The 576716-nt window shown below is 44.9% G+C and overlaps 8 protein-coding genes across 20 annotated transcripts in view; 4 read left to right on the top strand and 4 right to left on the bottom strand.

The window, feature by feature from the left end:
- The first annotated feature begins 14211 nt into the window (after positions 1-14211).
- Positions 14212-63550, top strand: EZR (ezrin). The gene is made up of 14 exons (XM_079938698.1): positions 14212-14364; positions 15308-15394; positions 39195-39278; positions 43735-43830; positions 44672-44946; positions 45513-45596; positions 46579-46725; positions 53791-53887; positions 59164-59327; positions 59700-59830; positions 60469-60629; positions 60915-61007; positions 62282-62533; positions 62634-63550. Exons 2-14 carry the CDS (start codon positions 15383-15385, stop codon positions 62796-62798), a joined length of 1761 nt encoding a protein of 586 aa, XP_079794824.1. The 5' UTR covers positions 14212-14364; positions 15308-15382; the 3' UTR covers positions 62799-63550.
- A 712-nt stretch (positions 63551-64262) lies between these two features.
- Positions 64263-139945, bottom strand: SYTL3 (synaptotagmin like 3). 5 transcript variants are annotated; one of them, XM_079939582.1, is made up of 15 exons: positions 139576-139945; positions 136833-137051; positions 124907-124971; positions 101369-101420; positions 100281-100353; positions 98685-98763; positions 97176-97300; positions 92897-93031; positions 80162-80340; positions 72845-72947; positions 69720-69890; positions 67586-67691; positions 66561-66666; positions 65398-65603; positions 64263-64639 (listed from the first exon to the last, which is right to left on the bottom strand). In XM_079939582.1, the coding sequence occupies exons 1-15, from the start codon at positions 139683-139685 to the stop codon at positions 64530-64532; spliced, it is 1839 nt and encodes a 612-aa protein (XP_079795708.1). In that variant the 5' UTR covers positions 139686-139945; the 3' UTR covers positions 64263-64529. The 5 variants fall into 5 exon arrangements, with proteins under 5 accessions (XP_079795708.1, XP_079795709.1, XP_079795710.1 ...); XM_079939583.1 differs by having other exon boundaries at positions 100281-100350; XM_079939584.1 differs by lacking the exons at positions 136833-137051; positions 139576-139945 and adding an exon at positions 130758-131053.
- A 15846-nt stretch (positions 139946-155791) lies between these two features.
- DYNLT1 (dynein light chain Tctex-type 1) lies at positions 155792-163399 on the top strand (the record flags this gene model as incomplete). 2 transcript variants are annotated; one of them, XM_079939580.1, is made up of 5 exons in its annotated part: positions 155792-155849; positions 158569-158610; positions 162082-162205; positions 162582-162659; positions 162961-163399. In XM_079939580.1, the coding sequence occupies exons 1-5, from the start codon at positions 155823-155825 to the stop codon at positions 163029-163031; spliced, it is 342 nt and encodes a 113-aa protein (XP_079795706.1). In that variant the 5' UTR covers positions 155792-155822. The 2 variants fall into 2 exon arrangements, with proteins under 2 accessions (XP_079795706.1, XP_079795707.1); XM_079939581.1 differs by lacking the exon at positions 162961-163399 and having other exon boundaries at positions 162602-162657.
- Positions 163400-163555: 156 nt separating this feature from the next.
- Positions 163556-211671, bottom strand: TMEM181 (transmembrane protein 181). 2 transcript variants are annotated; one of them, XM_079939893.1, is made up of 18 exons: positions 211525-211671; positions 201743-201817; positions 201164-201267; positions 189203-189258; positions 187372-187462; positions 185951-186072; positions 185575-185685; positions 177010-177090; positions 175264-175363; positions 174605-174735; positions 174277-174368; positions 173240-173297; positions 172503-172605; positions 171883-171934; positions 169867-169949; positions 168829-168918; positions 168004-168070; positions 163556-167578 (listed from the first exon to the last, which is right to left on the bottom strand). In XM_079939893.1, exons 1-18 carry the CDS (start codon positions 211530-211532, stop codon positions 167500-167502), a joined length of 1503 nt encoding a protein of 500 aa, XP_079796019.1. In that variant the 5' UTR covers positions 211533-211671; the 3' UTR covers positions 163556-167499. The 2 variants fall into 2 exon arrangements, with proteins under 2 accessions (XP_079796019.1, XP_079796020.1); XM_079939894.1 differs by lacking the exon at positions 201743-201817.
- A 42298-nt stretch (positions 211672-253969) lies between these two features.
- On the bottom strand, positions 253970-483125 carry TULP4 (TUB like protein 4). Of its 4 annotated transcripts, none has more exons than XM_079939365.1 (15): positions 483088-483125; positions 423210-425438; positions 331572-331700; positions 323275-323436; positions 297409-297589; positions 294918-295052; positions 291309-291475; positions 282153-282377; positions 280791-281025; positions 273470-273614; positions 270710-270854; positions 268546-268639; positions 265389-265532; positions 260445-262954; positions 253970-258756 (listed from the first exon to the last, which is right to left on the bottom strand). In XM_079939365.1, exons 2-15 carry the CDS (start codon positions 423459-423461, stop codon positions 258640-258642), a joined length of 4641 nt encoding a protein of 1546 aa, XP_079795491.1. In that variant the 5' UTR covers positions 423462-425438; positions 483088-483125; the 3' UTR covers positions 253970-258639. The 4 variants fall into 4 exon arrangements, with proteins under 4 accessions (XP_079795491.1, XP_079795489.1, XP_079795492.1 ...); XM_079939363.1 differs by lacking the exon at positions 483088-483125 and adding an exon at positions 482485-482820; XM_079939366.1 differs by lacking the exon at positions 483088-483125 and adding an exon at positions 468829-469549.
- Positions 396632-399546, top strand: LOC307195455 (heterogeneous nuclear ribonucleoprotein A3-like). Of its 3 annotated transcripts, none has more exons than XM_079939579.1 (2): positions 396632-397455; positions 397597-399546. In XM_079939579.1, exons 1-2 carry the CDS (start codon positions 396702-396704, stop codon positions 397770-397772), a joined length of 930 nt encoding a protein of 309 aa, XP_079795705.1. In that variant the 5' UTR covers positions 396632-396701; the 3' UTR covers positions 397773-399546. The 3 variants fall into 3 exon arrangements, with proteins under 3 accessions (XP_079795705.1, XP_079795704.1, XP_079795703.1); XM_079939578.1 differs by having other exon boundaries at positions 396632-397458; XM_079939577.1 differs by having other exon boundaries at positions 396632-399546.
- Positions 483126-513331: 30206 nt separating the features above from the next.
- Positions 513332-535070, bottom strand: GTF2H5 (general transcription factor IIH subunit 5). The gene is made up of 3 exons (XM_079939806.1): positions 535009-535070; positions 534078-534150; positions 513332-516088 (listed from the first exon to the last, which is right to left on the bottom strand). The coding sequence occupies exons 2-3, from the start codon at positions 534110-534112 to the stop codon at positions 515908-515910; spliced, it is 216 nt and encodes a 71-aa protein (XP_079795932.1). The 5' UTR covers positions 534113-534150; positions 535009-535070; the 3' UTR covers positions 513332-515907.
- Positions 535071-535169: 99 nt separating this feature from the next.
- SERAC1 (serine active site containing 1) overlaps positions 535170-576716 on the top strand; it is an 89090-nt gene continuing 47543 nt past the window's right edge. For both annotated transcript variants that reach the window (XM_079939359.1, XM_079939358.1), the window contains exon 1: positions 535170-535291. The gene's annotated coding sequence lies outside the window, so the exon portion shown is untranslated. The remainder of the gene's footprint in view (positions 535292-576716) is intronic.

Below are 576716 nucleotides of genomic sequence, written 5' to 3'. Positions count from 1 at the left end.
GAAAACTGACTGGGAAGGCCTGGGAAAGGAAAAAGAAAAGCTTGCTGTCTTTGCACCTGCTCTTAAAGGAGAAGTAGTCTTCAGAAAGAGAAAGTGGAGGTTGGAGGGGCTGAAGAGCACACCTGGCCAGTGGAAAGGTACAAACTCAGACCCAGAGGAAGGCACATCTGGGATGGGCCTGTGAGAGGGAGTGAAGCGGGGGAGTGGGGAGGGACGAGTGGGGTGATGCAAAGGGTTTGCAGCCAGGGGGGCACTGATGGTTAGGCTGTGTCTGCCCCCCCGCATCTGCCCAGCAGCCCTCCTCAATGAGGGGCCCAGGTTGTCCCCTCTGGGCCCGGGACACATCTTTCCATGAAGCACACGTTCCTCTGCTGGACGTGACACCAAGCTAGCCTTGGTCTGCCCCCCTTTCTGCCTGTTTCTATAACGGCACTGCCCTGGCCCCCAGTCTCCATCTTGCCGCACCGTCTAGCAGCTGGGTGTTCTGGGGCAGGGCCCTCCGTTCATTTGCTCGTCCCCTCACAGGGACTCAAGTCCTCCCTCTGACCTGGCGAATGGGCCCTGCACCTTCCCTCAGTCTGGTTGGCTCCAGCCTGGACCTGCATCCTGTCACTCGCAATCACCCCCCTCTGAGCCTCCGGGACACCAGCCCGCCTGGCTGCGCCCTCTGCCCTGCCGGGCCCTGCCCCTCTGGCCCCGTGCATGGCCTGGTTCCAGGTGCCAGCGCTTCCTGGCCACTCCAGCGGGCTCTGCCCTGAGTGAGCCCCAAAGGTCTGTGAGCGTGACAGGGTCCAAGCTGGAGCTCTGTCTGCTCTGTCAGTGCCGAGCTGAAAAATCCATCATGTGGAAGCTGTCAGACAGGAGCGGGCTGCCTGATGAATGCTTGTTTTGTAAATGGACAGATAGAGGGGAAAGAATGTGAGGATTATAGTGACTGTCGGGGAGAGAGGGGCTGAGCACCTCTGTGCGGCCTCGTCCCGCTTCAGGTACGGATGGCAGCAGGACAGGGGGTCGAGGTGGAGGCCAGGGGTCTGTGATGTAGAGGGAGAGCGAGGGCTTTGCTGCTCAACAGTCTGGCTCCAGTCCTGGCTCTGCTGGCTTCTGGCCTCTGGGCCTCAAATTCTTCCCCAGGGCATCCACCTCGCAGAGTAACAGGAACAGGTGATTTGTAACGTTTGTGCTGATCTGCATCCAGGAAACGGGTCGACAGGTGGTAGGACCCTCACCCCAAATTCCAGTTCCTTGGAAGTGGGATCAAACGAATAAAGCATCGTCCAGGTTCTCAAAGGGTCTGGAACACCTGGAGAAGGGGGTTACCTGGCAGGCACACAGGCTCAGGAAATAAAACAAGGCTCCAGTAATCGGACCGGTCTAGTGCCTTGCATAGGACTGGAACTTACTAAGTAAAGATGGAAACGATAGAATATCAGGACTTTCATATGATTGTATCCAACAGTTCTCAAAGTGGGGCGCCAGGACCCATAGAGGTCTCCATGACCCTTTCAGTGGGTCTGTGAAGTCAAAACTATTTTCATAGTAACAGTAATGTCCAATTTGCCTTCTACACTCTCATTCTTTTTTTTTTTTTTTTTTTTTTTTTGCGGTACGCGGGCCTCTCACTGTTGTGGCCTCTCCCGTTGCGGAGCACAGGCTCCGGACGCGCAGGCTCAGCGGCCATGGCTCATTGGCCCAGCCGCTCCACGGCATGTGGGATCTTCCCGGACCGGGGCACGAACCCGTGTCCCCTGCATTGGCAGGCGGACTCCCAACCACTGCGCCACCAGGGAGGCCCTACACTCTCATTCTTGCATGAGCATACAGAGGACTTTTCCATGAGGCAGCCTGACATATAATGTTGAAACGGATTGGCTGGGGCTCCTGAAATGATTGTCAGATGATGAAAAAGCACGTGCAAACTTTATTCTATTGAATCTATTCGACTGAATGCAAAGGCAGAGATGAGAACCCAGCTGTCCTCTGCCCAGCTAGCCATTAAAGAAAGTTGAAAAAAAAAAGAATTTTTTTGGTAATTCTATCATTCCCTTGCATATTAATAAAACGGATTATTATCAAGGAATTTAAAAAAAGATGCTTGAGAAAATAAGATCGGTTACATGAGTGACCAGATCTGGGGTGCAACATGAGAACAAGATGTAGAAGCCCAGGGCCAGCTGGACTACTCGGACACGTGTCGTGGTGCCCAGTCCCAAGGTGTTGGGTCCACACTGACCCTTGGGGTCACAGGGCTAGTGTGGACCAAGTGGCTCTAGCTGGGGGAGCAAAGGGCTGTAAAGGCTGGAAACTGGGCTGTGAAAATATCAGTGGGTGTCGGGCTGGAACAGAAGAGATGGGTAAGGGTGGAATTGTCAGGGATTAGACCAGAGGATGTGGGTGGGAAGGAGGAAAGAATGATTCAGACATTAATAACCAGTATGAGTGCCAAGCAGGCACTGAGTGCCCTCGCTTGTGGCCTGCCAGGCAGAGGTCTTGGAGGGGGAGCAAGGATTCTCGTACCATTCCCAGAGTGACTGGGGGCGCAGAGGCTAGGCTGCTCTGCCACTTATCCACACGATGGGCAAGCCAGGCCCAGTCCTGGTCCCTTAGCAGCAAAGGTGCCCTCCTCGGGTGACACAGCTACATTCACCTTCTTAGACCTTTGTGCTAAAAACGTTCACAACAATTGTAACTGAGTAGAAATGAAATAGCACTCTGAATTCTATAACAAAACCTTAAAATTTGTAAAGAATCCTTCACATTTAATGCTCAAACGAAGACCATGATAGTAAGAGAACAAGGTTAAGACAAAATACCTAAATGGAGCAGCTCCACCTTTTCTGGACGTATTCCAGCAGAGATCTTTATGAGATTCATTTGTTTATAAGGGGATCTCATGAAGAGCTTTGTTGATAATGAGGGGAAATTTGCCCTATGGGCTATTAAGATACACTTACTACAAAGCCATCCTGCAGTAGGATGCAAGCACGCACAGACTGATGGAGCAGAACAGAGAACCTGTAGACCCAGGAACAGAGGGGAACGTCACACGCGATAAAGCTGACACCACAAATCAAGAGAAAAGGAAGGATGGTGAACTGAATGAGCTGGTAAACTGCTTCTCTGTATGGAGAAAAATAAAACTGCATCCCTATTAATTCCACGAAAGGGTGGACCACACTTCCAGGGAGGTTAAATACCTACATATGGAAGGTAAAACTAAAAAGCTAATAGAAGAAAATGAAGGAGAATGTTTTTCTGAAATTGGGGAAAGAAAGTCCTTCTAAAACTGAATGTTAAGAACACAAAACTATAAAGACAAGAAAACTGGTGCGTTTGGCCTTCCCTGGTGGCGCAGTGGTTGAGAGTCCGCCTGCCGATGCAGGGGACGCGGGTTCGTGCCCCGGTCCGGGAAGATCCCACATGCCGCGGAGCGGCTGGGCCCATGAGCCACGGCCGCTGAGCCTGCGCTCCGCAGCGGGAGAGGCCACAACGGTGAGAGGCCCGCGTACCGCAAAAAAAAAAAAAAGAAAAAAGAAAACTGATGAGTTTGGTTAGAAAGAACACCATGGACAAAATTAATTAATTCCAAATATGGAGAGCATATTTGCAATGTCTAAAACTGATAGGGGATTAATAACCAGAAAACATAGGAAACTCTCGCAAACAACAAGAAAACCCCAACAAAAGTAGGCAAAGGAAAGGAACAGTTTCCAAATAAGGAAATCCGAAAGGCCAGCAAACACATAGAGACGTCAGACATGTTGGTGATCAGAGGAATGCAGATTTCAACAGTCCTGAGGCATTTTATAGTTATCGTCATGGCACCAAATAAGTGTAGTGGGACGTGGAGATGTGAACCCCCCTGCCCTGCTGGGGGAGTGCAGGTGTGGCAATCATTCTGGGAGGTCCTTGTTCCATTTACACGTACTCAGACCTTTTGACTACAGTGAGCACGCGTCTCGGTTTGCCTGAGAGTCACGGTTTAGGCTTCTCGTCCCCATGTGATTATTAATAGTGCTGCCTTTCATTCTTCTAGACTGTCCTTGTCTGGATGATAAGTTATAAGACCATCTTCCTGGGATCCAAGTCCTCTTAGACATATGAGCCAGTGAAATTCTCAGGTCCATAGGGATCTGTATGCAATATTTGTGGCCTCTGTGGAGGTAACTTGAATGTCCAATCTGGGAGGGGGGACAGGTGACATGCGGTGGATACACACACAAAGGATCATGCAGGTGCAAGGAGCAAGGGTTTAGATGAACCCTCAGCAAGCTGGGTGGGTAACAAAAGCAGTGCTGAGTGGGGAAAAGTGAAGCAGAAGGAGATACACAACTTTATATCATTTATATAAATTAAAAGTATGTGTACACAGAACAACATACATTGTGCAGAAAACACATATAAACAAAGAGATATGCATTAAACACACAAGGATGGTGAGGAAATGGAAAATGGGAATAAAAAAGAGTAATTACAGCCTGAAGACCTGGATTCCATTTTAATACGTAGAATGTTCTGTGACAGGTCTCTGGGAGAAATGTTCAGTGAGTCACCCATTGCAACATCCTGGTTGCCGCTACTTGCTAAGAACTCTTAGTGCTATGGGGAGTTGCAAAAGAAAACATCCTGGTCCATTCAATCACACTGATGGGAGAAAAATGTAGATACCAGGGAATGAGGACAAATGTCTTCAAGTTGCCATAACCAAGTTCCTGCCTCAAATTAAAACACTTTTACTCCTGAAAAGTTCTCTTTGATGTAACTATAGCCATAGCATAAATATTTGGAACAAGTAAGTCTCAGCTCAAATATTTTGAGAGTTGGTACAGTATTTAGAGAGAATGGAGTCCAATTTATTACTCAGGGGCAGCTGGAGTCCTGAGTAGTGTTTTAAAAGCAGGGAAAGATACAGTTGCTGAAGATGGGTGTCCCTGATGGAGAAAGTGACAGAAGCAAAGAGAGAATGGAGGGGAAATGGGAGGGAAGGGTGCGAGGCATGCGTGGCTAGAACAGAGCCCAGGCTCTCACTCAGATATTGCGGAGATGAAAAGCATTCAGATAAAAAGCCTTGCTGTCTGAGAGCACCTTGAAGTCTTTAATAAAAGGACATTTTCATTTGTTTCAGGAGGCATAAAGAGAACAGGAGCAGGAAATTTATGGCACTGAAATGACACTTGAGGGATGATCGTTCTTTTCAACTTGCATGGAACAGACTGGGGGAGAGAGATTAGAGGTCTGTGTTGCAGCCTGAAGGCGCCCAGTAAACTGGCTCCTCTCCCCATCACAGTTCTGAAAACCCGAGAGCTTTATTGCTGATAAAGCCGCTACCAGGGAATGTGGCCCAGATCTGTGAGTGAGCGGCCATTCTAAAACCGAACCACAGGAGTAAACAAATGTGCCCCCTCACAGGGAGCCCTGAACCTCACAGCCCTCCCAGACAGGCCGGGCCCTGTAACATGCATGGCTTAAAGGGGCAGAGCAGTCCTCTTTGCAGGCAGGCAGACTGGACACAGACACGCACGCACGCACGCACGCATGCACGCACGCACGCAAACACAGAGCCAGGCTGCACGTGACCAGGTTCTTCCCTCCAAACACACCAGTCAGATCACATGAGGCCTTCTCCATCAGAGTTACAGGGGAGCCCTACATGTTCCCCTCGTCCCTCAGAAGCAAGGAGATAGTCTGTCTTCCATGTGAAAGCAGGAAGGGGTTCCTTAGTTAAGGGGTCTTCTCGGTTGCAAGTTCTAGAAGACTATGGCCAGGCATTGGGACAAGAGGAAGAGAACAGAGGACCCCAGAGTTCTGAGCTTCAGGAGCTCAGCCGTCCTATCAGCTTCACCCCTACCCACCAGTTAGTGTGTGCCCCAATCCTAGGAAATCCAGGATGTCAACCCTGGCAAATTCTGCCCTGAGACTTAAAATAGCTTTCTGATTGTGGGTGGACTGCCTTGCTTTTTCTTTCTTAAAAATCGTTTCAAAATGAAAGCAAGTCTTGGGAAACACGTGCCTAACGTCCCAGGCTTGCTGTTGGTGGGCCCGGGGAGAGAAACGTGTTCTAAGATGGTCAGGTGTCTTTAGAAGAGGAAAGGGGCATGTGGTGGTGGTGACTCTGCCCTCAGCACCCGCTAGGTGTTGTTCTAGGTCGTCTTTCAGAACAGGTTTCGCAGCGACAGCGATGAGCGGCCAGAGGAGTCGGCCAGTCCCGAGGGTGTGGGGCATTGCTAGTCTAGATGCAAAACACAGCCGTCTGACAAGGAAACGTGCAGAAACCGGAAGCCCTTCTCTCTTGCCCAGCGAGTGTGTGGGAGGGAGGATGGGAGGGCAGGGCCGGGCACGCTGCTCAGGACCGGCCCCGGGAGGCAGAAGGGAGGATGAATCTCAGCCAGGCATTCAGGGGGTTGTGTCCACCACAAACAAGGGGAACTTTTTCTCCAACATCCCTTAAGTGTACAGCCTTGAGCTGCCAGCTGTAACAATTCTCAGCACGGAAAGCGTGACCCCAAGAACTGACTCTGTGCGTGTGTGGGATGGAAAGGTTGTGCGCCAGGGCCTGTGCGGCCCGTGCGTTTTCTAGAGCACCCAGACACACGGAGAGCATTCCCACAAGCAGCGTCGCCGCCATGCAGGAGCTGCGTGCCTGCAGCGCCAGCGCTTTGGAGCTGAGTGGGGTATCACGGCCCCGCGTGGAACCCCTGTGAACACAGACGACAAAGCCGGCCTAGAGAGCGCAGGGGATGCACACACCCAGCCTGCAGATGTGTTTCGTCTGGCTTGCATAGTGTTTTGAAAAAAAATTTTAACTCATTGCCAACATTTAAAAGTTGGGAAATTTCATATGAAGATCAGGATTTCAAGCTTTTCTTGAAAGCTAGACGTGTGACAGGGCAGGGCCCACACTCCAGCGTGGCAACAGCCGGGAGCAAAAGCTGAGGGGCAGCCGGCGTACCCCGCCTGCAGCGACCACCTTCCTCCAGTCCAGCAGCTTCCCTCCTGCAGCTGAGCTGCCTGCTCTGCTGGCCTTGTGTCTGCGGCGTGGTCCGAAGCCATGCACCACCAGTCACGGTTAATGGTAGAGTTGGCACCAGCTCCAGACTGAACAGTTGTCTTTGGACTCCACCGCCCTGCCGTCCATGCATTCCTGAATCAAATTGTTGGGGGTCACTTGAGGACCCAGTCTGAAGAAGTAGCTTGGAATTGCAGATTGGCCAAGTGGCACTGCCAAGTTCATAGAAATTCATGGAGAATCTGGTAAATTCCAAACAGCCAAAGGTCAAGTTTAATTAAGTGTAAGCTTCAGGGGTTTGTTTCATCTGTTTTGCTCCCCCTATAGCTAATTGCCTGACAAGGGGTAGGAGCTCAATAAATATTTGTCAAATGAAGCATGCGGTCCATGTTTCAGCCTAAAGCATTCCTCAAGATGTTATAAAGATGAGTTCATTCCGGAGTGAGTCTCTTGCTATTCGGTAGGATCCAGCCGGGTCAGGTAACATCTATCATCTGCTACAGAAATTTGCCCTGTTAGCAAAACAGCTTTATGTTTTTTAAGTGCCAGTTTTCCAGGTTACATGTCAAATCTCTAGGATTCAGACCTCTAATACTCAGTGAGATATTGTAATCACTACAGAGAACACCCAGGGCGCCTCTGTGTTCGAGTCAGTGCAATAAATATTTACTGAGCTCCTGCTACGTGCAAGGTTCTCTTCTAGGTGCTCGAGATACCGAGAAAGCAGAGAATGGCCCAACCTCCGAGGAGCACCTGACGTGAGTGGACGGCGGTGCAGACGCCCGTGGAAAAGTCTGTATCGCGCCGGGCGTTCCCAGCACATTAACTGCTTTATTAAGTTAGCTTTTGACAATCAAAAAAAAAGAAGAAGAAGGAAGAAGGGAGGAAGGAAAGAGGGAAGGAAGAAGGAAGAAAAATTCATGGTGATTTTTAAATGTTTACTGTTTATATTCTGCAACCAAACACCAAAATTAAAAAATCTAATTTATTTGGGAGCTAATTTGTTTCACATAAGTGGATTTTTTCGTATAAAACATTGAACCACGCATAAAGGAGATACAGCAACTTCAGAAGGAGGCCTCCTCCTCCGGAGGGCTTAGTGGGTTTTAGTGTTTTTTCTTTTTAAAAAAATCTGAAAATAATGAGATAAAATATTATCAATTGTTAAATCTGGATAGTTGGTACATAGTTGTCTATTGAATTATTTTGATGATTTACACCAATTTTAAAAATTACAAAATAATATGCTTCCCGATAGCAAAGACCAGACATAAATAGACCCCTTTTCTGAGAAAACTACCCATCTGAATATCAGTCAGTGGCCTGGGCTCTACTTTGTGCCCTCGGGACTCCCGAGGAATGGAACGCTGTCTCTGGGCTACATGACCCCAGCTGGCTGTATTCTGAGTTACTGTCTGTTTTGTGTAGTCTTTCTGCCTCTTTGCTGTCAGGGTGTCTGCTTGTCCCTTGCACCCTCCCTTCTAATCTGCCATGCCCAGAAAAGAGCTAATCAAACCTGTTAGAATCCCAACTAAAATTGGAATGAATAAACTTTAAGAGAAACCTAGAAAGTTTCTAAATAGATGGACCCTTTTTTCTAATATTTTTCCCCCCTTCATCTGGCTTTCAAGGGTGTTTTGGACAGTTGGAATCTAGGTAAGTAAACCGTTTCCATGGTTAGCAATCCGGGAGACAGCAGTATGGTATGTTGGAAAGGAAACTAATCTGAGTAACCTGGCTTTGGTACTAACTAGCAGTGTTCATTCCTTCATTTATTTATTCAGCAAACACTTATTGAACAATTATTAGGTGCTTGTTTTAGCTGCTGAGGGCATAGCAGTGAACAAGAGAGCCAGGAGTTCAATTCTTGTGCCAGAGACAGGAAAAAAGACACAAACCAGCAAGTCTATAGCAGAGAGTGCTAAGTGCTCTCAACACAGTAGATCAGGTGAAGTGGCAGGGAATGATTCCTAAGGCAGCACTTCACATGGGGAGCTGGAAGTACTCTCAGAGGAAGTGGTGTTTGGGCAAAAAACTGGAACACTGGAAAAGGCCAGGCTGGCAGAGATGGGGGAAGAGCATTCCAGGCAGAGGGAACCTCAAGCATGAGACCCCTGAGGCAGGCACCTAGAGCATCTGGAACACGGGGAGGATGGGACACGGAACTGGGGAAGCGGGAAGGGGCCGGGGCACACGGGGTGGTGGGTGGGGAACAAGGAAGGGGTTGGCGTTTTATTCTAAAACCCACTGGCAGGGGAGAGACGCCATCTGACGTGCTCTTAAACAGGGCTGTTAGGTCTGCTGGACTGGATGCACAACGGGTGGAGGATGGAGTGCGGTCAAGGGAAAGAGAGGAATTCAGGTTGACCTTTAGGGTTAGGGCCAAGGGGAAGGTTGGAAGGGGGGCAGTTTTCAAGAACTCCAGAGTACTGGAGATACCGAGTACACAGTCGTTGCTCTAGGGAAAGGTCGGGGCTGGAGATGTTATTTAAGCCTTGGAGCAGATGAGATGACCTAGGAAGGGAGTGTGCATAGATACGGGCCCAGGAATGAGCTGGGAGCCGAGTCCACAGGGAGACGGCGGCGGAGGAGGAACCGGAGAGGAGAGCCAGCTTCAGAGGGGGAACCAGGAGAAGGGGGGGAGGAGAAAACAGAAACGCTAAGAACAGAATGTTCCCAGGGAGTGCTACATGTGTCCAAGGCTGCTTAGGAGAAGGGTAAGGTGAGGCAGAGAAGTCCGGCCCCTTGATTTAGCAAGATGTAGGTTGCTGGCTATCTTGACAAGAGAAGTTTGGGGGCAGGAGTACAGACAATTTAATCTCTGTGGGGCGCTTTCCTCTGTTAAATGTGGGTATCTGAATAGAGGATGTTCAAGGTCCTGTCCACTATGTTATCATACAACATGGCTGTAAACTGGAAACTTTTTTTTTTAATCTCATAAGTTGGTCAGAGATAAGAAAAATAATACTAAAAGAAGCTACAATAGTTGGGAGTTTATTAGTCAAACAAGTGTTGTCATTAGTACTCTTTTACATAAAATCTATTAAGGTTATTTATGCCAAATTTTAAAAAAGCCAAAGAAACAATTAAAATAGAACACCTAGTGGCCAGAATTATTCTTAGTGGACTCAAACTATATAAGCCATACCATCAATATAGTGCCAAGAGTCTCCTAGATTCCTGTCCTGTAAAGCCTTAAAAATCTCTAGGCACAATGCAGAGTGGCCCCGTCTCAGGCCGTCTGAGTCCTTATTCATTCTCGTGCTCTTGCACCCACTGTCCTGAATTTTCACCCAGGTTACTGAGTCCTGCAAGATAACACAAGTCATCATTTTGCCAAGGGTACTCTCTTTCCCTGTTGCCTATTGCCTATTCTTTACAAGTGATGGAGGCTAGAGACTGTCGTGCTATTTGTGAGCTTTTTCTTGAGATTAGGCCGCCACCAGCATGGAGATAGGCTCCAAAGTGACCTGACAGAGGCAACCTGCAATCAGGGGGCGTGGGTGCTCCGTGCAGACAGTTCTCGTCCTTGTCTGCGTCTAAAGCTTCTGAGAGGGCTGCCTTAACTCGATTTCGTGTAACCTTGCCTGAAGAACTCCAAGCAACATACCAACAAACAGCCTTTCACCTGGGCTCGTGGGTAGACGTTGGATTTCCCTCCTCTGGCTGAAAAACCAAAACACTGAAATGAGGCACAAGTGGTTCAAGGTCAATAGCTAGTCGAAACGAGAGCAGGGAATGGTATCTAAGACTCCCGGCTCCAGGTTTCTTCTCTTCCTGCCAGGGCACTGATGATCATACGTGAACAAAACCATGACTTACAAAATGGGGGAATAACTTCACCAAAGAAGGGTGAAGGGTGAGGCCAGGTAAGTAACATTTGTCAAGATCCTGCCACACCTATGTCAGTGGTTCTCCAATCTTTGGGTACATCAGGTTCACCTGGAGACTTGTTAAAAACAAGATCCCAGGGTTTCCTAGAGGGGAATCCATGAGCGATTCTAATGCACACCTGATCTGGTATCACCACCCTAAGCAACTTGCATAGATTCCTTGGAGTTCAGTCTTGTGTGTGTGTTGGGCGGAACGGGGTTGGGGGTTGGGAAGGGGCTTATGTTCTTCTACCATCGGGTGAAAATAAATGACCCTTGAAAAATCCTTTTAAAACATTCATAAGTTTGACAGTATAAATTTTTTTTGTGTGGGGAGATAAAAACCTGTACAGTAGCATGTAATTTAAGATTTAATGCTTTCAGTAACGTAAGACATGAGAAATGCATATGCAAAATATGGCTGTGCTATTTTACTTTTATTAGTTAATTAAGTTTATTAATATAATTTTCCGATTTCTGTAGTGACCATTCTCTTTTGTAATCATTCCTTGCCTCTCTGTATATTCTTTTTTTTGTTGAAGTATAGTTGATTTACAGTATTGTGTTAGTTTCAGGTGGACAGCACAGTGATTCAGTTGCATATATATATATACCTCCTAATTTATCCCTCTCCCCACCTCCCTTTCCCCTTTGGTAACCATAAGTTTGTTTTCTATGTCTGTGAGTCTCTTTCTGTTTTAGAAATAAGTTCATTTGCATCTTTTTTTTTTTTAAGATTCCACATATAAGCGATATCATATGATATTTGTCTAGCTTACTTCACTTAGTATGATCATCTCTAGGTCCATCCATGTTGCTGCAAATGGCATTATTTCATTCTTTTCTTTATGGCTTAGTAATATGCCATTATATATATATTCCATATATACGGAATATATAGTAATATGTAGTAATATTATATATATATATGTGCCACATCTTCTTTATCCATTCATCTGTCGATGGACATTTAGGTTGCTTCCACGTCTTGGCTATTGTAAATAGTGCTACAATGAACACGGGGGTGCATGTATCTTTTAGAATTACAATTTTCTCTGGATATATGCCCAGGAGTGGGATTGCTGGGTCATATGGTAGTTCTATTTTTAGTTTTTTAAGGAACCTCCATACTGTTCTCCATAGTGGTTGTACCAATGTACATTCCCACCAACAGTGTAGGAGGGTTCCTTTTTCTCCACACCCTCTCCAGCATTTATTATTTGTAGACTTTTAAAAAAATTGAAATATAGTTGATTTACAATGTACTATTTTAACTTATGCAAGAAAGTTATACCTAGAAGTTGCATTTGAGTTAGTTGAATGCTCACATTATACAATTCAGTGGCAGAAGAACACCATGAAATATACATTATTATCTCCAGTCTATAGATGGAGAGGTGGGAGTTCAGTCAGGTTAAGAGACTTTCCCAAAGTGACCAGCTTGTAAGTGCTGGAACCAGGACGCAAACTTAGGTCTGTATGCTTCTGAAACCTGTGATCTTTTCATTTTTATGACACTGCCACAGGCCAGTTCATCTTTTAGCATTCCCCTGAAGGGTAAAAGTGCAAAAATGCTCCAGAAGGTCTTGGGCTACTGTTATTTCAAACATCCAGTTAAAACAATATACTATAAACTGGATGAGATAAAAAATTAGATTACAGTCATATCCTATCAGTAGAGTTGGGGACCAAAAACAGCTAACAAGGCTCCAGGCAATGATAAGAGGTGGAGATAGAGTGTGCTAGGAATGACAAATCCGACCTGAACCTTTATCACTGTAGGTTAAATATCTTTCATAGTTTCCTTCCTCATGCAGTTCCCTTTACATTTTCACTTTAAAATAGAAAGTCAGTTTTCCAGAGGGAACAGACTTGCCCAAATAGAGAACCAAATCTCAAAAAAGGCCTCCCTACTCACCTGGACTTCTGAAATACTCCCTACTCACCTGCAGCTAGGAGGGGGTCACAGGAGACAAGGAGTACCCCAGAAGTAGTCCGTCCCAATGACAGGTTAGGCATTACTAGGAGGCCAGAATGGTGCTAACCACTCCGCGTACATTGTCTTATTTAATCCCTCCAAGCCCATGTAGTGGGTGCTACTAGTATCTCTATTCTACAAAGAGGGAAACTGAGTCTTAGAGTTTGGTGCTTTGCCCAAAGTCACTAGTTGCTCTCAGTACCAGGTTAGAGTTGAGTGCTTACTACGTGCCAGGCGCTGTTCTAGGCATCTTAAATGTAGTGACTCCTTAAATCCTCAGAACAACCCTATGAAGTAGGTACCATAATTATGCCACTTCACAGATGTGAAAGTGGTAAACAACTCTTAACTCACCAAGGAGTTAAATAACTCACTCAACTCAAACAGGGAGTTAGTGGTGAGTCCAGGAAAGGAATTCAGGAAACTCTCCGGTCTCAACCCTTAGCCTTTCACCTTTCCGACTGCTGGGCCCCAGCCCTAGAGTTTCTGATTCCGTAGGTCTCCGGGCAGTACCTGTGAATTTCCATTTCTGCAAGTTACCAGGTGATGTTGTTACTGCTAGTCTGGGAAGCATGCTTTGAGAACCACTGCTCTAGAGCTAGCTCTCTTAATCACTGCACAACAAATCCCACTGGCCACCAAAGTCCGTGTGTGTGTGTGTGTGTGTGTGTGTGTAATTCCTCTTGAGAAGCATTTACAAAATATATATATATATATATAAAATAATTCCTAGAATTTCTCCCTATGGAGATTTCATTTCCAATAAGCTTTGTGCTAGTGAAACTCAGAAGAGTACACAAGTGTGTCCTTTAACCAAGAGCGTTCGGCGATGGAGCGCCTTCTAATGCTTGTGTTCTCCGCCGAATACGAGCGCGGAGGCGGCCACGTGCGCGGAGACACAGCGGCCAGGTCCCAGGTTCTCAGAAGCCCGTCTCGGTCCCGGGGCAAGGACAACAAAATGACCCGACCACGGGACAGGCCGACCCCAAACGGCCCAGCACCTCCTCGGTGGCCGCCGGCCGGCTCCTCCAGGCTAATTTACATTTTCTTGGTCTTCCTCTGTCCACTACGGAACAATCTCACACTTTACATCTACCGTCGGGAGCTGAGTCGAACTCGGCGAAGTTCTTCTCCAAGGGCAAGGGGAAGGGCAGCGAAGCGGGAGAGGTCTTTACGAAAGTGGGGTGTGGGGGGTGAGGAGCGGGGGGAGGCGGAGGGTGCCCCCTCCCCAGGTCTCCGCGGCCCTCGGGGGCGCCGGCAGGGCGGGGCCCGGGAAAGAGGGGAGTTCCCCCAGGCGCGGAGGCCGGCCGCAGCCATCTTGCCCGCGAGCCGCACCTCGCAGGTCAGGCGGGCGGGCAAGCGAGCGAGCGGGCGGGGCGGTTAGGGGCACCGCCCCGGGGCCCCGCCCCGCCGGCGACTCTCGGGAGCGCGGGCTGCGGGCGCACTGCGCGGGCGCACTGCACCGACGCACAGACAGCGGGGAGCGAAGCCGTCCTGTGCGGGAGCCGCGGGTGAGCCAGCCGCGCGGTCCGGGGTCGACAGGCTGGGGGGCCGGGCGGGGGGGTTCGCGCCGCGCGCTCCGCGGAGGGGACAGTGGCCGGAACTCGACGACAGGTGCGGCGGGGCGGCCGGCGCGCGAGCCCGGGACCGGTGGTCCCGACGGGAGCCGGGCTCGCTCCGCCGCCGGCTTCTGGGGTCTTGGGCCGGTGGAGTCCCGACCACGCGGTTCTCCCTGCGGCCCAAACACACGGCAGGTGAAGCTGAACCTGCGCGCGTGGCCGCCCCGGTTGCTCCGCCACCTTCCTCTTTCTGCTCTGTCCCCTCGGGTTCCTCTCCCAAATGCTAGCGAAGCCCGGTCTGCGTGGGTGCGCCCCCTCCCTCCTCGCCCGGCCGGGCGGCCCTCGCCGCTCCCGGGCGGGGACAGTTTTTTAAAAGTGTTTCTCAAAGGTTTGACGGTTGCGGTTTCAGCCCTGGGGCAAACAGTTGCTTCACAAAGTGAAACTTGCAGTCTTACGGGCTCCAGTCTGGTTTCCCGAAAGCCCCGAAGAATACCTCGGGGGACCCCCGCCCCGGCGCCCCCCGCCCCGGCGCCCCCCGCCCCGGTCCCCTCCCGGCCCAGCGGCCCCGTGCCCCTTCGCCGCCGGCTTCCCCGCCTGCTTGCGCGCCCTGCGCCGAGGTCCCCTCCCCCGCCGCCCGGGCTCCGCGCTCCCCGCCCCGCCCACCCGGCCCCCTCCCCGCCGGGTGCCCGCCCCTCGCCCCGCGGTCCCCCGCAGCCCCTCCGCGCAGGTCCCGCCCGCCCGGCCCGCCGTAATTGCAGGTTGGGCGGTGACTCATCCCGGCGCCCGCCCGGCCGGTTCTTAAGCAGCAGCGCGGGGTGGGCGCCGAGTCTCGGGGCGGCGGCGGGAGCCGGAGGAGGGCTGCTGGGCGCTCTAAAGGGGTTTCCTCTGCCTCTAGGTCGGGAAAACCGTTTCAGCTGCTGCTGGAGAGTGTGTTTCCAGGAGACTGAGAAAGACCCATCAGGAACCGAAAATGCCGAAACCAGTAAGTAACCCAATTTCTGGGCGGGGTCGGATGCTTCGGGCTTTATTTTCAAGTGGAGTTACCTGGGCGAGGTGTTGGGGCAGTTTTTTTTGTAGAATAGAGCTCTTTTCTAAACGGACGAGAGGACAGGAGTAGTCAATTGTCTCCTCTCTTTGTTATTAGTTGGTCCTTTGTGGAACTCCTGGAGAAAACAAGGTTATGATGCTTTTCTCTCTACAGTATTGTTTGCGAGCCCCCGCCCCGCCCCCAGTGGTTTGGGTCTTTTATAAAAATTAGAATCCCCTTTTACGCGGTTTCGATCTGTTTAAAATCTGTATTCTAATGCAACTTGGAAGTTTCTTAAAAAGAAAAGTCGGCTAAATCGCAGGGAGAGTCAGGTGGCTTCCGACGGAGCACGCCAACTCCTTTCGAGGGTCTGGAGCCAGCTGCACCCCAGCTCTTCCTTTGGCGCTTTAAAGGGCATCCGGCAGAGAAGACGCTGTCCTTCTGGGGGCAGCTTCGTTCCAGTCCATTTTACGACAGGCCCGTGAAGCTGTGCTCTGTTAACCCGGGAATGTGCTGGTGGCAGCAGGATTCCTATCTGAAAGAGGTTTAGTAATGAATTTGAATTGCAGATGAAGGAAGGTAGCCCTGGAGTTTGATTAGGAGGCTCCTGGGCCCTCTAGTCCTGCACTGCCGGTGCATATCGTAAACGTCAGCTGACTGGAGAGCTGCTGTGCGCCCATCTCTGTCCCCCTGCATCTGATTATGTTGCCATCTCGGGTAGATTGTGGCCAGGCTGGGCTTTTATATAAGGCTTTCATTTAAGTTGTGGGAACGAGGCAGGTTCTTTGTGACCAGCGTTTCTTTTAGAGTTGTATCTGTTCTACCAGCTTTAACACAGGTGAACTGGTGGCTAGATATTGGGGAGAAGATTTTGGAGTTTTGAATCACGGTGGAGAGAATATCTGGATTCATGAAAAATTGCAATAAAACACATGTGGGATTTATTTCTTGTTTTTTCAAAAGAGTTCGTTCTGTAGTCAGTGCTTATGTGTTTTTTCTACTGTTAAATTTTAGATTCTCTAAAAGGAGTTCTTTATTAATAAAGTTTTGCTTTACTGTTAGGTTAAATAAATTACTATGTTAATATGCTAAAAGATTCAGAAGCCAGTAGAGCTTTTGCCTAGGTTACATCATCAAGATGATTTATTCGTGATGCAGAAATTTTTTTCCTACACAGAATTCTTCTTTTCATTTACAATTTGCGATTGGCATGTGACACTCAGGGTTTACAATTCCTGTGATATAAAACAGACCCAGGCACAACATCTTACTCAGGGCACAGTCCTGTGCTGTGTTACACAGAGCAGTGATCAGGAGATTACGTTTCCTGGTGAAGTTTTCTTTATTTCATTAAAAGAAAAGATGCAGAGTTCAGCTTTTAAAATATCACTCAGAAAAAAAGTCAGTAAATCTGTTTCCTGTCACTGTTTTTCTTTCTCATAAGGATCTGTAATTTCTTTTATTCTTTTTCTGTCTTTTTTAATTTTGGTAGTAAAATTTACATTAACGTACAGTTTACCATCTTAATTATTTTTAAGTTATGGTTCAGTGGCATTAAGTGCATTCACATTGTTGTGCACCCGTCACCACCGTCCATCTCCAGAACCTTTTCATCTTTCCAAAGAGCAACACTGTACACATTAAGCACTAACTTCCCATCTCCCCCTCCCTCCAGCCCCTGGCAGCCACGCCTCTACTTTCTGTCTCTGTGAGTTGACTCGCCTAGGTGCCTCGTATAAGTGAGACTCCACAGCAGTTGTCCTCTTGTGGCTGGCTCATTTCACTTAGCACGATGTCCTCAAGACTCATCCATGTTGTGATGTGTGTCAGAGTGCTCTTCCTTTTTAAGGCTCTCTTTTTATTTCTTAGGGCAGGTGTGTTTTTATTTGGCTTTGAAGTTCCTTTATGATGGATCAGAAACTTGGAAAATGTTCTTCCGACAAAGTGAAGATAGTTGTTGAACTGTTAAGGAAGGATGGTAGCCATCCTTAACTTGTAACATCTTTGTATGTTAGGGTCCCAATAACCAGAGTAAGATTTTGAAAGACTATATTTTGTATAATATTTTCAATTATTTCCAGGTGGTATTGTGAGTGCCCCTTTTACGTGAGGCACAGCTGTTTTCCATAGGAAATTTCTACCTGACTCTTTTTTGGTGGGGGAGGGTCTTGCAGATTTTGCCTTGTAAGATGGATACACTTAAGTCTTTCTCCAGGTGAATCGTGTGAGGGCCACTCCAGAGATCACTAAGAGCTTACTGGCTGATAGGCACTTCTAAGGCTGTTATAGAGGATCTAGTTTTTGTTACTGTTGTTTTTTGCTCCCTCCTAGATGTTAAAGCTGAACCATCCAATAACAAGCTCTACAGATGTGTCCTTTGAACAAATGGTTTATTGATTCCTATTAAGCCCAGATTAAGAATTTTGTTAGGTGGCTTCCCATGATGATTTCTAACAGCAGGATTGAAGGCAGACCATAAAGATGGCTACGTCTGCATAGTCACGGTTTGAGTCTCCTCCAGACCTCTTGAATTCGTCAGGCAAAGTGTTGTTGATTGGTATGTCTGAACAGAGTCAGTGGATGACTCTGTTTGTAAAACAATTATATAAATGAAATAATATTTACTTGCTGCGTTTTCTCTTAATACTGCTTCTGCGATCACCACTCGTTAAAGACATTGCACGTCCACACGTTCAGTGAGCATCTGTCGCCCCGGCGCCAGGCACAGGGTATCGCACAGACGGTTGCAACAGATCTTGTCTTTGGGGAGCTTGCAGGCTGGGACCCAAGCCCAGACACAGGCAAACACTGGAATGGGAGCTGGAAAACCCGCTGGGAGCCATCCAGGAAGGAAAGAGGCTTAGGTAAAGTGTGACACAGCTGAGAGGAAAGCCACTGGTGCAGAGATGGGCAGGCAGACTGAGAGGTCTTGCTCCAACCCCCCCGCCCCGGGGCGGCCCCCCGCCGGCACTGCAGGGCTGTGGTGCATTGTTTTTCCCAGGTGCTCTGGGCTCTACTCTTGTGTGATGGGTAGACTTTGAAGGAGGATGGTTTGAGGTCCAGAGGCACCACGCCCTCTGCCCAGCTGGCCGGTTTGGCCTGGTGTGTCCCTGTCATCTGGGGAGGGGCACGGGCTTGGTGCCCAGGGCTCTGGCTCAGGGAGCAGCCCTCCTGCCCACGGTCCGGCTGAGGGTGACCAGCGGGCTCCTTTCCCCTTCCTTCTTCCTTTCCCCCATACTCGCTTTCTTCATTGTGACAGAGAGGAGGCGTGGGGCGTCAGGAAGGAAAACCACTGCCGTCAAGCTTGGGGATGAAAAGGGTGTTGTGCTCAAGGCCAAGCTCTCTTAAAGCTGTTTTCTGAGAAGTTTAGCCTGAACTGCCTTTAAGTGGCACCTGTGGATGCCTTAGCTGTTCATTCCTAAAGTGTCGATATGGAAACTTCTAATGTAAAAGTAAGTTTTCTCCCTTCAGTAGGAAAACTCTGAAAGTGTGTTCAAAATTCTGCCCTATGCCAAAATCTTAAGGTAGTTTCTGAGATGACCTTGTCTCTTGAGAATACTAGCCTCTTCCACTAAATATTTTAACATGGTCAGAATTCACTGAATATCCTAATACATCCCCCCGCCCCGTTGAGGAGCACACATGGGATCTGTTTTCCCCGTGCCCCTCCTTCACCGCACGCAGATGGTGAGTTAGGCAGCTAAGGTTTTCCCGTGTGGCGGTAAGGAGCGCTGGCTGGGCTTAGTCATTTGTCGTCACACTGGAAGGCACAGCGAGTGTGTCTGTACGTTCACGCGTTCATTCGGCAGACGTTTACTGCGTTACTGTGCTGGATGTCGAGGCTGCCGAGGTGAGCAGACACGAAACAGTCCCTGTCGTCATGGATTTACAGTCTGGTGAGAGGAACAGACTGTAGTCGTAGAATAACTTGAATGTGTGTGATGGCGTGTGCGTAGGGGGAGTGCTCATCGGGGATCAGGAACGCACCCCGACGCACGTCGTGACTGTGCTGAGCGATGTGAAGAGTGAAGGGGCGTCCTCCAGGTGAAGGAGGGAGACGGGACATACCCTGCAGCGAGACGGGAAACAGCTACATGGGGGCTTAACTCGGGGAAGCGCTGAAGGGTTTTGACTGGAAGGAGGTGACCTGATCAGATCAGCCTTTTGGAAGGTCACTGCAGCTGCCGTACCCGAGTCAGCAGGAGGTGCTGGGCTGTGGGAGGTGGTGGCAGCCTGGACCAGGGCCGGGCTGCGGGTGGAGAGAAGCACATGTGTCTGGGAGGTGAACTTGATAGGACTCGGTGATAGATCACCGTGCAGGGGCAGAGCGGTGTCGAGGCTGCCTTCTGGTGTCTGGCTTGTGTAAGTGTTTGGATGGTGGTGCCGTTCCCTGAGATAAGGAACCTGGAAAAGGATCGGGTGTGGGAGGGGAGGTTGAGGGTTTGGTTTGTACATGTTGTTAATACATTTGTGACTGTGATTGATGAAAGAACTCCTCACCTTCTTTCATTATTGTAACCGCTGCCCCCTGCCAGAATGTATACAAATACCAGACTTATTAAACGATAGTGTTTTTAAATCCACGTAGACTAAAAATGACCCAGCAGCTTTCTTATGTTCCTCCTGAGTGTACGTACACACTGTAGACGCACGTAGTTCAAAGTTAGCATTAATTTACTACAGGGTTCCCACATTCGGTTACGCGATTATCTGAAGACGTTAAGCTGCCCGGTCCCTCACAGGACTGCTGAATCCCCATCTCCAGGGCTGGGAGGACTGGATGTCTGTGCTTTAGGTCCCCAGACGGTTCTGATGCACCCCAGAGTTAGGGCACTGATGATTTCATAGGAAAAGGACAGTTTTTATATATTCCTCTCTCTCGGTGGGGTTGATGCTGGTGGTCGTGCGTGGGCAGCGAAGCCCAGTGTGGTTCCGGAGCCTCCGTCCAGGCGAAGGCTCTCACGGTCTCATGAAGGCGGGTACGCGGTCCCAGCTCCTAGCGCCACGGGTGCCCTCTTTGGTGTCTGGAACGCGGCCGAGGTGGGAAAAAGGAGATGGGGCTCAGGCTCCAGAAAGACAGGACCAGCTGCGGTGCAGGAGAGAATCTCTCTGATTTGAGCTTCTGTCCGCAGGTGTCCAGCTGCAGAGTTTAATTTGGCAGTGACCGGCGAGCTGTCAGATTTTGGCTCTCTTTGTTTCTAAAGGGGAAAAAGAGGCCAACATTTCCTATTAAATGGCAGGGAACAAAGAGACCCCATTCCTTTGTCTTCTTTTCTTGCTTCTCTTAGCCTTCCGTGCCGGCCTCTCTGTTTAGTTACCATCCTAAATAATATTGTGATTTCTAACAACATTTTGAATAATTTTATTCGTACTTGCAGTTTGGGAAAGGAAAGCACCATCACTATTCTTAGTGAATTATCGTAGTTCTTTAATTTTTTTTTAACTTCTGTGAATCTGACAATTTGGAGATTCTTTGGATGATTCAATATGCCTCTTTCTTACAGTATTTAGACATTTCAACTCTAATCTGAAGTAGTAGAATTCAGTCTTTTTTCAAAATCAGTGAATGCATTTTGAATTATCCTCTATATTTTATTTAATTTCAGTAGTAACTACACTTGGGATTCTTCAACCACTCCAGTCAGTTTTTAATTTAAACACTATACAACACTGTAAAACAATTATACTCCAATAAAGATGTTAAAATATATATATATATTTATATAATTTAAACACTGTGTGTCTGCCACTATTAATTAAATATGGAATACTTACTGAAGAGACCAGAAGGTTGCATTATTTTCCTTCTAACATGCTTAGTATCTATGGCTTTTGATGTAAAGAATAAAGATTTTATTCCAGACTTCTGTAGTTTTTTTTTAAGAAAGAAAGAAAAATAAACATTGTGCTGTGATGTGAGTTAGAGACTTCTGACTATAAAGTGAAATACTTAATATATAATTAATATACATAATTTTTCTAAGTAAAAATGCAAAGAGCTGTAAAAAGAATAGTTTCATAATTAATTTATTATATTTACCTGTACTTTGGCAAGCCATTTAGTTTCTGTGAACCTCAGTTTCGTCATTTGTAAAATGGAAGTAAAAAAACAAAGTTTTTAAGTGAAGAGAACGTGAGATAAACTGAGATAGAGCTTATACCTATGAAATCCAAACAATTTATCTTCAGATGCTGTAAGCTTTATTTCCTGTGTGCTCTTTTCCCCTGAAACATATTTTACAAACGTTTCAGTGCAACCTGTAGCTAAAGCTAAGGGCTTTAGTTCCTGAGTTGCTATAAACCAGGTAAAGTTTGTCAATAGATCTTCCAAGGGAAACAGCAACGTGAAACATTTGAGTTATTTAGTAAAAAGGAACACTTTATCTCCTTCTCATCCTCTATGTCTTCTGTGTCTTCTAGTTGTCAGTATTCCCTTGTAGGTCACATGGGTTCCTTCCTCATTTATTGAAGCCCTATTATATGTGCTAGGTGCCAGGTCTATAAAAATAAATAGGATAGGTTTTTGCCTTGAAGGGATTCTCAGTCTAGTAGGGGAGTCAGATATGTAAACAAAGAATTGCAGTGCAGTATAGTAAGTGTGGTAATAGAGATACAGAATATTGTGTACCCTAGAGAGCCAGGGAATGCCTCCCAGCTGGGTGAGATTCTTTAGGTGGGTGTTGAGGGGTGCATAGGAGTTACCCTTCTGCCTTTGGGCACTGGCGAATTCAGGCAGCAGCAGTGGTCAGTTCTGTTTTCCTTGGATTATGATTCACATTGCATTCTCCAAGACCTTTTAAACACCTATAGATAAACAGTAATGCTGTTTCAAAGGAAATGTGCATTAACATAATAATTATCTTTTTAACCTAATATACTTGAGAAAACAAACCTTAAAAGCAAAATGAAAATTTTCTGACCTTGATCCGACTTTTATTGATAACGGATGAAACTGTAATAAACAGTGTGAGACTTTGCTTTCCATTCTGTTAAACTTGAAGTCACTTTCCACAACCTAATTTTCTTTTCTGTTTTTGCCTGAGAGATGATCAGTTTGAAACTGTCAAGACCAAAAAAATTGTCATATCAGATAGTGTAAATAATTGTTTTTACTTCAGGATGGGGTAGGTAAAGGCCACATCTGGCTGTGGCCTGTTTTTGCGTGGGCTACCTAGCTAGGATTGGTTTTTTACAATTTAAAGGGATTTTTCAAAGCAACAACAACAAGAACATGCAGCCGGTGACAAATACGGCCCCCAAAGCCTAAAATACTTACTGTCCGGCCCATTACCGGAAAGATTTGCCAACCCCTGCTTTAGGATAAAAGTAATTGTTGTTAAGCCTTTGTTACAACCTTGTATATATTTAATGACTAAGCTAATAATATTTGGAAGCAGATCCACCCCATTGGTTCCAATTTTTAAAAATTTTTTGCTAAAGTACGAAGAACCTGTTCTGTTCGTCTGTGTCCAGTGCGTCACAGGCCTGAGCCTGGACGTGTACTGTGAGTGCTGTCACCAAGGAGCAGGCATGGCTGGGGCTGAGGTCATGTTTTAAACAAGGCTGCTGTTCCGCGGGTCTTGTTTCTATGGAGAAGGTGGTAGCGTCTTGTGTCCCGTTTGCTAAGCTATTGTGTGATGACAGGTTTCTGGCATATGCTAAAAGAAAGCAATTTGTACCTGATGTTTGAGTTGGAAAGAGAATGTTAGATGAATGCGTTGTGTTTTTATCACTGATCGTTTAAAATTAACTATTGTCTGTGTCTGAAAGTTTGAGTGTAGATAGTTTTATAATTTGATCCCCGGTTGGTAGAGCCCCTCCCTGTCTACCCCTTGCTGCTTTATTTACTTCAACTTATTTCTACCCTGAACAGTGACAGATACTTGTTTCTTTGCTTTCTATCTTTCCTGGCCACAAAGTGAGAAGCCAAGTGCTTTGGGGGAAGAGAAAGCATCATTATCTGCTTCTAGAACAAACTTTAAATGCTTGCTTTATTGGCAGATAAATACAGGGAAGGAGGATGAGCGAGCAGGTGAACAGGCCTGCCTCTGAGTGGGCGACCTCGGGCGAGCATCCCAACCTCCCTGAGCCCTGCTTCCTCATCTGGGAAGCAGGATCCGAGGACCTGCCTGGCACAGAGGACAGAGTAAAGGTGGCCAACTCCACTTGTAACTACTGAATTCTAATCCGATTAAAAGCTTTCATACCTCATGATGGGCATTTTTTTTTTCTGACTTAGACTAATAATGCAATAGATTGGGCCTCCCCTTTCTCCTGCTCCCACATCCCTCCATAAAATTCCTTTGTTCATTCAACAAGTAGAGTACCTACTGTGCGCCAGCCAGGTTTTTTAGGTCCTGGGGATACATTGGTGCACAAAAGGGGAGCAGTACCTGCTTTCAAGACGCCCGCACTGTAGTGGAGAAGACAAATACCTGCTGTCAGGGAGTGGTGGGAGCTGAGGTCAGTTCTCATCCCGGCTTTGCCAAGAGGTACAGGTAGTTTTGTTCTTTCCACTGACTCTTGTTGCGTGAAGAGTTGAAACCGTTGGGCAGAGTGACTTAGGAATGGGCAGAGCGTGACATATTTTTGTTTGTTTTTTGGTAAATCACTTGACATTGCACCACGAACCAAGTTGATATTTCTCCAAGGACCTGTTTTCACCTAGGTTTGGTGATAAGTATGTCGTCATTTGCCATACCTGCTTGGATTCTTCCATCATTTCTCAAGCATGTGGTTTGGTGAAATTTATACTTTTTGAATAATATTTTGCCTATTGTACAATTATTGCATCTATAGGTTTTTTTAATAAAATAAGTCTTAGAAGGATATCCAGTCTTATTCCTTACTTTTTTTTTTTTTTGCGGTACGCGGGCCTCTCACTGTGTGGCCTCTCCTGTTACCCTTGTTCCTTACATTTTTAAAGAGCAAATTGAATCACAGATCACTTGGTAAAAGCTTAGGACAAATTTTAAACTGGAACCACCTCTTTATTTGTGAAAATGTAATATGTATGTTAGCCTAGTATCCTTGTTGAGATGTTTCATTGCCTTGGTTACATAATTACGGATGTTGTTTCTTGGGCGTTCAAGTATCTGCTTACATAATACATTGCTATTTGGGTGAGACACTTAAGTGGGACTTAGATGGGGAGATAAGGTGGGGGAAACTTGATGTTTATTAAGAAAGTGGCCAAACAGGGCAGTTTGGAAATATAATGGGATGACAAAGCTCCAAAGGGCATTATATGATTTACAAATCAACTGTAAAAAGAGAGTTTTGAGGCAATGGGGAGCAGTTGACTATTGACTAAAGTTTAAATATTAAGGAATAGTTTTTAATTATGTTGGCTATGACAGTGGTGTGGTGGTTTTATATATGTGTATGCTTATATATATGTGTGTGTGTAAGCTTAAAATATATTCATATTTAAAGTCCATTAGGGCTACATACCAAAGTTTTTACAAGTGAAATGATACACAATGGTCTTAAAATGTGCCAGGAAAAAAAAAATGTTTTAAGTGGTAGAAGGAGTAAATGAGTCAAGAACGCTGGAAGAGAAGTAGCCGTGTCGCAGGTGGATGCAGAGCACACGCCAGCTCGTCGCACTGTTCTCTCTGCTTTTGTGAATGTTTCGAATTTTTCAAAATAAAAAGGTGGGGGTTTTTTGGGGGTTTTTTTTTTTTTTGTTTTGCAGTACACGGGCCTCTCACTGTTGTGGCCTCTCCCGTTGCGGAGCACAGGCTCAACGGCCATGGCTCACGGGCCCAGCCGCTCCGCAGCATGTGGGATCTTCCCGGACCGGGACACGAACCCGTGTCCCCTGCATCGGCAGGCGGACTCTCAACCACTGCGCCACCAGGGAAGCCCCAAAAGGTGGTTTTTTAAAAGCATATTATAGTGGTGGAAGGGAAAGATGCTGTCACTTTTCAAATCACCAAATCCGTGAGTCACTAGAGAGAGAAAGCGGGAAGGGACGCTCCTTCCCCTGGGGTCTGGGTTCCCGGGGAGCCTGCCCTGCCTGCTGCTGGGTCCCAGGGAGCAGTTCTCCATGGATCCCCGGAGCAGAACCGCAGTTCTTAGACCTTTGGTGTTCTGATCAGATGAGGGACTGATTTAATCCCACCTGGGCCCTCTCGCCCTCCACACACCTTTTATTAAAGGAGAGCTCTAGTCAGAATTGCAGTCGACTTGGAAACGCACAGAACTGTTTGTTCCCGGCTAGTTCCAATACGGCTCTGTATTCCCACGATTTTTTTTTTTGATGGGGGAGGGGGTGACCCAACTAGAAATAGGTCATTGTCTCAATAGCAGCATTCTCAAAGCTGAAAATTGGAAGTGAGCACACTCAAGTGTGGGGCATTACTTAGTGGAATTGTATGCAGCCGTTTTAAGAGATGAGTATGCAGTCAGTGCTGGGACTGGGGATGGGGGCAGGCTGTGAGGGGCTGAGACCCTGAGTAAATGCAGCAGCCCGTGAGCTGCAGGGGCGAGGTGGGCGAGAGCATTACTCCCAATCAGGGAATTAGGTGCGTAATTCTGAGCCCACTCGGGATGTAGCATGCTTGATTGGGACAGAGTACGAATTGAAGAGGTCTTTTTTTTTTAAACTTCGCATAATTTCAGAGAGTGGTTTAAAAAAGCATAAATTCAGTTGAAGTGGCTTATTCGAGCAGATTTTGTTAGCTGGCTGATTTAGCTTGGACTTTTAAAAAATAAAGCTATTGGGGTCTTACTCTCTATTTTTGATAGATAGCAAAAGTAAAGACTTTTTGGTCAAGTTCAGATATATCTTATCTAAGCTCCTTATAGGAGAAATGTTCTTTAATACTGCAAAATATTACGGCACATGTGATCTTAACTAGGGGCAAAGATTTATTTCAGAAATGGCGCAGGTTTAAGTATGGCTTATTTTATATGCCCTTCCCTAAAACAGCAGGTTAGCAAAGGAATTATGTTGTTTTGACACTTTCATTCTTCCATAGGCTTTCCTCCCATCAGATTAGAAAACTCTTCACAGACTTCTAAATTTACAAAGAAAACAGTCCACTCCAGGTGGAATGAGTCTGTAGGCCTTTAATTTCCTATGCTTTACGAGCCTGGAATTAAAATGCATCTACCACGTGCTAGCCCTCTTGGCCCTGTCCCTTCCTTTGCGTCTTTTATGGGATCCTAAGTTTGTGGATATAATTAACCTCACTTTTCAGTGAACTAAATCGGTGCTGAAATATGTATGACACACCTAGTAAAACTGAAATGACATACTACAGAATCGAGGCTTCAGCAGCTTGTCAGATAAAGTGACCTTGAACGATCATTTATTTTGCCTCCCTTGGGGCGGGAAGAGGAGAGAGGGATAATGATTATTTGTGTTTCTAGAAAGGAACAGTTTCTTTTGCAGAATGTAACATTCTCTGATTATGTATTTACCCCTTCCTGTGGAAAGTGGTGTCCAAGTGTCCTAGTTTAAATTTACACACAGGGTGTATGTCATTCCCCGTGTAGAAGAAATCAGTTCCTACTTACAGACACTCCCCAAAAAAGATCTTAAAAATCGACAGCCAATAGGTATCAGGAATATTATTTTTACATGCCATTAGCAGGTAAGGAAATCCCCACCAGTGTTACCCTGCAGCACGGATTTGGAACTTGGGTGAGAATGACAGTCCTTTCATTTTGTCAGGTGCTTGGAAAGCGGTTTCTTACTGCCTTCCATTTCCTCCTTCCAAAATTAGTGCCTTAGCCTGGTGAACAGTGGGGAGGGCTTAGCACAAGCTGTTTCCCAAACCCCGGTTTTACAGTAGAGGAGGGAACTGTGACCCTCTTTTTAGTGGGACTGTTCAGAAAGTTCCCTTCCAGCCCTAAGGTCATGATTTTTCTCTAGTTATATTGCGTACAGACAGGACTGGTTTGTTCACTTTTTGTATCGCTAAGCAGGCTTGGCTGACAGGAAGTGGGTCTGGGGGCAGGAAGTGGCTTACTTTCAGAGGCAAAAGGAGCTGTTTAGAAAGACTTGGGAGTTCATTTCATGTTCTCGAAATTATGCGATGGATATTAGTGGATCTGAGCTCTTCCTATCTATATCTGTCTGTATATATACTTCACATAATTTTCACCCTGGAGTTTGAAAATACAAACTTTTCAATTCAAAAGTTTAAAGTCATTGACTTACATTGAAAGATACAACTTTAGGACTAACATGTAAGAGCTATACAAATATAAACAGTTTTAGTAGGTAAGGAAATTGCATAAGCCTTTCCAGGCCGCAGTTTCTCAGCCTTTAAAAGAAGGTAGTCAGACTAGGATAACTTTTTACCTCTCACCAAGCAATACCCATTTAGAGTCACCCTACGAAACAGTTACCCCTCCTCCCTTTTTTAATTCTTCTACCTAGAACATATACACGTATATAACATAAAAACAGGGTATACAGTATAACGTAACGTAGATACCCGAAACAGAAGTTGTTGGGAAATTCCGAGGCCCGGCTTTCATGTTTCACTCTGCCCTGTCATTGTCCACAGCGTATTAAGGACTTCGCTTTTACACTGTAAGCTTAGCCTAATGGTGGCGGAGGAGAGCAGCTTGGAAAAGGAGATGAGGGGTGTGTAGTGTTGGTTTTCATGGTTACCTTTAAGTTATCCTCAGTACTCCTTAAAGTGGTACTGAATTCTCTGTAAAATGAAGTGCCTACCCTAGGGCGTTGTGATTCTCGGAAGACGTGAGCTAAGAAACTGCTTACAGCTCTGTGGTTTATAAGAGTCAGTTTGGCTCGTTTGACACTGAACTCTGTAGTTACGACCTTACTTTTCATTAGTGATTAGCAGCTGGGCGGACACGAATCCACGGCCGCTTTTTCACACCTGGTGGAGAAGGAGTGGGCGGGGAGGGCAGGGTTGTTGGACTCCCGAAGGTCCACGACCTCGCCTGAGGCACTCGGTTGTGGTAGGTTAATTCACTTTCTTGATAGATAGCACCTACAGGGAATTGGGAGTTATTCTCATCAACTGTGAGCATCAGTACGCACGTCGCAGAGCTTGAGTTTTCCTGCTGGGGGAGCGACCACAGCCACAGGGGTTGGAGTATCTGGAGCTCTGAGATGGACAGCGGGAGGGAGGCTGGGAGCGGCCGACACAGGCACTGCCCCCCCCCCCCCCACTTCTCGGTGACTTTCCAGACTGTGTAGCCCTGGGCATAGCACCGGTCTGTGACTCCTGGGAAGTGCGGATAACAGGAACTGCGGGCCAGCACTTCGACCTCCTTAGGAGTTGTCTCGAGTGGACTCTTGTCAGCCCTAACATTCGATGGTTTTATTATTCCTATTACTAGGCAATAAAAGGCTGGTGTATTTATTATCCTGGGATCGTACAGTTACATGAATACTTGATTAGAATATGAGTTTGTGTCTGTTGGCTGTGCTACAGACAAAATGGTGGTGCGCAGAATTCTTACTGCATCGCCTGGCACTTTGTGTTCTGATTAATTCCGTAGACTTTTTGCAAGATTTGTGGAGCTAGATGGCCAGTTTTCTTTGGCATTTGATAATTTTTCCTAAGCCTAACAAGCCATTTTCTTCACCTTCACTCAGTTTCTTCTTTAACCTCAGAAAAGAAGACTAGGGCTTCCCTGGTGGCGCAGTGGTTGAGAGTTCGCCTGCCGATGCAGGGGACGCGGGTTCATGCCCCGGTCCGGGAAGATCCCACGTGCCGCGGAGCGGCTGGGCCCGTGAGCCATGGCCGCTGAGCCTGCGCGTCCGGAGCCTGTGCCCCGCAACGGGAGAGGCCACGACAGTGGGAGGCCTGCGTACCGCAAAAAAAAGGACTAATTTTAAAAAGTTATTATCCGTTGGTGGTTAGGTTTGCCATAGCGTTATTAGTAAGATATACTGTTATTCACATCTTCTCTGAAGGTCAGTAAACCTCAAGAAGTCTGGTGTTAAGAGGTCGAGCTTACGCATGTACCCCTGAAGTTTCTAACTTTGAGGCCAGCTTGCCTTCAGGCACCCGGTGACGTGGATACTGCTGTTGTTGGCAGCATTTTACAAAGACCGATGCCTCCCTCCTGACAGACAGCAGAGTTGATGTCTGCCAGTACAGTCAGTATCAGGTTACTACGGACTTGACTCCAGTTAATGAAAGGTTGTGTTTTAAGAACCACATTTCTGTTTTACTTGTCTTCTCTCTGTATAGTGTTTTAATATTTTGACATTGGTTTTTATTTTGATCTCTCCATGCTTAAAAGAATGGTGTACAACAGGGTGTTTTCTCAGCTGCCTTTCTTGAATAGAAAGGACACTTTAAAGTGGACACACTAAAGTGTCCACTTTAGAAGTTGGACACTTCTAAAGAACAGCGTGCTTATTAGAAACTATAACGATGTAAACTATGGTCATTGGATTTTTAATGGCAACTACTTTTATAGAATTTTGTTGTTTATATAAACAGTGTTACTGGGAGCAGTGTTGCACATTTAACTAAGACAAACATTTTATTTAATAGATAGAAACAAACTTATCTCTATTAGCCATGACTGTGACAGCCTGTAAAGGGTTAGTGATAAGAAGAGCTAAAAAACAAAAAATCCATTGCCTTTGGGGCTTTCCAACTTTGCCTTCTAAATTGGCTAAATTCACAGGTCTGCATTTCTACATTAAGCTGATTAAGGTTTGCTGAGTTACTGGTAATGTTTTACAGAGGGTGATTATTATTTGTAAATGACCACTGTGTGTCATCGCTAATGCTGTGATTTATTGAGCTGCAGTATGTTCATGAGACTGATTTTTATCTTAAAGATAAGGAGATCAGGATCCAAAGAGAGTACAAAAATTGGCATCCCTCTGTAGAGATACAGTTTCATTAAGAAAAACCTGTCTGCGAGTTTAGGTCTAGTACTGAACGAAAGTCTAGTAAAGGTATTTTCACATAATGGAGTATAAATAGTAGCAGTGCATACGTTAATCTTGCCAGGAGGAGTTGTGGCCGTTTGCTTGTTCAGGATCCTAGCCTAGCCTCTTTCCCTGAGGGCAGGGTCTGTGTGGGTGTGGCCTTGCTTATGAGATGGGAGGAGCTGAAGACGGATGGGCCCATCCCAACCTCCTGAGTCAGAATCTCTGGGCCTGGGGCCCAGGAAACTGTTTCAACAAGCTCTCCAGGTAATTCCTTTGTGTGTTCAAGTTTGAGGAGCACTGAGGGCCTGGGGAGAGTAGCATATGAGATGTGGCTGACCATGCTTCCTGTGCACTTGCTAACAGACACCAGCCTTCATGAAGCCTGTCTGGTATTGCCGCAGTGAGCAGGGCTCTGGAGGGGTTAATGTTCGTCCAAGAAAGCCAAATTCAAAGATAGCGTTCCGGTAAAAAAAATTGTTTTTGGTACTTTAATTGGGTGCTGGGCGATGACGAGTTCGGCACCAATTGGAGTTAAATGTGAAACAAGACTCAGTTTGCTGCTCAAAATTTACAAAAGCCTGGGCTCTCCCCTCTGCCCCGAGCTGGCTCCTGGTTTGTTAACGGAAGGGGCTGACTACAGTTCCTGCGGCTGGAATGACTGCTGGCCTCAGGGGAGCGCAAGTGTGCACCTGGAGGAGACGTGTTTCCTGCTGTGGTCACAGCGGTTTGTTTAGCAGCTGTGGCACCTTCTTCCTGAGAACGTAGCATATTTTTACTCACAACTTAAATGAAACAGTGAACTGAAGTTGAATTTTAGTTTTAAAAAATTCATTTTCTTTCATCTTCGTTTGCCCCTAACATTGTTTTCTTATCAATTTGAACAGCAAATTGACCATAGTCTAGTTCAAATGACTTGTTTTCCAGCTGTTTCATATTTATAATCACTAAAGCAGCACAGAAAGCAGTAAGATCCTCAACCCAAATGTCCATCAGCAATGAATGTATATAGAGACAAAAGTGAGACATCCAGACGGGGGAATGTTACTTGGCAGTAAAAAAAAAAAAAAAAAGGAATGAAGGGCTGATACATGCTGCAACCTGGATAAATCTTGAAAACATGTTAAGTGACAGAAGCAAGTCACCAAAGCCCACATAGTGTATGATTCTGTTTCTATGAAATGTCCAAAATAGGGAAATCTGTGGAGACACAAAGTAGATTCTTGGTTGCCAGGGTTGGGGGGAAGGAGTTATGGGAGTGACTGCCAGTGGGCATGGGGTTTCTTTTTGCGGTGATGAAATGTTCTAAAATTAGATAGTGGGATTGGTTGCATAACTCTGTGAAGTTGCTAAAGGCCACTCAGTTGCATATTTTAAAATGGGTGAATTTTATGGGATGTAAGTTGTATTTCAACAAAGCTGCTGTAAAGAGTAATGACTCGATGAAAATCAAAATACAATGTCTCTAATTATTCAATTAAGTGAACCAAGTAGCATCTGAAGAAGGTTTTATAATTCATTTCAGTTGTGAGAATTTTTCCTCATCATACTCCCCTGCGTTTCTTCCCCCATTTGTGGGAGAAAGTTTACCATACTACTTCCTGTCAGAGCCTCTCGAAGTATTTGAAAGGTCTTACCCAGATATTTGAAAGCTGCAGAAGTTGCTGAAGTGGCACCTGCAGAAGAGGCTGGAATGTTGGGAAACAGCACGGCCACTTTAAATGACCGCGAAAGGTCCAGCTCTCAGTGTAATCCTGGCGGTGCTTAGATAGTTCTACTCAGACTAATTTTTGAGTAAATGCAGGTGTGATAATACAGGGATTAATCTGTCGTCACTGAATCCACTGCCTGCAATTCAAGCATTCAGACGTTACTCTTTGAATTTCCCTTTCATGGTTTTCCTGATTCCGCGTACATAGGAAAATCACTGCAAACTTTTATTTCCCCTGCAGTGTCCTGGCTACTAAAATTACCTAAACCTGGTTAGTCTAAGAAGATGTAAAACGGCTGCTTGTCTGTAAAGTTTGTGGAAGAACTGGTCTTGAACTTTTCCCTCCTGCCTTGGTGTTTAGTGTGGTGTGAATTTATTCTGTAAACAGTGTGATGGGGGCGGGAGGTTTTCTTACATGAAGTTTAAAGTAGTTCAGGAGGAAGTAGACATTTCTCAAAGGAAAAACTGCAGGACTAGATTTATTTACCAAAATGCGGAAAATGAGTGAGATAATTTGACAGCCAAAAATTCAGCAATCATACATGGGTTAGAAGTAAAATACAGTATTTTATTGTCAACTCAGTATCTTTTCTACATCTCTTAGACATTTAGAAGGCATTTTAGATACCAATTTGATAAAATGAAACCGAGAAGACTCAAAAATCATGTTCTTCCAAAGTGTATTCTGAAAAATACTGGTCCTTTGGGATATTCCATGGGAAAAAACCTGTAGGCAGAAGAATCTGGGAGACCTAGACTGAGGCACCATCTTGGAATTTCACAATTTGCATTAATACAGCAAAGACTCTCAGAGCCTTTCAGTTAAAGAAAGAAAGAAAGAAAAAGAAATAGAGAACCTTAACCTGTGTGACCCGAAAATACTGCTTTCCCACCCACCATGCTTTGTCCCTCTCTCTTTAAATTCAGATAATTTTGCAGAAACTACACAGCCAGTGATTTGGATGGTGTCAGAAGCCACTCCTATAATTAAGCTACAGAATGTTAGAAGATCCCTTACAGATAGAGTCATTTCCATTTTATAAAGGAGCTGGGAGTGCCTCCTTCAGACTGGGGCTAGGCCCGGAGGCGATCCTGCCCACCGCCTGCTGTCAGGCCTGTGTCCCGTGATTGCCCAGCAAAGCGGGGACGGTGGATTCATTTGATTTTAATAGGGTGAATTGTTATTGAACTTATATTTTTAAAAAACAGCTTGGGGTTTAACACCTTTAATTCCCTTTTTTATTGGAAAAAGAGCTGTCAGTTGCATTGGAGCAATAAAACCTGTTCTATCCTCTGTGTCTGGTTAGAGAGTTACATCCCTGTCCTTGGAAATGTGAAAACAGGTGTGAGCTTTTCCTTTGTCCATGAAAACAGCCTCCCAGCCGGCTCGTAATAGTGGCATGTAGTTACTTATTTTCTCATGAACCTTCCCATTCCCTCTGCATGTGCACAGCTCTAGCTCCAATTGCATCTCACCTTGGGCCTTTGGACTTTAGACCGAGCATTTCAGAGCTGGAAAGGACTCAGGTCATCTAACCCAGACCCTCTCTTTGCAGATCAGAGAGCTGAGGCCCCAGGGAGGAAGACCTTCACAGGTCACCGTGCCATGGGGCCTCAGGGCTCCCAGGCTCTCGCCCACTGTTCCAGGGGTCAGTGAATCTGGCTGGTCCTCAAAATCATTTGAGTGGCTTTTAAAAAATACAGGTTCTTGGGTTGAGGCCCAGAAACTCAGGTGTTTGAGAAGCTGCTCTGGGGATTCTAATGGTTAGTCCTGAAGGACTGGGGTGTGTGGCATCTATTTGAGGGCCACCTATTTAAGTCGTAAGTGGCAGGCCGCCGCACCCCCCCCCACCCCCCAGGAGGCACTGATTGGTGCCTCGAAGGCACGCACGGTGCCGACCTGCTGCAGTGGGCTGGGAGCAGAAGGTGAAAGCTATTATGGTTCCTCAGCCTGTTGATGGTAGTTTTGAGCTGAGCTAACCCATAATGAGAATAGCAAATAGCATTTTTAAAAGGGTAGATTATTAAGCAGAAGGAAATTAGGGAGTATTACAATTAGGTGTTCATCATCTTCATTAACTAAGGCAAAGGTAGGTGGGTTTATGTGTTGAATCCTGATGTTAAACGAGATACGCATTATATAGTTAAGTGGCCTGGTGCACATACCTGTGAAACACCAGTCATTATATTCATGAAAAAAAAAGTGCCTGGTGTTTTGCTTAAATTTAAGAAGCTTTACTGGCTAGTTTCATTAGTTCTTGTTTTAGAAATAAGACGAAATTCATTGCTATTTTTGTTTTTAGGCATTTGTCTCTTGCATATACTGATACTTTAGTAATAGATCAGAAACCTACCTCTCTTATTGAAATGAAAACTCCTACTAAGCTGGCTACTATCAGAGGCAAAAAAGAAGAAAGATTTTTCTGCTGAATATGGTCAGTGTGAAAAACACACAAATACTCACTAAAAACCTCATTTTCCTCAAGGGGTTCAGACACCTTCAATACCAAGTTTTGTGTCTAGGATACATTATCTTACTCTAAAATTCTGACCCAGTGTATAGCTGTTTTTAAAAAAAAACCTGTAATTTTATATCCGTAGAGTGCTAATGTAACTCTCATACTGAAACTTATGAATTTCCATTATAAATAGTGGACTATGATTATGTCTGGTTCCTTTTAGATTCTAACATTTTGGAACTGTAACTACAGCTTTGTGCCATAGCTTCAAAAGGAGTAGCATTTGGAGGAGAGACGTGAATTACTAAATTATCATCTACACCAACCACATGGCTCTCTGTGTGTACGTAATGGGTTGGGGTACATGGGCAGAATTAAACTTCTATCACCACTGCCCCCACCAAACAGAGCAGAATGTTAGAAAGGGTTTCAGTATTTTGACCAGCCTGGCATAAACATTGCCCTTTTGGTGGGTAGATTTTAAATGACTAACTGCATACTGTACACACCTGTACCGCACATTGCTATGTGATTTTGCTGCCTTCAGAGAATATTGCCTTTGAGAAAAGTGTGTGATCTAGGGGGAGATACGAAGACAATAAAAATTGCAAACCGTGTGCTTTTCTCCAGCCTTTGCATGTGGTTTGGGTTTGTGTGGTGATACGTTTTACCCTGGACCTCCAGCTTTTCGTGGGACCATTCTCACATTTATCGTGCACAACCATGTCATCCCACTTTATTTCTGTGGCGCCACTGCAAACACGAGTGCCAGCTTTTTCCAGGTACACATTGAGTTCCCTAAAAACAATTGAGGGGCTTCCCTGGTGGCGCAGTGGTTGAGAATCTGCCTGCCAATGCAGGGGACACAGGTTCGAGCCCTGGTCTGGGAGGATCCCACATGCTGCGGAGCAACTAGGCCCGTGAACCACAACTGCTGAGCCTGTGCGTCTGGAGCCTGTGCTTCGCAACAAGAGAGGCCGCGATAGTGAGAGGCCCTAGTGAGAGGCCCGTGCACCGCGATGAAGAGTGGCCCCCGCTTGCCGCAACTAGAGAAAGCCCTCGCACAGAAACGAAGACCCAACACAGCCATAAATAAATAAATAATTAAAACCACATATTGTAAAAAAACAAAACAAAAAAACCCAATTGATTACCAAGGAAACCTAACAGGATAATAAAAAGGAGAGTTGGGATTTAGGTGTGTTTCCTTAATATGCCAAAGCCTGATTTCTTCTAAAGCCCCTGGCTAAGTGGACCAAAACATGAATATAAATGGTCCTGTCGTCTGAGTAAATGTTCCATCTTAAACTTTGATGAAAGTTTATGCTGTATCTCAGTACATTATTACAGATCCGTAAAGTTTAAAAGAATCTTAATAGTCTTTCTAAACATGGACCAGCTTAACATGCTGCTGATTAAGGCAGTGCTGTGCTGCGATCCTCAGTCAGGGTAGGAGCATCCCCTGTATCCAGAGGGCATTTTGGGGTGCGTGTGTGTGTTGGGGGTACTTTTAGAGGACTGGGGATGCCTGGTGTTTAGTGGGTGGGCTCGGGGATGCTAAACATCCTGCAGTCCTTGAGGTAGTCTCGCAGAAGGAACACTCGTGCTGGCCCAGAATAGCATTTCACCCCCGACCCCATGAGAGACGCGAGTAGGGTGACGACTAGTCAAGGGACACGCGCCCAATCCTGCAGGGCAGCTTGGCTGGAGATCGTTAACGTGCTGTTCATTCGAGTGTTTAGCTTTCACGAGTTCTCCCGTCTCAACCTTGGTCTCAAGATTGTAGACCATGCACTGTAAATGAGATACACATATATTGATTAAAATTACCTTGCTTTTGTAATTTTAGGGGGTGTCTGAAAATGGACATTTTGGTGCCTCCCCAGATCAGAGCTGGGGGTTGCTCTTTCCGACGGGGCTGGTGGGCACAGCGGAGGGGAAGGCTGTCTGCCTCCCGACACTGGTCCCAGCCGTGCCTGTGACTGCAGCCCGAAGAGCTTAGCCTGATCGCTGGCTTGACCCCTTTGTTTGCGGCCATACACCAGACTGCAGGATTGCCTGGGTGTTGCAGCTCAGGGAAGGAAGTTCCTGGAAAGACCAGAGCAAGTGAAGCTTGGCGGAATGTCTCACTGGAGCTGCTGATGGTCATTTTTTTTTTTTTTCCGCTTATTTTTGGCTGTGTTGGGTCTTTGTTGCTGCACGCGGGCTTTTCTGTAGTTGCGGTGAGCGAGGGCTACTCTTCATTGCGGTGCGTGGCCTTTTTTCATTGCGGTGGCTTCTCTTATTGCGGAGCACGGGCTTCAGTAGTTGGCGGCACGTGGGCTCAGTAGTTGTGGCTCTCAGACTCTAGAGCGCAGGTTCAGTAGTTGTGGCCCATGGGCTTAGTTGCTCCATGGCATATGGGATCTTCCCGGACCAGGGCTCGAACCCGTGTCCCCTGCATTGGCAGGCGGATTCTTAACCAGTGCGCCACCAGGGAAGCCCTGATGGTCATTTTAAGTGCCTCTGATGGGAGGTGCAGTTTTTATGGGTTGCGCAGACCTTCCCAATCCACTTGAGTTCACTTTCTACATACTACTGGCTTGTTACATCTAATCTCAGCAAAGTATTCATTTTGCGGGTTCTTTGCTTTTTCAAAGAGTTGTGTGAACTTTGAGTCAAATATGAACCAGCTCAGTTTTTTTCTAAATTCCTGTTAATGAGTTTGCAAAATGGTTAAAAGTAGTGTGACGATCACTTTTTTATGTTAATTATTAGCATTGGTTTCCAGAGGTGACATTTTTTTCTTGGTCCTCAAATTTAGAGGTGATCGAGATGTAGGTGTTAGAGTCTGAAATCTCCTACTCGTGAACCTCTGGTCTCTTATATGCACCTTAACCAGGGTAGTGGCATTCGGTACACACTGTTTGGTGGTTCAGTTTCTGAATCAGTAGGTAACAGAGAAAGAAGAGCGTATCTGAGGCCCAGCACTTGTCAGCCCCGCGTCCCTCCACTTCAGTTTCGAGTGTGACAGTCATTGTGGGCTTATGAGTGTAATTTAATTTGGAGCTGCGTTTGTTACAGAACATTTGACTTTGGGGCTGCTTCTCACATCTCTCTCATGTGCCCTTGGAACCGTAATTGAGAGAGCAGCCATTTTGTGATTTCTTTAAATTATTGCTGGCAGGAAAAGGAAGAAACTTAGGTTTTTATATTTTAATAAACTTGAAGAATCCAAAATGTGCCTAGTCTTCTCAGTAAACTTCAGTTCTTTAATTTGTAGACTTGTGATTGGAGAGGAAACGTTTATTAAAATCTGGAAAATTATGCCTGACTTCTCTATATGTTATATCAGTCAGAGAACCTTTAAGACAGGCTGTATGTGTGTCAAAGTATCTCTCAATCATCACAGTCTTGAGTGTTAGGGGATTTTCGATTTGTAAAGACTAATTTTTGTTCAACTTAGACAGAGTCTAAGTATCCAGCCAAGGCATGACACACGTTCGGAACTCGCCACTTTTTAGTTCTTATATCAGGAAGCTAAATAATACATTTAGGGGACTTCCCTGGTGGTCCAGCGGTTAAGAATCTGCCTTCCGATGTAGGGGACACGGGTTCAATCCCTGGTTGGGGAACTAAGATCCCACATGCTGCACGGCAACTAAGCCCATGCGCCGCAACTACTGAGCACACGAGCCACAACTAGAGAGAGAAGCCCGCACGCTGCAACAAAAGATCCTGCATGCTGCAAGGAAGATCCTGCGTGGCCGCAGCTAAGACCCAACGCAGCCAAAAATTAAATAAATAAATAAATAAATTTTTTAAAATAATAAATACAGTCAGTCAGTCTGTGTCCTCGTTACATTTCTGTGTTAGGACGAATTTGGAATATATGTCTATCCAGCTATTTATATATTTCACGTGAAAAATAGTGAGAAGCAAGCATTTCTTAATGTTAAGCATTATAGCTGCTGTGTTATTTTCCTTTGGGACCGTGATATAAGGTAGCTAGATTTGCATGTTTTCCATATGCTAGCAAATTCTGGGTTTTTTCAAGCGATAAATTGGAAAATGACCTTGAAATAAATTTCCTTAAACCACCAATATGGCACTATTAGAGACATTGTTTCAGGCCTTCCCATCACTACCACCTTGTGACCTTACTATGCTAGCAATGCTTCCATGTTCCCACTGTCTTCATAATTACCTTTTCAGATTACTACATAGTATTCTGTCCTCTCCGATGTGTCTGTGACCATTTCGCCGTTTCTCTCTTCACTGTCGAGGTGGTTTCTGAAGTTGCTGGCAGCATGGTGCACAGACCCTCCTCTGTCCTCTCCCGTCACTTACAGACTTGGTGTGAACGCCCAGAGGCGGCTTCACTTAGCTGTCGTGGGGCCAGAATATGAGACGGTGTATGGAAAATATGTTGACGGTTATCAAAGTATTTTGTAGAAAAACAGGCCTGAGCGCGCCTGTGCTTTATTAAAGCCACGAGGGCACACATTTGGATCCAGACTGCACGCGTAGGCACAGAGCTGGGGGGTGGTGTGTGTTTTGGGGTTGGGGGTGTGTGTCTGTGTGTGGTGACAGGTATGAGAATGGGTGCGGAGGAGGGACATACTCTCACCACGTTGCCCAGGACCGTTGAGTTCAGGTGGGGCACTCGGAGATTATTAAAAACACCCGGTTAAGTGTAATGTGTTCCATTCTGTTTTCTAGATCAACGTCCGAGTTACCACCATGGACGCGGAGCTGGAGTTCGCCATCCAGCCAAATACAACAGGAAAACAGCTTTTCGATCAGGTTGGTTTCTGTGAACTTGAGAGAGCGGGTTCCCAGGTAGAAAAGAGTGTTTGCAGCATCGGAATCACTTTGCCGAGCGTATTTACTACCTTGGTTGGCTGCTAGCTTCTCGCTGTGGAGTAGACCCTGCCAGCGGGGTTCAGCTGCCGTAAACACTCTCCCCGGGGGGCCCCTGTTCTCAGTCCCGAGGAGAAGGGGCGCCGTGCAGTCTTCACGAGCCGGAGCCTCACCCGAGAGCTCTGGCTGCCGCCTCTCCCGCTGGGGTCTCCACGGTCCCCCTGGCCGTTTCCTGCCATCTGGTTCGCGGCCGGGGTGCAGTGGAGGACAGCATGGGGCCAGGCGGCCTCTCTCCAGCACTCCCTGCAGCCGCAGAGTCCTGAGCCCCTCGGAGGTCAGCACACACCCTTCCCTCCAGCCAGGTAACAGCCCAGCCGCGCTCCTGCCCCTCTCTTCATGGAAGCTGAAGGTGACGCAGAGTTCTAATAAGCGCGGTGCACCACCGTGAGGGCCGTGATAACTCTTCCATGAAACGGTTCCAAGCTTTAGACAGAGCGAGAGCTACCTTTCTGGGCTTTGTAAATTCTGCTCTGGGACTGAGGACCCAGTAGGGCGCCGGGGCAGGGTGTGCGTTCACAGGCACCTGCACCGTCGGCGGCCTTCCTGAGAGGCCCCGCCGGTCGGCCAAGCCATGCTCTGCATCCGAGCACCAAACTGGAAAGTGGAGCGGAGTCCTGGCAAATGTAGAAACTATAGGTGACTCACCCTGGGCCTGATGGGCTCTCCCTTTCATCCCCAAAGCCAGCACCCAGCAGGTTAATTTCCCCAAGCCAGTGAGCAGGGCCTGGGGGCTCACACCTCAGCGGAGGGGTCCCGCTCTCCCTGTGCTGTGATTTTGAGGCCATTCCCTGGCCGTGCCTCACCTGATAACGATAAAGACATTTACTGCCTGGGGCGGGACTGGACTTGGGGTGGAAATCTAAGGGTTTCTCCTGAAAGAAAATCCTGGCACCATATGGGGGCAGTGGTGAGAGCACGGACGGGGAGGAAGCGGGGGCTCGGGTCAGCGCTGCCTGCAGCTAGCGCGCCCCTCAGTCACCAGAGTTAGTGTTGGAATTTTTTTCAGTATTGTGTGTTCCTGTTGTGAAATACCCTGTAATCTGAGGACTTGAGGCTGGAGCGGACCTGTGGAACCGCTCCTGGAACCGCTCGTGGGTCAGCGGAACATGACTCGGTCTGTGTTAGAACTGTGGACGCAGAGGCCTGGCAGGAAAGGCCGTCTCCACAGCCTTGACCCCAGTTGCACCTCGCTCTTTGAAGATCCGCTTGTTCATACCTCCGCCGTGGTGTGGTGAGGCGGGGATGCTCAGGCCCCGTCGGCGCACGTGGGCCGGCGCCCCTCCGCCACGCCGGGCATGTTTCCTCCTGAACGGACATCCGGGAGGGGCTGCGGGCTGCGCGGGGCTCTGCGTCCTTTCTCTGCTGCTCCACCTGATGCGCTTCTAGGTCTCGGAAGCTCATCCACGGGCCCAGCTGCCAGTCACTGAAATGTGGTCCTTAACTGGCATCGGTTGAAGGAGACTTGGAAGGTAGTTAGTCTGTCCGATTCTCTCCTACCCCCTCTGTCACTTGAGTCTCCTCAGCAGTAGCTGTCCCCCAGCCCCTGTCCCAGTGCTGTTGCTTCGTCTGTGACTAGATTCTAGTCCAGGGCTCCGAGGTGACGGAGGCCCTCACAGAGACCATCGCAGAGGCCGGGCGGGGCCGTGGTGCTTTCCCACTACTGCAGCTGCCCGACGTGCTGAGAAAGGAGTTCCTGCCACGTGACTCTCTGCTCACTGTTTTCATCACCAGAAAGTATCAATAGTATTTTCCAGCTGTCGCTTGAGACTGACTTAAGTAGACACATCCCTGCCTTTGCCTTTCCCAAAACGTGCCATTTAAAACAACACAGAGGGGCTTCCCTGGTGGCACAGTGGTTAAGAATCCACCTGCCAATGCAGGGGACACAAGTTCAAGCCCTGGTCAGGGAAGATCCCACATGCCGCAGAGCAGCTAAGCCCGTGCACCACAACTACTGAGCCTGTGCTCTAGAGCCCGCGAGCTGCAACTACTGAGCCCACGTGCCACAACCACTGAAGCATGTGTGCCACAACTACTGAGCCTGCGCTCTAGAGCCCGCGACCCGCAACTGCGGAGCCCGAGTGCCACAGGTACTGAAGTCCGCGCGCCTAGAGCCCGTGCTCCACAACAAGAGAAGCCACCGCAGTGAGAAGCCCGCACAGCGCCACGAAGAGTAGCCCCCGCTCGTCGCAACTAGAGAAAGCCCGTGCGCAGCAACGAAGACCCAACGCAGCCAAAAATTTAAATACATAAATAAATAAATAAAATAATAAAAATAAAACACCACAGAGGCATAGATGAAGGAATGGCCCCCACACCCGTCCAGGTGTGGCTTGCGTGCTGTGTGTCGGCTTTAGGCTGAGGTAGGGACATTAGAGAGAACAGTGATTGTATTTTTCTAGGAATGCTGGGTTTCCCTCGCAGAGAGGACTGACAGGTCAGTTTTTAGAATGGACTGCAGAAAGGAAGGTTGTTTACTTCTGTTTTGTTGTTTTGGGGGAGCCGTAGGGAGAGAAGTAGGGCTTTGAAACACGTTGAGGACAGTTGTCCTGGAAGTAGACGGAAGAGTCATACGTAAAGATGGGTGGCAGATCAGGGAACCCAGGGACAGGCTTCCACCGAGAGAGTGAGGGACCCGGGTCAGGTCCACGGCTCCAGAGTCTGATCGGCTCCGTGAAGGGGGACCGGCCACATCGGAGCAGATGGCGAAGAGGAGTCTGAAGATCAGCGAGGGTCTGACAGGCACGGGGCAGGGAAGTCAAGTGGACAGGAAATGGTTTCACGCCGGTCAGACCCAGGCTAAGGCTGCAGCTGGGTGGATGGAGTGGAAGGAGAGGTAGAGTGGCTTCTGTACATGGGGCTTTCTTGTGCGGCTTTGGACAGCCCGCAGAGGAAGGCGAGGCAGGTTTCGTATCCAGATGTTGAGATGGAGGTTTAGGAAACTAGCAGGATTGGGTATAGAAAACCTGGTCTTTCAGTCAGCTTCCTCTATACTTGGCTACCACGAAAAGCAGAACTGGGGCTTTACCAGACTTGCGGGGAGAGCTCTGGTAAGAGTCAAAACTGCCTTCCTGTCGCTTCGTGATGAGGACTCGGGTCTAGTCCCTCCTCCCCTTTTTTGGGTGAGTGAAGGGAGTGAATGAGCAGGTCATTCCCTGGCCTGTAGTAAACGGAGACTCGGGAGCTCCGCAAGCATCTGGCCCCACAGCCCAGGCCAGTGCAGAGACAGGCTCAAGGCAGACTTTGTTTGGTGTTTCAGTTTTTATTGTAAGTGCTCCAGATACCTGATTTTCATTTCTAGTGTGTACATCCCTCTTTCCCTTTAAATATGATAGAAGCCATATATTTGAAGAGTAGTAACCTTTTTTTTAAAGGCTTAACATTATATGTCATGGAATTTAAAACTATGCGGCAGAGTTTTGACAGTATTCAACAAGTGTCCACGGCAAGTTGCTTTTTGACTTCAAGACACGAGAGTAACCATCGTGGGGCTGTCAGTGTAATGGACCACAGGAGACTTTTGTCCTAGTACTGGAGAGAATTTTAAAAACGTGAAACGCACTGTGACCTAGGGCTGAATTCCACCTTCCTGTATCAGAATTTCACGTTTCTGGAGGTTGAAAGTGCTCGTCGCCCCTTGGCATGCGTGAAGCTGAGCACTCCCCCCCTTCCCTGGAAGCTTGTTGCCCGCCGCCTTCTATACCTTCCCGGGACCGCTGCTGCCCTGACCCCACTGAGCGGAGGCCCGGCCAGCTGCCGAGGAGCAGAGACGGGCATCCAGGGGAGGCTCTGCTTCACGTTGGTGTCTTTCAGCCCCTTTTTCATGTGGGCTCCCCGACAGGTGCAGTCACACCTGTGACACACACACACTTTTACCGGTGGGTGTACCTGGGTTACGGCCCATTCCCTGTGGCCCACCTAGCTGTCTTTACTCAGAAACGCATAATGGAGGACAGAGGAGTAGGGGTGACATTTTATAAGATTTAAAGTTAACCCTAAATCTGCTCAAATTTATATTAAAAGTAAATGGTTCAGGGACTTCCCTGGCGGTCCAGTGGTTAGGACTTGATGCTTTCACTGCAGGGGCCTGGGTTCAATCCCTGGTCAGGGAGCTAAGATTCCACAAGCTGCACAGTGTGGCCAAAAAAAAAAAAAGAAAAGTAAATGGTTCATGTCTTAGTAACAGACGGTGTAGCGGAGGCCTGCCGCGGCGTCTAAGCTGGCGCCTCGCTCTCCTGGCAGCTCTGCTGCACCATGTGATGGTGGCAGCCCAGGGCCACTGCCATCCAGAGAGTTCCTCATGACTGTTTCGCCCCCCTCCCCCGTCTCTTTCACACAGGTGGTTAAGACCATCGGCCTTCGGGAAGTGTGGTACTTTGGCCTCCAGTATGTAGATAATAAAGGATTTCCTACTTGGTTGAAACTTGATAAAAAAGTAAGTCATGTTAACTATTTACAGGCTATTAATTGGGTTTGGTCTACTCTGTTGACATTGAAACTCTGTCTTTTGTTTTGTGTTCCTTTCTATTTGTGTAAAAGTTTCTAAAGACAGAGAGGTTGCAGGTTTCCAGTAAATGGAGGTAGTTGCTGGAAATGAGATCCTGGCATTTCTCCTTACTGCTCCCTTATTGGAGTGTGTGATGCTTAATTGCTCAGCTTTTAGTTGACCTTAGCTTTTGTTGTTTTTTTTTTTTCCAATGAGATTGTTAATCTTATAAACCATGAATCATCCACTGTTTTGTAAGAATCTGTTATTGCTCTGTTTGAACCTGTGATAAGAGTTTCAACTCCAAAGACTGGATAATTCCATTAACAATTACAAAGAAAAGCTGTAAGCTAAATGTGTTTTCTCCAGACAGTTTCTCTCTTTTCTCCAACTCCTGCTTTCCCTCCCATATTACTGGACCCATCAGGAGGGTGATTGGAGGCATGGAAGGGGGTGGGGGGGCGTGAGGAATTACTGAGAGTGAACTCATGGTCCAGGGCTGGCCTGGCCATGTGGACAGAGGCCAGATTCACGGGTCACTCAGGCAGTCCCCTGGAGTTGATAGCATCGCCCCCAGAAAACCAAGGCTGGGGCTGGGGCTAGTGTGAGGGTGTAACAGGACTCTCACTGGCCTTCTGTCTTCCATGCTAAAAACGTGACTTTCAGAACAAACATTATCTTCTGAAAACTGGCCTGAAGGACGCTTTTGAGTCAGTGGTTAAAACCTGTGTTGGGAAGGCAGGTCTTTGTCTTTCGAACTTGCAGTGAGGGTTTGGCCTCTGCCGCCCAGGTGTCCGCCCAGGAGGTCAGAAAGGAGAACCCTCTGCAGTTCAAGTTCCGGGCCAAGTTCTACCCCGAAGACGTGTCCGAGGAGCTCATCCAGGACATCACCCAGAAGCTTTTCTTCCTGCAAGTGAAGGAGGGGATTCTCAGCGATGAGATTTACTGCCCGCCCGAGACGGCGGTGCTCCTGGGCTCCTACGCTGTGCAGGCCAAGTTTGGGGACTACGGCAAGGAGCTGCACAAGTCCGGGTACCTTGGCTCCGAGCGGCTGATCCCCCAAAGGTGAGCCGGCAGGGGCCGGGCCCGCGTGCGAGCGTCGTGTCAGGAGGGTCGGGAGGCAGAAGGGCTTTGTGGAGGGCGAGTGTTCTGCAGGCTGGGGACTCTGTCTGCAGTCACAGGCCGGCCTTCCGCAGGCCCTGCCACCCCTCGGTGGACCCTGGAGTGGCCTCTGCGACAGAGGGACTCAGCAGGGGAGGGGGCCCTCCTCACAGGAGCCGCAGGTGCCGGAGCGGAACCGTCTCAGCTCTCCCTGGTGTATATGGTAAACCGGCCCCTGTTCAATCTTTTTATTTACTGGCGGTCGCATAAATTACCTCTTTTGGAAGGAGAGGCCACTTAAAATAAAACACCTTTTAAAAGTGTTTCCAGCAAGACTGGGTTTGTCTCATTCCAGGTTCTAAATCGTCCAGGCTGTTAATTGTCATCAATAGAAATGCCGCATCTTAGGAAGTAGATGGTTTTATTTGAAAGAACAGTCAGGGTCTGTGTGAGGGTGCTCAGTGGCCGGTCGCACGCTGCTCCCGGCCCTCTGGGGTGACGGCTCTGTGCCCTCTTCCTTTGCGATCCAGAGTCATGGACCAGCACAAGCTCACCAGGGACCAGTGGGAGGACCGGATCCAGGTGTGGCACGCCGAGCACCGTGGGATGCTCAAGTGAGTGCTGGGCTGGGAGCCGGTCTTCTTTTCAGGGGACTCGGGTCCTTCAGGTGACTCGCTTGGAGCTGTGCCTAGAGGGGCAGGGAAGGTAAGGAGCTGCTGGTGAGGTTTCTTCCCAAACGAAGCCAGCTGTTCCTCCCCACTGCCACCAGGGCAGAAGTGGTTTGGTTTACACCTTCAGTCCCTCCAGCCTTCTCCCCTCCTTGTTTCAGAGGAAAGAAAAGCTTGTGTCTGAAACTCTTCATTTTAGTCAAGGGGGCCGGAGCATTGCTCGCAGCCCACCAGGCATTTTCTTTTCCCTGTCACAGAGGTGCTGATTCGTTCATCGTCCATAAGGTGGTTGCCTTCAAAAGGTTGTAAATGTAAAAAAAAAAAAGATCCCAAGTGAGAAACACTTGCTAATAAAGGAGCACCAGCGAGGTGTGGAGAGGGTCGGGGTGGGACCTGCGGCTGGTGAGAACGGAGCGACCAGATGCCTGTCCTAGAATACTCCTCTCGGGCACTGGCAGCAGCTCTTGGCATGATGTCCCATCCTCAGAAGTTCATTTGCAGTTTGGGCCTCAGAGACTTTGTGTCCTTAGAGTTTCCTGCCTGACCCGAGCATCTTCTGTGGAGGGAAACAACTCAAAACCCAAGCAGTGGCCCCAAGTGAGGCAGACGGTGGGCTCCCTGAAGCACGGTGTGGGCCACAGAGAGAGAGAGGGCGTGCCCGGTGATAGAATTTCCAAGGGAAGCCCTCTGTGTCCAGAGTGGGCAGCACGAGCCAGTTTGGTTCTTTCCTGACACGTGACATACGCCCGTGGTCAGTGTCCAGGATGGCTGGGCGCCCACTTGGGGCACAGGCCGGCAGAGGGACGGAGGCACCTGGCTGTCAGGCCGTCCTCCGTGATGTACTACGTTTCAGTTCCTGGTGGCGGTGTAACTGTTGAGCGCGGGGCGCACGCTGACGACGATGCCAATGTTTGTTCTCCCCACCCAGAGACAGTGCTATGTTGGAGTATCTGAAGATTGCCCAGGACCTGGAAATGTATGGGATCAACTATTTTGAGATAAAAAATAAGAAAGGAACAGACCTTTGGCTTGGAGTTGATGCCCTTGGACTAAATATTTATGAGAAAGATGATAAGTGAGTTGAACTTTATATTTTCTTCAGCTGGTGGGGTATCAGGCCTGGAAACCATGGAGAAAATGGCAAATGTGCATAGGGGTTCTCTTCAGAGTATTTATCTAGCAACTTACTGGCCCAGTGTCTGACGCTTAAGAGCTTTGCGACTGTGACGTGGCCATGTCGGAGGTCGGTTCAGAGGTGTGCATTATTTCTCTCTCAGCCTGTTCATTATTAGCACGTGTGGCACGTGCCGAGGGGCCCAGCAGGGGGACCACACCGGTCCGTGACCTCATGGACTTTGGAGCTTGTGAAAGAACAAGAGCTGCAGGAAAGCCATCTCCCGCCCCTTCCTGTGAGGCCGCCCCAGCTGCCTGTAGGTACCGGCACGCCCATAGCCACCAGCCAGCAGTGCTGGGCGGCTTGAGGTGTGTGCTGATCCGACCCAGAATATTTATGGTGCAATCAGGGACCTTGAGATTCTGCACACAGTAGCCTTTCTGTGCGGACAGTCTAGCTAAATCCTCTGAACCTGCAGGAGGTACCCGATTGCCTCAGTGTGTTAGTTTGTGGAGTGGGCCCTGCTGCAGTTCAGTGCAAGCAGGCTGGCCTCCCCCAGCTTCCTTTGCCCATTCCTGTGGTTACCAGTTCTGCGCAGATGCCTTTTTCCTGCCAAGGGGCTAGACACACACACACACACACACACACACACAAATCATTCTGATTCGGCGAGGACAAGTTTTCCGCGGCGGTTCCCTGTTCCTTGGGCTTGGAGTGGCAGCTCACCTGTCTCACCTGCTCTCGGCTCCCCCAGGCCCCAGGTTCCCACCCCTACCCTGACGTTCTTGAGGGCAGCAGCGCCGCTTCTGACACACGATAACCTGTACAGAGTCCACCATAATCCCGGCCACAGGCGCTCTGGCCAGGACCCACAGTCCAGACCCATTTCCCCTGGGGTGGGGACCGGTGATTGGCGTTCCAGCCCCTCCACCGCGCGCCCAGAGTGGGTGGAGGAGAGCGTCTCCGCCGGGAGGCGCGGTGCCAGTCGGACGAATCCAGTTACACTTAGGACGTGGCGTGCTTAGCAGAGGGTCGCAGGGACTCACCTGAGGACCCCGAAGTGAGTTACTGGGGACTCTTGGTTTGCTCCTTCCCCGGCGTGCTGGATCCAGTGCTGTGGACAGGCAGAAACAGTCTGCGTCAGTCAGGGACTCGGGAAACCAGCCCAGGCCCCTGAGCTGGAGGGCGGGAGCTGGTCAGCAGGGAGCACCGCCGCCTCGTGGGAATATACATGGGAAACCGCCTTCCTGAATGAGCAGATCTTGTGAGGTAGCCAAGGCCGGGGCTTCCGAACAGGTTTTTCAAGCTGCCAGGTAGAGCCAGAGGCAGGGACATGCTGTCAGCTTGTGACTTCCCTCACCCACGCAAATCCCGTTTCCTCCGAGTGAAACTCTGAGCAGCTTGGCTCTTCCAGTCCTGCCTCCGCTCTCCTCCCCTCCCCCAGCTTAGCTGTGAAACGGGCAACCTCTCAAAAGGGTCTTCTCCCCAAAGAAAAAAGTCTCTTGGGGTCCCTTTTTCATCGTACGTATAACAGTCAAGTTGGGAGCATGTAGGACAGGAAGCATTTGTCTTCCTTTCTGTAAACCCTTAGATCTGAAGAGGAGAGAACGTCGAGAGGGAGGAATTAGGCAGCGTGCCCGCACGCTGCTGTCAGCATGGGACAGAAAAAGTTGAGATGAGCTGTGTTATAACCCTACCCGGCATCCTCAGGCCACAACAAAAACTAGAGGAGCTGATCCTGCCCCAAATTCTTCAGTGCTTTGCAAGCACGCTTCTCCCCCGGCTTCGTCCCTCCCGGGGCTCACTCCCCTAGTCCTTCTGTCCGTAGGAGTTTCTGAATGTGCCACGGGCCCAGGGCTCCAGCAGGGAGGATGCTGGGAAAGGGCTGTAGACCAGGAGGGGGCGAATTGAAGGCCAAGTGTCTTTTCCCTTCCATTCCTTCCCCGGGGTTGCAAATCATGTATTCTGATTTACATTTCTATTTTATTGGCATTAGAAATGATGTTTCAACCATTTAAGTACATTATTTTTTTCCAGTTTCTAAAATTATGCTCACAGGCAGATTTCTTTGGCGGGCGCGGGGGCGGTTACGTCTTCATGCCTTACCGTCAGTGGCTTAACCTGTATCGCAGAGGAGAGCAGAAGGCGATTCTCGGATCTGTGTGTGCTTTGTTTTAACAAATACGTCGGGTCACAGCTGTCAGACCATCCTCTCCTTTCTGTCTTTGGTACCCTAACTTGAACGCGGAACAGACAGAATTTTTGAATAACTTAGTTTCTTACAGAAGTTTGCCGCTGCGAGGACTCCGGTTAGACCACCTCTGGGGGACGTTTAGAAGCCCAGCTCAGACTGGCCGAGAAGAGAGGCCGGACACGTGCGGGGAGGGCCTGAGGAGAAGCCATGGTGGCTTCTTAGTGTGGCTGGGCGGGTGGCAGGAAGGGCGGCTGTGGGGAGAGTTTTCTGACGGGCCTGCCCTGCAGAGGGTGGGAGCGGGAGTGAGGCCCAGGCCCCCCCCCCAAGCGCCTTTTCTTCCACATGGAAGTGTGGGAAGAGCTTCAGCCACTGTTGCTTATCTCCGTTATCGCTGCCGCGGCCTCTGGTGGGGGGGGGGGGGGCGCCTGGCAGCTCTTCTCTGTTCTTCCCCCTCCGTGAGGCATGGCATGATCTGCAGCCCATCCCCCCACCCCAGACCTTTCTAAACTCTTCAGTGAAAACTTTCAAAACACTGCAAAATGAAAAGCATTTCACAGTGAAGCCCACGTGCCCGCGGCCACGAGCAGCCTCCCATCAGCATGTCGCCACGGGCCTTGTCACGCCCCTCCCCGTCCTCATTTCACGGCCCTCCGCCCCGCCGGCTGCCCCCACCGTTGCAGAGTAAATTGCAGGCATCGGTATACTTCCCCCAAAATGCATGCTGTTCGCTAGAGCTCAGTATGTTTTGATTTTCTTTTGATGTAAAATTTAATTATAATGAAATGCACAATTCTGAGTGTTCCTTTGCTGACGTTAGACAGACACATGCCTGTGAAATCCAGGCTCCTGTCGAGAGGCGGAGCATCGTCCTCACTCTGCCGCGCATTTTGAATGTAAATGTTTTAACCCTTCGTTTTGAAATCATTTCAGACTTTAAAAAGTTTCCAAAAATAGTAGGTACAAAGAATTCCCATGTGCCCTTCCGCAGCTTCCCCAGATGTCAACACCTTAACATAAACACAGTCAGGATGGTCACCTTGATACGTGATGCCCTTAACGGTCTTATCAGTTGTCCACCAGTGTCCCTTTCCTGCCCCAGGATCTGCCTGGAATCCCACCTACATTTAGTTGTCACACTCCCCAGTCTCCTCCCATCTGGGACAGTCCCAACGTCTGTCTGTCTGTCTAGCACAGCTTTGACACTTGTGAAGAGCACTGACCATTGACTCTTTAGAAAATCCCTCACCTTGGATCAGTCTCATACCTTCCCGTGATAAGATCTGAGGTTTGCGCTTTGGGCATGAATCTGACAGAAGTGCTGTCGCACCCTTGCAGGCAGCGTGTGGTGTCGGAACATCCTGCTTCTGGTGTTGACTTTGATCTCGGGTCAAGGTGGCTTTGGCCAGGCTTCTCTGCAAAGTTACTCACCTCCCCTTCGTAATGGACAAGTGTATTTAGGGGAGAGTCTTTGAAACTATGTGAATATCCTGTTTCTTAAACTTCATCTATTAATTCTACATCCACTGATGAGACTTGCATGAAGCAGTTACTGTAATATTTGAGAAATGGTGATTTTTTTAAAAAAAACCATTCTATTTACACATATTAATGGAATTCTATAAGGAACCAATTTCTCCACTTATTGTTTAGTTACGTATGTTAATATGTGTTTTCTTCTATGGGCCATAATCTATACTGTTATTTTGTAGCTAACATCGTTTGAGATTTGCTTTTCGGAGCCCCTCTGAGTGGCTCCTGGGCCCTCCTGACCCCATTATTTTCAAGGCACTTCCTACATACTGGTACCTCCAGGTGCTCCAGCCCTGGAATCGGCTGTTTCTCCAAAGAGCTCTGGTCCCCAATCTTTCGAGAATTACACTTTTAAAATTTGTGACTTATAAATCCTTTAGAAATCTTCTCTGTGGGTCCTTCTCTGTTTGTGTCCTCTAAGTGAACTCAAAAAAAAAAAAAAGAGAAAGAAATCCTTGTAAGACTTTAATCTTCCAACTGTGGTCAAGAATAAAAGGAGGTTCTTTAACTTAGAGGTGAGTCATAATTTTCATGTTTAGTCCTCATCTTTCGATACTGCAGTCCTGCTTATGGGGCTATAAATTGTTATACGATGTTTCAGAGTCTTAAAAAAAGACAAACTTTGCAGGTACAGCAGAAAGAAGAAGCTGGAAGCCGTGGTGAAAGGATGCCCAACCCTTGAGAGAAAGATGTCTGTCTAGCCTGAAGGTCCAAGTTTTCTGGGTTAGAAACTATTTTGAGAGACTCGTATAGAACTAGGAGGCAGAGAACAGATTGTTGCGTTGGAAGCCCGGCCCACCGTGCTGCCTGCGTGGCCGAGAGCCGAGCAGCTGCTGGTTCCTGGCTCTTCTGCTCTTCCCAGCTTGTTGGCCTTGTGTTTTGGAGGAAAGTGTTCTGAAGCAACAAGTGCCTACCCGATGTCTCTCTTTTACGGCCTTTCCACGTAAGGATAGAGGTTACGTCCATGGCAGGACCAGGTGACATCCTGAGGTCCTTTCCAGTGCTCAGACACCTATATACAAAATTACTTCTTCAAACAATATATGTGTGTGTGTGTGTGTGTGTGTGTGTGTGTGTATATCTCCCATATACAGTGGGAGATAAAATAACTGAACAAACTCCCTGCATGCTTTTTTGAGTGCTGTGAAGCATGTTAACCAGATGTATTTCAATGGGCATTGGTGATCCTATAGGACAAAACTAAAAAAAGGATGTATATCAAAAAGATTGGACATTTAGAACCACAGCCTGGCCAGTGCCCTGACTGTTGGGTCCCAGAAGCCTGTCGGGCTTAGGTGCCCACTCCCGGCCTTCAGAGGCCACGCCCACTGCCTTGACCTGGCTTGTGTTGTCATAACAGGACCTACATTGCCCATCAGTTTTTTTTTTTTTTAATTTATTTCTTTAATTTATTTATTTTTGGCTGTGTTGGGTCTTTGTTGCTGTGCGAGGGCTTTCTCTAATTGCAGCAAGCAGGGGCTACTCTTCGTTGCAGTGCACGGGCTTCTCATTGCAGCAGCTTCTCTTGTTGTGGAGCACAGGCTCTAGGTGCGTGGGCTTCAGTAGTTGTGGCATGCAGGCTCAGTAGTTGTGGCTCGCGGGTTCTAGAGCGCAGGCTCAGTAGTTGTGGATCACAGGCTTAGTTGCTCTGCAGCATGTGGGATCTTCCCAGACCAGGGCTCAAACCTGTGTCCCCTGCATTGGCAGGCAGACTCCCAATCACTGTGCCACCAGGGAAGTCCCCGCCCATCAGTTTTTATTTAAACATGTCAGTAGGCAGTAGAGTCCTCCCCACTCCTGCTCTTTTCTAAACGGGAAGTTTCTATGGCTCATGGCAAGGACCGTTTTTCATGGCAGCATCTCTGAAAGGTTGCTTGAGGATCTGTCATTCCTTCTGGAATGGCATCCATGGTAAATGTGTTGAAAGAATAGGGTGGAGGAGATGAAGAAGAGGGTGGAAATTATGAGGTAAGTAGAGCAATGTGGTCTTGAAGCCATACCGTAAGCTGTCCCAGAAATGCTAATTAAAAATCCAGAGTTTCGGCCAGTAGTGGACTAGTAGTGATTAAGTAGGACAGTAGTGGGGCTACTGTTAGGGTGTGTGATCTGAGAGCTCTCTTGGAACTTGGAGGATGACATGGGAAGGTGTCTGTCTGACCAGCCAGGAGAGCATGCATCACCAAGATGAGAACTAGAGGGGCAGAATCCGTATACCAAGCCCTCAGCTCATCAAGAAGATACAACAATTGTGAATATACATGCACCCAACATTAGAGCACCTAATATATTAAGCAAATGCTAACAGTTTTCTGAAGGGAGAAACAGACAGCAATACGGTAAGGAAACCTTGGACTTGAACCATACCAGCCCTTTCCTTTTCCACTGGTGAATAGCTGCCCTGGGTATAGCATGAATAGGAAACATAAGGTGTGGTCTTTGCCATCAGACTGCTCACCTGCCTGGTTTTCAAAGAACTAAATAATAATGCAGTAATTTAAATAACAAGAATAGTTTGTGTAGCATAAGGGACTGCACGCTGGTTGAGAGGGGAAAGGCGGCTGAAAGGGAGAGTGAGCTGGCCTGATGGTGCATGTCTGGGAGTGGTGGGGGAGGGAGGAGGGAGGCCCTTCCATGCGAGGGGCGGCAGTGAACCCTGTGTTGAAAGGATGGGCTGAACCAGGCAGCTGGGTCTAGGTTAGAAGGCTGTTGGATGCGAAGTTAAGGACTGTGGATTTCATCCTGTAGAAACCGGGGGTGGGGTATTGGGGCGGCAGTGTTGACATTTTTCAGGAGGGGAATGGATTGACCAAAAGGGACATTAATCAGACAAGCAGACTGGAAGTAGGGTTCTGTAGGCAACAGAAGGAACTTGGTTGGTTAGGCTGCTGGCATGTGAGAGGTGGGATTAGGGTGGTGATGTGGAAATGAATTGCAAAAGATGGTCATGATAGATACTTCAAAGGATGAAAGGATGTGCCTGGTTAGGAATCAGAGTTGACCTCAAGATTACAAGCCGGGGTGACTGGACGTAGTAACTGAGAAAGACAAATGCCAATGGGAGCATATCAAGGCTTCCTAGAGCTTGACCTCAGTGACACCCACCTGTCAGCTAACCTAGCACAAGTGGCAACTGTTCAGTTATGATGTACACTCAGTTATGATGTACACTACATAATATCGTTCTCAGGCTAGCTTTGTACTTTTTAAAATTAGACTAAAAGAAATTAAGAATAGATTTACAAACCTTTCTTAGCCAATCCAAGTACCCATCTAACTCTCCCACCTTTTTTTTTTAACCTTAGGTTGACCCCAAAGATTGGCTTCCCATGGAGCGAAATCAGGAACATCTCTTTCAATGACAAAAAGTTTGTCATTAAGCCCATCGACAAGAAGGCTCCCGTAAGTTCATAACAGTTACAGGTTACTGTTTTTCATCTTGCAGCCAAATACGTTTCCAAGATAAAGGTCAGATTTCTCTGTGTGACAAGGAGCCGGTGATACTCAGAATTACCTGTGTGTGTGTGGGCGGGGGGAAGAAGTCCCAGTAGGGTACATGGAGGGTTAAGGTCCCCTTGGGCCCTGCCACTGGGCATTGCAGTAGGAGGTTATGGTGGAACCCCGCGGTCCACCCGTCAGAAGCCAGCTGACTCTTGTCATCTAAGTTTCCAAATGGCCTTCATTCCTTATGAAGAAAAGGGCGGTTCTGAGTCATCGACCTTTGCTAAATGATAAGCATTTCACAAAGTGTTGCATTTCTGGGCTTGTGAAATGTTCATATTCGTGTGGAAAACCAGCCTGCCTCCAGGCAGTGGGCCTGGGGTGGGGTGCTCACGGCAGCATTGCCCTGGTACCCCCTGGAGCACGCACTGTGATGGTCAAGCCTCGGGGCCGGGCTTCGACTTGGTGAGCTGTCCTTGCAACTTACCCACGTTAGGATACGTCAGACTTGCTGGCCCCCGCATCCCCCCCTCCTCCTGGTACGGACTGCGCCTTGTTTTCCTCTCACTGCCCTGTGCCCCGCAGGTGGTCTTCACACTGGCACCTTCACATCGGTGCTGATGTAGGAAACAGCCCCTCACAAAGAAGAGCCTGTTGGGCAGTCATCCTGGGAGGACTTAGCTAGAAAAGGAACGTCATATCCTAGAATTTGAATACCGACTGTTAGCTAATAGCTGTAAAGACCGGTACATTGTGGAAATTATGTAAACTTTCAGCTGCGTTTGCTCAAAAGATTAAGACAATACGTAATGTAGAGTGGTGGAATGGGTGAGGAGTTTGTTTTTTGTTTTGAAAAGACATGGAGGAAATTTTTTTTAAATTTATTTAATTTTGGCTGCGTTGGGTCTTCATTGCTGCACACAGGCTTCCTCTAGTTGTGGTGAGCGGGGGCTACTCTTCTTTGCGGTGCACAGGCTTCTCACTGCGGTGGCTTCTCTTGTGGAGCATGGGCTCTAGGCGCGCAGGCTTCAGTAGTTGTGGCTCGTGGGCTCTGTAGAGCGCAGGCTCAGTAGTTGTGGTGCACGGGCTTAGTTGCTCCACAGCATGCGGGATCTTCCCGGACCAGGGATTGAACCCGTGTCCCCTGCATTGGCAGGCGGATTCTTAACCCCTGCGCCACCAGGGAAGCCCAGGAATTCGTTTTCTAATTGGAAATCTGTTCTTTAAAAAACTGCCACTAGAAGAAATTCTTATCCTTCTTGGAGCCTGTCGTGAATTTTACCAGAATTACAGTTCAGAAGGAACTTGGTGTCTCATGTAATTTGGTTCCTTAGTTACAATGTTCGGCTCAGAGAGGCACGTCTGGGAGCCCTCCAGGGCTTGGGCACCGCATGGTGACGGTTAACGCTCACGGGACAGCGTGTGGCATTGCTGTCCAGCTGCTCCTCCCACGAGGGGTTAGTCCCGAGGAAGGGAAAACCAGAGGTCTGGACGCTGTGTGTAGAAGTATTGTCTTCACTGAAAGACACTTTCCGTGTTCCTGCTGTTCGCAGACTCATGACTCCTGCTCCATGGGCAGTTGCACAGCTATTTTAAATTAACAAGCGTTTAATACAGGCTCTCCAGCTCCATGGTAACAGGTCACATTAGTATGCAGCACCGTGAACCGAGGGTCGTAGTGTTTGTTACCAGTGTTACGTGGGCAGTGAGATGGGGCAGTCAGAGCGAGAAGATCCTGCGATCCTGTGTAGGCTACTGTCTGTTCATGAGACGTTACTGATTGTTCAGAACATTTTTTGAGAAGTGACAGAAGCAGGAATTCTGGGTAGACTGTTTAAGAATTAAGTTGTATGGTTTTTTTCACATTTGGTTTAAGTTTAGCTTCCGAAAAGCTGAAGAATATTGTACAATCACAAGCTCCCAGGCAAAGGCAGTTGCGCTACATCTGGTTGCATTAGCCGAGTATACTTTTGCTATAATCTGGTTTTATGTGAAGCCATCACTTGAAAGGGGAAAAAGGGAGAGAGAAACATTTGCTGGTCACACGCCGCGTGTCAGGCGCGATACTAGGATGGTGTGCACGGCGGAACAGGACAGGTCCCGCCCCACGAGGTGTACACGCCAGTGAAGAGATGGGTGAAGACAAACGAAACAAGTAACGTGCTTTCTGGCAGAGAATTTAACGGTGCAGCTGTACTGAGTGACAGATCGGGGGACGCAGATGAGAGGTGGGGTGGGCGATGGCTTCAGGTGGGTGGGTCTGGGGGGCCTCACGGAGGAGGCGTCCTCTGCTTGGGTGCCTTATGGTGGGGGCTGGCTGGGGGGACGGGTCCCTTGGGGCCCGCACACCTCCCAGGGCTGTTCTGCGCAGCGGCAGGCAGGCTTAGCGCCTGGGGCGGTAGAACACCACATGTCCAAGTTCACGCCTTTGCGTAGAAGACAGAAAAGGAGACCCGGTCGCGGTCGCGTCACCACTTCGGGGGAGGGATTCCTGAGCTTGCGTGGAGGGCGGTCCCCTGGGCAAAGCCCCGGCTGAGCGCCGGCCCCGCGCCTCAGCCAGGCAGCTTCCGCCCCCGGCCACGCGGGTGCCGCGGTCCGGGGCCGTGATCTTGACTCTGGTGCTGCGCAGTGCCTGCCTGGGTGGCTCACGGGGCCGAGACAGCTGGCTCCCCTCGAGAATGGGCCTTTTGTTCCTGCCCCACGGGAGAGGCGGAAGGATGGAGACCTGCACGTGACAGCAGCGGGCCCTGCCCAGCCTGCGCAGAGGGCGGCCCCGGGGCTCGCCAGGGCTTCCCTCCTTCCTCCTCCGTGTCCCTGGGGACTTGGGTTCGCCGTCCTCATGCTCGGTTTCGGTTTTTAGGACGTCGCTCTCTGCCAGCTAAGATGGCCTGCCCCAGGTCTCATCAGGAGGCCTGGGCTGGAGACGTGGGTTTAGAAATCTCTAAGTAAAAGCTTCTAGTTTTTGTTTTTAACTTGAAGTCAGGAAGTGGCCTCCTTCAAAGGCGGCACGCGAGGGCTCCTCCACCTCCCGCGAAGCCATCGATGCTCTCGCTGTCTCTGGTGTTCACAGGCCCTGTCTTCGGGCAACCGGACGCTGTGGGGAGTGTCACCTGCAGTTCTGACCCTTGATATTTTTTAAGTGACATTTTTCTGAAGAGGAGTTCGTGCTAATTAGAGTTTCTTTACAAATACTTAGGAACCACAGTCAAGACCCATTTGGGTAGCATGGCTGTGCAGCCGTAACGAGAGATTATTTTCTCTTTGTGTAATAGGAGACAGGTGGGTAATAAAAATACCCGCTTCTCCCAGCTCCGCAGACACCTCCTTGGGAAACCCGATGACTTAATAACAAGTGCGTGAAACCCCAAGGAGAGCCCCCCTCCGCCCAGGAGGTCCGTGGGCTCTCAGGCTCGACATTACTCTCTCCCTAGCATTTTTGGACAGGTGTACCAGACTGAGGCACTAAGCAGGCCCTTCCTGGGCCTGTTGCTCAGCTCACGCGGCGTGCTCCTGTAGGTTTTGGAAGTCGCTCTGGGACACGCGGCACCGCCTCTTGGCCGCAGCCACCCCCTCCCTGTCGCAGTGGTCGGCATCCGGGTGCTGAGGGCCCTGTGCCTCAGAAGAGAAAGGAAAGCGGGAAGAGGAAGCAGATGCGCCTTTTCCAATATATATATATTTTTTGGCCGTACGCGGGCCTCTCACTGTTGTGGCCTCTCCCGTTGCGGAGCACAGGCTCCGGACGCGCAGGCTCAGCGGCCATGGCTCACGGGCCCAGGGGCTCCGCGGCATGTGGGATCTTCCCAGACCGGGGCACGAACCCGCGTCCCCTGCATCGGCAGGCGGACTCTCAACCACTGCGCCACCGGGGAAGCCCTCCAGTAGCTTTTAGCAAGAGTTTCTAAACTATACTGCTCCTCTGTCACCTCTGTTAATTACAGGGGTAATCAGGAGCTAGGAAACAAGACCCTGTGTCATCCTTGTCCCGGACTCGTGTGGTCACAAGTCATGAAGCTCTTGGATGCTGTGATTTTGTTCTTGTTTTTAAGAAGGCTTTCCAGGGCTTCCCTGGCCCGTGAGCCATGGCCGCTGAGCCTGTGCGTCTGAAGCCTGTGCCCCGCAGCGGGAGAGGCCACAGCAGTGAGAGGCCCGCGTACCGCAAAAAAAAAAAAAGGCGGCTTTCCAGTAGCGGTTTTGTAAGACAGCCCGAAGTCTGAGGCAGCTTTCATTGTGCCAGACGCCTTTCTAAGTCCTTGTGAACATTTTCTGAGTTAATCCTCACAAGACCGTTAGTTGTAGCTGAAGATGCTGAGGCTCAGAGTGACGGAGCGACTCGCCCAGTATCACGGGGTCAGATGCGACAGTGCCGCGGGAACTGTCAGTCACCGGCAGAGAGTTGTTCCCTGGGCACATTGGTCTGGTCCTGGGGACGCAGAGATGAATGAACGTGGCCCAGCTCTCCAGGGAGCTGACCATCTGTTGGGGGAGAGAGAGCGGAACAAGCCAGCGGGGCAAGGCACCAGCAACGCCGCAGCTGACCTCTCCATCAGGTGCGGGGGGCACAGAAGTGACAGCCGTGGAGGAGGAGAGATCTCGTGGAAGTGCTGTGGCCTCGGGTGTGTGGGATTGGACATGACATGCCAAGTAGGAGGGACTGTGTGCGGATGTGCTCACGGTGTGAAAGAGTGCAGTTTAGGTGAACAAGGGGTGGGTCAGGGCCGGAAGGCCTTCACGTGCGCCAGCCCAGGGCGTTTGCACCTGGTCCTGGAGCTGACGGGCTGGCATCAAAGTTCCGCCGGTGACCCTAGCGGTGCGCTGGTAGCAGCATGGGAGGCGAAAGGCTGAGATGGAGGAGACGGAAGCTCAGTGAAGTAGGAGAGGCTGTGCTGTGCGGGCAGGAACCGGGGACGGACAGGGCTGTGGGGCTGGAGAGGCCGGACGAGGATGTTAGCCTGAAGGCCGGGGGGGCTGGGCCCGGAGCAGCTTTGTGGTCCAGCCGTGAGGTTCAGCACGCACACCCCCTCTGCTTGTCCTGCAGAACGTGTGCCCCGCGGCACCAGGAACATCTGTCTGTCATTCGGGGTCAGTGGCTTTACCTTGAACCCCCTTTCTGGCCCGTACTCTCTGCTACGTTTGTCCTTTTCGAAGAGGTATCCAGAAGTGGGTGAAGTCGGGTTTGGAACAAGAAAGCCAAAGGAAGGCGTTCCCCTTGTCGCAGTCTGCCCTGTTCTCTTCTGCAGGACTTCGTGTTCTATGCCCCCCGCCTGCGAATTAACAAGCGGATCCTGCAGCTGTGCATGGGGAACCACGAGCTGTACATGCGCCGCAGGAAGCCCGACACCATTGAGGTGCAGCAGATGAAGGCCCAGGCCCGGGAGGAGAAGCAGCAGAAGCAGCTGGAGCGGTGAGCAGGGGCGGGCGGTGGCAGGAGGGCCGGTCGGGGCGTGTTCTCCCGGGCACGGGGACGGGCAGCCGTGTCTGCGCTGCTCCCCGCAGAAGGGCCGGCGGATCACAGTCTGCAGGGCCGCGGCTCAGCCCTCGGAGCTGTCTCGCTGTGGGCAGAGCCCGAGCCCGAGGTGGAGAGCAGTCAGGGCACCTGGGGTCAGTGCTGTCACCAGTGTCCTCTGCTGGATGGACGGGCCCGGGGCCTGGACTGGACGCTGGGGACGGCTGGTAACCAAGACGCAGCTGCCCCTCATGTGCCTGGGCTGGGATGACCAGGCCGCTGTGCGGAGTCTGAGCCCCGTGCCACCACCGATTCCCCTCCCGGAAACAGGCAGCAGTTGGAAACCGAGAAGAAAAGGAGAGAAATCGTGGAGAGAGAGAAAGAGCAGATGATGCGTGAGAAGGAAGAGCTGATGCTCAGGCTCCAGGACTACGCGGAGAAGACCAGGAAGGCGGAGAAAGGTGGGCGGGGCCTCTGCCCCGGGGGGCTGGGACGGCAGGGCCGACGGTCGGCACACGCCAACCAGGAGGGAACCCCGTCCCAAGGACACACATCCCAGTTAAGCACACACCCGAAGTAGAGACTTGCAGAAGAGACGTGATAAAACGGTTGCAGAAACTAATTCTGTATTTTATTAACACCTGTGTGGGCTCTGTGCCGAGTGCTTTATGCGCAGTAATCCCGTGAATTGCCCCCGGGCCTGTGAGGGCAAGGCTGAAGTATCCCCCGTTCCTGATGAGGATGTTAAGGTTCCGTGAGATAGAATGCTTGGCCTGCGGGCTCCGGAGCTGCGCTGCATCTCCCCCGCTATAAGCTGAACCCCAGGCGAGCGGTGCAGATGCTGAGTTTCTGGGGAGAGCAGCGCAACGAGGGTGCGGCCAGGGCCTGGCCGGGGGAGGGCAGTTTCACCACCGTGAGCGTCCCCTTCAGTGTCCCGGGGAGAAGAGGTCCCGGCACCGTGGAACTCGGCCCACCGCTTTGCGGCGTTGGTGTGTTCACGCTCGTGTCCCATCCGGTCCCCTCTGGGTGGGAATTCGGGGCAAGACTGCAGGGTCCCTGGCAGGAGCCTTGAGCAGCTCTGGTTCTGCGCTGTGTCTAGAGCTCTCGGACCAGATCCAGCGAGCCCTGAAGCTGGAGGAGGAGAGGAAGCGGGCGCAGGAGGAGGCCGAGCGCCTGGAGGCGGAGCGCCTGGCCGCGCTGCACGCCAAGGACGAGCTGGAGAGGCAGGCGGCGGATCAGATCAAGAGCCAGGAGCAGCTGGTAGGGGGCGCGGCCACACGGTGCTCAGTTACAGAGAGGCCGCCTCTGGGGATTGAAAAAGTGACACCCGCCTTATAATAATTGGTATTGGGGCTGTAAGGTGACCTGCCTGAGGGTGTAGGGTGGCCCGTGGGGAGGGGGCCCTGCGGTGGTTGGCCCTCGGGCGGCGGGTGGAAACCGCTGGACGGGGACGCGGCCATGTACCAGAACACGTGGCCCTCCGTTCGCGAGTGGCGCCTGCCGAGCGCGTCCCGGAAATCACCTTGGCTCCGGCCCCTTTCCCAGGCCACGGAACTCGCCGAGCACACCGCCAAGATCGCCCTCCTGGAGGAGGCGCGGCGGCGCAAGGAGGACGAGGTGGAGGAGTGGCAGCTCCGGGTGAGCGCTGGCGAGGACGCGGTGAGGGGGGGGTTGGGCAGCAGGGGAACGAGAGCCACTTGCTCACCGTGCTCTGGCTGCCCCCATCAGGGGCTAGCTTTGTGTGGGATTACGCGGGTGTCCCCAGCCGCGGCCGTGGTCCCTGCGCGGAGCCCTCCTGCCGCTCCCAGCGCCGGTCCACGCGTGGGAAGACCTGGATCCTGGGGGTCTCCAGGCTCTGCTGGGCTGGCGGCCTCGCCTCTGAGGCTCGGTTTCCTTGCAGATCGGGACGAGCAATACCCGACTCGTAAGGACCCCCAGGGGTTTAGTCAGTTTTCGCTGTCATAGTGAGAACCGCGTTGGTTCCGGTGTCAGGGGCGCCTGTCTCCATCTGGGAGCCCCCTTGCGTACCGGGACCGTGCTGTGCGTCGGGTTCAGAGTGTAGACCACGGCCAGGCCGTGGGGCTCCTCTCCCCTCCCCAGCTCTTTCCAACGCTTCCCCCTCTGCGGTGGTCCTTTCTGGGGATGGCCGGCACCTCCCCCTCATGGGTCTTCACCCCCGCCCCATCCCCCTACTCTAGCTGTGTGCAGAACACTTCAGTCCTTAGGTTTTCAGAGAAAGTGCTCCTTATAAGGTATTAAATGAGGAACTGGTTACAAAACGGGTACAAGCTAAGCGCGTCTCGGGGTCAGGATGGTGACGAGGTGGGCGGGGTTGAGTGTGCGGACCCCCAGGAGTTGCTGGAAGGGCTACTGGGTGGCAGGTAAGAAGGGCTTGAGCTGGGGGCTGGCAGGCCGGGAGGGGCTTGATAGCAGCGCCGCGCAGGGGAAGAACAAACCGAACACCAGCATGCTGGAGTGCTCCTCAGTGGCTGGAGGGTTTGCTTCTTTTGACAGTTTTTTCAAAAGTATATGCAGTGAACATATACAAGGACTACAGACATAAAGAAGTTACAGTACTTAGAAAAAGGTCAAGACCTGGTGTGACAGTTTCTCTTGGTGCCGTGGGCACAGTTGATACCTGCTCAGGGGATCCGGGTCCGCAGACCTGGAAGAGGCTGCACAGACCAGGGCCACCTGCTCAGCCACATTCCTGGCGCCTCGGCTCTGTGCTGCTTCAGGCCAGGCGCATCTCCAGCCCCCAGGAGAAGGGAGTGGGGGGAGGGAGCGGAATCCTTCTTCTCTTAGCACGGACGGTGGCCTTCTTGTAGAGCAAAGGCGGCTCTTAAGAAAATGGTCCAAACACGAGGTTCCCCGTGAAAGGTTCTCAGCTGTCCATTAATCTGCTTTCAAAGGCCAAAGAAGCCCAGGATGACCTGGTAAAGACCAAGGAGGAGCTGCACCTGGTGATGACCGCGCCCCCGCCGCCTCCGCCCCCAGTGTACGAGCCCGTTAACTACCATGTCCAGGAGAACCCGCAGGAGGAGGGCACGGAGTACACAGGCTACAGCGCCGAGCTGTCCAGTGAGGGCATCCTGGACGACCGCAACGAGGAGAAGCGCATTACCGAGGCCGAGAAGAACGAGCGCGTGCAGCGGCAGCTGAGGGTGAGCGGGATGCGGGCCGGGCCCGCTTTCCCCACGGGGCGGGGGGTGGGGGGCGCTCTGTGTGGGGCCGCGAGCTGACCGAGGCTGCTTCGCGTTACAGACTCTGACCAGCGAGCTGTCCCAGGCCAGAGACGAGAACAAGCGGACCCACAATGACATCATCCACAACGAGAACATGAGGCAAGGCCGGGACAAGTACAAGACGCTGCGTCAGATCCGCCAGGGCAACACCAAGCAGCGCATCGACGAGTTTGAGGCCATGTGAAGGGCGCCGCCGCCCGGGCTCGGCGGAGCGAGGGCCGCTGGCCGACTCCTAACGTGTACTTGTATTGATCGTTCTCGAGACCTACAGCCCTCGTCATCCTACAGGCCCTTTAAAAAGAGAGTAGTTATTTCAGTGGGAATGTTCTAGGGCTGGGAGTTTATTTTTCCCAACTGTATCATAGTGCCAAACAGGCCTGATTTTTATTTTTATTATTATAATTGAATCACTTCCTGTTTTATGCTTGGAGCAGGGCTGAATCAGTTAAGATGCCTGTAATGTCTGAATAACTAACTCCGTGCTGGCATGTGTGATAAAAGCCACATCGTGGCTCACATTCTGTGCCATACTTTTTTCTATTTGAAATTAGCTGACATTGATTTCTTGTTGATTGATTTCTATGAAGGATGCATCTTTGTATATTTGGTTTTTGAAGGATGAAATTTTTGAAAAGTCTGACGTACTCTCTCACACACACTTGCACACACGATTTCCTTCCTCCAGGCCTTCAGTTCAGTTGATGAAATCCTGTGATCATTCGATCACTCAGGATAATTTTTTTTCTTTCTTTTTTATGCTTAACAGCTAGAGGGCTACATTGTTGGACTTATACACCTAAATAATCAGCTGTAGAGTACAGTATTTATATGTAAGTGATGAGATGGGTTTGTAACATTAGTTTAAAAAAGGGAAAGTTTCATTCTGTATATTTTGTTACCTTTTACAGAATAATAAAAATTACATATTAAAAACCACGTAACCATAGCACTTAATCTGATGTGACCTGAGGGCAGCAGTGAAGCTGATTAACTGTTGTAATCTCATCTGGGAAAATGGCTTTTTACTTCTAAGCGTTCCTTGTGCATGTAATCGACTACGCGCAATTTGAATTTTCTATCAGAGCTGCTTGTTTGGAAAATGACTCGCAGGCTGTTCTGATAATTCAGACTCCAGCCCTGAGGGCCCTTCTGACCCGGTCAGCATCTCGGTCCCTCCACAAGCACAACCTGTTCCGACCTCCTTCCCTTCTGGACCACGTCCTTGAAAAGGCGGCAGGTGTCCGTCGGTGCCACTTCTGCTCACTCGCGTCCTGCCTTTCCACGCTCTGCTCGGTCCTTTTCCTTTCAGGTGTCCTGTGAGGATGAACCCAAAGGCCTGCGGGATGCGGCGGCAGGCGTCTCTGGGCAGGTGCTGCTGGAGCAGCCCTTCTTGGACTCAGCTCCCGCGCAGCCTGGCAGCCGCACTGTGTGGGGCTGGGCAGCCCTCGGGTGACCTTAGCGCTGACCCACTGGAAACGGGCATCCCTCAGCACCCCGTGGGGACGGCTGACCTCCTCCAGAAACGGTTTTCCACGGCAGAATGGTAGGAATTGACTACCCACCACGTCCTTCTTTTCCCTTTGAAACGCACATAACAAGGTCATAATTTTTGCTATTTGATAAGCACAGGGAGACCAGGGTAACTGTTGAACATTTATTGAAATCGGGTCATTTTCCACATCTCTCAAAGCACAGATAACCGACCTGAGACCTAACTAATGTAGCATCGATAATGGTTCCGACTAAATACACAGGAATGTGGAAGAACGTCTCAGCGGCAGGACGGCTGTAGACGGGGAGAGCTCACACTCCCCAGGGCCCTTCGCCACCCTCCACCCCCGTACCCGCACGCCCAGCCCCGCAGCCGACCATCAGGCCCCGGCACCTGAAACCCCGCTGCGCCCGGAGCCTCCGGTCAGTGCAGGGTGAGGGTCATGTCTGTCCACAGGTTGGGGCTGGAGAGCACTTTCTGCCACTGGAGCTTTGATTGTGAGCACGAGTCTGTACCGCCCGCTGGCTCTTCCCCTGTGTGTGAGCGAAGGGACAGATTAGTGATGGCGGCCAGGGGACACTCGCCGTCCTTTCGCAGTTTTAAAAAGGACCAGCAGCAAAGTATACAGTAACTTTTCACCAGAACTTAAGACCATATTAAAATGTGCCCCGCCACAGTAAGGAGAGGAGTTCCTTAGAGGAAAGGGTGTTCTTTGGACAGTCTTCCTTTTTAAACAAATTGTAATTTAACAGCGAGTCTCGTTTCTTTTCAGTGGTCTCGGAGGCTCTGGGAATGTGTGCAGGTGTTTTGGTTGTGACAGTGTTTGGGGGGCCCTGCTGCCCCCCCACCCCCACAAAAAGCCAGCAGCACTTCTGCTGAGCGACACTGAAAAGCGTCACCCTCTAGTCCCTCTATTAATGAAATACTTTCTGAATTGCCAGTTGTTTGGGTTAAGAAGATATTCTCCTTTAAGAAAATAATCCTTTTATGATGGCCGGCCAAAAACAAAAGCAAATACTGTACCCAGCCCATTTTGAGACCTTGAATTTTTGTTTCTTTAGCAGAGCTAAATCTCATCTAAATCGTTGAAATGCTTTGCTGTATTACCGCTCAGTTGTAAAGTAAAAGCTGGAACTAAGTAATTTCCATTTATGATGGCCAGGCAGTTTCACAGCCAGTCAAGTCACCGGCCATCATGGGAACACTTTTTCTTTTCATGGTAGCCATGGAGGTAGGACAGTGACTAAGGATCACCGATGCAGCTTGGGCCTTAGAAATATCTCAGACTCACTGGAACCAAGCCTGGCGCCTCCCAGCAAGCGGTCGCTCACACCGAAGGTGGCCTGGTCCCAGACGGTTAATTCCAGGGTGGACTGCCTCAGCTGAGAAGGGGTGACCCCTTTGAAAACGAAGGCGTACTTCCACTGGGGACAGGCTTGCTTCTTCAGGACGGGGGACTTCAGTCTCAACCTCTGCTGGTCTGGCAGAGTGAGACAGCTGCACGAGGAAATAGATTCAAACCCTGTAAGCTCCGCCCACCACACGGCCCCCCCTCTCTGTTGGCACCTGCTCATCAGTGAGCCTAAGTGCTCAGAGAAGCGCTAAACCCACTGCAGAACAAAAATTGTGAGCAAGGAACAAGAAGGAAATTTGAGATGGGCTACGTGACCTCTCACACTAGGATGTTCCAAATTCCCCTTAGAGCTGAATTCTGTCCCGAGTACTCTGTTAAGGGGACGTCGGGCTTCGAGGCCACGTGGCCCTTGCCTTAATCCGCCTCCTTGGTGTGACGACCACCAGGCCACAGCGAGGCTCGTCAGACCTGCTACCCAGGGACCAGGACTCTGCACACACGTTATCTCCTTTAACCCTGCTCTCAGGAAAATAAATGCAGAAGGGCTAAGTCCCTTGCTCAAGGCCGTACAGGTAAGTGGAAGGAAGGCTTAGGAGATGCACTCAGTTCTGTGTGGGTGAGGTGAGCCACCATTTTTCCATTATGTCACCGCCTGGGGATTTAGCAATTCTACATACTTATTAATGGCGTGTGCTTTACTTTTGGAGACACCATTACACCCGAAGTGAGTAAGAATGAAGCGCGCAGAGGCATCCGTCTTACTGTTGGTCCAAGAGGAGATGTTAAGCTAAAGAAATATTTAGCAACCACATTGCTTTCCGCTTGCTCCCCACTCAGTCCCTAGGGCTGAGTTACTGATGTCACAAGGACTGACAAGATTTGGGTTTAGTTTACAATGTGGTATTCCAAAGCCAGCCTCAGCACTCCCAAGTCCCATGAATTCTTGGAAACGCGTCTTTAGCACGCATTATGTCAGATTTTCACAGGCAAGCTAAAGTGAGTTTAAAACGGCTGACGCGTTTCGGTGCTCCCTTACAGAGACTATGCCATATGTGTGATACATCATCAATAAATCATATTTGATTAAAGGTAATACTTACCCCTTAACAAATGAGTTTAAGGTACCATCTGAGCGCACAGGTAGATTCTGGGCTCGCAGCACTACCAAACAGAGCTGACCGTTACGTGATGGCTCGTCTCCCGTCCCTGGAAGGAAAGCTGGCATTCACCGTCAGCGCTACTTCTGCGGCCCGCAGTGGCACCAACCCAGACTGGCAGCTTAACCAGAGGGTGGGCTGCAGCCCTCAGATCCCGAGAGCTCGCGGGCAGAGGAGCACATGCACCACTGCACGGGCAGCATGGCGGCAGCGGGGAAGGACTTAAAATCCAGGGAACCAGAAGCTGCCGAGAGTAACAAGGGGCCAAGGAGAGGCGGCAGCAAGGGCGCGAGCCAGCTGTGGCCAGCAGGTTGGGGAAGAGACCTCTGCTGACGGGGGCTCCCGTGGACCACGGTGGGGTGTGCTGCTGGCCTGCTGGGGCCCTGTGAGCCCGGCAGCAGAACCCCCTCTTTGGGCAGACAGGAAGTCACGAGTCACTTCGTGGAACTGCCCCTCCTCCCGTCTTCACTCTCCACCCTCGTCTTTTCCACGTGCCCCACGTTATGAGTCGGTGACGTCTCCTGAAGCTCCTTGAGGACCCTGATCCTGCCATGCAGCTGCTGCTCACGTGGCCCAGGAGCAGGGAGCCGGTCACTCGGAGCCTTGCAGGCGCCTGAACCTGGAGTTGGGGACCAACTCCCGGCCGTCACGCAGGTGGTCAGTCTGCGAGGGGGGCCCCAGCGGGACTGTTGGCCCAGGCAGGCCAGGCAAGCCGGCCCCCTGGGAGGAAAGCCTCGGGGCAGGTGTCCTAGGAGCCCGTAAAGCAGGCACCGCGGCCTGGCTTTGGTCGTTCCTTTCCCTTCCGAGCCGAGGCTTCCAGAGAACCCGCCTCCCGGGCTGGGCTTCGCGGGTTGGGTGGGAGTTATTGGAGCTCGTGGGATCGGGGGCGATGGGAGGAAACGCTGGGAAACTGCCCAGGCTCTGAGGACAGTGACAGACAAACGTTTGTGGGGCTGGAGGCCACCCACCTTCTTGAGCCTCCTGGAGCTTTCCGGGCCCTGCAGGGAAGACCAGTTTGGCCCGGACCACAAGTTCTCCGTTATTCTTGGGGACGCTGTCTTCATCTTTCTCTGCCTGTGGGAAGAGAGGATTCCCCAGAGCCAGAATCTCCTGGGCTTCTCTCACTGCCTCAGCTCTGTCCATGAGCATCCCCTTCCAACCTCCCCCTGCCAAGCCTCTGGGAGCCCCGGTGGTGTGGGCACACCTGTGGCAGGGCTGGGCTTCCTTCCATTTGGGGACGTTTCACTCCTACCCTCACCAGCCCCAGCTCTGCCACCCCGGCAGACGCAGCCCACCAGAGGCAGATGAGCCGAGGAAGCAGAGGGGCCCCGAGGCCCTGGCACGTCCCCATGGGATTGGCCTTAAGGAAGCCTGGGCACAACCCGGAGCTGAACAAGTAAAACAAGCCCACATCGATTCCACCCAGGTTAGTAAAGGTTCGAGCTACCCGTCCGTGCCAGGGACTGCGGCAGGCACGGGAAACCGCGGGGTCCGGGGCTCGGTGCCCCTGGCGAGGGGCTCCCCCGGCTGCTGAGTCGGCCCCGCCCACCCCAGAACCCACACTGAGGACCCAGGTGGCTTCTCTGGTCGCGAGGGATTTCTGCCAGAAAGTGAGCAAAGGAAGGGCTTGGAGAGGGTGACCGTGACCCCATCAACATTTCACCCAGCGGGGTGACGCTGGGACATGTCTAGATTTGTCCGGTCCCACCGGCAGGGAGGAGCAGGCTTCCCCCTCAGCATCCCCATGGTTCCCTCCTGTCAGGACCGAAGGGGCAGGCCCGTGAGTGGGCCCTCTGCCCCGATCCAGCGTGGGCTGTCACTCCCTATTAGCTGGGATTAGGAGGGACACCTTTCAGTCTGGTGATTTCTGTTCCTCGCCTGCTTATCCAAAGGTGACCAGCCTTGGTGGCAGCCTGCCTCGACCCGAGTAAGGGGTCCTGTGGGGAGAAGGTGGGAAGGGCCCCTTGGATGCAGGGGAGACCACATCTGGCAGGGAAAATCAGGAAAGCCTTCATGGAGGAGGTGGGATTTAAGGACCGTCTTGGGCAGAACTTAGACTGCAGAAAGAATATCCAAGTGGATGTTCCCAAGTGGAGTTCTGAAGACGGGCTCGGGTTCTGAGACGAGGAAGCGCAGGGCACCGGAGGGTGTGTGCGCGGAGGGTGTGTGTGCGGGCTCACAGACCCCACCAAGAAAAGAGACAGGAGGCCCCGGGCTTAACCCTGTAGAAACCGGAGACGCTTCTCAGGAGGGGCATTGTGAATCAGAGCCTGCCTGGCTTGGGAGAGGAAAACAGAGGTAAGATGGCACGGGGGACCCTCGTAAAGACTCAGCCTCGCTGCCAGGCTTTCGCTGGTGGGACTGCACACCCTGCTGCCATTTCTTAGGAGGTGGCAGAGCCCACATCTTCTCCCCCTTCACAATCTCACATCTTGGATCTTGGCACAGAAATGCACAAAGCAGCCGCCCCAAGAAGCGCTACCCTTTCCCCCCTGCCTCTCCCTCTCACCTGCGTGGCCACCAGCCAGCTCTGCTCTCCCAGCCTATCCGACACGGAACCCCTGGCCCTGCCTTCCTGAGGTCACTGGGTCCAGTCATTCTCACCCGTTACTGTTTGGGGAACGCTGCTTGGTTGGGAGTGAAGATACAACACACGAGAGCGCGCAGTCTGAGGCGGGTCCCACCAGCAGGGCAGCCTGCCGGCCCCAGGTGTAGACTTTGGCCCAAGAAGGTCAAGGCCTCCCCCGCTGGCAGTAAGTGACCCTGAATGCTGGGAAGCGCGTGGACCCACCAGGCCGGGTCCCTGCTTATGTCTGGGCCACACTGGGGGTGGGACTATTTGGAACCTTGAACAAACCTGAGCAGGTAAGAGTCCCTCAGCCCAACCCCCCCCAGCCCCGCCCCCCCGGGGCCCGGCAGTGAGCCTCTGCTCCCCGGAAGCTCCTACTGCAGAGTCACAGGCTGGCAGGTGTGCACTGGGTCCTGGGTCCCAGGCTCCCCAGATGGGTTTTCTCTCCTTGGATCCCCTTTGAAAAGTGGGTTTGGTTCTCGTGCTGGGATGGGGGTAGGGGCTGCCCAGACATCACCCAAAGCAGACATCACCTTGGCCTGGAGTGGATACCAGCAGGCAGACTGGGTCGTGCGGTCCTCAAAGTCCCACGTGGCCAGAGGGATGATCACTTCTCCAAGAAACACCCTCCGGGTGAGCGTGCCCAGGTGCCACACAGACACCTGCAGCTGCCGGGTCGCCAGCTGGGTAGGCTCCACCTGGTACTGCGGAGGGGGAACAGAGACGGTCAACCTGGGCACCTGAGCCACAGCTCCCAGGCCCACAGCACCCAGGCCACAGCTCCCAGGCCCACAGCTCTCAGACGATTTTTAGTCTCTTCCCCTCAATTGCATGCCCATTTCCAACTCTGCCCCTTGTTCCATACTCTATCTTTAAACTCTAAATTAATCTAGTTATTTCCTTCATGGCTACACGCCCCATTAGTCAAGTCCAGGCCGACAGTGCACCGTGCTGTGTCTGCTCCCTCTCAGAACGAGCTACTTTGAGGAGGAAAGTTGACCATCCTTGGGGCAGCTGCATGGTCTCTGCACGCTGGGCAGCCCTCCTCAACTCCCTTGGAAACACAGGCCTACTTCTCTTTGGGTCCTGACTACTTCCTTTGGTTGACTGAATCTGCGTTTTAAAATTAGACCTAGAGGCTTCCCTGGTGGTGCAGTGGTTAAGAACCCTCCTGCCAATGCAGGCGACATGGGTTTGAGCCCTGGGCCAGGAAGATCCCACATGCTGCGGCGCAACTAAGCCCGTGCGCCACAACTACTGAGCTTGCGCTCTAGAGCCCGCAAGCCACAACTACTGAGCCCACGTGCCACAACTACTGAGGCCACGTGCCACAACTACTGAAGCCCATGCGCCTAGAGCCCGTGCTCCGCAACGAGAAGCCCATGCACTGCAATGAAGAGCAGCCCCTGCTCGCTGCAACTAGAGAAAGCCCACGTGCAGCAACAAAGACCCAATGCAGCCAAAAATAAACAAAATTAATTTTTAAAAATGTAAAAATACCATAAAATAAGACCTATTTTCCATTGCCTGTTAGGTCCACAAGGCCGTGCCAGCAGGCCCTGGATTGCTAGCTTCCACGGGGTACCAAGTGTAACCAATGCCAGAGAACAAGGATAAGGCAACAGCCAACATCACCCAGACCTGGTGTCTTGTTTCATCCTTCCCAGGCCCCCCCACTGAGTGGTCTTCAAGGGGAGTGCCAGCACCCCTTGGAGTGCAGAAAGTCTCCCCCAGGAGTGTTCTACTTAGAAAACTTGGAGGATCAGTTTCTAGATCCTCAACGTTCACATGCACTTTTCTCAAAACTGGTGAAGACAGTTCTCACACCTGGTATCTTACTCCTGTGCCCTGCCCCAGGGGTGCAACCTCAGGGGGAATTTGAAATACTGGTTTCTGCCAAACTGTTAATGATTGCTCAGCTTCTTCATCTTCCCGTCTTTTCCATCTTACACATACTTCTATGAAGGCTAAGCCTGGGTCTGTGTTGAGATGTTCTACATTTAGAATGAAGACACTGATTCTTTTCAATGCATCTGGAAAGTTCTTCACGATATTCACAGAATATTCACAATATACTAGATAAAACCGATGGATAACAGATTGTAGGTGATTCCTTTGAGATTCTGGGTGCATTTTAAATAAGGTAGTTAAAACTTTAAAAACCGAAGTATAGGGCTTCCCTGGTGGCGCAGTAGTTGAGAGTCTGCCTGCCGATGCGGGGGACGCAGGTTCATGCCCCGGTCCGGGAGGATCCCACATGCCGCGGAGCGGCTGGGCCCGTGAGCCATGGCCGCTGGGACTGCGCGTCCGGAGCCTGTGCTCCGCAACGGGAGGGGCCACAACAGTGAGGCCCGCGTACCGCAAAAAAAAAAAACAAAAAAAAAAAAAACCAAAGTATATAATGAAGTATTTAAAATAGTCAATCCTCATCTTTGTCTCGTTTCATAAAACAGGAAATATTTGTCTGCCTCTGTTTAGTACGAAACACCTTAAACCTGTGATGAGTAATTTTATATATCAGCTTATACCTTTGAGGGGGTACAGAGCTTTTCAAAATTCTGTCAGCAGGTACATGAGCAAAACCACATGAAGACTAGTGTCCAGTAATTCACTACCAGAGTGTCCCAGACAAGTAGCACCTTAGGCCCTGCCCACACTTGCCGAATCACAATCTGCTTTAAATAAAAAATCCCTTGGGGAGTCCTTATGAACATCAATTTTGTGAAGGAGGGCTAGCCCATCATGGGTCACAGCTGTACTTTTAAGTACTCTCTAAGCCTCAGTTTCCCTATTGCTAAGTGAGGATTCTAACACCTGGCTCAGAGGGTATATAAAGTACTTGGCCACAGCAGGCGCATGGAAAACAATGGCTATTTTCATGTCTCGAACGGGACTCTTGTGCCAGCCACCTGGATGGCCCCTGGCTGGGAGTCAAATGCTATCTGCCCAGGAAGGCAAACAAAAGTCCTCTCCTTTCTCAGGCTTGACACATGGGATCCCCGGGCTACCCAGCCTTGAGTGGGTACGTCTCTGGACTATTCTTCCACCTCCCACACCCACCTGCCATCTGCACTCGCCAGACGTCACCTCCAATTTTCCATCCTGAATCCCAGCAGGAGGCACTGCCTCCCTGATCTCTGCCCTAAACCACAAGTCACATTTCTTAGCACCGAAGAAAATGAAAACCCAAACAATTCCTCTAGGCTTTTTTTTCATAAAATGACTAGTTTTTCATAAAATAAGAAATCTAGGTATACCAGACATTATCTTCATAAAAGTACTTCATCATGATAACTCAGCAGTTTCACTTACAGGGTCCCTTACTTGAGAATACCTCCCTGACAGTCATAAAAATTCAACAGGACAAACCAATTTTAGAAATTGAGAGGCACGCAGTTTCTATTCTACCATTTTCTTGCAAATCATTAATCAAAGGCCATTCTCAAGTTCAGCAGACTCTGCAGTTTTTCTGTACAAAGGCTGATGTTTATTTTCTACCACTTGCCACTGACTGACAGAGCCCTGCAGAAACGTTTAAGTGTCTGCACTTACATTTAACTGACTCGAGAGTTTAGAAGAACCATCCGCTGGACTCTGGCCCCAGGGGCCCATCCCGGGATGGGGAGACTCAGCACATGAGTATTTGTCCAGCAAGTACCTTCAAGGTCTCCTGAAAGGTCGGCTCCACCGTGTTCTTTTGGACTCCAGTCTTGCGTTTTCCCTGGGAGGATCTGTCAGGCAGCAGATAGGTCTTTACATACCTAGTGGCCAAACACAGACAGGACAGGGTGAAAAGCTCAGCGTCAGGGGCGGACAAAGGGTTCAGGAGGAGAATCACACGTCAGCGTTTTCTTTACCCTGCTTCCCGCTGCATTTGGGGTTGACAGACAGGGCTCAGTGGCCGCCACTCAGTGAACAATGACAGTGCTGCGTGCACAGCCCCTGGCTTACGCAGTCTCTGGCTGTGATCCTCGGGAATGTTCCTGGGGGTGTGAAGCTCCCTGCTTCCCTCATGCCCTACTCCTGGAATCTACTCATCACACTCCGTCACCTGTCACTGGGTGACCACCAGGGAACCAGAGGCTCCCAGGGCTCTGTGGGTGGCAGATGTCTAACCCACCCGGATGCCAAGGCTGTGTGCCAGCTTGTCCTCCCTCCACATACCTCTTCTCCCCAACCCGCAAGAAAAGAAAGTTGAAATGGAAAGTGTATGTCTCACACTGGTTTCCCTTGTGTGGACTCAGACACTGCGTCCTGCCTGCTGAGGACCCGTGTTCCCGAGCCCTGTCCCTGGGTCTGGAGGCCACGCCAGCAGAGGGAGCCTGACCAAGGCCAGCCCCGCACTGCCCCCTGCCCACTCCATGAAGCTCCGTCCCAGGCCGGTCCCTCCACTCAGGTCCCAGGACTGCCCTTCCTGGCTCTTCCAGCAGCTTTACTGATGCAGTGACACCACTTGCCCAGGTCCTGTACCCACAGGCTAGAAACAGGCTCAACTTTCTCAAAGCAATAAAGGGCAAGAACCCTCCCGCACCTGGGTTCCCCCTGGAGCCCCAGTCTCAGGCCTCTTCCCGCTTTCAGCAAACTTCCTGGAAAAGTACTCAAGGCTCATGGTCACCAATACCTCACTGTTCGTCGACTCTTAAATTGTTGATCATTACGAGACCCCTCACACATGTTCAACAGGAGGTATAAAATATACCTGTATAGCTTAAAGCATTACAATAAAATACACGCCCATGTATCTAGTCCTTAAGTCCTCTATTTCCTTTCTTATCCTCTGTCTGGATGTCCTATCCGTTACTGAGAGCAGAGTATTGACATTTCCAACTATTACTGTAGAACTATTTCTCCCTTCAATTCCGTCAGCTGTTGCTTCTTGTCTCTTGATGGTCTGTCATTAGGTACACAGACATTTGTAATTGTTGTATCATCTTGCTGTACTGAACCTATTAATACAGAATGCCTTTATCTTTTCTAAGCTTTTCTGACTTAAAGCTGATTTTGCCTGATACTGGTACAGCCACCTTGCTCACTCTTGGTTACCATCTACATGGAGTATCTTCCACTTGTGTCTTTGGATCTCAAGTGAGTCTCTTGTAGATGGCATATAGTTGGATCTCATGTTTTTATCCATTCTGCCAATTTCTGTCTTTTGACTGGAGAGTCAAATTCATTTGTATTTAAATTACTGATAAGAAGTACTTACTTCTGGGCTTCCCTGGTGGCACAGTGGTTGGGAGCCCGCCTGCCGATGCGGGGGACGCGGGTTCGTGCCCCGGTCCGGGAGGATTCCGCATGCCGCGGAGCGGCTGGGCCCGTGAGCCATGGCCGCTGAGCCTGCACGTCCGGAGCCTGTGCTCCGCAACGGGAGAGGCCACAGTGGTGAGAGGCCCGCGTACCGCAAAAAAAAAAAAAAAAAAAAAAAAGAAGTACTTACTTCTGTCATTTGCTGTTTCTTTTGCCTTATAGCTTTTCTATCCCTCACTTTCTGCCTTACTTTTTTTTTTTTTTTTTTGCGGTACGCGGGCCTCTCACTGTTGTGGCCTCTCCCGTTGCGGAGCACAGGCTCCGGACGCTCAGGCTCAGCGGCCATGGCTCACGGGCCCTGCCGCTCCACGGCATGTGGGATCATCCCAGACTGGGGCACAAATCCATATCCTCTGCATCGGCAGGCGGACTCTAACCACTGCGCCACCAGGGAAGCCCTTTACTGTATTCTTTTGTGTTTAGTTGATTTTCTGTGGTGAAATGTTTAAATTCCTTTCTCAATTGTTTTGTTTTGGTTTCTGTTCTATAGCCGTTTTCTCTGTGGTTACCAAGGGGATTACATTTAATATCCTAAAGTTATAACACTCTAATTTGAATTTATACCAACTTAACCTCCGTAACATACAAGAGCTCTACTCCTTCTCAGCTCCATCCTCATCTGTCCACTGCTGATGTCACAAAAATACATCTGTATATATGTGTGACCAAAAACACAAAGTAAGAATTCTTTTAAATGCATTAGTCTCTTAAATTATCTCGAAAACAAAGTGTGGAGTCACAAACCAAAATGACAATAAGAGACCAATAATCTTTTAAAATGTCCGAAGTCATATAAAAAACAAAAAGTGGAATTACTTACCACTGTTACAATAATACTTGCTTTTATAATTGCTAGTGTATTTGCCTTTATTGAGATCTTTATCTTTTCATGTCTTAAGTTACCATCTGGTGTCATTTCATGCACTCTCTCACCTTTTGTTTAGCTGAGGATGTTGTAATTTCTCCCTCACTTTTGAAGAACAGTTGTGCTGTGTTTGTTTTTCCTTTTAGCACCTTGAATATATTGACTCACTGCCTTCCGGCCTGTAAAGTTTCTGATGGGAATCTGCTGATAATCTTATTGAGGATCCCCAGTACATGACAATGCACTTTCTTGCTGCTTTCAAGATTCTTTGTCTTTCAAATGTTGGTTTATAATGTGTCTCAGTGTGGGTGTCTTTGAGTTCACCATACTTGGAGTTCAAAGAGCTTCTTTGATGTTTATATTCATGTCTTTCATCAAATTGGGGTAGTTTTCAGCCATTATTTCTTCAAGTATTCTCTCTGTCCCTTGCTGTCTCTTCTCCTTCTGGGACACATGTTGCTTATGTTGGTCAACTTAATGGTGTCCAGAAGGTCCTTTAGGTTCTGTTTGCTTTTCTTTAATCTTTTTTCTTTCTGTTCCTTAGACTCAGTAATTTCCATCATCCTATCTTCAAGTTCACCTATTCTTTTTTTTTAAATTTATTTTTGGCTGCATTGGTCTTCGTTGCTGCGCATGGGCTTTTCTCTAATTGCGGTGAGCGGGGGCTACTCTTCATTGCAGTGTGAGGGCTTCACATTGCGGTGGCTTCTCTTGTTGCAGAGCACAGGCTCTAGGTGCATGGGCTTCAGTAGTTGTGGCACATGGGCTTAGTTGCTCCATGGTATGTGGGATCTTCCCGGACCAGAGCTCGAACCCGTGTCCCCTGTGTTGGCAGGTGGATTCTTAACCACTGCGCCACCAGGGAAGCCCACCTGTTCTTTTACCTGCTCATACCTACCTTTGAATCCCTCTAGTAAATATTTTGTTGTTAAGGTTTTCTCTCTCTTTATTGATATTTCTGTTTTGTTCATACATCATTTTCTTGAGTTTCTCCACAGCTTTCATTAGTTCTTTGAGCATCCTTAAAACAGTTGTTTTCAAGTCTTTGTCTAGTAAACCTACCATCAGATCTCTTTCAGGGACACTTTCTGTTGATTTATTTTTTCCCTGTGAATGAGCCATACTTTCCTGTTTCTTTATATGCCTTGTGATTTTTTTTGTTGAACACTGGACATGTGTCTAATAATATGTTAACTCTGGAAATCAGATTCTCCCCCTTCCCCAGGGTTTGCTGTTTTTTGTTACTGGGTTTTTAATTGGGTTTTTCATAAATTTATTGATGCAGACTGTCTCTGTGCCAAGGATCAGCCTGAAGTGTAAAATTAAGATCATCTCAGATCTTTTCTGAACCTGAACCTTTCCCTGGGCATGTGTGGTCACTTTTTAATTTTCCTTGTATATACAGTTACTCTTGAATGTCGCGGTCTGTAGTATCCAGTTCCCAAGAAGGGAAAAAAGAGAAAAATGAAGAAGGGAGTCAAACAAGGGCACTGGCCCTTTAAGTACTTTGTAAATCACTTCAGCCCAAGGAGGAGGGGATTGCAACAATGAGGGGAAGTGAAACAACAATGGCTGCCTGCCGTTTTTTTCGGTACCTCTGCAATAAGAACCAGCAGTCAGAGAACAGGTCCCTGATATTTGGAGGACAGGATCCTTTGCCCATCTGGCTCCTACAAGCTGTGTTCAAGGTGCTCTAGGAACACATGCACAGCTGTCCGCCAAGGGGTTGGGCATAGGGGGGATGGGTAGTTAACACTGTGCTAAGAGCTGGAATTGACTGACATTAATCTCAATTTACCATCCAAGACTTCCCCTAGGAAGTTGAAAGCCTTCAAAAGACTCCAGAATTCCAAAATAGTTCCATCAGACAGATTCTGCCAGTGCAGCTATCTACAGGGGGAGATGGATTCCTGAGGCCTCCTACTCCGCCATCTTTCAGAATCCTCTCTTGACCATGTGTTTCCTTTACAAAGTATTGAGTTTTGTTCTAGCAGGCATTTCACTTACTGGAAACTCAGTTTGATCCTAACAAGGATTGATTTTGCTTAGTTAGGGTGGGTTAGAGAAGCCCTAATACTAAGCTTTTCTTTTCTGGGGTCCACTCAATGCCCCACTCCACTTTGACTGGTCAGAACGCCAATCCTGGGACTTCCCTGGTGGCACAGTGGTTAAGAATCCACCTGCCAATGCAGGGGACATGGGTTCGACCCCTGGTCTGGGAAGATCCCACATGCCACGGAGCAACTAAGCCCGTGCACCACAACTACTGAGCCTGCGCTCTAGAGCCCGTGAGCCACAACTGCTGAGCCCACGCACCACAACTACTGAGCCCACATGCTACAACTACTGAAGCCCATGTGCCTAGAGCCCATAGTCCACAACAAGAGAAGCCACTGCAGTGAGAAGCCCATACACAACGAAGAGTAGCCCCACTTGCCCCAACTAGAGAAAGCCTGTATGCAGCAATGAAGACCCAACACAGCCAAAAATAAAATTAAAAAAAAAAAAAACACACCTATCTTTCCCAGCACTGTGCAACTCCCAGATTTTTCATTCAACTTACGACCCTCCAGCAGCTCTCCTCTGACAGACCTCATGAAATCTTGTATCTGAACAGCTTAGTATTTGGCCAAAGCCTCAAGGGATCCCTATGTGGATTTTAGGTCTACTTCTCTATGCACTTCCCACCTCACCTGCTTAAGAATAATATTTGTTGAATGTTTATTATGTTCTCAACACTGTTCTGAAGACTTAGAATGGGCTAATTCAGGTAAACACCACAACAATCCTTTGAAGTAGGTGATAATATAACCTCCATGTTACAGTGAGGACACCAAGGTATGGAGAGGTTGAATAACTTATCAGAGGTCAAACCCTGTAGAGAATTATGGGAGAGACCCAACATGCTTGGAAGGTCAAGGATTGAATAAATGGAGCTGATGGATTGGAAATGAGTCTGAAGAATGGACAGGATTGCAATTTCCACTTATGGGAGTAGCATAGGGGAAACAGTCTCAGAACAAACACGAGAAAAGCCTCGTATTTGGTAAAAGTCAGGGGATCGTTTTGGAACAGTGACTATTCCAATTTCTCCAGAGCAGAAGGTACAGATAGGGGAATAAAGGACGACTGGAAATACAGGAGGAATCTGTTATGGAGAACCACAGGTGCTATAGTGAGGCACCTAATTTGTCTGGCACTGAGGAGCTACTGAAGATCTCAGAGCAGAGGAGAGTTTGATTGGACCAACAATCCGTTCCTTTCGCCTAGCTGGTCCTGAAAACAGTATGCTAAAAATGTTCCATGGTGGGGGGAAAAAAGAAAAGAAAGGCCAAAATGTGGTCCGTACCTTAAACCATGCACAGAAAATCAATTCCAGCTCTAATATGAAAGGATCTAAGTGGGAAAAAACTCTAATAGAAGAAAACAGAGAAGAACGTATTTATAACCTTCAGGTGGAATTCTCCTACAGACTCAAACAGCAGACATTTTAAAGGAAAAGAAGGATAGATTGGACATTAAATTCTTTATAAGAAAAGTCATCATAAACAATGTCAGAAAACAAGTAAAGCTAAGAGAAGACATGTGCAATATGTAGAACCAATGGAGAATTGTCTTGAAAATGGATTTTTAAAAAGCCAAACCCCTGGGCTTCCCTGGTGGCGCAGTGGTTGAGAGTCCGCCTGCCGATGCAGGGGACGCGGGTTCGTGCCCCGGTCCGGGAAGATCCCACGTGCCGCGGAGCGGCTGGGTCCGTGGACCATGGCCGCTGAGCCTGCGCGTCCGGAGCCTGTGCTCCACAACGGGAGAGGCCACAGCAGTGAGAGGCCCGCGTACAGAAAAAAAAAAAAAAAAAAGCCAAACTCCTGTAAATAAATTTTTAAATGACAGACAATTCGATAGAAAATTGGACAAAAGATATGAAATGGGGAGTTCATAGAAGGGGAGTGTATCTTAAGTGATTAATTCATATATATAAGGTTGCTCATCTTTGTTATTAATCAGTGAGATGTGTGTTAAAATAATGAGACATTTCATATCTACCAACTGGAAAAAAATTAATCTCTTTATGGATTGTGTGAGACAGGATTTTAATTTTATTTTTCCTACACGGAAAATCAAATTTCCCAGCACCATTTACTGAAGTCATCTTTTCTGCATTGATTATTAATAGCCTCTCGATCATTTAAGTTCCCATGTATGCTAAGATCTGTATTTGGACTTTTGATTCTGCTCTACTGACCTCCTTGTCTATCCTTGCATCCATAACACATTGTTGGAATTACTAAGCTTTTTTTTTTTTAAATTTCATTTATTTTTGGCTGTGTTGGGTCTTCACTGCTGCACGCGGGCTTTCTCTACTTGCGGTGAGTGGGGGCTACTCTTCGTTGCGGTGCGCCGGCTTCTCATTGCAGTGGCTTCTCTTGTTGTGAAGCACAGGCTCTAGGCGCACGGGCTTCAGTAGTTGCGGCACGCGGGCTCAGTAGTTGTGGCTCATGGGCTCTAGAGCACAGGCTCAGTAGTTGTGGCACACGAGCTTAGTTGCTCCACGGCATGTGGGATCTTCCCGGGCCAGGGATCGAACCCGTGTCCCCTGCATTGGCAGGCGGATTCTCAACCACTGCGCTACTGGGGAAACCCTGAACTACTAAGCTTTATGATAATTCTTAACATGTCCTTTTGTTTTTATTTATATATATTTTTACAATTACCTTGGTTATTCTTGGACTTTCACTTTTCCATATGAACTTTAGAATCAATATGTCTATTATCATATGCCAAAACTTAGACAAAGAAACTTACGGATTGCACTTTTTCTTCTTTTCCTCCCCATAGGCAAGGTTCTTACAGGCCTTGATGCATATTTCTAAAGAACGAGTTCTGAAGCAGTAGCGAATGGCAAGTTCTATCTCTCCAGTGACATTTGCGTTGTCAAAATTGCCCATCTCTGTACAAGTGCTGTTAATGCTAATTAAACTTCCCTGAAATCAAGAATGACAGATATAATGTTACTTCACAGTTAATCAATGTTTTTGCAGTTCTGCTTTCAAGATAGCAAATAAATCAAAATTTATACAGAGCATGCGTCCTGACTCATGGTAAGTTAGTAACACACCAGCCAGCTTGTACTTTGCAAAATAAGTTGCCACACACTCTGTCTTAAGGAGACGAGGAGTCCTCAGAAGGGCCTGTCTTGCCCAGATACGGTGTTTGCCTAGCAGTATGGGTTGCGCAGTCTCGTTCTTGAACACAGACCACTTGGGAGGCAGCAGACTATCTCCCGGGCAGTTCTGCAAGGCTAAATCTCCAAGGGCGGATAATAACCCCATGGCAGGAAGAGCCCTGGGGAGAGCAGCGCGGTGCCGGGGGCCGAAGAACCGGGATCAGAGGGTGCTGGACTCAGAGTCCAAGTGGGAAAATCAGTCCTGTTCTCACCGGGTTATGGTGAGGCGTACATGGACGACAGTACGTACGATATGCAAAGACAACAATAAACTGTGTTTAAATTTTTAATGGGTCCCCAGAATGACCAACAGAACTACCACCGTAAGGTAGGGCACCCTAAGCTGAGGTGATGTGGAGAAGTAGCGCAAGTGACAGAACCAACCGCCTCATCACTGTTAAATTTGCTTAGGAATTTGCCACCCTGTGCGTGCAACCAATCTCAGTGACGACTCTATAGACAGAGGGAATCCCACGTGATTCCCACTTTCCCAACTGGCTCCTCGACACCGTAAAACAACCCGGAAACAAGCTAAGGAGAAAGCACGAGTCTCTCTCACTAGAGAGAGATCAAAACAAAACCAACTTAGAGGGCCCCGAACCTGAACTAGCTCATGCCAGGAACCCAACCACGTTCACCACACCCAGTCACTGGCCCTGAAAAATGTTATCCACCAACAACACCCATGCAACTGTTGGGAGGGGAAACAGTTTTTAAATTTCACACACCCGGAAAGGCGTGGAGTGGTGAGACCGCAGGAAAAGAGTGCAGACAGAAGGTGACGGGGGCGGGGGGGGGGGGGGCGCTTGGCAAGAGGTGTGAGCTGCTTAAGAAAAGCTGAAGGTAGGTGTTAAAAGTTCCGATAATTAACCTGCACTCATCACGGGACTCCACCCCGGGCTACATCGGACTAAACTGTACTACACCGACTCTTCTGCCGAGAACAAGCAGAAAACTGAATTGAACGACAAGCAGCTTGAAGGCACTGTAGAGCTACCGGGACCGCCAGGGTACCAGGGTCCACGATACCAAAGAGGCGCGCAGTCAGGGGAGCCTGACGTCCTGGCTGTGTTTCCCTCTGAGGCATCTGTCGGTAGGTGAGCAGTACAGGAGGAAAGGCTGTGAGGCTCCGGAGCTGGGCACAGTGACCAACCCAAGTGCTGGGGGCTGTGAAGGAGTACAGAACTTGAGGAGAAAAGGGAGACGCACTAGGTGAGAGTGATGCTCAAGGCTGCTTTTCCCCTCAAGGTCTTTGCTGAGTTGGAAGCCGATGCTAAGAGGCTGAGTAGTTTAAAAACACCTTCGGAAGTTTCACCTTACTAGAGAGAAGAAACTGGAGTTCAGGCCCACCACAGAGGAGAGGCCTGGTAAAAGTCCAGACCCTCAGCTGGGACCCCTCAAAGGCTTTCCTCCTGGGAGTCCGAGTGCCCTGGAAGCGGACCAGTCCTCCCAGAGGCTGAAACCCAGCTCTGAATGAGCTCAGTACCGGATGGGCAAAGACTCCTGGCCTCCACCCTGGCGGTGCACTGGAGCAAAAGCAAGTCTCCCTGAAGGACGGTCACATCCCTCTCTCCCATTCGGCTGGAGCTCGAGGACAGCAGGGACCCTGCATGTTTCTGCCCTCTATCAACTCTCCAGCGCCAGCTCAGAGCCTGGCTCATGGTAAATCCTCAAGAAACATTTATGAAATGAATAAAGAAAGCGCATGAAGTATTTTCATTTAAAAAGTTGTCTCTGTAAATATTATGGCATGATGTGTTGTGTCCCTGTCCTGAAGGAGCAGTAGACTTGAGGTAAGAAGACTCGGGTGATAGTCCTGACCCTGGATGACTTTAGTTACATCCCTTAACTGCAGATTCCAGAGGGAAAATATTTTAAAATAAAACTACATGGGGACTTCCCTGGTGGTCCAGTGGTAAGACTCCGCACTGCCAATGCAGGGGATCCGGGTTAGATCCCTGGTCTGGGAACTAAGTCCCACATGCTGTGTGGCACGGCCTAAAGATTTAAAAAAAACAAAAACAAAAACAAAAAAAGCAAAAAAACCTATATGTAGGCACATCATAAAAAAAATTGCTGAGAATCCAGGACAAAGAGAGAAAACTTAAAAGCAAAGACAAAAAAGCTATGTTAACTTCCATGGAAGAAACAATAAGGGCAGGAGAGGGTGGGGTGCAAGCACTGCTGGGGAGACCCGCATCTTCTGTTCAGGTGGGGAAGGAGAGTCGTGTGGGTGCAGACTCGAAGAGGTTAATTTTGGTATCAGGAGGATTAGGGAATTCCAGGCTTGCTCTTTTTTTTTAAGAAGTGGGAAGGGAGGTTTATTTGTTAAGAATGAGGAAGAAACGTGGGGAGAAGTTTTGAAAAGAGGTTTAAAACGACCGAAGAAGGTGTAAAAATGATTGTTGTGAGAGCAGAAACCTGAGTCGCCCAGAGAAACACATCAGGATGGCTGGCACTGTGCGTGCGTTTGGAGCTGGTGACACAACAGGGCAGACCTAATCCCATGCACTCACACTGGGCATTAGGTCTGCCCTACTGTGTGCACAGCTGTTCAGGTGCAGGTACAGAGAAGGTGCACAGCTGGCTCATCTAGCTTGGCGTCCAGAATTAGAAAGCATCCTGGAAGCACTAAAAGTACTCATCCTTCATTTTATAAGATAAGCAGAGGTCAAGACAGGTTGAGAACACATTCATAGTAGGGGACATTAACACCCCACTTTCTCCAATCGACAGATCATCCAAAATGAAAATAAATAAGGAAACACAAGCTTTAAATGACACATTAAACAAGATGGACTTAATTGATATTTACAGGACGTTCCATCCAAAAACAACAGAATACACTTTCTTCTCAAGTGCTCATGGAATATTCTCCAGGATAGAGCATATCTTGGGTCACAAATCAAGCCTTAGTAAATTTAAGAAAACTGAAATCGTATCAAGTATCTTTTCCAACCACAACGCTATGAGACTAGATATCAATTAAAGGAAAAAAAATTGTAAAAAATACAAATACATGGAGGCTAAACAATACACTACTTAATAACCAAGAGATCACTGAAGAAATCAAAGAGGAAATGAAAAAATACCTAGAAACAAATGACAATGAAAACATGACGACCCAAAACCTATGGGATGCAGTAAAAGCAGTTCTAAGAGGGAAGTTTACAGCAATACAATCCTACCTCAAGAAACAAGAAACATCTCAAATAAACAACCTAACCTTACACACCTAAAGCAATTAGAGAAAGAGGAACAAAAAACCCAAAGTTAGCAGAAGGAAAGAAATCATAAAGATCAGATCAGAAATAAATGAAAAAGAAATGAAGGAAACAATAGCAAAGATCAATAAAACCAAAAGCTGGTTCTTTGAGAAGATAAACAAAATTGATAAACTATTAGCCAGACTCATCAGGAAAAAAAGGGAGAAGACTCAAATCAATAGAACTAGAAATGAAAAACGAGGAAGTAACAACTGACACTGCAGACATACAAAGGACCACTGGAGATTACTAGAAGCAACTATATGCCAATAAAATGGGACAACCTGGAAGAAATGGACACATTCTTTGAAAAGCACAACCTTCTGAGACTGAACCAGGAAGAAATAGAAAACATAAACAGACCAATCACAAGCACTTAAATTGAGACTGTGATTAAAAATCTTCCAACAAACAAAAGCCCAGGACCAGATGGCTTCACAGGTGAATTCTATCCAACATTTTGAGAAGAGCTAACACCTATCCTTCTCAAACTCTTCCAAAATATAGCAGAGGAAGGAACACTACCAAACTCATTCTACGAGGCCACCATCACCCTGATACCAAAACCACACAAAGATGTCACAAAGAAATATCAGGCCAATATCACTGATGAACATAGAAGCAAAAACCCTCAACAAAATACTAGCAAACTGAATGAACCAGCACATTAAAAGGATCATACACCCTGATCAAGTGGGGTTTATCCCAGGAATGCAAGGATTCTTCAATATACGCAAATCAATCAATGTGATACACCATATTAACAAACTGAAAGAGAAAAACCAGATGATCACTTCAATAGATGCAGAAAAGGCTTTCGACAAAATTCAACACCGATTTATGATAAAAACCCTCCAGAAAGTAGGCATAGAGGGAACTTACCTCAACATAATAAAGGCCATGTATGACAAACCCACAGCCAACATTGTTCTCAATGGTGAAAAACTGAAACCATTTCCACTAAGATCAGGAACAAGACAAGGTTGTCCACTCTCACCATTATTATTCAACATAGTTTTGGAAGTTTTAGCCACAGCAATCAGAGAAAAAGAAGAATAAAAGGAATCCAAATTGGAAAAGAAGTAAAGCTGTCACTGTTTGCAGATGACATGATACTATACATAGAGAATCCTAAAGATGCCACCAGAAAACTACTAGAGCTAATCAATGAATTTGGTAAAGTAGCAGGATACAAAATTCGTGCACAGAAATCTCTTGCATTCCTATACACTAATGATGAAAAATCTGAAAGAGAAATTAAGGAAACACTCCCATTTACCATTGTAACAAAAAGAATAAAATACCTAGGAATAAACCTACCTAAGGAGACAAAAGAGCTGTATGCAGAAAATTGTAAGACACTGATGAAAGAAATTAAAGATGATATAATAAACAGATGGAGAGATATACCATGTTCTTGGATTGGAAGAATCAACATTGTGAAAATGACTGCACTACCCAAAGCAATCTACACATTCAATGCAATCCCTATCAAACTACCAATGGCATTTTTCACAGAACTAAAACAAAAAATTTTACAATTTGTATGGAAACACAAAAGACTCCGAATAGCCAAAGCAATTTTGAGAAAGAAAAACGGAGCTGGAGGAATCAGGCTCCCAGGCTTCAGACTGTACTGCAAAGCTACAGTAATCAAGACAGTATGGTATTGGCATAAAAACAGAAATATAGATCAATGGAACAGGACAGAAAGCCCAGAGATAAACCCACACACATATGGTCACCTTATTTTTGATAAAGGAGGCAAGAATATACAATGGAGAAAAGACAGCCTCTTCAATAAGTGGTGCTGGGAAAACTGGACAGCTACATGTAAAAGAATGAAATTAGAACAGTCCCCAATACCACACACAAAAAAATAAACTCAAAATGGATTAAAGACCTAAATGTAAGGCCAGACACTATAAAACTCTTAGACGAAAACATAGGCAGAACACTCTATGACATAAATCACAGCAAGATTCTTTTGGACCCACCTCCTAGAGAAATGGAAATAAAAACAAAAATAAACAAATGGGACCTAATGAAACTTAAAAGCTTTTGCACAGCATGGAAACCATAAACAAGACAAAAAGACAACCCTCAGAATGGGAGAAAATATTTGCAAATGAAGCAACTGACAAAGGACTAATCTCCAAAATTTACAAGCAGCTCATGCAGCTCAATATCAAAAAAAAAAACAAACAACCCAATCCAAAAATAGGCAGAAGACCTAAATAGACATTTCTCCAAAGAAGATATACAGATTGCCAACAAACACATGAAAGGATGCTCAACACTAATCATTAGAGAAATGCAAATCAAAACTACAATGAGGTATCACCTCACACTGGTCAGAATGGCCATCATTTAAAAATCTACAAACAATAAATGCTGGAGAGGGTGTGGAGAAAAGGGAATCCTCTTGCACTGTTGGTGGGAATGTAAATTGATACAGCCACTATGGAGAACAGTATGGAGGTTCCTTAAAAAACTAAAAATAGAACTACCATATGACACAGCAATCCCACTACTGGGCATATACCCTGAGAAAACCATAATTCAAAGAGTCATGTACCAATATGTTCACTGCAGCACTATTTACTATAGCCAGCACATGGAAGCAACCTAAGTGTCCATCGACAGATGAATGGATAAGGAAGATGTAGCACATATATACAATGGAATATTACTCAGCCATAAAAAGAAATGAAATTGAGTTATTTGTAGTGAGGTGGATGGACCTAGAGTCTGCCATACAGAGTGAAGTAAGTCCGAAAGAGAAAAGCAAATACCGTATGTTAACACATATATATGGAATCTAAAAAAAAAAAAAAAAAAAAAGGCTATGAAGAACCTAAGGGCAGGACAGGATAATGACGCAGACGTAGAGAATGGACTTGAGGACACGGGGAGGGGGAAGGGTAAGCTGGGATGAAGTGAGAGAGTGGCATGGACTAATATACACTACCAAATGTAAAATAGCTAGCTAGTGGGAAGCAGCCTCATAGCACAGGGAGATCAGCTCGGTGCTTTGAGACCACCTAGAGGCGTGGGATAGGGAGGGTGGGAGGGAGACGCAAGAGCGAGGAGATATGGGGATATATGTATATGTATAGCTGATTCACTCTGTTATAAAGCAGAAACTAACACACCATTGTAAAGCAATTAGACTCCAATAAAGATGTTTAAAAAAAAAAAAAGGTTGAGACCCACCCAAAAACTGCAGGGCAAATCAGAAGTAGAGCTGGAAGCGGGCCTTTGTTCTTATCCCTTGGGCCATCGACTAATGGTAGTGTCTCCCGAGTAATTCAACTGCTATCTGCTTGGCCAGGGAAAGTACAGCCTCAGATAATGAGAGGACTGCAGAGCACGTCCTTTGGTCTACCGCATTCCCTCAGAGATAACTTAGGACTTCACCACCACTGCCCTGGGACGGTTTTTTCTGCTTCTATTTTCCCTGTAGACAGAGCAGAATCTTCAAGCAAGTTGAACCTTTGAGCAGCAAATGGGGTTAATCAAGAGGTCCCAGCCCAGAAGAACAACTAAGAACTCAGCCTGACTTTTATTAGAGCCATGGGCTCTGTCTGGTTGTGAAAGAAAAGTGAATCTGAGCAAAAGCGACGGAGAACTACTTTAGTCAGGCAGGGAGCATTCAGTGACTTTCTCTGAAGGTCACGAGTTATCTATTATAACCGTAAGCAAGGCCTGATGCCCTTTGATTTTACAAAAGCAGACATCAAGGAAAGTCAACTGAAACCACAGCTATACTAAAAATACATAAATAAATCTTGATCCACAAGAGCACGCGGAGAGCATTACTGCAGGGAGGTCAGATGGCCGCTGTTTATCAACGTTTACGCATAATACATAAATGTTTTTGAAACCTCAAAGTTCTTTGATAATTGCAATATTGTTTTCAAACAAACATGGTCGAACCTTAAATATTATAGCATTCAGATGATGTTTTCGAGTGATAGACCTCTAAGAGGTCACTTCAATATAACTGTCTATTATTTACTCTGGTTTTCGCTCTTAATAAAAAATAGATTAACATGAGTATATAGCTAAATACAATACTCTTTTTTAAAAAGTCACCGCAACCAGAGATGTTCAGAAATACTAAAGGAAAGTGGAAGTTTCCAAAACCCCAATGAGTGCTGTGAGCAGGGGCAGTGAACGCTTTGAGCCGCTCCCCACTTAGTAGTGGCCCAAATGCCACATCTCAAATCGATGTTTAAGAGAAACAACTAGGGAGTTGGATTGTTACTTCAAAGATTAAAAACCCTTCCATCATCCAAGCTCCTGCCCATCCATGTGCAAGGAACTCCGATGTGTATGCCTGGCACGTGGTCACTTCACCAGTCACAGTGTCTTCACTGTCAGGGAAAATGCCAGCTGCATGAAAACATGGACATAAATGCATTCCTTTTGAGATTTTTTAAAACACAGAAGTGAAGGCAAAATGGAAACTCAGACAGGAACTCTAATGATTTTTCCCCCCAGGGAATTGGTAAAAAATTACCACTCTACCAAGTTCTAGCTCCTAATGACTGGAGGGGTTTTTTGGTTTTTTTGTATGTCTTTTTTTTTAAAAACACGAATTGGGGTTTTTCTTCTCACAAACATTACATGTTTATGGAGAAGATACAGAAAATACAGATAAGACCAAAAAATACTTAATAAAAAAGCACAAGCCCACCATTCTCAACCTCTTGGTATAATCCTTTCAGTTGTTTTAGTGTCTACAGTATAATCATTTTGGTTTTATAAATATGGGCTACTATACACTATTTTGTAACTTGATATCTTTGTTTATCAATTTCCACATTAATATTCTTTAACCACATTATTTTTAATAGTTGCAAGGTATTCCTCTGAATAAATGCACCATAATCTATTTAACCATTGCCCTATTTTAGACATTTCTGGCTATTTTCAATGTTTCAAAATTTAAGAAGATTATAAACAATGCTGTCTTTGACATCCACATGTACACAGTTCTGGCAACGTTCATGATGATTCTTAAAGAATATTTCCTGTAACTAAAATATCTGGATTAAAGAGAACATGCATTTTAAAGCCTTTGATGTGCATCGCTGGTTGCCCTCCAGCTCACCGCAGCAGTTCACATGAACACCTGCCTCTCCCACGTGCTGGCCAGCAGTAAACCGTGCCACTTGTTTTGTCTTAAGATTTTTTTTTTTTGATGTGGACCATTTTTTTTTTAAGTCTTTATTGAATTTGTTACGGTATTTCTTCTGTTTTGGTTTTTTGGCTATGGGGCATGTGGGATCTTAGTTTCCCGACCAGGGATCGAACCCACACCCCCTGCACTGGAAGGCGAAGTCTTAACCACTGGACTGCCAAGGAAGTTCCTGTGTCACTTTTTAAATTTGCTAAAATGGTCCCCAAATAGCACTTGCTTTAATTTCGTACTCATTTAACTACTCAGGAAGTTGAGTGTTTCCCCTATTTATTGCCCATCTGTATTCCTACTTTTGTAATAAGCAGAGACTTAATAAGCTTTTTCTAGCCTCAACTTCCTGTTTCTCAGAGAATATAAGTGTCTCTCAGAAGAGAAGGCAACATCTTTGGGCAAGAAACAAAACATATTTGCTTTGTGGGAGTTTAGTTTCCTTAAACAAACACTGCTTCAGACTAAGGGGAACAGGTTCGGATTGAATATGTAATAATTCAGTCTCATGGTGATAAATGTTCAGGGCACAAATCAGAGAAGAGTTTAGAAGAAAGGGAGTTGAGAGAGCCGGGTTGAATTTGCACTATAGTTTGGAGGTACTTCCCTAAGAAACAGTCTGAGTAAGATGCATACACTCGCCACATCCTCTTACCCGAGCAACCTTCCCGACGACTCTGAAAGATCTTCTAGGTGTGGATCAGCCCCAAGTGAGCAGAGCTGAACCAGGGTGTGGGGGGCAGTTTAAGAGTTCAGCAACTCCCCTGGGATAAGACAGAAGACCTGGGTTCTGACTCACAGTCAGAGTTCTGCAGTGACTGCGTGACCTTAGCAAGTTATGTAACCTCCATGAGCCTCAGTTTTCCCATTTGTGAAATGGGATAATAGCATTTATTATTATCCCATTTCCACGGACAAGATCGTTGTGAGAATGATTGGGAGGCGAAGCTCCTAGCTCTGCAGTTAGCACGCAGTAGGCTTTCAATAATAGCTCTGATAGGAATGAATCCAACCATGTCACAAATATTTATTGAGTGCCACTGAAGGGTCAGGCACCGCGCTGGGCACCTGGGTATTACAGCAAATGATAAACCACAGGTAAGCTAATTATATAGCTGTAGAAGGTGATAAGAATGAACAGACAGCAGGTGAAGGCAAGGCGGGCAGGGCAGGGGGTAGACCTCCTGAGAAGGTGACTTTGGAGCAAAGACTTGGAGGGAGGGAGGGAGGGAGGAAGCCTGGTGCCTGGGAGAGGAACCACCCCAGGAATGCCCGGGGCAGGCATGAGTCTGGCTGTTCTAGGACCAGTGCCACTGAGCGGAATGAGCAAGGGGGCAGGTGTGGACGGTGCGCAGCTCGTGCAGGGCCCCGTGGAGCACTGTGGGGCGGATCCTAGCCCATGTCCCTGCCGCTGCATTGGTTTCTGGGCCTTGAAGGAGCTTAGAGGCCAGTCTAGCGGACTGTGGACAGTTTGGGCTCCCTGGGAGGAGGGTTGAGCCTCATCCTCCCGGATCAGCCTTACAAAGGCTCGAGCTAGCTGGAGTCTCTGGAGCCCGTATGTTACCTGGGGGGGAAGCAAACCTTCCCATGGATCTCAGAGAGGCTCCCAGAGGCCACTCCTATGCTTCGCCTGTCTGTACCCACCACGGGGTTCAACCCTAGGACAGAACGTTCGGGAGCCGCCCTTGCTTACTTCCCCCTCGGGGAAGCATTTCCTCAGTGCTTTCACCTTTCTCAACTATTCTCCACTATAAACACCGAGGAAGCTGCTGAGTCATCCTCCAACACCAGCGCTCCGAGATACCACCCCAGACTCTCATGACCTTAGGGCATCCAAGAAGCGGAGGGTAACTCCGTCTGGCTCTGCTAGGACCGCTGTGCGACCCAGGACAGGAGGCTGCCCTCAGCACGAGTTGGGAAGGGCCCACGAGAGGAGCTGTGTGAACAACTGCCGCCTTGGACAGCACAGTCCTAGACTGTTCAAGAATCCTTAACGAACACCATACTTTACTCGGGTTTGAAATTGCCAGGGCTCAACTTGTGTGTTTCTGAAACCTCACCGTGCATATGAATCTCCTAGGGCTCTTGTTAAATTGTAGGTTCGGACTCCAGCAGGCCTGGGGTAAGGCTGGAGATTCTGGTTTCTGACAAGCGCCCAGGTGGCGCCAGTGCTGCTGGGTCCCACATTCTGAGTAGTGAGTGTGCAGAGCAGGGGTCTTCATGGAGGCAGGACCACCCACAGGAGACAGTGGCTGGAGCCAACAGATGGGCTGGAGCTGCTGGCATTTAGTGCATTGAATCAAGGATGTCAGCTATTCTTCAAGGTCTAGCCTGCTTCTGCCGTGACTTCTGAATACTCGACTGGACATTCGTGGAGATTGGGGAGGTTTGTCTGACGTGCACACCATGTTCCACTAAAACACAGCCCCAAGGAACAGAAAGGTTAAAGTACTAGCTCTGGACCACACTCCTTGCCACTAAAGGAGCTGGAAGGTGAACCAAGACGTTGGTTTCTAGAAGCTGAGCTCTTAACCACTGTATTACGCCACGGAATACGAGCATTCATTTGATTCCCAAGGCAATCCAGTGAAATGAACAACTCTTCAGACTTCCCTGGCGGTCCAGGGGTTAAGGCTCCGCGCTTCTAATGCAGGGGGCGCCGGTTCGATCCCTGGTTGGGGAACTAAGATCCCACATGCTGTGCGGTATTGCCAAAAAAAAAAAAGAACAACTTTGAATCCATCTCCTTGATGAGGACTCTGAAGTTTAGGGAGTCCTTACGATTGTTTAAGATCATTGAATAAGTCAAAGACCCATGACTGTAACTGAAGTCTCCACGGCCCCTCACCCAAGGCTCCATCTAACATATCAAGCACATATCACATGTTTAGGCACAGAGTAAACATTCATTCAATGTTTTTGAATAATGAATAAAGTAATAAAAAGGCCTGCCTATGAACAGACACTACATTTAAAACACCACAAAGCAATCTCAAAAAAAAAGAAGAGCAAAGTTGGAAGACTTTACTCAACTTCAAGACTTCCTACAAAGCTACGGTAATCATGTCAGTGTGGCCTTGGCATAAGGGCAAAGAGATCACTGGAGCACGATAGAGAACTAGGAAAACATCCACATTTATGTGGTCATTTGATTTTTAACAAAGACACCAAAGTCAATGGAAAAATGAGTCTTTTTTTTTTTTTAAATGGTGCTGGAGGGGACTTGCCCGGTGGTCCAGTGGTTAAGACTCTGCACTTCCACTGCAGGGGGGTGCAGGTTCGATCCCTGGTTGGGGAACTAAGATCCCACATGCCACGAGACGTGGCCAAAATAAATAAAATAAATAATAAATGGTGCTGGAATAACTGTGTATTCATATGGGGAAAAATGAACCTCAGTCTGTACCTTACACCATTCACAAAAAGGAATGAGCTGGAGCATGGACCACACATAAAAGCTAAACTTTTACAAAGCTTCTAGAAGAAAACATAGGAGAATATCTTCATGACTTATGGGTAGATAAGACAGAGAAGTAACCATGAAAGAAAAATCTGATGAATCAGACTTCATCAAAACTAAACACTTCTCATCCAAAGACACCACTACTTATTATCAATTACTCTCTGTATGAATGAAAATGTTCACAATAAGATGTAAAAAAGAAAACCACCATCAGAGTACAGCAAGGCTTTTCCCAGCTCTCAAGCTAAGTAAGATATCACCTCTGCGCTCCATGTTACACTCCAGTTTATCCCACACGACAACACGGCACTCGTGTGGCCTAACAATCCAATTTGACGTCATGGCAACAATCACACGTCACATGTCAAGGATATCAGACAAGACTCACGTGTCTCAAGCCTCCTGAGAATAAAGTGTTGGGCGCTGGACTGGATGAGATACCCTCTTGCTTCAAAACAGGGCTAGTAGGGCATCTGGGACTCTCTTGATTAAGAGGATTCAAAATATCCGGTGCGCTGACCTTCTGAAAAAGAAAACAGAGAATTAGCATAGTACAGTCTGCATCCCAGTTTGAGTTTGTTCAAATGTGATGACTTCAGCAAGCATGGCCTGCATGTCACTAATATGCAAACTTCCGGGTGCCGAGTAAGAGGCCACACTTCCGTTTGGATAAACGCCTACACACACGGGGCCCCAAGACAGACATCACCAAGCTCTGGGACATTCATGAACAGGGATGGGTGGGTTACTTATGGATTAGTACAAGTCTTAAAGAAACTGATGTCCACATTTGACCTTATTAATGATGCAGGCATTTAATCACATGAAATATAGTATTCAGCCTGACAGCCTCTAATGTGTTCATAAAAAAAGGAAAAAAAAAATCAAAATATGTCCCTAAATTTTATAAAAATATTTTTTTTAATAGTTGGTACTTATATAACATGTACGTCTTGTGCTTTCTAATATGGTAGCCACTAGCCACATGGGGCTATTTAAATTCCAATCAGTTAAAATCAAATAAAATAAATTCAACTCCTTGGTTACACTAGACACATTTCAAGTGCTCAGTAAGCACATGTGGCAGTGGCAGGAAAGTTCTGTCGGACAGCGCTAGTACAGAGCAGGGAGGTAAACTTCACCCTGGTCGAAAAGACAAAGTTTCCAAATCGAGACTTTAGGTTTTGACATTGGGTTGGAAGCAGACCTTGGAAATATAAACAGCTGCACTATGCTCATAATTTTCAGGAATAAAAAGCTAAGACTATTACAGAACAAATGAAAGACGTGATTACCTCTAGATTATTTTCACGCTCTCAATTCCCAGAACTCAACTCAAGTCTATCAGACGTTTGTTAAGCAACACTCTATTCAATGTGCCGCTGCTCTACGTCCTGGGAGTGGGAAGAAGCTGGGGGGGGGGGGGCGGGAAGGAGGAGAAGATGCTTGTCTGCCCTCCACAGGCTCACTAGCTCAACAGAAATACGCACCATTAAAATGGAAGTATGAGCCACGTCAACGGGAAAGAGTGGGAGGCCTTATGCAGAAGAGGCACCTGGGATGGTCTTCAGTGGGAGTGTGACCTGAGTGGGTGTCAAGGGCTGGCTGGGGAAAGACCCAAAGGTAAGGCATCCCGAGTGGAGGGGCTGTCGTGATGGTCAGGTATGGAGCATGTTTCTAGACCTGCTAGAGGCCAAAGCAACGGCAGAGACTCGGACGCGAGATGACACACGCACAGTGATGCGTGATGTCGTCCAGAGGACAGGTAGCTCGGGGACACTAAAGTGTGGGCACAGGGAGGAGACATAGGGCTGGAGGAGCCGGAGATCCAAAGGGAGGATTTCAGAAATGAAGGTGTTAGAAAAGGTTTTTCGTATAGTTCAAAAGCCCGTGTGCTACACCTACTGATGTTATGTCACCAGGTCCATGTGACAATCTCCCTAAGCCTCAGTAAGTGTAAACAGGGTCGCATGCACTACCCACCTGAGGGGTGGTGTGAGGGTAAAAAGAGAGCCCAGGTAAAGCTTTTAGCAAGAGCCTGGCACATAGTTACAAGTGCTGGTAATTTAGGTTTATATTTAGATAACTTAGGTAGCAGTTTAGCGGCTATGTTATCTCAGGGCATCTGCGCACCTAGAGCCCGTGCTCCGCAACAAGAGAAGCCACCGCAATGAGAAGCCCGTGCACCACCACAAACAGTGTCCCCCGCTCGCTGCAACTAGAGAAAGCCCGTGCGCAGCAACGAAGACCCAACACAGCCAAACATAAATAAATTTAAAAAGTATTAAAAAAAAAAAAAAAAGATGTACTCTTCATACTCCAACCCTATAATTATTTAGCATTTCTAGATCATGCCACGATTACTGAGTATGTTATAAACATTTGGCTAACTTTCTCTTTGAAACAGCCATATCCTCAAGTGGGGAGAAAGAATGGCTACAAAGTCATGAGCACGTCCTGCCAAGGGTGTGGTGGTGAAGTGGACACACACTGGACAGAGGGTCTACACAGTGGAGGCTCTCTAGCCACGGCCCCCCCAGTTCGTCCTCACTTCTACCCTTGAGCACCACCAGCCCTTCAGAGAACCCTGCACTCGTCCGGCAGGCCCATTCCACTGCACAGCAGCCCGGGAGGGTGATACCACAGATGCCACGTTACGTCAGCTCCAGAACGGCAGGAGCTATGCCTACAGACACTTGGGATGCCCCAGCATGTGGCACATGACGCCAGAAGTGGGAACCGTGCCAGTCTGCAAACGTTGCTGGCATCTCCTGGCAGGCATTACAGGAATGGTCCCTGGAGCAGGCTCCACCTGGCCCTGCCACCCTGACCACGTTCCCTCTGGGTCATCTCTCAGCCCCAGAATCCCCATCTTTAACGGGACAGTAACAGCACAGACCTCACAGGGTTCTTTAAGGATTAAAAAAGTTAATTTGTTCTCCTATGTGGGGCGTATGATGAAGAGGTTAAGAGTTTAGAATCATACAAACCTGGGTTCTGTTCCTAGCTCCACCTTTTACAAGCTATTGCTATGAGACAAGGTGGGTAACCTCTCACTAAAACTCAGGTTCTAGATCTTTACCATGGGAGTAACTTTCTAAGTATGAAATGTAATAAAGTAGGTGACAAACGCTCCATCGTGCCCAGAACACGGTGCCGCCTAAACGCACGCTGACCCTCTCCTCCATCCACTGATTCAGGGACAGCAGGTCGGGCGGTGGAGACGACAGGAACTCACACTTGTCTGCACCTGAGGGTCTCAAAGACCTTCCGTGTACACATCACGCACTCTCCAAGCCCTGCTCTTACAGTGAGGTCCGAGGACCGCGGCAGCATTGCCTGCTCACCGGCGAGTGCCTTAGACACACACCTGAGATCCTGCATCTCACGCCCATCCCAGATCTACCGACTCGGAATCTGTATTTCGACAAGATCCCCAAGTGACTCACATACGCGTTAAAGCGGAGAATCGCTGCTCCAGAGTTCGCCCTCCAAACTAAGACTGCCCACCATGTCTGGTTATGTCACCAGGTCCATGTGACAATCTCCCTAAGCCTGAGTAAGTGTAAACAGGGTCACATGCACTACCCACCTGAGGGGTGGTGTGAGGGTAAAAAGAGAGCCTAGGTAAAGCTTTTAGCAAGAGCCTGGCACATAGTAACAAGTGCTGGTAATTGAGGTTTATATTTAGAACTTAGGTAGCAGTTTAGCGGCTATGTTATCTCAGGGCATCTTTACAAGATCACTGTGCTGCTCTGGGCAGAACAGGTATTATCACCTTCATTCCCTGGGTGGGGGGGCAGGGGGTATTCGGAGGCTCAGGGAGTTCAAGTGATGTGATGGGGATGGAGGCTGGATTTAGCATCTTGAGAGCATGTGGAAGTCCCAGCAGGAGAGTAAGGCTGCGCTCACCCGCTTGCCTACACAACAGTCTGTCTGGGGACATCCTGAATAGAGCCCACTGCTGCAGAAAAGGGCACTTGTCCTGTCCAGCTAACCAAAGCTGTCACACCAACCCTGAAAACAGCCAGGTGGTGGCACCTGCCACAGCCAGGTCACCTCAGCCGGACTAGAACCCAGGTTTTCTGACCCTAAAGTCCGCTTCCCCTCACACTCCAGTGCATCTGCTTCTGGCTCGGTCAATCCTGCTGGAAAGAGTAATCCCTTCCCTGAAGACCTTTATTAGGTGAGATCTCTTACAGTTTAGGTACCTGGAGAGTCTCCCTGACGATCACACCTGAACGTGCAGCCTTTATGGTTTCAATAGTTTCAATCAGAGATCGGGACAGATTTTAACCAGAGGTTACTGGAAGCAGGACATAGGACAGAACGAGTGTATCCACGGACCAGGAATAACCGGGCACATTGCAGGCCTGCCTTTGCCTTTCGTGTGGCCTTGAAGCCAGCAGGGAGCTTTGGGGGTCACGTGGAAGCCCCGGGGGCTTGGAAGGAGGTGGAAGCCTTTCCCTGTTCTGAACCACTTTCCAAATTCAATAAAATTGAATCTTAAGCCTCATTTGGCCTGTACCCACACCCCAGCCAATGGACGGGTTTATAAGTACGTTTTTCAGACTGCTTGCTGGTTAACTATGAAGTAAGAGCACGAAGAAACCTATGGAGAAAACGGGCAGAAGGGTGATCTTGGGGCGGCCGGAGGCCTGGGATACCCTGGTGGTGACGTTGACCGCGGTGTCGGACTGGCTTCTCCTCTCCGACCGGCCCTCACACTGCCTGGGACCCACAGCTGGGCGTTGCTTGTCAGAGGTCATGTCGTTCTGCGACTTGGAGAGTTCTAGAAAATCAATACAAGGATGACAGGTGGGAGCGCGCAGCTCTGCCAGGACCTGTGGGAACCCTCCTCCGGGATTCCTGCACCCCGAGCTCTGGGGCCAGGAGGAGAGTCCCCAACACTGCGCTGGACCCGGGGCACCTGCACAGGACCGAGGGGCTGGATCCTGAACGTGGGTGACTGTGTGTCCCCACATCTCTGCAGGTGGAGCCACCGTCAGGGTGGGGTTCACGGGCGACCTCCCGACCCAGGTTACTCTGCATTCAGGGCACATGTCCCGAGTGTCCGGTTGTCCAAATGCAAAGAAGGCAGCCGAACAAACCAGCTGGTTTTTTACAAAGATTGTATAACTAGACACCACATCTTGAGATGAAAGCAAGACTTGGGGTATCCTCATAACCATTTCAGGAAGCAAACCCTGAAAAGGTGACTTAAAATTTTTTTTTTTTGCAGTATAATAGTCTAGAATAAAGATGAGTGAAGGGAAGAGGAAGGACCCACACACAGTGAGAGCCTCTCAAAGGTGAATGCATCCTTTAAAAAGAGCTTCCTTTTCCCATGAGATCCTTGTCTCTATCTTGATACTACCTTTAGAGTAGCGCCGTCCAACAGGGAGATAATACAGCTCACATATGTCATTTTAAATATTCTAGTAACCTCACTTTAAAAACTAAAAAGAGACAGGTAAAATTAATTTTAATACTATATTTCATTTAATACTATATTTCATTTAATGCAAAATATCCAATGTATTGTGAAAATATATAATCGATAGTAAAATTATTAATGAAAAATTTCACTCTTTTTTCGATACTAAGATTCCGGAATTCAACGTGTATTTCACTCCGGCCCCATTTCGAGAGCCACGTGCGGTTAGAGGTTACCATATAGGACGGTGCAACTCCAGAGCACGCCTCTGTCTTCTGATCCACCATGAGTCCTCAGGCTTTGCTATTTATTAGGCATCTCCTGCATGCACTGAGCAGGGGTAAGGCTGTGGATCATCTCTTTTCTCTAGAGGAGATCCTGCACATGGCTCGCCAAAGCGCCCGGGTATTCATCTTTCCCCCCAGGATGTGTCAGAGCCCCTCCTCTCCGAGAGCAGTGCCAACCACACTGTTCTCAAGTCTACTGTCTGGACTCTTTGGGGCATCCTTCTACACCAGGCAGCTAGAAAGGTCCCAACACACACCAGCCCTCAGAGCTGTCGCTGATGCAAATACAGGTGGAGAGGTGGAGGGGTGAAGGGCCCAGGGCTGTGGCTTTCCCCAGGAGCCAGAGACAGAGAGTGGCCCTTCCCCAGCCAAGGTCACCGGCTAGGCCTTGGCCAGTGGGAATGGCTGGCCTGGACGGTGGTAGAAGAACCCCTGGAGAAGCATCCACTTACTTTTCATGTGGGTGGTGACAGACAGGAACAAATTTTCCACAGACTTATTAAATCCTTTAAACTGACCAAGTTCCTGGAACTAAGAGAGAGACAGAAGGAGAGAGAATGAGAGTTATGTCTGATGACCTGTTTCCCCTGGCAGCCTCCAGGCCGCCAACCCCCAAACCCAGGCATGTGTGGGCGAGGGTGGGTGTGCGTTCTCGGGTTGTGTGCAGATGTGCGTGTGTGTCTGGGGCAGAGGGCACTGTCCTCTCTTTACTCAGCTTCTCCCCTCTGAGTTTTGACACCTGCATTAAAGGCAGGGGCATCACCACGGGGTTGTTGACAAGATAGCAACTACCTCATAGAAATAACAGCTGACACTTCATGGGCTCGAAGACTGTGCCACGTAAACTCCTGCTTCTTTAGCCTCCTTCTCTTAGGACCCCACCCCAGCTCTGCACAGAAGGGACGCCAATACAGGCAGAATGCACGTGACACAGGGCTGAGGGTGGTACCAGGGACAAGGTAAGCAGACTGGAGCCAATGGTTAGCTCCACCTCCCACAACAGAAGAGAGAAGCAAAAGGAAGAGAAACAACAGAAATGGGATCCCTCCCCTGTGCGAGTCTCATCCACCCACCCGCCCACCCACCCATCCACCCACGCATCCACCCGCCCATCCACCCACCCACCTATCCATCTATCCATCCACCCACCCACCCATCCATCCACCCACCCACCCACCCCAGGAATATGTCTTGAGCACATCTGTGCTTGAGTAACTTCAGAGCACTTTTTTGAAGGTCACTCCGGGGTCTCAGTTTGAAATTGAAAAAAGAATACATATTCTGTCTCTCTCACCAGCAGACAGGTATATCCTCCTTTGTTCAGATATAGTTACTCCCCTTAATACACAGAGTAATAACAATGAAAATAATCAAGACCATGTGTTTCTATAGCACTTTACAGTTTCCAAGTACCAGCAGAGACGTTATTTTGTTAATTTCTCACACCACCCACGGGAGGTGAACCAGACGAGAAGAATTATTTCCACCTCCCAGGTGGAAGCCCAGGTAAGTCCCCCATGATCACACAGCTAACTTCCTTGGACGGAAACAGTCCTGGTCTTATGTTAGCGCCTACGAACCCTCAAAGACACACACGCACATTTCCAGATACTCCCAGGCCTGCGAATCACACACCTGCGCATCAACCTGTATTTCCCTTTCCGCCCCCAGAGACCCCTGACACGTGGCAGCCCATCCAGAACCCCACGCTCAAGGGCACAGTTAGGGGAGAGAACCAACAAAATGACAAGAGTAAAAAGATGGGGATGCAGGGTGCAGGCGAGGACATGGGGTACAGGCAGCACATGCGTCCACTGACAGTGCGGGGGACGGGGGATGGTCCCATGGCCCCCAGAGCGTGATGGAAGTGCAGACACCAGGCAGGGCCCAGCACTCCCCAGCCTCCGATCGGGGCCCCCATTCTCTCGCCTTATGACCCACTCCAGCCACAGCTGGATCCCTTTGCCGTGAGGCTGAAGCTCGCAGGTTCCCCCTCTCCTCCTCTCGCATTTCCCCTTCCCAGGAGGCACACAGAACAGGCACGTTACCCTGCCAGGGCCGCCGCCGCACTGGCTTCCACTCAGAGGGGGTGGAGAAGAAGGAACCACGGAAATTTTGCTGCTGAGGAAAAATACAAGGGTAAGAAAGGAGATATGAGTCTTCAAATATTAGTCTTAGAAATACACAACATTTGTATTTATCCTATAATTCAAGTTCTCTGCCTTTTTTTTTTTAAACACTGCCTCACTTTTCAGAAGAGGGGTCAGCAGCCTGCCTGGATCTGCTCTGCACAGGGCCTGATTCCCTGGGGGCTGGAATGTGGGAAATGGGCGTCATGTGGTCTAAGGTCTGGGCGTTGCACTCCATCTGTGTGCTGCAGAATAGCTGGGGTGCTCGGGACCGGCTCTGTGGAATCCGGGCTCCACACGTGTGTGCCGTGTGGCCTTGAGCGCCCTCTCAGGGGACACCATGCAGCAGAATTCCCCACATGTCATGGATGTAAAAACTGACCATAAGAGCAATTAGAAGCTTGTGCTAAGAGAAGTGGGGGTGGGGGTGGGGGGATGGAGTAAAAAAATGAAAAAGTCCTGAGATTGGAAAATCTCACCATGAGCAAGAAAAAAGCTGCTGGTGGAGAGCTTCCAGGAATACTGTAATAAATTCAGCACAGTCAGGTGTGTGAATTACTGCTATAGCTTCAGGACGGCTGGGCGTTCAGTAAAGTTACTGTGTCTCAGGCCAATATTCAAATCCACCAAGGTTTATTCCACAAATGTCTCCAAGGTGTCAAGCGCTGGGCAAGATGTTGGCGACATGAATGATTCATAAAGGCAAAGGCTTGGTTCAGAGTCTCACTGGACGCGCCATCAGAAACAATATTTAGTTTGCTCACAAGATTTCAGAATTCAAGGAACAAAATGTTTTGTGAGAAAATCCTACGCTAGCTCCTTCTAGCTTTTCATAAGTATCTGGAAACATCTCTGAATCTTTCTCAGGCACTTTATCATCTTTTTAAAAAAAAGTTACATTCCAAAGCAGTGACATCTGAAAGTCAAGAGATCTGTCAGTTCTTTCAGCACGTCCTTAGTGCTCTAGCCCGAGGGCCCAGGACGGCCTGTCCTTTGACAACACTCACCTCAGCTTCTGATAAGATTTCAAGAGCTTTGCTCCAGCTGTCTCGTGCTTGCCTGGAAGAGATAACAATAAAGGTCATTTATTACTAAGAATATAGCTTAGATGATGCAGATACAGGATGTAATAAATTAGAATTATTTTTCTAATATCACATCTTGTGATGAAAAAGTAAGACACCATTTTGGGGTGACAGAGGTGCTCTAAAATCAGACTGTAGTGATGCGTAACTCCATACATTTACCAAAAATCATGAAATTGTACATTCAAATGTTCCACTAAAGCTGCTGTCACACACACACACACACACACACACACACACACACACACAGAGTAAGAGACCACACTTGCTGGAAATGACCGCTTTTATTGAAAGTTGATGCTGGATTAGATTTTTAAATTCTGGATAATTTGAAAACCAGTTCATGCTTCTAAGCTTCCATTTGTCCTTTGGAAACATTTCATAACGGAATGACTACATTCTTTTAAACATTCTTTGTTATGGAGATTAACTCAATCTTTTAAAAAATGTAATCTACTTATTTCTAGTTATAGAGGCTAATAAGTTCCTAAATAAGACTCCAGCTGATAATAGTACTCTTTTTGTTTCAAGGAAAGGGGATTTTATGATGTATTAAGACCCCCAAAATAGAATTCTCCAAGTCCGCAGTTCTGTGAACACAATGTTTCCTGACCCAATGCAAAGGGAGAGGTCAGCCCACTGCCACCCCGACCCCAGCTGGAGGCCAGAAGTGGATTCTGCTGCTCTGGGAAGTTCCCTAGAGGCTCCACGAAGCCCAACACAGCTGAGAACCGCCAGACCTGCCATCCTAGGAGGTCAGTGGAACTCCCGTCTTGTGTGTTCGGAAGGCTTTAATCCATCCCAAAGACAGACAGGTATTCATGTCTTCTCCATAAGACAGGAGGAAGGGCGGGGATAGTAAGACAATCAGGAATTACAGGGAGGCCTTTGGGAGGAGGGCATATGGCTCTGATATCAAGTCCAAAACCTTAAAGCTGGGGACAGCTAACCCCTCAGCTGACCTTGAGCTGACTGCCACCCCGTCAGGGGTCCTAAATTAGGCGGCTCAGGGAGCACATCGGCCCTGAAATCCTATCTCAGATTTTGAGTCCACCTGCCCATGTGCATTTTTCTGGGGTTCACAATGGTGGTCACCAAATTCTAACAGGAGTCTCTGAGCCATGTCCCTGCCCCACCACAAAATAATTCTTTAAGAACAAAAAAGGCCTCACCCCAAGGCTGAGTGCTCAGCTAGCAGAACCAGCTACTAATGGGTGAAATCCCGTATCTGCGGGACCCACAGGAGAGAAGAGAGCCAGGCCAGAAGCAAAAAGACAGCCACCCTAAGTGCACTGGAGTTGCGAAAGCAGAGAAAAACAAGGCAAAGAGAAAGGAGAGAGAGACGCCGTTCGTCCAGCCTGTCCTGGGTGAAAATGCAGAATCCAGGGGACAGGGTGCTGGCGAGCTGTGGGCTGTGTCACAGCTCAGGTGCTGCCGGCCCCTCCCCACTGCCCTGCCACCTCAGCCCCTCGTCCTCTCGACCCTGGACTGTTGTGGTAGCTTCCCAGAGGCACAGCCACCAGCTACAGCCCCTCCCTCCAAGCTGATGCTCTCTCCTCCGCTTACAGTCCCCCAGTGGCTCCCTACTGCCTTCGCGGAGGTCCCAGCCCCACTGGCATCCCTGGGCCTCCAGCCCGTTCTCCACTTACCCCGCCCCACCTCCCCAGGCTAATTGCCCTTCTACCTCAGGCCCGTACCTCCCTCCTAAACCCCAGTTTAGGCCCTGTCCCATTTCTAAATACCCGTCCTGAGCCCCAGGAGGCCCAGCCCACGCACAGGTCTCTGCTGCCCCCTGCTGGCTGCACCGGGCTGCACCGCCAGATGGCAAACATTCTAGGCTCTATGCCTTCTCTGTCTCATGCCCTCAACGTTGCACTTGGGACAGCAGCCACAGACAATGTTAGAGTGGGGGCGTGCCTGTGTTCTGATAGTGGACATCGAAATTTGAATTTCCTGTGTTTTGTGTGTCACAAGTATTATTCTTTTGACCATTAAAAAATGTAAAACCCGTTCTTAGCTCATGGGAAGAAAACAGGCAGAAGGATAGGTTTGGGCCGTGGGACCTAGTTTGCCCCACGTCCTTGCTGCTCCAGGTGTGGATGGCGGCCCTCGGCAGGGCACCGGCGGGGAGCTTGTGAGCAATGCAGAGTCCCAGGCCAACCTAGCCCTGCAGGGTGGGCCTCTGCTCGCTGAAGGTTGAGGAGCGCCGCCCTGTGGCTCTGTCCCTGTTTATTGCCATTTTGCTTTTTTTTCCCCTTCTGTTCCTCAGCCATTTCTTACCAGAGGCTTCCTTAAAAAGCACTAAATATTTACTTGTTAACATTTTTTTTTTAATGCATGTTACTACTATGAGGAAATGCTCGTGGAAAGACGCCCCCCCTTCCCCCAAGGTCTCCTGACAGGCAGGCTGGGGCCCTGCTCTGGCTGCCTCGTTAGGCCTCCCAGGGAGCAGCTGTGGGTCAGGGCCCCCAGGATCCTAGGCTTTGGGGCACATTCAGGGAGGCGCAGTGGCATTTATTAGAAGCTAACTGTCTGCCAGGGGCTGTGCGGGGCACTCTGCATGCATTTGCTCCGTGGTTCGTCACCAAGTGTCATCCCAATTCTATAAGTGAAAACCGAGGCTCGCGGGTATTGTGCAACGGGTCCTGGGCTCAAGCTCTCCCTGCTGCCACCCACCCTCCGGAGCACACACGACGTCCTGTCCTCTGCTAGCAACCCAAGTGGCTACAAAAGAAACTTCGACCGGCATAAGGAAGCTGCTTAGGGTTGAGCTGTGTCCTCTATGAAAAGATATGTTGAAGTCCTACCACAGGCAACTGTGAATGTGACCTTATTTCGAGATAGAGCCTTTGCAGATCAAGTTCAGGTGAGGACATTAGGGCGGGTCCTGAGCCAATAGGACTGGTGTCCTTGTAAAAAGGGAAAATTTGGACACAGAGGCAGACAGGCACAGAGGAAAGGTCAGGAGGCGACGGCGGTGTCACGACAGAAGCAGAGACTGGAGTGGTGTGTCCACAAGCCAAGGAACACCAAGGGTCGCTGGGAACCGACAGGAGCTGGAAGAGGCAGCGAGAGATTCTCCCCGAGAGCCCGCAGAGGAAGCATGGTCCCTCTGACAACTTGACTTTGGACTTCCAGCCTCCAGAACTGTGAGACAATACGTCTCTGCTGTTCAAAGCCACCCAGTTTGCACTTGGTTACGGCAGCCGGGGAAAACTACTACAGAGGTCCCGTGTGATTCGGTCCCTACCGACCTGCCCAGTGCCACCTGCTGCCACCCCCGTCCCATTTGCAGGTCCAGCTGAAGCTGCACTTTCCTGATGCCCCACACCCACGAGACTGCACCTCTTCCACACCACTTGCTCTGTCCTTCTAGTGGTTTATTCTCCAGATTCTGGGCCTGTCCTCACCAGGCTGGTCTCCTCATGGGTGCCACACACACTTGCTTTGAAATTCCTCTGACCGCACTGCGATCACTGGCATATGTCTGTCTCCCCCACTAGATGGTGACAACTTTGAGGACACGGGCCTTGTCGTATGTATCTCAGTGTCCCCAGCACCCAGCAGAGGGCTTGCCATGCAGAGGTGGTTACAATAAATAACAATAGAAACCAACGCTATTTTAACAAGAAGCGTGACATCATTTAATAAGCCGTACCAAATATGTACGAAACAAGGTCGCCATTTTTTCACCACTTGGCCTAATTTCATCCATTTGTTCACATTAATTGCATGTAATACACACGGGCTCTTTACAGAGATGAGGATAACGGGACACGACCTCTGCTCAGAAGCAGGAGCTTATGATGCTATAAGCAGCCCCATGAACCGCAGGACGGAGCAGAGGCTTCTCGATCAAAAAGCAACCTGCAACTGGCGCAAGCACATACGTGGCATCGTTATACATCTAAGGACTACCGTATATACTGTATCTACTTCCCCATCTAAAAACAATAGGGATAAGGCAACATACTTCAGGTGTTCATAAAAAGTCCTCTAGAACGGATGCCCATCTTGAGCCAGGTTCGAGTGTGACACTGGCCGAGAACACCAGTTGCCTACCAGCCAGCACCCTGGGCCTCAGGTCCTGCCACAGATGCCACGCCCTGTCACCCCGACACCTCTCTCTGGGGTGACATGTTTCCCAGGAAAGAGGGCATATGGCAGACTCCCTGGAATGCTCCAGTGCAACTCTGTCAACCAGCCACATCACGTGGTCGTAGGTGACTGCAGGGCCTCACACCCTGAAGCACGGGATCTGTGTAGCTTAGTCTTTTTCCAAGACATGGTCGTTAACTTCCCCTCCTACACTGTAAGGCCCCACAGAAGCCCTTCACCCACGTAGTCACGGACACCCAGAGAGCCATGTCGGACAGCTGTGGAGCGAACAGACAAGGCCAACAAACGGAAGGGTGGCCTGGCCCAGAGCCATCTCTCTGCTGGGGCCCATGGAGTGGGAGAGAGGCATCCTTCGTAGGAAACCATACTGTGCAGTTCCAGGTGTGACCCAAAGCAGAGCGCAGGTAGGTCTACCCACACAGAGCCTCCCTGGGAACTATACAAATACACTCCTTCATCAAAGATGCTCTGTCCACCCCTAAGAGTTGGTTGTAATATATGGATTTTGTTAGAACACATTCTGCTGCATCTTCCAGAAAAATCATCACAATATACACACAAACCTAGGATGTCTACGATGTGAACAGTAGCCCCTCAGATGTGGCTCCCTTGTACAGTGCCCAACCTGTACAACTGTATGCGACAGTCCTGAGGGTTGGCCCACACTGGAGCTTAAGTACCCTCCAAATGCTAGAAAAAGGTGACTAAAACCAGAGGTTCGGTGTGTGTGTTGGCGGGGGGTGGGTATTGGACAATTATAATCTGTTTCAGGACTTGTTTCTTTCATAGGAAAGAAAAGGTCTCTAGGACAATAAAGTTTTAAACCAACCTTTGGCTCACTTATGCAAAGTGGAAAAATCTCTCCAAAAAATTGAAGAATTTTTTGAAGAATCAGAAGAATCAGAATGTGAAGAATCTTGATATCCTGTCATAAATGGTTTCAGAGCTGGATTCCAGAGCCTTTTTAGGTATATTTTAGCCCTTATAGAAGTTTCAGCTTAGATAGCACTGGGGCCAAGACATCATTCCAGGATGAAAGGAGACACAGTGCACAACTGTGAGTCAGCCACCAATGCCTGCCAGAAGAACTGAAATGAATAGATTTATAATCCTGCTGGCAGAAAGTGTATCTCAACCAGTGTCCTTCTGCCACTAGACATTACTCTTCTGCTTAGCTGCAAGAAAGAAAAATAATTTTTCCCTTTAATTAAGCTCCCTGTATTCTATCAGCAGAAATTCTGGATGGCTTCTGTGTTAGTCATAATCCTCAAGATCTGGGCAGTAACTCTTCCACAAAGAGACACTTGAGGTTGAAGGTAATTGGCCCAGGCGTGGTGCGAACCTGGGGATAAATGGGTATAAACTGCTTTTCCACAGCCTTTAATTTTCTCTAAAAATTGAATGTGGGTTTTAAGAGTTCTCTATCCTAAAGATTCTAGATATTAATCCCTTATCAGAAATGCGATTTCCAAATATTTTCTCCCATTTCTTGGGTTGACTTTTTCTCTGTTGATAATATCCTTTGATGCACAAAAGTTTTTCATTTTGATGAAGTCTAGTTTATCTATTTCTTTTTTCTGTTGCCTCTGCCTTTCATATCATATCTGAGAAATCACTGTCCTCTCAGACTTCAGACAATACTACAAAGCTACAGTAATCAAAACAGCATGATATTAGCACAAAAACAGACATGGATCAATGGAACAGAATAGAGAGCCTGGAAATAAACCCATGCACCTACGGTCAATTAATCTTTGATAAAGGTGGCAAGAATATACAATGGAGAAAAGACAGTCTCTTCAGCAAGTGGTGTTGGGAAAGTTGGACAGTCACATGTGTATCAATGAAGTTAGAACACTCCCTCACACCATACACAAAAATAAACTCAAAATGGCTTATAAAGACTTACATATAAGACATGACACAACAGATTTCCTGGAAGAGAACATAGACAAATATTCTGACATAAGTCGTAGCGATGTTTTCTTAGGTCAGTCTCCTAAGGCAATAGAAATAAAAGCAAAAATAAGCAAATGGGACCTTGTCAAACTTGGTTTTTGCACAGCAAGGGAAGCCATAAACAAAAGACAACCTACAGACTGGGAGAAAATATTCGCAAATGATGAGACTGACAAGGGCTTAGTTTCCAAAATATATCAACAGTTCATACAACAATATCAAAAAAACAATCCAATGAAAAAATGGGCAGAAGACCTAAACAGACGTTTTTCCAAAGAAGATACACAAATGGCCAATAGGCACATGAAAAAATGCTCAACATCACTAATTATTAGAGAAATATAAATCAAAACTACAATGAGGTATCACATCACACTGGTCAGAATGGCCATCATCAAAATGTCTACAGATAATAAATGCTGGAGAGGGTGTGGAGAAAAGGGAACTCTCTTGCACTGTTGGTGGGAATGTAAATTGATACAGCCACTATGGAGAACAGTATGGAGGTTCCTTCAAAAACTAAAAATAGAATTACCATATGACCCAGCAATCCCACTACTGGGCATATATCCAGAGAAAACGCTAATTCAAAAAGATACATGCATCCCAATGTTCATAGCAGCACTATTCACAACAGCCAAGACATGGAAACAACCTAAGTGTCCATCGACAGATGAACAGATAAAGAAGATGTGATACATGTATACAATGGAGTATTACTCAGCCATTAAGAATGAAATAATGCCATTTGCAGCAATATGGATGGACCTAGAGATTATCATACTAAGCGAAGTAAGTCAGAGAAAATGAATAACATATGTTATCACCTATACGTGGAATCTTTTTTCTCAATTACAAATGACATTATTTTCAAAACAGAAACAGATTCACAGACATAGAAAACTTATGATTACCAAAGGGGAAAGGGGGGTAGGGAGGGATAAACTAGGAGTTTGGGATTAACAGATACACACTACTATATATAAAATAAACAACAAGGACCTACTGTACAGCACAGGTAAGTATATTCAATGTCTTATGATAACCTATAATGGAAAAGAATTTGAAAAGAATTATATATATGAATATATAAGAAACTGAATATATACATGAAACTGAATCACTCTGCTGTACACCTGAAACTAACACAACATTGTAAATCAACTATACTTCAATTAAGAAAAAAAAACATTGTCAAAGCCAATGTCTTCTTTCCCCGTTTTAATAGTTTTATAGTTTTAGGTCTTACTTTTAGGTCTTTGATCCTTTAACTTTTGTTTACAGTGTTAGGTAAGAGTCTAACTTCATTCTTTTACACATACACATCCAGTTTTCCCAGCACCCTTTATTGAAAAAGCTGTCCTTTCCCCATTGAATGATATTGGCACCCTTGTCAAAAATCACTTGACTATACAACACAGGGAATATAGCCAACATTTTATAATAACTATAAATGGAGTATAACCTTTGAAAATTGTCAATCACTGTTGTACACCTGTAACTTATATAATATTGTACATCAACTATACTTCGATTAAAAAAAAGTCACTTAATCGTATGCGGAAGAGTTTTGTTCTGGGATCTCTATTCTATTCCACTGGTCTACATGTCTGCCCTTATGCCAGGGCCTCACTCTTTGGATTACTGTGGCTTTATATAGTAAGTTCTGAAATCAGGAAGTATGAGTCTTCCAGCTTTCTTCTTCCTTTTCAAGAAACAAACAAAACAACCCAATTCAAATATGGGCAAAGACTTGAATATACATTTCTCCAAAGACGACACAGAAATGGCCCAATAAGCAGATGAAAAGATATTAAACATCACTAATCATTAGGGAAATGTAAATCAAAACCACAATGATATAGCCACTATGGAAAAACAGTATGAAGCTTCCTCCGTTTATTTCTTTAAAAATAGAACTACTACATGATCCAGCAATCCCACTTCTGGGTACATACCCAAAGGAGATGAAATTACTATTTTAAGGAGACATCTGCAGTCCCATGTTCATTGCAGCATTATTCACAATCGCCAAGACATGGAAACAGTCTAAGTAACCATCAACAGATAAATGAATAAAGAAAATGTGGCATACACACACACACACACACACGATGAAATATTATTCAGCCATAAAAAAGGAAATCCTGATATTTGCAACAACATGGAAAGACCCTGATAGCACTAAGCTAAATGAAATAAGTCAGAGAAAGAAAAGTATCACATGATGTCAATTATATGTGGAATCTAAAACCACTGAACTTGTAGAAACAGAGGAGAATGGTGGTTGCCAAGAGCTGAAGGCTGGGGGAAATGGGGAGATGTTGGTCAAAGGCTACCAACTTTCACTTATAAGATGAGTAAGTTCTGGGGATCTAATGTATAGTGACCATGGTGACTATAGTTAACAATACTACATGTACACTTGAAAGGTGCTTTGAGTAGAGCATTAATGTTCTCACCATAACAACAACAAAATGGTACTTATGTGAAGTGAAGGATGTGTTAACTTTATGGTGGTAAACATTTGAGATATATACATATATATATACACATATATACACACATACACACTCTCACACACACACACACACACACATATATATATATATATAAATCATCAAGAAATAAAAAGAATCCATACACAGAACTGAATAAATGTCAGGCTTGCAGATACCCAATAAAGGCAGACTGAATGCCTAAAACCACCACAATTAGATATCACCTCATACCCATTACAATGGCTCTTAAACAACAACAACAATAAAAAAGAGAAAACAAGTGTTAGCACAGATATGGAGAAATTGGAACCCTTGTGAATTTCTAAGTAGGAACATAAAATGGGGCAGCCACTAGGGAAAAACAAAATGGCAGTTCCTCAGAAAATTAAACATAGAATTACCATTTGATCCAGCAATTCCAATTCTGGGTAAAAACACAAAAGAAGTGAAAGCAGGGACTTGAACAGATACTTCAGTGTTCACAGACACATTATTCATAATAGCCAAAAGGTAGAAGCAACCCAAGTGTCCACTACATGAATGGATAAACAAAATGTGGGATATACATCCAATGAAATATCATTCAGTCTTGCAAAGGAATAAAATTCTGATATATGCTACAACATGGATAAAACTTGAAGACATGCTAAGTAAAATAGGGACAAATATATTATGATTCCACTTATATGAGCTACTTAGAGTAATCAAAATCATAGAGACAGAAAGTAGGAGGGTGGTTGTCAAGAGGCTGCAAGAGGGGGGCAGAAGGGATGGAGGAGTTGTTTAATGGGTACAGAGTTGCAGTTTTGCAAGACGAAAACATCCTAGAGATAGATGGTGGTAGTAAAGAACAATGAAAAGTTACTAATACTACTGAACTGTACACTTAGAAATAGTTAAAATCATAAATTTTATATTATGTATATTTTACAACAATAAAAAATGAACCTGGAGTTCTTCAATTTAAAATGATGTCTTGGATAGCCTCATCCACCAGAGGGCAGACAGCAGAAGCAAGAAGAACTACAATCGTGCAGCCTGTGGAACAAAAACCACATTCACAGAAAGATAGACAAGATGAAAAGGCAGAGGGCTATGTACCAGATGAAGGAACAAGATAAAACCCCAGAAAAACAACTTAATGAAGTGGAGATAGGCAACCTTCCAGAAAAAGAATTCAGAATAATGATAGTGAAGATGATCCAGGACCTCGGAAAAAGAATGGAGGCAAAGATAGAGACGATGCAAGAAATGTTTAACAAAGACCTAGAAGAATTAAAGAACAAACACAGATGAAAAATACAATAACTGAAATGAAAACTACACTAGAAGGAATCAATAGCAGAATAACTGAGGCAGAAGAATGGATAAGTGACCTGGAAGACAGAATGGTGGTATTCACTGCTGCAGAACAGAATAAAGAAAAAAGAATGAAAAAAATGAAGACAGCCTAAGAGACCTCTGGGACAACATTAAACGCAACAACATTCGCATTATAGGGGTCCCAGAAGGACAAGAGAGAGAGAAAGGACCAAAGAAAATATCTGAAGAGATTATAGCCGAAAACTTCCCTAACACGGGAAAGGAAATAGCCACCCAAGTCCAGGAAGCACAGAGAGTCCCATACAGGATAAACCCAAGGAGAAACACGGTGAGACACATGGTAATCAAACAAGCAGAAATTAAAGACAAAGAAAAATTATTGAAAGCAGCAAGGGAAAAACAACAAATAACATACAAGGGAACTCCCATAAGGTTAACAGCTGATTTCTCAGCAGAAACTCTACAAGCCAGAAGGGAGCGGCATGATATACTTAAAGTGATGAAAGGGAAAAACCTACAACCAAGATTACTCTACGTGGCAAGGATCCCATTCAGATTCAATGGAGAAATCAAAAGCTTTACAGACAAGCAAAAGCTAAGAGAAGTCAGCACCACCAAACCAGCTCTACAACAAATGCTAAAGGAACTTCTCTAAGTGGGAAACACAAGAGAAGAAAAGGACCTACAAAAACAAACCCAAAACAGGGGACTTCCCTGGTGGCGCAGTTGGTAAGATTCCACGCTCCCAATGCAGGGGGCCCAGGTTCAATCCCTGGTCAGGGAACTAGATCCCACATGCATGCCACAACTAAGAGTTCGCATGCTGCAACTAAGGAGACCTGGAGCCGCAACTAAGGAGGCTGCCTGCTGCAGCTAAGACCTGGCGCAACCAAATATATAATTAAATATTTAAAAAAACCAAGACAATTAAGAAAATGGTCACAGGAACATACATATCAATAATTACCTTAAACATGAATGGATTAAATGTTCCAACCAAAAGACATAGGCTTGCTGAATGGATACAAAAACAAGACCCACATATATGCTGTCTACAAGAGACCCAATTCGGACCTAGGGACACATACAGACCAAGTAAGGGGATGGAAAAAGATATTCTATGCAAATGGAAATCAAAAGAAAGCTGGAGTAGCAATACTCATATCAGATAGACTAGACTCTAAAGAATGTTATTAAGAGACAAGGAAGGACACTACATAATGATCAAGGGATCAATCCAAGAAGAAGATATAACAATTTTAAATATATATGCAACCGACATAGGAGCACCTCAATACATAAGGCAACTGCTAACAGGTATAAAAGAGGAAATCGACAGTAACACAATAGGGGGGGACTTTAACACCTCACTTACACCAATGGACAGATCATCCAAAATGAAAATAAGTAAGGAAACAAGCTTTAAATGACACAAAGACCAGATAGATTTAATTGATATTTATAGGACATTCCATCCAAAAACAGCAGATTACACTTTCTTCTCAAGTGCGCACGGAACATTCTCCAGGATAGATCACATCTTGGGTCACAAATCAAGCTTCAGTAAATTTAAGAAAACTGAAATCATATCAAGCATCTTTTCTGACCACAACTCTATGAGATTAGAAATCAATTACAGGGAAAAAATGTAAAAAACACAAACACATGGAGGCTAAACAATACACTACTAAATAACCAAGAGATCACTGAAGAAATCAAAGAGGAAATAAAAAAATACCTAGAGACAAGTGACAATGAAAACACGATGATCCAAAACCTATGGGATGCAGCAAAAGCAGTTCTAAGAGGGAAGTTCATAGCTACACAAGCCTACCTCAAGAAACAAGAAAGATCTCAGATAAACAATCTAATGCTACACCTAAAGGAACTAGAGAAAGAAGAACAAAACCCAAAGTTAGCAGGAGGAAAGAAATCATACAGATCAGACCAGAAATAACTGAAATAGAAAGAATAGCAAAGATCAATAAAACTAAAAGCTGGTTCTTTGAGAAGATAAAACAAAATTGATAAACCATTAGCCAGACTCATCAAGAAAAAGAGGGAGAGGACTCAAATCAATAAAATTAGAAATGAAAAGGGAGAAGTTACAAGAGACACCGCAGAAATACAAAACATCCTAAGACACTACTACAAGCAACTGTATGCCAATAAAATGGACAACCTGGAAGAAATGGACAAATTCTTAGAAAGGTATAACCTTCCAAGACTGAAGCAGGAAGAAACAGAAAATATGAACAGACCAATCACAAGTAATGAAACTGAAACTGTGATTAAAAATCTTCCAACAAACAAAAGTCCAGGACCAGATGGTTTCACAGGTGAATTCTATCAAACATTTAGAGAAGAGCTAACAGCAATCCTTCTCAAACTCTTCCAAAAAATTGCAGAGGAAGGAACACTCCCAAACTCATTCTATGAGGCCACCATCACCCTGATACCAAAACCAGACAAAGATACTACAGACTAATATCACTGATGAATATAGATGCAAAATTACAGACTAATATCACTGATGAATATAGATGCAAAAACCCTCAACAAAATACTAGCAAACAGAATCCAACAACACATTAAAGGGATCATACACCATGATCAAGTGGGATTTATCCCAGGGATGCAAGGATTCTTCAATATGCACAAATCAATCAATGTGATACACCATATTAACAACTTGAAGAAGAAAAACCATATGATCATCTCAATAGATGCAGAAAAAGCTTTTGACAAAATTCAACACCGATTTATGATCAAAACTCTCCAGAAAGTGGGCATAGAGGGAACCTACCTCAACATAATAAAGGCCATATATGACAAACCCACAGCAAACATCATCCTCAATGGTGAAAAACTGAAAGCATTTCCTCTAAGATCAAGAACAAGACAAGGATGTCCATTCTCACCACTATTATTCAACATAGTTTTGGAAGTTCTAGCCACAGCAATCAGAGAAGAAAATGAAATAAAAGGAATACAAATTGGAAAAGAAGAAGTAAAACTGTCATTCTTTGCAGATGACATGATACTATACATAGAGAATCCTAAAGATGCCACCAGAAAACTACTAGAGCTAATCAATGAATTTGGTAAAGTTGCAGGATACAAAATTAATGCACAGAAATCTCTTGCATTCCTATACACTAATGATGAAAAATATGAAAGAGAAATTAAGGAAACACTCCCATTTACCACTGCAACAAAAAGAATAAAATACCTAGGAATAAACCTACCTAGGGAGACAAAAGACCTGTATGCAGAAAACTATAAGACACTAATGAAAGAAATTAAAGATGATACCAAAAGATGGAGAGATAAACCATGTTCTTGGATTGGAAGAATCAATATTGTGAAAATGACTATACTACCCAAAGCAATCTACAGATTCAATGCAATCCCTATCAAATTACCAATGGCATTTTTTACAGAACTAGAACAAAAAATCTTAAAATTTGTATGGAAACACAAAAGACCCCGCATAGCCAAAGCAGTCTTGAAGGAAAAAAACAGAGCTGGAGGAATCAGACTCCCTGACTTCAGACTATACTACAAAGTTACAGCAATCAAGACAATATGGTACTGGCACAAAAACAGAAACACAGATCAATGGAGTAAGATAGAAACCCCAGAGATAAACCCACACACCTATGGTCAACTAATCTATGACAAAGGAGGCAAGGATATACAATGGTAAAAGACAGTCTCTTCAATAAGTGGTGCTGGGAAAACTGGACAGCTACATGTAAAGGAATGAAATTAGAACACTCCCTAACATCATACACAAAAATAAACTCAAAATGGATTCGAGACCTAAACATAAGACCAGACACTATAAAACCCTTAGAGGAAAATATAGGAAGAACACTCTTTGACATAAATCACAGCAAGATCTTTTTTGATCCACCTACTAGAGTAATGGAAATAAAAACAAAAATAAACAAATGGGACCTAATGAAACTTAAAAGCTTTTGCACAGCAAAGGAAACCATAAACAAGACGAAAAGACAACCCTCAAAATGGGAGAAAATATTTGCAAATCAATCAATGGACAAAGGATTAACCTCCAAAATATATAAACAGCTCATGCAGCTCAATATTAAGAAAACAAATAACCCAATCCAAAACCGGGCAGAATATCTAAACAGACATTTCTCCAAAGAAGACATCCAGATGGCCAAGAAGCACATGAAAAGCTGCTCAACATCACTAATTATTAGAGAAATGCAAATCAAAACTACAATGAGGTATCACCTCACACCAGTTAGAATGGGCATCATCAGAAAATCTACAGACAACAAATGCTGGAGAGGGTGTGGAGAAAACGGAACCCTCTTGCACTGTTGGTGGGAATGTAAATTGATACAGCCACTGTGGAGAACAGTATGGAGGTTCCTTCAAAAACTAAAAATAGAATTACCATATGATCCAGCAATCCCACTACTGGGCACGTACCCAGAGAAAACCATAGTTCAAAATGACACATGCACCCCAATGTTCACTGCAGCACTATTTACAATAGCCAGGTCATGGAAGCAACCTAAATGCCCATCGACAGACGAAATGGATAAAGAAGATGTGGTACATATATACAATGGAATATTACTCAGCCATAAAAAGGAACAAAATTGGGTGATTTGTTGAGACGTGGATATATCTAGAGACTATCATACAGAATGAAGTAAGTCAGAAAGAGAAAAACAAGTATCATATATTAACGCATATATGTGGAACCTAGAAAAATGGTACAGATGAACCGGTTTGCAGGGCAGAAATTGAGATACAGATGTAGAGAAGAAACGTATGGACAACAAGGAGGTAAAGCCACGGCGGGGGGGTGGTGGTGGTGTGATGAATTAGGCGATTGGGATTGACATGTATACACTGATGTGTATAAAACTGATGACTAATAAGAACCTGCTGTATAAAAAAATTTAAAAAAACTGTTGTCTATCAGCTTCAGAATAAACACTAAATACCTAAAAAAAATAAAATAAAATGATTTCTTGTTTAAGTGTATGTGTGTCTGGTCTTTTAAAAAATGTATTCATATAAATAGTTTACTGTCCAATTGTTAAGATACTCCCTGGAAACTACCCTAGTCAGTATTTTAGTCTAAACATGTAAACATATGAATTCTGAATTCAGAAATCGTATTCAACTATTTCACCTTGGTTTCCCATTCTGTTCATTTAACTAGGAAAAGGGATGACGGAGAGCAAGTTAGTCTTGACAATTCAAGACCAAAGACGTGGGCTGCCTAGACGGTCTCATTATCAAGGGGTAGTGGACAGAGCATGGGGGATGGCGGGAGGGGCAGAGACAGAGAAATGGTCCTGGTAGGAGCACTGCGGCTCAGAAGGCAGCAGGGAAGCCCTAGTCTCCTGGCGAATATTTGAGATACAAAAAATATGTATCTGGGGTGAATCGATAGTTTCCAAGAAACTTGGACAGTCTAAACAATTCAATTTTTGAGTTGCTGCTATGGACAAAGTCAAAGGCATCACGAAACCAAAGATGATCAAACTCAAGAACCTGCCTCCAGAAGATTATCACCTAGAAACACTGGTTGAAAACAAAGTTCGAAGGTCAAGGTCTTACTTCACTGCATTAACCATAATCTGACTTGATAGTTTCTGTTCTAACCAGTTTAAATGGTCCAGTCTAAACATCTGTCAGGGACGTGACAAGCAATCCAATCAGCTGGGAAAATCACTTCTTCTGAAAATCATTTCACCACGCTCTTTTCTGGGTACCTATTTTGTCTTTTCCTCCTAAAGAGAGTAGTGAGAAGAAAATATTCAACCGAGTAAGATGCCACATTTTCTTTAAAATAAGACAAAAGCATATGCAAAATTTTATACTTGGAAATAAACATGATTTCATAAAGACACCCTCTCATGCACGTAAGCACTAAACACTGCATTTGTAACTTACAGAACGCTTGTGCCTGGATCATTTTTGTGGAATCCTCTAAATTGCGGGGGAAGGGCTTTTCTGAGCCAGTAAGTAGAGAGGCGATAAAGGCAGGGTGTTGTGATAGAGTCACTACATACATACTGGTACCCACTTCTTTTAATTCACAAACCTGAGTGTTTCAGGCACACACAGCCAGTCAGATGCCGTCATGATGGCCCTGCGATCAGATGGACTACATCCAAGAATAAAACTCTGAAAAGTCACACGAAGAACTGAATCACATTCACCACTGAGAAGGGGAGAGAAAAGTTATTTCCCTTCATAATTATTAGGCATAGTATCATCCTGGTTAGTTATATAGTAGGTCCCCAAGACCATTAACAGAGGCTCTGTCTAAAGTGAAGCCTTCCTACACGATTTCCCCAGTTATCGACAAGAGCCAAAACCACAATATATTGTTTATATATCACATTTGATCATTTTAAACTTGAAAAGTACTAGCATTAAAAGTATTAGTGCCATGACCTTTCTGCTTTTAAACTCAAATATCAAGTCATAAGATGTCACGGTTGTAAAAATACCTCTTTTTAAAGAATAAAGTAAAAACATGTACCTGTACAGCAAGGAGCCAGAAGAGGGCACTATCTTTATATGGTAGCAGATGCCAAAAGAGGAAGTAAAGATAGATGGGTTTCAGTTTGCTTTCTAGTTATTAGTGATATCGAAAAGTTCCATCACAATTGTTCATTAAATTTGCTACTTTACCAGCGCCTCTCAAACTTAAAGTGCGTAAGAAGAATTACCTGGGGACTTGTTAAATATAGTCGGACCCTGTGTCCACAGGATCTACATCTGTATTCAACCAACCTCGGTGGAAAACTTTCAAAAAACAAAAATTCCACAAAGCTCCAAAAAGCAAAACTTGAATTTGTGGCACACTGGAGACTATTTACATAGTATTTACATTGTATTTACAACTATTTACATCCTATTTACATTGTATTAGGTATTATAAGGAATCTAAAGATGCTTTAAAGTATACGGGAGGATGTGGACAGGTTATATGAAAATACTACACCATTGCATATAAGGGACTCGAGCATCCTCAGATTTTGGTACCCAAGGGGTACTGGACCCAAACCACGTGGATATCAAGGGATGTCTGTACATACTCTTGGGTCCCACCTGGTCCCACTGAATCACAACTTTGAATTTAATATGAAAGAGTCCTCAGCTGATCCTCGAGCAGGGGCCTCAGAAGCAGCAGTAAAACCCTCTGCAGGGAGGTTCCCAAATGCCTGAGAGTGGAGGAGGAGGTAACAGTACCAGAAGGGCAGGGAGCTGCCCTCTGATATACCACAGATGCAATGCAACTATGGCATATGAGGAAGCAAGACAGCAAAACTAAACATTAAATTACAAGATCTTAGAGGGGAAAAAAAAGCCAGTCTATAATCAGGAAAAAAAAATTTTAAGGAGAGCAAAATATTTAAATACTTTTCATATCATCTCCCTGCAAAAATGGAGAACTGGGGCTCATTGTTTGGTTTTAAATCTTTTTAATGGTTGGAAAATTAGCAAAACTAACTACCACAATTAATACCTATTCTTCATTAGATTATTACTTACACCTTATCTATTTTCGAGGGAAATTTGGGGAGTATTTATCTTAAATGGCACATATCCAATAGAACCATTAAAAGAGATAAGTAGAAGCATAAAAGAAGGAAACTGGGTGACAGAGGGCATACTGATTCCTGGAATTACTTCAACTGGACAGTAAATTTAGCTGTAGGTTTCTGGATGCCCCAAAGGAAAAGAACCCTAAGTTTTCGTCCTTAGGTGCCTGGTCGATGCCACCAGTGGCAGTGGGCACTGCTACACACGGCAGCACCTTTCATCTCCGAACAGCTCTATCCTTGCTTCATTCATTCACTTGCTCATTTGCTCACAGCGCACACCCTCAAAGGATTCAAAACCTGGGTGTGTCATCCATGTGGTCAACCCCGCCACCCCGCCAGGGCTCAGGGCTGGGGTACAAGGTGAGCGGTGCCCTGAAGCTGTGCAAATCAATGGCCCTGGGTTACAAGCCAATGGGGAAGGGACTGATTATAGAACAAATTGCACTGAGAAAACCGATGCTTGGGAGAATAAAATAAAATTAGATCCGGCCTCCTGATGCATTGTGAAGAGCTGAACGTAAATAAAACATAAAAATTAGAAGTAAATATGGATATCCAATAGTTCCTGGAGGCAATAGTTCCAAACCTTTCATCTTGTCCTTCTGCTTCTGGAAATATTCAGAGACATGACAAGAATTTATCTACCAGCATGTTCACTGCACTTTTATTTATTATTTTAATAATATTATTAGCTCCCCAAAATGTAACAACAAAACTTGAAATTCCCTAACTTTACAACAATAGCAATTTGGTTACATAAATGCTGTCACATTCCAATGATGGAATGAGATGCAGTCACCAGAAATCATATAGTAAATGACATTGAAGGATATGAAAAAAATGTTCTTTGTAAATTATTAGGTGAAGAAATATCAGTATAAAAGTCTATATACCATTTGATCCCAATTTTGTAAACACATTAGCTCAACTCATAAAATTGCCTCTATTCAATTTTTTTTTACTTAAGAATATCAATTCCTTATGGCTTAGTCTAAATGCTTTTTTAAATGTGTGTGTAGAGAGTTATCCACATACATATATGGATACATATATTCACCAAATAACAGAAATGACACGCCCCAACTATAAACAGTTCTCAGGGTGACGTCACCATATTTTCAATACGCTTATGCTTTTTTCTTTTTTTTAAAATGAATGTATATTAGGTTTACATTCAGAACAAAATCACAAATATAACTTGAAATCATGTTCAAGAAGACAGGACGTAATGGGGGCCAGAGTGTGATGAGGGGGCCGCTCTCGGACCCGAACCTGCCAGGGTCGGGTGAATGAGCACACGTTTCCCCGAGGGGAGTCTGGCAAAACACGTCAAGCCTCTCAAGTGTTCACACGTCTGACCAGTCATTCTCCTAAGAATCTGTCCAAAGGAAATGAACAGAGATGCCAAGATACCTGTATAGGCTGTTCATCGCAGAATTACCTACAATATGATAATTTGAATACAGTGATACACTCACAGACAAGAGGGAACAAGTTAATAAATGATAGTACATCCATCTGATACATGTCACGTAGTCATGAATGTATGTTGGAAGGTCTTAATAGCATGAGTACATGTTCATGCTAAGCTGAATTTTAAAAGCAAGACAAAAACCTATATATACTCTGACCACAAACACACTTTAAAAATTGCTAAGTCTGGGGACTTCCCTGGTGGCGCAGTGGTTAAGAATCTGCCTGCCAATGCAGGGAACACGGGTTCAATCCCTGGTCCGGGAAGATCCCACGCGCCGCGGAGCAACTAAGCCCGTGCACCACAACTACTGAGCCTGCGCTCTAGAGCCCACGAGCCACAACTACTGAAGCCTGTGCACCTACAGCCCGTGCTCTGCAACGAGAAGCCACTGCAATGAGAAGCCTGCACACCGCAACAGAGTAGCCCCCACTAGCCGCCACTAGAGACAGCCCGTGTGCAGCAACGAAGAACCAACACAGCCAAAAATAATTTTTTTAAATTGCTAAGTCTGTATGTGCACCCACATGCACAGGATCACCTAGAAAGAGGGCCAGGAGAGTGTGTGCATGTGTGTGTGTGTGGGGGGGGGTGCACGTGTGTGCAATTAACAGTGGGTTTTTTTGTTTTGGGGGTTTTTGTCTGTGCACGTGACGTGTGGGATCTTAGCTCCCCCACCAGGGATCAAACCCACGTCCCCTGCAGTGGAATTATGGAGTTGTAACTACTGGACCTCCAGGGAGGTCCCTAATTAACAGTAGTTTTAACCAGCGGTGGGATTTTTATTGCCTTCTGTCTATTGTTCTACATTTCCCAAATATTCTGCAATGAATAGGCATTACTTCTATAATCAGAAAATAACTTATTTTAAAAGAGAAAAGAAATCTCCCCCCTCACAGAGGATGGAGTATGGGGAAGCAGGTGGAGTCATGGAGATGAGCCAGGGGCTACAGCACTGAAGTGGGAATGAAGGGCCAGAGGAAGATTGAAGAGATGGGGGCAGGAGAAGTAGCAGCATTTGCTGACTCACTGGATGTGGCCTGGGGAGGAAGAGGGAGGAGTGAAGGAGGATTCCAAGGTCCCAGGCTTGGGATAGGGAATACAGGATGCGGTAGCCAGCCTCCTCAAGGGCCCCAGTGAGTCCTCCCTCCTGATATCCACACCCTTGTGAATAGAGCTGACTTATAGGATACAGCAGAAGTGACAGGGTGTGACTTCTGATACTAGGCCATAAGGATATTGATGGAGACAGAAAATAGAAAGTAGGATCGTGGTTACAAGGGGCTTTGCAAGGGGAGACCGTGGGATGATAAATTCTGAAGATGGACAGTAGTGATGGTTGCAGAACAAGTGCATGTACTTAACGCCATTGAACTGTGTAGTTAAAAACGGTTAAAATAGTGAACTTCATATCATGTATAAATTTCACCACAATAAAAAATTTTTTAATATGAAGATGGATCGCAAGAGCTCTGCCTTGGTCTGTCTTGGGTCACTTGCCCTGCGGGAAGCCAGTCGCCATGTCGTGAGGGCCCTCAAACTGCCCCGTGGAGAGGTCTAGGCGTGGAGGAAACGAAGCCCCCTGCTAACAGCAGCACTAACGAGCCAGGTACGTGCGTCCTGAGCCCCCAGAAGGCAGATCCCCCAACCCCAGGCAAGCCTTCAGCTGGGGATAGAAACCATGTAAAATGATAATGTTAATTGTTTTAAGCCACTAAGTTGGGGAGGAATTTTTAACCAGCAATAGGTAACTAACGCCTAGAAAGAGGCCCAAATCTGAGCTGTCTCGTCCCCTTTCCTGGTTTAAGCCACCATCGCACTTTCCTAGCTTCCGCTTAGGAGGCAGAAGGCTGGAAAGAGCCGTGTTCACACCATTACGACAAACACACTAGGGAATACGCAGAATCACACTTTTTCTCAAACACATCGGAGCACGAGGGGGCAGCTGGCTGCCTATTAGGGCCCAGCAGGGAGTGGGAAAGGGAGCCAGGAGTCAGGGAGCAGGGAGGGGCCCAACCCTTCCTCTTCACCAGCGGCCCTGGCAGTGTGTACTGCCTGCAGTCACCATCTCTGTGCTCCCTCGCTGGTCTCCTTTTGTCTTCCCAGTCCTCCAACAATACCTGTTGAACCTATTCCCTAAACTAAATTGTTTCTTCAAATCTGTGTGGTTTCTGTTTTCCTACCTGGCCCTCAACTTGATAGAGCACCCAAACTCAGTTCAATCTCTTTTGGGGACAGAGATAAGTGTGGCAGAGTTCCCGCCTGTCCAGGTAAACCTGCCGCATCCTAGCCTGGACCACCTCTGCTGATCATCTCCTCCCCACCTCCCCCCACCTGTGGTCAGGCGCACAGTCCTACTCGTGACCCCCAACACGGCACTCTTCTTCACCTCGCCACGCCTTCCGAGCCCAACTCTACTAAAATCGGACAGTAGGAAAACGAGGCACCTCAGCATCTGAGGAAGCACTGAAGAGAAGGAAGGAGTCGTTTTTCTTTGGTTGGTTTTATACCTTGGGAATAGACAACAAAAACTGAAAAGGATGATTTGTGCTTAGGCTGACTTTCATTCCTCTAATTTTCTTCCTCACTGATGTTTTCACTCTGGTGGAAAGTCACTGGACAAGAACCAGAAGCCCGGGAAATCAGTCTCATTTCTTTCCTCCTCCCCTTCCTATCACCAGGATAACCTACTTCCTCCTCTCAGAAGAGGAAGAGTGCTGGACACGTGCACACACGTATTCTGGCCTGCAAATCACTTTCCCTATCAGAAGTAATGATACCGAAACTTACAATGTATTAAAAAAAGTCTGGGATGTCTTCAGTGAGGTGGTTTCAGAAGTAACAGAAACTTCACTTCCTACAGACTTTTTATGAACTAGGACTAGATGTGAAAAAAAAAAATGAGAATCTACCTACCGCCTGAAGAAAACCCTAGCCTCCCAACCGAAAAGTATTTTCAAGAAACAAAACAATAAAATGTATAGGAAGACTCCAGACTGCCACTGCTCGCTTAGATGATGCAATGGATATAGGCTGATGGCCCCAAGGGAGCAAACACTGCACGGAAGATGAAAAAAATCTTAGCTATCTCAATGGTTTGTGCTCTGCTCCAAAAGGCCTCCATACATAAATATATAGCTGTAGCTATGCAGTATATCTGGGATATGAAACTTTCATGGACTGGTAATATTTAGGGAAAAAAAGTGTTAACAAGGCTGTTTGGGAACTAGAGAGAGGACACTAGAGAAAAAAGGATTGAGAAACACAGGTCTAGATAAAAATCATACACGCTGCAGTTTTTTTTTTTTTGGCTTGAGCACTCCCATCAGTATTATATATTCCTCCAGATTTCTAATAAACTGCAGAATCATCACTTTTTCTTGAGTAAGAAGAGTCAGGAATGTAATCCAGGGGAGAATTTACCGCCGACTAAATCTCGGTGCACAGTGCTTTTATGAAAGCTGACTGTCAACACTCAGACGAATGGCTTCCTTTATGTGCCAACACACACTTTGGTTGAGGCTAAACGGCTTATTTCTCCACCTCAAACTGTTACTATTCCCCCCCACCAGAAAAAAAAAAAAGCGTTTCCAGCCACCCACATCCCCGCTAGGTCAGTCCAGGCTCCCCTGTGTGCAGTCCCCACGGTGACACATCAGAGACGGGTGCCCCCCATGTTACCACCGTGGACAGATGGGGTGTACAGAGCATGCTGCCTCTGCTCTATTCTGATGACACGTGCGTGCGCCTTTGCCTGATAAGTTATCCTCTTACCTGCACAGCTCACATGCTGTGACGTGACACTTCTGTAACCAAAGCATGACCCGTTTTCTCCATGGCCTTGAGTCCCAGTTACTAATCACACCATTATGTCAACTTTGCAAGTACTTTATAAGACATCCGGGGCCCATGAACCAAATACACACCTCCACTCACATCATCACATGTGCTCACTTCATGGTCACCAGTATCTGCTAATTCTAACGCAGTCCACTCACTGTGGCCTTCAGTTATTCAATCAATCATTTTGATCAAGGTTTGGGGCTAATAAGGTTTTAAAAGCACAGTCTCTGCTTGTGGAGAGAAAGAGAAGCGCACAAATAATGATATAATATGAGGCATTTCAACAATGATGGAAGAGACGTATTTACAAACCGGTGTTTCGGAAGAGGGAGACATCACCCCCAGAAGCAGAAGTCAGGGAAACTTCATGGGAAACAGGTGGATTTCAGCAGGGTTAGGGGTGGGGTAAGTGCGGGGACAGAGGGAAGCCCCACAAGCGAAGGTGGTAAACCACGTCCGCTGAGGGGCAGAGGCAGGAAAGTTTAGACAAAAGGAACAGGAGGGCTGACCGGACAGAAGCCCATATATCATGCCTTGTTAAGTTTTTCATGTTCAAAATCTTAATAGCACATGTTTTTAAACTGGGAATATGTCATCTTACTTTAGTAAACGTTTTGAGAGCATTTACCTTCAGTTGGAAATTTCTTGGCTCGTTCCTCAAAGAACCATTCTCCAGTTTTTATTTTCACGTTTCTGAAAGGCAAGCAGAAAGGAAGCCTCAGAGGGAGATGTGGGTGGTGCCGTATTTGGCTCATACAAGGTAGGGCGACATCATCAGAACACCAGTCTGGCAAAGGACCTGAGTTCAAATTCCTGGCCCAAATCCCTAACTATACAGATTTCCCCTAGAGATTAAGTGATCTGACTAGAAAGCTGCAAATCTGAAAAAGTATATAATACATTATACATATATATGTAAACTGAATCACTGTGCTGTACACCTGAAATGAATACAACATTGTAAATCAACTATACTTCAATAAAAAATAAAAGCAAAATAAAAAGAAAGATAAATTTTTTAAAAAGCAGCAAAGCTGAAGTTTCTACTTGGGTACATTTTACCCTGCATGTCAATGTAATGTAACAATAAACATACAAGGAAAAACAAAGTTACCGTCAAAATGATCAATTTATCATGTTCATGGTGGGGAGCGTGAAGGAAAAACAAAGAAATTCAGTGCTGTCTATTTAGCTAGGAAAGAAATCACCCTTAGTTAGGTTAGGCTGAGGTAGTTTGAGCTAACTACAACATTTACCAAGAACCAACAGAGCAGATTCACCTGAGAAGTTTCCTGGGAGCACCTGAAATCTGGGATATGGGATCAAAGGGCTTCACTGGAGATTTGGGGACCACTTGAGAGACAGGGGCCGTGACCTCTCGTTGGGAAGCCGGTCTGACAGCGGCTCCCTGGGCATCTCTACATCCCCTCCCATCCTACTCACAGGCACAGCAGCATGGGAGCACTTTGTACGGTCACCGGTTCAAACTCAAGTCCCAAAGCCTGTTTTACTCTTGACGGTTTCCAAGTTTCTAAAGAAACCACCCTCAACCTCAAAGAGCCTCAGAAAGGTAGAATTGTCAATAGCCTTTCAGGACATAAAAAGTTAAGCACACAGATACTATAAATTATTCACACCATTAAAATAATATGCCATAAAACTTGTCAATTCCTAAGTCATGCAAATTTAAGAAAAAGGAAAACTTCAAATTCTCTTCTGTAAGTACTTACTGAAATACACTCTCCATTAGGTTCTTTCAGGCTATATACGATCTCAAATGGATTTTAAGTTAATGCTTACAAATGCAGTAAATTCACAAATACGTTGCAATCTTTTTTTTTTTTTTTTTAAGTATCCTATCTTTCTCTCTGGAGCTTTAGTAGTTGTCAGAAGACATCAACCAACTCCCTCCCCTTCATCTTGTTAACAACTATTATATTCTCTGATTAGTATGCAAATGATTATTCCCAATGCTTAGTGACCAGAACAAGGAAAACATACGCAGGGCATTTATGAATTTTGGCAACAGAATTTTGATCATCAGTCACTATCATTAAGAGCCAAAGATATATCACAGTTGCATGTTTTATATATCACTAGAGAGACAGGGGAAACTTCTCATCCGTAAAATCAGAAACTCAGATATCTAATGTACTAAATCGACACAAACCCATGAAGGAGAACTCAGCATCTCAACGGAAGTTTTCCCCTCTGGTACTTGAAGACAAGCAGAGGATCAAAACCCAGGGAAAGTTCGCAGAGATTAACGGGGGGCGGGGGGTGCGTTCACGCCCCTTTGCATTGCCATACCCACAACTGCTCTATTTCTGAAGATGCTTCCTCCATCCTTATACGGCGGGACAAAGTCTAAGGGGAGAGTAGGAAAGGAAAATCAAATGTGGAAAGAAGGAGGCCGCCATCTGATAACAAACGTCACTTCCTGATGTTTATTTTCCTGGGGGTGGTGACCCTTCCAGCTCATCTACTCTCTCACACTCTCCAGCCCGTAATTACCTGTGATCAAAAGCATTTATATATGAGACAGGTGCTGGGGGCGGGGCATGGCCTCAGACTGGACCTGAGAGAGATCAGAGCTAAGAATTAAGCAGCAAATCAAACCATGAACTTAGTCAGCTGAGCTATAGCCAGACACAGGCCACCACTGAGGAGTAATCACACCTGGAGATGCACAATCACGAAAAAGGAAGAGCAGCTAAGGGGACGGAGGAGAGGAAGGTGAGAACGCCCGAATAAACATTTTATTTTTATTACATTTTACAACATTTTATTACAAAGTCCTCTTCTAGCCCTGGTCTCAGAACCTATATGAGAAGCAGATAACGTAGAATATTAGTATCTCCTAGGGCTAGTCATCTAACGTTACCATCTAATCATCTAACTGAATCTCAACGGATTACTTGCGAAATTCAAGCAGGACCTTCCTTGGCAGGGACAGATTTGAACACAAACCCACAGGTCTCTTTAGGCTTACCTGTGACTACAGAATGGAAGGATAAAAGTACCACAGGCCTAAACCAGACGACGGCAAGTACTTCTTGCATTTGAGGCTGTTTCCTTTGAGAACTAGATTGGAGCTGGATCTCCATAAACACTTCTGCAGAATCAGCTGTTTCATAAGCATTTATTCCCTAATGGTTTCCATAAGGGCTCCCAGTCCATACACATCCCAAGTGTTATAAGAAGGACCATTTATGGCTGTTACTGTCTAAGACAGAGGTGAACAGATCTTGCAGTGTCTCTGTCCTCATTAGGGCCAGCACAGGGTAGCATGACTCACAGTAACCAAAGGAAACACTGATTATTTCTCTCCCCCCCTCACCGATGACTCAAGCAGAATTTGGCTATGAAAGCTTCTTAGAACATTTTCTGAACCCAGCAACAGATTAATGGTTTTAAATTTCTCCCACAGAATCATGACTTGTTTCTTCAAAACTTTTTCAATCAATTGATAAATCCATCTCAGAAGGCAAAATCCGAGGATGGTGAAGGGAGCAAGAGATCTAGAGTTCCATGTCTGACTTTCCATGAACTCTGCGTGAGGAAAACGGTAACTAGAAACGCCAAGCACACGGAACACCGACAGCTCCTGAGAAACTGCTGGGGGCTCCAGCATCCATTTTCATAGCCTTGAACTCGGTTAACGCTGTCATTTCATTAGCAAAAGGGAAATAACTGTTGAAAAGCACTTCGCAAATTCTAGCACGCAAACGTTCAATAATACGATGAATGGAGGACCCTAACAGAAAGATCTTCAATAGTCTGACCCCATTTCTATCGCAAGCAGTGAGCCGAAGAGGCCTGCTGGAATGCACTTTTACTCTGCATTCAAATTACCAGCATCTGCAGGTGGGTAAGCTGTCACGTCCAAAGCACCTGCTTTATGCTCCAAGAAGAACCAGCATCATGTCCCTAGAATTGCTTAATGTATTTCTACCATTCAATGAACAAGAGGTAACAAATTTATCTGCATGTCAGGATTCTCTGAATGCCTTAAAGACACACATCTCCCAGGCAGATCTGTGCTCTAACCAGTGCCCTGATGGCAAGGAAGCCTCAAGAAAAGCCTTGGGGGCTTACCAGACAAGCTATAAAAACACCAAAAGCGGCCAAATATTGTAAAACTAAGATCAACCTAATTTCTTTGCACCGGCTTGTCCAACCGCTTGGTAATTCCCAGCTAAAGTGGTCCTTTGCACCCATACAGTTGAAGAAAATTTTTTTTACTTCAGATAATCTTATACCTAAGGCAGTTTTTAGTTACAAAGCAAAATACTGAGGTTTTTTCCCTCCATCAGCTAGCTCAGTTGATCTGATTTCAATGTTCTTACGGGAAAAAAGACTGATCATTGTGATTAAACCCTAGGTAACCAGAAGTCAGAATCAAGATGAAGATAAACGATTTTAACCAAGCAGCTACCGTCACTTCTTGCAAAACATGAATAACCCTACTTAACTGCAGAGAGAAGGCAGGTTCCCCACCCCCACCCCCACGTCATATTCAGTGCTATATCCACAGCCACGAGCACAGCCGAGGGACACGGTGGGGCTGGTGACTACATGTGGGTTGACGAATGAATATCCAGCACGCTGAGAATTGAAGGGATAAGGTGGGACCAACATAGGTGGAGCCCTGGTGGTACCGAGGCATGACGTGCATCACGCCCTCTAAACGTGTAGGGGCAGGAATCACAAACTCAGGCACCAGGCAGACGCTCTAAACGAAGAGAGTGGCTAAGGGACGAAACGAGAGAGAGGGGTGGGCACTGTCGTGGGCTGCAGAACCCGTGCCCCGTTTTAAGGCATTACAATGATACATACAGACATGGGGCAGGCCAACACAACAAGGCCCGGGGGCTGTCTGCAGCCTGTTGGCCATGAGTTTGTGATTCCTGGTTTGTTACATCAGATAATTAGTCAATGAAAGAAATACCAATTCTACTGCAGCTGGACGGAGCTGCACTTGTTAAAGCCTCAAACAGAAATCCAGGTAGACGTTGTGCATCACTGTCCTCCCCACAGATCTAAGAAGGGACTCCACCACCACCGACAGGTCACGAGACCAAAGACAAGGAGCGTGTACTCTGCTGGCAAACCCTGAACCTGGATGTCTGAAGACAACGCAAAGCCTCTGACAAAAGGCCACGGGCAGGAGACACAGAGTCCTGCAGACCAGGAGCGGCTACCCAAGGTGCATCACTGCGGGAACCAGGGAAAGTTTCAGAAAGCAGCTGTCTTCAAAAGCATTTAAAAACCGCCTCCACGAAGGGCTTCCCTGGTGGCGCAGTGGTTGAGAGTCCGCCTGCCGATGCAGGGGACACGGGTTCATGCCCCGGTCCGGGAAGATCTCACATGCCGTGGAGCGGCTGGGCCCGTGAGCCATGGCCGCTGAGCCTGCACCTCCAGAGCCTGTGCTCCGCAATGGGAGAGGCCACAATACTGAGAGGCCCGCGTACCTCAAAAAAAAAAAAAACAAAAGAAAAAAAAACCGCCTCCATGAAAAGAAACAAAGACATAAGTAAAAGCCAGGCTGAAGTGAAAAGACAAGAGACTAAAGGAAGATTTACAAAACGAACAATGCAAACGCAGAACAAGCTGTTTTACCAACAGGAAAGAGCAGAATGGAGAGTCTGGAAAGTTCAATCAGTTATGCTTTCACAGAACATGAGAGGAAAAGATATTAAATATTGAAGGAGAAAATAATTCAAATGTAGGATAGAGAACAAGGCCAACCTAAGTTATTCCCAAAGAAGCCAGGGCAAGTGGCATAGAAGGATAATCAGACCGGACTGAAGAAAATATTACTGAGTCAAAAAATAAGCAAACTCCCACCTCACACCCATTAGCGGCTACCATTAAAACAAACAAACAGAAAATAACAAGTGTTGACAAGGATGTGAAGAAACTGGAACCCTCGTGCACTGTTGGTGAGAATGTAAAACGGCACAGCTGCTGTGGAAACAGCATGGCGGATCTGAGAAAATTAAACAGAAATACTATGGACCCAGCAATTCCACTTCTGGGTATGTATCTGAAAGAACTGAAAGCAGGGTCTCAAAGAGATGTTTGTACACCCATGTTCACAGCAGCATTATTCACAGAGCCAAAGGGTAGAAGCAACCCAAGCACCCATCAGCAGTTGAAACGGGCCAACAAAATGTGATTACATACACGCTAAGGAATGTGATGCAGCCTTAAAAAGGGAGGAATTCTGCAAGACGCTACAGCACGAATGAACCTGGAAATCAGGATACTTAGTGAAATGAGCCACTCACAGAAAGACAAACACTGTATGATTCCACCTATGTGGGGGACCTAGAGTAGCCAAATTCAGAGACAGAAAGTAGGATGGGGACTGCAGGGGCTTGGGGGCGGGGGGAGAGAGAAATAGGAAGAAATGTTTAACGGTTACAGTTTCAGTTTTGCAAGATGAAAAAGCCTGGAAACGGATGGCGTGTTACCTAGCCGAGTTGGTTTGCCCGTCGCGCAGCAAGCCGAAACGCCGGGACGCTGAGGTTAGCAGCAAACAGCGCAGAGACAGGGAACAGACCTCAGATCCACCTCCTGGAGGGCAAGGGGCTGGAGGCATTTATGGGATGAAGTAATTAAGAAGCAGGGCGGTCTGAGCGTGGGGAGCGTGGGGAAAGGTGATTGGAAAAAGGTGGGTCATCGCCCTTCTGCGCAGTAACTAGGCTACAGGTCTATGCACGTGGGAAGATGGAGGAGCTCAGCACGACCTGAAGGTGGAGTTTTCTGCCCTCTGACTTCAAAAGGTCACTGCCCGGACGCTCGCGCATGCCCAGTTGGAGGGTTGGGCCAGTCTTAACCAGTTCAGCTCAAACGAGACGCAGCTGACTCCAAGTTCCTGGAAAACAACTGTGGCAAACATCTCACTGTTTAGGACAATAACGGAGGGCATGTGAGTCTTGTAGATGACCCTAATGAATTAGTGGAGACCGGTGAAATGGATTTGACTAACGATTACCCATGGTTTCAAATGTATTTAACGCCACTAAACTGCACACGTGCAACGGCTAAGATGCTGAATTTTAGGTTATGTGTATTTTGCCACAGTAAAAGGTAATTTTTTAAAAACAAAACAAGCAAATCCAAGAGACAGGCAGCTCAAAGGAACTTTCCTTCTTCCATAAAAATCAGTGTGGAGAGACTCGGACCCAGGCATGTACTGGAAACTGTTCTCAATTACAAGGATCCAGCAAAAAACCAATATGCTTCTAGTACATAAAATCCAGGCGATCAAGAAAGAAAGAAAAATAAAGCTAGTCTCCAACGTCTCTGTCACATTAAACTTCAAAAGACAACGATAACACATTAACTGAACTTTGAGATGAAAAGTTGGGACTTGAGCTTTAAAGGCCAGTGAGGTCCTTACTCATGAGAAAAGGCTACCGAAGGCATCCTCAGATAGGCAATGGCTTAGGACACATGCCACCCACGTGCTCTTCTAGGAAGAAAAATCTTTGAAGAGACACTTCAGTTCACTGAAAATGAATCAGAATAAAGGACCTGCAAACTGGGAAATCATGGTCTCAAAGATACCTGCATTCGTGAAACAGTGCAGCAGTGGAATCATCTAAAATCGGTAAATCCACCCATGACTTCTATTCGGCACTAGAATGCGCTCTTGGTCTGACCTATGGACATGAGTCTGTTATTGTAGAAATTCCTGTGAACACGTGACTGGAAAGGACGTACGAGCCTGTCTGGTATCCCTACGTCCCCAGTATCCTTAACTCTCGCCGACATTTCAGCCCAGAGTTTTAACCAAGGCAGCACTTCACCACCATGCTGAGTGCCAGACTGGGAAAATGGCCTCCTGGCACTGACCTTGCTGCAGGGCGAAAAGGTTCAGCTGACCTGAGTGAGCTGACAACTTTGAACATGAACTCAAGGGTATGGAAAGCTTACTCATCTCAAAAAGGCTTTAAAAGCAAGACCTGCCATGACTAATCAAGTGCTGACCACAGAAGAAATTTCAACTTCAACACCAACAATAAAAATGATACTCAAACTACTGTGTAAACATTCCCTTCAGTAAGCACAAAATAAGCTTTTCAAAAATAAACTTTTTCAAAAAGTATCCCACAGGGCTTCCCTGGTGGCGCAGTGGTTGGGAGTCCACCTGCCGATGCAGGGGACACGGGTTCGTGCCCCGGTCCGGGAAGATCCCACATGCCGTGGAGCGGCTGGGCCTGTGAGCCATGGCCGCTGAGCCTGCGCGTCCGGAGCCTGTGCTCCGCAACGGGAGAGGCCACAACAGTGAGAGGCCCGAGTACCGCAAAAAAAAAAAAAAAAGTATCCCATAAATTTCCATTTTTAACTAGATGTTTGGTAACATAAGGCTTCAAAGGCTGTTAGGTAATCCTTACTCTCATTTGGCCAACGGATAAAAAGAATATCACGATCCTTTATGTAATCATCATCTGTCCTGTTCCCACAGAAAGCAGTGTACCTACACCTCGTGAAACAACCAAGCTTTCTCGTGAGAACTAAAACAGATGCTATCTCCAAATCAGAGCTAAGAAGAAAAAGCTGTATTTCAAAGAACAAAAGGCTTTTTCTCTGTGAAATTAATCTTAGTGGCTAACCTTTTGAAAATTTATGGCTAACCTCTTGAAAATTTAGAAATGTACAGCTATGTGAAATATTTTACTCAGTATATTTAACTTGTCTATGTACTCTTTCATGTGAAACAAATTAACATAGTTCCTATCGACAGTGCTAAAAATCAGATTAGAAAAAAGAAGAAATCAAGTTTTGAAACAAAGAGAAGCAGTAGAAGAATGTCCCTTTAACCTTGGCACCAAGCTAAAATCCTTCCTTGGCCAAATCTGTTAAACCGTACCTGGCATTCAATTTCTTTTCAATCTTTTATAGAGTTATACCTTTTCCTCACTTGAAGGGCAGAAGGATTTACAATCATGATTTGGAATTATTCCATTCTCATACATTAGTTATTTGCCTTGTGGATATAAAGTGGTGATTCGGTGTTTTACCGAAACATGAGATTATGAAAATACTGGGAGTATCAGTCTGAAATTTGAAAGATGACATTTTCCAAATTCTAGGAATCTGACTCTCTCTTCTTTCCTTCTCCCAAATCACGCCTCTTTTGATGGCTCCTGCTAAGGATAACACACGGCCCCCATCACTGGAAGCAACTTTCAACCAACCTTCCCGTCTAAGTCCTTTCCGACTTGCCTTTGTTTACCTAGTTCTTTCTGTTGCTTCTCTTTTACTCTCTATTTCCTTTGGTTCTTCCAGTTAAGCATGAAGAGCTATCAGTTTTGCTAGTCCACAGAACTGTTTTTCACTTTTCCCTCTTTCATCCCCTGTGACCAAGTTCAATCACCCCTTTGTTGAACTCTCCCTCACATTCCCCATCTCTGTTGCCGCCCGCCTCATCCCTTCACACTTCGTTCACTGAAAAGACTTTCATCTGCTTCATTCACCTTCCTCTTCCCCTCCTGAGTCTGTCCTGCAGAATGCAGGCAGACTTTCACCTGGCTTTCTTCTGACAAAGTGCGTATGCTCACACCCCATTTCCTGCAGCCTCCAATCCAAACTCTTCCGAGTGGCTTTTAAGACCCCGTCCCTCCGGGCGAGTCTCCCAGAAGGCAGGAGAGAGAGATCAAGAAGGGATGGGATAGATTAGGAGTTTGGGATTAACAGATATACACTACGATATATCAAAGAGATAAAACAACAAGGACCTTAGAAATTTAAAAAGAGAGAGAAAGAATCATTTCTTTGATATATATCCTTCCAGATAATTTTGTTTATGTATCTTTTTTAAAATGAAAGAAAGTGTACCACAAGGTTTGATAAGCTGCTCTTGAAATTCACAACAGCTGGTATGCATCTCTGTTAACAGAGCATCCCATTGTTAATGACTCTGTAATATTCTACTTGATTGTATGTGTTCATTTTTACCATTAAAAATAATTTTGGATCACTCACAGTGATTTAAATTTAAAACAAAAAGAAGAGACGGGACTCTGGAGACCTGGTTCTAGGCTTACTGACCGCATGGCCTTGGGCTCCCTTGTGTCTCTAAGCCTCCGTTTCTTCCCCTATAAAATTGGGATAATGGTGGTAGCTGTCACGTAAGATTGTTTGAAGATTTAAATGAAACATTTGGTGTCAAGAAATGCTTGACACAGCCTCCCACACGGTGAGTGGTCCACACTCATGCCCACGACGTTCCCTCTCCCGGACAATGTCTGTCTCCCTTTCTAATCCCGACCCGCTTGCAGAAATGCTCCCACCTGGGTGCTCTGGGAAGTCACCTTGAGCCAGTTCAGCCCTCCCTCGCCTCTCCCTCCTCTGAGCTCCTGGGGTCCTCAGCAGAAAACCTGCTCAGAAGGCAGAAACCTCAGGTGTCTCCTGGACCCTCAACACAAGCCCAAGGCCAGTGCTGGTCACAGGACTTTGGCACTGACTGCAGCAATCTGTACATTGGTTTTGCTTTTTTAAATTGCTACCCTAGAGCTTCTTCTTTCTTGATTTTAAAACCTATTTTCTCTCCTGTTCCCACAGCAAATCCACTTCTTGAGGAATGAGTCTCAGGCTGAGGAAGAAGCAGGGAGAGGAAAATGATAGGGTCAAAAACCTGTCCAGGACCCAGTTCAGTTGTGACTATCGTCTACCCTCAAGTTTTCCCAAGCCTTTTCTTTGGTTTGGCCCCAGGATTGGAAGGCAGCCCAGCGTGGACAAAACTAGAGAGAGAGAGAGCAGAGAGCTTCGAAGAAAGTAGGCGGGGAGGGGGGGAGTTGGGTTATAAATTACTTAGCTCTCTCCCCAAGCGATTTCCTATGTCAGTTCACTCAGAGCAACGCAGTCATCTTGGATATTTTGAAAAGCATCCTTATTTCAACATAAGGAAGCTGGGGTTTCAGAAATCACGCTTCGTGAGCTTAGAGCGGTAAAGTTACAATGCCCCGGGCATGGTGCCCTCCAGGGCAGAGCCTTCAGCGGGGCCGCTTCCTGGGAGGTTGCCTCAGCCCCTGTCCTATAACCCTGTGGCTTACAGTTAACCACTAGATGAAGAAAAAGTGAAGAATTTAATACCTTACGACGCAGTGTTTATCCTTAGTGTTTATCGACCAAATATATATGGTTGACTGGAGATCTTAGGACCTTTCCTCCTCTCTCAAGAGCCCAGACTTGCTTGAGCACAAGTGCAGGCCAGGCGGCTCACAGTAAATCTTGGTCTTTCCCTCTCAAGCTGAGAAAAGCCTGCAGGGCATCGGCTTCACAAACTGAGGAAACGCGAGATGTGTGGAGATAACTCTGACCACGTGGGAGTGACCTGGCTGTGCCGCTTCAGAGAGGGGGAGCTTAGGAACAAGGAAATCTGGTTGAACAACCTGCCTTCGAATGACTGACTGAAATACATTAAGCCTTGCAAAGGGATGGGAAATTTAAGGAGATGAATATCAGGACATGCCCACAGACACAATCCTCCTGATTTAGGGGGAGAGAAAACCCAGCTGCTGTGCCCACACTGTGTAAGCACCTCTCACAGTCTCAGCCCCCGGGGCACTCACGCATCTGCAGCAATATTTACAAGTTGTTTTCAAATCTCAGTCTCTGATTCCTCTCCTAGGTTCACACCAGACGAACATATCTACCTCTCATAAGTTCTGTGATGTCCTTGTGCACGCTACCCCACAAGAGGCAGAAACACTCCCCGTGTTTCCAAGGGATTGGCAACCAGCCTGTTCGTGCTTCGGACGGTGTGAGATCAAGCCACAAATATGCTTTATCATTTTCAAAAATGCCAATTCCATGTTTAAAATATTTTAAAACCTCACAACATCAAAAGATGAGAATAAATGTAGACTCCCGCTATCACTAACAGAAAGCACGCCCATTTCTTGAGGAGAGCGTCCAGTGCAGGTCAGCGTGCCTCCTTCAAAAGGCCTTGATAAAGCTGCACGGGACACGCTAACATTCTCTGTGTTACAGTTCACTCCACTTTTCCTCAAAGAGATAAATTAAGCTCTAAGAAAACTAACAAAATGAACCAGTTAAGAAATTGAAAGGAATCTTAACTCCTACGTTAACTGATCCCCAGCCATTACAAACAAACTTTTGTAAATTAAAAAAAAAAACAAAAAACTTTTTTCATATAACAAAACGCATTTTTTTTTTTTTTTTTTGCGGTACGCGGGCCTCTCACTGTTGTGGCCTTTCCCGTTGCAGAGCACAGGCTCCGGGCACACAGGCTCAGCGGCCATGGCTCACGGGACCAGCCGCTCCGCGGCATGTGGGATCTTCCCGGACCGGGGCACGAACCCGTGTCCCCTGCATCGGCAGGCGGACTCCCAACCACTGCGCCACCAGGGAAGCCCTCAAAACGCATTTTTGAATTACAGTAACTCCCACTTCTAGAAAGGCAGCTCCATATTAAGCACTCGGCAAACATTTCCCGATTAAGTTTGAGGAGTGACAGCCGTCTTTGTCAACAGTTTGTCCTGGACCATCTCTGAGGCTCCCTGGCCCATCCTCACCTGTCCTCAAAGCACACGGTGCACTTCCAGGCGCGGGTCATCCTCAGGAACACTCGGCACTTGGCGCACACGCGGTGGCTGCAGCCCTGGCACACGGCCCCCCGGTTCAGCAGGAGCCCCAGGGCCTGCCGGCAGCGGGCACAGGACTTCTCTTTGTACTCCTGGCTCCCGCTCTTCGAGCCTTTCCACCTGAGATGCTGCAAGTGTGTCTTCAGTTTCCTGTGGCCCAGAGAGTTAAATGATAAGAAGCGATTGAGTGGAAGGACAGATGCCAGCCAAATTCCTACATGGCGAGGGCCCCAACAGCACCACCCACGGCGAGAAAGAAGGGGCTATGGCATCCAGCACCCCCAGGTTCCAACACGGCTGTGTGAACCAGGATCTCTTGCGACGTCTCGGAGCAGAGGCTCAGAGGTTTTCTCGGCTGTGCAAGCCTTACCTCCCAGGGTTGCTGTGAGGATTAAATGGCAAAGCATGAACACTATGGCTGGCTAGGTTCATCCCTCTGTGCCCAAAGGGCATTATAACAGCAAGCAAGGACAGTGAAAGAAGAGGAAACATGCAGAAAATGGCATCAATTCTAAGATGCAAGGCAGGGAATGACCTGTAAATATACAGTATACATGCCTGCTATTGTCTTAAGTTCCCCAATAAAGTTATTTAGCTGATGCTATGCTTTTTTTTAATGGAATAAATTTTTTAAAAAATTTTTTTATTGGAGTAAAATTCCTTTACAATGTTGTTTAGTTTCTGCTGTACAATGAAGTGAATAAGCTATATGTGTACCTATATCCCCCACCCTCTTGAACCTCCCGCCCCGCCTTTCTCCCGCATCTAGGTCATCACAGAGCCCCAAGCTGAGCTCCCTCGATGCTATGCTTTTGCTACTGTTTTTTATGGGTGGTCAGTTACTTTCAGTCCCTGTTTCCCTAGGACAATAGCCCTAGTACAAAGGGACATTACATTGGACCCCAGGAGGTATCATTAGCCAGCATACTCTTCTATGAAATGTCTCTGTTACTTACTTTTATTATTATTTTTTAATTTTTATTTTTTTTGGCAGTACGCTGGCCTCTCACTGTTGTGGCCTCTCCCGTTGCGGAGCACAGGCTCCGGACGCGCAGGCTCAGCGGCCATGGCTCACGGGCCCAGCCGCTCCGCGGCATGTGGGATCCTCCCGGACCGGGGCACGAACCCGTGTCCCCTGCATCGGCAGGCGGACTCCCGACCACTGCGCCACCAGGGAAGCCCTACTTTTATTATTTTTTTAATTTTTATTGGAGTATAGTTGATTTACTGTTACTTACTTTTTTTTTAACGCTTGCTCTCATGTCCTTTCTTTTTTTTTAAATCTATTTGTTTATTTTTTGGCTGCGTTGGGTCTTCGTTGCTGTGCGCGGGCTTTCTCTAGTTGTGGCGAGCGGGGCCTACTCTTTGCAGTGCGCAGGCTTCTCATTGCGGTGGCTTCTCTTGTTGTGGAGCACAGGCTCTAGGCACATGGGCTTCAGTAGTTGTGGCTCGTGGGCTCTAGAGCACAGGCTCAGTAGTTGTGGTGCACGGGCTTAGTTGCTCCGCGGCATGTGGGATCTTCCCAGACCAGGGATTGAACCCGTGTCCCCTGCGTCGGCAGACGGATTCTTAACTGCGCCACCAGGGAAGCCCTACTGTTACTTACTTTTTAGAAAAGAGAAGCTAACCCCAAGAAACAAGCTTACATCCAACTTTCAGGATTTGCTCTAGAATCAGTACCCTTTGTAACAAGCCTTTTACCACAGTATCCATGTTACTTTGTTGATATTCAAAACGGTGCTTCTAAATCACCGTAAGATCTTGAATCATCAAAGAAAAATCCTTTTGTTCAGTGTATTTTTTGAGTGGAATAAAGTATAAGTACACTTAGAGAGCTTTGGGATAACAGAGGAGGGTAGAAAAAGAACATTGTACCTTCTAGTTAACCAGAAATTTTCGCTCCTTCCTCAGACATTTGGTGGTCCAAAGTTTTATTTTATATGTTTATTTTTCTTGGCAGACTCTGAAGGAGTTCTGCCATTAAAAACAAAGCAAAACCAAAAAGCCTATTCCATTTACTTACCCTCTAGACCTCACGCTCTCCATAAGCATCGATCAATAAGCAAAGCATCACCATGACAGCTAACCACGGACACCGCCCAGCCCTGCTTTGTTAAGTGTTAAACTCATGTCCAACAGCCCGCGGAGCTCAGAGAGAGGAAAGAGGCTCTCTGTTGACAGATCAGTCGGAGAGCAGGCTGGGCAGGTTTCCCCTTCCCTCAAAGCCGGCTGGGAAGCAAAAGAGAGCAAAGAAAAGGACAGGAATGGATGCCAGCAGCTTTGCTGTTTCTATGACGCTTTCTTTGTGCCTTCGGTTACCACCAAAAATAATTTAGGAAAACCCTTAGCCGGAGGTCTTTCCCTTGAAGGGCGTATGAGAAGCCTGAAAGCTTCCCTTGAATTATTCCTGCCAAGTAGGCAAATGGACAAGCTGACAGACAGCAAACTTATCACCAAAAAAGGCATTATTTTAAAGGAAAAACAAAAGGCATTCTTTCCCTTACCATCCCCGAAGCTTAGTGACACAGCAAAGGTCACCTCCCCCTATAGCCCTTCATTCCGACTCTTGTCAGACAAGAAGCTGAGTAGGCAGCAATACGCCAGGTAGAAGCAGCTTCCAAGCAGAAAAAGCCAAAAACAACGAAAGAATCCCACCCACTAAATGACAGCATACCGTATCCTTTCCTCCTCGATGTTTCGAACCTCCCGGTCCCGGTGCAGGACCTGGAGGATCACCTCGCGTTCTGATTCCCGGAGGGACTTCAGGCTGACTTCTTGGGCCATTTCTGTCTCTTCTTAGACCCACGCTGAGGTTCTACTCCATGGCCTTGCGCTCCTGTCCCGTGGATGAGCTCAGAGAGTCCAGTGAGAGTCCCACGTGCTTTTGAAAGCAATCCCTCTCCTATTTCATTGGCAGCTGTGTTGCTTGTGGCTCTTTTTTTCTTTCTTTTTAACTGTGTCACACTCCTCAGGAGAAGGAAGTTCCAAGAGGCCGTCCCTCGGTTGGGATGGTCGCTCCCAGAGCCTCATGCCACCTGGGGAGCCTTTTCCCTGGGTCCTGCCGCAGCCTCTGACATCCGGCTAAGTCAAAAGCATATCTTTTTTTCTGAGGTTTTGCCAGAGATTGTTATAAATTATGCAGGGCCCCCTGCAGATAATTTCTGCAAAGCAGAAGTAATCCCCAATCTGAGGGAATATACGAAGGGCAGTGAGAAGCGTATCAACGACTTATAGAAGTCAACCTTCCCCTTCATATGTTTACAGGTAACAGTAATGATGGTTAAAAGCCCAGCCAGTTCAATACCTGTAGAAAAGACAATAAAAATGGCATCATTTTTCCTGGCTGATGTACCTATACTGCAGCATGAGTCCAGAAGACACAAAATGCTCTACACAGACAGATCTTTGCACCTTCTGCCATGATGATAACGTAAGATTTTAAATTTTATTAAATTGGCCTTCTCGTGTTTCTAAAAGCCTCAAACTTACACACTTGAATTTTTCTAATATGAATTCTGTATCTTGAGTGATTAGAGGCATATAGGTCTATCTTTAACGTACATCATCCTAATTGAAAGTACATTAGAACAACCATGTTCTCAACTGCTAACTGTAATTTTTACAGTTAACTTCAAGACTCAAAAATAAACTGTTTAATCAATTAAGGATGTATAAAGGGATATCACCACAACCTCAACCTACCCATTATCTATGGTCTTTAATGGTTTTCAGTGGCTGCCTTATGCCTGGGGTCTTGTTTCTGGTTAATGCTAGTTGCCAGGTGCTGCATACGTTCCTCCTCCTTTCTTCTGCCAGCAGTGACGTTGGACACACATCACCTTCAATCTGTTCTTCCCCCCAACCAAGAGGATGGCATTGAATTGACAAAGCACTGGATAGATGCATGTCAGTGAAAAGCAGAAAATGCAGCTCTAATTGATGCACTTTCTAGAAGCCATTTTGTTATCAAATCTACATGAATTCCTTAGTAATAAGACTCCCTTTCAATTCTTTAGAAGCTAAACTCCCTTCGTTCATTCGGCTGCAACAGAAATGTACATTATGTTAATTTATGATTCATAGCAAATCAATGAATGAGAAGTTAATAGAACCCTAAGGAATCATTTCTTTAAGCAGAGATTCTTAATCTTTGGTCATCTGGTGACGCTTCTGTATTTAAGTGCATAAAATAAAATACATCATTACAAAGGAAATCGATGATACTGAAATTTTTAAAGATTATAACATAGTAATAGATGCGTCCATTGATGCATGAAATCTAGCAGTGATCTAACAACTAATTTCAGAGTAGTGATGATCGTAAACAATGTTTTCAGATACCTGCAACATACAATGTGGCATAAAAATATCTGTGATTTCTATTTGTGGCAGTCACCAGTCCTGCTAGTTCTACTGTGGTTCAGTGCCTATACTCATAATCGCAGGAAATGCTAAATTTTAGTTATGGGTTAATGAAAACAATGATGTAAAATTTTTTCATGTCCAAGGTCATGGACCTACAGGCTAAGGACCCCTGGCTTAAGGGATTCTCTATCTGTCAGTTTCTCTATTGTAGGATAAAGTTAAAATATGTGGCCCACCCAAATTGCAGAGGTTGCATGAGAAGTAGGAAAGCCCAGGGCTGCCAGGAGACGCTCCTGGCCTCTGGTCTCCAGCCAAGCAGTCCCAAGTGCCTGCTCCCAAAAGGTGTCCTATGTAGACGGCGGGAAAATGACAGGGACAGACAGGGACAAGGACTTGGGGCTCCAGCCCCACCGGAGTCAAAGCCACACCCCTCCTCGGGCCCGCGTTTCCAGATGAATAGACGGAGCTCCCCAAGGCTCTGAGTCTCTGGGGAAGAGGAAAGTGCTGGGGCTTCCCTGGTGGCGCAGTGGTTGAGAGTCCGCCTGCCGATGCAGGGGACACGGGTTCGTGCCCCGGTCCGGGAAGATCCCACGTGCCGCGGAGCGGCTGGGCCCGTGAGCCATGGCCGCTGAGCCTGCGCGTCCGGAGCCTGTGCTCCGCAACGGGAGAGGCCACAACAGTGAGAGGCCCGTGTACCACACAAAAAAAGAGGAGAGTGCTGGGAAACAGCGTGTAATCAAGCGCTCAGTGGTAAAGTGCAAAATAGCCACCGTGTCACCAACGTCATGAGCCTATTTCTTCTAATCACGCCCTCGGTTCTTCCTGCTTTTTTCTTATTTTAACCTATTAACCATTACTACTAGGCCAAGTACTATCCTGTTTGTCTGATTCTCAAGTGTTTTAAATGAAGATTTTTGCAGTTGGCTCAAAACCTGTGATCTGTGCACTGAGCTTTCTCTCCCTGTGGCCTTTGGACTCTGCTGTCCAGCAGAAGCAGCGCAGCCCTGGGCTGGAAGAGAGTGCTCCTGCAGTACTCAGTGTTCACTCCTTCAGGGGGAAAGGCCCTACCCATTCCAGAAATGCAGGATTCGGTTACTTAAAAACACTACTCTTTTCTACCAAACGCATACCTGTGGCTTCAGAGAGCCGTCTGCAGGGAGGAGCGGGCGCTCTTCCTCCCCCTAGTGGCCATCCACTGCTATTTACAGAAAAGTGAAATTGAGCTCGTTTCCAGCATCCATCCATCACCCATTCATTCAGTAAATGTTGATAAAGCACCCAAGTGCCAGGCACTGTTCAGGTGCTTAGGATACGGAACTTAATGACTGGTGATTTACACTCTATCCTACTTCTCACAAGAATATGATGGAGCTCACAATAAAAGCACAGAGAGGACGATTAAAATCAGAGAAACAGCAACCAGAGCGAAAAGGGGCCGACGATTTCTACCAGGAACCTGCAGTGAAACAGTCACTGTACTTGAGCATTAGCTGTATCTCTGAGCTTCCTAGTAACCAAGGCAAAACAAAACAGAACGAAACAAAACCCCAAATCAAAGGGGTGTATATAGTTCTGATAAATCGAAAGAACAGGTGCTGCATCTTATTTGGATTTGTTCAGGCTTTTTCAGTAGGGGCAGTACCACGCTTCCCTCTAGATATGTGTGGGGTGCTTTTGGTTGTCACAGTGACAAAGAGTTACCTTGCATTCCCATACAAATGTTGGCTATCTTACCAGATAATTCAACTAGGAAAAAAGTATAATTTTCTGATAATAGAATTTAACTCATAGAAACACAAAGTATATTTTGCAGGGTTTTCACATACTCTGAGTTTTCCAGAATGCAACTATTATGTAAATTGAAGAAAGACTGTACTTGGTTTCATTTAGAACTTTAACAAAAATTGTTGATCATTTCAGAGAGTTGCATCACCAAGGGCAGCATGGCTTGTAGTATTTGAATCACTAATGCCATAATACTGGTAATGGTCTGCATTTGTAGATGTTCTAGTCAATGTGATTCTATGTATGCGAACATTTGACAACTTCACTGTGTCTTCTAATGTAGTTTACATATATGAGTACATATTATATTCTTATAATTTACTGCCCCTTTATTTCTTCTTTTATTACAGTAATGACGTATTATTGTTGTTGTTGTTGTTGTTATTGGTGTAGGTAAATTATATTATACATGAATTCCAATTCCAGATAGCAAAAGGTGAACTACAAAATATTTCATATAAAGGGTGAGCATTGGGTCCTTGGGGTTTAAGAACCACTAAACTAGAGAATCCAATGATTTCTCAGGTCACTTACAAATTAAACTGTGTATATCATTCTCTTGTTCATTTTTCAACATATTATTGGGTTTTAGGAGAATGGGGTGGGGAAATTAGAGGACTGGTCAGTTGTTTTTATTGTTTTCAGCTGTGTTGGGGTTTTAGTTTGAGTGTAAATTTGCTTATGCAATTCCAGGTCTGATTTCCAGGTTCTAACTGAGAGCTCAGAGTTTCTCTTTCAACAGCAATCATCCAAGTTATTTCAACGGCATCTTTTCAATCCTCTTGAACAGAATCTGGAGTTCTTTCTGCACTTTACCCCTGGTAGGCTGGCATTTGCATTCCTCTACGTTTTATATCAACAGCCAAATTGGAGATTTGACTCTGTAATCCACCTGTCAAATCACTCAAACCCAATTCACTAAAACTAATCTTCACCTATAGTCTATTTATCCAAGACAAGGTGCCCGAGACTTATGGCAATGATTTACTTATTTTTTTTAGAACTATTTATTTATTTATTTTTAGTGAACTTTTTCCTAGTCAAGAGAGGTTTCTAGGGTGGCAGATGGAGCTAATTAGCCAGCAGCTTGCGCCCATGGTAAATACCAAGAAAGTAAGAGAGAATTCCATCCACCTGGTGGCCTTAGCAAGCTAAGGTCCATCTTTACAGATTCCAGTTCTGGTCACCGACGCTAGCAGGAAACTAGAGGCCACCCTGGATTATTTTTCATATTCTTCAAAACATGGATAAAACAAATAGACTTCTCTGTTGGATGCTTTGATCTCTCTGATGTTTTTGAGTCAAAAAGTGGAGATTGTAAAAGAATTCTATGAAATCTATTAAAATCAGTTGGCGTGTTCCTTGCCCTATGCTGGGATGAGGGAGCGAGGTGTGAGCATGGCATCTGGAACACAAAGTGGGTAACAGGAGCAACTGATGGGGTCCGGAACTGGCTGTGTCCATTAGCCTGCAGCCGACCAGTGGGAACAGGAGTGACAGCACTGAATGGATGGTGAGTAAGAGGGAGACTGGTGACCGGAGAGGACAGGAAAATCTTCATGGCTGAGCCCGGGAGAAGAAAAGGAGCTGGTCTGAGGAAGGAGAGGAACATCTCTAGGGTGAGGGACAGTCCACTGAGCAAGGATGAGGTGGGAATATGTCACTCCTCCCCCAGGAAAGGAGCCCAGGGTCTCCACCGCCTACACGTGAGTTCTAAACTACGAAACGGCCTTTCTCACCCTGGCTGATCTGGCCTCCTCCTTACTCCTCCATCCTTAATTCCCACAGAATGCTGCAATGCTTCCAAATTAGACACATCCGAGACTGCTCCCTGAACACATCATGCACTTTTCTTTTTCCATGCATTCACTCCTGCTCTTGCCTCTCCCTACCAAAATCTAATTTCCTCGGAGGCAGTGAGGGGAACAGTCTGCAAAGCAGGGTTTGGAGCCTCACTGGGTGAGCAGCTCTGCTCTGCCCCTTCCTGACTGCCGAGATGCTGGGCAAGTTACCTAAGCCCCTTGGGATTTAATTTCCTTGCCCATAAAGTAGGGAGAATGACAACACGCACTTCCTAGAGTTGCTCTGAGGATTAAGTGTGTTGTTACCCGTAAAGTACTTAGATCACGGTGGTGAGCATATAATAAGCCGTTGACAGATGTTAACTGTGGTGGTAGTAATAGTACCATCATCGTCATTATTATTATTAATCTTTCAAGGCCCAGATTAATTGCTGACTAATTCAGGAACTTTCTCCTTATTTGCAAGCACAGTAAATTGCTTCTTCATTATGACCCCGTTTTCCTTTGTGTATTTCTCTATCATGACTCGGACTTCTTTCTGTCTGATTCAAGTGTCCTTCTAGTGGTCCCATTGGTTTTTAGTGACCCCTCATCACCCAGCAAATAGGTCCTTAATGTTTCGCTGGGGTTGAGAAACCCAGTGAATACTGTAACATGCGGGTTTACTTGCCAAAGCAGGAAGCATGAATTCGAGTAGAGCAGGAAGGAAGGACAGTCAGGTGAGCAAACAACACTCATCTCAGAAAGCTCCAGGCTTCAGACATCTGGAAAGCATCGGGAAATCTGAGTCATTTCAAATCTGAGAAGCACACAGAAAGGTATTTTAGTTTAATGATCTCATGCAGAAATTTACAATCTCATATCTTGAATAATGAAATCTCCCAGATTCGGTTTTTCTATGATGATATTTAGTCACTCTCTCACGCACCCAACAAATTCTTAAATTGTGTTTTTGTCCCAAGAACTGGAATCAGGCTCTGTCCTCACCCACATGGAGCTGAGTCTAGCCCCAACCTCCTTTCTCAATTGCATTTTTGTACATTTGAAATGGTGACTGCCCTTTGTCTTACAGTATCCCATCTACCAGTCTAATTTTATCTAACAATTTAAAAATAAATAAAACCTACACCAAAGCACCACTTTGAAGGAAAAAGTCTCCCAGAGCCACCTGGAGAAGCACTTCACAGCAATCCATCCCATCTCAGCATAGGTTTGGGTGTCAGACAACCTGGGATCAAACCCCAATTCTGGAATCATCTGGGTACAGCTCTAGAGCAACAGCTGGAACAAAGCAAGCAGCACTCAGAACTCGTCCTCTCTGCTCCTCCTCTGCCCCTACAGGAAGGCCCCAGAGCAGGACTCAAGCCATTTCTCTGGGACCGATAGGGACTGAGACAGCAGGGGCCCCTCCTAAACCCAGCACAGTGCTTCAGTCCGCGTATTTCCGTCTCGCCGGTAGCCGGTCGTGCTGTGTCCCAGTGGAACTTTGCATCCAGACCAACGCGGTTTGGTGATTAGTGCATTGATCCATAGCGCTGATTTCATTGGTCCTTGTGTGTGCCAGGCATGTGCCAGGGATTGAGGATATAAAATAAGTAGGAGCCAGTCTCTGCGTTCAAAAAGCTCACACTCCAGCCAGAAAATGGACATGCGAACGAATAAGTTACGACATGGTAGGATGAGTATAAACACATGAGGATCTACAGAGGAGGCCGCTCAGAGGAAGGCGTGATTCACTGCATACGGAGAGAGCAGAAGTGGATGGGGGGCAGGGGAGGGGCCCGGAAAGAGTCCCAGGGGAGAAACGTGTGGGACCCCTTTTGCCAGGGGAAAGGAACATCCAAACGTGTCTGTTTTTAAAATTTTTTTGGCCGAGCGGCTTGCGGGATCTCAGTTCCCCGACCAGGGCTCGAACCCGCGTCCCCTGAAGTGGAAGCGCGGAGTCTTAACCCCTGGACCTCCAGGGAAGTCGCTAAACACGTGTGAGTTTTGAAACCACGCTTGCTTGCTTTCCTCAGCCTAACAGCCAATTGACTTCGGCTTTTTAGATCTGATGAGGGGGAAAAGTACAAGAAACGTGAAACTGAGGGCAAGAAGAGAAAAGGAGGACAGGAAAGGAAACGCTCTTTATCTGCAGGCCGTCCCCACGTCCTTTCATCTAAATATCTATCACCTCTGAGCAGCTGGTCATCACATCAAAGGAACGAAAGCACCACCCCCTGCCTGTGATGGAGGGAAATGCGGCAGATCAGGCGACATGCCTGACATGCCTGCGTGTGAACACGACGGTCATCGCCACCCAGACTTTCAAGGCAAACTAGAGACCGTGCCCAAGGCTGAAAGTCACAGCCGAGCGAGGCTCACAGCCCCCGTCGCTTCAGAGACTGCACCCTCCGCTGCTGTGTTTCACCACAGCTGTTTCCTTGAGAAGCTGCAGTTTTCTCCGAAGGCAGCCACAATACTTTCTGCCTCGAATGCAGGGGAAAAGTTGAGTGACTACGCAGACCTTGCAGCTTCACCTGAAAATGTCATCTCTTTTTTGCACATGGACTTTCCTTATGGACGCCTGGAACAGCCGCAGGGACCACCAGTCCGTCCTCCTAAGGAAGGAGCTGAACGCAAGGCGGCTCTTGTGTCTGTGGTTCCAGCTCAAGCTGGCCTCGTACTCACAGGCTTGATGGGCTCCTTTTTGCAAAGGTGAGACAACTCACCTGTGTGTCCCTCAGGAAGTGTGACGTGGAAAGAGAGACAAGCCTTTGCAAATTCTTTGTCTCTCTGGTCACTGAACCAGAGGTGGATTTTCCAGGAAGCCAGTGACCTTGGGCTTCTCCCCCCTTCATTTGCAATTCCTGATCTTGTATTTGTTTTCTTAAAGTCTCCAGACATCATATAAGCTTCAGGTCCCTCAAAACTCTGTCCTTAATATATGACGTTGTGTGTTCGTGGGTTTAAGCCTAGAAAACTTGACACCTACAAGAGACAGGAGAAGGTGGAAAGGGTGCCCCTTCTGGAAGGTTCCTGCATTCACTGTGGAGTCTATTCTTTCTCATTCACACAGACATCTTGCCACCAAAAAAAACCCCCAAATGCCTTTTTAGAATCAAAGTTAAACACTGAAATAGAAATCCATGATATTTCAGGCTTAAACTTGACCTTTTCTCATGGAAAAGTAAAAAGATGAGAATTAATATTATCATATTGTTATATACAGGAGGTACTACTCATAATTATTGCTACACTTTTTTTGTACCAACTGCTACTGTTTATTGACATGTGGCACTTACTCTGGACCAGACAGTTTGACAAGTTCTCTACACACACAATCTCAGTCTTCGTTGCAACCTTATGATGAAAGGATACCCATTTTACAGACGAGGAGAGTGAGGCTTGCAGCAATTAAGTAATTTACCTAAAGTCACACTCTAATCTGGGTCTGTTTAACTCCAAAGTCTTATGCTTTGTTTAGACAGGAAAGTTAAGAACATAGAATCTTCTACTATCTTGGCTAAATAATCTTTTTCTATACCAATTCTAACGTCTCAGTAGATACTTAATATCTAACATGCATTTTCTTCTCATAATCTCTCCTCTTGTCAGGAAATTCTGTTTGGGGGTTAAGGAGGCTGAATTGCAAGACATTTAAATTAGACCCCGCTAACTTAATTTTCTTAATTTTAAAATTACATTTATGTTCCACCTCCAAACTAAAGATTATGGGGGATCGAAAAATTGGAATCTGTGAAGTAGATTCAGAGCCAAACAATAATAAACTGTATGTATAAGAATTTACAAACCAAAAAGGAAATCAAACAATACTCTCTACCCCCACAGAAAAAATTCACACCGTATAGCTTTCGGGTAGTGTTCTTTGCTTTAGTTTGGTTTAGTTTTTTAACTAACTCTAAAGTATTCCTCCTTTCCATTCAAATCATTCTTATCCTACATTTAAAATGTATGCTATTCAATAAAATTACAAGTTATCCTTTGTCTGATATATCATTGCTTTTATTTCCTACATTTTCAAAGCCATTAGTTTAAGAGAAGTTATATAAACTGTAATCTCTATCCACCCCACCCTTAAAACAAGCTGCCCGAAGGGCTGGACGCAGGTGTTCAGCCTACCTTTGCCTCAGCTTCAAGAGAGGAGACCAGGGGAGCTCGTTCTGGAGAAGGAAGTCAATTTTTCTTCATGCTAGAACAATTGACGTATTTCTCTTTCCTTCCTGTCGGGCAGGCGGGCCCTGAGTGCCTCTGTGGCTACTAACCCCCATTCGCCAAGGACCCCGGGGCAAAGCCACCTGAAACCACACCCAGGCGCTCTTGTACGTCAACAGTGTATGTTTTTTGGTGGAGGAAAGACCACACTGATGCTACTGCAATGTTTCACCCAGACCAAAGAAACCCCCAAAGAGACTAGAGGCTTCAATTAGTCAAACGTTTCCACGTTTGCAAGGGGTTTCTCCATTGACCTCAAGTGTAAATGACTAATGTAATGACATCTCAAAGACAGCTGTTAACTCAAGAGTTGATTTATAACAAGACGGGCGTGGGCTTTTGGGGGGTAAATTTCACTGAAGTATAGCGTACGTATGGAATATGACACAAATCATAAGCACAGCTTGATAAATTCTCCCAAAGTGAACGCACCCCATGAAGAAACAAAACTTAAACAGCATCTCGGGAGCCCCTCATAGGCCTTCCAGTTACACCTTTCCCCCCGAAAGGTAACGACTAGCCTGACCTTTAACATCATTCATTAGTCCTCCCGATTTTGCACTTTGTGTAAATGGAATCATACGATATTAACAATTTTTTGGCCTGGCTTCCGTTGTTCAGCGTGTTTATGAGATTCATACTATTGCATGTAGTTATAGTTTGTTCATTCTCATCGCAGTGTTGTATTTCATTGTATGAACAGATTAAAACATTTGTTTATGGTACTGTTGATGGACGTTTGTGCTATTTATAATTTTGGGCTGTTATGAATAGTGTTGCTACCAACGCTTGGGTGAATATTTGTATACGTGTCTGCTGGTTATGTGTCCGGGAGTGGAATTGCTAGTCACAGGTTAGGTGTACGTTCAACCTTAGCAAATGCTGCCACACAGTCTTCCAAAGCTGTCGAACTAATTTATATCCTCTACTGGCAACAAGTTCCGGGGGCTCCACATCCTCCCACACACTTGATACTGTCTGCCTTTCTTATTTTATCCATTCTGGTGGGTGTATAGTGGTATCACATTATGGTTTCAATTTTCATTTCCCTGATGTATAGAGTAGCTGAGCAATTTGGTATCTTTTTATACGTTTATTGATCATTTGGATATCTGCTTTGGTGTAGGACCTGTTCGTGTCTTTTGCCTGTTTTGCTATTGGGTTATCTTTCTGTTATTGATTTGTACAAGTTCTTTATATATTCAGGATATGAGTCCTTTGTCAGATATTTATATCACAGATATCTTCTCCCTCTCTGTGGACTTGTCTTTTTTTCCCCCTTAACGGTCTCTTTTGAGGATCTCAGACTCACTCTCGAGGGTGAACTAGTATAAACTCTAATTGAGAGACTATGATTCAGGCGAGTCAGTTGATGACCAAGATTAAGGTATGCTGTGTGGCCTTGGGAATCACTAGATCTCTCCAAATACTCCTGGGCCTCGGCTTCCTCAGCTGTAAGTGAGATTCACTTTGATCATCCCTTCGGCTCTTCCGTTCTGAGATCTCATTCTTCTGTGGCCTAAGGATGCCCACCTGAGATGGGGAAATTCCATCAGGTGAGGAGCAGGGGTGGGGTAGGAGGATTAACATGACAGGAGGGAAGAAGAGTGAATTAAGAGGGCCGGCTTTTAAGGGCTTCCCTGGTGGCACAGTGGTTGGGAGTCCGCCTGCTGATGCAAGGGACACAGGTTCGTGCCCCGGTCCAGGAAGGTCCCACATGCTGCAGAGTGGCTGGGCCCGTGAGCCATGGCCGCTGAGCCTGCGCGTCCGCAGCCTGTGCTCTGCAACGGGAGTAGGCCACAACAGTGAGAGGCCCGCGTATCACGAAAAAAAACCAAATAAGAGGGCCAGCTTTGGGGTGGGACAGACCTGAGTCACCTTGAGCAAACCACTTGGCCTCTCTGAGCTTGTTTCCTGGGGAGGGTCACAGGCTTCTCTCTTAGATTACAGTTCATTCAACGCATTCACAGATATTTATTGTGCACCTACTACGTCAGGCACTGTCACTGTGATCGTGGTCTAGGACCCATGGCCTAAGAAGATCCTTAATAAATAATAACTGCTGTTTCTTTAGTAGTAGTATTACTATTTTGCAGCATAAGATAGTAAGTGAATCCATTTAGGAGTATTTGGAAGAAAATGTTTTTAGAATGAGGGTATCCTAGACTAATTATTTCCAAAGTAGGTGTATTACTTTGCTAAGGCTGCTGCAACAACTACCACAGACTGTGTGGCTTAAACAACGGAAATTTATTTTCTCACAGTTCTGGAGTCTAGAAGTTCAAGATCAAGGTATTTCCAGGATTGGTTTTCTCCGGAGGCCTTGCTCCTTGGCCTGTTGATGGCTATCTTATCTCTATGTCTTCACTTGATTTCTCTGTGCCTTTCTGTGTCCTATTCCCTTCTTATAAGGACATCAGTCGTATTGGATTAGGTCCACCCTAAGGACCCCATTTTAACCTAATTACCTATTTTAAGACCCTAAATAGGTCTCTAAATACACCTATTTCCAAATATAGAAGGTCACATTCGAAGCACTTGGGGTTAGGGCTTCAACATATGAATCTGGGGAGAGACACGATTCAGCCCATAACAGTAGGATATACTAAGAAAACATTAGAACTTCTTTTTATATTTATTTTCAAAAAGATAAAACTTAAACTTTATTAATATTAAATAAATGGATTTGTAGTTTAACATATCACAGTTGAAATAAACATACTTTTGAGTTACCCACTCAAAAATTATTCATGCTAGATGGGCACGATTACAGAAGTTTGGAGACCACTGACCTATGGCCTCAGGCTACAGTGGACAGCAGGGGAGAGCTGGCAAAGATAGGATCTACCTGGGTGTTGAAACTGAATGGGTAGAAACAGATCACATCTGAAACTGAAGTGAGGTGACACAGGGCTGGCCTGGGGATTAGACCAGAGTAGCAGTGGAAGGGGAGAGTGGTCAGGTTGATGAATGGGCGGGAGTCAGGCAAAGAGCGCGTGAACGTGATATCAATAAATCAGCAAGGGAAGCCTTCAGCATGCTGTGCGGCAGGTTGTAGCATTCTTCTCCCGTAAGTGCGCCTGCCCTATGAACCCAGGTCAGCCGAGGGACTTGCTCTGGACGACGAAGTGTGCCCATTTACGAGCGGCACCCTCCAGCCAGCACTGGGGCCGCTGTCCCCTCCCCCTTCCCTCTCCCTCACTGACTTTGCAGTAAGCCTGCTCCATCAGCCTGGTCCCAGCCGATGCGTGGAGAGCACACCGGGCAGAGCCACAGCAGACCCTTGACGGTCATGTAGCTCGAGCGACAAATACACATTTGTTGTTGTCAACCACCGAGAGTCTAGGGTCATTGGTTTCTTCAGCTAACCTAGCCTATGCTGACTGATGTAGTGTGTGTGTTTTTTTCATATACACAGAACTGATAAACTAGTTAATAACTACCACAGCATGAAATGATTGGGCAGAAGAAATGCCCGCTGGCGGCCCTGCTATGCCCCGAATTATCCTTTAGTTGTTGGATCTTGGGATGAGGTCCCAGGGAAGGGGCAGGGGTGGGCAGGACTGGAAGGAAGAGGGAGCCTAGGGGTTCAGAGCAACAGCCATTCCCAGTTGGTACAGAGGTATTTCAGTCCCACTGTGCCCGTGCTTCCCAACTGACAGCAGACCTAAATATAGGCATTTCTTAGCCAATCTCGTTAGCATGTAACTTCTCAGCACAGGATTCTCACTTTAGATCTGTGTCAGTCACAAGTTTATTTTCTTCCCCATTACAACGTTACATTCCTCACACTGGAGTGTTTTGCAGTCGCCATTATCACCATCGGCATCTTCCTCATCATCATCATTAGTGACTCAGCCTGACTCCACGGTACATCTCAGTAACACTCCTAGGCACAGGGAGAGGAAGGAAAACTCGAACATCCCCAGGATTGGATTTGGACGGCAAACGGCTGCAGAGCATAGACAGCACTGGGAGACCCAACCGTGGCCGTGGATATTACTTGTTGAGGTGACAGGGCTATGCTTATTGGGCCCACACTCGCTAAATAAGGCATTGACAACAACAATCCTTATTTCTAAACAGTGTATTTAAGAGACTCGCCTCGAAGAAAAAGCACACAACATCTGCCAACTTGCGGCTAAGCCCCAAATTGAAAAGCAAATCCAAGATCCACTCCACTTACTCGCTGCACAGAAACCTAAACGTTATCCTAAAATATGGCTAAATACAGGAGATTCATGAGCAGCCCTGGGTCAGCGTGTTTATACTCCCGGACTTCTAATGGACATTCATTCTTGGCAGAGTCGGGGTGCTGGAACGGCAGCTAGTCAACGGCCAAATGCCATAGTGATTGTAAATTCCTTAGCCCTGCAGAGTGTACATCAATCGGGCAGAAGACAACCCCTGCACTGCATTTTTCCAAGCACTACAACATCACTGAGCCTAGAGAGTTCAAATCCTCCCACGGACAGAGATAAGTTTTTCAAGTTTTTCCATCAAGGCCGTATCCTAGTCAACTCTGTAGCTTCCACTCCAGCTCAGAGGCTGCAGCAAAGTGAGTGCTTACTGTCATGTGTGTTGAATAAGAGAACAAATAGCTCTGAAGATAAACAGACCAACTTATCCATTTCTGGGGCAGACTCAATATAACTATGGCAGGTATTATGATCATTTAATGAATGTTCTTTGACAGTTAAAATTGGAGAGTGGTACCCAATGCAGATAAGCTAAAGTCATGTAAAATTTTTTAAAATTCACATTTACATGTTTTCTGTTGATTTATGCCCATGCTGGTGATTTTCAGTCACAGTATAACTTAAGATCTAAGCATTACTAATGCACTATCCCAGCAGCCATTCAGGACACTCATTTGAATTAGGAAATTCTTAAAAGGTTATGGAACAATTTAGAAAAGATGTCCCAAACCTCACTCAGGATTGTTCCCTCTTGCTTTGCACATAATGCTAACACACTTAGCTAGTGGGCCTGCGGGGCCACCCTAGGAGAGCAGAAGAAAATTAGAAGAGGGTGAAAAGGCCCCTGATTGGCTCAGGAGTGTGGTGCTGCTGAGGGGCTGGAACTGGGGTCAAGTGATGGAGAAGGACACCTGATAAGGGATCTTGGGATCTTAGGTGAAGCTGGGAATGTGAGGAAGACAAAACAAAGAAATGCCAGACTTAGAATCCCATGTAGACTGAGGCTTGAGGCTGAAACACTGGAACAGGTGAATCGAAGCCAGATTAACAGGAAGGGAACAAAGCTCAAAAGGTAGAGTTCAGAATCTGAGAAGCAGAAACCAGGTGTGAGAGGGCAGCCGGTTCCCACCCAGCAGGTCCCCTTGCTCAAGCCAGGTGTCCAGGGCAGGGCAGTCTTGTGTCTTTCACCCTCTCCCCCTCCCCCTTTCCCAGGAGGCAGGCGATTGCCTCTTCCTCCACTCCCAGTTCTCTGCAACTGGGTATGAGGCAGAACTAATGTGTAGGGAAATCATTCATTCAATAAATTTTAATTGTGCACCTACCATGTGCCAGGTACAATGGAAGGGGCAGGGGACGCATTAGTGAATAAAACGGATTCTGCCGGCATGGAACGCAGATTCTGTAGCACAGAAACAAGGGTTGCAGATGAACTGAGTGTGGGCTCTGCAGCTTAATTCTACCAAGTCTCAGGGTCCTGTGGTCAGCCCTTCCTGGAAGGATGGGAAGTGGGTTTTAGCTACTGGTCTTTAGAGAGGTAAGAAGTGACGGATTGACTTTGAGGGTGTGGTAAAAACAACAGAAAAAGTAGCCCCCAAAGTCAAAGGTTTTAGCCTCAGATCACATGCAAGCAAGCAGGTACATATATCCCAGCCCTTCCTGGAGAGCGCCATACCAGTGCCCAGCGCCATTACTAATTTTTTTTTTTGCGGTACGCGGGCCTCTCACTGTTGTGGCCTCTCCCGTTGCGGGGCACAGGCTCCAGACGTGCAGGCTCAGCGGCCATGGCTCACGGGCCCAGCCTCTCCGCGGCATGTGGGATCTTCCTGGACCGGGGCACGAACCCGTGTCTCCTGCATCGGCAGGCGGACTCTCAACCACTGCACCACCAGGGAAGCCCCCATTACTAATTTTTATAAAGACCTTTGTAGACAAGTTAAGTGTATGTCTAGGTCATTCTGGTTAAGGCAGTCAGGAAGTGTGCAGCATTTTACAATGTTTTCCACCCCCCAATTTTTTTTTTTAATGGTGACTGTAGGAAAAAAAAAAAATCTCATTTATATGGAAAATTTACCTCCCCAAAGGAAGGTTTCCTTCACAGCTAAAGTTTCCTAACCTTGGATCCTTAAGGGGACTGCAAACAATATCTCAGACAGCCCATCACGTTCATAAATCACTTTACAGTTTGTTACTAGGTGTCCAAACTCGCTTGAACGTTCAAATTAACCCACACAGTACGAACCGGAGAGAGGGGCCAGGACGACTCTTCCCCTCCCGGACTGGCTTTGTCCATTTGTTTCGTTTTCGTTGCTGAGGTGTAGGGAGCTGCCGGGATTCCCTGGCGGGTTCCCGCGGAAACCGTCGTTTCCGGCAGCACGGGAGAAGAGGCGAACCCCCAACGGCCGCCGGGCTGGTTGGGGCTGTACTGGCAACTGGGTCAGGGCGGGAGTGGGCGGGGGCCCTAAAGGAGGGCGGGGCCAGAAGCGAGGGGCGGGGCCTGAGTGCGCCTGCGCAGTGCGCTCCACTCAGGGAGGCGGAGGCGAGGCGCCGAAGGGAAGATGGAAGACTACCAGGCTGCCGAGGAGGTAACCGCTGGGTTGGCGACGGGACGGGTGGAGGCCGGGAGTTCCGGGTGCAGGTGGGCGGCGGCAGCCAGGGGCTTGTGCGGGCACCCGGGCTGCGTCTAGACGTGGGCAGCGGCCGTCCCCAGCGCAGGCTGACGGCACCGACGCCCTGCCGAGCGCTTCGCGGTGACCCGCCGCCGGGCCGGCTCAGGGCGTCGTCGCCCTGCCCGGGGCGGGGCTCGGGGGGCGGGGCGTGGAGGGGGCTCCGCAGCCCTGGGACGCCTTGTGCCGGCGGCACTCCCGGGAGACCCCCCGCCGCGCCGCTCGCCTCCCCGGCGACCCCGGCCCGCCACGCCCCCGACCCCGAGAGAGCGCCGCCGCTCGCTCTGTTTATTCCGTGATTCAGACCCCCGCCCGCGGGTGGGGAAGACTGAAGGCCGCCCCTTGTGTGTCGCTGATGCACGCGAGACTCCAGAGTGACCCGCATGTACAGTCACATCTCTCAAGTCCCTTCAGTCAAGGATTGGATCCTCTGGCTGTGCGCAAAAAGCAGACGTGCCCAGTAGGAGAAGCTGCCTGTCTTCGTTTCCACACCTGTTCTTCGGTGCTGCGCGCAGCGCCCACCGAGGCCACCGTCACTCCCATTTCATTTGAGTTTGAGACAACAGTAAGATAGCCCCTATCTGTGAGGGGAGAAGAGTCATCTCTTACTGCCCCAACGAAGAAGCAGGGTAGCGCATACAGTTATTTACCAAGCAGACGACATTCGCTGTAATGACGTGCGCCGTTTCATGGCTTTCCTTCAAGCTTACGAGCATTCAGGGAATAAAGCTGATGGGTGCTCCTCTTATAGAATAGCTGCCCATTTTTCTTCTCACTAAATAATTCTTGTTGAAATACAAATAAATGGAGTCCTATTTATTATGCAGCCTGTCAAAAATAACAGGTTATCTTACCATTTTTGAAATTTAGTCTAAGCAGGAATGTTTTGAGGGAAATACATATATATATATATGGCTTAAGGACTGACCTTAAGAGTTTCAGATTTTATCTAATTTCCGAACTAGCACAAACTGTCTGTGGTAGTGTCATCATCAGTGTCTGAATGCTGGCAGCCATCAAGTGAATAATTAGAAGTCATAGTTCAGGAGCAGGGAGTCAAGGAAAGACGCCTGTAAACTGTGCACTGATATAATGTTGCAAAATGGCTTGTATTATAGGAATATGAGTAACTTTTAAGAAAGGAAATGGCAATATAGAGGAAGTCCTTAATACTGGCATTTTAATACTCTGCACTCTAATTCTGGCTCTCACCAATGAGGTGGCTAAGTGACTTCATTATTTCAGATCTCAACTGCATATCTGAGAAATGAAAGGGCCCAACAGAGTGATCTGTGTTTTACACAAGATAAAGCCCTGGGAGGCTGAGACCATGACTCCCTTCTTTCTAGTAGGCCCGCTTTGGGCGTTTACTAATCCACCCCACTCCTCCTAACAGCCTCTGCATATCCTCTAACTTCATGTAGATACCTGGATCTTTGTATTAATAACTCTACTCTCCGTTCATTGTTCGACTTTCCTGTAGAAACTGAAACTGCCCAGTGGATTCTGTACAACTGCTGTACTTTCCATGAAAAGTCCATTGAAATGCCCCTCACCCTTTTTCATATTTCAACCACATGGGAAGTTATACAGGGACTTTCCTGTATGGTTTAGGATCACTGAAGTCTCTTGGAAAGATCCTTTAAACTTCGAGAAATAATTTAATCTAGGATACTGCAGATTTTCATTAACTGGGTGAGTTGGCTTTGTCTCCCAGTATGACTTCTGAGTACAGCAGGTGGGCTTCAGGCAGTCAGCTCTTGATCCTCCTGGGAAGAAAGGCGCATTGCTAGCACAGGGCCACAGTGGTCAGCAGCCCGGCAGGGAGGAAAACGCCCTGCTGAACTCTCTGCCTTTATGTCACCAGGATGTACATGGACTGAGGGCCTGGGGCTGCCCTCTGGAAAGCATCTGCAAAGCTCCGGAAATAAGGTTCCCAGGATTCAGAGGGAATCTTGTACCCATTCAGATGTACCATATGTAAAAAGAAAGAAAAAAGAAAGCCATTTATATAAACTCCTGGCACTAGATTCCTGCTGAGAGCCCACCTCCCAGCTCACCTCGACACACTGGCAGGGAATGGCTGTGCCAGCAGCTAGCTGTACAGTCCTGAAGTAGGACAGCATTGAGAAAGAAAATACCAACAGAAAACAGTAAAGTCATGGTGTATCTTACCACAAACAGTGGCTAAAAACAAACCCCCCAAACAAAACGTCTTAAGTTTCAAGCCTCCTAACAAGTTTACATCAGGGAAAGAGTCAGTTAATTTATATAAAAGTCAAGTAACTCATTAAACTTCTATAGTAATCATCCTAGCGGCCAGCAGAAATGGATGGAGAGATTGAATTTTAGTTTAAGGTGAAGTCAGTCTTTTGGGTCATGGCATGATTAAAACAAAAACAAACCAAAAAACCTTTAAATCGTATACATGTATCCTGTGTCTCCTGACTGCCTCTCATTAGCTCTGTGATCCTCAGAGAGCTACTTAATGTTTTCCTCAGTAAAATGAACAGCCTGGTTAGATTATTCCTAAGGTCTTCATTTCTAAATCATGTTCATTACCTAAATTTGCATTAATCAGTGCAGTGGAAAAGGATCTTTTAAATCAATCAAACTTAACTAATTTTCTTCCTTACAGACTGCTTTTGTTGTTGATGAAGTGAGCAACATTGTAAAAGAGGTAAGAGGAGAAATGCTCCCTTTTTCAATGTTTGATTAATGGCTTATATGAGTGAAAATAATGTGTTTTAAATACTGTCTTGGAATTGTTTCAACTGAGCCTGTGTGTTTTGGCATTTCAAATAACAGTTTTTACTTCAATGAATATCTAGATAAGAACTCTCCCTTGGGGCTTCCCTGGTGGCGCAGTGGTTGAGAGTCCGCCTGCCAATGCAGGGGACACGGGTTCGTGCCCCGGTCTGGGAAGATCCCACATGCCACGGAGCGGCTGGGCCCGTGAGCCATGGCCGCTGAGCCTGCGCGTCCGGAGCCTGTGCTCCGCAACGGGAGAGGCCGCAACAGTGAGAGGCCCGAGTACCGCAAAACACCAAACCAAAACCAAAACCAAACAAAACAAAAAAGAATTCTCCCATATTATGTAAATTATATATTTTAAATGAGACAGGACATTTTATATACTAGCATTATTACTGAATGTTACTAAGGCTTGATTCTATAACCTTTTAGCATCAAAGACTCATGGTAATAATCACATTGGAAAATGTAAACGTGCATTCCCTGTGTGGTAACTGCCACGGTATGTGGTGCTTTGAGGGATTAACCCACCTAGTGAGTTCAGAGCTGGAATCTGAGAAAATGGGAGGAGTGTTAACTCAGTGAAAAGAGGGGGACAGATATTCCAGGCAGTGGACAAGTGCAAAGGCCCTGTGGTAAGGAGTGTGCGTGGTGTTTGAGGGATTGGAGGGGAGGTGGGTGTGGCTGGACTAGTGCTGAGCATGGGGGCAGCCTGGGGCAGGAAGGAGGCCAGAAACGTTTTCCTAGTCAGTTTCCCTCCCTGGGTACACTGAGCACATAATGAAGCCAGTGGCTAAAAGACGGTTATTAGATGATCTAAGTTTGCCAATACCATCTGAGGTTATATATGTGATTTGGAATTGACTCCAATGCAAATTATTATTAATGCAAGTTATTGACTAATGGCAGAGTGATGAAGAACCACAGCCTAGTTTTGTGAACACCATTAAAAAGCAAAATGACTTTGTTCTGCTGTATGTATTATTCCACATCAGGCATGGATTTTCTACTTGCTTTCAGGATCTATAACAGTTTGCTTGTCATTGTTTTTCTTTCTTTTTTAAAAATTTAGTCATTTAAAATTTTTTTTATGTTTGGCTGCGTTGGGTCTTCATTACTGCGTGCGGGCTTTCTCTAGTTGCGGCGAGCGGGGGCTACTCTTTGTTGCAGTGCACGGGCTTCTCGTTGGGGTGGCTTCTCTTGTTGCAGAGCACAGGCTCTAGGCGTGCAGGCTTCAGTAGTTGTGGCTCGCCAGCTCTAGAGCCACAGGCTCAGTAGTTGTGGCGCACGGGCTTTGTTGCTCCACGGCATGTGGGATCTTCTCAGACTGGGGCTCGAACCCGTGTCCCCTGCATTGGCAGGCAAATTCTTAACCACTGTGCCACCAGGGAAGTCCTTGTAGTTTTTTGAGGAAAAAAAAAAAAAGTGTTTCTTAGGAGCATGGTAGGGAGCAGGAAGATGGGTGAATTTCACTAGAACTCAGACATGGAGTTGGCTCATCCTGAAGCCTCCTTGGGCCTTGCTTGTTTTCTTCACTGTCTTTGACTTGGTTCCCAGGCAGCAAGTACCATTGCAAGTAGACCTTCCCAGTCTCCCTGGAAGCATAAAGGACTGGAAGCATAAAGTTACAGTGTGGTGTTACTTTCAGCTTTTTTTTGCCTCTAGGCAAAAGGTTAATTCTGTACTCGGCTATTTTAAGGATTGGGTAGTAGTAAATTTGGATGGGTACAAAATTAGCGGAGGGTTTTCCTCCCTCCCTGAAAAACAGTGAATTCCGAAGCATGTGTGGGGAGACTTGCCAGAGTGAGAGGTTTAGCTCGAGTGCAGCCCCTACTTCTTTGGGGACACCCAGAGCTATCACCACCCTGGTCCCAGGTTCAGCTCTGAGCTGGGGAGGGAGCAGGACACGGCAGAGGGTGCGGAAGAGCTGTGCCAGTTTGTGGGGGCAGCAGCCCGCTCAGGTCCCAGGATGACTAGGAATTTACAGCGCTAGAATATGGCGTGACTGTAGGTGGCTTTTGTTCCTCAAAACCAAGGTCTCTGGGCTAGGCCCCAGGCCGTAGACCCCAGTCTGTCACCATTGTATACAACTCAGGGACTTTTTCTCTCCACGTCTGAGGACAGAACTTAGCCCTCACTGAATGTTATTATTTTAGGTCATAAGTGTCATAAAAACTCAGTTTTCTGGTTTCCAGCACAAGTTAGAGAAGGAGTAGAAAAGAAAGCTGCCTAGAAGCGGGCACACAGGCACCAGCATAAAAGGCCCAGAGAACCGTAACATGGGACTATCCTTATTACCAGCTGGACCAGGAGTTGGGGCCAGGGACCGTGTGTATTCCTGAATACCCTCTGAAGCACACAGGGTGAACCCACGCAGAATACAGCACAGAAAAGGAGACAAGGAATTTCATAATAAAGAAAAAATTCATCACAAACTAAGTTTTGGAATAGATAGAGGAGTTCTTTAGTTTTCTGAAAAATGTACTTTTGTGGTAACATTCCCAGAAGATGCTGGGTAAAGGAAGTATTTGTAAATATCAATACATGATTATTTGGATAGGTTTGTACATTGTCAGTTGTACAACCGACAAAAGATTCCTCTATCTCTGGTGTACTTTTAAGAAAGAAATAGGCAAAGGAAGATATTTTCTAGCCTCAGCAGGGAGAAAACGTGTTCCTTATCTCCAGACAGTAACTACAACAGCAAACATTAAATTCAGTCAAAATGTTTAAAAAACTTGACAGATCAGATGCTATATAATTCTTTTTTTTTTTTTTTTATTTGTTCGGCTGCACTGGGTCTTTTTTTTTTTTTTTGCGGTACACGGGCCTCTCACTGTTGTGGCCTCTCCCTTTGCGGAGCACAGGCTCCGGACGTGCAGGCTCAGCGGCCATGGCCACGGGCCCAGCCGCTCCGCGGCATGTGGGATCTTCCCAGACCGGGGCACAAACCCGCGTCCCCTGCAACGGCAGGCAGACTCTCAACCACTGCGCCACCAGGGAAGCCCTGCACTGGGTCTTAGTTCCAGCATGCAGGATCTTCGTTGTGGCATGCGGACTGTTTAGTTGGCGGGATCTAGTTCCCCGAGCAGGGATCGAACCCAGGGCCCCTGCATTGGAAACGCACAGTGTTAGCCACTGGACCACCAGGGAAGTCCCATATAATTACATATTTTTAAAACTGAATATAAAGCATTCAAATGAAATACAACACTGTTAGAACAAAAGGTACATTTGCAAAGGAGTCCTCGTGTTTACAAATAAGCTTATTTACACTTTATGCAAATTGTATTTCAGCAGTTCTTAGGGTGCAGTACTAACTGTGCTAACCTCAGGAGTGGCTGGGAGGTGTTTGGCGTGTTCTGCTAACAGTGACCAGCTGTGCTCTGTCTTCCAGGCCATAGAACGTGCCATCGGTGGCAACACCTATCAGCACAGCAAAGTGAATCAGTGGACCACAAACGTAGTGGAGCAAACCTTAAGCCAACTCACCAAGCTGGGGAAACCGTTCAAATACATTGGTAATGAATCTTCGCCTCTTGTTTATATTGGTGGTGGTTCTTTAAATACGGATCAGAGGCGAGTCTGTGTCAGGAGAGCAGCGTGGCCTGAGCTCAGAGGAGGTTCCTGGTAGGAGCAGGTCACTCGGCTTGTGCACGTAACCACCCACCCGGCCTGTGGGGCTGCAGGAACGCAGGGACGTACCAGCATTTCCGATCTGATGCTTTTAGAACAAGCCTGTGGTGGTCTGTTGATGTCCTAGGACCTGGCACTCTACCCCTAGAATTTTTATCATGAACATCAGCCACGTGATCTCTCTCTATATAATGAAAGTGGACAAAAGGGAATTTGTGTCGCCAAGTATATTTCTCTAATAAAAGTCTGCTTTTATCGAAGTGACCTGTGTAATCATGCAGAAGAACGGAGCGGGCCTGCACACGGCAAGTTCCTGCTTCTGGGACAGCTCTACTGATGGTACGTACGGTTTTCACTCCGTTCGTGAAGGCTCGTCACGGGCATTTCCCTGAAGGCTCTGCGGTGCCTGGACCCTGCTGAGATCTAGATTATTCAAAGCGTTGTTTTATGAAATATGTGCTTGGATGTTTCCTGTCTTTGAATGCATGTCTATTAGAGTCACCTTTTAAAACATTTGATAGAAGAGAGACTGGCCAGCCTTCTTTTTTGGCCACAAAGAGTTAAGTACACGATGGTGAGAACTCGGAAGGCCCCCGTTCTTCCCAGTTTTCTGTCCTAACCCGCCTCCTTCCTCCCGCAGGGAGCTGCACTGTGCGATGGGAGAACAAGACCATGTACTGCATTGTCAGCGCCTTTGGACTGTCCATTTGACCGCCCTGTCCAGCCTGTGATCTTTCTCCTTTTGTCCCAGCATTTCTCTTCCATCTTCTAACCACCAGCCATCTAGTCAGTGATCACCTGTCTCACTCTCTTTAAGTGTTTTTGTGGCGCTCTCAAAATGTAGAGAAAAAAACCAAATGACCACACTGTTCTGTGACCTGCACACCCTAAGTCAGAGGAGTCATCACCGAAGGTAGTCAGGAGCCTGTCCTGCCACTTGTCTTAACTTTGAATGTTTCTTTTCAAAGGTGCTAAAAGCCGAAATCTGCTAGTGTGAAACTTTCTCTACTCTCTGAAATGATTCAAATACACTAATTTTCCATACTTTGTACTTTTGTTAGAATAATAAATTATTCCAATTTAAAGTGTGTGTTTTCTTCATAGTCTAAATAGTATCACAAATGAATTCTCCATATTTAGTTAGTGGCTTTAGAATCTATAAAACTGTAAAAAACAGAAGAAGTTGCAGTTCAGCTCTGGTCCTCGCCAGTACAGCGATTTGCTGATCCACCCGTGGGACCAAGATCCTGACCGCTTTGCTGTGTTCTGGTTGGAATTCTACCCTTGGGCATCACATCCTTCCCTCAAGGGCTTCTCTCCTGGAGCTTAAGGGGTGGCAAGTGGGCAAGCTGGTCTTTTCTGATAGCTGGAGAGCTCTGACTCACACTGTCGGCCCAAATCTGCAACACTATGGCCTCTACTCCTGTGTTTTCTTTTTCAGTAGCAATCACAACAGAAATGTTTTAGTACCTTACGGCTTACACAATGCTTTCACAATTATTCATTTTGTGTCCACAACAGTTAGACCGTTATTTATGAATCAGAAAAGGTGTCTGGAGGTTTTCTGACTGATTTAAAGTCATATCCAAGTAAGTGGGGAGGTGGGCCCCAAAACCGGTGAAGCTCACCTTCGGGGCTCGTGCCTGGGCCATGTTAACATGGCAATAAAGACAGACACACCTCCGCGTCCACCTGCTGAAATGAAAAAACCCTGCTCTTGTCCCTAAAGCACCAATGCCTGAATGATCAAGTTAACTCCACATGCAAAGAGCAAACAAATCAATGTACATAAATAAGGATCAAATATTAAAAATTTATTAACATCTACCAGAAAGGTAGTCTCTTAGTAAAAGGTGAAAGGTTTATACGATCTGAAGAGAAACCAGAGTATAGGAAGGTAGTCTCTTAATGAAGCCATTCCCGAAGTGTAAATTTGCCATAAATAAACATTTATTCACTTAGATTGACTAAAATGATCATTCTGTGATCAAGTACTACTGTACTCACTGACACAGTTCCAAGGTCTAATACATAGCTCTATCTCTCCTTTTGAGCTTAAGGTTTAGAGTTGTTTTATTGTACAGATATTTACAGTCTCTTTGTAAAAAGGCAGTTTTCAGTAGCAGAAAATCCTGTGTTTCACAGTCTGGTATTACAGTTCCCAGTATACCTAAAACATGTCAAATCAAGATGAACAGGGTAACAAGATGTCACGGACTAAAGCAACTTCCCTTTGGCCTGCGGAAAAGGTTTGTACCTTTGTTTTTCAAAAGTCTAACCTCTAAGGCAACTGGTTTTTAAAACCCTCAGAATACATAAATGTACTTAAGTGTTCTAAGTCTAGTCTTCACTAGATGTCCCTTTTAATCATCCCTTCTATGAGCCTCTGTGTTTTTCCCTGTGAAAAGGATTCCAGGAAATAAGTTACTGACCACATTATAATCTACTGAACGTAACTGTACCTTCAGTAAATAGCTCATGGAATTCTTGAGGCTGGTGATGTCTGTATTGTAACCTGACCATTTAATGGGTTGGGTTTACATAATGTATCTAAACTTTTATTGCAATCTGTAATTATGTACAGGAACAATCTTACAAACCTTGAATATATTTTATATATCCTCTTCTTTAGCCTTTCAAATGGGGCTTAAGAGAGAGAAAACTGCATCACTGCACTGCTTCAATGATTTAATAATAAATCAAGCAGACCTTTATCCACATGGATAATGAAGCTCTCCCTAGGGAAACTCTGAAATGCCTATGGTCATCTTCCAGGTTCCCTAGACTGGACCAGTATAAAAATTATCCCAAAGATGATGTTATTCAAGCCGTTACCATGGAAGAACTAAAGTCAGCCCTTTATAATTTAAGTTTGCAAAACTTTGGTACCCTCCAAGACCAAAAAATAATCATAGTAATTTTCTTGCTACTGTCTAAAGTTTCTGGCAGACTTTAGTGTTTTAACCTAATACCTATGGCACATATAATACACACTAAATGCTATATATTTTAAGCAAATTTTTACATGTAAGATGTAATATGTTGACATATGATACCAGAGAAGAGAAACGGAAAATGCATGACTTAATAAAGAACCATTTCCCACTTAAGTACTTTCTTTTGTAACTTTTCCTCGTTTCCAACTTAGTTACAAAAAGTAAATACTCCCATATTTTTCATTTCACTGATTTGATGCCAATAAGAATCAAAGGATGACGATTCAGTCATCAGTTAACAATTACACTATAGGATGAGGATAAGTTTTCAAATGTACCTAATGTGTACAGCTAAATGCCTCAAGTACTATACATTTACTGATAAATAGCAGCATTCCAAATTATGGACAATTATTTTATAATGATTAAAACTTGGAAACTATATCATACTAGGATACATTAATCAGCACAAGTAAGTTTTCATCAATTTACATAAAATTACTTAGTCTTAATAGAAGTTGTAAAATTTGGTAACAGAAAATTTCTTCAATACCTCTGAATACACAGAATCAAAAAAAATTAATCACATCCTTGCAGCAAATGTAAAAACCATGTGAACTTGAATTACCCTTGCAATAATACAACTGTTTTAATTCAGACTTTCTTATTTACAAGGTTTTAAAAACAAATATAAATGGAGTCCATGTTAAAGGTGCATTATCGTTAAAGTTTAAATTAAAAAGAAAGATATGAAGTCATGATGAATAGTCTCTCGTGAACCTCTCTAAGGTCCCAGCACTACCTAAAGTGGAATATAACCTTTAGCTCTGAATGGTAACTGGAGAGTTAATGTATACGTGAAGAAAGTGCGGGGGCTGTTTGCAGAGCAGAACAATCACGTCCCATACCTCTGTGTCTGCCGAGATGGCATCAATCAGGATGTCTGCAATGATCACAGGTAACCCATTCAAGAGAGAGATTACTATGCATGCCAAACGAAAAGCAGCGGAGATAGCTCTACCTCCTATAATTAGTCTTTGACAAAAAGGAACTGGAAATCTCCAGGGCCTTCTACGATGCCACAGATACAGCAGCTCCAGACGGCTCTTACACAGAGCAATTCATCTGTTTACCTGACGACCATGCGAGACACACAGGGCCGGAATGATTCCCAACAAGTTACCTTCTCCCCAGAGATGTTCCTCCGTAAGCCACCTAAAATGTTTTACCTTCTTTCGTCTAGTTTCCAGATGTGAAGCTGAAGAACTTTTTGGCAATAACGAATCTGTAGTAGAGTATACCAATCACTTGTTTAACTTTTATTAAAAAAACAAAACAAATAGAGCGCTACAAGGTATCATCTTTGACAGAGCTGCAGAAGCTCCTGCTTACTGGAATTGTAATGGATACCCTCCTCCCCATGAATATGCATGATGTCTCTATGCACAGGGACATCATTCATATTCATGATGGAACGCTCACACGCATTACTCACGTGTGCACACAGGCCCTTAGAAAACTCTGGCAACAAGACCCTTCCCATGGGAGCTGACAACCTGTCAATCATCTTACCCTTTCCTTACGAGCCTTACGGAACGCTCCTCAGAACTCCAAGACAGCAGCTCTGCCTTGGTGGCAGTGAAGGGCTAGGACCCGCCCACCCTCCTCCCTTTCCCCAAAGAGCCATTACACATGTACACATTTCACACAGCAACCGACACAAGTTACCCATCGCTTGAGATGCGTGATCTTCCAGAGCACAGGCCACTCGGTGGGGAAGGACTGCCCTCGTGGGGCAGCCACAGAAATAGGCTTCCCTTTGGGTTTAAAGGGTCAAAAGTTGGTACCACGGGGCAGGGAAGAAAGGAAGGGAGCAGAGGAACACCCCCATGCTGTGGACCTTACTCCTAAGGGCTTTCCAGGAACTTGGAATGAGTAAATTTTCTTTTTAAGTACATAATTCTCTCTACTAAAAACAGCAGTAACTTCTTGCTCACTGGAAACAGCCACCTCCCATATGAAATCTTTGAAACATGATCTGGCGGCTGAAACTTTGTCAGAGCTCTCTTCCCAAATCAATGCAGTCAGTCTACCAGTAAATTTGGCCCAATGTTTAAATTTGTCCTCAGTTTTGGTTTCCCTTTCAAAAATATGTAAACAAATAAGGATCAGGAAATCTCTGCTTGTAAGAGAGGTCTGCGTTCAGGCAGGTACAGGGCAGGCCAGGAAGCAGGCACGGGGGCTCAGTCACTCTCAGACCCCTCCTTGTACTGGGCCCGGATGGCCTGGCCGTTCTGCAGGGGCATCTCTTCATAGTCGCTCCTGTTACAAGAGAGGCCTCTGATACCATTCGGCTTTCGACAGCACTGGGTTTATTCTCCTCTTCACACTGACCCGCCGTCCTAACAAGAGCCCGTTTCCTAGCCTTGCTCTCTCCACTTCTGTCACCAGCTGATTCCTCCCACCCCTCTGGCCCCACCCATCACCAGTGTGTCTGTTCTTCCAGAAAAGAACTGCTCTTCCTGTGGTCACCACTCACTCAGGTGTCCAGCAGGAAGGGCCACTACCCACCTAAGCCTGAGTAACATGACAACACAAAACCAGGGGATCACATGACTCTCCCAGATGAAAGAGACCGATGATACCTCTGAAATCGTCTGAGAATGGTCACCAGCCTCTCCGGTAAACACGCGAAAGCAGGCTGAGCGCTCGCCCTGGGGCAGCCTTCGGCAGAGGTGGGGACTTACCCATATATCACGTCGTCATCCGAGTCGTTGAGCATGGAGAAGGCGGGATTGTCCTTCAGCTGGGACTCTGAAAACCAACAAGCATTTGAACGTCACTAGCCCAGAGAGGCAGGATGCTGTTCTAGAAGAAGGGTGGGAGTCAGAAAGGGCTGGATTCCAATCCCCGCTTCCCCGTTCACCGCCTGCGTGAACCGGACAGGTCGTTCTGTCCCCCGGGGGGTGCCGCGGGAAGACTGAGCGGAAGCCTGGGGGGAAGGGCCGCCTGGAGCAGCCAGCGGGCGGGCTCCCCGCACCCCAGGGTCCCGCAGGTCCTCACTGGGAGCAGGGCCGGGTGACCTGGTCTGCCTGCTGCGCCCACCCGCCCCGGGCCTGCGCACAGCTGCTGGTCCACAGCCCGTCAGCCGTCACCTCCGCCCGGACCCTCTGTGCACGTGCTGAGAGCCCATCCATGGGCAGCCAGGTGGCCCTGCCGTCCCGGCCCCAGGAGTTCTCACTCTCCTCACCCCGGGGCAAGAGGGCTGTTTTGGTTTGGTTCTTTTGGGAGGTGGGGCGGGGTGTACATCTGGCTTTCTTTTGAAGGTCACGGCACTCATTTCCAACAGACTTTATTTCGCGGGGCTGACGGACACGCTCGTGTCAGGACCCACGGACACACTCCGTTCCTGCATCTTGGGCTGTAAGGACACAGCACCTGCTGGGCTCCCCCTGCGGCTCAGGGCTCACTATCCGAGCCCGCCTGGTCTCTCTGCTAAAGAGGGAGCTGGGGAGGCGGGGCCGGAGCTGCTGCCCAAGCTCCCTGGTCAGCGACCCTGGCCGGCGGCTTACCGTACAGGGCATTCTTCGAGGGCGAATACACAAAGGCCAAAGTGTAGAGGTAAAAGTTCAGCAGGCCGTAGAAAGATAAGAATTCAGCTGGTGACACTGGTCAAGGGAAGCAGCAGAGCTGGGAACCGTCTATTTGGACACGTCAGCCGGCCCCTCCCCCAACCGCCAGTGACTGCTAAGCAGCAGGCAGGACCCCGGGGGCCACACCCAGACATCGGGCACCACGGGGCAGGCCCACGCCGGAGGTTACAGTGCCTCTCCAGGGGCCCCTGGAAACCACAGGTGACCGCGCCCTCTCCTCTCCATGGACGCCTCTGGAGGTGGCAGGACCTGATGAGAGCAAGTCGCAGGCAAAGGGCAGGAAGGAGAGTCAAGAATAAAAGGAAGAACTGGATCCAGACTCTCAAACTAGTCCTTTTTAATCTTTTCTGAATTACACGCCCCTGTGAGAACCTGATAAAAGCACTGTGTGAAATTCAGTCACAAAAACGTGAAAAATCATGCATTGATTCTAAGGATGTAAGTAAGAGAAGAGGCCCCACGGAAGGAAGCCAAGACGTGAGGGATGAACCCCAGGGTCTCCCCTGATGGATGCCGTCACTGAAGGCGGGAGTGGGAGGCACACACTTCACCCGATTATGCACCCGAAAGAGGAGCCTACTGCCAAGGCAGCGGGGCCTCAGGGACTCGAAGGAGGCCCCGCTGCTCACAAGCCCTCCCCGGAGACACAGGTGTCAACTGCAGCTGGACACATCTGGGACTCGGTAAGGGATGCCATCTGGGGAGAGGGAGAGGTGGGCAGCCCTGGCCTGACCCGAGGCTTGGATGGTGAGTGGACCCGCTGCGGTCCCTGCCCCACAGAGAGGAGAGGGGGGCGTGGAGGGTGGGGGCAGGCGCTGGGGCCCCTGGACCTCTCATTCACACGGACGGGGGTGAGGCCCCCAGGGCATGCCTCTTCCTGACTTTCACAGGCCTGCAACGCTACCCACCCCACCGGGGTGTGTGCCTGACGCCCGACATCTTCCCACGAAAGGATATAATTCTGGTAGTGAGTTGACAGTTCAGCTACAAAGTTGTCTTGTAATACTTGTGCTCCGAACCTTAAATAAAGGATGACGATGCTGAAAGAGAAGGGGGGTGGACAGTACATAAAAACATACCGAGACACAGCACTGGCTGCACATAACTTGCCACATTTACTGTCTAGTCCTGATTTTCTCTGCGTGGAGACTCGTACACGTGCACACAGCCCCTCCACTGGGCTCCTGGTCTCAGATCCAGGGACGAGGTCAGCAGCGGCCGACACAGCCCCCGTCGCAGCCTCGAGTCCAGGTCCCTGGGCACGTGCTCCCCCTCTGCTCTTACCCAGTTTGTGCCGTCTGGACCATCTCCTCCAACAGACCACCAGCCCCCGGGGGACAGTCTGCCCGTCTTGTCCTCTTCCCCCCACCGGGCAGTGGTTCACATACCTGTCCGACACCTGCCCACCAACGCACGTGCCGACAGACGGTTCTGGTACTGGGGAGCCCACTTCCCCTCCCTGGGGTCCAGTCTCCACTCCAGCCAGACAGTTTAATAAAATGTGAACCAGGTCCCTTCACCTCCTGGCTTAAAACCTTGCGAAGGGTTCCCACCACTGAGAATGGAACCGAAGACTCCTCACCATGGCCTGCGAGGCGACCTGACCTCCCGGTGGCCACCCTCCCTCGCGTCCTCACGCCCTGCGACGCTGCTGTCCCTGAGCCCAGGCTTCAGGGTCCTACTTCAGGCCCCAGGCCCCCTGCTCAGAGAGCCGTCCCCCACGAGCCTCCGTACAGCAGCTGTGGCCCTCCTGCCATCGTCCATCCCTCTGCTTTCATTACGGCGTTTAGGCTGTCTTTAAATTTTGTATCACTGCCCTCCCCGCCGGACAGAGAGGAGCCTGTCTGCCCAGTTACCAGTGGAGGTACTTCCTGGGTATCTGCTGCACGAATGAATCCCCTTGAAACGCAGACGAAGGAAGATCCCCAAAGCATAACAACTTCTAGACAGACGTACAGAGGTCACCACAAGGAGACGGCAGCTCCCAGCCCGTGGACTGGGGCAGCCTGAGGGCGAGGCTGTGTGAGGGGAGGTGAGGGCTGCTGACGTGTAAAAGGAGGTGAGGGTGTGCACGTGAGGCTGCACCAAGGGCTGCAGAGAGACTGAGTGACAACACGGGAACCTCTGTTCTCAGGTGAATTTAGATGCTGAATAAAACCAGCTCGTTTTGAAGACCAGGCCAAGTTCACATGCTCTGGTGAGGGACGCACACAACTCCTCCAGGGCCGGGTGAATGAACCCAGATGCCTCCAGGATCCCCCATCCAACAAGGCCGGGACCCCAGCGCAGTGGTGGAAAGCCGGCCACTCGGAGCCCGGACTGGCTCCCACCAGGGAAAGGGCTTGAGAGCCACTTATTTGCCATCCAAACAACCGAGAAAGCAATGCAGGTAACTAGATGTGATTCCCCGTCGGGATTTTGATTTTAGGAGAAAGCGACACACCAGAAACAAGCAAGCAATCATCTGGAATTCATCAAAGAGCCGGCTTTCTGCGCTCCCTCGGGCCAGCCCGCGGACCCGGCAGAGTCCTCTGCACCCGCTCTGCTGCACGGCATCTCCTGCCCACTTCCCTCGGGCAGCAGCGTGTGTGCTTCAACGATGCCCACTTACAGTCCTGTCCTTGGGGCAGCAAAAGGACCCCAGGGGCCAAGCACATCACCCAGGATTCTAACTCTCTGACTTGTCTCTACTGCGTCTGCTGCCTTCCAGGGCACGTGTCAGAGCAAGGGGGGAACCCGAGCAGCGCTGGGCCGCGGGCTTCGCCAAGCTCTTCTCTCCCCTGGCGCGAACAACAGAACGTGCTCCCTCAGCCACCACACGCTCAGGGCCCTGCCGGGGGGGAGGCCTCACACCAGTGGACACAGACGGCTAGAAGCACCCTAAAATTAACCCCATAAAACGGGAGAAAGACATTCATGACGGTAAAATAAAAACCCACATTTTGCTTCTTTTAAGAAATAAAGTCTTCTTACCTAATGACAAGCACTACAAAAGTCAATGCTGTCAAAAATTTCAACCTGAGATCTGAAAAAGAAGTAAATACGCCCATTAAATCACCAAATTGGAATAAATTCCACGGATCCCAGAGATCTTAAAAATAAAGCCAGACCTTCTGAACAAAACCCTTCTTCCCTCTGGACTTTAAACCTGTTAGTACCTGAAGCCCAGGAGAAATGCTGTCTCACCTCCCCGGAGGCCAGGAGGGTCTCCCAGCGAGGCCGTGGCCACTATTATTTGCTTGTGACAGATTGGGGGAAAGGATCCTATGACATCAGGTGACTTGTTTCGATTCAAGGACGAGGAAAACCACCCCTGCCACTTTGTAAGGTGCGATTCCAGAAGGATCCAGGCAGCTCCAACAGCCACACTGGCACCTGGGGCCCCAGCTGGCTTCCACCCCACAGGCCTCCCTCCAGCGTTGGCCCGAAGCACTGTCCAAATGGCCCAGAGCCACCCCTGCAGCCCTGGGCTCCCTGGGGCTGAAGGCGCTGCTCCAGCCCCTGGGTCTGCCCTCTGGGTCAGGCCGTCATTCCCCCCAGCCCATGCCAACGCAGGCAGCCCTGCACCAGGGGGGTCTGAGACAAGCGCTTACCTACATAAGGCATGTGACGCAGCTCGGAGCAGGCCCGCACGATCAGGAACAAAAGGTATAAGATGTACATGGTGGCCACCACCATGAAGAAAACCTTCATTCCCTGGAGCGAAACCAGACGGGCACTTGAATGACAACAGGGTCTCGGTGTTGCTTCTCCCTCCGATAGCATAAGCAGGAAAGCCAGAGCTTTCTAAGCGGGACCCGGAGCCCTGAAGGCCACAGCCTAGAGCAACACAAGAGCACGCTGCTGCCGCTCTGACTGTCCTCAGCCCGGCTCAACCTCTCTGCGAGCGCAGGTGGCCAGCTCACCCCAGGAGGACACCCCGGCCCCTGCTCGTCAGACGCGCCAACGCCTGCATGACACACGGAAAGCTCCGAGCGTGGGGCCTGGAACGTAGCAGGTGCTCAATAAACGGCAGCGGCTCCTACTTGTCTCCCCGGGATGAGGGCCTGGCTCCCTGCCCTGCTTAGGAAGACAGTGCTATGTGTCAAGAAAGCATCCAGGCCTGGATCTCAATTTTTCTGGACCTTGGTTTTCTTTTCTGTGAAATGAGGGCTTGAACTAGATCACCTAGGAGACAATGGGTCTAAACCACACATGAACTTCCTGTGGACTTTGCCACATAACCAGCTGGCAAGCTTGTATCAACAGCACAATTTAAGTTACAAAATCCAGCGACTTTCTAAGCCAGCAGTTAAAAAAAAATTCCTCTGGCTTCATTAACAATCCTTACCTGAAAATTTCCTGTGTCAACTCGATACTGGTACATTGGATCATGTAATTCATTAATTCTAGAAATATGATGTTATAAAAAAAATAGGTTAATAATTAGTTTACTTTTTATTTTACACTTTCTCTCACTTGGCTTTTTAAAAAACTTACTCACATAAACTACTTGCTGACCGACAGTAAAAGATTTTTAAAAAGTAATCCTCAATTTATGAGAAATCCCAAATTACCTATTGAAAATGCACACAACACTGCTAGACTTACTGTCCACAGTCAACAGTAGTGTGAAGTACAGTGTTTATCATTAAGAAAATCCCTTTACTAGTTCTCTTTCCATTTTAAGAGCTGTTTTCCAGGCACCTTTTCAACGGCATATATGGGCACCAGGAAATAGATGAGCACACAAAGAAAGCAAGAGAAGTAAACATAAACTTCTATGAAGCGCATTTCAAAATGACACCGGGCTGCTGAGACGACAGGCGGGTGGGAAGAGGGAAGCGGAGACGTGTGCTGAGTCCTATCATTACTGTGCCAGGTGCCAATATCATACCCCTGAGATGGGACTAGTTTCTGCAGAAGATCCTACTTGGGTGAATCAGGTTGTTACTACGTTAGGCTTCTGCGGTGGTTCCATTTCACAGTTGGACAAAAATACTAAGGATCAACGCTGGGAGCTGGTATAAGGATGGGGAGGTTTAAAGACACAAGCCAAAGGAGAAACTTAAAACACCTGGGGACACTGGAGAGCCAGGAGCCGACCTGAGCGTCATTCTACAAATGAAGTCTCTGCCTCTCCAAAGGAGAAATCTGAAAAGACGTGGTCTTTTTCGTTTTCCACCTTAGACTAGAAGAATCGTGTCCATCTCTACATGCCATTCAAGCAGAAATGAACCCTCAGTTTAAGTCACACTACCAAATCATGAAACACTGGGTGACAGATTCCTTTCTGGGTGAGTTCACAAAACACAGTCAGCTTTGGGTCTGTCCACCTTGTTAAATGCTTTCCAAGACTGAAGTTTCACACATAATAAAATTACTCACGTCTGCCATATTCCGAGGGTAACACAGGCCAACCACAATAGTCCAACAATGAAGCATTTGGGCAAATAGAAAGTCAAGCACTTCCTTTCTCCCTTAAAAAAAAATAAAAGAAAGAAATAGAGAAGTTAGTAATTCTAGCAAACTATTACCCCCTCACAGACCACAACGGATCATAGATACGCCCATCATTTCCACACAGCACACACTCTTCTGTTGACTATGAGGCTGAAGGCAGGTTCCCAAGGACAAGTTCACCCTAAGGTTATCACCAGAGTCTGGAACAGAAGGACTGAGTCCCCCACTCCCCCCGGAAGCGCTGACGGCTCACCTGCACCCGGATCCCATGGTACACGCACAGCCAGAAGAGCAGCAGCGCGCACAGGAACACAGACTGGAAGAGGTCGTCCAGCATCCCCGGGAACCAGCTGTTCACCAGGAAGGAGAGGGGGAAGAACGGGTCTGCAAGGCAAAAGGCAGACAGGCCTGGGAAGGCAGACTTGCCAGCACCCGGCAGGGCACCCGGCCCCGTGCGAGGGCAGAGCTCATGATCGCTTTCCCCCCCGGCCAGAGCCATGGGGAAGCTAGCGAACTAATGGCTGTCTTGTTTTTCAAAACACCGAAAAGCCAAAGAACAGATTGCTCCAGGAACGAGTACTGAGCGCCGTCTGCTCGTGCCAGCCGCTCCTCCCCGCAGGCCTGGGAGTCCCGGCGCTGCAGCTCTGGAAGCAGATGCTTTCTGCAGCAGGGCACGAGAGGCAGACAGCACTGCTGCCACCCTCAGCCAAGTCCCAAGACGGTGTCGCGGCCCTTCCGGGTTTTAACCTCCAGGCAGGGGGAAAGCTGCAGGCACCGCCGCGTCCTGGAGCAATGTCCCTCGGGCCGCACGGCGTTACCACCTGTTCCTTCAGGGGCCCCCAGGCCACCCCCAGGATGCCTTTCAGCTTTCAACATTAAAGGGGAAAGCGCTGAAGTAAAAATGGTACCTACCGTTGTAAAGCAGCAGCAGAGGCAGGAGAATGGACATCCACTTCTGCTCGATGCCCCAGTCTCGCATGGAAAACTTCCGGAGGGAGTGAGCAAACAGGCACTGTGAACCAGACCAGGCCCCCAGTCACCGTCTTTGCCCACCCCGCCGAGCATCACCTTACGTCTGTCTTCCTAAATCAAAGGTCTCAGTGCCAGCCAAGACCCGATGAGCCAACCCCTTGCTGAACCGACCCTGAGACCACCAGTGACAACTGGGAGAAGATGGTGAATTGCTGCAAAGGAGCCTCGATAAGACGGTCATGGCTGTTCCCACAGGGGCAGGAGGTGACGAGAAATACAATGGCCATAACCCCCCTGGCCCCCCAGCCTCCTCCTGGGCAGGCTGCTTCTACCAGGCCGGCTCCCACTGAGCCGCAGGGAAGGACCTCCCCGGGCACAGGCCACAGGCTCCCAGAGGTGCGACTTTCACAGATGACGCCAGCTTCTAGGGAGGCGCCAGGGCTCCCAGAGGAAAAGCCAAGGAATGAGGCTTATACACAACCACGGTCACACGATGTGCTTCTTTCAAACACCCCCCTGAAGGGGCAGTGGCCCATGGGAGAGCTTTCTTTAAACTCTAAAACATCACACAAGTTGTGATTTTTAAGCCTGGAGTCGTTTTGTTTTTCTCTGCAGTCTAACGTAAGCCAATAATTTCCTAAGCAATTTGGACTTCCTGGGCTGATGGACCATCTCCCCCAGTCTGTCTGTCAGAATCAGGCCCATTTCTCTTGTTTGAGAGCATGGGGCCCTGGGTACCAGTTCTCTGGGCCCCAGAGTATGGCAGCAGAATCCCAGGCAACAGAAATCCTTCAAGGAACAGCAAGGATTTCTGACCAAATATAAACAGCAGTTTTCCACTTTCCTTTAGTGAGTTCACCAGGGGAGGCCCTGGCCATCCCAGCTCTCAGGGTACTCCGTGGCCGTGTCCTGCCTTCCAGCCACACCCAGATCACCACCGTCTGGCATTTCCCTCACACGCCCCCTGTGAGCCTGTGTCCTTCTGTGCATACAGTTAGTCTGCGAAGCAACAAGTTCCTGGGGTGGCAACTGGAGCGACCACCACTGCCAAGAACGGACGTCCTAAACGTCACTCCCTCCGCGTCAGCACAGGGCAGGCAGCTGACGGGGGCAGGATACCACCCTCCGGGCACACTTCCTTTTCCTCCAATTTATAACTTCCCACCTTCACTGGCTGGGCCTCCGTGGGGACTGCCTGTACTCTGTGGGTTACCACCCTCCAAAGACACGGTGCACCCGAGGACAGAGACCTCGGATCCCAAACGGGCCGAAAGCCTGCACGTCCAAAGCCCATCTGCACTCTCCTGAAAGAGCCCAAAGCCTGAAAGGTCTGGTCCACTTTTCCAAATGTAAAAGCCAAGAACGGGCTGTATCTGCACTCAAAGAAGGTCATTCAAACGAGGCAGAATCCCTCCACACGGATTAAATGGTACTTCTCACCGCACACCGATGAGAATTCACTTACAAGTCAGTGACCTGTAATTACTGTGACGCTACGCAGTGCTTACTTACTGAAGATACCGCAGCGTTCTTGCAGCACAGCACCCCAGTAGAAATACAGACTATTCAGTACCATCAGGTCGGCCCACTGGATGGAGTCCTCCCGCACTCTAATAACCATAATTTACGAACTAACTTTGCCCGTGTTTGGATTCTGACATAATCTGCTAGGTGAACGGTACTTACAGTGACAATGAAGGTAAGCACCACAAAGACGAATCGGAACCAAATTTCCAAGTGGGAAAATGCAGGGTCGTAAGTCTTCCACTACAGTGGAAAGCAGGAAAACAATTTGAAAAGAATTCATCTAAAAGGAAGTACACCACATTATTTATTTATTTTTATATGGTGTGCCCATACAATGGAATACTCTTTTTTTTTTAATGTCTTCTATTTATTTATTTATTTTTGGCTGTGCTGGGTCTTCACTGCTGCATGCGGGCTTTCTCTAGTTGTGGCGAGCGGGGGCTACTCTTTGTTGAGGTGCGCAGACTTCTCACTGTGGTGGCTTCTCTTGTTGCGGAGCACGGGCTCTAGGCGCATGGGCTTCAGTAGCTGTGGCTCACGGGCTCTAGAATGCAGGCTCAGTAGTTGTGGCACACGGGCTTAGTTGCTCCGTGGCATGTGGGTCTTCCTGGACCAGGGCTCGAACCCCTGTCCCCTGCATTGGCAGGCGGATTCTTAACCACTGCGCCACCAGGGAAGTCCCCACCACATTATTAATAATAGTTATCTCTAAATGCGAGACTACAGGTAGTTTAAAATGTTCTCTTACACTTTCTTACATGTTCTAAAACTTTAACACTTAGTACATTTTATTTTTATATTAAAGAACACACACCTTGTACCAAGAGTTGAAAATAGCTTTAACTGGTGGCATACTAATGATGAATCTGGCAGATAAATTATTCTGTAATAATAGTAATAGCATTTGGCTTTTAAATCTCATGTCAAAGATCAATGCTGTCAATCTCTTTATTAGAAAAAGCCATGCTTTCCATGAAAAGAAATAGATTTTTAAACAACGCAAAAATGTAAGTATGATGTTCTAAAAAAGACTGAGTGAAACGTATAGATATGAATCTGAGACAAAAAAAAAAATACTGTGGAATTACGGTTGTCAGTTCTTGTGCTGAGTAGTCTCACTCATACCAAGTGCATGGCTAACAGAGCAAGGATGAGGCCCCACGTGCTGACAGCAGGTGGAAGGCAGCCCTTCCCACCTCGGTTACCAGCCAGATTCATCACCAGACCCCAGGACACGGCACTGCACTGGGCTAGGGAGCCCCATCATTTTAATGCAGTGAATTAAAATCATCTGAGCAATTTAAAAATTGTAACAGACAGAGCAACAGATAGAGTTAAAGACACCAGATTCACCTTATTTGCCTCAAACGTTAAATGCATACACACACACACACACACACACAAAGACCCTGGACACGAGGCAATGAAGGGCCATAATCTCTAGCTGATGGGGGACAGGTGCACCCTCTGGTCACCCCAAGCCCTGGGGGAACCCGAGCAGAGCCCAGTGGTCTCGGAGTCGCAAACACACCGCTGTGAGTGCAGGGACACAGCTCACCGGCTGTGACTCACAGGACAGAGCACTAACAGAGGTACAGAGCAAGCTCCGGCCATGTGCCAAATGTCGCCCTCCCCACGTCTTCACCTGAATAACTGATCTGCGCATGACAGTGAGTAAAGCACCCAAGGCCAGGGGAAAATCCCTAAAAGGATCACTAGCACTCACTGAAGGCCAGTAACAGTAAGAAAAGTGCACAATCAGAGGGATATTGTAGAGCGTACTCCGAGCGCTTTTATCTCAGTGGTGGGGAAGAATTAGCCTTCGACTCAATGCTGCTTTGGTCCCACCCAGCAAAGTTTAAAATCAAGGCCTGAAAAGCACAAACTGTTCCCAAGTAACGTTACCACATCCTAGAACAGAGCTCAAGGATATTTATCAGAACACAAAACTCTAGCAATCAATAATGTCTGACATTGAATCAAAAATACCAGACGTGTAAAGAAAGCAAGAAAATATGAAACATGATAAGAAGAAAACTAATCAATCAAAACTGACCCAGAAATCGCAGACGACAGCATTAGTAGATAAGGACATCAAGAAGCTAGAGGAGAGTTTGCACACGTGAAGCAGAGACCTGGAGGGTGATCAACAGCAGATTAGACATCACAGACGGTATAAACATGAAGACAGCGAAAGAATCCATTTAAAATGCAACAGAGAGAAGAATGAACAGGGCATCAGTAAGCGGTGGGACAACTTCAGGTGGCCTAGTGGATGTATATTTGGAGTCCTCAAGTTTCTACTGGCGGGAAGAAGGCAGGAGGATAGAGAAAATATTTGTAGAAATATCGGCCAAATTTTTCCCAAATTTGTTGAAAATTATAAACTCACAAATCCAGGAAGCTCAATGTACCCTAAGTACAAGAAATACGAAGAAAAGTATACCAAGGAACCCCACGATCAAACTGCTTAAATAGGTAAAAGAGAAAAATCCTAAAAGTGGCGGGAGGGGGCTGGAGAGGAGGAGAACTGTTACAGAGGACAAAGACAGGATGATAGATTTCTTGTCAAAAAATGCAAACCAGAAGACCAATGTTTTCAAAGTATTGTAAATCAAAACCACAATGCAATACCACTAACATACCTATTAGAACAGCCAAAACTAAGACTGCCCTACCGAGTGTTGACGAGATGAGGATGTGAAGCAGCTGGGACCCTCACACACCGCTGATGGGAATGTTAGACAATACAGCCACCTTGAACCCAGTCTGTCAACGTCCCAAACAGTTAAACAGACCCCTGACACATGACTCAGCATCCCATTCCTAGGTATTTACCCAAGGGAAGCGAAAGCACATGTCCATATAAAGGTTTGTACACAGAAGTTCACAGCAGTTTTATTTATAACAGCCCCAAACTGGAAACAATCCAAATATCCATGAGCAGGTGAGTGGATAAACTAACTGTGCTGTATCCACACAGGGAGTGTCCTGCAGCAACACAAGGGAATGAACTCCTGATACACCCAACATCATTCATCAGGCTCAAAGTAATTATACTGAGTGCAAGAACCCAAACATACTGTATGATTCCATTTACATAAAATTCTAAAAAATACAAACGAATTTGTAATGCAAGCAGAACTATTAACAATTGATGCTAATGGGAAAGTGGAAATCATAGTAATTAAGATCATATGGGGCTTCCCTGGTGGCTCAGTTGTTGAGAGTCCGCCTGCCAACGCAGGGGACACGGGTTTGTGCCCCGGTCCGGGAAGATCCCGCATGCCGCGGAGCGGCTGGGCCCGTGGGCCATGGCTGCTGGGCCTGTGTGTCCGGAGCCTGTGCTCCCCAACGCGAGAGGCCACAGCAGTGAGGGGCCCGCGTACCGCAAAAAAAAAAAAAAGATCATATGAATTGTAAAGTCAGAGATTCGGATTTACTTAATCTCATTAAACCTCAGATTTCTCCTCCATAAAATAGCTACTTTGAAGAATTATCATAACAATCATAACATTTAAATAAGAGGATGAACATAAAAAGTTTAGTGCAGTGCCTGGCAAAGAGCAAATATTCAGTAAATAATAGCTGCTATTATAAATCCCAAACACTACAGCTATTATGATTATTGCTATACTGTTTACATTTTACAACAGTATCATTTACAAAACGATCACAGTAGTGATTATGAGCAAATGATGGGAGGAGTGTTGATGTGAACATAATATTCAAAAAGAAAAAAGTATAATACATATCTTAGTTATAGATTTTAAGGCATGATCAAGAAGAGAAAAAAGAAGTGTTACCATCAAGAAAAGACTCACAAAATATGTTTAAAGTAACAGTGAAGAAAGTACGTATTTTTTTACCCTCAAGGGACTGTAACTCTTAAGAAAGAAAATAACCATGGACTCCCCAGAAGGAGGGGGGATTCAGTCTTAGGATTCTGTCAGAGGAGCACAAAATAGTCAACTCGCTCACTTCAAAAATTAGCACTAGAAAACAATGCTTTACTCAATAAATAAACAGCTAAACCTAAAACATGCATTTTACAGGGTTGGCCAAAGAGTCTGTTCGGGTTTTTCCGTAACATCCTACGGAAAAACCCGAACGAACTTTTGGGCCAGCCCAATAGTTCTAAAATGTGAGTTCACAGGGGGAAAGGAGGAGAAAGATGAGGAGTTGGGGTGAAGAAGGAAGACAACGTTAAACCCCGGCTTCCCCAGTTGGATCCTGGGCTGGGATCTGCCGCACAGTGGGTGCTCAATACACTGTGATGCTGGGGCCAGTCTCACTTGCTCCCGTGGCCCTTCCCCTGCCCTTTCTGCTGTAGGGAAACCACTGCCACACAGGAGCTCCCTCCAGGAGGCTGCCCTTGCCGGCAGCTGCTAAGCAGAAGCACCTGTGCCCCGCCGAGGCCAGAGCGGCCTCACAGCTCCATCTGCCGTTCACTGGTGCCAAGGGTTTGAAAAGTCCTTCTTTTCCCTAAAGTGAGCCCGAGAAGAAGGCGTGAAGCTCAGAGGACGGGGCCCCAGCCCCTCCGCTACAGACAGCATAGACAGCGGCCCTCCAGTAGCTGTGGGTCCAGTGATGCTGGGGCCAGGAGGGCAACGGTCCACAGGGATCCTGTCAAGCAGTGGTCAGTGCCTGCGCCCTAACAGGAGAGCAGTCACTGAATGGACCCAAGCCTATGGGTTTAAATATAAGTCTTTTAGTCAATATATTATGCATTTCCGTTGCACCAATTTACACTTTCACTAGCAGGGTATGAGAACTCTGGCAGTTCCACATCCTTGCCAACTCTGACATTTTTTTGCCTTTTTCACTTTAGCCATTCTGGTGGGTGTGTAATAGTGTCACTAAGATACTCTAAAGATGTACTCATTATACTTCGTTTGCTTCCAAAAAGGAAGGAAGGTAGTTTATAATAAAAATCCCGACTAGACAGAAACCATTTTGAAGGATTTTTCAAAGGTAAAACAGTAAAGAAAGAGGGTAATTATATCAGCAACCCATGCCAGGATGCTAGTAATTACTACAATTCAGCATAAAACATCTTTCAGAGATCTGTAGCAGCTAATACCAAAAGAAATGTGAGGAGCTATACAGCTTTCATTCTCTAATAAAAGGAGTTAAAACAAATGGTCAAAGGAATTCTGTTTGAAGGTTTAGATGACAGCTCACAGCATAATGGATATTGCCTTCAACAGCAATTCTATAAGATATAGAAACACTTTGCATAAGATTCTCTAGTGGCTCAATGCATCTCTAGACAAGCTGTAGGCATTATGTGAACTCGGGACTCTCTCAGGTAGCTCTGAACTTCTCGGAGTGAACGGCTGGACTGTATCTTAGACTTCCTCTTCAAATACCAGTTGCTTTTTTTAAAAACAAATAATCTTCCCTCCTGATTATAAATATAATTAATAAAAGCTCATTATTAATAATAGAGGGGAGGGCTTCCCTGGTGGCGCAGTGGTTGAGAGTCCGCCTGCCGATGCAGGGGACATGGTTTTGTGCCCTGGTCCAGGAAGATCCCACATGCCGTGGAGCGGCTGGGCCCGTGAGCCATGGCCGCTGAGCCTGCGCGTCCGGAGCCTGTGCTCCGCAAGGGGAGAGGCCGCAGCGGTGAGAGGCCCGCGTACCACAAAAAAAAAAAATAATAATAATAGAGGGGAAAAAAAGAAAATAAACATTAACCCCACCACCCAGAGATGGTCTTCAGTTTTCTAAAATACAAAATTTTAATTAACACTTTTAATTCATGTACTTTTCTTTTTTTAAAAAAAAATCAGTATGTGGTTTGTGCTATCTATCCTACTTTGTGACCAGTTTATGATTTTAACAGGTGCAGAAGAACTAATTTATTTATTTAACCAGAACATTCCTGCTGAAATGCAGATTTCTCCCAACTTCCTGCTATGAGGAACATGTTTGAACATAAATCTGTGTGGACATTTTTAATTATTTCTTTAGAATAAACTCCTAGAAGCAGAACTACTAGGTCGAAAAGAACATACACATATAGGCTTTGATACATTGCCAAACTGGCCCCCAAAGTTCAACCAATTTACACCCCGTTAACCCGTATGAGAACTTGTGTCCTTACATTTCACCAACGCTAGATGTGATTCTTCTTGTTGGTGTTTGGACTATTTGCCAGTTTGATAGGCTTTAGAAAAAAGACATTCCTTCTTGTATTCTCTAATGTTTTGGTTTGCATTTCAAAGGTTTGTTGGCCATGTGAATTTCTTATTTGGTGAAGTGCTACGCTGTTATTCTTCAATTACAAACCTAACTGTTGCCAGGCCCTCTGCTGTTACCGGGAATACAGAAATGTACCAAAGATGGAGAAAATTCTCAGGTGACGTCCCTCACAAGCCCCGAGGGTCCTACGTCTCAGCTTTGTGGATGCTGAGGACAGCTATCAAAACGAAGCTCTGACTGTTGGCATCGTTCAAGGAGCGCTGCTCTGACGGCAACTTCCTTACCGAGCCCTAAGATGAGATCACATGGCCTGCCTTCGACCAGCGAGGGCGGCATGACATGAACCAGGTTTATCTGAAACATGTATCGAATTATTTAGGAATAAGTTTAAGAGGAAATGTAAACAGATACAAAAGATGGAAGGAGAGAACCACAATCAAAAACAAACAAAACAACAACAACCAAAAAAAAACAAACAAACAAAAAACAAACAAAACAGTGGCCCAAGCCCACATAATAGGGCTGGGGCGAGGTAAAGCCCGTGGGGAAAACTGCTGAGCACTTTGATAAAGGGCTTGTAGGGGATGACGTTCCTATAAAGACGACAGAAAGGAAAGCTCCCTCGCGGGGAAAACCTGCATTCTCCAATCAGAAGGATGCGAAATAGCAAAGTCTAAAGCACAGATGTTATCACAAGATGAGTCCGAAGAGTGCCTGAGCTCACGGCATCTGTCTGAGGCCCCATCTGGGTTCAACCTCTGCATCGTGAACCTGAGGACACGGGCAGAATGCTAATCAGATCTTCTGAAGACAAAGTTTGAGGAAATCATTTGCACAACAAGGAACAGAATCCAGATTCAAACTCAAAGATCCGGAGAGTCTGGGGAGGAGCTAAAAGCACTGAGAAGAAACTCAGGAGCAGAGGGTCACGTCTGAGTAGCGTCTGAACTGTGAGAAACCCACCACGGGAGCCAGGAATGAAGGAGACTAGGCTGAACAGCAGAATAAGTCCGCGGGGTCCGACAGGTGATGCAGCTTCTAGAGGAGCTGGCATCTGGGGGCCCACCTGCTCCCTCCCCAGGGGGGCACGCCTCTCGGCCAGGCTGACTCGGGGCCATGGGGAGGAAACCTGGAGTCTTAGGGGCCCAGAAGCCACCCCCCCGGGGCTTTGTGAAGGAAAAGGAAAGACCTCAGAGACAGCCATCTTCGAACACCTGCGGAGCGATCCGGCAGATAAAGAATAAACAAACTCGCTTTGGGTAGTCTAGAGACAGCACGTGAAGAAAAGTAGCAAGACTGTAGCAACGGCTACCATTTGTCAAGCACACACAACGAGCAGGCGCTGGGCATGACCCCAAGCCCAGCTGACCTCCAGAGGCCTCCCAGGAAACACAGAAAATCGCAGAGGTGGGAGTGCCCGTAAGGGTGCAGGAGGGCTCCCACACACCACAACCTCTCAGCAAAGGGGACCCCTTTGTCCAAATAAAAACCTGTGTATAAACGTTCATAGCAGCGTTATTCACAACAGCCCAAAAATGGAAACAACCCAAATGCCCATCCACCGATGAATGGATACACAAAAGGCAGCACACACGTACAATGAAATATTATTCGGCAAAAGAGGAATGAAGTGCCGTTACCAGCAAAGCACAGAGGAACCGTGAAAACACCGCTTAGTGAAAGAAGTCATTCACAAAAGAGCACAAAGTATATGATTCCATTCATATGACATGTCCACTACAGGCAAATCCATACAGAGAGAAGGCAGAGTAGTGATTGCCAGGGGCTGGGGGAGGGAGAAATGAGAGGCGACTACTAATAGACTTCTTTTATGGCGTGTGAATTACATCTCAAAAAAGCATAATTTAAAAAAGGAACCCACTAGCACCTCCCTTTAATAGTCACAGCTGTACGAGGTGGGTGGCTATTTTATGATAAGGAAACAGAGGCGCAACAGTGTCAAACTGTAAATGGTGGTGCTGGGATCTGAACCCAGTTCTTCTGGCTGATCTAACACCCGTGTCCCTAGTCACCCTGATGATTATTCTGACTCCCAACAAGCGGCAGGAACAAGGAGGCTGATTTCAGCCGGACACGAGACAAGAAAGTCTAACCATCAGAGCTGCATGACTGGGGGCAGACAGGCACGTGAGAGCAGGGACCCTTCACCAAGAGGTCTGGCAGGGTCTGAAGACCACTCACAGGCCTGGAGAAGGGGGTCCTGCCTTCCTTGGAGGGTACACCTGGCAACTTCTCCATTACCTCCCAGCTGGAAGGCTACTCTCGCTCCTAAACCTCAGAACACCATGGTTTTCCAATTCCATGCTGTTTCTTGAAGCAGCTGTGGTCCCATACACGTAAGAAACTGTGGTTTCTCTACAGTTTTTAGAACTGTACATGTCTTCCACTGTCCAAAATAACATGATTTCGATGCTGTGATTTATCTCAGTCATTCCACAAAGAATGGAAGCTAAACAAATGAGCCACGGAAACGCCGCGGTCAGCTGGTATACTTACGGTGAAGTTCATTTCCTTGATGCGTTCCTTCAGGTGTTTGAATCCCACAGTCACTGTATATTGAGTGTAATTCAAGTAGCTGAGGTGAGCCACAATAATCTCTGCACATTTCTGCAAATGCACAAGGAAGATCTGTGTCCTTAAAGCCAGCAAGACTCACTCTTGAACCAACTGACCCACGAAGTAACACATTCCAACAACAGATGATCCAAGAGATCATCTCCAGGGAACTTGCCAGAAGCTCAGAAAACTTCAGATGCCAGCCAAAACCAGCTCTTAGAAAGCAAGACCCAAATGGACATAGTTAGAAACAAATAATACATGGTCTACAATCGTTAGAACCTTTCTACTTCACGGACCAGTCAAATGCACTCACCCCTGCACATGTGAGGGTCCTCGTCCGATTGTGAACTTTATTATGAATGAACATGGTGGTCCCGTCCTGAGCTACACCATCGACCTTAACAGTCATGGTGAAGTTTGTCTGAATAGCTGTTTCTACAAAAGAAAGAAATCCAGTGTTAAGAGACCACGAGAGGCCGTCACACCTGCAGAAGTGCCTGCCTGGCTGTGTGTCGGCCGGGAAGGTTCTGTGATGCATCAGCCTCCCTACATCTGCCAAACTCACACTTGCCAGCCAAGTCCAGCCCTTCCATGAACTTGCTTCTCACCCACCCCCAAGTTTCATTTCACAAAAGGACAAATATTTCATGGCTAATAAAGTTTTATTTTTTAATTTCCCATATAAAATTTAATTGAACTTCATACCAAAATAAAAACAGGTTTCTTATTTTTTCTGATTATATAATTCATTGTTTTTCTGATTATATGCTCATTGCTTAAAAATATCAAAGACCAAAAATATAAAGATGGTATTAAACATGTATAATCCCACAACCAGAGAAACTATAATTTCATGTTTGTGTCCATCCTTCCAGACTGTTTTCTAGACACACAAATATATACTGATATCAAATTTATTTATGCTTTTTAAAATGTTATAAAAAGAGGTTAATTTTTTTGTAATATGCATTTTTTTTCACTTAATTTACTGCAGTCATTGGGTTATCTTTTCAAATTCTTTCAACCAAAGTGCTTCCTCTAAATCACAGTATATAGAAAACGACGTGGAGCATCTGCTCGGTTCTCAGGGAGGGTGCGTGACAGGGTCGCCCTAGGTGGACAGAGCGAGGTCATTATAACTGTGAGCGCTTTGGGCAGGGGTTCTCAGCCTCAGCACCAGGGCTATTTTGAGGTCAGATAATCCTTTACTGTTTGGAATTTGTCCTGTCATTGTAGTGTGTTTAGCAGCATCCCTGGCCTCCACCCACTGGATACTGATAGCACTCCCTGCTCCCCAGTTGTGACAGCCACGTCACAAGGTCTCCAGACACTGCCAAGTGTCCCTGCGGGACAGAACCATTGCCTTAGGACACCAGGACTTAATTCTCTCCCAGAAGCCCACTGGAAAAGGCTGCTGCTGCAGCACCCACCCTGTGCAGCCACGGAGCTAGGCTTCACGGGTATCCCGAAGGATGACCGGTATCCCGAAGGATGTCCAGTATCCCTGAGGGCCGACGGGAGCTCCCTGAGCCATGACGGGTACTCCTCGAGCGCTGCAACATGACTTTCGTTGAAGGACATTTAAGGGGCTCCCAACTTGCTGGTATTAAAAGAATAATCACCACGTTATAACCCATCTTTGAGCACTTGTTGAAAGATTTTAAAGCTCTTTAAACCTTTCAGATATGGTGCTCTGTACAAATAAAGGTCATTCTAAAATGTCAGGCTTCATACCTTTTGAATGCTCCAGCTCGACAACACATGTCAGCCACAGTTGCTGATTATACGTAGACAGCGGGTTTGAAGGTATCTGAACTGGCTTTAGCTGAGGCGAAAAGAAAAAGAAGTTAAAAAATCCATGTGATCTCTTCAGTTGAGTCTACCCAATGTCTCACCTTAACATACAAAATCTACATTTACACAAAAGGTTGGAGTGTTAGCTCTGAAACAGAAACATGTAGTTTTCCTTTAGTCAATATAAGTAAAATTCTGCCTTTCAAAAAAATAAAGGACTAACTTTCTGCTGCAATTCACTTGTCTCTCATGAAAACTTCTAAAGCAGTTAGCCTTGGGACAATATACCTACTTAAATACCAAGAAAAGGCCATCTTGGAGAAAAAAATTAAAGTGCATGTGATGATACATATAATAAGATAATAAAGGACACCAACAAATATTTTCATATTCACAAGAATCTTTTTTTTTTTAGTAACAATATGCCAGACATGTCACTGACATCTGTCATTTTCAGCTTTAACAGCCCTAGAGAGAAAAATTAGAGGGGGACCACATTGCCAGTGACGTTTCTGCAGTGTCTGCTGAAAAACACAATACCGGTGCCTAACAGCAAGGGACACAGAAGAAGCTGCCTGAGGAGCCCGATCCTAGCTCCAATGACAAGCATCATTTGAACGTAAATGGGTAGTTTTTGTGTTTTAATGCTTCTGGCAGATCTCAGTGAAACTCCCTGTGCCCGGAGACTTGCCCCAAAGCCACCAAGACAATGCAACCAACTGGAGGATGATCTATAACCTGTCAGGAGTGAGGACCACCTTTTGGAAGTGAGTCAGTTCTGGGGGACGGCTGCTATTTTCAGTGTCAAAAAAGGACTTACCTCCTGAGACGGAAACGGAAATTTGAAAAGACCAAACTATGGTCAGGAAACCCTATGGTGGCACCTCTTCAAACAGATCCTCCATCTGAGAGTTAAGGAAAATAAAGAAATGCCAAAAAAAAAAGGGGGGGGATGATAGGCCAAACAAGGGCCCAAAACGTAAGTTTTCGGACATTTTTCTCCTTTTGCTTTTTTGAGAATTGGCGGTGGAAACTTAGCAGGGAGCTGGGAGAACGAAGACGGGGGTTGGGTGGGGTGGGGTATTGGGTCAAATAATCAGATTTAAGCCGCACACCTTACAAGGCAGTGAGAATGTGGGACGACTGCTTTCAGTTTATAGATGAAGATACTTCGATATCAGAAAAAGAAAAGGCTTAGTTGTTTGGGCTCTCACAAACGTTAGCATTTATTAAAGAAAACCAAAGTTTTCCAATTGGAAGGACCTCTGGTTTTCTCTAAAGATGGTGAAGAATCAAGGCACATTTTATTTTTTAAAAAAGAAAAGAAACAGGATTTTTCATTTAAACTGAGTTCATGCAAGAATTACCGATCATTAGAAAAAAAACTGTTACCGTTAGAAACCTGACAAAAAGACCACTTCTTAACTTAGGCAAATATAATAAAAAAAGAGGCAGAAACCTAAGTGAGCATCGTTAGAATTTATACTCTAGTAAGTCTTGCGCACAGGAGGAATCAGGAGGACTTAACCAGCCTTTGGAAATGAACTGCTCCTCCCTAAGAGGTAACATCACCAAACTTTCTCAGCACTGAGGGAACTATTACAGCAGAAAAGGTAATTTTAGCAAACAAGGACCCAGAGGCCAGCAGCTGGCGGTAGAGTGAGAAATGTGTGCTGCCCAAGAAGCAAGCTGCTGGGCAAGGGGGACAGGTTTGACCTTAACGACCCTTTAAGCAGGACCATTTCTTAGTGACCCTTAGACCCAGTCTTACCTCTTTGCTATTATTTAGTGAAAAATTAGCTGCAGAAGTCTGGATCACTTTGGGTCCTAAAGGGTAACAGGGAAAGAAAAAAGCAGGTTATAACTATATTGATAATTAATGCTGACTTTTTTCAAATGCCAAGAAAGACTCATATATTATACAGAGGCAGTCTTTTCCCTGGTCTATCTTTAAAGGTAGGTATATATATATATATACACACGCACATACATAAACACACACACATATACGTGTAAAACATACAAACACAAGCACACAGTACCCACTCTGCTGCATGTGCTGACCGCCCAACACAGGTGAGCACAACATGACCCCATGCAACGCACACGATGTCCATGGGGCTCTATGTGGGCAGACCCCCTCCCTTGCTCTCTGGGAAGGCTCTCTGGAGGGCGTGGATCCAAGAAAGCATTAACGACACAGACGCTATCTATATATATTTTGTATAAAGATTTCTCCTAAAAAAATTAAGACACATTTATCCATTCATCCAATTAATCCAATCTTCCAAATTATTAAGTTGAGGATATTAAAAAAAAAGTATATATACTAACAATATACCAAGGCTTTTCCCAAAATAACATAAACAAGCTTCATAGAATCTTATACTGTAATATTTCAGAGCTTTGGCCTTAAAAGAAGTAGTCAAAGGAAACACTGTGAACCTGATTTCATTTACGACTGGGTTTGTCCCGAAGCAAACCCTCGCAGCTTCTGACGCCAGTGTTCCGGCTGCCTCCGTGGCCACGCCCAGCCTGTTGCCAAGCACCCTCCACTTGGAGGAGGAGACACCTGAGTACAAACCTCAACCAGTGCAGGAGCGTGTCTCTGGGGCACATTCTTGCAGGCTGAGCAGAGATGTCACTGCGTAGGAAGGAGGCGTGCACCCACAGAGAGGCTTCTTTCTTTTTTTTTTAAAAATAAATTTATTTATTTACTTTTGGCTGCGTTGGGTCTTCGTTGCTGCGCGCGGTCTTTCTCTAGTTGTGGCGAGAGGGGGCTACTCCTCACTGCGGTGTGCGGGCTTCTCATTGCGGTGGCTTCTCTTGCTGTGGAGCACGGGCTCTAGGCACATGGGCTTCAGTAGTTGTGGCACGCAGGCTCAGTAGTTGTGGCTCACAGGCTCTAGAGCACAGGCTCAGTAGTTGTGGCGCACGGGCTTAGTTGCTCTGTGGCATGTGGGAACTTCCCGGACGGGGCTCGAACCCATGTCCCCTGCATTGGCAGGTGGATTTTAACCACTGCACCACCAGGGAAGTCCCAGAAAGGCTTATTTCCAACAGATTCACAATCGGAGTGCACAATCGGAGTTCCAGGAAGTAAGGCAGCCTGGCTTCTCAGGAAGAACTAAGAACTGGGAGTCAGGAAAGTCTAGACTCGAGTCTCAGCTAACAGGCTTCCTGGACCTCATTTCCTCATCTGCAAAACGAGGTGACTGACCCAGTGGTCCCTTGGGCACTCTGAACTCTGAAATCCTAATAACCTTACTATAGAAAGTAACTAGGAGCAGAGGACTTGTGTGTCTACTCGACTGGGCCACACAGTGCCCAGATAACTGGCTAAACATTACTCTGGGTGCGTCTGTGAGGGTGTTGCTAGGTGACACTACCTCTTGAATCAGGAGACTAAGTAAAGCAGACTGCCCTCCCAGTGGCGTGGGCCTCATCCAAATCACTGAAGGCTTGAACAGAGCAAAAGGCTGAGTAAGGGAGAATCTGCTCTCTTCCTCGGGGCTCTCGGTCTTCAAGCTGGTACATGAGTCTTCACCTGTCTTCAGACGCAGGAACACTTACACCATCGGCTTTCCTGGGTCTCCAGCTTGCCGACTGCAAACCGTGCAGCTTCTCGGCCTCCATAATCACGTGACACACTTCCTTGTAATAAAATCTCTCTCTCTCATCCACCCACCCCCATCTCTCTCTCTGTATCTCCTATCGGTTCAGTTTCTCTGGAGAACCCAGACTAACACAGATTTTGGTACCAAGAGTGGTTCTAGAGGAACAGCATGTTAAGGGTGAGTATTCTATACTGGTTCTGGGGTTTCTGGAATTGGTTCTCTGATCTGATTAAAGATGCTAATGACTATATGTTCAGTAGTAAAGAGAGCACTGATAGTTCATGAACATATGCAAAACAGTTCCATTAGATACTCCTGATCAACCACTTACTATGAGAAGCAAGGAGGTAAAGGACTCTGTTTACTATACTTTAGAACATTCTTGGAAAACTAACAAATGCAATGAGGCTCGCTGGTTGCTCCTAATGTCACTGGACAAAGTGGTGAAAGAAAAGGATGAGCTCAGGGATTTGAATTCCCACCTCAAGTGCCACACCCATGACCTGAAAGCTTCTATGTGTGCCCTGAAGGAGACCCTTATTTCCTATGGCCACAGAGCTGAGACTGATGAAAACCAAACCGGAATCTCATCCAGCAACTGGCTGAACTACACCCCTGAACTCCCAGCCTCGCAGGGTGTCCCGATGCTAACGTGACTGCACTGACTGGGAGAGAAGGGATCCTGTTCCGGGGACGCGCAGGAAGATCCTGATGAAGCTGGGGACACTGAGCTACTAAATTCTCATGAGTCCTTCCCCAGGGGAAGTTCTCCCCATTCCTGGTGGAAGTGGCCTTCCCACCTCCTTGTGTGGGATTAGCCCCGCTTCGCCTAAGGAACACCAATGGCCTCCACTGAGGCAGCTGCTGTGTAGGACGATGCTAATCCTCCCAGGACCCGCCCCCCACCCCTCTTCATCTCCAGACCTATAACTAGACTCACATCCCAGCAGGCCCAGAGGTGAGGCCCGTGACCCATGAGGACATGTGCTACACTCCAAAAGAACTACTTGAGTCTTCTGAGTTATACAGACAGAAGCCCAGGGAACACGTACGGGATAATGGTGGAAGGAACAAAAAGTGGTCTCAGGCCAAACGTACGGATGTGGGTTCTCTAAAAAGAGACTCTGCACTGAAAGTTGTAGCTCAGGTAGTCAGAAAGGACTCTTAACAGTCTGACTGGGTGGTTGGCTAACACGTGGACCAAAAGGTGGTTCCCAGTGAGTGAATTAGAAACGCTGCATCTGCCCAGGTTTAACGCAGAGGAGGGGAATCAGGGGCTTAGGGAGCTGGATTGCTAGGGTGGCTCTGTCATTTCAGACCTACTGGGAGCTTCCAGAAGACATACCTTTCACCACTGCTGTGAGAAATAAATTTGTGAGGGGAGACCCAAGCATCCTTAAAGAGCTCCATGACTGCCCTTCTCTGCAGGCCAGGCCTTACCATGGCAACCACAGTCCCTGAGTTGGGAAAACAGCATGCAGCGGGAATAAGTGGATCCCAGCAGTGACGGGGCCGTGTAAGATGAGGCGGGTGAGCTCACGTAATGGGCGGCAGGGGCACAGCAGCGGTCAGAAGAGCCCAGTCCCTGCAGACCTACAGCGTTAGCTAGCTGCTCATGGGGTCCCTAGAAGTGAAAGACACAGGAAGCCTACCAAATCATCACTTGATCTGTGTAAGCAGGAGAGTTCTAGGTCAAGTGAACAACAGCCTAACCTGTATCATAAAAACAGAGAATGACAACTCATCAGTACTTTCCAGATTTGAGCCAGTTTACAGACCCAAAGGTCCTTGAACAAAGGGAAGGTTGGGTCCCCTTAAGAAAGAACGCCAGTACACTGCCGAGCATTTATACTGTTAATCATTCGTCCAAGGAAACCTATAGCCTTTTACCAGGACAAATGCATCAAGGGAAAAAGATCAGATGTTTTCGGAACTACTGGACACTGGCTCTGAACTGACACTAATTTCAGGAGATCCGAAATATCACTGTGGTCTACCGTAGTAGGGACCTATGGAGCCCAGATGATCAGTGGGGTTTTAGCTCAGGTATGTGTCACCATGGGCGCAAACCCGTCCTATGGTTAATTCCCCAGTTCCAGGATGCATAATTTGAATTGAAATACTCAGCAGCTGTCAGACTGCCACATTGGTTCCCTGACTTGTGGAGTGAGGGCTATTATGGTGGAAAAAGCACTAGAACTGCCTCTACCTATGAAAATACTAAACCGAAACAAGATCGCATTCCTGGAGGGATTGCAGACATAAGTGCTACCATCAAGGGCTTGAAAGATGTCCACCAATCCCCATTCAACTCACCCATTTGGCCTGTGCAGAAGCTTAACCAGGTGGTGATTCCAATTGAGGCTGCTGTGCCAGATGGGGTTCCACTGCTTGAGCAAATCCACACGTCCTCTGGTGCCTGAGATGCAGCTACTGATCAGGCAAACGCCTCTCTCTCCATCCCTCACAGTAAGGCCCACGAGAAGCAGTTTGCTTTCCGCTGTCGAGGCCAGCACTACTTCGCTGCGCTACCTCAAGCTGTATCAACTCTCCAGCCCCATGTCACAATTTAGCTCACAGAGATCTCGATCATCTTTCCCTTCCACACGCCATCGCACTGGCCCATTACACTGATGAGCTCATGCTGACTGGACCCACTGAGCAAAACGTAGCAGCTACTCTGCACTTACTGGTAAAACATTTGGCGTCAGAGGGTGGGAAACAAACCCAATTAAGATGCATGTGCCTTCTACCTCAGTGAAATTGCTAGGGGTCCAGTGGTGAGAGCCATGTCGAGAGATCCCTTCTGAGGTGAGAGATAAGTTGCTGTATCTGGTCCCTCCTACAACCCAAACGGAGATACAACGCCTAGTGGGCCCCTTTCGGATTTCGGAGGCAACGTGCTCCTAATCTGGGTGTGACACTCTGGCCTATCTACCTCGTGACCCGAAAAGCTGACGGTTTTGAGTGGGGCCCAGACAAGAGGAGGCTCCTCACGGGCCAGGCCACCATGGGAGCTGTTCTCCGCTCGGGTCACGTGATCCAGCAGCTCCAGTGGCGCCTGAAGCACCGACGGCAGAAAGGGACGCTGTTTGGAGCCTCTGGTCGATGAATCTCAGTGCACGCCCTTAGGGTTATGGAGCGAAGCCCTGCCGTCCTCCACAGACAACCACTCTCCTTTTGAGAAACAGCTCTTGGCCTGAAACAGACTGAAAGCTTAACCACGGACCAACAAGTCACCATGTGACCTGAGCTGCCCATCAGGGCCTGGGTGTTACCGGATCCATCAGCCACAAAGCCGGGCGGGCACAGCAGCACTGCACCATCGAATGGACGCGGTACATACGTGATCTGCCCGAGCAGGCCCTTGGATGGCTCAAGTCACATGAGGAAGTGGCCAAATGCCGCGGCCCCCACTCCCGGGACACTGCCTTCTCCTCCCAGCCCGCACCTACGGCCCCACGGGGAGCTCCCCGCGATGAGCGTGGGGAAGAGAAGACGCCCGATGTGCGGACACCGCCCCCCAGTGGACAGCTGCAGAGCCACAGCCCCTCCCTGGACACCCCTGAAGGACAAGGTGACGGAAATCCCCGCAGTGGGCAGAACCTGGAGCACCGCGCCTGGCTGCTCACGCTGCTTGGAAGGAGAAATGGCCTGATGTGCAACTGTTTACCGGTTCTTGGGCTGTGGCCACTGGTTTGCTGGATGGTCAGATACTCCGAAGGAACATGATTGGAAAACTGGTGACAAAGAAATCTGGGGAAGAGGTATGTGGCCTGACCTCTATGAATGGGCAAAAAAAGTGAAGATGTTTGTGTCCCATGTGAATGCTCGCCGAAGGGTGACCTCACCAAAGGGTGACCTCAGCAAAGGGTGACCTCAGCAGAAGAGGATCCTAATCAACACGTGGAGAGAAGATCCATTCTGTGGATCGGTATCCACCCGTCATCGCCCAGTGGGCTCGTGAACAAAGGGGCCGCGGCGGCAGGGATGGAGGTGACACGTGGGCTGGGCAATGTGGACGTCACTCACCAAGGCCGACCTGGCTACGGCCACCGCTGAGTGCCCAACCTGCCAGCAGCAGAGATCAGCACTGAGCCCGACATCACACCCTTCCCCGCGGCCATCAGCCAGCGACCCGGCGGCAGGCGGATCACACCGGACCACTTCCATCGTGGAAGGGGGCAGTGTCCTGCCCTGACTTCAACAGACACTCTGGGTAGGGATTTGGTGTCCAGCTGCGTGGAGCCAATTCTCCCGTAGCCGGTATGCACAGGTCCAGGAAGCAAGGGGTGGACACGGGCGTGGCACTACTGTTACCCCAGGGGACCCACTAGCAAAATTTTTGCTTGCTGTTCCCACAGCCCGACGCTCTGCTGGCCTAGAGGTCTTAGCTCCACAGGGAGGAATGCTTCCACCTGGAGACACTGAACTGGAATTAACACTGCCACCCGGCTACCGTGGGCTCCTCATGCCTCGGAATCGACGGGCAAAGCAGGGAGTTCCTGCACGGGCCGGGGTGACTGACCCTGACCACCACGGGGGAAGTGCACCCCTACTCCACACTGGAGGCAGGGAGGAGTACATCTAAGGAGATCGCCTAGGGCATCTCTCAGTATTACCAGGCCCTGGGATTAAGGTCAATGGAGAACTACAACAACCTAATTCAGGCAGGAATACTAATGGCCCAGACTCTTCAGGAGTGAAGGGTTGGGTCATCCCACCAGGTAAAGAACCACGACCCACTGAGGTGCTTGCTGAAGGCAAATGAAATGTGGAACAGGTCATGGAATAAGGTAGTTAGAAATAGCAGCTATGACCACCTGACTAGTTGCAGACACAAGGACTTTAACTGTCACGAATATTTCCTCCTTACTTTGTCATGAGTATGTTTGTGTGCATAAATATATATACTAAGAAAACACCTTTGTTTTCTTCCCTCTCTTATTCCCTTATCAAGTAACAGAAGCTGTATTATTGACTTTATATCACAGTATTTAAGTCACAGGATACGAAGAAGAGTAAGCATTGCTCAAGGACCCTACCTGCTCTCCTGCGGAAGGGGTAGCGAGTTTGGGGTTATATCCAGGGTAGTTGTTATCATGTCAGAAGGAACAATGACCTTGTTATTGTCTTTATTTGGAGATCAGGTATGGTTTAAGGAGATGTGCATGGATGCCAAGTTGACAGGGGGTGGATCTGTGAGGTTTACACGCCATGGTGTGCCCAGATATCTGGTTAAACATTATTCTAATTGTGCACTGAGGGTTTCTGGATGAGATGAACATTTGAATGGGTAGCTGAGTAAAGCAGGCTTCCCTCCCCCGTGTGGGTAGGCCTCAGCCAATTCACTGAAGGCCTGAATACAGCAAAAAGGCTGAGTGAGCGAGGAAGAATTTGCTCTCCTTCCCTGACTGTCTTCAAGCTGGGACATCAGTCTTCTGCGTTTGGATGGACTTGGGCTCAGACTGGAACTTACACCACTGGCAATCCTGGGTCTCCAGCTTGCTTAATGCACATCTGGGGACTTCTCAGCGTCCATAATCACATGAGCCAATTCCTTACAATAAAACTATACACCTGAATCTATATAAACAGATATGGTTCTGTTCCATATATACATATTGGTCTGTTTCTCTGGAGAACCTGCTAACGCTAGAGCTCTACAGAAGGAAACGGATATGGAAATCCTAACATGGTCTTTTTCATCTCAGCCTTGGTGCAACACTGTTCATTTCTGCAAGAGTGGAGAAGGTTTCATGTAATCATGATGTTGGTACTTAAGGAAACAAGAGTGGGCTGAAGTGCTGTGAGACTGGAGACCCAGGAGAATACTAACGCCTCCCCTACCAATCTTGAAGGACAGTTGTGAAAATCAAGTAAGATAACAGAGGTGACTCACGTAACTGGGATTCCTTGGTGAATTCACAGGGAGAAAAAGAAGAGGCTGGACACAACTGCTGTTGTCACCATCCTCATCTTCATCAGCAGGACGCAAATGGCACCTAAATAACCACCCTTTCCCCCAGCTTCCTCAGCCCATTCACTACCTAAGCTTCAGTTCAGGTCAAGAAACTAGCCTTTGGAGGCACAACTGCCTCTGGGACAGGTTAAGCCCAACTGTCATTCACACTTTAATGTTAAGTGCTGTAGTTAAATAAACTACCCTCACTGAAAAAGGTATTTAGGAGGACGGGAGGAACAGCCTCAGCAGGCTCCTGGTCTCCCACCCCTGGACTGAAGAGACCTGGGTTTCTGACTTAGGTTCTCCGTTTCCCATCTCTGTGAAAGGGGGCTGGCCTGGATGATTGCAGAGGCATTTTCGAAGCTCAGATGGTGATGGGTGGCTCTTCCCCTCACACAGCACCTGCAGGCTCCCTCCTGCTCCAGGTGTCGCCACAGCAGCCTCTCGGCTCCTCAGGGGCCTTCCCCACCCCTGCTCACCACTATCTCACTCCCTCCCCAGAATCTGCTGCACTGGAACCATTTATACGGCCCGGCTCCCCAATCAGCCAGCACGTTCTGGATTCCCCAGCACCCAGGCAGGTCCTGGAACCCAACAGACTCTGCCAACACAAGGTACGTGGTCAAGGCCGCCTGGCGCCGCCAAGCTGAGTGCAGGCCCTGGCTGCTGTGCAGCGCATGACCAGGGTCACCCCTCCGTGCGCCACCCTCCATGATGGGGCCATCAGGGGATGAGAGCAAGTGGGTACAGCTGGGCCGGGCTGAATGGCACTGCACCAAGGTAACCATAAATGACAAGATGGTCAAAAACTGTTCCTCACCTCAGGGAACACTCCCAAAGTCATTCTATGAAGACACCACCACCCTGATACCAAAACCGGACAAGGACACCACCAAAAACGAAAATTACAGGCCAATATCTTTGATGAATATAGATGCAAAAATTCTCAACAAAATATTAGCAAACCAAATCCAACAACATATAAAAAAGATCATACACCATGACCAAGTGAGATTCATCCCAGGGTAACAAGGACGGTTCAACATACACAAATCAATCAATGTGATACTCCACAGCAACAAAAGACAAAAACCACATGATCATCTCAACAGATGCAGAAAAAGCATTTGATAAAATTCAACATCCATTCATGACAAAAACTCTTATCAAAGTGGGTAAAGAGGGAACCTAACTCAACATAATAAAAGTTATTTATGACAAACCCACAGCCAACATAATACTCAACAGTGAACAGCTGGAAGCCTTCCCACTAAAATCTGGAGCAAGACAAGGATGCCCACTCTCACCACCTCTATTCAACAGAGTACTGGAAGTCCTAGCCACAGCAACTGGACAAGAAAAAGAAATAAAGCGTATCCAAATTGGAAGGGAAGAGGTAAAACTGTCATTATATGCAGATAACATAATGCTATTTATAGAAAACCCCAAAGAATCCATGCAAAAACTACTAGAACTGATAAATGAATTCAGCAAGGTAGCAGGATACAAGATTAACATACAGAAATTGGTTGCATTTATTTACATTAACAATAAAAATATCAGAAAGGGAAAGTAAAAAAAAAAATCCCTCTTAAAATCACATCAAAAAAAATAAAATACAGGATTTCCCTGGTGGCGCAGTGGTTAAGAATCTGCCTGCCAATACAGGGGACACGGGTTCGATCCCTGCTCCAGGAAGATCCGACATGCCGTGGAGCAACTAAGCCCATGTGCCTCAACTACAGAGCCAGCACTCTAGAGCCCTCGAGCCACAACTACTGAGCCCACGTGCCACAACTACTGAAGTCCGCACACCTAGAGCCCGTGCTCCGCAACAAGAGAAGCCATCCCAATGAGAAACCCGCACACCATAACGAAGAGTGGCCCCTGCTCGTCACAACTAGAGAAAGCCCACGTGCAGCAACGAAGACCCGATGCAGCCAAAAATAAAATAAAAATTAATTAATTAATTAATTAAAAAATACTCAGGAATAAACCTGACCAAGGAGGTAAAAGACTTGTACCCTGAGAGCTATAAACACTGATAAAGGAAACTGAAGATGATTTAAAGAAATGGAAAAATATCCCATGTTCTTGGATTAGGAGAATTAATATTGTTAACATGGCCATACTACTCAAAGCAATCTACTGATTTAATGCTATCCCTATCAAACTACCCATAACATTTTTCACAGAACTAGGACAAATAATCCTAAAATTTACATGGAACCATAAAAGACCCAGAATTGCCAAAGCAATCCTGAGGAAAAAGAAGAAATCTGGTGGCATAACCCTCCCAGACGTCAGACAATACTATAAAGCTACAGTAATCAAAATAACATGGTATTGGCACAAAAACAGACATATGGATCACTGGGACAGAATAAAGAGCCCCCAAATAAACCCATACACCTATGGTCAATTAATCTTTGACAAGGGAGGCAAGTACATACAATGGAGAAAAGACAGACTATTCAGCAAGCAAGTGGTGCTGGGAAAGTTGGACAGCTGCATGTAAATCAATAAAGTTAGAACACACCCTCAAACCATACACAAAAATAAACTCAAAATGCCTTAAAGACTTAAATATAAGACATGACACCATAAAACTCCTAGGAGAGAATATAGGCAAAACATTCTCTGACATAAATCGTAGCAATGTTTTCTTAGGTCAGTCTCCCAAGGCAATAGAAATAAAACCAAATATAAACAAATGAGACCTAATTAAACTTATAAGCTTTTGCACAGCAAAGGAAACCATAAACAAAATGAAAAGACAACCTATGAACTAGGAGAAAATATTTGCAAATGATGTGACTGACAAGGTCTTAATTTCCAAAATATACAAACAGTTCATACAACTCAATAACAACAACAAAAAAACCCAATCAATAAATGGGCATAAGACTTAAATAGACATTTCTCCAAAGAAGACATAGAGATGGCCAATAGGCACATGAAAAGATGCTCAACATTGCTAATTATTAGAGAAATGAACATCAAAACTACAGTGATGTGGGGCTTCCCTGGTGGCGCAGTGGTTGAGAATCTGCCTGCCAATGCAGGGGACAGGGGTTCGAGCCCTGGTCTGGGAAGATTCCACATACCATGGAGCAACTAGGCCTGTGAGCCACAGCTACTGAGCCTGTGCGTCTGGAGCCTGTGCTCCGCAACAAGAGAGGCCGCGACAGTGAGAGGCCCACGCACCGCGATGAAGAGTGGCCCCTGCTTGCCACAACTAGAGAAAGCCCTCGCACAGAAACGAAGACCCAACACACCCAGAAATAAATAAATAAATTTGTAAAAAACAAACAAACAAAAAAACTACAGTGATGTACCACTTCACACCAGTCAGAATGGCCATCATTTTAAAAATCTACAAATAACAAATGCTGGAGAGGGTGTGGAGAAAAGGGAACCTACACTGTTGGTGGGAATGTAAATTGGTGCAGCCACTATGGAGAACAGTACTGAGGTTTCTCAAAAACTAAAAATAGAGTTGTCCTATGATCCAGCAATCCCACTCCTATGCTTATGTCTGGACAACACTATAATTCAAAAAGATATATGTACCCCTATGTTCATAGCAGCACTATTTACAATAGCCAGGACATGGAAACAACCTAAATGTCCAATGACAGATGAATGGATAAAGAAGATGTGGAACATACATACAGTGGAATACTACTCAGCCATAAAAAGAATGAAATAATGCCATTTGCAGCTACGTGGATGGACCTAGAGCTTATCATACTAAATGAAGCCAGAAAGAGAAAGACAACGACCATATGCTATCACTTATATGTGGAATCTAACATATAACAAATGAACTTACTTAACAGAAATGGTCGCAGACATAGAGAACAGACTTGTGGTTGCCAAGGTGGAGAGGAGGCGTGAGAGGGTTGGATTGGGAGTTTGGGATTAGCAGATGCAAACTATTACATATAAAATGGATAAACAACAAAGTCCTACTGTACAGCACAGGGAACTATATTCAGTATCCTGTAATAAACCATAATGGAGAAGAATATGAAAAAGAATATATAATATGTATAACTGAATCACTTTGCTGTACAGCGGAAACTAACACAATATTGTACATCAATTTCACTTCAATTAAAGAAACAAATGGAAAACTGCTGCTCACCTCTGATCCCGACGAAGACGGTCAGGCCGAAACAGACGAAGAAGACGACGAACACGAGGACGAAGTGGCGCTTGGAGAGCGTGTACAGCCGCATGGGCGCCAGCCTGCGGGGAGAAGCCGGGGTGAGGGGCGGCAGGGCGAGGGCCTCCCCAGCCTGCGAGCCCTCGCCTAAGAGGAGGACCTATACTCAATCCAGGTGACTCGGCTGACAAAACCACCTAAATAGCCTTAGTGACCACTGCTGGGGTGGGGGCCATTCCGGTATGTTCTGGGCCTGGCACCCCGTGCCTCAGGGGGCCAGGCAAACCCCACCCTTGTGGCAGGAGAAGGCGCTTCAAAGCCCACTCGGGGCACGTTCGCCAGGCCACAGAGCAGGGCTGAACCGCTCCACACCCCCGTTTTCAGCAGCTAGAGCAGAGTCCAGGCGCAGGGAGGACCCTAACTCCTCACACGCAGATGCCACAGTCAAGCCCAGACTGGGGGTTCCAGGTGCCCCGGAATCGTATGTCCTAGCCGGTCTTCCCGCCAGCCCCCAGCTTTGTGTTTCCTGTCCAGGGCTCCCCCCCTCACTGGCCTCACCCATCGTGGTGAGGCTCAGCCTGGCCTTCACTTGGGGTCTGCTTTTGATGCAACTCAGCACGCTGCTGCGGTTCTCTGCGAGTGACACGGATATGAAAGCGATTCAGAGGACGCGTCCTAACACCCGAGCATCGGCTCCCTCCTGTTCACCCCTACTTCTTTCTTTGGTCAGAAGACAATGGTGGTGGGGTAGGTCTCACTTCTCTTTTAGAACTCCCTACACCAGGAGCCAGGAAACAAAAGGGAAGTCTGGGAAGGACAGACATAAACGCTGGAGAGTGGCAGGTCCTCAGCGCCGCCCCTACAGGCAGCCCCAGACAGGCTGGAACGCAGGTGCAGGCCCAGCTCCGATTCCCCCGAGACAAAGGGGAGGCCAGCCCCCCACCCTGTAGCCCGCTGGGGAGGCCCAGAGCCCCGAAAGATGAGAGCCAGGGGGGTGTTCTGTCTTGCTTTGCTCCCGACGTCCTCTTCCGTGCCCAGCACTTCCTGGTCTGGGGAGCTGAGCGGGCAGGAGGAATTTCTCATGCCTGCCTCTCAGGAAGGTGACAACTGTCCCCCACCGGGAGGGGGAGAATCGGGCTCTGAACCGGAAAGGGAGGGAAGGCTGTTTGCTCTTGCGGTATCAAGTTCACGGCCGTGTGCACATGCGCACCCTCTCCCTTACACGGCCAAGGCAGCCGTCCCGAGCTGGAAACAAGCTGGGCGGCATCCCAGGGCAAAGGTGGCCCTAAGTCTCCCTGACGTGGCTTTGCTGACACTGAGTCAGCGCTCTCCTGCCAGGCCCAGGTGAGTGAACTTTCAGATGGGCATGCCCATGCTTCACTGGGTGACGGGACCAGTGAAGAAATAAAGGAACCAGTGTTTTTCCCTCTGGGACTCAGGTCTGAAGGTTGGACCACCAATGATCCCGCTGTGCGTGGGGAGCGAGAGCTCGTGAATTAAGTGGCCTAATCCCAACTCAGATTTTGGACCCTAAAGATCCTAAAAGGCCCGAAAGCCTTACGCCATTAGAGCCAGAAATCACGTCAGGGAAGAAGTCCGGCTCCTTGGATTTGCACACGGGGAGCCCGAGGTCTAGAGACAGCAGGACTCTTGCCCAAGATGCCACAGCTCTGCCCTTGGCGGTCCCGGCGCTGCGGGAAGGAGGCTCTGGGAAGCAGGACGGAAGCGAGCGGACCCCGCCCCGCACCCCACGAGGGCCTCTGTGGAAGCCGGGTGGAGTGCAGGGCTGGCACGAGGAAGGGCTCCTGTGTCGCTTCCCTGTCCCCTCGTCCCCCTCCCATGAGAGGCCTCAGCACACCCTGAAGAGGGAAGACTTCCTCGTAGCTGCGCATCTCTACGTGGAGCAACGGCGCGTGAAGCTAAACGGACTGGATGCTGGGGACGTGCAAACACGGTCAGGTGTGAACAGCACTGCCCCGATGCCGACCTGAGCGCTGACAAACGTGCCACGGGTTCTGGACACCGACACGAGGGGAAGCCCCGTGAAGGGTGTGCAGAAACACTCGGTACAGTCTTGGCCACTTTTCTGTAAATCGAAAGTTGTTTAAAAAAATTACACAAAGTCATTCATGGCCCCCCCTCCCCCGGGCTGCTCTCGGGGTGACCCTGGGGCTCTGAGGGGCACCAAGGGCTCCCCAGCAGAGGTGAAAGCACAGAACGGAGGGTTTGGAAGCAGAGGAAAACAGAATAAGAAAAGTTATATCTAAAATTTGATTTTTAAAACATTATCAACAAAACGCATTATCAATGATTTACTATAAAAGCCCAGCTACTCAGCAGGTGAGGAGGAGCGCTGAAGAAAGAGGGTTCAGAAAGACGACGGCACAAGGTCAAACGCCCGCAGCACACGGACCACGCTGGGTATTTTTCCAGTTTTCTCCTCGGGAACTCAATAAAGGTCTGTCGTTTCCCCTTCCTTAAAACTTCCACTTCAATCCTATTTATTAGATACGTCCCTGCTTCGGCAATCAAGCCTCACCCAGCTGGACAAAAAAAAGACACGGAGGCAGCAAAACAAGCCCGCGCGTGAGCAGATGTCACGGCACAAGCAGCCCCGCTGACCAGGGCTCGCTGGGGACAGGGTGGGCACGGGCCTTGTTTCCCTCCGTCCCCGTCTCCCGAGCGGCAGGACACTGCCTCAGGCAGCCTCACGTCGGGGGGACGCTGCAGCCGCGGTGTCCCGGGCCGCGGGCCCGCGCCCAGACTGCAGGACCCAGCTGGCGACGCCTCCGTCTCCACCGGCCTACTCACGACGCGTCACTGGAAGCTCCGAAGCAGTTCGCCGAGAACCCAGAGGCTCCCGGCACCTCGGGGACCGCACGTGATTCCCGACAAACCACAGGCCCACACGGCTGAGCACAGTCCACAGAACTCCCGGGCGCCGTCGTGACGGCGGCAGAAGCCGCGGCGGCGAAGAGTCACGGAGAGCAGCCCGGGCCGCCCCCGCGGGCTTCGCCCGGCCCCTCACGCTCGCCGCCTGCCTCCTGGCTTCCTGCCCCGACGCCGCACCCGGCGGCTCCTCTGCCTGCTGCCCAGCCCCGCCGCCTGCTGAACAGCCCAGCCAACGTGAAGCAGCCCACAGCCGGGCGTGTCCCCGTGAGCAGACAGCCCTCACGCCCTGTGATCGGCCGCCAGCCGGAGGAGGAGCGCCTCTGCTCAGAGGTCAGACTTTGACGCGGAAAACAGACGCGGCCGGGCTCCAAGCCACCCTCATCTCCTCGTCTACAGTCGCCCACCCGCTTCTGGCAACTCTCCAGCCCAGAGTCAGGACCCCACGCGGACCCTCCAACACCCGTGGACCTCCTGCTTCCTCGTTAACGGTCCTTCCGCCTCCAGGACCATCCCCAGCGTCCTGCCTGCCCCGACCCCACTCAAAACTCGTGGCTCCCAAGACACTTTCCCTTAGGAGTCCTACATCCCGTCACGGTCAATAGGTTTAAGACTGAACCCATTAAAAAACAAAATAACATAAACGAAAAACCTGCTTCCACTGCCCATTTCTGGCCTCTCCGCTTTCTCCATCCCCACCTCCAGAAACCCTGGAGTCACCTCCGACGTCCGCCTCTCATTCATCCCACACAGCCAGCCCGGAAGAGGTGATGCCTCTCTTCTCTGCACCCCCAGCACACCAGTCCCGCAGTCCAGGCCCTCATCACCTCCCACTCAGCCCCTGCAGCAGCCTTCCAGGTGCGCCTTCCTGTGCGGGTATTATGGCACTGTTAACATGCTACTCCGACACAGAGAGCAACTCGACTGAGTTTAAACGCCTTCCTATGGCCTTCGAGGCCCCCAAATCCGCCCCTAAGTTCCCACCGTCCTGCATGTACCCTGCGAGAATCACTACCTCCTTAGTCAGCACAGCTGCCTTCTCAGGTAGGGACTACTAACAGCCCCATCTCACAGATGAGAAAGCTGAGGCTCAGCAAGGTAGGTGACCTGCCCTAGATCTCAAAGCAGAGGCTGCATTCAAACACAGGCGTCAGACTCCAGGGCTTCGCGCTTAAATTCTATAAAGCTTCCCACCGTGGTCAAGCCTGAGTCCAGACTAGCCCATTCAGGTACTGCTCTCCTGATCTGAAACGCTCTCTCTTCTCCCTACCAAACTATCCAAATCAGACGCAGCATTCATGGCTCACCTGTGTGTCCCACCTTCTCCATGAAGCTTTCCCTCGCTTCTCCACCTCTCATGGCTGCCCAGGCCTTTAAACCACTACAACATGTGTGGCCTGCACTACATAGCTGAGTGCTTGAAAATACAGCATCAATCTACCCACACGGACACCAGACAGACACGTGGTGCGCGTTCAGAAAACAGCTATTCGACTCAACTTTTATTAGTTTTCTCCAAGGTGTTCATGTAGTTCCCTCAAATTGGTGGTGAGATGCCAGGGAGCAGGGAAAGGGCTCCCCATTTCCCCATGCAACCTGGCCAGGTCAAGCACCGCTGCCGATGCAGTCTTCTACCTAGATAACCACGGCAGGAAGACTTCCTACAAAACCCTGCCAGCTCACGATCAGTGTCTCTCTTTTTCTTCTCCTGATGGGTCCCATACATCAGTCTTCCTCTCCAGGTCCATGGATCTTTCCACACTCAGGCATCTAAAACACACTCAAAAATTCTGGTCTCTTTGGAGCCCCCATGCCCTTGGAAGACCTTTCAAATGCAATGGAACAGATTGTCGCCTTGGCACCAGCTTGTACTCTTTAGGTTCCTGCTAAATTAATCTCAATTTTCATGGGTAATTTACAATATCACAGACATATTTCCTAGAGAAACTAAAAATACATTTCTTGGAAAGCCAACGCCCAAAATTGCAGCTTTAATCCAAATCACTGTAAGCCCTGCCTTCCCTCCATGATGCATATTCATGGCCACTTCCAAGAGACGCTTCCAAAGGAGGCGAATCTCTGGAGACATCAATTCCCATGAGAGAACGGCTGGAGAACTTACTCTGCAGGGCTCTCCACAGGCGAGCACCATCTTCACCTTACTGGGGCTCCTTGGCACGATGCTGCTCTAGGCCTCTCTTCTCTACTCTCACTCCCCAGGTGACCTCATCCTGTTTCAGGCTTTAGAGACAATGCACATGCGAGCAATTCCACATTCGTATCTCAGCCCAGCTGGACTCTGGACTTCCATGAAAAGCCTACTTGACAGCTCCACTTGGATACCTGGTAGGCATCTCAAGTGTGACGCATTGAAAACCAGACCCCTGACCTCCCGCTGAGGTCACACCCTTGTTCAGACGCCCTTTCCTTCACCGGCCAGCGGGAAAGCCTGTGTCCCCATCAGGGCCATCAAGCGCTCCCGACAGGCCACAGCCAACATTCCTTTTCCCACTAAGCACTTCTCCCTCCCACGCAGGTCTCAGAGGAGTTAATAAAGCAGCACTAGAAAGAAACTGTAGGGGAGGCAAGCACTCGATGAGCCTCTTTATGGGCCTGGAGCAGAATGACCATGAAATGGACAGAACTCGGGTGAGCAGAGAGGGCAAGAAAATGCCTCGAGGTGCGTCTCTAAGCCATGCGGAGAGCAGGATGGGAGGAAGCCAGCACCACAACCTCTGCCTTTGACGGAGCCCCTGGGGCCAACCAGCATGTGGCCAGGCAGGAGAAAACAGCACCGGGAGCTGCAGGGGTCTCAGAATCACGTTGTGTGTTTTTTTGTTTTTTTGTTTTTGAAAACCAAAGCAAGCACTGATAGATATTCAATCTGAAGACTTCTTTCCCAGAAAAATGCCATCATGGATCTTGTCCAAGTTTGACGCATCTTTATGACACCACAGAACTACATATTCCGTCTCAGCCCCTCAAGTCACGGTGCAGCAGGCAGGTAAGACTGAAACTGCTTCGGGATTACAAACTTTGCTGTTTGCTCACCTCATACCCAGATTTCCCACTTTAGAATTAAAAAATTAGAGTCTGGGCAGTGGAAAGGGATTTTTGATCTCTCAGTCTGTTCTCAAGTTTTAGTTAGGATTTTATTTTTCTCACAATCTGTATAAAAATCATTTGTCTCCCGGGGCCCAGAGCACTGGCCTGGTGCCCGTCAGGCTGGGTTCAAATCCTGGCTCCCCCACTTCCCTGGGCAACCAGGTAACTTCTCAGGATGTCAGCATCCTCGTCTGCAAACCAGAGACAGGCAGAATGACACCCACAGGACCAGTGGGAGCACAGACGAAAAATGAAACACTTAGAACAGTGCAGTAAGCACAGAGGAAGAACTCAGCTGTGTCAGTTATTAATAGTAATGGTTGTGCTTTTCCCCTGCCCCCCCCCTTTTTTTTTAATCTCAGTTTTCATCCAACCGATATCCCTGATGATCCACTACGTAAAATGTCCCCTCCTCTGGTTCAGAACCCAACTAACTGCAGGAAAGGGCAGGAGGGGTCAGTGTTCCCTACGCACCTACTTGGTACCCAGCCAGGTGCTTCCCTGTGAGGCAGGTATCATCAGCCCATTTTATATATGGGAAAATAGAGGCTGGGGAAAGTATACACCCACTTAGGTCCCGGTCAGCAGGAGACGGAGGTGGGATTTGAATCCACAGGGTCAGGGGTGGAAAGGAGGCCCACCACTCCCTCACTCTTTGGCACCCTCACCAAACTTTCCTTTTTAAATAACCCACCATTTAGTAGGGTTTGAGAGGGAGAAACTCTGAAAAGAACAGAATAGGAATTCTGAAATTTCAATCAACCAACTTGAATATATCACAGAAAAATTATCTTTAGTTGTTCAAAAAAGCCATTATACAAACATTCAAGGCCCAACGACCTCAAAAAGTATTTTAATGAACCATGTTCTAAGCTTCTCAAGGAACCAAGAATTCACGTGTATCCTTGCTAGGCTGCAAGCCCAGTGACTCACAGCCAGGAGCGCGTTGGTCAGGTCATCGAATACCCTTCCCACGGCAAACAGAACAAAGAAGCCGGCCACATACTGGGCAGTGTGGCCCGGTGGTTAAGAACTTGGGCTCTGGAGGCCGACTGCCTGGGCTGGAAGGCCCCTGTACCACTGACCAGCAGGGTGATCTGGGGGGAACAACGTCACCTCCCGGGGCCTCTGGTTCCTGAACTGTAAAATTCAGGAAACTGAGGGACCCCACCACCGAGGGCTGCTGTGACAACGAAGCGAGTTATGACAAGGGAGCCTTGCTGACACTCAGTCTGGGCCAGCTGTTACTGAGGCAGGGGAGTATATCGACCTCAAGACTGTGGGCCCTAGAGCCCACTCCCGGGCTTCCATCCTCTGTGACTTACTAGCCATGACCTGGAGAAACGCACTTGACTTCCCTGCACCCCCGTTTTCTCATCTGTAACACTGGGATAAGAGAAAGTTCTTCATGGGAAGGGTGGTTATGAGGCTTACGTGAAACGACGTACGTGAAGTGCTGCAGCAGAACCTGGTACGCGGTAAACGCCATGTCATCTTTCATTAGCTTCAGAGATCCTTCTGGCTCAGAAAATAAATTACCCGAAGGGACGCAATCCTAAACAACTCTATGGCTGCAGGAACAGGATTCTGACCCAGCTCTGCTGTCTCCTCAAGCACCAGGACACTCAGAAGGCCTGGGCCACAGCAACCACAGCTGGACTCCACTGTGCTCATTTGTGCCACCCCTTCGCGGCTGCAGAAAAGAAATCTAAATAACACACTTCTGCACTTAAATGCACCCAGGATGACGGAGACATGTAAAACACACTCTTTAAAAACTGGCTGTAAATGCCAGGGTTTCCCTGGTGGCGCAGTGGTTGAGAGTCCACCTGCCGATGCAGGGGACACGCGTTCGTGTCCCGGTCTGGGAGGATCCCACATTCCGCGGAGCGGCTGGGCCCGTGAGCCATGGCCGTTGAGCCTGCGCGTCCGGAGCCTGCGCTCCGCAATGGGAGAGGCCACAACAGTGACAGGCCCGCGTACCGCAAAAAAAAAAAAACAAAAAAAACAAAAACCTGGCTGTAAATGCCAATCAAGACACACAAGAGGCAACCTGATTGAAGTTTGCAGAGAAATGCTAGTTAAGAGCAAAGAAACAAATGAACCTGAGAAATCTCGGCCACGCAGGGCCCACGCAAGAACCGCTCAAACAGGTGTTCCTGTTAGTCACATTTAGCAACTGATTGAGACACGCCCTACCCCATCCTCCCCCCACCCCCACCCCCACCGGAACTCTCAGCGCTCTTGCTTCCCTGGCATCATCAGAAAAGGAATGGAGTTTGCAGGAAACTTAAGCAGAAAGTTTTTAGAACTGGGAACTCTTTTTTTCTGACTGGTTTTGGTGGCAATCTCTCCTGCCCTCTTGAAAAGAATAGGCTGGGCTGCACCTGAACAGGGAGGTCAGTGCAACAGGCCTGCGTGAATCCCCCGGCCCCTAGGCGTGCTCCTGCAGGCCCCTCTATCCTCTTCCAATCTCCCCCAGCCCGTTCCTTCTCCTGGCTTCTCTTCCCGCTCCTGTCACTTCTCACCTTTGTCGCCACGGGTCTCCTTGTCACATCTGCCAACAAGAGCACTTTGACCCTACCAGGCGCTGAAGTCCCGCACACGCTTCAGATTTTCGGGCTTTTTTTTTTTTTTTTTTTTTGGTAGGATGTTTATTGGCTGCCAAAGACTTTTTGTGACTTACAGGTCCATGCCGTTCTGAGTGCTGGACGATGGTCGCTGGCTGACCTCCAGAGAAGCACACCCCTGGCCCCTTGCTCAACAGGAGAGCATCTGCATGGCCTACCCTCTGCGGGGGGAGCGACTCGAAGGCTCCACTCAAGTCCTTCATTCAAACTGTGGTTTTACAGCTCCTCCATTAGTTACTGGCTCAGCCTGGTCTACTTGGCTGTCAGGTAACAGAGCACAGGGCTCCCGCAGGAGACACGGACTGCAGTCAGCTACCACCCACACGGCTTCAAACTCTCTGCCTCTCCACATCCTAGGGAGATCACGCCACCACATGCCACCCCGGCTGCCGTGCAGTGCGGGCCCAAGGAGACTCGGTATGCGAGGACCTCCTAAACATGCTACGTTGTCACTCTGCCACAAGGTCACAATTTCACGCAGTATTCCCAGCGGTGCTATTCACATATACCACAAAGGAATGGCGCCCCCGGAGCTGGAGAGAGGCAGTACTGCTAGCCTATCTCCGTTAGGGTTTAATTAAAAGACAGACCTCTGAAACACCCATCTGGGACTGACATTTTGTGCAAGTCAGCTTTCCTATGTTGTGTTAAAGTGATCACGTCAGAAACTTCTACAGAAGCAGGAGGAAAAACCTTTCCTTCCACCACACGTGTTTGCATTCAGGCAACACGCTCAGATCTTGCGTCTGGTATGTCCACAGTCAGAGAAATCAGCAGGGGTCCACTGCAAACCTCTAAAACCTCAAATGCACAGAGAAACTCACACAGTCCCGCCTTAGGGCCGCCTTCAATTGTGGGAACCTGCCCGCCAAACCTGCTCCACGCTGCAGAGACTCCGGGCAACCCTTCTCTCCACATTTGGAACTCAAGTGCTAAACTTCTTTTTAATTCTCTCTCCTCCTTTTCCGCATGTCCCCTGAGGGGCACCCAGGTGACTCTGTTGCATCAAAAGCAAGCTTTAGGGATGGCGTCCATGGGGCCCTGGACAGGTTTTTCCTCATTAAAACCCCTGAACTTCACAGAAATAATAGGTCCGAAGTCAGCATATTGTAAAACTCATAAACCTCGGTATCCCCGAGATCTAAAGAGGCTGCAGCAGGCTCCCAACGCGGCAAAATCATCAAAAAGCCAATGGAGAGCGCCTCTCCCTACCTGGCGCTGGGCTCCATCACAAAAAGCAGTAGGGCGCCCAGGGCGCTTTTCACAAGAGGTGACGATCAGGGCCACTGCCGGGGGCACGGGATCACCACCTTCCCAGCGGGGAGGCCGGGCGGGGGCTCCGGGAGGGACCAGCCACTCCTCAGCCATCTCCTTGGAGCTGCGCTGGGGAAGGACGGGGGTCACCCGGCTCTCCGGGAACGAGCAGGGCCAGTGCTGGCCTCGCAGGGCCTTCCTGAGATGCGCTCGGGCCAAGGCCCGCCCTGGATCCCTGACCCTGTCTCCGCTACTAACTCCGGCCGGGCCGGCAGGCCCGTGGAGGGGCCCCTGAGCCGAGTCACCCCCACGAAGCCCCGGCTGCGCCCCGAGCTCCACGTGGGCGGGGGGACCCGCGGCAGGGCTCCCAGGAGCGGGACGCGGGAGCCCCAAGTCCGGGCCCGGGCGCCCGGGGGAACCCTGCCCCGCACCCCCTCACGCGCCGCCCGGGCCTGCACTCACGGTTCCATCGCGGGGCCCCGGCCCTCGGCGCCGGGCGGGCTCGGGGCACAGCAGCCGCGGCAGCCGCAGCCGGAGCCAGAGCCGGAGCGACGGCGGGCCGGGAGCAGCCGGCTCCCTGCAACTCGTCAGAGCCCGACGCTCGGCCGCGGTCACGTGCGCGGAAGCGGCTCGCGCGGCGGGGGGGGGGGGGGGGGGGAGGAGCTGGGGGGGGAGGGGCTGGGGGAGGGGGCGCCGGCCGGGCTGGCGGGGCTTTGAGGCCGCGGGCAGCGGCCCAGCGGCGCGTCCACCTCCCCTGCGCCCCGGGAGCCACGAGGCCGCCCTGGGAGGGGGGGTGGTCAGACTAGGGTTCACAAGAGAATGAATGAAGGACCTGACTCTCACTCCTTGTCCCTAGCCGAGGGGACAGCACGTCAATTCACTCACCCTCCTCCATCAGGGCATGAGAAAGGCCGTGGGAGTCCATGAATGTCCTGCCGTTGTCTGAAAGGCCCCTTGGTGTCTGCATTTTTCTGGGGGGAGGATCTATACGTTTTCATATTCCCAAAGAGGTTTGTGACCCCAAAGATGTTAAAAGCCAGGGCAAACCTCTGACACCCCCAAGTGATGACGACAGGAGAGCCTTCCCAGCTCTTTCGGGTAGCTTCTCCCGCAAACCTTTTCTGAATTACAGCTACCATAGCGTGCAGATTTTCCGTCCGCTATGCAAGCGCTGTCCCTCAGGAAGGATGTGGGGTGGAGGCAGGGCAAAGCAGCAGCCCGAATCCTAGGAATGACAAAAGACTATTTCTCGAGTTTTTTTCACACACTCTGGAGTGGGGAGGAGAGGGTGTTTCCTGACAAGACCAGGGAACACAAACTGGGAACAGGGGGCAGCAGCGTCTAAAGGGGCAGCTGCCACTCTGCGCTTTGAGAGCGCCTGACTTCAAACATGACTTTTCGTGTGATATCCTTCCGATTCTAAAATGTTCGAAACTAATTCAAAAAAGAGTTCAAACTCTGAGGGTGAAACCAAACACACTTGCTGGCGGCATTTGCCCAGAGGCAGCCGGTTTTTACCACCCAACTGAAGCAGGATTATCTGGTATAGAAATGCCTGCTCTGAGGACTGTGCCAGCCACCTTGCCCCCCTGAGACACCCCCACAGAGCCCTTGCTGTTTTCCGATGACTCCAGGCTTTAAAAGAGGTGACACCTTTGAGGCGCAAACTGCCTCCTGGTAACTTCTCCAGGAAGTTGGTCCTCCCTTGAGCTGCGGCCCAGCATCACTTCAATCACTCTTATCCTCAGTTATTTGTTCTTCCAACATTAACCGAGCTCTCAGTGTGGGCCGGGCACACCTCTCAGCTCTAGAAACACAAGGTGAATACATGGGCAAGTCCCTGTCCTCCTGGGACTAACCTAGTGGAGGACACCGCCAGTGAACGAAGAATAACCAAATAATTACACAGTCATCACTGTGACGGGAAGGGAAACGGATGGGTGCTGTGAGGTGTCTGTGACCAAGGGAGGGGACCCACGTATTCTGGGGCTCGGACGAAGCTGGTCTGACCGTCATCCATCCCTCACAGGACACTCCTCCACATTCACCTCCAGGCTCCCCTCCTCTGAGCGCGCTGCGGTGTGGCAAGCTCCCTCGTTAAGCTCAGAAGGGCACGTGTATCAGGGGAGGCCTGTATCAGCCTGAGAGTGAGTTCGTCCTGTGGCAGCTTCAACCCGTTGGGCCCATTATTCCATTCTCAGGTCGTCCCCTCAGCTGTCCACTCAGGTTCATGCTCTGCAGTGAGGATAACCGGCAATTGCTGAGCACCTGCAAAGCCTAAGGCCTGAGCCAATGAATTCTCTCAACAACTTGATGAGTTATCAGTGGTCATCGTCCTCATTTATAGCTAGGAAACTGAGGCCTGAAGACGTTACCTGATTCTCTCAGGAACTACTGATAAGAACCCAGCATGACCTGACCCCAGTGTGGGACCTCCAGTGTTGGTGTATCATGCACTGGTGAATGTGACAGGGATACAGTGACCAGCTGAGGTCGGATGCAAATGGGCCGCCAGCTGTAGTCTCTCTAACCACAGAGACACTCAGATGCTAATGGACCACCATCAGTAGTCTCTAACCACAGAGACACTCAGCCCACATTTATCAACTTTGTTCTTATTTTAAAACCTTCTAAAATCCAGTTATGCTATGATCAAGATGTTAGAAATAAGATTGGCCTGACACCACTTATTCTTAGAAAAACGCTGCTCATATCTAATGTTCACTTCATTTTCTAAGGGCCAACAAACCATCCTTTTAAATAATTTCCTTCTAGAACAGGACCAAAGTCAAGCCCACCAGTCTGCAGCTTGCTGACTTTCACTCACAGCTGTTTTTCAGAGTTGACCGCAACAACTCAAGACGCCCATCTGCACATGCTGTGATACCCTAGGAAATCAGCTGTCTGTTCCAAGAGACGTGAACTCACTTCCCAATTCAGCAACTGACATTCGTCTAGCATTTTATAAATACACTCTCGTGATTTCCTTGCCTACCTTATTAATAATAATCAGTAATGGCTAATACTGAGGACTCATGCTCCAGCTGAGCACTGAGTTAAGAAACAGAAACAGCTTATTCCAGTTCCCCCAGCCTCCTGTCTTACCTGGGGCTGCCAAAACAAAATGCAGAGCGAGCGGCTTATGCAATAGAAGTCCATTTCCTCACAGTTCTAGAGGCTAAAAGTCCAAGATCCAGGTTCTGGCCAATTTAGTTTCTGGTGAGGGCTCTCTTCCTGGCTTGCAGACAGCCACCCTCCTGCTGTGTCCTCACCGGGCCTTGCCCTGATGTGTGCTGGAGGGAAGAGAAAGAGCACGAGCTCTCTCCTGTCTATTCTTACAAGGACATAACCCTATCAGATCAGGGCCCACACTTATGATCTCATTGAACCGTAATTACTTCCTTGCTCCTAATACAGCCACACTAGGGGTTACAACTTCAACATATGAACTTTGAAGGGATAGAAACATTTGTTCCATAACCCTCCTAAGTGGAAGATTTCTTGAAAAGAAAAACTGACGTACATAGTACAGTGAATATGGAAGAATTCAGTGTCAGCAACTCGAATTGCCTACTCTTTCTTCCAAGGCAGGAAAATCTCAGTCTTGACATTCCCTTAAGCATGATGACAGTTGATGACGGTTCATGTTAGCAACATCTCTTGGCCTGTGGTTTTTTTTTTTGCGGTAGGCAGGCCTCTCATTGCTGTGGCCTCTCCCGTTGGCAGAGCACAGGTTCCGGACGCGCAGGCCCAGCGGCCATGGCTCATGGGCCCAGCCGCTCCGTGCCATGTGGGATCTTCCCAGACCGGGGCATGAACCTGTGTCCCCTGCATCGGCAGGCGGACTCTCAACTACTGCACCACCAGGGACGCCCCGGCCTGTGGTTTTGACAGCTCCTGGACAGTCATGTGCTGCTGACTCATCTTCCCTGCAATAAGCAGGGGTACTTCTGTGAGCGGCTCAGTTCTCTCCCCATGCTGCCTTCCCAGGACCGCCACACCCCCATCATTTGAAGGAGGGCTCGCACCTTCCCAGCCCACTTGTTGCATCACACGTGGGAAGTTACTTCTCATTGTCTTATCTGCTCCTAAGAACTGATCATTAGAAGCAAGGGTCTACAGCAATCCCACTACTGGGCATATACCCAGAGAAAACCATAATTCAAAAAGACACATGCACCCCAATGTTCATTGCAGCACTATTTACAATAGCCAGGTCATGGAAGCAACCTAAATGCCCAGAGACTGACAAATGGATAAAGAAGATGTGGTACATATATACAATGGAATATTACTCAGCCATAAAAAGGAACGAAACTGGGTCATTTGTAGAGCCGTGGATGAATCTAGAGACTGTCATTCCCAGTGAAGTAAGTCAGAAAGAGAAAAACAAATATTGTATATTAACACATATATGTGGAACCTAGAAAAATGGTACAGATGAACCGGTTTGCAGGGCAGAAATTGAGACACAGATGTGGAGAACAAACGTATGGACACCAAGAGGGGGAAGCGGCGGGGCCGTGGGGGGAGTGGGATGAATTGGGAGGTTGGGATTAAAATATATACACTAATATGTATAAAATGGATAACTAATGAGAACCTGCTCTATAAAAAAATAAAATTCAAAACATAAATAAATGGCAAAAAAAAAATAAAGAAGCAAGGGTCTAACTCTTATTGGCTCAAATGCTTTCTCTTGCTTATCAAGTTCACAGAAGTTCTGCCCAGCACTTATTGACAGTATAAGGCTATCGCTTTGGCTTTCTTATCATTGTACTTGTTCCCATTATTTATTGTTGCATGACAAACTGCCCTGACATGTAGTAACTGTTGTAGTTATCTACCGCCACATAACAGGTTACCCCAGGACTTTGTGGCTTGAAACCACACTTACTATCTCTCGGTTTCTGGGGGTCGGGAATCTGGGTGCTTCGGCTCAGGCTCACTCCCAGGCTGCGGTCAAGGTGTCAGCAGGGCTGAAGTGTCCTCAAGGCTCAACTGGGGAAGGATCTGCCTCCAGGCTCACATCATGGCTGTTGGCAGCATCTGGAGGTCACACACAGTTCCTTGCCACGTGAGGCAGCGTACAACATGGCAGCTTTGCTTCCTCTGAGTGAGCATGTGAGAAGAACCAGAGAGAGTGAGAGCTCAGTGGAAGTCGGTCCTTGGTCACCTAATCTCACAAGCAAGATCACCTCACTTTTGCTCTATCCTCTCCTTTGGAAGCAGATCACAGGTCCAACCCACACTCAAGGGGTGGGGATCATGTAAGGGTGTGAATACCAGGACGTGGGGGCCAGTGGGAGCCATTGTAGACGGCTTGAAACAGCATTTGGTTATCTCTCACGGTCTGTGTGTTGACTGAGCTCAGCTGGGCAGCTCTTGCTGGGGGTCTCTCTCGAGAACGCAGTCAGATGACATCTGGGGCTGCAGTCCCGTGAAGGCTCAACTGTGCGGGACATCCAGAATGGCGTCTCCACTCCGGTGGAGGCATGTCTGGTGCTTCAGCTGGGATGGCTGGAAAGCTGGGGGCTGGCCAGGCAGTCTTCCCTCCACGTGGCTTCCCCACATGGCTAGTTTGGGCTTCCTCACAACCTCAGGGAAGTCGGACTTCACACACGGTAGCTGGTTTCTCCTGGGACAGATGCTCTAAGACACCTAAGCAGAAGATGCAGGGCTGCAATGATCTACCCTCAGACGTCATTCAGCATCTCTACCACCACATTCCATTGGTAAAAAGAGAGCCAGAGCCAGCCCAGATCCAAGAGCAAACGACAACAAAAGAGCATGAATCCTGGGAGGAGGGGCTCTTTGGGGTACCATCTTTGGAGACTCGCTACCACAGTCTTGAAGTCCACAAACCAACATGTTTGCTTCATCTCCAAAGGTAAGATAACTATGCACAGAACTTTTGGAGTCACTTTTAAGTTTTCTACTGTGCTAAAGAGTTTACATTTATATGATCTCATTCTATCCTCTAAGCAACCATTAAAACAAACACGCTCTTTTGCCTCGGTACCTGTTGGTACTTGCAATAATGAAGACTAGTGAGTCTGCCGGTGCCCAGCCCTGCTGTCTCACACACAGCTCAGCACAATGCTTACTCAGGGCCCCCAGGTTCTCCTATTCACCAGGAATTAGTGTCTGTATACCACACCCTTCTCTGCCTCTGGTCGTTTGAGAGTTTCAAGCATCCGTCCCAATTTGTTAAAGTGAAACGTGTCTTTTATCCTCGACCTCTGGGCAGTGCCGTCCCACCACCATCTCCTGTGACTTCACTCTGCTGACCTTCATTTGTCCTTAGCTTTCCAGGGCCTGGCCCCCAGCCTGGTACAGAAAGAAAACCGACACGTGTACTGAACAAATGACCCCACTGGATTTGTGAGATGACTGGTAATACACCAGTGTGTTTTCTAATAGTTTAGAGAATGGGGTGCACCTTCTCATGGAAGGAAAGGGAAGGGGGTTATAGGGCAGTGAATGTATCCCTTGGAGGCGGATGTCTTCCGGCTTGAACAAATTGCTGGTCCTGGTTTTCCTGAGACTTTCCTGGGTTTACTATTGAAAGTCGCCTGTCTGGGGACCCCTGAGTCCCAGGCAACCCAGGACAGTTGGTCACCCTACTTCTGGCCAGTATTCTTTTCTGAATTACTGGGCAATTGTCTTAAGGTTTAAAGAATGTCTTAGCTTGGATCCCTCAAAAACAGACCCTGAGGCCAAAGTTTCCATGTTAACTTTACGGGGAGCAGGTTCAACCTCTGGGAAACAAGGAGAGGAGAGAATGAAGGGCAGCAGGGACACGGGAGGGTAAATTCAGGGAAGCACAAGCTGCCCACAGCTTCCCGACCAACACAGCTGGTTGCTCGGTCTTCCAGGATAGCTCGAGAGGGACAGACAGACACTACCAGGGTAGCTCCGGAAAGGCAGACAGAAACTACCATGTCGGGAAGGAACCTGTTGGCTCTGTCCTGCCATCTGTCTCCCACGGGTCAGAGTCTGACCTACACACCCGGGTTATGTTCTGGGCCCCCGCAGGTGGCCACCGGGGAGCCAGGGCCCGTGGGCACCAGTCCAGTCAGTGTGGGATGAACCAGCCTCCCTGCCAGTCAGCTCCCAGGGCTCCCTAGTCTGTGCCGCGGAGGAGGCATAGGGCTGGGAACCATGTGAGCGTTCACAGGATGGCTCAGGTGAGTAAGCGAGGTACGGGGCCACAGTGGGGGTGGGATGGGTGGATACTGGGCAGGTCCCGGCAGATCTGGGGACCTGTCAACGGCATCCAGTACGAAGATGTGGTGAAGGCTGAAATCGCTGTTGCAGGTATTGGGGAAATGAGCAGCCTGGGAAAACCTAGCAGGATTGGGGGGCTTCGTTGAGGCCCCAGCTAAGGCCCACGACCTCATTTTTTTTTTTTTTTTTTTTTTGGCCACTTCAAGATGCAGGCGGAATCTTAGTTCCCCGACCAGAGATTGAACCCGTGCCCCCTGCAGTGGAAGTGTGGAGTCTTAACCACTGGACCGCCAGGGCAGTCCCCCGTGATCTCATGTTAACGGTGACTTCCCTTAATGCCTGCCCGGTAGCTGTTTCCTCCTGCAACTGAGCAAAGTAAGCACAGAGATTTTGGTATTTTGATCAAAGACTGGGGGCTCCCAGGCAGCTGAGACAAAAGGACAGAGAAGCAAAGTCGTTTAGGACAATGGGCCTCAGAATTTGCTGAAGTCAAGATCACTTGGGGGAGCTTTAAAAAGTCCTAGTGCCCAGGCATCGGTCATTTTTAAGGCTCTCTAAAGGATCCCAATGGACAGCAAATTTGATAACCAGGGGTTTGGGGCATTGGGAAGAGAGATTAAAACGATGGATCTACGCTGAATCAGTTTCAGCTCCTTGAGATCCAGTTTCATTTTTGCTCTTTGGTTTTGTAAATTATCTCTGTATCTTTGTAATAAATTCCTTCCTTTTGGCTGAAATTAATACTTGTAACCAATAATATTAAACGCTACAGTACCATATCTCTATAAAGTGACAATTAGTGCCTCTCAGTGTCCCTGACATTGCTCTCAACAAGGAGAACTGCAGCCAAGTTATCGTTCTTATTTCAGCAAGGAATGGTATTTGAGTTTGCATGTCGCCCTGAACAAGCTGAAGATGGCCCACTGTTGGGAGAGTGCCCGGTCTGGAGCCCTGGATCATTCACCCCTGGGCGATAGGCACACTTGTCCTTTCCAAATTGACTTTTAAGTAATCTTTGTTGGCCTGAATCTGAAATTGAGGGCTCTCTTCACTCAAGAGCATGGGGTCACACCTCAGAAACACTGCCGTCATCATGCTGGACAGATCAACCAGGGTAGACTATAATCATCTTCACGTAGAAACATAATCCCATTTTCAGGTCCTCAGGGACTTGATGGTTAGATTTCAACATGACTTTGTTAGCTGTACTGCCCCACAAACAAACACAGCTAATGGGCACTCTCCCAGCCATGTGGGTGAATTAAGAGGAACTGAAAGTGCACAGAGGTCCCGGGTTGCAGCAGCATTGTTTCCAGGTTTGCTTTGGTCCCATCATTCCCTAGTTGACAGAGCGGGCGGGCAATGCCCCACCCGCCCACGTTCCTCCCATTCTGGCGCAGCACACTTGGGGGGCCTGGCTCACCCCAGAAAGCCAGGCTTCCAGCAGGGAGCCACCCACCACCCAAGCCATGTCCTACACACCAAACCAAGCTGCTCAAATAAGGGCCACGATTGCAAGGTAGGGTAGATGCTGAGTGAGCAGCCCCAGGCACGCGTGGGGCCACCCAGATGCAGGTCGGGGGTCACTGGGCTACAGAAATCCTCTGCTTTGCCTTTGAATATACAGAACAAGGGGATTTATCCTGACTTCCTAGGTGTGGCCTAAACCACACAGCTCAAGTCGATATGGAGCAGTCGAGGGAGAGGGATGTGGCAGGAACGCTGGTATGGAAAAGTCCAAGTGGGCGTGGCAGTGCCCTGCAGTCCCGCCTGGGCAACCCCGAGCCTAAAGCAGTGGCTGCCAGTGTGTTTCCCTTAAGAGACGAGCCAGAGAGAAGAGCATCCTCAGGGGAAAGGCAGACCATTCACACATTTCCTTCACTGCTGTGTAGATTCCATTTAGTTATTTTTTCTTAAGTTATGGGAGCAGCTAAGGTATTAACAGGAGATTTCATTTCAGGATAGGGAAGGAACTGCTACAAAATAGTCGCTATTAAAGAAAGGGCCTTGAGGGTGTTTGCCTTGTGGGGATTCTCCCTTGAGAACCACGGCCCAAAGGCCACGGGGCTGTCTTTATTGAATGCAGAGGGGGGACAGGACTAGGGAAAGAATGAGCGCGCTGGAAGAAGGAGGGAGAAGCATTCCAGAGTGGAGAGGCGCAAGCGTGTGTGTGCCCCAGTCACCTCTGCTGCTGACCCCGGCCGTGACACACCAGCTCACGCACACGCGACTCCCAGTGGACAGCACATCTACAGAGCCCGGGGTCCTGCCTTCTCTGGCTCGACCTGGAGTCTCTCCTGGCAGACTGGTCACTTGCAGACCATCTCTCACTTCTAGGGTGACGAGCTGGCTCGATTCTCCTGGGACTGAGGGGTTTCCCAGGACTTTGGACTTTCAGTGCCAAAGCCAGGACAATTTGGTCTCCCTACCTCTAACCCAACAGCTCCTGGGCTGGCTGGGTTCCTCCCATACTAGAGGCCTGGGCCAGAGCTGTGTCCTCTGCCCACATCCCACACCCTCCTCTGCCCCAGCGCACACACATACACATACCACATGCCACACACACACACACACACCGCTTTCCCAGCCTGAAACTCATAAACCTCAGGCAGTTCAGGTGACAGAGAAGACTGTAGACACCTCTGCTGGGAAGACTGTCACTGGGCCACCCACTTCAGACCCACAGCTGCCTTGGTTTTAGAGCTGGGAGGAATCTGAGATGATTCCACAAGATGCACAGACCTGATTCCAAGATGGCAGCAGTGGATCCAAGTCAGGATTCAGTCCTCCTGACTGTTGTTCATGCAACATTCTGCTGCTAGTTTAGAGAGTATTTGCAGAGAGGACCCTAACTCCACAGCCCTCTGTCAATCGTGCCCCTCGCAAAAGACTCGGAAGTCCTAACCCCCAGCGCCTGTGAAGGTGGCCTTTTCTGGAAATAGGGTCTTTGCAGACGATCAAGTTAAGATGAGGTCAGAGTGGGCCCTGGTCCAACATGGCTGGTGTCCTTATAATGAAGGGAAATTTGGGTGCGAGGCAGACATGCACAGAAGGAAGACGATGTGAAGACAGACAGCCACCTATGAGCCGAGGGACATGCGGGGCCACCAGAATCCAGTAGAAAGGCCTGGAACAGGTCCTCCCTCACAGCCCTCAGAAGAAACAAACCTGCCGGCATCTTGATGTCAGAATTCTGGCCTCCAGAACTGTGAGACCATGAATGTCTGCTGTTTAAGCCCCCCAGTCTGTGGCCTTTTGTCACAGTGGCCCTGGCAGCTAATCCAGAGCCCCAGCTTTCGTATGTCAGGGACAAGGCACGCTTCACGCTTTGCATGTCCTGCCCAGTTTGGAGGCCTGTTCTCGTCTGGCAACTGATGCTCTTACTGCTGTAAGAGCTGAGTCATCACTGCAGCCGGAGAAAGACGGGGGCCCCAGAGAATAGCTGGGGTGCTTACACCCGCTCTGCTCCCTAGGAAGTGAATATCTTTCTCTTTTCTTCTTGGTTCAGAGCAAGATGTAGCATTAAAGAAAAAAGAACAAAGCAACTCTGTTGCGTGGGCCATAGCTCGGCTCACATGAAGATACACATAAAAATAATGAAGCTGGGGTGAACCACCAGGAAGAGCTCTGATAAGCATACAGCACCTCCGTTGCTGAATTCCAGAGGCAGGACAAGTACAAGCAGCCAGCTGAAGGCACTTTGGACTCCCCGAAGCACAGAGCTGTGCCCCCTGGACACACCACGTGATGAATGCACAAAGCACCGTGAAATGGGACTGGTGGGCACTGTGGGTCCAAGGAGGCTACCACTCCCCTGGGGAGTGTGCTTCAAGCCTGGGCCTAATTATACCTTCATCATGCCTCAGTGATGGGGACACAGTAGACAAATGCTCAGCAGAGAAGTGCTGGCTAAGACAGTGAGAAGTAAGGGGCGTGGTGCACACACAGCACAGGGATAAGGCCGCACACCGCCCGGCAAGCTGCCCCTCTCTCAGGCCTCCTGGGGTGGTACTCAAAGCACCTGATGGAAACCTGTACTCTGTAGAAAGGAATCATTTTTCCAGCATTAAAGAAAAGGGTGCTTAGCCCTGCAGCTAAGAAGGTACCTTATGAGTTTGGAAAGCCATAACCAAGGCGCAGAGCCTAAGGGTGAGGGACAAAATGGCAGCGGTACGACAGTGGGAGAAGTCGCCCAGGGCTGGCTGGGGAGAGACGGGTTGGCAGCTGCGTCGGGATCCCCTCGCCGGGACACAGCCCCAGGGCCGTCACGCATCAGGTGTCAGCCTGATGACAGACGCATCAGTGCAGTGTTTACCAGACAAACTGCCCGACCCATCTCTTAGTTTTAATGTTTTAATTGGCATTTCCCTGTTTCCAGAGCTGGAGCATTTCTTCATATGCCTTCTGGGTTTCCTAATCCGTACACTCTCTGTTCTGATGTTCTGCCCATTTTTGGATATTCTGCCATGTCGTGGTGGTGGTGGTGGTGTAGGATTTCTTCATATATTCTAAATAGGGGTTCCAGGGACTTCCCTGGTGGCCAGTGGTTAAGACTCCATGCTCCTAATGCAGGGGGCCCGGGTTCGATCCCTGGTCAGGGAACTAGATCCCACATGCCGCAACTGAAAGAGCCCGCATGCTGCAACTAAAGATCCCACACGCCGCAACTAGAGATCCCACATGCCACAACTAAGACCTGGCGCAGCCAAATAAATAAATAAATATTTTTATAAATAACTAACAAACTAAGTAAATAGTGGCTCCATATAAAGAATAGACCTTGAGAAAGAGAAATTAAAAAAACAATCCCATTTATTATTGCATCAAAAAGAATAAAATACCTAGGAATAAACCGTTCTAAGAAGGCAAAAGACCTGTACTCTGAAAACTATAAGACACTGATGAAAGAAATCGAAGATGACACAAACAGATGGAGAGATATACCATGCTCTTGGATTGGAAGAATCAATATTGTCAAAATGACTATATTACCCAAGGCAATCTACAGATTCAATCCAGTCCCTATCAAATTACCAATGGCATTTTTCACGAACTAGAACCAAAAAATCTTAAAATTTGCATGGAGACACAAAAGACCCCGAATAGCCAAAGCAATCTTGAGAAAGAAAAACGGAGCTGGAAGAATCAGGCTCCCTGACTGCATTAACTAAATATTTTCTAATGTAGTTTAATCATTTTCCACTATATTTTTTTAGTTAATTTCCTATGTTATATTGAGTAGTTGCTCTAGGGCAACCAATGCCCAGCAGGTTCTTCTCAGTTATCCTGGGAGCTCACATGGGACTCTTCAGTTAATAATTTCTACCTTTAAAAACTAGGGCAAAATATGGCTGCTTGTAATTAGTGGAAGCTCTTCTGTTTGCTCATTCATGTTTTTCATGCAGCAGTTATCAGTTGAGCACCTATTATGAGATGGACTTTGTATCAGGTGCTCATAACATAGAGATGGGTAAGATGTGGTCCTGCCTTCATGGCGTTTGGAAGGCCCTGGGAGAGGTAGATGATGAGAGGTGATCCCAATATGGTGGGTATGAGCTGTTACAGAATGCTGGAAGAGTATAAGAAGTGGAAACTGCCCAGACTGGACCGGGCAATGGGGTAGGGCCACAATGAAAGGAGGTGCAGGTTGCCTACTGCTCAAAGACACCAGCCAAGGGGCCAGGTGAAACCCAGCTTATACAACCAAAATGGACTTGAGACCATGTCAGCCCGAAGCATAAGAGTCATAATGAGAGGCTTTAGGAAGGAGACTGCACCTGAGTTTGGCCTTAAGGGATAAGTAGAAGTGATCCAACCATAGGAGAAGAAGGGCAGAGTGATAAGAAAGAACTAAGGTAGAACACAAGCCTGCTCCCAATTTAAATGGGAGGGATTTGGAACGCCTGTGATTCAGTACCATCAGACACCGGGACATCTGTTAAAATGCAGATTCCTAGGACACATATTTTTACTGACTAATTCAGAATCCCTGGGGGGTAGGACCTAGGAATCCTCATTTATTTAACAAGTTCTATGGTAGCTCTTATACATATTAAAGTTTGAGAGCCCCTGACCTAACATAACACCTTAGAATTCAGCTTCATGCTGCCTTTGCTGTTACACTGACCCTGGGTTGCCCTAATAAGACTCCTCATACATTTTTTTTTCAGACCAAGTTCTCAAAATGGGGCTTCTACCTTATTCCTTTTTCTTTCCCACCTTTGGATCCAGCTTTAATAACAGGAATTTTGTTTTATTCTCTTTGCTTGAGACCCTGACTTGGAAACCTTCTAGTAGCCCCAGGCCTTTGTAAATGGAGGTAGAATGTCAAAAGCTTTGCAACTCAAAATGTGGTCCACAGACAGGCAGCACTGGCGTCACCTGAGAGCTTGTTGGAAATGCAGAATCTCAGCCCAGAGCCTGAATCAGAATCTGCACTGAACAAGGCCCCTGGGTACGTCCTAGTTGGAAGAATGAAAGAAGATAATACAGGCTTTGTTCATGTCAGCCCTCTCTTCTATGAAGACTGGAGTCCTTTCTTTGAGACTCAGCCCAGGAGGGTGAGAACCATCGGGGATGCAGGCCTCCTGCCTTTGCTGCTTCCAGACACACCATGGGGCCTCCAAACCCGACCTTTTCCTGGTCGTCAGCCTGTGGTCTCTCCCATGCTCCACAGAAGCTGCCCTCTGACCACTGGACTGGACTTTCTATCAGCATCCAGCAGTTCTAATTCCACACCTCAGTCCCCCCTACTCCCCCAGCATACCCAAGCTGACCACAACTGAATGTTCCATCCTAAGAATCAGTGCTCTGTTGGGGGCTGTATAGATCTTTTTTTCTGAGTAATTTGAAATCTGAAATCATCTACCACAGTGGTTAGAGACAAGGACCATGAGGGCATACAGACTTGAGCTTGAATTCTGGCCATAAAAAGTAACCTTGGGGCTCCCCTGGTGGCGCAGTGGTTGAGAGTCCACCTGCTGATGCAGGGGACACGGGTTCGTGCCCTGGTTCAGGAGGATCCCACATGCCGCGGAGCGGCTGGGCCTGTGAGCCATGGCCGCTGAGCCTGCGCGTCCGGAGCCTCCACTCCGCAACGGGAGAGGCCACAGCAGTGAGAGGCCCGCCTACCGCCAAAAAAAAAAAAAAAAAAGTAACCTTGGACAAGTTACTTGGTCTTCTAGACCTAATGGGGTTGTAGGGAAAATTATATAAGATGATACATATGACCTCTTAGCCCAGGGCTTGATACACAGTGAGTCTACAATAGCAGGGTAGCAATTTTAATATCTGACAATAGATAGTTCAAGGGACAAAGAAGGGCATTGGAGACTAGCAAAAGGGACACCAGGGCAAGAAGAGATGTCCATTATAAACATATACGTACCCAACAATACAGCCTCAAAATATATCATCATCTGGTTGTGGGATCAGAGGAATAGCTAATGAGATGATGACAGACTCAAGATTAGAAATGATGTCCAAAGGCTGAAGGGGGGAAGAAACTGTGAATGCAGTCTTGGGCCATCTGAATAGAAACACCATGTCTGGATCAGGGAGGCGTGATACTCCTATTTCTGTGCAGGGCAGACCATCACTCAGAGGGACCAGCTCTGGATGCCATGCCTTAAGTGCGGCTGTGACAAACCAGGATATGACTTCCCCCTCCCAGTCCACAATCCCTTTCTTATGGTAACATCATCTCCTTTTTAAAAGAATTTATTTATTTATTTATTTTTGGCTGCGTTGGGTCTTCGTTGCTGCCCGTCGGCTTTCTCTAGCTGCGGCGAGCAGGGGCTACTCTTCGTTGTGGTGCGTGGGCTTCTCATTGCGGTGGCTTCTCTTGTTGCGGAGCACAGGCTCTAGGCACACAGACTTCTGTAGTGTGGCACGCAGGCTCAGTAGTTGTGGCGCGTGGATTTAGTAGCTCTGTGGCATGCGGGATCTTCCCGGACCAGGTCTCAAACACGTGTGCCCTGCATTGGCAGGCGGATTCTTAACCACTGCGCCACCAGGGAAGTCCCGTTTAGTGCCGTTAATCATAGTGCCATGGCCTTGGGGAAAAGTGGGGTCCATTCTGAGCTCAAACAGTAAACAGAGACTCTGCCTAAGAAGCTTTGAGGGGTTTCTCTGGTGGCGCAGTAGTTGGGAGTCCGCCTGCCAATGCAGGGGATACGGGTTTGAGCCATGGTTCGGGAAGATCCCACCTGCCACAGAGCAACTAAGCCCGTGCACCACAACTACTGAGCCTGCACTCTAGAGCCCGTGAGCCACAACTACTGAAGCCCGTGCGCCTAGAGCCCGTGCTCCGCAACAAGAGAAGCCACCGCAATGAGAAGCCCGCGCACCGCAACAAACAGTAGCCCCCGCTCGCCGCAACTAGAGAAAGCCCACGGGCAGCAACGAAGACCCAACGCAGCCAAAAATAAATAAATTGATAAAAAATAAAATTAAAAAAGAAGCTTTGAGACCGTGTAGAGGACAAGGTGCAAGAGGTGAACATGAGAGAAGGGCATCTCTGGAGCCCCTGGAGGAACAGAAGAGCTCTAAAAGACAGTCCCAGCTCCAGGGGGCAAAGCCTTCAGGATCACACAGTGAGGGCCTGAAAGGGGCAAGGGCAGCGCCAGGACGGGTGTGGCGCCTTCCAGGGTTTCCAGGCAGATCAAGGAAGAGACAGGACCACAAGGTGGCAGTGCTGCACAACAAGCTTTGTTGGGTGACACTTGGACAGGTTGAACGCAGGGAGGTCCCTCTCAGCACGAGGACCCTCCTCCCCCAGACAGCGGTCAGGGCCACGACTCAGAGGAGGAGAGGGCAGGGAACCCCCAGAGGACAGGGGGATCAGAGAGGGGGCTTGTGTGTCCGGGTGGTGTCGCTCAGCAGCAGGGTGGGGAGACGGGCTCCCAAGGGGAGCCATGATTCAGGGTCTTTTTATAGCCACAGCGTTTGTCATACCAATGGCTGTATCTATGACTAGCAGATGTTGGTGCTCTTTCACAGGTGTGCAAAGCAGGGACTCTGAATGGCTAAAAATATGCTTCTTTGGGCTATATTTAAAATAATTGTGAGAATTTGAGTTGGGTGCCAGTGGGAGGGAGTTAGGCATCTTTTATGAAATAAGTGAAAAAGCAAACAACATGGGAGCCCACGTGCTGGGACCATCTTTAACCCATTTATAGAAGAACACGGTGGGTGGGGCAGAAGCCAGACCAACATATGTTGGAGAAGAAGACATGGTTGCTTCCAAAGGAGGCTGGGCTGAGGCAAGTCTGTTTGTTTAAGCAGATGGGAAGGAGTCAGAGTGGAGGGGAAGGCAGACCTGAGCATGATGGGGGATAACTGACGGAGGAAGACCCTAGAGCAGGGAGAGGAGAGCCTGGGGAAGAGCAGCAGTCGTGGGGATGGAGTGCTGGTCAGGGGGTGGCATGGAGACATGTGGGGGGCGCCCGGGGGTAGCTGACCTGCCCTGGCGTCTGCCACTGGCCCCTCACACATGTGTTTGCTCAGGTCTGTGGCCCGTGGCCCACCTGGGGCCTCCATCTTGTCCCAGATAGAAAACAACAGTGCCAGACTCCGCCACTGAGCCAGATTTGTGCCCAATCCTACGTTCTCAAGCATGTAAGCTTAATGAAATGATTTTTCTATCTTTGAAATGATGGAGACAGAGAAGCTTTTTTTTTTTTGCCCACACACTGTGTGGCTTGTGGAATCTTAGTTCCCCATCCAGGGACTGAACCCGTGCCCTTGGCCATGAAAGCACGAAGTCTTAACCACTGGACCGCTGGGGAATTCCCCAGAGAAGCTGGTTCTAATAATACAGTCTCATCACGGACACTTATTATTTCCTCCCATCAAAAAAGAAACAAAAGACAGAGAGAGACATCAATGCTCAATAGTCACAGAGCTGCTCCAGGAAGCTGAAAACAAGGAGAAAGTCAGCCAGCTGAAACATTAACATTCACATCAGTACCAATGGGACAGGGCGGAGACACACAAGTTTGCCTTAAACAGAAAAAAAATGGTTCTCAGACCTTTAAACCTGACTGCAACCCGCCCAGATGTATTCATTCAACAAGGAAGGTTGGTCAGCCTAGGAGCATGGCAAAGGGAGAATTAGCCAACGTAATGGTTGACAGCGGCCACTGAGTTTGTGTAGGGGAGAGAGAGCCTCGACTGCCAACTCCCAATACTCCTGTCCGATGGCAAGTCCGTCCCATTGAGGAGATGGGTACACCAGGCTCTCTCAGCCTGATGCCCGTCAACCTTCCCCTCACGCACATGGGTTCTCCATCCCGGCTGAGAATCAGCCCAGGCCAATTAAGTCAGCATCCTTGATGGTGGGGCCTGGGCCTCTGTATCTTAAAAGCTCCCCCAGATGATTCCGATGTGCGGCCAGCAATGAGAAGCCCTGAGCTGACTGTTTCCCTGGCTCTGACTCCACGCCCACCACTGCCTGTGTTCTCATGGGTCTGCATCGGCCCGTTAACCCGGCATTCTGATTCCGCACATTAATCCAGAGCTTGGTTAATGGGAAGGCTTCACGGAAAGCTGGTTTTCTCTCAATGTGCTGGCGAAATTAAGCCAGCAGGACTGAGGGCCAGCCCCAGAGCCCTGATGAATCCACTGACGTGATGAAATGTTGCTTCCAGAAGCCTCGTGGGTGAGGACACCCTGGGGCATCACCTCACTGGCCAAGGAAACTCAAGTCCAACTTGCTCGCTCCTATATTTTACACAGATAAAGTAATAACCCAAGAAACAAAAGACGGATCCTCAAAATGGCCAAACACAAATTCTCTGAGCGCTGAGCTCTAACGGATCACGTCTATTATCCTTGATGTTTCTTTAGCCCTTTGTCCTTCATGCCATGGACATAGTTGATTGCCTACCCAGCATCCATTCCCCACATCTTCTTCCGAACAGAACCCCAGTTGGGTCTGGCTGTTTACCCCTCCTCCCTTGAAGACCTATGCCTTAGGCGAGCTGGCTCCCCTGCAGCTCCCGGGGCACTGTGATTTGCTTAAGTCCAATGCCATCCTCTTTGCCAGCTTGTGTTCAAGAAAGGACAAGCGGCCCGATCTAGTCAATGAGACACAGGAGCTGGTGTTGTTCAAAGCTTTCTAAAGAAGCATAACACACACACAGCAAAGTACACGTCGTGTGTACAGCTTGCTAACTGTTCACAGACTGAGTATCCCTGTGTAGCCACCACTGGAAAACCCTCTTCTACCCGCTTTCAGTCACTGTCCCCTCAAGGATAACCACTATCCTGATTTCCAACAGTAGAGCCATTTTACCCGTTTCATACTTCTTTGTGTAAATGGAATCACACAGTGTGTATTCTTTGTTTCTGGCCTCTTTTGCTTGCATTAGGCGTGTGTGAGATTCGCTCTGTGTGTAGTTGTTAGTCGTTTACTTTTATTGTTGTATCCTACTCCATTATGGAACAAGCCAAATGTATCCATTCTACTGTTGATGAGTATTTGGCTGCCTTCCAGTTCAGGGTATTACAAATTGCACTGCTATGAACATTTTAGTGCATGTCTGTTGACAGACATGTGTACGCATGTCTGTAGGGTACATACCTAGGAGGAGTTGCTGGGCCAAAAGGTATGTGTATGTTCAATGTTAGTAGATACTGAAAACTGTTTTCCACGGTGATTGTACTAATTTACCCCGTCTGCAGTGCGGGAAGGTTCCATGTCCTTGTTAACACATGTCTGTCTTCATTGGTACCATTTGGTGGGGATATAGAAGAGATTCTAGGAGTTTTGCTGTGGGCTTCAAGTTGATCCTCCTCTTTTAGAGAGCTGTAGAAAGCCAGCCAGTTCTCCCCATGAATATGAATGAGAAGCAATAGCCCAAAGGATTACTAGGGGCCAAGTGCAGCCAATTGCTACCAAGTAAAAAAAGAAAGGACTTGGTGACATCATTGAGCTGCTGGATCAACAACTCAGTCCTCTTCCTTATTGTTAGGCCGGTTGCTTTGGTTTTTCCATTATCTGTTTTGGAAAGCATCTGTAGTGTTACCTTCAAAAAGCACTTGAGTCTCACAACATCCTTGCTTCATTTTTCTGATGAACCAATCCTCAGTGAAATTCAGTAGTGTTGGGATTTCAGATGCCCAGCTTCCTGTTTTATCGCCCACACTGTGCATTGCCCGCTTTCCTAGCAGGCAGTACAACTGTCATCTCCCATTTTGTGAAAATGACTGTGAGCCCTTTGACAACACCGCTGCCGTTTTTCAGTGATACCAAGTTATGTAGCTAAGATGCAGATAGACAGACCACCTAACGGAGGGAGCAACCATCTTTTGAAAACAGAGCATTACCAGCTGTCTCCTTTCTACACCCTGTTGTGAGGAAACTGTCAGCTACACGAAGTGAATCCCTGGTCTTCCAGGGAAGAATGGACTGGCGACTTTTAGTCATAAATCACTAATGAGGAAATGAAGATGGTGAGAAGAGCAGAAGCAAAAATTATGGTAGCAAGATCATCTTCCAGCCAGACAGACGCAGGGGCTGTGACTATCAGCTTCCCGACTTAGAAACCCAAGAGTATTTCACCTAGGTTTGTAAAGGTACAGTCCACTAATATAAACGTTCAATGGAGCAGTGGAAGAAGTTCAGTGACCTGAAACATCTCCTCACTATAAAACAGTCTTTGTGATTCAGCCTAACCGCTCTGCCGACTGACACACAAGGTTGTGAAGCACTCTGCAGTTAACTTATTCTCAGGCCAGGGGGAGGGGGCAGAAATCAACACGGTTCCCTTCCATCCAGAGTCAATTCATGGTCTTCAAGATCCAACTCAATGAATGAAGTTGCTCCTGGAGCAAAGATTCAAACGCTTGAGCAGGATGCGGGCAACCAAACCGTTCGTGTCACTTCCCCACTTAAACCCTCTGATGGCTTCACTTTGGAATTCTAATGAAACCCATACTCCTTAGTGTTCAAGGTGCTATGTGACTTGGCCCTGCCTCTCTGACCATTGTGCTCCAAACATGCTGGTCTTCTGCCTGCTCCTTGAACATACCATGTTATTATGGCCTCTAGGGACTTTGCACTTACTCTTCCTCTTCTGGAACTTTCCTCCCCAGATCACTGTCTAGTGGGCAACTCATTCTTCCCCTCTCACATATGAGCTTCTCAAAAGGCCTTCCTTGACCACCTTCTCTGAAGTAGCACCCCATCACTCTATCATGTCACCTGGTTTATTATCTTGCTAGCACTCACTGCGATATGTACTCACTTGTTAATTACCTATAAGCCCCATGACATCAGGGACCCGTACTGTCAGATCTCCTAGGGGGCTCGATTAGATAGATTGTGAAAAAAGCTACTCCATGTGACCTTGAGATTACATGTTTTAAAATGGGCTTTCCCACTCAGTAATTTTATGACAAATATATTGGTCAGCAATATGTTGCTGATGAGGCCCTGGGAAGCCATTAGGCTTTTGAAAAAAATCTGATGATGAGCGTGATACATGTTCTTCTGAATACGTACACACATAGGATTTTTAGTCCAGGGTGGATTGTACAAAAATGACTACTACCACTTCAAAGATAGCTGCGCGATACACCTGCCATCCTTACGCACGGGGTGAGTGAATCGTCACTAGAACCCTCACCTTAAACAAACCTTCTGGTTCAAGCTTCCCATTTGACTGATGAGGAAGCTTGAAATGCAGAGTTAGCAATTAAGTTTCTCAGGGTTACAGAGCTAGTTGGTAACAAAGTCAATCTAGGCTCCAGTCTCCAGACTCCTGCAGGGTCCTTTCATCACACCGCAACACAGCAGGCAAGTCCAGCCATTGGCAATGGGCACACTTTCCCATCAGAACAGCAAAGCGCAGGGGGGAAGCTGCGGGTGCCCTGCCCGCAGGCAAGGGACTGCAGGTCCTCACAGCTCTCCCTCTGGCTGCAGGAGAGGGAGACAGAGAGGAACGAAGACAAGCCCAAACCAACAGCTCCTGGGGGTGCTGACACACGGCTTCTCCCAGCATCTTCACCTTGGTGCCGCTCAGCCCTAAGGCCATCTGCCCCCAATCCTCAGCAGCAGCCCAGCCTCAGAGATTCCCACCGAAGCCCAGGGGCCTGAGTACCTCAGGGGAGAGGCCAAGGTCCTCGCTGCCCACGCTCGAGGGCGAGTGGTGTCTCCCCAAACCAGGTCTCAGCAAGGTCTGAGCAAAGAGCGCGGCGCGGTAGGCATGGGGGGTGAGGGTGGAGGGGGTGACAGGAAGGGAAGGGAGAGAGAGGGAGGAGCAAAGCAGGGACTAAAGCCCCGCGGGTCCCTGTCTCAGGATTTGAGAACCTCGGCTCAGCTTTCCAGGGAATGGAAAACAGCTCTTCGCCTCGGCTGCCTGGATCTGTCCTTGACCCCCCGCGTGCGACCCAGAGCGCAGCAGCCAAGCCCCGCCGGCCTGCCGCCCCCTCCCCGCCCCTCCCTGGGGCTCCGCGCCCGCCGGGAGGAGAGGGCAGCCGAGGGCAGGACCCCGCCAGGAGCGCAGGCCGGGAGCGCAGGCCGGGCCGGGCCGAGCGCGGCGTGGGCGGGGCTGCTTTCCAAAGCCAGGCTCTGCCGCCCCCCGCCCCGCCCCTACCTGTAGTAGCGGTCATCTCTGAAAGGTGTGAGGTCCTCCTTCAGCTCCCGGTACGCCTCCTGGAGCCGCTTGCACAGGTGCTTGAGCTCGCTGCAGAGCGGGGGCTCGAAGGCAGGGTACTCGGCGTCCATGCCCGCGCCGCGCCCGCCAGAGCCGGACGCCGCCGTCCTCGCGAGCCCCGGCGTCCCCTGCTCCCGCCGCTCCGCCCTTTGTATCGCTTCCTTCGCACCCTCTCTCTTGCCAGCTGCGGGGATCGGGGCTGCCGGCGGGGCGGGACCGAGGGGGAGGTGGGAGGGGGCGCGGAGGAAGGGGGCGCCCGGCGCGCTCAGGGCGCCAGCGCTACGACGCTGGGAGGCGGCCCCACGGAGGGTGGGGATGGAGGTCCCCGCCCCACCGAGGGGGGCCTGAGGAGGGGAGGGCGCCGCACCCATCAGCCGCCGCCCAGCGAGGAGGGAGAAGGAGAGGCCGGGCTGGGGGTGGCGGAGCCCAGCACAAGGTCGTCTGCAGCCCAGGACAAAAATGCAAAGGGCCGCCCTTGCTACTGCTCCTGTTGGGAAAGGGAAGAAACTGGACAGGGGGACAGAGAGGAAAATGGGGCTTGGGGGCGGACCTAGAGCCCTCTCGATGGGAAGGTCAAAGGCTGGCGCGGGGTCTCTCGTTCAGCACCACGGACAGCTCCCGGAATGCTTTCCCTTCTTCCTGGGTTCCCCCTTACCTGATGCAAAAATATTTTAAACGACACCCATTACGGTTATATCTTAATGAATATCTTTTAACGATAAAGAAATGTGTCCAAATGAGATGCCTTTTCCCATACGTTCTAAAGCCACCAATAATAGAAAATAAAGTCTGGGCAAAGGCCTCTACGAACAAAGCTCAACACTAGTGCGTCAAATGAAACTCAAATCAACACGTCCTCCGTGGGACTACTTACCCAAAGATGGTGTCATCTCCTCTTGTGAATTTCCCCAATAACAGGTGCAGAAACGGTTGTTCCCGATAATGTCACTGTGCTTCCTTATGAATTCAGGACGGGTTTCCATGTGAGGTTGGTTTCGTACGCAGTAGAGGAGCCTTTACAAATTATACGTTTCGGGGGTCCAGCTTTCCCTATTGAATCTAAATTATAGACTATGGTTCCCAGGAATCTGTATTTTTCAAAGCTCCTCAGGTGAGTCTAATGATCACTCATGTTTAGATAGTCTCAGAATTCCCGTATTTCCTGCTACTTTTACCTATGTTCTAATTTCACCCACTCTTCCTTGCTCTTTGTTCTTTATATCATGTTTTATTTCCTCCCTCCCCTTGCATTTTGGAACAACATTTTTGCCGGCTGGCCAAGCTGTCCACTCAGGTCTTGCAGATATTCCCCTGACTTCTGATCATCCTGGACTGCGCACAGTTAGGTTTTAATCCTAATTCAATAACGTGAGCATTGCATTTAACCGTCTCAGGAGGACAAAGAATGGAGCTAAGACGAGATCTGTCAGGAAACACACATGCAGATTTGTTTTCTGTAATGTGGTAGAGCTTATGAGACCAGCATATGCCATATTTCAATTATTTTATGACTGGCTACAGAGAGCTTATCACTAGGGGAAATATTAACTGACCTCAGAGATATCCCAGAGCACTTAAAAATTCTCCAGGAATCCTCCTCTAGCTTCTCCAGCCTAAGCTTCGCCCCCCGCCCCGACTTTGAACTACTGTAGCCCCTAGAGGACAATGCAAGTCTTCTGGCTCTAGCACCGTGGGGTACTCATCTACCTCGTTACTTCTTTTACCACAAAGAGCTGGAAATGCTAGATAAAATAGCACACATACGCAGGTGCGTGTACATATGTAACAACTGTGTAAGTGTCACACACACTTGAGCCAGGTGGTATACTGTAATTACTTTTCCTCTTCTGTACATTTCCTCTAGAATTAATAATTATATTTTACTGCTTAGTTTTCTATGTACTGATTTTTATTTCAACCTCAGGTCCCCCACCAATTGTCTAATTAATTCCCCTCTTAAGCTATTCAGGCACAAGATGCATTCTATCAGTTTCATCTTTGCAAAATCTCGTCTTGGCCTTCTGACCAGCCGTGAACTGGTTGTCCTATGCCTGGTGCACAGCTGTCATCTAAGCCATCTCTTTACCATCAACCTGGGAATTCTCTCCCCTCTGTTCTTTGGATCCAATGTCTCTCTCTTTATTGGAAGAACATAACTTCTAGAAGACATCTGAGAAAGGAGCCATGGAATGCAATTTTTTGAGGTCTTAAATGTAGAAAAATGTCGTTCGTTTACCCTTACACTTTCTTGATAGTGTAGCTAGGGACAGAACTCTAGGTTGGAAATAATTTTCCCTCTAAATTTTGAAGGCATTTCTCCATTGTCTCTCAGATTCCAATGTTTCTACTGAGAAGTCTGAAGCCATGAGAAATCCCGATCCTTTTTATGTAATTTTTTTTCTCTCTGAAAGCATACAGGAGCTTCATTTTGTCCATAGTATGATGACACTTCAAGATTCTGTGGGGCTGTTCTTATCCATTGGACTGGACCTTTGAGAGCGATTTTTCCTGCTAGCAATGCAAGTACTTCAGTTTGGGGAAATTTTCCTGATTGTTTCCTTGATAATGTTCTTCCCTCTGTTTTCTTTATTCTTTCTTTCTGAACTCCTATTAGTTGGAAGTGGTCATGCCGAACTGTTCCTCTAATTTCTTTACCAGTTTTCATTTCTTTTTCTGTTTATTCTGCTTTTCTTCAACATTGTATTCCAGTCTTTCTGTTAAGATTTTTGTTTCTATCAATACTATGATTCTTTTAATTTCTAAGAGCTTTGATTAGTTCACTGAATATTACTTCTTAAAGAACATCCTATTCTTGTTTCACAGATGCAAGGTTTTCCCTCCCTCACTCTACTCTCCTCCCTCCTCCACCTCCCCTTCTTCTTCTTTCTTCTCCTTCTCCTTCTTCTTCTTATCTTTCTCTCTCTCTCCCTCCTTCTCTCTCAATATCAATGATAGTTTAAAAATATGTCCTTCCCCTCTTATAATCCACTTTCTCCAAGTTGCTCTTTACTCCTTGGTTGTGTCTCTATCTTTCATGTTAGAGTTTTCTTCAGATGCCCAGTGATTTGGTTTAAGGCTCCCATTTAAGAGTGGAACACTAACATGTTTGGAAGCCGTGTGTGTGTGTGTGTGTGTGTGTATTTATGGAGGGAGGGGGCTTTGCTGTACATAATATGGCTGAGCTACTTCCTTGATGAACTCCTGATGTCAATACGGTTAGGTCTTTCCTCTGAGGTTGGAATCTGAAGGGCACCCTTTTGTACCGTGACTGCACAACTTCTCCCACCAAGGAACAGAATCCATTTCCTCTTACCTTGAATCTGGGCTCGTTCTGTAATTTGCTTGGACAAGTAAAATGAGTTGGGAGTTACACTGAATGTCTTCTGGCTGTAGGCTCAAGAAGTGCTGTACCTTCTGTTTTCAGCCTCTTGAAAGCCAGCCTGTGTACACCAGTCTGAGCTTTCCTGCTGGAGAGAACCTGTGGAGAGAGACCTAGAAGATGTGAACTACAGAGAGAAGAACCGAGATGCTCCTGCTAACAGCCAGCACCAGCTGCCAGACGTGTGAGCAAGGCCATCTTGAACGTTCCAGCCCCAGCCCAGCTCTCAACTCAAGGCAGCCACATGAGTAACACGAACGATCAACATACGGAGCAGAAGAAACGCCCACCTGAGCCCAGACAGAATCATGACAAAATCACGATACGCTGATGTTTTGAGATAGTTCATTTTGCCACAACAGAAAACTAACACCATCAATCCCGTTTTGTAGAGAAGGATTCTTTCATTTCTTACTGGAAGGTGAAGGTCTGGTTGCCAGTATCCTGGGAGCAGAATGGAGGAGGAAGGATGGGAAGGGTCCTTATGCATTTAACGTTCATATTTACCTCATCCCCCTTGTTTTGGCAATCAGTTGCTGTGCTGCAAAATCAGTGGCTTAAAATAAGTCGCATATTTACTCACAATATTGCAATTTGAGCAAAGCTTAGCAAAGACAGTCTGTGCTTGCTCCATGTGACATCAGCCAGGGTGGCTCCTCCAGCTGGAGGATCCAGTTCCATGATGCCTCACTCACATGGCTGGCCATCTGATGCTGGGAGCTCAGCTGAGCTGCTGGCAAAGGGCCTGACTCTTCCATGTAGGCCTCTCCATGAAGCTGCTTGGGCTTCCTCACAGTATGGCAGTAGGTTCTCAGAAGGAGATAGTGTAGGCAGACAGGCCTTCTTAATGGCGGTGCCTGGGAGTCCCAGGACAGCACTTTCTTTGTATCCTACAGGTTGAAGCAGTAGAGACCCAGCCCAGCTTAATGGAATTAACAGGACTCAACCTCTTGATGGGAGCTGCTTCATGCCCATATAGGGAGGAGGGGAGCTGTTTGGGGCTATCTTTGAAGGTTAATTTCTATACCCCTGTTTTCAGCACAGTTTCCCGGCCTGTGATTTTGCCCAGTATGTCCCAGTCCAGATACCCTCAATTTCATAGTCTCTAGGGAATCAACCTCTAGCTTCCCACCAATGTTGGGGAATGGAAGTTGCCTACTGGCACAGAGTGGAGATAGATTTGGGAATTTAACAGCTTATCAGACGTTCAGTCTATCTTCCTGTTGTTTTTTTTTTAATTGAGGTATAACATACATAACATTATGCAATTTTAAGTGTATACATTATCCAACTTTTACATATATATTCATCCATGTAACCACTACAAACATGAAGATGCAGGACATTTCCCACCCCCCAGAAGGCTCTGTCTTGTCTTTTCCCTACCACTTCCTCTCCCAGTGGTAACCACTATTCTGGCTTCTATCACTATAAATATATTTTGCCTACTTTTCAATATTATATAGAATCATACAGTATGCATTCTTCTGTTTGACTTTTGTTAGCTGAATATTATGGGTTTTTTGTTTTTTTTTTTTGCGGTACGCGGGCCTCTCACTGTCATGGCCTCTCCCGTTGCGGAGCACAGGCTCCGGACGCGCAGGCTCAGCGGCCATGGCTCACAGGCCCAGCCGCTCCGCGGCATGTGGGATCTTCCCGGACTGGGGCACGAACCCGTGTCCCCTGCATCGGCAGGCGGACTCTCAACCACTGCGCCACCAGGGAAGCCCTATGTTGTATTTTTAAGTGTTGTTTCATGCAGTGTTTTGTGGTTTTGGTTTCTTTGTTTTTTCTATACAGTATGCCAGTGTATAGATATAGCGTAATTTATCTGTTTTTGGTTATTCAGATTATGAACTTTCTTGTATTTTTTTGGGAGGGGCATAAGCACTCATTTTACTTGGGTTTATACCTAGTGAAATCACTGGGTTATAGACTACACATATATTTGGCTTTAGTAGATACGGTCAAACTGTTTTCCAAAGTGATTGTGGCATTTACATTCCCACCAACAATGTGCAGGAGTTCCAGTTGCACCATGTCCTTACTACTCTTGATTTCGAGATTTTTACTTGTAGCCATTCTAGTGGTCTGTAGTGATTCATCATGATTTTTGCCCCATCTTCACTCTTTTTTTTTTTTTTTTTTTTTTGGCTGCCTTGGGTCTTTGTTGCTGCACGCGGGTTTTCTCTAGTTGCCGCGAGCGGGGGCTACTCTTCGTTGCGGTGCGTGGGCTTCTCATTGCAGTGGCTTCTCTTGTTGTGGAGCACAGGTTCTAGGCTCTCGGGCTCAGCAGTTGTGGCTCACGGGCTCTAGAGCGCAGGCTAAGTAGTTGTGACGCACGAGCTTAGTTGCTCCGCAGCATGTGGGATCTTCCTGGACCAGGGCTCGAACCCATGTCCCCTGCATTGGCAGGCAGATTCTTAACCACTGTGCCATCAGGGAAGCCCCTTCACTCTCACTTCTAAAGAAGGTGATTCTGCCGCTGGTTCCCAAAATGCTTGAGGAATCTACGGTGTAGATTGGGTTGTTTTCTGGCTTTCCTCATTGCAGGCTAAGTATATAAGGCTTTCCATATCTGCTCATTTGCTTTATTTTGCAAAATTTTGTTGTTATTATCTTCTCCCCCATTCTTCCTGTCCTTGAGGGTGTATTAAGTTTTTTAAAAATCCCTTTACTGTTGTTTTAGTGGAGTTTCAGGGGTTTTGTGGGGTTTTAGCAAAAGTATGTTCAATCCTCCACCTTCATTTTTTGGACCACGTCTTATTAACAATGTTATGCTGGTGCTCAGCTCAGATAGGTACTTAATACAGGCTTGTTGAATGCCCTCAAATTATCCCTTCTACACTTCCACTTGTTAAAAGGACCATTATCTTATTGTGATGCTCTTATGCAACTGCAAGAAAGCAAGAATGTTCATTCAATTGCGGCTAAGAGCACAGGTTCTAATCAGAAAGATGAGTGACTCTACCACTTTTTTAGCAATGTGAGTTTGGGCTGAATACTTAATATCTCTAAGTTTTGGTCCCTTTCATGCGTACAGAAAGGATGATAATGCAGGCTGCCTCATGAGTTTGTGGGAAACATTATGTAGAGCACTGAATACACGCCTGGTCCACAGTAAATTCTCATTAATGGGTTAACTCCCCTGGAGCATTTGCATATTTCCTCCCCCCAGGAGTACTGATATCCATTCTTTCTCATTATAGAAACTTATATAACAAACAGCTTAGCTAAGAAAATGAAAATCATCCATATATTCACCCCTGACAATCACTGTAAACATTTTAAAATACTTCTCTTACAATACGTGTAATACATTAAATTACTGCCCAAGTCCCTGTAATGATTGCCCCAATATTCAATTTTTTTTTTTTTTTTGGCCAAGCCATGCGGCTCGCGGGATCTTGGTTCCTGGACCTGGGCCCTCAGTGAAAGCGCAGAGTCCTCACCACTGGACCACCAGGGAATTCCCCCAATGTTCAATTTTTTAAAGATCAAGATGTTAATGAGATTTTGAAAAGGTCTGAAGCCAGCAACTTTTTATACCTTTTCTAAGTGAAATACATTGTTCATTTACACGAAATTTGACTGAATATACAGTTTTGTAAATCTTTGTTTTTGATGCCTCTTTAAAAGGTGTTGGTAGCAAAAGAGGAGAAATACCCCTTAAAGTTAATCCTTTGCATCCCTGTCTTTTGAAATACGAAACCATGAGACCTCAGAGTGAACTGCATTTCATACAGGGTTCCTTATGCTTACTGGCTTGTTTATTTGTGGATTAGATTTTAAAGGGCATTGTTTCTTCTGAGAACATAAGAGACTCTGCAAAGAATCATCAAATCAAAAATACTCTTCAGATCATCTTCATCCTCTGAGTGAAATACAATCAAGGAAAGCCATAAGAAAATCTAACTAGAAGATGAGATGAGGAGTACTATGAATACGGTCAGTATAATTTATTATTGCTCAGTCACAAACAGCAACACGCAATTCTTTCTCAGCTCCTCAAAGAAACCACACAGCAAGTTTCTTGTTTTTCTGGCTTTAGTTGAGATATTCCCTGGATACACTGTTAATGGTAGTGTTTTTTTTTTATTTTTAAAATTTATTTATTTATTTTTGGCTGCGTTGGGTCTTCATTGCTGCATGCGGGCTTTCTCTAGTTGCGGCTAGTGGTGGCTTCTCTTGTTGTGGAGCACGGGCTCTAGGCGCGCGGCCTTCAGTAGTTGTGGCTCGCGGGCTCTAGAGCGCAGGCTCAGTAGTTGTGGCGCACGGGCCTAGTTGCTCCACGGCAGGTGGGATCTTCCTGGACCAGGGCTCAAACCCGTGTCCCCTGCATTGGCAGGCGGATTCTTAACCCATGTGCCACCAGGGAAGCCCCAATGGTAGTTTTATTACCAACAACTATCATAATAGACCCATTTCATATTGTGTGCGAGACACTGTGATAAGCATGTGATGCCGCTGTCTCACTCAGTTATCTCAACAGTTTTATGAGGTGGTGCATTAGGTTCTCCAAAGAAATAGAAACAACAGGAACCAACAGAATATATGTATTTATTATGAGGAATTGGCTCATGTGATTATGGAGGCCGAGAACTCCCACAACTGCCTTTTGCAAGCTGGAGACCTGGGAAAGCTGCTGGTGTAATTCCAGTCCAAGTCCAAAGGCCTAAGAACCAGGAAAGCCTACGGTGCAAGTCCCAGTCTGAGGACCACAGAAGATGAGAGGCCCCAGCTCAAACAGTGAGGCAGATAAAAAGTAGGTGAATTTCTCCTTCCTCTGACTTTTGTCCTATTCAGGCCCTCAGTGGGTTGGATGATACCCACCCACGTTGGGAAGGGGACAATTTAGTTTACTGAGCCCACCAATTCAAGGGCTAATCTCATCCAGAAACATTCTCATAGACACACTCAGAAATAATGTTTGATCTGGGCACCCCATGGCCAGTCAACTTGACACATAAAATTAACTGTCATAGGTGGCTACTATTATTATTGACATTTTGAGGTAACCGAAGCTTAGAGGGATTGAGTATCTGCTCATAATTCCACAGCAAGTAACAGGAGCTGTATTTGATCCCAGATGTGTCTGACTGCAGAGATTTCACTTTTACTCAATACGTGGTACAGCCTCTACTGAGGCACCCCACTGAAGACCAGCTGTATTTGGAGGATGAGCTACTGCAGCTCCATTAAGAAACAGCTCTGATTCCCTGATTTCACATAGCATCATCACACAACCCATTGAAGATACACCCTGTATTTAAGGACAAGTGAGGCTAAAATGTTCAGAGTCCTGTTACAGTTGTGATGGTAATAATCGTGCATACATATTCCTCTGCCAGTCTCATGCCAGTGCCTCCCACTGACCAAACAAACCTGACAGGAAGCCAGGGATCAAGGCTGCCGAGTGATGCAGTCCATCGGTGTCAGTCTCCTGGGACTCAGAACTGGACAGAGAAAGCACAGGATCTGGGGAGGAGAGCAAAGAGAGTCACTAGCACACACTGCTCATAGCCTTTTCCTCTGAGGTCAGTGAATGCTTGATGGTAGAGAGTAAATATGACTTACAAGAATAAAATCCAGCCCCAGGACTCGCTTTGGCTCAGAGGGAAGGTCGGTAGCTGACCCAGGACAGCACTGAGAGGTCATAGGACAGCTATTGTTCCATTCCTTGAATGTTTTTGGTTTTTATGTTAATTAAAATCTGTTCTTATCTTTGTATTCTTTTTTTTTAATTTCTGTTATTTTTCCAATGTCCGAAGATGTATATTTTGCTCATTTTCCGCTTTTGTTCTTATGTAAAAATAAGCATTTAAGGCTACAAATGTAACTCCAAGTACCGTTTTCATGGCATTTCATTTCGATTCATTACCATACAGTTCTTCTCTAGTCTCTGGATCACTTAGAATGCATTTCAAAATTTCAAGTATCTGGACAATTCTGTCTCTTTATATTGACTTATACCTTAATTGCATTGTGTTCCAGAAACATAGTCTATACGGTACTGATTCTTTGAATTTTGTTGATACTTGCTTGATGGTCTCCTATGTGATCAATTTTTATAAATGTTCCGCTTTTGTTTCAAAAGATTTTGTATGCTCTAGTTGTCGGGTGCCAAGTTTTACTTCTGTCCGTGAGCTTAGGCTTTTGAGTGTTAGATCCATCTACAATGAAAAGAACTATGATGGAAGCTCCCACCACACTGGTGGATCTGTCAATGAATCCCTGTAGGTCCATCAATTTTTGCTTTATGTATTTCTTGGGGCTATTTAAAAACTTTCATTATGGAAATTTTCACACATACTCAAAAAGAGTCTAGTTGAATGAATTCCCTTACTCACTCCCCATCCACGTATCCATCATCTCTCGCCCAGCCTGAGTTACCAGTGCCCTTCTTGTTTTATCTGATCTCCCTACCATTTTTGCTGTTGGGATATATTAAAGCAAATCCCTGATACAACGTTTTTACTTCAGTATTTTTCTCTCATAAGGACTTACAACATATAAACAAAGTGTGTTGCACCTACGAGGAAAGAATTGCTTGACCCTAGTGAGCTGAACCTAGTTTTCAGGTTTTCGTTTGGGAAGCTGACCCCTTCTCTAGTTCAGTCTTTCCTGGTAAACAGAGTCAAGGTGAGGCAGCTGCAGGGATGTCCTGTATTCAGTGGCTGCTCAGTGTTTGTGGCAACTACTTACCCACTGAGATCTTTAGGAATGGTCTTGGGAAGTCTGGCTTGCTCAACAGCTAGCAATCCTCAAGGGTAACATACTTTGGAAAGGCCCCAAAGTCTTGATATTATCCTTGTCCTTTTCCTGTCATGCTGAGCACTTGGTAGAGGCTAAGCGGGGCTCTTGGCAGTTTTGGGAAATGGGAGTACTAGGGTGAAAGAGCTGACTCTTTCAAATACTACCTTTAGGCAAATCAGGCTTGCAGCCAAACTTTTCAATTTACACTGGAATTTTGCTGGAGGAGAATTTTGCTTATGATGAGTGGTCTCACAGATGGGTCTTAGATAAGTCCTGTTTATTACAGAGATTTTACGTATACTGAGCACCCACCCTGTTCCAGGTACTTTACAAAGCACTGGGCACTCTCATGGGGTCCGCAGTGTAGACAGAACATGTACTGTTATATATTCATCCTAACCCACATGTGAGTACAATGGGACATGTGCTCTGAAGGAACTTAACAAAATACTTGATCTAGAATGGAGCAAGGGAAGGCTTCACTGCAAACATGGTCTTGAAAGAGCTCTGAAGGGTGAGCTGAGTTAAAGGGGAAGCTGGGCGGATAAGGGAAGGTGTGGCAGGCAGTGAGATGAGCTTGGGCAAGGGCCAGCGTGGTGAGAAGCGTGCAGAGAGGAACTGGGTTCTGGAGCACAGAGCTGAGGCTGGAAGAGTAGTCAGAAGCAGGTAGGGGGTTTGGTTTTTATCCTAATGATAAGGATGGTGATGCGACATTCCGAGCACTTCACACTGCTAACTCATTCAATCCTCAAAACTACCCTATCCAGTGGGCACTATAGTATCTTCTTTCTGCGGGTGGGGAAACAGATCCAGAGCTGCTGTGTCATCTTGCCCTAAGTTACCCAGCGAGTGGGCAACATACCCAAGCAGGCTGGATCTAGAGGTGATGCCTCTCACCACCACGCTTGACCACTGTTAGGGGATTTTAAGCTGAGAAATGATATAAAAACAGGGATTAAAAAAAAAATCACCCTGGTTACTGAGTTGAGAGTGGTCCAGCGGAAGAAGCAGCCAGAAGACCAGTTAGGAGGCTCCAGAAGTCTAGGTGGAAGGTTACGAGGGCTTCAACGGGGTCGAGGCTGCAGAGGTGGAGTAGTGGGAGGGCTCCAGAGCCCTGGGAGGAGAGCTGGATGGTACCTGGCGGTGTACCATCGTGGGAGCAGGAAGAGAGGAGTGCACCAGGCTGGCTGCACAGCTGGGAGCCCTTCCACCGGGTTCCGGAACACTAAGGCCTTGAGTGGAGAGGATGCGCTGACCTGGGAGAGGAGGGAGTCAGTAGAGTCTCGCTGGGACCATACACTCTGTGAGGCGGGGCTGGGTTATTTTATTCACGCTGGGATTTCCTGTCTCAACAGGAATCCTGGTGACTGGCACGTGGTAGGCACTTCATTAATATGTGCTGAATTAACGGAAAAATTTTAAAAATCTAAGTCTTGAACCCACCAGCTGAATAACTTCTGGTGAAGCACGTAGCCTCCTTAGATGCAACGACCCCTACGTTGCCATGCGACCTGAGGCCGGGCTTGCCCTGTATTCTGAAAAACAACGCACACGAGTGACATGCTGGAGTCGGCTCGCACTGCCTCATGATGGTTCAATTTTCAGGCATCTTGAGACCTTATTGTTAAACCCAGTCACTTATTAAACATTAAGTTGCTACTTACTGCGCATTTCCTTCTAACTCCACATTCGATGACACGTTGGTTGCTTGAAACTGGCTCTGGTGGGAATATTTACACCATGAAAATCAGCAAAAAGCCATAAATCAGGAATGAACTTGGCTTTGTTTATTGCTTCAAGTGTAAGCTCTAGACTTAAGGAAGTCAGAGACAATGTTGATAATGCAGTTTAACTTGAAAAATGTATCATGTCAGTAGCCATTACACTGTGAATAGCACCAGAAACTTGAGGAAATTTTCTTCCAGCATTCAGAAATTATGATCCGATTTATCACAGAAATTGCTCATGTCATTAATGTCCGGGTAAAGTTCTGGCGATGCACTGAACACACATCTTTGTTGTTTCATGTCTGTCTTGCTCATAAATGTAAATGAAGGCATCAACCAACATTCATGTCCGAACTGCACTCGTTTGTCAGCTGTGATCATTGGTTGGCTATGGATACAAGCGTTTGGCAAAAATCGACAGAAGCCTTCCGTGAGACGCAAATGGCTGTACGGAATTATGCTAGAGCACTGTACATTTTATTATTTGTGATTGTGTGCTATGCGTTCTTTATATCACAGCAATTTATAATGCTTATGTAGGTATATTTATGCGTGCAGGATTCTGCTTGTGTCCGGAGAGCTGGCTGTTAAACGTTTGCCAGCAGGTCACTGCACTCGACCCTGAGCTGAAAGTACTCTTCTCTGAGGCAGGGTATCTCGAAGGAGCCAAGGCCCAAGCACCAGAGGACCTGCAGGGGCAGAGGGGGAGATAACCCTGTTTGTCCAGCAGGAGGACACGGGCAGCCTGGATGATTTCAAAAGGAGTATGGAAAAGTTGGAGTTCCGATAAAGCTGTCACTGACAGTTTATACGTACCACCCCTTCTACTGAGAGGTTTGCAGGGATGGTGAGTCAATCAGTAGTGAAATTCTCCATGAATTTCTGAGAACAGGCTGGCTTTAATATTCACGCGCTGCTGAGCTCTCTCGAAGATGCTACGTCTCCCCCCTCTCCACCCGCCACCCCCGTGGGAATCAGAATCCACTTTCCTCCCCAGGGTGGTATTACTATTTAGAGGTGGGAGAATTCTTAGTCAAACACTTCAGAAGCAGGTGACCTGGTAATGGGCAGCACAGCCCTGTTTCGGGAGAGCACAGTCCCCGGAACTAACCTCCATCAGTGAAGAGAACCACTGCCCCAACTCTGCCACAGAAAACACAAAGCTTGCAAGAACTCACCGTGCGCACTGCAGGGACTGTTTTTGTGTTCCTTGGGGGTGAATCAAGGCAATAAAATAAAAATGAGGTTTGTGATAAAATGTGACTGTAACTAGGTTATGATCTGCAGAGTATTTCCTAACTATCTTTCTCACGTAACTTCCAGTGGCTCCTAAGTGTTTATCCCCTTGTGATTATTTCCGAATGTGCCCATCGTCCAGCAGGCCATTTCCATGCTTGCAGGATCAAATTAGAAACTGTGCAAGATGCAGCTCGCATGCTTTCTGGACAGCATTTCTTAGGTATTTAAAGATAGAATTGTGCGATTGTAAGGTATCTTTATTAATGTCAGTTAGTTTACTGTTCACTGGGGGAAGGTTGATTTCATTCTTATGATAAAATTCAGGAAAACTGGAAATTTGCTTTCTTAAACTGAGAGACCCAATAGATAAGTCAACAGTGTCCAGACCACATACAAACACTCTGACCTGCCTGCAACCTGCAGTAAGCACCCCAGAAGCCTGTCTGCCCGAAGTCAGACATACAGGAAGTCACACCGCCCTCTCCAGCAACAATCCCGGAAGCCCAACCATCACCCCTGCGACAACTGGCCCCAAACAGTCAGCACTTGACTAATAACTGACAGTTCCCCTAATTTTTGTCCCTGCTTCTAATTTAGGACCAGCCAGAGAAAGCCAATATGCACCCCTAACAATCACGGATCCCAGGCTTCTAGTCAGCCGCCTCCAGCTTCCCCGCAGCCTCCATCAGGACACACTTGAAGCTGTCCCTTTCTTCACTACGAAGCTTTCCCACTCCTCTGCCTGCCTTTGAGTCCCTGGCAATCTCAGCGATGGTGGCTGACTCCCTTGCTCCAGCAAGCTCTGAATAAGTAGGCTTTGCTTGTCACCATTTGGTCGGTCTTTACTTCCATAAAAGTAAGACAACGAGGAACTTCCAGATCATCTTGAGGCAACCCTGACTCCTGGGCTGTCTCCCTGGAACCAAGGGGCACAATTCAGTATCTCCCTAGTGGCCCTTTCAGGGCCCTGAGCACCAGGCCTCCCCTAGGGAGGTCCTCACCAGGGGCTTGGGATCCTCCCAGGAACACACAGTGAGGCCCAGACCCCTCCCACTTAGGCCATCCCCAGGTGGCTACCAGCTGTCCCCCTCCCATTTAGGTAGGGCCCAGGTGGATGACATGATTTGCTCTGACTTTGAGATCAGATGAATATTCTCAGCCCTTGGCTTGTTTTTGGCAACTGAAATGACAAGAAGTCTTTTTGCAAGAGTTCAGAAGAGACGTTTACTTTTGTGTATCACCTACCCAGCCAGCTGAAGTTCTATTCATGACCGCATTTCTGGATATGAACTCCCAACCCCTGGAGAGCGCAGACCTTAGGGTGTAATGTACTGGCTTCAACCCAGATGAATGCTTGGTTGACCCTACGTGGTTCTCTTCTCTTAACTGAGTGAAAGATGATGTCTAGGGCCCCCGGTGAAGCTAGAGAACAGAAATCTGGAAATACCAATTAGGGCCAGAAGATGAGGTAGGTCAGAATGAGTCTGACGTCCTCAATCTCAGTTACCTTAGGAAAGAGTGTATTTGTCTGAGTTAGAACTGCAAACTCAACGAGCTAAATATTTGCATCTTGGTGGGCTGTAATGGGCAAGAGCTCATTTCTGTTCCCAACAGCTCTGCTCCGTTAAGTACCCTGTAGAAACAAAACAACACTCTACACCTGTGCAGCTCAGCAAACACACTTCACACTTGAACAAGGGTCTCTTGCCTACTTGCGCAGAAGCCAAGTAGATCTTTTATTCTATCAGACGAGGGAGAAAAGAAACCTGCCTTAAGTTTTCAGTAAAATTCACAAAAGCACAGAATTCTGAACTCGGGAAGAATTTGGAGAGCATCCAGTCCAATTTCCCTAATCCTATCTACTCCTTGGGCCATTGGTCCTACAAGATGCTCCCTTAAAATAGGATTCTGAAGGCAAAAAAGTTTGGTATTTCCTCCTCTTGGTGGCCCACCACGCACAACACATTAGCATACTGATGTTTCCAGAAAATCCTACAGTAAAGGAACGTGTTTTCCTTTCGTCAGTGTGCGCAATTACGGGGGAAGTTTGGCCCACGCCTGGGGAATACTTAGTCCCGTCTCCATCTATCAGTTAGGTTGCGCAATTTGGTGACAGATCCGGGATAACCTCCTTCATCTCCCAGCTTGCAGAGCAGTGCTCCTCGCCCTACGCCACGCTGCCTCTCCACAAGGCCCGGGACAATGACACACCCAGCCAGGTATTCTCACTGACCTAGAACCCATTCACCGTTAATACAGTCTTGTCACTACTCATTGAAAGAGTGCTGTGACCCAGCCTTTACCAAGGACTTTCCATTCAAGTCTGGTCTCAGTTATAACTCTGCCATCCAAGGGTGCACACAGGCATTTGTTAAGGACATGCATACTTCATAAGTTGTAAATGAAATCTGAACTGTTTCCAAGAAAAATGCCTGGGTTTTAATGCTGGAATCCTGCTGATTTGCCCCATCCCTTACCTGTAACCTTGGAGCTCCACAGGTGCACAGCATGGAGCCTCTCCCAGTGGAGCCGGCCAGGCACCAGGTCTGGGCAGGGCTGAAGCGTTTAGGAGCCCAGGCCCCTGGGAGAGCACTTTGCTGCTTCTGTGACAAGAGGGAACAAAGCCTGGAACACTTCATAGCACAAAGCAGCCTCAAGGAGACCTCTTTGTAGGAAGGTTTGGGTCAGGCCCCTGCCTCTTCTACCTCTAGCAGCTCTTTGTCTGGCCCACGTGAGAGGTTTGAAAATCAACTCTTTTCTCCCCTTAGGAGGGTGGCTGGTGTGGAATATTCTGGGCGTACTGTCCTTTCTGGTTCTTCTCTTTGGGCTGAGTCCCTTTCTCCCACACCCAGGCAGGTCTTTCTGCTAGCAGCTCAGGCTCTCTGATGAAAAGTGAGCCGTCCTGCAGAGTGGCTTCTCTTCTCTGAATTTTAACTCACTGAGTTTCTTGTCACTTCTGAGACGTCCTGGTCAGGGGTCTGGACAAGATGAACCTGGGTCTTAGGAGCATCACATCCCTCTTGGGAAACTGACCATCAAGGAGAAATAAGTGAAGGGCAAATGTTGAGGACAGCTCTCAGCCTCGCCCTGGGCTCTGGGTCTGGGCATCATTTCCCGGAGGAGGGCGGCTTTCCAGTCGCCGGGGCTTGGAGGCGGGGAGGTGTCAGTGCTGTTGTTCTCTGTCATTTACGAAGCTTCACAGGAGCCCTTTTCAAAGAGGAGTGGTGATTTGGCTGCTCTGAGATTTGCTCCTGGCTTTCTCTCAACACTGCCTGGCTTGGAGCAAAGTCACTTAGGAATTTCTACCTGATTTCCCCATCTCTAAACTGGGACCAAACCTTCCCACAAAGGGCTGGTGAAGAGGGATTTATGATGCCACAAGGGCATACCTTCCCACTGTGGTTTGCAAAACTTGCTGTTTTTATGGGGTTGCGCTGTTGGTGTCATTTTTACCTTTGCTTTGGTTTTGGGTACGGATACACAGCCAGACAGCCTTGTGTTGCACCAGTTAGACAGGAGACCTTTAGCTACCTAAAGTTAGCTGAGTCTCTACAGTGTACTGAGGATAAAAAAAAAGTACCAGGCTCCAAATAAAAGTCTCTTGGTACAGACGCACTTGTATCTGGCTAGTTTTAAAAAATTATTATGCTTTCAAATACAGGTTTACCAGTTCTTCTTTCCACACAGATCACATTTTTCAAGCACGAACTTGAGAGACCAACACCATGAAAACACATTAAGAGACAGGCTGGCGTGCCCCGTGCTGTAATCCCCCTGGAGGGCAGGTCGCTGCAGGGACCCCATCAGAAGGAGGAGTGTCACCATCACTGCTTCTAGCCGCTGGCGGGCAGAATCCAACCAGTGAGTTACATGCCAGGAACTGAGCAGGTTTGGGGAATGTGACGCTCTCAAGAGGTGGGTGTGATCTAGTCTGAGGGCTTCCTGGGGACATGGGCGGAGAAACCTGGCTGATCCCCTCCAAGTCTGTTGCACTCACTCTCTCAGCCTCCCAGGAATTCAGCACCTGCCAGGAGGTATGGGTGTTGGAAAAGAGGATGCTTATGAACTCATCCCATGGGAGGGGAGCCCTGAAGCAAGGGTGAGACCCACTGGGGTGGAGCTCGTGGGAACAGAAGGAAACAGAAGGGCTAGCGGAAAGGAGGCCAACTCCACGTGGCTGAGTTGGGGCAGAAATCCTGAGGGTTCAGTAAATCCAACGTTCTGCAGTTTTTAGAGCAACTAGCCTCCCCCAATGGCTTGGGATCCGTGTCAACAAATGAACGCTTTGGCGTTGACGGGACCTTCTCCCACACTGCTGGACACCAAGCCGCGGCTGGGGCTGGTTATTCTGACGGAATGAGTGGAGACAATCTCTTCCTGTCAGAGAAATGTTTTCTCTTATGATTTAAAACAAAGGAGTCAAGCTTCAGTGCCGGCAAGAAACCATAATTCTGGGACTTAAGAGCCTCCTGTAGTCAGTAAAGGCTCTTGAGGAACATGTGACCGGGACTCACAGGACCCCGTGGGGCTCCAGCACAGAAAGAAATGAGTCACTCGAGGACAATCCTGCGTACAGCGGGAATCCATCACACGTGTGTGTCGCAAGCACTGTGGTGTCTGGGTCACTCACCTTACCAGGAGAGAAAGAAAAAGTAACACCGGTAAAGCCCAGGTTTCCATGATACCAGACGTGAAAAGAACGGGATTCAGGGACGCAAGGATTTCTCCTCTTGCAACAGGGACTGCACCACTACTGGGTCGATGCAACACTGTGACAGGCGGTTCATGGCGGGCCCTCAAGGTGACACCTAGGGAGGGAGGCAGGCAACACCGAATTAATCCACGTGAAAGGAGAAACCACAAGACCGTCTGAACAAGCTGGAGGCCCAACTAAAAAAACGCACAGCGACCCCTGGTTCCTCGCGCACACAACGGGGAATGGTGTCAGGACTGGCCACTCCTTCCTACTTTGAAGAAGAGTGGAAGAGAACTCATGAGGTTCTCTCTGCACCCTGACGGTTGAAGATGGGGTAAATGACTAAGGTAACCGACTTGACTAAGAGAAGGCAACTTCATCAGTAGTTTGAGATACTGCTATGCGGCCAGCCTTTAATATCCAAACTCCCCCCATTTTTTTGGTTGGGGGGGGGGAGCAGAGGAGGGAAGGAGCACAGGCAGTGAAAATGCTGCATAATCCTGGGACTTAGAAAGTGCCTAGAACAGAGCAAGAGCTAAATGGTGCATGGGCTACCGGAATTTCGGATCCACCAAAGGCACAGATATTTCACACGGCAAAGACAAAAATGGTATGCAAACCGTGTGCACGCTGTCCTGAAGGTGACTGAGGTTTAAGAAATTCCTCAGGCTTATTTGTCCTTAAGATAAACGCAATTAAGTTCTCTGCTATAGTTTTATAATTTCCCATAGAGCTTTTACTTTGCCTCAACAGCAAGGTTTCAAGGAACAAGGCTTGAAACTGCACTGAAAGCTCCCATCCCTATGTAAGGGAAGCTTCAGGAGAGTGGCTTTAAGGTCACCTGAAGCACAGAGAACGCACGCCCTATAGAGGGAAGCGATGTGGAAAGCAGGAAACTAAGAAAAGGGGAAGCAGAAGGGATGAGGTGTAACTATTTTCACACCTGACTCAGTTTCCTGCCGGGGTCCTGCTTCTGTGCTGGTGTGCCTGTTATCATTTGAAGCTATCGTTCTAACAGGAACTTCAAGCAGATTTAAGAAATGAGTCCATTCTTCACGTGGATGGTTTCACCTTCTTTAGTGGATTGAGCAACTCTTTCTAAGATACGCAAAGAAACAAATCCACACAGACCTGCTCCTCTGGGATGCCTGGGTGAGTTAACTGTTCTATCTTCTGACAAGAAAGAGCTGTCGACAGGGTGAGCTCACCTGCTGATGGGCGAGGGTGGCCCACCTACATTGCCTCTTTTCAAGGGAGATGACTAAGTGTAAGTGGCTCAGAGCTCATTACAGGCAAATCATTACGAAACACCCGAGTGAGAAGCTGGGAATAAACTAGGCCTATTCATTAATGTGGCCTAGAAATCTTCAATTCTATTTCAGGATCATTTTTTTTTCTGTGGAATCCAGGAACCATTTCAACCTCTCAATGCTTCAATTTTCTTCTGAAAGGAAAGGAAGGCAAAAGGTAACCACCTCATAGTGGAGTTTGGAGAGTTACCTGTGCATTCTTGAAAAACTGCAATGCAGTCTCCACGAGGCAGTCATTTCTCTTCTACAATGAGTTCTGGGGACCAGGATGTGAGAGCTAAACTGATTCCCTCTTCACTTAACACTACCGGGAAAAGCATGCTGAGTGCCAGAATAAACATAGAACGCACGCTTTTCACAATACGTCTGTAGAAGGCAAGGGATTTGCCAAGTTTTCTTACTTAAAAAATAAAACACTTCTGGAGACAGCAACTCACGCCGAACGGTCCCAAAGCTGACCTTAGGGCTGGGCTGGTGGAGAAGGTAGCCCCACTCCTACACATGGCCCTTGGCACCAACCAACACAGCCTGGCTGTTAGGGTCTTGGTCCCTTGATTTTGGGGGGAGGGGAGGAGGGGGCTGTTCCTGATCAGGTTTCCCCGCTACCTGATTTAAGTGATGAAGATACAAGGAATATTAACTGGAAGTTCACAGACTTTCACAGTAAAACGAGACGCGTTTAGATTCGCCTACGGAATTGGGGTTAGCTTCATATGGTTATGACTATTTAAAGCAGATTTATAGTCCTTTGATTATTTTAAAACTTAATGAATGATTAGAATTTGTTAGAGACGACAGTCGTTTTTGGTTCTCTTTCTCCCAAAGCCTGAGTGACTACGTGTCTATTTTTTATCCCTGAAAAAAACAAATGGGTGGTTCTGTAAATGCACGTGGGAACTATGGTGTTTACAGATGCGCCTCCTATGACCCCCAGTCCCTGCCTCCCTCCCACGGTCAGAGGGAATTCTAGGGTGGAGCAAGGAGGTGCACTAAGACTCCTTAGTAATAACAGCAATTAACAGTTATATTAGCACTTGTAGTGGAATTGCTCAAAACCCGGTTTTATTAAGTTTGCTACCAATTTAAAAAGGTGTTGACGTATCTAGCAACTCAGGTCTTGTAGGTGCTGTGACAGGAACACCGTGAATCAGATCCTCTTGTTTTTGGATGGATCATCAACATTTATGTAATCAGAATACACTGAATGATAGGGACCAAAGTTCAATGTTTCTACCATGACAGTGTTCACTGCAGCACTATTTACAATAGCCAGGACATGGAAGCAACCTAAATGTCCATCGCCAGATGAATGGATAAAGAAGATGTGGCACACACAGGGAGATCAGCTCGGTGCTTTGTGACCACCTAGAGGGGTGGCATAGGGAGGGAGGGAGGGAGGGAGATGCAAGAGGCAGGGAACAAAAAAAAAAGATGTGGTACATACATATAATGGAATATCACTCAGCCATAAAAAGGAACGAAATTGGGTCATTTGGAGAGATGTGGCTGGACCTAGAGACTGTCACACAGAGTGAAGTAAGTCAGAAAAAGAAAAACAAATACACGTATATTAACACATATATGTGGAATCTAAAAAAATGGTATAGATGATCTTAGCAGAAATAGAGACACAGATGGGTCCTCTTTGAAAAAGCAAGGAAAAATAAAACAAAAACAAACACAAACTCATACCAACTCACCAAGAAAACAGCACAACCTCTGAGCTCTCAGAAAGAGCAATGATGATAAAGATCTCAGGTGTCAAAGCAACCCCTGGCAGTAACCCAGGGATCGGAGAAGCAGCTGGAGGGTGGGTCATGCCAATGGAGAGCGGTGATTTCTTCTCAAAGGACTCAAGACCGCATCTGAATTCTGCACACAAGTAACTGATTCGTTTTTGATCTGTAAAATTTTATTAAGCAATAGCTGACAACTCTTGCAACTTCAAATCATCAGGAAAAAAATAAGGAGATTAATCCATCTCAGTAATAAGGACAGAAAATACTTTGGACAAACCACGCCATTTTGAATGCAAACCATTAATGCCTTCTAGAATACCTCCTGCACAATCTAATACACAAAATACATAAGAAGAGAGGAAATAAGGGTGAGCTCATTAGAATGCAAATCAGAAATCTCAACAGATCTTGCTTGGAAAGTAAAACAAAGCAGGATGCTGAGTTCAAAAACGAACAAACCAACGTGAGAGGGATCAGGCACACGCAGCAGCGCGCCGCTCCCGAGGCAGGGACAAGAACATGCTGGTGGTCTGGTTTGGTCTGGGACCTGTGCACCTGCATCGCACACTTACAGTTGGCGGGGGGGGGGAGGGGGGGGAGGAAAAAGAAAATGCCAGTAGTAATAAACTCAGAAATTATTTCCAAATTTACAGTACCAAAATAATGCATTTATAAACAAATGCAAAAACAATACCCCTTTGGTAAATAATACAGTGCCTTTTTCAGTCAAACGCATAACCCATGCTTTTCTACAACACGAAAAAAATTTTATCTACAATAAACGAGATCTTAGAACCCTCCCCCTCCCATTTAAAAGAACATATAAACAGAAAATATAGGTACAAGTAAAGTTACAAGAAAATTGCACAAAGCCAAAGAAATGAAAACCATAACCCTTCAGAGCTTCATCAGCCAGGGACAAGGAAATACACAAAAGGTGAAGAGTTTTGAGTTGTGTGCTATGACAAAATTCCAGGAACTCAAACAACATTTGGACACATTTTGTTTCAGCTAACTTTGCTCACAACCCCTGACTTGGCCAAACGATAGGTGGCCCACAAGGGGACACAACAGGTTCCTTCTCGAGAAAACCTTCTGCACGCAAAGCTCGTGCAACACTGCACTGCACAGCACACTCAAGAACTCAAGCCAGCCTAGGCATGTACTCCTTTGTTCTTTTTTCAACTCACTCTTCAGGGCAAAGTGGTGACTTATTTTAGGGCTGTTCTCTGGGGTGTCCACCGAGTAGGGCACATTCATGGGAAGGCTTCTCTTCTCTGTCTTACCTGGAATCGGTGCTTTTGTATAATTTTATGAGAACAAACGTGATTCCAAATGCATTCGTTGCTAGAGGTAAACCTTGCAAAGATATTATTTTAAATGCACTGGTTTACATTCAGTAGGTTGCTCATTAATACAGGAAAAAAAAAATTTCTCTACAAAGGGCAATGTTTTGAAACCTTCCTTCCAAGTTTGTAAAATGGAATTGATGAAACTGTTACATTTTGGGCCCTCAAGCCGTTCGAGCTGGTCGACAGGAGTTTAGAAAATTGTCCAGGCCATCCTTTCTTTTACAGACAAATGGAGGCCCACGGTCACCCTCCAGTTTTGTGGCAGAGCCGGCTTGATCCCGGGGTCTCCTGACTTTCGTCTACGATTACACGTCTTCGCATGCCCTCGTGGGGCACTCGATGAGGAAGCAACAGCCGTGGATGAAAACACTGCAAACCCTCTGACCTATCCTGCCACAAGAGCTCTGACATCTTCCTGCTTTCTTGGTACCGGTTTTTCTTAGGATATACATACATTCAATGGGTATATGCTATACTCAAAGCTGTGCCTTTGGTTTGATGAAGTAAAACCAAATTTAAAACTGGTTCTCATGTCTGTTAACACACCGCTTCCCTCAAAAAGGCCTGGATTCTGTATGTGGTTGGCTATTTACTGCGCTAATGTTTTTAACTTTAGAGATTCACTGAGGTATCTTAATATTCATAAGTTGCTATTAATGGACACTAAATATGTAGAATTCTGCTGCTTAAAGTACTGACTTTGGTAGCATTTAATAAATTGAGACTGACCGAATGGAAGCATTTTTAAAGTTAAGTGAAAACGTCACCATTAAGTGAAAAGACACGCGTCGCCACGGCTGCAGACGCCTGTCTGACTGGACTGGGGACTATGTCTTCCTTCAGGCCAGGGCCGCAGAGCTGAGCGACGACCGCTGCTCACCCAGAGGCGGATCCCAGACGGAGGCCTTTGTCCCCAGGTGGGGAAAAGGTCCTTTGGGGAGGGAGCTAAGAATTCAGGAAGTTTAGTTAATTGTTCGTGACACACACTCACTTTCTCTTCACTCACGCATCTGGAGTCTTCATTCCAAGGATTTCCCTCTGTATTTTGCTCTTATTAGGAAAAGTTCTAAAATGTGGTCTTTACATCTCAAAAACCAGTCAGAACTTGAAGAACTGAAACTTACTACTATAATTCCTTTCTTGTGCTACTCTCATTCTCTTAAGTCTCATTTCATTTCACCTTTTATTTTCATTAAAAATAAAGTTTTCAACAGAAGGGGAAATAATATTTTAGGGTATGTTATCTCAAAGAAATCTTCTCCTTTTATATAATTGATACCACAAAATGAAAAAAAAAAAAAAAGAATTGCTTTTAAAGGATTAATAGGAATTTTTCCCAATTAGAAAAAGTTACAAATTGTCCAGTAAAAAAAACCTTCTATCACATCCTTTTTATTTCTTGCAGCAAAATATACTGCCACCAAATAAGTCATTACATACTATTTTTCTAAATAAATAATAAAGTGGGCATAACTCACCAGAACATAGTAACAAAATAATTCCTACAAACACTATGAAAGCAAGATAAATAATTAACTTTTGGACAATAAAACAGAGGAACTGCATTTAAATTATTTAGAAATAGGCTATAACCATTATTGCACAGCTGATAATAAGCATTGAAACATCATGTTAAGCTACAGAAACTCATATAAAAGAATTATATAATTCTGAATACATTGCTAAATTCTTTCTGGAAATATTTACCCACCAAAGAATCTGGTTCAATATTTTAAAATATAAAATGGGAAGCTCTGGTATTAGCTGGGAGATGTCCTTCACCATATTTGAAACCTCACCTGTGTTTCTTCTGGGTCTGAAGAAAATGGTAAGTGATGTCATCTTGCATTGGGCCTGTTTCTTTTCTAATTTTTAAACTAAAACAGAAGATTGAAAACAAATTTTTTTTTTTGAGGGGGAAAATAACGTTTCTGCAGTATCTTCCACCTGTTTGTTTTCAAACAAAATCCAAATTTAGGACCCTAAACTGGTACACAGTTCTTGTGTTCCTGCCCTAAACAACATCACAGATATCAGTAACTGAAAACGATGAACTGGGTCTTGTTATCAGGGCTGAGTATTGCCCTCCGTGGAGGGGGAGGCGGGAAAAGAGAACCTCTGGATTTTTTTTTGTTGTTGTTGAAATTAACAAAGAATAGTCAACCAACTACATTAAGTACTGTAACTTTAACCACATTCTCCCAGTGGTTTATCTCCTCAGTAAACAGTCTGTAAGTTAATAAACAACTTTTTTTTTTTTCTAGAAAAGCTTGTGGGGCTCTTGTCAAGAGTTGATTATAACTCTTATCTTTTCATACCCTGGCAAATGCCTAACATTTCTTTTGCTACATTTCTAATCTGTTGGAAAACATCTCTAACCAACTGAATTTTAATACAGCCCCAAAGAGGAAAGGAGTGCTTTCAAATCAGTGTTGTCAGCATTTTTAGAAAGAGCAAGTATAGAACAGTGTTACCTAATGGGGAAGACACCGCCTCTGGCACGGTTCCCAGGTTCAACAATGAGAGGGGAGAGGGAGTGAAGCCCACTTCTCAGCAGCGGTCTCTTAACGAGCCACCACCGCAGCCCAGAAAATCGCTGCCCCACACCACACTACTCGGGATCTTTCTCCCGAAGTCAATCAGACTGAATGATCGCTGAACCAACAGAATTCTGACGTATTAGGAAACTAGGGGAGGTTTCAGTGTAAACCTCCTCTGAAGAGGAGCGTGGCCCTTGTACTGCTTCAAGTCGTGTGAGCCATCTGCGTGAAAACCTGCAGGAGATCCTTCCTCGCCCGTCCTCCTTTCCCCTACGAGCTCATGAGCAAATCGTATTTATACCTGGTAATAGCACCCCCGTAAAACGCCTACTTTTATTAGTCAAACACAGTGCATTTGCCAAAATACCCCTCATTAATCAAGTCACCTCTGGGGGAATAACATAATATGCGTGAATTAAATGTTGTCCCCCCCCCCCAAGAGAACCTGTACCTTCAGGATTTTTTGGTTGTGTTTTTCTTAACAAGTTTTTTATATTTACACTAGTAGTGATGTTGGAGGAATAATAAAAGCTAGATGTTGTGGAGAATGAAAACAATGCACACTCCTCGTCTAGAAGAACAGCAGGTGAGAAGGCAGTCTAACCTTCCCTCTGAAGGGCCCTTTGTCCCGTCGCCGACATAAGCAAACCCAGTAGGACATTCCCACAGCGACCACGCCTCCTAAACACCACCAGATAGGTGCCTCGCACCCTTTGCTTGCAAACACCGCTCTCCTGTATTTTACTTTTGTTTAAAAAAATAAGAGAAGAAAAAAAAAATAAAGGATAATAAAAACCCAAACAAACAACAACGAAAGGTCAGCGCCCTCCCCTGGGCCTGACAGACGTTTCCAGTTTTGCCCTTGTCTTCTGGTCCCCCGGGCACCAGGCCGTGCAGGCTCCTCCAGCGTCTGCGATCAGACCGCTCTCTCCTCCCCACACCAGTCTCTTCATTTGAGGCGCTGGGTCACGTTGGCCAGGGCAACTGCAAAGGCCTGCACAGCGGAGAAGGGGTACTGGAAGTCCAGGATGTACGCGTTGCCGTCAATCCTTCCAAACTGCATCACCTGGGGTGAGGGTGGGGCGGGGAAGCAAAGACGTTAAAGGAAAACCTCCTTGCGGCTCCTGATAGAAGCAGACAGCGCGGCCTGTGAGATATTTCTGCCAACAAAATCGACTCTGAAAAGCTTCTCAATCTAACTATGAGTTTGTCGGAAAAACAGATGGAAGAACACGTTAAATCGTGCAGTGGGGAGGCCACAAGCAAAACTCAGAGCATGGAAAGCTCCGCGGGTCAAAGGAAGTGGTTTCTCCACCAAGGAAACAGAAGGAGAAAGAAAACGTAGAGAAGAAAATCTACAGGCTAAAGAGGCTTAAGAGAACCACCACCTGTGATGTCAGATGTCACGCTGCTCAGAGAGGGACCAAGCAGAGCACACGTGGTCCCCCTTGCACTCCACCTCCTGCACCTGCTTTCCTGTCACCCCAGTGCTTACTGTGACCACACTGTATCATGTTATTATATGATGTTACACATATTTGTTTATGGTCTTTCTTCCATTTTTGTAAACTCCAGGAGGACAGAGATCTCCCTCTGTTTTCCTCAGTGCTCTAAATTTCAGCACTCAGAACTGGGGTTCCCAAACTCTCTGTAAAGGGCTGATGATAAAACATTTTAGACTTTGTAGGTCATATGGACTTTGCCACAGCTACTGAACCTCTGCTGCAGGGCAAAAGCAGCGCAGACAGTACTGAAATAATGGGCGAGGCTGTGTTCCAGTAAAACTTTATATAACGAGGCTGCAGGCTGGATGGGCCTGTAGGCCGTAATTTCCCAACTCCTGGCCAAGAGGATTGCCAGGCATATAGCAAGTGCTCAATAATCATTTCTTGAGCGAATTAATGACGATGAGATTTAAATATGAGCGGTGAAGGGAATTTCCGGGATGGTGGAGAAGGGCAGTCCCAGAACGACAGCTATGCAGTGGGACCACAGCAACAATTCCAGGTTGGCGCAGGAAGAACGGACAAACTACGCAAAGTGCTCAAGTGCACCAAGAAGAGATGTATGTTCTGCCAGAGAACTGGGGAAGGACTTAACAACAGAAACACAGAAAGACAAGCAAATGAAAACTGGGTAATTATTACGTCTTGAGTAAAAAGTCTACACGATAAAAAAGGAACTGTAATTAAACCCTAATACATGGCTCAGAAATAAACCATATTCAGTGGCACAACGAGGGAACCAATGACTACTGATTTACCTGCGAAAAGGGGGAAGGGAAAGTTCACCTGTTGGGGGGCGTTGGGGTGAAGAAAATGAACCCTTATGGTGCTCAGGAAGAAGTCAGTACATGACGCCCCAAACTAAAAAATCAAGAGATAGAAGTAGGAATGTGTTCTTCGCAAGTACGGTGGCAAACACCAGAAGCAGCACACAGACTTAGTTGTTAGAGCTGGCCTCTGCAGAGCAGCTGTGGGCAGTGGGCAGGTGCCTGCTATTTTCCTCATGGGTCTCACAGAACCATCTGACTTCAAAAAATCAGGACACGCATTACTTTGGGGAGAAATAAAGAAGAGATAGCAATAGGCACACTGAAAATTACAAGCCCGACCGGCCCCAGCTAAGAGTCATCAGCCGTTTCCCACATTTCCCATCTGGCCTTCATAAAAATGCTCCCGAAGGCCAAAGTCCAGAGACCTGTCGGGACCAGACAGTGGCACTCGGGCCACACCCCAGCACATGGCTTCTTACCTGCCGCCCCTCCAGCTCGATCTGGAAGTTCTTTGCCGACTCCTGGGTCACCCGCCCCCCGAAGTCCAGCTGGTACACCTGGGTGGCCTCGTTCCAGAGAGGCTGCTTGTTGGCCATGACGTACACGAAGCCTTGGCTGCCCAGCCGCCCGTCCTCTTTCTCGCTGGCTTTCCTGCACTTGAACTCCTCCAGCTCACTGGCCGCCCTCAGGCTCCTCTTGCTCTTCCAGCCCTTCTTGCTGCCCTGGCTCTGGTTCATCAGCTCGTCCCCGCTGATGAACAGCTCCGGCTCGCTCTCCGAACTGTCCTGGAACTCATTTGTCTTATTCAACTTCTTCGACTTCAGCTGGTCTTTCTGACTCTTCACTTTCTTCTTCTCTCTCCCCAGGCGGGGGCTGGAGATCAGGGAATTAAAATCACTCAAAGTCCGAGCCTCCTTCTTCACTTTGCCTTCAGTGATGGCCTGAACATTTCCCTCCTCGGCCCGGCTGTCCAGCCGCTTCCGGTTCTTCTTTCCGAATTTCTCTGTCCGCTGGGGCACTGGGCTCTCCGTCAGGGAGAGGACTTCCTGGAAGTTGTCTGCTGTCTCTACCATCACCTCTGTACCCAGGTGGGTTTGGAGGTCCGTGGGCGGCGGGGACACGAGGGGCTTCTCCACCACCAAGTGCGCCTTGGGGGGAAGAGCGCCCTGGGGGTTCTGCACGGGCGGGCACGCGCTGTAGGAATTCCAAGGGTGCAAGGCGATGGGTGGCAGTTGTAAACTCGAGCAGGCGCTGCTTCCCGGATACATGGGGGGCAGGGGGCAGTAGGAGAGGCTGGGCGGGTAGGCCGTTTGAAGAACCACCGCGGACTCCTGTTGTGCAAACTGTGCTGGGGCCAGAGCGTCTTTCGGGGAGCAGGGAGCCTGCACCCCCGTCAAAGCGGAGGTGTTATAGCCTCCCGGATAGGGCACTCCCATGCCATAGCCTGTCTGGAAAGTGGCAGTAGGGCTGGCGGGAGGCTTGGGGGAGACGAAGGGCACTCGGGACACATCCAGGTGCTGGCTCTGACCTACCATCAGAGGGGACAGCTTCAGGGGGTTGGGCACCGCGGTCTGTGCTGTCCTTTCCTGAGGAACCCAAACATCCTCCCCCAGCACAGGGTCCCACTGGTAGGGGGGCGGCCGCTTCACGGCCACAGCGGCTTCGCTCAGCTGGGGGTGCCTCAGCGGCTTCTCGGCCTGACAGTGCTGGGCCAGCGCCTCGTCCTCTGTGAAGGCCGAGTTGACGTAGTCGGCGCGCTCGCGGGCGCCGTCACCCGCGCTCAGGAGGCTGTAGGACGACTGGGAAGTCAGCGGGGAGGTGCCGGCCGCGTGCACCAGGCCGACGCCCGGCTGCGACCCCGCGCCCGGCTCCGGCCTCCCCGCCGCGCCCGCGCCGCTGCACTGGCTGCAGGTGTACAGGGCGGGCGGGGGCCGCGCCGGGAACTGCGCCGCGCCCTTGGGCCTGGTTGGGTGCGGCGGCGGCCGCGGGGGCTCGGCCAGCGGCGCCGCCTTGAGCGCCGCCTCGCGGTTGTTCCTGCGCAGTGTGGCGTGGATGAGGCCGCCGTCGGGTCTCTGCCCCGCGCCGCGGCCGGGGGCGCCCAGCGGGCCGGCGAGGTCCGGGTAGGGGGGCGGGTCCCCCGGGGGGATGGAGTAGCGCGGGACCGTCAGGCGGTTCAGGGTGGCGCTGGTGCAGGGCTGCGGGACCTTCTTCTCGGTGGCGGTGAGCCTCAGCGTGGCCGAGCTGCCTGGGCCCGGGAGCGCGTAGGTGTTCTGGGAGCAGAGCATGCGTGTCCGGGGCCGGCACACCTCCTCCACGTTGCCGCTGCTATCGAAGGTGGTGATCCTCTCGTAGCCCAGGGGCGGCTGGTAGTGCGCCGCCGTGGGGTAGGGCGAGAAGTCGCCCTTCTTCAAGCACGTGTCCAGCGGGGGCGGCGGGGGCGGTGGCGGCGGCGGTGGCGCCGCGGTGGTGGGGGCCGCGGGGATGGTTCCCGGGTAGGGGGGTGGGGGGTTCATCTTGGCCACCTGGACCTCCTGGGGGGCGCTGAACACCACCGCGTCCCCCTCGGTAGCCAACTGTGGCACCGGCCGCAGGGCCTTGGCTGGCTTCTGCAGGTGCTCGTGGTCTCGGTCCCCGTGGTCCAGCACGGACAGCTGGATGGCCCCCTGTGCTGGCGGCGGCAGGGACAGCTGAGGGGGGTTGGGGATGACGCGGCTCATCTCCACGCCCCCGAAGATCACCTGGCCAGGGCTGGAGTAGCGGCTGGCCACTGGGTACTGGGCGGCGCTGTCGCTTGCGTGCTCGGCAGCGCCCACGGCTGTGGTCTGATTGGTCAGGACATCCAGCTGCACATTCTGGTTGGCCAGCAGGGACTGCACCAGCCCGATGCTCTGCGTGGGGGACATCGCTTGAGCCGAGCTGTGGATGGGGGCGATGGGGATGTTAACGGTGCAAGGTGGGTTGTTCTCGGGCACACCAGATGCTCCTGTCACTGAAAGGAAATTAGAAAGATGAACTGCTTACAAACAAAACACTGCCATGAAACTGGGTCAGAATAAGCAACACACCTCTACTCATCCAGTCCTTCTGCATACAGAATGCAGTCGCTACAGAGGAAGGTGTGTTTGCTTAGGGAAAGCTGGACAGTTCACACAAGTTACACAACACTTCCCTAAATGTTTCTAGAAGGACACACAGGCAATCCCAGGGGGTTCTTCAGGGCAGCCTGCAGTCGTCCGTAAGCTAAGGGCACTGCCAGAGCTTTTCAATAAATACCTCTGAACCTTCTGAATTTGGTACCATGCACCTGAATGGCACCATGGCAAATGATTAAGTGTTTAAAAGATGCTTTTAACTTGTGATATTCATAAAACGGCCCCCTCTTTTGTGCAAGAAGAGGGCCCTGGTACAGTATGAAACTCCACTGAGGACTCAGTGCCTAGGCTTCTTTAGAGTGGATTCATCCAGGGTCACGGACTGGTTAGTGTGGGAAGTGTCATGCAGCAGGTGTGTGTCTGAGATCTGTACAGCAATTAAGTTTCTGTAAATAGAACCATGTGAAATGCAGTAGAGGAACCAATGAAAAGACTCCTCTAGCAAATCTGCATATGAGGGGAAGGGTCATTTCCTAATTTAGCTGCTTTTTAGCATTTCAAATGGTATATAAGGTGAGCCCCATTGAATACACCCTGTAAATATATCCTATTTGTTCACAGTGGGGATTTAATAAAGTGTATATTTGAGCGTTGATCTGCAGACCACGTGCATGTGCTCAGAGCCACTGTCTGAACTGCCCTGTCTGAAGTGCTCACCGAGCACGGCAAGCTGAGTGCTGTGTGGCAACCAGTATCCGAGCAGGAAATAGAATTTAACAGGCTAATTGCAGAGGCCGGCTGACCGTTCACCAGAACTTCAGAACGAAACCAGCTGGTTCATGAAAAGCTAAGCCCACCCTCAGCGCCTGTAACAGACTCTCCCCTTCCGGGGGGTCCTCTTGTGAGAGGTAACTGTCTCCTGGCTGCACGAATCTGGGCCCTGTCCCAAGTTTTCTACTATTCCTGTTCAGCTTCCTCTTCCAGACGTTCTCTCCTTGGTATAGAATACTGACGACAGGTGTCTTCCCCACTGAACGAGACGAGAGTCTCTGTCGCGTCACGAAGCACTGAGTTTAAACTCTGAGACCAAACGTTCCCTCCTCCACAGGGAACCACAGACGATTACAACAACAGCTGAGCATTAGCGAGAGCTCTATCAGTCACGTTCTGGGAGAATGGAAGGCGATAAGGAGAAAGTGTAAAAGATACTCCCAGATCCAAGGCTGTGAGCTAGCAGGGCACAGGCTACACGCTCAAGGTGTGCAGCCTCACCAAACCACAGGCTAACGCGGTTGCAAGACCTTGCCCATCAGGGCCGCGTGAGTCCAGAACATCTGCCCCACCCATGAGGAGAGGTAAACCGTCAGAGGACCAAAGGCGGCTACTGTCAGAAAGCACTGGGCTGAGAGAAGGCAGACAACTCCCTCACGTTCAGAGCCTGAGCTGGGATCAGTGTCTAGCCCACCCCATGGCGAGACTAGAGCCCTTCTGTTTGAGAATGACCAGGTACAGGAAAAGTCAGTGGCCCATGCAGGGCTCCTCTGGCTCAGAAACCAGAGACTTTCAGAACCTTGCTTGGTTGTAAGTAGAGGAATCTCTGTGTTTATAAAACTGTTGCAGGTGGACTTCTTTTGAGAATAGTCACAGACAATAATTGGGAGACTAATTAGAATTCATTCTAGTCTGTCAATCAAAATAGGACCCCCTGACTAGAAAGCACTTAAATGAACCTAAGATGCTATAGATATTTCAAAATCTGTAAACTGGGATTTTAAAACCTTGTACCAGATTTTACTTTCAACTCACAGCAGGCTTCTGTTCTATGCATGGAGACCTGCACTGCACTTAAGAGAGAGACGTTGAAATGCACAGGTTTTCTGCCCGGGAGACGGGGCAGGTTTGAGAAACTGGGCTTCGTGGGCATAGGGTCATCTGCGTGACGTCATTCTCTGAACAGGGACAGAGAGGACGAGGGCTGGCCTAGGGTCCGTGAGACAGGGTTTCGTTTCTGATGTCTTATTGGTCCCGTTAACTTCTCTTTATGCAGGCACGTGACTAGGAGGATCACCCTGAGGGTGCGACGAGGTGGCAGCAGCGCTCACAGCCACCTCCACCTCCATCGTCCTTACTCTGGCAACTCCCCTCCTCCCCAAACTAGTGACAGCATGTGACCTTTCTGCCGTGACACCTCACATGCCTTCCAACCTCACTGAGGCAGCAGGCACAGGCTGACGTGCTTCAATCCTCAACTACTACCACTCTGTCCCCCAACACGACCCACTAAGAGAGGGTGTGGGCTCGTGACAAACCAGCTGACATGCGTGAACACACCTGGTAAATCATCTTCATCTTCACTGAACACATTTGGGTTGAAGACAGGTAAATTAACAAAGTCCATGGAAATCTTCCGAACCTCCGGGAGATAGATGGTCATCTGCCGCGGCTGGAGATGCAGGAGGCTGGTTTTATAGATTACTGGTGGGGAGGAGGAGGAAAGCACGGTCAACAGAGACAAGCAGAGGGCAGCCAGGGTGCCAGCAGAGTCCCTCACGGGGAGAGAAATGGGGCTGCGGTGTCCCTGCCCTCCGAAGACAGATCTGTGCGGGCGGGCTGAGAGCCTGAGGGTAGCTGCGCATCTGCCCCTGGCACTCGACCCGCCACCCTGGACACAGTGCAGATTCAGTGACAGCAAATTCTCGGTCTAGCCCGGCCACTCTGCCAGTGGTTTGTCTACAGAACCACACATTTTAAATGTTAAAAACGTACACTCTTTTTTGGAATGAGCTGGAAATGGTATATTTTTTTAAACCTTATTTGCAATCAGAAGGATAATTTAGTGAAAACAGTTGTGATAACCAGAGCGCCGAGCTCAGGGGAATCTCAGCCAATCAAGGAGCTGTTTGAAGGCGACTATGACAGAAGGGGTGACGTGACTCAGGTAGGGATAAAATGCCGCTTTTATTCAGGACTGAATTCTTATCTTACTGACTTGCTATTTCAATTTCAGGATCAGGATAGACACTTACGGGGAACTGCCACATGCTTCTTCAAATACTAAGGTTTACTTTGATTAATGGGGACATTTAAGAGAAGGCCTAGATTGCAACTAAAATATTTAGAGACAAAATAAGCTGAAAAAAATAATGAATCTGAATTTAAGTTTCACGGTAGATTAGAATCAGGATGAAACTGCCCCGTCAACTTTCCCTTTACACTCTTTCCTGTGACACATGTAGAGTTGCTTTAATTATTACTATTTTAAGTTTTCTGTTAAGTCAAACCCTATCTCCACAGCTCTCACCTCCAACAGCCTGGTGGTTGGCTGGCCAGCAGCCCCAGGGCGCAGTAGACTTCCTTTTTTGAAGCACCTCTGTAAGGTGCGTGCTTGGACTGGTGTGGGCTAAGATGATTTTTCCAACCCAGCAGTCCTTACAGGTCTTTTTCATCTCCCTTGCCCACAGAAGAGAATATGCATTTCGGCCTAAAAACTCTGGATGGCCATATAGCTTAAGAATTAATGCATGCATTAAAGTGCTACTCTTTGTCATTCAGATTGACACAGAGAAATAAAATTAAAAATCTCAGGAGGGATTAAGACATAACATCAGTTGCCTCCAGTGGGGGGAAGAAAACGTAGGTGCTGGGGGTGAGGACGAGACAGCTTAACTATGCTCCTTTAAACCTTCTGAATTTATTCCATATTTTTAAAATTAAGAAATGTAAAAAATTAAAAATAGAAAATTTCACAGGCCAGATCATTCTAATAGAAAGAAACAAATTATTATCCAATTATCCAATATAAAGTAACCAACAGCACTCACTTTTTTTTTCTTTTAACAACCACAGGCCAGGCCATACAGACTTCTAGCTTTCCATCCACACTGGTGAGCTTACCAGAGTATTTAACAGGGTGCCCATATGTAATATACCTTCTAAAATCCAAGAGTTAATTTCTTCTCTCTAGTAGAATCAAATGCAAGATTCTCTTCGCTTGACATATGGTACTAGCTAAAACCCTCTTTTTAAAAAGGTCAATGACCAGGACAGTGACTTCACCACAGTCACACAGCAGGCTTTGGTCCCGGGCACTCAGATTCCTCGCACTGCAGCAGCACGGGCCTCAGAGGCACCTACGGGCCCTCCCATCTGAAGGTCTCGCTGACCCACTCGCGGATCTACTCAACGTCCAAGCAATAAGGGCAGACAGAATGAAAAGATCCAGTAAGTAAATTCCTTCATTCCTTTTTTCAACGTTTATAGTCAGCAGATGGCTAAGTTCTCAGCTTACTGACATGGGGATGGTCACAACCCTCACACAGTGGTATAAGAACCCCGTGTACACCAGCAGCGCACTGCTGAATTACTGAAGAACAGGCTTTTGTGGTCTTCAGAGGGTGTCCAGGTTGTGGAAAATACCCTAAGAGATTTCTTTGCATTATGTACAGGGATAGTCTACTCTTATTTCCTAAGTCAGTTTTATAGTTTACCTTTATTCCTCCTCTTCTTTAAGCGGAATAACTTCAAAATGAAAAATCCACCTGCAGCACTGCTTAATAAGCCTCTGAAGATACAGACACAGCAACGTATCTTTTAACGTCTGCTTTGCAAGAGTTATTTATTTTAAAGGATCTGTGTTTGAGACAGCTCTAATAGGCAGATTCAGAATTAAAAAAAAAAAACAAAAAACAAAAAACATTTTTAGTAGGTCACACAGAGCACATTCAAGATGGGGCCCCCAGCCACAGGCTGGCCAAGGCGGCCTTCAGGAGAGGTGTGTGCATGTCAAATGATCAGGCCACCCCACAAGGTGGGGGACACACAGCCGCTCAGACCATACAGGGCCGTGCCAGCAGGAGGAAGCCACTTGGAAAAGGACCTCTGTCATTTCCCTCCCTCACTGTCCCGGAGTAAAAGTGACACGTTAGTGCTACTCACTCAAGTCGGGTACCGAGGAGGACGGACACTCTGGGTTCTCGCCCAGCTCTGTCCTCCGTTGGTTCCATTTTCCCCGATGTCTCAAGCTTCCAACAGACAGGATATTTATCTGGTACTTAGAAATGAAATCTACGAAGATTTACCACTAAGAACTGTCCTAACAGTCAGCCCACGTGTTCTAATAGCCTCCAATGCTCTCTTCTCGACTTTCTTGAGAAGTTTCTTTTGCCTCAAGAACCTAAAGACACTGGTACCAAAATCTGCCCACGGTAAAAGGCCAGAAATCAAAATAACCAGAAACCTATCAGAGCTTTTGGTTATTTCTGTCATTTTTATCAGTCAGGGCTTATAGAAAAAAATCAAAGCACCACTGGCAAAAAAACCCCCGATTCGAGCAATAATTCTAATTTTTACCACATCACGGTGGCTAACCTGGAGGTAAAGCACATGCTAACCTTTTGGTGTCGTAAGAGCTCGTGTTTTACTTTAGGCCACTGGAGGTCGAAACTGATTTCTCAGCCTGAGTTCCGACTGGGATGCATGCAGTGCTTACCTGCACCGAGGTTGGTTGGCAGGAAAGCAGCCAAGCCCACGATCTTAAATTTGGTTCCCCAGATATTAGACGTGACCTGAGCAAGATAGTTGTGCTGTGGGGGGGAAGAAAAGAAGAAAAACCACAATCTCTTTCCATATTTTCTATCAATCACTTAAGAAGTAAGAATGCCAACACTTTTTGCTTAAAAAGTCGCTGGTGGGCACTGACAGAAATATTCATTCTCTGTATCATTCCACCGTTTTCAATACCAGACGCCGACTACAGCATGCCAGGCCCTGTTTTTACGTGGTGGCTCACGGGCTGTGATTCTCAGGTCTGGGAGTGAGGGGCGGACGGTGTCCCAGTGTGCCCGTGTGTGGGTAGCTTAGAAAGGTCACAGAAGTGACGTGGGCACATTTTTCTTCACCTCTCCTTTTGCCTCGGTCACTGATCTATTACACAAGGTACCAAGCTCTGACTCCATTCTTAGCCTTGATATTTCTCCCAGAAATATCAGTTGCATTGATACCACTATGTCCTGAGACCACCCAATTATGTTTTTTCATTCAATTGAATTTCAAAAAACTTAAAAAGTTATCACTGTGCTCAAACCACACATATGTGTAGGGTGTGTGTGTACGCATGTGCAAGGGCAATAATAAAGACGAATAAAATCTAGCTCCTCAGGAAAAGGGAACCCTCCAACACTGTTGGTAGAAATGCAAACGGGTGCAGCCACTGTGGGAAACAGTATGAAGGTTGCTCAAAAAACTAAAAATAGAACTACCATATGATTCAGCAATTCTATTTCTGGGTATTGTTCTGAAAGTGAAACTCCCAAGACACTAATTTGAAAAGATATGTGCACCCCAAAGTTCATAGCAGTATTATTTAAAATAATTAAACATGGAAGCAACCTAATTGCCCATCAATAGATGAATGGATACAGAAGCTGTGGTACACACACACACACACACACACACACACACACACACACACACACACACACACACACACACACACACACACACACGAATACGGCTCAGCCATACACAGAATGAAATCTTACCATTTGCTAACAACATGGATAGACCCAGAGGGTATGTGCTAAGTGAAGTAAGACAGACAAAGGCAAATACTGTATGATTTCACTTATATGTGGACTGTAAAAAACAAACCAAATGAACAAATACAACAAAACAGAAACAGACTCGTGGAGAACAAACAGGTGGTTGCCAGAGGGGAGGGTGGGGGGATGAGTGAAACAGGTGAGGGAGATTAAGAGCTACAATTCCAGTTACAAAATAAATAAATCACAGGGATGAAATGTACAGCATGGAGACTACAGTCAATAATATTATAATAACTTTGTATGGTGACAGACAGTAACTAGATTTATCACAGTGACCATTTTGAAATGTATAAAAGTATCAAATCACTACATTGTACACCTGGAACTAACTTAGTGTTGTAGGTCAATTACACTTAAACCTCCGCCCCCCGCCCACACACATACACACAGGCACTGAGAGCTCATAAGCTGATGGAGGAGATCAGGCTTGTAATTATTTGCAGACAGAGAGTCACCGAGCAATGTTATAAGGGAGCTATAAACAACATGCTTTGGGGTTACTCTGGCTGAGTCAGGGAAGGAAGGCTTCGTCATGGAGGTGAACTTATATCTGGAAGCGTGAAGGCAGAAACAAGGGGGAGGAGACGAGAGGATGGGCCCGATGACCCGGAGATGGAGACACAGGCAGGACAAAGGCACAAAGGTGGGAAGAGGCCAGTCAACAGCGAGGCTGCAGCCCCCGGGGTGAGGGGGACCAGGAGGGAGACAGGCAGGCCAGACTGCGGGGCCGCAGCTGGGGCTGGGCTCCCGCAGACACTGGGAGTCACTGGGGGGTCAGGAGCAGTTTGAGGGAGCAGAGGTGGACATGAGGATATGTCTCAAGCAGAGCTGCCTGGGAGAAGGTTCTCGTGGCAGCAGCAGGGATGCCCGAGGTGGGAGGGAGGCCCAGCGGGATGAAGAGGTGGCAGGGGTACCGAGGGGGGCAACCAGGGCTCTTCTCCAGGGCGCCCGGGTCGGGCACTGCCGTCCCAGGCACGGAGACGGTCCCGAGGGCTCGGCCGCTGTCGTGCACGCACGAGGAGGGGTGCGTGGCGGGGCTCAAGACACTACCTGAGTGATGTCTTCAAAGGGAAACTCCCTCCGCGTCAGGCTGGGCGAGCCGATGGACGGCTTGCGCATGGGCAGGCGAGGAGACCGGGATATCTCCTGAGCTGCACGCGACAGCTTGGGGGACTTCCGAGCCTCAATGTTGATCCTGCAGAGACGAGGCCACGGGTCAGGCACCCACCGGCGCTCCCGGACCCTCCTCACTTTCCAGCAGCCCCCCATGGTGTCACTCTCTCAGAGGCTGGGCCCTTAATTTAATCAAGTCCCTCCCACCTGCTTTTGCCTTACGAACATGAGGAAAGAAGGACAGAATCGTATATCAAATAGCATATATTTAAAGTATACTGCGGTTAGATGAAGCGATTCATTTGTAAGGAACCCCTGAGAATTAACTTTTACTTCCTATTGACGAAGAGTATGTTTAGAAATGCCTTCTGCCGGGGATTTACAAAATTAGTCCCGGGGAAAATGGTGAGTGGGAAGAGTTATTTCTCACCTTAAGACCACAATGATTTCACAATTCCTAATACATAATGTTTGGAATTCAACAGACTTATCTAGCATTTCACCACCTGCAATATTTAAATTAGATCTAAAGTTTGTCTTCAGTTCCTATGCTTATGACATGGGGAACATACGTGTTTAATGCCAATCTACCCCGTAGAGAGTATTATAAAAATGAACATGGTAAGGTTGATGGCATTCTATGAAGGAAAACCATGAAGCCTCACATATACTGCTTGAGAGCCTGATAAGATATCTAGGGCTGAGGGGGACACAGCTGGTTAAATCTCCGTGCGAGGACAACCAGCCTGGCTGCTGTGTGCAGGGGATTCAACGCTGGGAAAGACGGAAGGAAGGAGGACCAGCTCTGGAGACTGCCGCACCCAGGAACTTCAAATGGACATTTACACGTGAAGGATCTGACTACTCATGTGTTAAATGGCCTCTCTGCTTAAGTAACGGGAAAAGCGGAAACACTGCAGAAGTGTGGGAAAGTTCATAATCTAATTTGCAAATTAACAAGCTTAGAATAAAGATGAAAAAAGAAATCAATCAGGTTGCTAGAGCAAATGGATATCTACGCGGGAAAAAACGCAAACATTTACCCCTAACTCATATTTACACAAAAATCAATCTGCGGTATAAAATTCATCTGAGAGCGAAACGTGAAAGCTAAAACTTTACAGAGCATCCAGAAGAGAACAGAAGAATGTCTTCATGACCTTAGGGTAGACACAGATTTCCTCAACAGGACGAAAAAAAGAAGAAATGCACATATTAGATTGTATGACAATCCATGTATCTGCCGAAGGACTCCCAGTTAGAAAACACAAGACACCCGAATGGCCAACAAACGTATGAAAACTTGCTTAGCATCATTAATCACTGGAGATAACGAGGATTAAACTATTGGGTTGGCCGAAAAGTTTGTTCGGGTTTCCCATAAGATCATATGGAAAAACCCAAACGAATTTTTTGGCCAACCCAATACAACCAAATACCGCTTCCCACCCACCGGAATGCATACAATTTTTTAAGTGACCTTCAACTGCAGGTAAGAACGGGAGCAGTGAGAGCTCTCATACACTGCTGGTGGGAATGTGAAATGGTATAGGCACCTAGGGATACTGTTTGGTAGCTTCCCATAAAGTTCAACACATGTCTACCCCATGGCCCTGCAACTCCCCTCCTAAACAAGTGCATATGTCCCCAGAAGGTCTTGTATAAGAACATCTACAGTTGGTCTTGATTCATAATAGCTCCAAACTGGAAACTACCAAATATCCATCAATTGGTAAATGGAATACATTATAGTATATTCGTAACAAGGGAATTTCATAGAGCAAAAAAAGAGAAACTGCTGATATACGCAACGACGTGCATGAATCAAAATCATTATGTTGAGCAAAAAAGCCTAAAAAAAAAAAAAGAGCACGTATTTGTTTGACGCCATCTATATGAAGTTCAAGAACAAGCAAAACCAACCTACGGCAATAGAAGTCAGAATGGTGCAGGTATCGAACAGGAAGGGCCCAGGGAACCCTCCAGGGTGACGGAAATCTCATCTTCAACTGGGTGGTGAATACACTGGTTTATCAACTACACCGTGCTTATGTGTTTAAGATCGGGCGGGACTCTATCTGTATGTGAATTATACCTTGGTTTTGCACAGCATCACAGAGGGATCTTAGTGAAGATCTGGTCCACCCTTTAACTTCCATAGATAAGGAAAGTGGTGTCCAGGTCAGGGAGCCAGGATGGGGCATGTGGGGTTTCTTATCTACAACACCATAGCCCCTTCCACCTCCTCTCAGCTTTCTGCCACTCCTTAGGACAAACTTTAGGATCTAATTTTTTTTAGTTCACTATTTTTTCCCTATTACAGAATTATAGGCATGTAATTCTGCACTTTCTTTAACACATTACATACACCGTAAAAACATTTTTCTTACTTTTCTCAAACTGGAAGGTAAAACAAGCTCCCTGGCTATGGCCACCCCATGCCACCCATCGTCAGTGCTAACCACCCCTGGAATTTCTGCGGGTTTAGCAGACTTGCTACTGGATGTCTTTTTCTATCCCAAAGGCAAGGATGAAGGAAGCTGTGATTACTGCGGGCAGATCTTCCAGATGAAAGGCGACGACGCCCTCTGGCTGTGCTCTTCAGCTGCTGGTTTCAGTGGGATTCTGCTGCAGACACAACAGACACACCTTCGGAGACACAAAAAAAGGGAGCGCACCCCTAAAGACCGAAATTACCTTGGGAGTTTGGGTGATTTGCTAGCTCGGGAGATTTTGGGAGACTTCTTGGCAGCCCAGTCATCACTCAGTTCAATGTCACTGGAGTCTGAGCAGTTGCAGCTGTCAATCATCGTGGAAATCAGGCTGTTTCCATAGATTTCATCTGGTAAGACACCAACCAGCAAAATTTAGGGGAGTAATGTCAATTAGACCCTAACAATGGTCATTACTAGAAACCAGAGGACAGACTGACTCTGACAGGCCATCAGTTTAAGTCTAGAGGTTGAAACAGAAAGGAGCAGGACATTGTTTTCCATCTACCTTTTTATGCTCTTACATTTCCTAAGCAAAAGTAGGCACTTCTACTGCTATCAAAATGGGCATGAATTTTAACGCCTCTGGAATGTACAAAACAGTCTGGCCCTGTTTACTGTGCGGAAGGCTGGAGCCCAAACGGCTGTGCTGTTGCGCCTCATGACACACCAGGCAGCCACCTGGGGCCACACAGGCTTGCGGCGGCCCCGGAACCCACGCCAAGCAAGGGGCTTGCTGACTCAGTGACTCCCCTGAGGGCCTGCTGCTGGCCTGGGACCTAGGAAGACCCCAGTTGGTTCCAGGCCTGCTCTGGACTAAGACCCATGTCAGGTCTGTTCCAGGGACTCCCAGAAGTTTACGTCTGGATGCCAGGTGGTCTTGGAAGTGCCACAAGGTTGCCGGTGGGCCTTGGCTTTTCCACCTGCAGGCTTGCTTCGAGCAATGGCTGGAATGAGACCCATGCAGTAGAACATTCGGCGGTAGCTGTGGGCTCCGCTGAGGTGCCTGTATGGGGGCCAGCTGGCCATCAGGCAGAAGATGATGTGCACAGAGCAGGCTGTCACCAAACCGCAGAGTAGATGAAGTTCACATTAAACACCCTCCCCAAATCCCCTCTCCTTTGCTGCCTTCCTCACCCCCTCACCCCCCAAAACCCCCCGAAACCCAGCTCTGCCCTCACTGGAAGTACCCCGTGCTTCAGAATCACTTTGCTGACAAAGCCTCATCCCTCCAGGCTCCGAGAGCCTTGCCAGGTAATAGAAAAAGGCACGTGAACTAACTTATAGAACGTGAGTGATCAGATCGTTCAAAAGGGCTGTTTATACTGGAAAGGATGAGTCTGTTAATCCAAACTCAGCGCCAAGTTTCTGAGCATGTGGAGATGACATCTGTGAACAGGGGCCTCTCGGAGGCCACAGGAGGCAAAGCAGAACAACTCGGCAGGGAGGCTGCTGACGCCCAGCCCGTCACTACCTCACCCCCTTAAGCTGCCGCCTGAATCAGGAGGCACAGCTCCGGCACCCAGCGAGCCAGAGTGCTGTGCATCTGAGTTCCACCACGCCCCGAGCAGTGCTTTCTACTACTTCATTTATAATTCGTCGCAAATTATTCCTGGATCAAAGGAAGTTTGGCCATGATTCAAACAGGCGTGTGACCTCACAGAACACTTTCGAGTGTTCATGAGCACAGAGCCAGTCCACAGACCTGAGGAAGTTCAGTAACACAACTCAACGCTGACCTACACTTGTTAACCACTGCTATATACCATACCGTTTGCTCGTTTCCTTCACTGAAGCCTTAGTCTGTTCGGGCTGCTCTAACAAAATACCACACACTGCGTGCCTTACAAACAACAGAAATTACTGTCTTGCAGTTTTAGAGGCTGGAAGTCCAAGGTCAGGGTACCAACATGGCCGGGTTCTGGTCATGCCCTTTTCGGGACTGTAGATTGCTGACCTCTCACCGTGTCCTCACGTGGCAGAAGGGGCCAGGGATCCTCCTGCAGGCTCTTTTATAAGGCACTAATCTCATGATTATAAAGGCTCTGCCCTCATGACCTAATCACCCCCCCCAAGGCCCCACCTCCTAATACCATCTCACTGGGCGTCAGAATTTCAACACCTGAATGCTTTCTTGGACGGGGGCACAAACATTCGTAACTACTGTATTAGCTGTCTCCCTAGCGTGTAATTTCGCCATAATAATGAAACATGAAAGGGGAACATTAGAAAGGACATAATAAAACATGAGAAGTGAGTAACAAAATTATAAGGACTTTATTGTGAAATACAAAATATGTGAATGCATTTAAGGTGTGTATTGATTCATGGCAACACTGTGCAAATAACTGATTTTGTAGGTTGTACCTAAGCACTTGTCTTCCAGGTCTTTTGTTCATAAGTTTTTTTTTTGTTTGCTTGTTTATTTGTCTCCTCATTTGACACTGCACTTTTTTTTTCTTGCCAAATTTCTTCCTTCATTAACAGAGATACGTTGGGACTTCCCTGGCAGTCCAGTGGTTAAGAATCCACCATTCCACTGCAGGGGGCACAGGTTCGATCCTTGGTAGGGGAACTAAGATCCCGCATGCTGCATGGTGCGGCCAAAAAAAAAGAGAGAGAGAGAGAGTGGTTTCCAAATACTAGGCTGCGTATTTGTGGCTGAGCTCTGTGTTGCGCTGGGAATGCCCCTACACTGTTGTTCGTGTTCTTGGCATACGGTCCCACGTCCGCTGATAGATGTTCCAAAGTTCTACGAGAAACATGGGTTCAGCTCTGCACCTTTGAGGCCCTCGGCTTCCTTCTCCTCCAACGTAGTGTGTTTCAAAATAGGAAACCAACTCTCAGGGCAAATCATCGTCATCTGTTAGCCCAATAAAGCCATCAGTAACGTCGCTAACTGGGAGAAATGCTAGTGCATTTCAACCAGCCAAAACCAAACTGTCAAACCAAAGTGTCAATCAGTTATTTTATTTTTCACAGCAAAGGTGTCTACGGCAAGAGGCTTATGGCAAAAACACCGGACATGGGCTTAAACAACAGAAATTTATTTTCTCAGTTTGGGAGGCTGGAAGTCCAAGATAAAGGTGCCTGCAAGGTCAGGTTCTGGTGAGAGCTCTCTTCCTTTCTTGCCGATGGTCCCCTCTGCACCGTGTCTTCACAAGGACTTTCCTCAGTGCGTGCATGTGTGTGTGTGTGGGAGAGGGAGAGAGGGAGAGAGGGAGAGAGGGAGAGAGGGAGAGAGGGAGAGAGGGAGAGAGGGAGAGAGGGAGAGAGGGAGGGAGGGGGGGGGAGAGAGAGAGAGAGAGAGAGAGAGAGAGAGAGAGAGAGAGAGAGAGAGAGATCTCTTCTTTCCCTTCATCTTACAAGGCCACCAGTCTTACTGGATCAGGACCCCAGGCTTACAACAGCCTTGTTCAACCTTAATTACCCCTAAGAGCCCGAACTCCAGAGTCCACAGCATTCCACCCCTGCTGCCCCGCTCAAATTCATGGCAAGCTCCCATGCAAAATACACTCCTCCCATCCCAACAGCCCCCAAAGTCTTATTACTTCATACCAGCATCAACACTCTCATCTAAAGCCCAAAGTCTCACGTAAATATCATCTAAATCAGATGTGGGTGAAACTCAAGGTACAATTCAAACTGAGGCAAAATTCCTTTCCAGATGTGAACCAGTGAAAGCAGACATGTTATGTGCATCCAAAACACAGCTGTGGGACAGGCACAGGGGAGGGATTCCTGCTCCAAAAGGGAGGAGAAAAAGGAAAGAAAGGGCGATGGGTCCTACACAAGTCCAAAACCTAGTAAGGGGAATTCCATTAGACCTTAAGGCTCAAGAATAATCCCCTTTGGTTCAATACTCTGTGTCGCCTCCGTGGTACTCTGGGCTGGGGTTCAAGGCTCTGGGCTGAGGCCGTCTTGCCTGTTGAAACCGCGGCAGTGGCCCTGCTGACCTCTGAATTGCCGCTGGGGTCATTCTCCCTCTTGAAGAACAGAGTACGTTCCTACAAACAGCTCTCTCATCCCATCCCGGCAAATCCAAGATGTCCAACAGCCTGCCTTCACCTCGTCCTGTGTGGAAAGGCTGAGAATTTTCCAAATCTTCAAGTTCTGGTTCCTCTGTACTTAACAATTCCTTCTTCAATTCGTCCTCCCCTTTCTCGTTTTATTCTAAGCAGTCCCGACGAACCAAGCCACTCCTTCCAAACCACTCAGAAATCTCCTGGGGTAAATATCCAGTTTCACTGGCTTGCAAGTTTTATCTTCCACAAAACACCAGAACACACTTCAGCCACGTTCCCTGCCGCTTTATAACAAGAGTCACTTTCCTCCAGTTTCCAATAACATGCTCCTCACTCTGCCCGAGACGTCACCAGAGATCGCCCTAACTTCCACATTTCCAAGGTGTCCCTCAGAACTCCTCCAGCCTCTACCCAGGACCCAGCGCCAAAGCTGCTTCCACATCTTCGGGTATCTGTTCCAGCAGCACCCCACTTCTCAGTACTACAGTCTGTATTAGTCAGGGTTCTCCACACACGTACAGGAAAAGGGAGCGAGAGGAGGGGAACTGGCTTGTGCGGTAATGTTGGCTGAGAAGTCCCAAGGTCAGGGGGCCAGTACGGCCGTGTCCTTGGCTTGCAGACCCACACCTTCTCACTATGTGCTCCCATGGCCTCTCCTTGGTGTGTGCACATGTTGGGGGGGGGTTAGTGCGCGCGCGCAAGAGAGAGAGAGAGAGACAGAGAGAGCGCGCGCACGAGAGAGAGACAGAGAGAGAGAGACAGAGAGAGACAGAGAGCACATGCGCGAGAGAGCGCATGAGAGAGCGAGAGCGCGAGAAAGAGCAAGAGAGCACGCAAGAGAGAGCACGTGAGAGAGACAGACAGAGAGAGACGGGGGGAGAGAGAGAGAGAGAGAGAGGGAGGGGGAGGGGGAGAGGGAGAGGGGGGAGGGGAGGGGGGAGAGGGGGGAGGGGAGAGAGAGGGGGGAGAGGGGGGAGGGGAGAGAGAGGGGGGAGAGGGGGGAGGGGAGAGAGAGCGCTCTCCCTCCTCATTTTCTTAGAACACTATCAATCCTATCGGATTAGGAGCCCACCGTTATGACAGCGTTAATTACCTCCTAAAAGCCCTGTCTCCAAAATACAGTAACCCTGGGTTAGGGCTTGAACATGTGAATTTGGGGCACACAATTCAGTCCATCGCAAGCTCTAAGGATTCCTTTTGAGAATCCTTTGACAACTGGTGGATTTCTGCTAAAAGAATTATTGGGATTCATGTTATCTATTATAAAAACATACAGTGGTAATTTTGAGGAACATCTGTTAAGTTGCTTGGAGAACATCTACAACAGTGGATCACAAACTTTAGAACATAACAATCACCTGCACACCCATTAATCTGCAGAGTTCTACGCTTCCCTCCAGACCTGCTGAGTTAACCTAAGGGGCAAAAGCCCAGGAATCTCTATTTAAGTAAGTATTCCAGGTGACTTACAGGGAGGCGGCCCATGGACCACACGTGAGAAACAACGATGTGCAGGTTTGGAAGAGTTAATCCGCTTCTCACGATGAGCAATTCCTGGCTTCTCCTGGTCAGGGAGCTTTTCCTCCTCTGCACCCGTTTACGTTCACCATTCAGCTGGTAATTAGTCATATTCTGCCTGTGATACATCTTCTATTTTTGTCTCAAGGTATTTAAATCTTGACTTTTTAAATGAACTTTTCGAATGTTGTCTTGCCGTCCAAAAGGAATTACAAACTCCTTGAAAGCAGAGACGCCCTGGCGTTGCTTCACAGCTGCAGGAGATTCAAGGACCGTGTACAAAGTAGGCACCAAACACACCTTATTGAATCACTTTGCTTTACAACTTTTAACTTCTTTTAACTACAAAAATAAAACATCTCGTCCCCCCACCCCCCGGCTTCTGTCCTGTTCTTCAGCAGGGAATCCATGCACCCGGGGAACAGAGGCAAGCTCTGACTCAAGTTCCCCTCAAGATGTCACCTGAGCATAGGCTCTATGAAGTCACGTGCCCGGGAGGAACCTGGGAGGCAAGAGCGCCCGTGAGAAGCCGGGACGCGTGAGCCGCTCAGCCCTTCTTCACACGTCCCCTCGTCGGCCACGCTCATCGTCAACAGCTCTCTTCTTTCCCATCCCCTGAAACGCATTTTCCTTCCAAGTTCACGTCCACTGCTCGCCTGTTCTCCTCTCTTTGCCTTCCTGCCTCCACCTGCCTCCTCAGCAGCCTCCACTCCTCCTACTTGCTCTCCCTGCTCCTGAAGACAAAACTGACTGAGGTAAGTACAGCTGTACTGCTTTCAATTTTATACAGTAACACTGTAGCGGAATGTTGCCACAGATGCCGAGTGAATAAAGAAAAGCAGGCAGAGGTGGACTGACTATATAGAACACCAGAGGGGCAAGGAGGCTGAGAAAGCCCACTGCACTGTGACAGGAGGATGACTCTGGTCGTCCCACGACCTGTGGCTTTGGGGACATAACCAGGGGCAGAGCCCAGCTTAATGGGCAAGAGCGTGAATGGGAGACGGGAAGTGGAGAGAATAAAGATGAACTAATGGAAACAAACCCAATTCAGCTCGTGTCGTTTCAAGGTCAGGTGCGTGCCAGGCCCTGGGGGTACCACGATGACTCAGTTCCCTCCCCATAGGTCCCCGGGATTCGGGGGCCAGACGGAGCCCTGGCGTGACAACCACCGCGGGCCCTGAGGGACACGGTGACGGGCAAGACTCCACAGGGAGGCGGCAGCACCTTCGGGCCAGCAGGTCCTGCTGGCGGGGACACGCAGGCCATGCCAGTCACCAGGTGGGGGCCCCGGGCTAGCACACACGGTACCAACAAAAAGATCACGGTTCCTTCCCTCGAGGCTCCCAGAGAGAAGTACGCAGAGAGCACCTGGACACACCACCGAGTCATGAAGACCAGTCTAGGAGGGTTTCTGGAAGGCAGGGGTGGTTCACCATGCCAAAATCTCTATGGGTGAACAAGCAGTTTTCCTTGGAGGTCGGCTACAAAGCAGTTAACGGTGGATTAGAGAGGAGCAGAAGCAAGGTGCTAGTGGGAGGCTGGGGGGCAGGCTGAAGGTCTGACAACTCCAGTTCTATCGTTCCCTCTGGGGGGCGGAGACAGCACCTCACTACTACTTTCCGATGGCCTCCACCAGCACACGAAGGTCCTCAGTGAACACCTGATGAGTAACCGACAGAGGAAGTCGCCATTCCCAGAAGGCCTATGCCAGCTTGCCCCGACTGGAGCCCGCGCTGCCTCTACAGACCCGGCCACACTGAAGCTGTACAAAACGCTGTTAAAAACCCATCAGAAAGTACATTAAGAGAGTCATTAACTTTAACGGGATTTTGGAAATGGAGCAGCTTCAGGGATGCTCCTCGCCAGCCCAGACAGGCTCACGTTTCATCCACAGGCTCCCCCTCCGCACAGTTCGCCAGGAAGGCTATTCCACAACCACACCCGACAGGGCTTCAGTGCCTCCGGGGGAGAGGGCCCCACCTGATCTGCCATCTGTCCGCGGGTCCATGATGACGAACTCGGGCCGCAACTTGCTGATGCGCCTCCCCTTAAGGATGGGCACGAGCCCGCCCAGGTGCTCCAGGTAGAGCGTGTAGCAGGGGCCGCCCACCTCGGGGTCGTCCTCTGTGCGCTTCATGGTGCAGTGCAGACGCTCGCTGCCGGTCGACGGGTAGCTGACGAAGTCTCGCATGTTGCTGGGGTCTGGAATTGGGGGCTGGAGGCAGGACACAGAAGGAAGCAAGTGTGGGCACCACTGATACTCTGCACTGGCTGCAGCTCAGGAAGGGTTAACTATGTGCCGTGAAACAGGGACTCGCAGCGCTGGGTGTGTGTCAGAATGCCAGCGGTTAGGACTCGGCGCTTTCACTGCTGGGGCCCAGGTTCAACCCCTGGTCAGGGAACCGAGATCCCACAAGCCGCATGGTATGACCAAAGAATAAAAAAAGAATCTCCTGGGGGCTTTTAAAAAATACCTAAGCCAGGATCCCACCTCAGACAATGAAACTGGAATCTCCAGGGGATAAGCCTGGGCATGTGCATTTTCTAAAAACTCCCCCAGGTGATTCCAACGTGCAGCCAGGGTGGAGAATCACTATTGCAAAACCAAGATTGTAAACCAGCTAGAAAAAAAACATCATAACAGGTCTAAAACTCTGACGTTTTAGAAAAAAAGTAACCAACAAGCCAATCTGATACTTAGAAGCAAAGATAAAAAACAAAAAAAGAGAATACAGAAAAGAACCTAAGGTGCAGAGGGCCAGAGGCTAAGGAGGAAACCCACCCTTGAACAGCAACTGGCAGCTATGTTCCACACACTCCCACTGAGAACAGACTAGCTGGGTTACAACCCGTATAAAGGACAGCTGACAGTGAGTGCTGGCAGCGGTCAGCTTCCTCAGCACAGTAGTGAGGAAGGCAGGCCCTAGGACTGAACTGGGCTCAACCCCGACCATTTTCGTAACTATCGATGGAGCGAGTTACCTGACTTCTAGGAACACGTTTCCCGCTGTCTCACGTGGCAACAATGGCAGCATCTGCCCGCAAGTCAGGACTGAACGGACGGACTGACTGTCGGGAGGCTACAGCAGTCAGGCTCGGAATACTGCCTTTACCACAAGAAAGCTCACGTCCATCACACAAGGCGAGTCCCCCATGGACACTAACACTAGGGACAGACAGCACACAGGGAGGACCACGGCAGAACTCTGGGGAGCCGCACCACTTCTGTGGTCCTGCTCTGGGCCTCTCGCCCATCTCCCTGACTCCGCCCTCCTCCCGGCGGTCCTTCCGGGGCAGGCAGGCAGCCAGCAGGGTGAAGAAGGAGCAGGGGGAAGGCTTTACCTTGATGGTGGGGATGAAGGCAGTGGAGAGGTAGGAGCAAAGGCGGGGGGGCAGGGTCAGCTTGCTGACGTCCTTGTCCTCTCGCAGGGCGCTGGCAATGGCCTGCTGGCACAGCAGCTGCAGGCTGGACACCCGGTGCTCCACACGCACCACGTACAGGGCCGGTCCTGACGCCATCAGCAGCCGAGAGTCCCGGTGTCCCCAGCAGATGGAGATGATGGGGCGCTGCCGGGAAGGGAAGGGAGACTGTGTGTAAGCTTCTGCTCTTGTGAAAAGCAAAGAAAGATCACGCTCTCTGTGTCGAGCAAAATAAAATGATCTAACAGATTTTTAGAATGTTGGTTTTAAAAAGCACAGTCGAGGATATTAAATCCTACATTATAAAAAGTCGGCATTTTCAGGCTTTCCCTGGTGGTGCAGTGGTTAAGAATCCACCTGCCAATGCAGGGCACACGGGTTTGAGCCCTGATCCGGGAAGATTCCACATGCCGTGGAGCAACTAAGCCCGTGCACCACAACTACTGAGCCTGCGCTCTAGAACCTGCGAGCCACAACTACTGAGCCTGCGCACCCAGAGCCCGTGCTCCGCAACAAGAGAAGCCACCGCAATGAGAAGCCCGCGCACCGCAACAAAGAGCAGCCCCCGCTCGCCGCAACTAGAGAAAGCCCGCGCGCAGCAACGAAGATCCAACGCAGCCAAAAATAAAATTAATTAATTAAGGAAAAAAAAAGTCGGTATTTTCATTGAAAAGTAGTTAGATCCCCAGGCCAGAGCACAAAGCACCGGAATGGTGTTACCAAGTTCTTTTACATGTATTATCTCATTTAATTTGGTGACATAAAACCTAACCTAGCTCCATATAATGACATCTCTGCCAGGAGATGCAAACAGCCTGCGGTACACAGTAACCCGTATTCCTTACTGAGGCTCTGGCTACCTGGATCCTCAAGTAACAGGGATAGTTTCCAAGGCTTGGAGAGGTAGACCAGATGGCCCTTCCCTTTTGTCCCTATAAGGAACATTTCAGAGTCAGATCAACATTGGATTTGAGTCACAAGCTCATGACCCAGGGAATAATACAAGTCTCGTACTTTCTCATGAGTCAAAAGGGGGCTGTGAGGATTAAAAGAGATGAAAGAAATCAGAGTGCTTCTGGGACTCATCACAGGTGATAACCCACAGATACTCAATCACTGTTATTCTCAGCCATCCTTGAGCCGATGGGGCAGGAAAGGGGAGAGAGAGGGACACAGTTCCTGTGGCAGCTGGTCTAGGGGTTTGTGGCCATTATTGGCTTTGAAGAGGCAGGCTGGAATCCAAATATGCAAGTTAGAAACTGGCTGCACTGGGAAAAAGAATCCGAAGCTCAGGGGCGCCATCTAGGAAAGGTCAGCCCAGGAAGAGGCGGAGGGTCACGACGGAGAAGCAGCGAGAGGATTCGCTCACTCTGGTCCAGACAGGTGGAGTTCCAATTTAATGAAGTCAAGATCAGAAGTGGGGATACCAGATCTTTTATAGGAAACAGGAAGAGAAGTTTCACAACACTTTAGTGACAGGCATCAAGATAAAAGAAACACATGAAGACACTTGCTTAAAATAGCCTCCAGGGTCAGCTAATCCTGGCTTCGAATTCAAAACAAAAATGCAAGGCTGAAGATAACTTCATTTCCATCATGGCGAGGCCGCGCAGCCGCAGGGTAGGACCACAGCCGCAGTCCCCTGGAGGAGGGTCACAGGGCCTGGAGCTCAGTCTGGGGGCTTCAGAGTACTTCCAAGAAGGGCCTCCTTATAAAAGGATCCCTCACAGAGGGTAGACCCCCACAGAGGAAACTGTTAGGTTAGAGCAAGACATAATCACTGCCGAAGACACGGCAGACGACACATGAAAAATATACGAAGAGAGTTTCTTCAGTATGACCGACCCCCCGTAAGCGCAGTTTAGGACAAAGCTCTATTGGTAGCATAATCATGCTTGATCTTAAAGCTGCAAACCGCCCTGCCAACCCCCAAGTCTCCGAAGATAATACTTACAACCTACAGCTCAAATCATGAAGAACCGCTTCCAATTAGCACAATCTGACTCGGTTGGAACTGGCTGCAAAAATACCAGACACTTCTTTCTTCCAATTTTCCATGAGTTTTGAATCCATCTACCTGATGTCCCAGTGGTCACAATGCAAGAACACATATATTCATCCTCTCTTCCCCTCCCTCCTCCTGGTTTGCTTTTCATAGTAATTACCTCTGTGTTAACAGCTGATTACATGTTTTGGGAGGGTCTTCTATAAGATTATCGTTATGATAAGTATGCTATAGCTTTGTAAAAAGGAATTTAAACCACTTTATAGACTTTCAAGTCTATAAACAGATAAAAATCCTATCTGTTATAATTACAGGTATAATCACTACCCATCTTAACAAAAATTAACAATCAGGTCGTAAAAACTAACTACATTCCAGTTGCACATTAAGGTATCTTAATGAGCACCCGTATTATCTCATTTAATCCTCTCAACTCTGCCACACAGGCATCATTATTCCCAGTTAACATATGTGGAAACTGAGACTAAGAGAGCTCCGTAACTCACAGCTGATCAGCAGGAGAGCACATTCTCACCCATCCCCCAACCCCGCTGCTTATGCTCATCTTACTACAACGTGTTGCCTCTCTGTCAACCACAAATACAGTCACGAACCCCAATTCTCCCCACAGTTCTCCCCTTAATCCGCTTGGTCAAGGCTATTTTACTCAGAAACAGACCCAACAACGGATGTGTAGAAAAGGCAACAGATAAGAGGAGAAACGAGCTGCATAAACCACGAGGGAACAATGACCAGAATAACTCATTGTGGCAGAAAAGAGCCCCCTGGTCACATGGGCCCACGCTCGGCGGTAACCCAGCCACGCGGCGCTGCCGGGTGAGCGCGAAGCAGCAGAAGGTGGAGGAAGGGCCGTGCCCTCCACACCCGGCATCGCGAAATGAGGAAAACTGAGAATTCTCAGCAAGGAGGAGTGCAAGGACTGAAAACTAGACCCGGGAAAAAAGAATTGGAATAATTTGGCCTGGAGAAGTGATGCCTGCAGGGTCTCAAAGGACCCGTTATCTGGAGCAAGGTGACCAGGAAACCCCCTTTTCTAAGAGCAGGACAAGACCACTACCACTAGGAATTTATAGTACAGTACAGTACGGTACAGCATTCACTTACTTGCCCAAGTCAGTGATGATTTATTTATTTCAGCAAAGGGGGAAATCACACTCATTGAATTTATTTTTACAGCATATGCCCCATGTAAGATAATAAAGTAGCAAAATAAATACTGGTGCCTTTGCCATAATAAATCTTAAAGCTGTATTAGAAAAGTAAGGAAAAATTTACAACTAGTGAAAGCTGATACTCTTGTCTGAAGATGCTGAGGTATCACTGACATGGGGAAGTTGACTGTCATAGTTACCATTGAGTCTGAGGCCAGTAAGTAGGGCCATGACCTCTCAGGATCCCTGTAAGTCCTGTAAGCCCGTAGGAAGTCCTGCTACCTGGGATCCATGCACAGCATGGTGATTACAGTTAACAATACTGTACAAATACCTAGAAGTTACTAAGAGAGAAGACCTTATATGTTCTCACCACAGAAAAGAAATGGTAATTATGTGACATGAGGGAGGTGAGAACTAACTTCACGGCAGTAATCATACTGCCATACACACGTATAGCAAATGCAGACGTCGTAGACCTCAAACTTACAACGTGTCCATATCAAATATATCTTAATAAAACTGGAAATAAAGAAATAAGAAAATTAACAACACAACAAAATCCTTTTATACCTTGCTTATACTTTTACAGTTTTTCACATGTCATCTTACTTTTTACAAGTCTCATTTCCTGCCGGTGCTCATCTTCCTGTGCTGTTTACTGGCGCTCCAGCCTGCAAAGCCCTCAGTACAAGCTTGCCGTTTTCTCAGAAAGGACAGGAATCAAGGCGGTGGTAAACACACGTGCCCGCAGACACAGGGTAGGGGCGTCCCGATTCAGCAGCCCCGGCCCCTGGGACCCGTCGCTGCAGGTAGAACAGGAATCCCCTGCTCACTGCCCCCGGTAGAGCGCGTCCAAGCTCATCTTCCCCAGGCACATCCCACCCACCAGGATTAGCTGCAGCGGAAGAGAACGGTGTCAAACATTCTCTTCCAGCGAACCTGGGAACACGCGAGGGTGCACACAGACGCGACTCCCGCAGATGAATGTTTTTGTTTTTGAACAGCTGCCATCTGCTAGGGAGAAACTCAGCTGTAAATGTGTGGACTTCATCGCTTTCTCAAATTGCACAAAATGACTATTTTTAGCACCGATGGCTAGAACTTAATTTGTGTAGGTATTCGGCACGTAAATCTAAGGCAAAAGGGCAAGACGACGAGCTGCATTTCGGGGAGTATCCGTGTGGCGGAACCTGGTGCTTTGGTGAGTTTGCTGGCCCGATGCCAGGTGTCCCTGGGCCGGAGAGGTACGAGAGGAGCGGCCAATGGACAGTCAGGCTGTCCCTCTCTCTGTGTCAGACGCCAGCTACTTACGAGGAAAGCAGGTTAGTCTGCTCACCCTAGTTCCGCTGCCACAGCATCATGGAAGGTTAACGGCCTGTTTCAACCCCTTATGCAGGCAAAGAGACGCTAAATACCTCACGACCTCATCTCCTGCTGCTACACGATCCGTGCCATGCATCCGTCCAATCACGTACTCGCCTCCTGAGCTCTCAATCGGTCAGTCAGTAAATCCCTGTCAAATGTGTGCAGTGGGCCAGACACATGCTGGGCGTTTGGGGATTGACACGGAATAAAAGAAGCTCCCTGCCTTCACGGAGCTGACGCTCTGAGGGGGGACGGGGAGAGAGAAGTGCCTCAGGCTCTGTGACAGGGACGGACTACCTGATGGTGTCAGCTAGTGAAGAATGCTACGAGGTAACAACGGTAGAATAAGGGGCTAGAGGCAGAGCAACGGGATCGTTTCGGACAGGGGAGCAGAGAAAGCTTCCGTGCAGGAAGTTTCAGCAGAGCCTGAGATGAGTGAGTTGGTGACGCTTGTGGCTGGACCTGAAAGCCTGCTCACCACACCACCGTTTGTGTGCAGCAGTGCGCTGTGCGGAGTCCTCGAAAAGTTTAAAAGGGAATAAAAAGCGGGGTGTCCTTTCCATGTTAAAGATAAGCTTTTCAAGCAGGATTAGAGTCAAGAGACAACAAAAGGGTCAAACCAGTTACACTGGCCCAAGAGAGAGAAAAAGAGGCCATCCAGGTACGCAGCTGCTGGCTGATGGAGCCCTGGGACGAGGAGTGAGAACCCGGGAATGTCAGAGGGGTCTCCTGTCTCCCAATTGCTTTCCCTCCTTTCTGAGCTCCCCTAGGAAGAAGGTGGGGATCTCTGTCTTAGAGGAAATGCACTTCAAATGTTTCACAGCCCCTGGTAGAAGGGGGTGTTTAATGTTTGTACAGGCGAGTACACAGGAGGAAAGCCTTCCAGCAGAGTTCACTTTTAAATACACCAAGGTGGTGACTGTTCACCGTGAAACTGTGTTGGCTGGAGCCATGGACAATTTTGAATATTAAGTTACAATGATCTGGCCACCAACTAAGCTGCAGTAATAAAAGCTAGCTCAGGATTCAGTCGCCCAAATCTCCGTTTTGAAAGAACATGCCGTTCTTGTATTTTATAAGCAGACAGCCCTGAAGGGACTTTCTCAGCTACTTACAGCAAACAATGGGAAAAACACACCTGTGGCAGCTTTGAGAGAACAGGTACAATTAATTCTCAATTAAAGAAAAGGCAAAACTAGTTTTGCTAAAGAATTCTCCTTCAAGAGCCTGGAAGTCTATGACCAGGCTCCGTCACTTGATTTTTCAGTTCCCACACCTACCATCTTCCTCTTTTAATTTTTTACCCAAATATCTTACATCAACACCTGAACCTTACAGAATATAAGGCAACTCCACCAACTTGCCTTTATTGCAAAAAAAGTTCATAAAGCTAAACACACACACACACCAACGAAGCCACCCAAAAAACCCAACCATCCAACCAAACAAAAAACACACAGACCTGAAGTACCGAAGCCTGTGAACTTCCGTCAGTGGTGCTAACCCTCAAAATCTGTGGTCAAAGGATCAGATACGCAATTACATGTAGATGGTTACAGATAGCACCTAGTGTGATCAACTCTAGACTTTTAAATTATGACAGGAAGGAAAAGAAAATAAATTACAGTGTATTTCCTTCTGGGAGCTTCAGCCACAGGCATTGCTGTTGTGAGTAACTCAGGAGAATCAGTTTTAAAATGAGGCTGCCGCCAGTTTGTGCTGGGCAACGGCTTTGTACGCGATAACCTACAATCTCATTAACTTGGAAATAAGTTATCCGATCTAAACTGCATTTAGTTCTTTTTATAAACAGCCCAATAAATTGCCTAACTTCCTTCCTGCTATAAAAACGTTCCTGCCTTTGGACAACTTGAATGGCACAGTACAGACATGTGATTCTAGAATCATTACAGACGACAGTTAAGTTGGTGCTACATAGAAGCAGCACTGTACTTGGTTTTTAGCAGCATCGTTATTTAACTTTATATTATTGAGGCGATTTTTCCAATGGCTGAAACAGACCCTCAAATGAAAAACGAGTCAACAATTTATTAAAATGCTGAGACACTGTGTGAATAGCTTTCTCCAAAGGAAGGTGAGCCACGCCCCTCTCTTATCCCTGAGCCTCAAATGGTTTAAATTCAGGACCTATGTTAATTTCATGGGAGAGCTGATGAGAACTTTTGCAATGGTTAAGGCCGTCAAGCTGCTACTACATTCTAAGCACAGTGAAGGTCAGAAAAATGAACAAACCATGGCCTTTGACTTTAAGAAAATAAGGCAAATAAACAGAAAAATGTAACACATGCCAGAGGTATTAAGCAATGCCCTGGCAGTAAGGTAACAATTACTGTGTAAACCAGGTAATCCCTCCTTCAATCCCAAATCCATAGGGACTCCAATATCTACCTTTATTTTGTCACACACCTTGGCCTCATGCTAACGGCCTCAACTCTGCTCCACTTGAGCTCTTCCTGGGTTCGCCTCATCACCTAGAACTACTTCACTTCTAAAATAGGAATCTGCATTACCTACCCAAGCACAGCTTCCCATCCTGTGTTTATCACTTCTTCCTGAACATGCCTTATTACGACTTTATATTACTTGCCAGTCTCAGGTCATAGAGCAGATGCTACCCACCAAGGTTCCCTGGCTGCCCATTTCTATACCATCCTTCGCAGTTCCCTGAATTCCTTCCAGTTTTGGTCTCTCTGCTACATGAATCTCTCCAGTTCCTCATTTCAGGCAGCCTGTACCACTTCTGCCTCTCGGGGTTGCAGAGGCGGCCTGGGCAACGTTGACTCTCACTTTAAAACCACGCTGTCCTGCTCTGGCCGGGGCTTGATTTCAGCTTGTTACCTTGAAGGGCTCCTACATCGCGTTCTATGCACTAGCACTCAGAGCTCTGAGCTCAGGGCCAGCTGCGTAGGAGCCCCTCAAAATATGTTTGCTGGGTGCTTGAACAAACGAACAAACAAATACGCTTATCTGCCCACAGAACATATTACACTGTCAAAAGATACATTTACATCCTATGACAACTCAGCAACAAGAAAAACTAGCAATCCAATTAGGAAATGGGCAAGGGTCTTGAACTGACATTTTTCCAAGGAAGATATACAAACGGCCAACAAGTACAGGAAAAGATGCTCAACATAACTAATCCTCAGGGATATACAAATCAAAAGCACCACGAGATAACACCTCATGCCCATCTGGACGGCTATCATCAAAAAACCAGAAAATAACAAGTGCTGGAGAGGGCGTGGAGAAGCTGGAATCTTTGTGCACTGCTGGGGCGAATGTAAGATGGTGCAGCCACCATGAAACAGTATGGCAGCTCTTCAAAAAGTCTGACACAGAATTACCATATAGCCTAGCAATTCGACTTCTGGGCATTTATCCAAAAGGACTGAAAGCAGCAACTCAAAGAGATATTTGTATATCCCTGTTCACAGCAGCATTATTCGTAACAGCCAAAAGCTGGAAGGAAACCAAACGTCCACTGATGGACGAATGGATAAACAAGACGTAGTGCACACATACAATGGCATATTATTCAGCCTTAAAAAGGAATGAAATTCTGACACAGGCTACGATGTGGATGAACCTCGAGGACATTCTGCTAAGTGAAGTAAGCCAGACACAAAAAGACACACACTGTATGGTTCCACTTATATGAGGTACGTAGAACAGTCAAATTCATAGAAACAAGAAGGTATAGACAGTTTCGGTTTTGCAAAGATGATAAAATTCTGGAGATTGGTTACAAAATAACGTAGTACACTTAAAAATGGTTAAGACAGTAAATTTTATGTTATGTGTATTTTACTACAATTAAAAAAAAGATACATTTAAATAATTAATGCCTGCACCTAATTACAAATTTCCCCAAACCTGGTATACCGGTCTCTCTGATGAGCTGGGTAAGGTTAGGACATAAGTCCCTAGTTTATTGTCACCCCCATCAACCATCAACTCGCTCTCAGACTCCACTCCACTCCACGCCACTGTAGTGGAATTCCGCCTCCACCGTAACTGATCCAGACCAGAAATGAGGCGGCCTAAAGCTTTCTGGGAGATAAAAACAAATAGAGAGGGGCCCACGTGTGCACACTTTCTTAAACACCTTTAAGCTTTTTTCCTTACTGTTTAACAATAATTTAGTTTAGCTGTAAAAGTACATTACTGGCGTAACAAACAAAATCAGAGTAAATAAATGTAAATCCAGCATTCACGTCTCTGCGAGTTTCTGGTTTTTGCTTCCGAATGATGATAAACACCAGCTCGCTCTGCTTGCTCACTGTGCACTCGTCTGGGAATGGAAATGGGTGTATTTTGGCTAACAGGCAAAAACTTCTTTTTCCCTTACTTCTTCTGGTCTATACCCCATAATTTAATTCAGGTCAACAAAAGATTAAAATCTGTCAAAGATAATCACAGTGAGTAGAATCAGCTCACGAGCATTTAACGGAGGGTGGGTGCAAACTAACACATCAGAGGCACGGCCGGGTGTCTGGCACACATCCTTACTTGCACAAGCGTGTCCAGTGTAAAGATGTGCTCCCCGCGAACATTGTAGAACTTGACCATGGCACTCTTCAGAAGAGGGCCATTGGGAAGGTCGCCGAGCTGGGTCGGGCGCTCCATGCCAGCGACTGCCAGGAGGTCTCCCTGTGTGCACCACTGGGCCACCACCTCTGAAATCAGAAAGAGGAAAACGGTCAGCACGAGGGTGGGACCCTTGCTTCCCTGCAAAGATGCTCTGGCTCGGTCAGAGTCTGAATTCATGACTGGATTATTTTTCCTTGAAAGATAACAGAGTGTGCACCCCAAGATATGCCACATTGGCATGAGAATTACATAGAGCTGAAGGCGATGGAGAAGAAGCAGATAGAAGAAAAGCTCTCTCCCTTCCCCCTACTTGCCTAAAAGCAGGACATAAATCTGTGAAGGTGTCTACCCATCCCCCACCAGGAAGGACAGAAATGAACCACTGGTGACAACGCTAGACCATTATCAACACCAGGGAAATCTGCATAACAAACTTTACTAACTGGCCCTTATCTTCCGTTAGCTCCCCCATATAATTACCTGCCCACAATGTGCTGTCCTAGAAACTTCAAGTCTTCTCCTTGTCACTTCTCCAAAAAATGTATCGTTCTTTTGTTAACATCTATCTAAACCCTCTGAGCTACTCATCTCTGTGCTTCCACAGGTAAACACAGTGCAGGTGTTGCTAAGCTTCTGTGTGTTTTTCTCTGGTCAATCAGTTTTTTGTCAGTCTAACTTACAGGGCCTGGTCTGAGAGCCTAAGATGGGTAGAGGGGAAATAGCCTTTCCCCCCCCCTCCCCGCTACGTCCTCAAGAAAGAGGAAAGTCACAATAAAGGGTAAAAACCCCAAATGAGGTGAAGCAGTTTACAGTTCACTGTGTGATAAACAGAATTCCCCGAAGCTGGGATACTCAGCAGATCTTTCTTCAAGGCAGAACTTCCTCAGCAAACGTCAGCAAGGCAAAGTCCCCCCAACCCCACGAATCTGCAGTGAAAATGGAGTGGGCAGGGGTGGGAAGGAGGGCTGGCCGTGGAGACCACGAGGGGTCCAGCACTGTAAGCTCTTGTGCACATGACACAGATTACAGTGTTGGTGACAAGCTGGGGAATACCAGGAGTCACCTTTCTTCGCTGGAAAAGTTCTCTGATGATGTTTCTTCGAGACAGTAAAAAAGAAATACTAGACCCTTCTGCTCTACAGATCTTCCTTGGCTTACAACAGGGTTACACCTGGATAAACCCATTGTAAGCTGGAAATGCATTTAATACACCTAACCTTCCGAACACCATAGCTTAGCCTCACCCACCTTAAACATGCTCAGAACACCTACATTAGCCTACAGTTGGGCAAAATCATCTAACGCAAAGCCTATTTTATAATAAAGTGTTGAATAGCTCACGTAATTCACTGAATACTGTACCGAAAGTGAAAAACAAAGTGTCCGGGTACAGAGTGGCTTTAAATGTATCGGGTTTTGACCCTCGTGATTGTGGGGCTGCCTGGGAGCTCCGCTCGCTGCCGCTGCCCAGCATCACGAGAGAGGATGGGATTGCAAGTCACTAGCCTGGGAAAAGATCCAAATTCAAAATTCAAAATACGGTTTCTACCAAAGGCATATCGCTTTTGCACCGTCATAAAGTTGAAAAACCCCAGGTTGAACCACGGTAAGTCAGGGACCGTCTGCACCTTGCGAGTCAAACGACCGACCTGTCCGTGATGGGACAGGTTACCGCAGATGGAAGAAGCTGCGGTGAGCCATCTTTGACGGCACCTGGCGACCTGTTCCCAGTATGTACTAACATATCCCATAAAGCGGTGGACAAAAGTAAATAAATTTTCAAAAAACGACTGCTGTCCATACCACACGTAAGACTGAAATATTCTGAAACCAAGACAGAAGAGAGAAACTGCCTACATGCAGCACTTACTGGATGACACCAATCTACTGAAACGTCACCTAACTTTCTGAAATTGGGAAGGCAGTGCAAAAGCATCTCGTGTCATGAGGGCATAAATGACTGAAAACATTCTGAGATTAGACTGAGATTTCTAGTTAGGTCATCACAAGAATGCTAAATTTGCCTGTATTTTAGGATAAAACTCAAGTCAAGAACTTTCACATTTGGGAGGGGTACTTTGGGTCGCCTCCCCAAGTCACCTCACCTTCATGTTCCCAATCCTCTCATGCCCATTGTGGGAATGTGTTAGAAGGGCTGCTCCAATATAATTTAGTTTGATAGAGAACAAAAGAATACATCCAAGGAATAAAAAATAGAGTTTCCATAGGTAGTTTCCAAGATGGTGAAAAATTTGAAAAACTCACCCTACAAAGAATACGAAGGAACTGAGTGGTAATTATGATATTTTCGGTCAGACACTTGGTAGGGAACGAAGTTCAGGACGGCAGAACTAGAGGCAGGTACTGATGCAATTAATAAACTTGGTTAAAAGGTTTAAAAACAGAATTTTAGAAGAACAAAAGTAGAGCTTGGATCACTAAATATATGAGAGAATTTATGATGACTACCTTTTTGTTTTAGCTCCATGAAAGACAGAAAATTCAGAAAAGAATTTACAGAAAAGTCCAAGGAATTTAAGTTCATCATCATCGTAAAAAGAAACTTACTCAGCTCCTAACGGGTCCATTTGTGATAATAAAGAAGGACGTCCGCATGTCCCTCCGGAATTTATAGGCTAAATAATTCCTTACAATTATAGTTTTGAAACAGCAAATGGGACACTTAAAAGAGGGAGTTTAACTTGTTTCCAAGAATATCCAATAGTTCTGAAACAGAATTAAGTGCTTGTGGGGTGTGCAGGCAGGTACGATGCATTCCCGCCAATCAACAGTTAAGTATGTGGACTTGATCCTCCATATCCCTGGCATTCCTGAACAATTCAGACAAGAAGCAACATGGCCAGGACTCTGGTCTGATGGCCAGTCTCGAAGGACAGCAGCTGAACTGAAGGTTCCGGTTTGCCTCCCCACCGCCGGGCCCCGCAATGGCTCCCATTCAGATTATAGCAGGCCCCTTAACCTCGAGGACCAGAAGTAGCCCTGGAATTTCTACACTGCACCATTCAACCCTGAAGAGACAGAACTGTTTTTCCAAAGAACTCCTCAGAGGCACCACCCCAACGGTATTCCTGAATTGCAAAATTCAGAACACTGCGAATGCTTACGGGTGCCTGTCTTGCCTTGAGACAGCATTTCATTAACGTCCCTCAGGAAGGCATCAGCCCCTGACTGCTGACCTTCACACCGAGGCCTCGGCTGTCTTGTGTGTCACCTGCTGCCACAGGCACGGCAGGTGCTGCCGCCCAACACCCGCAGTGCTGGCTGCAGGCAAGTGGCCCACACCCGAGAGGATCGCTCCTGCCGTGGGGGGAGAAGGGCAGGTGAAGACGAAGGGGACTGTCAGGAATCCCTCCTCAAGGTGAGACTAGATAGGAATCGACTTGTCGGCTAAGCAGAGGAGTGAACAGACTCCATTAAGCCTGGAAGAGGCCACTGCAGAGGCCGGGGGTCAACAGGCCTGGCCGTGACGCCCAGCTCGGAAGGCTGGCTGCTCGGGCTGATCCGTACCTTTCAGCCCCGACTGGATGACAGTAGGAGACAAGTCGTCATAGTTGTTCATCAAGCTGATGTCTCCTGAGGTGAAGCTGACGGTGAGCAGCGGCTTGATGCTCTGTACTGGGATGGGATACGCCGCCGGACCATCTGCGGGGACAGAAGTGCCGAGTGAAAACGAGGCAACAAGCACGTGACCGGAATCCAGGCCCGCGTGCTGCAATCCTGTGGAGGGCCTCGAAACTGCCCAACAGTGCAGATCAGACTCTGGGCTGGGACATTACCAAGTAAGGCAATGCTGCACAGCACTCAGGAACTACACGGAGCCCCCTGGAATGAGGGGCGCTGGGGGCCGAAGCCCCGAGGGCACCGAGCAGGGCTCCCTGGGCTCTGTACGCCGTGCTGAGAGCGTGCGTGCAGAGTTTATTAACCCCTGTGGTCACGGGTTTACATGGTTCTGATGATGTGCAAACGTAAATTACTTTAATGTCACGTAACATGTAAGGATGGTACGAAGAGGGATGAAAACATTTTCTTAATCCTGGTCCAAAGTACAGAGAAAAGCTGCCTTTCAACACTGAACACACTTCCACTGAACATTATAGGAAGCGAGCAGCCACCGTGAGCTCTCTGCTTTTACCAGGAGAGACCCCACATCTGGAGAGAAGGCCAAGGTCGGATGTGGCTCACACCCAGCGCACGGCCAGCAGAAGGGAACCCTGCTTCATGCGTGCGAGGAGACTGTGCATTAAGGAAGGAGCCGTGAGGGACGACGCTCTGTACTCTCCCACCCGGGGCGGGCAGCCTGATCTCTGCTCGCTCACCATGCTCAGCCCCGCCTGCAGAGGATCCCCAGCTATGACTCTCCTTTGCTTCACTTGTAAGATGCTGCAGGTACCTACCTCTGTGCTCAAATTCCCTAGGCCACCAAGAAACACCCTGCTCTATCTGAATGGTAAATCCCAGTCATCCTCCAAACTGGCCTCTGCTTCTGAAGAGGGCAACAGGTTAGCGTAGTAGCCAGGAACTGCGTTCTGCTCCGAGACTTACTCTGGACTTGCTTTAGCAACTTGGTCTCTGGATCTTGTTTCTTCCCCTAATAAATGTGGATAAGCAAATATGCATTCAATCTAGCAAAGTTCTGTTTTAAAAGGATGCCGAGTCCAAGGCTGAAAGACACTGGCTTCATCGCCACGAGGCGGAGGATGGATCGGCACTTCGCTCAAGGCTGGGGCCCCACAAGGTGATGGATTTCCAGGAGCGAAGAACGCTCTCCCTCCCGACACCCACCAATCCTGAAACACTACCGCCAATCTACACTTTTTTCACAGGGTCTGAAACAATCTTTCATTACCCGTCTGAACACTGCCTTCTCCCTAACTGCACGAATGGCGATGTATATGTGTACGTCTCTGGGAAGCATGACACTTTATCACGTCTGGGACAAGAGGGAGAAGACTCCAAGTACCAGTGAGGGCAGATGCTGATGGGGGAGAAAGTTAAAAATACTCTCCCTGGACCAGCCCTTCACAGGCTGAACATGCCCACAGTCACAGGGAAGGGTAGACACTGTCCAGCGTGTGCCTTTAGCCCATTAAGGGCACTCAGCCAGCAGTGTGAGCACAGCTGCCCGGAAGTCCCGCAGCAGGTGACCACGGGGAGTCTTTTCCTTCCACTATTCGTAACATATTCTCCTTTTAAAAAAAGAGGTTGGAGCAGGGGATGGGACACTGGGGAAGAGCCAGAGCCCTGAGTGGGCCAGTGCTGAGGGCTGACATTGGTGATGGCCAGCGTCGACACCAAAGGCTTTTGCTTTGAGGGCTAAGACACACTGCAAGGGGTGAAGGAAGCTGGAACCTGAAATTATCCCCACCAAGGGTCTGAAACAATCTTTCATTACTGGTCCAAATGTTAAAAACCTCCGACATCATCTACTCTAATCTAACGTCACTGTGAGGCTTGGGGGCGGGGGGTGAGGGCGGCAGGTTCACCTGAACTGAGGAAGCCCAGACCTTCTGCTTGAAATAAAAAAGACAGGGGCATGGATACCAGCCCAGTGTACTGGCCTTCACTACGGGCAGAGCTAATCCTTTCCCCACACAACTAAAGCTACGGGCTTTAGTAACGTTAGGGATTTGAAACACCACAGATTAGGGTATAAGAATAACGGCACAGCATGTCTCATCTCCAGCTCTCTCTACTCTCACTAAGCAGCGAAGTCCCACGACACCCCCGGGGCATGGAAACGGCCATGAGTCTTGTTTTATATCTAGGAAAACCTAAGCCAGTGGAGCTTCATCAACCTGACCAGTGATTCTGCAAAAAGGGATGGCAGAGAGAAGACGGTCCAACCAAGAACAGAGGTTAGGCCAGTTCTGCCTTGCACTTCCGTTGAGAACCCTGCCCAGTAGGCTAGGGAGCCGTGCGCACGGCGGGCCTGTCCCTTCCCCTGCAGATGGGTTCATTCTCCTTCCACACTCTTGTCCCCACGGAGCCCGCGAGCTACCTTGGGGCGGGGAGTAGTCATCGGAGTCGGTGTCACTCTCGCTGCTGTCCTCCACTAGGAAGGCGGGGTAGTTCCAAGACATGCTGAGGATGCCGTCTGACTCATGCAGGAGGACGTGGGCCAGCATCCTGCCATGGCAGTCCATGACGATCACCTGCCCGTCAGCCGTGCCAAACAGCACCTGCAACCAAGGACCAGGACTCGTGATGGACGGGGAGACAGGTCTGTGGTTTCTGGCAAACCTCACCACCTTGACTCGTCCACCAGGACTAAAGAAAGAGACCGGGTAAGCAACTGAGGAAATACACAAAGCAGGAAGTGGCGGAAACTTAGCTGGCTATTACTGGAAGAATTTTAGTCCTCTTTTAGTGAAACGTGACTAATGCTATAATAAATATATTCATTATGTTATGTGGACGTTTTCAAACACCAGCAAAATCACTGTTTCACCTTCTGTGGGTTGTTTTTCTTTGTTTTGCTTTTTTGGTTGAAGGAGGAGGGCTAAGAAGAGGGTAATATTCTCTTATTTTTCTTAAAAAAAAAAGCAGCAGCAGAGGTTCATTGTTAAAAATCTCTTAAAGAAAAACTTTAAGTGTATGTAAGCATGTTTGTCTCATGTTCTATTTCACTGAGACTAATAATGGCGTTGATGTATTTAAGTAATAATGTTATAATGAATTCATGATATTAATACATTCATTAAGTGCTTACTTTGGGCTAAGCACTATTCTAACCAGTTTACCTCACTAACTGTCAAAACAATCCTGGGAGGCAAGCGCCTGCGCTGCCGGCGCGGAGCTGAGACAGGCCTGACGCCTTGTGTGCTGAGGGCCGCTCCTAGGGCCCCCCCCAGTCACCCGGCCCGCAGGCAGACACACGGCCAGGGCTTAAGCACAAGCACGCAGAGGGAGACTGGGCGGCGGCGGACGCCCTCCATCGGAGCGGCAGAGGAGCTGCTCGTGGCTGCTCAAAGCCCCCCCGACGGGCGTCATCCCACTTGGACGACCCTGAGGGGACCCTTGGGGCCTGGGAAGCAGGACCTCCCTGAGGAGTACACCGTGTTATCTCCTGCTTTGTGTGCTAGGCTCTGAGGTTTCTGCGTCTGCCGGCATTGAAATCTTTGTATCTTTTGTGTCTAATGACATCTGTCTATCCACCGACAACTCATTGGGAGAACCATACCAGGATCTACACAAAGGGAAAGTTATTTAAGACTTTTAGGTCCATACTACTTTTTGCTTTTTAGATTTTGACACTGAGCTCCTTGAGGGCCAAGACCGTCCACAGCTGTGCCCCTGGCACCTAACAGAGCTTTGGGTACAGTAGGCACTCAATAAGTATTTACGGTTACATGAGTGAATTAAAGTCAGTGACAATCAATAGGCAATTATCCTGATGATTACGAGAGATTAATTGCAAGGGAAGATGTATTTCATTTCAGCAGTAATATGCTCACAGAATTTAGAGCTGTTTTAGATAAACCAATTGTCCATCAAATATTCCTTTAGGGCTTCCCTGGTGGCGCAGTGGTTGAGAGTCCGCCTGCCGATGCAGGGGACGCGGGTTCGTGCCCCGGTCCGGGAAGATCCCACATGCCGCGGAGCGGCTGGGCCCGTGAGCCATGGCCGCTGAGCCTGCGCGTCCGGAGCCTGTGCTCTGCAACCGGAGAGGCCACAAAAGTGAGAGGCCCGTGTACCGCAAAAAAAACCCCAAAAACCTTTAAACATGATCTACATTTTTAATGATTGTAAACTTAAAAAAAAAAGAAGCTAAAACAGTTTTCCCCCAAGGCCAGTGATGAATCATCATCGAACGCTGCTTAAAGGAAGAAACAGATAAGACGTAATAGGAACACAGTAAAAATCATTTTAGAAAAAGCTGAATTCTTGGCTGCCAACAGAGAAAATAAACAGTATCCACCAGCATGTCCACAAAGACCTCACGTGACACGGGCAGAGAGAGGCAGACACTGGAGCGGTGGGTCAGAGCCACTGAAGCCCTGGCAGAGGCAGACATTGAATATGCTTCCTGAGTAGTTTGCAGAGAAGATAAATATGGAACGTGACCTCCTGTAACTTCAACTGAAATGTACAATTTACATATTTCAGAAGAAAAAGACGTGTGGGAACCCCACTGTAAGGCAACATCCCAGGAAGCAGGCTTTTCTTCTCCCCTTTCCACATCCTCACCCATTTGTTCAAGCATGTCTGAAGGGCAGCCCTGTACCATGGTGTACGTGAAGGGGTTATTTCATCACCTGTGACTTTGTTTCTCCTAAACGTAGCTCAGTAGCAGGCAAGAGCAAACAATCACTCTTCTCAAGTCCCCAGGATTAAAACGTATCAACCCCAAACACGCTCCCAGACCCCTCCTGTTATGGCTCCCACAGTCTCCACTGGCACAATCACCACTATTCTCATATCTGACTGTGGGATTATTTGATTTGTCTGACTCCCATGCTAGACTGCAAGCTTCTGAGGACATGGACTATGTCTGCTCTGATCGCTGCAATCTCCTCAGGGCCTGTCATATCCGATGACACATGGCAGGGTTTGTGAAGGGAAGGAGGAAATGAAGCATCTTTTGAGTAACACTCACATTTTTCCATTTTGGAGAAGAACAGACACCATCTAATTCCTGAATAAAGGCCTGGTGGCTTAATAAGTTTTCAATGTTCAACATCACAGTAAAGCAAAAGGGGACCAAAAAAACCCAGCTGCCAAATCCCCCGTCATTAATCGCCTCCGACTGCATCTCTCTGGAGAGATGATGCACTGTTAGGATCAGAGAGAAGGAAAAAGGCAACCCTAGCAGTCGGGTTGTCAAGCAGTGATGGAGGAAGTTACTCTGTTTTGGAACAAGTGTGTCAGATAACTGAAGAACACTGATATGACATAAAATCAGATTTTCAAAAATCTCCTCTATTACAAGTTCTTTTCATGCCTAATCATTTCCAATGAGATAAAGCTTCTATGAGCCAAGGACTTCAAGAGAACAAGACAGAAAAGTCTAATAATAATAAATACACACACTGGCAAATGCATCCGTCCCTGCAGCTTCCACTCCTTAATTCTGGTGCTCTGGACAGAATGGTGCCGGCTCCTTTTTCCCAGGCTCTGTCTCCTCTTTTAGTCTTGGCCCCAGACCTCCTTCCCCTTCTAGGAGGTCAGAGTCACGTCCACAGCCTCAAGCACCCCATTCAGGGCTGGCTTCCTGCCCAGGCCATTCCCCTAAGCTCCAGACTCACAGGTCCAACTGCCTGCCAGCCACGTACCCCTGGATGTGTCGAAGGCCAGGCCCTTCAGAATCAACATGTCCCAGATGAGATTCATAACCTCACCCATCCCCTGACCCACACACACAGCAGGTCCTCTGCCAGCAAAGACTGTGGCTTTATCTCCAGTGTCCAGTATGGTGTCTGATACGTTACACGTGCTCAGACGAGGCTTTTGGGGCCCCCTACACAGAATTAACCTCACTCTAACCATGGCTCCCACAACACTGTTTTTGCATGTCTGTCTTTCCCATTAAACCATGAGGTTCTTGAGGGCAGGTCTGCACCCCCAGGTTCTCCCATGCTGCCTGGCATGAGCGGATGCCCAGTGACTATTAGCAAACAAATTTCTGCCCAAAGCTTTGGCCTTTGCCCAAATTTTCCTACAAATGAAGCAACAACTTCTTTCCTTTCTTCTTTAAACTAAACCAGTGCTCAAATCCTCCCATAAAATTGGCCTCCAAAACACTTTCAGTTATGGATGACATAAATTTCTGTCTCATATTTTTCCTGCTGTTTTCTCTACTGGACTGCAGGCTTCACAGAGGGGCAGGGACAGTGCTCCCTCTGTAAGGGGTGCACTAAGAACCAAAGAAGGTGGTAGAAACCTGCTAGGCCTCAGGCCACACCAGTTCAACGGCGGTCCCTCAGGGACGGGGGACACTATTGCAGGGCACTGTTTAGTATCAATGCAATGTTTAAAAAATTGTGGTATCCACATATAATCTCTCCATTTAAATGTACTCCATTCTAAACTAGTTTTAGATGTAATTATTTTAAAATGTAACACAATTATCACCAGCAATTAAAAACGAACCAAGCCACAGACCAAAGGACGTAGGAAGAAGACAGCAAATCATTCAAAAGATTTATGTTTTGGAACCAGTGATGACATATATCACCAGTGATTTTACCTTTGGAGACTGGTATGCATCTAAATTCTCGAATAAAGACCATATTAGGAGATTTCAACTATAAAAATATGTGCTTCTGTAACTGTTCACCTTTTTTGTAGTAGACTTTAACCAGTAGCATTGGAACCAGCTACAAAAGGAATTGACTTTGCCCCATTTATTTGCTTTTGTGATTTAAAGCTGGGGGAGAGGATAACAAAGTGATTACAAATTTTTACTACAGGTAGGCCTTATTTTATTATACTTTGCAGATACTGTGGTTTTTTTTTAATAAATTAAAGGTCTGTGACCACCCTGTGCCAAGCAAGTGCCAGTTTCCCAGCAGGATTCGCTCACTTTGTGTATCTGTGTCATAGTTTGGTAATTCTCACAACATTTCAAACTTTTTCATTATTGTATTTTTTAGAGTGATCTGTGATCAGCGACCTTTGAGGTTACTATTGTAATTATTTTGGGGCATCATAAAACATGTCCATATAAGATGGCGAACTTAACTGATTATTTAAATGGCAACAAAGGATCTAGAATATGACATAAACTTAGTTGATAAAGCAGGGTTTGAGAGAACTGACTTTGATTTTGAAAGAAGTTCTACTGTGCATAGAATGCTATCAAACAGCACTGCATGCTACACAGACATGGTTCATGAAAGGAAGAGTCAACTGATGGGGCAGACGTCACTGCTGTCTCACTTTAAGAACTACCACAGGCACCCCAGCCTTAGCAGCCACCAGCCTGACCAGCCAGCAGCCACCAACACGGAGACAAGGCCCTCCAACAGCCAAAAGGTTACGACTCACTCAGATGATGGTTAGCGTTTTTTAGCAATAAAGTCTTTTTTAGGGCTTCCCTGGTGGCGCAGTGGTTGAGAATCTGCCTGCCAATGCAGGGCACACGGGTTTGAGCCCTGGTCTGGAAGATCTCACATGCCACGGAGCAACTGGGCCCGTGAGCCACAACTACTGAGACTGCGCATCTGGAGCCTGTGCTCCGCAATGAGAGGCCACGACAGTGAGAGGCCTGCGCACCTCAATGAAGAGTGGCCCCCGCTCGCCGCAACTAGAGAAAGCCCTCGCACAGAAACGAAGACACAACACAGGCAAAAATAAAAATTAATTAATTTTTTTTTAAAAGTCTTTTTTTAATTAGGGTATGTTCATTGTTCTTTTAGACATAACGCTGTTGCACACTTAACAGACCACGGTATAGTGTAAACATAACTTTTATATGCACTGGGAAACCTAAAAATTTGTGTGACTCACTTTACTGCAGTGGTCTGGAACCAAGCCCACAACATCCCTGAGCTACGCCTGCAGTAACTTCAGCTCCATTGGTGGCAAATGTCTAAATGCACTACTGTGGAGGGAGGAGTGAAGGCACAGGCCGTGGCGTCCCTTTGCTCTTTAGAAGGAAACTTCTGTCCTGAGATGCCACCACAGTAAAACTTTTGTTTTGAAAAGACCTCCCTGTTGGGTTTCAGAACACTAGCTTGTCAATGTGCTTCAAGGCCAGATTTGAGTATTTTGCAACTAAGGAAATAGTCATTGAAATCAGACAGTTGTAAAGGACAGAATTGCTCAGTTGATTAACAGAGTATTTCCTGGTTCAAAAAAAAAGATGAAATATAATTTCACAATTGACTATAACATGCATTTCTAAAATGGACATTTTAAGACTTATTCTGATAAATATGGGAAAGAAATCTCACCCAAAATATAGAATAAAAATTTGTATCTTTGGTCCAAACATGTAATTTTGAAGTCATTTCATCTCCTCACTGCAGAATAACTGCTTATAAACTAACCCATAAAGATGAGAGACTGTTAAGTTCAAAGATTTTCAGAGAAGGAGATATTCTATCTGCCTCAGGTACTGAATTTAATGTTAGATAATTCCCATTGCTAGAACGTTCTTCCCCAAATCTTTCAGGCTCCATTTTAAAGTTTGCTCACCCTTTTAAGACACCTACACATGATTTCTGGGGGTGGGGTGGGGAACAGAATGACTAGAGGACTAATTTAAAAACAGGATACCTCCAGAAGGATACACAGGTAACTGGAAACACCAATTACCTCTGGGAAACAGAAGTGGGTGGCTTGAGGATAGTGGGGAAAATGGAACTTTTCATCATATATCCTTTTGAACATTTAGAATTATATACCATGTGAATATACTATTAAAATATATTTACTATACAGGGAATGAGGTAGAGAGAAAAGTTTCAGGAGCACAGCTTCATATCAGATCTCTGGAGCGGGGTGAAAACACCCAGGCCACTTACCACGTGGTCCTTGGATTGGGAAAGAGGTGCTAGGTGACGCTGAAGTCTGCTTAACCTGTTTGGTAAAGACAGTCTTAAATCTTCTGGGGAAACATCCTTTTCTTTGCAAAGAACTCAGAACTGGGAGTTGGCTGGCTAGGGGTCTGGTTCTATTTTGACTCCTAAATACTTATGTAACTTTGAATTGATCATTTACCTTCCTGAGTATTTGTTCTCTTCTGTCATCTAAAAAAGGTATATTAGATGAGCTCTCAAATCCTTTCCTGTTTCAAAATGCTCCAAATCTTTGAAACATATCTAAATATATTTCTCAGTATACGGAAACAGTAATTTCCTCCCATGGCTACTAATAAACTTCAACAAAAGGGCTCAGAGGAAACGATTTCCTGGTCTGAGGACAGTGACGGTCTTCTGACTCAATGGTAGCTGTCAGGGTACACGGTGATGAGGGCAGACCCAAAAGCACCTGTGACTGGTGTCAAAGATCAGTGAAGCCGGACACTAGTCAAGGAGGTAAGGACAGATTTTTACCCAGTAACCACTACTGCAATAAGGAGGTGAACCCAGCTTCCACTAGTGCAGACATGACTGCGCATTTTAAAGGGAGAATGAGAGAGCAGCAAGGGAGGCGGGGGCTAGGGCAGAGCCAGGGAAGTGGAAATTTTGCCAAAAGTGGGAGGTGGGGACTGTCAGTGTCATTAGGCCATCTGGGTTTTGCTAGTTAAGGTCCAGAGACTGGGAGACAGGGGCCCTAGTTTCAGGTGCTGTAATTCTTCCGGCAGCCTCGAGCTTTCCCAGGCAAGAACATCAGAAGGCTGGAGTTGTCATCTTTAGCTACACAGCCTTGCGTGGACAGAAACTATGCTAGTGTTTGTTCAAGACAGAGAGAGAGAGAGAGAGAATGAAACATTTGTGATGCGAATCTAGTTTGACAGGCCAAGGCTGAGGCCCAGTCAAGAAGAGCGGGGCCTGCCTAGAATTTAGTCAGGAGAGTGTCTGTCACTCTTAGAGACACACATCACCTCCCTCTAAAATGACACCAGGATGTATTCAATGCCAATGGTAGGGCTGTCAGAGCAGCAAGGCATTCGAGGTTTAGGAATGCCAAAGGGAACCCTGGGAAGCTCAATCCTGTAGTGCAGCCATCCGGACAAAGACCGCCATTCCTGCAAGGGCTCTGCGTCAGAACCAAGGCCGCTGCCATGCTGTGGTATTAATATAAGCATATGAAGAAAGTATAACACTAAACTGACAAGAAATTGACTTTAAAATAATTTAGACTACCAATTTAAAAAAACACATACCTCTTTAAAAAAATTGTGGTAAGAATACTTAATACGAGATCTACACTCATAAATTTTTAAGTGTACAACACAGTTTTAAGTGTACAATATCGTTCACTATAGGCAAAACGCTGTGCAAAAGATCTCTAGAACTTGTTAATCTCGCATAACTGAAACTTTATAGCAACTGAACTTCAATTCCCTGTTCTCCCCTCCCTCCAGCCCTGGGCAACCACAATTTTACTCTCTGCTTCCATGTGTTTGATTATTTTAGATACCTCATATACATGAGATCATGAAGTATTTGGACCTTAGTGACTGGATCATTTCACTTCGCATAATGTCCTCAAGGTTTTTTATTATATTATTTAGCCTTCCTTTTTTTTTTTTTTTTTGGCGGTACGCGGGCCTCTCACTGTTGTGGAGCACAGGCTCCGATGCGCAGGCTCAGCGGCCATGGCTCACGGGCCCAGCCGCTCTGCGGCATGTGGGATCCTCCCGGACTGGGGCACGGACCCGCGTCCCCTGCATCGGGAGGCGGACTCTCAACCACTGCGCCACCAGGGACGCCCCTAGCCTTCCTTTTTAAGACAGTATTTCACTGTATGTGTATATTTCATTGTAAGAATATATGACATTTTCTTTATCTTTTCATTCACTGATGGACATTTAGGTTGTTTCCACATCTTCGCTATGGTGAATAATGCTGCAATGAACATGGCTGTGCAAATACCTCTTTAAGACGCTGTTTTCAATTCTTTTGAATACACAGCCACAAGCGGGATTGCTGGGTCATATGGTAGTTCTATTTTTAATTTTTTGAGGAACTTCCGTATCTGCAACGTTTTACATTCTCACTACAGTGTACAAGGGTTCCAGTTCCTCCACATCCTTGCCAGCACTTTTTTTTCTTTGTTTAAGTAACAGCCATCCTGACAGGTATAAGGTGTATCGGACGGTGGTTTTGATTTGTATTTCCTGATGATTAGTCATGTTGAGCATCTTTCATATACTTGTTGGTCAATGTAAGGATTCTTTGGAGAGATGTCTATTCAAGTCCTCTGCTCATTTTTTATTCTGGCTTTTCTCTTTGTTTTTCTATACTTTATTAATTTTTCATTATTTTTAATTTTTTTTGCTATTGAGTGGAAGGAGTTCTTTATATATTTTGGATACTAACTACTTATCACATATGTGGTTTGCAAATATTTTCTCCCATTCCACAGGTCGCCTTTTCACTCTGTTAATTGTTTTCTATGCTGTGCAGAAACTTCCTAGTTTGATATAGCCCTACTTCGCTAATTTTGCTTTTGCGGCCTATGCTTTTGGTGTCATATCCAAGAAATCATTGCCAAGATCAATGTCATGAAGTGTCCCCTATGTTTTCTTCTAGGAGTTTTACGGTGTCAGATCTTGTGTTTAAATCTTTAATCCATTTTTTAGTTGATTTTTGTATATGGTATAAGGGTCCAATTTTATCCTTTTGCATATGGATATCCAGTTTCCTAGAACCATGTATTGAAGAGACTACCCTTTCTTCATTGTATATTCTTGGCACCCTTGCTGAAGATCAGTTGACTACATATGGGTTAAATTTCTGTTCCACTGGTCTCTATGCCATTGGTGTTTATGCCAGTACCGCAGCGTTATATTTGGTATAGCATTGTAGTGTACTTTGAAATCAGGAAGTGTGATTCCTTCAGCTTTGTTCTTTTCCACAACATTGTTTTGGTTAGTCTAGGACCTTTGTGGTTTCATCTGAATTTTAGAATTTTCTCCCTATCTCTGTATAAAATGCCATTGGGATTTTGATAAGGATTGCACTGAATCTGTAAATAGATTTGAGCAGTATGGACACTTTAACCATAGTAAGTCTTCCCATCCATGAACACGGGATGTCTTTCCATTTATTGGTGTCTTCTTTAATTTCTTTCCTCAATGTTTGATAGTTTTCAGTGTACAAGTCTTTCACCTCCTTAATCTAGTTTATTCCTAAGTATTTTATTCCGTTGGATGCAATTGTAAATGGGATTGTTTTCTTCATTTCCTTTTCAGAGAGTTCATTGCTAGTATATAAAAATGCAACTGATTTCTGTACACTGATTTTTGGATCCTGCCATTTTACTGAATTCATTTATTCTAACAGTTTTTTTGTGTATGTGTAGTCTTTAGGGTTTTCTACATATAAAACTATGTCATGATTTCTATTTGAATGTCTTTTCTTTGTCTTTCTTGCCTAACTGCCCTAAGACTTCTAGTATTTTGTCAAATAAAAGTAAAGAGAGCAGGTATCATCTTGCTCCTGATCGCAGAGCAAAAGCTTTGTTTTTCACCACTGCGTATGATATTAGCTGTGGAATTTTCATGTATGGTCTTCGTTATGTGGAATTAATTTCCTTCTATTCCTCGTTTAGAGTTTTCTTATCCTGAAATGGTGCTGGATTTTGTCAAATGCTCTTTTTCTGCATCTATTGAGAACACGGTTCTTATCCTATATTCCGTTAATGTGGTGTATCACATTAATTGACTTATAATGTTGAACATCCTTGCATCCCAGGGGTAAATCCCACTTGACTGTTGTGTAAGATCATTTTAATGTGCTGTTTAATTCAGTTTGCTAATATTCTGTGGAGAATTTTTGCATCTATGTTCATCAGGGATATTTATCTGTAATTTTCTTTTCTTATAGTGTCTTTGTCCGGCTTTGGTACCAGGGTGATGGTGGCCAGATACTATAAAACTCTTAGAGGAACACATAGGCAGAACCCTCCTTGACATAAGGAGAATAATCACAGAAATATATTTTCGATTCATCTCCCAGAGTGATGGAATAAAAACAAAAATAAACAAATAAAATAAAAAATAAATTCAAAAGCTTTTGCGCAGCAAAGGAAACCACAAACAAAACGAAAAGACAACCCACAGAATGGGAGAAAATATTCGCAAACGATGCTACCAACAAGGGATTAGTCTCCAAAATTTACAAACAGCACATGCAGCTCAATATCCAAGAAACAAACAACCCAGTCAAAAAATGGGCAGAAGACCTAAATAGACATTTCTTCAAAGAAGACATACAGATGGCCAAGAGGCACATGAAAAGATGCTCAGCATCGCTAATCATTAGAGAAATGCAAATCAAACTACAATGAGGTATCACCGCACACCAGTTAGAATGACCATCATTAAAAAGTCTACAAATAACAAATGCTGAGAGGGTGTGGAGAAAAGAGAACCCTCCTACACTGTTGGTGGAAATGTAAACTGGTGCAGCCCCTATGGAGAACAGTATGGAGGTTCCTTAAAAAACTAAAAGTTTTTTATATGATATGATATATCCAGCAATATGATCCAGCAATCCCACTCCTGGTCATATTCTCTGGAGAAAAACATGGTTTGAAAGGATACATGCACCTCAATGTGCACTGCAGCACTGTTTGCAATAGCCAAGACTGAAAAAAAAAAAAAAAAAAAGATACAAATGAACTTATTTATAAAACAGAAACAGACTCACAGACTTAGATAAGGAACTTATGGTTACCAGCGCTGAAGGATGTGGGGAGGGGGAGGGAAAGATTGGGAGTTTGGGATTGACATGTAGACACTGCTATGTTAAAAAAAAATTAAGGAAAAAATTAAGTTCATTAAAGTAAAAAAAAAATTCTTTTTACCCATTTTTGTTTCTATCCTCACATAAAAATAGCAAACAGTATGTGACACACTATACTATGTATACAATTATTATTAAAATAAACCTGATATGGTATTTAAAATGAAAAAAGTAAACACGTCTCTTAGGTCCACTTGGTTTACAGTGTTGTTAAAGTTCACTGTTCCTCTATGGATTTTCCGTCTGGTTGTTCTATCCAGTATTGAGAGTGGAGTAGTGAAGTCTCCTACCATTACTGTATTGCTATTTCTCCTTTCAGCTCTGTCAATGTTTGCTTTACATAATAATTTAGTGTTTTATATACTTAGGTGCTCTAATGTTGTACGCATATATATATTTATAATTGTTATTTCTCCCTGGTTAATTGACCCTTTTGCCTTTATGTTTTTCCTTATCTCTTGTGACAGATCTTGACTCAACATCTATTTTGTCTGATATAATTATAGTCACCCTTGTTCTCTTTGGTTATCGTCTGCATGGAATATCTTTTGCCATCCCTTCACTTGCATCCTATATATGATCTTAAATCTAAAGTGAGCCTCCTATAGGCAGCATATAGTTGTATCTTGTTTTTTGTTTCATCCATTCAACTACTTTGTGTCTTTTTATTAGGGAGCTTAATCTATTTACATTTAGAGTAATTATTGATAGGGAAGGACTTATTACTGCCATTTTGTTAACTGTTTTCTGTCAGTCTTTTAGTTCTTCTGCCCCTCTTTTCCTCTCTTGCCGTCTTCCTTTGTGTTTCATTGATTTTTTGTATTCATATGCTTTGATTCCTTTCTCTTTTTCTTTTGCTTCTTTTGCTTTTCTTTTACTTCTATAAGTATTTTCCTTGGTTACTATGGGGCTTACATAAAAGAAATTATAGTTACTCTACTTTTAATTCTCCCCTCCCACTGCATTTTATGTTACTGATGTCACAATTTATATATTTTTATATTGTGCATCCACTGGCATAGTTTTATAATTATAGTTATTTTTAATAGTTGTCTTTTAACTTTTATTATAATTAAAAGTGATATATCCATCACCATTACAGTAACAAAATAGTCTGTATTTGTCTATACCTTTATTAGCGAGTTTTGTACTTTCATACTGTTGTTTATCATCCTTTCATGTCAACTTAACTCCCTTTAGCATTTCTTGTAAGGTGGGTCTAGTGGTGATGAACTACCTCAACTTTTGTGTGTCTGGGAAAGCCTTTATCTCTCCATCACTTGTTAAGTACAGTTTTGCAAGGTATAGCATTCTTAATCGGCGGTGTTTTTTCATTCAGCACTTTGAATATATAGTCACAACCCCTCCTGGACTGAAAGTGTTATGGCAGTTTCCTTACAGGAGACAAGTTGCTTTTTTCTTGCTGATTTCAAAATTCTCTTTGCCTTTGGACTTTTGACAATTAGATTATAATGTATCTCAGTGTGGATTTCTGAGTTCATCTTATTGGGGATCTATGAGGAGCCCTGAATCTGGATGTCCATTTCATTCTCCAGATTTGGGAAGTTTTCAGCCACTATTTCTTTGAATGAACAGTCTGCCCCTTTCTCTCTCTTTTCTTCTGAGACTCCCATAATACATATATTGGTCCATGCGATGGTATCCCACAAGCCCCTGAAGCTTTCTTCATGCTCTCACTCTTTTTTCCTCCTCTGACTAGATAATTTCCAACGACCCATCTTCAAGTTTCCTGATTCCTTCCACTGCTTCATCTAATCTGCTGCTGAAACCCTCCAGTGTATTCTTCATTTCAGTTGTTGTACACCTCAGCTACTCAATTGCTAATTTTTAAAAAACATCTGAAAGCCTCGCTTGGTTCATGCTTTGTTCTCTTGAACTCACTGAGCATCTTTATGACTGCTGTTTACAATTTTCTGTCAGGTAAATTATATATCTCCATGTCATTGGGGTCAGTGTCTGGAGATTTATCTTGCTAGTCCAAACCACTGTCTTTATTCTTAGTGGCCCCAAGGTGTATAGAGTATGCTGGGTCATGTCAGTGCTCTAATTCAGAAGCCAGTCCCTTGGGCAGTCCTCAGGAAATCTGAACATTGGATACATGGTCCAACTCTCCCTGCCCCCCAAGCCCCCACCCAAAGTAGAAGCTGGAATCTGGGCTTTTTTTCACCAGCTTACTCTGTGTTGGGCCAGGAGGAGGGGCTGTGTTGAGTGATAGTTCAAACTGCCACCTCTGTTCTCAGTCACCCCGGTGTTCAATCAGCCCTTTGAGACAGATGAGACAGAAGCCAGTGGCTTAGGCTACACCCAGGGAAAAAAATCAGAATATTGGATGTATGATCCAGTTCTTTCCTTCTCTTCCCAGGGAGAAGCTGGGAGTTTTCTCCCAATCATATGGCACTTTGCCAGGGGTGGTGATTACAGCAAGAGGGTATCTCAAATTTTCCTACCAATTCTGATATGGCTGGTTTCACACACACTTGGGGTGCGGAAGCCTCTCAACTGGTTTCTGGATTTCTCACAAAGGGAACTGGTCTGTGTATTACTGATTTGGTGTGCCTGCTGAAGAAAGGAGGGTCCAGAGCTTGCTATTCTGCCATTCTGCTAACATCGCTCCTGCCCAACATAGTCTTTAAAGGGTGTATTAAGTAACAGCCATTGTACACAAAAACTGCCTCCCGCCTTTCATTCTTAACCTGAACTGCCAAATGTAAATTTCAAGGAAGATTTTCTATTTAGCATATTTTATAGTTTATCTGTACTGAGTGTTCTATATAGTGATCCAACAATGATCTGAGTCTGGAGATAACAAAGAGCAATTTAATTTTTAAATGACTTAGTTGCCAATGTCACTCAACCAAAACAGCACAAAATAGTACAAACAGTAGTTTCACCTGTTTTTGCTAAAGAAAATCTATTTTCTCCTATGAAGAGCTCAGCAGAATATCCAGAACACACACGTACAAACAAAATCCAAAAACGTTGAAACTGTATTCACAGTAGTGTAAAGATAGCCACAATGGGTGGGAGGCCATCTCCTGATCTCCTTCCCTGAGCATGTTTCCATTATTTTCCTTCATCGTTACTCACATCCTCCTTGCCTATTTTGGCAAGAAGCATTCCTATATATGTTCAGTTCAAGGCTTTAAATAAAGATGAGCTTCCCTTGTACAGTACTTTTTTAGTACATGCACCACTAAAAACTCATGGGAAAATCTAATGGGAAGAGAGGGAAGAGAATCACTTTTTCCACTGGTTTAGATTAAATCTGATTTCAAAGCTATGTTTCCACAAGCCACTAGGCAGGAGCTGTACTCCACAGGTCCTTTAACCTACTTACAGCTCCCTCACGACTGAGGGTCTTCAGAATAAGAATGGTTCACTGAGTTGTTCCTCTAGTGAGTTTGTGGATTAAAAATAATAATAGTAATAAATAATTTGAGTACAAGAGCTTGTGTAAGAGATTTCCATGTTCTTCTCTCACTGTGTTAGCACAATGGCTTTCAAGTCTTTCCAGGGAAGCTAAGACCTATACAGTTCCGTAATTACTACCTAAAAGGACTACAGGCAGGCTCCCTGGAGAGGTGGGGGCAGCACTGTGGGGGGCAGTCGGCTGAGTCACTCCAAAAACCAGCACTTACACAGCCAGCAGAGCAGAATATTTTCTTATGGTGAAGAAAAGACTCCTTGCAAGTAACAAACTGGGACTCTTTTTATTTTGGTTTTTGTTAAGTCTGACTTTTTTTCTATCAATGATCGGGCCTCATCTATGAGACAGTCACTTCCTGTATGTCAAATATCAGTAAATTACTTTTCATTTACAAAACTACGGTGGCAACACCACATTTTTAGCTGAGAAAGTAAAGATTTACACTGCTTTTTAAAGTTTCCTTTATAAACCATTTCCTATCTTACAGTGCAAGACAAAGAAAAACTTCAGAATGAACACCCATCTTCTTGATGTAACAGATGCCCTCCTTTACAGCCATGGCTAATCCAAGCCCCAGACAAATCATTTACTTTAATCTGACAAGACCTTCTTCAAAGTAAAGATAAGAGGTGGTATGACAGATAACAGCACTGTGGTTATGGAAGGAAATCCCACATTTTGAAGAGATTTATATTGACATAAGTATGGGTGAAAGGACATGCTATCTGGGATTTGCCTTAAATACAGCACAGAAAAAAAAGAATAAAGGGATAAAATAGCAAATGTGGTAAAATATCTGGGTTCTTTATTTATTTTTGATGTGTTACTGAATTTTTTATAATCAAAGTTTTAAAATGTATAAAATTTAAAAACCCTACAGAATCATTTATTACTTAAAATACTTCGAGGGAGTCAGCAAATCTACTTGAGTTCTATGTTGGTACTTCATAACCTTATATTTCAGAATTAAATGAATAATTACTCTTTTCAACTGACTAATGTGTTAAAGCTTTAAGCGTATATTAGTACCATAACAGCTCCTTTTTCACCAATTCATATCTCTGGAAAGATGCTGTACAGTAATGATTTAAATTTTTTTATTTTTAAAATTATTTGAACTAAATGAATTAATCCTGCACTGAAGTATCCCCTTTAACGATCCTGCTACACCACTCAAGTCCTGACTCCAGTCTACTCCAAATGAGAAATAAAGGTCATGTTTCTTACGAAGCGTGTACATAAAAACAGCTTTCATTTCATAGATGTCACAGAGGCACAAAGGGTACTTTTAGAGATTTTTCTTGTTGTTGTCGTCCACGTCACGGCACCGACTGCATTTAAAGTTGTTGTAAAAACGCTGGTGGATCACTGATCACATCAGCAAACACCAGACACTGGATCAGGAGGGACCACATTTTGTGAAAAACTTACTTTCAGCCGATGAGAGGAGGCTTGGAATCTACCATTTGTATCCAAAAGCAAAAAGAATAAACCTGTCTTCCTCGGTTAAAAACAACAAAAACAACACACCAGGATGGAGGCCAGAGGAGAAGATTTCACCGCACTCACATCTGCGTGTACTAAGACTTGAAAATTGGAAAGCCTTCTCTTGGGGCTGTTTAAGACGTACCAACCCCAGACCCCTTCTAGTTTATTTGAAATCATGGCTTGAAGTGTCTAAGAAAATATCAAGTCTATTTAAGTATTTAAGACTTCCTTTGAAAACGGTTTTAGTATTCAGTACCAAGTTTTAAGCTTTAGTATATAAACAAACATTACCTCTACTCGTGGAAAACTAAAGTCTGGACGTTTAGCAAAAAGATGTATTAGGTGAAGAACTCCCATTTCACACCAAACTGCCTTGTAAACGAGGGCAATTTCTACAGAATATTCTTTTAAATAGGAAAGATTTCCTTACATGGATACTTTAAGTATAATTATGATTACAAAAACTCAGTTCACCTACATTTTAAAATCTAGTATATAAAGTGAAGAATACCTGTATTTCTTTAGGACTATTAACATCAGTAGCAAACACTTAAATATTCCAGCTATGTGACAAACGTTTGTTTCCTAACAGAACATTCCAAAGGAGAAACCACTGGTTATTCATTATAATTGAAGGTCAAGCATAGTATGTGTCTACTGAAATAATAGGTTTCACTTGTAAGACTGTGTCTGTAAATCCTTTGGAGCAGAAAATTTGTTTTCATAGTCTACTTCTCTCTCTTCTACTATATAGGATCGTTCTCCTGTTTTTGAAGTTCATCATCATCACACAATAACCTCTGCTGTATAATTTAATCATAGTTTGTATCTGTCGTCGCCTGGATAAACTCTACAAAGTAATTATCAGTACTTCCAAATTTTATGAAGAACAAGTATTTGCCTTTATGATTTTTAAAAATATTGACCTGTGTCCTCATTAAAGGAAAAGAGCCTTAAAGTGCCCCTCCTATGGCTACAGACTTCCTGAATGTAATTCCAGGATGTGCTTCATGAATTTTTATCGGGAATGATGTCACCAAGCTGGTGAAATCGTCATTCCTGACTTTGCTCCCCTGCACCAGAAGAACAACTAGTAACTATTCACCATACCACCGAGAGAATCCTAGTGAGGCTAAGTGCCCGCCCTGCACCCTGGAGACCCAGGTCTGCAATACGGTAACCGTGGTGCATAATCCACTTACAACTGAAGTTAAAAAAATGAATATACGTCATAGGCACACTGGGGAAAGAGGAGAATTTCAGAATATTGACACTGAAAAGTCTGTTGGCTCAGGATAAAAAAATTCTCATTACTGTAAAGAAGAGATGGAAGAGAGGGAAAAAGAGGGGTCAGATATGACATAGGAAGAAAAAAGGAAAAAAATCTTAGGGCGGGGTGGTCTGTGAAGACGTCATCAATCCTAACCCGCCGTCCTCAGGCAGCACTGCAGGGCCACCATGCCAGGAAACGGAGACATGTAATCTTGCAAAGGCCTTCCTCCAAGGAAACCACGCAGATTTTCTTGGTACTATATCCTAAGAGCTAATAATTGTCCCTGAGTTGAATTTTCTATACCGTGAATCAAGATGAAGCTGACAATTCATATTCAGAAACTGTTTTTGGATTTGAGTAGGAAGAAGAATTCAGTTATTAGGATCCTCACTCAAACTGCTTTCTAAAGGAGACATAACCACACAGCCTAAAAAATTAAGAAAAAAACCAACAACGCCCCAGCCCACCCCTCAATCCAACCAGCCTTAAGTAATGAAAGATTCCACACAAGTATCACGAGATGTGAAAAACCAAAAAATTAGACTTTTCTGTATGAATCAGTTATGAATGAAAAACTAATGCTGGGCCCTCCCAGGACAGCCTATGTGGGGTAAACCAAGAACTCCTCTCGTGACTGTGTGGTACCTGAGGACGGGAGGAAATATGGCAATTCCTTCGGTGAGGATAAGGACTTAATCATCACCAGGCGGAGAGGAGGGGGAGGCCGGCGCTTCTAGAGAAAGCATTCTTCCCGCACTCACTGCATGACTGCACTACTGCTGCACAGGGAACAATGAGGCATGGCCCCTGCCCTCACATCTGGTAAGAAAGAAAATATGCAACCAACAGTTACAACACAATGTGGAAAATGTTACAAAATGTGCTCTTGGTGTACAGGAGGTGCTCCTGGAACACTCCAGAGTCTAATTAGCTCTGCCTGGGCTGGAGTGGAGGAAGGTGGCAGGGAGCAGACTGTACAGAGGAGGTGATGTTTGAGTTGACCCTTCAAGGACGACTGGAAATTGACTGGACAAGAGGCAAGGGCAGAAGCAACAGCACGCTCGAAAGCAGGAAAGCAATGTGAGCTTGGGAAATCAAACTGGTCCACTAGGGCGAGTAGAAGGGGAGAGCAGGGGCAGAGAGAAGCCTGGAAAGGTACGAGGGGTTGCGTGATGGACTGGACACCTTCCCGAACCCCACTCAACTGAGAGGTAACGAGCGTGAAACTCTAACAGAGAACTGGAGAGAACAGGTCAGCGGAGAGGTCAGCAGACAGAGAAGTCAACACTTAGAAACTGACAGCACATGGGCACGTGGTAAGTGACAGAGTAGACCAGAGCGAGCTGAAGCCCAAAGCGACACCAGGAAACACAAGAGTAAGCTGATTAGGGTCACCTTCCCAGAGTGGACTGGTTGGAAGCCTTGAAAAGGAATGGTTAGCCCTCCGCATCTCCTCTCCTACCCAGGCAGGCGGGTACGCATCTTACTCTCTGTGAAGGGGCTGAACAGAAGGCCAGACACAGCTCAGGGGCCTAGGGTGAAAAACCCAGCAACTGAATGCTAAAACGGAGCCCACTTCAGCCACCAGGTAAGGCCCACAGGCAGCCAGCCTCCAACACTGCCACGGTCAGGAAGAAGATTGCTCAAAGACAGACTCTGATGTCCAGATGGGTCTTCCAAGTAGAAGGACAGGTCCACTAATTACCCCATTCCACAGGCTTCCAAGTACTTTTTAGTATCCACCTCTTAAATATGAGCAGACAACCAAGGATCACCAGACATTTGAGAAAAGCATCTAATATGAAAAAGAGAAGCCAAAACAAAACCAGAAAGAACCTGGAGGAGAAAGACAATGAAGAATACAAAAGAATACTTCAAATCAGGGCTTCCCTGGTGGCACAGTGGTTGAGAGTCCGCCTGCCGATGCAGGGGACGCGGGTTCGTGCCCCAGTCTGGAAGGATCCCACATGCCGCGGAGCGGCTGGGCCCGTGAGCCATGGCTGCTGAGCCTGCGCGTCCGGAGCCTGTGCCCCGCAACGGGAGAGGCCACAGCAGTGAGCGTACCGCAAAAAAAAAAAACCAAAAAAACCTTCAAATCAATATCCTCACGTTGTTTTGTTCTCCATGAGATAAGAATAAAATGAATTTTTTTTAAAGAAAGAACAATCAGAAAACAAAACAAAACAAAAAGAGCTCCTAATAATTAAAAATGTGATAGTATTAATTTTTTAAAAGTCAAAGAAAACTTGGAGGATATAGCTCAGGACATCACCCAGAAAACAAGATTAGGCAAAGAAAAGAAACAGGACGAGAAAAGATATTAAAATCAAATCATCAACCTAAAAGAACATCATCTGAATAATACGATTTCCAGAAAGAGAAAAGAAAATATCACAGAACTAAGACAAGTTCTTGGAGGCGAAGGACAAGTTGGAAAATGACCACCATGTCCCAGCCAAACAGGTGAGAGAGACAAAGCACAGCATCTTGAAACATACAACACCCTGAAGACACGTTCCACCAAAATGAGGGGACACACCACAAAAATAAAGGTGCTCGTCCCAGAAACAGGAGGAGATGAGGGAACGGGTGCTCAGGATGCCAGGTGTGCTGCAGGCCAAGAGCAACCGGTTCAGGCCGGAGCAGGCGGCTGAGGGCCCAGGGCGGGGCAGCGCCAGGAAACAAGTGAGTCGGATGTACCACTTGGGGTGGTGGAACATTTCGGAGGAGATTTTCAATTTTTTGGAGAGCAGAGGGATTAATTTGTGATTGGTACACAGAAAACTAAGGAAATAAATAAAGCAACTTGACTAATTCTGGAAAAAGCAAAATGACTGCATGAGGAAGGCAATGCTATCCTGGTTCTTCTGTGTGCGAGTCGGGCCTTCAGCGAGAAGACAGAGCACACTGGGAGGATGGGAGGTGGGGGGCGGGCAGCCGTGGAAGGGGGCCTTCTGAGACAGCCAGTCCTCATCTCCCACGTGCAAAGTCGGCAGAGAAGACCTGAGTCCAAAGAAAGATCCAGATCTGGCACATAAGCCCGTAACTCAGAAATGCGGAGGGAAACACAAGCAAAGTGCTGGCCCCAGGGAGCAGGGATCTGGGAGCGGGAGGGCGGCGCAGGGAGCTGAAAGGTGCTTGTGTTTTGTGGTTTTTAAAAAACATTCATTATAAACCCAGTAGTACTATCTGACTTTTAAAAACTACAGCTCTTTAATAAAAATTAGTAAAAAATAAATAGTAAAGGAAGTTAGAGAGGAAGCAGACTGTGCAGAGAGGGAGCAGATTCCCATCCCAACAACACATCTAAAACTAACGGAAGTGGGGCTGCCCCGGGCTCTGCTGGGTGCTCTCCGCCCCCTCCTCCCCGGGCCGTAGGCCACCCCCAGCCCCAGGAAGGCAGATGCACAACTCCCTGAGGAATGCACACAGTGTGCAAGCCACTGCGGTGGCCAAAGGGAACCTTCGAGTAACTTCAAAGAGCTGAAGAGCCACTCACTCCCTCACTGGACATGAACCAAGAAAAAGGCAGCCCAGTTGGCAGAAGCAGCCACCAGACACGACAGAAGGAACCAGCCAAGGGACGAAGCTGCAGGAGAGGAGTGGTGGGAAGAACCTGGGAGTCCCCAGATCAACCAGCCCTACTCCAGAATTCTAGGTACGTGGAGCCTTACCTACCTTCACGGACGTTAGTCTGAGCACAGTCATCTGCCACTTTTAAATACAAATAAATCAATTCCTGGCCCTGAAGTATTGAGGAAGTGGACTCAGTAGGGTTTAGTGACTATGTAGAGGGTGCAGCTAAGGAAGAGGGAAAGTCAAGCACAGCTCCCAGTCGGGGGCGTAAGTGATCAGCAATTAGAGGAGCAGGGCAGGGATGAGGACGGACCCGAGAGTGCGGACCACACGGGATTCCAGCGGGGTCTGCGGGCAGCCGGGGCTCAGTGTGAAGGACCAGAGGGAGATGTGAGCATAGCACAGAGCTGGGGAGCCTGAGATGCACACGTGGCAGTGGAAGAAATCGCCCCGAGGACAGGCAAAAAGGGGGAAGGCCAAGGGTGGAAGCCCAGAAAGCTTGGAAGGAGCTCGGGAGCCCAAGGTGGCAGCGCCAGCACAGGGCAGCTGGGGAAGGTTTCCAGGAGCCGGTGAAGGGCGGCACTGGGAAGGGGAAGACGAGGCTGGGACAGGGGCTGGATCTAGCCAGCAGCGACCAGAGAGCACGAAGCCTGGACGTGTGGCCTGGGGCCGAAGGGGCCGAGCAGTGGGGCAGCAGCCAAGGGAAGCCACGGGCTGCTTGGAGGGAAGCCTTCACCCGAGGCAGGAGCCCAGAGAGAAGATGCTCCAAGACTGGGGGCCTGGGGGCCAGGCAACCTGAGCAGAAAGTGTGGGGAAGTGGCAAGAAAGGCCAGCAGGCCAGGACTGGGTTTAGTGGGAAGGACCACTGGCTCGGGGAGGGAGGCTGCAAACGCCGGGATTGAATGAGTCCTGTTTGATCAGGGGCTGCACTGACGGTGTGCAAGCAGGAGTCGCTAACATGCCTCACGTGCACATGGCTCTGACGCCCGAGATCCCTTACAACGAATCCAAACACGGCTGGCGCACCCAGACCATACACGTGCCTCTCGTGGGAGCTGTGACAGAGAAGCGGCAACTGGGACAAGAATGGGACAAGGCCAGCAGCCTGAGAAGTCCTCTGCAGAACCCCTGGTCCCCACCACAGAGGGATGTTTCTGGGAGCCGCCTTCTTGGAGTTCTCCCAGGAAGGACGGAAAGGAAAGGAGGGAGAGTTTTCTTCTTGTGCTCAGAACTTTAACCACAAAAACCTTCTTCATCTAACCTAAATCCGTCAGATGTAAGTTTGAGGCTTTTTCCTCTGTCCTGCTCTTGCGGACACGGATCCACCAGCTGCTCACCCTCCTCCTGGGACAGCAGTGCTAACTCCTAGACACATGCTGGCTCACGTGCCAGCATCTCTACCTTTTTTTTTTTTTTTACATCTTTATTGGAGTATAATTGCTTTACAATGGTGTGTTAGTTTCTGCTTTATGACAAAGTGAATCAGTTATACATATACATATGTTCCCATATCTCTTCCCTCTTACGTCTCCCTCCCTCCCACCCTCCCTATCCCACCCCTCTAGGTGGTCACAAAGCACCGAGCTGATCTCCCTGTGCTATGCGGCTGCTTCCCACTAGCTATCTACCTTACGTTTGGTAGTGTATATATGTCCATGCCTCTCTCTCGCTTTGTCACAGCTTACCCTTCCCCCTCCCCATATCCTCAAGTCCATTCTCTAGTAGGTCTGTGTCTTTATTCCTGTCTTACTCCTAGGTTCTTCATGACATTTTTTTTTTCTTAAATTCCATATATATGTGTTAGCATACGGTATTTGTTTTCTCTTTCTGACGTACCTCACTCTGTATGACAGACTCTAGGTCTATCCACCTCATTACAAATAGCTCCATTTCTTTTCTTTTTATGGCTGAGTAATATTCCATTGTACGTATGTGCCACATCTTTATCCATTCATCCGATGATGGACACTTAACGGAAACACGTCTCAAGTTCTCCACAGCCAGCTGAAAGGCTCTGACAGTGAACTGATACTCAGCTAAGACTCAAAGCGAGCTGGATGCATATTTGTAAATGTTCATGTCTGAAGAGGCACAGTGTTCACCCAGACCCCCCAGAAAAAATGAGGAAAATATATGACAAACAGGAAAATGGCTAGATTTCAAACTCACTGCTTGTAAAACTGTACTGCTTACATTTTGAAGAGTTAACAGGAAGCAGCCTCAGATCCCATTACGATCAGAACTGCCTCAAGATGTGAGGAGGCGTCCTGGAGGCTGTTTTACTCTACATCAAGGGCAGAAGGTTCTCAAGGAGAAGAAAAGAGATGTAGCCGGCTTCCTGCAGCCCACACCTGAGACTGTCCCAATGTCAGAGCTCAGGGCATTAATTACAAACATTATACCGTCTTCACACTCTTTTCTCATCAATAATTTTCAAACTAAGCAAAAGATACGAAAGAATGACAGAGACGGAGAGAGGAATGTCTCAGTTCAAACACGACCCACAGAGCGTCCCACACACCTCTTCCCTGTGTAAAATTCCTCCAAGGTCTGCAATCCTTTTTATAAAGGCAATGGAGCTCTTTCCTCAGATGAAATCCCACCTGCTGGCCCTCAGTACAGAACCATAAAAACAGCCATCCAGACAGAGGTGTGGGCCAGGAGCCCAACCATCTGCAAAGCTGCTTTGGGGTCCTGCCGACAGGCCTAGGGAACCCAGTTGAAGCTGCAGCCCACCTCGCTTCCATCCCCCGCTCGACACCATGCTGTCTGCCACCTGGGCAACCATGTTGGACGCAGCACAAGGCGCTTGTGGGCCTGCCTTCTCCAGTGGCCCAAGGCCCTCAAAGGCAGGTGCTGCATCTCACACACTGTGTCCCCAGCCTCTCTGGGTCCCATGCCTGTCACACTCCAGGGGTGCAGTCTGCTGGGGACACTGTCCAGCACAGCTCAGAGGGGACGGTGACATGAGCCTCATGGTTCCATCACTCCAGGTGAGGGAAGAATGTGAAGCCGAGACTTCCTCTGACATATTCTTAACTGCTTTCGCATCTGTTCTCTCATCTGATCATTATAAAAGCCCTGGGAATTAGGCAGGAAATAATTCACACCCCTTGTCACAGAGGAGGAAACTGAAGCAGGGAGAGGTTAAGTATGTGTGCAAGGTCACTCACTGGGCCACGGCATGCATCTCTGAGCAGACTGCAGGGGCAGTAAAATCCTACAAAAATAAAATGCTGTAATAAATAAGTCCAAGTGCTTCACACAGAAACACACATGTGCTATTGGATACTAAGATGCCTTTGGGGGATGGGGAGGGAAGAAACTCAAGAGTTGAGACTACTACCTCGTTGTAATTCTCGTAACACTAATTTTGAGAAGAGAAAAAAATACTGAGCATTTTTACTTGAAAATAAAATGGAAACATGAAATATACAGTGATAAGAAGTCACAAGAAGCAATTCATTAAAAAAAAGAAAAATAAAAAAGCTTCCCCCAAAAGTTATGGTTTCATATTATACTGTTTGATTTTACCACAATTAAACTGAAATCTCAAGTATAAAATGTTCTGGCATTTTAGGGATTCTCCTGTACTTGGAAAACACAAATTTTACATTTACAAAGGTTTTAACTAGTCAACCCTTATATTAAAAAATGAATTATCAATATATAATTTTATTAGGTTATTATACATCATTTTATCATGAACGTAAAATAGGCACCTTAAAGAAAAACTTGAAATTAGGTTTTAAAAATGACCCAGAGGCTCACCATAAAATAACCACCTACATGCGGCATTTTGATTAATTTCCTTCCAGTTAGTTTGACAATGTGGGTAGTTTCCTTCAGTTGTTTTATGATGTGGTAATCACACCACATACACCATTTCGTATCCTGGTTTTTCTCCTTAACATTATATCATAAGAGCTCTTTCAGATTATTACGTCATCTGTATAACCACGATCTCTAATTTATTGAACTACTATATGATCCTTTAAGTGGTTATACCACAGTTTACTTAACCAGTCTTCTATTTTCGTACTACTAGGCTGTTGCCAAATTTTTACTATCATAAATAATGCTTTAACGACCACAACTTTTATTTTCTTCCCATTTTGTCTCTTTTAGATAAATTCCTAAAGCATATCACCAGGTCAAAGCAGATGATAATTTTTTAGACTTGCTTAAAAATTGTATCAAATCTTTGCCACCCCAAAGATCGAATGCATATTATTACCAGCAATGAATGAAAATACTTACGAATGATCAATAAAATCATGGGTATCATTTTCTTTGTTAATAAGTGAAAATATACCCTCTCACTATGCTATTTCGCATTTTTTCCCTGAGAATACATACTTTCCCACCATGATTACTGACTGAACTTCTTTTGTGAACGATTTATGTCCATTATCCATTTATCAATTGGCTATTTATGCAGATTTTAAAGTAAATTTGTATGAGTATTTTCTATAATTAAACTGTTAACTCAGTATTCACAGTATTGGTGGGGAATGTTATTTCCCCAATCTATTAACACATGAAATGTTGGTGTTAATTTTTACCTGGACAAGTTCAGTGTTCTTTCCCTTTGTCATTCTTTACCAGCCTTTGAGACAGCTCTCCTCCCCCCTCCCCCCACCCCGTATTAGTACTTAACGCTTTTCCCCCTCAGCTCACGTCGTTTTAACATGACACATCATGTTCAAGAGGCATTACCTGTTGGTCATCGGGCGTCCATATGCCACATGTGATTTGACTTTCCAAGTTGATCTCAGATGACCAGTGTCTTTGTCCACTGACAGAACCAACCAGGACAAACCCATCTCGATACGAAATAAGTGCTTGAGTCCCATCGTGGCTCCACGTGAAATCACTCACCTTTGGGACACACAGATAAAAGGAGTCAATTTGTAATCTGAAAGGGAAAGCACTTTTATCAAAGACTAGACGTAGTCATTACCTTAGCCTTTGGCTAAGATCGAGATGGCCTTAAAGAGACAATACAATATGTTGTTGCATGTATTTTAACAATAACACATAAAACACATTATTTGAAAAGCATATATGCCAGCGTGGAGGTGCTAAGTGTGTCACACATGGTAATTCATTAAGCCCATGGTAATACCTCCCACAGCGGAGAGAAGTAACTTCTCCTTGGTCTCACAGGGCTGGCGAGGGGCAGAGCGAAGAATGATCAAGGGTTGTGCGGCTCCAGCATCCTTGCTTTTAGACACTGTTCTACGGCCTGCCCCTTATAGTACCAGATTCTCCATCAGTGTCTCGTGGTCACTTATCAAGATAGTAAAGCTCTCAGTTTCTGATTATATACGTTTCTCAGTCTTGCTAACAACATTCCCGCAATCAAAATGAGAAATAATCTCTAACCGGAACACATTACTTATACTTGGGTGTTCAGTTCTATCAAATGCATTTATTCAAAGGACCACATGTTTTTCCTCTTTTAATCTATTACTGCAGCAAATTACTTCCATGGATTTCCCAGTTTTATGCCATCCTTACATACCTAGAAGAAGCCCAACTTCGAGGTCAAGTATTGTCCTTTACACGTACAGTTGAAGTTGATTACGTGTTTGGGATTTCCACATCTGTATTCACGAGTGAGGCAAACTTGTGATTTCATTTTTTATAACGTCTTTGTTTGAATTTATCAGGGTTAATGCTGACCTCTCAGAATGAGTTAGAGGGTAGTCCCTTTTCTTCCATGGCCAGGAAGAATTTGTATAAACTGGGCCGACCTGTTGCTTCAGTTTGGTGGAACATGCCTGTGAAACCATCTGGCTTTGCACTTTTTTGTGGGATGATTTTTAATCATTGCTTCAATTTATTTAATAGTGTTAGCAGCAGACAAGCTTCTCTTTTTATTTCTTCTTGAGTCAGTTCTATTAAAATATTTTTTTAGGAATTTGTCCAGTTCATGTAAGTTCTCAAAACTGTTGGCAAGTAGTTGTTAATAGTACTTATTATCCTTTTAAATATCACCTTTAGTGAGCTATAATTTATGTACAATAAATAAAGTTCCCCTTGGCAGTCAATTCCCTGCCCTCACCCTGGGTCTGAGGCAACCAGTGACCTAACTTCTGTAACTAGCTGCTTATTCTAGGAATTTCGCATGAATAGAACCACACAGTATGTTCACTTTTCTTTATGATTGCTTCTACTCAGTATAATAATTTTGAGAGTATTCTGATTTCTTGTGTGCATCAGTAGTTCATTCCTTTTTATAGATGAGTAATATTCCATGGCATAATTATACCACAATTTATTCATCTCCCCAAAGGGCTGGGCGTTTGGGTTGTTTCCAGTATTTGCTTATTACAAAATTGCTATGAGTATTCACGTGCAAGACTTTCTGTAGGCACATGGTTTCATTTTTCTTGAGTAAATACCTAGGAATGGAATTAACTGCTGGGTCATATGGCAAGTGTATGTTTAAATGCATAAGAAATTACCAAGCTTTTCCAAAGTGGCTAAACCATTTCACATTCCCATCAGCAATATATGTGAGTAGGTCCACACCTCACCAGCACTCGGTGTTGCCAGTCTTTTTTATTTTAGCTATTCTAGTAGGTGTGTAGTGGTAGGACACTGTGCTTTTAATTTGCATTTCCCCAATGATTAATATGCTGAGCATCATTTCATGTGCTTATTGATCATATGCACATCCTCTTTTGGAACCTTTCTATTCACATCCCTTGCCATATATATCTATTTGTATATCCGTTCACGTTCACCTATTCATTATATACGTAAATACACACACACATACACATATGTATACAGATATATAGAAGTTTTTGACCTTCTTATCGTGTTGTAAAAATCTAGATACTATCCTTTATCTGAATATGTGCTGCAAATAATTTCTCCCATTCTGTAACTTGCCTTTTCATTTTCTTAAGGATATCTTTCAAAAAGTAAGTTTTAAATTTTGATGAAGTCCAATATCAAGTTCTTTCTCTTACGTTTCATGCTTTTTGTATCCAATCCAAGAAATCTTTACCTAACCCAAGGTGGCAAACGCAAACTTTCCAGGAGAAGTGTACAGCTTTTACATTAATGTCTATGATTCACTTAATTTTTGCACAGGGTGTATGGTAAGAATCAAGGTTCTACTTTTTAAATTTTAAATGCAGATATTCAGTTGCTTCTGCACCATTTGTCAAAAAGACTATTCCTTGGATGTCAAATAGACTTATCGTGGCGATCATTTCCCAGTAGATACAAATTCTGTTGTACACCTGAAACCAGTATGTTATATGTCAATTATACCTCAATTAAAAAAAAAAGATGGTTCTTCCCCCACTGAATTACCTGGGCATCTTTTATTTACCTTTGACTACCTTGTAATCTCTACCTTATCTACAGTTATGCTCAACTTTTCATTCATAAAATTATTTTAGGTTTCATCTTTCTTCTCTTACTCAAGGCTTGCCAGCAGTTTGTCTACTTCATTAATTTTTTTCCAAAGAACAAATTTTTGAATTTGTTGATCTCCTCTATTGTATGATTTTTTTCGCTATTGCATTAATTTCTACTTTTATTTAAATTATATTTTCTTTCTCCTTTTACTGGATTTACTCTGTTCATTTGATCAGAGTTTTATTCCTTTCTAATATACATAAATTAAGGATATATATTCTCTTTTTTAAAAAAATTAGTTTATTTATTTATTTATTTAACTTCGGCTGTGTGGGGTCTTTGTTGCTGCGCACAGGCTTTCTCTAGTTGCGGCGAGCAGGGGCTACTCTTCGTTGTGGTGCACGAGCTTCTCATTGTGGTGGCTTCTCTTGTTGTAGAGCACGGGCTCTAGGCGTGTAGGCTTCAGTAGTTGTGGCGTGTGGACTCAGTAGTTGTGGCTCGCGGGCTCTAGAGCTCAGGCTCAGCAGTTGTGGTACACGGGCTTAGTTGCTCTGCGGCATGTGGGATCTTCCCGGAGCAGGGTTCGAACCCTTGTCCCCTGCACTGGCAGGCGGATTCTTAACCACTGCGCCACTAGGGAAGACCCTAGGATATCTATTTTCTTATATCACCACTTTAATCCTATCTCACAAGTTTTGATATGTGGACAGTCCGTTATCATTCAGACCTAAGCTTTTATAAATGGCCGTGAACTAGTTAACAATGCGTTTAAAAATGACCAAGTGTCTAGGTATTTGGTCAGCAATTTCCTTTCTTTTCTTTTTTTCTGGCCACGCTGCATGGCTTCTGGGATCTTAGTACCCTGACCAGGGACTGAACCTGGGCCCCGGCAGTGAAAGGGCCAAGTCCTAACCACTGGACCGCCAGGGAATTCCCACCAATTTCTTAAATTTATGTTTTTGTTATTAACTTCTAACCCATTCAGAAATCATGGTCCATAATCATGAGAGCTACCAGTGGAAATTTGTTTAGGTTTTATGAATGCCTTAAAACAGGCTGGCAAACTATGGCCAGTGGGCCAAATCTATTTGCCGCCTATTTTTGTACAGTCCACAAACTACGGTTTTAAATGGTTAGGAAAAAATTTCGAGAGGAATGATACTTTGTTGTATGTGAAATTATATAAAATTCAAATTTTAGCATCCATAAATAAACTTTTTAACTTTATCAACAAAACGTTTTCTGGTTTTCTTTTCTTTCTTGTTAGTACTTACGTAATATCCTCAATTCTGACTCCTCGTCCACAAAGCCTAAAATATGTACTAACTTGCCCCTTCACAGAAAAAGTCTGCGAAACCTCAGAACATGATTAATTTTTGTAAACATTCTGTGTGTGTCTGAGAAAAATGTATGTTCTCTACTCGGTGGATTCAGTAACTACGAGTGTCCATTAGGTCAAGCTTGTTAACTGTGTTGCTCAGATCTTCTATATCTTTGCTGATTTTTTTTGTTGTTGAAACTTCTCAGTATATCAATGAATTCATCAGTTTTTACTTTCAGTTCTGTCAATTTCCTTCACATATCTTGACGCTATTACTAATAAGTGCACATATTTAAAATATCATCTTGGTAAACTACAGCCTTTATCATTATGTGGTAGCACTCTATAAACGAAACATTACTTTCTATCTTTAAGTGTATTTCATCCGAAAGTAACAGTTGCTACTCCAGCTTTCCTTTTTCCTGGATATTTGCTCAATACATCTTTTCCACCTTTTTACTTTAAACTTGTATATGTCCTTAAGTTTTAGGTGTGGCTCCTAATAGCATACAGCTATGTTTTTAAAAACGTAATCTGTCAAGCATCATCTTGACCGGTGAAGTCAGTCCATTTACATTTATTCTAATTATTGTTATATTTGGTCCTGTTTCTACCGCCTTAATTTACTTTTTCAGTTTGTACTACCTTTTAAGTATTTTCTAACTTAAAAAAATGGATTATCATCTTCACTGTTGCTTATACTTGGAAATGTTCACCTTCATTGAAATTTGTAACATTACTGGACTTTTCACACTTCAGATAGTAATAAAACAAATGAACAAACACCAAAAGGACATGAACTTCTTGCTGTTTTCCCAGCAGGGGTTATAGGTTATCAGTGGTCAGCACGTCCCCCTCATGACAATGGCATGGGGGTGTGAGGCAGCTCCTCGACAGCTGGTCTGAAGGTACTGGAAAAAGCTGTTTGTTTTTCAACTCAGAATCTTGGTTTCTCTGACCTTATGTTTCAACCAGTTACATTATCTAGTTTTTCTTAAGAACTGAAAAGATTTTTTTTTTTTTACAGACAACACATTAATTCTGCAATAAACTGTAAAAGTCATTTCATTTTGCAAAGATAATGTTACTTATTTACATGGGTTTTAACTCATTTATCTTTGTGCTAAAGGAAAAACATCTCACTAGAGTGAGAAAACGTATAGCCAGTGACAAGATGCTTCTCCAAGGCACCACCCATCTTACAGTCACAAAAAATGATAACAGAGGATGTTTACATGATCTAATTGCGTTTATTAAATTAGGTTGGCATAGAGTGATAAGACTATACCAAAATTGGAAAAACAAAACCAGGGGAACTGAGTCCCTAGTGTGTTAAGGAAATAAGCAGAAAGCCCTCTGCTGTGGCCTATCCGATGCGGGGGGCTGTGGCACTCCTGGCCCACGTTCAGGGCTCTCTCGACATGACTGACCAAAGCTGAGGAGCAGCCTGGACGGCCCGGCGCCCAAGACAGCCTTTCCTCTGACGGTCCGAGGCCTGGGCCTGGCACAGCCGGCCTGTGACCAATGCTATGAAATAATGCAGGCACTGTTCCAGACTCATTTTGGAAATAAAGGACTCATAATCATTTCCTGAAAAAAAGAGTGTTAAAGCTTCACCTGGCTTCTGCCAAATGTCTGATTACCTCACGACGATGAAAGGCCTGCTATATAACAAAGATCACCTGTCACCTCTTCTCAAGAGTATCACTTCAAGGACGCTCCTCCTCCAGGCACAGAACTGTCCCTCCTGCCCCCAGACACCGCTCCCGGTGCACGGACCCTGCACTCCCTCCACCAGTGAGCCATCCTCACCGGTGCATGACGCTTCTCATACAGGACGCGACTCCAACACAATTAAAAGCGGCCAAATCTCCTCCAAATGCAAGTGCTTAACGATAACAATTGCTCAATGGATTCTGAGGTCTGTAGAATCAGAGTGGCAAACAGCAAAGCTATATGAAGATCTGGATCAGATCACTAGATACAGTGATTACTCTGGTTGAACCTGAAAGGAACAGGCTTTTGGGAGATTCTAGGTGCTTCCAGATGTTCTATGGTCCATGTAAGCTCATTCACTTCCAGGTCTGAATGCATCCGTTCTTGTTTCTAACACGCTTTTTTTTTTCGCCAAACTCTCAATGAAAAGAAAGGCTGAGGGTATATGGCGGTGGCAGAGGCCACACGGCTCTGACGTGGAGGTGACAGATGTCTCCCTCCTCAGAGAAACTGCCGTCAGCAGGAGACAGTGTGGCAGCACCACCAGGCTGGGGGGCCGGACTCGCCAATGGCAGTGAAGCCTGAGCTCTCTGGATGTACTATGAGTATATGCACCTCTGCTAAAGAGAAAACAGTTTATTGTCTGGGAACAAGACAGAGTTTCGGACTCAAACCTGGGTTCAAATTCTGGCTTTACAAACCATGAACCAACTTCCCTGGGTGCGTTACTCAACCTCCCTGAGCTGGGTTTTTTCTTCCATTAACTGAGAGTAACACCACCTTCCCAACAGGGTTCCTGTGGAGGTGAGGGATGACACCTGGAAAAGGCCAGCACTGAGTGCCGTTCTGTAAGAGTAACACTCTGTAAGACCTCTTGCCGGCCAAGGTCTGAAGACATGTGTCACGTGACCACTGGGCCTGTCTAGGGAAAGGCTTCACTCTGGTGGATGGGAGAACAGCGGCACTTCAAAGACCCTCATGGGCAAGTGCAGAAGAGTTGCTGCCTCAAGGTCTGAAGCTGGTCTTTGGTGATGACGCTATGGCGACGACCTAAGGGCAGGTGCGCCCCGTGGTGGCGGCTATGGGTGCTGGCACCTCGTGAGTGCTTCAGGCACCATCGCAACTTGTGGGGACAACCATCATGTGCAGACGTGGCACAGCGTTCTCCACATTTAACCTGTTTTTTTGGGGGGGCTGTGCCACGCAACTTGCAGGATCTCAGCTCCCTGACCAGGGGCTGAACCCGAGCCACGGTAGCAAAAGCCTGGAATCCTAACCACTGGGCTACCAGGGAACTCCCTTCCATATGGAATCTTCTGTAATCCTCCCAAGTGATCCGTGGGGGCAGGCACCATTAAACTCCCTGTGTACAGATGAGGAAACTGAGGCACAGAAGTAAAGTATCTCCTACTGAAGCGTGACGGACCGAGACACTGACTCCAGAGCTCATGCTCTTGACCACAGTGTCCACCTTCTAGGTGACGTGAACTTCTTATGGGCATGGAGGTTTCCACATCTGTGGCTCAATTTCAAGGTCAGTTAGTAGTCACAGCGTAGGCGCCACCTCTTCCTTTTTCCACTCACGGCGGAATACAGGATACCCGTAAGGCCTTACCAGAGTCAGTCAAAATTATGACACCGACCCTACCAAATAAATAAACTCACACAAAGAAGTATGCCCTGTTTGCACCCAGAGGTAGCTCTGCCTTCTGTGATGGCATCTTACAAAGTTCCTCAGCCTGGCAGTAACTGCCAGTAAGAGCTTCATTCCCTGCAATTTTATGTCACCTCACCCATCTGCATCTTTCGAAGTTGGAGAGCTCGTAGCTTATTTAAGCAACAGATGGGAAGAGAGAGGGTGAGAATTCATTTCCTTAGGAATGTATAGAAAGGCAGTCACAGGGGAACCACCCCGGAGCCAAACAGACTAAGAAAGCCCTTGTCAATAAAGGTTCCCCCAGCACTCGGGCCTGTCAAATCCTTGGCACGGGACCCGTGTCCTTAAACACACGAGACAGGAGCTCCACACAGCCGTCCTCACGGGGAGGGAGAGGCAGGGCCATACCATCAGCCACGAGGACCCACGAAGTGGTTTTTAAAATAGCACAGCTCGGCAGGGCGTCCCTGGAGCAACTGTTTTCCTCAGAGCAGCGACAAATTGGTACCAGAAAGGGAGAGCTGAGTGACGACAACAGGTGGCCCCACTAATTGAAACCTGACCGAAGGGACTGTGAAAAACTTGGCTTGGGGATTGGCTGTGAGAACGGTCATGTGGAGCTCCCCGTGAGAGAACTAGGAAGATGACAACACGGGAAAATACCTTCCACGGGGCAGCAAAGAAGCGCTACGCCAGGAGCGCTTCGTTAAATCGGAATTTAACAGGTAATCACAACACTGAGTGGCGAAAAACGACTTCACAGGTTTAATTAAAGCTTAAGGCCTGGACCGTTCTCACAACAGCCGCAGAGTGGAAGAGAAGGAAGGACGATCCTTCTCTCGCTCCAGTGATGTACTCAACGGGCAGCACGAGAAGCAGGATGCTGGTTTCATTCATCTGCCCTCCGCCCTTCCCTGGAGGAGCGTCCTGCCCGCTCACCTGGGCCCCTCGGTCGTTGACCAGCTCCACAGACCACCGCCCTTCGTACTGGATCCACACGAATATCCCGCCGTCTGCGTCGCACGTGGCCAGCTTCTGGTACGGCTCGTTCCACCTCACCAACACGACCTAGGAAACGACCAAAAAGACACTTACTGCAGGGAAGGAGCCCGTGGGCCGCAATCACGTCTACGACGTTATCAGACCCAAAACTAACTAGAATGCACGGACAAAGGCAAGGACTCGGGGAGGATGGGGGGTGGGGAGTCCAGCAGAGAGGACACACGGCAGCGCCTCAGGGGACCAGGCCCACGTGACGCGGCCTCCTGACAAACAGCAGGCACCTGAGCAAACCACGAACCACAGCGCCGCAGCACCCGTCGCCGTGACCGCAGAGCCGGCCCAGAGCCCACCCGTACCCGGCCCTGCCTCCACAGTGCCAGGCTCGCTCGCCTGAGGGCCGTGGGTGGTGGGGAAACGATTGCCTCGAAACCTCCTGTGTGCACCTGAGTCAGGGCACTACTTGCTTGGTACAGATGGAAGAAAGGGTGCGGCCTATGTAATCTCATTTTTTTCCCAAAGTGAAATTTTCTGTACCTTTGCCAGGCTACATTATTTCCAAGTAGTTCAGCATCTAAGCATGCCAATTTGGAAAAAATACACAGTTGAAATATCTAAGCTGTTCAGGATTTATCACAGAGGAAATACGAAGAAACTATAAGCTTCAAAACGGATGAGTATGAGAACTTAATTTTTAAATTTGAAAAATCCTGAACGTGGACAATCATTTTCATCTTTCTCAACTATCACTCGTTCATGGCCGCAGGTAGGTGGTCTGTGGGATCAGCCCTCACAGAGCCCAGTAAAACCCGTAAGGGCACAGGGCTATGAAGTGGTCCCAGGAGGCACAAAACCAGCGCCGGGCTCCCCAAGGGGAATGCTTCTGGAGGTCACCTGGCCCACCCGCGCTGGTGACCGTGATCGTTTCCTTCGTTCAGCTCGTACTCATCAGATCCATGCTGCACGCTGCTGCGTGACCAACACGGAGGTGGAGAAGACAGGGCCTGCCCTCGGCAAGCGCAAAGTCCAGCTGGGAGCCAGAACAGCCATGGATACGTGGACACATGCAGATGTATGTCAGTCGAATGAGGACTGTTACTAACCAGCAAGAGCACCCCTGCTGCTCACAAGATGCGAATCTCGTCTCCTCCCAGGACTTTGTGCCTCATAAGCTAACAACCCTCGTGAATACGTGGCACCGGTGCATAGGGTCCCCAAGTTCCACTTATGTTCTGAACCACTGACTGCGAGCGGCTGAGGCCAAGGACTGACCATCACAGACCTCCAAAAGCACAGTTCCCTCCTCACGTCCATCTGCGTCCAAACCACAGACCGACACAGAAGCCCTGCCCCTTCTCAAAGCTGTACCATGGGCACCAGGGAGCCAGGAGAGGCCCCCCAGCCTTGATCCACCACACTTGGTGGTATCAGCATTTGTTGCAAGATGCATACTAAAATCCTCAAATTGTCCAAGAGGAAATTACTACCCACTTAAAATGTAAGGATACTGTAGCTCTTTTTTAAAACTGCATCAAGAGCTGAAACGCTGCAATCTTTTGAGACCTGGCACTTGTCGGCCAAATCTAAGCTAGTCAATGGCCCGCCTGCAAAACGGATGCAAGTTCCGTGGATGCGGACACTGCCAGCTGCCGGCAGCCCCATCTAGCTTTTGTCCCTCCACTGCGACTGCCTGTCCCTCTCTGGTCACTGCTCTGCAGGTGCCGCGCTCACACCACCTGCTATAACCACAGGTTTACGTGCACCCTCCTCCCCCTGAGCTGCGCCACTGGAGGAAAAGGGCAGATGCATGCTCACCTCTGAACACTGACACACAGGAATGCTGAGCATATCATGCCAAACAGCCACACGTAAGTTACGATTCTCATTCAGTTATGCTTTGAAAACTACTTCAAGTAGGTTACTTTCGACTCCCAAAGGCATTTTAACAAGAGCCAACACTGACAGACTGCCTATTACAAACCATTAGGCTGTGAGGATAGAAAGTTAGGAAATCTTTGTCCCTGCGGAGTTCAGTTCACTAAACAGACATAATACCCTGCTCTGTATGCAAGTACAGAGTTGTGAACATACACAGGAGGGGCCTCAAAACAGGCGGACGGGAGGGCAACAAATCCAGATTCATGTTTTTAAAGTCTAGCTTTAAAAATTCTGTATTTAAATTACTGATCTAATTTTTAAAAATAGTAAAACCAACACAATTAAAGTCTTTAAATTAAAGTCTTTAAATACACACTGAATGTATCATAAAATTTAGAATTTCCAAGTAGCCAATAAAAACCAACTTCATAAACTTTCGGACCCAACAACAATCGGCCTGAGCAGTGCCGCCCACAATGTGCTGCAATATGGTCCCTCAAGACACCTGCATCACCTAAGCCCACAATCACAAATGCACTTCAGGATGGCTACAAGAGGGCGGAATATGACAAATAAGAACACTTATTTCCTAAGTTAAATACAGTGAACATTCATCTACTATGACCTTCCTTATAATATTTGATGACAAGGCATCACATTTCAGAGAACAGAGGTTAGTCACATTTTCTATACTTTTGCCTTTTTCCTTTAACAACCATCGCCACACATGATTGCATATTTAGTTATTATCAGTAACAAAACCTCTCTTCTTCATGAAGACAGCCTGCAAGTCGCAGCATGACACAAACACAAAAGAGCAGAGGCAAAAAAATGTTTTAAAGTTATTTCTAATGTTAAAAATGTCTTGGTCTTATGACAACACAGTAGTAGTTGTTGGAGAAACAAAGAGTTCACAGACTCAATGTCATCTTTTCTTAATTCCTGATCAGTTGAGATGCAGCAGTAAACAGAAGTGCAGTCCCCATACACACACTTCTTTGCTGTGAGTATAACCGGTATAACTGAATATAGGTGGGTTGCTCCCCTAAATTAGAGGGAGAAATCTTTCCAGTGATCCTTGGTTTAAAAATAAAGTTAAACTGCGATGTTGTTTTCCTGGATTAGTTTTCTCATTTCCGCTCTCGTCTGCGATTCGGAGCTGCCCGTCTTATCTCCCGGCCGCTTATTTCCTGTTCTGCGAATCCCTCCAGTCTGCTTGGCAATGTCAGGACATACCAGAGTGTTGAGGAATTACCAAGCAGGGGCCAGCTGGGTTCTCAGTTGCCCAGATGACGTGGCAGGGTGCTAGGCAGCTGCCCAGGCATTCTAAGGCAGAGCTTCCTTCCCTTTTAAAGGAAAACGGGGCTCCTGTTTGCTTTGGGCACAAAAGAACTTCAGCATTTAACATGTTAGCTGAAGTATGTGTTCCTCTACAGACAGAGGCTAAGCCAAGTTCTGACCCAGGTCTTTGATTAGTCCCCAAAATGCTAGCCTGTCGCCCTCTCCAATGTAAGGTTTCTATCATTTTACAGCTATTCTTATCAATCAATACTTACTGAGTAAAATTAACGGCAGAGAAATCTGCCGTTAACGGCAGAGAAAACCTGCACACTAAAAATACAGTGCAGGTCTGCTGAAGGCCTATTTGGGCTGTACTCTAATGCCCTCAATAAGTCACTTCACCTCCTACTTCTAGAACTATTTTTAGGCAGAACAAAACTCTAGTGCCAGTTAATCCAAGGCACCAGTTCATCCAAGAATGTTCATCGTTTGAGGCAGGAACCCTTCAAATGCTGTTGGTAGATATAATTTCTACTTTACAGATATATACAGGAAACTACCACAGTGAACAACCAGTATCACCAATGTTCAGAAATATTTCCCTTAACCCTAAAAGAATGTAATTTGGACATACCTTAAATACAAATAGCTCAAGTTATAAATCTCTGTAAGTGATTATTACCACTCAGTTCTTATTCTGTAATTTATTAAGCGAAACAGCACTAACTTCACTTGTACAAGAAAAACAAAATGAGTGCCAACTGAATTTTAGATACATTTAGCTGTTTTTTAACAAAGAACCAAAAGCACCCTGAAACAGAGGCTGGAAGAAATTCAATGTGGACAACGGCTTCATGCCCACCAGCATGACAGTCCCGTGAGGTCCAGAGCTCAGCCCCGGCCGCACCGCTCACCAGCTGCATGGCCTCGGGCACCCTGTCGACCCGCTTGGGTCCCTTTTCCTCATCTGCAACGGGGGTAACAGCAGCAATCCTTCTAGAGCTCTTGTGAAAACTACGATGAGAAAGGCCCTTGGGGCAGCAGCAGGCACACAGCAACGTGCCCCTGCCCAGTTCTGGTGCACGCGTTCACGCCCCGCACACCGTCTCTGGTTCTCGCCAGCCTGACGGTTTCTTTGCATCTGTACTCCTGAGGCCCGGCATGACGGCAGGCACACAGCAGCACTCCACAAATTTTTCTAAATTAAAATATTCCTGAAGGACGATTAACCGTATTTCTTTAGAATTTTATACTGTTCTCTTTCAACACTAAGATGTTAAAACTAGTCCAAGTGAGATTTGGGGCGGGGCGGGGGGCATCAACAGTTGTACTGAGACAAAACTGACATACCATACAACCCATTTAAAAAGTAAAACTCAATGGTTTTTGTATCATTTATAGAGCTGTGCAATCATCACAGTAAATTCTAGAACATCTTCATCAGCCTCCAGTACTCCCTTCAGCCCGAGACAATCACTGATCTTTCGTCTGTTCATATTTGCCTATTTTGGACACGGCATATAAATGCAATCATACCATGTGTGGCCTTCGGGGCCTGGCTTCTTTCACTCAGCATAATGTTTTCAAGGTTTATCCATGTTGGAGCATGTGCCCGTATTTACTTCCTTTATATGGTCAAATAATATTCCACTGTATGGATATACCATTTTGTTTGTCCATTCAGTTGATAATTATCTGGGTTGTTTCCACCTTTTGGCTATTATGAATAATACTGCTATGAACATTTGTGTATCAGTTTTTATTTTCTTGGGTATATGCCTAGGAGTGGAGTTGCTGAGTGAAACGATAATTCTACGTTTAACTTCTTGAGGAACTGCCAGACTGTCTTCCAAAGTGGCTGCTCCAATTTACATTCCCAGCAACAATGTATGAGGTTCCAGTTTCTTCACATTCTCTCCAACACTTGCTACTATGTCTTTTTGATTATAGCCATCCTAGTGGGTGTGAAGTGGTTTTGATTTGCATTTCCCTGATGGCTAATGGTTTTGAGCATCTTTGCAAGTGCTTACTGGGCATCTGTTTACCTTTTTTGAAGAAATGTCTATTCAGATCCTGTGCCCCTTTTTAATTGGGCTGTCTTTTTTATTAGTGAGTTGCAAGAGTTTCTCTTCCTAAGCCTTTTGAAACACTCTGTTTGAGGGAAACTTTTGCTTTTATTTCCACATAATCTATTTCTCCCATTTACATGTTCACAGATCCAGTCTTCATTCAATTCAATATGCTGATAAGAACTCCATGAAGGAAATGGTTCAGGGACAATAAGGGAATTCAGAAAACACGGATCTATGGTTTTCTAAGCCCTAGGCCAGGGACCAGGGTGCTGCTACGTGGTTCTAAACCTGAATCTGAATTTGTCTGGAGGTGACTTCCGCAGTCCTGGCTCCCCAAGACGCTTCTCAGGAAACTCACAGCTACACACTCCTTCCTGATGTTTTCCAAACCTTCTTGTTGGAAAATAATACATCTTCTTTTTGGGGAGAGTTTATATTATCAGGCAGGACTGAGTTAGGAAAAAAAGAGCTCTATCAAGTCTCCTGACACGAATGCAAAATTACCGTCCCTAGCCTTCTCATCTACTAGGTGGCAGTGAGAGTCTTCCACTAAAGCAATATATAAAATGCTTTGAATGGCTTCATCCAAAAGTACAGTCTGTAGGAAACCCAACAGTCAGTACCTTCATCTCCTGGCCATTTTCTGATTTGTGCATATCTCAAACCAGTGCAGTGAATACTCCCTGTGACTCCCACTTCCATCCTTCTCTGTCCCATCTCAGTTGCCATCTCCCAAGCAGAATTTTACTGGAAAGTATGTTCAGTCACAAACACTGTTCCCTGAGGTTACAGAGCACCTTACCAGGGCTAAGCATGTGTTCTCCATCATCACCTCCCACTTATTCTCGCACAAATACTCTTGGTATAGACAACGGTTACTGGCTTTAGCCAACTGAGAGCTGACACGACCACGCAGTCTCACAGATGAGGATGGGGGCAGCCAGCATGAGGTCACGCAGAACGCTCGAGGTAGGTCAGGCTCCAGGCCAGAGCCTCAGTCTCCTCGCTCCGGTCCAGGGCACTTGGTCTCCGCAACCAAACTGGCCCGGGGCCATCCATCCCTCAGCCCCACCAAGGCGCTGCTCACGGGACACACACAGATGGAGCAGACGTCCTGCCCTCAAGGAGCGCCTGGGGGAGCTTCGAGAAGCCGCCTCATGTCTTCTTTCTTACTCCTGCTGTCAGACTTCTGCGATGCAGAAATATTCTCAAAAACAGCTGTACCAACAAACTCTAATTCTGACAGAAGAAAACAAAAATCATATACTAAAGAGAAATAAACTAAAACATTAGTGGTGGTGAAGTAAAGGGATTTTCATCAGAATTTTTCTACGTTTTCTGATCTTCCCACAATGAACGTATTTCCAGCTTCACCTATTTCTGTAGCAAGGAAGTTGAACACTTTCTTTTCGTAATAATAATAATAATAATCAAGAGTCTGAAAGTCATTTTCACATACATTAGCTTATTTTATCTTCACAGATATCTTAGGAGGAGGTATTACCATTATTCTAACCTCCCATTTCACAGATTTAAAAAGTGGAGCTGAGAGAAGGTACAAATATTTCCATAGCCTTTTTTAAAAAACTTAAAAAAGAGTTTTCACAATATTTATGGCAGACATAACAGTTTAAAGAAAAATTCACCTGAAGTAATGTCCTCATTCAGCTTAGGAAAATATCACCAGGACCATTGGAAGCCCCCGTGTGCTCCTCCCACACCTCAGCCCTCCCTCCTCTGAGGAAAAAAACACTTCCTGGGCATTTCATGTTTTTAATTCACATGCATTTTTATACCCACGTACGCATCCTCACTTCAGTATTTCGTGTTTCTTTAAAAATTTTAAATATTACAGAAAACACTAAACATACACCCAAGAAGAGCAACCAGGATCATAAGCTTCCACGTACCTGCCGTCCAGCTTACACATGACCAGCCTTTCTGCCTGTTCTCAAGCTTTAAAACCTCTATGCATTCTTTAGCTCAGCATTAGGCTGTGAAATTCATCCTTGTTGACAAGCGTGGCCCCAACTCGCCCGTTCTCACTGCTTCATCGCAGCCACTGTGACGACACCACGGTTTGTTACCTCATCCCCTTGCTGACAAACATTTAGGCTGCCTTCCCTTTCTTTCCCGCTTTTATTACACTAGCACTGCTGCTTATAACCATGCTGCCACCAGCCCCCTGTGAACCAGAGCAGGGCTCCCCTGAGTCTGCACTGGGGAACAGCTGGAGCAGAGGCAGGCGCAGCTCTGCCTTCGCCAAACGGTGCCAGGTCACTTTCCAGAGCGAGCCGACAGTGCACATCCCAACAGCAGTCCAGCTGTGCCTCAGATCCTAATGCACTCGACCCTGCCAGACTTCAAAATGTTTTCCAATCAGACACGTGTAAAATCATTTCAGATTCTGCTTCTGAGTTTCTCCGTATCTCCACAGACTTTCACATTCTATTCTACTTGACACGTCTCAGTGCCATGCTCTGAGGAGACAGACCGAGGCTCCTCCTTCTCTCTGCCCCTCGCCGCCCCTCCACTGTGCTTCCGGACAACGGTTTCTCAGCTCCCGGCTGTGCACCCACCACCGAGGCCTCCCTTCATGGCCTCCTCCAAGAAGAAATCAGAGTCGTCTTATGAACCCGACAGGCATCTCTAGGCACCTGCCACACAGCCACCGCCGGGCCCACCAAGGGCGAGCAGCACAGGAGGTACAGCCGTGCCCTGGAGGAGCCGGGCTGTGGGCAGAGGGAGGGGGCAGACTGGGCAGGTGGTGGGCTCTGGCGGCCCAAAGACCCGACCAGCTCAGCACACGTCACATCACTCTTGAGGCCCTCCTCTCCATTCCTCTGGGCTGACGTGCCGTGGCTAGAAAGTGGATATCCCACAGGGCCGGCGAGCCTGGAGAGCTCCCAAATGGGAGGCTGAAGCCGACAGAGCCGCAAAGGGGGCCCAGGGCCACTCCAGCGTGCATCTTGAGTTAAGCCTTGAAGCTGGTGCAGGATTTCCCTCAACGCGCAGTTCAAACGTCACTTACTCTGTGGCAATGTCGCCACCTCTCGTGGGCAGAACTGCGTCTTCTGTGTCCCCAGCCCCCGGCCCGGCCTTCCTCCAGCTCTGCCCGCAGCCGCCCCGTCCCGCGGTGGACAGGCTCCAGGCTCCAGGAGGGAGGTCTGTGCCCGGAAGAGGAAGAATGGCAGCTGACATTCACTAAGGCACTGGCCTCACCCCTCGGTAAGTCTTCTCTACCGGCGTCTCGGTGATGGTCCCTGAAAGCAGAGCCTGGGACGGGGATCCGCGCACTGAACCTTTCCCTGTGGGTCCTCCCAGGACAAAGGCAGTGAGCGAGGCAGGACAGGTCTGGGGTGTAAGGGAAGGACACATGTCACTGGAGACCGGCTTCCTCAGCCTGACCCACAGGGAGCCCTGGTGTGTGGCTCCGGCACAGCTGGCCCCGCTCTGAGGCAGGGGTGGCCTCCAGTGCCACCCCGGGCGTTGGTCATGGGCTGCTGGCCGCTTGGCGGGAACGGGGACGGGGGAGTGGAGCAGGGAACCAGCTGGCAGCTGGACGCCTCAGTGGCCAACGCGCACCGCGGCTGGGGGACGGTGCACACAGCGGCCTCCAGTGCCCCTCAGTCTCCCCTTTGCCAGCTCTTCCTCTTCCGGCCTCCGAGGGGCGCAGAGCTCCAGGCTCAGTCCTGACCCTGCCCTCTTCAGTCTACTCTGACTGCCTAGTCATCTGATCTAGTCTCAGCTTTAAATCCATGGTCTAACCATCTAAGCACGATGACTTCCAAGTTCTTGTCTTCAATCCCTTACTCTAGATCCTGCCCAACATCTCTACTTGGAGGCCAGACAGGCCTGGCAAACTCGGTACATCCCTAACAGGTCTCTTCCCACCCCCACCCCCCCGCCCCGGTGCTCTTCACCCACGTGAATGACACCATCTGTCAACAGCAGGAACACGGACAGCAAAGCAGACTTCCCTCCCTGCCTCTCAGGCCCATCAGCTGGGTGGGGGGCCCGTCTGGGCAGAGACACAGTGCTGCCCCCCTGTCAAGGGCAAGGCTTCCTGCAGTGTGGGTGGTGTCCCCTCTGTGGCTGTTAAGTAACGAAGGATGAAAACCTCGGCCAGTGCAGAAAAGATTACTCTCTGCTTGATCTTCACCACCCAGTTCTATGTCTTAACTGTGGCGCTAGCTCCAACGTGTTTCTTTAGATATGGCCTTAATGCTCATGAAAAACAATCCCCTGCCTAACTGGAAACTAGAGGAGAAACTCAAAGAAAGGAACTGAGAACGTGTTTGAAGACAACGGTGCACTATACAAATATCAGCTCCTGGGGTTACTGCCAAAGGGTAAACAACTCTTTAAATTCCTAAGACTTTAAATTTTAGAATAGTCTTAGATTTACAGAAAACCGCACAGATAGTACAGAGGTCCCATACATGTCCCATACCTAGTTTCCCCTATTATTAAGATCTTACATTTGCACGGTATATTGCCACAATTAATAAATCAATATGGATATATTATTATTGACCAAAGCCCATGCTTTATTCAAATTTCCTTAATTTTAATGTAGTGTCTTTTATCTGTTCCAGGACCCCACTTCGAGTACCACATTTAGTCATCACGTTTCCTCAGGCTCCTCTTGACTACAACAAGGAAGTCTCTCAAACGTCCCTTCTTTTCGCTGACTTGGACAGCTCTGAGGAGAACTCGTAGGTGTCCTCCAATGAGGGTATGTGTGATGTTTTCCTCGTGGTAGGCTGGAGTTAGGAGTTTGGGGGGACGACCACAGAGGTGAAATGCCATCAGTGGTACACTCTCTCAACATGACCTGTCGCTGTTGAAGTTTGACTTGGATCACCTGGTTAAGTAGTCTCCGTTCAGTTTCTCCACTGTGAACTGACTCTGCCTTTCCCCCTTTCCTCACCTGTACTCTTTGGAAGGAAGTGACCACGGGCAGCCCACACGTCAGGACTGGCGTTATGCTCCACCTCCTTGAGGGAGGAGCGTCTACATAAATCACTTACAACCCTTCTGCTCAGGAGATTTGCCTTTTCTCCACTAATTTTACCGGTATGGACACTAAGAGAATTAACGGATGTCTGCTCTACATTCTGGGTTATAATCCAACACCACTCCATGTATTTTGCTGCTCAGACTGTTCCTTCTTTGGCCACTGGGAGCAGTTTCAGTTGGTTCCTCCGTCCCTTTGACACACCCCCGACACTGTATGTGTTTCGTTTTGTCTTCTGAGTGCCATCTTTTTTTCTGACACCACGAGATGCTCCAGACTCATGTGTATTTCCTGCTCCAGTCCTTCAATAAGACATTTCTCCATGGAACCCTGGTTCCTTTTATTGGAAGATGGTACTAGAAACTAAGGTCTGCGTCTAGATCCAAGAAACCAAGATCTAGGTGTGCTCATTGCTACTTGGGTAGGTAAACGGCTTTTGACATTAAAAAAATCAACAAATTACAAGATGAGCCTGGGACATCTTAGTATCCCACAAGGCAAAACAGATACCAAAAGACCTCTAGACCCAACTGGAAAGGGCTCCCAGGAACAAAGGACGGAACAATTTGAGCAACAAAAAGTGCAAGGCGCTGAGACAAGTACCTTAAAATTCATGTATGCTAAAATCCATGAGTTCACGACAATCCTAAAAAATAAAATCCTCACTGTTAACTTTTAGAGAATGGTATAGAACTTTCTGCCCTGAAAACAGGCACAAAAAGGGGGAAAAAACCAAAACCCACATTTATCCTGCCATTATTTACAAACACTACCCCATAACAAACAAACAGTTGATGAGGCAAAGTTTTTCTTGGTGTAAGTATTCCAGTTAATAAATAAAGAAGGAACGACAAAATTAGGATATCAGTTTGCAACTACTAATGGAACCATGGCTGTAGGTGAAAGGTTGATGGGACTGCAGTATGAATGGATCAAACTGACAATCTCTAACTCACCAATGTAAACATCACAAAAAGGCAGACAATCATGTATTACGTGCCTCCTGATGGAAGTGCATGACGCCATCCATGAAGCAATTCCAAAACTACCCACCCCCCCCCGCCCCCCAAAAAATCAAACTTGAAGTCTCTAGACCTTAACAACTAGTTTATAAGAAATACAGAAGACAGAAAAACAGACTAAAGAACATCCTGGGGATGTAATCAGGAAAATCCACTTTTCCTACAGAATTTCTCATGTTCTGGGTTTTCCTAAAGCAAGGAAAACAATAAAGAGATGAGGAACCTATAGATTAAAAGATTTAAAGGGCATAGCAACCTAATGCGATTCATGTAACGGACCTTGTTTGGATCTGACTCTCAGAACTCAAAAAAAAAAAAACCTCAATTTTTTCTAAAAGGTAAAAGATTTCATAGACCTTTCACCAAAGAAGTTATATAGATGACAAATAAGCACATGAAAAGATGCTCAACATCATTTGTTATTAATAAATGCTAACTAGAAGCACAGTGTGACAACCCTACTGTTGAGTCATTAGAATGACTCAAATTAACTTCTGAGGATACTTATTAGCACTTGTGTTCAAGTCTCAGCTTTTTTTAACTGATCCTTGTACTCCTCTGAAAGAAACAAAGGAAATATATTACCTGTTCCCCCTGCTGTAAATTTCATAAGTATTAAGTCAGGTCCAACAGTGTCTTTCAATAGAAAGGCTAAAGGGACTTGGGCTTTTATCCTGTTGGTAATGAAGGCTGTTGTTCTTTTTAACATAGGTACACTTTACGTAGGTATCAGATCATTGTGATACCCATTATGCACAGAGTACTGAGAGCATTCTTTTTCAAGCTTCAAGTTACATTTTAGTTAGAATCCGTTAAATCATAAGATAATGTGCCAGGCAGTGTATCTCAAAGAAGGACCTAAAAACGTATCAGATTTGGGGGCATGGTTTGTGGGGCTGGAATACGTGGAATTTGAAAAAAGCATATTAAGCATAATTAAAGCATACTAAGTATAATTGCTTTGATTTACTTTTTAAAAACTTGTTATTAAAGTATACTACACATGCTTTAATTGGTTTTCAGTCATTTCTTTTGAAATTTCAAACAACATTAAAGGAGGATGTAAGATTTTATCACTGGCTATCATACAGAACTAAACATTTCTTGTAAAACATGATTCACACACATACACAAAAAGCTCAAAACCGGTGTCACATGCACCAAATTCGATTGAAACACTGCATTACTATTTCCTTTTACACATTTTTATTTCTTCCCCCCAAAACCGTGACTGTGAAACAACCCCACTGTATGGGTATTAATTCCCATACTTTAGAATTAATTTCTCAATAAGTAATATGTTTCTGGTTGGCAAGAGAGAAGAAGAGTGTGTGAAAAAATGGACTCAGTGCTTGATTTTAAAAAGGAAAGGGAAAGGAAAGGAAAGAAAAAGGCCGCACGTCTACTGTTTTCACAGTGGGAAGAGCACATCTTTGTGTTGTTCAGCCTTCCAGCCTGGTGAGCCTGGCTGGAAGCGCACAGAGAGGACTCAGGTGCCAGCAGCTGTAAATAAAGCCGATTGCCTGAAGTACCAAAAGAGGAGAATCAGGCAGGAACAAATGAGAAATTAACGTATTCTGAATAAAAAGCATTAATCAGCAAAGGTCGCTAATTTCCTAGAGTCATTATTGTCTATTAGCAAATGATACTTTTCCCCCCTTGGATTTAGATCTGATTCTAATGTGGAGGTAGCAGGGATCCCAGCTAAAACCAGGATCTTCACATGGACCGCACTAGAGGTATGCAGGTTAATTTAAGCCAACAAATATGTTAGCTTCCACAATATAACTCATACATTTTATTTCTTCTTGAATTTCTTAAAATCTCTTCCCAGTCTCTAAAATAAAAACAGAAAAGCATACACTGAATTGTCAACCCACCACATTCATGGGGTTTAGACTCCTGAGAAAGCATCATCTATCCTTTTTTAATCATCATAACTTGTTATCTAAGCCCCTGATAAATCAAATTTATAATTCAAAATGTTCTGTTCTAAAACAAGGGAGTTAACCTCCTATATCTGTAGGGAAATGGACAGACTACAAAAACAACTGATTCCCAAAAGGGCCTGGTACCTGGAGCAGGCATTATCATCTTCACTTTATAGAAAAGGAAACTGAGGTTCAGGGAGGTTCACTTGCCCAAAGTACCCAAATAGCAAGAGGCAGAGCAGGGGCTGGGAACCAGGTACCTCCATTCCTAGTCCAGTGTGTTTTCCTACCTATCAATATAAAGTGAAGTAAGGCAGAATCACTTCATGATCCTATTTGGGGTGTGTGTGCGGGGGAGGAAAACACCTATTCACCCTGGGAAAACTACTGTATTTGTGAAGGATGCTCAACTTGTTTTTTAATTAGAAAGCTGAAATCTCTAGTCTAGAATTTTTGCCTATCCAAAATGAGCTATGAAAAATATTGAGAAAACTAGAAAAAAGTCTTGGGGCAGAACCAGGAGACATAAGCGCAAATTATAAGCCCAATGTTTACTGTGAAAGAGAACTTTCTAACAAGGAGCACGGCCAATCACTGGAAGGGGCTGTCTTCAAAAGGCAGCTGGAACACTGGAAAGGGTTTAAAAAAGAGGCCGGACAGCCAACTGCCAAGGGTACCTGGAAGCAACTCATCTAACCAGTTGTGTGTGTCTGGGGGTGCTTCTGGATTAGAACCAGAGGACCTCCACATCACCATCCACCCAACTCCAAGATGACAAATCGAAATTAAACGTGGCCTTAGTACCGGTGATGCTACGGCCTCAAAAAACAAAAAGGCTGATCTTAAGCTCTTAAGCGTCTACCTACTGATGAACTGCCACTAAATTTGCTACAGGGAAATTCAATTATTCAAGTAGTTAACTTGGCCATTTGAATTAAAAATTTGTATATTAAATATGATAGTAACCTTGTCAACCAGGTGTGTACTTCAGTCGTTTACATTTAATCTAGCAGATGCTCCTCTTCAATTCTCAGAGCAACTAGTTAAGATAGCAGCATTCTCAACATCCTGCTCTTTAAGATCGCTACCTCTCAGTCACCACCTTTGATCGGTGGCCAAGTTTGCCAGACTACCAACTGAAGACAGAACGTCAGCTCACCTCCCAACAAGCTGGCTCTCAGCCCAGCCTAAAGTACGCCTCTCAGATCCAAGGGAGCAGGGCAGAGCCAGAACTGAGAAGCCCTTCTCACTGACAACAGAAAGCCCAAGTTCCACTCTGGTCTCTAACACCCTGCATCTTCATTTTGTCTGAAAAAGTAAATTGGCCTAGACCATTTCTAAAGATACTTCCAGCTCTAATATTTTGACACATTGGATTCTAATTGGTCAAGTACTAAGCAAATACAGCCTAGTCACTCCTAAGCGCAGTATCCTGCAAAACTTCAACACATTTGCCACCCAAGAAAAAAAACCTAGCACGTGGATCATGACATAACACCTGGTAGGAGGGTGGGTAGCTGATGGGAGTTGAGTGAATATGTTATAATAATTCAACCAGAGTTAGGAGCTAAATAAAAGTTTCCTCCTAAGCACTCATAATTTTAAAAACCTGAGAGATGTTACTTTTTAGGTAATTAGTTCAAGACTTACATACAGATTGAGTTTCTATGTCTAGTGATAGTTAATTTTATGTGTCAAATTGATTGGGCCCCTTTTGGATTTCAGAGGCAACGTGCTCCTAATCTGGGTGTGACACTCTGGCCTATCTACCTAGGGACCCGAAAAGCTGACGGTTTTGAGTGGGGCCCAGAAGTTAAAATATCTTACAATTTTCTCAAATATTCATATACGATTTTCCCTCTTAACCTTCCTTCTAGTCGTGTAAATATACACTAAGTAAAGTTCAGACATTACAGAAGTATGTAAGTAGAAAAGGAACATTCCCTGAGATGCTGTACTTCTGAAACAACGATCTTAACTACTTGGTGCACATTCCTTCAGATTCATACTTTCCCTTCGCTGGTGAACAGACCTGCACGACTCCTTAATCCAAATAACTGTGTATTCGTCCTCCTCTTTCCAAAAGCTAAGTTCCTCACATCGCCTCACAACAATTCCATTTCCTGTCATCATCTCTGCACACACTAGTATCTTGTTTTCGAGCAATTTCTCACTTCTGAATTCTGTATTTAAACTGAACCACAAACTCATGGGCAGAGGGAACACCCCCCGTCCCCATCTTGTTCCCACATCACAAGACCCTGGTGCCCGGGAAGAGCAGCTCCTTAATACAGCTCGTGTTAACCAGCCAGGACTTCCTTTAGGAGAGTGAGGACCCCTCCCTCAATGGCGCCACTGACTGACCTTCACCAGAGCCCGTGGATGGTTGTCCTAAAGGACTGCCCCACCAGAGAGCTCCTCGGGGCTCCTGGAACTGACACAGCTTTCAGTCAGATGAGAGACGGCCACAGGGAAGAGCTTCCCAACGTTCTCAACTGGCAGCAGCATGAGGGCACGAGGCAGCCCTGCTGACGGCACAGCCTGGGGGAACAGAGGGATCAGAGCGCATGCGAGGACCGGCTTCACCACGTGCGAGCCACAGCTGAGCTGACCGCCCGTGGGGAGCTCTTCCTGCCCAAGTACCCAGTGCCCCTGCTTTGCCCCCGCCCCCACTCTCAGTTACCCCACACGTTGCCGAATCCCCAGTGCAGCGTGTACCACACTGTGCCGTAACCCTCGGCATCTCAGTGCCAAGCACAGTCCCAGCCCCGAGGGTAGTGCCTGATTGTTGTTTGGACTGAATTGAAGTGCAAAAGCAGAGAGCTCACAGATGGAATCACAGATTGGTGTTTTTTTTTTTTTTTATTGAAATACAGTTGATTTACAATGTTGTGTTAGTTTCAGGTATACAGCAAAGTGATTCAGTTATACTCTTCTCCCTTACAGGTTATTACAAAATACTGAGTATAGTTCCCTGTGCTATAGTGTAGGTCCTTGTTGGTTATCCATTTTACATATAGGAGTGTGTATATGTTAATCCCAAATTCCTAATTTATCTCTCCCCCCCATTTTTTCCTTTTAATCAGTTGGCAGATAGCATTGACCATGGTTATTCTTTCAAAATTATAATATTTGTGTCACAAAAATTGAGTAAAGAATGGATGTCTGTGAGAAAACAGAAACGAAGATGGTGCAGTTCCGTACAGAAAACCATAGTTATATTAAAATTAGCTGAACTTTCTCTTACTTCTCAGTCAAAGGGAGGGAGACCAGTATTTTAAAAATTATTGTTGGAGAATCCTTGGTTGCATTGCACTGTACATTTGGTTGCATTTCAATTTTTTAAAGCATGGTTATTAGGAAGACAATACCACATGGGAGGTATGAATCACCTACGGGAGGTCAACTCAGAACTAGGTTTTAGGCAATGTTTGTGCTTTTGAAGCTCAAAGCAGCACCGAAGAATTCTAATTAACTTGTCCTCATAACATCCCTGGGAAACTTCACAACTTTCTCAGAAGTCGGGGAGCATTTTCACATAAGACAACATACATCAAAGTTTTATCTAAGACCTTTCCATGACTTATCTATAAGCCAGCACGAAGATTCAGGCTCCTAAAAATCGGTCCAGAATACCACACTGCTTTTGAGTGATTAATTTCAACCACATTGAGGTATAGATTGAACCACTTTTACAAAAACCAGATGGTCATTGAGCATTATGAAGAAGTCATATCCACCGAAAAAAGAAACAAACAAAATAACAGAGAAAGGAGGTGTAGTCTCCACCTACTAGGGTGATTCCGGAGAACAGCAAAAGTTAGAAGACAGCACTCTACGTGAGACAAGTGAGAAGGTCAGGCTCAGGTAAGCTACAGACCAGGTGATGAGTCTCTAAGTCGCGGAGAGCTGACTCTCTGCTGACTGCTTGGAAGGCCCCGCCCACACCCTCTGACCAAGGCTCCACCCCACACAGGTCCCTTCAGCGCCTCCAAATGAAAGGGCCCAGCACAGCTCCATCTCTGGCACTCACCACTGTCTGACATATTCTGTTTACTTCTTTTTTTTAAAGTATTTTAAATTAATTAATTAATTGGCTGCATTGGCTCTGTTGCTGCGCGTGGGCTTTCTCTAGTTACGGTGAGCGGGGGCTACTCTTTGTTGTGGTGCACGGGCTTCTCACTGCGGTGGCTTCTCTTGTTGCAGAGGACGGGCTCTAGGCGCGCAGGCTTCAGTAGTTGTGGCACGCGGGCTCAGCAGTTGTGGCTCGCGGGCTCTAGAGCGCACGATCAGTAGTTGTGGCACGCGGGCTTAGTTGCTCCGCGGCATGTGGGATCTTCCCAGAACAGGGCTCGACCTGTGTCCCCTGCATTGGCAGGCGGATTCTTAACCACTGCGCCACCAGGAAAGTCCCTCTTCTGTTTACTTATTGGGTTGTGGGACACTTTACACTTACAACCCAGAATATGTGCAACAGATGAAAGTAAGCAGCACAGGCAAACATTCACTGCGTTTTATGCGAACAACTGGTCAACCTGAACTACACCTACCTGCCGATGTTCTCTTCTCAATTGAGAGGCCTTACTGAGACCTTATTTTCTGCTTACTTATTTCAATACACAGCCGAGAACACCACGTTGTCCCATCAATGAGTCCATGTTAAGAAATGAAACGTCATTATTCTTTTAAGTTATATGATACACAGAAATACACAACATAAACACAACTTATAGGAGGGAAAAACCCAGCTGAGTTTCTTATCAAATTGATTTATGACTCTTTCACACTTTGAAAGGCTAGAAGTGAAATTCTGCGTTACCAAAACTATTACCAGGATGACTTACGTCATTTCCAACAATGCAATTATTAACAAAAAGTACTGGGGTGGCTAGCCTATAGAATTAATAGGCAAATGACACTGGGCTTACACCCCAATTAAAATGTACAAGACACAGTAGAGGACCCTGAGGCACTTCTTACACTTAGCGGGCATTTGCCCCGCGCCGGACACCATGCTGGAGCCTGAGAGACAGCCGAGGCTGACACTTGGCTCACACGCCCGAGAGGCCCTCAGGACAGGGAGACAGGCAGGTAAGTAACTGTACAACCATGGGCTCAGCGAGGTGCCAGAAACACTCTATGCAGAGAGAACGCGTGGGGAGGCTTCCTTAGCCACAGATCCCTGCGGGAAAGACATTCTCAGGTGTCTCCAAACCCCCAGGGCCAGGGGAGCTTAGCATTCCCTGCTAAAACACTAATTATCTAGAATTCCTTCAACAAGCAAGAGACTTCCCTTCTGCCCAGTACTCCCTTTCAGAATGAAAACTGGGGTGGGCTTTTTGACAGCTACAAACAAAAAATTATAATTATATATTCCCTAATATATTTAGCATTTGAGATTTCCCCTTCAAAGTATTTCTCAGTGTTTAGTTTTCTGTGCATATGTGCTTCTGCAGTATAACTTACCATTCACTGGATCTCAGTCAATAGCCTGAGATACCGGAAATGTACTTTCAGTCCTTTTTACACCTAAATTCCACTTTAGCCACTCGGTGTTTGCATCTAGCTCTATGTTCCTAGTTATTAACGCTCAGCTTCTTTGCATCTTGCTGAAGGATCCACTGCGGTACACATTTCTGGAGCAAACGTTCTTTGTGAAGGGAATCATCAAAGGCAACGGTGGCCAAAGAATTCAGCCACTATTTTACTAACCTGTAAAAAACAAGAGTCAATTCTACTCCATCGTGAGTACCGTTAACCAAAAACGGGACACATGCCTTGCCCGCCTCTGGGTGAGTCACACAATCTCCCTGAGCCTCAGTTTGCTCATCTGTAAACAGAGGCATCAGCACCTAACTGACAGGACTGCTGCAAGAGTCAACTGCAGAGAAGAATAATTACCATTCATTCTGGACTCACCATCTGCTTGGTTCTTCACACATAGCACCTCATTTAATCCTCATGCCAAAGCCCTATTGGGTATGGAGGACCATCCCACCGCAAAGATGAGGAAACTGCGGTTTCGAGGTGCTCAGCAGTTTGTCCCAAATCTCTCAGCAACTGGGAACAGAGCCAGGGATGACCCTGGTCAGTCAGACCCCAAAGCCTGTCTTAATCTCTAAACTGCCCTCTCCTTCCTGTTAGAGACGATGCAAGTACAGCCCGGGGGCCAGCGCCCGGACGGGTCAAGCCCCATAGACAGCATCCACATTAGTGGCTGCTATCAAGGAGCACATCGTTTTCTAACGTTGCTGAGAAAGCCTCAGCCAGGAGAGTGGCCTGGGCATCACAGCCCACCCTGTGTTCTCGGGATCAGACAAACCCAAGTCGTCCCCTTCCTTTCAAGCCCCCAAGTCCACGTGTGCCCCAGCTTGAATCATGTCACCTGCACTCTCTCGTTCCCTCCCATCTGCTCCGCCAGGCAGTCTCCGAAATCCCACCCAACATTCCTCAGGGAGAAAACACGCAGCCCCGGGAGGTGATCTGCGCCCTCTGCCCCATTTCTCCGCTGCTGCAGGGGTGAAGCTGGACCCCGTGCTGAGTCTGGCCCAGCTTGCCCCACGCCGCCTACTCCCTCTCTCCTGAGAGCCTTTTCAGTAAACTGTTCAAACAAGAATCCCCATCTCAGGCTCTGCTTCGAGGGCACCCAGCTCACCAAAGACGCTCTGTTAAGTCTGGAAAAATGAGACTGATGAGAAACTTGGTGTTACCACAGCCAGTGGTTCTCAAAGTCTAGTCCCAGGTTCACTGACACAGAACAACCTGGGAACTTGTGAGAAATGCAAATTCTTAGGCTGCCACAGACCAAGTGAATCAGAAATTCTGGGGTGGGGCCCACCATCTGCGTTTTGGCAAGCCCTCCAGGAGATTCTGATGAAACCAGTTTGGGAGCTTACGTGCGCCGTGAAGGCAGGGCAGCAGCTGTACCCGTTTAGTGGAAGATGCTTCAGCTCCAGGTGCTGAAAAAGCAAACCCAGCTCCTACCAGATGCCCCAGGGAGGGCGCTCCCGAGAGGCCTGAGCAGCAGGAAGACACACACCCACGCCGGAGGAAGGCAACAGGGAGAGGGGTCCTTTGTACATATTTGGTACATAATTATTTCTTCAGCAGAAGCCAGAAAGGCAAGATTCACTGTGTAAAATTTTTGGTAAGAGCAAGGGATTGACTTGGAAAAGGGAGGCCATTTGTAGAGTTAAACTTTATATAAAGTCAAGAGAAATCTGAAATTTATGAGGCTGAAACTTACTGTTGTCCTGTGGAACCCTGACTGACGGTCCTGGGGAGACTGCAGAGTCACATCACGGACACCTGACCATTTTGAACATGAGGTCATTTTTCAAGAGGGCAGAAACCATCATCGACCAAAGGCTGTGGTGAAGCATAGTACGCTGCCATTACAAGGTAAAGAGAGCTGTGGTCTTGACTAGGACACGGCAATCACTGAGTGCCGCTGCCACCCGAGGAAGCCTCCACGTCTGAGGACCGGATCAGAGCTCCGACAGGCAGACCCCGTAACCTCCTCCAACTGACCTGGCAGCTTAGCACAGGTGCCCCAAGGTGTACACAAGGCAATCCACTGGGAGGCGGGGAGAAAATACTTTTCCTTGTAACTATTTGAAGTTAAAGTAAACAAAAATGTTATCAATATTTAACATATGAACTGTAGTGGGGCCCTCTGGTCCCCAACTCGGAAAGGTTACCCAGGTCAGGTACGACAGGCCAGGCCCTAGAGGAGGAGGGGGAGCTGTGCAGCGCTGCTGCCGTCCTAGGCACGCGCACGTACGCACACCCCGGGCTGCGTTTCTGAGTGTGCACCCAGCTTACCCAAGCCAACCTCACAAAGAGGACAACCAGTTTTAAAAAGACATTGCCAAGAAAACGAAGGTGAAGATAAAACTAATTACGCAAGCACAAGGGAAAACAAGAAAATGGCAGGACTGACATTTTTCCTACTGTCCGAATGGGTTCTTCACCAGTGACAAAAGTACAAGGCTGATCTAGACAGCTCTGACAAGACATGGCCTGCATGTGTGTATTAAATAAACCTATATAAATATTAAATATGTATATATGTATAAACATACATATATTTCAAATTATCAAGAAAGAAATCACCGAGATGACCGTTGTAGACACTGATTTACAAGGACAACTGTGACTCAACAGAGGGCCTTCTAAGCACTACACCTTCAGACATGAATGACGGAATGAATCTACCAGATTGGCAAGACATTTAAAATTACTACTTATTTCACTATTTCACTGACGTCGCATGCGTTCACAGTTTCTCTTTTGTGTTTATGTTATAAGGTGCACACTTTTTATTGGTATAGTAGCCTATAATAAATATGTAAATAAATACGCCATCTACTGGAGTACGTGCTTTTTTTTTTTTTTTTTTAAACTGCTGGGGATTGGAGGTGCTTGTTCAAGGAAAGTTTGTAGCTCATGCTAAGGTATAAAAAATACCTTTACATTATTTCACTTCAGTAAATTTTTAAAAAGTTTATAGATAAAATTCTTTAATTTTTTGTTTGTTTGTTTGTTTTGGGGTTTTTTTGCGGTACGCGGGCCTCTCACTGTTGTGGCCTCTCCCGTTGCGGAGCACAGGCTCCGGACGCGCAGGCTCAGCGGCCATGGCTCACGGGCCCAGCCGCTCCGCGGCATGTGGGATCTTCCCAGACCGGGGCACGAACCCGTGTCCCCTGCATCGGCAGGCGGACTCTCAACCACTGAGCCACCATGGAAGCCCTAAAATTCTTTAATTTGATAAACTTTATCAAAATGGTAACTCTGTAAAATGATAACATAGTTAAATTTCACGTTTATCAGTAAACATTTTATCTTGTTAAATGTGATTTGTAGCATACAGTTCTGAGGCTAACAGACTGTTAAGCAATGGCTATAACATGCTAGCACCTTCTCTTCTGAGTACTGGAATCTGAAAGCCCGGTCAGAATTACCCCAAGTGTCAGAACATCAGCGACCCCAGGCCCAGGGAATTAGCATCTGCATGTCAACAGGCATCTCATATGCGTGTTTAAGTCTGCGAGGCAGCGCCCTACAGGACTAAACGTCCACATCGCCAGCTATGTGGTCACATAAAATGCTGGGACACCCACTCAGCATCCGGAAAACCCACCCAGGTGAAAGCTGCTAATAAGGGAGCACATTTAAGCCCACAAGGCCGTTCCTTGCCAAGCAGCAACCCCTCCTGTCTTTTCTCCTTTCTCCTGTTACTTCAGCAGTCCTAGGACAAGCTGCCAGCCTTTCAGATTCCCAGCAAACTAAGGATTACTCTGAACAGCTCCCAAACTGAGGCAGAGGAAGACATCTTTTTCCAAAGTAAACACTGGTGCCCGTGAGAGGAAGGTGCCAGCAGAGGCTCACACCCACACCTGCGCACACCTACACACACACCTGCACACGCACATCGAGGGTGTTCTCTACTTAGAAACCCCCTGACCGACAGGTGGACGGTAGAAACTGCCGGACTCAGATGAGCACACGGCCACCACTCAGATGCAGCCATAGCAACGACCTGTGTTACCAAAACAGAACATACCAGTCACTGAGAGGTCACGATGGCTCTGTAATTTTGTTAAGGCATTTAAAAGTAAGAAAACTCATAATGGAAAAGAATCTGAAAAAAATAGAGAGAGAGAACTGAATCACTTTGCTGTATACCTGAAATTAACAACACTGTAAATCAACGATACTCCAACTAAAGAAAACTCAACATCAGCTGTATACTAAAGGAAAATGGTTTTGCAGAGTCTACACAGGTGGTTTCACGAGTGAAAGGTGTTTTGCTTGGGGTGAGGGCAGCATATTAAACTGTCACTACAGCTGCCCCTCAGCGAAAGGCACTCTTCCTACGCAGGACGGGGGCAGCGTCATTTGCAGCAATGTGGGTCAGTGTTGCAGGAAGCACCGTCTGGCCTCGTGCTGAAGAGGCAGCCCTCAAAAGCCTCGGGGGCCAGGCACTGGGCCGACCACCGCTGGGAGCTGAGGACGCCGGCGCCGGGCCCCAGCGGTCACACCGGGTCGCGAGCTGCCATCCAGGAGAGGAGCCTGCCTGCCGTGAGCCTGGTTTGGAGAAGCGGTGAAACCTTCCCCACATGTGGTGTTTACCAGGGGTAACTGGTTGACTTCCCAGATCAGATGGACTAAGGACGTCAGGCTCCACAGGGCCAGCCCTAGGACCTGGTGAGGAAGGCGGGAAGCCTTTGGCTGTGTGTCCGGGCACTAGCTACCTGTTAGGTCATCACCCTGATGGGGTTCAGGACGCACTTCCCCAACATGTGCACACGCTGGCACGCTGCATATTTTACACTGAAGGAATCTGAGAAACGGCAGGAGCGGGAAGGGCTCGGACCTTGCCCTCATCCTTCTCCCCTGAAGCAGGTCATCGACCCTCATGTGAGAGGTGGCCTCCCCGTACCCCGAGGGAAGGGGCACCATCGTCTCCAAAGATGGAGGGACGTGAGAGGACTGGACGGATGAGCCTGGCTAAGCTCCCCCAGTTCCCTGCACTCACCCACAGCCCTTCTGTCCTATCACGTTCCCACCACTTCCCAGTCCGCGTCAAACCCAGCACGAAACACTCAGGCTTAAGCACTCCTTCACGGCTCATTTCCTCACGAAGGCTCTCGTGTCATGTAACACATATATTAAATAAATGTGTATGCTTTGCTCTCGCTCATCTGTCCTTTAGTTAAGAGGCCCAGCTGAGAATGTAAGACGGGTAGAGAAGAGAGATTTTTACTCCCCTTCGACCCACTAGACTGCTGGAGCCCGAGGCAGGAAGGCCCAGCGCGAACCTAACACTGGGTGGTTTTCTGGGACTGGATCTGCCCTCACCACCCTGCAGAACATCTATTATCTATCTTTCTAACTCTATTTTGACTTTCAAAGTTTCATGACATATGAAAAAATAGGAGGTCATCAGTATATTTCATACACCAAAATGAACCTATTCTCAATAAGCTAGGAGGGGGGCTTCCCTGGTGGCGCAGTGGTTGAGAGTCCGCCTGCCGATGCAGGGGACACGGGTTCGTGCCCCGGTCCGGGAAGATCCCACATGCTGCGGAGCGGCTGGGCCCGTGAGCCATGGCCGCTGAGCCTGCACGTCTAGAGCCTGTGCTCCGCAGCGGGAGAGGCCACAACAGTGAGAGGCCCACGTACCACAAAAAAAAAAAAAAAAAAAAAGCTAGGAGGATAGGATTGCCAACCTAACAGAAGCAGTATTACAGTTCCACCTGGGCCCAGGAACAGGTGAACTGGTTCTGCAGGTGAGGACAAGGGCCAAGGCCACAGATCAGCCCAGAGGGGCCGTGTCTCACTGCGATAACCAGTAATGTCCCGAACCTCACAGGCTTAAAATCACACAGGCTTCTGTCTTGATTACGCTTCACAGCCGTGAGGGTGAGTTGGAGCTCTGCTCCACACTGTCTTCACCGGGGGACCTGGGCTGATGGAGCCTCTAGTGCCCGTTCCATCATCACCGGCAGTGCAGGGAAAGGGGGCGTGGAGAATCAAGCAAGCCTTTTCGAGGTTCTGCACGTATTTCACTGGCCAAGGTGAATTAACTGCAAACATCTAACTTGAAGGGCAGGAGAAGGGCAATCCTGCATGTCCCTGGAGAAGTCAGGGCACCAGCGTGGGGAGCACAGCCAGATTCCAAAAGGCACTTCTGACTCTGACCTGGTTACTCTGAGACTCAAGCGCCCACAGTCAAGGCAAACGTTTCCATAAAGGCTGTCCAACAACAGCACCCTTGCTCCCAGGACCACTTCCCGAACTTCCCTCCAGCTGCTCTCCACGTGGTTGTCAGCTAACACCTAAAGTTCACCTTATTGTTGAAAATCCCTCTTGCAGAGCAAACACATCCTCACTTTTCATAATTACATCAGCTAATCCCATCATGGTCCATATTTTCCTCAATCCCTGGTTAATGTCCTGTGAAGATAACGAAGCTGAAGCCTTCCCACACCTCCAGCTGCCCTCCCGCAGATTACACAGAAAGCAGGCTCGGCCAGTTTCTCCAGGGTTCTGGTTGCCTGGGCTTAAGAAAAAGGCATGTACATTTCTCGTAGGGAAGTTACTACCAGTAAGTTAAAAAAAAAAAAAAACACCTCTCCCACTTATGACTACTTAAGTGAAACATCTTAAGCTATATCACAACATATGTGTATGTGTATAAAAAAAGCCACCTAGGAGATGGGATTATAAAAGATTTTTATATGCTACCTGCTGTACATTTTTTACAAAATAAATATATTTATATAAATTTATATATAAAAGATTACATAAAAATTAGAAAAGCTGCATTAAATTTGGTCCCTTTAGTATATTTTCAAAGGACCTATTTCATGACAATGAATTCCTTTTGTATACATTACCCCTCTGACTGCCTTTTTAAAGTATCGCACCTGATGTAAAGAAAGCAAAATTGACTATCACAGTACTTACTTGACTTGTAAAACTGGACCTCTATCTCAAAGGAGGCATGCAGAGTTAAGCTTTCTGTAAATGTTTCTTCATAGTCTGACCGAACTGCCTAAAATTAAGGATAATTTTTGCCAAGAACATGCAAGTGATGAAGGCAGCATGAGGGCACGACAAAAGGGAGGAAAGAGGCAGAGCTCTGCTCTTGACACGACAGCTGTGACGGGACGGGCTGGAGGGAGAGGCAATACCGCGAACAGCAGTAACTACAGCAGCTACATTCACCAGGGCCAACACTCCGCTCGGCTCTCTGCTAACAGTATTACATGCATTTTCTCACTGAACTCTGAGCATTACTTCACTAGTGAGAACTACTTTTATCCAGACTTTCTGTGATGAGAAAACGGAGGCACAGGAAGACTTCCTGCTTTGCTCAAGGTCTCAGCTGCTGCAGGCCGGGCCATGCTGTGAAGTCGGGGATCTGAGTCAAGGGCCAGCTCTGTACACCTCGCCCGCATCACACTTCAGATCAACTCCAGGGGGACTGAGCAGAGAACGGAAATATCAAACAACAGCACATCCAGCGTAAAACAGAATTGTACAGGTGTAACATCTTTGAAAACTGACCATTTTCTAAGCTTTGAAGCAACAGGAGAAAAATCAAAGAAAAACAGGAGACTCAACTACAGAAACACCCACATGCTCCTGTCAGGTCTGAGTGGACACCCCATTTCTCTGTGTCCAGCAACTCCTCATCCACCCCGTGTGCTGGTGCCAGGACTGCCCATCATTGTGCCTCCCTGCCAGTTGGCCGGGACGACCATGACTCAGGCCGCCAACCAGGCCTTCCAGGCGGCTGCTGACGTCACAGCTCCAGGGGTAGAGGGTCTACTTTTCACCTGGCGCTATGAGCCATTGAGGTCATGGAAGCTGGGGGCTATCAGAAACCACCTCCTGTGGGAGAAGCTGATGAGTGATTACAATCAACACATGGAGAAAGCAGAGCTGAGGACACCACCTGATGTGTGGACCGAAATACATCCAAGCCAGACCAACCCAGGGCATTTCAGTCATAAGAGGCAATAAATTCTGTGTTTGGGGCTAAGTTAAAGTCAGATCTACGCAACTGGCAACCAAAAAAGATATAACTAATGCTAACTGAAATTGCTAAATTAGTAAATTTAAAAGGTTAAAACAAACTAGGAAAAATGTGTCTATCAAATACAATAAAGGATTAAGAACAGAAAATGCTAAATAAATAAATAACAGGAAATGCTCAGTTTCCCTAGTGAGCAGAGAAATGCAAATGTAAACAGATACAGTGGCAGTGTAGGACGGTGGATGGCTTACCCATTACCATCCAATCCCGACACACCCCCTTCCTTATCTGCCTCTGCTGATTTCCTAGGCTCCCCACCCCCCCAACCTCCCTTGTAGTCAGGACTGGTCATATATCATAGTTCTGGCCAATGAGATGTGAGCGGAAGGCAGCCGAAGCCACCCTACCCTGCTTCTCTCGCCTTATACTCTAATGCAGTAGAGCGAACTGCAGCAGTCATCTTACGGCCATGAGGAAAAGGCCAAGAGAATGGCAGAGATGCTGCTTCAGGCTTTTAAAAAAAACCGGCAGCAGCCACTTGCCTCTGGGCTTTCTATTATGGGATTCAAAATCCTATTTCTATAAGCTACAGTTAGGCATATGTTGTTACTTCATTCAACATATTACTGAGTGCCCACCACATTCCAGACACTATCCTAGGCTCTAGGAATACAGAGCAAAGCAGAAAGGGCCTGATCTTGTGGAGCTTCCTTACAGCACAGAGGAAAGCACGTCTAAGCACGACAGACAGCATTAAGCACCTATTCATAAGCAAAACTAATACCAGCAAAAGGTCACTGTGAAATACAACATCCAATGCTGGTAAAGTCACAATAAAACTACAATCGGACTCCGAGACAGCCTGGTTCACACTGGAAAGCAAGCAGACCACATGTATCAAAGTAGCCCACTCCCACTCCTAACTCGTTCTCCTTAATCCAAGAATTCCACGTTTTTTACACCAGGTATGGAAATACATTTGGAAGCCCCTGCCATTCAGTATTTCTGGTCTAGTTTAAATTTTATCTTAGGGGAAACATGTAGTTGCTAAAAGAATATTTTTTTAAATACTCACCAAATTTGCTTCTCTATGTTTAAATCTCCTGAGCAAACCCTCATGAAGTAGAGCCGATTCTAAACTGCTGCTAATGATTATTTGGCTTACATCACAGCTCCCTGGGACCCTCTCCTATGGGCATGATGAACTTTAAAAATGCAATTATTATAAGGAAACAGAAAATAAAAGCTAAAGACCTTGCTGTATACAAGGGCTGTACTTGTTATTCAATTTTCCAAGATATATCCATATTATTCCATTTCATAATAAAACACTTCCTTATGGTTTTTATTTTAAATTTTACAAAAGGAAATAAACACCAACTCTCATCCCCTACCTGCCCCCCAGACATAAATACATCCACAAACACTATACTATCTAAAGAAAGAAATCCTTACAGTACTAAAGTTGTCTCCACGCTGCTATTTATTGTTTCAAGTATTTCCATTTTATTCCTATTTTAAAATAAACATAGTACCTATACATAATAAAATAAATGTGCTAGTTGATGGAAATTCTTCACTCGAGTTTTTAATTTCCACAAAACCACTCCATAAACAGTGTGCTTCTCTCTATCATCTGACTTTTCAATTACTTGGTACACAGGCTGCGATCTTCTTAGATCTTCTGTTTGGCTCCCTCTCCTGCTGTGATTTGATTTTCCCATCTGTTGGGCATAGTAACAACTCCATATCTAGGAAACTGTCACATAAACACCCTATAGATGTTCTCTAACGACACGTCCAGTTACATAATGTATTTGATGAAATGAAGTATAAAGATTGATAGGCCAAACAGAAGGGTCAACCTTCTATGCAAATGAGGTTGAACACTTGGCGGGATAAAGTTAACTGCAGGAAGAAGTCAACAGTACAATAATGTTTGTAGACAGTTGCAGCTAGGAGTCCTTACTGCAGTAGCTGACAAATTGGAATCAGATTGTTATTTTTTTTAAGTTGAAGATGCTAACAAATCAATAAGGAGAAAACAACCTAAACACCCACCAATACATGGCTGAATAATTAAATAAATAATGGCCCATCCATTCATTTGAATAACAATCTTTTCTTTTTCCCTCTCTTTTTTTTAAAAAAAGTGTACTGATAAGAAAAGACGTTCACATATAGTTACACAGAGAAAAAAGCAAGTTGCTGATCAGGTGTACCGTGATTCAACTCTGTTTTACAAAAAGCTGTGGACATTTACGTACATGTTACGTGTCTTTCTGCCTATTCTTGAATGCACAAAAAAATTCATGAAGAATATCAAACTGCTACCCGTAGCTGCTTCCCCAGATACTGGAGACGGTATTTCACTTCATGTATTTCTTTATTTCTCACTATGCAAATGAATGACTTATGTTTTAAACATGTTTTAACACTATTCAAACCAAATAAAACTACCTAGCCTGGTTGCTTATTCATGTGCACATCAATTTTTGTTCAACAACCTGAACTGGGCTATACTCTCCAACAGATACCCTAACCTTAAACCAAAGGCTCTTCCCATACTTGAGGTGTGAGGGGTACCACTGGGCTCTGGCCATCTTCTGGCCAAATCCATACTTATTAATAATAGAAATTTCATCAAAAGCATTGTTTGCCAAATCCAAGGAAAGAGGCACACCACACGATTCATATGGCCCTTTATAGCATTTTGCAATTAATAATATTATTTAAAACGTAAGAAATAATGTGTACAATAAAATCCCCAAATCCACCTCTACTGATCTCCATTCAAAACATGTATTTTTATGTATATGATAAGAAGTACAGGGAAAAAAAATGCTGTCTCACTTTTACCTCAGGGAAAAGTTGCCTTTTACTGATTTCAGTTGTAGGTTTTAGTGAGAAAATTAAATCCTTTGCCTATTAAGATACTTTCAGCAAAACCTACCATAGCTGGCAAAACTATGACACTGTTTACTTTGGTCTCATGTATCTCTTTGAAACATGAATCAGCAAACGCACATCATCCTGAGTTGGGACATTCCTCCTCAAACCTCAGATAAGGATCAGAGATCCTGAAGCTGGACAGAGTGACAACAGACCTGTGCTCCTCTCGGTAAATATTGGCAGTCACCATGGAAACTGCCCCGAGGTGGGAAGTGTCACCTGTGCTATCACCACGGAACTCAGAACAACTGTGATCTAGTCTGTGCTTTACAGTTCTTAGTAAGATTTCAGTTGTGACACTGACCATAATTTACAGAGTTAATTTACTTTTGACCATAATTTACAGAGTTTACTTCGATTACTTCAGGAAGATATTTTTTAATTTAAACTAAAATTTTTTTAGGCGACTGTTTTTTAAAATAATAACATAATTATACATGTGCAGAAAAACTGTACCTTTGATGAGGGCTTTCTTTGATTCATTAGAAAAGGAGTATATTATTTTTCTCTAAGAATCTTACTTGATAGATGAGACCAAATTTTATTACCAGTCTTCTATATAAACAAAATTTCAAGGCTTATTATTTGCTAGTTAAGCAGAGAAATTACTAAGTCCTATGCCACATGAATTGGATGGAATTTGGCAATCTGCTAGAATAGAGGGAAAACAGAAAAGATGTGATTATTTATATTTACTCTAGCTAAACCATTTGAGACACCTGAATCTCTTAAAGCAGCAATTTTCTCTAAGCAACTATGTTATATGCACTAAAATAAGACAGCAGAACTGATTATAGGATTCAGTTTGGGGGGCTTCCCTGGTGACGCAGTGGTTAAGAATCTGCCTGCCAATGCAGGGGACACGGGGTTGAGCCCTGCTCCGGGAAGATCCCACATGCCGCGGAGCAACTAAGCCCATGCGCCACAACTACCGAGCCTGTGCTCTAGAGCCCGCGAGCCACAACTACTGAGCCCATGTGCCACAACTACTGAGCCCATGTGCCACAACTACTGAGCCTGCACCCTAGAGCCTGCGAGCCAAAACTACTGAAGGCCATGCGCCTAGAGCCCATGCGCCACAACGAGACGCCATCACAGTGAGAAGCCCGTGCACTGCAACAAAGAGTAGCCTCCACTCGCCACAACTAGAGAAAGCCCATGCACAGCAACGAAGACCCAATGCAGCCAAAAATTAATTAATTAATTAATTTTTAAAAATTCACTTTTGGGAGGAATGAGTTAGAGTCGTTCACATGCACATTCATGAATATGATTTAACTATGAAAACTAAGTTCAATTTGCAGATTCAATGAAGGCAGGTCACTTAGAAAGATTTCAGTTGAATTGAGGGTGATCCGACTGTCAAAAATCAGAGACAATAATCTAGAGAGAGCGCCCACTGTGAGCCTTCCCTTCCAAGTGGCTTTCATTCTGCTCACAATAAACGGCTGTAAACATTACACTGAACATTCAAACTTTAAACAGGTGAATTGTATGGTATGTGAATTAAAAAGAAAGAAGCGTGTGTGTGTGTGTGTGTGTGTGTGTGTGTGTGTGTGTGTGTGTGTGTGTGTGTCTGTGTGTGTGTGTGTCTGTCTGTCTCAGGGTAAATGGGGAGGGGGGGTAAGAAAGATAACCTGAAATCCCATCAGTATCTTTCTTGAGTAAAACACTGGCAGTGTGGTATTTCATGGCAAGTAGCACATGCCTTGGACAATGGAAAAAACATCATGGAATCCATGTAGTGAACATATGGAAAAACTATTTACTGGTTAATTTGCTGCTCAGAAATTATGCTTTAAGTTAAAGTAAAACTTTTAAAGTAAAATGCATCATTTTTTAATCGACTCCTTATCTTATCCAACTTTTCTCTCTCTTTTTTCTCTTTTGGATTAACCAACCACCTGCCAGTCTCAATTCCTTCAAATACGGACATCTACCAAGGCATGCTACGTTGGAGAACATCTTGAAGCTTTAAGATACACGTGTAACTGGCGGGTGCTCATTTAATATATAAGGCATATAGCAATTTTGATGTCCTACATGAGAAGTGATCTTCAAATTTCAATTTGCACTTTGGTATAATACAATGAACTTGCATTAAAAGCTTTAACTGACAACTACACAAACAGCTCCACATTTATTATACGGCAGCAGGATTCCCTCTCTGCTTTAGCCCCTACCTGCTCTCCCAACTGTACTGTACAGTTTCTTCCTGATTTTATCCTCTGCTTTTACAACATTTTCCTATTTTGACTACCTTCTCCAAATTTTCCCTAACCTGTTTATTTCTGTAATCACTTTGAGATGAGAGAAACAAACAGAAAATAAACTAATCCTTCCTCAATTTTCAAAGTTTTAAAAAACAGGTAACACTGTGTGCTAGATACAATTCTAAGTACTTTCCAAGCTTTAACTCATTTAGTTCCCTTGACAACCCTATGAGACAGGAATGATAACTGTCCCCATTTTGCAAATAAAGATATAGAAAACAGAGACGTTTAGGAATTTGCCCAAGGTCATTCAGCTAATAAATGGTTACGTCAGATTTCTACTCCAGCCAGTCTGGCTTATGTCTGTGTGCTTAGATACAGCCTTTCTGAACAGGGACTGTCCTATCTGAACTTTGTAGCTATATTAAACTGCAGTCAAGGAATTAAGGGCTCCTTCTTATGCATGAAATAAGTTACGTCTGTAATATGTTATTTTGTTTTAAGAAAGAAATTTATATACATTAAATTAGTAAAACGATGGGTTTACTCCACTGTGTCTCTTAGTACCTATGAACACCTTATGCAGGTGTTGTTCTCTTGAAAGAGGGCTAGAGTACAAATCTCTTAGTAAATTTCACTGTCACCATGAAAGATTGGATGTTCTCCAAATTATATCTAATTAATGTTTTACTTTGTTAAATTTTGAAAATTCACTGTTTTCTTAAGGTCTGAGCACTGAAATTCCAAATTTATTATTCTAATTCTGAAATAAAACTTACAATTAATAGGGGCAGTGATCTGACAATTGTGGCTAAGATTAAATAAAATCATGTCTGGGGTGAATATTTCAGCTAGCCAACTGCAATCTTTATAATCAAGATATTATACAGAGTATCTGTAAGCTTTTCCTTAATCAACGTAAACTGAGCTACATGGCACCATATGTGTTGGCAAGATGATCATGGGGAAGAAGGGAGAATCAAAATTAACACTGAATAAGGAACTTTATGTACCAAGCACTATAGTAAATGATACATACAATGTATAAATTATAATGTATATTTACATAGTGTGTATATAATTATATGGGTGTATATATGTAGATACAATATATGTATATATGATATATGTGCATATTAGCTTAATCCTCACAACTCCTTGAGGCGGAGGTATCACCATTTCACAGGACAATCTGAGGTTAAAAGCTTGCTCAGGGGCTTCCCTGGTGGCGCAGTGGTTGAGAGTCCACCTGCCGATGCAGGGGACAGGGGTTCGTGCCCCGGTCCGGGAAGATCCCACATGCCGCACAGCGGCTGGGTTCGTGAGCCATGCCGCTGAGCCTGCGCGTCCAGAGCCTGTGCTCCGCAACGGGAGAGGCCACAACAGTGAGAGGCCCACGTACCGCAAAAAAAAAATAAAAAATAAAAAAAAGCTTGCTCAGGTGACACATTTACTAAACTGAAAGGCAGGATTTGAAGCCAGAGTCTGCTGATCCAAGATCCCATGCTCCTTCTGCCACGGGGCATTGCTTGTTTTGATGGCATTGCTTGTTTTGACCAAAACCATCCCTTGTGGGCTATCACATATAGTACAACCTAATTAAAGGTGAGCTGGAAGCCCTGACTGCACAGGTGAGAAATAATAGCAGCCAGAGGCAACAGAAAGTCAGCAAGAACGGCCTTGGAATGTTTGCCATCATAAAATCATAAGCCCCTGATAATTTTACCAAGATCACCATTTTAGTGGGTGATGGAAGTGGAAGGCCAGTAGGTGCTCATGCACCTTTTCCATTTTTCTTGGTAATTACTGAGTGACCTACTGAAATAGAGCCTACATTCACAACAGCACCTCCTGAGGCAGGTGAGGTCATCTGCTTTCCAGATGAAAGCATCCATTTGTTTATTGTCGTCAACGGGCTAACCCAATTAAAAGCCTAACTTTGGGGCTGGGTACTGGGAGATATAATCTGGAATTAATTTCAGAATTCCTAAAGCTACTGCTGGGAAGTTTTCCAAGCAGATCGTTTGATATTGCAGTCTCTTCATGTTAAACACTCTCCAAACATTTATAAGGTGAGCCCTTGACTACGTTCCAAAGCAATAAGGCCCGGGACGTCTTGCTCCTAGAGTCCTTCAGTGACAACCAACAAGGGCACATTCAGGTCCGATGCCAGATGGCTACGGAGTCAACCGCTCATCCTAGTTTGGGTGACAATGCCACTTCACCCCATCTTAGTCAGCCAGCTAATGGCCTGTCAAACAATTAAAATGCATGGCCTGAAGAAAGGATCAACCACTGCCAACGAAGAAGAAGACAGAAAGGTAAGAGCTAAACAAGCATATAGTTCTTATACTAAAAGTCACATTTCCAAAATTAAATTACTTCGTCATAATGTCTACTACATTCAGGGAATGAAAGAATTGGCTTTATATGCTAGGAAAAAAATTGTGTTCAGAATATCTGAGGTAATTTATTTTAAAGAAAGAATACTACGGTCATACAGAAGGTTAGGACAGAGCTCACGAACTTCACCAAAGTCTCCCCACCAATCCTACCAACCAGGCTCAGCCGTCACTGCTAGACCCCCTCCTCTATCCACAAGTCTTGTGATAGATAACGTCTGGCTCCGCAGTATGCATCCTCATCCCTTTACTCCCTGCCAAATCCAGATACTTCTTTGCTCTCATTTTCTTCCAAAGCCTTATCCAAGCCACATCCAACTCCTACGAGACAGTCACCCCCTTTGGAACTCTTTAGAAGGGGGTTCACCAAGTGTGCTCATCTAGTCAGCCCTGCAGATCAGAACAAAGCCCCTTTGACGGTCCGCAGTTCCCACCCTGACCCCACCCTCACCCCGTCCCAGTACATCCATGGGCCATGTTCCCAGGTTTTCTCTCAGGCTCCACCTGCGCACTCAGAATGGCCAGGCTGTGCTCTCCTGGGTCCCTCGGGCCTTCCAAGTCCAGCTCAGAGCACACTCCCGGTCGCTGTGGGCTCGCCTGTCATCCCCACGCTGCTGTGGGTTAGTCAGTTATCTGTCCAGCCTATAATGCTAATGGTCCATTTCTTTTCACCTTTATAAGGTTCATCTCCAGACTAGTTGCCCACAGCCTTGAAAACAGGCACTACCCCAACCCGAACGATGTAAATCCACACCTTGGTAATAACAGCCGAAATATGTATAAAATTCCTGTGTGTGCCACGTTTACTTGAATCGTTCCATTACAATACTCACAAGAGTACGCGGAAGTAAACATAATCATTCCCGTGTTACAGGCAGGGAACGGGATACAAGATTTCACAGAATTCACCAAGTCGTGTTCTCATCATCACTGGCGCCTGCTGAACGTACCCCGGGAGGTGGTGTTACTCTGAGCAGGAGTAAGGCCGGGGGAGGGGGGCGGGGGGGAGGCGCCCGGGTCTGAAGTCACAGGACTGGGTCTGAACCTAGCTTCTACACCTTAAAGGCCATGGGACTTTGAGGCAGGTGCTGAGCAGAACGGTCCAGGGCAAGATGGGTTCAATTTAGTCCCAGATCCAACAAACTGTGCCAAACTGCTCCAGCAAATACTTCTCATGACGCACTGGGGGCTCAATCAGCCGTGTGACCTTGATTCTTCTCATTCCACTTCCAGCACCACCCCCTCTGCCTCTGAGGACCTCCTTTTTGATTTCCCAAGATTAATGGTATTTATTATGGTATTTGACTCACTTATGTGAAAAGGACATTGCTCTAATTAATATGTCAATCTTTGCTGTAATGACACTTCAACTTCTCACACAAATGCCAGAGTTCCTCTCCAAAGTCTCAAGGCACACACAGGGGTGGGGTCAATGACGGAACTTCCATTCATCCAGGCTTCCCTGGTGGCATGTCCTGCACCACAGTACAGAAATAGCTCATTTCATCCTTACTGCGGGCCTGTGAGGTAGAGCTTATCTGTTAATCAACATTTCAGAGGTAAGAACCTAGCTCAGAGAGTCATGGTAATTCCACCAAAAAGAAACTAGTAAGGAATGGCAGACCAAGGATTCAACTCCCAGTCTGCTGGGCTCCAAAGCTCTTTCTCACCCATTCTACCACCTGGAGGAACATGGCAAATGGAGAGGGGAAAAAGAGGGATCCTGTCATCCTCGTGCAGGGAGAGGTCTACCGTGCTGAAGGGACAGGTGAAGGCCCCCAAACTTCACAGGGCACTGAAACCTCCACTTCTCAAGGTTTAGCGGGCACAAGAGGCCACGGACAGAGTCCCAGACTAAACAGATAGAGATAGAGATCAAGTGCCCAAACCGCAGAGCCAGCCAGCCAGCCAGATGCAGCCTCAGAAATCTGTTTCCGAAAGTTTTGCTCCTGACCGTCAGTTCAGTACCAAAGAGCACGCTGACACCTCCGGAGGCTTCTGAAGAACACGGGACACAGCATCCCAGAGTCAGGCCAGAGCCACGTGTAGCCCCAAGTGTCCACTATGCCGACACCAGAGCTAAAAAAGACAGCGCCTACCTGAAAAGGGTTTCCTGTCTAGTGAGGAAGACAAATAATCGCATTGCACATAATGAAATGCCATATCCAATTAACACAGATTATTGACAGTAAGAGAAGATTCATTCTACTTGGAGTTTCATGAAGAAAAGTTAAATATTCATAATTTGAGCTTTTAGAAAGATAAATGAAACTCTACTATTGTCATTATTAAAGAATAAGTACGCCTGAATTGGTCTTCTTGGTAACAGTTTACATCTTCAGCTCAGAATGCAGGGTTCGTCCCACACAGCGAGTCACAAATTCAGTCACGTTACCCCCGCACTGTAAAATATGCCCCGCGGCTCTAGTGAACATCGAGTCCGTAACGGAAGAAGAAAGTAGGAAGCAGCGCCCTACATTTGGAATCGGGTCAACAATCAATTATCCACAATTCTGAGCTCTAGAAATTGCTGAAAATCCGATGTTTTTCACTAACTCATTTGATGATAAAACCTAAGCTGACTTATTACTTGGCCACAAATCATGTTCTGAACTGGCACATGGCTCAGTTAGGCCTTTATTCATCCATTTAGGGAGCTGTGCTGAAATACTATGTTTGGTTACAGTGTTACCCAGCCCTGCAAGGAATCTTTCACACTCTATGGTATGTGCGTCCGATACCTTCTAAAATTCAAAATATTCAGAATTCAAGAACAGAGTCTCAGATAAAATTATGGTGCTGTATCTGCTTTCGGAAGCACAGAGGAAGTAAGAAATCAAAGAAACACTACTTTTCACTGTCAAGTAAAAAGTATCTATCTTCCTGCCTGCAGACATTCCCCCAAATCACCAAGGATCAGAGCAAAACGCACAAACGAGTCACAGTGCGCCACACCCTGGTCAGGAAACCCTCTCCGCTCCAGCCCCGCCCCCCCCCACGCCGCCCCACCCCACGCCGCCCCGCCGTTACAGGGCTCGGAAGGGCCCTCCACCTGGCACACCCAGCGGGCCGCTGCCTGGGCCGCATCCATCTTCCTCACCAGACAAGAGCACAGCTGTCGTCGTTGTCTCTCTGTCTGGGGCCCAGCAGAGTGCCTGGGCTCTTACCCAACAGAAATTCATCTGTGTAGCCCGTGAGTCACCCCAACTCTAGATACAAACCACCCTTACCGAACTGCCCTACCCTCGGCAATGCTGAGCAACACCTGGGCCGCCGTGTTCCTCCTGGCACTCTGCTTTGCTTGAAAGCTGTGAGATAGAACCCAAAGTGAGCTATTTAAGGCCTGGCTGCTGAACACAGAAAGGCCGTTTGAGGGCTGAGAAACATCTGTTCAGCACAACTGTTTCCTAACTCTACGTTATTGCCAAAGCAAGGGGATGTGTGGTCTGGAAGGTGGTGAGGGGCTGTGCAGAGCCTGCACCCTCTGTGAGGGTCTCGTAAGTGTGCTCCATTCTCACCAGATCACAGTTTTCATATACAAGATAGAGTAAAATTTAAAACTGTAGGCTGGGACTTCCCTAGCAGTCCAGTGGTTAAGACTGTGAACTCCCAATGCAAGGGGTGCAGGTTCGATCCCTGGTCTGGGAACTAAGATGCCACAGGGCATGGCCAAAAATAAAAACAATTAATTAAAAAATAAAAATAAAAGGGCTTCCCTGGTGGCGCAGTGGTTGAGAGCCCGCCTGCCGATGCAGGAGACACGGGTTCGTGCCCCACTCCGGGAAGATCCCACATGCCGCGGAGCAGCTGGGCCCGTGAGCCATGGCCACTGAGCCTGCGTGTCTGGAGCCTGTGCTCCGCAACAGGAGAGGCCACAACAGTGAGAGGCCCGCGTACCGCAAAAAAAATAAAAAAAATAAAAATAAAAATAAAATAAAATAAAAAACTGCTGACAAGACCTTAAGGTAAACAAAACCAGGAAGCCTGTCCTTTTTTATCTTCAAACTCCTCTTAAGATCAAGGAGGTATGTGTAAATCCTCCCTATCTTTAAGGTTTGAAATCATAACTATCACCAAGTCCTGTTCACTTTTCTTTTAAATAACTCTCGAATTTCCTGCTCTCTACTCCTACTGCCACCACCCTAACCCAGTCCCTAATCATCTATTACAGCACCCCTAGGTGATCTCATCCAATCTAGTGGGTTATTTTTTTATAGTGGCTTTAAATACCAGTTATACAGAGCTAACCCCCCAATTTTTATCTGCAGCCTGAATCTCCTCCCTGAATTCCAGATTCCTTTATGAACCTGCCCACCTGACATCACTGCTTGGATGGATAGCCAAGGAATCTCAAGCTGCAGCTCAAAGCATTAAGTCCTGAATTCTTGCCCCAAGTGTGGTACTCAATCTTTACCACCCCAGTAAATGGCAACTCTATCCTTCCAACTGATCAGGCCAGAAAGCTTTGAGTCCTCTCTTTATCTCACGCCTCAAATGTGATTCGTTGGCAAATCCTGTCACCTCTACCAGAATCCGCTCTCACCATCATCACATGTGCCACCACCAGCCTGTCTCTCTCCTAGGAGGCTCCTGCAGCCCTCACTGTCTCCCTGTTCCACTCCGGTCCTCCTACGGCCACTAGACAGCACTTAGATTTCTGCCCTCCTCCCTTTTAGGGCAAAATCGTTCTCACGGCTCCTCCTGTCACCCTGGGAAGATGACTCCAAAAAGCTCTCTCTTGCCCCCTGACTTTTCCACGTCCAAATTTCCAGTTAAATACAAGTGCTTGGATAAGCCACTGTCACCTCTAACTCAACATCTCCAAACTGAACTTATCTTTCCCCCCAGAACTGGGACCCCCATCCCAATCACTCAATTTTTATACATGATATCACCATACTCCTAAGATAGAAACCCTACAGTTACTCAGCTCTCAATGCACTGGAACGTATTTCTATCATAACACTTGGGTCAGATTATAAAAATGGCCACAACTCATCCTCTTCCCCTTTGCAATGTGACTCTGCGGCTACTCCATCCATCAGGAGTCAGAGCCTAGTCTCCATCCCTTGAACCGGGCTTGCTCTGTGACCGTGGCCAACAGAAGGCCGCAGAAGAGAGGATGTGCCAGTCCCAGGTCTAGGCCTCGGAAGACCCTGCACACTTCTGCTTTCTCTCTCTTGGAATCCTGCCCAGTTGCCATGAAAGAAAGCCCAGGCCAACCTGGATGCCTGCTGGATGAAGAAGGACGTGTGGGCTGGTTGCCCCTGTCATTCCAAAGGACAGCCTACCAACCCTCAGAGCAGAGCTAGCTAGCTGACCAGCGGCTGGCCACAGATGCATGGCTAGTGTGGCTAGTGTGACTAGTGTGACTAGTCTGGTCGAGCACAGAAGAGCCGCCTTGCTCAGCCCAGTCAACTGCTTACACACAGAAGCTTGTTCTAAATAAACAGCTGTTGTTTTCAATACTTCGTTTTGAAACGGTTTGTTATGCTACAATAAATAACCATTACAGAACTTAATTTGATGCATTAAAAGGGAACATATTAAAACATCCTAGCTCACAGAAGGCCCTCGATAGATGTGTGTCGCATTCCCAAATGTGGTTACACGGAGGTTGGCCTCCCTCTCCATTTGGCTCTTCAAAGGCGCAGGTCCCATCATGTTTTCTCTCTGTGCTCTCAGCACCCAACACGGTGTCCAGCACAAGTGCAGAGGCTCAAAATACAGGCTAAATGAATGTCAAGTGATGATCTGAAAAATGTGCACTTCCAGGGCGAATTCCTTTCACATTTAGAAAAACAGAAAACCTTACAATTAAACGTAGGCAAGCTACTTAACTTTTCTAAGCATCTGTTTCCTCACCAATTAAAAAAAAAAAGGAGATAAGAGTACCTTCCTCACATAATAATTCTGAGTTTAAATTGAATAATTTAGCATAATACCTGGCACATAAAAAGTCATATGTATGTGTATTAATATTACCCACTTGCTTTTCTCTTTTCAAGTAAACTATAAGTTACTTAGTAACAGTGATGTTACTTTGTGCTTTTTTTTATTCCCATCCTGCATAACACAGCTGAGCAGGTAGTAGACACTGATAAATACTTCAGCAACAGATTGATTTCAAACTCTACACAAGAAGCTCAAATGGCTTCCCACTGCCTATTAAAATTTCAACTACTCTCATGCAGCAGCAATAAAAAAAATCTTACTACCCCTTCCATCCCATATTATATAATATCACATACTCTCTCATTAGAAAGGCATTCAGATGTGAGCAACAGAAACCTCACAAACAGTGTCTCAGACAAACAGGAGTTTTTCTCTTCCATGAAACAGAAGCCTGGAGGCAAACGGGTGCTGTCACTTGTCCGGGGCTGTCTAAAGTTCCTACAATGAACTGAATGTGTCCCCCCCAAAAATCACATACTGCAATCCTAACCCCTAAAGAGATGGTATTAGGAGGTGGGGCCTTAGGGAGATGACTAGGCCATGAAAGTAGAACTTCATGAATGGGATTTGTGCCCCCAAAAAACCTCATCCCAAAAAACCTCACCACCCCCAGGGGCTTCCCTGGTGGATCAGTGGTTAAGACTCCACCTGCCAATGCAGGGGACATGGGTTCGAGCCCTGGTCCGGGAAGATCCCACATGCTGCAGAGCAACTAAGCCTGTGCACCACAACTACTGAGCCTGCACTCTACGGCCCGCGAGCCAGAACTACTGAGCCCACGTGCCGCAACTACTGAAGCCCGCGTGCCTAGGGCCCGTGTCCCACGACAAAGAGAAGCCACCGCAATGAGAAGCCTGTGCACTGCAACGAAGAACAGCCCCTGCTCGCTGCAACTAGAGAAAGCCCATGTGCAGCAACGAAGACCCAATGCAGCCATACAAATAAATAAAATTTAAAAAAAAAAGAACCTCACCCACTTTCTTCCAAGTGAGGTTACAAGAAGTTGGTAGTCTACAACTTGGAAGAGGAGGGTGACCAGAACCCAACCATGCTGGCACACAGATCTCATACCTCCAGCCTTCAGAACTGTGACAAATAAACTTCTGTTGTTTATAAGCCACCCAGTCTATGGTACTTTGTTACAGCACCCGAAACGACAGACAGGGCCAGAGCCAACCACTCGGATTCCCTTGGCCCTTCCCTCGCAGTCACAAGATGGCTGCCACAGCTCCTGGCATAATGACCACATCTGGCAGGGTAAGCACGAGGCAGTGGCAGTCATGTCTGCTCCCGTTACGTGGAAAACAAAGGTTTTCCCAGGGCTACCAGCCAACTCCTCCTTATGCCTTACTGACATCCCACAAGAGAGGCCAAGAAAGTGAACAGGCTCTGTGGTTCTGACAGGTTGCATTTCCCAAAGATGGCCACACTAATATACCCCATTCCACATGCTCTCCTTAAACAGACACTGAAACTCCCCCTTTGAGACACAGGATCCAAGTTCCTTCCTCTTGAATCTGGGTGGGGTTCTGTGACAGTGCAGGTGATGCTGGTGACTGTCAAGGCTAAGTCAGAGGCGGTGATACGGCCTCCACCTGGACTTCCCTTTTTCCTGGACGTATGTCTCTGGGGCCCTGAGGCTCTGTGTGAAGAGTCGGGCTGAAGAGACCATGCAGACAGACCCCCCCCCAAGGTGGGGGGCTGAGGAGGGCTTTCCAGATGACCACAGCCCAAGCCCCTCACCACTGGACTGAGGCCTCCCATCAGACCCTGGTTCAGAACTGCCTGACGGGGCTGCTCCTGAGGACTGGATTCACAGAAACTGTGAGAGATTATACACGATTACTACTGTTTTAAGCCCCTGAGTTTTGGGGTGATTTGTTATGCATCAGTGCAGACAACTAAAACAGTGGGGGCAGGCAAAAGAGAAGGGGCTTAGGAAAGGGAGCTGTCCTTCCAGCTGCGGTCCTCACTGCCCCAGATCCCGCAGCTATTTCTGGCCTCCGTGCCTTTGTTCTTGCCTCACCTGGAGCTGCAGCCCCAGCCAGCACAAGCAGACATGGCCTCACATCCTCAGGACAGGGCCCCGCCTCACACTTCCACAGTGACCGCTGTCCATAACAGACATTTAAAAAATTGAATTACATTCAGTCACATTCTTTTCCCCCATTATACTGGCTTCTCAGATCTAGTATGAGTTCTTGTTCATGGAGATCCCAACATATAACTGCACTATATACATTAGTTTACTCCTTACCAGGTAAGGAGTAGAAGTTTAATAAGTTCTTGCGGAATGAAATTGAGCATCCTGTGTTTCACACTATGCTCAGTGTCTCTCCACCTCTTAGTGCTGGGCTGTGTGTCCTTTCCTTCTCCCACTCTCCCTTCTCCACACTCCTCAACTCCTTTCAGTTGTCCCGTTATCTTGGAATTGTGGGCCTGTCTCCTCACCAAACCACTTCGTTACTAAGGGAATGACTGTACTGTATTCCGCTTTTTATTCCCCGCACCAAATGCTGACATACAGCAGGTATTCAGCAAACATTTGATGAGTGGAGGAAAAAGGAACACATACTGAATTGCTAACAACTAACAAAAAAGGGAGAGCTTAAATTTAAAAAAAACCAAAACTCCCATTTAATTGCTTAAATTATGACTGAGAACCTGACTTTTTTTAACACTTAGTTTAGGTAAGCATAGCAAGGCTACTACTTTGAGGACAGAAATAAAACCCTGATAACTCTATAAACACACCAAGAAGCAACCTTAATAAGCTACTTTGGGAAAATGTTACATTTCAGACCTATTTTAAAACAAAAATATAATGAGTCCTAGGAGGTAACACTCGTGAATAAATTCACTGCTTTAGAGCTGAAACCTGGAACTCATAATGACGGCTGGGACAGTATGATGTTTCCTACGTTAGTATTAGTATTGTTGGAATCGGCAATGTGCCCTACAAACAACTTTGACCACTTCTAAGAAATTGAGTGAAACAGTAAATATCTGGAGTTATATGGAGAACTTAAGGGATAAACCCTGTCACCTAAGGCAGCAGCAGGCTGAAAGCTAGACTCCTGACCTCCTCCTTGGTCCGTGCGACAGCTCCCACGATAGAATCCAAAATTGGAGAGCAGATCCTAAAAGGCTAACAAGGTAGTATCTTCTCTGAATTTCGTAATTCTTCTCCCATTTCTTTCCATTTTTGGAAAATCAATGTAAACCACCAAATACCACTCATATTTGCAATACGTCCACACTACCAATTCACTCCTGGAAAACGTCTACTCTTTACTTCTAATCAGCATTTGCATCTAAGCAGGCGTCTGCATTGTCCTGTTATTAATAGTATCCTAATGGCACTATTAAAACAAGTCCAGAAACGGTCTGTGCAGTCAAGATTCCCAAACAGCAGGATGTGTCAACCCAGAGAGTCACAGTTTCCAGGTTTGAAGTATCTTACAAAATAAAGGAAAATAAGCCTCTCTCACGGTCCTCTCTGAACAACTGCACAGGCTGTTCTCCTCTAGTAAGATCGCTTGGTCTCTCCACCCACATGGAACCTACCTAGTCTTTGAGGACCAAACCTCTCTCCAGGGACTGGAACACAGTAGGGGCCCAATAAACATCTGATGAATGCATCAACATGAAAAATAACTTTAAAAAACATGCCACAGTACTTGGCAGTTGGTAAATAATTATCATGAATAAATCCTAAAGAAAAATCTGTGTGGCCTGAGAAAGTTAAAGGCAGCTTCTTGGAGGAATTAACCATTCAGGAACCTGAGGATGCCATAACCTGTTTATTCCAAATGTCCTCTCCTTGAAAAGCATGAAGTTCACTAAGACAGTATTATCAAGAGGAGATGAACTCCGTAACTGTAAGTGGAACCAACCAAATTGTTTTTCAAGAAGTACCCATACTGTCCAGCCGGGCGCGATGTTTAAGTCTGGCTCAAGGGCAAAGCCTTCAGGACGAAGGACCGCTTCTTCAGAGCTCCCCTTGGCTTTCTCAACGTGTCGCTCATCAAAGGGACCGTCCACTTGGGAAGCGAGACGGGCGGTGGTGAACAGCGTCAGTGCCCACACCTGCTAACTGGGTGCCTGGAGCAGGTCACCTCACCACCCCGTGCCCTGGCTCCCCTGCACCTGCCTCGGAGGCTGCTAAGAGGACTCAGTAGGTTAGTATATGCAGAGCATTTCGCACAGTGCCTGGAACACAGTGAGAGCTGTGTACATATAAACCATTACTGCTGTTGTAATTCCTCTTACCACTGTGGACAGACTTTACACTTGCTTCAAAGAACTCTGTCTTTAAGAACCTGACTTACCATTTAGTTATGGTCAAGCTCCCACCCTACTCTACTCACTACCTATTTTAATCTTCAGGTTCTTTCTCTCTGAGCAGTGGCAAGCTGACCAGACCTTGCTCACTAGTAGTGGTGCCTGCTGACGGAGTGCTAGCAACAGTCTCCATTATTACTGCGTGAAAATAATCTAAATATCAGCTTAATTTCCTAGTTCCTTATATTTATGCCTAATGTTTTCTGACTGATCTGCTATATGCTATGTGCTACTTTTTCAGAATGTGAAAGCAATGAAGCAGCAAAAACAAAACCATATACTGTGCATGTTATATTTGCTGGTAACAAAAAAGATGACACTTCAGAAACATGGTGCCGGGGATGAGATAATCACATAAAAGCCCTAAGCGGAAAAAAGGTCAAGATTATTGCAGATAGGGGACATGAGCTCCCTATGCATTAGAAATATTTTTATTTTAAAAATCAGGTTAGCTGGAGGGTATAAAATGCTTGTCATTTCAGGGTTCATTTCTATCATTAAGAACAATGATCAATCATTACTGAAGCACTCCAGGGCCTTTGCAATTATCTTTCACTCTACTCAAATTCTCAAAATAGAAACTGATTTTAATTCAATTTAATCTTTTAAAAATATGCCACACTGCACTTTTAGGAGAGTATTGAGATGTCAGAAAACCAACAATGATATTTCTGCTATTATGTAATCCAATGGGTTCTGTGGTTCAATGCTAACAACCTAAAACAACACATTTCCATCCCTGTAGTTGCTTGTTCTGATTTTTCTGCCTTGGAGGACCTGGTAGTCAAAATCATCATGCCGTCATGAGGTGGTGTCTTCCGGAGACCTGATCAGTCTTTGACATTCATTATTGTTGAGTTCCTGTTTTTTTATTTTTTTTTAAGTCACCCAAAATAGCCTTCTTTTTTTTTTTTTTTTTTTTAAAAGAGTAGCAGGTGGAATGGAATCGTATTTTTTTAAATCCGAAAACAACAGGGAATTCAAGTCAACTCTGAAACCTGAGCAGAGCTAGTGTTTCCCGGCCGCAATACACCAAAGAGACTTGTGTTTTATCTTAACACAGTATTTGGCCTTGAGCAGAAGTAGAGTGTACCTGTGCCAGGCCTGGGAGCTAAATACCTGTTAGAGTCTCTCTTGCAGCCTCTACTCCACCTCAGAGCAAGTCAGTAGTAAAATGTGACTAAATATTCCAAAACGACCAACGTGCCAGGCACCACACTTCGTATTAATAGATACGTGTCATTTAATCAACGAGTGATCCTAAAATTCAAATGCTATTCCCCTGTACCAGCTGGGATTTTGTTTTCTCACATACGTGACAAGAAACTAACTAAAGCCAGAAAGTGAATTTATTGGCCTGAGTACGTGAAGAGCCTAGTCATCAGCTGGGGCAGAATGAGCTGCCAGGGTCGCCTGATCCCACCTGTGGCTCCAGGCTCCATGCTTTCCTCCTTGTTGGCATTTTCTCTGGTTCTTAGGGTTAGAATGTAGATGACTGCTATTCCAAACCTCACACCTTTTTTTCAGTCAAGTCCAGTGGGAAAGAACAAGAATTTCATCCTTGGATGTGCTAACAAAAGTCTCTCTACCTCTCACTGACTACGTCAAGGTCATGACCCTATTCCTGAGCCAATCGCTGTAGATCGGGGAACCGTAAAGCCTAGCTCCAGGTCATGGGACCACCCGCAGCTGCACGGGAACCCTAGCAAGAACCCCAGTAGGGCTGCCATAAAGGGTGCATGGATACTAGATGTCAAAAACAACAGACGTCTACTATATTCTCCTTTCCCCTCTTCTGAGAAAACTGAGCCTTGAAGATAAATTAATTCGCTAAGATAAGAGCTATTATCTGACTCCACCAAGTCTTGTTACCAAGCACAAATTACCACAACCAGAGGCAACCACGGTTACCATTTTCTTGCGTAATATCTTCTGAAGATAGTCTACGCGTATAGAAGTATACATGTATGACTTTCCAAAACCAAATTATAGCAACATCTGCTCTGTACTTTGCTTTAAAAAACATACTCAGCTCCCACCTTTGAAAGTCTGAAGTGAAGCTGTCCCAACGCCAGATGCACCAGAGTTATCCACCCAGGTGGTCTCCTCCACTCCTGCCCTGGCCTCCTATGGCAGAGGCTAACTCGGAGCCTCTTAATATTGTCTCCTCCCTTGTAAAATGACATTTCATCACAAGCCATTATAACAAAATAAAAGCTGCACAAAGTAAGAGTTATCTTGAGGATAAAATCATGGCCTTTCAATGACACTCTATTTGTATTCTTAAAATTGATTCTAACTAGATATAAAGGGAGACATTCCTCGCAATCTGGCACCATTTCTCCTACAGTGGCTCTTTGGCACTATAAAATTCTAAAAAGTCCCTTCAAAACATAAAACTACATCATAGCACAGTTTTCTTCAAGATTATGGTTACACAGAGGCTAAGAAGCATATGATAAGGATTCTATATACCATACTGAGTGAAAAAATAATCTGCTAAATACCGTACAAATACTGCAAAGATAAAAACGTATTTAAAATTTAACTATTTGAGGGCTTCCCTGGTGGCGCAGTGGTTGAGAGTCCGCCTGCCGATGCAGGGGACACGGCTTTGTGCCCCGGTCCGGGAGGATCCCACATGCCGCGGAGCGGCTGGGCCTGTGAGTCATGGCCACTGAGCCTGCGTGTCTGGAGCCTGTGCTCCGCAACGGGAGAGGCCACAACAGTGAGAGGCCCGTGTACCGCAAAAAAAAAAATTTAACTGTTTCCTTGTCCCACAAGAGGCAACTATATAATTTTTATATACTTAAAAAAAGAGATTGTGTGTATATACATTTTAATGAAAATGGTACTGACATACACACTATGCCCTAGTCGTGCACCCTGAAGTTGTTTTTATAATTGTGATGTGAGGATCTATTCCTCTTTGGGGACCAAGGCTCTGTACTCAGAAAACTGAAAGAAATTAACTGGCCAACCCAGGGGCTGAAGCAATACTCTGTCCAACAGAGTGTTTTAACCAAATGGGCTAATTATTAGCCCAATTCACAAATGCCATTAAAGACTATTAGGGATGGGTTTCTGATATGCTTTCAACATAAGACAAAAGGCATATAGGATATTGTTCAAAAGGGCTAAGAACATTACACTGAATTCAGCAGTTAAACTAAAGAGTACAACTCAATTCTGTTATAAATCATTTTAGCATTAATGATCATAACTTCTCATGCAAAAAATTCTCATCATTTTATATAGATAGGTTTTTACTATACAGACAAACTAACCAAGAGGCAATAGAATTTCCAACAAAGGAAATTCATGGATAGCTCAAAGTTCCACTTGAGATCTGATAGGTCACTTCTGACGCCAGTTTTGAGGTCCCGACGTTCAGGTAGCGCCTGTGTGTGTCAAAGAGGTGGGGGCCACGTGAGAAGTTGGCCTGGGCATCAGGTCATAGCAGCACCACCCTCTCCTCCTGGGCTCCACTCAGGAGCCCATTTCCCCGCTCTGTTCTAACTACTTCCTTGCCTTTCTTCCTAATTAATGGCAGGCCCTCACCCCATTCTTCTCCTAGCACCTGGTTTCCTAAAAACTGCAGTCATCTGCAATTCTTTCTTCTGCTTAGAAGGTTAGCAACAGAAGAATCACTGAGAACCACTGGACTGGGATCAAATTTACATTTCCTCAGAACTTCGGCTTGCCAAATTTAATATACTATTTGTAAAAGTTTAAAACTATTAGGTCTAATTTTTAAATTTAACCATAAATGGTTAAAGACTATTTTTATTAAAGTGGGGGGGGGTTTGGTTTGTGTTTGGTCTTTTTGTAGGTCTATTTTTTAAAATAGATTCTACACCTCCAGGTTTAAACAAATACCATATGGTTGCTTCCTTGCTAAGTTATTTTTCGAAAAATGTTAACTGCAATGTTGGCAGTTCTTCATTAAACATTATTCTTAAAACATAAACAAACAGCTCTACCAATCCTCCATCAAGAGACAGACTTCAGAAGCTTGTACAAAAGTAAATTCCGCCTCCTTCTGACTGACAATGACCCCCAATTAATTAAAGGTAATTAATTACATTTAATTACCTTAAATGTAAATGGATTAAATGCCCCAACCAAAAGACACAGACTGGCTGAATGGATACAAAAACAAGACCCATATATATGCTGTCTACAAGAGACCCACTTCAGACCTAGGGACACATACAGACTGAAAGTGAAGGGATGGAAAAAGATATTCCATGCAAATGGAAATCAAAAGAAAGCTGGAGTAACAATACTCGTATCAGATAAAATAGACTTTAAAATAAGGACTATTACAAGAGACAAAGAAGGACACTACATAATGATCAAAGGACCAATCCAAGAAGAAGGTAAAACAATTATAAATGTTTATGCACCCAGCAGAGGAGCACCTCGATACACAAGGCAAATGCTAACAACCATGAAAGGAGAAATCGACAGTAACACAATAATAGTAGGGGACTTTAACACCCCACTTACACCAATGAACAGATTATCCAAACAGAAAATAAATAAGGAAACACAAGCTTTAAATGACACAATAGATCAGATAGGTCTAATTGATATTTATAGAACATTCCACCCAAAACTGCCAGAATACACTTTCTTCTCAAGCGCACATGGAACATTCTCCAGGACAGATCACATCTTGGGTCACAAATCAAGCCTCGGAAAATTTAAGAAAATGGAAACCATATCAAGCATCTTTTCTGACTACAATGCTATGAGACTGGAAATCAGTTACAGGGAAAAAAAAACCTGTAAAAAACACAAATACACAGAAGCTAAACAGTGCACTACTAAATAACCAAGAGATCATTGAAGAAATTAAAGAAGAAATTAAAAAAAACATAGAAACCAATGACAACGAAAACACGATGACCCAAAACCTATGGAACGCAGCAAAAGCAGTTCTAAGAGGGAAGTTTACAGCAATTCAATCTCACCTTAAGAAACAAGAAAAAATCTCAAATAAACAATCTAACCAAAAAAAAAAAAAAAAAATCTAACCCTACACTTAAAACAACTAGAGAAAGAAGAACAAAGAAAACCCAAAGTCAGTAGAAGGAAAGAAATCATAAAGATTAGAGCAGAAATAAATGAAATAGAAACAAAGAAAACAATAGCAAAGATCAATAAAACTAAAAGCTGGTTCCTTGAGAAGATAAACAAAATTGATAAACCCTTAGCCAGACTCATCAAGAAAAAAAGGGAGAGGACGCAAATCAATAAAATTAGAAATGAAAATGGAGAAATCACAACTGACACCGCAGAAATACAAAGGATTATAAGAGACTACTACAAACAACTATATGCCAATAAACTGGACACCCACGAAGAAATGGACAAATTCTTGGAAAGGTACAATTTTCCAACACTGAACCAGGAAGAATTAGAAACTATAAACAGACCTATCACAAGTAATGAAATTGAAACTGTAATTAAAAATCTTCCAACAAACAAAAGTCCAGGACCAAGATGGCTTCACAGCCGAATTCTATCAAACATTTAGAGAAGAGCTAACACCGATCCTTCCCAAATTCTTCCAAAAAATTGCAGAGGGAAAAACACTCCCAAATTCGTTCTATGAAGCCACCATCATCTTGATACCAAAACCAGAACAAGATATCACAAAAAAAAGAAAATCAGATAACAATATCACTGATGAACATAGATGCCAAAATCCTGAACAAAATACTAGCAAACAGGGCTTCCCTGGTGGCACAGTGGTTGAGAATCTGCCTGCCAATGCAGGGACATGGGTTCGGGCCCTGGCCTGGGAAGATCCCACATGCCGCGGAGCAACTAAGCATGTGAGCCACGACTACTGAGCCTGCACGTCTGGAGCCTGTGCTCCGCAACAAGAGAGGCCGCGACAATGAGAGGCCCACGCACCGCGATGAAGAGTGGCTCCTGCTCGCCGCAACTAGAGAAAGCCCTCGAACAGAAACGAAGACCCAACACAGCCAAAAATAAAATAAATAAATAAATAAATAAAAATTAAAAAAAAATACTAACAAATAGAATCCAACAACACATTAAAAGGATCATACACCATAATCAAGTGGGATTTATCCCATAGATGCAAGGATTCTTCAATATATGCAAATCAATCAATGTGATACACCACATTAACAAATTAAGGAATAAAAACCACATGATCATAGAATTACCGTATGACCCAGCAATTCCACTACTGGGCATATACCCTGATAAAACCATAATTCAAAAAGACACATGCACCCCAATGTTCACTGCAGCACTATTTACAACAGCCAGCTCACAGAAGCAACCAAAATCCCATCCACAGACAAATGGATAAAGAAGATGTGGTACATATATACAACGGAATATTACTCAGCCATAAAAAAGGAACGAAATTGGGTCATTTTTAGAGACATGGATGGATCCAGAGACTGTCATACAGAGTGAAGTAAGTCAGAAAGAGAAAAATAAATATCGTATATTAACGCATATATGTGGGACTTAGAAAAATGGTACAGATGAACCGGTTTGCAGGGCAGAAACAGAGACACAGATGTAGAGGACAAATGCATAAACACCAAGGGCGGAAAGTGGTGGAGTGGGGTGGTGGTGTTGGTGTTGGGATGAATTGGGAGATTGGGATTGACATATATATATACCAATATGTATAAAATAGATAACTAATAAGAACCTGCAGTATAAATAAATAAATAAAGATAAAATTCAAAAATTCACCAAAAAACCCCCATATGATCACCTCGATAGATGCAGAAAAAGCTTTTGACAAAATCCAGCACCCATTTATGATAAAAACTCTCCAGAAAATGGGCATAGAGGGAACCTACCTCAACATAATAAAGGCCATATATGACAAACCCACAGCCAACATCATTCTCAATGGTGAAAAACTGAAACCATTTCCTCTAAGATCAGGAACAAGACAAGGCTGCCCACTCTCACTGCTATTATTCAACATAGTTTTGGAAGTTTTAGCCACAGCAATCAGAGAAGAAAAAGAAATAAAAGGAATCCAAATCAGAAAAGAAGAAGCAAAACTGTCACTGTTTGCAGATGACATGATACTATACATAGAGAACCCTAAAGATGCTACCAGAAAACTACTAGAGCTAATCAATGAATGTGGTAAAGTAGCAGGATACAAAATTAATGCACAGAAATCTCTTGCATTCCTATACACTAGTGATGAAAAATCTGAAAGAGAAATTAAGGAAACACTCCCATTTACCACTGCAACAAAAAGAATAAAATACCTAGGAACAAACCTGCCTAAGGAGGCAAAGACTTGTACTCAGAAAACTATAAAACACTGATGAAACAAATCAAAGATGACATAAACAGATGGAGAAATATATCATGTTCTTGGATTGGAAGAATCAATATTGTGAAAATGACTATACTACCCAAAGCAACCTTCAGATTCAATGCAACCCCTATCAAACCACCAATGGCATTATTCACAGAATTAGAACAAAAAATCTTACCATTCGTATGGAAATACAAAAGACCCCAAATAGCCAAAGCACTCCTGAGAAAGAAAAACGGAGTTGGAGGAATCAGCCTCCCCGACTTCAAACTATACCACAAAGCTACAGTAATCAAGACAGTATGGTACTGGCACAAAAACAAATATAGATCAATGGTACAAGATAGTATGCCCAGAGATAAACCCACACACATATGGGCACCTAATTTATGACAAGGGAGGCAAGAACATACAGAAAGGACAGCCTCTTCAATAAGTGGTGTGGGAAAAAACTGGACAGCTACATGTAAAAGAATGAAATTAGAACACTCCCTAACACCATACACAAAAATAAACTCCAAATGGATTAAAGACCTAAATGGACACTATAAAACTCTTAGAGGAAAACACAGGAAAAACACTCTTTGACATAAACCACAGCAAGATCTTTTTTGACCCACCTCCTAGAGTAATGGAAATAAAAGCAAAAATAAACAAATGGGACTTAATTAAATTTAAAAGCTTTTGCAAAGCAAAGGAAACCATAAACAAGACAAAAAGAAAGACAACCCTCAGAATGGGAGAAGAAATTTGCAAATGCAACAAACAAAGGATTAATCTCCAAAATATACAAATGGCACATGCAGCTCAATATGAAAAAACCAAACAATCCAGTTAAAAAATGGGCAGAAGACCTAAACAGGCATTTCACCAAAGAAGACATACCGATGGCCAAGAGGCACATGAAAAGATGCTCAACATCACTAATTATTAGAGAAATGCAAATCAAAACTACAATGAGGTATCACCTCACGCCAGTCAGAATGGCCATTATCAAAAAAGCTAGAAACAATAAATGCTGGAGAGGGTGTGGAGAAAAGGGAACTCTCCTGCACTGTTGGTGGGAATGTAAATTGATACAACCACTATGTTAAACAGTATGGAGGTTCCTTAAAAAACTAAAAACAGAACTAGCATATGACCCAGCAATCCCACTACTGGGCATATACCCTGAGAAAACCATAATTCAAAAAGAGACATGCACCACAATGTTCACTGCAGCACTATTTCCAATAGCCAGGACACAGAAGCAACCTAAATGCCCATCGACAGATGAATGGATAAAGAAGATGTGGCACATATATACAATGGAATATGACTCAGCCATAAAAAGGAATAAAGCTGAGTTATTTGTTGTGAGGTAGATGGACCTAGAGTCTGTCATACAGAGTGAATTCAGTCAGAAAGAGAAAAAACAAATACCATATGCTAACACAGATATATGGAATCTTAAAAAAAAACAAAAAAAATGGTACTGATGAACCTAGTTGCAGGGCAGAAATAAAGAGGGAGACATAGAGAATGGACCTGAGGACGTGGGGTGGGAGGGGAAACCTGGGGCGAAACGAGAGTGGCATTGACATATACACACTACCGAATGTAAAATAGTTAGCTAGTGGGAAGCAGCAGCATAGCACAGGGGGATCGGCTCGGTGCTTTGCCATGATCTGGGAGGGTGGGAGGGAGGCTCAAGAGGGAGGGGATATGGGGACATGTGTATGCATATGCCTGATTCACTTTGTTGTACAACAGAAACTAACACAGTATTGTGAAGCAATTATACTCTGATAGAGATCTAGTTAAAAAAGAAAAAAGACTGACAAATACTCAACCATCAGAAAAAGATACTCCTGACAAAATGAAAACATGGCAAACGGAAAAGGACTGTAATGTAAATGTATTAAAACCTTCAAAGAGATACAAAAGAAAAATAACCACCCCCCAATTTTTGGAACCAAAATCAGTCAGATAATGGATCAAGAGGTAGATGTGAAAACAAAGGTCTACTGGAAATCCTGGAAATGAAAAAAAAAAAAAGGTCTTGATTAAAAACTCAGTAGATGAGTGAAACTCAACACCAGGCACAAAGAGAAAACTAGTAAACTGAAGTTTGCTCGGAGTGGAGAAAAAGAGATAAAGTACATACAGAGAAGTTAAGTAACACAACAGGGAGACAGAGAAACACATCTAACAGTATTTCCAGAAATGAAGCTGGAAGGAATGGTGGGAAGCAGTGTTAGAAATAGTGCCAAAAATTTTCCAGAATTGAAGACATGAATCTTGATACTGAAAGCCCACAGTGAGTGCCAAGCAGACTGGATAAAAATAAATCTCCTAGATGAATTGTAGTGAGGCTGAAAAACTCAAAGAAAAAAAGGAATCTTGAAAAACAGATTGAAAAACCATGGGGAAAAAAACAAAGAGTTACAAGAGTGATAATTAGACTGGCAGCAGACTTCTCAATAACAACAATAAATTTTATGTAGAAAGCAATAAATTCATATTTTCGGTTTTGAGGGAAAACCATTGTTAACCTAGAATCTGTAAGGAGGAAGAGTGAGAATGAAATAAAGATTTTTTTTTTAATGAAACATGAAGACTCAGTTTACCTTCTACAGACAGTTTCTACAAAAACTAATAAAGAATATACATTCAACAAAAATAATTTTAAAAACTGAAAGGTAATACAAGAAGCTGAGAGAGAAAATAAAAGATTTATTTTAGGTTTCATAACTAATTAATGGCTGAGACAAATAAGAACCCTGGAATGTTGACTGCCAGTTTAGTATTCTTTCCTCTCAACTAACTCTCTGCCTCTTAATTTTTCAGTTCTAAAAACCCCAAGTTGACAGCTCCTAAATACGAGCAAAATACTTTTCACAACGTTCAGATTCTTATTTCTCCTTTTCTAAATTTAAAAACTTCCCTGGAGCATAATTATAAGGAGGAGGAATTCCAAAAGAAGTTATTTACTAGTCATTTAACTTTCTCTGCATTTCCTTGGTCAAATTACCTGGCCCTTAACAATTCATTCCATTTCCTCTATATTTAACACAAAATCATGATTTTTTTCACCTAATTCTAAAATGTGAAGTTTTGATAAATAGTTCATAATTGTCTTTGATTTGTATGCAAATGAAGAGAAATTCTGTCTATGTTGCATGTTCCTTTTAATATGACCCTAATTATTTTGCTATTTTAATATGCATTTATTAAAGTGGGTTTTGCAAATACCAACTGTGTACTGACTTAATGAAAACAAAACACACGTGACTATCATATCCTTAATTCAAAGGGAAATAGGAGTTGAAATAACAATAGTTAAAAATCTAGCTGGCACTCTAGGTGAATAAAAAAATAGATGCCCTCAAAGACGTAACAGCACTTCACATATAAACATCTGTTCCTGTGCGCAATCCTTGGTACATTCACACACTCCCTAATAAAGTCATCCCACAATCTCCACATCTGGACCCCAGAGCAATTGTCTGCCTATTTTAGGCTCTGTAAATCACTCACAACCTTGTACAGACAGCCATTAAGAGGAGGGTCAATAGTTTTTCATGTGATAAAACAGGCAATAAAGGGAGTATTAATTTCAAAAGTGTATAGCTGGAAAACACACCCTGAACCTAATACAGAGACTGTGACACTGAATCTGACTTGAAGATTCACTTCAAGACACTTTCTGTGTACCGGCTCAGTGCAGATATAGACAATCTTCAACCCCAGGCAACGAGACCTCAGAGAAGTATAAAAACAATTATGAAAATCCCTCAATGTTGGCAAGTCAGGCCTGGGCAGACACCAAGTGCTGTCCGTCTGCCGTGCCGTTAGTGACTACAACAGCATCAGACCGCATGGGAACAAGCTTGGTGTTTCCTATAAAGGATCACTTGGCAGGACACACTGGAAGCCAGTCTGTGGTCAGAGTCAGTACAAATAACCAAAAGAGTGTGTGTTCATATCCCTGGGCCAGAGCTGATGCTACTCAACCGTTATTTTTAGACACAGGACAGTTATGCAACAGCACTATTTCAATGATGCTATGGGACCTTCTCTGTGGAAACCAATAAAACTAATCTCAAACCAATCTTTCAACTACCAGAGAAGTTTTCAAAGCTGCAGAGCTTGAATATTCTTGAGGCAAAACCAATAAGCCACCTAAAACTTTTATGTTGATGACTGAGAAATGTTCTAAGCTATAAGGGGAGGTAGATGGAACAGACAGACTCATCTATAAGTTAACCTCTAAAATCAGGAGGAAGTTGGTATTATTTGGAGGAGTACACACTCTTTGTTAGAAAGAAAAGATGCAATGAACATGGAAGTGGTGAGAGACAGCAGCTCTCCATGTGCCACGAGACTTCCCTTCAGGGAGAAAAACTCACATTTTACTCCATACGTTTATACAGCATCCAGGTTTTTACAGTGAGAATGTACACGTATTAATTTCAAAAAGAAAATAAGCCACTTGCACCTCTAAAAGTCAGAAACACTTAAAAAGCTAACAGATTTGAGGAACAAGCTATAAGATAGGGATTTACTTCTAATTAAATGAAATATAACACTAATCCACCACTTCAGAAAAAGCTAAGGAAAAGCCAAACAGTCTGGCACATTGATCAAATAGGCTTTTAAGGTTCTCTTTCAGGGATGCATCTCTCTCAATGCTAAGGAGCAACACATGCTATTTCTAAACAGTGAAAAACACTCTACTCATAGGTTTTTAAAAGAAAAAAACGTCATGAAACAAACTACAATTAAACACCGCTCTGTTCAAGTCATCAGCGGGTGTGGACACACCCCTGGCAGCAACAGCCCCTCCTGACACTTCTCTGCTCCCAACTCCAACAGCCCCAACCCACTGAGAGGGAAAGGAAAGACCCCACGGCGACAGCACCAAGGATGAGGAGAGGGAAAATGGAACGGCGCTGCTGCAGGGCGCCTGGATCTGCCAGAAGTGACTGCATATTAACTTTAAGTATACTGTGACAAATCCAAAAATGAACGTTATAATCCTTAGAGCAACCACTTAAAAAAAAAAAACCCAAATATACAGCAAAGAAACAACTGAAAACCACAAGTTAAAAGAACATAGGAAAACATTCTGGTTAACACAAAAGGCGACAGGAAAGGAGGATCAGAAGAATCGAAAAAGGAGGTAAGACAAATAGAAAAATAGCAGCCCTAAGTCCGACTGTACCGATAATTCCATTAAATGTAATTCTGCAACATAAATGCAGTCACAGGTTAATTTCTGATGGGAAAATGACAACATGGGCTGCATCTTTTGCTAGACTTCTTTATCGGGGAGGGAGTCACTTGCTCAGAGCCTATTTGACCTGCTAAGAGCCTGTGAGAGGGTATTCTTCTAATCTTCCATCTTCCAGCATTCAGTACATGTATGAGCAGCAAACATCTGTAAAATAAATATTACTGGATGTCTTTCTTCCCCTTCCACCTAATGTTCTGGTTATTGCTACTCACTCATTTTGTAATAGGACCCAATTCTTTATAAATGTCACATCTTTGTTGCTGCCACTGCAGGCCAACCATATTTTTAAATCAATCTTCTACATCACTCAGAAAAATAGCATCAACTTGGAAGAATGAGTCTTAAGGCATATGCTATATAATAAGAATCCTCTTGGGCAGACACTAATAATCTCATTAGAGGCTGCAAACCCCGAAGAAGGTGAATTAAGGGTCTGTCAGTTCTTGCAGGTTTCTGTTTCCCTTGGACCCTGTCAAGCACTCCAAGATGGACAAATGGACACCAAGAATGACAAGGGTGCACAGGAACAAAACACAGAGCTGCTCCCCGACCGGCATGAAGACTGTAATTCCTGTTATGTATGATTACCCTAACCTCACACTTTTTGAGGAAAAGGGGGCAGGGCACAAAAAAGCTTCAATTGCTTTAGTTTACCAAAATCACAATGGTAACTTTAACCCTTAGTCCAGTGGAGCCAAATAATCAGCGAGTCCCCAGGGCCAGATGAAATGAAGCAAAGGACAAGAACTGGATAGAAACCAAAAGGTAATCTGTCGGGGCCAGGCCCACAGAGCAGCTCATCACATAATAAGCAAAAGTATAAACCTTCTGTGTCAAGGTCTATTTAACTGAGAAGAGAGGACAAATTCTGGGCATTTAAAACTTTTTAACTTACCAGTTAAAGATCGTATTATCTGCCTTTGATATACCTATGAAGGAACAGAGCAATAATTACCAAAGAAAGATGTTTTTTCTTTTAAAAGAAGAGGGAGTATCTCCCCCAGTTCCATGGGCATGCACCTCCTCTGTAAACCGTGAGACACCCATTTTCTCTCAGTTTAGTTCTAGGTAAATGAGGGAGGGGAGGGCGGATGGCACAAACCTACACAAATAAAAACAATAAACTGGGGCAGAATCTTCCTATGAAAAGCTATGTTATAACACAAGCACACCACATCTTACTCCTAATTTAACATCAGAGCAGCTGAACTGAAGAGGAACGTGCACGTATGAACCCAGCTCCGACAGCTCAGACCAGCACCCGCTTCCAGCCTGGCCAGGCCCTCCCAGGCCCCAGCCAACACCAGTTGCCTGTCTCCTCACATCCCTTGCAAGGGCCGTGGGCTGGCATCACTTGTTCTCCATTCTTCAATTAGGGAACCCCCTCATTGCCTATCAAGACCCAGCTCAAATGTCCTGCTTTTGAAAGTGTTCTCTGACATCATCAGAGATGATGCCTCAGTTATCACAGTGCTTTAGTCCTTCACTTACTTAGAATTTTTCACGGTTTGTATATTACTAGCCTACAAGCATGTCTTCTGCTGTCAAGTAAGAGCCCTGTGAGTACAGAACCATTTCTCATACAGGCCTTTTTTTTTTTTTAACATCTTTATTGGAGTATAATTGCTTTACAATGGTGTGTTAGTTTCTGCTTTATAACAAAGTGAATCAGTTATACATATACATATGTTCCCATGTCTCTTCCCTCTTGTGTCTCCCTCCCTCCCACCCTCCCTATTCCACCCCTCCAGGCGCTCACAAAGCACCGAGCGGATATCCCTGTGCCATCTGGCTGCTTCCCACTAGCTATCTACCTTACGTTTGGTAGTGTATATATGTCCATGCCACTCTCTCACCCTGTCACAGCTCACCCTTCCCCCTCCCCATATCCTCAAGTGCATTCTCTAGTAGGTCTGTGACATAAATCACAGCAAGATCCTTTTTGACCCACTTCCTAGAGAAATGGAAATAAAAACAAAAATAAACAAATGGGACCTAATGAAACTCAAAAGCTTTTGCACAGCAAAGGAAACCATAAACAAGACCAAAAGACAACCCTCAGAATGGGAGAAAATATTTGCAAATGAAGCAACGGACAAAGGATTAATCTCCAAAATTTACAAGCTGCTCATGCAGCTCAATAACAAAAAAACAAACAACCCAATCCAAAAATGGGCAGAAGACCTAAATAGACATTTCTCCAAAGAAGATATACAGATTGCCAACAAACACATGAAAGAATGCTCAACATCATTAATCATTAGAGAAACACAGGCCTTTTTATACCCTTTGCTAAGGACGTGTTGACTAGCCTTACAGAGGACACTGGTTTTACTGCAAGAACCAGTAAGTTCATTTGTTATTCCTTGTTAGAATGACACTGAGAAAGTCTTCACCCTCAAGTTCTCTTTGTAAAACAGGTGCTAACTGCCTAATAAGTAAGGCATAAGTCCATGTGAGTCAGCAAGTTTTTCCCAAATGGACCAACTCAATTAAATAAAGTGACATCATCACGAGGATTGATGGATTCAGATTTTTTAAATTAATAAAATACCTTCGTAGGGCAAGGGTAGAGCATTCTGAGCACAATTCTGACACAATGATGACAAAGCACACTTAAAATTTACACGAAGAATCACTTTTGCCTCAAAGAAGAGTTCATACAGCTCTATCATTATCTTATTTAAACAGAGTCTTTAGTTTAAAAAATTGTCAGAGTTTCTCAGACACAATCGCTCTCCGCTCCCCCGCCTGTGCCCCCCATGCTGTTCTGAGGAGGAGACTCTGAGAAACAGGTCTCTGGGTGGCATAGGAAAGGCGGAAAGGCTGAAAGTCAAGGACTTCTCTGGACTTACAACAACATTAAAAACTAACATTTGCGTGGTGCTTTACATTTTTCAAAGCATTTTGCTTAAACCCTCTTAATTAATGCCCAGGGCATTCCAATGTGGTGGGCGGGACAGACATAATCACGACCCAGCTCCCAGAGGTGAACACTAGATGCAGAAGGTGAAGTGATATGCCCAACCTCACCTCCTCGCTTACACTGGATCTTTAGAAACCCATGCTTTCTGAATTTAGCACATAACTGAGGTCCTAAGTTTTACAAAGGAATCAAGAGGTTACAGTCCAGTAAGAAGCAAAGGTGGACGTGAAAGCTCTCCTCCTTGCTTCACCCAATGAACTCAGCAACTGGAAAAGGCCAGGCACGTGGGAGTCCCTGGTAAAACTGGGCCATGCAGCGCTCACAGCAGGGCAGGGCCAGGCCTCGAACCAGAGAAACATCTTTGGTTCCAGAAAACATTTCCTTTTCTGGGCACAGGATCACGGAGAAAGGTGGAGCTCTCCTGCCAGTAACAACAGCAGCAGAAACCACAGCACTTTCTCCACTAAGCTGATGGAATTGCTGGCATCTGGGGTCCTGTGAGCTTGTCGTGGTCATGGCTACATAGGATCTCAGAGGTGCTTTATACACCAACATGGGTCCTGGGAAAGAGAATGTTCTCAGGGTGGTCCTCCAACCGGAAGCTAAGGTTTGCATTTCAAACGCCTGTTAGAAGACAGCACAGGTGACTCTCACCTGATGGCTCAGCTTTAAGCCTGACATAAGCCCTCTGCCAACTCTGCCAGGGAACACCAACTGCTACTCCTTCAGCCTATTTTCATTAAAGAAAGCATATTCTTGGGGCATGAGGGGCAGTGTTGAAGGTGGTCAAAGTGAACCTTCACTTTGGGAGATCTGATGCACAGCATGGTAACTATAGTTAAAAGCAGCACAGCACAGGGAGATCAGCTCGGTGCTTTGTGACCACCTAGAGGGGTGGGATAGGGAGGGTGGGAGGGAGACGCAAGAGGGAGGGGATATGGGGATATACGTATGCATATGGCTGATTCACTTTGTTGTACTACAGAAACTAACACACCATTGTGAAGCAATTATACTCCAATAAAGATGTATTAAAAAACAAAAACTGTGTTGTACATTTGAAAGTTGTTAAGTGAGTAGATCTTAAAAGTTCTCACCACCAAAAAAAGCCCTGTAACTACGTGAGGTGAATGACATGTTCGCTAATCTTACTGTCGTAATCATTTCACAATATATACATGAAACCAGCACATTATATACCTTAAACTCAATACACATGTCAATTATATCTCAATAAAGCTGGGGGTCGAGGAAGAGCATACTCTCCTCAGGCAAAAAAAAGGCTCTCATTTCTAGTCAAACAAAACCTTTATTCGGAGAGGCACAAAGTCAATTACAAACACGACCCCTACCAGTCTCACGTCCAGTGCACGGTGGTCACAGATGGGGAGGGGGCAAAGGGCCCAGGACACGCCCTCCTGGACGGGCGCCGGGGCTGCAGACAGAGATGACCTTCTGCAGCACGTAAGGCAATGCCCCTTAGGAACCAGATTAAAGGGAATGTTAATCTGGCTACCTAGTCACCTTGTGTCTTAGCAAGAGAAACCTGTGTTTCTGAAGGGCTGGGCACGGCGGGAGAAACGACAGCCCGTCCAATCGGAATCCCGGCAGTTTCTAATCTGCAGGCTTAGCTCCTCTCAGCAGCCCTGCGCTCCTCCGGGGTCACGTGCCGCTCCCGCTTCCTAGGCACCTATTCCAAAGCTGCTCCACGCCCCTTCAGCCGGCTGCTCCACCCTGCTCCCCAAGAGGAAACGGGTCCATCTGCATCCAACCTCCGCTCTCCTAATGCACCCCACCCATTCACTCAGTCCCCAGACGACCACTGACCTGCTTTCTGACACTACAAATTGGACCTGTCTCTGCTACACTTTCACATAAATGGAATCACGCACTATGCATGCAGTTATCTGTGTCTGGCTTCTTTCACTCAGTATAATGTTCCTGAGATTCATCCATGTTGCTGTGTGTATAAATTTGAACCTGAATTTTTAATACATATCCTACCTGATCCTCAAATGCAACACGGCCCAAAATGAAGTCTACATTGTTTATCTCAGTCAATCACATCCATTTATAAATTTGGGAGTCATCCTGGGTTCCACCCTACTTGCCATCCACATCAAACCTGTCAGCAACCCTGTAATTTGATCTCCTCCATTCTTTCAAATTTGCCCTCTTCATTCCCACTGCCATGGCCTGAGCACCCCGTTGTGCCTAGATCCCTGCAGGAGCCCGAAGTCCCAGCCCCCAGTGCCTCTTCTCCTGCAGTTCAGAACCTACGCTGCACAAACAGAGCTTGCGTAAACGCAAATGCTTCCATCCTTCAGCTGCATCCCGCCGTCAACGGGACGACATGATCCCTCACTCGGCACACAAGGTCCCACCTCGTCCGCTTCCTCTCATGCTACACTGACTCTTGGACAATTGAGTCTCCTCACAAACCTCTGTTTACCCTTCAAAACTGTTTATAGTTCATCTGGTCTGAACCGTCCCCTGAAGACTTCCCTCACATTCTCCTCACAGCTTCCAACACCTCGTACACACCTCTACCCAACTACTTCACTGTATGGAAATTTTTACTTGTACTTGACAATGAGCATCTTGAGGACAAATATTTTATCCTTTATTCACACTTGTCGACAAGTGGCCTCAACAACTATTTTGGGTTTTTTTTTAATAAGCCGTGAAACAAGAAAAAACTGACACTCTACTAAGCCTGCCCATTAGACACACTCCAAATCTGTCAGAGGACAGAGTTTTGTACCTGGTCACGGTGATACCAGTCAGCAAACACGGTAACAGAAAATGTTGGTACCAGAGCACGCACCCATGGTCGCACTTGCTCAGTGATGCTGTCATGCAGTTGGACATTCTCCAGATGCCTTAGAGATGAACTAAAACACGTTAAAACACATAAAAGTTACTCACACTTTAGCTTCCAGCCTCATTAGTTCACTCGTTCTTTCTGCCAACTAACAATTATTAAATACCTTTTTCCGAGAAGAAGTGCAAATACTGGGGGAAATGAAGACATAACAATCGTCTAATAAAATCCCTAACACACAGTGGATGTATAATTACCCCCCAAATTCCAAAGGTGCTCCTTAGCAAAGAGTGGTGGTGGAGAACCCTGATGGGCATTCAGGGTAAGGACGCAGCATCTTCTGGGTCAACGGAAATGCTCCCTGAAGATTCCGGAGCCTATTCCCACAGCGACCACTGAAGCTACTTCAGAGAGGATGCTGTTCTCTGACATCCTTAACAAGTGCCCACATTAACAAACACACAAAAAAACAAACAAAAAACACTTGAGAGAATCTCAAAGTCAAAGGCTTTACTTGGGAGGTTTTTATTGTTAGAGAATTCATAGTATTTCAACCTCCAGGAAAAAAAAGAAATGTTAGGGACTTTAAGAATGATCTATTCTCAGAGATCTAAAATTTAAAGACAGAAGATACAAGTAGTACTGTATTTGAAGATATCAACTAAAAAGCAATCCAGCAATTTAACACTCTCATTACCTGTCTCTCCACAAACAGCACCCAATAAAAGAGATGTCTGAACTAATTAAAGAAGATGTAAACTTATAGCTGGAAGCTGGAAAGGTATTTTCAGGTAGAGTAAAAAAAAGAACACATTGAGAATTTTACTACGCAGACTGCTTTCAATTTATGAAGAGCATGTACTAAAATATATATACATACTGAATATGTTTATTGTTCTATGGCTCCAAATTTTTGAGAAATTATACATAGCTATAGGACTGAAATGAAATTGTAAAGCAATTATAATTTGCAGTAAGAGCAATTTGGGGGAATTACCTTAAAGTAGGACATAAGCAATCTATTTAAAGAAAGTTATAAAACTCTAATGGGAGATAAAGACAAATGGAGAGATACTGGAGGATTCTAACTGGAATTCTAAATACAGCAATAGAGACATGGCCCCATTTAATACACAGGTTTAAAGCATTATCAAACGCGATGAAAACTACTGGCAGAGCCACGGGAGGTGGGAATGAAAGAAGCAGATGCATTACTGGAGCCAAGCCGTCTGGGAGGCAGACAGACCACACACCACAGATCAACATCAATCCCATGTAAAAATTTCTGGCTGGCTCATCCTTACTTGGGTTTGAGGCCCATTTTTTTTTCATAACTAGAACCTGCTCTCTGCAGCCCTGACAATCATGAATTTTTTTTAAATGACAGTAAAATTTGTCAGAAAAATTAAGTTGGCACAAATACAAAAGAACATTTTGAAAGGAAAAATATCTTATTTGCCTTTCCTTTGTTATTTAAATCATGATAAATATTTAGAAGGGATTTACGTATTTATTTTAAAACAAAGTTAAATGTAATTGTTAGAGACATGAAGGGTGTGATTAAAGATAAAATCTTTTTTTAATTTAAAAAATATTTTAGGGATCCCCCTGGTGACACAGTGGTTAAGAATCTGCCTGCCAATGCAAGGGACACAGGTTTGAGCCCTGGTCCGGGAAGATCCCACATGCCACAGAGCAGCTGGGCCCATGTGCCACAACTACTGAGCCTGCGCTTTAGAGCCCGCAAGCCACAACTACCGAAGCCCGCAAGCCACAACTACTGAAGCCCGTGTGCCACAACTACTGAGCTCACGTGCCACAACTACTAAAGCCCACGCACCTAGAGCCCATGCTTCACAAGAGAAGCCACCGCAGTAAGAAGCCTGCACACTGCAACAAAGAGTAGCCCCCGCTCAACGCAATTAGAGAAACCCGTGTGCAGCAGTGAAGACGCAATGCAGCCATAAATAAATAAATAACTTTTTAAATAAAAAAAATTAAATTAAATTAAAATAAAAATATTTTAATGGCTCTTGGTCCCATATTGAACTCGAGTTGGAAGAGGCGAGTCCGGTCTCAAAATGGAGGGTCATGATCCAAAGGAACCAGAACAGTTGAGAAAACTGTTTATTGGTGGTCTGAGCTTTGAAACTACAGATGATAGCTTAAGAGAACATTTTGAGAAATGGGGCACACTTACAGATTGTGTGGTGATGAGACACCCCCAAACAAAACATTCCAGGGGCTTTGGTTTTGTTACTTACTCTTGTGTTGAAGAGGTGGATGCAGCAATGTGTGCTCGACCACACAAGGTTGATGGGCATGTAGTGGAACCAAAGAGAGCTGTTTCTAGAGAGGATTCTGTAAAGCCTGGTGCCCATCTAACAGTGAAGAAAATTTTTGTTGGTGGTATTAAAGAAGATACAGAAGAATATAATTTGAGAGACTACTTTGAAAAGTATGGCAAGATTGAAACCATAGAAGTTATGGAAGACAGGCAGAGTGGGAAAAAGAGAGGATTTGCTTTTGTAACTTTTGATGATCATGATACAGTTGATAAAATTGTTGTTCAGAAATACCACACTATTAATGGGCATAATTGTGAAGTGAAAAAGGCCCTTTCTAAACAAGAAATGCAGTCTGCTGGATCACAAAGAGGTCGTGGAGGTGGATCTGGCAACTTTATGCGTCGTGGAGGAAACTTTGGAGGTGGTGGAGGTAACTCTGGCCGTGGTGGAAACTTTGGTGGAAGAGGAGGGTATGGTGGTGGAGGTGGTGGCAGCAGAGGTAGTTATGGAGGAGGTGATGGTGGATATAATGGATTTGGAGGCGACGGTGGTAACTATGGCGGTGGTCCTGGTTACAGTAGTAGAGGAGGCTATGGTGGTGGTGGACCAGGATATGGAAACCAAGGTGGTGGATATGGTGGCGGTGGTGGAGGATATGATGGTTACAATGAAGGAGGAAATTTTGGAGGTAACTATGGTGGTGGTGGGAGCTATAATGATTTTGGAAATTATAGTGGACAACAGCAATCAAATTATGGACCCATGAAGGGGGGCAGTTTTGGTGGAAGAAGCTCGGGAAGTCCCTATGGTGGTGGTTATGGATCTGGTGGTGGAAGTGGTGGATATGGTAGCAGAAGGTTCTAAAAACTCAGAAGAAAAGGGCTACAGTTCTTAGCAGGAGAGAGAGCGAGGAGTTGTCAGGAAAGCTGCAGGTTACTTTGAAACAGTCGTCCCAAATGCATTAGAGGAACTGTAAAAATCTGCCACAGAAGGAACGATGATCCATAGTCAGAAAAGTTACTGCAGCTTAAACAGGAAACCCTTCTTGTTCAGGACTGTCATAGCCACAGTTTGCAAAAAGTGCAGCTATTGATTAATGCAATGTAGTGTCAATTAGATGTACATTCCTGAGGTCTTTTATCTGTTGTAGCTTTGTCTTTTTCTTTTTCTTTTCATTACATCAGGTATATTGCCCTGTAAATTGTGGTAGTGGTACCAGGAATAAAAAATTAAGGAATTTTTAACTTTTCCAAAAAAAAAAAAAAAAATTTTAATGGGTGGAGAAAAGTAATAAAATACAACATACAAAAATTCACTATATCTGAAAAGCTAAAGAATCAATATTAGTCCATATAGATGGCAAGTTGATATTATTGTTAAATTTCAACCTAATTAATAAATGAAAATATAAAACCCAAAACCATAATATAGTACTTTACCCCTTAGTTATCCAAAAAAAAAAAAAAATTATGACTCCATATGATCTAGAACGTCTAGACTCCAGAAGTCTTAAAAAAAATCTGGTGTTCATCATTCTGCCAATCCTTCTGGAAAAAAATCTTGGAATATACAACAAAAATTTTAAATTACTCAAGTCATTAATCTTATTAATCTCACTTTTGAAACTGTATCTCCAGAAACTAATCCCAAAGGAACTTCTACAAAGAGTGTGTTAACACTATTTACTCTAAGGAAAACTTGAAAATATTTTTTAAATGCACCCAATGAGGAAATGATTAAACGAATCACAGTACAGCCATATGAAAAGATGTTACTTAATTATCACAAATGACAAAATTCAGCTGGGCCAACGCAAAGAATCCCTGAATTACACAGGGTAGCTAAGTCTGGGGGACCATAAATACCACACTAGGTCACAGTTATAAAAGAGAGCACATCTACCAAGAGTTCTTCCTAGGAAATGCCACCAGCACTTCCTCATCTCCTAAGAACACGACACGTGTGACCATAAGTTGTAAATGAAACAACACAGTTTTCAGCAGCCTTACTGTGACAGCTGTTAACAGCAGCCTTACTCTCACTACTGGTTCCCCCGAGCAGGTCGCTGAGCCTTCTCCACGCAGGAGCTGAAACTCACTAAGTTGTGCTCAGCCTGGGCCTCGAGAACAGACCCGACAGGGCGCTGAAGAAGTAGGTGTAAATGCCAGCGTGAGCACATCTGGGTCCACGGGGCTGAGCAGCAGGCCAAGACAGTGACAGAACCGGCCTAAGCAAGCATCCGTTCTTCACCTCTCTCTCAGGAGCCTATGTAAGTGCAAGCACGTGTGGCTCCGTACCAGAGAATGAGTCCATACCCCTGAGTTCTGTGACAGCCCCCAGACACAGTGGAAGACCACAACATAAAGTCATGCATATAGCCAGCCTTCCCAAATGACACTTTCGACATTTATATTCAGGGTTATGCTGTTTAAATGACCAACTGTTAGAAACAGCATCTCAGCAAGGAAAGGGGCCCTAGGTTTACTGTATAAAACATAAACGTTTGAATGAGAGAGCAAATCAAGAAGAACACCCAAGTATGAGTTTGCATTTGATGAGATAAACAATTTAGAGAACACTTCTAGATTCTTAATCAGGGAGGTAATATAATACAAATGTTCTGTCAGAAAAATCTAATCATAATAGGCAAGAAAGCTAGAGAAGGGATAACTCATGACTCAGTGGTCAGGACAGGCCTCTCTGAGGAAGCAACCTTAAACAAGGTGGAACCTAAGTGCAAGACAGCACTAAGCGGGCAGGCGGCGGACGTGGCTCAGCTCTGCCCCAGGGCTGTAGAGGGAGGCCAGCGGCAGGACTGCACCTCAGGAAGGCAGGAGGAAGCAGGCACTAAACAGGCAGATGGGTGACGGGATCACCTAACGCTCAGAAATGTGATTCTGGCCGCGTGTGGACTAAAGGGACGTCCGGAGGAGAAGCAGGTGAGCAGCTAGGTCAGCACAGTTCCAGAAGGGTTAGCAGCAGAATGAGAAGAAGTGACTGGATTAGGAATGTATGCACAACATTTCATATTTCTATATTTATAGCTATGTATATGTTAATGGATCATGCATTACTTTTTAAATGAGATGGTTCCCATATATATGAAATATGCAGATCTCTATTTTTCAATTATAATACAATAAAACGCAATGAACTAAAAAACTATACTTAACATAATATTTCTTTAATGATTCAGAAGACACTTTGGAATACTGTAATGCCTTAGGATCATATGATCAATATCAACGACCCTTGCAGTGCAGGAGAATAGGATTTCCAATTCGTTAAAAGCTATATAAACTATATTTTATTGTAATGGCTTATTTCAAAAAAAGGAAAACAAAAAATTATTTGCCAGAAGGAAAAAAAAAAACAAAAAAACTACCTGACATTTTTACATTCTGGAATTTCATAATGAACTTTATCTTGCACGTTTGCTACAGCTATGGTCATATTTTACATCCAAATTTTGATATGCACACATTAAGGTTAAAGTTCAATGTCAAGTTAGCACATAGCAAAGATCAGAGAATTATGAATCATAATTATTCCAGTCATGAGGAAAGAGCAGAAATGTAAGCCCGATTTCTATTTTAGGAAAGAAGTGGCTGAAGGGGGTTTGCTTTAGCAAAAGCTGAAACTCTAGACCAATCTTAAATCATTAAATACTCTGCCTAGGACTTCCCTGGTGGCACAGTGGTTAAGAATCCGCCTGCCAATGAAGGGGACACGGCTTCGAGCCCTGCTCCGGGAAGATCCCACATGCCGTGGAGCAACTAAGCCCATGCGCCACAACTACTGAGCCTGAGCTCTAGAGCCCACGAGCCACAACTACTGAAGCCCACGCGCCTAGAGCCCGTGCTCCGCAACAAGAGAAGCCACCACAACGAGAAGCCCATGCACTGAAAAGAAGAGTAGCCCCCGCTCGCCACAACTAGAGAAAGCCCACGCACAGCAACGAAGACCCAACGCAGCCAAATAAATAAATAAATAAAATAAAATAAAAATACTCTGCCTAAATGAACCTTTAGAACCCAAAATATTGGACCTTTTAGTACTAAAAGAAGCCCAGGTATGATATTACACATCCTTTTTATATTCAGAAAGCTAAACAAAAGTGATAGGAATGATTCACATACTTAATTTTATTATGATTTTCTCTATGTACTTCATTTTATTACTATTTTCATTTTAAGTCAAACTACTTGTCCTGACAGATTAAAAAAAGAAAGAAAAAGGAAAAAGGAAGCCAGTGAAGAGCCTCTAGTCTCTTCTTCATCATGCTCCCCCTCCCAGCATTAACCTGACTTGTGTTTTGTTTGGTTAGAAACACAACAAAAAGAAAAAGCATACGTACAATGATTTAACCAGGTAAAGTTTGGAGAAGCTAGATCACAACATCATTTTGGACCCAGTTTCAATCAGAATCTGACTTCTATTCCAGCTCAGCCCCTTGACAGGAACCAGAGCAAACCTCACCTTTGGAGTCAGAGCTCCTCCCCTTCACAGACAAAGCATAAAGCTCACACTCCCTCACAAACAGCTCCAAGGTAAGCACAGCTATAAGAGCACAACCTACGCACTCCTCCTGGGTCAGCTGTGTGTGAGCCTCAGGCCATCACAGAGAAACTCCCAGTCCCGCCTCTTCCCCTGCTGCAGTGGGTCCATCTTCCCCCATCACCTGGGGCTGGTCTGGAGGAAGCACTCTTAGAGGAAGCGGGCCTGGCAGCAGACACATGGCTTTATGTGTTTGCACCGCAAAGCACTAAATTGATGGTTTTATCAGATGACAATTGTGAAGAAGTATCCCGAAATTTAAGTTTTGGTCCCAAAACATACTGTTTATTTTTCATCCCACTGTTCACTACAGGAAGCCTAGCGGTTACCATTTATTGAGCATCTTCTCAGGGTCAAACACTATACCAGATACTTTATATGTGAGATAAATATACACAGTCCTATTTAATCCTCACAACAGTCCAATATGCTTTTAAAATCCCTGCTTCATAGCTAAGGAATCATGGTGAGACTACACAGCTAGTACAGGACAGAACCAAGAGTTGCTGCAAGGTCCATCTGACTCCAGATCCTAAGATCTTTATACCACAGTGTCATTCATCCAACCCTTCAAAAGGTCAGCATTATAGGCAACTGAGCACAGGGACTTGCACTTTCACTGAGGAGAATCAAATACAAAATCTAAAACACGTGTTATATAATTAGTTGTTTCATTATTCTAGAAACCCTACATGCTTAAGATACCAAGCTGGCTATGCCGTTACTTCCCTGAATGAATCAGCCGTTCAGAGCTACTTTCCTCCACTGACAATCCAGGCTATATAAGCAAAACGCTAGTTTTTCAGGATTCATATCTAATGTGTACAAACGAACCACAAAGGTAAGATGTGACTCATGGTGATAAATAGTACGGGCTTATGTAAATTAATGTTTTCAAAGTGCAGCAGTCTCTCTACATGTTTTCAAAACAGAGGCAGCCTTGGGCTTCCCTGGTGGCACAGGGGTTGAGAGTCCGCCTGCCAATGCAGGGGACGTGGGTTCGTGCCCCAGTCTGGGAAGATCCCACATGCCGCGGAGCGGCTGGGCCCGTGAGCCATGGCTGCTGAGCCTGCGCGTCTGGAGCCTGTGCCCCGCAACAGGAGAGGCCACAACAGTGAGAGGCCCCCGTATCGCAAAAAAAAAACAGAGAAACAGAGGCAGCCTTAAAATTCCTTAACTCTCCCAGCTGACTGTGTGCCGTCTCCAGCAGCTCAGCCACCCCTCAAAGGCTCTAACTCAGACAGTGCAAACCAGAGGAGGCCGACACGCACACACCCCTGGACACGACAGAAGACAAGGAGTCCTACGCCTAGCGAGTGGCACGATTAGCGATGGGTGACCATAGAGTCACCAAGCGCTAAAGTGGGAGGCCCTCAGGGACCGTCGGTCCAAATGGTCTGGAGCTTCAGGGAAAAGCAGGATGAACGGGAGTCCTGAGAACGGATACCATGTATCCTGGTGATGAAAGAAAGAAGGCAGGTCCTAAGGAGGAACTCCCAAGGAAAGGTGGAGGCGGTAGCAGGACAGCACATCCACAGGAAGCGCAGGCCCAGTGCTGTTGCGGTGGATGGTTTGGGGAATGAGTCCAGGCTACCTCATTCCTCTAAGCGACGGTACCAGCAAAGCCCTTCCCACCTGAGGCTGTGTGCGTGCCCCGACTCGCCCCACATGCACACACACAGGAGTGGGGAAGGACACTCGGAAACTCAGGGACAAACTTAAGAAAATACAACTGAATTAATGGGGCCTTAATTCAGTAAACATGATTTGTACTCACTAGTTATGAGTAGCCCTATAGTTGAATGCCTACACTACTATTTGAGGTTTGTTGAATATAATGGCTAAATAAATACAAAACAATTCTGATAAACGCCCTTCCCAGAAAAATAACATTTTCACTAGTCACTGAATTACCAAAGTACATACCACCAAATGAAATTACACATCTCTGAGCATGCCTGCTAGTGGCCACTGAAGCAGCGTCTTGCGGGGGACACCTCCAGAGAACAAGCAGCTGCCCCCAGGCACCAGGTCAGACCACACTCCTGCTTCTGTCCTCACAGTGAGCCCCACTCAGGGCCCAAGAGCAGATGGACCTCAAATGCACTCAACTGGCCACTGGACTGACGTTCCCTGAGCTCTGCAATCCTCTCAGGAAGTCCTCCAGGTGAGCGTGGGGAACGCTCGCCCACCCAGGAATGCTTCCACCTGCATGAGAAGAGCCATCCTCAGGGACTCCAAAGAGGGCAGACGGCAGATGAAGTGAGGCAGGGCTCCCACAGTCAGGAGGAACCTTGGTCATAATCAAGGCCTACCTCAAAGCCATGCTGTCCATGAAATGTTCTGTGATCACCCCTCCACCCCCCAAAGTCCCCTCTGCCATCACAGGGGCAGTGATTCAGGTCCCTGTGCAGACCTCATGTTGCAGCACACTTGCCTCTCTCAGACTAAAGGTGCAACATAGGTGGCTGACCCACTATCACAATACTGAACCAGCCCTCATTACATGGAAACGTAGGATGTTCACCGTTGCAGGGAACACGGGATGAGAGGTCACTGCCCCGGCGGCCTGGGAAAAGTTCACGGTTGAGTCAGTCCTCTTCCAGCAGAGACCTGGCCAAAGAGAAAGAGCCGACAGGCACTGACTCAACCGGTTTGCTGCCCGAGAATGTCCAAAATAAGGTTAACTGCCACGTTCCTTCACCATATTATGTGTCCTTAAAACATGTAATTTTAAGGGTGCATTTTTGATTGCTGTTATTTGTTACATTTTAAAGTAAGCTTTATACTGACGTGTTCCTGCCAGGTGCACCCACAGCAGCCTGTGTTTCCTCTCTCAGAGCGCCACCGCCCTTTACAGTCATTGCTGTTGAAATTCTGTCTTCCTCCACTAGGCTGTAAGGTAGACAATGGTTACTGCTGACTCCATTCACTCCCTGCTTCTAGGGCAGAGCCTGGATTTCCCCCCTGGGACCACTATTCCCTACTCTCAGCCGTCGTGCTAGAAAAGGGACAACTCTCTCCATCTGGCTCAGGCCTGGCCAATCGGAGCACTGCCTCACTTTGGCCACAGTGACTGGTTCGGGTTTGGGCACATGACTAAGTCCACATTAATAAGAGTCAAACCCAACGTTTTATTGGGGAAGAGCGGTCTCTCTTTTTCATCAGAGTGAGAACTAGGAGATTATTAGCTTAGGTTGCCAAGGGCAACCAGGTCAAATGAGCCTGCCTGCGAAGCCCACACAGACAGAAGCAGAGAGATGGAGAGTCACCAGGTCCCAACGGCTCAAGCCACTACTCACACCTGATCTCTCTTGGATGTTCTTAGTTCCATGAGCCGGCACATTCCTTTCCCTAACTGCTTAAGCCAATACGAGTAGGTTTTCTGTGCTTGCAACCAAACATATCATAATTAATAAAACCTATGTTCATCCTGTTCACCCCTATCACCATAGCAGTTAGTATGGCAGCTAGCGCACAGAAGATGCTTAACATTTTTTCAAATGAGCTGAATAAAAACCTAGGGTCAAAATATTTTACACGGGTATTTTTTATATATATAATTTAGTATTTTTTTCTTTCCTCTCTCTCTTTTTTCTTTTTAGCCACACCGCACAGCTTACGGAATCTCAGTTCCCCAAACAGGGATTGATGATGGGTCACAGCAGTGAAAGCCCGGAATCCTAACCACTAGGCCACCAGGGAACTCCCTACATGGGTATTTTTACCTTTTAAAATTTCAACAGTAAAACAACCACCAAAATTCACTTTCACTAGGGAAAATAAAAAGAAAAGTTGACTTTATAGACATAATCCACATTGGAAAAGAAGCCTTCCATTTACAGTAATTATTATAAATCCATGGAACTTAAAAGAATTTTATATTACACAAAACTCTTGGCATTTCCTTCCTGATTAAGCTAACTCTATGATAACCACTGACTGTTAGATGGCAACATGAATTGTTTTGTACCTTTGGTCATTACAAAAGGGACATGGGCTACCTCAAGTGAACATCTGGCTCTGGGTCACAACTTTGAAAACTTAATTGGCTTTTTTTTCCCACATAAGAGAAATAAGATAGCTGCTCAACAATAGGGCCAAATGTTCTTAATAAATGTCATTCCAACTGGGAATGGATTTTCTTTTTAATAATTAAATTCTCCGTTCTTCAGACATGAAGGAAATCCCATTTTACAAGTGAAACAGCAGAACATAAGCTGGGGGGCAGGGGGAACTAATCCTGAATGTGGTTTCAGTATAAATTCACTACCATATTTTGCATTGTTTTTCAAGGCACTAGGATGGATCTGCAAGGATCAAGCAACAATTTCACCCAACCTTTCTGCACCCAACAATGAACTTTCATGATCGCCGGCCATAATTATGCAAGGGTACAACGTAGGACCATGAAACAAAGATAGCTTACTGGTCTATATGGTAATAAACCTGAAACATTAAGGCCGACCTCAACATTACTAAGCCCCTAGGATTGATTACCCTTCTGAACCTAAGCCACACCAAGAAGAAATACACTATTTACCTTTTAGTTTAAGGTGCTAACGCCAAGTCCCCATTCCCATGGAGCTTACACTCAACCAGAAATGACAAAATATCAAGTACCAATCTACTTATCTGACCAATACTCTTAAGACCAAGAATGTTCAAAAAGAAAATTTTAGAAAGAAGTGAATGGTTAAAAAAAAGACGAAGACTCAAATGTGCTTAGCAGTTTGGGGACCATATTACAAGCAGGAAATAAAAGACACTAGAAGAATTTAGAACCTTGGAGCTGGGAAGGTTCTTGGAGACCACCTGATTTTAAGATAAAGAAAATTAAAGGTCAGAAAGTACTGGCCAACAGTCATACATCGGTGACTGTCAGCCAGAACAGAACCCAGGACTCCCTCGCACTGGTTCCATCCATCACGGATCACACGGGCAGTTTCAGACACCAGGGCTCAGCATCTACTCATTGCTGCTCCCTGGCCCCCGTTTTCATACTTCACTGTAAGAAAACCAATCACTACAACATTATTTTCACTTACTCAGTAACAGAGGGAATCTGCCCTCTCCCAGCCCCTGGACTGCCGGGAGCTCATTTGCTGAAGGGGCCTTTCACACAAATCTCTCCAGAGAAAGGGGTGTGAAGACTGATTTCTGCACCCGCCCACACAGAGGTAATCACCATCCTAAGCCTCTGCTCAGTGGGGGTCACGAAGGATGGCTAAGAAATGTCACCTCGGCACACCTCAGCACTATGCTAAGACAAACACAGCTCTAAGATGTCGATAAGACTTGCCAAGATGCTCTATGAAATCAGGAAATAACCTTAAATGAAAGGACCCAGTTAACAAACAAGAATCTCAGAAACGAGTGGATTGGTCTCAGGGACTAACTCAAAATAGATGAAGAATACAAAGAGTTTTTAAAAATGAGTTACATTCTCAATTCTGTCACTGACTGAAATTCTAACTTAACCTGAATGGTTCTCTCTGTTCTTTAGTTTATCTGTTTGCAGACGCAGTTCAAAACCCAACTGCCTGGCAGATCCGAGAGTTCATAATTACCATTTGTCCTGCTGTAAGGAGGCCATGGATGACAGATTTCACAGCAAGTACAAAGTATGTGTTGATTTCTTCGAGCAGTACTCTGTTACAAGTCTTCTCCTGAACCTATAGAAAATATGGGTGAATTTCTCTATAACCGAGGTATATAAAAGGCTTTCTAACTATGACTCAAAATCCAGATGCAATAAAAGACTGGTAAATTTGACTAGATAAATTTTTTTAAACTTTTGTATGGCAAAAAATATAATAAGAAAAGTTAAAAGATCAATAACAAACTGGGAGAAAACATCTGCAATATATATTACAAATAAAAAACTAATATCCCCAATACACCAAGAACTTTTAAAATGTAAAGGTGGCAAAGTAATCAAAAATCCTACGGAAAAACGGACTATGTGACTAGACAACCCATAAGACATAAAAATGACCCTCAAATATTTAAAAAGATGTTCGAATCCACTCATAATAAAGGATATCCAAATCAAAACTACACTGAGTTACCATTTCTCATCTAGAAGATTGGCAAAATTTTTAAAGCTTGAAAATACTTTTTCTGGTGGAAATGCAAAGTGGGTCAATCATCATGGAAAGGAGTCTGGCAATATCCAACAAAACTTATGTTTTCACACTTGAACACAGCAATCCCACTTCTAAGAACTTATCCTGAAGATACACCTCCAACAATACAAAAATACAGGACTTCCTGGTGGTCCAGCGGGTAAGACTCGGTGCTCCCAATGAGGGGGCCCGGGTTCGATCACTGGCCAGGGAACTAGATCCCCCATGCATGCCACAACTAAGAGTCTGCAGGCCACAACTAAGAAGTCCACATGCCGCAACTAAGGCCCAGCGCAGCCTAAATAAATAATATTAAAAAAAAAACCAATATGAAAATATGTATGTACAAGTTATTCACTGCAGCATTAGTTATAATTACAAACTACAGAAAACTCTCTAAATATTCAAACTTGGACACTATCCAAATAAACTCTGGTACCTTCACAATGGAGCACCGTGGGCTATAAAAAGAAGATGAGGACATTCTGCATGAGCTGACATAGAGCCACTTCCAGATGCTAAGTAGAAAAGCGAAAGTACAAAAAAGCATATATATATACACCTAACACCAATACAGTGTTGCCAATTATATCTCAATAAAACAGGAGGAAAAAAATACATAATATGCTCTCTTCTGTTGTGTCAGAAAGTAGAGGCACCCCCAATGACAGGAGCGCATCAAAAGGACACACCAGCTTGAAGGGGCTTCCACTGGCCAAACATGGAATAATTTGAGCAAAACTGGGTCTCAGCAATGTAGTACAATGAGCACTGAAGAAAAAAATTGAAATCCGTAAGTTCATACTGGTAATACGTAAATGAATGGATGAATGGGGAGAATGGGGAGCTCTTGCTTACATAGAATGTCCACTGGGAACATTCTGTGGAGGGAGTACTGCAGCTGAAAATCAGCAGTTCGCAACCATCATAATAAAAACTGGCTGAAGCAAGAATCATTAATGGATGATAAACCTATGGAGAACATCCTGATAAGGAACAGGCTATCTGCGTGGTTTTAAAGTGTCCTCCCATAAAATGCCTGTCAAATGCAAGGCGAAAACATGGTAACTACACAGCAGGGAAACTGGACAACACTTTGGCCAGGTGATCAAAATTAACATCAGCAATGAGGGGCCAATAGATACTACGAGCCTCCACACAGTATCTGAGAAGAAGGCAACATCCAGTATCACTTACAGGGTGTTCAGCTGGGGACGATTAACCTGAATTAAACCCCAAATACAGAAACGTTCTATTAGAGATGGGGAAGGGTATTCTTCTAAAATGCCAATGACATGGGAAAAGAAAAAAGACTGAAGAACTGTTCCTGATTAAAAGGGTGTAAACATACATAATAACTAAATGCAATCTGTGAGCCTAAATTAGATTCTGTACTGGAGAAAAAATTTTGACAAAAAACGGAATATAGATTAGATTCTGTACTGGAGAAAAAATTTTGACAAAAAACGGAATATACCGCAGAGCAACTAAGCCTGTGTGCCGCAACTACTGAGCCTGCGAGCCACAACTACTGAAGCCCGTGCGCCCAGAGCCCGTGCTCCGCAACAAGAGAAGCCACCGCAATGAGAAGCCCGCGCACTGCCATGAAGAGTAGCCCCCGCTCACCACAACTAGAGAAAGCCTGCACGCAGCAACAAAGACCCAACGCAGCCAAAAATAAATATAGAAAAAAAAAAAGAACAATTATATACTCAGAATTTTAACCCAGCTCTGAAAACCACCTGTCTGGGAGACCAAGCATCAGTCTGGTATGGCTTTTGGATGTATCACGATACAGGAGGCACACTGTAATAAATGACTCAAACGCTGTCCTACAGAACTGTTGACATTTCAAGATTCCTCACAGGAACTGAAAACAGAGATAGATAATCACAATCTATTTTATTCACACAATTGTGTTTATTGTAATTAAATCGGTTGTAAAATCAGAAGAAGGAAATTCCTTATTTAGTGTAGAAAGAACCAAGGTCATCTGAGGTGATGCATTTTTGCAGACAGTCGGGAAGCAAGTCTGTTGTATCCCTCCTCTCACAGACACAGTGCTTTGGCTGTGTGATAATTCATGAAAGGAGAAAACAAGTATAGAATTTTAAAGTCAAATAAGATTTTCTCTTTGACTTGTGAATTATAATTGGCCAATCTCTAGCAGCTGCCTCTTAGAAACTGTATTTTCTAAATGTTAATAGGCCCCAAGTTAGCAATAAGTATGAACATTTAGTGGAAAAAAAAAGGAATATAGACAGTACATTAAAGCATCGAATCAATGTTATCAATAAATCTTCTGAAGGTGATAACTGTACTATTGTGGTTATATGAGAGAATGTCCTTATTCTTAGGATTTATACACTGAAGTATATCAGGGTAAAAAAATCAAGAAATATATTCTCAAATGGTTTGGGAGGGGAAATACACAGACACACACAGACACACACACACACACACACACACACACACGCAAGCACAAGTTAACAACAGGGCAATATGTGGAAAGACTGCGTGTTTAACCTTGCAACTTTTATGTACGTTTGAAATTGTTTCCAAATAAAAAGGTTTTAGGACCTTGGACAAAAGGCCTTTTAAGTCGTACATTAATAAGCTCTCTGGGGTAAGCATGCAGCTCTGCCATAATCCTCAAAAAGAAGCAGAATCGTCCAAAACGACACCATTCAATATGGTAGCCATGAGCCACAGGTAGCAATTGAGCACTTGAGATGTGGCTGATTCAAATTGAGATGTGCCAACTTTCTAGGACTTGATATGAAAAAGAATATAAATTATCCCATTAGGAGTTTCTATACTGATTACATATTGAAATGATATTTCAGACATACTGAGTTACATAAAATATATTATTAAAATAAATTTCACCTTTTTACTTTATAATGTAGCTACTAGAAAATTTAAAATTACACATGTAGCTCACATTGTATTTCTCTTACAATGCTGATCTAAAATATAATAATACCTTTTTTTGAAAAGAGGTGTTTGTTGATCTCTTAAACAAGTATTTCATTACTAGAGAAAAATGTCAAGGAACATTACAGATTCTGACTCCCCTAAGGTGATTTCAATCTTGGAAATAAAGTAGATAATTAGGTTTTTTTAAGGCATAATTAAGGGAAAAGAAAAATTTAAGGCCTAGGAGACAAGAAAGACCTCTCTGGTCATGTTGTTTAAGTAATTGCCCGATTAGCCACAAATCCCATCTGTAGCAAATTTCCTGAAGAGGAGAAAAAATAAAATCTAAACTCATGAAAATACCAAGCAAATGGGAAGACAATAGACGGTTTTCACACTTCTGTTTTCAAACTCTGTATGAATAACATCAATTTCCCAAATCCTAAACATTAACTTATAGTATCTTATAAACAAAGCCTTTAAACAGTTACTTCTGCTACCAAGGAGTTTATGAAATAAACTTGACTGACAACGATGTTATTTACAACGTTACTTATTTTTCCGTTTTAAGGTTCTGACTGACAAACTCTTCCTTAACTCTAAAGGTTTAAGAAGGACATAAAGAGAACTGAGCTAAGACGGACAAAACTGGTTTTTGTTTGAAATACTATTTTAGGGATTATACACAGGGAGGAGAAAGGAAGGTCGGGCACGAACTTAAACAGGATTATTTCAGGATAACGAAAAGGTCCCTGGGCCAGACAATTTCTTCTGTATTTTAGTTATCCAAATCTAACCAGGCCAAGTGGAGAAAACAACAAATGTCAGTAAGAATTCTATACAACAGCAACAACGAGGGAGAGAAACCAAACGTGGTTTGCCAGAACGTACGATAAGAACACCCAGCAGTACGGTCTTGGGCAACGTGCATAGGTGTGTTTGTTTTGGAAGTTCGGAGTCAAGCATGTGGACGGAACCAATTAGAATCACCAAACTGACTCACAGCACAGGATCCCGGGCTATCTCTCCTGACCCACACTCTCCCCACCCACCCCAGACCATATTCCAGAGAGATGACTTCGATCAACTCTAGACAAAAATCTCCTACTAGAATACAATACCCGCTGCCAGCGCACATGGATCCATTTCTGCGTTACATCTAACAGCCTCCCTGCTGAAGGATCAACGGATGCGCCATGCACTCCCGAGGCCACGAGTCAGGCCCCGTGGACTCAGACAGAAGCTGACAGCAGGAATGAGCTCTGCTTAAGACAAAGTCAAGAGTGCCTTGCAGATAAGGAACCAACACAGATGAGGCACCCTTAGTCCCAGAATCCCAAACCTATAATAAAACTACTGGCACGAGCCCAGCCTCCCTCGCGGCTGGGACACTCCCATCCTGCTCCTAACCCCTCACCTGCTTCCCACCTCATGCTCCATTCCTGTGTTTTGCCATCATGAGGCCAACTCATGCAGTCTAAGGAAAGAGGCCATGGGTCCACTGTTCTAGCTTCAGAAGGAAATGCAGACGGGTGAAACACCCAAGGATGACCGTGAGTCTAACAACAATTAAGTAAGAACTAAGACTTAATGAGCTCTTCTATGTGCATTGTCTGTGGGTCACATTTTTCAGTCAGCACAACCACTTTAGGTGGCAGGTGTTATGTTCCCTTAGAGATAATGCAACCACAGCACACAGACGGTAAGTACTTGCCCCAAATCACACCAAAAGGGGGTCAACTCAAACCCAAGCAGTCTGGCTCAAGAATCCATAGGTTCAGCTATTAATAAATCATGAACACAGATTCCACAGTTCAGGAAGTATTTCTTTGCCCAGGAATTCAGTAACAATCTCATTGTCATTTGCTCTCATTTTGACATCATGAAGCTTGAAGCTGCTTCCCTAGGAGGCTACTACCAAAAAAATTATTGTCCTGTACTCACATCCCTCTCTCACTCTCTCTAGCAAAAATACACCCAGGGCTTCCCTGGTGGCGCAGTGGTTGAGAATCTGCCTGCTAATGCAGGGGACACAGGTTCGAGCCCTGGTCTGGGAGGATCCCACATGCCGCGGAGCAACTAGGCCCGTGAGCCACAACTACTGAGCCCGCGCGTCTGGAGCCTGTGCTCCGCAACAAGAGAGGCCGCGATAGTGAGAGGCCCGTGCACCGCGATGAAGAGCGGCCCCCGCTTGCCACAACTAGAGAAAGCCCTCGCACAGAAACAGAGACCCAACACAGCAAAAAAAAAAAAAAAAAAAAAAAACACCCAAAAGATAGCTTGCCATGAGTCTAAAGTACTTTCAGATATGATCATTTATTTTCATTAAGAGAAAAAAATTAGACAAACCAAAGTGCTAAAGGAAAAAAATGAACAATGCCATTATTTTGACAAATTCTATTTTCTTAATAAAATATAATTCTATTATAGTCTGGATTTTGTTTAGGGAAAATAAATCTGCATTTAATGCCTTTAAGAATCTTTAAAAACTATGTTAACAGGAGATTTCAGATTTAAGACGTCAAAATAAAGACGATCCTAACCCATCCGTAGAAATCACCTCAACACAAGCAGCATGAGGACACACACAAAAGCCGTCTTCGAGGTGCCCTGACCACAGCATGTGCAGACAGGAAATGGATAAGGAACGTGGCAACGGGCTTCACAAAACTGAGGAAGGCCAAACAGGGCGCCTGCAGAGAGGTGCCTGGGAGAAGGGAGCCCGGAAAGGCTCAGGAATGAGGCTCAGGGACTGCGAGAGGTGCAGGCTGGGCTGAAGCCAGAGGGCCGGCGTGAGCACGTTAGCGCAGGCGCCCACGCAGCCAGATGACACTCCCGACCCCGGAGCCGTCAGAGACGTCGCCAGGCAATCCTCACCGCAGCGTCAGAGCCTGAAGGCTTAATCCCCTGGCAGAGTGAACCACAGGAAGCAGTCTCGGGCACACTGGGCACAGAGAAGACAATAACGAGGCCTGACAACTGGGCGTTTTCCGAGAGGTTCAGAGTGTGGAATCTATCTTCCCCTACCCCTCGTAGCTTCTAATCTAGATTCTGTCTCTATGAATTTGACCACTGGAGGTAACTCCAATAAATGGAATCATAGAAGAAAAAAAAAAAAAGTGTGTGGAATCTGAGGGGCTCCAGGCTCAGTCTCAGCTCCATCGATTAGCAAAGGTGCGTCACCTTAGGCAAGCTGCTCAGCATCTCGGCACCTCAGTTTCCTCATCTATAAGATGGTGATAATAAACAGGTTCAAAGTCCTAGAGCCGATGTCAGGATTAAACGAGGTAAAGCTCTGACAGTGGGGCCAGCACACAGCAAGCACTCAGTAAGCATCAGCTCCTCCTCCTGCCCCTCCACTTCTACTATCACTACCTCTCCCCCAGCACACACACGCACGCACGCACACACACACCCCCTCCTCAGGCTCTCAGAATGCTGACAGCAGGAGTAACTTCACAGGCAGGCAACCGGAGGCGCCTTATGTAGAGAAACTGAACAACCCCAGTGAATATGCTTGGCTGCTGGCGTTTAGCAGTCAGCAACAGAACAGTTGATTCTCCCCCAGGTTATTCCACAGTAAAGCCCATCAGCTGAACCACCCGCGCCCCCACCCACACACAGAGGTGACAAAAGCTTTCTAATACACGACTTCTAAACATCACCATGAAATTTCAGAATAGCTGGGATAATGAGCAGATGTCAGGTTTTTTAAAGGCCACATATAACTGACTTAGAATAATAATATAATAAGAGCCAATTTTACCAAGTCCTCATGATGTACTAGACACTGCTGTAAATGCTTTACATACAGTAACTCATTTAATCCTTACAACAAACACATTTCACAAATGAGAAGATTATGGTACACAGAAATTAAACACCACCCTTAAAGTCACAACACTACTGAGTGATAAAGCTGGGACTCAAACTGCATCCAGCTTCAGGGCCTGAACTCTTAACTATTATGCTTCTCAGTAATAACTCTGCAACTTTGAAGACTATGGAAAAATGCCTTCAAAATTCTGAAGGAACCAACCTAGAAATATATACCTAGCCAAACTGTGCATCAAGAGTAAAGGCAACATGGAGGTATTTTCAGACATACAAGTCTTAAAATTTATGATTTACGAATTCTGTCTTAGGAAATTCTGACCTAAAGATCCAGAAACATGCCTATTTCTGCCTCTTTGCTAGAACAGTTCTCTGTCCAAAATAAGAATTCATAAGAACGTTTAAAAGAGCTGCTTCTCAAATACCTCCAGGGTGTAAGTGGCTGCACTCCCGTCTCACTGATAACTGTCTCTCTGCTCATTGTGGTTCGCCTCTTCTCGAAGCAGTGTCTTACAGAAGGAAAAACACACACGCATGAATTCAAATCCCAGATCTGTCACGGTCATCATCTAGCTCTATACTTTGGACAACTTCCATAACACCTCTGATCCTCAGGTTCTTCAAGTGTATACCAGGGATAGTAGAACACAGCTGTAGAGAGTTGTTCTGAGGGTTAAACAGTGGACATGAAGCACATAAAAAAATCGTGGCCATATAATATGTGGCAACTGTCATCAGCAGAAGCAACATTATTTCCTTACAAACCATATCCATTCTCTTGACACGCAGGTCATCTGGGCAGGAATGGCTCTTCTTTCATCATTGCGGAGCCGAAGTCCAGCAGCTTACAGCCTAGCGTGGCCCCTCAAGTATTTACAGAACCCCAAATGAGTAAGTAAATAGAGTATGAAATACTTTAACATCACCATTTATGTACACTGCGTTCACTATTTTCAGAGTCCTTTCAAAGGCAGGGATGAAAGACAACAGACTTGACACAGATATTAGCAGTACTCTGTGGATATTTACTTTCCTGTATCTGAATGTTCAACTTCTTAATTGCTAAGAACATAGTTGGCTTCACAGGGTTCCACTGCTCAGTGTGCTGCAATAGCTTACAGTATGACTGCAGATCCGGAGAACTATATAAAATCATGAGTTTAATTATGGAAATGAAAATTAATAGAAACTTATGTGATTAGGCTAATAAAATGTTCTTCAAAAAAAAACCAGAAGTCCTTTCAGAAATATACTCTCATAGATTCTCACGACAACTCTGAAAGAAAGAAATTACTATTTCAACTTAACCATGAGTAAAATAAGGACGTGAACAGCTTGGACACACCAGCTAGTTAAGTGGTAGAGCTAGAACTTCTTGGAATAGAGATATAGAAAAACAGGAACAGAGCGGGGAACAGAATAGGCCATCACCACAGGAAGTAAATCACCGTCCTCCCTTCCATCTATCACTGTGATACCACAGTGGGTGACCACAAATCTACCAAGAGTCACTTTTTATGAAGAATTTAGAAGGAAGATAAAAGATTCCCTGTGTCTTCTCACTGGCTTTAATCCAGAATTTGTCAAATTTTCTCTCTGGAATTAGTGTATGACCCTTAAATATGTTGAATCCTGTACAAATGTTTATAAATCAAAAGCAGTTTTCAAATCTCTTTTAAGTTTAAGAAAGCTGACCATCACCACGCACAGTGATGCAAAAACAAGCCCAGGCTCGGCAACCCCCCCGGAGCCCTGGGGCTTCTAGAAAGGAGGGTGAACTAGACACACCACGGAGTATAACAGAAACCTGAGATTCAACTACAAGGGGAGATCATTCTTGTAATCCAGAAATTCTCATTCTTTTCAGAATTGTGACCTATGTCATACAGTATTTTTAGGAAAGAGAAAAGAAAACTAAAGTACATCAGATATAAATCAGAATACTTTAACGATACCTGAGAAACTAAATATACCCTGGTAAGCAGAGCCCTCCACAATGGGTTAACAACAGAGTTTAAGTCAAAAGATCTGTGAGTAGGCTTGTACAGCATGGTGCGAAGGAGAGAGGAAGGCATGTTTCAGACATCACTTGGAAGTCGAATACAGTGGGAGGCCTTGCTAATAACTGGATCTGGGAAAAAGGAAACGGCAGGGAGGTTGCTGCGCGTACAGCGTACGGTGTGACTCACTGGCCAGCCATGGGGCCATCTCCTGAGATGGAGAAGACAGATGGAGGCTAAAGGGGCAGGGGGAAAAGGAGTTCTCTCTTAGAGGGCCTACAGTTTGGGAAGCCTAGTGACTGATGTCCAATTCTGTATCTCATATAACAAATCGAAGAACAGAATCTGGAACTAGAAGGTGATGGCAGGTGGAAGATATAAATTCGGAAACCATCAGCATATAGGTAGATTTAGCACCAACTTGGAGAGATTATCTAGAAACAGATGCATGCCTGGGGCCCTCCAACATTTATTAACAATGAGGTGAAAATAGGCAGAGCCAGCAAAAAGGGTGGAAAGTAGAGGCCAAACAGGTAAGAGGAAAATCAGGAGAGCCTGGTGTCCTGGAAAGCAAGAGAAAATAACGTTTCAACTCCACTGAAGGCTTCCAAGACAGCAAGTGCAATAAAGTGGCCTAAGGGTTTAGCAACGTGGGGTCATTGGGAATGTGACCATCTCAGTGGAGTGGTGGGAAAAGAAGCCCCACTGAAGTGGGCTAACAAGTTAAAGGAAATTAAAATAAACGAATGACATTTTAAATAGTAGGAGGTGAGGAAATTAAGACACGAGAACAGACAATCTTCACTAAGTTTACCAATCTACACAAGTAGGTAACTGTAATAAGGCATTACCAGGGCAAGCACAGAAGTCTGTTCGGTGTACAGTGTACAGCCTGGGGTGGGGAGTGGGGGGTGGGCAGAGGGTCAGAAAAAGCTTCTCAGAGAAGAAGTAAACCAGATCCGGGAACCCAGGAGACACCGTTCCTACAGTGGATGTGTCCCTGTAATGAAACAAATCCCACCAAACACGCATGGATGCCTGTCCGCACTTAAGTGAAGAAAATCTCTTTAAATGAAGAATCAGTGACTAACTTGCATGTCATCAATAATAACCGTAATGAATTGTTTTCTAAAAGAAAAACATTCCCAAGTTTTTCAGCTGTGAAACAGCAGATCACGAGACCTGACGTGCGCAGTTTGGTCATCCCGTGGCCAGAAGACAGTAAAATCCTGCGACAGTTCTTGACTAGAGTTTTTAGGGTATGTCAGGGTGGGGGCAGAGGGACTTGGCTCCTCGAGTGGAAGGCCAGTGAAGATAAGGTAACTAAGCAATGGACAGAGATGACTTAAACGTCAGCCTTCCTGAAAATGAAAAAACATAAAACTCTTCAGAGGTTGCTTTTCACGATTCCCTTAAAGGAAGATACAGGCTCATAATCATGTACTCAAAATCCCTGCAGCTAGGTAAGTTTTGAAATTCAGAGTTTTTGAAATTGTAGGCCTGAAAACAGGAGACACCATCAATACACAACACCCCCAGCAGGGTCTGGGCAGCACCCATAATAAAAACATAAATATTTCTGCAGCCGACATGACAGGATGAGGACAAAAAATAGCCTCACATCAGTTCATGTCTTGCCATTAAATGAGTCATGCAAAAACTTTCCATTTTCAGAGCCCTTAGATTTCACAACTGTGGTTAAGGGACTGAGAACTTACACCTAACACAAGTTTTAAGAAAATAAAGGTACACTGAAGGAGAATGGCGGAGCTGTGGGATCCAATTCCAGCTCTCCTCCATACGAGCTGTATGAACTTAGGCAAACCAGTTAGCATCCATAAACCTTAGCTTTCTGACCTGTAAAATAGGAAAGTGATATCTATCCCTAAGTCTACTGTGAAAACCACATGAAGTAATTTGGTTGCAACGCACCTGGTACTATGTCTGGCCCTTAGCAGTAGGATGAATAAACATCCCAGTTTGCCTGTGACTTTTCCAGTTTTAGCACTGACAGTCACACATGCTGGGAAACCAGGATGGCTGGTCACCCTACTTGGCAGGCACTCAATAAATAGGAACTATTCTAATGTTAAGAATAGAAATTAGCACAGGAAACGATTACAGTATCGTGTAATAAACCATAATGGAAAAAAATATGAAAAAGTATGTATGTATATATAACTGAATCACTTTGCTGTACATCAGGAACTAACACAATATTGTAAATCAACTATACTTCAATTAAAAAAAAGAAAAGAAATTAAAAGTAAAAATACAAAATGGAAAAATCACATGAAATAGCTTCAGTAGTGAAAGATCCATGTCACTAGGAATTATAATCACCTCTTCTGTGGTAGGCACAGTTCTAAAACAGCAGCCCCTGGTGTGCACACACTATATGATTCCCTCACCTGGAATGTGGGCGGGGCTGACCTAATCAGATGTACCCTTTTTCAGAGATGGAAAGTCAGACTCCAAGCTACAGCAGATGCTCTCCTGCTGGCCTTCAAGATGCAAACAGCCATGTTATGGAGAGGGCCATGTGGCAGGAGTGGTGGGCGGCCTCTAGGAGCTGAGGGCCTCAGTCCTACAGCCGCAAGGAACCGATTTCTGCCAAAAATCTGAATGCGTCTGAGGGGTACCCCAGCTTCAGAGGAGCTCACAGTCTCTGATGCCACCATGAGACCCCATGCAGAGGACCCAGCCCAGACTTCAGACCTACAGAACTGTGAGATAAGAAGTGGGTGTTGTGAGCCACTAAGTCCATGGTGATTTGTTGCACAGCATTAGAAAAATATCTCTTATCCCAGGGATGCAAGGATTCTTCAATATTCGCAAATCAATCAATGTGATACACCACACTAACAAACTGAGGAATAAAAACCATATGATCATCTCAATAGATGCAGAAAAAGCTTCTGACAAAATTCAACACCCATTTATGGTAAAAACTCTCCAGAAAATGGGCACAGAGGGAACCTACCTCAACATAATAAAGGCCATGTATGACAAACCCACAACAAGCATCATACTCAACGGTGAAAAACTAAAAGCTTTTCCACTAAGATCAGGAACAAGACAAGGATGTCCACTCTCGCCACTATTATTCAACATAGTTTAGCAAGTCCTAGCCATGGCAATCAGAGAAGAAAAAGAAATAAAAGGAATACAAACTGGAAAAGAAGAAGTAAAACTTTCACTATTTGCCGATGACATGATACTATATACATAGAAAATCCTAAAGATGCCACCAGAAAACTACTAGAATTAATCAGTGAATTTGGTAAGGTTGCAGGATACAAAATTAATGCACAGAAATCTCTGGCATTCCTATACACCAACAACTAAAAATCAGAAAGAGAAATTAAGGAAACACTCCCATTTACCATTGCAACAAAAAGAATAAAATACCTAGGAATGAACCTGCCTAAGGGGGTGAAAGACTTGTACTCAGAAAACTATAAAACACGGATGAAACAAATCAAAGATGACATAAACAGATGGAGAAATATACCATGTTCTTGGATTGGAAGAATCAATATTGTGAAAATGACTATACTACCCAAAGCAATCTACAGATTGAATGCAATCCCTATTAAACTACCAATGGCATTCTTCACAGAATTAGAACAAAAAATTTTACAATTCGGATGGAAACACAAAAGACCCCGAACAGCCAAAGCAATCTTGAGAAAGAAAAACGGAGTTGGAGGAATCAGCCTCCCCAACTTCAAACTGTACCACAAAGCTACAGTAATCAAGACAGTATGGTACTGGCACAAAAAGAGAAATACAGATCAATGGCACAGGACAGAATGGCCAGAGATAAACCCATGCACATATGGGCACCTAATTTACGACAAGGGACAATGCAGAAAGGACAGCCTCTTCAATAAGTGGTGCTGGGAAAATTGGACAGCTACATGTAAAAGAATGAAATTAGAACACTCCCTAACACCATACACAAAAATAAACTCCAAATGGATTAAAGACTTAAATGTAAGACCAGACACTATAAAACTCTTAGAGGAAAACATAGGAAAAACACTCTTTGACGTAAACCACAGCAAGATCTTTTTTGACCCATCTCCTACAGTAATGGAAATAAAAACAAAAATAAACAAATGGGACTTAATTAAACTCAAAACCTTTTGCACAGCAAAGGAAACCATAAACAAGACAAAAAGACAACCCTCAGAATGGGAGAAAAGATTTGCAAATGAAACAACAGACAAAGGATTAATCTCCAAAATATACAAATGGCTCATGCAGCTCAATACGAAAAAACCAAACAATCCAGTTAAAAAATGGGCAGAAGACCTAAACAGACATTTCACCACGGAAGACATACCGATGGCCAAGAGGCACATGAAAAGATGCTCAACATCACTAATCATTAGAGAAATGCAAATCAAAACTACAATGAGGTATCACCTCACACCGGTCAGAATGGCCACTATCAAAAAAGCTAGAAACAATAAATGCTGGAGAGGGTGTGGAGAAAAGGGAACCCTCTTGCACTGTTGGTGGGAATGTAAATTGATACAGCCACTATGGAGAACAATATGGAGGTTCCTTAAAAAACTAAAAACAGAACTAGCATATGACCCAGCAATCCCATTAGTGGGCATATACCCTGAGAATACCATAATTCAAAAAGAGTCATGTACCACAATGTTCACTGCAGCAGTATTTCTAATAGTCAGGACATGGAAGCAACCTAAGTGTCCATCGACAGATGAATGGATAAAGAAGATGTGGCACATATATACAATGGAATATTACTCAGCCATGAAAAGAAATGAAATTGAGTTATTTGTAGTGAGGTGGATGGACCTAGAGTCTGCCATACAGAGTGAAGTAAGTCAGAAAGAGAAAAACAAATACCGTATTCTAACATATATATATGGAATCTAAAAAAAAAAATGGTACTGATGAACCCTAGTTGCAGGGCAGGAATAAAGAGGCAGACATAGAAAATGGACTTGGGGACATGGGGTGCGGGGGGGGAAGCTGGGGTGAAGTGAGAGTAGCATCGACATATATACGCTACCGAATGTAAAATAGTTAGCTGGTGGGAAACAGCAGCACAGCACAGAGAGATCAGCTCGGCGCTTTGCGATGACCTGGAGGTGTGGGATAGGGAGGGTGGGAGGGAAGCTCAAGAGGGAGGGGATATGGGGACATGTGTATGCATATGGCTGATTTGCTTCGTTGTGCAACAGAAACTAACACAGTATCGTGAAGCAATTATACTCCAACAAAGATCTATTAAAAAGAAAAAGAAAAATATGTCTTTTAAGAGAGCATCCAGTTCAAAATTACAGGTGTGTGTGTGTGTGTGTGTAGTAAGGACAGAAGAATCTGTAAACCAAAATTCCTTGCATAAAACTACCTTTTTTTAATATGAAAAGTTCAAAACCAAAGGAAGTTTCTTCCACAACTGAAACTTTTCATACATTCATGGTAGGGGTATCAAACGGCACAATCACTTTGGAAAACTGTTCCTGGCAATTCCTGTTACACCTAAATGCATGCCCACTGTGCAACCTGGAAACCTGTCATGAGTGCACAGGTCCACAAGAAGGCACGCACACGAATGTTCAGAGCAGCTTTCACCAAGACAGCGAGAAACTGGAAGCGTTCCAAATGCCCACCATTTGAAGAATGGAGGAATGGAAAAACTGTGGTGTCCTCCTTCAGTGGAAAACTAACATCAGTTAAAAGGAACAAACTAACAGCACACACGACAGGGATGAATCTCACAGACACAATGTTGAGTGAAAGAAGCCAGACACAAATAAATGATTTTTTGAATAAAATGAATAAAATGAATGATTCCACTTACATGAAGTTCAAGCACAGGCACAACTGATCTGTGATGACACAGCCAGAGTCTGGGTCACCTCTCAGTGGGCTGTAGGGCCTGGGAAGGGGCAGCAGGTACCTGTGAGAGGTCCTGGAAATGTTCTACACCCTGATTTGGGGGAAGGTTACATGGGTGACTGCGTATGTACATAATCACTGAGACGTACGTATGCGTACGGTTAATGCACTTTACTGTATGCTACCCTTCAAAAATACTCTTCCCCTTTATAACGACTAACCAAAAACCATCTAGTGACAATTTAAGGTGGATTCCTCATAAGAAACTAGTGAACAGTGAAGCATGAATACGGTTAACACGCTACGCAAGTACAACTCTTCTTGTAAACACACTGCTCACTAAATGCTGGTTGAAGGAATTTCAAAGATAATGACCATGGTTATGTTTCAGAAGCCCAGAGGAATCTATACGCATGTATACATAGCATAATGTCCTCAACAGAATATACCCCACAGATGTGAAAAACCATGGCTCTTGTCCAATTACTCCTTTCACCTCTGTCCAATTAATTCATTTGTTTACCTTCCACTACAAGAATACAAGCTAGGTGTTACACCATCACAAAGCATGCAGATGTGAACTGTGCACGGCCAAGACAGCACCACTTCCATGGCCTGCACTCCCCGTCTGACACTGGGGCAGTGACTCTTTGCCATGGATACAGGCAACCATAAAGGCTCAGAGCATGACAGGCAGGTTAGGATCGTCTCATCCAACCTCACACCTGGTCAGAAAGCCGCCCTGGTGTCCCTGCCAGGGGGCAGCCCACCCATCGCAGGGAGAGGAGGACCAGGGACGCTGGAGAGGTGACACAGCCCGCCGGGAACTGTGTCTCCGACTGGGACACACACACAAGACAGGGTTCACGTTTGAAAAGTCTCCCTCAGCAGCAAGTCTGAGAAACTGGAATCCATGCAGGATGGGCTCAAAGCCACTGCTAGTGACCAGACCAAAAGTGAAACAGAAGCCCGCTCACCTCGCTGTTGTGGCCCCGAAGGTTGAAGTTGATTCTCTGCGGAGTGTTCCTGTCCCGGCGGCAGTGGCTGGAGGTGAAGGTCACGCCAACAACGCCGCGCCCGTTACCCGTGGCCAGCCAGCCCTCCTCGTAGTAGCGCCTTCTGCACACGGGCTTCTCCTTCTCACTCTTGGGGACGCGGCCCTTCCAGGACAGGCAGAGGATGTTGGAGTCACTGCACAGGACAGGCCCATGCTCCACCGCTGCATACATACTTTTTTTTGAAGAACCGTTTTACTTAAAAAGTAACGCTGAATGCTGAAAAATTGCTTTCACTGACAGATCGATGTTATTTTTGTGGTTGGCTTGCGCTGTTTTCCCTGACCCCCTTTTAAGACTGACCCGGTTCTAATTAGAAGGTCAGTATTTTATAAAGATCCACCAAATGCATAGTGAAAAAATTCCTCTAGAAAAGATGATGGCAGTCCGCTAAGAAAAGGTAATGCTTAAAAACAACGTGGGGTCCATTTTTATGTTCAAGTCCTCAGAGGAAGAGGGGGCTGACCCTTTGGAGAAAGAGCATTGTTAACAAGTGGTGATAAAGAAACTGAGTGTTCTTCTTTTCACTCAACTTGGTTCTTCTTATTCAGCCTGAGATTCCAGTTTAGTGTAATGTGATTCCAGAGACAAAGGGCTGCAAATACATAGATTTCAAGTGACTTAAGGCTTTGAGAATCCCTCGAGCTGGAATCTTCTCTTCAAAAGCTCAGATGCAGAGACAGAATACATGGGGATCATCTTCCTTCTGAAGCCACCCTCTGGCTTGTTTTCTCAACTAGACAAATCTCTGCTGCTAAAGCTGAAAAAGATTGCATAAAGGGAAAAAAAGGCACACAAACCGTGCAAAACAGACCAGAGTTTGTGCAGACAGCAGTCCAAATTTTAGGAGAAAAAAGGACTCTTTCCCCACTGTTCAGAACCAGAAACCTCCAACTTCGGAGCCCAACCTGGCTTCCCAGCAGGTGGCTGTGTCCCCGGGGAGGGCCCCTCTGCAGGCCGACGCACCCCTCGGTGCCATAGAGGCGGGTGAGAAAGCCCCTTCCCTCAGCAGCGCCAGAAGGCTCTAAAGCTCTCACGGGAGGGAGTCTGAGTGTGGGCCCCCCGCGAATCCTAAATACTCCTGCTGGCAAATGGGAGCCAAGCTGGGCTGCAGGCTGTGTCTCCTCCCTTCCTACCCTAGTCACTTCTCCCCTTTCCACTCGTAAAGATTACATACTTTTCCATTTTGAAGGAAAAAAACTAATCTCAGAATTAAGTCCATCAAGTAGCCTTCCTCTTATACACAAAGATTCCTAGCCTCAACACGGAAGAGAATCCCTTAAAACGGAAAACACAGGTGAGAGTCAGCTTCCTCCCCACTGTCTCCCTACAAAGCGACCATGTTCGGCTGACGGGCACCTTCCTGATCACCTCCAGAGACCGTCTCCAAATGCCACATGCACAGTCCAGGGAAAGAAGCTTTACTCGGATGCTCCTTGATAATTAGTTTGTAATTATCAGTTTCAACTGCTGCCTTAAGGTATTATCCTATAGGTATAGGAAAGGAAAAGGGAAGTAATAAATTAAAATTTCTGGAATACAGTTAACTGAAAAAAGGCAAAGGAATCAGTTCACTGTTCAAACTTGTCCCATCATACCCTAACTGGCTTCCCTCCAGTCATAACCACACAGTAAGAGCCACCCTTCGGTCCAGAATTTTCACCTCTGTCCAAATCACCAGACCCACTGAAAAATAAAGTGCAAAGAGCACTGCATGCTCCCCTCTGCAATGCTTGAAATCACACTTCTCCCTCAGTCACCTTCTCACTTAGTTCCTTCTTTAAACTGGAGAGGTATTTTTGAGGCCTAATCTGTGCAAGTTTTTTTTTCTTCTTTTTGCAAACCTTCTTCACCCGTGAAGACCATATGGAAAACTGGCCATTACTGATGTATTTTTCTCCCCGGGCTCCCAAGCCCAGTGGTGTCAAGTTGCTCCATCTGATTCTTAAATTAATTTTCATCAGTTGTAAAACTCTTCAAGTGCACACAAGAATGAGCCTGCCTTCTCGTGTAAAGGTGTGTGCACAGAAAGAAGGTTTTAAATATACACAGACATACACTCTTCAACTGGCACACAAAACGTCTGCTTTCCCAGTCATTTCAGGAACCATGGGATTAATCACAGCTTGAAGGCCCTGGAGTCTTACAAATCTGTAAAACAAAATAGGACATAAAAAAAAAGAACTTTAAAATATTGAAGAATAACGGTTCTAATACACCTTTTTGCATGAACATATGAATATCATATAATAACATCATAATCACTGTAACTGAAATCAGAGACCCATCTGGACACTTACATATATCAAATGGAGCAACTGACTGGTAAAATTCGAATAGTAAAAGGGTGCTCCTCGCCAGCTTACAGACAACATGCGACATGAGGCGTCTGAGCGCCAGGTACCATTTACTAAATTTGCCCGCAGCTGTGCATAGTGAATGAAATAACACCTAAGACTGTCCTTCCTAGGACCGTGAGCCCTGAAGGTGCACCTTTACCACCCAGAGGTCATCAGCCTGAGTTCAGCAGGCATCTTCAAAGAGGAGGCAGGAGAGCCTCAGGCAAGTTCTCTGAATTGACGTTTTCACTTTCAGTAAAAAATAATCCCTGAAGACACAAGGCAGCAAAGGCCTTTAACTGCCGGCAGGTCACAGCAAGGCACAGCTGTCTTCTCAGCTTTTACATCGTCTACCAGAATACAGTCCTAGAGAATCTACCTCCAGCAAACCCATCCCCTCTTCCTTCCTGCTGCCTTCAGTCCAGGCCCACATCACATCCGCAAAGACACTGGACAACTTGGTCCCTAACTTCCCCACACCACCCCACCTTCCAGAGGACCCTCAGAGTGATCTTTCTAAAATTCAAGGCTGCCCCAAGAGCCTGGACTGTTCTCGCCCCGCCCAGACAGTCTCCCACCCCCACCCCACCCCCACCCCGGAGAGCTAGCTGAAACGGACAGCCCACCCCCACCCCCAAATACCTGACACGGAAGGTCAAGGGCTGGGCCTTGGTATCTGCATTTCTAACAAGCTCCTGAGAGACGCTAACACTGCTGGTCTGGGACCAGCTTTGAGAACCACTGGCCTATGAGATCAAGTCCCAGCAAGACCCCTTAGGATGTGATTTCAACCTGTCCTCTTCCGCCACAGCCTCCACGTCCAGCCTGTGCTGCAGCCATCGCCCTCTGGCCACTCCCTGAACCATGTCCCCAAGTACTGAGCGCCCCCTCTCCTTCATGTCTCCACACCTGCTGCTCCTTTGCCCAGCCAGCCCACACCCCCTCTAACACCCACCGAACACCCCCTCTCCCATGAAGCTTCCCAGAGACTCCGTACTAACCCGTGCAACAGTCTTCCTCTCGCTGCGTCTAGAGGCTGGGAGCCTACCCTTCTCGTCCCTGGCAAGGAGCTTAGCACAAACAAGTTACTCAGTAAAAGTCTGTAAGAGGATGCAGGCGGGGGCAAGGCAGCAGCTACAGATAATTTCCTGGAGATACCCTAATTCAGATGAGTCACAGGACATATACTTCCTATGTGTCTAAAATCAAAACAGATTCTCTCAGGAAGCACTTGTACCCGAGGGGAAAAAGTGAAAACAAATGCTATAAAATTCAAATTGTGCCATGTCCTTCCTCCTGAAATTCTAATGTCACTGTATAATACTCCCTTAGTCCCTACCCTGGCCTGGGGACAGCACCACAGAGGGGAAAAGCAAAAGCAACTTCTCAAGACCCAGCAATATATACACAGGGTTTAAACTATTTAAGAGCATAAGCCACGATTACTAAAGCACCCACATTAAACACGACAATGTAAACCATCAGTTCCCTCACACTGTCCTGGAGGGAGAGGGGTCTAAAACATCGAAATTATTTTCAAAATAAAACTAAGACATTATTTGTCTTCTTCACTGCATTGACAATTTCTATCAACGGTGCAACAGCAACAGTGGGTCAAACTATCAGCCAGCTCTGTGACACAAATAAAGGGCCAGCACCAGCCAGCACCAGGGCTCATCAGAGATTTTTAAACGCCAGCTTCACTTAAGAATGTTCTTGGGACTTCGCTGGTGGTCCAGCAGTTAAGACTCTGCGCTCCCAGAGTCTTAACAGGGGGGCCCAGGTTCGATCCCTGGTCAGGGAACTAGATCCTACATGCCGCAACTGAAGATCCCGCACGCCGCAACTAAGACCCGGCACAGCCAAGTAAATAAATAAATATTAAAAATAAAAAAAGTTCTTAGTGCAGCAGTAAAAATTATTAATTTAGTAAATCTCACCCCTTGAGGACATGGTTGTTTAATATTCTGGGTTTCAAACAGTAAATACACACATAGCACTTCTGCTGACTATAGCACCACAGTAGTAATCCTAAGAAAAAGCACTTGTGCTATAGTTTAAGTTATGGGCTGAGCAAACTGCTTTTTCATGAAATGCCATGTTTACTGGAAAGAATGAATGACAAATTATGGTCATTTAGGCTTGGGTCTTTGGCAGACATTTTTCTCTAATGTGAACAAAGTGAGCTGTCACTTTAAAGAAAACAACTGATGGTATTTGTTGCTGATAATAAAAGTAGAGCTTTCAAGTTAAAATTAGAATTGTGGGAAAACCAGCATCTATCACTATGAGCTTGATAGCTCCCCAAGATTTAAAGACACTCTGCAAGCAACAGAAGGTGATATTAATAAATGGGAATTTCTGACAGTATATTTCATAGCGTGTCAATATTCGGAAGATTCGCATAATTTGCTGAAGCAATATTCTTCAAATGACCAGTGAATGATGATACCAATTATGCTTGACAGAGCCATTCAAGGTGCAAGAAAGACAAATGGATTTTAATATAACGAAGTACAAAAAAGCCACTGATATATTTAAAATTCTACATTGCTACTAACCTTTAAGAAACTACCATTTGTTGAGTTTAGTACAGTATCAAAGAAAAATATTCATGATTAGCTGAAAAGACTATTAAAATACTCTTCCCTTTTCCAGCTACATATCTGTGTGAGGTCAGATTTTCTTCAGACATTTCAATAAAAACAGCATATTGTAACACTGAATGCAGAAGCATAATGGGAATCCAACTATCGTTTCAATAAGTCAGACATTAAAGATATTTTACCAAAATGTAAAATAATGCTACTCTTCTCAGTAATTTTTTTAGTCAGAAAATAGTCATTTTTCATAAAAAATGTATTATTTATAATATTTATAGGTTTATTGTTTTTAAATGAATTAGCAATTTTTTTTAATTTCTCAGTTTTAATTTCTAATATGGTAAATATCAAGAGCTAACACCCACATAATCAAAAGCTCTTTTCGGACTTCAATCATTTTTAAGACTACAAAGGGGCCCTAAAACCAGAAAGGTTACAAATCACTGACATATGCTAACTCTCCAGAATATAAGCCTTAAATAACTGTTGAAATAAAGTATGTAGGATAAATTTCCATAGTAAAAGCACAGACAAAAGTATTTCATTTTCTATATGCTGCTAATGGTTTTTAATCAAACTTTTAAAATTACAGAGCGTCATATACGCTAGACAAAATAAGGCAGATCATTTAAGGAAAAATGACATGCTCCTTTATTATTTCTCAAATGGATAACAGATACAAAAATCTAACAACAAAAAAACTACCATCATAGTCTCCTAATTACTGAAAGGCTGGTGCCTATCTTAGCGCTACCGTTAATAGAAATAGGTGATGTTGAATACTTCCCTTCTGTCTTATTTTCTCATGAGGATGAGAAAATAAGGCTCTAACTGATTAACTAGTTTCTGAGGGAAGCTGACTGTCAAATCAACACTAGTAAAGGTGTTTGGTATAAAAAGATTAAAAAGCAACTATTCAACTAAAAGCAGGGCTCAGAACAGATATTTGCACATCCATGTTCAAAGCAGCACTATTCACAATAGCCAAAAGGTGTAAGGAACCCAAGTGTCCTCAGACAGATGAATGAGTAAACAAAATGTGGAAAAACATACAATATTATTCAGCCTTAAAAAACTGAAATTCTGTCTGACACATGCTGCAACATGGATGAACCTTGAAGACATTGTGCTGAGTGAAATAAGCCAGACACAGAAGGACAAATACATGTAAGTATGATTCCACTTATATGAAGTATCTAGAGTAGCCAACTTCATAGAGACAGCGGAAATGGTGGCTGTGAGGGGCTGGGGGCGGGGAGACAGGAGAGTCATTACTGAATGGGTACAGAGTTGCAGTTTGGGATGATGAAAAAATTTTGGAGATGGACAGTGGTGAGGGCTGCATAATAACGTGAATGTACTTCTATTAAGGCCATTGAATTGTACACTTAAAAATGATAAAAATGGTAAATTTTGTTACGTATATCTCACCTCAATTTTTAAAATCAGGTGAGAAAAGCAACTATTCAAACAAAGTTTTTTGATAACAGACTGAAAGTAAATACTCCGTTTGGCATTATGATGTTTTTTACCCTAAAACTGTAATACAGGTCCATGAGCCATCCTTGGAGGCTTTCATTAGGAAGAAACAATGCTAACCTCTGAATTCTGGCCCAAACCTGCTTCTGTTAATTACAGCTTATTTTCAGACTATTCCTATAGTAAATCACTGAAAAATCTATTCTATTCTATCAATTCTACTATAATCTGCTTTTAGAAGATTACAATCTTAAAGCAAATAATACATGTGCCTGATTGAATTAATAACCTGACAGCGATCTAGGAGACAGTAAGCATGTAAGATGCCTCACACTCTAACTTCCCATACTATCCAGTCCTAATGGCAAATTAGGAGCCCGAGAATTTGGGAAGTACAACTTAGGGACAGAATTGTACATCATCAAGAAAATTCTGTACTAATTACAGGCACTCCTGGATTAATCGACCAACAAATGTTAACTGAACATCTATTATGCAGGAGGCCCCTGTGCTGCACTTGCTGCCCCTCTTGCCCCCGGTTAGATATTCTGTTTTCTAACTAAAGTTATTTCACTACAGGTTATTCTGTTTTATCTGATTCCTACTTTCCACCAACATGGATAAAATTTACTATTGGGGGGAATAAAAATGCATTTGTCACTTGTTTTCGTAGTCACCTGAAAGGGGAGAGGGGGTTGGAAACTGTGCCTGGGGAGGGCGCACACAGTGGTACTGCTGGGACGCTAGCAATATCCCATATATTCCACGTCTTGATCTGGGTGGTAGTTCTGGGGTGTTCACTCCATAATTATTCTTTACTACACCTCTATGTCTGACATATTCTTCTACATGGATGGTACATCTCACAATAAGCAGGTTTAACGCACTGTGAACTATATTAGGCATCAGTTCTCTGGGGTTTTATGATAATTTAAATCAATTATTAAGAGAGTTTTTTTAGTTATTATATACAACCTTAATGAGTACTCTCTGAATCTAGAAAATCCCAAAAAAGTATCAAAAATGCTATTTTAATTCTCAAGCTAAGAAAGTATCCACAAAGAAAAAACATATTAGGAGTAACAAATGGATATAAGAAAATTTCAGAATAAAGCTCTATTTCTTTCTAAAGGATAAAAATTTATACAGTAGTTAGGCAGAAGACTGAGATGAGAAGCGGAGAGTAGATTTTAGGAAAAAATACATAGATGTTGTTAGATAAATGCAAAACAGGAAAAAAAAAGTAGAAACTTTTGAATAAAATATTCCCAACAATCTAAGCTTTTGACTACAGAGTTGTTTGCAGGTTTGAGCAAAGAAAAGGATATAAACATGAGTTTTGCTGATTGGTAATGTAAATTAAGCACACCTGCTGTCCTGGGCTGAGCTCCACGTCAGGGTGGAGGGAGGGTGGCTGCTGCCGCACCGGGGCTCCCCTGATGCCTCCTTTCCACAGACAACAACAGGTCCTGAACTCCACATTTCTTTTCTTTTTTTTTTTTTTTCTTTTGCGGTACGCGGGCCTCTCACTGTTGTGGCCTCTCCCGTTGCGGAGCACAGGGCTCCAGATGCGCAGGCTCAGCGGCCATGGCTGACGGGCCCAGCCGCTCCGCGGCATGTGGGATCTTCCCGGACTGGGGCACAAACCCGCGTCCCCCGCATCGGCAGGGGGACTCTCAACCGCTGCGCCACCAGGGAAGACCTCCACATTTGAAAGTAACTACACTGACCTGCCTCTAATTACAGTCACTCCTTTCCCTGGGGAATTTTCCACAACCCACAAACATCAAGGGAGTTTTAACTGGCTCCTAATTAGTTTCGATAGCTGCCTGGAGGCTAGTTCAAATCTGCCTTCCAAGACTGCCTTTAAAGGTAGGGATATTCTCAGATGGACCTAGAGAGTATTACGCTTAGTGAAATAAGTCAGAGAAAGACAAATACGGTGTATGTTATCACTTATAAGCAGAATCTAAAAAATAAAACAATTGAATGTGTACAACAAAACAGAAACAGACTCACAGATATAGAAAACTATTTACCAGTGGGGAGAGGTAAGGGGGAGGGGCAAAAGAAGGGTAGGGGACTGTGAGGTACAAACCACTATGTATAAAATAGATAAGTAATAAGGATATATTGTACAGCTCAGGGAAATACAGCCATTATTTTATAACTTTATATGGAATATAGTCTATAAAAACACTGAATCACTATGCTGTACACCTGAAACTAATATAATATTATAAAACAACCACACTTATTTTTTTAAAAAATCAATGTCAAACAGCCTAGGGGGCAGGAAGAGAGGGCGAGAAGGTCCGGACACTCCCAGCAATCAACTGTCACTTGGCTACTACCTACATATGCAGGGAAACAGCTACACACATGAAACATCTACAACACCACTGCAAAGATAATGGAGTTTAATAATGATTTAACATATTTTATCGTGGTATTCTCTAGATCTTAATTCTCAAAACATGCTAGTGAGATAATAACTAAAGACACGTATGCATGGTGATACCCAGGCTTATTCAAAAGATGCAATCTTACTACAATTGTGTGAGTGTCACATCACTTTCCTGTTGACTGTAAATCTTAGAGACGCTTCCCACAGAAAAGCTGTCCTATTCCGAACAGCACTAGCTCCTTTAGATGCTCGTAGTACACAGAAGCACTGCCCAGACTCACATGGCAAGGGTCTTCTCTGCTCATAGTACAGCTATTTTTCAGTATAACCCACCATACCTACTAAACCACAAACACCCGAACTCCAGTTTTTATCTCACCTGCAGTACCCACCAGTAATGCATTTAATGAAGTGTTCAACACTGTATTAAGTATGGTTCAGAGTCCCAAACAGGCGCCTACGAAAAAGGGAAACTAAATGCTGACTGAATGAGGTTCTCTTCACAAACCACCAAGTGGTCACCAACACCAACCATTCAGATCTGGGCCTTCTGAAAGCCTGAGGCCCCCAGGCACTGCAGCCCATGCAACTGCAAGAATTCAGGGAGAGGACTGCGGTCCACTGCTGTGTTCAGAGAACAGCAAAGAGATACATTCTCAGGGAAGGTTACTCCTATTTACTCTCTGTGCCTGATTTCTACAGCCATTTCTAAGAACATGAACATCTAATTATCTGTACAGAGACAGGAGAGCATGGAGGCTGCAAGACAAACAGACTGATTACAAGTTTAAAAGAGTGGGAACTAGATACTTCTGAGAATGAATCCACACTGGAAACTTAGACATTAAAATACTGTGGTGAGCTTCCAGGTGTCCGCTCCTCTGGTGAGAGGGGGCCGGGAGACGCTCTCCTCAGCTCCTTGCCTGGGTGGGCGCGTCAGGCTCTAAGGCTAGCAGAAATCCTCGTTTGAGGGTCCCACCGAGTCCCCTGGTCAGAGTGCTGCACCTGAGTGGAGTGGCTGCTTGGGACCACTGCTCGGGAGCTGCAAAAAGCCTTCTTGGATTCTGACATGTTATCACTTTGGGACCACTGGCCAGGTGCTCCTGACTTGGCCACATGAAGGCTCAGACTGTCCCAGTCTCTGAAGTGAAGATAACCAACACTACTAGCATATCTCTCACCACCATGAATGCAACATATTTCAGTGAAGAGTATCAGGAGATCCCAGACTGGCAGGTGCAAGTTCTGAGGAATGGTGGAATAGCCCAATGTATCTGGGTGACCTTTGGAGACAGCTGAGACAGAGCTACAACAGGGCAGTGGCTGACACCCAACTCATAGCCCATCTTCCCCAGCCATGTGGCTGACAGGGTCTTGGTGCTCGGGCCGGCTGTCAGGCCTGAGCCTGAGGTGGGAGAGCCGAGTTCAGGACTTTGGTCCACCAGAGACCTCCCGGCCCCACGTAGTATCAATAGGCGAGAGCTCTCCCAGAGATCTCCATCTCAATGCTAAAACCCAGCTCTACCCAACGGCCAGCAAGCTCCAGTGCTGGACGCCCCATGCCAAACAACTAGCAAGACAGGAACACAACACCACCCATTAGCAGAGAGGCTGCCTAACATCATAATAAGTTCACAGACACCCCGAAACACATCACCAGACACGGTCCTGCCAGGAAGCCTAAACCACCCACTGAACCAACCTTATCCACTGGAGGCAGACACCAAAAACAATGGGAACTATGAACCTGCAGACTGTGAAAAGGAGACCCCCAACACAGTAAGTTAACCAAAATGAGAAGACAGACAAACACACAGCAGATGAAGGAGCAAGGTAAAAACCCACCAGACCTAACAAATGAAGAGGAAATAGGCAGTCCACCTGAAAAAGAATTCAGAGTAATGACAGTAAACATGATCCAAAATCTTGGAAATAGAATGGAGAAAATACAAGAAATACTTAACAAACACCTAGAAGAACTTCAGAGCAAACAAACAATGGTGAACAACACAATAAATGAAATTAAAAATTCTCCACAAGGAATCAATAGCAGAATAACTGAGGCAGAAGAACAGATACGTGACCTGGAAGATAAAATAGTGGAAATAACTACTGCAGAGCAGAATAAAGAAAAAAGAATGAAAAGAACTGAGGACAGTCTCAGAGACCTCTGGGACAACATTAAACATACCAACATTCGAATTATAGGGGATCCAGAAGAAAAAGAGAAAGAGAAAGGGACTGAGAAAATATTTGAAGAGATTATAGTTGAAAACTTCCCTAATATGGGACAGGAAATAGTTAATCAAGTCCAGCAAGCACAGAGAGTCCCACACAGGATAAACCCAAGGAGAAACACGCCAAGACACATATTAAACAAACTATCATAAATTAAATACAAAAAAGTACATTAAAAGCAGCAAGGGAAAAGCAACAAATAACATACAAGGGAATCCCCATAAGGTTAACAGCTGATCTTTCAGCAGAAACTCTGCAAGCCAGAAGCAAGTGGCAGGACATAGTTAAAGTGATGAAAGGGGAACACCTACAACCAAGATTACTCTACCCAGCAAGGATCTCATTCAGATTTGACAGAGAAATTAAAACCTTTACAGACAAGCAAAAGCTAAGAGAGTTCAGCACTACCAAACCAGCTTTACAACAAATGCTAAAGGAACTTCTCTAGGCAAGAAGCACCAGAAAAGGAAAAGACCTACAATAACAAACCCAAAACAATTTAGAAAATGGGAATAGGAACATTCATATCAATAATTACACTCTAAATGTAAATGGATTAAATGCTCCAACCAAAAGACACAGACTGGCTGAATGGATACAAATCCAAGACCCATATATATGCTGTCTACAACAGACCAACTTGACCTAAGGACACATACAGACTGAAAGTGAGAGGATGGAAAAAGATATTCCATGCACAGGGAAATCAAAAGAAAGCTGGAGTAGCAATTCTCATATCAGACAAAATAGACTTTAAAATAAACACTATTACAAGAGACAAAGAAGGACACTACATAATGATCAACGGATCAATCCAAGAAGAAGATATAACAACTGTAAATATTTATGCACCCAACGTAGGAGCACCTCAATACATAAGGCAAATGTTAACAGAAATAAAAAGGGAAATTGACAGTAACACAATCATAGTAGGGGATTTTAACACCCCACTTTCACCAATGGACAGAATATCCAAAATGAAAATGAATAAGGAAACAAAAGCTTTAAATGACACATTAGGCTTCCCTGGTGGTGCAGTGGTTGAGAGTCCGCCTGCCGATGCAGGGGATGCGGGTTCGTGCCCCAGTCCAGGAGGATCCCACATGCCACGGTGCGGCTAGGCCTGTGAGCCATGGCCACTGAGCCTGCGCGTCCGGAGCCTGTGCTCCGCAACAGGAAAGACCACAACAGTGAGAGGCCCGCATACCGCAAAAAAAAAAAAAAGACATTAAACAAGATGGACTTAACTGATATTTATAGGACATTCCATTCAAAAACAACAGAATACACATTTTTCTCAAGTGCTCATGGAACATTCTCCAGGACAGATCATATCTTGGGTCACAAATCAAGCCCTGGTAAATTTAAGAAAACTGAAATCCTATCAAGTATCTTTTCTGACCACAATGCTATGAGACTAGATATCAATTAAAGGAAAAGATCTGTAAAAAATACAAACACATGGAGGCTAAACAATACACTACTTAATAACGAAGTGATCACTGAAGAAATAAAAGAGGAAATCAAAAAATACCTAGAAACAAATGACAATGGAGACACGATGACCCAAAACCTATGGGATGCATCAAAAGCAGTTCTAAGAGGGAAGCTTATAGCTATACAATCCTACCTTAAGAAACAGGAAACATCTCAAATAAACAACCTAATCTTGCATCTAAAGCAGTTAGAGAAAGAAGAACAAAAACCCCCCAAAGTTAGCAGAAGGAGAGAAATCATAAAGATCAGATCAGAAATAAATGAAAAAGAAATGAAGGAAACGATAGCAAAGATCAATAAAACTAAAAGCTGGTTCTTTGAGAAGATAAACAAAATTGATAAACCATTAGCCAAACTCATCAAGAAAAAAAGGGAGAAGACTCAAATCAATAGAATTAGAAATGAAAAAGGAGAAGTAACAACTGACACTGCAGAAATACAAAGGATCATGAGAGATTACTACAAGCAACTCTATGCCAATAAAATGGACAACCTGGAAGAAATGGACAAATTCTTAGAAATGCACAACCTGCCGAGACTGAATCAGGAAGAAATAGAAAATATGAACAGACCAACCACAAGCACTGATATTGAAACAGTGATTTAAAAACTTCCAACAAACAAAAGCCCAGGACCAGATGGCTTCACAGGCGAATTCTATCAAACATTTAGAGAAGAGCTAACACCCATCCTTCTCAAACTCTTCCAAAATATAGCACAGGGAGGAACACTCCCAAACTCATTCTACCATACCACCATCACCCTGAAACCAAAACCAGACAAAGATGTCACAAAGAAAGAAAACTACAGGCCAATATCACTGATGAACACAGATGCAAAAATCCTCAACAAAATACTAGCAAACAGAATCCAACAGCACATTAAAAGGATCATACACCATGATCAAGTGGGGTTTATTCCAGGAATGCAAGGATTCTTCAGTATACACAAATCAATCAACGTGATACACCATTTTAACAAATTGAAAGAGAAAAACCATATGATCATCTCAATAGATGCAGAGAAAGCTTTCAACAAAATTCAACACCCATTTATGATAAAAACCCTGCAGAAAGTAGGCAGAGAGGGAACTTTCTTCAACATAATAAAGGCCATGTATGACAAACCCATAGCCAACATCGTCCTCAATGGTGAAAAATGAAACCATTTCCACTAAGATCAGGAACAGGACAAGGTTGCCCACTCTCACCACTATTATTCAACATAGTTTTGGAAGTTTTAGCCACAGCAATCAGAGAAGAAAATGAAATAAAAGGAATCCAAATCGGAAAAGAAGAAGTAAAGCTGTCACTGTTTGCAGATGACATGATACTCTACATAGAGAATCCTAAAGATGCTACCAGAAAACTACTAGAGCTAATCAATGAATTTGGTAAAGTGGCAGGATACAAAATTAATGCACAGAAATCTCTGGCATTCCTATACACTAATGATGAAATATCTGAAAGTGAAATTAAGAAAACACTCCCATTTACCACTGCAACAAAAAGAATAAAATATCTAGGAATAAAACTACCTAAGGAGACAAAAGACCTGTATGCAGAAAATTATAAGACACTGATGAAAGAAATTAAAGATGATACAAATAGATGGAGAGATATACCATGTTCTTGGATTGGAAGAATCAACATTGTAAAAATGACTCTACTACCCAAAGCCATCTACAGATTCAATGAAATCCTTATCAAACTACCACTGGCATTTTTCACAGAACTAGAACAAAAAATTTCACAATTTGTATGGAAACACAAAAGACCCCGAATAGCCAAAGCAATCTTGAGAACAAAAAATGGAGCTGGAGGAATCAGGCTCCCTGACTTCAGACTATACTACAAAGCTACAGTAATCAAGACAGTATGGTACCGGCACAAAAACAGAAATATAGATCAATGGAACAGGACAGAAAGCCCAGAGATAAACCCATGCACAAATGGTCAACTTATCTTTGCTAAAAGAGGCAAGAATATACAGTGGAGAAAAGACAGCCTCTTCAATAAGTGGTGCTGGGAAAACTGGACAGCTACATGTAAAAGTATGAGATTAGAACACTTCCTAACACCATACACAAAAATAAACTCAAAATGGATTAAAGACCTAAATGTAAAGCCAGACACTATAAAACTCTTAGAGGAAAACACAGGCAGAACACTCTATGACATAAATCACAGCAAGATCCTTTTTGACCCACCTCCTAGAGAAATGGAAATAAAAACAAAAATAAACAAATGGGACCTAATGAAACTTCAAAGCTTTTGCACAGCAAAGGAAACCATAAACAAGACCAAAAGACAACCCTCAGAATGGGAGAAAAGATTTGCAAATGAAGCAACTGACAAAGGATTAATCTCCAAAATTTACAAGCAGCTCATGCAGCTCAGTAACAAAAAAACAAACAACCCAATCCAAAAATGGGCAGAAGACCTAAGTAGACACTTCTCCAAAGAAGATATACAGATTGCCAACAAACACATGAAAGAATGCTCAACATCATTAATCATTAGAGAAATGCAAATCAAAACTACAATGAGATATCATCTCACACCAGTCAGAATGGCCATCATCAAAAAATCTAGAAACAATAAATGCTGGAGAGGGTGTGGAGAAAAGGGAACCCTCCTGCACTGTTGGTGGGAATGTAAATTGATGCAGCCACTATGGAGAACAATATGGAGGTTCCTTAAAAAACTAAAAACAGAACTACCATATGACCCAGAAATTCCACTACCGGGTATATACCCTGAGCTAACCATAATTCAAAAGGAGTCATGTACCAATATGTTCATTGAAGCTCTATTTACAATAGCCAGGACATGGAAGCAAACTAAGTGACCATCAACAGATGAATGGATAAAGAAGATGTGGCACTATATACAATGGAATATTACTCAGCCATAAAAAGAAATGAAATTGAGTTATTTGTAGTGAGGTGGGTGGACCTAGAGTCTGTCATACAGAGTGAAGTAAGTCAGAAAGAGAAAACAAATACCGTATGCTAACACATATATATGGAATCTAACAACAACAACAAAAAAAGGTCATGAAGAACCTAGGGGTAAGACGGGAATAAAGACACAGACCTACTAGAGAATGGAGTTGAGGATATGGAGAGGGGGAAGGGTAAGCTGTGACAAAGTGCGAGAGTGGCATGGACATATATACGCTACCAAAAGTAAAATAGATAGCTAGTGGGAAGCAGCCGCACAGCACAGGGAGATCAGCTCGGTGGTTTGTGACCACCTGGAGGGGTGGGATAGGGAGGGTGGGAGGGATGGAGATGCAAGAGGGAAGAGATATGGGGACATATGTATATGTATAACTGATTCACTCTGTTATAAAGCAGAAACTAACACACCATTGTAAAGCAATTACACTCCAATAAAGATGTTAAAAAAAGACAGGTAAATTAAAAAAAAAATATATATATATATATATATATAAAGACACATATAGATTAAAAGCTACATCTACTGAGAAAGATATACCAGGCTAACACAAATTTAAAAAGTGGGAGAACCAATGTTAATTTCAGACACAGCGGACTTCAGAATAAGGAATATTATCAGGGATAAATAATGGCTTTACATAATGATAAAGGAGTCAATTCCCCAAGAAGACGTAATACTCCTTAATGTGTATGTACCTAACAAGAAAGCATCAAATTACGTCAGGCAAAAAGTGACAGCACTGCAAGGAGAAAGAGATGAGTCCACTATCATAGTTGGAGTCTTCAACACCCCTCTATCAGAAATGGACAGATCCAACAGGCAGAAAATCCATAACAATATAGTTGAACTCACCAGATTAGGAAGGGAGAAATAAAATAGTTAAATGTTTAAAGGAATAAAAAAGCAAGCAATAAGACACTATCTAAATTGACCAGAGAGAGACAAAAGGAAAGCCTAATCACTAAAACAGAATGCAATATATGAGACATCAGCCAAAAAAGGAATTAATGAACTGTATCTAACAGCTCCAAGAAATCTCCCATGAAAGCTTCTGTAGTACAGAGGCACAAGGAGATATAAATATAAAGGAAAGATAAAGAGAAAAGGAGGACAGATCTAAGTGGAATTCCAAAAGGATAGTACAAAGAATATGGAAAAGAAATATCTGAAGACATAATGACAGAATTTGCCAGAACTGATGAAAGATCCACAGATACAAGAAGCACTACACACACACACACTCACACACACACACACACATATATATATATACACACACACCAAGGCAGATAAATAAAAAACAAATCCACACCTGAGTACATTTTAGCAAAACACAGAGCCAAAGAGACAGGGACTTACAGAGCAATGACAGACTGAGAACAGACATCTCAACAGCAACAATGGCAGAGATCAATGAACTAAGATCTTCAAAGCACTGACAGAAAATATAGAATTCTACTCTGGATATGTAACACAGAATTATATACCCAGAAAAACTGTCTTTTAAGAATTAAAAGTTAAATAACAAAGATGATTAAAAAGGGGAAAAGCTAAATTTTAAAACCAGCTGAACTCACAAATAAATTCTAAAGAATATTTTTCAGGTAGGAGAGTGACTCAGAAGGAAAGTCTAAGATAGAAGAAGAAATGATGAAAAAGAAATTGTTAAACACGTAGGTAAAATTAAACACTGTCTTTTCAAAAAAGAACAATAATAGCAGACACTTACACAGCACCTGCTAACCACCAGATACAGTTCTAAACGCTCTATAGGTACTGCATTTCTCATTCAAAACCCCTGGCCTCAGGAAAAAAGTCCTTTTACTGTCCATACTTTACAGATGAGGAAACTGAGGCACAGGGAAGTTAAGCACTTTGCCCAACTTCACTCATCTGGTAGGTGGCAGAACTGGGGTTCAAACAGGCTGTAGGTTTCTAGCCCCTGTGATTAACCACTGACCTGTGTCTATTTGAAGGGGGAAATAGAAAACTAAAAAAAGAAAAAAAAAGACAATTGGGTGAAAAGAAGAATGATCAGAGCTATACCCTAAGGCCCTTATAATGTTCAGAAAGTTAAAACACTAGTTAACTTTACACTTGATTAGCTTAGGTAAGCATGGTGAATTGTAAAGGGCAATCTCTGAAAGACCAGAAACAAAGTATGCAACATCCCGGGTCACAAGACAGAAAAAATGGAGGAGGTGGGAGTGGATTCAAATCAGTCCTCTGAAAAGAGGAAAACCAAACAAAAGGCAGAATAAATGAAAACAAGAGACAGAAGTTAAATGCAAATATATTAGTCATCACAGCACATCAATGATTAAAAGACCTAGTCTTGCCAGTTCAAAGAGTATCAGATTACACCAAAGGGAAAAAAAACCAGAAAAACAGTTAAATGCTTTCACAAGAGACATACCCAAAACCTAAGATCAAGTTAAGAATGAAAATAAAAGGATTTTAAAGTGAGAGAGTGGCATGGACATACACACACTACCAAATGTAAAATAGATAGCTAGTGAGAAGCAGCCACATAGCACAGGGAGATCAGCTCAGTGTTTTGTGACCACCTAGAGGGGTGGGATTGGGAGGGTGGGAGGGAGGGAGATGCAAGAGGGAAGAGATATGGGGACATATGTATATGTATAACTGATTCAGTTTGTTATAAAGCAGAAACTAACACACCATTGTAAAGCAATTATACTCCAATAAAGATGTTAAAAAAATAATAATAATTTTAAAAAGAAAAGGATTTTTTTTTTTTTTTTTTTTGCGGTATGTGGGCCTCTCACTGTTGTGGCCTCTCCCGTTGCGGAGCACAGGCTCCGGACGCACAGGCTCAGTGGCCATGGCTCACGGGCCCAGCCGCTCTGCAGCATGTGGGATCCTCCCAGACCGGGGCACAAACCCGTGTCCCCTGCATCGGCAGGCAGACTCTCAACCACTGTGCCACCAGGGAAGCCCAAAGAAAAGGATTTTTAAAAGAAGATATGTTATGTATACAGAAACGAAAAGAAAGCTAGGGTTACTCTATTAATATCAAACAAAATACATTTTAAGGCAAAAGTAGTTAACATGGAGCAAAGAAGAGACCTAGCCACAGAGTGATCAACAGTCCTATTCACCAGGTGCACATCACAACTCTAACCTGATAAAACTCAAAATGAAATAACGTTGAAATACACAAAGCAAAAAGTGATGGGGAGAAATTAGTTACCCACCATCAAAATACAAGAGTTCAATTAGCTCCCTCAATTACTTATAAATCAAGCTGGGGGGAAAAAAAAGTAAACATTTAGAAGATGTTAATGTCACAATTAACAAACTTGGTCTTAATGAACAAATAGAGAATCTTGTATCCTATTCAGAGAATGCATATTCTTCTCAAGCACAAAAGAACATTAAAAAAAATTACCATGTAAAGTTGAGTCTCAACATATTTTAAAGAATAAGTGTCAATGAAATATGACTACAAAGCTAATAAGTTAACAGCAATTACACAGGGCTTCCCTGGTGGCGCAGTGGTTAAAAATCCACCTGCCAATGCAGGGGACACAGGTTCAAGCCCTGGTCTGGGAAGATCCCACATGCCACGGAGCAACTAAGCCCGTGTGCCACAACTAATGAGCCCACGGGCCACAACTACTGAAGCCCACGCACCTAGGGCCCGTGCTCTGCAACAAGAGAGGCCACCGCAATGAGAAGCCTGCGCACCGCAATGAGAAGCCCGCGCACCTCAACTAACAGTAACCCCCGCTCGCCATAACTAAGACCAACTAAGAGATAGCCCGCACGCAGCAACAAAAACCCAATGCGGCCACAAAAAAAAAAATACCCTAAAAGTAATTACACAAATATGATCATAAAACTATATACTGGAAAATTTTAAACAAACACATTTCTAAATAACTTATAAAACAAAGAAGAAATTATAATGGAAAATGTAAAATACTCAATGTGAATTAAAATACTACATGCCAAAACTTGTCATCTACAGAAAAAGCAGTGTTTTGTGGGAAATTTATTTCCTTAAATGCTTATAACAGAAAAGAAAAAGTGTTACAAATTAAGAAGATAAGTGTTCATTTTAAAAGTACAGAATAAACCAAAGGACAGTAAAGGAAATAATAAAGATAAGAAGAGAAATTCATAAAAGAGAAAAAATAACATTAGAGAGGCTAAGCAAAGTCAAATGTTGACCCTTCAAAAAAGTAATGAAAGACACAAACCTCTGGCTAGACAGATGAAGAAAAAGGAAGCACAAATAAACAATACTGGGAATGAGAAGGGGGGTAGAACTATAGATACAGTGAAGATTAAAAAGATAAAAGAATACCATCAACAATTGAATGCTTAAATATTTGATAACATGAAATGAACAAATTCCTAGGAAACATAATTTAATCAAACTAATTCAAGAAGAAAGATAAAAGCCTAAGCTGTGCCATAAACATTAAAGAAAATGACTCAGTAGTTTAAAATCATCCCACAAAGAAAACATCAAGTCCAGATATTTTCCAGATAAGTTCCACCAACATTCAAGGAAAACACCACTGCAGTATTAGATAAACTCATCCAGAGAAGAGAAAAAGTGGTAACACCCACAACTAATTCTATGAGGCTATTATACTTTGATACCAAAACCAGATATGGAGAGTACAGGAGTAAAAATTAAAGGCAACCTGGTGGCACAGTGGTCAACAATCCACCTGCCAACGCAGGGGACACGGGTTCGACCCCCTGGTCCGGGAAGATCCCACATGCCATGGAGCAACTAAGCCCATGCGCCACAACTACTGAGCCTGCGCTCTAGAGCCCACAAGCCACAACTACTGAAGCCCACGCACCTAGAGCCCGTGCTCCGCAACAAGAGAAGCCACCGCAACGAGAAGCCCGCGCACCGCAACGAAGAGTAGACCCCGCTCGCCACAACTAGAAAAAGCCTGCGTGCAGCAATGAAGACCCAACACAGTCAAAAATAAATAAATAAATGAATTTTTTTAAAAAGGGGCTCAAATGGATTGCTGAAATGCAGCCAGCAACTGAACGAGAACAGAGTCCTGGCTATTGCCCAGCCTCAGTTGGGTTCTATGGGAGGGATAACTTCCAAGTGATTCCTTCTTGGTTCCAATGGTGAGCAGGAATGCCTGACCCGCAGCCAACAGATGGACAGGGCAGACACAGAGAGCATGCCCGACTGTCCATCGAGGCCATGTCCTGGGGCAGAGGGCAGGGCAGGAAGGCAGGGGACCAGGGCTGACTGATGGCCCAGTGCCCATACAAGTGGACACATTTCCAATCCTGAACATGTGCTTAGGACTACACAGAAATGGCTGTGGGGTATTCAGTAATTTCCAACACACAAGAGAGTCCGAGCTTGGTGAGCAGCACTTACACACGTGCCTGGCCCTGAATGAATGAGTAGTCTTGGACTCAAAAGCACACTGCAGCAGGAAGCCAGGTGGGAATCATCTTACCCGTCAGGGATAGAGTGCAGAATACAGATGTCTACATCATAAAGGCCAGCGAAAGTATTTTCTTACTTTGCCAAAACTCTCACATTATGACCGTAATAACTTTTTTGGACAGAAATATTTTCATTTCCTCATAACAATGGCATTACATGCTTAATCAAGCAACAATAAACAAATATTATAAAACCTCTACCAAGTAACCAGCCTGAGACTAGATAATACAAAATTAATATAAAAATACAAGATCTGGGCTTCCCTGGTGGCGCAGTGGTTGAGAGTCCGCCTAACGATGCAGGGGACACGGGTTCGTTCCCCGGTCCGGGAAGATCCCACATGCCGCGGAGCGGCTGGGCCCGTGAGCCATGGCCGCTGAGCCTGCACGTCCGGAGCCTGTGCTCCGCGACGGGAGAGGCCACAACAGTGAGAGGCCCGCGTACCGCAAAAAAAAAAAAAAAAAAAAATACAAGATCTGGTCCCTGACCTTAAACAGTTCACAGTCTAACTAATGGAAGCAAAACTCACAAACATGAAATAATCAGAGAACAATTAAGCGTGAAAGTGTGGGACTCTGTACGGGCTTCAACAGTCTAAGATCTCATGGAGTTGAACCAGTAGTAAAAAAGCATTTAGCCTGAAAGTCAGGAGAACCGAGTCCGTACCATGTGTGACTATCAGTGGCACAGAAAAGGAAGAACAGGCGTATTTGTGGCAGCTGACGTGTAGGTTAACCTTTCATCATGATAGCACCCAAGAGGTAGGTATTATCCCCATTCTACAAACAAGGAAACTGAGGTTCATACCTTGGGCAGGTTACTTAACCACAGTGGCCTCAGTTTTTTCACTTGTAAAATAAAGGTCTTCAAACTGGGGACGAAAAAGCACCAGAGTTTCCTGGAAGTGACTCAGAAACCTGAAGTGGGCAGGACTCTGGGGCAAACGTACCAAAGCCTCGCCTCGGGTCAACAGCAATACCCCCTTCCCCACAGAATATTTTGCTGTTATAACCTCGGCACTGAGAAGCGCACCTAGTATACAATGACCGATAGATAAAAATTCGAGGAATGAATGGATGAACAAATTCGAGGAATGAATGGATGAACAAACGGCACATCACAATGGGCTCCGAGGTGACTCTCCTTATGGTGACTCATTTCCTTATACATCTAGTTTTTGTTGTTCGTCCGAATTTCAGAGCTCTTAATCAGTGGGTTGAGGGCGGCATTCTTCCAGAGGGGATTTGTGTTTACTTCTGCCAAGCCCTTGGGCACTTCCAACCCAGATGCACTGAGATGAGCTTCCCATCTTGGGTTTTCCAGACCATGCAGATGGCATAAATTCAAATCCCAAATCCAACAAGATTCAAAAGAGACTGTTTTTTTAAAGCTAAGAAGACACCTCCTCCCTTTGTTAATGGATGTTCCCACCCCACGCATACTCCCAGACTAGCCCTTCAAAGAGGTTCAGATGAAATCGTCTCCCTGAAATCTAGGTTCCCAGAATCAGCAGAAGTCCCCTCACTGTCATGTCCCACTCTGGTTTTAGACCCTCTCTCTCTCTCTCTCTCTCTCTTAGAAACGTTTACTCCTCTTTATCTTTTTCCCCACCTGTGGGTTTCTCACTTTCTTATAATAAAGATAATAGAAGGGTGTTTGTTTTATTTTCTCCAGTATTTCTAGTGGAAGTGTTTCTAGCAGGAAGGTTTCCATAACATCTGGTCAGCTTCCATTTCCAGGAGGAGTTCACACACTACCACCTACCACCTTCCAACGTGGGTTTAGAAATCATCCCTAAGGTGAGCAAGAGCTGAAACAAGGTGAGCAGTCAAAGCAGGATATGCCCAGCGCAGGCGAAGGAAACGCGCAGGGCCACGTGAGAGGCAGCTAGGGCTGGCTGGGCAAGAGCAGGACCCAGGGTGTGGCGCAAAAGGCCTGGAGGGCACAAGACAAAACACAGGCGCTGACTTCATAATGATAAGGAGACCAATGTGAGCTTCAGAAATTAGTTCTGAAGGATGACTGGAAGAAAAAGAAAACAATGCTTATCTTTACCGGTACTTCCACCAGTTGAAAAGGACAATTTGGGAATACAACTCTGTCGTTTGTATATATAACTTATCAAAAAAATTCAAGACAAGCACACAGATATAAAGTTAATTCAAGTAGGAGATATGGCATAGGAAACCCCATGTACCGGAAATGAGATAAATGAAGTGGATGTTCCATTATTGGAAGCAAACTGTCAGTTGTGTTATGCTACTGTGAAATCATGAGATTCACAGCACAAGCCAAACCTTGTCACATTCCATATTAAGGTGCTGCTTTACAAAGGAATCTGGTTATAAAGATTGGGGAATAAGTGGACCAGCACCAAGGGCTTGGAAATGCTTATTATTTTAATTCAATTATTACTGAATGTAGTCAAGCATACTGCTTCAAGATTTTTTTATTATTTTTTTTTTGTAATAACCATACATGGGAGATAGTCATAATTAGCAAAATGAAGCTCAAAGAAGCTGGATAAAGATCCAGTGTCACACCACCACATCTTAGCACTTACAGGCACACAACTCTGTAGCTTTTCACATAATATAACATTCTGTATATGAAATAGCTGAAAGAATTCAAAACTGAGAAAAAGCTGATATGAAATGGGATTCATCAAGGAAAGCGTCCGTGTCCCTGTAGGATCCAGATACCTGCTTCCTACAGGCGTTGTTACAGTAACACTAACAAGAATGAAAAGTGTCAGGGAAAATTCAGTTAATTCATAGGCTGAGTAAGTGTGCAAATAAAACATGAGAAAATGAAGTGCAGAATTTAAATCTCCACTATGATGCTCTCTAATCACTGGAGTAACCCTTCTTCCCAGAAAACAGCATCACCTCAAACAAAAGAGAAGACACTGGGCAGCAGGAAAAAGGATAAAGATCCAAATCCTCCCTTAAACTGCATTTCAATTAAGGGCAATAATCACAGCTGGAGATAATGAACATAAGTCTTGGGTTCGGGCAATGATTTATATCACCCAGGTTCTCAGAAGGGATTCAGAGTAATTTATCAAAAGCTTAAGCTTTCAGAAGAAACAGATCAGTTCTGTTTCCTTCAACTTCTTATACCACAACCTTAAGATCTTAAATAAAATAGTATAAGTATACCTAAATATGGAGATACTAAGCCTGGCCCAGGACTAAACAAGAAAGAAAAGTCGACTGGAGTTAGTAAGAAAAGAGGGCTGTAGTACAACAAGCGTAAACTCAAAGCAAGTACTTAATGAATAATAAACATGCACCATTGTTTTAACGAGTCTATTAAAAGCACAAATCTCTCCAGAAAGAATTTAAAGCACCTGATTAAAAAGTGCATACAAAATAAGGTTATTTATCACCTTAAAACAGTTTTAAAAGAAAAAAGTTAAGAAAAAGGAGACAAAAAATGTCAACACTGAGCACAAAAATCTTGGCCATAAGCATGCCTGCAACCAGGGCAGAAGGAGACTCAGGATGGCTTACATAAATCTTATTATCAGAAATGAGGAAACTGTCTATTACCCAGGAAAGAAACATTTTCCCTATTACTGTATTCTGAAACAATTTCAATATCAAAGCACTACAGAATGGCCATCAGATGATGGAAAAGATAATGTCTGTAACAATCTCACACAAATGCAGAAGAGGATTTACAATTATTTCCTATAGTGAAATACAAATAAAAACTTAACCTTAATAGGTACAGCAGTTTTTTGAGGGCTAGGGTACTGTGGACTGAAATGTGCTATGAGGTGAACAGAGAATGTGTCCGTCCCAGTCTTCCTAAAAAGCGTGACTTTTTTTTTTAACATCTTTATTGGAGTATAATTGCTTTACAATGGTGTGTTAGTTTCTGCTTTATAACAAAGTGAATCAGCTATACAAATACTTATATCCCATATCTCCTTCCTCTTGCATCTCCCTCCCACCCTCCCTATCCCACCCCTCTAGGCGGTCACAAAGCACCGAGCTGATCGCTGTGCTATGTGGCTGCTTCCCACTAGCTATCTATTTTACGTTTGGTAGTGTATATATGTCCATGCCACTCTCTCACTTACTCCCAGCTTACCCTTCCCCCTCCCCATATCCTCAAGTCCATTCTCTACATCTGCGCCTTTATTCCTGTCCTGCCCCTAGGCTCATCAGAACTTTTTTTTTTTTTCCAAATTCCATATATATGTGTTAGCATACGGTATTTGTTGTTGTCTTTCTGACTTACTTCACTCTGTATGACAGACTCTAGGTCCATCCACCTCACTACAAACAACTCAATTTCATTTCTTTTTATGGCTGAGTAATATTCCATTGTATATATGTGCCACATCTTCTTTATCCATTCATCTGTTGATGGACACTTAGTGCTTCCATGTCCTGGCTATTGTAAACAGAGCTGCAATGAACATTGTGGTACATGACTCTTTTTGAATTACGGTTTTCTCAGGGTATATGTCCAGTAGTGGGACTGCTGGGTCGTATGGTAGTTCTGTTTTTAGTTTTTTAAGGAACCTCTATACTGTTCTCCATAGTGGCTGTATCAACTTACATTCTCACCAACAGTGCAGGAGGGTTCCCTTTTCTCCACACCCTCTCCAGCATTTACTGTTTGTAGATTTTTTTTTTTTTTTTTTTTTTGCGGTACGTGGGCCTCTCACTGTTGTGGCTTCTCCCGTTGCGGAGCACAGGCTCCGGACGTGCAGGCTCAGTGGCCACGGCTCACGGGCCTAGCTGCTCCGCGGCATGTGGGATCTTCCCGCACCGGGGCACGAACCCATGTCCCCTGCATCGGCAGGCGGACTCTCAACCACTGCGCCACCAGGGAAGCCCTGTTTGTAGATTTTTTGATGATGGCCATTCTGACTGGTGTGAGGTGATACCTCACTGTAGTGTTGATTTGCATTTCTCTAATGATTAGTGATGTTGAGCATCCTTTCATGTGTTTGTTGGCAATCTGTGTATCTTCTTTGGAGAAATGTCTATTTAGGTCTTCTGCCCATTTTTGGATGGGGTTGTTTTTTTGATATTGAGCTGCGTGAGCTCCTTGTAAATTTTGGAGATTAATCCTTTGTCCGTTGCTTCATTTGCAAATATTTTCTCCCATTCTGAGGGTACCATGTACATATGGTCACCTTATTTTTGATAAAGGAGGCAAGAATATACAATGGAGAAAAGACAGCCTCTTCAATAAGTGGTGCTGGGAAAACTGGACAGGTACATGTAAAAGTATGAGATTAGATCACTCCCTAACACCATACACAAAAATAAGCTCAAAATGGATTAAAGACCTAAATGTAAGGCCAGACACTATTAAACTCTTAGAGGAAAACACAGGCAGAACACTCTATGACACAAACCACAGCAAGATCCTTTTTGACCCACCTCCTAGAGAAATGGAAATAAAAACAGAAATAAACAAATGGGACCTAATGAAACTTCAAAGCTTTTGCACAGCAAAGGAAACCATAAACAAACGCATGACTCTTAATCAGACTAGTTACAAATTAAGATAAGGGCCCTAAGGCTCACACTCCATCTCCCCGTTTCCCTCTGTCACCTGTGAAGTGCTGCCACTTCAGTGCCTCATCCCTTTGAGCTGATGGAAGGATTAAACGCCAGGACGGGAAAAAAAGACCCCACTATTTAGGCTGGTTCTGTAAATAAGGATATTAAAGCAAGGACTTCAGCCCAGGGAGCGCAAGGTCTCAGTTAACTCTCTCAGATACCAGTAAAATTCATGGAAACTAATGACGAAATTCCGTTTCTTTCTCCTGCCTTTTTGAATATCCTTCCCAGAACATTCCCAGGCTGAGGCAGCTAGCTAGCTCTACCAGGCCCTATGTGATCACCCATATCCCTCCCAGCCACTCGCCCAAAAACTTGGGAGCACGAAGGATTCAAAGTGGCTCTTTTTTCTCAGATATAACATATCTGCTATTTCTTCCTAAATAAAATATTTTAAGAATAAAAATCAACTAAATATATTTATCCATACATCTGTCCCTCTATTAGTTCACTGAACAAACACCTGCGGACTAAGAATGCCACCTGTCATATCAGCAAACAAAGGATGTTGCAGCCATCAAGCCATCAGCCACTACAGGCTCCCCCTTTTCCCCGCCTTCCCACAGTGAGTCCTGAGGGAACTCAGGATGGATACTGGCCCCAGATAGCTAAGGTGCATATCAAAGGAATGATTTCAATGAGCCCAGACTCTTGCACCTTTCCATACATAGAAAAGTGCTAAATTTATTAATTTGAGATGTCTGGTTTTCTTTAATTAACACTAGTATTTTGATGTTCCCACTACTCGTTTTTTGTTTTTTTGTTTTGTGGTACGCGGGCCTCTCACTGTTGTGGCCTCTTCCGTTGCGGAGCACAGGCTCCGGACGCGCAGGCTCAGCAGCCATGGCTCACGGGCCCAGCCGCTCCACGGCATGTGGGATCTTCCCGGACCGGGGCACGAACCTGCGTCCCCTGCATCGGCAGGCGGACCCTCAACCACTGCACCACCAGGGAAGCCCCCACTACTCGGTTTTTGTTGCACAAACCCCTATATATTCTGGCTCCTCCCATACCCTTGGGAGCAGTTCCTCAGAGCAATCTGAGAGGCTGTCTTCTGGCTTAAGCCCTCAGAAAATCAGCCGAATAATCCATAACTCTCAACTTCTAGGCTGAGCATTTCTTTTCAGTCAACAACTTGAGCACCTTACACCCCAGCCTCTGTGCTAAGCAGTGAAGAAACTATCAATAAAACACATCCCTGACTTTCTAACTTAGATGACAAATGACAGTGTTTCCCTCTTCCAATTTAAATGGTTAAAATGTGTACTGCACGATAAGAATGCACCTTTCAAACAGCATTAGAATGTAAGACTGTCTCCTGCAAACCTGATAATGGCTCGGGGACTCAAATACAAAATCACCCGACTAGGGCCACTGGGCAGCTGGGCTCTCAGCTCTGTGCCCGCAGCCAGCAGGCACTGTGCCAGGAGCTTTCCTGGCTACAGAGGCACCGAGGCAGCCATTTGAGGGGGAGATCAAATCGTGCAGGGACTCTTCCTGACCATGGTTTTCTCCTTTGGTGTGAAGCAGTTTTTAATCTCACTGAAGAATTTCTGTAAGAAACTAATCTTCACTGTAAAAATAAAATCTACGTTCAGGCAGCCACTTACTCCAAGAAGCCAAGAAAATGGGTTCCTGGTGAAGGAAAATGAACAAATGTTAAATAACCAGGGAGGATAAGGTGATAAATGACCAGTAGAAAGTATTAAAAATAAAAAAGCAATACCAAAAAAAAAAAAGATACAATGGCATAAAAGCATAGTACCGTGCACTTGGCATGGCTTCAATTATCCATTTTACAATGTATAACCATTCCTTTTTTTACATGCATTCCTAACACATTGGGCTTGCTACCACAAGATTAATGTTGTACCACAGTTCTAATTAAAATTCACACCAAGGTCTACCTCTCAACAACAAACATTGAAGATGATCTATAAAAGGAAATGAAGAGAGAATATATTTTTAAAATATGCCATTTTCTCACCTACTGAATTATCCATTTTGACTCCCCAGTTACTGAGAAAGCCAAACCCTTTCATCTACTGTGATGCATCTCCTGGCTGTCCACACGGTTAATGCCTCAACGTTCAGCCTGCTCATACAGAGGCATCTCCTAATTTCAAACACCGTTCTGAAGCAACAGCCCTATGTTCTGGAGAATGACTTTCTAGGTAGAGAGGTTCACATGCTAATTCCAAGCCAAGCAAGTATCCAGTGTTCACAGTTGTCTGCTGCATCTGAGAACTTTTTGGAAGAGAACGAAGAGGTCTGCTTGCTGTATGTCTCAGCAAGAACACAGGGTAGCCCATACCATCCCAGGGGCAGGGGAAGGAGACAGGCCAGGGACACTGTCCCAGTTACGCTCGCGTCAAATGACTGGGCTGGGAGAGGGAGATTCTTCGTTTCTTCCCTTTTTTAACATAATTATCTGAAGTTAAATACTGATGAAGTCATTTGAAACTTATTTTTCCATAGTTTGAGCCATATATTAAATGAAGGCTTTCCTCACTGATGCATATAGAATATCATATACTTAGGCTAGGAAGCATCTTCTAAACATATTACTACCAAACTCTGTATTATTATCTTCCCATGACATTAAGATTAGATTATAGCAGGGACTTCCCTGGTGGTCCAGTGGTAAAGAACCTGCCTTCCAATGCAGGGGACGCAGGTTCGATCCCTGGTTGGGGAACTAAGATCCCATGTGCCGCGGGGTAACTAAGCCCGCGTGCCACAACTACAGAGCCCACGCGCTCTGGAGCCCGCGTGCCACAACTAGACAGAGAAAACCCGCACGCCACAACTAGAGAGAAGCCTGCGCGCTGCAACGAAGAGCCCACAAGCCACAACGAAAGATTCCGCATGCCGCAACGAAGATCCCGTGTGCCGTAGCTAAGACCTGACGCAGCCAAAAATAAAATAAATTAATTAAATATTTTTAAAAAGAAGACAATAGAAAAATAAACTTAAAAAAAGATTAGATTGTAACAGAGAAAGGAAAAGAACATCTTCTATCATACCTGAGCTAAAGCATGGATATATACTAATGCAGTTTATGTGTAAATTTAACAGTATCTTTTTAAAGTTTCAACTAGATGGTAGAAAACAAACACAAGACTTAAACTCTGAACAATTATTAATTGTTCTACATTATTAAAAACTATGTCCAGTCTTCTTGACCACACCCCCTCCCAGAGTCTGTGTAAAGGAAGGCTAAACCTCACCTAATGACTCCCTAATACAGAGACTGTGACTTGGGTCTGTATCACCTAACATAGTGCCAGTAGACCCTCCAAAAGTATTTGTTCAATTAGAAGTTTAAAGGGGGGAAAAACTGAGGATCAAATAAATACTTACTGGCATCTATTAAAAAAGAAAATAGGTAGAATGATCAAAACAAATTTTCACTCCTATCAGAGCAACAGTTCTTCTAAATCCATGATGTAAAAATTTTCTCAGCCAAAAAGTATTATCAAAGTAACATCCTAGGAGAGAGTTAAGCATGTCAATAAAATTAAGCATTTCAATCAATTCAATCAACATGAGCATAAACACCGTCTTTTGGTTCTAGTAATAAAAACATATTTTGGAAATGCTGCATCATTTTACATTCAAAACAAGAAGCCAAAAAAACCCCCAGTACCCTACTCTACATTGCCCCCTCCAAACACTCCAAAATGTACTATATCAAAACAACTGAAGGGAGAGATCAGGGGCTGGACTTGGCTCTTTCTTTATGAAGTTGTTGTCAATAAAATTCACTATACCATCCACCAAGACTGGACACCTTGAAGAGTCTGAAAGGAGCTGTGAAAACAGACTCTACCCTTCCCCCAGAACTTTATCTAAAACAAATACAGTGCAGTCCACTTGATTGACAATCGGCAGATTTAAGATCCCCTGAAGTTGTCACTCCACAACTGTGATGATGAATTTAGCAGGAGAGGGAGGGAGCCCACAGCTGCCTCTGCCTCTTGCTGAGAAGGCCCCAGTATAAAGGAAGTGGAGGGACTTAACAGGAATTAGAGGACACAGGGGCTGAAAGGATGATCTCTGAGTGAAGAAAGCAGAGCTGCCTCAAGCCAAGCTTGAGATGCCCCACAGAGCCCACAAAGATGACTGCTGTCAGAAAAAGAAAACGAGGGATGTTTCTGGTGCCCACACACCGGGGACTTCTGTAGGAAGGAGTGAGTGGTTTCAGGATATGCGCATCACTGACGTGAACGCTCCACAGCTGAGACTCATCCCGAGGCGTCCTGTATAAGATCTAATGCTCAACGTGCACAGCAACTGCTTCCACACGAAAGCCAGAAGTTACCCTCCAGGCCACCAAGAGGTCAGAGCCACCGAGCCTAGTGTGACAGGAGAAACAAGATCCTACGCAGCCCACCCTGAGCTCCCCCAGACCAGGAGGGCGGCAGCAGAGGACCGGAAGGAGGAGCTGCTGCTGCCTGTGTGGCCCAGGCCAGTCCCCTCTTCTGGTGGCCCTGCTGCAAACTTCCCCGTTAGTCCACACTCTATGCGGTTAGTCTTTGTGAGTGGATTGTTCGGAACTCTGAATAAATGATCCTGACGAAGTAAAGTCAAGCATTATCACTGCTACGCAGGCGAGTCCATAAGTCCCGCACCCCACAATGGACTGGGGCTAACACACCAGCACCTGCCCCCGCACGCTTTACCGTCCACGAAGCCGTCTCCTTTCCCTGACCCTCCCTGGCTGCGGGGCGGTTACAGGTGGCATTCGGGACCAAGAGGAGCCAGGCAAAAGAACAGCTGCAGATTCTAATAGCTTAGGCCCTATCCGCACAACAGAAACACCTTGGGGCATGTGCAGAGAAAGTGCTGATTTACACCCATCACTTCCCAGTTATTCCAAATTAAAATCAAAAGAGTGCTGTGGGAAGGGGACCCGAAGGCTGTTACCTGTGTAAATTGTGAGCTCAGGACCAGAGAACAGCTGAAGCAGTCATTAATCAGGGTCGTGTTTACTCTTCCACTGTCAACTAAGAACATGTTTTTGTTCCTTCAGAGGAAGGGTCTCCCCAGGTCATTGCAGCCACTACTGCTGCTCAGGAAGAGTTGAGTGCCCCAGTCTAGGAGTCCGTACGCTAGCACACTCCTACACCTCCCGCCGGGGCCCACCGCATCCCGTACTCTCACAGGATGTCAGTTCTTAGGAAGTTACAGGGTCTTCGACAAGCTGATCGCTTCCTGTCCTCCACAACAGAACTACAAGCAAGACTGTAATTAATTTGCTAACAGTTACTGCCTGTTTACTAATATTAGCCCAAATTTCATCTTTTTGCTTAACTACAGGAACTCTCAAAAGGCACATTTCCTTGGACCCCATCCTGGGAGAATGAGTTACTAAAGAAAGTCAAAGAACTTGCCGCTAAAGTGACATGCACATTTAAGGTGGTTCTAGAAGAATCCCCAGGGACAGTGACCTGGAGCTGCCAAGGGACAGAGCGGGCACCCAGACAGAGCGAAGAGAGGTCATGGCTGTGGGAGAACCCGAGCTGCAGGGAGGGGACGGGGGTCTGTCACAGGCAGGCCCAGCTCCCCTGGTGAGAGCCCCCGCCTGGCTCCCTTCCCCCGGCCACAAAGTGCCTGAGGCTTCGGCAGCAGTGGTGCCACAATGTTCAGACCCTGTGGTGCGTGAGGAAGCTGGTGGGACGTCGGGACCCTGGCGCCTGCGCCCCCCGAGACAGAAGCCCACGAGCAGCTGCAGCGAGAGGTGGGCTGTGCCCCGGGCTCCAGGAGAGGCAGCTCTGCTGGGCTCAGGACACACCTGCACCTGGAAAAAGCCAGCTTTCTAAGGCAGCCAAAGTTCAATCTGCGTTTCTTTCTTTCAACAAACACTTGTTGCACTCTAGGCCCTTAGGGAGCTTACATCCTTATGGAGAAACAGCAGTAAAAGGGCAGAGATAAGGAAGTTAGGGCCACAGGTGATACGTGCCGAGCCCAGGAGAACTCCGGAGCAGCGGGGAGGACGGGCCTGGGGAGAGACTGCAGCGGAGGCCGGACAAGGCTGGCGGCGGGTGGGAGCTTCCCTGCCAAGGGGATGCCATGCCAGGGCCCAGAGGCAGCAAGGACAGACATGAGGACACGAAAAAGACTGGGGCGGGGGGAGTGGAGACCAAAAGCATAAACAAGGTCTAGGGGGCCCTGAGGGCCACAGAAAGGAGAGCACGTCTACTTCTGAGCACAGTGGGAGCCCCTGCCGAGCTTTCCGCAGCGGGCGGAAATGTCCTGGTTTTCAGGCTCAGGCCAGAGCGGCTGCTGTGTGGAGGAGCCCTGCAGGGGACAGAGAGAAAGCAGAAAGCACAGGCAGGGGCTGTGGCCGCCGTCCAGGGCGAGCCCACAGTAGCTAAACTACAACACTCACCAGACAGACGAAGTGGAGCACAACTGGAGACAGGTGTGGGGGCAGGATCGACAGAAATTCTGACACACCGGATGTGGGAGAGGAAACGGAGGAACTGCCTCCCGTCTGTGAAATGGGGACAATCACAGTAAGAAACAGCACCAGCGCCAGTGCGCATGCTCAGTCTCTGCCGGACTGTACTTCCAGCTCCACACGTACTAGCTGGGGGACCTGGAGTGTGGTAGGAAGAACGGAATCTCTCTGTGTTTCAGTTTTCGACATTATCTGTCAACGAAGGATAGTAAGAGTATCTACCTCAGTGATTTGAGAATTCCGTGAGTCAGTATTTACAACACGCTTACAACAGTGCCTAGTATGCGCTAGGGGCTAAGTCATCCATTCTCGTTACGGCGACTGCCACCACCACCCACCTCGCGGCACTGCTGCTGGAACAAAACAGATTGGGTTAATTCATGCAGTGCCTGTAAGGAAGTCCCTGGCACATAGTAAGTTCTCAATAAATGTCAGCTCTTACTATTATCATCATGGATGATTCCCAGTTGGTGGTGGCAATAACTGAAGAGCAGGGTGGGGGAGAGGGGTGCTATGAACAGGTCCAGAGGGCCTACGGAAGAGCTTCCATTTGGCATGTTAAGTTTGCAGTGTCTGTGAAACATCCAAATGTCAAGGTCAAGTAAGTAGCCGGACACATGAATCTGAACCTCAGAGGAGAAGACTGGACTACAACTATTAAGTTAAGAATCACCCACATCAAGATGAGTTAAGTACAAAACCTGGTGAGTCAGTGAGGGAGAGAATGAAGACGAAGGAGGAAAGAGGGTCTAGTGGTAAACCCTATGGAACCCCAACACTCCAGGACAGACCAAGGCGGAGAAGCCAGCAGGGCAGACCGGGAAAGAAGAGTCAAGAGGAGGAGGAAAGCCAACGAAGAGTGGAGTCTTCACAATGTAGCAAGGTCAGCTGGGGCGTCAGGGTGGATGAAGACACTGAATGTGGTCCTGTGGAGGTGACACCAGTGATTCTGACGACAGCATTTTTAGCATCTTATGTGTTCACTTCAACTCTACCTAACTTCCATTTATAACACTACCTATAAAAGAAAATGCATTCCAAAGGCCATGTACAGTGAAAAAAACTTGACCCTGGAGTCAAAAGACTGAAGTCCACTCCAGTGAGGTCTTGGGTAAGTCCCTAAACAACAAGGGTGTCCGTTCTCTCCTTAGGTAAAATGGCAAGGTTGGACCAGATTCCCAATCACAGGTCATGAGTACCCTAAGCACTAAAACCCACTAATCAAAGTCCATTCGCTAGCTTTCAATATTTAAAACATGTACTGATCACTTCCCAGCCTTTCGGCTAAGATAAAGTGTGTGGACGAAAAACACCGCCTGCCATATCAGTAAACAAAGGATGCTGCCGGCATCAAGCCAGCGGCCACTGCAGCCACTGCAGCCACCCCTAAATGGAAAAAAGCACGGGATTCCAGATGGAGAAAAGCAGGATACTGGCCGTAGACGGTTAAGGCGCATACCAAAGGAATAATGTCAGTGAGCCCAGACTCTTGAATCTTCAAGTGCTAAATTCATTAACTTGAGGTATCTGGTTTTCTTTAATTAACAGTAATCCTTTGATGTTCGAACTATCTGGTTTTTGTTGCAAAAACCCCTATATACCCTGATTCCTCTCTTACCTTTTGGAGCAGTCCCTCAAAGCTATTTGAGAGGCTGTCTTCCGGGCTTAAGTCCTCAGTTTTCTCTGCCAAATAAATCAAAATTCTCAACTTTTAGCTTGTGCATTTTTTTTCAGTCCACAAATGTAAAACACGTACTGAGAGCTAGGCATCTACCTAAGATAAAGTTATACAAACTAAACTGTCACATTTCTTTGTTTCTGGGTGAAATTATAACTGGGTATGGAAACACCTGTACACCTGGGAAGCAGCAGTGTTTAAGAAGGGGGACTCCATCACTTACTCCTCAGGGCGTGACCACAGACAGCTGTGTCATTTAACCACTCAAAGTCTCAGCCTCCCCATCTGTAAGATCTTGGCAGGAACTCCCTGTTGGCTTTCCTCTTCCCTCCTGACTGTTCTTTCTCTGTCTCCATTGCTGGTTCCTCCGCCCTGGCCTGACCTGGAATGTTTGGGTTCCACAGGGCTCATTGTTAAGTACCTAATGAGTAAGAACTATTAATACCATTATCTTAGACTGAGCAAAAGTTCTTAGCTATTAATCAGATTAGTCATTTCTGGGGACAAAGAGGGAAAATAATGAAAAGAAGAATATAATGGTGACCACTGGTGACTCCCAACTCAAACATTCTTATTCTGGGTGCCTGAAATACATCTGCCATCCTATCACATGAAACTCAGCATCTTACTGTAATTAAAATCTAGTAGGGAGGGACTCCCCTGGTGGCGCAGTGGTAAAGAATCTGCCTGCCAATGCAGGGGACACGGGTTCGAGTCCTGCTCCGGGAAGATCCCCCATGCCGTGGAGCAACTAAGCCCGTGCGCCACAACTACTGAGCCTGTGCTCTAGAGCCTGCGAGCCGCAACTACTGAGCCTGCGTGCCACACCTACTGAAGCCCGTGCGCCTAGAGCCCATGCTCCGCAACAAGAGAAGCCACTGCAATGAGAAGCCCGCACACTGCAACGAAGAGTAGCCCCCGCTCACCGCAACTAGAGAAAACCCGTGTGCAGCAATGAAGACCCAACACAGCCAAAAATAAATAAATTTATTTTTTTTAAAAATCTAGTGGGGAAAGCTTTGCTCCCCCCTGACTGTAACCTCCCCAAGGGCAGCATCCACATCTGACTCAGAGATAGCAGTTATTGAGCTAATCTCAATAAAAGGGGTATTCAACCCCTTTACTCCTAAATTCCACTCCTAAATTTCTAATTTAAAAATTAAAGATTCTAACATTATTTCTGCAAATACTTTTAAGGTCTCCACTGCTCAGGTGCCCTAATAAATCCTTTCAAGGAGCTCCCCCCTCCCCTGCCAACCCTTTACACACACCCTTTACCTCGCCTTAAACGCAACCCTACAGATTCCCAAACGTAGCCTTCCAATAAGCTCTCCCTGGCACAGATTCATTCTCAGTGCTTTCTAACTTTAGAATCCAACTTTTCAGTAGTTTTTGTTTTACTTGGGGAGGATAGTTATACCTGAATCAAAGCTCCCTTTCAAAATTTCTAAAGGGCAATACAATAAAAAAAAAATCTCTCTCCGCTAAGAGACAAAGCATAGGTGGGTTAGATATTTCTCTGCCCATCCTCCTCATCAATGCCTCATGACACAACCCTGAGGAGCTGGACCAAAACAGCTACCCACCTGAGAAGGATTCAAATGCTTTCGTGATTACCACATGATAAGCAACAACTGAAAACAAAATAAAATAGGGCAGAGCAGAGACTACTACAAAACCGCTTACATTAAATAAACCTATTACAGCCTATGTTTACAATAAGCTGGCGTATAAGCTGAGACAAAAGTGAAGGCAGCCTCGAAAGATGCCACATTTAGGCACAATGGAGGCTGGGGTAAAAATTACCTCTAATTCAGGAGACATTTCATCAGTGAAGGATCCAGAATTTCAGGAAGAAATTTTGAAAGCTTAGGAAGGCTTTAAAAAGGGCAAGCATCAAATCAATGGCTCATGTGTGTTAATTTTAGCTGCAAGAGTCCAAAGTGAGATATGAAATGAGGAAAGCAGCCGAGGAACACCCAAACAAGAAACAAGAAGCGAGGTGTGGTCACTGGGTACCCATCACCCAGGCCCAGACACTCAGGGGGAGCCAGCACTGCGAAGTTTAGTGAAATCCAGTCCCTGCCCTGAGGAGCTCCCCGCATGGTCGGAGAAGATGGGCGAAACACGTAAACTTCAACATTACAAGATATAAGCTATAACCAAGGGCCAGCAAGTGCACTGGGGCAGAGCTGAGAGCATCGTGACTGAACGACAGATCCTGGAAACATAAAGCCAGTGTAGATCTTAAGAAGATGGTGCAATAGCAAAGCAAAAAAAAAAAAGATTTTAACCATGGGCCAAAGCAAGGAGAATATACTGACAAGAACTATACTGACAAGACTGTCCAGATAATGACATGGAAGCAAACCAAGTATCCATCAACAGATAAATGGATAAGCAAAATGTGGTATATACATATGATGGGATGTTAGTCTTAAAAAAGGAAGGAAATTCTGACACATGCTGTAACTTGGATGAGCCTTGAGGACACTGTGCTAAGTGACATTAGCCAGTCCCAAAAAGACAAGTACTGTCTGATTCCTTATATGAACTATTTAGGTTAGTCAAAGAGAGAGAAGGTGGAATGGTGGTTGACAGGGGCTTGGGGGAGGATGTTTAACGGGTACAGAGTTTCAGTTTCACAAAATGAAAACAGTTATAAAGATGGATGGTGGTGACAGTTGCACAACATTATAAACGTATTTAACACCACTGAACTGTAACTTAAAAATGATTAAGATGGTAAATTCTATGTTAGATATATTTTATAATAAATAATTTTAAGAATATCCCAATAACGAGGACTTTATGATAATCTAGGACAAAACGAAACCAGGGTTCTAGAGACATAGTAGAGGGATTCAGACCTGAGTGGCAATTTCAAGGGGGGATAAATCAAATTGTACTGCCTAGGTAAGGAAAAAGCCTTAACGCTACCGATTAGAATTAACATATTCAATAGATATGAATGCTCTGTATTTGACATTTGCTATCTAACTTCATAATAACTAGCCTTTTCAAAAACTAAGATTTTTTTTCTACATACATATGTATACACACTCACACTAGAATGGGCTTCAGGAATACAGAATAAAGGGAACAAACCCTTCAATACCACGATGGCAGTCCAGAGGCAGCAGAAGTACAACTCCAGAGTCAGACTGCCAGGATGTGCAGCCTGGGTCACACTCCCAACCTCGGTGACATGTCTCAGCCTCAGTTTCCTATGAAGAAGGACTGCTGGGACGATTAAATAAATATATACCAAAAATAATAATAATAAATAAATAAATATATATATATATAAAGTACTTTAATTACCTGCCTGTCACATAGTTATAGTTGCTCAAAAAAATGCTAGACATTGCTGTTGTAATGTTATTTATATTATACCCACTAAGCAATTAAAAAACTGGAATAAGTTATTAAAAAGATATGTAAAAACAACCATCATTCACCCTGATTTCAATTGGAAAATTAGGGACAAAGAGTCGGAGTGGTGGAGAAGTAAAACTTATCTCTGATTAAAAGTAAAGTCTACCAAAATCGTGGCCAATTCTTGCTGAATGACCTTAGTATGTTAATAACCCACTGGGGAGAGAAGAGGCAAGGAGCAAGAATGATTTCTGCATTACTAAGAGCCCTCCTTGCATCTTCCTCTACATTCAAAGCCACTCTGTAAGACAGTAAAATCCCTACTTCACAAATGATTAAACCAAGACTCAGAGTTTAAGTTAAGCTTATCAAAAATCATCGGGTTATTAGTCATAGAGCTATGATTTGATACCTGACTCCAAGGCCCATACTTTCTCCACCAAACTGTGTTGCCAGTTAATTTCCACTCCACACCCAAGCTGCTCTGGAATAGGAAGGGAAAGCTGTGTATAAGTATTTGATGAGAACAAAATGATGTATGAATAAAGCCCAACTCTGACTGTTCTCATGGACTCCAGAATGTCTACAGGAAATGACCAAACTCAAATTTAATGTTAAAATGACAGAACTACAGACTAAGAAGAGCTTTGGCAATACTCTGGGCACTCAACACTAGTGAGGCTGTAGGTGACATGTACCCTCCAGTACTAGTCCCAGTTTCCAGAAAGCGACTGGGCAATACACAGACAGTGATTAAAACCAACAGTGCTGGGCTTCCCTGGTGGCGCAGTGGTTGAGAGTCCGCCTGCCGATGCAGGGGACGCGGTTCGTGCCCCGGTCTGGGAAGATCCCACATGCCGCGGAGCGGCTGTGCCCGTGAGCCGTGGCCGCTGAGCCTGCGCGTCCGGAGCCTGTGCTCCGCAATGGGAGAGGCCACAACAGTGAGAGGCCCACGTACTGCAAAAAAAAAAAACAAAAAAACCCAAAAAAAACACCAACAGTGCTAAAGTTTGGCTAACGTGAGGATTAAGCCAAAGATGTTCACCAACAGTGTTGTTCAACATCACTGCAAAAATTCCAAGAAGTATATTATGACAGGGAAAAAAAGTCATATAAAAATGGAAAGAGCAAAAAATCCTTATTTATAAATAATTTTCCATCTGCAAAACACACAGAATTGAATGAAATTAGTACTATTAAGAGAGTTCAGTAAAATGGGAAAACAAAACACACAAGAATAAATTCAAAGTGATGAATGAGCCTATGTGTTTACCTAGTTCCTCTCTCAAATTCCTTTAAAATGATCAAACAAATATAAAAGTGCCACAAGAATTTTTTGCACAAAACAGACAGGCACTACTGACAGGCCCTTGAGGAATTTCTAAAAGACACGGAGCAGATAGGTTTAGACTGACAGAAAAGTAACAAAGAGCCTAATTCAGCCAGGAAAGGCAAGCACACCACTGAAGCGCTTTAGGCAACGTCTGGCCAAAGAATGGCTGTCTGCACTGGGTCGGTGAGACCGCACAGGCCTTCTTATTGCACCCATGGGCAGGGGAACGACACTCCAGGTCACGGTGGATGCCACAGCAATGAGCTGCCTGGGAAAGGGTGAAGATCAGCCTTGCAAAGAAGTGAAGCTCCCCAGTGATCGGAGGACTTACTGTCAGACGGCCACAAACTGTACGCAGAGGCCTAATGTAGCAGCAGCTGGTGCAGGAGGGAGGGCAGGATATCAAACTGAAGACCCTCTTCTGGAACGCTCTCAGGGCCTACCCTCCTCTCAGTCTAACAACTATCTAAAAAGCAAGGGAAGCCTGCTTTTGCTTCCTCTGTAGGAACCCAATGCCGGCTTCTCTTACCACTTCGCTGCTTTGGTTTTCTAACTGTTTGACATGGTGGTATGACAACCTGGGTGTAAGATCTCTGAGGTCAAGGATCACATCTTTCACTCCAGCTCTGTATTCACAGACATGCCAAAGATTGATAACAACAAAAACAGGAACAAAGATACCAATTCTTCCCCAACATGACCACTCCGTCTTGTAAAAATTATAGTTTCACCACTGGACTAATTCTCAAAGATCTGATCATCTTTTCAACAGCCCATAGACTCTTCTTGAATATTGTCCTGAGATCAGTTCTTCAACTACTGAAACATCAGTCATCTCTGGCATCTGTAAACCACTGCACCATGCCCTCTCGCTGAGGAGGCATTCTACTGACTGACGTAATAAGAATTCTTTAGGTGGCCCTTCCTCATTAAAACTAAGGCATATTCAATAAAATGCAGAGTAATGCTTTTTATTTTTAGCATACACCTAAATTATTTTCATCCAAAAGTTTAGCCTAAATTCTAACTCAGTAAATGACAAAACAGAACATAAGTATTTGTATAATCATTGCAAAGAAACAACCCAGAAGGATTTAAAAAAAAAGTACGATGATATTTACTACATCTTTACTTTAAAATAGCCCCCAGATGGAAGCAACCCAAACAGCAAACACTGAAGAATATCATTATATGATTTATCTACTTGGTGGGATATTATACAGTCCTCAAAAATGTGTAATTACCCATGTGTCCATCAACAGATGAATGGATAAAGAAAATGTGGCATGTACATACAATGGGATATTGTTCAGTCTTAAAAAGGAAGGAAATTTCTGACACACGCTACGACATGGATGAAACTTGAAGACATCATGCTAAATGAAATAAGCCTGTCACAAAAGGGCGAACACTGTATGATTTCACTGTAAGTGAATATAATGTGGTAACTAGAGTAGTCACACTCCTACAGACACACAGAAAAAGGGTGGCTGCCAGGAGTGGGGAATGGGGAACGAGTGTTTAACGGGTACGGAGTTCCGGTCTGGGAAGACGAGAAGTTCTAGAGGCGGATGGTGGAGATGGCTGCACAATAAGGTGAATGTCCTTCAGGCCACTGACCTGCACACTTTAAAAATGGTTAAAAGAGTAAATTGTATGTTATATGTTTTGTCGCAATAAAAAGCTATAGTTATGAAGACTATATAGAAACATGAAAAATCCTTGCGCTATGTTCAATTTTCAAAAGCATACAAAGGTGTTTGTAGGAGAATTCAATATAATGCTGTGCTTAAGAGTTATAATAATGGTGGAGATGGCGGGTGATTTCCCACCGTTTTATAAATGTACTGTAATCTACTGCTGCTTTTCATGCTTACGCTTATAAAGACACTAAGTATAACACCAAAAGAGCGAAGCTCAGGTGTCTGTGACCACAAAGCTCCCTCACGTACTACTCCTTTCTCCATTCATACAATCCTAAACTTGGGGCACGAAAAAGGTTTATATATGCTTAATATCTGGGGGCTGTGCAATGACCTAACAACTGCTGGGGAGCTCTCGGCACACAGAGAGGATTTAATTTTAACCTAACAGTTTTCCTCTTATCCCCATTTTCAAAGTTTAAGAAGAAAACGGGCCTTACTTGAGCCAATATTTTCTATCAACATAATTTCCTTCTTAGTCATTACTTTTAAGCCACCTTAACTCTTTTGTGGGAGAAGGCTGGGCTCTAAATAAGTAAGTAAATAAAGTTATCATCAAATAAAATTTCTTTTAAAAAGGAGGGTCAGAAAAAGTGAAACGGGAAAAGCATCTGAGCAGGAATTGGAAGAGGAGCTCCAGTCAGCTGTGCTAGTTAGTGGCGGGGACATGCCAGGGGTGCACAGCTGTTCGCAGACTGCTTCCCATCCGTAAATGGAGAGTCGATTTGCTGCACTCTTTACCACCTTTACTGACAACACTATAAAGATCAAAGGTGACAACGTTTATAAAAATGCTCTGAGGAATGTAACATGCTTTATAAACTAAAAGGTGGTGCCTTATCAAATTTACAATACTCATCTACAATACTCATCTACAATACTAATTTCATTTCTTCTGGGTTGTCATAAGGCACCACATGAAATCGGGCCCCTCATATGTGCTTTTGTTTTTCCATTATTACTTCTAACTTCTGTCGTTCTGAGAGCACCGAGTCTCCCCAATCCTCAGAGCTCCCCAGCTTTGCATTTCTGAGACAGAAGGACGGTTCAAGGCATTCTATTTAAGACAAGACATGTCAGAGGCATCCCCCATGGTATGTAGAAAGAGGCCTGCACAAGGAGAGAAAGGTCATATGGAATAAAGGGTTTCCCATAACCCACATGCAGTACTCCCAGGTTTCATCCAACAGCAGGGCTCTTTCAGCACTATGTTAGAATACCAGTGGCTTCTAAATTCTTTAAAGCAGAAATGTTTCCTATCCTTCTGAGGGCAGGAAATCTAGTACAGTGAGGGGCATGTCAGATAGAGCAGCCTTCCAGAGGCTGTCATCTTCCACTACGCCAATATTTACTCAGGTGCTAACCATGCCCTTCCCCTCAAGGCCAGTGATACTCATACTTCCACACAACCCACATTTTCTGAGGAGGGAAACTGAGTTTTTAATTTTAAATACACTAATAAGTCAAACAGGTAATAAACCACCTTTACGACTGATGTGCAAATACAATAGATCCTGCACATTTGACAACATGACCAATTCCCAAATTCTCAAATGGCACTAATTCCCAGAATTGTCAGACTGCTCTTTTCCTTGCAATCACTAAGTGATACTTTCAAACCTGCTTGGATTATTGCATACAGCTTCACAATTCAGACAGAGTGTTCAATCCCAATTTAATTCCAACTCACAGAGGAATTCTCAAATTCATACAGGGGACCTAAAAGAGGAACTGTTATTGTTCATAACCTCAGAAGTCGGTGGAGCGTTCAATCTGCCAATGAGCCAGTGACCCCGACAAGACAATGACGGCAAGGAAGGACAATGCACTGGTGCACTTTGACCTTAGGTAAATGTGACATAGGAAGATCCAAATTCATAAGGTTAAAATTACTGCATTTTAGAAAAAGATTTACAGAAGGATTCCTTCTGATAGCAAGCAGTCAGGGCCTTAACCACTGACTCCCCTTGTATATTTAAAATATAATTTAATTTAAAATATTTTATTTATACTCAGGTTTTCAGGAATCTATCTCCCACATCAAGCTACCCTGCTGAAGTAAACTTTGGCCACAATTTCTCTGAGTTCAAACAATGCTGACATAAAAATAGGCTCTAATTTATTTCACTAAAAAAGAAATTTAATTTTAAAAAAGGTGATTCCAGAATGTGTTCGGCAGGTTCATCTCCTCAACTCACTGGATTTTTTGTTGGTAGTGGAGATGGTAGCACCTTGTTCTGATTTCGTTTGGGGTCTCACTGTTCTGTGTAATTTCTAATGCAAAGTGTATTAGGTGCTTTCACAGCCTGGTTCCATCTTCTGTGACCACTCATCAGTTCTTCCCAGGAAATTCTGGAACAGAGAAAATAGTCTCTAGACACCGGGATCATAACAATGAAGAACATGGGTGTTGGCAGCCACGTTGTGCCACGTGGACCAGGAAGCAGAGGATGCTGGTCTGGAACAAAGAACTCGAAGCACTGAAGGAAGCTAAGAGATGGGGACAGAGAGAAGGAAAGAGCTTCCCAGGCCCATCCACAGAGTGTTCCAGTCTCTGGCTCCTGGCCTGAAGCCCAGCTGTATCCCTGCAGAGATTTTAGGACACAGCCCAGAATCCTTCCAATAAATTGCCTTTAGTGTATAAACGAGTTTAGTTAGGTCTCTCTAACTTATAACCAGGAGTCCCCTAACTAACAGAGGGCTCTGTGGTCCTTTCTGTTGATTGTTTTGAAGGAGGCAAGCTAGAAACCTGCAGGTGGCAGATGGAACCCAGCCAGGTCTGCAAGTCAGAAAGGCAGGCAGCACCTCAGAACCTGATGCAGCGGCAGGGGTTGAACAGGGTGACTCCAACCTCACACATCCTCAGCAGGCCACCCGAGGGCAACTCCTCTAGTTAACCTACCAAGGAATGCTAGGTTAAAAGGGGAGTGAGCTATTCTCTATTCCACACCCTTGCTTTAAAGAGGAATACAGGAGAGGCAGAGCAGCTTTCAGGGTGCCGTCAAAAAGCACTGTGCCTGGAGGGCAGAGCTTCCCAGGTTCAAGAACAGCAAACCAAACCCAGAACAACGGGGGCACGGCACCTCTAGCCCACCAAGTCAACTCCCAAGCGGAAAGGAAGGAAACCCCAGCTTAAAAACCACAGGGACATCCATCAGACAGAGCATGCTGATGATTTTTTTATACATACATTTGGTAAACAGAGAAGAAGCATCCGCTATTTTTACTTGGTTAAAACATGACCCATCATGATAGTCACACAACAGCATAAATGTACTTAATGCCACCGAACTGTACACGTTACAAATAGCTACAATGGTAAATTTTGTTATGTACATTTTTCCACAATTTAAAACAACAAAAAAAACATGATACATCAAGAGTCACAGAGACTGAGCCCCCCACCCTGCGACAAACACCATGCACGGTGCTACCTCAGACAGTCGTGTCAGTAATGTGTCCCCTTGAAGTGGGCAACTCAGTACAGAACCGGGGTGACGTGAGTGGCCGTTTGGGTAGGTACAAGAGAGCTGCGGTTTGGGGGAGGTGGGAGCGGGGGCTGCTGAGCCCAGGCAGCCACGTCCTGAAACCAGTAGTGATGAAAAGCCACTCCACAGTCTATCTCCCCTACCTCCTAATACCTGATCAGCATAGTCTCAGCATTACTAATTCCTAAGTATTTCAACATGAACTCCTCAGAAGTCACTGCTGGTTTCCTATCCGCCACAAACAGATGGCAACCCAGAAGAGTCCTGTTCCCATTATGCCGACTTGGCGGGAGGCTCACCTGCCGCCACCTGAAACACCGATCCCTCCCACCTGCACACAGAAGGCTCCCAAACACAACTCAAATCCCGCCCAGATGCCCACTGATCAGCATCCTTAAAAGCATGGGGGGGAGTCTCATTACAACTCCACTAATTAATAAACATAGGGAGGGACCACATCGCATTCTAATATGATTACAGGGGACTCTGCAGCTTTCGTTGCAGTTCCACTCTGCAGCTCAGGCTGGTTCCCGGCCTGATTACACTGGGACAGAATCCAGTTTTCTAATATATCCATATGTATGAGAATCAGAGCAGATCTTATTACATCAAACCTGGAGCAAAACCTCTGGAGATGCTAAAAGTTCAATTTCAGCCACATTAATATATCCTTAAAATTTTATTTACAATGAAACTATCTATCCTGTTTTTATAACTCCAACACAGATTTCTTAGCTGCCATTTTTTAACTTAAATAATCAAACACTAAGAGAACGACAGACTGTTCACAAATTATGCCTAAATTAGAAAACATGAAAGCTGCCTCTGTGCATGGATATGTACATACGTGTACACACACACACACACACTGGCAAGGAGGAAGAAAAGGAAAAGGAGATTGTTTACTTCACCAGATTCCAAGCAGAGATGTTCTTTCATGTTTTGTGGACACACCTGACCATCACCAGGGCCTGAACCACTCACTGATCCTTGCCTGCTCAGCAGATCCAACGGGACTCTTTGGAATGCTAAGCCAAGGTTTCCTTTAGCAGAGGCAGCTTAAGTTAACTACAGCTCCACGTTCTCCTGCCACTCTCCAGTAATGAAACCCTTCAGGGGCTCTGCTCCTGCAATAAAGACCAAAATCCTTAAACACGGGATACAAGGCCCAGCACGAAAAGGCATCTCTTTCACCAAGTCCTCTGCATTTCCTCAGGGAAACCATCTCTGACCTTCTGACCAGATCAAATCCCACCTTTATACCCTGCATTTCTCCTTCGTGGTATGAATGAATGAATGAGTTAGCATGTCTTTCAGTGCAAGTTAACAGATAATCTCAACTCAGGTTGCCTTAAACAATAGGGAAATGTATTTCACATAATAAGTCCAAAGGCAGGTGCGTGGTTGGCTCCGAGGAGTTCTCGCTGCTCTTTTCTCGGCTCTGTCCTCTCCCCTGCACCAGCTTCACGTTCAGATTGTAGAAATGTGGCTGTAACAACTCCAGGCACCACAACCAGACAGGACTGTACTCAGAGGAAAAGGACTATCTTTCCTAGTGTTGTCATTTTAAGATTGAGAAGTGCTCCAGAACCTCTGGCAGACCAGAACCAGGTCTCTTGCTTATCCCTACAGCAGTCACCGATGGTGAGTGGGACCTGCAGGACTGGCTGAAACAGATCAGGACTTACCCCGGTGCGGGGGATGGATCGCCTTCCCCACAGCACATGCAGACGGGGAGGGTATCTAAACAAAACCCCAATTCCATGACGAAGGGAAGAAAGGATGTTAGAAATGCACTCAACAGGGTCGGCTAGTTATCAATCTGGGATACGTGCTGGTTGTTGCCAAGAGAAAACCCCACTAGCTTCATCCACATGCACCTATAAAACCAGCAGCAGCAGCTTGGACAGGAGGCCACAGGGCAAACGAGGGGGTAAGAGAAGAGATGCGGACTTTCGATCAGCAGGTGCAGACTTAGGTCCCAAGACGTCTGCTTAACAGTTACGTGACGGTGGGCAAACCCCCAACCTCAGCTTTCTCATAAAATAAAAAAATACATGCTTGACATAATGTGCAAGGTTACTGTGAAGACCAGATAAAACGGTAGATGTGGAAAAAGGCTTTATAAAAACAATGATTATAACTAAAACTTGTAAAAAGTCACAAGCCACCGAGAAAAACTCCTCCAAAAAAAAAAAAAAGTTGTCTGTCTGGCCAGACTGAAGCAGGTATAATCTACTAATGGATCTCTGCTTTAAAAATTACATTTCTATTGATTTACTTGTGACTTGGTTGGAGGCTTTCCAACATGATCTACCGACTCTCGCTGAGTTGAGGTGGAACAGAACAACTCTACAGAAACTGCCTTAGGGGTCCGTAGGAAGCCAACCCAGGGTCCTCTTCACTTCTGCGTTGATCCCTCCTCCTCAGGCACGCACAGCAGTCATATTCTCACTGCCTTCTAAATCGAAAGGCGGGGCGGGGGGGGAGTTTACAAGCCAGAAAAGGCTAAGGAAACCTAAGTGTTTTCAGTTAGGAGAGGGGAGACGGATTTGAATGCACAAGTAGAAGCCAGTGGTTACCCAGGAGACAGCTCAGCCCAACTCACGTGAACATGTGTGAGTCGCGATGCCTATAGATAATAAGTGCAGAGGCATCTAAGGCCTCCCTGCTAACGCTATTTCTGTCAGGCAGTGTGGGCATGGAGCCACCCAACATGGCTTGTGTTCTACCTAATCTCCCACCTGCCCGCCCCACCTCTTCATTCATCTGTCTCCACTTACCGTGGGGTAGAGATGGGCAAGCGAGCCACAGAGAGGCTCAAACCCATCTAAAGAGTAAGATACGCGTTCACCTACGCCAACCACATTTTTTTCTCATTAGATACATCCCCCTTCATTTGGGCAATAAAGTTAGAAGACTGGCCGTGCCTAGTACTGTGATTCTAGAGGGTGAAAGCAGTGATATTCTGGGCTTACTTTGACGTCTAGGAACTTAAAACGCTTCCTCACGGTGAGGGTGCCTTTCTCTCCGAGACTTAAAAATCAACAACGTATGATTTTCCACTCCAGTCCAGGCAGAAGAACCAGGTAACAGTGTGAGAGCAAAGACATGTTAGGGAATTACAATGCAGGGAAAACGGAGGCAGCAACTGGCAGTCTGGACAGTTTGAGAGGTATTTCTCTGCCCAAGTTCCCCGTGGTCGCACACATGCAGAACAGCGCCACTCCCAAGACACACGCTTCCAAGGGGCAGGTGTGTCTAACAAGACCGATGATCAAGAATATTTTCTGTCTAAATCATGTGTATGTATGAAAGAATTCTGTAAACCATAAAGCTGCCATGTCCCACACCAGTGCAGTGTCTCGAGCTCAGCTTCTCCCCAGAGCACGTTGCCATGTGTGGTCCTGCCTCTTCAAAACCCACCCCATTTAATGCAATGTAGTGCCCTGAGGAAGGACATCAGTGAAACTGGTGCAATCAGAAGTAAGTTTAGAGTTTAGTTAATGACAACGTATCAATGTTAATTTCTTAGTCTTGACAAATGTTCTATAGTTTTGTAGGATAACATTAGAGGGAGCTGGGTCGGAGGAACTCTCTGTACCAAGTATCTTTGTACCTTCTGTAAATCCAAAACTATTCTAAGATACGAAGCTTATTTTAAAAAGTTTAAAACACCTGTCTGCTTAAAAAAGAAAAAAAAAAGAAGGGGAAAAAACACACTGCATGGGAAAAGACTTTCTAAGCAAACCATCAGAGTAGAAACTACGGAAAAAAAATTGAAAGACTTGACTACATAGAAAATTTAAACTTTTATACATAAAATATGCTATGAACAGAGTTGGAGTTGAAAGGCAACCAAGAAACTGGGAAAATATTTATAATATACATGCAAGAAAAGGGGTTGATATACATAACACAGCAAACTTCATATATTTTTTAATTTTTAAAAAAAGGCCACATGCCTAGGTACTCCATCTGCTACAACTGCTTTCACACATATCAAATCTGTATGTCCAAACTCCAATTCAGTCCCTTTAAACCACGTTTCTTCCCATTCCACCCACTGCCTCTGACAGCCCCCCACACCTGAGGGCTCTGCTAGAGAAAGCAGAGCTTCAGTGCAGCCTTCCCCACAGCGGCTAACCCTGTTCAATTTGTTGGACCACTCCTAACCAAAGTCTCCTTCTAGAATCTAGGACTCTTTTCTTCTTTATGAGCGCAATATGTCAAGCTTACCTACTTGGTGCCCACAATACTGAAAACAGGTCAAACCACAACCAGAAGTGGGAATCCTGAGAAAAGACTAAGGTGTGCGAAGACCTCGCAGGTCAAAACCAGATTCAAATTTCAGCACCAGCCAATCAGAAAAAAAGGAAGCAGAAAAGCACTCACCACAGGTGGGCAGTCGCCTCCCACCTGGAGCCCCATTTACCTGGATTTCTAGAGAGACTCATCTATTCAGAGAAAAAGCACCTTCTTAAAATAAAATACAGTTACAACTAACTCAGCAGTTTATATTAGAGCCAACCAATCTTAGTAATTTTTTGGTTGTTGTTATTTCTGTGCTTTTAAATTTAGAAGGGGACCAGAGAATCTGAAGAATATACTTCTTTCAAGGTGTCTCCATATATGTAGAGTTTATGTCAGTTAGAATTATACTAAGAATTAATATTAGTCATATTATATTAAAATTAAGAAGCAAAAAGAACATTGAAGTTCCATACATAAAACAATATAGAAGTCAAAAGATAAAATATTTTTCACACAGAATAGTGTGACCATGATTAAAACCACTAGCTAAAAATTCAGGAGCTAGAAGTTTGCACCCCAGCTGATTACATTCTTCCATTAACCTTAGGCAGACTTTCTGTTGCCCTACTTACCTGGAGTTTCCTATGCTACAAGACAGTAGTTCATGTCTTAAAATAACTCTAAGTACTTAAGACAGTACTTAAGGCCAAGTAGACACAAAACAAAGAATAGAATTAAACCCAATCTTAATTTCTTGAAGCTCATTCATGATCTAATTTGTGAATAACTCCAGACTCCCCAGCAGGCTTCCTTCCTCAGACATCTCACCTTGGGTCCACCTTACTGCTCATTAGCACCAAAGGAGATTTAACTTAAATCAATTGTGCTCGTCATTAACCATCTAGTAAAAGGTTTGAAGCAACTGGCTTATATTGACCTCCGGTGATTACTGGTATAGTTCACGTGACAGTGCCTACCTCTCTCCCACAAGTTTCAGCTGTCTTACATACACCAGAGAAATAGCTCAATTCCCCAAAGCCAAATACACGCACATCCTTCTATGTCACATGAAAGAGAAAACTTCACCATCTGAACACGGGTGAAGGACGGCCAAGGAGATTCCATTTCTATGACCATTGATCATCAGAGATCACTGTTGTTTGCAAATCACAGACAGCAAAGAAAGGGAAGACAATGGGATATCCCAAGGCTCTCAGAATTAAAAACAATACACCATTTCTGAACCATGGGTTAATCCTGAGACTTCTCTACTTATTTACAATAAACTTATTACATTAAATTCATAGGAGACTGATGTCAAAGCACCTCATAAACATTATTGCTCCTATGAATACCTCTGTGAAGAAAAGCATTTGTAGCCTAGGAGGGACCTACAATGGTACTTAATGTTTCTCTATCCCATTTCTTGCACATAAATACACATAAGTACAAGTCCTATTCACTGTACTGTATCACGAAATTTTTCAAAACAACGTTAATTAGTTGATCAAAAACTTAAATAAATCTATTCCATACAGCAATGTAATTGTGCAGCTTGTTAATGGTCCAGAAAAGATTTGGTGCTGATTAGTTCAAATTAAAGGTTGACATAATTAGATAAAACTGAATTATGGTGATAACTTGTGGACTTCATATATCAGCACTTTGCTCTCCAATGATAACAGAGACCTGGCTGTCGTAGCTGTAAGAATGGTGAGGAGGAAGCAGATGCAAAATCAAACACAAACAGGACGCCATAAATCCACAAAGGCTGGGAAGTGATGCTCCAGTTAGCTATGACGGATGGATTGTGGGCGGGACCCCGATCCCACGCTACTTAATTTATCCCCAAGTCCCTCAAAATCAAAGCTGGGTGAGGAGACAGAACAATGTGTGTGCCACTTTCATTCTCACTCTGTCATAGTATTAAAAATTACTACTGTTGGAATAAAATAAGCAAACTGTGAGCTTTCTTTTACTGAGTTGCTGTATTTTATTCCAAGCATTTCAAATATTACAGAATTTATTTCATCATTCAGATATCAGAAAATTCTGAAAAGTTAACTTCCTACAAAGGAAACACAGACTGGGTTTCTCATTTCCTGGGAAAAGACGGCAAGCACAAAAACAAAAAGGGTTCCAACTATTTGTAGGCACTGGAAAATGTGACCTGGGTTTAGCCATATTCATCCACCTAGCTGTCCCCATGATCCAACCTCCTTACACTTCTTTCTTTCAGGTAAGTTAAATCCAGCAATGACTTTTTGAAGGCATTCTTGTGTAATATGACAGATGTTAATACATATACTTCCTGATGATTTAACACAGCAGTAACTGAAATGTCAGCTCTGGTGTCCAGGGTTTTCATCCACAGCATCAGGCTAATTTCTTATCACGCATGTTTTGATATTCTAACCACTGGAGCTGAATTTGTCCATCTGGGTTGTGGCTAAGAGGACTGTCTGAAGCTTAAGAAACTGATTTACATGTGAAGATAATCCTGTATATTCTCAGCACATGATAACATCACTACTGATCAGCTTTTCTGGAATATTAAAACTGTCCCAGTACTAACCGGCCTGTCCTCATGGAGGACCTCTGGCACTCTGACACAATGCCATGTGTTTCCCCAGGACAGCATCATATACTCTTAAAAGCCAAAGATGAAGGAAAGGTTCATAGGGGGCCAACAACATGGTACTCAAAGTATGTTCTACACAAGACTCTTCATTTCTCTTGCCAGAGACTGAAAATTACACACACACACACACACACACACACACACACACACACACACACACACACCAGGTGTAACTGCCTCCAAAATTTAAACTAATCTTCCCTTGCTGATTGCAAGAAACTGGTCAAAGAAACATTCAGTTAGGATGAAAAAATTCTGAACCCAGTGATATTTGTCTCTATCAAAGGAGAATCTGAAAACACTGAGCAAGTTTTAGAAAGTAGATACCAAAGAGCCTGTAGAACCAAGTGTCCCACACAGTAACTAGCTTGGGATCAACAGGTGAGACTTAAGAGGAAAGGTTGAGACTGTCATAAAAATTATTCACGAAAAAGGCCAACTTCTTAGCCTTAACCAGACACGAACAGATCTGATACAAGAAAAACTATAACCCAGTGGTTCTACTATGCCCATTCCAAACTGGGAGAAAATGTCCAAGTATTCAGACTACCAAAAAAAGACATAGCAGAAATAATTGTAACAACATAATAACTTATATTATGCATTTCCAAATCCTTTCACATCCATTAAGGTCTAAATTAAGTCTTCAATTTTTAAGAAGTGAGAAACTGAAAATCTTAAGTTGTAGTGTGTGTTACCTTTCTCAAAGCTCTTTCACATCCATTTTGACTCTAATTGTGCTTTTGATTAGAAATAATACCAGTGAGAAAGATGTTCAAGTGAGTCTGTATTATCTGCACAGCACCTCTGCACACCTACAGAATAATTTTCTACACTCTACAGCCTACTACGCCATTACTAGGAGGCTTTCCATAAACACTACTTTTCCATTCTATCCTTAAAATACTTTCTCTCAAAGGTGGGTATCCTTGTCACCACATAAGCACAAAGACTTCTATTTCTACTTACTGACATCAGAGAAATATATTTGATTCTGAATTAACCACATTTAAAGGGAAAATGGCATAATTTTTACAATCCAAGAATAATCCAAAATTGTAATTTTGGATTATTTGACCCGTTTTCTATGAAAGCCAGAAATCAAATAGAGTTGACCCACTGGTATAGGTCCTAACATGCCCAAAACAGAAGTTAAAAGGAAAAGAAAGCCCAAGTTTATCAGAGTGTGTAGTAATTTATGGAGATGCAGTAATTAATTCAATGTTTATGAGCAAAGAATGTTATTTAATTTTAACTGAATGTGTAGTGGGCATCTATCGCCTTGTCTTCCTGGAATGTCTTCCCTTTCTTTAGTTAAAAGCACCCCAACTCACCTTGTGATTCCTCCATTCTATATCTTTGTGGGACTGTCAACTAAGAGCAATCCTACACACACACACACACACACACACACACACACACACACACACAGCCAAAGGGCAAATTACCTAACAAGGCCAATCACAGTCTCTCCCCAGGAAAACTAAATCTTTCAACACAAGAATGAAATCAGTGGGTGCTGTCTTCAAGACCACGGCACCTGAAACAGACTGCCCATTAGGCGGTTCCTGAAGCCTAGCTCCTCGAAGGTCTGATTCTTGGCCTGCAAAGCCTAGTCGTTCAGCATTTTCTATGCCTATATTATATGTAATTGCTATGCCTACAGTTCTGTAACCTCTCTTTTTCACTCAATAATATATAATGGGCCTCCTTCCAGATTAGTTAATATAGATTTATATCATTATTTTCAATGGCTGTATGCAAAGAAGGTACCCTAATCTATTTAATCAATTCCCTACTTAAGGTTATTTACTAAATAACCGTATACAGTAAATAGTTCTTTACTGTATACATATACCTTTGCTAACTTTTTCTACTATTTTTTAGGATAAGTTCCTAAATGTGGGCTTGCTGGGTTAAAGGTTATGCAAATTTTACGTTTTGACACATAATAGTAGCTATTTAGAATAAGTGCATTGGACTTCCCTGGTGGTGTAGTGGTTAGGAATCTGCCTGCCAATGCAGAGGACATGGGTTCTATCCCTGCTCCGGGAAGATCCCACATGCCATGGAGCAACTAAGCTCGCGAGCCACAACTACTAAGCCTGTGCCCTAGAGCCCGCGAGCCACAACTACCGAAGCCCGCGTGCTCTAGAGCCCGCGGGCCGCAACTACTGAGACCCGCGCACCTGGAGCCCGTGCTCCACAGCAAAAGGGGCCACCATAATGAGAGTCCCGCACGGCTCAATGAAGAGTGGTCCCTGCTCACCGCAACTAGAGAGAGCCCACATGCAGCAACGAAGACCCAACACAGCCAAATTAAAAAAATTTTTTTAAAAGATTAGAATAAGTGCATCAATTTACACCTCTACTGAGACCAAAGAGTATACATGTCCCTTCATCTTCACCAGCACTGGGAATTACTATCATCCTTATTCCCACTCCAAATTAGGAAATGCCCAAATATTAAGACTACCAAGAGAATGGATACCCAAAGTAATCATAATAACATAATACTTTATATCAAGCTTTACCAAATTGTTTCACATCTAGTAAGGTCTAAATTGAGTTTAAATTACATTGCCAATATAATCATTGAAATACGGTGTCTTAGTTGGCTCAGGCTGCCATTAAAAAATACCACAGTCTGGGGTGGCTTAAACAACAGAAATTTATTTCTCACCATTCTGGAGGCTGAAAACTCCAAGATTAAGATGGCAACAAGGCAGATTTCTTTTGTGACCTCTCATCTTGGCTTGTAAGTGGTTGCCATCTAGCTATGTGCTCACATGACCCCTTCTTTGTGCATGGTGAGGGGCGGGGAGGGAAGTGTTTTGGAAAGGGTTGGAGAGCTCTCTGTTGTCTGTCTCTTCTGATGAGGGTACTAATCCCATCATGAAGGCTCCACCCTACCCCTAATTATCTACCTAAGGCCCCATCTCCAAACACCAACACACTGGGGGATAGGGCTTCAACATAAGAATTTGGGGGAGAGACATTCGGTTCATAACAAATGGTATCTTATTTTTGCTTTTAATTTCATTTCTTCAATTACTAGTAAAGTTGAATATCTTAATATATTTATTGGTCATTTACTTTCTCTTTTATTTTTCTTTTAAAAATGGTCTGTTCTGATTCCAAACCTGGAACAGGAAGGCTACAGGATGAGCCTGGAACATCTTGTCACACCAGAAAGCAAGGAAGCTACTACAGGCTACTAGAGCTGTGTCATAAGGACTCAGAGCCAAACTGAATAAGTCTATCTGCCCAAAGATATGGCAATTTGAGCATCAAAAGGACAATAATTGAAATGGACTGAAATGCATCATATATGCTAAAACAGAGAAGTTCATAAAGATCCTCAAAAAGAAAAAAAAAAAAGGAAAGAAAAGACCCTAGCTCCATTACCATTGGAAGATGGCAGGGAACCAACTCATGATTTTGGAGAGTGGCAAATACAGGGAAATAATCAAACATTGCTACACAATGTATGTATACCTCAGGGTGAGTCCTTCATGCTCTTCCATACAGCAAAATATACCACCATTATAACATTAGCTGAGGAAAAAAACATCATCTGCATCAGCTGCAAATTTCAGAAAGATGTACCATATGTCACTATCCACGTGGAAGGGAAATTAAAGGACCCAGAAAGGATATAACATACATATTAGTTTCATCCCCCATGGTTCCCATATTTTTAAAAGGTACTGTGCATTCTGCTGGCGGGAATGTAAATTGATACAGCCACTATGGAGAACAGTATGGAGCTTCCTTAAAAAACTAAAAATAGAATTACCATATGACCCAGCAATCCCACTACTGGGCATATACCCTGAGAAAACCGTAATTCAAAAAGAGTCATGTACCACAATGTTCATTGCAGCTCTGTTTACAATAGCCAGGACATGGAAGCACTAAGTGTCCATCAACAGATGAACGGATAAAGAAGATTTGGTATATATATACAATGGAATATTACTCAGCCATAAAAAGGAATGAAATTGGGTCATTTGTAGAGATGTGGATGGACACAGAGACTGTCATACAGAGTGAAGTAAGTCAGAAAGAGAAAAACAAATATCGTATATTAAGACATACATGGGAAGCTAGAAAAATGGTACAGATGAACCAGTTTGCAAGGCAGAAATAGAGACAGAGATGTAGAGAACAAACGTATGGACACCAAGGGGGGAAAGTTGGGGCAGGTGGGGGCGGGGGATGAATTGGGAGACTGGGGTTGGCATATATACACTGATATGTATAAAATAGATAACTAATAAGAAACTGCTGTATAAAAAAATAAATAAATAAAATTTTTAAAAAGGTACTGTGCATTAAAAAATAAAATTAAATAAAATTTTAAAACAACTAATTTGATTTTCTGTTTTAATTAAACAAATCATAGTTAAATAATTTCCAGTGAGAGCTCTTGATCATCATGAGATTATCTCAGTTGCTAACACTTAGTATGTTAAAATTTAGAACCTTTATAAACAAAATGTAATGTATACATACAATGGAATATTATTCAGCCTTAAAAAGGAAGCAAATTCTGAAACATGCTACAACATGGATGAACCTTGAAAACATGCAAAGTGAAATAAGCCAGTCACAAAAGGACAAATACTGTATGATCCCACTTATATGAGGGACCTAAAGTAGTCAAATTCATGGAGATAGAAAGTACAAAGCAGAAAGGTGGTGGTCAGGAGTGTGGGGGGGGGGGAGGACAGAATGGGAAGTTATTGTTTAATGGATACAAAGTTTCAATTCAGGAACATGAAAAGGTTCTGGAGATGGATGGTGGTGACGGTTGCGTTAACAATGTGAATGCACTTAATGTCACTGAACTGTACACTTAAAAATGGTTAACATGGTAAATTTTACGTTATGTATATTTTATCATAAAAAACTTAGTATTTTAATATGTTAAAATTTAGTTGACTAAATTAACATTATCCCAACCAAACTAAAAGAAATTCGATATTTCAATTACATATTCCCTGCAGTCTCACTAAGGAGAGATGTACAATTTGGGAAAAGCTTTTGGTAATACTGAAAATACTTCACAGGGTAGGAACCAATAGAAACCAATGCAGTAACTAAATCAAGACATTTCATAACAGAAGTTTTACTCAATTTTTTTTTTTTTCTTTGCCATATGCGGGCCTCTCACTGTTGTGGCCTCTCCCGTTGCGGAGCACAGACTCCGGACACGCAGGCTCAGTGGCCGTGGCTCATGGGCCCAGCCGCTCCACGGCATGTGGGATCTTCCCAGACCAGGGCACGAACCCGTGTCCCCTGCATCAACAGGCGGACTCTCAACCACTGCGCCACCAGAGAAGCCCTTACTCAATTTTTTAATGCATTTGATGAATCACATGCATAGTTGGGTCACTCAATCTATCTTCAATCTTTCTCCATCCACAGAAGAGAACAGGAAAGAGATCATTGATACTGTAAATGCAGTGAAACAGATGAAGAACAATGTCCTAGCTTAGTCCTGCACATGGAAAGCACTGAAGGAAGGCTGCTGTCTCTTTATTGTTCTTTCATCACTGGGGATCTCAGCATCAATGTTGGATGGTTCAATATAAAACAGGTTTCATGAACCACATATCCTTTTATGGCTTAAAAAAGTTTTTTTCCATGCAGGGTTTTGGTGGGGAAAATGTAAATGATCAAACTACCACTCATATAGCTCCATATGAAAACTAGAAAGTTCAATATGATACACACATCTTTCCTAAATGAAAAGTTGGTTTTAAAATAAACAGTAGAAAATACATTACTATTTCTCGGGCACAGGAAGTTAACTTGGGCTTTCTATTCTTCTCCCATGTCATAAAGCTTCACTGTGTTAAAAAAATTTTCCCTATATGATCCCTCTAACTCAGTACCAGATACTTCCAACTCTAGAGGTCAACACCACCTCCCCCCATCACAGGAAAACACTGCTACTTTCACAGCCCTTACTAAAATAGAGCACTTAAAATTCTCCAAAGAAATTCACATCCTCTAGCAACCCTCTCACACAAATTGAGTCCTATGCTTAAACACTAGATTTAGCTATTCACAATTTATTCATATACTCATTTCCACAACAGTAAACTATCAAGAAATAGAAAGGGACGGCTGAGTTCCTCCCAATCTGAGCGTGGCTATCATTGTACAATGTTGAGATCAGCTTCCAAACTGCCCCACCAGATCACCAGGAGTCCAGGCAGTTGCCTCTGGTTTGCGGCGTGGCTATGTGCAAGGAGCCCTGTCACTTTCCATCCATCACAACCCCAAATCTCAGCAATCAGTGCTGCAGGGCCTGGGGATGAGCATCCTCCAGGACCATAGCACCATTCCCTGTGGCCTTGCCTGCAAGAACTAAACTCCAAGAAATGCAAACCTGAGACACAGACAGAGAGGCACAAAGAAAGGGACTCCCAAATGTTTTTTTTACATTCTTCAAAACTTTAGAAATAAATTATTTTCCCTGTGCTTTTTTAAGAATCTGCCTACTGGGTATCCTTAAGGTGCTGCTAAACTACTGCAAAATACAAAGAGGAGGACAATCCCCGAATAGAGAAATCCAGGGCAGAGCTCCCTGTAAGGGGAGCTGACTGTCCACCAGGGGAGAAGTGTTAGAAGACTTTCTGATCACCATGGCAATTTAGCAGGTAAGTCACATCCATCCCCGACAGAACTGTGTCACCCTTATTTCCTTCCACAAAGCTAGATGAACCTCACCTTTCCAACCTTAAAGTGGTGTGACAAGAAAAAGTAGACACCTCTCCCTACTAATTGCCCGAGCCGGTCAAACTTCAGACGCAGCATCATGCACTTTGTTTTTAAGCAGAGAGAAAAGAGGAAGGGTTGGCATTCTGAGCGGAATCCCCGTGATTTGCCAGAGGAAACAGCACAGACCAAACAGCAGAAGCGCCAGCATTTCCATGCAGCTGCCACGACAGGTGACCGGGCCGCTTTGCAGACACCCCGCTCGGTCGGGGGTAACACGGAGGTGGGGCGGCAGGAAGGCCAGGCGGGAGGGGGACAGCCTGGAGGACGAGAAGGTGGGCAGAGGCCGGGAGGGAAATCCACTCCATCCAGACGCCGGGGAGGAAGAGGAGGAGCACAGTTTCCCCCGGGAAACCGTTTTTTCTGTCTCCACAATTAAGGTGGTTTTCTGTCTCCACAATTAAGGCGTTTTCGGTCTCCACAATTAAGAAAAAAAAAATGGCTCCAAGCCAAACGCCTCCTGATTTACACACAGACACACATACACTCACGCGCGCGCGCGCACACCAAGCTCCTCTATCGCCCCATTTTCTTAGACACTGAAACAAAAGACTAAAACCGCTAAACGGCAGCGAGCGCCGCCCGGAGCCGGGTGTCGGCCACCGTCTCCCCACCGCGCCCTCGGGAAAGCCCACCCGAGGGGGCCGCCCGCCGCCCCCCGCCCAAGCCCCGGCCGGGGGCCGCCCGGCGCACCCCCGCCCGCGCCCGGCAGAGGGGCCTGGCCGGGGCTGGGGGCTCGAGCGCCCGCCCCGAGAGGACAGGCGCCCGGCCCGGCTCCGGAGGGCGCTCCGCCCGGCGGTCGGGCCCGCCACCTCCTCCACGGGAGGGCGGCAGCGCCCGGGCCGGGACGGCGGTGACAAGAGCCCAGCTCCCGCCTCACCTTCGGGCGCCGGTGGCGGCGGCCCCGCGCTCCTCCGCGCCTCTCTGCCTCCGCCTCCAGCAGCCCCACGCCGCCGCCGCCGCCGCCGCCGCCTCCCCCAGTGTCTCCGCGGAGTCTCCGCCTCCCTCAGCCGCCGCCGCCGCCGCCGCCGCCGCTGGGCCCGGCTGTGCGCCACGTGATCGCGCCACGTGACCCGGCGCGGCTGGCAGGCGCCTCCCCAGCCAGCCTCGCGCCCTCGCGCCCCCGGGGACCCGCGTCCCGTCCGTTGACGCCCGCTGGCTCCGTTCTGGGGTCGCGGCCCCCGCCACCCTCGCCTCGCGCTCTGCCGCGGCCCGAGCTGCTGACGCGCTCGTCACCTGCTTGCTGCCACGCGCGAAACCCCCAACTAAACAGACCCTCCAGCCACTGCACACTCGCGAGCACTCCCTCAAAGCGCACACACAACCGCCGAACACCCACTCGCGCGCCCACCGGTTCTCACGCACGTGTCACACACGCGCACCCCGCAGTCTTCGTCCCTCGGGGCAACTACACAGCCTGGACAACAGTGAAAACAGTAACTAGTCCAGTCTGAACCCCACCCCCTTGAGGAATCCTTCCTACCCGGTAATGTAATGATTTGTGTGCGGTCCGAACTTAATTTGAGCCGGAAGTGGATATCACACTCTTGAAGTTGAAAGTCTGTAGAAAGCGCACGTTGCTTGTAGTGTGAACCACCGTATGTCTGCATGAAGACAGTCACTGAAGTGTCTTTGATGGTGATGATTTGATCTCAGATATATCATATCTTTTTCAGTTGATCTTATGGGGAGAGGACTGGATAGCGTCATTTTAACTCACACAGAGGAACAAGAATTCACAGCCTTTTTCCCCCCCATTAAATTGATGTCCTTCTAGGAATGGAAACTTTATGCATCCATCCTTCATTTTCCATCACGTACACAGAAATGACACTGCTGATTGTGTGACTGTTCATGTATGTGTATTTTTAAAAAAATAGACAAGAGCAGCATCCTTTCTTTCTTGATTTGAGGCATAACATGCCCTATATATTTAAGTATAGCAGCTAATCTTTGCAAGTGTTCCACACTTTTTTCTGTTTTGCCTATTTGCCAAAATTTTCACATCAGCTTCGGCTTCAGAGTTAAGAATTCTGGCTTCCGTGAATTTCTGGTTGTCAGAAAGAAAATAAAAGAGTTGGACTAGAGTCTTTAAATCCTGAAATTACATACCTACAATTTCACAAACGTTGGCAAGTGCTGCCTAGATTGTTTTAATTTTTAAAAAGTTTTTAAACGATAATATTTGCCTCATTAACATATGCACATAAGTATAATGTGTTCAAGAGAAGTATTAATATGAGCATTATTTAATCGCATTTTATAACATCTCTAAAATTAATTTTGACACCTTTCAGAAGTAAAACTACATTCAAGTCTTAGAGTACCTTAACCATAAAAGATAATCCTCCCTCATTGCAATGTAATGAGTATTTTGCTTCAACTGCATTAACTGGGGTCAGCAATCAGGACCTGGAGCAAATTTTGAAAAATCTAACCCTGACTGTTAGACCTTAAATAGTTAGTAAACTGATGAAAGATGAAAATATGCAGTTGAAGAACTTTTCTTTTCTTTTTTTTTTTTTTTTTTTTGCGGCACGCAGGCCTCTCACTGTTGTGGCCTCTCCCGTTGCGGAGCACAGGCTCTGGACGCGCAGGCTCAGCGGCCAGGGCTCACGGGCACAGCCGCTGCACAGCATGTGGGATCCTCCCAGACCGGGGCAGGAACCCGTGTCCCCTGCATCGGCAGGCGGACTCTCAACCACTGCGCCACCAGGGAAGCCCTGAAGAACTTTTCTTGACCTAACAAATGCAATGGATATAACAGCCTAAAAATGATTTAACAAATACCATTAAGACTGAACAATGTGGGTGTTCTTTCTTCTGCAAAATGAAAAAATATTAAATTTGAAACCACTCTTCTCCTAATACCATAGTTTTCCTTATGGCTCACATGTGCAAACTCTCTTTTATTCAAGCACTGTTTGGCACAAATGCAGCCAACTCTCAGCAAAACTGCAAAGGCTCTCAGGTCTGTCTTCCACCTCTGCAGTTTCCCACAGCGTGAGCGGTGGTGTGAATGGTCTCCGAAGCAACTATCTTCATTGAAGTCCTGCTTCTACCACTTAGGAACAAGTGATAACAAGAACAACACACCTAACACCACTTCTTCTTTTTCTTTTTTGTCTTTTTTTTTTTTTTTTGCGGTACGCGGGCCTCTCACTGTTGTGGCCTCTCCCGTTGCGGAGCACAGGCTCTGGACGCGCAGGCTCAGTGGCCATGGCTCACGGGCCCAGCCGCTCCGCGGCATGTGGGATCTTCTCGGACCGGGGCACGAACCCGTGTCCCCTGCATCAACAGGCGGACTCTCAACCACTGCGCCACCAGGGAAGCCCCTAACACCACTTCTTTAACAGTACATTCAAATAACAATATCTACCTCACAGGGCTGCTGAAAGAATTAAATAAAATAATTTATGTAAAGCACTGAGTATAGTGCCTGATACATAATAGGTACTCAACCAAAAATAAGAGCTCCAGTGTATTAAATGCTTGCCACGAGCCAAATGCTGTGCCTTGCTGGTTCTTATTTTTACTATTCTTTCTGTTCCCTGTTACTCAGGGTGGGTGCCCTTCATCCCCCGCCGTACCACCACCAACCCCTTCCCTATTCCCTCTCTCTGCCTTTTCAGAAGGAAAATGGTTTCCTTAAGCCATTTTAACTTGAAGACTCATTTACAGAAATCTATTGAATCAGTTGTGAATCAGCATTTTAAGCTTAAAAAAAAACCTTTCAAATTATGAAATAAAAATTGACTATAATTTAGAAATCTGAGGCAGCTGGGGGCCATTAAGAAGGCGATTTGGCAATGCAGACCCTACCACTGGCCTTTGAAACCCCCTGGTCCAACAATTCTAATTTTGTTGTGTTTAAAGTACATCGTTGTCTTGGGCAAACTTTTTTTTTTTTCTAGTGAGGTCCTAAAACTGCCTCACTCTTGAAGGAGGAGGAGTGAGTGGAGAGCAGCACCCCCCCACACACACAGCCTCTTCCAGGCTCAGTGTCAGGGCCATGACAGGCCAGCCACAGCCGGGAGGCCTCGGAGGTGAAGGTGCCAAGAGCGCAGAGAAGATGGAATCGTGGCCTCACCTGGGGCTGGCCAGGGGCAGCTGCGCGCACAGCCGGGGCGGGGCTGGAACCAGCTTGGTCTCAAACCTCACAAGGTTGGCTGCCCTCCAGGAAGCTGCTGGGGATGACAGTCGTGGAGCTGAGAGCCGAGGGCTGTCGGTTGGGACTGAAGATGATCAGGGTGTAAGTCTGGTAGCCAAAACATAATACAGCAGAAACGACTTTATTCCAATATCAAATGCCTTAAACACTTGCGTCTCAGCTGTTACTCTGTCGTATATAACCTGTTTGTTATATCTTCTTTTTGTCTTTGCTTTAGCCACCACATGGAGGAACTAGTTGGCACTTGGGAAGAACAGACATCATCACAAGGCCCAGGGTTATCATCCGTACCGTCACTTGGTGACTGGGTGAGCTTGGACGCATACTCCGCCTCTCCGATCTTCACTGCTCAGCCTGTAAAAGGGGGAGGGGGTGTTGGTCCCTGATCCTTCCCCACTCTAAAACTCTATGACTCTTTCAATGAGATTTGTTAATAGAGAGAAATGCATAGGACCCTTTCCTAACCTGTGGCTTCTCTATAGTTTGGAATATTCGTAACAACCCACTGTCAGGAGTATTTCATTTAACTTGGCCGTGCTAAGTGAAGGACAGGATGAACTGCCAGGGGGTGGGGGCTTGGCTGCACGCAATTGTAGACCTCAGTGGACTTGTTAAAGTATAAAGTGCCAAAATGAGTTTGCAAAGTGTAGACCTCCCCCCTAACATTTAGTTTCTCCATGTCAAATTCACCCAATTTACATTTCTTAAGCTAGGAAAGCTGTAGAAGAAGAAAGAAAGAGCATTTTAAAATCAAATTTCTGTCTCTACCCCATCCTCTCCTTTTCTGTCCCTCCTCCCTCACTCACCCTTTTCTTCCCTTGACCATGAATCCAAAATATACTTGGTCACCAGTATGAGGTCACGAACAGGACCAATGTTCAAGTATTTCTCCATTTTGCAGGCATCTACCATAAATTTTCTGAGGCTATAAGTACAGCAAACACGGTTGGACCAACCACCGTTCTCCCCTCTTGCTTGCTAACAAACCCCAGTGTGTTAAGCTGTCCATGTCCTCCACTGACCAGTGCTCCCGGAAGCCTGGCCACTGCCCACCCCCATCCAGGTCTCAGCCACCGGTTCTCACAGTGGATCCCAGGCCAGCCACAGCAGCACCTGGGAATTGTTAGAAACACACATTCTTAGCCTCCACCTAAGGGTTTCTGATGGAAACCCTCATGTTGGGGGCTGAGCATCCTGTGTTTTAACACACTCCACAGGTGATTCTGACCCACACGGAAGAATCACTGGTATAAACCAATCTTGACAATTCTATTCTCTTTTCTTAGAAATAGGCAAGTGATCCTGTTCTGGCCAATTAAACCCGAGTGATAGTCTGCAAGGGAAGCCTTTTTCAGCTTTTTAGCTCCTAAAAAAAATATGAGGACATTTTCCCAGGCAAGTTGTGGGTCTGATTTCTTAATAATACTAAGATGTCATTTGCATTTTCACTCGCATTCCCTCATGAATATACATTGGTCTTATCCAGAGGTTACATGCTGTGCAATATCACAACAGATTGGGTGCAGAAGTAGATATGAGAACCCACTTGTTCTCTATTAAGAAAGACATTACAGGACTTCCCTGGTGGCGCAGTGGTTAAGAATCCGCCTGCTAGTGCAGGGGACACGGGTTCGATAAACTAATAAATATTTTTTAAAGTTTCTCAGTTTTAATTTATAAAATGGTAAACATCAATAGATATAACCCATATAATTATATTTTAAAAGCTCTTTGGGGCCCTTAATTCTTAAGAATGTAAAGGCTGAAGTCCTGAGAAAGTCCGAAGGCTGCCCCTTTGGGCAAGGATGCAGTGTCTGGGGCTGCTGCTGCCATCTTGTGACCACCAGAGGCGTCAGCTCACACAGCCAGGACGGCAGGGTAGCGAGAACTGGTCTGTGAGGCCACTTTGACCCTCTGAAGACCCAACCCTGGTGTGTATTCTACAGTCTTTCACTATCTTAAACTTCCTGTTCTCTGAGATGATAAATCCCCTTCTTGCTTAAGCAGTTTTAGGTTGGGTTTCCTCTTGCTAGCTGAAAAATCTTCCCAACCATTGTAATTTACATTTAGCTCTGAGGACCTCAGTGACGTTTACATCCATTTTGCTTATGTTTCCATAAACAAATCAGTGGCATTACTTACAAAATGAAGACAGTGAAGCCCCGAGACAAAAATTGAATAGAGAATAAAATGTGATAAAGTTGTCATTCATGAAAGTTAACGGAAATTATCAGCACTCTATATAGCCAAATCAGTGAAAATATACTAGAACCCACACACATTTAGGAAAATAAATCTCTGATTAAGACCATGTATTAAACCATTACAGTCTCTGTGTTGTAAAATCGATAACTTCTATGTAAATGCTAGCCATTTGCAGTTTAGCTCCGTAAAAGCTTAGATTTTGTAACTGATAATTCTGAGAATCAGAGACTCTGATGAAAGTGATGTTTACCAATAAGACCAATGAATACAAATATGAAGTCATACCTATATAATTAAGCATTGCTCCAAAGAGAATCACTTATTAGATACTCAATAACTTTTGTTATATAAAAAAAATTAGAAGGAGAGAAGCTCTGAAAGATTTAAGTATTTATGTACTGTTTAAGTACCAGGCTACAAAAGAGATGCATCCCAGCAACATTACATTGAAATAGGCAAGTGATCCCCATTGCTCACAGTGAAGTAACCTTACTCACACCTGAAAAATAATGCAAGAGTTTGGGATAGTGTCGCAGAGGTGGCTAGTTGTCTACCCTAAGATAAGGCTGTAACTAGGAAGTCTCTGCCTGGCCAGGGACAACATTTCCCAGAACCCCTCTCTACCTAATTGGGGCCATATGACTGCTGCTTGCCAATGGAATGTGAGAAGAAGTAACATGTGTCACTTCTGGCCACAGCAGTTAAGAAATGGGTGTGCTTCTCCACCCTAACTCTTCCCCTGGCTGCCAGCTCAACACAAAGAACTTGAGGCCCCAGGAAACAAAGCCACCAGATGGAAAGGGCCTGGATTTCTGAATCACTCATGATGGAGAGCTGACTGCCAACAAGAAATACCTACGTGGGACTGCTAAAGGAGTACAAAATAAATTTCATTTTGTTAAGCTTCTGAAAACTGCAGCTAATGTTAACATAGATGCTCGGCTATCTTGAACTGTTGAAGCTCTAAGTAGACATCAGAAAATTTTTTTACTTTAGGAGGAAAAAGAGCAAGTCTCATGGTTTACTATTGTATCCCCATCTCCAGTGCCTAGAGTGGTAGCAGGTAGTGATTAAATATGTGATGATTAAATGAATGAACGAATGAATGAATGAACAAATTGATGGGTGGATGATGCATGAATAAATTGTGTTCATGTGAAAACTGTAATAGTTTGGAAAAAAATAACACTAAGTATTTGTGGGAAATGTTCACGTTAACTAGTATTTATTTCTGGATATTTTGAGTAAAGGAATAACTGGAGGTATTAAAGAATAAATAGACTGGGCAACCACTTGGCAGGGGTGTGAGATGTGATGGAGAAGGTTCAGCTTGGAAAGGTGATTGGACGATGAGTTTTATCTTGCTATTCTCTGATCTTTTAAATGAGTGATTAGATATATTAGTTAAAGATTCTGTATTTATCTGTTTTAATATGAGTACTATTTTAAGTCTTTTAATTATTATTTTAAGAAGTAAAAGTATACGAGATGAGAAATCATTATAAATTAAGTACATATAATTATAGGCAAGATACCCTCCAGGAAATCATTAGCTTCTGGAGTTCTGACCTTGCAATCTTAAACACATAAAGTGACAATTATGAATATCAACTGGTATGACAGTAAGAAAAATGTTTGGTTTTGATATTAGTTTTAAGAAAAACTTTAACCTTTTTTTTTTTTTTTTTTTTGGCCGTGTTGCACGGCTTGCAGGATCTCAGTTCCCCGACTAGGGGTTGAACCCTAGCCATGGACAGTGAAAGCCCGGAATCCTAACCACTAGGTCACCAGGGGACCCCCCCAAAAACTTAAATCTTATATGAAAATTTTTAAAGGATGAGAGAAAAAAGATATACATTTTTAAAAAATATTTAGGCTGCGAAGTGTCTTAGTTGCGGCACACTGGATCTTCATTGCAGCATGTGGGATCTTTAGTTGCGGCATGTGGGCTTCTTAGTTGCGGCATGTGGACTCTTAGTTGCAGCATGCATGCGGGATCTAGTTCCCCGACCAGGGATCGAACCCAGGCCCCCTGCACTGGGTGCGTGGAGGCTTACCCACTGGACCACCAGGGAAGTCCTGAGAAAATATGCATTGACATTCATTTCTCTAAAGAAGAATTCTAAATATTAATTTTATTTGTCTTAATAAGGTTGAAAGATGGAATAGGTAGTTGGCTTGGAGAAATAAGAGAACACAAAGTCCACAGATTGGATAGTTTTCCTAGAAATTATTCTATTAAAATATATATATTTGTGATATGTAAATATGATCAATTTAATATATAGTCAATATAATTATAATAATTTAATATTATACATAGACACGCACATATATACATATATATATTTGTCTTAAATGGTACATACTTTCTGCTAACCTTCCAGAATCTCCTGAACAAAAGAAGAGATGCTGTGGAGAAGTAGACTTGTTGCTTAGCAACCTGAGATTATGGGACATGTCCTCTTTCATTGACTTGATTTTATTTTATTTTATTTTATTTATTTATTTTTCACGGTACGTGGGCCTCTCACTGTCGTGGCCTCTCCCGTTGTGGAGCACAGGCTCCGGACGCGCAGGCTCAGCGGCCATGGCTCACGGGCCCAGCCGCTCTGCGGCATGTGGGATCCTCCCGGACCGGGGCACGAACCCGTGTGCCCTGCATCAGCAGGCGGACCCCCAACCACTGCGCCACCAGGGAAGCCCCATTGACTTGACTTTAAATCAGGCTCTTCAAGGGCAACTATGAGATAAAACGACAAAAATGTAAGAACTCATAATGCTAGCATAGGGCAATGATCGTTAGGAACAAACTACCTATGTTGTCACCGTGTTAGGATATTGAGGTTAGTTTGGAAAATATTAATTTTACTCTGGAATACTCTCTCTTTTCCCTGTAGTGATTATACTTATTTAAAACGGCTCTTGCTAAAGTGGAACTATCTGAAGAGTTAGTTGAATATGTTAATTAGCTCAAATGTGTTGATTATTTCACAATGTATAGCTATATCAAATCATCAAATTGTACCCCATAAATACATACAACTTAATTATCAAATACACCTCAATAAAAACAAAAATATCACACTTCTAAAGACTATATAGGTTAAGAAGTCGAAATGAAATAGGAAAAATATTTTGAATTTAATAAAAATTAAAACACAACTATAAAAAATGGCTCTTGCTGATGAAGGCGTGTTTCTCCAGAATCTCTGTGTGGGGCTTTGTTTTTTGTTTTTGTTTTTTTTTAATAGTAAAGGGAGTGTGGAAACATAAGGATAAATTTGAGTTCTGAGGCCAAGAAAGCGTTTGTAAAATTTTCTATACAGTGGTCTTAAAGGAAGGAAATATATATAAGTATATATACTGTTTGAAATCCTCAAATGTGGATGTTTATTAAAGTAGGAAATTATGCTTTTTTGGCAAAACAAGATAATTGCACTATTTCTCTGGTAGAAATTAAATCTGAAATCCAAATCGAGTTCATTTATTCCAATGTACTGCTTCTAAGGAGAAAAAAAATTGTTTGCAGCAGTATTTTATTTCACTGACGTGACACAGGGAGCAAGGAAGGACAAATTCTAGGGCATGGAAGGTCTGGATCCTCAAAGCAGAGATAATACATGTCTGTGCTTTTAAAACTCTTGGTCAGGGCTCCTCCTACTGGAATAACTTATTCAGTACCATGATATCAGACTCCTGGTCAAGATTCAAATTTTTGTTTATTTATTTATTTATTATTTATTTTGGGCTGCACTGGGTCTTCGTTGCTGCGCGCGGGCTTTCTCTAGTTGCGTTAAGCAGGAGCTACTCTTCGTTGCGGTGCGTGGGCTTCTCATTGCGGTGGCTTCTCTTGTTGCGGAGCACGGGCTCCAGGCGCACGGGTTCCAGGCGCACGGGCTTCAGTAGTTGTGGCACGTGGGCTCATTAGTTGTGGCGCACGGGCTTAGTTGCTCCACAGCATGTGGGATCTTCCTGGACCAGGGCTCGAACCCATGACCACTGCATTGGCAGGCCGGTTCTTAACCACTGTACCACCAGGGAAGTCCTAAGATTCAAATTTTTAACAAACCTAACACAGTGTTGCATATTCAATAAGTCACAAATTTTTTTGTGTGTGGCAGGGAGAAAAATTTCACATTAAGTGCTGATTTAAAAGGTCCATATCACATCTTCCATTTACCCCATAGTTGATGTTTACATTGAGACTTTGGTTAACATTTACATGGGACTTATGACCTGTCTGGCAGTATTCTAAGTACTTAAATATAGGTATTCATTTAATTCTCACAACAACTATATGAGGGAGGACTGCTATCATCTTCATTTCATGGGTGAGGAAACTGAGATACATGGATGGCTCTATTTCCTAGGTAACTGATATTTTTCATGCTATTGGAAACGGCATTTCTAAAATTTCATTTTTCAATTTTTCATTGCTAGTATGTAAAAAAAGTTTTCTGTTTATTGATCTAGCATCCTATGACTTTGCTAAATTGTCTTTTTTTTAAGATTTCATAAGGTTTTCAACATACATAATCATGTTGTCTGTTAATACAACCGTTTTACTTATTCCTTTACAACCTGCATGCCTGTTATTTCTTTTTCTTACTAATTGCACCAGCTAGGATTTCCAGTATAATGTTGAGTAGGAATGGTACAAGTGGATATTCTTGCTTGTCCCCCATTTTAGAATGGAAGCATTCAGTCTTTGCTCTTATATGTCAATTGTAGTCATGTCAATAGATGCATTTATCAGGTTGAGGACATTCCCATATTCCCCTGGTTCGTAGAGAGTTTTTATCATGGATGAGTGTTAAATTTTATCAAATACTTTTTGACATATATTTGATGATCATATGGTTTTTCTCCTGCATTCTGCTAATGTAGTGAGTTATGAGTTACACTGATTGTTTTTCTTAGTTCCCCGACCAGGGATCAAACCTGGGCCCCAGCCGTGAAAGCGCCGAGTCCTAGCCACTGGACCACCAGAGAATTTCCAACACTAATAGATTTTCAAATGTTGTTCAATTGGTCATGATGTATTATTCTCGTTATATATTACTGGTTATATATATATATTTATTTATTTTATACATATATCATATGTATAAATATGCTTGTTTTATATTGCTAGATTCCACTGGGTAGTATTTTTAAAGGATTTTTGTGTCTAGTCTCATGAAAGATTTTAATTGATCATTTTTGTGGTAATATTTGTCCTGGTTTGGTGTCAGGGTTATGTTAGCCTCATAAAATGAGATGGGAAGTGTTCTCTACTATTTTCTCAAAGAGTGTGTGTAAGAAGGGTGTTATTTATTCCTTAAATGTTTAATAGAACTTCAACTGGGCCTAGAGTTTTATCTGTGGAATGATTTTGATTAAACATTCACTTTTCTCAATAGTATTGGGCTGTTTAGCTTTCATATTTTATCTGGTGTTGGTTTTGATCCATCACATTTTTTCAAGAAATTTGTATATTTCACCTACATTTTCAAATTGATTGGCATAATGTTCTTTGTAATTTTCTTTATTAAGCTTTCAATGTCTGTAGGATCTCTAATGATATTCCCTCTTTCACTCCTGATATTTCTAATTTGTTTCCTCTCTTTTTTTATCCTTTGAAGTTTATTAAAACTTGTTTTATGAACCAGCATATGCTGTATCTTGGTGAATGTTGTGTACATACTTAAAAAGAATGTGTATTCTGCTTTTGTTGGGTGAAATGTTCTGTAAATATCAAACAGATTGAGAGTGTTATTCAAATCTTCTGTATCCTTTCTTTTTTTAAATTTATTTATTTTATTTATTTTTGGCTGCATTGAGTCTTTGTTGCTGCGTGCAGGCTTTCTCTAGTTGTAGTGAGTGGGAGCTACTCTTCGTTGCGGTGTGCGGGCTTCTCGTGGTAGCTTCTGTTGTTGCAGAGCACAGGCTCTAGGCATGCAGCCTTCAGTAGTTGTGGTGCGTGGGCTCAGTAGTTGTGGTGCGTGGGCTTAGCTGCTCTGAAGCATGTGGGATCTTTCTGGACCAGGGCTCAAACCCATGTCCCCTGCATTAGCAGGTGGATTCTTAACCACTGTGCCACCAGGGAAGCCCCCTTACTCATCTTATACTTTCTTTACTTCAACTCCAAAATCAGCCATTTCTCAAGGAACTTATTAGTATAGGATAGCATTTAGAAACCAAGATCTGGTGCTTTTGCTATGAGGATGTCATTGCTTCTAGTCTGTTTCTGGAGACAGAGATAGGAAATTCTCTACATACATCTGTAATTATTTCTAGAACTATGTGGATGTATATAATATATACATATCATGAGTTTATATCCTATTTCCAATTCCAATCCAACATTCCTGTCGTCTGGTTTCCATTGTTTCTGATGATGTATGTAATAAATATTTTTTTCCCCTCTGGCTACTTAAATTATTTTCCTTTATCTTTGGTTTCAGCATTTTGACTATATTGTGCATACGTATGACTTTTCTTTGCACCTATCCTGCTTGGAGTTCCTTGAAACTGTTAGATCTGTGAGTTGATGTCCTCCAACAATTTTTGAAAATTCTCAATCCTTCTGTGCTCGAATATTTGTTCTGCACAATTTTCCCCTTCCTCTCCTTCTCATTCTCCTTTACACATCTGTTAAACCATTTGATATTGTTTTGCAGATCTTACGGGCTCTGTTCCTTTTTTTCTTTAATTCTTTGTCTTAGTATCTCAGCCTAGAAACATCCTATTAATCTGTATTCATGTTAATGGATCCTTTCCTCTGTTGTATTCAGTTTTCTATTAACCCATTGAATTTTAGTTTCTGATATTAAAAAAAATATTTTTAGCATTTCCACTTTTGCAGTTACCATCTCTTTGCTGTATATCCCCATTTGTCCATGCATGTTGTCCATTTTTTACTTGCTCTTTTAACATATTTATGATAATATATTTAAGTTCTCTGTCTGATAATTCTAACATTCAGGCATTTCTATGTCTATCTCTATTAATCATTTCTTCTCTTGACTATGAGCCACATGTCCTTGCTTCTTTACATGTGTTGTAACATCTGTCACATTTTCATTTACATGTGTCATATTGTATGATTGATAGTATGAGCAAAAGAACAACAGAGACTGAAATAAAAAATATTCAGTCCCAGAAAGGGATATGCCCTTCTCCTGTCATGCCACGAATGAGGGAGGAGACTGAGTGAAAATAATCTGTAGCTGAGCTAGGTCTGGGCTTTGTGGCAGCTTTGGTTAGATTTTCCATTATCTTCAATGTTTTGAGATCAGAATTAGGACTTTCCTTTTGATCGGGTTTGTAATCTGAGCACCAGTGAGACTGCAGAGATCTCTTTATGCTTTGCAACGCAGCCAGTGGCTCCCTGACCTGCAGCTCTGTGTGCTTTATAGTTAAATAATAGCCTGGCTGCTAGCTTTGTGGCTGCTAGAGGGTTCTCTTTTTTCTCAAGTCCTGTTCCTGGCTCTCTGTGTTCGGGAGGTCTCTCTTCATCCTGCTGCCCTAAGCCCAGTTTTTCACAAGGCCACTATACTGTACCTGGTGAAGGCCAGAGAGGAATTGCTTTCTGCTCTGCTGCTTGCCCCCAGACTTTGGAGGATCACGGGAGTTCACTAGGCACAGGCCCAGATGCTTCAGCAGGATCTTTCTCAGGTTTCCTGCCCTGCCCCCAGCCTCCAACATACTACCCTTGTGCACTTTGGTGAAGGCCTGTGGAAGACAGCTGGCGAATGGGTGCAGACTTGCTGGATGACTGGAGCTCAATCCCTCATGCCAGCCCACACATGGCCATCAAGTTTATTAAAAGTTAGGCTGATTTCTCCATACCTCCATCCATAGCAGGTTCCTCCTACTCATGTCACTACGCAGAGAGTGAAAGTGGTTGTAGATCTCTTCTGTCCTAGGAAGGGCTCATCACTTTCCGGAATTTAGTTCATTTAGGTTTCTTTGTTACCTCAGCTGCCTGATGAGTTTATGAAACAAATGATTTTTTTTACCTTAGCTAGCTTCTCCTCATTGTTAGAGTGAGAGTGATGTTGTCTTACAACTTTTACTAAGTGGAACTAGAAGTTAAAATATGTTTTTAATCTTGAAATTTTGTTTGATCTGAAAAGTTTATGATACAAATTTTTATTTTGAATTAATATATATGTGTATATATAATATATAATATTCAGATTAAAACGGCCCATAAAAGAATCTTTTGTTAAAATACAAGAAGTCCTTGTTCCTACCTCCTTATTGTCCAAACCTTTCACATCATTAGAGAAGCAAAGGGATGCATCCACTGGAGCAGGGGAATAAAAATGAGGCAAAGGTCCAAAGCTCCAGGCTGTGTGGAGCCAGTGATACCATAAGAGAAGGAGTGGGGTCAGGGGAGCAAGCTGTGGGTTGTTGTGTTGTCTAGGACTTTGCTCCATAAACCCCTGTCTTCATATGCTACCCCTTGATTAAGAACACAGGATCCAACTTGCTGACAGACAACACCTATGGTTCTGTGCCCTGAACTGGTATCATTCCACATTGCTTTTTTCTCTTTTGTGGCTGAATGTAAGATGTGTACTATAAATCTTCATCTCTCATGTTTTTGGCTAAAATATTTTAATAGCTATTTCCTATCTCTGTCTCTGTATTTGCAGCTCACACTACTTATTGTCCCCATAGACAACATTAATTTATCATATCTTTATTTTCACTCAACATGAAAGGATTAAAATAGAAATGAAAGGTTTAAAGGGACATCTAGTTTTGGGCTAGTACGAGAGACAATATTATAAAATAAGTTCACCCAAATTTGTAAGAAAAATATCAAGACCCCCCCAAAAGATAAATAGGCAAAGAACATGCCAATTAATTCATAAGAGGGAGTAGTCAAAGCTATAGCTACGTCCCATACAAATGTCCAAATTTCTATTGCCACCCCATGTTTTTCCTCCTGAATAGTAAAACATGTAACCTAGTGCCCTTGGATGTCTCCACCTGCATGGACTCAACTTCTACATTCCAAAGTCAAACACATCTTCCTCCGTAACCCTCTTCTCTTGCTTGTCTCGGTGAACGGGTTAACAAATCCTCTCTCTCTCCTCCCAACCAAAACCACTTACTAGCTCCTGTCAACTCAACCTGCTAGATGCCTTTTTCTCTTTTCCATCTCCACTGCAACCTCAATGGTTGAGACCCCCTCATTTTTCACTTGGTATGTTGAGACAACTTCTTACCCAGATCTTCTGCCTTTGGTCCACTCCCGCTCCAGTTCACACTCCTGCCAACTGTTCCTTGAGCCTTCTAAACAGATACCAGATATTCATTTATCAAAATAAATGAAGGCAAATCATGAAATTATTTTGCTTAAAACTTTTCTGGGGCTTCCCATTGCCTCCAGGATGAAATGCAGATACTCCATCAGAAAACTACAAAGTTCTACGGGATCTGCTCTCTTGCCGTTCTCCCAAACACACCCTGTCCTCTAGCCTTACTAAATAGCTTGTAGCTCTTCGAATGTGGCACACTGTTGCACACCTCCATTGCTTTGCCCATGTTGTCGTTTCTGCCTGAAATCCCTCTCCTGTCCTGTTTGCTGATGAACTACTCATCCTTAAGTTTCAGTATGAATGTCACCTCCTCTGTGAAGTTTCAGGCAGAATTAGGTGTTCCCACCTCTTTCACATGGCATCCTATAATAACTTACATTTTCTGTGTTTATCACGTTGACCTCTCTTTCCTGCACTGGAATCTGAGCTCTGTGGCAGCAAGGGTATTATGTCTATCTCCCCACACCCTAACCTGCACCAAACGCAACACTTGGTTGTATAATGAAATGAAGACATTCTGGTCAGGGTGCTGTGGAGCTGGTACACTTAGACACAGCTGATGACACTTTAGAAACATATATGAAGGACCATAAAAGTATTGATATTCTTTAACCCAGTGAATCTACATCTAGGAATCTTAAGGAAATAATCCAAAACTTTTTGTACAAGTTATTTGTCACTGTATTACTTAGGTACTCAAAATACTGGAAACCACCTAAATTCCAGCAATAGGAAGATGGCTAGGTAAATTATGACATATTAAGACAAAGTGCAGTCATTAAAATGTGTGATTTTTAGCTAAATACTGGGCAACATAGAAAACTGCTTATATTACAACACCACTGGACACTACAATTACAGTTGCCCCAGGACCTAGCTAAGACTTAGGTCTGCTTCCAGGATTGTCTGCAACAGGCAGAACTAATCAACTTGAGTAACTTGAGTCCAAACCGAAATCCTTCAAAGGGAGCTGAAAGTCAGAAGCCAGAGAAACTAGGCACAATTGCTAAGTTCAAAAAGAAAGATGCAATCTTTTTTCTTTTTTTGAAGAGGCATTTTAAAAAATTAATTAATTTATATTTTATTTTTGGCCGCATTGGGCCTTCATTGACGCGCCCAGGCTTTCTCTAGTTGTGGTGAACAGGGGCTACTCCTCGTTGCAGTGCACGGGCTTCTCATTGTGGTGGCTTCTTTTGTTGCGGAGCATGGGCTCTAGGCGTGCAGGCTTCAGTAATTGTGGCACGTGGGCTCTAGAGTGCAGGCTCAGTAGTTGTGGTTCACAGGCTCTAGAGTGCAGGCTCAGTAGCTGTGGCACACGGGCTTAGTTGCTCCGCGGCATGTGGAATCTTCCCGGACCAGGACTCCAACCTGTGACCCCTGCATGGCGGGCGGATTCTTAACCACTGTGCCATCAGGGAAGTCCCAGAACAAAGCAATCTTGAAAAAGAGAATCAGTGGTTGCAATGAAGGCAGAGTGGGTAAAAACAGGAGAGTCTGGGTACTTGCTGTGAAAGCTGTTGGTCTTCTGAGGCGCTGAAGTTGAAACGAGTTAAAGCACAGAGCCAAGGCAAACAGCAATTAAGTAAAGACAATAGATGCATAAGGGAAAAAGGACCCAGATTCCACCCTCTGGGTTCAAGGCACGGAGGGAATGGTTCTGGATTATACCATTTAAAGAAAGTAGAGTTCATGGTGAGCTGGGCTCTGGATTGAACCAAATGGTAATTCTCTCCAGGTCTCCAGGTCTGAAGAGGCACTGGGCTATGTGGGAGAAAGCAAGTTGGCAACCAGGAGGTGGAGGGTGTGTGTGTCACAAGCTGGGATGGGAGCCTAAGTTGTTGACTGCCTGCGCTGTTTCACTGAGCCAGGGGACATCCACAGAGCTGTAGAGCACACCTGAGATTTGCCCGAGATACACCAAAAGGCTAATTTTGGGGTGAGGATGGTGAGGTGTTGGCTAATATTTTAAAAAATTTTCTGTAATATGATATACAGCTTTTAAAAGGACAAAATTAACATTTAAAAATAAGAAGTGGACATCTAATGATTCTAGATGCAGTAACAGGCTAAATCCTGTCCCAGTGTCGTGTAAGATCAGCAAATGAAGCAGTTTACCTGACCGGCATAGCCTGCGGGAACTCGAGTGATCTGGTAGGCAGGAGTCAGCTGCCCTGTCACCCTGTCACAGCGTCAGTTCTTTTCTGTGCTGTGGGTTTCCAGGTCACTGCTTACTGTGACATCCTGCTGACAGGGTAAGCGAGGGCTGAATTCCTGTGGAAGGAGAGGTGTCTTTTCTTCACCCAAAGGCCCTGACCAGTAGCAAAGCCAGTACCTGCCACCTCTCTCTGAGTTGCACAAAGGCACTGGACAGGGCAGTTCTGTGCTTCCCATCTGCAAAGTGGGGCATCTCAGGATCTGTATTTCTTTTACTAATAGAAATTCGACCCTATTTCTTGTGAAGTAATGAGGCTGATTTTATTTTGGTGAAGGTGTCTTTGCCCCTGTCTGGACCGGGTGATATTATGAAGCTTCTTCACAGAACACCATAGCTGTATCACTGTCGTTAATCCCCAGGTTTCTCCCCTGAATTGGGGTGGGAGCAGAAGGGAGCGTGTCGGGCCACAGCTTGTATCATACTAAGATGATTAACAGCCACATAATGTGTGCTGGGAAGACCCTCATCTGATCCCGTATCTGCTACCCCTCTGGCTGCCCAAGTGGGTGTTCGAATCCTCTCTCCCTGGCCCCAGGGTGGCTCCTTCAGGGTAGTTCTTCTCCACCTTCAATGTGTGTAAGAATCATCTTGGAAACTCATTAGAGAGTGATTCTGATTCAGCAAGTTTGGAGTGCGTTGCCAGGTGCGGCCGATGCTGCTCGTCTGTGCATCACCGTGGTTTATCGGGGCTCCAGGGCCTTCCAGACATCTGGGGCAGAGGCTGGGAAGGAACTGGGGGCTCCCCAAAGTCTGGTTACTGGACGAAGAGGGTACTTCCCCCGTGGGGGCCTCTGCTTCTCAGAGCAGACTATGGACTCGTGTTTGGGGCATCACGGAACACGAGTGTAGCAGCCACCCAAACTTGGCTTTCCAGGGAGGAAGAGGCCCCTGCGGTGGTGAATCTGAGGCTCCTGTCTTTACAAGGAGGGAGGAAGGTGCACAGGGGGAGGGGGAGGGAAAGCGTTCTGCTCATCAGATTAATGTTGCAGTTTGGGGGCTTTGGAAGTGCTGAGGATTCCTAAGAAGGGGTGCTCACCTGGAGACCACAAGAGAGAAAAAGACCAGACACTTCCTGTCCCTGAGGAATAATTATTTAAAAATAACCCCACTGCCTAACTTCTTGTGCATTTGGAAGCCCTTCTACAGGGCTTTCCAAACTGGCAATGTGTGGATCTCAAGATCAGCTGTTAGAGCTAATATTAAGCTTGTAAGAACTAATGTGCTAAGCTGCTTTTGTTCTTCCCAAATAGAAGTGTCATGTGAAGAAATAACCCACTATATGTTTGGGGATGGCAGAATAATCACCAAACAGAATAAACTTCTATTTTTCTTACAAACTTTATTAAGTACCTAATTGGATCTAATCTGGGTTTTAAGGAAAAAAAACATTAAGATCTACAAAGGAGTTATATTTTCCCACATTATGCCTTCATTATATTATTCCCTCTTCATTAATCCTTCCTAAGGATATTATTTAGAAAACGTGACCTGTTCACTTCATCAGAATTAGAATCCTAAGCCTGTGTTAATATTTTTGGCTGGACCTGCTTCATTATTGAATACTCTTCCTTTCCGGCTTCTGCTAGCCTTCTATTTTCATTTTAGAATTTCCAATACTGATACATAAACCAAAATATCAATTTTAACAGGCATTCTGAATGGACAGGTAGGAACCTTACAGCTATGGGACACAACATTCCCTCTTGAAGTCAAGAGTAAGAAGCAGAGAAAGCTGGTCCTCGGCTAGAAGGAAGATGTGCTTGGAGAGGGGCTGGAAGGTCTCTGTTTCTAGCTTATTTGTGAAGCTCAGCTGCATCCCTGTCCTTGGGTTTTGTGAGTCACCTTGATCATAAATTCCGCTTTTTTTTTTTATTTTTAAAGAAGATGTTGGGGGTAGGAGTTTATTAATTTATTTATTTTTGCTGTGTTGGGTCTTTGTTTCTGTGCGAGGGCTTTCTCTAGTTGTGGCAAGCGGGGGCCACTCTTCATCGCGGTGTGCGGCCCTCTCACTATCGCGGCCTCTCTTGTTGCGGAGCACAGGCTCCAGACGCGCAGGCTCAGTAGTTGTGGCTCACGGGCCTAGTTGCTCCGTGGCATGTGGGATCCTCCCAGACCAGGGCTCGAACCCGTGTCCCCTGCATTAGCAGGCAGATTCTCAACCACTGTGCCACCAGGGAGGCCCATAAATTCCGCTTTTTTTGCTTAATCTAACTGAATTGTATTTCTGTTAATTAGAACAAAAAGAGACTAAATTTATATGCTGGTGAGGAAACTTTCAAGTTGTTCAGTGCTTACTATGTGTCATGCGCTGTAGCAACGCATGCTTTATGTTATTTAATCCTTAAAACTAACCCCATGAGGGAGGTATTATCATGATTATTATTACCTGCATTTTATGGATAAAACCACCAAGATTTAGAAATATTTAGTAATTTGTCCCAAATCACCATCTATTAAATGGCAAAACTGAGATTCAAACAGAATGTTTGATACAAAAACCTATGCTATTAACCATTATGCTGTACTTTATAGATTATTGAAACAAATATAGGCATATTATGTACTAGAACAAAATATTCACATTGTAAAACTCCAAGGATGGAAATCTTCAAAGATATACAAAAGCAGACAAAACAGTGTAAGTCCCACTGATCCATGGCCCAGGTTCAACATTTACCAACATTTTGCCAATCTTGGCTCATCTAACCCTCCCCACCCCCACCTTCTAACTATGGTTAATGTCTTACAATTTTACACTAACAGGGTACACTTGTCACAACTGAAAAATCAAGATTGGTACATTTTATTAACTAAACTGCAGGTTTTACACAGGTTTTCTTAGGTTTTACCTAATGTCCCTTTCCTGTTTCCTGATCCCATCAGGGATACTGCTTCACATTTAGTCATGGCGTCTCCTTAGTCTCTCCTGGTCTATAAGTTTCTCAGACTTGCCTCGTTTTTCTTGGCCTTAATGGTTTTGAAGAGTGCTGATCAGGTATTTTGTAGCATTTCCTTAAATTTGTGTTTGTCGGATGCTCTTCTCATGGTAAGCCTGGGGTTATAGTTTTTAAGGAAGAAAACCACAGAGGTGATGTGCCCGTCTCATCACATATAGGGGTACATGGTGTCAACATGACTTTATTTCTGATGTTAATCCTGACCACCTGGCTAAGGCAATATTGTCTGGGTTTCTCCACTGTACAGTTACTTTTTCACCCTGTCCAAATCTATTCTTTGGAATCAAGTCACTAAGTACAACCCACACTCATGATAGGGAATCAGCTCCACCTGGACTGGACAGTACCTACATAAATTTTGATTTCTTCTGTAAGAAAGGCCCCAAGTGATTTTAAGAGTTGAGAATCACCAATCTAAGCCAGTTATGATTATTCCATTCTTCTTTGCCAGTAAGTGGTCTAGGGATGGACATGTGTGACAATTCTAGGAAAGATTTTTCTCCATGATAAAAAAGAAATAATTATACTAGGAGGAAGCTCTTCCTTGTTTCTGCAGGCAAGTGGAGGCTTCCTTTCCTTGTGTGGGTTGCTGCTATGAGCATGCAATCCTTGGAGTGGCAGCCACCATCTTGTGGCCATGAGGCGATAAGCCAGGGATGGAAAGCCAAAGTTATTGGGATGGCAGAGTTAGAAGAGGGCTGAAACCCTTGAAACTACCTCCAGCTTTCTTGTTATATGGACAATTACTTCTTTACTGTTATGTCACTTAGTTGCTGTTCTGTTACTTGAAGTCAAATGCATTTCCAATTGATGCAGGTGCCTCATCTTGTTTTTACAACTGTAGCTAGCCTCCACATCTAGGACTTGTCTCCTCCACATCTTACTCATTTTAAATGAGTAAGTGAAGGACTAAATGAAGAAGCTATTATAATAACCATAAAATATCAATGTCTTTAATGCCAGTATACTTGGCAATTAGATTCTATACTTCTATTTCTTCTCTCAAACAAATACAATAGAGTTGTATGCATTCTGTCACTGGGGAAAAATTTATTAGTATGACTAGTTGACAGCAGTAAAAATTTTTGATGTTTATCAAGTTCAAATTGAAGTTTAATGCACATATATTTATTAATTTTTAGGATTTATTAACCAATATATTGCTAGTATGATTGAGGCAAATAATGGAATGCCTACCACATAGCGATGAGAATGAAAATACTATTATATTATGCAACAGCATGGACGAATCTCACAAGTATAATGTTGAGTAATAGATGCCAGACACACACATACATGTTGCATGATTATACTGATACAAAATTTAAAAATAAGCAAAACTAATCACTGGTCAAAGTCAGGACAGTGTTTACCCTTGAGTGGGTAGTGACAGAAAGGCTTTCTATGAAAGGGCTTCTAGGATGGTGATAATTTCCTTCTTCTTGATCGTGGCGCTGGTTATAGAGGTGTATTCAATTTGTGGCAATTCAGAGATTTGTACATTTATGCCATGCACTTTTCTGTATGTATGTTATACTTCAATAAAGTTTGTTTTAAAAATTCACCCTGGGCTTCCCTGGTGGCGCAGTGGTTGAGAGTCCGCCTGCCAATGCAGGGGACACAGGTTCGAGCCCTGGTCTGGGAAGATCCCACATGCCGCGGAGCAACTAGGCCCGTGAGCCACAACTACTGAGCCTGCGCGTCTGGAGCCTGTGCTCCGCAACAAGAGAGGCCACGATAGTGAGAGGCCCGCGCACCGCGATGAAGAATGGCCCCCGCTTGCCTCAAATAGAGAAAGTGCTCGCACAGAAACGAAGACAGAACACAGCAAAAACAAATAAATAAATAAAATTAAAAAAAAATTCACCCTGAAAATGTCTATCTCTAGCATCTTATTGATCAACTTTGGGAGCAGATAAACCTTTTAAGCAATGCTTATTTACAAACAGCACAAAATGGTTCACTATTTGTAGTAAAATTTAGACTGGGGTGGGAGGGACTAGCTTATTGCGGGAAGTCCCCAATTTATGAATGTCTTTGTATGTATAATAGCTCACTTGTAATTCAGTTGTTATAAACAATATTTTCACATAGGTTCAGTGTTAGAATAACGCTTAGGGTAAATGCCGACTGGTAAGAATAATGAAGTAGAAATGCTGTATATTTCCTATTAAATACAGGCATATAATTACCCCTGTTACACATACACAAGACTGAAACAACTTTCAAAGATGTAAAAAGATAAAAACATAATTGTGATTATATTCCATTTTAAATCCATCAGATTAGTAAAAGTAAAGTGTTAGCAAGGATGTAGAGAAACAGGAATTTTCACCTATTGTTGGTCAGTGCTAACTGATTCAACTGTTTTGGAGAATACTCTGGCAAGATTACTTGAAGTTGAAAATGTGCCTAACCTCTGACTCGATAACTCCATTTCTGGGAAATAATGTAAAAGAACACTTGTACAGGTGCAGGAGGACAGATATATTATATATGTGTGTGTATGCATATATAAAAAAAGATGTTTACTGCAGAATTTATTGTTCCTAACATTTGGAAACACCTAAATGTCCATCAAAAAAGGAAGAGACATGTAAATTGTATGTATTCCTAACTGAACAGTAAATAATAGCTATAATGAATGAACTGAAACCACGTGTATAATGTGGATCTCAAAATTAGTGTGAAAAGAATTATAGAATGATGGTTTTCATCGTGATACCATTTATGTATCATGTATGTATAAAAATGATAGTAGATATCTTTTATGGATACTTACTAAGTAATATAAGTTAAAGAAATGTAAACGATGATCCATCAGCTTCCTGTTGTACTCGTATTGGGAGAGTAAAAAAAGAGGACTGTGATTGAGGAGGAGCACACAAGGGAATTCAATTCTCTACTGTTTTATTTCTTTAAAAAAATCAGAATCAAATATGAATGTTAACATTGACTAGTACATATATTCTTATATGATTCAATATATTTATGTGTGTTTGAATGCTTTCATACAAAGAATAAAAGAAATGAGGAATTTGGAATGAAGGAAGAGTCAGGATATGAAATTAAAAGCCTCAGCTAAATTAACACACTGAGATGCATATTATAAGACCTATATAGTTTCCAGGGACAGTTAGCTAATTAGTTCTTTAGCAGTATCTGCAAGATTAAAAAACAAAATAAAGCAATAAAGTAGTTTAGGAGGAATGCACCTTTGCTCTTGCGAAGTATTGAGAGGTTTCTCCTCTTCTGGGTCTTCAGCTATTGTGGGATAGAGCTTTGGCACTCAAAAGTGCAACCTGCCAAAGGAGTAGCATTGACGCCACCTGGGAGCTTGTTAGAAACGCAGAATGTCAGGCCGCAGCCCAGACCTGCTCAATGAGAATTTGCATTTTAACAAGACTGCCAGATGGCACACTGAGGTCTGAAAAGCCCTCATACAGAAGCAGCAGCTCTCAATAGCATATCTGTCTAGATCATGACCAAGATAATTTTATTCTGGAAAATTTTCAGAGTAGCTTTTGAACCAATCACCTAGTACAGCCATAGTTAAAGCTTTAAGCACTCAAAGAACATTTACTTTTAGACAAAGGCAGCTTCTACTAAAATTTCCAAGATGTATTAATTGCAAATTGTAGCTGTAAATACCGTATGATGTAATGGCTTTATAAGACTGAAATATCTCCTATGGGAAGTTCATCAAGATTTCTGTGATTTCTTCACATCTTTCACAGTCCTGCCTCTGCTCTCCCTGCCTTTCTGAATGAGAAACTCAACTTCTCTTCTTAATTTAACAAAATATATATTATATACATCAGGAGAGCTTGTGGTAAGTGAAGATGTTATTAAAGGTTTTGGGGAGACAGAGGAGTGACTATTATAAAGTTGAATATTGGAGTTCCCCCTCAGCGAGATGCGTCCTGAGAGCTGATACACTGACACAGCTTAATAGTTTGTTTCACTAAAAAAATTCTGCCACATGTAAATGTAAATAATGACTAAAATATCTTGCAGAGAATTTATATTTAACCAATTAAGAATGCTGCCTTTACTTTCCTCAATCCAACCAAAGGATCTAAACCAAAGGAACTACCATCAATAAGTAAGATTCTGCAACTACTTCGGGAATCTAATGAGTGGATTGTAACAAAAGCTGGTTCCTTGCTGATAGGCCGAGCCATTTCCTTGGCAGTAAAAGGAAACAGCTGTGCTGGGTGATTAGCCTACTGAAAACCAAATGAGACACAAAAACAAAACCTCCTACCCAAAGTCGCTTTCATACACACTGGCCAGGGGCTCTCAGCTCTGACTGCATTAGACACACCACAGAAGGGAGCCTTTAAAAAATGCTGAACTTGGGTCCCATGCCAGAACAATTACATCTAAATAAGGGAGGAGGGGGGCACTAAGGACAGGTATCAGTATTTTTTGAAAGCTCCCCATGTAATTCTATTCTGCTCAAGAAAGCAGAAGAAAAACCTTCCTCTGAAATAGAAGTTCTGCTTCAAGTTTTTAACAAACAAAAGGTCGTGAAAGATTAAGTGAAAAAGCCATACAGACTAAAAGTGAGGGGATGGAAAAAGATATTCCATGCAAATGGAAATCAAAAGAAAGCTGAAGTAGCAATTCTCATATCAGACAAAATAGACTTTAAAATAAAGACTATTATAAGAGACAAAGAAGGACACTACACTACATAATGTTCAGGGGATCAATCCAAAAAGAAGATATGACAATTGTAAATATTTATTCACCCAACATAGGAGAACTTCAATACGTAAGTCAAATGCTAACAGCCATAAAACGGGAAATCAACAGTAAAACAACCATAGTAGGGGACTTTCAACACCCCACTTTAACCAATGGACAGATCATCCAAAATGAAAATAAATAAACACAAGCTTTAAATGATACATTAAACAAGATGGACTTAATTGATATTTATAGGACATTCCATCCAAAAATAACAGGATACACTCTCTTCTCAAGCACTCATGAAACATTCTCCAAGACAGATCATACCCTGGGTCACAAATCAAGCCTTCATAAATTGAAGAAAACTGAAATCATATCAAGTATCATTTCTGACCACAACCCTATGAGACTAGATAAGAATTACAGGAAAAAAACTGTAAAAAACACAAACATATGGAGGCTAAACAATACACTACTAAATAACCAAGAGATCACTGAAGAAAACAAAGAGGAAATCAAAAAATACCTAGAAACAAATGACAATGAAAACACAATGACCCAAAACCTACAGGATTCAGCAAAACCAGTTCTAAGAGGGAAGCTTATAGCAATACAATCTTAGCTCAAGAAACAAGAAACATCTCAAATAAAAAACCTAACCTTACACCTAAAGCAATTAGAGAAAGAACAAAAAACCCCCAAAGTCAGCAGGAGGAAAGAAATCATAAAGATCAGATCAGAAATAAATGAAAAAGAAAAGAAGGAAACAATAGCAAAGATCAATAAAACTAAAAGCTGCTTCTTGGAGAAGATAAACAAAATTGATAAACCATTAGCCAGACTCATCAAGAAAAAAAGGGAGAAGACTCAAATCAACAGAATTAGAAATGAAAAAGGAGAAGTAACAACTGACACTACAGAAATACAAAGGATCATGAGAGATTACTACAAGCAACTCTATGCCAATAAAACGGACAACCTGGAAGAAATGGACAAATTCTTAGAAAAGCACAAGCTTCTGAGACTAAACCAGGAAGAAACAGAAAATATAAACAGATGAATCACAAGCACTGAAATTGAGACTGTGATTAAAAACCTTCCAACAAACAAAAGCCCAGGACCAGATGGCTTCACAGGCAAATTCTATCAAACATTTAGAGAAGAGCTAACACCCATCCTTCTCAAACTCTTCCAAAATATAGCACAGGGAGGAACACTCCCAAACTCATGTTATGAGGCCACCATCACCCTGATACCAAAATCAGACAAAGATGTCACAAAGAAAGAAAACTACAGGCCAATATCACTGATGAACATAGATGCAAAAATCCTCAACAAAATACTAGCAAACAGAATCCAACAACACATTAAAAGGATCATACACCATGATCAAGTGGGGTTTATCCCAGGGATGCAAGGATTCTTCAATATATGCAAATCAAACAATGTGATAAACCATATTAACAAACTGAAGGAGAAAAACCATATGATCATCTCAATAGATGCAGAAAAAGCTTTCAACAAAATTCAACACCCATTTATGATAAAAACTCCCCAGAAAGTAGTAGGCACAGAGGGAACTTACCTCAACATATAATAAAGGCCATATATGACAAACCCATAGCCAACATCATTCTCAATGGTGAAAAACTGAAAGCATTTCCTCTAAGATCAGGAACAAGACAAGGTTCTCCACTCTCACCACTATTATTCAACATAGTTTAGACAGTTTTAGCCACAGCAATCAAAGAAGAAAAAGAAAGAAAAGGAATCCAAATCGGAAAAGAGGATGTAAAGCTGTCACTGTTTGCAGATGACATGATCCTATACATAAAGAATCCTAAAGATGCTACCAGAAAAATACTAGAGCTAATCAATGAATTTGGTAAAGTGGCAGGATACAAAATTAATGCAAAGAAATCTCTTGCATTCCTGCATACTAATGATGAAAAATCTGAAAGTGAAACTAAGGAAACACTCCCATTTACCACTGCAACAAAAAAAATAAAATACCTAGGAATAAACCTACCTAAGGAGACAAAAGACCTGTATGCAGAAAACTACAGACACTGATGAAAGAAATTAAAGATGATACAAACAGATGGAGAAATATACCATGTTCTTGGATTGGAAGAAATCAACATTGTGAAAATGACTCTACTACCCAAAGCAATGTACAGATTCAGTGCAATCCCTATCAAACCACCAATGGCATTTTTCACAGAACTAGAACAAAAAATTTGTATGGAAACACAAAAGACCCCGAATAGCCAAAGCAATCTTGAGAACAAAAAATGGAGCTGGAGGAATCAGGCTCCCTGACTTCAGACTACACTACAAAGCTACAGTAATCAAGACAGTATGGTACTGGCCCCAAAACAGAAATATAAATCAATGGAACAGGATAGAAAGCCCAGAGATAAACCCATGCACAAATGGTCACCTTATCTTTGCTAAAAGAGGCAAGAATATACAGTGGAGAAAAGACAGCCTCTTCAATAAGTGGTGCTGGGAAAACTGGACGGCACAAGTAAAGGAATGAAATTAGAACACTCCCTAACAACATACACAAAAATAAACTCAAAATGGATTAAAGACCTAAATATAAGGCCAGACACTATAAAACTCTTAGAGGAAAACACAGGCAGAACACTCTATGACATAAATAACAGCAAGAACCTTTTTGACCCACCTCCTAGAGAAATGGAAATAAAAACAAAAATAAACAAATGGGACCTAATGAAACTTCAAAACTTTTGCACAGCAAAGGAAACCATAAACAAGACCAAAAGACAACCCTCAGAATGGGAGAAAAGATTTGCAAATGAAGCAACTGACAAACGATTAATCTCCAAAATACAGAAGCAGCTCATGCAGCTCAATAACAAAGAAACAAACTACCCAATCCAAAAATGGGAAGAAGACCTAAATAGACACTTCTCCAAAGAGGATATACAGATTGCCAACAAACACATGAAAGAATGCTCCAACATCATTAATCATTAGAGAAATAAAAATCAAAACTACAATGAGATATCATCTCACACCAGTCAGAATGGCCATCATCAAAAAATCTACAAACAATAAATGCTGGAGAGGGTGTGGAGAAAAGGGAACCCTCTTGCACTGTTGGTGGGAATGTAAATTGATACAGCCACTATGGAGAACAGTATGGAGTTTCCTTAAAAAACTAAAAATAGAACTACCATACAACCCAGCAATCCCACTAGTGGGCATATACCCTGAGAAAACCATAATTCAAAGAGTCATGTACCACAATGCTCATTGCAGCTCTGTTTACAATAGTCAGGACATGGAAGCAACCTAAGTGTCCATCGACAGAGGAATGGATAAAGAAGATGTGGCACATATATACAATGGAATATTACTCAGCCATAAGAAGAAATGGAGTTATGTGTAGTTAGGTGGATGGACCTTGAGTGTGTCATACAGAGTGAAGTAAGTCAGAAAGAGAAAAACAAATACCATATGCTAACACATATGTATGGAATCTGAAAAACAAAAAAAGGTTCTGAAGAACCTAGGGGCAGTACAGGAATAAAGATGCAGACATAGAGAATAGACTTGAGGACTCAGGGAGGGGGAAGGGTAAGCTGGGACGTAGTGAGAGAGTGGTATGGACATATATACACTACCAACTGTAAAAGCTAGTGGGAAGGAGCCGCATGGCACAGGCAGATCAGCTCGGTGCTTTGTGACCACCTGGGGGTGTGATAGGGAGGGTGTAGGGAGATGCAAGAGGGAGGAGATATGGGGATATATGTATATGTATAGCTTATTCACTTTATTATAAAGCAGAAACTAACACACCATTGTCAAGCAATTATACTCCAATAAAGATGTTTTTTTGGTTTTTTTTTTGCGGTACGCGGGCCTCTCACTGTTGTGGCCTCTTCCGTTGCGGAGCAACAGGCTCCGGACGCGCAGGCTCAGCGGCCATGGCTCACGGGCACAGCCGCTCCGCGGCATGTGGGATCTTCCCGGACCGGGGCACGAACCCGTGTCCCCTGCATCGGCAGGTGGACTCTCAACCACTGTGCCACCAGGGAAGCCCTATAATAAAGATGTTTAAAAAAAAAAAAAAATTAAGTGGAAAAGCAAGTGTAAAAGCAGTGTGATCTCACTGGGATGGGAGAGTGGAGACCATTTTTTATACTCTCAGAAAAAGGTTTGAAGATTGCCATCAAAATTTTAATTGTGGTTATTCCTGAATGGTGGGATTGTGGACGAGTTATATTTTTCTTCTTTTGCTTCCCTTTTCCAGTCTACCTGCAATGAAAGTGTATTGCTCATAAAAAAGGTAACTTCAATTAAAAATAAAGATACCAGTGGACCTTATCTTCATTAAACAGGCTATGACAAGGAATAGTTTAAAAAAGTATAACGTAGGGCTTCCCTGGTGGCGCAGTGGTTGAGAGTCCGCCTGCCAATGCAGGTGACACGGATTCGTGCCCCAGTCTGGGAAGATCCCACATGTCACGCAGCGGCTAGGCCCGTGAGCCATGGCCACTGAGCCTGCGTGTCCGGAGCCTGTGCTCTGCAACGGGAAAGGCCACAACAGTGAGAGGTCCACGTACCAAAAAAAAAAAAAGTATAATGTAACCAAAAATGCAGCTGCCAAGATAAAGTCTAAGTTGGAAGCAGTAGGAAATAGGTTTTCCATAAAGTGAAATCGAGTTTAGGTTTTCATTAAAGTAAAATCAAGTTTAGTGACAAATTTGAAAAGTATTCCTGTAACAGAGAATAAAAGCAATGAAAATGATGAGAAAACAACAAGTATTAATCATGGAGAATCAATTAATGAATAGGTGTTTCTAAAGAACAAACAGAATAGAGGTATGAAAGTTCTAACAGAAAATCTGTTCATTTAAAAACTTAAACAGAATCCTCCACAACGTAAATAAACAAACCACCTGAATTTTGAGAGCTCAGGAAGACACACATATTCCAGGCAAAATTAACAAGGGATATACACCTTAGTTAACTTTTAAAATTTCAAAGAAATAATAAACACTACAGCGGAACAAAATAAAAACAAACAAACAAACAAAAAGGATGGAGGGATGGATTGGTTAAGAATGAAAGCCAAGTAGAAAAAGAACATTGGGTAAGAAAGAGAGGAGTTCAAAGAAACTCCTGCAAACCAAGTGGAAAAAGTTATTCAAAAGAATAAAATCCAAACTGGTCTCAGTAAATGCCTGAGGATGATGAGAAAAATGGCTCAGTTTTAATACAAATGGATGGTGACCCAGGAATTCTATATAAGACTAATCATCGTTTAAGAATGGAGAAAGGAATGGTCTCAGAAAAGCTAACTATTCAGGTATTTCCTGACAATGTTGCTCAGAGACAGTTTTGAGATCAATGAAGGTAGGGGGTCCCTGTTAAACTATCTACCTAATATTCTTTTACAAGGAATTCCCCTCCTCCCCCAGCTGCTTGTTCTCACTGGACTGTGATCATGCAAAACAAAACAAAATATGTGTGTGTGTGTGCTGAAATGTCTTTTTTCTCCCTTTTTCATTGTGCTCTTCTAGATTCAAGGTAACTAAATTTCAGAACCATCTGCTTTACATATTTTAACTTACAATCATCCGCACAATTTTTGAGGGTAACTATTCCTGTTTTCACAGATGAAAGCTCAGAGGCACAGAAAAACTGAATGACGTGTACAAGATCCCAGAGCTGCAAGCAGGGAGCTGACATTTGGACCCAGGCAGTCTGGACTCAGTCAGGCTCTTAATCACTTTTCTATAGTGAGAACAGTGTTTTTCAAAAGCTTATCCAATAATCTTACCAACAGATCTTTCAGTGATCTCCGCTACAAATGAAGCAGAGCTATGCACACTTGAGAATATTTTTTGACTATATTTGCAAGCTGCACCATTTCTTCATTTTTAAAACATACCCTTTTCCTATCTGTTAAGATGGTTAAGAGGTAGAATGATCCCAGTATACTAGTTAAATCAGAAGGCATTATATCAAAGGTTTTACTTAGGGCTTCCCTGGTGGCGCAGTGGTTGAGCGTCCGCCTGCCGATGCAGGGGACACGGGTTCGTGCCCCAGTCTGGGAAGATCCCACATGCCACGGGGCGGCTGGGCCCGTGAGCCATGGCCGCTGAGCCTGCGCTCCGCAACGGGAGAGGTCACAGCAGCGAAAGGCCCGTGTACCGCAAAAAAAAAAAAAAAAAAAAAAAGGTTTTATTTAGTTTCTTTAGAGCTAAGTGAGGTTTAATGTGTAACTACAAAATAGAGTAAGCACATTATTTACCATCTTTCCAGAAAAGAAGTACAATTATGTCAAATCACCTCTATTATACATAATGTTAAGAGCAATATAATCGTTAATAACTTTGACTGCCACCTATAGTGTTTATCAGAAATAAAAGAGAGTAGCCTTTGTTGCTTATTATCAGTAATGTTTAGTTAGTGTTCATCAAAAACAATGTCTCAATAAACATTTTTACATTAACTCTTATGCATACTTAGGATGCCTGGAATTTTAAAATAATCACATTAAATTTCACAAGGAAATTGGGGTTCAAAGAATACAGAAGTTTTTTTTTTTTTTTTTTCTGTGTGCAGGCCTCTCACTGCTGTGGCCTCTCCCGTTGTGGAGCACAGGCTCCGGACACACAGGCTCAGTGGCCATAGCTCACGGGCCCAGCCACTCCGCGGCATGTTGGATCTTCCCGGACTGGGGCACGAACCTGTGTCCCCTGCATCGACAGGCGGACTCTCAACCACTGCGCCACCAGGGAAGCCCGAATACAGAAGTTTTGACCTTATATGGTATTAAAAAAAAAAAAACCTTTCTCAAGAAGTTAATATAATTCTAAATATCACAATTTTAGTACATGGATATTTGTGACTGGTCAACTATCTCATAAATTAAAATACACTCTTTTATGCAATTAGGAAAATTTAAGTTAATACTACCTTTTCACAGTATTAAGGACTTTGTTAAAAATAAAAAGACAGTAGTAAATTTCTCCAGTACTCAGCAGCCAACATATCTTGTTCTAGACATCTAAAGTGTGCTAAATCGAATAATGTCAAGCAGATTCCAAGCAGCAGAGCCTGGAGAAAATGTCACTTGGATATTTTCTGTTCTCTCCCAGCTTCTCTCATAGTTGGACGAGACAACTCAGTGGCTCCAAGTGCGGCTCCCAGCACCACACTGTCCCATCTTTCTAATGTACTTCCAGCAAAAGATATCGAACATTTGCCCTAACTCAACTTTTAAACAATAAGGGCTAATGAAATAAAGATTTTCCTTCACTTAACACTCTTTGTACTCACTGTCCAATAGTCTTGCCAGTACCTCTTAAACTCTGAGATTGTAAGAAAAATTTTCTCTAAGTTTCATGTTAAAAGGTATTAGGTGACAAACACCTGAGGCATGTTAGAAATTGATTTAGACATGCCTGAAATACAAGAGTCAGTAACACTTCAGTACCGCTGGAAATCCTAAAGAAATGTACTGTATTGAGCAAGTTTTAGTACCAGATGTACCAATAACTCATCAAAATTGTTTGCATTGTTATGTGAAAATCAAAATTGGGTGGCTTGAGTTACATGGGTGGGAACCATGATAAATATACCTATGGAAATTTCCAGCTTTAGGGAACGCATGTGTTAAGTAAGTGACTATGGTACACAGATGCTCTGAATAAACACACCATAAGGAGGCAGGTAAAGTGGGTTTGATACGATTCCACTTAACATCATGAAAGTTATCTTTTCTCTTGGAAAATTCCCACCCCATGAACCCATCCTAGTACCACTATGTTCAGGAAGGGAAGCAAAGCCCCCATCAGTGTTATTGTTTCTGCCTCAATCAATCATAGAACTAGATGCAACACATCTTAACCTTCCCCAAGATTGACTTTGCTTCTATCTGTTCCTACCTTTCTTTTTTAGACAAATTTAAACAGGGATTCTCATAGGGAATAAGGCCCAAGGAAAACTGACTTCTCAATAAAAGAGCACTTACCTTGATGGGAAAATGTGACCAACAAAGTCTGAACAAGGAAAGATGAAAGCTGCAAAGCAGCATGTACCTTTCCCATTTGGTTGTTTCTAACCCTCTGTGCTTTTAAAAAACTGCATTTTTAGGGAAATGCAAACTGCAGTTTACGTTAATGTTACAGGGTTCTTTCTCTTCCACATCTTCTTCACCAACAGAGCTGGCTGGCATGCAGATACTATTTGTAAGGTATAAATATTACTAAAGTTCCCACCTTGGCATATTTATCTAAACAGTCTGTGAAGTTTCTAGTGGAAACAAAACAAACCATACCTACACTACCAAACCCCCAATTACTAATACGAATAAGCAAAGATAATATCTAGGTGGTATGTAGGTTAGACTGATGATTTAAAAGCATATTCCATTATATTCTTAATGTATTAAATTGGCATTAAGAAGTAGGAAAACCAATTACATTTGTATTTTAATAAAGGTTAATAAAAGCCAAATTATAGCCAACTGTTAAAGCATTTTTTTTTTTTTTAAATTCTAGGGTACACACACTGAAAAAAACAGAACAAGAAAGTCAGTTCAGGGGCTTTCTTATAAACAAATGATATCACAGTCTTCCCTGTCACATGCTTCCGAGCAATTCTGTAAATCTAATCAGTCACACAAGACATCGAATGGTGAGTCTCTCACATTTGTTACTTTTAATTCCTAAGTGGTTATTATCTAATATTTTCACTTCTGGGTAAGAGAAAAGGCATTTTGGTCCATTAATTCACCTACTCGCTCCTGGAGGACATTAACCAACTCTGCTATTACGAAGATGTGAGTGTCATCAATGTCTTGAATGATGAACTTCTTCCCTAGGGCATTTGACTCATCCAAGTACAGCAGAAATTGCTTCATGGCAGGGTCACTGTCGAGATAAACACATGATGATGAGACACCTTACTGTCAAATTACCAGAGACCCGAACAATTAGAATTGAGCATGGAGAGTTTTAGGATAAGTTTAAAAGTTCTAAACTGTTAACCAATTCCTCACTCCTTCTCTGCCTCAAGTGTTGATGATTAACAGACACAGTGTTGATGACTAACAGACAGCTTCATTTTAGAACTGTTAGTGCAAGTTTAGAGGAAAGAGGCCAATGATGAGATTTTAAAAGAATAATTTGTCACCGACAAGTGAAAAAGTAAAGCAATGTTCACAGCTTTGTAATAGGGACTCGAAGCACAGCCCTGTTAACTGATTTTAAAAATGCCAACAATAGTCTTTGGCTTGCAGTAAATATTCAACTTTTTTTCCTTCCTTAAAATTCTGAACCTCCTAACATTCAGAATCTTTAAAGGAAATTCTAACCAAATCTCTCTGAGAACAGTGAGTTCAAAATGAGATCTAAATTCAATTCTATTTATTTGTGGTTTTTAGTTTGGAATGAATAGGACAGCCATAAGGGAAAGAGATAAAATTTCCTAGATTTATAGAAATGAGTCTTTTTAATAAAAACCTGAATTATAACAAAGGCACACTTTAGATCTAATATAATATACAATACTGTGTTCAGCAAAAGATGAATATAAAAATGTCAATTTGCATACAGATATTTTTAATTCTTAGAGAAAACATAATCTTACACAATCTTTTGGTTTCTTGAGGGATGTCAACATCAATCACAAAGATAATAATTTAATTCAAAAGAGGTCAGTGTAATTTACTGGAAACCATATACATTTTATTTCTTTCAAGTACAAACATAGGTACAAGTGAAGCTAACAAAGTAAAGGATTTATTTCAATAGCTAAATGAGTATGGTTTATGGTATATATTAACTATGAATAAAGTCAAGCCTTCCTGAAAAAACGATTGTCTTAATTACTTTCAACAGTTTACCTTTAAAATAATTTTATTAACAATTTGCTATGCTATAAAATAATGTGAATAAATAAGTAGGTCTCCCCATGTCAGAAATGACACTTTTTTTTGTTTTTTTTTTTTGCGGTACGCGGGCCTCTCACTGTTGTGGCCCCTCCCGTTGTGGAGCGCAGGTTCAGCGGCCATGGCTCAGGAGCCCAGCCACTCCGCGGCATGTGGGATCTTCCTGGACCGGGGCACGAACCCGTGTCCCCTGCATCGGCAGGCGGACTGTCAACCACTGCGCCACCAGGGAAGCCCAGAAGTGACACATTTTAAATTTAGTTTCTAGTATGCTTGTTATCTTAGGTTCAGAAAAGTTAGGTTCTATTGATCCACTTAAGTTTGGCAAAATTCAGTTAAATTCTATAGTTGCAGTATTATAATGACCATACTAATGTGGGAAATTGATTTGTTCAGAAGTGGTAAACTTGCTCTGTTAAGTTTTATTCACTCATTCAATAAACTGAGTACCCATCATGTGCCTGGTGCTATTCTGGTCTGGGGGATTCAGCAGTGAAGACAATTTACATTCTAGTGGTAACACTATGACAAACACACAGAAAACAAAGGAAGCGAATGAGAAATGGCAGTGACGACAGTGATATGATCTTGCAAGTTTAAGCAGGGGACTCAGGGGAGGCCTTACTGAGCAGGTGATGTCTGAATACACATCAGAAGGAGGTAGTGAGCAAACCATGAAGTGACGTGGGGTAGAACATCCTATGCAGAGTGAACAGCAAGGCCACAGAGCTGGAGAGGGGAAAGTGGAGGGGAGAGCAGTGGGATATGGGTTAGAACTCCACCTTGATTTAACTTACAAAATGACTTTAATTTTAAATGTAAAGATCATACTGGGTTGAGAAGAGGCTGGTGGGTGGTGGAGGCAACGGTGGAAACAGGGAGACCAATTAGAAGGTGAATGCAGTAATAATGACAAGACACAATGATTTGGACCTAGGTGGTACCAGGGAAGTTGAGCAGTGGCTCAACTCTAGATATACACCAAACGTAAAGCCCACATAACTTGCTGAGACTGGACTTGAGCTTTGAGAGGAATTAAGGAGACGCCAAGATTTCTGGTCTGAGCAAATGAAGGGATGGAGTTGTCTTTCACTGAGATGAGGAGGAACACAGAAGAACAGGGGTGTAGTTAAGATCGAGAGTCTGGCTTTAGGCAAGTTACATCGGAGATGCCACCCAAGTGAAGAAGTTGAGCAGGAAGCTGGATATACAATTCTGGATTTCAGCAGTGAAGTCCAGAATGAGGAGTCAGTCAGTCATCAATGTATAGATGGCATTTAAAGCCATGACAAAGGAGTGAGCAGAGCTACAGAGGAGAGTCCAAGGACCAAGCCCTGGATACTCCAATATCAAAAGGTTAGGAAGAAAAGGATGAACCAGCAAATCAGCCTATAAAATGACCACTGAGGTCGGAAGAAAACTTGAAGAGACTGGAAGCTAAGTAAACGAAGGATCTCCAGGAAGAGGAAGAGATCAGCTGGGCCAAATGTTGTTAAGAGGAAGAGCAGGAGAAGGACTGAGAACTGACTACTGGGTTCAGAAAGTTACCGGACTTTCCCAAGAGCAGCTTCAGGACTATGGCTACAGAGGACAGGGCCTGACTGGAGTGGTTTTCAGACTGCAAGGAGTGAAATCGGAGAAAGTGACTACATATGTATCTTCTGAGAAATCCTGCTACAAAGAGCAGGAAAGTCAAGTGGGAGCTGGAGAGGGATGTGCAAGCAAGAGTTTCTGCCCCACAGGGCCGCCCACCTGGGAGGGGTAGTGTTACAGCATGTTTGTAGTTCTGCTGGGAATGATCTAGTAGAGAAAGAAAAGTGGATAATGCGGGAGAAAAAGAGGGAAACTGCTGAAAAGGTGTGTTTAAATAGTCCAAGGAGGCTGGGATCCGGTTCCCAAGGAGGGAGGCTGGCTTGAGACAAGAGAATAGACAAGTCACCCACAGTAAGTGTGAGGAAGGGAAGAGTGTATGGGCCCAGGTCCAGGCGATGAAGACTGTGGACGTTCTCTTCTGGTTGCTTCTGTTTTCTCAGGGAAACGAGGAACAAAGAAATCAGCTGAAGTGAGGACAGGGACGTTTTCTGAGCTAAGAGAAGGTGAAGGTATGGAATACCATATTCCACCCGTTCTAAGAAGCACATTCCCCCCACATCTTACCATCTCCAAAACTGGGATGGGTCTTACATTTCATGGCATGTTACAGTACAACTGGCAGTGATTTTTCTTATAGGTACATAAAATACTGCTAAGTTTTAAAACTGATGAAATCTTAATTTGATGAAATCTAACAGCTTTAAGAGGAAAGTGGGACAATAAATGGACTAGGAAATTTAGCTGGTTTGCAGGCTAGCATTAAGGCTCACATGAATTTAATAGTCATGAATTTAAAGTGAGACCAATCAGTATGTTTGTATGTTTTTCTCCAGCCATTAGAGTTGTGGAGGTAAAGGTTCAGAATAGGTAGAGAGCCGGATTGAACCCGACCTGGTTGGTGTGACTGAGAGGGGCAGGGAGTTGAGTGTCTTTAAGAGAACGAGTATACTGATGGACTCGGTATGGAGGAAAGTGAGGCTGCTGGGATGAGTCAGGATGGAAATGCTGGGAGAATCAACAGACTGCAGGTCTGGTAGAATCAAAGGAATTATAGAGCTAGGGTATTAGAGGGAGTGAACTGGGAAGAGGAGGTAGTGGTCAGTTAGATGCCTAAAATGGAGATTTTGAAGAGATGGCAGTATTGGTAGGGATGTGGGTAGGTGTGACAATGTGAATGAATGACTATGACAGGACAGAGAAAAGTTCATTGGAAGAAAAGGCCAGGGTACTGAAAGGACTATACATACGAAATCGTTAAGAATTTGTGGAGAACTCTTAAAAAGTGACAAGTAGCCTTCAAAGAATAACTTTCAAGGAAAGACTTGGGTGTTTGTAGATGGTTACAAAGAGGAGGATTAGTGGGTGGTCTTGTCAGATTCAGAACTGGGGGGTTTCTGTGGAAGAGGGAGGGAGGATTTCTGGAAGTGGCAATGAGGAACAAGGTAGATACCCATCCCACTTCTTGGCCCAGTGGTACAAGAGGTATTAGAGAAAAGTCAACATAGCAGGCTCAGGGGAAAGCTAGGTTTTTATTATGACAACAACAAAAAAGGGGTTTGGGGGGAAGATAGAGGGAAAGTTCTGAGAAGAGGCTGAGGATATAAGGGATTCTGCTGCTATCTTACTAGGTTCTAAGGGCAAAGTGGGACATGATGGGGTAGGGGTGAATTTAAAAGTCGACGGAGGGACTTCCCTGGTGGCACAGTGGTTAAGAATCCACCTGCCAGGGACTGCCCTGGTAGTCCAGTGGTTAAGAATCCACCTTCCAAAGCAGGGAACATGGGTTCAATCCCTGGTCGGGGAACTAAGATCCCACATGCCACAGGGCAACTAAGCCCAGGTGCTGCAACTAGAGAGCCCATGCACTGTGGAGCCCGCATGCTGCAACTAAGACTCGATGCAGCCAAAAATAAATAAATAAATAAATACTTAAAAAAAAAAAAAAAGAATCCACCTACCAATGCAGGCGACACGGGTTCAAGCCCTGGTCTGGGAGGATCCCACATGCCATGGAGCAACTAAGCCCGTGTGCCACAACTACTGAGCCTGTGCTCTAGAGCCCACGATCCATAACTACTGAGTGTGTTGCAACTACTGAAGCCCACATGCCTAGAGCCTGGGTTCCACAACAAGAGAAGCCACTGCAAGGAGAAGCCCACGCCCCGCAACGAAGAGTAGCCCCTGCTCACAGCAACTAGAGAAAGTCCACGTGCAGTAACGAAGACCCAATGCAGCCAAGAAAAAGAGTTTAAAGAGCAATTCTAGAAAGAATCTGGGGGTAATGAAGCAGGCTGAACAGGGTTCTTTCAGATATTACAGAACTGAAAATGGGGAGGCCCATAGGACAGGGAAACAAAGCTTCAGTGTCTTTAAAACTATCGTTTTCCTGCTCAAACAGGTTCTTTTGAACAGGTTCCTGCTCTCAAAGGTTTCTTTTTGAAACCTCAGTTGTTTCCCTATATTGCTCTGTGTCTATACAAATAAAAGAGGGTTGGGTGGGACAGGGGTGGAGAATAAAAGGAGAGCAATTTAACAGTAGACAGGTGTGGCAGACAGAAAAAACCCCTCTGCTTTAGTGCTCTACAATCACGCTGCTTCCTCCCTTCCCTGCAAGGAGGGACTTGCCTTTGACTCTCGTGTGGTGCCCACTTTACCCTCACAACCTTTATTGTGCTGCACTGTCTTAGACCCCACAAGAATTTCAATACTTTCTACAAAAGTCACACACTCAGAGAGGTTGCTTAGAAACATATACTTTAGGTGACAGGACAAATGATAGTTTTTTTGTTAACCCTTTAATATAAATTTTGGGTTTAAATGGAACAATAATGACAAAAAACAAGGACATTATAAAATCTGCTGTCCAAATGTGATACATTATCTTGTTACTGTTTGAGTGCAGTGTGTTCACAGATGACACCAATTTACTCTAGTAATTGGCTGCTACTAGGAGGTATTAGAGATAGCAAGGGTTAAGTGGTTATGAAGACTTTTATCTCCAGCAACTCTCTAAATAAAAGAAATTTACATACTTTCAATTAAGTAAAAGCTGAACAACTGAAGCCAAGAAGTGCCAGGGGACTCACACCTGTGCTTTTAACCAACAGGTCAGTGCTTTCAAAATTTTTACCATTTGCATCTACCCTTGCCATTTTAGCCATCTCTTGTAACATCTGCACTACATATTACTCAATTTTTTTCTTTAAATTGCCTTTAAATTAACTTTTCACCTTAACTTCATCTGGTACAAAATCACCAGTCATCTTGATGTTAGTTTTATTTTTTTCTCAGATAAATTAAGATGGTCATAGAAAAAGTATTTGTGTTCTATTGCTGCAAAATCTGTGCTACTCCAAATCATCAGGTACACAAACTGTACTCCTTATACCTGAGGAAACACTGCTAACACAAATGAGATGAGAACTTAGAAAACGGTCCGTGACACACTGCATTAACTGCTTCTAATATCAATTGCTTCAATTAAAGTTTTTGAAAGGAGATGGAAAGCAGTCAATTTGAGAATGAATTCTCAAGCATGTATTTGAAATGTAATCTGTAATGATTCAAAAAGACACTCAAAGTTTAAGGGGCACTTTGCTAGCATATGTTGAGGGCCTAGAATATCTTGCCTGAATACAGGACGATTCTACATGGGAGTTTCTCTGGGAGAACCTGCTGGCAGCAAAAAAACCAAAACCAAGTGCCCATGTACATACTTCGTTAAAGTCCTGGGATCAGGGCTAGTGAGCAAGAAAAAATGTCTCTGTCCTGGAAACGTAAAGGGGAGGTATTATCAACCCCCTCCTAAAGAAACTTAGTATAGAACTAGGGCGCCTGCCGGCCGCTGGTGGGGGACTCTGACCCCCAAGGAGACAGGAGGAATCCCAGAGTGAACCGGTAGAACGTAGGGGGACCGAGGTGGGGAGAAAAAGTGGAGGCCAGACAAGATCAGGGCCCCTGAGGCCGGGGAGATCAGGAGAGGTAGGAGGGAGGGACTCTCCAGGAAAAGCGGGAGAGGAGCTGAGGGCGATCGCCTGGCCCACTCAAGCTGGGGAGCCTGCTGAGCTCCCAAACCACTTTCCCCCCTACCAAAGCCCCATCCAGGCCATGTGGGTCCTGGGGGCATAGGAGGGAGGCTGGGGAGATCAGAAGTGGAAGGAGAAGAGGTCATCCAGGAGGAGTGGGAGAGGAATGGAGGGCGACTGCCCTGCCCACTGGGCCCTGGGGAGCCTGCTGAGCTCCCAGGCTGGTCCCCTGCGATCCAAAGCCCCCTCCAGGCTGCATGGGTGCTTGGAGGCATAGGAGGGAGGCCAGGGAGATCAGGAGAGGCAGGCGGGAGGGGTCCTGCAGGAGGAGTGTGAGAGGAGCAGAGGGCATTTGCCCTGCCCACTCAGGCCCAGGGAGCCTGCTGAGCTCCCAGGTGAGGTCCCCTGCCCTCTAAGACCAGGGATGGGAGGCACACCTGGAGCCCTTCTGTTCCTTGAGCCTAAGCCCCACCCCCCACAGTCCCCAGAGCCTTTTCCAGCCCTGTGGGTCCTGAGCATTGGCCCTGGCCACCACCCAAACCTCGCCCTTGCTTACGCCCTGCTCTCCACATCCAAGGCCTTCCCCCCTCCCTTTTTTCTTTTCCCTCCTCCTCTTTTTACTATTGTGGTACTCATGTACCTTCCGGTTGTTGATTCTCTGTTTTTATTTTTACGTTCTTTTTAACATATCTGTTAGTTTCCTAGTCTAATTTTATTTTTTACTTTGTTATTGTTCTCGCTCTCTCTTTTTTTTTTTTTGCCACCCACGTGGTTTGCGGGATCTTGATTTGCGCGCCTGGGGTCAGACGGAAGCTCCTGCAGTGGGAGTGCCGAGTCCGAACCAGTGGACTAACAGAGAAACTCAGACCCCAGGGAATATTCATAGGAGTGAGGTCTCATGAATATTCATCAGATGAGGTCCTCATCTCAGCACCAAGACCCAGCTCTACCCAACAGCCTACAAACTCCATTGTTGGATGCCTCAGGCCAAATGATCAGTGAAACAGGAAAACAATCCCACTAATTAAAAAAAAAAAAAAAAGGAGACAGCAAAAAAATATGTCACAGATGAAGAAGCAAGGTAAAAACCTATAAGACCAAATAAATGAAGAGGAACTAGGCAATCTACCTGAAAAAGAATTCAGAGTAATGAAGTAAAGATGATCCAGAATCTCGGAAATAGAATGGAGGCACGGATTGAGAAAATACAAGAAATGTTTAACAAAGATCTAGAAGAACTAAAGAACAAACAAACAGAGATGAACAACACAAAAACTGAAATGAAAAATACACTAGAAGGAATCAATAACAGAATAACGGAGGCAAAAGAACGAACAAGTGAGCTGGAAGACAAAATGGTAGAAATAACTGCCCAGGAGCAGAATAAAGAAAAAAGAATGAAAAGAATTGAAGACAATCTCAGAGACCTCTGGGACAACACTAAACGCAACAACATTCAAATTACAGGGGTCCCAGAGAATAAGAGAACAAGAAAGGGTCTGAGAAAATATTTGAAGAGATTATACTGGAAAAGTTCCCTAACATGGGAAAGGAAATAATCACCCAAGTCCAGGAGGCACAGAGAGTCCCATACAGTATAAACCCTAGGAAAAATACACCAAGACACGTATTAATCAAACTAACAAAAATTACATTCAAAGAAAAAATATTAAAAGCAGCAAGGGAAAAACAAAAATTACATACAAAGGAATCCTTATAAGGTTATCAGCTGATTTTTCAGTGGAAACTCTGCAGGCCAGAAGGTAGTGGCAGGATATACTTAAAGTGATGAAAGAGAAAAACCTACAACCAAGATCACTCTACCCAGCAAGGATCTCATTCAGATTCAGTGGAGAAATCGAAAGCTCTTCAGCCAAACCAAAGCTAAGAGAATTCAGCACCACCAAACCAGCTTTACAACAAATGCTAAAGAAACTTCTCTAAGCAGGAAACACAAGAGAAGAAAAAGCCCCACAAAAACAAACATAAAACAATTAAGAAAATGGTAACAGGAACATGTATATCGATAATAACCTTGAATGTAAAGACATTAAATGACCCAACCTAAAGACACAGACTGGCTGAATGGATACAAAACCAAGACCCATATATATGTTGTCTACAAGAGACCCACTTCAGACCTAGGGACATATACAGACTGAAAGTGAAGGGATGGAAAAAGATATTCCATGAAAAAGGAAATCAAAAGAAAGCTGGAGTAGCAATACTCGTATCAGATAAAATAGATTTTACAATAAAGAGTGTTACAAGAGATAAGGAGGGAGACTACATAATGATCAAAGGATCAATCCAAGAAGAAGATATAACAATTAAAATGTTTATGCACCCAACATAGGAGCACCTCAATACATAAGGTCATGGAAGGAGAAATCAACAGTAACACAATCATAGTAGGGGACTTTAACACCCCACTTACACCAATGGACAGATCATCCAAACAGAAAATAAAAAAGGAAACACAAGCTTTAAATGACACAATAGACCAGATAGATCTAATTGATATTTATAGAATATTCCACCCAAAAGTGCCAGAATACACTTTCTTCTCAAGTGCACAAGGAACATTCTCCAGAATAGATCACATCTTGGATCACGAATCAAGCCTCGGAAAATTTAAGAAAATTGAAATTGTACCAAGCATCTTTTCTGACCACAACGCCATGAGATTGGAAATCAATTACAGGAAAAAAAACCTGTAAAAAACACAAATACATGGAGGCTAAACACTACTAAATAAATAATAGATCACTGAAGAAATCAAAGAAGAAATAAAAAATACATAGAAACAAATGACAATAAAAACACGACGACCCAAAACCTATGGGACTCAGAAAAAGCAGTTCTAAGAGGGAAGTTTACAGCAATTCAATCTCACATTAAGAAACAAGAAAAAAATTTCAAATAAACAATCTAACCCTACATTTAAAACAACTAGAGAAAGAAGAACAAAGAAAACCCAAAGTCAGTAGAAGGAAAAAAATCATAAAGATCAGAGCAGAAATAAATGAAACAGAAATGAAGAAAACAATAGCAAAGACGAAAAAAACTAAAAGATGGTTCTTTGAGAAGACAAACAAAATTGATAAACCCTTAGCCAGACTCATCAATAAAAAAAGGGAGAGAATGCAAATCAATAAAATTAGAAACGAAAAAGGAGAAATCACAACTGACACTGCAGAAATACAAAGGATTGTAAGAGGTTTCTACAAACAACTATATTCCAATAAAATGGACAACCACAAAGAAATGGACAAATTCTTGGAAAGGTACAATTTTCCAAGACTGAACCAGGAAGATTTAGAAAATATAAACAGACCTATCACAAGTAATGAAATTGAAACTGTAATTAAAAATCTTCCAACAACCAAAAGTCCAGGACCAGATGGCTTCACAGGCGAATTCTATCAAACATTTAGAGAAGAGCTAACATCGATACTTCTCAAACTCTTTCAAAAAAATGCAGAGGGAGAAACACTCCCAAATTCATTCTACAAAGCCAGCATCACCCTGATACCAAATTAGACACAAATCAATCAATGTGATGCACCACATTAACAAATTAAGGAATAAAAACTATATGATCATCTCAATAGATGCAGGAAAAGCTTTTGACAAAATTCAACACCCATTTATGATAAAAACTCTCCAGAAAATGGGCATAGAGGGAACCTACCTCAACATAATAAAGGCCATATATGACAAACCCACAGCAAGGAACATACTCAATGGTGAAAAACTGAAAGCATTTCCACTAGGATCAGGAACAAGAGAATGATGTCCACTCTTGCCACTCTTATTCAACATAGTTTTGGAAGTCCTAGCCACAGCAGTCAGAGAAGGAAAAGAAATAAAAGGAATCCAAATTGGAAAAGAAGAAGTAAAACTGTCACTATTTGCCAATGACATGATACTATACATAGAAAATCCTAAAGATGCCATCAGAAAACTACTAGAACTAATCAACGAATTTGGTAAGGTTGCAGGATACAAAATTAATGCACAGAAATCTCTAGCATTCCTATACACCACCAACAAAAAATCAGAAAGAGAAATTAAGGAAACACTCCCATTTACCATTGCAACAAAAAGAATAAAATACCTAGGAATAAACCTGCCTAAGGAGGCAAAAGACTTGTACTCAGAAAACTATAAAACACTGATGAAAGAAATCAAACATGACATAAACAGATGGAGAAATATACCATGTTCTTGCATTGGAAGAATCAATATTGTGAAAATGACTATCCTACCCAAAGCAACCTTCAGATTCAATGCAATCCCTATCAAACTATCAATGGCATTCTTCACAGAATTAGAACAAAAAATCTTACAATTCGTATGGAAACACAAAAGACCCCGAATAGCCAAAGCACTCTTGAGAAAGAAAAATGGAGTTGGAGGAATCAGCCTCCCTGACTTCAAACTGTACCACAAAGCTACAGTAATCAAGACAGTATGGTACTGGCACAAAGACAGAAATATAGATCAATGGTACAGGAAAGAATGCCCAGAGATAAACCCATGCACATATGGGCACCTAATTTTCGACAAGGGAGGCAGGAACATACAATGGAGAAAAGACAGCCTCTTCAAAAAGTGGTGCTGGGAAAACTGCACAGCTACATGTAAAAGAATGAAATCAGAACATTACCTAACACCATACACAAAAATAAACTCAAAATGGATTAAAGACTTAAACATAAGACCAGACAGCATAAAACTTTTAGAGGAAATCAGGAAAAACACTCTTTGACATAAACCACAGCAAGATCTTTTTTGACCCACCACCTAGAGTAACAGAAATAAAAACAAAAAAAAAAACAAATGGGACTTAATTAAACTTAAAAGCTTTTGCACAGCAAAGGAAACCATAAACAAGACAAAAAGACAAACCTCAGAATGGGAGAAAATACTTGCAAATGAAACAACAGACAAAGTATTAATCTCCAAAATATACAAACAGCTCATGGAGCTCAATATCAAAAAAAAAACAATCCAGTTAAAAAATGGGCGGAAGACCTAAATAGACATTTCACCAAGGAAGACATGCAGATGGCCAAGAGGCACATGAAAAGATGCTCAATGTCAAAAATTATTAGAGAAATGCAAATCAAAACTACAATGAGGTATCACCTCACGCTGGTCAGAATGGCCATTATCAAAAAATCTAGAAACAATAAATGCTGGAAAGGGTGTGGTGAAAAGGGAACCCTCCTGCACTGTTGGTAAAAAACTAAAAATAGAACTACCATATGACCCAGCAATCCCACTACTGGGCATATACCCTGAGGAAACTATAATTCAAAAAGAGACATGCACCACAATGTTCACTGCAGCACTATTTACAATAGTCAGGACATGGAACCAACCTAAATGTCCACTGACAGATGAATGGATAAAGATGTGGCACATATATACAATGGAATATTACTCAGCCATAAAAAGAAAAGAAACTGAGTTATTTGTAGTGAGCTGGATGGACCTAGAGTCTGTCATACAGAATGAAGTAAGTCAGAAAGAGAAAAACAAATACTGCATGCTAACGCATATATGTGGGATCTCAGAAAAAAAAATGGTACTGATGAACCTAGTTGCAGGGCAGGAATAAAGAGGTAGATATAGAGAATGGACTTGATGACATGGGGCGGGAGGGCGAAGTGAGAGTAGCATCGACATATGTACACTACCAAATGTAAAATAGTTGGCTGGTGGGAAGCAGCAGCATAGCACAGGGAGATCAGCTCAGTGCTTTGCGATGACCTAGCGGGGTGGAATAGGGAGCATGGGAGGGAGGCTCACGAGGCAGGGGATATGGGGACATGTGTATACATATGGCTGATTCGCTTTGCTGTGCAACAGAAACTAACATGGTATTGTGAAGCAATTATACTCCAATAAAGATCTAGTAAAAAAAAAAAAAAGAACCTTGGTATAGCTCCTATAAAATATGATTGTTAAAAAAAGTATTACACCATGAGAGGCCTACTAGAATGATGCAGTTAGCTATGAAAGAGACCATAAAATTAATCGGTCAGTTGGATAAAGTTGTCAATACTGTCTATCCAATCAGAATGATAATCTTGTCTTAGTCAATAATAAACTATCCTTCCTGATAGTAATTAGTTAACAGATATAATTACTTTAAAAATTTACAAGTATTTCTCCATAAATACTGTTATGTCCTGATAGTGGAATGTTTTAGAAAATTGTTACTGAATGTGAAAATGCCTTTGTTCATATCACGTAAAATATTTTCAAATATTTTAATAGCTATATTGTTTGACGATAAAAATGTCACAACACTTTGTTTAATTAGAATAATCAACTACCTACAATTTTATCTGCAGCTTGGATCACTTCCTTAAGATAAACATCTAGAAATGATTATTGTGTTAAAGCATATAAAAGCTCAAAAGACCTATCACAAATTACTTTCTAGATCAGTTGCTTCTTTTTTGTGTGTGTGTGGTACGCGGGCCTCTCACTGTTGTGGCTTCCCCGTTGCGGAGCACAGGCTCCGGACGCGCAGGCTCAGTGGCCATGGCTCACGGGCCCAGCAGCTCTGCGGCATGTGGGATCTTCCCGGACCGGGGCATGAACCCGTGTCCCCTGCATTGGCATGCGGACTCTCAACCACTGCGCCACCAGGGAAGCCCTAGATCAGTTGCTTCTTAAGACTGCACTTCCATCATCCATGTCAGCAGCTTGGTGAGAGCCTGCTTTTTAAAAGCTACGGACCGGAAGATAACAGTCACCTCATTTAAAAGCTACTCTGGTTGGGGGTGGGGAAGGATAAATTAGAAAGCTGGGATTAACATATACACACTACTATATACAAAATACTGAATAGATAATCAACAAGGACCTACTGTATAGCACAGGGAACTCTACTCAATACTCTGTAATAACCTATATGGGAAAAGAATCGGAAAAAGAATAGATACATGTATAACTAAATCACTTTACTGTACCCGAAACTAATACATTGTAAATCAACTATTTTATATACAATAAAAATTTAAAAAGTAAAAAATAAAAGCTACTCTGATGTAACTTGCCAAAAAGGAGGCCTAGTGTATGAACCTTTTCTGTACTGAAACTTGAATTCAATTTATCAAGAACCTCTTCTTATCCACTCTGCTTCTCACTGTGGTAGTAGAGCTCTAACTAATAACCTGGAATTTAGGGTGAGATTACACTCCTTGGTTCAATTTTATTAACAAAATTCTTTCAGTAAAAAATATTTACTAAGCACCTCTATATGTATCTCAGGCACTGTTCTGGGTGCCCAAGAAACTTCAGTGAATGCAGCCCTGCAAAGAATAAGAAGCAAAGGCTCACAAAAGATATATAAATGCTGTTTAAGAACAGGACAACAGTTAGACTGATTTTGCCTTAGTTCTTACTTGCTTTTCATATACAGTAGAGGTTTGGAAGCCAAACCCATAAGGACAAGACTGGTCTAATAATACCTGTTTCTCCAGATTCTTTGCTGTTGTGCTATAAACTGGCTGGAATTTGCAGCTGTACAAATCTTCCTGGCTGAAGCACCTGCCAAACCAACTGTGATAAATGTCACACCAGAGGTCTGCTCTAGCACCTGGAATTGGACGCAGACATTTGCTGAGCATATGCTGCTTGCTTCGGTAACTGCTATGGTTGGCTAGACTCGGGAAAACACTTGGTGTGAGGCTGGCAGTCGATAGTGGTGGATCCCAACAAAGAGGAAGTTTTCAACAATCTCATTTTGACATAAAAATACAAAAAACTGGGCTTCCCTGGTGGCGCAGTGGTTGAGAGTCCGCCTGCCGACGCAGGGGACACGGGTTCGTGCCCCGGTCCGGGAAGATCCCACATGCCGCGGAGCGGCTGGGCCCGTGAGCCATGGCCGCTGAGCCTGCGCGTCCAGAGCCTGTGCTCCGCAACGGGAGAGACCACAACAGTGAGAGGCCCGCGTACCGCAAAAAAAAAAAAAACACAAAAACCCCCCAAAAAACTTTAGTTTGTGGTATTTGATAAGCCTTGGGAGGAGAGAACCTTATTATATCCAAGTACTTTGATTTTTCAATTCACTTGATAGTTGGGCCTAAATGGCCAACATTATACTCTGGTTTATTTGTTTTAATGTAGATCTGCATTCCAATACACCTAAGTGCTTCGTATAATCTATGGATATTATGAGATAAGAACTGACTTATGCTGATACTGTATTATTAACAATCTTCTCTTTGGAATCAAATATAGACATGAGGGAAACTGAAGGACTTTAGTTACCAGCATCCCAACATGTGCACCTACACATGAAGGAGGACCCACAGGCCCTGGCCACGCCCTTTATGAATCTATTATTCCTTAGGCCTGGAGTCTTCTTGGAAGATCTGTATCTTTGGGAAGACAGTTACCCTTTTGAAAAGTTGTGCAGGCTACACTTTAGATTTCACTTTGAAGGGAAAAAATAGTTTTGCAAGGATAGTATCCATCTGCAAAATAAAATTTAAGTACACTGTAGTCTTGCTGCAAAACCATTCTACATAGGGGAACTGATTATCAAACTTAAGCTGATTAAGTGCTTTTCAAACTTAAAATGCACTGTGTCAAGATCCTTTTTTATGCACAATTCTGATTTAGTAGATATGGGGTGAGGTCTGAAAATTTTCATTTCTAACAAGCTCCAGATGCTGCTGCTGCTGCTAGTCTGGAGAATACATGGAAAAGCAAGTTGTTTAGCACCCAGGCAGAATTCAGAGGCTGGTAACAAGCAAACTAGCAGAGAGCTTGCCGGATCAGGAAAGAAAAATAAACCTCAGCTCCTCTTACAAATCTGTACTCTTTGTTCTTATGGCTAAACTGAAAGTCTACCACCGAAATTTTGAGTTTCCCAAAGTTTTGCTCCTTAAAATGCAGCCTAGCATTATTAAAAAAAAATATATAGGTGTAATACAATCCCAACCATCATTCCAAAAGGATTATTTTGGAACTAGACTAAATTATTCCAAGGATATTCTCAAATAGGTAACAATGACAAAGAAAAAAATGGATGTGGGATGGGATTAGGGAGAGTAGCAAGGGGAGTGAAACTCTGTGATAAAGGAGTCATCACACATCATTAGGGAAGGAAATAAATGGTGTTGGACAATTATTCAGCTATTTGATCAAAAAAAAAGGCAGCTAATTTAGATCTTCACCTCATAATATGCCCCTCCTCTCAATAAATTCTAGATGAATGAAACTCAAAATATCAATGAAAATAAAAATATGAAAACCCTAGGACAGAGGTGAATATTGATCAAATCCAGAATGAAGATTAACTTTAGAAAAATCAGAAGAAACAAAAGGGAAAAAACTGATAGCCGACACTGTGTGTGTGTGTATCCTCTGTGTTAAAAATAATGTTAAAAGACCAACCGGAGGCTTCCCTGGTAGCACAATGGTTAAGAATCCGCCTGCTAATGCAGGAGACACGTGTTTCAGTCCTGGTCCGGGAAGATCCCACATGCTGCGGAGTAGCTAAGTCCGTGCGCCACAACTGCCACAACTACTGAGCCTGCGCTCTAGAGCCCGCGAGCCACACCTACTGAAGCCCGCATGCCTAGAGCCCGCGCTCCACAACAAGAGAAGCCACCGCAAGGAAGAGTAGCCCCCGCTCGCCACAATTAGAGAAAGCCCGCGCACAGCAACAAAGACCCGACTTGACCAAAAATAAGTAAATAAATAAATAAAATAATTTAAAAAAGACCAACCAGGAAAATGTTTCTATTAATTATGACGAAGTAATAAGAAAAATAAAATACAAAAATTAGCTTAGAAGTGTTTTCCAAAAGACAACAGCACAGCATGCTTAGAATTTCTGGGATCTCAATCCGCCTCTTAGCTTTCCCAAGTGAACACCTCTCTCCTCTCTAGAGGTTTATTTTTATCAACATACATTGTAGTCTCTCACTTTAAAACAATGAAAATAACAAGAACCAGAGTTCCTTAACATATCCTTCTTCAGCTACCGACCCACTTCTTTATTCCTTTGCTCATTATCACAACAAAACTCCTCCACCTGGTCTCTACTTCCCCGCCCCCCCTTTCCCTTTCCAAAGTACTCCAATCTGGCATCTATCCCACCTCTCCATTAAAAAGCTCTCATAAAAAACCGATGACCTCCAGTGTGTCTTCATCTTACCCCACCTCTCATCAGCACTTGACACAGCCAACTCGCTTTCATCAACCATTCCCTTGGTTTCCCTCCTACTTCACTGGCTTCACCGACAATACAATTTATTGTATTGTCTTTTTTCATACTAGAGCTTCAAAATCCAATGTGTATTTTAGTACCTGGCGAAATACTTTGGGTATAGAGTTAAGAAATTAATTTCACCTGTTTCATTTTACCTTTTAGTGTGGCTACTAGAAAATTTAAGACTACATACGTGGCTCACATTATATTTCTACTGGACAGTGCTACTCTAAATGCCAGAGATCCCCAGGGTTTGGTCTTGCTCCTCCCCCAGCCTTGCCATCACAGAAACAGTACGGTCATCCACATAACGGCTCACATTAGAGGCAGAGAAATGTAGACAGTAGTAATTTCAAACAATGGGAGTGTCCACTGGGCAGGACTCCCAGATGAGACAGAATTGTTTGGTGGGGCAAACAAACAAGTGGAGACTGAGCAAGACTGGTCCAACAGTTCAGATTTTCAGCCTAGGGATAATTAAGCCCTACATTAGCTTTGAGGAGCTCAACTCTACCCATAGTTTCTAGTTTCTCCTTTGGAATGTGTGCCTAGTTTAAGAAACCTTCAACTCGCTCTCTTGTTTTTTTCTCTTTTTTAAAGACCAAAGTTTGTGTGACTTAGGCAGACCCTAAAATTCTAGTCAATCCCTGACGATTTGAGAATACAAGCACTGTTCCCCTAAAGAGGGTTAATGTAACAAACATGCTACCGCTGACCAAAACTTCTTGGAAATAATGCCAATTGCATCTATTCAACAGAAACATTGAAATCTGGCACCAGGAAGAAACTTAGCAACGAAATCTGTCCCATTTGATGAACCGGGAAACTGGGAGATTGGGATTGACATATATACACTAATATGTATAAAATGGATAACTAATAAGAACCTGCTGTATAAAAAAATAAATAAAATTCTAAAAATCCAAAAAAACCCACCATCTGTCCCACTTGTTATTAAGTAAGAAAAATGCAGTTGAGAAAGCTGAAAAACTTGATTCATTCAAATCTTAAGAACAAAAGAAAAAAATGGACTTTGGAAGGGATACACATACAAATCAAGAATCAATGTGCAGATTTAAAATTTGTTAAGTATCAAAACTACTAACCATTCTATAAGCACTCCTTTCAAGACGTTGACCATCTTTTCCAAGTCAGAAGGTGCAGATGACCTTAAAAATGCTAATAAAAGGATAAGGTGACAAAACACAAAAGCATCAACTTCAATATCCTTTGGTGATTTACTTCTGAAAAGAGGCAAAAAATTAAATGCCAAGACTAAACATATAAGTAAGTCTATGAAAGACATAAAGCTAACATTAGGAAAACATACAGATATTCTGATCTTTTAGCAAAATTAAAATGAGTCTATTTGGAATATTAACAACGCATAAATCTTACTTGCAAAAAATTCTGCCCGCTGTCAAACCTAATGAAAGCATGGGCCCTAACTCCACAGCAGTGTGCCCAATCCAGGTCTAAAACATGTCCACTAATCAAAAGATTTCTTTTCCTACTCAGGAGTATGATAAAAGGTAATATCCTTGGAGACAGGAATCACAGGATGGTAGCTCTGAAAGGGGACCTAAAAATTACATGGTGAGTCCGACCACCTCGTTTTGTAGACGAAAAGGAGCGAAAGATTAAGCCGCAGCTCCCGACAAAAAAAAAAAAAAAAAAAAAAGTACAATCCATGTCTCCAGATCTTGTGTTCCTCTGCCAAACAAAATATGTTCCCCAATGATGTGCGCTTGAAGGAAAAGAAACCACTCAGCGCACGCGAAGTTAACCCTTCTTAAATTTCTACACTTGGGTACCGGGCAGTGCCTCCCCGAAGGAAATCCACCGTTCAATTCCCGCGGGGCAGCCGCCCGGCCTCGTCAGAAAGGGCCCAGAAAGGGGGCAGAACACCGCCCTATACCCCCGCACCTGAAAGACAGGCTTCTGGGACTTTCCCCCTCCTCCTCTTTTTCTTTGAGACCCCTCTACCTTCCAGGCACCCCACTCTCCCCTCTTGCGCCAAGAGCCAAAGCCACGAACCTCCGCCCACAGATGCAGCAGCACTTCAGCGTCGCCGACAGAGTGCGCTTGCGCCGATTACGTCATCGCGACAGCGACGGGCTCGTGGGTGGAGCACGCCGGCGGGAGGCGGGGCGCGGGCTCGGCTGAGGGGGCGGGGCGGCGTGCGGTGAGGGCGGGGTCACGTGCAGCCAGCCGCTGGTTGGGGACGCGCGCGGGCAGGGAGCGGCGGAGAGTGGTGGTCTCCCTGCCGACCAGGTCCCGGGTGAACAGCTCGGGGCTGGCTGAGTCCGCGTGCCGGCAGGTAGGAAGGGAAGGCTGGGCTCGTGGGGGCGGGCTGGGGCCCTGGCGAAGCCGGGCACGGCGGGGAGTGGGGAGGGCGGCGACGGGGCGCGGCCCCTGACTGACCCGCTGACCCGCCGCTGGGCGTGAGGTGAGGGCCTCTCTCGCAGCCTCGGCAGCCCTACTCTTCTTTCCCGGTTGCCACTCTTCTCTAGTTACAATCCAAGGCCTAAAGAGCACCTGCCGGTACCATTAGCCCGGGCGCGGTGGTCACGGCAAGACGATGAAAATGAGGAGGAAACAGTCTCCTCGTTTAAATCCGAACCTTTCAGAAGGCAGCGTCTAGCTGTGACCCGAGAGGTTGAATAGATTGAATGCTGATAGGTCCTCCGAGCCCGGTAATTCTCATATTAAAGTGAAAGACCCAGAGTAAAGTAAAATTACTCTCTTCCCCAAATTCGGATCTGTGGTCTAATAGAGCTGTCTCTTTCTCCAATTGGCTTTACCAATGGAGAAATGAGGTTCTTGCTTTCTGTTCCTTAGATGAAATTGTACTTCTCTAATTGTGTGTTGATGTGATTTACGAACCTAGCTCTTCCATTTATTTCCCTCTTCCTGTGCTTCAAATCTTTCCCGTCTGGTTGGTTTCCATGTTGTTGTGCATGCTCGCTCCCTCTCTCTTTAATCTGACCCAGGTATAGTTCTTCTCAAGTATATTTTCTTTTTTTCCTTCTTGAATGCATTCTCCTCCTTGACGGTCTCATCAGTTCCATCACATCAAACCTCCATGCTTGTGCTCCAGGTGCTGGCCTGATGCCTGCACATTAATGACCTGTGAGAACTCTAAACACCGCCTCTCAAACTGAACTAGTTCTCACTCCACCCTCACTTCAAAATCTGCTTTTCTTCCTGTATTTTTCCAAATCATCCAGATTTAAGACCTTATTTATTTATTCAACAGAGATTTTGCACAATTATGTATTGCACAGACCCTATTCTATACAATGGTGAACAAACAACTAATTATAGTGGGGGAGAGGGACACTAAAAATCAGTTAACAAGAAGGGGTAACTGATGTGAAGTTATAAAGAATGACTGGGAGGGCTTCTTTGGTTAGGAGGTCATCAGAAATGGCCTTCAGTTCAAGCAGATTTCTGAGTAAAACAGTAACTTCTACACACCAGCAATAACTAACTAGGAATTTTAATAATAAAAAAGATACTATTCATAACTGTATTAAAAACTGAAGGTATCTGGAAATAAATCAGACTAAAGCTGCATAGTCCTTTAAGGAGAAAATTATAATGCTCGACTGAAACACATAAAAGAAGACCCAGGTAAATGGAGAGATATACCATATTCAGGGATAGGAAGACTCAGTATCATAAAGATGTCAGTTTTCTCCAATTCTACAGATTCACTGCAATTCCAATTAAAATTGCTGTATAGTTTTTCATGGAACTTGACATGCTGAACCTAACATGTATATGAAAAGGCAAAGCACCCAGAATTGCTAACTCAATTTTGAAGAAAAATAAAGTCTCTTCCTCCCAGATATCAAAACAATATAAAGCCATGATAATTGAGACTACTGTCTTAATTACTGGTATTGGTTTAGGGACAGGTAAGTAGACTCATGGAACAGAATAGACTGCTTAGAAACACGTCCACATACATATGGAAGCTAAGTATAAGGTTAGCTTTGGTAAGCTTTGGTATTACAAAAGCACAGAGTATTCAATAAATGATGCTGAGATATGTGATATCCACATAGATTGAAGACAAATTAGATTCCTACTTCACACCGTTCACAATAGTAATTTCCAAATGGATTGAAGACCTAAGTGTGAAAGACAGACATGAAAAATATTTAGAAAAAAAAAAGGAAATATAGGAGGCTATGTTGTCTCTAGGAAAGATTTCTTTTTTGTTTGTTTTATTTGGGTTAAATACACGTAACATAAGATTTACCATTTTAGCCACTTTTAGGTGTACAGTTCAGTGATATTCATGTTATCATGCAACCATTACTACTACCTATCTCCAGAACTTTTTCATCTCTCTGGGAAGGATTTTTTAAGCTACAAAAGCACTGTTGAGGATGCCATTGTAAATGAGAGATGATGGTGACTTGCACTAGAGTAGTAACAGTGAGGATGGAAAAAAGTGGCAGGATTTGGGTTATATTTTGATGGCAGAGAACAAGAATTGTGCATGGTTTGGATACGAGGCGAGGGGAAAACAAGGAATCAAGGCCAACATATGTGTTTTTTGCTTGAGCTCTGAGGTAGATCATTCACCATTTATCATAAAAAACCATTTACTATTTGTTTGGTGCTGATGAGGAGAATGAGAGGAGGAAGAGTTCAGGGAGAAAAAATAAAGAATTCTGTTTTGGACAGTTAAGTTTGAAAGGCCTGTTTTACATCCAAGTGGAAATGTTCCAGTAGCTGTTGGATACATGAGTCTGGAAAGATTGTGGCTGAAGGTACCACTTTGGGATCACTAGCATATAGATATTTAAAACTGTGATGTGTTAGAATTGGATTTGGTTTCATTACATAGAAAATATAATAATGGCTTAAATATGCATATGATTCTATAGGTAGGCAGGCCACGGATGGTATGGCAGCAGCTCTGTGATCATCAGGGATTCAGATTCCTCTGTCTTGCTGTTCTGCCATCCTTAGCATGCTACCTCATGATTGAGATGACTGCTTTAATTCCAAATGCCACCTGCTCATAGCAAGAGGGAAGCTTGATGGAAAGGCACATACTTTTCTCTTTAAGGACACTTCTCAGGTGTTGCATATGACACATCCACTTACAACCCATTAACCAGTTCTTAATCAGTGACACACTAACAAGAAGGAAAGATAGGTGATGTAGTCTTTATTCAGCTGTGTGCCCAGTGTTTTATAGAGTTACACATGTATCTGCACTATGAACCAGCAATTCCACTCCTAGATATTTACCCAAGAGAAATGAAAATATATGTCTACAAAATGACTTGTATCAGACTGCTTGTGGTAGGCAGAATACTGGCGCCCCAAAGATGTCCATTCCCAAATCCCTGGAACCTGTGAATATGTTACATTACAAGGAAAAGGGGACTTTGCAGATGGAATTAAGGTTACAGATTTTAGGGTAGGGAGATTATTTTAGATGTTCTAGGAGAGACTAATGTAATCACACAGACTCTTTAAAGTGGAAGAGGAAAGCAGAAGAGTCAAGAGATGTGGCAATGTGAGAAGGATAAGCTGCTGCTGGTTCTCAGATGTAAGGGGCTACCTGCAAAGACTAGAGGGAAGGCTCTGAGAGTGAAGGGTGGCACTCAGACAACAACTAGCAAGGAAACAAGGACCTCAGTCCTGCAGCTGCATAGAACTGAATTCTGCCAACAGCCTGAATGAGCCTGGAAGTGCAGTCTCCCTCAGAGCTTTCAATAAGTGATACAGCCCAGCTAACACCTTGGTTTCAGCCTATGAGTCTTAGATAAATTTAATCTAAAATGGTGTCTAGGAATCTGCGTTTTAATAATCTGCAGAAAATTTTAGGGTGACATTTAGAGAAACACTGGTTTATATGCTGATCTTCAATAACTTCATCCAAAACTATGGTTTCAATTAATAATATGTGCCGATGACATAAATCTATAATAGATGACATAAATCTATATCTATAGTGTAGACCTCTCTGCTGAGCCCACATAGCTTAATGGACATCTTTCATGAATATTTTACAAGAACCTTCATCTCAGCATGTTGAAATTGGGAATTTCCCTCAAATCCATTTCTCTTCTTGTATTTTTCTATTTTGGTAAATGTTATCCCTTATATACTAACTAATCCAAACCAGAAACTGAGAATCATAATTGCCTCTTCCCTTTTACCCATTCCTCTCCATCTCTCACCCAGTTGTTTATCAGATTCTTTTCTCTTATTATCTCCTTAAGTCTGTTCTTTCTTGATTATTCTCAGAGCCACTGCCTTAATTCAAGTACATGTTTCTCCTTGATTATTGTTAAAAGCCTCCCTATTGGTTCTCCCCGTCTCTACTTTAGCTCTCCTCCAACCTATTTTCAATCTTGTCAAGTTTTCTAAAAAAAGTTTTTTAATCTTATTATTCTCTTTCTTAAAGTTAATCTCCCGTCAGCTTCCATAACTCAGGGTAAGCTTCATACTCCTTAATTTAGCTAAAAAGGACTTTCATGATTGACTGGCCCCTGCCTTCAACACTCCTCTGTTAGTAATCAACAAAATGACTTGACATAAAATTAGTAAGGAAGAAAACACCTGGAAAGCACCATCAACTAATAGTCATTTGTAGGTCACTCTACCCAGCAACAACAGAATATACATTCTTTTCAAGTGAGTATGGAATATTCATCAAGAGAGACCATATTCTGTATCATAAAGCAAGCCAAGATTTAAAAGAATTGAAAGTATACAAAGCCTGTTCTCCAACCACAATGGAATTAAACTAAAAATCAATAACAAAGATACCTGGAAATTCCCAAATATTTGGACATTAAGATACTTCTAAATATCCCATGGATCAAAGAGGAAGTCACAGTGCAATTAGAAAATATTTTTAATTGAATGAAAGAAAAAAAACAGCATATCAAAATGTGAAGGATGCAGTCAAATCAATACTTAGAGGGAAATTTTTGGCATTAAATATTTACATTAGGAAAAAGGAAATTTTAGATTAGTGATCTAAGCTTCAATTTTAAGAAGCTTGAGAAAAAAGAGCTATTTGAAATCAAAATAAGCACAAGGCAGAGACTATTAAGAGCACAAAGTAATGAAATTGATAATGGAAAAACAGGAGAGTAATTCAATGAAACTAAAACCTGGGTCTTTGAAAATATCAATGAAATTGAGAAATCTCTAGCTAGACTGGCAGAAAAAAAAGAGAGAAGAGACACGGATGTAGAGAACAAATGTATGGATACCAAGGGGGTGAAAGCAGAGGGGTTGGGGAGGTGGTGGGATGAATTGGGAGATATTGGGATTGATATATATACACTAATATATATAAAATAGATGACTAATAAGAACCTGCTGTATAGCACAGGGAACTCTACTTCGCTGTACAGTAGAAACTAACACAACATTGTAAAACAACCATACCCCAATTAAAAAAAAAAAGAAAATGGTGAGGAAAAAAAAGACACAAATTGTCAAAACTCAGGAATGAAAGAGAACATGCCACTTTAGACCCTAAGACCTTAAAAAGATAATGTGGGAATCCTACTTAAAACTTTTTAAGGAAGAAAGAATACATACATAAACTGGGTATACTACATACCCAGTATGTAGTATAAACATACTACATAAACTGTTCCAGAACATAAAAGAAGATGGAACACTTGCCTACTTATTTTATGAGACCAGCAATACCTTGATGTGAAAACCAAAGACATCAGAAGAAAACTAGATATTAGTATCTCTTGTGAACATAGACACAAAAAATATTAACAAAATACTAGCAGGGGCTTCCCTAGTGGCGCAGTGGTTAAGAATCCGCCTGCCAATGCAGGTGACATGGGTTTGAGCCCTGGTCCGAGAAGATTCCACATGCCGTGGAGCAACTAAGCCTGTGTGCCCCAACTACTGAGCCTGTGTTCTGGAGCCTGCGCTCTGGAGCCTGCGAGGCACAAGTACTGAAGCCTGCGTGCCTAGAGCCCATGCTCCGCAACAAGAGAAGCCACCGCAATGAGAAGACTGCGTACCACATGAAGAGTAGCCCCTGCTCACCGCAACTAGAGGAAGTCCGCGCACAGCAACAAAGACCCAATGTAGCCAAAAATTAAAAAAAAAAAAATTAGCAAATCCAAAACAATATTTAAAAAGGATATTGTATCGTGACTTAGGTTTATTCTGGGAATATTAATTGGGGAAATGTATTATATTAACAGACTACAGAAACATCATATGTTCACCTTAATTAATGCACAAAATGCTTCTGACAAAATTCAGCAATTCGGGAATAGAAGGGAATGTCCTCAAAGAGAAAAAGGACAGCTACAAAGAGTCTACAGCTAACGTCATCCTTAATGGTGAAAGACTGAATACTTTTCTCCTAAGGTCAGGAACAATACAAGGATATTTGCTCTCACTATTTTTATTCAGCATTGTATTGTAGGTCCTAGCCTGTGAAGTAAAGCCAGGTAAAGAAATAGAAGGCATATTGGTTGGAAAGGAAGAAATTGAACTGTCTCTATTCACAGGCAACATAACTGTCTATGTAGAAAAATCCAAAACAATCTACAAATAAAGGTCCCAAAATTAATAAATGAGCTTAGCAAGGTCACAGGATACAAGGAAATACACAAAACTCAATCATTTTTATATACTAGTAGTGAACAACTGGAAATTGAAATTAAAACCCAAATAATTATTTATAATTGTACTAAAAATCATAAAATACTTTGGTATAACTCTTTAAAAGTATATACAATATTTGTATGCTGGAAATTACCAAACATATGTGAAAAACATGATAGATGATTGAACAAATAGATAATCCATATTAATGGATTGGAAGACTCAATCGAAATTTCAGAAGAATTTTTTTGTAGAAATAGACAAGCTGATTCTAAAATTTATATGGAAGGGCAAACTGGAGTAGCAAACACAATTTTGAAAAAACACAACAGGGCTTCCCTGGTGGTGCATTGGTTGAGAATCTGCCTGCCAATGCAGGGGACACGGGTTCGAGCCCTGGTCTGGGAAGATCTCACATGTCGCGGAGCAACTAGGCCCATGAGCCACAACTACTGAGCCTGCATGTCTGGAGCCTGAGCTCCACAACAAGAGAGGCCGCAATAGTGAGAGGCCTGCACACCGCGATGAAGAGTGGCCCTCGCTTGCTGCAGCTAGAGAAAGCCCTCTCACAGAAATGAGGAACCAACACAACCAAAAATAAATAAATTAATAAATTAATTAACAATACAAAGCAAAAAAACAACAAAGTTCAAAGATACACATTACCTGATTTCAAGTCTACTGTAAATATACAGTAGTCAGGATGAATGTGGCATTGGAACAAAGATTGAGTCAACGTATAGATCAATGAAACAGTAATAGACATGTATACATGTGGTCAGTCAACTGATTTTTGGCAAAGATGCAAAGGCAATTAAATGGGGAAACAGTCCTTTCAACAAATGATTCTAGAACAATTGCATATGCATATGCAAAAAAAAGAACCCTAATCTATAACTTTCACTCTATACAAAAATCCACTCAGCATGGATCATAAACCTAAATGTAAAACCTAAAACTGTTAATCTCCTAGAGAAAAGTATAGGAGAATAACTTGGTGACCTTGGATGAAGGAAAGATTTCTTTTATGACACACCAAAATCATGATCCATAAAGTTAAAAGTTGATTAATTTGACTTCATCAAAATTGAGAACTTTTGCTCTTTGAAAACACATTTAAGAGAATGAAAAGACAAGCTGTAGGCTGGAAGAACATATTTACAAATCACATGTCTAACAAAGACCTTTTATCCAGAGTATATATAAAATACTCCCAAAACTCAATAAATAGGAAACAAACAACCTTATTAAAAATGGTCAGGGACTTCCCTGGCGGTCCAGTGGTTAAGACTCTGTCTGCACTTCCACTGCAGAGGGCAAGGGTTTGATCCCTAGTCGGGGAACTAAGATCCCGCATTCCATGTGGTGCAGCCAAAAAAAAGGGGCAAACATTTTTTTACAGACTCTTCACCAAAGAATAAATAGAGATGGCAGATAAACCCATGAAAAGATGCTCAACATCACTGGTCATTAAAAAAAATGAAAGTGGGACTTCCCTGGTGGTCCCGTGGTTAGGACTTTGCCTTCTGTTGCAGGAGGTACAAGTTCAGTCCCTGGTTGGGGAGCTAAGATCCCACATGCCTCGTGGCCGAAAAACCAAAAACATGAAATAGCAGTATTGTAATAAATTCAGTAGAGACTTTAAAAATGGTCCACATAAAAAAATATATCTTACAGAAATGCAAGTTAAAACCATAATGAGATATTATTATACACCTATTAGAATGCATAAAATTAAAGTGACTGACCCTGTCAAGTGTGAATGAAGATGCAGTACAACTGGATCTCTAATAATTACTGTTGGTAATACAAAATGGTACATCCATTTTGGAAAAGTTTCTTATAAAGTTAAAATACATTTACCTTATGACTCACATCTAGGTTTTTACCCAAGTGAAGTGAAAACTTATATTAACACAAAAAAATCTGTATGCAAGTGTTTATAGCTACTTTGTTCATAATCACCAGAAACTGAAAAGAAGCCAAATATCCTTCAGCTGGGGAATGTATAAACAAACTAGTATATCCATAGGATGGAATGGTACTAAGCAATAAAAAAAATAAATTACTAATACAACAACACGGATGATTCTCAGTTGCCTTTTGCTAAGTGAAGGAAACCAGACTCATAGGCTACATACTGTATGATTTCGTTTACATGGCATCTTTGCAAAGGCAAAACTATAGTGACAGAAAACAGATCAGCGGTTTCAAGAGCTAGGTGTGGAAGAGATTTGACTACAAAAGGGGGAAGAATTGTTTGGGTTGATAAGACTGTTTTAAATTTTGATTTGATGGCATTTATCAAAACCTTAGAGCTGTACATTTAAAGGGTTAATATTACTATGTCTAAAACACCTTAAAAATGGAAAAAAAAGTATATGAACAAATTTTTTTATCAGGGACTTCCCTGGTGGCACAGTGGTTGAGAATCTGCTTGCCAGTGCAGGGGACATGGGTTCAATCCCTGGTCTGGCAAGATCCCACACGCCACGGAGCAACTAGGTCCAGGTGCCACAACTACTGAGCCTGTGCTCTAGAGCCTGCGAGCCACAACTACTGAGCCTGTGTGCCACAACTACTAAAGCCTGTGTGCCACAAATACTGAGCCCACATGCCACAACTACTAAAGCCCGCGTGCTCTAGGGCCTGTGTGCCGCAACTGCTGAGCCTGCATGCCTAGAGCTCGTGCTGAGCAACAAGAGAAGCCACCACAGTGAGAAACCTGCACACCGCAACAAAGAGTAACCCCTGCTTGCTGCAACCAGAGAAAGCACATGCATAGCAGCGAAGACCCAATGCAGCCAAAAAAAAAAAAATTATTTTATCACTTTTTCCTCTGAAACTGAGAGGCAAACCTGTAGCACTCTTGATAGACAACTTAGGACCACTAATTTTCTAGATATTAAGAAACACTGATGTGGGCAATGGGGAATTATTGAAAGATTTGAAGCAGGGGAATAACGTGCTCAGATTTAAGAAGTTACTTTTACTTCCAGGCAGCATCCTCTGCTCCTTCCATACACATGAAACTTTTTAGTTAGGATGCAGTGAAAGAACTTGGAATTGTGAGAAGGAAGAGAAGAGGAAACTCAGTAAAAGTTGTAGCACTGAGGGAAAGCTTGAAGCAAGTTATTGGGTTATCAGAAACTGATAAGAGACCTTAATTACTTGGACCTTATGTGCAACAGAGTTAAAGTCAGCCTAGCTTAAAGGTGATTGTCTTGAAGGTGTACACATTCAAGGAAATAGGGACTAGCAGATTTTTTCCATTAGACTATAGAAGCAGCATGAAAACTTTCTTTTACCAAGAGCATTAAAGAGTGGAAATTGGAACTCTGATTAAAACCACTTATGGTTGTGGGGTTTGAATTCACACTGTCCTCATAGTGCTGGGAACCCAGGTTGAGATATCCAGAAATTTGTAATACCTGTCATACTTTGACCAAGAAAGTTTAAAACTGCTGTGTGCACAGTTGACATATGTCCTATGTCACATAGGACTCCCACAGAAGATATTCCCACTGAAGATGAGCTCTCAATCAAAGATTACAAAGCGTATAGACAAACCACTGTGAAAGATAGCCAGCCCTAATTATTAGAAACAGTGGTCCAACAGAGAAACTTTAAAATAAGTATGTTTCAAGTGTAAAGGAAGGTTTAGAAACCACATGTACCAGTTAGCTTTTTGCTGCACTGTAAACTATTCCAAAGCTCAGTTTACTAAAACAACCATTTTATTATTGCTTATAAGTCTAAGGGTTGAATATGGGTTTTGTAGGGTCAGCTAGGGGCTAGTTAGCCAGAGATTACCTCATATGCCTGTCAGCTGGTGCTGGCTGTCAGTTTGTACTGGTGTTTGGGCAAATGGGGATATTCAGCAGCATTTCTCTTTTCATTCAGCAGAGTAAGCTGGGCATCTTTTCATGGTGGAGGTCACACAGTTCCCAAGAGCAGCAAAGACAGAAGCCTCAGTGTGCAAGTGCTTCTCAAGTCTTTGCCTGCATCATGTTTCTGTTGTCTTATGGCCAAAGTCAGTTGTAAGGCCAGTCCCTAGTCAGTATGGGAAGGCACTAGCAAGGAACATTCACACAGGAAAAGGAATAACTTGTGGCCATTTTTACAATCTGTCATAATTTAAGACAGAAACAGAATAGTGTGTAAAAAGAGCAGACAAGTGTGAAAGTACGCCAAATAGAAGTTTTAGAAATAAAAGAAAGTAACTGAAATAATCAGTAGATAGATTGAATGACAAGCTAAATACAGCTAAATAAAGGATGAATTGGAAGATAGATTTGAGGAAACAATCCATAATGCATGTCAGGGACAGAAAAAGGTAGAAAATATGGAAGAAACTGATATTTGGAGTATAGAGTAAGAAAGTCTAACATACATCTAATAGGAGTACCAGAAGGAAAAAATAGAATGGAGCACACCAAATCCTGAGCAGTATATGTAAAACACCCATAAAATAGGGACATTTAAGAACATCAGAAATAAAAGATCTTAAAACTGATGGATGAAATAAAATAATCATGATAATGATAAAATTTATTGAGCACTTAACTTGGAATAGACACTATTCTGTGTGTTTTACATGTATCAACTCATAATATTTATAATAACCCTTTAAAGTAGTCCTATTGCTACTGCCATTTTGTAGATGAGGAAAGTGAGGCACAGAGAGGTTAGTTAGTCCATAATCATATGTCTAGTTGTGTTTTAAAATGTACTCAGGATTTCTTTTTAATCATGGATGGTAAGGTGACACAAAGACAGCTGCCTTGAAAGAAGAATTTAGTGTTGTTTCCAAGAGGAGGGATGTGCCATGCCGTGCACAGCCACCTGGGGAAACATTAGGGTTCCCCGGTGTAGAAGGAGTTAGAGGGAAACCATGGGCCAGAGCCTTTGTTGTGATTTTCATGGGAAGGAATGGATAAGACAGGATAGATAAGCTGAACGAGTTTAGGGTTGGATAGATTGAATAATTTTGGCAGCCTCTGGGCTGCCAACTAGGAGGTCCCTAGTTGTCTGATACCTGGCCCTGGGTTGATTCAGGGTAAGGGGAATATTGGCATGGTGTATGATAAATAAAGGAGGCATTGCAGAGTAGAGACTAAGGATTGGTTGGTTTGCATGTGAAAGGTGTGCTTAGAAGCAAAATTCTTCACAGTTGCTAAGAATTAGGTAACCCTGGAAGGGGAAGTCACCTCCTGGGTCCTCAAGGCCCCAAGATGTCAGAGCATCATAAAAGACACAACTAATATAGGTTGTTGGCAGAACTGGATTTGAAACTAGGCAGTGTGGTTCTACAGAGAATATTATAAACCTCTTTATATTTTGCCTGCAAAGAAACAAAAAGTAGACTTACAACAGATTTCTTATGAGCATCAATAAATATCAGATGAAATGTCACTAGAAGTAGCATGAACATGCTTAAGGAAACCTACTATTAATTTAGAATTCTAAACCCAGCTAACTATATTTTAGGACAGAGTGAAATATAAAACATTTAATTTATTTATTTTTATTGAGGTACAGTTGATTTACAATATTATATTTGTTTCAGGTGTACAACATAATGATTCAAAATTTTTTTTTGAATTTTATTTTATTTTTTTACACAGCAGGTTCTTATTAGTTATCCATTTTATACATATTAGTTTATATGTGTCTATCCCAATCTCCCAATTCATCACACCACCACCATGACCCCACCACTTTCCCCCCTTAGTGTCCATATGTTTGTTCTCTACATCTGTGTCTCTTATTTCTGCCCTGCAAACTGGTTCATCTATACCATTTTTCCAGGTTCCACATATATGCATTAATATACGATATATGTCTTTCTCTTTCTGACTTACTTCACTCTGTATGACAGTCTCTAGATTCATCCACGTCTCTACAAATGACCCAATTTCGTTCCTTTTTATGGCTGAGTACTATTCCATTGTATATATGTACCACATCTTCTTTACCCATTCGTCTGTTGATGGGCATTTAGGTTGCTTCCATGACCTGGCTATTGTAAATAGTGCTGCAGTGAATATTGGGGTGCATGTGTCATTTTGAACTACGGTTTTCTCTGGGTACATGCCCAGGAGTGGGATTGCTGGGTCACATGGCAATTCTATTTTTAGTTTTTTAAGGAACCTCCATACTGTTCTCCATAGTGGCTGTATCAATTTACATTCCCACCAACAGTGCAAGAGGGTTCCCTTTTCTCCACACCCTCTCCAGCATTTATTGTGTGTAGATTTTCTGATGATGCCCATTATAACTGGTGTGAGGTGATACCTCATTGTAGTTTTTTTTTTTTTAACATCTTTATTGGGGTATAATTGCTTTACAATGGTGTGTTAGTTTCTGCTTTATAACAAAGTGAATCAGTTATACATATACATATGTTCCCATATGTCTTCCCTCTTGCGTCTCCCTCCCTCCCACCCTCCCTATCCCACCCCTCCAGGCTGTCACAAAGCACCGAGCCAATATCCCTGTGCCATGCGGCTGCTTCCCACTAGCTATCTACCTTACGTTTGTTAGTGTGTCTATGTCCATGACTCTCTCTCGCCCTGTCACAGCTCACCCTTCCCCCTCCGCATAACCTCAAGTCTGTTCTCTAGTAGGTCTGCGTCTTTATTCCTGCCTTACCCCTAGGTTCTTCATGAAATTTTTTTTTCTTAAATTCCATATATATGTGTTAGCATACGGTATTTGTCTTTTTCTTTCTGACTTACTTCACTCTGTATGACAGACTCTAGGTCTATCCACCTCATTACAAATAGCTCAATTTCGTTTCTTTTTATGGCTGAGTAATATTCCATTGTATATATGTGCCACATCTTCTTTATCCATTCATCCGATGATGGGCACTTAGGTTGTTTCCATCTCCGGGCTATTGTAAATAGAGCTGCAATGAACATTTTGGTACATGACTCTTTTTGAATTTTGGTTTTCTCAGGGTATATGCCCAGTAGTGGGACTGCTGGGTCATATGGTAGTTCTATTTGTAGTTTTTTAAGGAACCTCCATACTGTTCTCCATAGTGGCTGAACCAATTCACATTCCCACCAGCAGTGCAAGAGTGTTCCCTTTTCTCCACACCCTCTCCAGCATTTATTGTTTCTAGATTTTTTGATGATGGCCATTCTGACTGGTGTGAGATGATATCTCATTGTAGTTTTGATTTGCATTTCTCTAATGATTAATGATGTTGAGCATTCTTTCATGTGTTTGTTGGCAGTCTATATATCTTCTTTGGAGAAATGTCTATTTAGGTTTTCTGCCCATTTTTGGATTGGGTTGTTTGTTTTTTTGTTATTGAGCTACATGAGCTGCTTGTAAATTTTGGAGATTAATCCTTTGTCTGTTGCTTCATTTGCAAATATTTTCTCCCATTCTGAGGGTTGTCTTTTGGTCTTGTTTTTGGTTTCCTTTGCTGTGCAAAAGCTTTGAAGTTTCATTAGGTCCCATTTGTTTATTTTTGTTTTTATTTCCATTACTCTAGGAGGTGGGTCAGAAAGGATCTTGCTGTGGTTTATGTCATAGTGTTCTGCCTATGTTTTCCTCTAAGAGTTTGATAGTTTCTGGCCTTACATTTAGGTCTTTAATCCATTTTGAGCTTATTTTTGTGTATGGTGTTAGGGAGTGATCTAATCTCATACTTTTACATGTACCTGTCCAGTTTTCCCAGCACCACTTATTGAAGAGCCTGTCCTTTCTCCACTGTACATTCCTGCCACCTTTATCAAAGATAAGGTGTCCATATGTGCGTGGGTTTATCTCTGGGCTTTCTATCCTGTTCCATTGATCTGTCTTTCTGTTTTTGTGCCAGTACCATACTGTCTTGATTACTGTAACTTTGTAGTATAGTCTGAAGTCAGGGAGCCTGATTCCTCCAGTTCCTTTTTTCGTTCTCAAGATTGCTTTGGCTATTCGGGGTCTTTTGTTTTTCCATACAAAGTGCGAAATTTTTTGTTCTAGTTCTGTGAAAAATGCCAGTGGTAGTTTGATAGGGATTGCATTGAATCTATAGATTGCTTTGGGTAGTAGAGTCATTTTCACAATGTTGATTCTTCCAATCCAAGAACATGGTATAGCTCTCCATCTATTTGTATCATCTTTAATTTCTTTCATCAGTGTCTTATAATTTTCTGCATACAGGTCTTTTGTCTCCTTAGGTAGGTTTATTCCTAGATATTTTTATTTTTTTGTTGCAATGGTAAATGGGAGTGTTTTCTTGATTTCACTTTCAGGTTTTGTGTCATTAGTATATAGGAATGCCAGAGATTTCTGTGCATTAATTTTGTATCCTGCCACTTTACCAAATTCATTGATTAGCTCTAGTAGTTTTCTGGTAGCATCTTTAGTATTCTCTATGTATAGGATCATGTCATCTGCAAACAGTGACAGCTTTACTTCTTCTTTTCTGATTTGGATTCCTTTTATTTCCTTTTCTTCTCTGATTGCTGTGGCTAAAACTTCCAAAACTATGTTGAATAAGAGTGGTGAGAGTGGGCAACCTTGTCTTGTTCCTGATCTTAGTGGAAATGCTTTCAGTTTAACACCATTGAGGATGATGTTTGCTGTGGGCTTGTCATATATGGCCTTTATTATGTTTAAGAAAGTTCCCTCTATGCCTATTTTCTGCAGGGTTTTTATCATAAATGGGTGCTGAATTTTGTCAAAAGCTTTCTCTGCATCTATTGAGATGATCATATGGTTTTTCTCTTTCAATTTGTTAATATGGTTTATCACCTTGATAGATTTGCATATATTGAAGAATCCTTGCATTCCTGGAATAAACCCCACTTGATCATGGTGTATGATCCTTTTAATGTGCTGTTGGATTCTGTTTGCTAGTATTTTGTTGAGGATTTTTGCATCTATGTTCATCAGTGATATTGGCCTGTAGTTTTTTTTCTTTGTGACATCCTTGTCTGGTTTTGGTATCAAGGTGATGGTGGCCTCGTAGAAGGAATTTGGGAGTGTTCCTCCCTGTGCTATATTTTGGAAGAGTTTGAGAAGGATAGGTGTTAGCTCTTCTCTAAATGTTTGATAGAATTCGCCTGTGACGCCATCTGGTCCTGGGCTTTTGTTTGTTGGAAGATTTTTAATCACAGTTTCAATTTCAGTGCTTGTTATTGGTCTGTTCATATTTTCTATTTCTTCCTGATTCAGTCTTGGCAGGTTGTGCATTTCTAAGAATTTGTCCATTTCTTCCAGATTGTCCATTTTATTGTCATAGAGGTGCTTGTAGTAATCTCTCATGATCTTTTTTATTTCTGCAGTGTCAGTTGTTACCTCTCCTTTTTCATTTCTAATTCTATTGATTTGAGTCTTCTCCCTTTTTTTCTTGATGAGTCTGGCTAGTGGTTTATCTATTTTGTTTATCTTCTCAAAGAACCAGCTTTTAGTTTTATTGATCTTTGCTATTGTTTCCTTCATTTCTTTTTCATTTATTTCTGATCTGATCTTTATGATTTCTTTCCTTCTGCTAGCTTTGGGATGTTTTTGTTCTTCTTTCTCTAATTGCTTGAGGTGCAAGGTTAGGTTGTTTATTCGAGATGTTTCCTGCTTCTTAAGGTGGGCTTGTATTGCTATAAACTTCCCCCTTAGAACTGCTTTTGCTGCATCCCATAGGTTTTGGGTCGTTGTGTCTCCATTGTCATTTGTTTCTAGGTATTTTTTGATTTCCTCTTTGATTTCTTCAGTGATCACTTCATTATTAAGTAGTGTATTGTTTAGCCTCCATGTGTTTGTATTTTTTACAGATCTTTTCCTGTAATTGATATCTAGTCTCATGGCATTGTGGTCAGAAAAGATACTTGATACAATTTCAATTTTCTTAAATTTACCAAGGCTTGATTTGTGACCCAAGATATGATCTATCCTGGAGAATGTTCCATGAGCACTTGAGAAAAATCTGTATTCTGTTGTTTTTGGATGGAGTGTCCTATAAATATCAATTAAGTCCATCTTGTTTAATGTATCATTTAAAGCTTGTGTTTCCTTATTTATTTTCATTTTGGATGATCTGTCCATGGGTGAAAGTGGGGTGTTTAAGTCCCCTACTATGAATGTGTTACTGTCGATTTCCCCTTTTATGGCTGTTAGTATTTGCCTTATGTATTGAGGTGCTCCTATGTTGGGTGCATAAATATTTACAATTGTTATATCTTCTTCTTGGATCAATTCCTTGATCATTATGTAGTGTCCTTTGTCTCTTTTAATAGTCCTTATTTTAAAGTCTATTTTGTCTGATATGAGAATTGCTACTCCAGCTTTCTTTTGGTTTCCATTTGCATGGAATATCTTTTTCCATCCCCTTACTTTCAGTCTGTATGTGTTTCTAGGTCTGAAGTGGGTCTCTTGTAGACAGCATATATAAGGGTCTTGTTTTTGTATCCATTCAGCTAATCTGTGTCTTTTGGTGGGAGCATTTAGTCCATTTACATTTAAGGTAATTCGATATGTATGTTCCTATTCCCATTTTCTAAATTGTTTTGGGTTCGTTATTATAGGTCTTTTCCTTCTCTTGTGTTTCTTGCCTAGAGAAGATCCTTTAGCATTTGTTGTAAAGCTGGTTTGGCGGTGCTGAACACTCTCAGCTTTTGCTTGTCTGTAAAGGTTTTAATTTCTCCGTCAAATCTGAATGAGATCCTTGCTGGGTAGAGTAGTCTTGGCTGCAGGTTTTTCTCCTTCATCACTTTCAGTATGTCCTGCCACTCCCTTCTGGCTTGTAGGGTTTCTGCTGAGAGATCTGCTGTTAACCTTATGGGGATTTCCTTATGTGTTATTTGTTGTTTTTGCCTTGCTGCTTATAATATGCTTTCTTTGTATTTAATTTTTGACAGTTTGATTAATATGTGTCTTGGCATATTTCTCCTTGTATTTATCCTGTATGGGACTCTCTGTGCTTCCTGGACTTGATTAACTATTTCCTTTCCCATATTAGGGAAGTTTTCAACTATAATCTCTTCAAATATTTTCTCAGTCCCTTTCTTTTTCTCTTCTTCTTCTGGAACCCCTGTAATTCGAATGTTGGTGCGTTTAATGTTGTCCCAGAGGTCTCTGAGACTGTCCTCAGTTCTTTTCATTCTTTTTTCTTTATTCTGCTCTGCAGTAGTTATTTCCACTATTTTATCTTCCAGGTTACTTATCCGTTCTTCTGCCTCAGTTATTCTGCTCTTGATCCCATCTAGAGTACTTTTAATTTCATTTATTGTGTTGTTCATTGTTGCTTGTTTCATCTTTATTTCTTCTAGGTCCTTGTTAACTGTTTCTTGCATTTTGTCCATTCTATTTCCAAGATTTCGGATCATCCTTACTATCATTATTCTGAATTCTTTTTCAGGTAGACTGCCTATTTCCTCTTCATTTGTTAGGTCTGGTGCATTTTTATCTTGCTCCTTTATCTGCTGTGTGTTTTTCTGTCTTCTCATTTTGCTTATCTTACTGTGTTTGGGGTCTCCTTTTTGCAGACTGCAGGTTCGTAGTTCCCGCTGTTTTTGACGTCTGTCTCCAGTGGCTAAGGTTGGTTCAGTGGGTTGTGTAGGCTTCCTGGTGGAGGGGACTAGTGCCTGTGTTCTGGTGGATGAGGCTGGATCTTGTCTCTCTAGTGGGCAGGTTCACGTCTGGTGGTGTGTTTTGGGGTGTCTGTGGCCTTATTATGATTTTAGGCAGCCTCTCTGCTAATGGGTGGGGTTGTGTTCCTGTTTTGCTAGTTGTTTGGCATAGGTTGTCCAGCACTGTGGCTTGCTGGTCGTTGAGTGAAGCTGGGTGCTGGTGTTAAGATGGAGGGCTCTGGGAGATTTTCGCCGTTTGATATTATGTGGAGCTGGGAGGTCTCTTGTTGACCAGTGTCCTGAAGTTGGCTCTCCTACCTCAGAGACAGAGCCCTGACTCCTGGCTGGAGCACCAAGAGCCTTTCATCCACACGGCTCAGAATAAAAGGGAGAAAAAGTAGAGGGAATTAGTAGAAGTACGAGGAAAGAAAGAAGGAAAGGAGAGAAGGAAGGAAGGAAGAAAGAAAGAAAAAAGAAAGAAAGAAAGAAAGAAGCAAAGAAGGAAAGAAGGCAAAAAGGAAAGAAAGGAGGGAGAGAGGGAGGGAGGAAGGAAGGAAGGAGGGAAAGAAGGAAAAAAGAAAGAAGATACAGTAAAAATAAAATAAAGTATAATAAAGTTATTGAATTAAAAAATTCTTATTTAGAAAAAAAAAAAGGGACGGATAGAACCTTAGGACAAATGTTGGAAGCAAAGCTATACAGACAAAATCTTACACAGAAGCATACACATACACCCTCACTAAAAGAGGTAAAGGGGGAAAAATCATAAATCTTGCTGTCAGAGACCACCTCCTCAATTTGGGATGATTCGTTGTCTAAAAGAGGGAAGGAAGGAAGGAAAGAAAGAAAGAAAGAAAGAAAGAAAGAAAGAAGGTAAAGTATAATAACGTTATTAAAATTAATTATTAAGAAAAAAATTTAAAAAAAAACCATGGACGGATAGAACCCTAGGACAAATGATGGAAGCAAGACTATACAGACAAGATCTCACACAGAAGCATACACATACACATTCACAAAAAGAGGAAAAGGGAAAAAAATCATAGATCTTGCTACTAAAGTCCACTTCCTTAATTTGGGATGATTGGTTGTCTATTCAGGTAGTCCACAGATGCAGGGTATATCAAGTTGATTGTGGAGCTTTAATCCGCTGCTTCTGAGGCTGCTGGGAGAGATTTCCCTTTCTCTTCTTTGTTCTCACAGCTCACAGGGGCTCAGCTTTGGATTTGGCCCTGCCTCTGCGTGTCGGTCGCTGGAGGGCGTCTGTTTTTTGCTCAGACAGGACGGGGTTAAAGGAGCCGCTGATTCGGGGGCTCTGGCGCACTCAGGCCGGCGGGGAGGGAGGGGCACGGAGTGCGGGGCGGGGCTGCGGCGGCAAAGGCCGGCGTGACTTTGCACCAGCCTGAGGCCCGCCGTGCGTTCTCCCGGGGAAGTTGTCCCTGGATCCCGGGAACCTGGCAGTGGCGGGCTGCACAGGCCCCGCGGAAGAGGGGTGTGGAGAGTGACCTGTGCTCGCACACAGGCCCCTTGGTGGCTGCAGCAGCAGCCTTAGCGTCTCCCACCCGTCTCTGGGGTCCGCGCTTTTAGCCGCGGCTCACGCCTGTCTCTGGAGTACCTTTAAGCAGCGTTCTTAAACCCCTCTCCTCACGCACCAGGAAACAAAGAGGGAAGAAAAAGTCTCTTGCCTCTTCAGCAGGTGCAGACTCCCCCCCCCCCCCCCACTCGCCGTGGTGCACTAACCCCTTCAGGCTATGTTCAAGCCGCCAACCCCAGTCCTCTCCCTGCGCTCCATCCGAAACCGTAACCCGAGCCTCAGAACGTCAGCTCGAAGCCCCGCCCGCCCCGGCAGGTGAGCAGACAAGCCCCTCGGGCTGGTGAGTGCCTGTCGGCACTGATCCTCTGTGCGGGAATCTCCCCGCTTTGCCCTCCGCACCCGTTGCTGTGCACTCCTCCGCGGCTTCGAAGCTCCCCCCTCCGCCTCCCGCAGTCTCCGCCCGCGAAGGGGCTTCCTAGTGTGTGGAAACTTTTCCTCCTTCACAGCTCCCTCCCACTGGTGCAGGTGCCGTCCCTATTCTTTTGTCTCTGTTTTTTCTTTTTTTTTCTTTTGCCCTACCCAGGTACATGGGGAGTTTCTTGCTTTTTGGGAGGTCTGAGGTCTTCTGCCAGCCTTCAGTAGGTGTTCTGTAGGAGTTGTTCCACGTGTAGATGTATTTCTGGTGTATCTGTGGGGAGGAAGGTGATCTCCGCATCTTACTCTTCCGCCATCTTCAAGGTCCCCCCTCCCTCATTGTAGTTTTGATTTGCATTTCTCTGATAATTAGTGATGTTGAGCAGCTTTTCATGTGCTTCTTGGCCATCTGTATGTCTTCTTGGAGAAGTGTTACATTTAGGTCTCTAATACATTTTGAGTGTATTTTTGTGTATGGTGTTAGGGAGTGTTCTAATTTCATTCTTTTACATGTAGCTGTCCAATTTTCCCAGCACCACTTACTGAAGAGAGTGTCTTTTCTCCATTGTATATCCTTGCTTACTTTGTCATAGATTACTTAACCATAGGTGTGTGGGTTTATCTCTGGGCTTTCTATCCTGTTCCATTGATCTATATTTCTGTTTTTGGGCCAGTACCATGTTGTCTTGATTGATGTACCTTTGTAGTATAGTCAGAAGTCAAGGAGTCTGATTCCTCCAGCTCCTCAAGACTGCTTTGGCTATTCAGGGTCTTTTGTGTCTCCATACAAATTTTAAGATTTTTTGTTCTAGTTCTGTAAAAAATGCCATTGGTAATTTGATCGGGATTGCATTGAATCTGTAGACTGCTTTGGGTAGTATATTCATTTTCACAGTATTGATTCTTCCAATCCAAGAACATGGAATATTTCTCCATCTGTTTGTATCCTCTTTAATTTCTTTCATCAGTGTCTTATAGTTCTCTGCGTACAGGTCTTCTTTCTCCCTAGGCAGGTTTATTCCTAGGTATTTTACTCTTTTTGTTGCAATGGTAAATGGGAGTGTTTGCTTAATTTCTCATTCAGATGTTTCATCATTAGTGTATAAGAATGCAAGAGATTTCTGGGCACTAATTTTGTATCATGCAACTTTACCAGATTCATTGATTAGCTCTAGTAGTTTTCTGGTGGCATCTTTAGGATTCTCTATGTATAGTATCATGTCATCTACAAAGTGAGTTTTACTTCTTTTCCAATTTGTATTCCTTTTATTTCTTTTCCTTCTCTGGTTGCCGTGGCTAGGGCTTCCAAAACTATGTTGAATAATAGTGGTGAGAGTGGACGTCCTTGTCTCATTCCTGATCTTAGAGGAAATGGTTTGTTTTTCACCATTGAGAATGATGTTTGCTGTGGGTTTGTTGTATATGGCCTTTATTATGTTGAGGTAGGTTCCCTCTATGCCCACTTTCTGGAGAGTTTTTATCATTAATGGGTGTTGAATTTTGTCAAAAGCTTTTTCTGCATCTATTGAGATGATCATATGGTTTTTATTCCTCAATTTGTTAGTGTGGTGTATCACATTGATTGATTTGCGTATATTGAAGAATCCTTGCATCCCTGGGATAAATCCCACTTGATCATGGTGTGTGATCCTTTTAATATGTTGTTGGATTCTGTTTGCTAGTATTTTGTTGAGGATTTTTGCATCCATATTCATCAGTGATGTTGGTCTGTAATTTTCTTTTTTTGTAGTATCTTTGTCTGGTTTTGGTATCAGGGTGATGGTGGCCTCATAGAATGAGTTTGGGAGTATTCCTTCCTCTGCAATTTTTGGGAAGAGTTTGAGAACGATGGGTGTTAGCTCTTCTCTAAATGTTTGACAGAATTCACCTCTGAAGCCATCTGGTCCTGGACTTTTGTTTGTTGGAAGATTTTTAATCACAGTTTCAATTTCATTGCTTGTGATTGTTCTGTTCATATTTTATTTCTTCCTGCTTCAGTCTTGGAAGGTTATACCTTTCTCAGAATTTGTCCGTTTCTTCCACTTTGTCCATTTTATTGGAATAGAGTTGCTTGTCATCGTCTCTTAGGATACTTTGTATTTCTGCAGTGTCTGTTGTAACTTCTCCTTTTTCATTTCTAACTTTATTGATTTGAGTCCTCTCCCTCTTTTTCTTGGTGAGTCTGGGTAATGGTTTGTCAATTTTGTTTATCTCCTCAAAGAACCAGCTTTTAGTTTTATTGATCTTTACAATTGTTTTCTTTGTTTCTATTTCATTTATTTCTGCTCTGATCTTTATGATTTCTGTCCTTCTACTAACTTTGGGTTTTGTTTGTTCTTCTTTTTCTAGTTCCTTTAGGTGTAAAGTTAGGTTGTTTATTTGAGATTTTTCTTTTTTCTTGAGGTAGGCTTGTATAGCTATAAACTTCCCTCTTAGAACTGCTTTTGCTGCATCCCATAGGTTTTGGATTGTCATGTTTTCATTGTAATTTGTCTCTAGGTATCTTTTGATTTCCTCTTTGATTTCTCCAGTGATCTCTTGGTTATTTAGTAACGTATTGTTTAGCCTTCATGTGTTTGTGTTTTTTACGTTTTCTTCCCTGCAGTTGATTTCTAATCTCATAACGTTGTGGTCAGAAAAAATGCTTGATATGATTTCAGTTTTCTTAAATTTACTGAGGCTTGATTTGTGACCCAAGATGTGATTTATCCTGGAGAATGTTCCATGTGCATTTGAGAAGAAAGTGTAATCTGCTGTTTTTGGATGAAATGTCCTATAAATATCAATTAAATCTATCTGGTCTATTGTGTCATTTAAAGCTTGTGTGTGGATGATCTATCCATTGGTGTAAGTGAGGTGTTAAAGTCCCCCACTGTTGTTGGGTTACTGTCAGTTTCCTCTTTCATAGCTGTTAGCAGTTGCCCTATGTATTTATTTATTTTTTAATTTTTTAATTTATTTATTTTTTGCTGTACGCGGGCCTCTCACTGTTGTGGCCTCTCCCGTTGCAGAGCGCAGGCTCAGCGGCCATGGCTCACGGACCCAGCCGCTCCGCAGCATGTGGGATCTTCCCGGACCAGGGCACGAACCCGCGTGCCCTGCATCGGCAAGCGGACTCTCAACCACTGCGCCACCAGGGAAGCCCGCCCTATGTATTTAGGTGCTCCTGTGTTGGGTGCATATATATTTATAATTGTTATATCTTTTTCTTGGATTGATCCCTTGATCATTTTGTAGTGTCCTTTCTTTTCTTTTGTAACATTCTTTATTTTAAGGTCTATTTTATCTGATGTGAGTATTGCTACTCCAGCTTTCTTTTGATTTCCATTTGCATGGAGTATCTTTTTCCATCCCCTCACTTTTAGTCTGTATGTGTCCCTGGGTCTGAAGTGGGTCTCTTGTAGACTGCGTATATATTGGTCTTGTTTTTGTATTCATTCATTGAGCCTGTGTCTTTTGGTTGGAGCATTTAATCCATTCATGTTTAAGGTAGTTATCGATATGTTTGTTCCTATTACCATTTTCTTAATTGTTATGGATTTGTTTTTGTAGGTTGTTTTCTTCTCTTGTGTTTCCCACTTAGAGAAGTTCCTTTAGCATTTGTTGTAGAGCTGGTTTGGTGGTGCTAAATTCTCTTAGCTTTTGCTTGTCTGTAAAGCTTTTTATTTCTCCATTGAATCTGAATGATATCCTTGCCGGGTAGCGTAATCTTGGTTGTAGGTTCTTCCCTTTCATCACTTTAAATATATCATGCCACTCCCTTCTGGCTTACAGAGTTTCTGCTGAGAAATCAGCTGTTAACCTTATGGGTGTTCCTTTGTATGTTATTTGTCATTTTTTGCTTGTTGCTTTCAATAATTTTGCTTTGTCTTTAATTTTTATCAATTTGATTACTGTGTGTCTCGGTGTGTTTCTCCTTGGGTTTATCCTGCCTGGGACTCTCTGCACTTCCTGGACTTGGGTGGCTATTTCCTTTCCCATGTTAGGGAAGTTTTCAACTATAATCTCTTCAGATATTTTCTTGGGTCCTTTCTCTTTCTCTTCTCCTTCTGGGACCCCTGTAATGTGAATGTTGTTGCATTTAATGTTGTCCCAGAGGTCTCTTAGCTTGTCTTCATTTCTTTTCATTCATTTTTCTTTATTCTGTTCCGTGTCAGTGAATTCCACCCTTCTGTCTTCCCAGTTGCTTATCCGTTCTTCTGCCTTAGTTATTCTGCTATTGATTCTTTCTAGTGTATTTTTCATTTTAATTATTGTATTGTTCATCTCTGTTTGTTCTTTAATTCTTCTAGGTCTTTGTTAAACATTTCTTGCATCTTCTCGATCTTTGCCTCCATTCTTTATCCGAGGTCCTGGATCATCTTCACTATCATTATTCTGAATTCTTTTTCTGGAAGGTTGCGTATCTCCACTTCATTTAGTTGGTTTTCTGGGGTTTTATCTTGTTCCTTCATTTGGTACAAAGTCCTTTGCCTTTTCATGTTGTCTATCTTTCTGTCAATGTGGTTCTCCTTCCAGAGGCTGCAGATTTGTTGTTCTTCTTGCTTCTGCTGTTTGCCGGCTGTTGGATGAGGCTATCTAACAGGCTTATGCAAGTTTCCTGATGGGAGGGACTGGTGGTGGTTAGAGGTGGGTGTTGCTCTGGTGGGCAGAGCTCAGTAAAACTTTAATCTGATGGGTTGGCCTGGGTTCCCTCCCTGTTGGTTGTTTGGCCTGAGGCGACCCAGTACTGGAGCCTACCCGGTTCTTTGATGCAGCTAATGGCAGACTTTGGGAGGGCTCATGCCAAGGAGTACTTCCCAGAACTTCTGCTGCCAGTTTCCTTGTCCCCACAGTGAGCCACAGCCACTCCCTGCCTCTGCAGGAGACCCTCCAGCACTAGCAGGTAAGTCTCGTTCAGTCTCCTGTGGGGTCACTGCTCCTTCCCCCGGGTCCCGATGCACGTACTACTTTGTGTGTGCCCTCCAAGAGTGGAGTCTGTTTCCCCCAGTCCAGCCAAAGTCCTGCAATCAAATCCCGCTAGCCTTCAAAGCCTGATTCTCTAGGAATTCCTCCTCCTGTTGCCCGACCCCAGGTTGGGAAGCCTGACGTGGGGCTCAGAACCTTCACTTCAGTGGGTGGACTTCTGTGGTATATGTGTTCTCCAGTTTGTGAGTCACTCACGCAGCAGTTTTGGGATTTGATTTTATTGTGGTTGTACCCCTCCTACCGTCTCATTGTGGCTTCTCCTTTGTCTGTGGATGTGGGGTATCTTTTTTGGTGCGTTCCAGTGTCTTCCTGTTGATGATTATTCAGCAGTTGGTTGTGATCGGTTCTCTCACAAGAAGGAGTGAGCACACGTCCTTCTACTCCACCAACTTGAACCAGTCTCAATGATTCAAAATTTTTTAGAGGATACTGCACTTATAGTTATAAAATATTGGCTATAATGCCTGTGCTGCACTGTATATACTTGTAGCTTATTTATTTTACATATGGTAGTTTGTACCTCTTAATCCCGTACCCCTATATTGCCTCTCCATATTCCCTCTCCCCACTGGTAACCACTAGTTTATTTTCTATATCTGTAAGTCTCTTTTTTATTATAATCACTAGTTTGTTTTGTTTTTTAGAGTCTACATATAAGTGATAACATGCAGTATTTGTCTTTCTGTGTCTGATTTATTTCACTAAGCATAATACCCTCCAGGTCCATCCATGTTGTTGCAAATGGCAAAATTTCATCCTTTTTTTTTTTTTTTTTTTGCGGTACGTGGGCCTCTCACTGTTGCGGCCTCTCCTGTTGTGGAGCACAGGCCCCAGATACGCAGTCTCAGCAACCATGGCCCACGGGCCCAGCCGCTCCGCGGCATGTGGGATCCTCCTGGACCGGGGCACGAACCTGCGTCCCCTGCATTGGCAGGCGGACTCCCAACCACTGGGCCACCAGGGAAGTCCAAAATCTCATCCTTTTTTAAGGCTGAATATTATTCCATTGTATATATACCACATCTTCTTTATCCATTCATCTGTTGATGGACACTTAGGTTGCTTCTATATCTTGGCTATTGTAAACAATGCTGCTATGAACATTGGGGTGCATGTATCTTTTTGAATTCGCATTTTAGTTTTATTTGGATATATACCCAGGAGTGTAGTTGATGGATCATATGATAGTTCTAAGGTTTTTACAAAAAATATTTATTTATTTATTTATTCATTTGATTGCACCAGGTCTTAGTTGCAGCAGGCAGTCTCCTTAGTTGCTGCTCACCAGCTCCTTAGGTGCGGCCCGTGTGCTCCTTAGTTGCGGCAGATGGGCTTCTTAGTTGTGGCATGCATGTGGGAGCTAGTTCCCTGACCAGGGATTGAAACCGACCCCCCTGTATTGGGAGCATGGAGTCTTAACCACTGCGCCACCAGGGAAGCCCCTGTTTTAGTTTTTGAGCAACCTCCCAACTGTTTCGACAGTAGCTGCACCAATCTACGTTCTCACCAACAGTGTATGAGGGTTCCCTTTTCTCCACTTCCTTGCCAGCATTTATTATTTGTGTTCTTTTTGATGATAGCCATTCCGACAGGTGTGAGGTGATATCTCATTGTGGTTTTTATTTACATTTCTCTCAGTTGAGAATTTTTTTATGTGCCTGTTGGCCATCTGTGTATCTTCTATGGAAGAAATGTCTATTCATGTCTTCTGCATTCTTTAATTGGGTGTTTTAAAATGTTGAGCTGTATGAGCTGTCTATATATTTTGGATATTAACCCCTTATAGGTCATATTATTTGCAAATATTTTCTTCCATTCGGTAGGTTGTCTTTTCATTTTGTTGATGTTTTCCTTTGCTGTGCAAAAGCTTTTACATTTAATCAGGTCCCAATTGTTTGTTTTTGCTTTTGTTTCCTTTGCCTTAGGGGACAGATTCAAAAAAAATATTGCTACAATTTATGTCAAAGAGTATTCCGTCAGTGTTTTCTTCTACGGGTTTTATGGTTTCAAGTCTTACATTTAGGTCTTTAATCCATTTGGGGTTTATTTTTGTATATGATGTTAGAAAATGTTCTAATTTCATTCATTTACATGTAGTTGTCCAGTTTTCTCAGTGCCAATTATTGAAGAGACTGTCTTTTCCCCATTGTATATTCTTGCCTCTTTTGCCATAGATTATTTGACCGTAAGTATGTGGGTTTATTTCTGGGCTCTGTATTCTGTTCTGTTGATCTATGTCTCTTTTGTGCCAGTACCATACTGCTTTGATTACTGTAGCTTTGTAGTATAGTCTGAAGTCAGGGATGTGATTCCTCCAGCTCTGTTTTTCTTTCTCAAGATTGTTTTGGCTATTTAGGGTCTTTTTTGTTTCTATACAATTTTTAAATTATTTGATCTAGTTCTGTGAAAAATGCCATTTGTATTTTGATAGGGATTTGATTGAATTTGTAGATTGCCTTGGGTAGTATGGTCCTTTTAACAATATTAATTATTCCAATCCATGAATATGGTATATCTTTCCATCTGTTTGTGTCATCTTATGTTTCTTTCATTAGTGTCTTATAGTTTTCTGAGTACAGGTCTTTTACCTCAGGTTTATTCCTAGGTTTTAAATTCTTTTTGATGCTATTGTAAATGGGATTGTCTCCTTAATATCTCTTTCTGACAGTTCATTGTTAGTGGATAGAAATGCAACAGATTTGTGTATATTAATTTTGTATCCTGTAGCTTTATTGAATTCATTAATGAGCTCTAGTAGGCATCTTGGTAATTTCTATGTCTGAAGTGTCATGTTATCTGTAAACAGTGACAGTTTTACTTCTTCCCTTTTAATTTCGATTCCCTTTATTTCTTTTTCTTATCTCTTTCTTGTGGCTAGGACTTCCAAAACTATGTTGAATAAAAGTGGAGAGAGCAGGCATCCTTGTCTTGTTCCTGATCTTAGAGGAAATGTTGAGGTATGTTTCCTCTATACCCACTTTCTGGAGTGTTTTTTTCAATCATAAATAGATGTTGCATTTTGTCAGAAGCTTTTTCTGCATCTATTGAGGTGATCATATCGTTTTTATTCTTCAGTTTGTTAATGTGATGTATCACATTGATTGATTTGTGGGTATTGAAAAATCCTTGCCTCCCTGGGATAAATGCCACTTGATCATGGTATATGATCTTTTCAATGTACTGTTGGATTCGGTTTCCTAATATTTTGTTGAGAATTTTTGCATCTGTGTTCATCGGTGATATTGGTCTGTAACATTATTGTTTTGTGATATCTTTGTTTGGTTTTGGTATCAGGGTGATGCTGGCCTTGTAGCATGAGTTGGGAAACATTCCTTCCTCTGCAGTTTTTTGCAATAGTTTGAAAGGGTAGGTGTTAACTCTTCTCTAAATGTTTGGTAGAATTCACCTGTGAAGCTATCTGGTCCTGGACCTTTGTTCATTGAGAGGTTTTTTTAAAAATTACTAATTCAATTTCATTACTGGTAATTGGTCTGTCCATATTTTCTATTTCTTCCTGGTTCAATCTTGGGAGATTGTACATTACTAGGAATTTGTCTGTTTCTTCTAGGTTGTCCATTTTATTGACATACAGTTGTGCATAGTAGTCTCTTATGATCCTTTGTATTTCTGCGGTGTCAGTTGTAGCGTCTGAGTTCTAATTTTATTGATTTGGACCCTCGTTTTTTCTTGACGAGTCTAGCTAAAGGTTTATTGATTTTGTTTAGCTTTTCTAAGAACCAGCTCTTAGTTTCATTGATCTTTTCTATTGTTTTCTTAGTCTGTATTTCATTTAAATATGCTCTGATCTTTATGATTTCTTTCCTTCTACTAATTTTGGGTTTTGTTTGTTCTTCTTTTTCTAGTTCCTTTAGGTGTAAGGTTAGGTTGTTTATTTGTTTTCTTTCTTGTTTCCTGTGGTAATCTTGTATTGCTATAAACTTCCCTCTTAGAATTGCTTTTGCTGCGTCTCATGGATTTTGGATCATTGTGTTTTTGTTTTCATTAGCCTCCAGGTATTTTTCTGATTTCCTCTTTGATTCCTTCAGCGATCCATTGGTTGTTTAGTAGCATATTGTTTAGCCTCTACACATTTGTGGAGGTTTTATGCAGTTTTTTTCTTGTAGTTGATTTTTTTTCTTGTAATAAATTTATTTAGTTATTTATTTTTGGCTGTGTTGGGTCTTTGTTGCTGCATGTGGGATTTTTCTAGTTGTGGAGAGCAGGGGCTACTTTTCATTGAGGTGCATGGGCTTTTTCTAATTGTGGTGAGCAGGGGCTGCTCTTCATTGAGGTGCACGGGTGTCTGATTCCAGTGGCTTTTCTTGTTGTGGAGCATGGGCTCTAGGCGTGCGGGCTTCAGTGGTTGTAGCTTTTGTGGGCTCTAGAGCGCAGGCTCAGTAGTTGTGGCACATGGGCTTAGTTGCTCTGTGGCATGTGGGATCTTCCCGGACCAGGGCTGGAACCCGTGTTCCCTGCATTGGCAGGCGTATTCTTAACCACTGCACCACCAGGGAAGTCCCTTGTAGTTGATTTCTAGTCTTATAGAGTTGTGGTCAGAAAAGATGCTTGATCTTTTTAAAAATTCACTGAAGCTTGTTTTCTGGCCTGGCATGTGATCTATCCTGGTGAATGTTCCATGTATACTTGGAAAGAACGTACATTCTTCTGCTTTTGGATGGAATGTTTTATATATGTATATATAGTCCATCTGGTGTAATGTGTCATTTAAGGCCAGTATTTCCTTATTGATTTTCTGTCTGGATGATCTCTCTATTGATGGAAGTGGGGTGTTGAAGTCCCCTACTATTATTACCGTTGATTTCTCCCTTTACGTCTGTTAATATTTGCTTTATGTATGTAAATGCTCCTATGTTGGGTGCATATATATTTATAATTGTTAAATGTTCTTGGATTGATTCCCTTATTCATTATGTAATGTCCTTCTTTGTCTCCTGTAACAGTCTTTGTTTTAAAGTCTATTTTGTCTCATTTAAATATCATTACCCTGGCTTTCTGTTCTTTCCATTTGCATGGAATACCTTTTACTATCCCCTCACTTTCAGTCTTTGCATGTCTTTAGATCTACCATGAGTCTCTTGTAGGCAACATATATACAGGTCTTGTTTTTGAATCCACTCATCCACTCTGTGTCTTTTGATGGGACCACTTAGTTCACTTACATTTTAAGTAATTATTGATATGTATGTCTTTATTGCCGTTTTGGTAATTGTTTTTAGCTTGTTTTTTGTAGTTGTTTTTTGTTCCTTTCTTATTCGCTTCTTGTTATTTGATGACTGTCTTTAGTGTTTTGCTTGGATTCCTTTCTCTTTTTTTGTGTGTGTATCATAGATTTTTGGTTTGTTGTTATCATGTGGTTTATGTATAACAATCTATATATAGTGTGTGATTGTTTCAAGTTGCTGATCTCTTCATTTCAAGAGATGTGCCTATGATTAAGCACAGGGCTCGAACCTGTGTCCCCTGCATTGGCAGGCAGATTCTTAACCACTGCACCACCAGGGAAGTCCAGGGAAGGGGTTTTAAAGGCAAGGTGAGGGGGGGGCCCTGGGGAATGTGGTCAGCTTGTGCACAATTTTCTGTTTGGTAGGAGGTGAGGTGACCAAATGATGCCCCAGGGCTTAATCATAGGCCCCTGTGCCTATGATTACTGTTTTTGACATCATATTTTACATCCAATTGTTTTGTGTATCCCTTAGCTGCTTATTGTGGATACAGATGATTTTACTACTTTTGTCTTTTAACCTTCCTATAGCTTTTTGTGTGTGGATGATCTGCTGCCTTTACTGTATATTTGTCTATACAATGAGCTTTTTCTTTCGTAATTTTAATGTTTCTAGTTGTGGAGTTTTCTTTTTCGCTTAGAGAAGTCACTTTAACATTTTTTGTAAAGCTGGTTTATATTTTCTGGTTATTATATTATATTATATTTCTCCTGCCTCTGTGGGAGATTCTCCAAGATCAGCATGTAGGTCTGACCCAGGCTCCCTTCAAATTACTGCTTCTGCCCTGGGTCCCAGAGGGCATGAGATTTTGTATGTGCTGTTTAAGTGTGTGTTACTGAACCAAACTTGGGTCCACTCACCTGACATACAGTGAACCTAGTCTGCTGGCCCAGGTTGTGGTGAAGGAAAGTACAGCATTTATTGTGAGATACCAAGAAAGTAGTACAGGCGCCTCTAATGGTCAGAAGACCCTAACTCTGTGATGGCTTTCAGGGAAGCCATTAAAAAAAAAGGGTTTTTTTAATTAATTAATTAACTGATTAATTAATTTCTGGCTGTGTTGGGTCTTTGTTGCTGCGCACGGGCTTTCTCTAGTTGCGGCGAGCGGGGGCTACTCTTCAGTGTAATGCGTGGGCTTCTCATTGAAGTGGCTTCTCTTATTGTGGAGCGCAGGCTCTAGGCGTGTGGGCTTCAGTAGTTGTGGCACGTGGGCTGAGTGGTTGTGGTGCACAGGCTTAGTTGCTCCATGGCATGTGAGATCTTCCTGCACCAGGGCTTGAACCCGTGTCCCCTGCATTGGTAGGCAGATTCCTAACCACTGTGCCATGAGGGAAGTCCAGGGAAGGGGTTTTAAAGGCAAGGTGAGGGAGGTGGCCCTGGGAAATGTGATCAGCTTGTGCACAATTTTCTGTTTGGTAGGTGGTGAGGTGACCAGGTGATGCCTCAGGGCTTAACATTAAAATTTCTTTTTCTTAGCTTGCCATATCCTTCTCTTACAATAACATTTCTGTAAGAAAAATGAGAGAATGACTGTCAGAAAGAGAGCAGCCTTCTCTTTAATGTAATAAAAATTTCCCACGGACTGGAAAAGAAGAAAACCAACCGATGATTCCTGAACGGTGTTTGCATAGTCTCTTGTTCGTTGCACTATTCTCTTTTCTCCCTTGTCTACCATTATCTGTACTCGGTGGAATTCTTTAGCACTCTCTTGCAAGACCTGCTGGACTAGTTCAGATTTTTCCTCCAATCCAACTGTCCTCAACTTACACAGTAGAGTCGGGGGTGGGGGAGTTAGTTCCAGTTCCTGTACATATAGTCACCTACATCAGTGTTACCATACATTTATTTTTTTACATTACAGTTTCCTGACTGTACCATATTTGCACCAAATTCCTGTGTCATTCATACTAAAGGTGTTATTGTTACAATACCCATCAGATAGAACGCCTGTCTTATTACTGACTCTTTCTCAGCGGAACGTTCCTTTTCCCATATACCATATGTTACCTTTTTTTTTTTTGCGGTATGCGGGCCTCTCACTGTTGTGGCCTCTCCTGTTGCGGAGCACAGGCTCCAGAGGCGCAGGCTCAGCGGCCATGGCTCATGGGCCCAGCCGCTCTGCGGCATGTGGGATCCTCCCGGACCGGGGCACAAACCCGTGTCCCCTGCATCGGCAGGCAGACTCTCAACCACTGCGCCACCAGGGAAGCCCACCATGTGTTATCTTGTATGGGGGTCTTTCTTGTAGGCCAAGTCAGAGTGGTCTCTGAGTCCCACTGGGTTTGAGGGCAGAACCAAATGTTGCTTTTCAAAGTGCAGCACAACATGGAGACTTGGTCCAAATGTGGGGCACAGCTTCATTATTCACCAGGGCCCAGTGGCTTCCCATAGGCAGTATGTGCTGTCTCTGGAAAATGTTCCTGTCCCCTTTGCCTACCAGTTGTACTACCTGATATAGCCCCTTTTTATTAATCCAGGGAGCTGAGGCCATCAAGGCGCAGTGGTGTAACTTACAGTTACTGCTCAAAATATCCCATCGCCCAGGGTGGGGCCGTAGGTTTTCCAAAGCTTGGCTTTCTGGCTTTCTGCACCCCAGTATAGTGGACCATTGCTTACTTGCCACTTTGGCTTCAAGTTGGATCAGCATGCTCAACAAGCTTTGCTGGGGGTTTACATAGGCCTGTTCCCAGAGGAGGTACTTGGCCTTTTCGCCATTATTTTCTAGGTCTGAATGCGAGTGTGAAAGAAGTGGGTACTTCAGTTCCAGAGTAGTGTAATTATAGTGAAGGAGTAAAGTAACTATCTTGAGAAGGAGTCAGAACTAGCCTCCAGTATCAAACAAAGGCAGGGTTTTGGTACACAGATAATATGACTTTCCTCCAGCAACAGAAAAATTACAGTCCTTACCTTAATGTAAGGAGCCATCCCCGTTGTTTCTTACTGTTTCTTCTAAAGAGGACTTCAAGATCTGCTAATGGCTTTCAGCAGCAGTTTTCTCCTTTATTGTGGTGATGGGCAAGAGGGGTCGCCCCTTCACTTGGGAGTGTATCCGAAGCTTAACATCTTCAAGTTTGACAGAAGAGTTAGTTACTAGCAAAACCTGATAAGGCCCCACCCACTGGGGTTGTGGTTGGTTTTCTGGGAGTACTTCTTTCCAGGTTTTTCAAAGCTCCCTCTTCCCCAGGTTTTATCTGATGATGGGGGAAATCTGTAGGGTACTTCATCCTGTTATTGGCAAATCTATGAATAGCATTCAAAACTAATTCCAGTGTTTGTACATACCTCATAGTATCTAATTCTTTTACTTCTGATCAGAAATTTGTCTGCCTAGCAACTCAGAATAGAGGAATGGTCTCTTGTACAGTATCTCATAAGGACTCAATTGGAGTCTGCTTCTAGGGGCCACCCTGATTCTAAACAGTGCAAGTGACAATATTTTGTCCCATGTTAAATCAGTTTTTTGACAGATTTTGTCTACAGTCCTTTCAAAGTATAATTCCTCTTCTCCATTTTCCCAGTTGACTGGGAATTCCATTTTATTCCAGGTTGCTCTGAAACCCCTTGTGTACTACTGTCAACAAAAGCTCATCTGTTGTCACTCTGAATTGAGCTGGAGAGTCCAAACCTGGGAATTATTTCTTTAAGTAAGGACTTCATTCCCTCAGAAGCCCTTTCTGTCTGACACAGGAGTACTTTCACTCGGCTTGTAAAAGTGTCTACCATTACCAGTAGATAATGAAAGTTTCCTTTAGTCTTGGGCATAACCATGAAATCTACCTGCCAGTCTTTCCCTGGGCTTCCCCCCTCACCACCCCCCACCTCCTGAATTCCATATGAGGGGGAGGAGGCCTATTTCTGGTGTTATTTTTAACACAAGTCAAGTACTTCTGTATAACCCTTTGAACAGTCCTGGACATAATAGGTCCTTGAATAAAATCTTGTATCCATTATAGGGTGGCGTCCCTCCCATAGTGGGTGTTCTGATGGAAAGAGCTAAACACTTCTTCCATTAAGCTTTCAGGAATCAAAACCTTTACTTTGTTATTAACCAGCCGCATTCTGGGTTCCAAATGGGTAGGGTTGAATCCCTTTTTATACAACATAGTTAACAAGCTTGATATAATGGATTTACTAAATTTTGCCCATAACGAAGAGTAAGTTTATATGATACATTTATAAATATTGATTGCAACTAGGTAACAAAGCAAGTCTCCATAATTCCAAAGAATCTATGTCATATAGCACAATAAAAAGATAATCTTTAGAAATTTTGTATGTTTAGAGACTAAAAACAAACTAATCCGTGGATTAGAGAAAATCACAGTGGAAGTATCAGGACTTGTGAAATTGAAGTAAAGCAAAACTTAGAGGGGAATTTATGGTCTTAAATGCATTTATGAAACAGCAGGAAATGCTCATAATATGTTAAGTATTACTGAAGAAGTTGCAAAAAGAACAGAGTGAATCCAAAGAAAGAAGAAAATAGTGAAGAGCAGAAATAGAAAAAAAACCAAAATAAAATAGATGCTCAGCAAAAGCAGTAGATGATAAAAATTAATAAATGATTTTTTTCTATTAATAAGCTTTTATAAGACTGCTCAAGAGTAAAAAAGAAGAGGCACAAATAATGCTAGGAACAAAAAAGGTAGGCAATTTTGGGATAAAAAGATCATAGGAATAGCATGAACAGCTTTATGCTAATGATTTTGAAAACTTAAATGCCCATTTTCTTGAAAAATAGATATTATCAAGACTAATTCAAGAAAAAAGAAACTCTAAACAGTAATTTAAAAAATAAGTGACTCTGGGACTTCCCTGGTAGTACAGTGGTTAAGAATCTGCCTGCTAATGCAAGGGACACGGGTTCGAACCCTGGTCCGGCAAGATCCCACATGCTGCAGAGCAACTAAACCCGTGCACCACAGCTACTGAGCCTGTGTTCTAGAGCCACGAGCCACAACTACTGAGCCCACGCACCTAGAGCCCATACTCTGCAACAAGAGAAGCCACCACAATGAGAAGCCTGCGCACCACAGGAAGAGTAGCACCAGCTCGCCGCAACTAGAGAAAGCCTGCGCACAGCAACGAAGACCCAATGCAGCCATAAACAAACAAACAAATAAATAAATAAATTAAATAAAAGTAAAAATAAGTGACTCTAAAAAGAGGCACATTGGACTTCGCTGGTGGCACAGTGGTTGAGAGTCCGCCTGCCGATGCAGGGGACACGGGTTCGTGCCCTGGTCCAGGAAGATCCCACATGCTGCGGAGCGGCTGGGCCCGTGAGCCATGGCCGCTGAGCCTGCACCTCCGGAGCCTGTGCTCCGCAACGGGAGAGGCCACAACAGTGAGAGGCCCGCGTACCGCAAAAAAAGAAAAAGAGGCACATTAGCAACCAAATGCAATATGTGGACCTTGTTTAGATCCTAATTCTAACAGGCCAATAATGCATAACAGAAGTTTATGAAATAATTGAAACATTTGTTGGATATTTGATGATACTAAGGAATTTTTTTCAAGGGGGACATAATGATGGTTAATTTTTTTTTAACCATCAGTAACATTCTACAGTATTTACAGGTTATATATTACATGACATTATGGATTTGCTTCAAAATAATTGAGTGTTATGGTGGTGGAAAGTGAATGTGGGTTACAGTATAGATTTCACTGTTCAGTACCATAGCCACTAACCATGTGGGTATTTAAATTAAAATTAATTAAAACTTAAAAGACTGAAATTTCAGTTCCTCAGTCACATTAGCATGTTTTCACACTAGTGGTGTATAAATAGGAAATGTCTATCATGCAGAAGTTCTGTTGGATAGAGCAGGTGTAGATGAAACAAGATTGACCATGTGTTGACAATTTTTGAAGCTGAGTGATGGGGTTGAGTTTATTATTCTGTCTCTATTTGTATACATTTGAAATTTTCCATGAAAAGAAGAAACAAAGAAAAACCATGCATGACCTTTGTGGAGAAAATTACAAAAGATCTAAAAGAAGAATTGAAGATACACCTTTCATGAATGGAGGCACCCCACATGATAACAGTTCTCTCCAAACTAATCTGTAAATTCAATTCAGTTCCAATAAAAAACCCAATAGCGAGGGCAAACAGCAGAAACAAGGAGAACTACAATCCTGCAGCCTGTGGAACAAACACCACATTCACAGAAAGATAGATAAGATGAAAAGGCAGAGAGCTATGTACCAGATGAAGGAACAAGATGAAATCCCAGAAAAACAACTAAATGAAGTGGAGATAGGCAACCTTCCAGAAAAAGAATTCAGAAAAATGATAGTGAAGATGATCCAGGACCTCGGAAAAAGAATGGAGGCAAAGATCGAGAAGATGCAAGAAATGTTTAACAGAGACCTAGAAGAATTAAAAAACAAACCCACAGCAAACATCATTCTCAATGGTAAAAACTGAAAGCATTTCCTCTCAGATCAGGAACAAGACAAGGATGTCCACTCTCACAACTGTTATTCGACATAGCTTTGGAAGTTCTAGCCACGGCAATCAGAGAAGAAAAAGAAATAAAAGGAATACAAATTGGAAAAGAAGAAGTAAAACTGTCACTGTTTGCACATGACATGATACTATACATAGAGAATCCTAAAGATGCCACCAGAAAACTACTAGAGCTAATCAGTGAATTTGGTAAAGTTGCAGGATAAAAAATTAATGCACAGGTCTCTTGCATTCCTATACACTAATGCTGGAAAATCTGAACGAGAAATTAAGGAAACACTTCTTTTTACCATTGCAAGAAAAAGAATAAAATACCTAGGAATAAACCTACCTAGAGAGATAAAAGACCTGTATGCAGGGGCGAGCTCTGGAGCTTAAGTGAGGTGGGAGCGCGAAAATGGCAGCGGCTGAGGAGGAACCGAAGCCCAAAAAGCTGAAGGTGGAGGCGCCTCGAGTGTTGAGGAAATTCTCCAGAAGATGATTTTTATAAACTGAGCGTACTGTTCCTGGAGTGGCCTGTTGTGAGGATTAAATGAGAAAAATGTATGCATACTAGAAAAGAGAAAGGATGATCAATTGTGCGTCCATAGAGTATTGCTCAGTGCCTGGTCCTTAGGAACTATTCAGTTAATGTTTGTTGGATAAATTATCAGCGCAGCATAGAGTGGGACTGATAATCTTTACTTTTCTAGACCTTATGTTTTTAACAATGAAGCCTAAAATTGAGTTTGGCTCTTTTCGGGTGATATTGCATGTTGTTCACTTATATTTATAAGTTTAATCCTTTAAGATTAAAACTTTGGTTTTGAAGGAAAATGAAAAAAAAAAAAAAAAAAAAAGACCTGTATGCAGAAAACTATAAGACACTGCTGAAAGAAATTAAAGATGATACAAACAGATGGAGAGATATTCCATGTACTTGGACTGGAATAATCAATACTGTGAAAATGACTATACTACCCAAAGCAATCTACAGATTGAATGCAATCCCGATCAAATTACCAATGGCATTTTTTTACAGAGCTAGAACAAAAAATCTTAAAATTTGTATGGCGACACAAAAGACCCTGAATAGCCAAAGCGGTCTTGAGGGAAAAAAACGGAGCTGGAGGAATCAGACTCCCTGACTTCATACTATACTACAAAGCTACATCAATCAAGACAATATGGTACTGGCACAGAAACAGAAATATAGATCAATGGAACAGGATAGAAAGCCCAGAGATAAACCCACACACCTATGGTCAACTAATCTATGACAAAGGAGGCAAGGATATAGGATGGAGAAAAGACAGTCTGTTCAATAAGTGGTGCTGGGAAAACTGGACAGCTACATGAAAAAGAATGAAGTTAGAACTCTCCCTAACACCATACACAAAAATACACTCAAAATGGATTAGAGACCTAAATGTAAGACCGGACACTATAAAATTCTTAGAGGAAAACATGGGAAGAACACTCTTTGACATAAATCACAGCAGGATCTTTTTTGATCCACCTCCTAGAGTAATGGAAATAAAAACAAAAATAAACAAATGGGACCTAATGAAACTTAAAAGCTTTTGCAAAGCAAAGGAAACTACAAACAAGACGAAAAGACAACCCTCAGAATGGGAGAAAATATTTGCAAACCAGTCAACAGACAAAGGATTAATCTCTAAAATATATAAACAGCTAATGCAGCTCAATATTAAAAAAAGCAAACAACCCAATCAAAAAATGGACAGAAGACTTAAATAGACATTTCTCCAAAGAAGACATACAGATGGCCAAGAAGCACATGAAAAGCTGCTCAACATCACTAATTATTAGAGAAATGCAAATCAAAACTACAATGAGGTATCACCTCACACCAGTTAGAATGGGCATCATCAGAAAATCTACACATAATAACTGCTGGAGATGGTGTGGAGAAAGGGGAACCCTCTTGCACTGTTGGTGGGAATGTAAATGGATACAGCCACTATGGAGAACAGTATGGAGGTTCCTTCAAAAACTAAAAATAGAATTACCATGTGACCCAGCAATCCCACTACTGGGCATATACCCAGAGAAAACCACAATTCAAAAAGACACATGCACCCTGATGTTCATTGCAGTGCTATTTACAATAACCAGGTCATTGAAGCAACTTAAATGCCTATCAGCACACGAATGGTTAAAGAAGATGTGGTACATATATACAATGGAATAGTACTCAACCATCAAAAGGAATGAAATTGGGTCATTTGTAGAGACGTGGATGAATCTAGAGACTGTCATACAGAGTGAAGTATGTCAGAAAGAGAAAAACAACTATTGTATATTAATGCATATATGTGGAACCTAGAAAAATGGTACAGATGAACCATTTTGCAGGGCAGAAATTGAGACACAGACGTAGAGAACAAACGTATGGACACCAAGGGGCAAAGCGGTGGGGGAGTGTTGGTGTTGGTGTGATGAATTGGGAGATTGGGATTGACATATAAACACTAATATGTATAAAATGGATAACTAATGGGAACATGCTGTATAAAAAAATAAGTAAAATAAAATTTAAAAATTAAAAAAAATTAAAAATGGAGGAGATTGCCAAAAAAAATAATTCCCAATAGCCAAGATAATCCTGCCAAGAATGGGGGCAGGGGTACTCACTCTAGAACCTATCAAGGCTTATTTTAAAGGTATAATAATTAAGAAAGGTGTTATATTATTGATGCAGGGTTAGACAAATATGTTAGTGGAACAGAATTCTCCAGAAATGGACCCTAGGTAGATTAGACCTTGGTGTAGGGAAAAGTCATTTCTAATCAATAGGGAAACTATGGTTTAGTAATAAATGGTCTTGGGATATTTGATTGCTAGAGTATGATGATTTGACTTTAGACATCCTGGGTTTTAGGTGTTTGTGGTGCTTCAAGGTGCAAATATGCATTAGGCAGTTGAATATATGTGCTTAGCAGAGAGACTTGAGTTAGTTATAGAGACTTGGGAATCAAAAGCTTACAGGTAAAGCTTTGTGATGAAAACACTGAAATTATTTAGCACGAGAATATAACATGAGGAAAATAGAAGAGCACAGGCGGAACCCACTGAAACACTAATATTTAAGGGCTGGGTAGAGGCAGCAGAGACAACTGTAAGCTCAGTAAGAGCAGGGAGTTGTGCTGCTTTATTCACATCTCAGGTGTCCATCACTGACAGGTGGTAGATGCTCAATAACTGAATAACTCTTTGTTGAATGAGTAATGGGATGGAGCAGCCAGTAATAGGGGAATCAAACTAGAAAACCAGGTGTCATAGTAGCTAGAGGAGACAAGGAGGGAGTAGTCAAATGCTTTAGACAAAGACAGTAAGATGGTGACTGAAAAGCGGATTTAGCAGCAAAGATGTCACTGACTGGTGACCTTGGGGAGGGCTGTTTCAGCGCTGGAGGAAGACACACTGGGGAAAGAATCTTAGGAAAGGGAGGTGAGAGAAGTGGCAATAGCTGGAGGGCACTTGGGTAGACTGAGGTTTTACTTTTTTTTTTCCAATTGTTTGTTTTTGTGTTTTGATGGGAGCATATTGGACATCCAGTATTTAGGGGCGAGGAGTAGAAAGAGCTGATAGAGAGGGAGTGTGTGAAAATTAAGAAGAGAAAGACAGATAATGAATCAAGGTCCACATGGAAGGGAAAAAATGATATCTAGAACATAGATGGTACATTTCCCTTTGAAAAAGGGATGAGACCTTTTCCTCAGAAACAGGAAAGAACAGTGCAGATAAAAATCCATTTGGAATCTGGAGAAGGCGATGCAGATAAAGATATGCAAGTCGGCCAGTGTAGATTTCCTGTGATATTAGGAAGCGTAGGCTTGAGGGTGCCTTACTTGCATGGGCCCCTGTGAGTGCTAGGAGTTACTAGGAGTTGTAATGTCTTAGGGAGGGAGGAACACCAGAGTGTAATCCTGAAGTATTTCTATGTAAGCATTTCTGACAAATTAGCTAATGAAATCCCAGAAGAAAGGTATCAAAATTTCTAAGACTCCAGTAATTTAGTGTGATATCTTTTCTCATTCTGAATCACTTTCATTTTAGTACCTAATTTGATGTTTGTGGTTTTGTGGTGTTTTTTTTTTTAAAGGAACCTCCCCTCTCTCTACTATTTGAATAAATGTTGATTCCTTCAATACCTGGATCAATCCCTGCTTGTAGGTATGGGGGCAGAAGTTGAGGGGGTTCAGAGTCATAATTTTCTGAGTGAAATAAGAGACAAGATCATTTGAAAAGGATGCAGGCAGGGTAGGACGCTTGGCAGACTATGTGGGTATTTTGAGTAGTCATCATGGGGATGAGAAGAAAACTGATTAAGGACAGGCAAAGTCATTCTGAGAGCACACTCCCAGTTTGCCTTTTGTCCCCCTGCCCCCAGTTTTGGCTGTCCAAGTGTAAGAACAGAGAAAACACATGTTTCAGGTTGGGGCTGCAGGATAGTAGAAAGAGGAGGACTCTGGTATGTTGAGGAAGCAGGTAGAGAGAGAGGTTGCAGTGATGCACCCTGGAGTCGAGGCTGGGCGGGGAAGGAAGTACAACCATGGGATGGATGCTCATCCCCGGAAAGCAAGGATGGATGGTTTATTGAGACTGGAGAGCAGTGAGCTGGAAATAGTCAAGACGCTGAGAGAGTTGAAAGAGAGTTAGAGTTAGTTTATTCTGGAAAAAGCTGAAAGAGCCAGTGATGTCATTTGAGGAAATCTAGAGGGAAATAAGATGAGGAAGTATATTTCCACTATACTCATTCAGATCCAGGACTTGGTGGGAGGGGAACCTGCTGGCGGGTGGTTTGTTTAAGTTAATACCGTGAAGGTTTTTAGGCCAGAGAAGTAATAGTAAACAATATTCGTATAATGTTTTATAGTTGACCACTTTCATAGTAGATGTTG

Source organism: Stenella coeruleoalba (genome assembly GCF_951394435.1).
Source record: "Stenella coeruleoalba genome assembly, chromosome: 12".
NCBI lineage: Eukaryota > Metazoa > Chordata > Mammalia > Artiodactyla > Delphinidae > Stenella > Stenella coeruleoalba.
This window is presented reverse-complemented; position numbering and strand designations above follow the sequence as displayed.

Coding starts and splice junctions, on each gene's coding strand:
- EZR (XM_079938698.1), top strand. Junction 46,726..53,790: donor ATTTATGAGAAAGATGATAA/GTGAGTTGAACT, acceptor TTTTAACCTTAG/GTTGACCCCAAAGATTGGCT. Junction 61,008..62,281: donor TGGAGGAGTGGCAGCTCCGG/GTGAGCGCTGGC, acceptor CTGCTTTCAAAG/GCCAAAGAAGCCCAGGATGA.
- SYTL3 (XM_079939582.1), bottom strand. CDS start 139,685: ATGGCCCAAGAAGTCAGCCTGAAGTCCCTCCGGGAATCAGAACGCGAG. Junction 100,354..101,368: donor AAATCTTATCAGAAGCTGAG/GTGAGTGTTGTC, acceptor ATTTTTCCTCAG/CAGCAAAATTTCCGTGGTTC. Junction 69,891..72,844: donor CCTTTCAGGAGACCTTGAAG/GTACTTGCTGGA, acceptor CCCCCTCCGCAG/TACCAGGTGGAGCCTACCCA.
- TMEM181 (XM_079939893.1), bottom strand. Junction 189,259..201,163: donor CGTCTTCGTCGGGATCAGAG/GTGAGCAGCAGT, acceptor GTTACCCTTTAG/GACCCAAAGTGATCCAGACT. Junction 185,686..185,950: donor GGACCCTCACATGTGCAGGG/GTGAGTGCATTT, acceptor GTGCATTTGCAG/AAATGTGCAGAGATTATTGT.
- LOC307195455 (XM_079939577.1), top strand. CDS start 396,702: ATGGAGGGTCATGATCCAAAGGAACCAGAACAGTTGAGAAAACTGTTT.
- TULP4 (XM_079939365.1), bottom strand. CDS start 423,461: ATGTATGCAGCGGTGGAGCATGGGCCTGTCCTGTGCAGTGACTCCAAC. Junction 323,437..331,571: donor TCAACGACCGAGGGGCCCAG/GTGAGCGGGCAG, acceptor TGTGTCCCAAAG/GTGAGTGATTTCACGTGGAG. Junction 273,615..280,790: donor GCGGACAGATGGCAGATCAG/GTGGGGCCCTCT, acceptor GTGTCTTACCAG/ATGAAATCTATGGAAACAGC.
- GTF2H5 (XM_079939806.1), bottom strand. CDS start 534,112: ATGGTCAACGTCTTGAAAGGAGTGCTTATAGAATG. Junction 516,089..534,077: donor AAAGGAGTGCTTATAGAATG/GTTAGTAGTTTT, acceptor TTATCTCGACAG/TGACCCTGCCATGAAGCAAT.